Consider the following 576,716-nt stretch of genomic DNA (forward strand, 5'->3'; position numbering starts at 1 on the left):
TGAAGCTCAACCAGATAGGAAAAAAGTGCCACCTCCACGGATGTGCACTGGTCTCACCACAGAGCGCATTAGCCCTGAGACCCCATCTCGCCACAGGTGACGTGTCCCAGGTCACTTCAACGGGTTTGCAACCTAACAGCCTACAGTTTACATGGCTCCTGACCTTCTGGCAGTAACCATGACAAACAGCGAGGTCTTAGCTCTCAGCAGAGCTCCCATATTACCCCCTTCGGTGTAATGGCGAGAAGATGGTCAGACCCAGATGGAATATACCAGCCTGGGCACATTTGTGCCACTCATAGCTACAGTGGTGCAGTCGCACCAGGACCCTCAGGGTTATGGGGGCCCACCCAGCATAGGCCTTTCTACCTTAGGCACCATCTTGGTTACACCTATAGGCAGACTAGGCAGCTGCCTACCAGCCAGGGCTCTGAGGAGCAAGAAGCAGCCTCTGCCAGGCTGCTAAGGAAGTGCTCCTGCCCGCTTCCCAGCTCCCCATCCCCAGTGCAGGTAAGATTGTAGCTGTGGCTCACGCACTGAGGGGCTTGGGTGAGCGCTGCCAGTACTTCACGTTAGCGCCCAGCCCACTCCTGCCAATCCATGCCTGCCTCCCTTCCCCGCCATAGGCTCTGCAGCCCAGGCAGCCCCTGTCAATACCCTGGCCTTGCACTGTGGCCACCCCACACTATGAGCCCAACAGCAAGGAACTCATCCCAAAAGGTGCAGAGGGTGGACTGGGGGGGTGTGCTGTGGGGAGCCAGGCAGGGCAGGTGTGCTGGGCTGGGCTGGGAGTGGCAGGTGTGTGTGGGGGGGTGCATGTGTTGTGGGGAGGGCAAACAGGGCACGCAGGCTGGGATGGGATGGGGGTGTGGGGTGCATGTGTTGTGCATGTGTTGTGGGGGGGCCAGGCAGGGCACATGGGATGGGGGGTGGTGCAGTGGGAGGCCAGGTAGGGTGTGCAGGATGGGATGGGGGTGCAGAGTGCAAGGGGCTGGGGCAAAGGGATGCCTGGGTCCTGCTGTAGCTGAGCTGAGCAGCTCCAGGGGAAAGATTAGAGGGAAGACAGAGGGGCTGAGCAGCAGGTCCCCAACCCCGAGGCAGGAGGCCAAGGGAGTGTTGCTAGGACGGCAGATGGGGAGTGGGTCTCTGGCCCCGTGGATAGAGGCTAAAGAGGTCAGGGTAAGGTTGCAAGGGCTGGATGGGCAGCAGCCCCTGATCAGAATTAATCTCTTTACTCTGTTAGAATGTGTGTTTCCTAACTAGGCTAGATTCACTGGTGGACTCTAGCTCCTATGCAACATTTTGACAATGGAAAACCATTGTCATCTTGGTCTGATCAATCAGTTAAATTGGGTTTATGAAGTGGCCCAAAAGTAGGTGGAGCATACCAGAGAATCTTGCCCCATATGGACAACCCTATCAGAACAGCGTGTGTATCTTAGAGGTACAGTAACTCCTCACTTAACATTGTAGTTATGTTCCTGAAAAATGCAACTTTAAGTGAAATGATGTTAAGCGAATCCAATTTCCCCATAAGAATTAATGTAAATAGGGGGGGTTAGGTTCCAGGGCAGCTTCCCCTACTCTGCAAGTACCAGGCGTGGGGGGTTCAACCTTCAGCCCGCCCACTCCACCCTTTCCCCCAAGCCCCGACCCTTGACCCGCCTCTTCTCCCCCCCCCACCTCCTCCCCCTTTACTTCGCTCGCTGCGTCCTGGCTCCTCCCCCTCCCTCCTGCCGGGGCAATCAGCTGGCTTGCCATGTTCGGGAGGCAGGGGAGGGAGGGGGAGCCTGCCCGCCGAGTCCTCGCTCCTCCCCCCTCCCTCCTGCCTCCAAAATGCCGCAATCCAGCTGATTGCCACCGGTAGGAGGCAGGGGAGGGAGGGGGGAGGCGTGCCGAGTCCTCACTCCTCCCGCCTTCCTCCTGCCCAGGGCAATCAGCTGGCTTGTGGCGTTTTGGAGGCAGGAGGGAGGGGGAAGGAGCGAGGACTCGGCGCGCAGGCTCCCCCTCCCTCCCCTGCCTCCTGAACGCCGCAAGCCAGCTGATTGCCGCAGGCAGGAGGCAGGAGGGAGGGGGAGCCTGCGCGCCGAGTCCTTGCTCCTCCCCCCTCCCTCCTGCCTCCAAAACGCCGCAAGCCAGCTGATTGCCGTGGGCAGGAGGCGAGGGAGGAGGGGAAAGGCGCTGATCCGCGGGGTCTGCTGGCGGGCGGGAGGCGCTGGGGGGAGCGGGGCGTAGGGAGGCTGCCAGCTGTGGAGAAAGCAAGCAGCCAAACAACGTAAGAGTGGAGCATTGCACAACTTTAAATGAGCATGTTCCCTAATTGATCAGCAACGTAACAATGAAACAATGTAAGCGGGACGACTTTAAGTGAGGAGTTACTGTACTGTATTTAAAGGAAGTTACATAGTTGGTGAAGGCTGGCTTTTTATCTAGATCAGGCATCATTTCTGTGATACATAAGCAGAGAGACCATAAGTCCCTGATTAAGCTAGGTATCATGATCTGTGAAAAGTGCTGAGGACATAATTGTTGTAACAGGGGGTTGTTTGTTTAATTGCATGGCAGCATGGAGCTGTGTGTTTGGTTTCTGTAATCCAGAGACCACATTTTCAAAAGTGGGCTCTATCTTTGCATTTGGTGCCCAGCCACATGATTAGTGAATGCAAAGCAAATGCTGTTTGTGCTCAGATTGCAAGTTTTTCCACACGCAAAATTGTGGGTTGAGGTATGAAGATTTGGGGCTTGATTTCCCCATTGCATTATTCCCCTTTTGTTGAGAGGTAACCCCAGTCATTTAGTGCCTAGAGAGTTGCACCAACTTGAAACCAGAGTAACTCAACAGTGATTCAAGCGCTTGGCTTTTTGACTGACTACATGTGTGCTTTGGATGTGCCTTGCTACAGTACTTAGTTTAAAATTTGGCACAGAAAAAGCTGTGTTACGTGTGTTTTATGTTGCTATGATATGTGTATTTATCACTAATGTAGAAAGTCTCATAATTGCTGTCGTGCAGATTTTCCACTACATAAAATTTACTGATAAAATGTTAGTTAAGTTTTGAATATGGCGCTTTGTCTTATGATGACATCACACATAAGATAGAATTTGGAGACTCTCTCATGTGGCAGAACTACCAACTTGAGCTCATTTCTGAAGGGCTCCTTCACAAGAACATGTAGCGCTACATCGCTGCCAGTGAGCATTTTGTATAAATGTGTAAATAGAACTTTTCTGTGTGTAGACAGCCTGCATGTTGGGTTGGTGCATTTATGGATACAATGGATATGATCTGATTTTTCAAGATGGTAAAGGTGAGTGTAGTAAGATGAGGCCCTGAAATATAACTCTTGTATCAAAGGCCCAGTCTGAGGCCTGAAGCCTGAACCAAAGTACTTCCAGGCATTGCTAAGCAAAAGCTGGGCTGTGAGCCAGAGGCAGGCCCCACTCACAGAAGTTGGCGAGAAGAGGGTTGCTAGAAGCAGGTGCATCCACACATAAGTGCTAATAAGAGGAACTTGTGCCAAGATGACATCAGATCACTCCACAGAGATAACAAGGAACAGGCAGGTGCATCTTAAAGAAAGGGTCAAAAGGACAACATGATGGATAGATCTGTTTGTTTGAACCGACATGATCAAAGGGGGAGACAGCCCGCAATGAGTCAAGGGGCTATACCTCAATATGTCAGTAGGGATGAATAATCTGTCCTGTAACTGTATAAAAATAGATCCCGGAGTGCACATCTTTGTCTGGCTAGGGGGCAGTGGAAAGTCCCACCACTGACTGAGACGGTCCATTGCCAGGAGGCACAAATTCGTAGTATGTCTTGTAGAGTCTACGGGAAACTATTACTGTGCTTCGTTTGACAATAAACCTAGCTCAGGTTCCTTCGTACCTTATCGGAGTCTGTGGTCTTTGGGGGGTCTCTCGGGGTTTGCTGTGCCAGCGAGCTGCGCAGAGCCGGGGCAGCACACAGAGGGAACACATGCACGCAGCCGACTGTTATCATCATCGAACAAGAGCAGAGCACCACACCGGTAGCCACTGACAACAGTGAGCAAAAGCTTAGATTTCGGCATTGGGATGGGGGCCTCTAACTAATGCTTGCACAAAGGCCCTCTAGGGATTTGCTGTGCTCCCATCTGGCGCTCCAGCTAACAAAGGCCCATTAGTGCTAATAGCAGGGCCAGGCCTGGGCACATGGTGCAGTGGGAACAGGATTCTATCCCAGGGCAGGATGTGCAGAATGGTGACCAGTGAGAAATCCTAGATTTGATACAATAGTTTAACCTTAGGGATTTGGGCTCCCCTCGCCTGCAAGAGGAGGGGGGAGAGAGCAGAGGAACAGAAACATCAATCACAGTGAAGGGGTATGTCAGGCATATTTACTTCAAACGAGCCTTCACAACCCCCATCTTTCCCGGCCAATCCTCAGTGTACACCATATAGATTGCAGAGTGGATTGTCAATGTATTTTCTAATGGGAAAGATATATTGGTCTAACTTATGCCAGCAGGCAGAGCTGTGGGTGGGTGGATTACAGAGCACCTGCCTAGCCTCAGGACTGGCATCTAGCTAGTATTGTCAGTCCCACATTTCTGCTGTTTTCATGATTGCTGCCGGCATGAAGAATGGCTGCAGCGCATCAAATGGGGGCCCAGGTGCGTGCCACTGACAGAGCTTTGTGAGGCATCACTCACACTGCTGCAGAAACATCAATCATCCTTCCACTGACAACAGGGCAAGGGGCAACTCTAAAACAAGACTGCAGGGCCTAAGGAATTATTTGATGCCTCAGGACTCCAGGTTCACATGCAGCAGCAAACAGGGCCCCCCAAACAAAAGCTTTATTCCCTTAGGCTTAGAAACACTGCTCAGGACTGCCAACCCTAGAGTTTAAAAATCATGAGGCAATTCCCAAAACATGAGATTGGCTTAAAATCCTAGGGTTTAAAAAATGGGTTCTTTTTATTTGCCTTCTGGTTTCTGAGCTTTAGGTGACATTCGGATCACAGTCCCAAGCTTTTCTCTGCAACCGTTAGGGCTAGAAACATACTTTTTAAAAATGAAAGTTGAGATTCTCTTTTGATCACATGACTCCAGGACCTGGGGCTTTAAGAAAAGCACCAGATATTATGAGACTCACAGAGAGTTAACAACACTGTGTTACTCATTCCAATTCTTTGATATTAAAAAGGAATCTGTGTTCTCCCCCAATCCGGAAGGGGGCTCCCCCTGCTCCTAAGACAGAGCAGCTGAATGGGAGCAGGAAATTACCAGTTTATTTCCATGTACACTGTAGCATTTGCTATTTTCCAGGTGCCCAGGACAGCACAGTGGTATCCTTTGCCTGGTGCTTTGAAGAGGCATAGAACAGGTCAGGAGGGGAAGAGGGTAAGGAACACAGTGAGCCAAGCCAGGGAGAGCAGGAGTGGGGCTTTATGGAAGAATGGAAGAGAAGACAGACATAAAATCAGAAGAATGAAAGGATGGCAGCATAGGCCAGAAGGACACTGTGATCATCTAGTCTGATCTCCTGTGGAACACGGGTCACAGAATTTCCCCCAAAATAATTCCTGTTTGAATTACACAATATCTTTAGAAAAACATCCAATCTTCATTTCAAAATTGCCAGTAATGAAGCATAATTAATGCCAGTCACACGTGTTTTATGAAAATTAGGCCTTGTCAAACAAACAGGATATTGGTTTTTGATGCAATCACACATTTGGTTGATAACGTAATCATAGTGACATAACAGACAGACTATTGTAAGGCATTTGACTGGTAAAAATATTAGCCTTACACAAAAATCAAGGTAGCCACATTAAATGGATTAAAAACTGACTAACTGACAGATCTCAAAAAGTAATTGTCAATAGGGCATCATCATCTGAGGGGGGTGTTTCTAGTGCAAGTGGCAAGGATCTGTTCTTGGCCCAATGCATTTCAATATCTTTATCAATGATTTGGAAGAAAATATAAAATCATTGCTGGTAAAATCTGCAGATAACACAAGAACTGGTGGAGTGGTAAATAATGTTGGGGGCAGATCAATTACACAGAGCAATCATTTGAACAATATGCATATTAACACAGCCAAATGCAAGGTCCAAGATAAATCCAGGAGCAAGGATTGTAGGCCACACTTACAAAATGGGAGACTGTATCCTGGAAACCAGAAACTCTGAAAAGGACTTAGGGGTCATGGTGGATGACCAGTTGAACATGAGCTCCCAGTGTGATGCTGTGGGTAAGAGGGCAAATACAGTCCTTGTCTATATTAGCAGAGGTATATCAAACAGGTGTAGGGATTTGGTATTACCTCTGAAGATGGCATTAGTGAATGGAATATTGTGTCCAGTTCTGGTGTCCACACTTCAAAAAGGATGTTGAAAAATTGGAAAAGCTTCAGGAAAGAGATACAAGAATGATTCGAGGTCTGAAAACCTGACAGTTTTTGCAACTGAGGGTATGTCTACACTGGAGTAGGAGGTGCAATTTCAAACTCAGGGTTGGAACTCACTAACTTTCATGGAGCTAGCATGCTAAGAGAGAGGTGTAGTCATGGTGGCCCAACAGGCTAGCCACCCTGATCCCATCCGAAACCTTAGGCACGTACTCAGGGCTGCTAGCCGCTCATGCCACAACAGCTACACGTCTGTTTTAGTGTGCTAGCTCTGACTGAGTTAATGTGGATAAGGCAACCTGAGCTGAACATTACACTTCCAGCTCCAATGTAGACATACTCTAAAGATGCTCAGCCTATTTAGTTAATCCAAGAGAAGGCTAAGAGGTGACTTGATCACAGTCTACAAGGACCTACATGGGAAAGACATTTCTCATCGTAGATGTAGGGTTACCATCTGTCCGTATTTCCCCGGACATGTCTGGCTTTTGCGTCTTTAAATAGCCATCTGGGAGGAATTGGTAACAAGGTTAAAAGGTCCGGGATTTTTCCTCCTCCCCTCGCTCCCTCCCATCCATGCAGAATGCGGCCTCGCTGATTGGGTGGCTGGGCCTGATTGAGCCGCTCCCATTGGCCTCCAGCAGCCAGAGCCCCTCCCCTGCTCCCCCCCCCCCCCGCCTGCAGCCCAGAGTAACAACAAAAACAGTCCCCCCCGGCAGCGTGTTTTGCCTACACGTGGAGCCAGCAGGCATGGGCATGGTAAGGGGAGTCCCAGGGCGCAGTCAGGGAGCAGGGGGAGGGTTGTGGGTCGGGAGTTCTGGGGGGGGGGGCCTGTCAGGGGGCGGGGAGTGGTTGGATGGGGCGTGGGAGTCCCGGGGGCCTGTCTGGGGGTGGGGGTGTGAATATGGGGTGGTGGGGCAGTGGGTTATATTCTTTTGTGGTTCCCGAGCTCCAGCAATATCCAGGGCCAGGAGCCCTGCTCCAGTAGGGTTACCATACGTCCGGATTTTCCCGGACATGTCCGGCTTTTTGGTCCTCAAATCCCCGTCTGGGAGAAATTTCCAAAAAGCAGGACATGTCCGGGAAAATAGGGAGGCATGGTAAGGGGACCGCCCCCTCCCCGGGCTCCAACTTTCCGGGGCCAGGCGGCAGCTGTTCGTTCTCCCCAGCTGGGCAGCCGGACTCGGGAGCAGCTGCTGCTGCAGCTCCCACTGCCGTGGGGGGAAGCAGCCAAGCATGTGGCGCTCTGCGGCTGCGGCTCTGGCGCCCGGGGCGTGAACCCCCTGAGCCCAGGCCTGCTGTGGGGACCCAGCTGGTGCAATCCTGCGGGCGGCCCCGGAGTGGGGGCAGCAGGCCGCAGCCTCCCCGTCCCGCTCGGGTCCTGCAGGGGAACAAACGGGGCTGGGCTGCCAATGCCTCCACCCCGGGGCCGCTGTGGGATTGCAGCACCAGCTGGGCAGCCAGCCCAGATGCGACTGGCCAGGGGCTGGGCGCAGCGTGCGCGCTGCTGGGTCCCCGCAACAGGCCCGGGCTCGGGGGGTTCGGGCCCGGGCGCCAGAGCCGCAGCCGTCAAGCACCATGGCCGCTTCCTCCCCCCGCGGCAGTGGGAGCTGCAGCAGCGGCTGCTCCCGAGTCCGGCTGCCCAGGTGGGGAGAATGAACAGCCGCCGGCTGCCCCCGCGGGCCGCCCCCCTACTCTCCCTCCAGGTACCGCCCGAGTCCTGCCTGCTCGGGGCCAGGCCGGACTCACACTCACCCCGGCCCCGCGCTCCCCCTGCGTCTCCCGGGCCTCCCTCCAGTGCTTGCGGAGGGAGGAGGAATGGGGGGGGTTTTGGCTTTTTGCTTTTTGCTCTGCTGCCGTTTTTTCCCCCCCCCTCTGGTCACCCTGGGGGCAGAGTTGGGGCAGGGACGGGGTGGAGTTGGAGCGGGGCTGGGGCCCCGTGGAGTGTCCTCTTTTCGCAGGATTGAAATATGGTAACCCTAGTAGATGGCTCTTTAATCTAGCCAAAAAGGACACAATGGCTGGAAACTGAAGCTAGAGAACTTCAGACTAGAAATTAGGCTTTTAACAGTGTTACTCAGCCAGAACATCCCTTCCTCCCCTGACACACACTGCCACCTAAGCACTGCCTGGGGAAAGAGGCAGCGTAGGCTGCATACAGTGGCCCTTCAGCCAGTGGAAGTTTTCCCAGTGGCTGCACTGCATTTACTGCCCCTGTGAGTCACCAGAGCAGAGGCAGAATCAGCCCCTGAGTCCCCAGGCTGATGCAGAGCGCTGGCTGTTAAGTTCCCATTGCAATTCAACAGTATTTTGTACCCACTTTGCTGCACACAGTGGAAAATCCAGCCCCTGTCTGCAATGAACAGCGAGGTGGGGCCAGTAGCCACACAGCTGTCTCAGACTGCATGAGCCTTTGGAATTTTCCTCTCCTAAGTGTCACCTTACTCCCTGCACACAAATAGCTTCTCTCCTCTGGGCTGGCCCTCCAGGCAATGACAATAGCACCCAGAAGGGAGAGCAGCTGCTGCAAAACCCCTGCCCCAGTCCTGGGTTACAGAGAGTCCAAGGAGCTAAGAGCGGGGGGCAGAAGCAATGGGAAGCGTGCCATAAAGCTGAGCTTGTAATTCTGAGCTGCAAGGCTTGCATCTGCATGGGCTGGAGGGAGTTCTTTCAGAGCTGTGCAAACAGAAACAGCCTCCATCCCATCTCTGGGCACCCTGACAATATAATTCCACAATAAATGCAAATACGATGGACTGCCAGTCCCCTATCCCGTAGGCCAAGGAGAGAAAAGGGGCCTTGCAGGCTCTGACGGACCACCCTGCCAGTCACCCACTTCTGTTTATATCAAGGAGGTGCCAGTATGAGACGCGCCAGTGATTTCAATGGCAGCAGCATGGCAGGGAGAGAGGCAGCTCCCATGTACCCAGGTTCCCTGCCATTTAGAGCTTCATAGGATAAACCAGTCCTCCAATTCCTCCCAGAAGCTGATTCACAGCCAATGCTGAGAGGCAGCATTGCCTAGTGGATTGGGGCACAGGCCTGGGAGTCAGGAGACCTGAGTTCTGTTCCCGGCTCAGTCACCAGCCTGCTAAGTGACATTGGGATGGTCACTGCCTCAGTTTCCCCTCCTGATCTGTTTCGATTGTAAGCTCTGTGGGGCAGGGGCTGAGTGTTTATTCAGCCCTAGCACATGGGGCTTTAGACATGACTGTAATATACACCATAACACTAAGTGCTGCTCCTGGCGTGAAACTCAGGCATGCCCGCAGTCTGTACTCCCTTCGCTTTCTGCGAGGTTCTGCACCATAGCACGCTGCAGCAGTCTAACCTCAAGGGAACGAAGTGAGAACTCACATGCTTCCTGCCAGTCCCAAAGGACGCAAAGCACTCTTGGCCACAGCTGTCGACACCAAGTTACGCACCTGTGTTAGAAATGGCACTGATGCTCCCTGGGTCAGATCTAGATTTCACCCATGGCTGAGGCAGGTTTTAAGACTCCTGACATGGCAAGGGGGTTGCGGGATGGGCTCCGGCCACTTTGGAAAATTCAGCCATAAACCATGAAAGACTAAAAGCTCCAGCTGTCACTTTTCGTTACAGCTCTGCACACCAGCCAGCCCACTGAGGGCAAACGTTAACCCCTTCCTCCCTGTTTCAAATGCAGGTTTCCAGTTTCCTAAAATAATCAAATTACAAAACAAATAAAAGAGATGACAGCAAACAGAAATGGCACCTCCTGTCTCAGTGCCCCTCGGCAGAACACCAGCCGAAATGCCACCCTGGGGCACAGGTAATTACTCTTTGCCAAGGAGATCACCCTGGGGATTAAAGCAGGGAGTATGGAAGACGTCTTGAGGCAGCCGGCCAGGATGGGGTCTGTAAGGGAGGGCAAGCAACGCGCTAGTCTATTACCTGCTTGCCCTGGCTTGGTCACAAAGTGAAATGAATCTGGGAGATCTCAATCTAGTTCCCCAGGGGACTTTTGTGTGTCCCCCAGTTTGGCCCAACATTGCGCAGTTGGGGTGCCCGAACGGGTCACTGTTGAGCAGTGAGTGGTGCCCGTTTCTTCCAGAGGCTGATCACAGCACCTCTGCAGCACTCCTAGCTACCTGCCAGCTGGGGTGGCACAAGCCCAGTAATCCAACCTTAGTCCCTGGCAGAGCAGTGCCAGCAACTCTCAGCAGTTGCTATATAAAAACTTTGTGCTGAGCCTGCATTTTTAGCTGGACCAGACGCATCCTTCAAGTTCATGGCGTGACCTAGTTTAGCAAAGTGAAGCGGCAGATCCTAGCAGGCACCTGCATCTCTAGGCCACTGTTCCATTTTGTCCTTGCTAAATGTGCCTGCTTCGCCTGAGCGCAAAGGGCTGTGCGTCACCAGATGCCCATGTTATCTCCAGAGGGCTCCCTTCACACATGACTGGACGTTCAGTAGATGAACTGTGCTGTGGCCACTGTGAGAACCCGTTGTCTCCCACTAGAAAGATCTGGGTGCATGGCTGTGCTATCCTCTCCCCTGCAGAAGGGCCTAGACAGAAGACCCTATATTCACCATGGATGTGAGCCGGTGCTAGGCGCTGTCAACTCTCCTGGAGGCCAAATGGAGTTGAGAGTGAGCAGGCTCAAAGTGACTCAGCAGCTAAAGCATTTATCAGCCTTTCCCCCGTTACTTACGGGATCTTCCCCCCAGCAGCCATTGGTATGGTATGGCCTGAGGGCCATGCTCTGCAAGAATTCGTCAAGAATTCGCTCAGGACAAAGGGGCTATGTGATGCTTTCATGAAGCCAGGGTGGTAATACTCATTAGGGCAGGGGAATGGCTGGGAGTCAAGAGAGATGGGTTCTAGCTTGATCTCTCACTCTGGCCAACCTCAGGAGAGTCACTTCCATGCCTCACTTTCCCCATTTGTATTTGGGGATAATAACAAATACTCACCTCCCAGGCAGGTTGAGAGCGCTAATTCATTAATGCTCATAGAGCAATTTGAGATCCTGCAGCAGGATGCACTTGAGGAACAGGTACCATCAAACCCTCTCTTCTATAGCACGCGTCACATTCGGAATTCCTAATCATGGGTGCCTTCCTAGGGCAGCCTGCTGAGGGCACTGCCAAATCAGCAGGCCATTTCCATGCAGACTCCTCCAGCTAGCAAAGCGTGGAGACGGGTGTGATTGACGGGACCTGCTGGGGTGCATTTTAAGGGAGTTTAGCTCTTTGGACAAGGTGTTTATCTGTAACCGGAGGAGGGAATTGCAGGCAGGTCTTGGAGCCTGAGCAACTTGTATGGTGTGAAAGCCTTCCCGTGGTTGTGTGGCGGGTAGCTGTCTGCCAGGGACAGCGACTCATGCTGCATGTTCTGCAGATGAAATCCTGGCCCCAGTAAATTACTGGGAGTTTTGTCACTGTCCTCCACGAGGTAAGGAGTTCAGCCTCCACCCCTTAAAGGTTGCCATGTAGTACCTCCCCTTCGGTAACAGAGCTGGGGTCCCTCAGGGCCAGGATTCTTTGTAGAAAATAACCCTGTGTGTTGAGCCTGTGTCTTTGATCTTCAGCTCAATTCCATGCTGGCTGGAGGCGCTGGCTTCTTTGACCCCCCAGCTGCAGGAAGCAGGCCCCACCCAGAAGCTACTTCCCCTGAAGAGGGTCAGAGCCAAAAAAACTGGGATGAACTGAATATGGGAGACAAATCTAAAATGTGGGGGGTGGGGCAACAAGTGTAACAGGAGCCTGGCAGGGGGAGAGCCCCACGGAGTACCCAGAAGACTGGAAAAGGGCAAATCTAGTGCCAATCTATAAAAAGGGAAATAAGGACAACCCAGGGAATTACAGATGAGTTAGCTTAACTTCTGTACTGGGAAAGATAATGGAGCAAATAATTAAGCAATCAATTTGCAAACATCTAGAAGATAATAAGGTGATAAGTAACAGTCAGCATGGATTTGTCAAGAACAAATTGTGACAAACCGACCTGATAGCTTTCTTTGACAGGGTAACAAGCCTTGTGGATAGGGGGGAAGCGGTAGGTGTGTTATATCTTGACTTTAGTAAAGCTTTTGTTACTGTCTCGCATGACCTTCTCGTAAACAAACTAGGGAAATGCAACCTAAATGGAGCTACTATAAGGGTGCAAAACTGGTTGGAAAACCATTCCCAGAGAGTAGTTATCAGTGGTTCACAGTCAAGCTGGAAGGGAGTAACCAGTGGGGTCCTGCAGAGATCAGTTCTGGGTCTGGTTCTGTTCAATATCTTCATCAACGATTTAGATAATGGCATAGAGAGTACATTTATAAAGTTTGTGGATGATACCAAGCTTGGAGGTGTTGCAAGTGCTTTGGAGGATAGGATTATAATTCAAAATGATCTGGACAAATTGGAGAAATGGTCTGAAGTAAATAGGATGAAATTCAATAAGGACAAATGCAAAGTACTCCATTTAGGAAGGAACAATCAGTAGCACACATACGAAATGGGAAATGACTGCTTAGGAAGGAGTATTGCAGAAAGGGATCTGAGGGTCATAGTGGATCACAAGCTAAATATGAGTCAACAGTGTAACAGTGTTGCAAAAAAAGCGAACATCATTCTTAGATGTATTAGCAAGACATGAGAAGTAATTCTTCTGCTCTACTCCACGCTGATTAGGCCTCAGCTGGATTATTGTGTCCAGTTCTGGGTGCCACATTTCAGGAAAGATGTGGACAAATTGGTGTACATCCAGAGAAGAGCAACAAGAATGATTAAAGGTCTAGAAAACATTATCTATGAGGGAAGATTGGAAAAAACTGGGTTTGTTTAGTCTGGAGAAGAGAAGACTGAGAGGGGACATGATGACAGTTTTCAAGTACATAAAAGGTTGTTACAAGGCGGGGGGAGAAAAATTGTTCTTCTTAACCTGTGAGGATAGCACAAGAAGCAATGGGCTTAAATTGTAGCAAGGGCGGTTTAGGTTGGACATTAGGAAAAACTTCCTAACTTTCAGGGTGGTTAAGAACTGGAATGAATTGCCTAAGGAGGTTGTGGAATCTCAATCATTGGAGATTTTTAAGAGCAAGTTAGACAAATACCTGTCAGGGATGGTCTAGATAATACTTAGTCCAGCCTTGAGTGCAGGGGACTGGACTAGATGACCTCTTGAGGTCACTTCCAGTCCTATGATTCTATGATTCTGATTGCTCCTGGAGAGAGGGAGTCAGGGGACACTACCCAGGCGCAGGAGTGAATCATGACCAGGAACATGGCCCCACTGCCAGAGAGCCTCCCGGGATGAGCTACTGCAGGGCTGCTCTGACAGCTTCAAGGGTGAAGAGTTATTTTCCCTTGGAGAGGGCCCCGTGGATTCTTGACTCCAGAGTCTCACCCTGGTAAATTCCTGTTTAGCTACAGAACTCTCCCTCCCTCCCTCTCCCCCCAGATCTTTGAAATCCCCAGCAGAGACTGGCAGATCCCCAAGCCCTAGGGTGAATTCACTCCATCCGTCTCCCAGGGGTTCCAAGGAAGCACCTAAGACACCTTCCTCATTTTGCAGTTTAACACCTCATCCAGTCAGCCTTGCAACCCTTTAAATCCATCCAGCAAGCCCCCGCCCATGGCACCTCCTGCTGCCCAGCCAGCTGGCTGAGAGCCAACATGGGGCCCAGCCGTGCACCCAGCCAGCTGCCTGCATCTGAGATTGAACACCAGGAGATGGGGTGACGTTTCCCCTGGAGTTATCAAACGTGGGTCAGCACGGATAATACCTCTTTGCTGCTTGCTTTCCCTCTCCCCCACTATATTCTCTGGGGCAGAGCGCCTTGCCAGGCTATCCTGCTGAAAGCTCAGCAGCACTGCTCTTAGTTAAAAGCTTGCCATTTTTAGCAATAACCCTGAGCAAAGGGAAAGGGGATTGTGATGACAACTCAACTGCTTGTCTTGTCTGAGCCAGGGCCAAGGGCAGGAGTTTGAGGAAAATAGGAACCGATCCGCATGGTCGCTCCTTGCACTGGACGGGGCTCCATACAGTCAGGAGAGCAGTGCCTTGCACCATTATTTTTGTGCATCACTGTGCTTCTCCCCACAGCTCCTCACTAGCAGTAATGTGTGTCCGAGACAGAAGCTGGTCTCAGGTTCCTTCCAGCCCTGCCCTAGCTAGGAAAGACTGGAAATGAGTCTGTGTGTGAGAGCTTTGCAGCCCAAAATGCTGTGAATAAACAGACATGCCAGACCTCTGCTGCTGTGGGGGTTCACCCGTCACTGAACAGCTTTCAAACGACACAAGCACCAGCACTACCAGGAATCTTGTTATTGTTGAGAGAGGCCTGGCAAACAGCTCATGGAACTAGCCCCAGCATTAAAGAGGGGAACAATAATTTAGTCTGAGAGTTTGCATTTATATGGCTGCTTCCATGCAAGGATCTCAGCCTTACAGGCAGCTCTGTTCTCAGAGAGGGGCCTGGGAGCCCACGAGCAGCCACAGCCGGGAGGTTTTCCTGGTCTGCTACAGTTTGTTGTCACTGAACAGTATCCAAACAGAGTGTGTCCATGCTGGATTCCACATTCCCAGAAACAACCTTCGCAGAGCTGCTCACCTGCCCAGCAGTGCGAGCTCGGTGCACTCCATAACAGCACAGCCACTGTGCTCCCACATTGTCAGTGCCAGCTGCACAGAGCCACTCTTATCTAAACTCCTTGTCTCCAAGGAACAGCCTGGGACAATTCCCATTGCCAGTCAGAGAGGGCCTAAGGCACAAGCGAAGCAGGATGCTGCCAGTGGCACCCCCACACACACCTAAAGGGGTTGGTGGGGACACTCATAGACTTTAGGGCTAGAAGGGACCATCATGATCATCTGTCTGACCCTCCGCTCAGTGCAGGCCACAGAACTTCACCCACCCACTCCTGTAACTGACCCATAACCTCTGGCTGAGTCACTGAAGTCCTCAATCATGGTTTAAAGACTTCAAGTTACATAGAACCCACCAGTTACACTTGTTTAAACCTGCAAGTGACCCGTGCCCCATGCTGCAGAGAAAGGTGAAAAACCCCTAGGGTCTCTGCCAATCTGACCTGGGGAAAATTTCTTCTCATCCCAAATATGGCCATCAGTTATATCCTGAGCATGTGGGCGAGACCCACCAGCTAGACAGCTGGGAAAGAATTCTCTGTAGTAACTCAGAGCCCTCCCCATCTAGTGTCCCATCTCCGGGCATTAGAGATATTTGCTTACTAGTAGTTGCAGATCAGCTACTTGCCATTGTAGGCAGTCCCATCACACCATCCACTCCATAAACTTCTCAAGCTCAGTCTTGAAGCCAGTTAGGTTTTTTTGTCCCCCACTTCTCTCCTTGGAAGACTGTTCCAGAACTTCACTCCTCTGATGGTTAGAAAAAAATTTTATTCCTCGGATCATCCTAGTAGCCCTTCTCTGCACCTGTTCCAGTTTGAATTCATCTTTCTTAAAGATGGGAGACCAGAACTGCAGTATTCCAGATGAGGTCTCAGCAGGGCCTTGTATAATGGTATTAATACTGCACTGTCTATACTGGAAATACCTCACCTGATGCATCCTAGCACCGCACTAGCCTTTTTCACGGCCACATCATGTTGGCAGTTCATAGCTGTCCTGTGATCAGCCAGTACACCCAGGTCTTTCTCCTCCTCTGTCGCTTCCAACTGATAAGTCCCCAGCTGATAACAAAAATTCTTGTTGTTAGTCCCTAAGTGCATGACCTTGCACTTTGGACTATTAAATTTCATCCCATTTCTGTTAATCCAGTTTTCAAGGTCATCCAGATTTTCTTGTATGATATTCTGGTCCTCTTCCTGTATTAGCAATACCTCCCAACTGTGTGTCATCCACAAATGTTATTAGCACACTCCCTCTGTTTGTGCCAAGGTCATTAACAAAAATGTTAAATAAGATTGGTCCAAGACCGATCCCTCAGGAACGTCACTAGTACCCTTCCTCTTGTCAAGGACCTTCCACCATGCCTATCCTGAGCCTGCTCTTCTCTAGCTGGGGAGTGACTGCCAGCTGGCCTGAGAAGCCTTTCTGTGCTCTGCTAATGGGCTGTGAGCACCTCTGCTTCTCAGAATCCTCTGCACCAGCGGATGCAGATGGTATTGCATGTGAAGCACTGAAGTAGCCAGTGCAAAGGTCTCTTCTACCACCAAAGGCAGAAGCAGGAACCTGAAGAAGGAGGAGATAGAGAGCAGAGCAGGTGACTTGCGAAGGTGGGTGAGTCATGGTAGGAAGGTACTGGGGATGGCTAGGGGAGAAGTGGTGCCAAATGCCATCTTCACTTAAGGTGCCAGTGCACCCAGGGATCATTTTTGTGGGACGCTCTTCTCTGAAGTATTATCACATGCTGCTCCAGTGCCAGGCACCCTCACATGCTGCCGACAGAATTACCCAGTGGACTGGCGCACAGCTGCAATATAGACTCATTTTAAAGCAGCCGCGAGCATTTGGCCATAAAGAGGCTAATGTTGCAGCTGACGTGTGGCCGAGCCTGGCAGGTGATCAAACCTAGTGCAGGTGCAAGGGGCTGGCCGTCACTCAGGAGACCTGCCTCAGAGCCTGTCTTGAAATGGTTCGTGTATCATGACTCCAAGAAAGCTTGAGCTCCAGGGAAGTGATGGGGAGGCATATCCACCCCTCTCCCACTTCCTCCTGCACATATGCAAAGAGTCACACGCTGGCAAGACAGTGCCTCCCCCTCCACCCTGCGTAGGCTCCCAACACATGCATGTCAGAGCCACGAGCCCTGGCAGTTTCAGTCCGGGGTCTGGGAACCCTCCCTCTGGCTGTGCGCTCAGCAGCGTGCTGTATTATGTTGCTTCTCTGCAAAGGGATGAAAACAAAGGCATCACTGTAATGACTATAATTGGAGAGTGAGAACAGGAGATGGGGGAGGACACATCAGCTAGGACCTTCAAAAGCACGTTCACTTTGCAAGCTGTTAGAAAGCCATGACACTAATAACTGGCTCCTGGGGCTGGCTTTGTACAGAGCAGGGAAGAGGCAGAGCAAGCGGCTGGGATTAGCCTTACCCCAGCACCTGTTACATCACGTGGGGGGAGGGCAGCAGGCATCTGAGAATGTCTCCCTGTGTGTTCAGCACGTGGCACAAGCCAGCGCCAGCAACAGGCCTAGGGAAGACGACTGGCAGTTTTCACAGTCAGCAGCTGCCTTGTCTAGCCTTGGACTGGTCCTCATGCTGGCTGGTTGGCTTGGGTGAAGAATACACCTTTGTTCTAGGGCAGGCACAGCCGTAGAGAGCGGGGCTCGGGGGACTGGGAATGCACAGACGTTGCTCGAGGTTTCTGACCCTTCAGCCTTTGTGAAGTGTTCTGGTGTCTCCACTTCCAGCGGCCATGGAAACCCACACCAGACATCCCACCCAGAGAAGAGCTGCTCAGACCACCTGAGCCCACCACCCACTGAGCTCATCTACACTCAGCGACCAAGGGAGTCCCCGCTGGGTTTCACCAAGACCAGCCCAGGTGGCAAAGCTTTGCCTAAGGGCAGTGGTGTGTCAGAGACGAGGACAGGGGGGGCCATACCTAGTGGTGGGAGCAGGTGTCAGTAGCCAGGAATAGAACCAAGGGTCAGGGCCACAGTCAGAAATCGGAGCCGATGGTCAGAGCCAGGTTCCCATCAGAGTGTTCAAGATAGTCACAGTATTGCGCAGAGATTACCGGGACCCACGTCTCCCGTATGCCGTGGGCTGCCCAGCTCTTCCTGCTGATGTAATGCAAGGTTCACTTGTCTACCTCACCACCACCCCGGCACAGTCTTTTGTAAAACCAGACAACTGCAAGCTGTTGAAGTCACTTGGCGGTAAAAGGAACCTTATAGCAGGCAGGAGGCTGCGTCGCGGGGGCTGCAGTGCAGCTATTGTTAACCTGCGAGGCAAAGCCAGGCTGGCACAGCTCGCAGGAGGGCGCTGGCGTGGCTGAAAGGCTGGTGGTGTGAGGGAGCTACGGTCCAGCTACCACACGCAGGTCTCCCTCAGGCAGGAGGCTGGCAGGGGGTAACCAGGTGACGCTCAGTCCTGGGTGCGTAGGAGAACCATTGCCCATGCATTGCCTGTACTAAACTGAGTTTAATTTCTCCCCTTCTGAGGAAATTAGCCCTTGCTTGCTCTGCCAATGGCTCTTCCCAGCTCAACAAATATCTCGGCTGGTCTTTTTTCTGGCCAGGGCTCAGAGTGGCCCTTAATTGGAGACCAATGATCACCCCTGCCCATCATCGTCTGACTCCAAGCAGTGAGCCTGCCGTCCCGCCCCCCACCTGGCCTGCCAGCTCCTCAGACACTGCAATGCCACTAACAGCTTGTCCCACAGCTGGCCCAGTGCACTCTTGGCCCCCACCTCTGAGGAGGAACTCAAGCCCAGCCCCTGGCAGGTGGCTAGTTCTGTTACTTTGGTTTTCATGCAGTGCGTCATGTGAATGTTGTGGGCCTGACGGTGAGGCTGCACTAGTGCCAGCCCAGAGCAGGTATGCAGGCCGTGAGCGCTCCGCCCCGGGCCGGCAGTCCTGCACTGCAGTGCTCCAGCAGCTCTACTGCTGAACCCCCCGCCGCTCCGCTAAGCCATTCCCCTGACCTGCAGCACCCCCGTTACTCAGCCAAGGGCCACTCGACCCCAGCCTGGTGCGAGCTATGCCACACTACGCAACGTATCAGTGGCATGCACAGATCCCCACCGGGGAGGTGCTGGAACCCCAGGATTCCCACTAGTAGCTGACCTGTTACCCACAGCAAAATGACTTCTTCAGGGATCTGCATGCTTGGGGCATGATCCTTCACTCACTGAAAGCAATGGCAATGCTCTCATTGACTTTAATAGTGCATGGTCAGCGCCATGGTGCTGAAGGTCCTGTGGGTCCACCAGCCATTACCCAGGAAGGAGAAAAGTGATGGCAAATCAGTGAGGCAGATATCGGAAGGCAGAAGCTGCAGTGGAGCAGGTACATACAACATCTGAGGAGCCTCTTAGAAGGAAAACATGGATAGTGAGCGATCAGCTGTTGTGACCTGCTCAGAATGTGCCATGTTTGTCTTTCTCCCAGAGGACAGATGCGACTTCGTCTGTATGAAGTGCAGGCTGCTCTGCATATTGGAAGAGAAGGTTAGAGGACTAAAGAACCAAGTATCAACCCTGCGTTGCATCAGAGGAAATGAAGATTTTCTGGATAGACGTCAGTGTTTGGTTCTGGAAGCAAAACGTGCTGAAGAATCAAAGAGGGCAGTTCAGAGCGGGGAAGAATATTGGCAGCATATGACCTCCAGAGGAAGAAAGAGGAGAATCCATGTACCCCTAGTCCAGACAGAGGTGCGAAACCGTTTTCAGGCTCTCTGCACAGATACTGCTGCGGAGAAGGATTTGGAAGAGCCCTCTGAGGGAAGGTATGAGAAGGAGACCCCATCGGCCTGAAAGCATGGGATGCATTGTCCTAGGGATGGGGGTTCCATGACCACTACTCCCAAGAGGAGGAGACGGGTGGTGGTGGTCGGGGACTCCCTCCTAAGGGAGACGGAGTCATCCATCTGCCGACCAGACCAGGAGACTCGAGAAGTGTGCTGCTTGCCTGAAGCTAGAAACCAGGATGTGACAGAGTGTCTGCCGAGACTGATCAAGACCTCGGACTGCTACCCTTTCCTACTTCTCCACGTGGGCACCAATGATACTTCCAAGAATGACCTTGAGTGGGACACTGCAGACTACGTGGCTGTTTGAGGAGTTTGAGGCGCAAGTCGTGTTCTCGTCCATCCTCCCTGTTGAAGGAAAAGGCCCAGGTAGGGACCATCGAATTGTGGCGGTGAAAGCATGGTTACGCAGGTGGTGTTGGAGAGAAGGCTTTGGATTCTTCAATCATGGGATGTTGTTCAAGGAAGAAGGATTGCTAGGAGGAGATGGGATCCACCTAATGAAGAGAGGGAAGAGCATCTTCGCAGACAGGCTGGCTAACCTAGTGAGGAGGGCTTTAAACTAGGTTCACCAGGGGATGGTGACCTAAGCCCAGAGGTAAGTGGGGGAGTGGGAGAGGAAACACAAGGAGGAGGGTACAAAATGGGAAGCTTCCTGATTCATACTGAGAAAGTAGGGCAATCAGCTAGTTATCATGAACGCAAGAAGCCAGGGAAACAAGCAGGAAGAATTCGAAGTCCTGGCACAATCAAGGAACTATGACGGAATAACAGAAACTTGGTGGAGCAGTTCACATGACTGGAGCACTTCTCATGGATGGGTATAAACTGTTCAGGAAGGACAGGTATGGGAAGAAAGGTGGAGGAGTTGCATTGTATGTAAGAGAGTGGTATGATTGCTCAGAGCTCCCATTTGAAACTGGAGAAAAGCCTGTTATAAGTCTTTGGGTTAAGTTTAGAGACAAGAGCAACAAGGGTGATGTCGTGGTGGGCGTGTGCTATAGACCACCAGATCAGAAGATGAGGCAATCGAGGCTTGCTTCGGACAACTAACTGAAGTTTCCTGATCACAGGCCCTGGTTCTAATGGGGGACTTCAATCTTCACATCTGCTGGGAGAGCAATATAACAATGCACAGACAATCCAGGAAGTTTTTGGAGGGTGTTGGGGACAACTTCCTGGTACAGTGCTGCAGGAACTGACTAGGGACCATGCTCCGCTTGACCTGCTGCTTACAAACAGGGAAGAATTGGTAGGGGAAGTAGAAGTGGGTGGCAACCTAGGCAGCAGAGACCATGAGATGGTTGAGTTTAGGATCCTGACAAAAGGAAGAAAGGAGAGTAGCAAAATACGGACCCTGGACTTGAGAAAACCAGACTTTGAGTCCCTTAGGGAACTGATGGGCAGGATCTCCTGGGTGGCTAATATGAGGGGGCAAGGAGTTCAGGAGAGCTGGCTGTATTTTAAAGAAGCCTTATTGAGGTCACAGGAACAAACGATCCCAAAGTGCAGAAAGAATAGCAAATATGGCAGGTGACCAGCTTGGCTTAACAGTGAAATCTTCGGTGAGCTTAAACTCAAAATGAAGCTTACAAGAAGTGGAAATTTGGACAGATGACTAGGGAGGAGTATAAAGATATTGCTAGAGCAGGGGTCGGCAACCTTTCAGAAGTGGTGTGCCGAGTCTTCATTTATTCACTCTGATTTAAGTTTCGCGTGCCAGTAATACATTTTAATGTTTTTTAGAAGGTCTCTCTCTATAAGTCTATATATTATATAACTAAACTATTGTTGTATTGTAAAATAAACAAGGTTTTCAAAATGTTTAAGAAGCTTCATTTAAAATTAAATTAAAATGTTGATCTTATGCCACCGGCCCACTCAGCTCGCTGCTGGTCTGGGGTTCTGTTCACCTAGGCCGGCAGCGTGCTGAGTGGGGCCTGCGGCCGGGACCCCGGCTAGCAAGGGTCCGGCAGCCAGAACCCCAGACCAGCAGCGGGCTGTATGGGGCCGGTGGCCGGGACCCCACAGCCCACTGCTGCTCAGGGGTTCCATCCGCCGGCTCCTGCCAGTCGGGATGCCGGCTGCCGGACCCGCTCAGCCCGCTGCCGGTCTGGCGTCCCGGCCCTGCCCACATACAGTGGGTACCTACCTTCTCCCTGGTTCTGGCCCATTCTCTTCCTCTCTCTGTGGGTGGGAGTGCACTGAGCACAGGGCTGGGGGTGAAGGGTCTGGCCAGGAGCTAGAATGAGGGAGGGGTCTCAGGGTTGGGGCAGGAGATTTGGGTGTGGGGCACTTACCTGGGCAGCTCCCATTTGGTGCGAGGGGTGCAGGTGGGAATGTGTGTGGGGGGGGGTGCAGGAGCTCCCGTTTGGTGCTCAGGGTGGGGGTGGGGATGTGGGGGGTGCAAGAGTCAGGATGTGAGGGGTGCATGGGGTGTGGGGGCACTGGGTATGTGGGGGGGTGCAAGAGTCAGGGCAGAGGGCTGGGGGCATGTGAGGGGGTGTAGGTGTCGGGGGGGGGGGGGCTGGGTATGTGTGGGGGTGCCAGAGTCAGGGCTAGGGTCATGAGGGGCGGGTGAAGGAGTCAAGCAGAGGGCTGGGTGTGTGTGAGGTGGGTACAGGGCTCAGGTCAGGGTCCTGGGGGGCGTGCAGGGCTGCGGGGCTCAGGGCAGAGGGTTGGGTGTGGGGGGATGTCAGGGCAGAGGGCTGGGTGTGTGTGAGGGGGGGTCAGGGCTCAGGGCAGAGGGCAGAGGGCTGGGTGTGTGGGGGGGGGGGTCAGGGCTCAGGGCAGAGGGCTGGGGGTGTGTGAGGGGGGGTCAGGGCAGAGGGCTCCCCCCACTCCTGCGGCCCCCAGCTGGCTCACCCACTCGGGGCCCCGCAGCGCACCGCACGAGCGCAACTAGCGCCACCCGGTGAGAGAGTCCCCTCTGGCTGTGTCTGGAGGAGCCGCTCCGGGCGGCGCATGACCCTGCAGTATGCGAGCTCCTTGCCCCAGGGCTCTCTGGCCACCATCGATTCCCGCTCGCCCGCACCTGCTGTGCGCTCAGCGCCGCCGGGCCGCGGGGCTCTCCGCTCCTCCCAGCAAGTACCAATCCATGTCCGTGGCCGGGCGCCTCCTCCCGGGGACGCTCAGCAGCCGGCGCTGCTGCCGCTATCGGCCTCTCCCGCCTCCACCGCCCCAGCTTACTGCCGCCGGGAGTCGGGACCGGGTCCAGCAGCGAACCCGCTCCCCTCGCATGCCGCCAATCCACCATGGCCAGCTATACCAAGGCGGCCCAGGTGAGCGGGCCCCTCTGCGCCCCCGGGCAGGGCTCCTCGCCGGGTGAGGGGACGCGGGAGCCCACGGGCAGGCCGCTGAGGCGGCTCCTCTCTGGGGCGGCACGGGCTCTGCCCCTCACTGGCTGCGTGTACTCGCGACTCAGTCAGGCAGCAGTGTGCCATTAAAAATTGGCTCACGTGCCATCTTTGGCACGCGTGCCATAGGTTGCCGACCCCTGTGCTAAAGCATGCAGGGATGTAATCAGAAAGGCCAAGGCACAATTGAAGTTGCAGCTAGCAAGGGATGTGAAGGGTAACAAGAAGGGTTTCTACAGGTATGTTAGCAACAAGAAGGTGGTTAGGGACCCTTACTGAATGAGGGAGGCAACATAGTGACAGATTATGTCACAGACAAGGTCAGCTCCCAGCCTGCTGCACTGGGCAACACAGTATGGGGAGGAAGTGAGCAGCCCTCAGTGGTGAAAGAACAGGTTAAGGACTATTTAGAAAAGCTGGACATGCACAGGTTCATGGGTCCAGATCTAATGCATCCAAGGTACTGAGGGAGTTGGCTGATGTGATTGCAGAGCCATTGGCCATTATCTTTGAAAACTTGTGGCAATTGGGGGAGGTCCCGGATGATTGGAAAAGGGCAAATATAGTGCCCATATTTTAAAAAGGGAAGAAAGAGAACCCAGGGAACTGCAGACCAGTCAGCCTCACTTCAGTCCCTGGCAAAATCATGGAGCAGTTCCTCAAGGAATCCGTTTTGAAGCACTTGGAGGAGAGGAAGGTGATCAGGAACAGTCAACATGGATTCACCAAGGGCAAGTCATGCCTGACCAACCTGATTGCCTTCTGTGATGAGATAACTGGCTCTATGGATATGGAGAAAGCGGTGGACGTGATATACCTTGACTTTAGTAAAGCTTTTGATACATTCTCCCACAGTATTCTTGCCAGCAAGTTAAAAAAGCATGGATTGGCTGAATGGACTATAAGGTGGATAGAAAGCTGGCTATATTGGATAGTGATCACCGTCTCAATGTCTAGTTGGCATCCAGTATCAAGTGGAGTGCCCCAAGGGTCAGTCCTGGGGCCGGTTTGGTTCAATATCTTCATTAATGATCTGGATGATGGGATGAATTGTACTCTCAGCAAGTTTGCAGATGACATTAAACTGGGAGGAGTGGTAGATACGCTGGAGGGTAGGGATAGGATACAGAGGGACCTAGACAAATTGGAGGATTGGGCCAAAATAAATCTGATGAGGTTCAACAAGGACAAGTGCAGAGTCCTGCACTTAGGAATGAAGAATCCCATGCACTGCTACAGGCTGGGGACCGACAGCTAAGCAGCAGTTCTGCAGAAAAGGACCTGGGGATTACAGTGGATGAGAAGCTTAGAGTGAGGGGGGATTTGATAGCAGCCTTCAACTACCTGAAAGGGTGTTCCATATTCTCACCAGCAACCACACAATGCACCATAACAACTCTAACTCAGGAACCAATCCATGCAACAAACCTCGATGCCAACTCTGCCCACATATCTACACCAGCGACACCATCACAGGACCTAACTAGATCAGCTACAACATCACCGGTTCATTCACCTGCACTTCCACCAATGTTATATACACCATCATGTGCCAGCAATGCCCCTCTGCTATGTACATTGGCCAAACTGGACAATCCCTACGTAAAAGGATAAATGGACACAAGTCAGATATTAGGAATGGCAATATACAAAAACCTGTAGGAGAACACTTCAACCTCCCTGGACACACAATAGCAGATTTAAAGGTAGCCATCCTGCAGCAAAAAACTTCAGGACCAGACTTCAAAGAGAAACTGCTGAGCTTCAGTTCATTTGCAAATTTGACACCATCAGCTCAGGATTAAACAAAGACTGTGAATGGCTAGCCAACTACAAAAGCAGTTTCTCCTCCCTTGGTGTTCACACCTCAACTGCTAGCAGAGCACCTCACCCTCCCTGATTGAACTAACCTCGTTATCTCCAGACTGATTCTTGCCTGCATATTTATACCTGCCTCTGGAAATTTCCATTACCTGCGTCTGACGAAGTGGGTATTCACCCACGAAAGTTTATGTTCCAATACTTCTGTTAGTCTATAAGGTGCCACAGGACTCTTAGTTGCTTTTTACAGATCCGGACTAATACGGCTACCCCTCTGATACTTGTATCATTAAGTTCTGCAACCTTTTTGCAGACTTTGTAAATTCAGTGATTGTTAGCATAGCCTTTGAAGTTTTGTAACCTTTGCAAGCTCTGTAACCTTTTCAAGTTACCACTTGTATGAACTTCCAAGCTTTGTAATATCCCATCCCTCAGAGAGAGTGTGAACGAGGGAGTGTGAACAAGGGAGTGTATGTGGAACTGGGCGGAGAGGAACTGCAAGGAAAAAGGAGCCAGGTGTGTCTGATATAATCTGCCGTGAGAAGGCAGTCATCAAGTGCTGTAAAGAAAAGAAGAACCTGGTATGCATGAAAGGAACTGGTCTGTGAATGCTTCTCGGTGACGGACACAGAAGGAAAACTCACTGTACATGACAGGAGCTGCCCAGTTCCAGGAAAAAGGAAGCAGCCATGCACACAAGCAGCTGCTGCTCCTTGACCTGCTCAGCAGCCTGGATTCGTGACCGCAGGCGGACACACCAGATCCACCATGCTTCGGCTTCTCGGTCTCCATGCTGTCTCCGGTAACTCTCCGCCTGTGTAAGTGTGTGGATGCATGAGGGTATGAATGCGGTGAATGTGTGAGTGTATGAATAAGCTCCATCTCTTTTCTATCTGACCCAACAGCGGCATCATAATAAAACTAATACAAGTGTGACCCTGTGTTGGTTTTTAGGGGAACAGTAGTCTAGCCAGTTCAGGTGGAACTGCAGGAACCAGAACATAGAACTCCTCCTCTGTCTTCATATCTGGGGGCAAGTTCAGTGGTTCCCTCGGAAGGGAAGCAGGTGGTGACTTCTTGACAGGGCGGATGGACTCTGAAGGGGGGTATTGGTCCCAGGGTCCCCAACATGGCCAATAGGAGGGACTGACGGGTAGTCATGGAGGTCCCCATGGCACGGGATATAAATGGCTCTGGGCAGGTAAAGCGGTGGTTGCTCCCTGGGATGTGTGGGTCTCCTGGGTAATGGATAGGAGCGTTTTGGAAGAGGCAGTTCTTTCAGTGGTTCCGAATCCCCTGAGGAAGAAAAGACTGATTTGGGCTCTCGGAGCAGTACCATCGGTGCCATTGGTGAGGTGTATGTTGTATGTGGGCCGGGGGGAGGGCAATAGGTTCCGTACCATAGGTCTCTTGGAGGAGGATTCTGGATCCAGGACAGCAAAAATGTCCTGAGGTACAGCCATGGATCTGGATCTCCCATGTGTAAGAAGGACTCTGTCTGTTCTGGCCATCAGTGCCAGCACTGAAGATGGTATCCGGCAGTGGTCGATCTTTGCCAGTGCCAAAGATTCTGGGTCTCGTGGGGAACTGGGGACAGCACTATTGATGGAGCACAGTCTGGAGCTGGTGGAGCCCAGTGTTTCTGGGCTTTCTTCTCGTGCCTAAGGAACTTAGGACATATTAAGTCACCATGGGCAGAGCTGGTGGATGGGACGTCCGTTTTTTTTTAAGTGGACTTAGAGTCCAAAGCTTATGAGAGAGCTTCCTAACTTCCTGAGTAGGCCCCACCCTGTGGTTTGTGGGGGTGGATTCTCCAGCACTGGAGCTGGACTTCACAGGAGGAGGCATGCTCCTTGCTGATTTAGGCCAATGTCTGGGGTAAAGCGGGGGCAGGTTCCCCAGCCTGGGTCCGATTGGTGTCTCATAGCCATCTCCATGAGATACTTGTGGAGGTGAAGTGCCCACCCTTCTCGGGTATGGCTGGCAAATACTGCACCAAGTCACAATGTGAGCTTCTCCCAGGAAATAGAGGCAGTGTTGACGGTCATTGCTGACCAAGAAGGGGGTGCAGAGTTTGAAGCTCAGCGTTCTGGGCATAGTAAGCCTACAAGGAAGGCTGGGGGGTGAGGATCCCTGTAATCTGATTCTACGCTAAAACTATTTAAAATGAGTAAAACTACTAATCTATAGGTTATTTAAGAATAAAACTATGTACAACTATTTATTTAGAACTACATCTGAGATGAAGACACTGAAGGTTCATGCAGCGGTGAGAAGGAACTGAAGAGGCGGCCAGTCTGCCCCCAAGCCTCTCGTCGCCTCAGTCGGGCGCACAAGGTGAGCCAGGGCACATGCGTATCAATGGACACTACTTTCAAAATTCTCCGACTCTGGGAGCATGGTGCGCATGCGTAACACACTGTGGAATACAGATAGGGACCATGCATCTTGAAGAACTCAAGGTTTTAGCTAGAGATCAATCCAGGGGATGCTAGACATAGGCGCCGAGTTTATAATCTGCTGGGGGGTGCTCCTCATGGCTCTGCCTGGGCCCCACCCCTACTCCACCCCTTCCCCCAAGGCCCCACTCCTGTCCTGCTTCTTCTCACCCCTGCCCCGCCCCCGCCCAGTTCCACCCCTTTCCCCGAGTATGCTGCGCCCTCGCTTCTCCCCCCAGCACCTCCTGAGTCCTGACTCCGCGAAACAGCCTATGATGCTAGATCTGCAAGGAGGCTTCGTCCCGCTGGGATTTGCTATGATGATAATGAACTCAGGGCTTCCTGTATATTTAATGTTCGTGTTTGTATGAAGGGAGGTTGGCGATGTTCATTCAGTTATACAGGTTTGAATTTCCCTCAGGGTTTTTTTTAAGTTATATGAACAAATAAACGCACACAATGATTTAATTGTACACCCATGCGAGTGTTATGAATGAACATCAACTTTGATAGAGGAAGTGATGTTTAATGTTACAGAACATTTCATTGCACAGAACTTTACGGCCTAATGCAAAAAGCAAATCTCCCTATTTAGCAAAGCAATTAAGCATGTGCTTAAGTCCCACTGAAGTCATTTGGACTTAAAGTCGTGCTTAAATGATTTGCTGGATGGACCCAGGCACTGCTTAAAATGAAGTTCATGCTTTAGGAGCTCTGCAGAATTAAGGCGTCAGTGAGAAAGGCTGATAGGAAACCAGTTTGGAAAGTGCCAGTGTAGCAGTAGGAGAGAGCTGATGTCAAGCCAGCTGCAGATGTAGTCTGGGATTTACAGGAGGGAGAGATGTGACACAGGCTCAGATCTGATGTTGCCATGATGAGGACAGCCTGCCTAGGACCTGGTGCACATGCATTGCCTGGTCCAGTAGTCAGGGCACTTGCTAGTGCTTGGGGGACCTGGGTTCAAGTTCCTGCTCTGCCACAGACAATCCCTGTACATAAGAACGGCCACACTGGGTCAGACCAAAGGTCCATCCAGCCCAGTGTCCTGTCTGCCGACAGTGGCCAATGCCAGGTGCCCCAGGGGGCATGAACAGAGCAGGGAATCATCAAATGATCCATCCCCTGTCACCCATTCCCAGCTTCTGGCAAACAGAGGCTAGGGACACCATCCCTGCCCATCCTGGCTAATAGCCATTGATGGACCTATCCGCCATGAATTTAGCTAGTTCTTTTTTGAACCCTGTTATAGTCTTGGTCTTCACAACATCCTCTGGCAAAGAGTTCCACAGACTGACTGTGCGTTGTGTGAAAAAATACTTCCTTTTGTTTGATTTAAACCTGCTGCCTATAATTTCATTTGGTGGCCCCTAGTTCTTGTGTTATGAGAAGGAGTAAATAACACTTCCTTATTTACTTTCTCCACACCAGTCATGATTTTATAGACCTCCATCATATCCCCCCTTAGTCATCTCTTTTCTAAGCTGAAAAGTCCCAGTCTTATTAATCTCTCCTCATACGGCCGCTGTTCCATATCCCTAATAATTTTTGTTGCCCTTTTCTGAACTTTTTCCAATTCCAATATATCTTTTTTGAGATGGGGCGACCACATCTGCACGCAGTATTCAAGATGTGGGTGTACCATGGATTTATAAAGAGGCAATTTGAGATTTTCTGTCTTATTATCTATCCCTTTCTTAATGATTCCCAACATTCTGTTCATTTTTTTGACTGCCACTGCACATTAAGTGGATGTTTTCAGAGAACTATCCACAATGACTCCAAGATCTCTTTCTTGAGTGGTAACAGCTAATTTAGACCCCATCATTTTATATGTATAGTTGGGATTATGTTTTCCAATGTGCATTACTTTGCATTTAACAACATTTTGTTGCCCAGTCACCCAGTTTTGAGAGATCCTTTTGTAGCTCTTCACAGTCTGACTTGGACTTAACTATCTTGAGTAGTTTTGTATCATCTGCAGATTTTGCCACCTCACTGTTTACCCCTTTTTCCAGATCATGTATGAATATATTGAATAGGACTGGTCCCAGTGCAGACCCCTGGGGGACACCACTATTTACCTCTCTCCATTCTGAAAACTGACCATTTATTCCTACCCTTTGTTTTCTATCTTTTAACCAGTTACCAATCCATGAGAGGACCTTCCCTCTTATCCCATGACAGCTTACTTTGCGTAAGAGCCTCTGGTGATGGACCTTGTCAAAGTCTTTCTGAAAGTCCAAATACACTATATCCACTGGATCCCCCTTGTTGACATGCTTGTTGACCCCCTCAAAGAATTCTAGTAAATTTGTGAGGCATGATTTCCCTTTACTAAATCTGTGTTGACTCTTCCCCAACAAATTATGTTCATCTCTGTCTCTGACAATTTTGTTCTTTACAATCTTAAGACACTAAGGATACATCTACACTGCACTAAAACACCCAGGCCAGCTGACTTGGGCTGCAGGGCTATAAAACTGCAGTGTAGAGGCATGGGCTTGAGACCACATGAGTGGGGAGGGTCCCAGAGCCCAGGCTCCAGCCCAAGCCTGAACATCAACACTGCAATTTGATAGCCTCCTGAGCCCAAGTCAGCTGACTGGGCCAGTCACAGGTGTTCTATTGCAGTGTAGACATAAATGAAGGGTACATTTGCATTGCAAAAAAATCCACCTGTGGCAGCAAGTCTCAATGCACAGGTCAACTGACTTGGGCTCACAGGGCTCAGGCTACAGGGCTAAAAATAGCAGCGTAGCTGTTCCCACTTGGGCTGAGGCCCTTCCCCCTTGGCAGGTTTCAGAGCCCGAATATCTACGCTGCTATGCCGAGCCCTGCAGCATGAGCCTGAGATTCACTGCCAGGAGGTTTGTTTGTTGCTCTGTAGATGTACCCTTACCCAGACATACCCAAATCCTCCTAAGTTCCATTGACTGAAATCAAACCACAGCCTCTCTGTTCCTCAATTCGCCATCTGTACAATCAGGATAACAGCTCTGCCTGACTGCACGGCGGGTGAGGACAAATCTTTCGCAGACCGTGAGGTGCTTAGACACTGCAATGACAGGGGCCATAGAAGTACCTAAGGGCATGTCTACACTGGCAGAGTTACAGTGCCGCTCAGAGAGCGCTGAAGGGAAACCGCTGTTGTGTGTTCACACTGTCAGCTGCCCGCGCAATAGTGTGTTTATAATTGCGGCACTTGCAGCGGTATTCGGAGTGGTGCATTCTGGGCAGCTATTCCACAGAGCACATCTTTCTCTTCTGCTGCTAAGAGTTGTGGGAAGGTGGAGGGGGTTGCCGGGCATGTTGGGTCCTGTCTTAATGACCCGTGATGCATTGCTTCACATCCCGGAAACCCTTGTGCTTCCGTCCTCATTTGGCGCCATCTTTCAATGGTTTGAGTACTGCGTGCCCTGCTTCTTCAGGCTGAAGGAATGGATCCCGAACTGCTGACCAATATGCTGCTTGCTCTGACCAACACGTCATGAGTGGCAGTGGAGTTAATACTTAAACTACAAAGGCAAGAGGAGTGCGATGTTGATCTCTCCAAACGTAGTAGCTATGACACAAGATTGCTTGTGGCATTCACGGAGGTGCTGACCACAGTGGAACACCGCTTTTGGGCTTGGGAAACAAGCACTGAGTGGTGGGATCACATCATGATGCAGGTCTGGGATGACGAGCAGTGGCTGCAGAACTTTCGGATGAGGAAAGCCTCATTCATGGGACTGTGTGATGAGCTCGCCGCAACCCTGCGGTGCAAGGACACGAGAATGAGAGCTGCCCTGCCGGTGGAGAAGCGCGTGGTGATTGCACTGTGGAAGCTGGCTACTCCAGACTGCTACCAATCAGTCACTAACCAGTTTGGAGTGGGAAAGTCGATCGTTGGAGTCGTGTTGACGGAAGTCTGCAGGGCCATTAATCGCATCCTGCTCTGAAAGACCATGACTCTGGGAAATGTGTGTGACATTGTGGATGGTTTTGCACAAATGGGCTTCCCTAACTGCGGAGGGATGATAGATGGCACGCACATTCCAATTCTGGTACCAGACCACCTAGCCACCGAGTACATTAATCGCAAGGGGTATTTCTCAATGGTTCTCCAGGCACTTGTGGATCATCATGGGCGTTTCACAGACATTAACGCAGGCTGGTCCAGAAAAGTGCATGGCCTGTCCAGGAAGCTGCAAGCAGGGACTTTCTTCCTGTACCAGAAGATCACCATAGGGGAAGTCGAAATGCCCACTGTGATCCTGGGAGACCCCATCTACCCCTTAATGCTGTGGCTTATGAAGCCATACACAGAGCAACTTGACAGCAGCAAGGAGCGGTTCAACAACAGGCTGAGCAAGTGCAGAATGACTGTTGAGTGTGTTGGTGGTGTCTGGGGGGAGCATGGGAAAGAGTTTTGCAACAGCGGCTGAAGGGGAGGGCAGGCTCTGCCGAGTATCGCGTCCAGCTCTTTGTAGAACCGGCAGCTGATGGGCGCAGCACCGGACCGGCGGTTTGCCTCCCGCGTCTTGTGGTAGGCGTTCCGCAGCTCTGTCACTTCGACTCTGCACTGCAATGTGTCCTGGTCATGGCCCCTTTCTGTGATGCATCGTGAAATCTGTCTGTAGGATCATAATTCCTACGGCTGGAGCGCAGCTGGGACTGGACAGCCTTCTCTCCCCAAATGCTGATGAGGTCCAGCAGCTCGTCATTGCTCCAAGTGGAGGATCACCTGGTGTGTGGAGCAGGCATGATCACCTGGAAAGCAAACAGGAAGGCGACTTTCAAAATTCCAAAGGAATTTATGGGGTGGGGATGACGGTTGGTCACCTGAGGGCAGGGCAGTAGAGTTCAACCCAATGACCAGAGAGGTGAGAACAGGCATTGTGGGACACCTCCCAGAGGCCAATCGCAGCGCTGTAATTGACCATGGTGTCTACACTGGCACCACAGCACTGTCGCCCCGGCGCAGAAAGCTGTATGCCTCTTGTTGGGGTGTTTTCTTTTAAAGCGCTACAATTCATAGAATATCAGGGTTGGAAGGGACCTCAGGAGGTCATCTAGTCCAACCCCCTGCTCAAAGCAGGACCAATCCCCAAACAGATTTTTGCCCCAGATCCTTAAATGGCCCCCTCAAGGATTGAACTCACAATCCTGGGTTTAGCAGGCCAATGCTCAAACCCCTGAGCTATCCCTCCCCCCAAACTTTCTGCGCACTAAGTGGCTTGGCAGTGTGTACACCTCGGGAGTTACAGCACAGAAAGCTGCTTTACTGCACAGAAACTTTGCAGTGTAGCCAGGACCTTAGCTAGAGAGATTTGTGCCAAGAACTAACGCTATGTGTCTGAAGTCTCTGCTTAAAGGTGCAGAATGAGAACAGGCATTTGACTGGGGCTTCCACACGAATGAAATGCCCCCTTGCTTGGTTGATGCTGATGCTGATACTGGGAGAGAGCCTGGCCCTGGGGTCGGAGCTCCTCCATTGCAGCAGCAGCCACAAGCCTGCTGACAATTTCCACCTTTCTTCATCATTGTCCCGGGGCAGCGCTGCAGCAAGAGGGATGCTGCGTCCCTCAGGTAAGCGATTCCAGACTCGGTAGCTGATCTCTCCACCAGCTGGACCCATGCTCAGCCCTGCACCCCCGAGGGCTCTGGGTGCCCAGCTCTGGAACATGTCAGCTGGCTTGCTCATGGAGTGAGTCTCTGAATGTGTGCGGGAGGGGGTTGGAGGACCAGGAGCATGGAAAGCATTTGCCATAATTCTTGTTTGCTGATTTCATTACCAGCTCTTAGTCACAGCAACAGTAAATTAAGCCCAGAAGCACAATAGAGCCCCTGGATCCTGACAGCTCAAACACAGACCTCAGAAGGCATGAAAGGAAAATTACACATTGGAGGAGGTCGTGGGAGGAGGAGTAAATAAGACAAACTTAATTTTGGAACAATGTGCGATGAGAACAGCTTCTGCCTAGGAAAGAGATTATTACAAATGGGGAAATGCGCCTTAATGAGCTGGCGCTGAAAGGTTGTGTGAAAGCTCTGATTGGAACAACAGGGCAATTTGCTTGGAAAGGGAGGAATTAAGTCTAAAACGTCTAACAGAGAAATCATCCCCCTGACAGCGCTGCGAGGTAATTATGAAGTACAATGCCAGGCTCCACCCCAGGCACAAATGGCAGCTGATGCTGTGCCATGCTTTTAAGCCACCCAATGCTCACTGGTTAGAGCCAGCACTTACTCACATTGCGCTACGCAACCATCCCACGCACAACTCTACCAGCGCCCCTCGATCCCACCCCACAGCCCCTGCTATCCCAGTCCTGGCCTCCCCACACAGCTCTGCCAGCACCCCTCGATCCCACCCCACAGCCCCTGCTATCCCAGTCCTGGCCTCCCCACACAGCTCTGCCAGCGCCCCTCGATCCCACCCCACAGCCCCCTGCTATCCCTGTCCTGGCCTCCCCACACAGCTCTGCCAGCGCCCCTCGATCCCACCCCACAGCCCCCTGCTATCACTGTCCTGGCCTCCCCACACAGCTCTGCCAGCACCCCTCGATCCCACCCCACAGCCCCCTGCTATCCCTGTCCTGGCCTCCCCACACAGCTCTGCCAGCGCCCCTCGATCCCACCCCACAGCCCCCTGCTATCCCTGTCCTGGCCTCCCCACACAGCTCTGCCAGCACCCCTCGATCCCACCCAAAGCCCCCTGCTATCCCAGTCCTGGCCTCCCCACACAGCTCTGCCAGCACCCCTCGATCCCACCCCACAGCCCCTGCTATCCCAGCCCTGGCCTCCCCACACAGCTCTACCAGCGCCCCTCGATCCCACCCCACAGCCCCTGCTATCCCAGCCCTGGCCTCCCCCTCACAGCTCTACCAGCGCCCCTCGATCCCACCCCACAGCCCCTGCTATCCCAGTCCTGGCCTCCCCACACAGCTCTGCGAGCGCCCCTCGATCCCACCCCACAGCCCCTGCTATCCCAGTCCTGGCCTCCCCCTCACAGCTCTGCCAGCACCCCTCGATCCCACCCCAAAGCCCCCTGCTATCCCAGTCCTGGCCTCCCCCCCCCACAGCTCTGCCAGCGCCCCCCGATCCCACCCCACAGCCCCCTGCTATCCCAGTCCTGGGCTCCCCCCCACAGTTCTGCCAGCATCCCTCGATCCCACCCCACAGCCCCCTGCTATCCCAGCCCTGGGCTCCCCCCCACAGTTCTGCCAGCGCCCCTCGATCCCACCCCACAGCCCCTGCTATCCCAGTCCTGGCCTCCCCACACAGCTCTGCCAGCGCCCCCTGATCCCACCCCACAGCCCCCTGCTATCCCAGTCCTGGGCTCCCCCCCACAGTTCTGCCAGTGCCCCTCGATCCCACCCCACAGCCCCCTGCTATCCCAGCCCTGGGCTCCCCCCCACAGCTCTGCCAGCGGCCCTCGATCCCACCCCACAGCCCCCTGCTATCCCAGCACCGGCCTCCCCCCCACAGCTCTGCCAGCGCCCCTCGATCCCACCCCACAGCCCCTGCTATCCCAGCACTGGCCTCCCCCACACAGCTCTGCCAGCGCCCCTCGATCCCACCCCATAACCCCCTGCTATCCCAGCCCTGGCCTCCCCCACACAGCTCTGCCAGCGCCCCTCGATCCCACCCCATAGCCCCCTGCTATCCCAGCCCTGGGCTCCCCCCTGCACACACAGCTCTGTCCTGGTCTCATTAGGCTTTGCTGATGCATCTCAATGCTTCGCTGGAGCCCCCTCCCTCACCCATCACCCTCCATAAAGCTCTGCTGAGGTCTCATCTTCATTGGAAAGGAGGCGGTGTCAGAACTGGGTCGTAAGGAACCTAGGGAGGTGGTGGAATCTCCTTCCTTAGAGGTTTTTAAGGCCCGGCTTGACAAAGCCCTGGCTGGGATGATTTAGGGGGATTGGTCCTGCTTTGAGCAGGGGGTTGGACTAGATGACCTCCTGAGGTCCCTTCCAACCCTGATCTTTTATGATTCTGTTAACTAATGTGGAGTCACACACACCTCAGAAGTCAGTGTAGACCACAGGAACCGACTTTGTGATTCCCAGGGGGGTGCTCAACCCCTGCTCCGCCCTAGGCCCTGCCCCAACTCCACCCCTTCCTCCAAGCCCCCATGCCTGCCCCACCTCTTCCCACCCCGGCTCCGCCCCACCCCGCCTCTTCCTGCCCTGTTCCGCCCCCTCCTCCGAGCGTGCCCCACCCCACTCTTCCCCTCCAGCATGCCACTGAACAGATCACCGGTGGGTGGGAGGCACTGGGGGGGGAGGGGGATCAGTGGGGCTGCCGGTGGGTGCTGAGCACCCACAGTTTTTTCCATGGGTGCTCCAGCCCCGGAGCACCCACGGAGTCGGCACCTATGGTGTAGACAGAGACCATCACATTTCAAAATGTGACCCACCAACCAAAAAGTAATGCAGCCCCATGGGGAGAGAGACAGTGTGCCCTGCCAGTGGCACTGCTTCTCAGTGGAGGGTGATGGAGGCTTATAGTAACTGACCCTTAATATGCTACCACCACCCAACTGCCCAGCCCAAGGGGAGCAATCCCAGGGACCGGGCAGGCAGGCCACCCCTGGGTACGAGGAAGCCTGAGCTCAGGGTTGGGACCGATTCATTTTACAGTGGGGCTAAGCATCCAGCAGATGGGAGTGACACTTGGTCACCCCCTGACTGGGCTGGATTTGAACATGGAAACTAGGCCTTCTCCCCAATGGAGAGGATGACTGAGCCTTCGCCTTCGCCTGCCACACCAGAGCTCCCCCACTGGAGCTGATCTGACACATGAACAAGTGCAAGTTGTAAGAGAGGGTGCCAGGGTCAGAAGGGAAGGGTCACGCCTGTGTCCACGCAGACTTGCTGGCCCCATGGACAGCGAAACATGAGTCACTGCCAGTGTGACCCTTCTGCCTAGTGGAGTTGGCAGCAGCAAGGACCGGGGTCAATATCCAGGGGTTCCTCTCAACGTTACAAAACAGAACCAGCATAAGCCCCCACCCACAATTCTGGAAGCACTAACCATGCCCCTGGGCACCTCTCAGAGGCAATACTTCCCCACTCGCAAGCACTGAGTCTGTGTTTGACAAAACCCACTGGTTAGTAAGAGGAAAGGGAACACAGCATTCATTTGGGAAAACACAGCTCAAAATGGTTCACAAGTATGCAAACGATTAGGAAAACTCCCACCCCACAGTGTCTTGGGCCGTGACCTTTGCCTGAATTTCCCACCTGGCAGTGTGAAAGTCCAATGGACGAAAACCAATCCGCAGCCTGCACAGGCCCAAGGCCACCTGCTCACAAACTGCCTGCACACAGCACCACATCATAAGCGGCTGGGTTTCCTGTTGCCACAGGCCCTGGGAGAGCACAGACCAGCAGCCCAGTATCAGGTCCTGGCCTCCCTCCTTTCATTGGGTGACATTGGCAAGATCTTCAGAGGACCTGCAAGGCCAAGTCGCATGAGGCTGCAATCTGAACAGCGGCTGTATGCCCCTGGGTGAAGGGGGATGGGCGGCTGAAGCTCAGCTGCAGAAGAACCGGCAGCCCCTCAAGGGTACATGTAGCACTGAAATTATGCTCAGACGTACCTGCTCATCCTGGGTACCATGAGCTAAACGTCAGTGAGGAAGAGGCACTAGCCTGTGGGCCAACAACTGTATACATGCAAATGCTCTTGGCTGGCCAGTCTATTCATGAAGTAGGGAAGTTGAAGAAGGTGAGGAGAAGAACACAGAAGATAACATTGCAGAAGAATGTAAAGATGAGAAACAGGAATCATATCAACCGTCCTGGGGGTTAATATTGCACAGCATTTCATCAACAGTGTCAGGGGAGGTAGGAAATGGACACCCAAACACATTGGGTTGGAAGCACCTGTCAACAGGCCACAAGATCAAAAAAACTTGTCCAGGTGTTTCATAATGCTGGGCACTGAATATGCCAGAAGGATGTACTTGGAACGGACACAGCACTGGCCAAGAGCACACTGATGACAAGGAATGAGGATGGAATATTGATTTCATCAAACTTGGTTAAAAGAAGATTTACCCATTTCACTGCAGATAACAGTGATATAAATGAGTGTACACTTAATGGGCCGAACGCATTTCATGCCACATAGTATGCAGTCTGTCAGGGAGGACACACATCTGACCTGATACTGCAGGATGCTGAGCCAACTAATCATGCTAATTTCAATGTGAACACCATCTTTCCCGCTAATTTCACAGAAAGTACAGCAGAACCACAATTCAATGAAGATGTCCTGGCAAAATGGTGGTATGGTCACACAAATGATTGCCAGACAGCTTTGAAAGCACAACCACAGGACATGGCATTTTTCTTCAAACATCAATTTGAAAATCCAAGATCTGGCTGGACAAGTGTTAATGAAAAGCAGAACAACAACAACTCTCGATTAACTACATGCAGCTACATGCCTATCATTCAGTCCCCAGCTCATGTATCTGATACATGGAATACTGTCATGAAAAGACTTTCTCAAGTCACACATTATCTTCAACAGAAACATACTGTCTTGACTGTTGACCAAGTGCTCTTCCTTGCTCTGATGGACTTTTACCAGAATATAAAGATATCCTGATTCCATGCATAGGAGGTCTACATATCAATGAACTTCCTAAAAGTGCTGGGGTAGTATACACAGGATTCTGGATTCTCGAGTGTGTGGACAGAAAGTGGAATTTTAGGTAGACGACGAGAGTGTGTGTAACTGCTGGTAAAATTATGTAAAAGCCACTTTGCCTGTAGTTATCTTGTGAGGACAAGTGGCAACTGTTAGTACCACAACTTCTGAGCCATCTACAGCAACATGACAAGAAACTCAAAGAAAGCTCCAGGAGTTTGCAAAATCTGATGCTGCGGAAGATTACAATAATGTCTATTCTGTCATAGGCAAGTTTCTGTGGCCAGATGGCACTGTTTGTACTCAGCAACACAGAGAACCAGCCCAGTACTGGTGGTGGTACATTCATATGGTGTGTATGCGCCTACTCTTCACCAGAGCTCAACAGGATGCAATTTGGGAGCCTTGTCTGTATGCCTGCAAAAGAATGTGACTGTTCTGTCATTAAAATGACCACACAAATTATGCTCAGTGGGGGATTTGTGTACAGTAACTCCTCACTTAAAGTCGTCCCAGTTAATGTTGTTACATTGCTGATCAATTAGAGAACATGCTTATTTAAAGTTGTGCAATACTCCCTTATAACGTAGTTTGGCAGCCACCTGCTTTGTCCACTGCTTGCAGGAAGAGCAGCCCGTTGGAGCGAGCTGGTGGGGGCTTGGAACCAGGGTGGACCAGCAGCCCCCCGTCAGCTCCCCGCTCCCCTAAGTTCCCTGTGCGGCTGCCGCCCAGCAGGCTATCAATTGCCGGGCAGTTCAGCTGTCCCTCCCCCCACTGCCATGTGCTGCTCATGCCCTCTGCCTTGGAGCGGCTCCCCGGAGCCTCCTGCTTGCTGTGCAAGAGGGTGGGAGAAGAGGGGGGCTAATGTCAGGATGGCCCCCTCCCCCCTGTTCCTGCCCACCGCTTACCTATTTCCAAAAAGCAGGTGGGGGGGACATGACAGGGCTCAGGACGGAGGGAGCTTGCTGGCAGGAGCTGCTGTCTCAACTTGCTGATCTATTTAAAAAGGCAGTGTACTTAGAGTGGGGTGAGCGTACTTAAAGGGGCAATGTGCATCTCTCTCACACACACACTGTGAATGTGTCTGTCTCTCTCTGCCATGCTGTCTCCCCTCCCTCCATTCGTGCTGCCTTGTAGAGTGTGAGGCTACATTAACAACAATGTGTTAACCCTTGAGGGCTCAGCCAATTGCTAGTTCATTATTTAGCAGTAAGTCATTCCCTGGGAAATATCCCACCCTCTGACTCCTCCACCTCAACCAAGCTTCACAATCATCATCACTGTGTACAGTATTAAATTGTTTGTTTAAAAGTTATACTGTGTGTGTGTGTGTGTGTGTGTGTGTGTGTGTGTGTGTGTGTGTGTGTGTGTGTGTGTCTTTTGTCTGGTGAAATTTTTTTCCCCTGGAACCTAACCCCCCCCATTTACATTAATTCTTATGGGGAAATTGGATTCAATTAACATCGTTTCGCTTAAAGTCGCATTTTTCAGGAACAAAACAACAACGTTAAGCGAGGAGTTACTGTACTTAGCAGAAATTAACAAGTTCCCTCTGGAGGTACATGAAGAGCTCGATAGAGGCAACTGGGTTGTGAAAGGTTCCAACCACAGATTCAATCAGGCAGATCTGGACCACTCCCAAGAGAGGCTCAATGCCACTGATGAAAGAGGAAGAGGAATTATAGGTCTCACAAGCATGGCCTCAGCACTCAGCAGATGGACTCTCTCCTATAATCTGTGTGCCCAAATTGCAGCCCAAACCAGAACATTGTTCAGTCTTTCACTTGCTGACCAAATGACTTGCAATGAATCCACACCAGCATGAAAGCTGCATGATTGTGTTGATGAAAATAAAGTGTTAATGAACTTCAAAGATACAAATTGTTAACTTCTTCTCTGAAGAACTCCTAGCCAGCGCTCCACAAAACAAAACGATTGTCATATTCAGAAAGTTCAAAGGAGTCAGTATGGTTAAATCACCAAAGCCAACTCTGGACACAAGTGAGTTGGAAGCTGACCAGGAAAAGGCAGACACCAGGATTGTACTGCACTGCATGCATACTGATACGGACTGTGTTGTTGTGTCAGCACAAGACACTGATGTTCTTCTGTTAGTGGCACACTATGACAAAATGCTTTGCAGCAAGTTGTGGCTGAAGACTGGAACATCAAAAACCCCAAATACATTCCTGTGCATACTATTTGAGAGAAGCTTCTGTCTGAATTTCCTCAAGCAGACACAGAAATCATATTCTCCTTCCATGCACTGAAAGGCTGCGATACTGCTTGGACAATATTCACGGAGATACATGGATGTCTAAAACCTGGGGAAGGATGATCTACAGAATGAAACAATCATTTCAGCAGAAAAGTTCATCTGCAGCCTGCACAATTTACCTGATGAGGGGAGCTGCGACAAGGCACGTATGATATTGTTCTCTGAGTGCTGATCATCAGATGCACTGCCCCCAATTAGTGATGCATTGCACTAGCACATCGAAAGAGCTCATTTTCAAGGTATGGCTTGGAGGCAGGCAAACTGCAACCATCCCTCACTACCCTGACCAGAGATTATGGGTTGGCCCAAACACAATGGAGAATGGGTACCCAAGCTAATGTCACTGGAGCCAATTCCTGACAGCTGTGCAGAAATTACCACCTGTGGATGTGTCAATGGGTGTATATCACAATGCTGTAGCTGCAGAAATGCCACATGGGCATGCTCTGGGGCTTGTAAATGCAAGGGGTGTGTTGGCACATGTAGGAACTGTTACATTACGCTGATCTAAACAATGTGTAGGATCTAGAGTAACTTTGTAGTGGAATAAAAACCATAGAAATCTACTAATTTTCCAAATTTTACTTAAATTTTGAACTCCAATTTAGAAGGCAAAATATTCAAAATTCAGCTTGATAACTCATTTTGTTTTTTCAGACTCAGCACATTCAGATTATGACAGATAACTTGTTACCTACTTTTCCCCCCAAATGCCTCCTCCATCTCATTTTATAGACGGTGTGCTCAGTCTATCAGCTGGGAGGAGAGCTGCAGTATGTTCCAGCCTGATGTGATGGCACCGCTCTATGGGCCTCGAACGAGCAGGGGAGAGTGGGATGGAATTTCAAATGCAAGCCAAGTAGACACATTCCTTTCCACAAGATTCTGGGGCTGTTGGCCTTTCTGTCTCCCAAAGCAGCAGTGAAGGGCAACTGCCCTTTAAATAAAGGCATCTTTACCCTGCACGGGCTGAGGATCTTATTTATGGGTCCGTTTCTATCTACTGTCTCACGCACCAATCTCTGCATGTTCACCCAGCCCTTGGCTATCAAAGGCAGCATGAAGGTGAGAGACAGAGACCTGATACAAGTGATTTCATTTGATTAAAAATACAACTTAGGACAGAGGAGGAGGAAAAACTCAACAAAATCCTGGCAGCAACTCACCATCCCAAACACTTTGCATCTGGCCAGGAAGGACCTTCTTTCCTCCCCAGAGGAGAAATATTAGCTGGGCTGGCTAATTACAGCAGAACTCTCTGCTGTGAAAATCATGAGAGCGGCTAACACAACACTGATTGCAAAACCCCCTCTGTGGCTGGATTCCTTTGGCGCATGTTATGAAACCCTTCAAATACTGCACAGATCCCAGAAAAGGGGCCCTGTGTCATGGAGACAAAACCACTTCACAAGTAATGCCTGCCTTTCAGGTGCTGTTTCCCACTGGTTTCCAAAGAGTGACGCTCAGCTCCCCTGTAGAGACTGGCATTAATTATTAATGACTCGCTTATTGAAATAACATCACAATCACATCACAATAGACCAAGTGACCTTATCCCTGCACTCACATGTCTTATTTGCAACCAACACTCGCCCTGCATGTCTGTGTCTGAATGATGCACCCGAGTGCCGTAGGTGCTGTTACCCACCCTCTGTCCCTGCTGGAATGCACAGGGGATGAAACAGTGACTGCGTGACCCATTGTTCTGCTGTAACGGAGCTGTGCTGCAGAGAGTCATCTCAAAATAACTCTGACATTCCAAACTGGCAGCCTGCGTCACTCTCAGGGGATGTCCAGATGCTTTGGAAAAAAGACATGCATTGCCAGCATAGCTCTCAGGTCTCTGCAGAACACAGAGCAGCCGAGTTACAGCACATCACCGACTAAGGAGCATCAGCACAAACAAGAGCAGACTAACTCAATTGTATGATGCATTATGAGGCGTGGGCCAAGCCCTCCCCAAGGCCTGCCATCCTGTACAGAGCCAGGCACTCAGCAGTTCTCCTCTGCTCTCTCCTCTTCCACCTCTGCTGGACCCATGCAAGCCTTGCTCAGGCAGCAGGAACACACAACCCTAGTGACTGGCTCATTTTTAACTAGAGTCTCATCCCTACAGGAGGGTTGAAACAACACCACTTAGCATTTTGTGATTTAAAGTGCTGGACAGTCCTGGACTGAGCCTCCCAGCCCGCATGAGGCAGGGCGTACAGCAGCACCCAGCCCTTCCAGAGTGCCCAGCAATGTGCTACCTTGGCAATATGTGGCCATAGGACAGTCACATTTTACCCTGCAGTGACTGTAGTTAGACCCCCGACTTTGGCTTTTGAGCCCTGTAATAACATTCCGATTCTATGAATCCGTGATACATGATTGGCCTGAATTCCGTATTCTTGCATACCTCATTCATGTCCTGTCGAGTGCAGGCTCATTAACTGCACTGTCTGTCTAAGATGCTTTACATTACCACAGTATCAGAGCGCCACACAGTCTTCAGTGAGGCAGGGCTGGGCTGAGCTATTATGCCCAGTTTCCCCCCAGAGGCTAAGGGCCTTGAATGCTGTTCCTTCCAGTCCTAGGCTAGTGCTCTAACCACTGCCCCACCTTCCGAATTAAGTATTCAAAGATATGGATAGCTTCTCTGCTACATGTAACTATCCTAAAAAAGCATCCAAGAGTTCTAACTGCAAACTAATGAGAGAAATTATAACGTAATGTAGTGATTTCTGTTGATTCTGGGATGGAATACAAGCAATTCAGCCATGCAGGTTACTGGCGTCTGGGCCAGATGTATGTAACACAAAGTAAAACTTCGGCGTGATGACATGAGCGTAAACTAGTGGTAATAAGGAATTCAGTCAGGTCCTTCGCCTGCTGGGTACTGGAGTGATGGGAATTACAGGTATTACACTGGACAGGCAACCAGTGCACTAGAAAACATAACCACCTGCTGATTAGAGGATAGGGCTAAGTGTTCTCATTGCTATTCTGCGTGTGCGCAATTCTGGGGCTCCCAAAAGAGCCAGGGCACAACTTCAAATGCCCCCTCGCAAACCCGCCAGAGCCAAGTCAGACATAAGAGCAAAAGAGAAAGGGCCCAACACTTGCCTCGAGTCACTCCATGAAATAACCCTCCCCCCAGGCGGCCCCTTGTATCAGCTCCCAGAGTCTGACTAATCCCAGCCAGGGACTGGTGTCTTGTGCATTGTCTTTTACAGCATCTGATGTGCTGTCAATCCTCCTCCCATCCTGGTTCTCACTAGTGCTCTCCTTCAGCCACCACCATGTCTGGCTGCTCCTTCCCATCACTGCCACCATCACTGCCACCAATGCCTTTCACCAGACCATGGTCGCCATCTCCCATCCCGTCCTTCCGTCTGTCCAGAACCCTCCCGTTAACTTCGCCCCCTGCCCTGCACATGGACCTTTTCACTGGCTCCCTGGGCTCCAGCACATCACGTACAAGGTGAGAATAAGGACGGGCCCTGCATCCCCACATCTGCTCATTTTCTACACCCACTCCTCCCGCAACTACTCCTGTTCCCTCTCTCTAACTCCCTGGGCTGGCAGCAGTCCCTGCCAAGCACCCCTCTTGCCTTCTCCAAGCCCTTCCATCCCAATGGCCTCCCAGGTCTCTCCCTCTCTCTGGAGGGGGATGGGGAGGAGGAGAGAGAACCGTGCAGCCTGGTGCAGAGAGCACTCGCCCAGGGTGTGGGAGACCCAGGATCCTGTCCCCCTGCTCCATTGACCTTTTCACTCTCTATTCTCAGTGCAGCAGCTTCAACAAGAGCCAACGAGAATATCCCAGAGCTTAGGGCACTCCCCTTGGAGGTTCAAATCCTTTCTCGCCCCTAAGGGGAAGTGGGGACTTGAACTGGGAGTCTCCCAGCTCCAGGTGAGTTCCCTAACCACTGAGCTCCTCTGCCACCACCCACCTTCCTCCTGGGACTCACCTATTGGGGCCTGATCCAGTAGGCAGCCTCAGAGCACACCTACCGGATCGGGCCCTCCCTGTGCGTTAGGCAGGCAAACACCAGTCTTCTCCTGCTTTGGGAATTGCTCTGGGGCTCAGACAAGAGACAGGCATCTGGAGGCACACAGGGAGGCAGCCCAGAAACACAGGCTCTGCAGAAATTTTACTATAAACTGTTCAGGTGCCTGCAGGGTTTCAGCAGGAGGTTTGTGCATCACAGGGGTCCCAAAACTGGGACTTCAGCTCCTAAGTGCTTTGAGCATTCAGCCCACAGTGTTTGCAGTACAGGTCATTTGCTAGCAGGAGCAGCTTGATACAGGAAAGAACAGGACAGCAGGATTTGAATGAACTTTCCAATAGGCTTAAAAAAAGGCTTTAAAAGGTTCAGACAGCCAAACTGGTTAATTGACTACGCAGTCATCAAAAGTAGAAAGCAGTTGCTTTGAAAATATAAAATACATTGCAAAAGAAATAGACCATTCCATTGTAAATGCACCAGACCAGAGAAAATTGGGACCAACCTCTTGGGGGAAATTCTTACGATTACATGGGGAAAAATCACCCCTTTGTAGGTGTATGTTTCTACTACACTCAGAAGTTTAATTCAGTTGGGGGTGGAGGGCGTGGGAGGGTGTCAGTTGCAGCTCAGGCAGCAAACTAGAATCATTCAGATTGCCTGATACATGGTGCCCTCCATCTCGCTCAGTTAGAGTTAGCCACCAAGTACCATAAGCATGATGGTGCAATATGCTCTCATCCAGGCTGTACCGTCTGCATAGTAACACTGGTATCAAATACTGAGTCTTATTAATTCCCTGGGAATCTCACCACTACACAGAATTGAGGCAGAAGAGGGGGCTGGTTGGTTTTATTATACACAAAATTTAAAGGCTATAGTGAAGATTCAGGGGGAAAAGAGAGGTGCATCCACACAGCAAGGATTATGAGAATCAGGCCCTTTGTATGCCAGCTGCTCCTGGTAGTGCAGAACTTCAGAGTATGTGACCGGTTAGGGCTGGAAACACCTGCTTTGTATACCCTGTTCCAGTGCGAGACAGCACTTGTTTCCAGGCTGTTAAGCTGCAAGACATTGGCCTAAACCCATGACACGTGTTACAGGGTATGTCTCCATTTGAGCTCTGAGAGGCGTAATTCCCTTTGTGTAGACGTACCTGTGCTAGCGCTGCTCAAGCTAGCATGTCAAAAATAGCCATGTAGCCAGGATAGCCCAGGGTCCAAGTGAGCACCTGTGCCAAATGCTATCCAAGCAGATCACACCAGGCTCCTAGGACCTGGCCTGATTGCCAACAGGTTCTCTGGTGGAATTCAAAGCGGGCTGGGGTTCACGTCTAACCCCCAGAATGGTTGGAGACCTGCCGCCTATCTGTGAGCATGGCTCCCCCGAGGCTGGATCAGAGCTGCGACCAGGGGAGGCTGCTGAGCACAGTCAGGAGAGAGTAGCCTGCAGGGTGTTCTTCAGGAACTCACATCCACCGTGAACCAGAACATGGATTTGGTGTCTGCAGAGCATGCTGCAAAGCCCCCTTTTCCCACAGTCTATTGGCGAGGGGCAGGGCTGAGGGGTGGAGGCAGCCTTAGGGGTCACTTTCCTCCAGCCAGCTGGCAGATAAGCGTGTTATAAAGGGAGGAAGAGGCCTCTACACTGAACTCTGCTGTGCATTTTCCATGGGGGAGGGGCCCCAGCAAAGAAGCGGGGCCAAGAGAGGCTTTAATAAATGTGAAGGATACAAAATACACAGTGCTATTTCTATATTTAAACAGGCATTATTAAAACCCCTGACCAAGCCCCAGCAACTGCTGTGAGCCAGCTACCCCAGAGGTCTCATCAGCACTGTCAACAGACAGCTCGGGCAGACCAGATGATATCCCAAAATGACACATGGCCAGTTTGTTCCCAATAAAACACCACCAGCTTTCTGGCCAGCCAGACTGCAATGGCTTTTACTGATATTCTTGTGTCAGTGTTTAGCCCTTCAACCAACTGACAAGAGTGGCAGCTGGCCCTAATCTAGACAACTCTCAGGTGATTGCAGTGGCTAAGGACAGTTGCTGTCTAAACTAGTAACCCCAACTTCGGATGGAAACTCATTCACACATGATGACTTAGGACGGAAGAATCCCATGCACTGCTACAGACTAGGGACCTAGTGGCTAGGCAACAGTTCTGCAGAAAAGGACCTAGGGGTTACAGTGGACGAGAAGCTGGATATGAGTCAACAGTGTGCCCTTGTTGCCAAGAAGGCCAATGGCATTTTGACCTGTATAAGTAGGAGCATTGCCAGCAGATTGAGGGACGTGATAATTCCCTTCTATTCGGCATTAGTGAGGCCTCATCTGGAGTACTGTGTCCAGTTTTGGGCCCCACACTATAAGAAGGATGAGGAAAAATTGGAAAGAGTCCAGCGGAGGGCAACAAAAATGAGTAGGGGTCTGGAGCACATGACTTATGAGGAGAGGCTGAGGGAACTGGCATTACACCTCTACCCCGATATAACGCTGTCCTCAGGAGCCGAAAAATCTCACCGCGTTATAGGTGAAACCGTGTTATATCGAACTTGCTTTGATCCGCCGGAGTGCGCAGCCCCACCCCCCCGGAGCACTGCTTTACCACGTTATATCCAAATTCGAGTTATATCAGGTCACGTTATATCGGGGTAGAAGTGTATTTAGTCTGCAGAAGAGAAGAATGAGAGGGGATTTGATAGCTGCTTTCAACTACCTGAAAGGGGGTTCCAAAGAGGATGGATCAAGATTGTTCTCAGTGGTAGCAGATGACAGAACAAGGAGTAATGGTCTCAAGTTGCAGTGGGGGAGGTTTAGGTTGGATATTAGGAAAAACTTTTTCACTAGGAGGGTGGTGAAGCACTGGAAAGGGGTTACCTAGGGAGGTGATGGAATCTTCTTCCTTAGAGGTTTTTAAGGCCTGGCTTGACAAAGCCCTGGCTGGTATGATTTAGTTGGTGTTGGTCCTGCTTTGGGCAGGGGATTGGACTAGATGACCTCCTGAGGTCCCTTCCAACCGTGATATTCTATGATTCCAAGGTTTCCTTTGTAAACATAACACTGCAGGGTCCTGGGTGGAGCGTGAGGACCAAGGACCCACTCTTGGAGCAAACACACTTCTCAGAGTTCGGCACACAGCAGTCAGTCACCCCGAAGGCTGGCTTGCAGCTATACAGACCAGTTTCTGCTTAGATGAAGAGGGGGCCAGTGCATGCTGGGATTGTTAGTATCCATAGGGCATACCTTCATTTTAAAGAGGATCATGGCTGCAGTGAGCTCTATTTAGAAAGCTTAGCCATCTCTGCAGTTTAGCATAAACTTTCTGGGTATGTGTCTAATTTCCTCATCAGAAAAAGAGGTTCTGTATCATCATTGTAGATTCCAAGGCCAGAAGATACCAGTGTGATCATCTAGCCTGACCTCCTGTATAACACAGGCCAGAGACCTGCCCAAAAATAACTCTTAGAGCAGAGCTTTTCGAAAAACATCCAGCCTTGATTTTAAACTTGCCTGTGATGGAGAATACCCCTCAACCCTTGGTAAATTGTTCCGAAGGGCAATTACTTTCCCTATTAAATATTAACACCTTATTTCCAGTTTGAATTTGTCTAGCTTCAACTTCCAGCCCTTGGAGCACGTTCTACCTTTCTCTTCATCCTCATCCCGGTAAATTCCAAATGGACGTAGTCTCCTTGTAGAGGGAGCGCTGCAGGAATCAATCTCTAGGTAGGTCATTAAGATGGTCTGGCAGGATGTTCAGTCTATGTTCATCATTGGCAATTTTATCACTTCTATTCTGTAACCCAGCTATAAATGGATGGTGAAGAGACATTATCTCCTTTGTACCCTGTCATCATAGACACAATTGATAGGAGGCAGAAACAAGCATGGACCTATTTCCCAATTAAAGTTTGTTATCTTTCATTAGTCAGAGATACAGTTATCAGCAACCTGCCAGTACTGCATAAATTAAGCAAACAATAAATGCACCACTGTGTGCATGAGCATGTGTGTATCATTCATAGTCCATTCTTTTTATGCTTAACAAGTATGCTTTTCATCATTCAACAAATACAGGCACGGTACTATACAAAGCAGCTACAGTCCAGTAAGGACACAGTAAAGTGTCTTTACAAAACGAACCTTTTGAGTTACTCTAACTCCATTTCAAACACTGCAAGGTTTTTATTTTAAAAAGGTAAATCTCTGGACACAGGAAATGAGCGACTCCACCGATACCTGCTCTTTGGAAAGTTAATCTGTTCAACTACAAGAGAATCAGAGTTCAGCATGAATATTCATGTAGAGAAAGTTTCAGTCCCAAGTTTGTTAACAGTGAGATTGGGCTAAAGCCATCATTTCCAAACCTGGGTGCAGAAAAGTTGGACATCTAAATGAGCACCCTGATTTTCAGTGTTGCTGAGATCAGTGGAGCTGCAGGTAGCTCAGCGCCCCTGGAAACAAGAACACTAACCTGAGGTACTAAAGTTTGCGAATGCTGGGCTGCCTGTTGCTATAGGAATGATTTCCTCTGATAAAGGCTCCACGTTCACAAGCGCAGAGTGTCAAAAGAGGGGAATGTGATATGGGATGTTTAAATAGAATGAAAACTGCCAGGGTGCAACTGGTGAAGTGTCACAGATGTATACGTGGGAACATTTAAAATGAACACACAAAGTGAGTTAACCCCAAAACAACTCACAACTACAAGAGTCCCAGCAGATACCCTAACTATTTTCACCAGAGCCATGGAGACACTGACTGCTGTGGCTAGTCCTGGAGTCATAACCTCCGGATGGTTATGGGGTTCAGTCAGTGGACAGTCAGCACTGCCTGTTGTGAGATATTGCTCAGAAGTACCATTAACATGTTGCTTGAATGACCCACTCACAGAACTGATAGCTGCACCTACTGCAACCTGAGCTCCCACAGCTCCTGTTCAGAAGGGTCCACATGAAGAAGAACTTACTAGCTTTATTCTCTAGTCAACTGGAGCTGTTGACAACAGCAAACATGAGGCAAAAAGAAAGAGCATCCAGGTGAAACTTTGTGGAGAATGTGGGAAATATCTGCATTATTTTAATGAAAAATATAGATAATCTAATTTTCACAATCATTTTTGCATTGTGACCTAGTAGGACTGAATGGGTTAATTTCTTCTCTGGGACGGGCATAATAGCGGGGAGTTGGTCGTGTAGGTCTCTGAGTTGGGAAGAATGAGCCAAGAACTGCCCACACATGAATGGAAAGACCTTGGAGATGCAATGGAAGCCCAATGACCAGACAGTAACTTTTAATGACTGGCAGCCAGGAGCAGAGGCACAGGAGCCAGCAAACAGAGCTGAACTCAGAGGAGTTTGGGTTGGAATCTGTTGGAGAAGAAGGCAGGCAAGACCATTAGGGGCAGCGAGTGAGCTCTTGGGAGTGTGTGTGTTTGAGTTCAGTTTGCAACATCTGGTAGGGAGCAGTGGGTTGTGAGAAGCAGGGCTTTGATCACAGCTGAAACTTGACTGGGAACAAGGCTTCCTAGGCAGCAGGTTTATGAAGGGAGCCAGCTGGCCAGACAGTGGTAAGGAGGAGCAACAAAGGACTAGCAAACAGAGCTGAAAACAGGGGAGCTTGAGAGGGAGTTTGGGGGAGGATGTGTGTGGTATGTGTGGTTTTTTTGTTCTGACAGAAGTTTAGGAGAGAAGGCACATGAAACTGCAAGCCAATAGCAAGGATTTTTAATGAATCTGTAAACTCAGGGGTCGTACCTTATGACTGGAGAATTGCTAATATAGTTCCTATTTTCAAGAAAGGGAAAAGAAGTGATCCGGGAAACTACAGGCCTGTTAGTTAAAAGACAGAGGTGAACAGTAAATGGAACAAAATACAACATGGTTATACAAAAGGTAGATCGTGCCAGACCAACCTGATCTCCTTCTTTGAGAAGAGAACTGATCTTTTAGACAAAGGAAATGCAGTAGATCTAATCTACCTGGATTTCAGTAAGGCATTTGATACAGTTTCACTTGGGAAATTATTAGTTAAAATGGAGACGATGGGGATTAATATGAGAATTGAAAGGTGGATATGGAACTGGTAAAAGGGGAGACTACAGCGGATCATACCGAAAGGTGAACTGTCAGGCTGGAGGGAGGTTACTAATGGAATTTCTCAGGGATTGGTCTTTGGCCCAATCTTATTTCACATTTTTATTAATGGCCTTGACACAAAAAAGTGGGAGTGTGCTAATAAAATTTGCAGATGACACAAAGTTGGGAGGTATTGCCAATACGGAGGAGAACTGGAATATCATACAAGATCTGGAGATGTGATGTGGCCGTGAAAAAGGCTAGTGCAGTCCTAGTAGGATGCATGAGGTGAGGTATTTCCAGTAGAGACAGGGATGTGTTAGTACCATTATACAAGGCACTGGTGAGACCTCATCTGGAATACTGTGTGCAGTTCTGGTCTCCGATGTTTAAGCAAGATGATTTCAAAACTGGAACAGGTGCAGAGAAGGGCGACTTGGATGATCCGAGGAATGGAAAATCTACTTTGCGAGAGGAGACTCAAAGAGCTTTGCTTGTTTAGCTTCACCAAAAGATGGCTAAGAGGAGACATGATTGCTTTCTATAAATACATCAGAGGGATAAATACAGATAGGGAGAGGAGTTATTTAAGATAAGCACTAATGTGGACACAAGAACAAATGGGTATAAAATGGCCATTTGAAGGACATAAATTCACACCGTGTAGAGGTTAAGCATAGGAGTTTATTACACACAGCGCTGGTGGAGTGTTACCTTGCTTATTAGGCTCAGAGACACTGTCAATCAATTGATTACAATGGAATATATGGATTTTTCATGGGCGGGGGAAAGTGACGAGGTAGGCAATTTCACACCCCGGGATAGGTCTAGGTGAAAGACAAGATAGCACATTAGCCAATGGTTAACAGGTTACATAATGTCTCCGCCCATGGTCTCAAGTTAGCAAGTTAACATTTAATTAATACTTTGATAAAATGTTATTAGCATAAAATATATATGTTGAATTCTGATTTGGGATTCATAGGAATGGAGTAGGTTTTCTGATTGTCCAGCAGATACATTCCTAGGGGTTAAAACAAAGAAACAGTGAAAGTATATGGCAATAAAGATTGTCTCCTTTGTGTTTTAAGGCAGGCATTGGTCCCTGGGAAAGGGAGGTGGGAGGATGCCATATCTTATACTGACATGTGCCAACCTTTTATAAACTCAAGGTTGGATATGTGGGAACAACATCTCCCTACAAAAGAAACTAACAACCGAAACAGGGCTTCTTTGTTTAATCTGCAACTCTGAATAAGACACAAATTATTTGAGGGGGCCACTTAGGGATCTGAGGCAAAATCAGTACTTGGTCCTGCTAGTGAAGGCAGGGGGCTGGACTCGATGACCTTTCGGGGTCCCTTCCAGTTCTAAGAGATAGGATATCTCCATATTTAGTTTTTAGCTCTAACACCTGGCAATTTGCTGACTAGGCTTATTTTGGCAAAGCAAGGTTATCTTTTGTTTATTTTGCTTCTTTTAGCTAATCACTATTTGCTAGGCCTCTGGTCCCTTGACCATACTCTGGACTTTGGGTCGGGAAAAGAACTGGCACAATCCATATACCAGGTTGTTATATAAAATGCACATGGATTTTAACCCTTCACCATTAACAAGTTTAGGCTTAGAATCATAGAATAGAATCATATAATATTAGGTTTGGGAGAGACCTCAGGAGGTCATCTAGTCCAATCCCCTGCCCAAAGCAGGACCAACAGCAACTATATCATCCCAAACAGGGCTCTGTCAAGCAGGGCCTTAAAAACCTCTAAGGATGGAGGTTCCACCACCTCCCTAGGTAACCCATTCCAGTGCTTCACCACCCTCCTAGTGAAATAGTTTTTCCTAATATCCAACCTAGACCTCCCCGACTGCAACTTGAAACCATTGCTCCTTGTTCTGTCATCTGCCACCACTGAGAACAGCCTAGCTCCATCCTCTATGGAACCCCCCTTCAGGTAGTTGAAGGCTGCTATCAAATCCCCCCTCACTCTTCTCTTCTGCAGACTAAATAACCCCAGTTCCCTCAGCCTCTCCTCATAAGTCACGTGCCCCAGCCCCCTAATCATTTTCGTTGCCCTCCACTGGACTTTCTCCAATTTGTCCACATCCCTTCAGTAGTGTGGGGACCAAAACTGGACACAATACTCCAGGTGTGGCCTCACCAGTGCTGAATAATCTCTTCCCTCGATCTGCTGGCAATGCTCCTACTAATACAGCCCAATATGCCGTTGGCCTTCTTGGCAACAAGGGCACACTGCTGATTCATATCCAGCTTCTTGTCCACTGTAATCCCCAGGTCCTTTTCTGCAGAATTGCTGTTTAGCCAGTCGATCCTGAGCCTGTAGCGGTGCATGGGATTCTGCCTTCCTAAATGCAGAACTCTGCACTTGTCCTTGTTGAACCTCATCAGATTTCTTTTGGTCCAATCCTCTAATTTGTCTAGGTCACTCTGGACCCTATCCCTACCCTCCAGCGTATCTACCTCTCCCTCCAGCTTAGTGTCATTGCAAACTTGCTGAGGGTGCAATTCATCCCATCATCCAGAACATTAATAAAGATGTTGAACAAAACCGGCCCTAGGACCGACCCCTGAGGCACTCCGCTTGATACCGGCTGCCAACTAGACATCAAGCCATTGATCACTACCCGTTGAGGGTTAATGCCTCGCATTAGAAGGTATGCAACTCCTTGAGAGACAGTACAAAGCTCAAAGGCAACTTGCCCTCCGGATCCGTAACAATCCTGGATGCTGCCCCAACTTTCTAGATGTTGCAGGGCCCTGCATGGGTGAATGACCACGTGTACTGGATTGGTGCAGCCATCCACATCTCCTGTAGCCTTCTGGTAAGTGACAACAGCAAGCATCGATTTCTCTGCTGCAATTTTATTTTAAAATACATATATAATAAGGACTCCAGATGTGGTTATAAACTGAGGGTGTCTTCAAAAGTACAAGTGTCACCTTGGAAGGTTCTGATCTCAGCAGAAGTGACTTAAGATCTTTGGGCTACTGGTGCATTCCCAAAAATCTTCAGCATTCAAACACCTTCCGCTGGGGTCGTGACAGAGCGTACCATGCTGGGAATGGAACCTGGACTGCTCCATTTTAGATGGCTGCAGCCTTTGTGGAGCTCCTGAAAAGTTGGGCAAGTTTTGCATGCCGGCAATGAGGCCTTTAAAACATGAACTCTTATGGACTCAACATAACCTGCCTGGTATTTTATCACACCCCACAAAGCAGTTACTGATCAATGACAAAATCTTGTAACCCACTGACAACCAGGTACAGGCATTTCATTTCAGCAGTTACCACTTTGTTTCACAAGGTAGCTACAGCTATGTAGCTACTCTGTAACTGCCTGGCAAATAGCAACTAAATGCACCATCATTACATGCTCCTGCAGATGGTTTGATTATACAGTATCTGAAGCAAATGAGTAACATTCAGAGTAATTAACTTGTAGCATTTAGATTTCCCGTTAAGTCTTCAAGCGAAATGCAGACAGAGACCCTTTATCCTACTATCACAGCAATACTCCCACTTACACAGTTGCAAAATAAATACAGAGCTGAGTTAACAACATGGCTGCCTGGCTCCTGTGACAAACACCCCTGCACTCTAATGCTCATGTATTTACCCTTCGCAGCAGTGGCAGTGCACATACTTTCCAGCAATGTTCATTTTTTTGAGCCTTCTGGGCCAGAACAGCAAACAGAACCCATGGTGGCAGACAGCCAAAGCAGCATCTGAACATACTTCTAACCACAGACAACTCCCAGCACACCCCTTCTTCGTACAAACCCCAGAGAGATCAGTGACTCACAACCCACAATGGCACCTGGAAAAAGGAGCAAAGTCATTGCAAATTTCCATGGCATGAGATCTCACTGGGCATGGAGATGTGGGTAGTGCACTGGCAAGTCTTGTGCTTCATTAAGGACAGTTAAATAGCCCCTCCATCCTGATCTGAGAAGTTTGAGTAACTGCAACATCTCAACCAGGCAATCTCTTTATAAAAAGGGCTCTTGTCAGTGAAACTACAGTTATGTAATCAAATGAAAGACAAGTCCTGATGGCTCCCCTAGGGATTAGCTGGGCTCCCCTGTGCTGCTGGATCGGCTCTCCTGTTTGGGGATGGTGATGCGTTTTCTTATCTGTACATCTTCATCCTGAAGGAGGAAACAAACATACTCATCAGCAGGAGATATCTGATCTGAAATGATTTAGCAGACTGTTCCAGATAAACAAAGACACTCCTCTCTCTCCTTCCTCCCCCGAAGCCTTCTGCATATCAGACTTCAGTCTCAGAAGGATTAGCTTGGCTGATGAAGATTTTAAATACAACCAGGAACATGAATCTGCGTGGATCTACGAGACAGCCCTCGCACTCTGCTGCTATCCCACTCGGAAACACTGAAGTCACCTCACGTCCTTCCCTGTGTATCTTATTTGTGTAGGTTCTCAAACCTGTTCACATGCTCCCATCCAAGAACTGTTCTTTCCAAATATTAGCAGGCATTTGTAGCTCTTTCAAACTGGCCAGGACTCTCCCCATAAGAGAGAGAGAGAGCAGGGATGCAGATTTGCTGTAGAGTTTTTCATTACCTAAGTGGAGCTGTGTGATCCAATTTATGCTTTGCTCCAAGATGGGAGGTCAGAAAAACTTCATGGTCGACACAAATTAGAGATGGATTATAACTATTTAAATGCCAGTATGTGAACTCTGGCCATGAGACATGCATTCTCCCCGCTATGTGTATAGGAAGGGACAAAGCTTATGTCAACACCCTGCTAAATTATGGATCCTTTAAAGCAGGGGTCGGCAATGTTCGGCATGCGGCTCGCCAGGGTAAGCACCCTGGCGGGCCGGGCCAGTTTATTTACCTGCTGACGTGGCAGGTTCGGCCGATCGCGGCCCCCACTCGCTGCGGTTCGCCGTCCCGGGCCAATGGGGGCGGCGAGAAGCGGCGCGGGCGAGTGATGTGCTGGCCGCGGCTTCTCGCCACCCCCATTGGCCCGGGACGGCGAACCGCGGCCAGTGGGGGCCGCGATCAGCTGAACCTGCCGTGTCAGCAGGTAAATAAACTGGCCCGGCCCGCCAGGGTGCTTACCCTGGCGAGCCGCGTGCCGAACATTGCCGACCCCTGCTTTAAAGGATGCTGACAAGTTTCAGCCACACAAAAGCTCCTGTTTATGGCTTGGTTCCTTCCAACAATCTTCCCTAAAGACTGAAAGGTTTGGCTTTGCAGGGTTGTAGGTTACATGTAACCTAAAATATCAAATAGCTTGGATAGGCTGCTCTGTGAGCAGCTGCTGTACACAGTCTGCCTGAGAGGGATGGAACGTGGCTTAGGAATGCACTCAGTACCTGCACTGCACTACAGACCATCTGATTTTCTTCTACCAGATTCCTTTCAGCACCAGTCTTACAGGCTGCTTCTCTCAATTGCCCCTTCTCACACCTTCCCACGAGATTGCGATCCCACCACCTAACCTAGATAAGGCTCTATGTCTGCAGGAAAACATTTGGCTTTGACATGTTTGTCAGATTAAAGGCCGGCAAAAAGACACACAGAGCTAATCTAGAGCACAGTTCTTACGGAGTCAGAATCCTCTTCCACCTGGCTGCTTAGGAAATTAGCATAATCGTCCTTCTGATTGTCTAGAATTTCTTCTTCATACTCAGTCTGATAGTCAGATTCATCTGAATAGGAGGGAAAAGAGAATCATTGATTTTAGTTGGCACCAGTAATGGACAGAGGGCATTGCAGGAGGATTACAATATTTGCTAACCACATCCTGAGCTACAGAGCACTCAGCCAGGAAGAGGTTTGGCCAACTAATGGCAACTCAACGAACTAGTTACTTCTCCCTGGGGACCACAAATCAAGCTGTCATTTTAGAAGTATCAGTTCTCTAGCCTGCCTGGTTGCAGAGATAACCTTCAAAAACTGGATGTAAACTGATGTTTCAATGTCTGCTAGTAACTGCATTAAAATTCCCTGGTTAAAGAGGTGTGAAATGTCCCATTCATCTCAATGGGGCCTTCGCTTTCAACCTAATGATAATGTAAAATGTTGACATATTAACACCACTGATCACTGCACACAAATATCACCACTGATTAATACACACAAATATTAATACCACTAATTCATGCAAACATGCAAGAAAAGGGACAATCTTGTTCGGCAGATCTGCACAATCTACTTTTGGCATCATGCCATGGATTGAGTGTGGAAGAGCCCCACCGCTTATATATTCTCCAGCGTGACTCTGTTAGGATCTGGGAAGATCTGTATCTGGGGAGGTCAGAGCAAAGCAAGGTACAATGACAAGTGCTGTACATGTTCAGTTGCAGAGTGCCTCTGTCAACACCAGTCTTTGCAATGCCAATGCTGCTCGCAGGACAAAACCTTGGGACCTCTCTGTCCCCCTTTTACAATGTTGAAAATTGAGCCTGTATTCCTATTCCGTGTTTGTTGTGTCTTAGCCCTGGTCTACACTACGAGTTTAGGTCGAATTTAGCAGTGTTAGATCGATTTAACCCTGCACCCATCCACACGACGAAGCCATTTTTGTTGACTTAAAGGGCTCTTAAAATCGATTTTTGTACTCCTCCCCGACGAGGGGATTAGCGCTGAAATTGACCTTGCTGGGTCGAATTTGGGGTAGTGTGGACACAATTCGACGGTATTGGCCTCCGGGAGCTATCCCAGCATGCTCCATTGTGACCACTCTGGACAGCACTTTCAACTTCGATGCACTAGCCAGGTACACAGCAAAAGCCCCGGGAACTTTTGAATTTCATTTCCTGTTTGGCCAGCATGGCGAGCTCATCAGCACAGGTGACCATGCAGTCCCAGAATCGCAAAAGAGCTCCAGCATGGACCAAATGGGAGGTACTGGATCTGATCGCTGTTTGGGGAGACGAATCCGTGCTATCAGAACTCCATTCCAAAAGATGAAATGCCAAAATATTTGAAAAAAATCTCCAAGGGCATGATGGACAGAGGCTACAACAGGGACCCCCAGCAGTGCCGCACGAATATTAAGGAGCTCAGGCAAGCCTACCAAAAAACCAAAGAGGCAAACGGCCGCTCCGGGTCAGAGCCCCAGACATGCCGCTTCTATGATGAGCTGCATGCCATTCTAGGGGGTGTGGGGGGGCTACCACTACCCCACCCCTGTCCATGGACACCTGCAAGGGGGGAGTCTCATGCAACAGGGATGAGGATTTTGGGGACGGGGAAGATGAGGAGGTGGAGGAGGATGAGGATAACACACAGCACGCAAGTGGAGAAACCATTCTCCCCGACAGCCAGGGACTGTTTATCACTCTGGAGCCAGTACCCTCCCAACCCTCCCAAGGCGGGCTCACAGACCATGAAGCCAGAGAAGGCACGTCTGGTGAGTGTACCTTTGTAAATATAATGCATGGTTTAAAAGCAAGCATGTTTAATGATTAATTTGCCCTGAAGACTTGGGATGCATTCGCGGCCAGTACAGCCCCTCCTTTTAAATGGCCAGCCCAACGGGTGCTTGGTATGGGAAAGGAGGGTGCTGCTGTTTGAAACCATTCCCACATGTTATGAAGGTTGAAGAAGCCAAAAGACTGTGGCTTACCATGGCTGCCTGCAAGCCGAATTCTGTTGCCCAGCCCTGCGTGTGTGATCTCTCACACCAAACTGGCAGGCCCTCAATATAAGAGGCAAAATGTGACCTTGTACCGAAAGCACATATGCTATGTAATGTTAACAGCTTGGTTCACCGTGAAAGAGTCTACCCATTGTTCTCTAAAATGTGTCTTTTTAAATACTACTCTCCCTTTTTTCCCTCCCGCAGCTGCAAATGTTTCAACGCTCCCCCTATCATCTCCGTCCCAGATGCTGGCACAGATAAGAAGGTGAAAAAAACGCACTCGCGATGAAATGTTCTCTGAGCTCATGCAGTCCTCCCACACTGAAAGAGTTCAGCGGAATGCGTGGAGGCAAACAATGTCAGAGTCCAGGAAAGCAGAAAATGAACGCAAGGACAGGAGGGATGAGAAAGATGAGAGGTGGTGAGAGCAAGATGAGAGGTGGCGGCAACGCGATGAGAGGAGGCAGGATGCAATACTGAGGCTACTGGGGGGTTAAACTGATATGCTCCGGCGTCTGGTGGAGCTGCAGGAAAGGCATCAGGAACACACACCGCCGCTGCAGCCCCTGTGTAACCACCCGCCCTCCTCCCCAAGTTCCATAGCCTCCTCACCCAGACGCCCAAGAACGCGGGGGGGGGGGGGCGGAGGAGAGCGGGGGCCCTCCGGGCACCCAACCACTCCACCCCAGAGGACTGCCCAAGCAACAGAAGGCTGTTATTCAATAAGTTTTGAAGTGCAGTGTGGCCTTGCCCTTCCCTCCTCCCCTCCTCCACCACCCCACCCAGTGCTTCCCTCCTCCCTGACCCCTCCCGGGCTACCTTGGCAGTTATCCCCCTATTTGTGTGATGAATTAATAAAGAATGCATGATTTTGAAACAATAATGACTTTATTGCCTCTGCAAGTGGTGATCGAAGGGAGGAGGATGGTTGGCTTACAGGGAAGTAGAGCGAACCAAGGGGGTGGGTTTTCATCAAGGAGAAACAAACAGAACTGTCACTCCGTAGCCTGGCCAGTCATGAAACTGGTTTTCAAAGCTTCTCTGATGCGCAGTGCGCCCTGCTGTGCTCTTCTAATCGCCCTGGTGTCTGACTGCGTGTAATCAGTGGCCAGGCGATTTGCCTCAACCTCCCACCCTGCCATAAACGTCTCCCCCTTACTCTCACAGATATTGTGGAGCACACAGCAAGCAGCAATAACAATTGGAATATTGGTTTTGCTGAGGTCTAACTGAGTCAGTAAACTGCACCAGCGCGCTTTTAAACATCCAAAGGCACATTCTACCACCATTCTGCACTTGCTCAGCATATAGTTGAACAGCTCCTTACTACTGTCCAGGGTGCCTGTGTATGGCTTCATGAGCCATGGCATTAAGGGGTAGGCTGGGTCCCCAAGGATAACTATAGGCATTTCAACATTCCCAACAGTTATTTTCTGGTCTGGGAAGTAAGTCCCTTCCTGCAGCTGTTCAAACAGACCAGAGTTCCTGAAGATGCGAGCGTCATGTACCTTTCCCGGCCATCCCACGTTGATGTTGGTGAAATGTCCCTTGTGATCCACCAGGGCTTGCAGCACCATTGAAAAGTACCCCTTGCAGTTTATGTACTGGCTGCCAAGGTGGTCCGGTGCCAAGATAGGGATATGGGTTCCGTCTATCGCCCCACCACAGTTAGGGAATCCCATTGCAGCAAAGCCATCCACTATGAACTGCACATTTCCCAGAGTCACTACCCTTGATAGCAGCAGCTCAGTGATTGCGTTGGCTACTTGGATCACAGCAGCCCCCACAGTAGATTTACCCACTCCAAATTGATTCCCGACTTACCGGTAGCTGTCTGGCGTTGCAAGCTTCCACAGGGCTATTACCACTCGCTTCTCAACTGTAAAGGCTGCTCTCATCTTGGTATTCTTGTGCTTCAAGGCAGGGGAGAGCAAGTCACAAAGTTCCATGAAAGTGCCTTTACGCATGCAAAAGTTTCGCAGCCACTGGGAATCATCCCAGACCTGCAACACCATGCGGTCCCACCAGTCTGTACTTGTTTCCCGGGCCCAGAATCGGCGTTCCACGGCATGAACCTGCCCCCTTAGCACCATGATGTCCAAATTGCCAGGGCCCATGCTTTGAGAGAAGTCTGTGTCCATGTCCTCATCACTATCTTGATCGCGCTGTCGTCGCCTCCTTGCCTGCTTTTGCAGGCTCTGGTTCTGCACATACTGCAGGATAATGCGCAAGGCGTTTACAATGTTCACAACAGCAGTGGTGAGCTGAGCGGGCTCCATGCTTGCCGTGGTATGGCGTCTACAGGAGAGCAGAGTTGCAGCAGAAGTGGTGGATGACGATGGTTTGCAGACCTACTGCACCGTCTGCTGCCAGCAGCACCCAGGACACAACAGCCGTGGTGACAGTGAGCTGAGCTGAGCAGGCTCCATGCTTGCCGTGGTATGGCGTCTGCACCGAAAAAAGGCACGAAATGATTGTCTGCCGTTGCTTTCCCGGAGGGAGGGGCGACTGGCGACATGTACCCAAAACCACTCGCGACAATGTTTTTGCCCCATCAGGCACTGGGAGCTTAACCCAGAATTCCAATGGGCGGCGGAGACTGCAGGAATTGTGGGATAGCTACCCACAGTGCACCACTCCGTGAGTCGATGCTAGCCACGGTATTGAGGACGCACTCCGCTGACCTACTGCGCTTAGTGGGGACATACACGATCTACTGGGGGTTGGGGGTTGGACTAGATGACCTCCTGAGGTCCCTTCCAACTCTGATAGTCTATGATTGTATGACTCTATAAAATCGCTTTCTAAAGATCGACTTCTATAAATTCGACCTGATTTCCTAGTGTAGACATATCCTTAGCCAGCCTCTGATCTTCCCATCACCACCAGCTTACAGAAGTTTCCTCTTAAAAGGGTCTTTGTCAAAGGCTTTTTGAAAGTTGAAATAAATAAATGATATTCACTATTTTGTTGATGTACTAGGGATGTGTGATATTCCCCTACATTAAACCCATACTGGCTTGTTCTGATCATATCACAATTACCTGGGTGTTTTATCTTACTATTTTAATTTGGTTTCAATCCATACTCCTAGTTTTGCAGTATGACTCACTGTTCTGACATTATCAGGATAATCCCTAGCGCCAGTTAGAGAGTTAGGTAAGACATTAGCTACCATCTGGAATCAGAGCCACTGAATTAACTGAAGGATTGCGTATTTATGTCACCAGTTCAGTCCCTTTTATCTTAAACTTTTGCAGAACTCTTGGACATACCATCTGGTCCTGGGGACTTGACGATCCTTAATTTATCAGTTTGTTCCAGCAACTTCCATTTGAACTGCTTAGTTTACCTCTTTTATTACCTGAAGAGCACAGGCATGGAGTGTCTCCCCAATATCTTCTGTGGTGAAGACTGATGCAAAGAAATTGTTTTGCTTCTCTGAAAAGTGCACAAATTTTTGGACCACTCCCTTAGATCTTTCACAGACTGCCTTGCTTCCAAAGAACTTACAATTCTTTATTTGATTTTTGTCTTTGGCTATTTGCTCTTCCCTTTTAGCCTCCTAATTTCGACTTTGTATTTCATCCACCATAGTTTATGCTCCTTTTTCTTGGCGTCAGTAGAGTTGGAGTGCCTTTTTCTGAGGGATTCCCTGTTTAGCTTGAATAAACTCTTGAAGTTAAATCACTGAACCATTTACATCATGCTCCCCTCCACCCCAGCTTTCCTGCTTCCTTTCTGGAACTCGGCTGTTCTCAATGGTGGCAGATGACAGAACAAGGAGAAATGGTCTCAAGTTGCAGTGGGGGAGGTCTAGGTTGGATATTAGGAAACACTATTTCACTAGGAGGGTGGTGAAGCACTGGAATGCGTTACCTAGGGAGGTGGTGGAGTCTCCTTCCTTGGAGGTTTTTAAGGGCTTGACAAAGCCCTGGCTGGGATGATTTAGTTGGGAATTGGTCCTGCTTTGAGCAGGGGGTTGGACTAGATGACCTCCTGAGGTCCCTTCCAACCCTGATATTCTATGATTCTATGATTCTTCTTTAGAGGTATGCGTGCCTTTTGGTATTCTGTTATGGGTTGTTTAAGTAGCCTCCACACTGAGTCTAAGAATTTTAATTTCCTCACTTTTGCCTATAGGTCTGTTTGATCAGCTACAGATGGGGAAACTGAGGCCCAGCGGGACCAGTGGCACAACAGTCCCCCTACAAACCCCAATGCCATTCCCATGTTCTAAGTGCTAGACAATACTCCAGCCTAGAAACAGGATAATGTTACTTAGAAGATTTAATCATTTTCGAATAACCACAAAGAACCTCCAGATATGTCACAAGATAGACAACAAGAGACTGTTACAGACTCATTCATGCTGCCCCCATATCAATTCACCATTCTATTTAAGAACTCAGATACTTTCAGAATATTGATCAGAAGGACTCCAGTGAACTCCCTGAACCTGCATTACTGTACACATCCATCATAGCTACTGTCCAGCTCCTACCTTGTAAATCAATACTGAAGCCACATGCAGCTCTACTCTAGACTGTGGCAGTTTCTGAAGCCACGCCAACTGAAATGCTCTGACTGACAATCAGCAGGGATAATAAACCAGCAAAGCAATGGCATCATCATCACATGGGTTTGAGCTATTCCCGCTCTCATGCCCAACCTTTTCCCTCAAAAATCAAACAAGATGCATATGCAGCAAAATTAAACAAATCTCAACTGCTCACGCTGGTCATGTTGGGCATTGATCCACCTTGCACAGAGTTGATCAAAAAGCCCTGTTTTAGACTGGTTCCTTCTGCAGTGCTTGCAAGGAGTCTGCCAATAATCACAACTAAACACTACAAGCAAGCACTTTTAATTGAGCCATCGCATGTCTCAGCAAAGTAATGATGCCAATGTGTTCCTCCACTCTTGTCCACCGGCACCCCAGCCTTCTGTTTACTGCTTCTTGCCTGAACACATCACAGCTAAGAGGAAGCACAGTGCTCTACCCACAAAGCCAGCTGGGACTCAGGAGAGCTGGATTCCATTTCCAGCTCTTCCCCCTGCCTCCCCTTGTGACCTTGGACAAGTCACTGGGTCTCTCTGTGGCTCAATTCCCCATCTGTAAAATCCTGCTCCACTTCACAGGATGGTTCGGAGGATAAACCAATTCCTGTTTGTGAAGTGCACAGATAGCTCACTTATGGGGGCCGTACATGGTAATCAGACAGATCCATCATGGCTACATATACAGTGCAAGCAGAGACCTGGGTTTCTATTTGTGTCACTAGATCACCACTCCTGCTTTTGGGGGATTGGGAAAATAACCATCCTTTTGTGATGTCTGAAATATTGGTGGGTTTGCAGAGAGTGGGCAGGGAGATGGAGCAGATGTGCCAGTAGCAGTTAAACCAGCTTCACCGAGACGCTTAACAGCTACAAAGTTATCTGTGTAGATACCAAGTATGGGGAATATGCTGCGAGATGGACGAATACCTTCAAACATGGGAGTTGCTGGATCCTCCTAGCTGACCCCTACAACCCTGACCTAACTCTCCACATGTTAAATCAATTGGCCCCCATTCCCATGGGGGGCTGTCAGGACAGACATCTCAGCATCCCCAGCGCTGGCCTGTGTGTGGAATCCTGCTCCCTATTAGTCACCTAGGTAACCTCAGATTATCTTGGGTTTAAAACACCCGTGACATTTGGCTTGTCTGTTTATTACGTTTCCATGAGGTTTGCATTTCTGCCCTAATTCCCACTCCCTCCTGTGATGGTGCTAGAGTACCGCCATCGTAATTGAGACTTTGTTAGGCTCTAGGGCCTCAGCCTTGTAATAAGCATTGTGCAAACTGAACCCTGAGCCCATGCGGAGCCTTACTGATTTCAATGGGGATCTAACTCCAGTATCAGTAATGTCAAACTGAACCCTCTCACAGCAGGTGTAGGTTTAAGTGAAATGTACACAATTAATGATTTACTTGAAATCTTTCTAAAGAGCAGATGAGCAACAGCTTATACTCAGCCGCTGCGAGGGACCACATAACTCAAAGGTTTAGCCTGGTGTCTATTTATAAGCAAAGGCCAATTTTGCCCAAATAGAAATGCTAAAGCCTCTGAGGATGGCATACTCATTGCTATGCAGCAGTATAAGAGTAATCCCACCTGTGAACCCAACAGTCATGGCAAACACCGACACACTGGACTGTGTATCAAAGGCCATACAGGATTCACATGATAAAGAAGAAGAAAAGTATTTTTCAGCTTGGTTCTGAGGAACAGGTCTTGTACTTAAAATGAATTAGCTGATTACTTAAGTATTGCTCGCGTTGGAACAGTCGATAGCATCTGCTGCATTCTGCAGATGACAGTACATTCTGTTCCTTAGCATTTTATTCTAACACAATGGCTATAACAAGCTGGCAGAAAACGGATTAAAAACACTTGGCCATTACTTTCTCCTGTAGTTGTTCAGAGAGTAATTTGTAGCTTTAATTAAATATAATGGCTATGATTAAAAAGGAGGCCCTTGATATAAACTTGGTGAGGAAATGCTGGAATTAAACTCACTGCATCTGTAGTTTACCACAGATGATAGTATTTTCAGAGGTTTACAACTTTATTGTTAAAACTTACTTGGAGCTAAAAGTGAACAAACAGCCTGAGATGGCTCTCTAAACAAATGTTTCCAACAGCAGTGTGGTCACTAATGTTATTGCATATTTGTATTGCAAGAACTCTCAGAGGCTATAAGCAGGAACAGAGCCCACTGTGGGAGGTGTGTTACCCACTTCTGATCATCTTGGTTCAGAAAGACGCAAAATAAAACAAATGGCAATAGCCACTGCTGCAGACTGGAATGCGTTCACATGCAGTAGGCTATTCCGATGTGGTAATTCCCCAAGGTTTTCATTATTCAGTAGTTCTACAGCACTCAGAAACAGTGCTCTTGAGAACAAACAGGAAGGTGTGGTCCCTGCCTCAAAGAGCGAACAATCCAAATATTACACATGGCAACAGGTGAGTATAATAGAGAAACAGAAGCAGGAGAGGCGGGGAAAGACAAGGACGATGATGAAAAGATCACATGATTGCTCTGGGAGGCACAGGCCCATTCTTGCTAATTCTGTGGGGTTTTTGTTTCTCTTTTATAACTCCATTTTTGCAGGTGATACAGCTGATGTGAAGGTATAAGGTTCTGTGGATTAGATTGTTTGTGTGCCAATAACTCTCCAAACTTTGATGTACATCATGGAATCAGGCAGTCTGCCACAATCTTATGTGGATTGGTACTTTTTAGATATTTATATTGAATTATTTTTAAAAATAGCCAGATCCTGAGGCTGCTGCATATGCACAGTAGTTACTTTTCCTAAGGGTTTTTAGAATGTCTTTAGTGCAGTAAAAAGATTACACACCATTTTATTGCTTAAATGCTGCTAGAGTCAATGATGCAGCTACAATAATATTGTGTGTCCTCGAGAGTATACATTGACATAACGGACAGCAACACTCTTTTAAGCTGTCTTCTGTACCAGTGATCTACAGTGGAGAAGAGTGGTTCTTTTATATATGTCCAGTGCTATTACAAAGAAAAGACAAAGAAAATAAACATACAAAATTGTGTTAAAGGTGCAATAAGACATCAAGGGCAAATGAAGTCAGAACTGAGCTGTGCTATTTTTCACTTGCCCTATTACACCTTGGATTAAAGCACACTGGGTCTCCCAATGTCTCTTGCATTGACCTTTGGCCCTTTTAACATCCGAGCACTGCTGAGCTAGTTCTAGATGAAACAGAAGCCTTAAGAGCACACAAGTGAGGCAAATTAAGATTGAAGTCAGACTCATTAACTTCACTTTAAAAAGTGAGCATGTGTGAATCCCTGAGCACAGCAGCCTGGCAGCTGCATTTTCCTTCTCAGGGCTCTGTTCTCCCTGCACCACGTGAGTAACTACCTCAATGGCAACTGAGCATGGCACTGACGGCAGAACAGCTCTCTTGGGTCAAAATTTGTCAAACCTACTTTTAAAGGTACCTTAATACTAACGCTCTATTTAACTGGCTCTCTCATCTAAAGGCAAATCTTACCCGGCAGGCGAGCAAGAGGTGTATTGGGGATCAGATTGCTGCAATAAAGCATTTAAATCACAACTGGTCTAAATAGTCATGCCACTAGTAACCGTGTTATGCAGAACCTTTTGTTCCTATTCTTAATGACTGTTTAAATATATTTGATTAATATTTTCTTCATTAGGCACAGGGATGGGAATTAGCATGTCAAAGAGCTGCAGGGACATCTCAACAGAGTCGTAGATGGAGGGGCTGCTAATTTCTCAACCTGCGGCCCACAATGACAGACAGGTTGAGAACAACTGCATTAGATGCTGGGAGTGTAGCAACTATGTGCAGAAGCAAAGCAGCCATTACTTGTTCCTCGGTAGCATGCATGCAGCATTGCCCATGAGAGCCGGGTTAAGTGAGAGAGGGAATGGGAAATAAGAAATGCTTGAAAAAGCCTCTAATGTGCTGATGTTCCCAATAATGGAGGGGGGGGTAAATAAAATGTAAGCCAGTGAGTCACTCAGCACTGCTTTAATAAGAGCAGGAAAAGTTCCCTGCACTGGGCCTCCAAACTACCCTCCTTCCCCATTTCAAGGCTATAGATGACCAAGCCAAAAGGTGAAGACACGACAACTAGGGTGGCCACATCAGCAAAGCCTCAATCTACAACTCAGCACTTTCCCCACAATGCGGGGAGGAGGGTTTGAGGGAGAGCTGGCTTCTGGCTGGCTGAGGCTGCACTGGGGCGTTGTCAAAACATTAACACTGAGGGGAAAGGGAGAAAATAAGGCACCAAGCAGACCTACTTCATGTACAGGCCATGTCACTTCACATCCCTGAAAGGCTCACAAGAAATGCAACTGAAAGAGTATAAATACAGTAGGATTAATTTCAGAAGCCTTGCCTATGGGGAATGGGTAGACTCAAAGCATGGTGGAGCAGAAGAAGGTGGATTAAGATGAATCCAAGAAGCATCTGAATAACGTTCCTCATCACTAAAGTCTAAGTTCCTCCAGGATGGGATACCCAAGTTGAGGTTAATAATAGTGAGGAATAATTTCCTACTTAATGAACAGAGCTCAAGTGAGAGCAAACAAGAACACAGGGATGATTTGAGAGTATTCCTTGGATTGCTATTGAGGAGAGACAAGCATGTGGGTGGCACCATGTACATTGTATATTGTAGCAATAATCTTCATCCAGAAAAGTGTATCATCTCTCATGTAACTGTCTCGATAAGCCAACTCACCATCTACCAGAGCTGCTTTGACTGGCTCAATTCTGGACACGATTTCTGCCAAGTCAGTGAAGGAGGTACTAGGACAGGTCACAATCTGAAATACAACGCAAAGTACATGTATATTATTCAAATGCACACACAGGAATAAGAAATACAAGGCACGGAAATCGTATTAAACATCAGACACACAGCCACAAAAACGGAAATTCTCAGTGATTGTTGCCATGGATCCTTACCATAGTAACAGGGTTCTCCAAAATGACTACCCTTATGGAGCCCCAGTCTTGGGAGACATGTGCTTGGGTTACAGTCAGCAGTTCCTATTAGGCCCATGTGCACATGCACCCTTTCCCCACACGCTGGGATCCGAGAGAATAAAAAGGGGAGCTACCCTAATTACCTCCTTCCACTACTCCTGGAATTCATCAGAAGAGACTTCAGAGAAGTGGGACAGAGAGCAAACACCCTAACGAACAGAGAAATGGGGGAAAGCCAATAGGGCAGCGTTAAGAGCCATGAACTGTGTTCGGATCCTGCCACTCCTTTGGCACTCAGAAGGGCTGCTGCGGCCAGTTCCCTTTATACCCTCTGTTCCCAGCACATTGGGAGCGTTGCCTAGATGCTTCCCAGCCTGTGCACCAGAATGTGCATATCAAAGATAGGGACCGTAGACAGGGCCAGGAGACTCATTCACTCTTTTGCCTCTCTCTCAGATACACACTATGGCTCATACTCATTGGTGGGGGGCTCCCCAGAGAAGACCATGAGTATTGCAGCATGAGGGCAGCCAGCAAAAAGCTGACAAATCCATAATGATAGCTGTAACTGGCACGATACTATTATGAAACATACATGCTGTGTAGTTGTAGCCATGTCGATCCCAGGATATTAGAAAGACAAGGTGGGAGAGGCAATATCTTTTATTGGACCAACTTCTCTTGGTGAGACACAAGCTTTCAAGCCACACAGCACTCTTTTTCAGGGCTGGGAAAGGTACTCCCAGCATCACAGCTAAATGCAAGATGGAATGGTCCCATAGATTCTATGGGGTGCCCAACCTACGGCCTACAGGCTGTACATGGCCCATCAGAGCATTTCATACGGCCCACAGCCTGCTTCAACACAATATTCGAATGGCTTATTCATTAGCATTTTGTCGTCATGTTTATATCATTTTAATTTACACAAGTGTGTAAATAGACAATACGGTACACAGAAACAACCTATCTAAATACATACAAAACAAGCTGAACTTAAAATCTCAATCAATACAAAGTGACTTTAAATCTGTGCTTAGGTTTATGTGGCCCCTCTGTGTAATAAGGTTGGGCACCACTGTCTTAGAATATGTACTCACTACTTATACTAAACAATCTGTTCCACCCTGCATTTAGCTGAGATGCTGGGAATACTGTTCCCAGAGCTGAAGAAGAGCTCTGTGTGGCTTAAAAGCTTGTCTCTCTCACCAACAGAAATTGGTCCAATAGAAGATATTACCTCGTCCACCTTGTCTCTTTATGAAATGTACAGGGAGGCTCCCAGCACAGCCCTAAAATCCACTGTGTTGGGGAAATCACACTTAGAACTGGGGGCACTTGTCTGATGCTCATCACCTCATGCACTTTTAAAGTTATCCAGTGAGCTGGTAATATTTGATGCAATACAGGATGTTTTAGGACGGACAGGAAAGCAGCAGCAGCAAAAAGAAACAGCTTTATTTCTTGGAGTTGGACTTAATACTACTTTAGCTAACAGCAGCAGCTTCTTTTACTACCTTGCAAAATCACTTGTTTTCAGAAGTGAAAAACGTACACAATAAGCTGGGCAGAGTTTAAGTCTAATTCAAGTGGTTAATAACATCCTCCAGGATATGAGGTTTGCTCAGTTAGAGATTCAGATAATTTCAGACAGATTTTGCTAGAACAGTCAAAACTGTAAAAAAAAAAAAACCCTCACAAATCAAACACTCAGTCTAAAATCTGGGTTTTATCACTACAGCTTCCAGGTCAGTAGTTCATTAACATTGTCTCCACTACAAGTAAAGCAGCCATGTATGACCAAGTATGACCAGATATGACCAAGGCTAAGTCTGGTTATAAAACCATGTTCATACCATGTTTGTAACCAGGTCAGGGAATATCTATGTTGTAAGAAGGTTCTCTGGCACAGTTATATTTGTAGTGTAAACAGGGCCTTAATCATGTGATCTCCATGTGAATGTGTTATTCCTTGATTTTAGCAAAGCTTTTGATACGGTCTCCCACAGTATTCTTGCCGGCAAGTTAAAGAAGTATGGGCTGGATGAATGGACTGTAACGTGGATAGAAAGCTGGCTAGATTGTCGGGCTCAACGGGTAGTGATCAATGACTCCATGTTTAGTTGGCAGCCGGTTTCAAGCGGAGTGCCCCAAGGGTCGGTCCTGGGGCCAGTTTTGTTCAGTATCTTCATTAATGATCTGGAGGATGGCGTGGACTGCACTCTCAGCAAGTTTGCAGATGATACTAAACTGGGAGGAGTGATAGATACGCTGGAGGGTAGGGATAGGATACAGAGGGACCTAGACAAATTAGAGGATTGGGCCAAAAGAAATCTGATGAGGTTCAACAAGGACAAGTGCAGAGTCCTGCACTTAGGACGGAAGAATCCCATGCACTGTTACAGACTAGGGACCGAATGGCTAGGAAGCAGTTCTGCAGAAAAGGACCTAGGGGTTACAGTGGACAAGAAGCTGGATATGAGTCAACAGTGTGCCCTTGTTGCCAAGAAGGCTAATGGCATTTTGGGCTGTATAAGTAGGGGCATTGCCAGCAGATCGAGGGACATGATCATTCCCCTCTATTTGACATTGCTGAGGCCTCATCTGGAGTACTGTGTCCAGTTTTGGGCCCCACACTACAAGAAGGATGTGGAAAAATTGGAAAGAGTCCAGCGGAGGGCAACAAAAATGATTAGGGGGCTGGAGCACATGACTTATGAGGAGAGGCTGAGGGAACTGGGATTGTTTAGTCTGCAGAAGAGAAGAATGAGGGGGGATTTGATAGCTGCTTTCAACTACCTGAAAGGGGGTTCCAAAGAGGATGGATCTAGACTGTTCTCAGTGGTAGCAGACGACAGAACAAGGAGTAATGGTCTCAAGTTGCAGTGGGGGAGGTTTAGGTTGGATATTAGGAAAAACTTTTTCACTAGGAGGGTGGTGAAGCACTGGAATGGGTTACCTAGGGAGGTGGTGGAATCTCCTTCCTTAGAGGTTTTTAAGGTCAGGCTTGAGAAAGCTCTGGCAGGGATGATTTAGTTGGGAATTGGTCCTGCTTTGAGCAGGGGGTTGGACTAGATGACCTCCTGAGGTCCCTTCCAACCCTGATATTCTATGATTCTATGATTCTCCTCACCTACCAATCAGCATCCAAGGAGTCCTAAAAGCTGGGAATCAGAATTTTATCTTGCTGAGCTTAACTTCTCTCAGAATTCAGAGGACACTGGGCTCTTTAGGCCAGATGAAGAGATTCCCCTTCAGCAGAGCCTCCCATTACAGCCCAAGTGTGGAGGCAGAGCTGGACACAGCACTAGGCAATCTACAAATGCTTTTTTATTGTTTATGAAATTTATAATTCAATCCCCATTACTACAGGTGGGGTGGGTAGCACAAGCCTATTAAAGCTGCCTGCCACATCCCATTATAAGACCCTGTTTTCCATCGCTCATAACTTTACCAAACTTTAGGGAACAAAAGCTGGACAGGGAAGAGGGAAAGGAGTAGATTAGGTCAAGCCATCTGGTGAGACTGGAACTCAAGTGGTGTGCAGAGAAACTAGGAATGGTTGGGCAAGGCCATTGGGGTGAGGAAGGGAGGTTGGTACTGGTAAGGTAAGGAGACTAGTACTGGGAGCTGAGGTGGGCAGGACTAGGACTGAGAGCTGGTGAGAGAAACATGGGGGGATGGAGACTAGAAGCCTGTTGGCTGGGGGGAAGAAACGCTGAGATTGGATGAGGAGCTGGTGGGATAGGAGGGGACTGGGACTGGCTGTGCAAGGAGATTGCGAGTGAGTGTGGGAAGTGGGAGACTGTGTTTTAAATAGTAAGCCCAGAGGGGGAGACTAGGACTGGTTGGACAAGGAGCCTGGGACTGGAAAGCAAGGAAGACAGGACTGGGGAAGAGACAGGACTGGGATAGATTGGAAGTGATGGGGCAGAAGAGGACTTGCTTGGGGGAAAGCGGGCAGAAGAAGCTGTGCTCACTAGCGCACATTCCCCTACAGAGCCTGGAATGGAGCCCAAGATTCCAGAGTCTCACTCTTCCTTTGCTGTCAGAAACCTACTGGCAAAGTTGTGTCTCATTCACCTCTATTGCTGGTTCACATAGCGTATGACAACCTACTACTGCTATCAGGTACTCCATTAGCTCAGTGGCAGAGATCCATGCGGTGGATCTAAATGTTCCAAACCTGCTGAGGAACCATGTGGGTGTCAATGATGATACACAATGAAATTTCTGTTTTTTCAGTTTGATTTTTAAAACCCCTAGGAAATTATACACAAAAAAGGCCATAAAGGTTGCAAAGTCAAGAGCTCAAAAGTTAGAAAATATCAGAATTAAGGCTGTCTGTGCACCCTTAATTCGGCCCCCTTGCGTGTATCCATTATGACAGTTTTTAAATTACATAAGCGCATACTATTTCCCCACTGCACCCTGCCCCATTCAGTTCACAGGATGGATGAGTCTCACTTAACGAGCAGCTATTCAATATTTTGTTTCATTTTCACTGTCAATGTGTAGCTCAATCTGTTCCCAACCTGCCCCCGCCCATGGAAGGACCCACCTACAGAGGGCAGACAACAATGTAGTCTGCAGTCCCCTTCGATCCTTGGCCTCTGCTGTGACAAGACAACAAGGTGGCCAATTAGTGGTCACTGCCATGGTGGTTCATCATAGAATGATAGAATATCAGGGTTGGAAGGGACCTCAGGAGATCATCTAGTCCAACCCCCTGCTCAAAGCAGGACCAATCCCCAGACAGATTTTTTTACCCCAGTTCCCTAAATGGCCCCCTCAAGGATTGAACTCACAACCCTGGGTTTAGCAGGCCAATACTCAAACCACTGAGCTACCCCTCCCTGAACACATGGAAAGTAGATTGTGAACATTGGCTCAATTCACACAGGTCATCAAACAGCCATAAGACAGAAATGAGAGCTATCATTTACTGCTCACCTGGGTCTGAGTCAGAGCAGTGACCCGATGTGAAAGGTTCTCTTTTTCCACGACTACATCTTACTGCCACCCAGACCCTTCTAAGTCTTTTTAATATCTCTTTGTTAAGGTGGCGCTTTCCTTTTTCTGTCCACCTTAGACCTCAGTTCCTCCTATGCCTCTGACACATGGGGTCAGTACAGTTCCTCCATTGATTAAGGTTGCTCACTAGGTGTGGTATGTGTTCCTAGGTGATGCCAGTGCAGTCAATATCCTCTGTCACAGTCTTCTGCCAGTTCTTCCTTGGCCTTCCTTGCTTTCTCTTTCCTCCCTCGGGTACCCAATTCAGGGCTTGCTTAGCATGTTCACTAGATGAAGGACATGTCCCAACCAGTCGAACCAGTCTTTCTTTGGCGAGATTTCCTAACACGTCCTGCTCTGTCAGCTAGTTTACTCTCACATACGTTACATTTTGTCTTTCCAGTAAACTTATGCATCTTCCTCAGCCATCTGTGATAGACAGACTCCAGTCTCTTTTTGCTAGCCACTGTCATCAGCCAAGTTTCTGCCCCCTACAGTAGCATGCTCAGTACTATCACATGGTATAGTTTGGTGTAGCCCTAGGCCTTATTTTTTGTGCATTATTCAAACCCCACTCTGAAGACAGAGTTATTAACTTCCTCAAGGGCTTTTCTATGGTGGTCATCACTATAGTGAGCTCTTCACAAACATTAGTTTCTCTTCACAACCCCTATGAAGTGCAGGCAGGGGATTAGTCCCACTTTATAGATGGGGGACTGAAGCACAAAAAGTTCAAAGTCAAAAGTTTCCACTATTTTTGGTGCCCAATTTGAGACACACAGGATCAGATTTTTCAGAGTACTCAGCATTATATAGCACTTTTTATGTTCAAAGCACCTGGGAAAAGTTTGGTTTAAGTGACTTGCCCAGCACTACATGGGAACTCACATGGAAACTCCGTGGCAGAGGTAGGGATAGGATGCAATTCTCTAGGGCAGCATTCACCTGCTTCAGCCACGAGACTCTCCTCTTTCTGCCTGCAGTCCTTGCCTTACTCATTACAAAACTGCCAATTTCTCCAAGGGTACGTCTACACTACCCGCCGGATCGGCGGATAGCAATCGATCTATCGGGGATCGATTTATCGTGTGTAGTGCAGACGTGATAAATCGATCCCCGATCGCTCTCCCGTCGACTACTGAACTCCAGCTCAGCGAGAGGTGGAAGCAAAGTCGACGGGGAAGCCGCGGCAATCGACCCCGTGCCGTGAGGACACGAGGTAAGTCGAACTAAGATACATCGACTTCAGCTACGCTATTCTCGTAGCTGAAGTTGCATATCTTAGATCGATCCCCGTCACCCCACCCAGTGTAGACCAGGCCCAAGAAATGAAGCACAGTGGTCCTAGAAAAAACAACCTCCTTTACTAAATACAATGCTGATTCATCCCCAGTGCAGGCCTACCCTGTGCACTGAATGAGGTAGGGATCCTGTGGGAAAAATGCTATGTGATAATGTAATTTAAAGACTGTAACCTAATGTATATGCACAAGGGGGCTGAATTAGGGTTGCACAGGCAACTTTAATTTTGGCATTTCCTGACTTCGCAATCTTAATAAATGTTCTTTTAGCATAGTGTGTGTGTAATATGTATGTGGATAAAAAGTTTAGGAGATGATTTCCTACATTTAATTTCTATTAATTTACAGAAAATTCACGATCTCCTTTTCAAAAATACATGTAATGCAGAAAAGGAAAAAGCAATGAATACACACTCTGCAGATAGGCCAGCACAGTACTTCTCCATCCCTTCAACTGCATACCACTGAGAAGCTATGACATTTTTAGCAGTATAAGTGCTATGACATTTTTGATGGGGTTCCATAACCCCATGGCTTTGCCCTTCTGGAGAGTCCTCTGAGTCACCCCTCTCCCAAGAGGGCTGTGACAGATGGATCTCTCTGGACATTGAATTTATAACTCAGCCAGTATGTAATTCTGGTATGGACTAAGGCCCAGTGAGGATCCTGGACTAACAGCTCCACAGGGCAATTGGGGACACAATGGACGGATGGAATTCTGGACAGGTAGGAATTAAGAAATTAAGTGAAATGAGATGTCAGGGATTCAAGAGGCAGGTTTCAGTGTAGAAGAAGGGGAGGGGGCTCAAAGGGAAGTTACACAGCTGAAGAGCTGGGGAGAAGGATGAGTCATTCAATCCTAGTTTTGTGCACAGGAAGTCAGGGGCCCTAGTGGGAAGCCTTTGACAGGATGGAGGCCATGGCTCTTCCAGGGAGTGACTTCCCAGAACAGGAGAGGAACACAGACACGCTGTGGATTCCTGACGTGGGACACTGAGCCTGGTCTACACTGGGGGGGAGAGGGGGTCGATGTAAGATACGCAACTTCAGCTACGGGAATAGTGTAGCTGAAGTCAACGTATCTTATTTCGACTTACCTCCCATCCTCACGGCGCGGGATCGACGGCTGCGGCTCCCCCATCGACTCCGCTACCGCCGCTCGCCCTGGTGGAGTTCCGGAGTCGACGGGAGCGCGTTCGGGGATCGATTTATCCCTGCTGCTGGCTGAGTGAATGGAACCCCAGGCCGGCAGCGGGCTCAGCGGTGGCCGGGACCCGCAGCCTGCCATTAAAAAAAAAAATCGGCTTGCGTGCCGTAGGTTGAGGACCCCTGTTCTAGTGTATACAGTGTATACTGTGTGTACTGTACTTTATGGTAATTTTCACTATACGCAATTTTCCTCTTACACGCTGACTTTAGAACCTAACCTCCGCGTAAGATGTGACTCCACTGTAGTGTAAAAAAACATTTTTGGGCACCGCTTTTTGGCGCCCCCAAATCTTGGTGCCCTAGGCGGCCACTTAGTTTGCCTAGTGGTTACACCAGACCTGAGAGTAAGGGTGTACAGAGTAGAATCCTAGAGAGCTGGGGACCCTTCATACTATAAATTCAACCTTGACATGCTGGAAATAGGGAGGAGGAAAGTCCAACCCTGGGGGGTACAAGGGAGTTGAAGGCACGCAGCACTTTGCTGAATTGGACCCTTGGTTTGCTACTGCTATCCCCAGGCACAGGACCCTTGTATCTTGTGCTGCCGCCCCAGAACATGTGGACTGTGAGCAGATTTTAATTTGGGCCAGCAATAAGAGTGAGAGATTTATTTTCTCATCCCGCTATCTGCACACTTGTACAACTGGACTGTTGTAGCACTCTTCTCTCCAAAACTGGTATTGGGGGCATAGTGCTATGGCTCCAATGAGCTTGAAACTGAGGAATGCCTGCTGTCCTTAAAGACCCCCATAGCACACACAGTATTTCTCTCCAGAGTAGAGGTATCTGGTATCTTGGCTGCATCCAAAATCGGGGTATTACTACCAGACATTCTGCGCTCTGCATTTTGTACTTTGTTTCCTAAAGCATGGTGTGGCGTTGCTGTATGCTGTTAAACAGCTGCTGTGTTCCACCCCATAGGTGGCTGAAGATAGACACACATCACATCAGCGATGCCATCAGGGGTTCGTTCACCTGCACATCTACCAATGTGATATATGCCATCATGTGCCAGCAATGCCCCTCTGCCATGTACATTGGCCAAACCGGACAGTCTCTACGCAAAAGAATAAATGGACACAAATCTGACATCAGGAATAAGAACATTCCAAAACCAGTAGGAGAACACTTTAACCTGTCTGGTCACTCAGTAACAGACCAATTTTGCAACAGAAAAGCTTCAAAAACAGACTCCAACGAGAAACTGCTGAACTTCAATTGATATGCAAACTAGATACAATCAACTTAGGCTTGACTAGAGACTGGGAATGGCTGAGCCATTACAAACATTGAATCTATCTCCCCATGTAAGTATTCTCACACTTCTTATCAAACTGTCTGTACCGAGCTATCTTGATTATCACTTCAAAAGTTTTTTCTCTTACTTAATTGGCTTCTCAGAGTTGGTAAGACAACTCCCACCTTTTCATGCTCTCTGTTTGTGTATATATATCTCCTCAATATATGTTCCATTCTATGCATCCGAAGAAGTGGGCTGTAGCCCACGAAAGCTTATGCTCTAATAAATTTGTTACTTTCTAGGGTGCCACAAGTACTCCTGTTCTTTTTGCGGATACAGACTAACACGGCTGCTACTCTGAAATCATACACAGCACTGGCACCTCTGTTAAAGAAACGCCTAATAGGAAAGTAAAATATTGATCAAAGTTAGCAAAGAACTTTCAAAAAGCAGGTGATTAAAAAGGACTCTTCAAACACACATCAGGAGCCTATAGCAGCAAGCCAGTTCCTTCAGACACAGAAGAGGCTGCTAAAAGAGAAGTTAGATGTCAAGCCCAGCTTTGTTTTGCTTTTCTTGACTTAATTTCAGAAGTTTTAGCATTGTGGTGAGCTACAATGAAATCCTTGCTAACCCCTTTGAACACTGGACCTTGCTCAGGCAGAAGCGTAGAACCTTGGAGCATACACTCCAAGCGGGTAGTCCCCACTAAGGAACCAAAAACGCAGGCATGCATCCAATCAGCTGTTAGCCATTCCCATCAATCCATCATTTTTGTAACCTCAGGGTCTCTTAGCAACTGCCCTGCCTGCACACAGCCTCTAGCTACTCCCCTCCCTACACCCTGAGCTACCCCCCTGCCCACACACAGCCCCTAGTTACCCCTCCCTCCACCCTGAACTACCCCCTCCCTGTACCCTGAGCTACCCCCTGCCTGCACACAGCCCCTAGTTACCCCCTCCCTGCACCCTGAGCTATTCCCTCCCTGCACCCAGCCCCTAGCTACCCCCTCCCTGCACCCTGAGCTATTCCCTCCCTGCACCCAGCCCCTAGTTACCCCCTCCCTGCACCCTGAGCTATTCCCTCCCTGCACACAGCCCCTAGCTACCCCCTCCCTGCACCCTGAGCTATTCCCTCCCTGCACACAGCCCCTAGTTACCCCCTCCCTGCACCCTAAGCTATTTTCAAGCTTTTTGCGCTGAGCTGATAATTTTTGGTTGCAGCCCCCCCCACAACCCAGACAGGCTGGGTGGTCTGCTGAGGCGAGTCAGGGGGTGGAGGTGTCACTCTCTCCTTGGCCCCTGCCGTGTGCTCAAGCCCCGCTGGCCCCTGCCCTCCCCCCAAATAGAAGTCAAACTATGCCTATGCCCAAGGTCCCTGCCCCGAGGCCTCCCACACCCACTGGGCCCTGGAGTTTTTATAGCATGTTGGGAGGGGAAGGGAGGCTGAGAAAGAAAAGAAACTCCCATCTTGGAGCACAGGGATTCCCTTCCCCAATGAGCCATAAAAAATCCTGTCTCCGGCTCTAAGTGGAACTCTCAATATGGTTATAACAACTCAGCCACACGAAGTAACGCTTAGGTTTGTCAGGACCAGCTCAGTTCTGCAACCTAAACATTGGCTACTCAGATGTGCTGAAGCAGATAGCATGAGTAGAGAAGGTGGTACAAGTAAAACTTGTATTTTAACTACCACTGATGGCAATGTCTCACGCCTTCACAGGGTCTTTGATGCCTGCTGTATGAAATTCCTTTCCTGAAATAGGCCGTGCAGGCATTTTGGTACTGGACTGAACACACGGGGGGCATAATGCAAGATTTCTGACTGATTGAATGCTACATTCATGACAACCGAGCAGTGGATATGATAGACAGCTAGGCTTTTAAAATGCCAACGGTGCCTGCTCAGTGCTGAGTACCATTCAGCTGATCAGAGACGAGTCACTGGCCTAGTAAACCATCATCAATAAGCAGGAGGGACGCCTGTCTGAGTGTTGTCTGAGTATTGTCTGAACGTGATAAAAATAACTCAAGATGCTAAAAATCTGAGAATAACTAACTTTACTGCAATGCATTTTTAATGAATGTGCCTATATTCCCAGTAAGGGTCCATGAAAAATCCCACCCCCTTTGATAGCCTTTAACACATTATACAGCAATGCCTGGGTCAGAGAGCTCTGCTCAGCTGTGCTCTGGCTGCTGGGTGACATCATGTAATAAGAAGAGTACTTTTAAACTGAACACTTACACCAGATGTTTTGGATTTGCAGATCTCCTGCCTGTCTTTTAACATCTTGTCAAGGACTCCACTCCTGCCCCAGACATTAAATACTGTCTTCCCATGCTGATATCCCACTTCCTGGAAAGAGACAATCAGAAATAAAAACTCATCATCAATAACAACTGGACAACACCATGCTTCATGCCACCTGCTCTACAAACCAGAGTGCTAAGCACAAGCTTTACTCTCTGGGCCCGGGATTTAGAATGCAGTATGTACTGCTTCAGCTCTGAGTTACTCCGAACGCTCAGCCTATGAAATGGGGAGCCATTAACTGGAGCAAGGTGCTATTTTACATCAGCAAGCTCACATGACCTTTGGTCACTTGTTACAATCATCTTTCTGGCGACGGCTTTGTGCAGTACTGCACATCAGACAGTGCTGCATATAAGGAGACACCAACGAAACATCTCTTTATGGGAAAAGACAACAGCAAAGTTAATTAATATGGGCCTCCTCCGCTGGGCCAGGTCTGACACAGGAATTACTATCGGCACTGCTGTCAAATGACCTGTACATGTGACTCATGAATACACACAAGCCAACCAGCACTTAGGGGCTCTTGCTTTTACATGTAAATTTCAGGTTCTGTTAGAGGTGATATGAGCAACTACTGCTAAAGTGCTTGGGGGAGTTTGAATGCGTATACCCCATTTTCCAGCTCTTTAAAACTCTTATTTGCAGTGGGAATGACAACTTGGCATCCATACTGTCTGCATGAAAGCAATTAAAAATAGCTCCAGTCTTAGGGAATGTCTACACTGGCAAAGTTAGAGTGCCGCTCAGAGAGCGCTGAAGGAAAACCGCTGTTGTGTGTTCACACTGACAGCTGCCTGCGCAATAGCGTGTTCACACTTGCGGTGCTATTAGGAGGGGTGCACTCTAGGCTGCTATCCCACAGAGCATCTCTTCCTCTTCTGATGCTAAGACTTGTGGGAAGGCGGAAGCGGTTGCGGGGCATCCTGGGTCCTGTCCCAATGCCCCGTGATGCATTGCTTCGCATCCCAGCAATCCCTGTGCTTCCGTCCGCATTTGGCGCCATCTTTCAATGGTTTGTGTACTGTGCGCCCTGCCCTGCTTCTTTCGGGCTGCAGGAATGGATCCCACACTGTTGACCAATTTGCTGCTCGCACTGACCAACACGTCATGAGTGGCAGTGGAGTTATTCCTTAAACTACAAAGGCAAGAGGAGTGCGACGTTGATCTTACCACGCATTGTAGCTATGACATGAGATTGCTTGTGGCATTCACGGAGGTGCTGACCACAGTGGAACACCGCTTTTGGGCTCGGGAAACAAGCACTGAGTGGTGGGATCACATCGTGATGCATGTCTGGGATGATGAGCAGTGGCTGCAGAACTTTCACATGAGGAAAGCCATTCATGGGACTGTGTGATGAGCTTGCCCCAGCCCTGCGGCGCAAGGACACGAGAATGAGAGCTGCCCTGCCGTTGGAGAAGTGCATGGCGATTGCACTGTGGAAGCTGGCTACTCCAGACTGCTACCGATTGGTCGCTAAACCAGTTCGGAGTTGGAAAGTCGACCGTTGGAGTCGTGTTGACGGAAGTCTGCAGGGCCATTAATCGCATCCTGCTCTGAAAGACCATGACTCTGGGAAATGTGTGTGACATTGTGGATGGCTTTGAACAAATGGGCTTCCCTAACTGCGGAGGGGCAATCGATGGCAGGCACCTTCCAATTCTGGCACCAGACAACCTAGCCACCGAGTACATTAATCGCAAGGGGTATTTCTCAATGGTTCTCCGGGTGCTTGTGGATCACCATGGGCATTTCACAGACATTAACGCAGGCTGGTCCGGAAAGGTGCATGACACACGCATCTTTTGGAACACTGGCCTGTTCAGGAAGCTGCAAGCAGGGACTTTCTTCCCTGATCGGAAGATTGGGTAGGGGAAGTCGAAATGCCCATTGTGATCCTGGGAGACCCCGCCTATCCCTTAATGCCATGGCTCATGAAGCCATACACAGGGCAACTTGACAGCAGCAAGGAGCGGTTCAACAACAGGCTGAGCAAGTGCACAATGACGGTGGACTGTGCATTTGGCCGTTTAAAAACCCGCTGGCGATGCCTGTATGGGAAGCTGGACATGGCTGATGACAATATTCCTATGCTTATAGCCGCGTGCTGTAGACTCCATAATATTTGTGAAGGGAAGGGTGAAAGCTTCACTCAGGGCTGGACCACAGAGGCTCAGCGCCTGGAGGCTGAGTTTGAACAGCCAGAGACCAGGGTTATTAGAGGGGCACAGTGCAAAGCCATAAGGATCAGGGATGCTTTGAGGCAGCAATTTCAAGCTGAAAGCCACTAATATTTGTTGCTATGCTCGGAATTGCAGTGCTTGTAATGCTAGGAGGTGATTGGTGCACATGATGCAAGAAGGGACCTTAACATAATTGTATGTTGCTTTGCAGGGCTCTTTTTGCTTTCATTTAATAGAATGAAGATTGCTTTCAAACCAACACAAACCTTTTATTGAAAGACAACAACCAGAGGAGAGAGTCAAACGAAAAAAATCATCAGCAGGGAGGGGGAGGGGGAAAGCGGGATGGGGGAAGGGAAGGTCTCAAGAGGAGGATGGGGATTTGTGTATGTCCAGGGATCATACCCAACCTTCTCCTTTGGAGTACGATGCAGCGGGTGCTGGGCTTCAGCAGGGCCAAACTGCAGAGGGATGGGTGTTGAGTGCAGTGGATAGTGGGAGTCCACACTGCTGGACTGTGAGAAGGGAGGAGTGGAATGCTGCGGGAAGAGAGTGGAGCCAGGAGGTTGATAGCAGTGTGTTGGCGGTGTGTGTGTGTGTGTGTGTGTGTGTGTGTGTGTGTGTGTGTGTGTGTGCGTGTGCGTGCGTGTGTGTGCGCGCGCGCGGGAAAGAGTTTTGTGACAGTGGCTGCAGGGGAGGGCGGGCGCGGAGCTGCTCGGTTTAAAGAACTAGTATCGCCTGGAGCGTGTCCTCTTGGTGCTCCATAATTGTTAAGAGCCGCTCCGTGGCTTCTTTCTGGTGTGCCGCGTTCTCTTTTCGGTCCCTTTTCTTGCTGTCCTGCCACTCCTTCAATTCTTTTTTCTCAGTGACGGAGTGCATCATAATCTCACACATAAAGTCCTCCTTAGTTCTTCTTGGACGCTGTTTAATTCTGCGCAGCCGTTTTGCCACCGATAAGGGAGGCTGGCCTCCCAAGGTCATCTCTGTGAAGTTTAAATGCAACATTTTACAGAAGCAGTATTGTTTGCAACACAGACAACACTGTTTCAGTGCTTTAAAACACAGCGAGTACTCACACACCTGTCACTAACTGGCTGACCCCAGGCAAGCACACATGAGCCACAAGACCCCCAAAATGGCGAGTAGCTGCAGGGGCAGGGTAAATCACTGTATACTGGGCACGTGGCTCTTGGGCACTTGGGGAGAGCCAGCACTGTAGGGTGGGTCTGATAATCATTCCTGTCCCCACACTTTCCACAGGAGGTGATCATTATGGAAGATATCTTGCTGCTGAGGGTGAGGAGGGAATCAAGGGAGGGTCTTCTCCAAGCCTGTGGCTTCTGCCCTGGCCCCTGTGCGGCTAGCCTGAGTGCAGCAATGGTCCCCGCACCCGTCCCGGCAAAGTGGAGCGGGAAAGTTACCGTTAATGGGGCAAAAAACAAAGCAGCTCTGCCGAGGAACCTACAGCAGCAGATTGCCCAGTATCTCCACGAGAATTTCCTGGAGATCTCTGAGGGAGATTCCCATGAAGTGAGGTAGTGTATCAACAGCCTGTTCTGCCGCTCAGACTAGGCATGAGGTGGGAGACAAGCCTGCTTTATGCAACCCTCCTGCCCCCAACAACTCGCTTCCAGCAATTCCCAAAATCAGATCCACTTACCAGGGGCCTCCTCTCCTGTTTGCTCTTCGCCAAGCTCTGACTGCTATGACTGGCTAGGCTGCTCCAGGGTAGAAAAGAGCTTCTGACTGCATGCACCTCTGGCCTCTGAGTCATCCTCTGCCTCTGGGTCCCCCTCCCCCTCTTCATCCAAGATTGCCTCCTCCTGGCTCGGTCCACTCTCAACTGGCACGCGAGCCAATGAAAGTATCCACAGGGTCCTTCGCAGTGGAGGTGGGGTTTTCACCGAGTATCGCAGCCAGCTCTTTGTAGAACCGGCTGCTCGTGGGCGCAGCACCAGAGTGGCAGTTTGCCTCCTGCGCCTTGCGGTAGGCGTTCTGCAGCTCTGTCACTTTGACCCTGCACTGCAATGTGTCCCGCTCATGGCCCCTTTCTGTCATGCATCATGAAATCTGACCATAGGTATCATAATTCCTATGGCTGGAGTGCAGCTGGGACTGGACAGCCTCCTCTCCCCAAATGCCGATGAGGTCCAACAGCTTGGCATTTCTCCAAGTGTGGGATCGCCTGGTGCGTGGAGCAGACATGGCCACCTTGCTCAGGAGTGGGGAAAAAACCAGCACTGGTAGCTACTCCCCTTGTGGGGGTGGGTTTTTTTTTGTGGGGCTGGTGCTGCAACTACACAGCCACATTAAAGCGCTGCAGCGCTTTAACATTGCTAGTGAAGACATGGCCTTATTCTTTTTCCTACAAAGCAGCAGAAAAGGCTCCAGGAAGAATTGAATTCTAGTGCTTAGAGCAGTGGTTGTTAGGAGTCCAGGGCTCTATTCCCAGGTCTATCACTAACAGGCAGAATAAGTGTCAGGAACAGCTCAAGGTTTCATAGCGACCATAATCTGCCCCAAGTGATTCCTAGCTCTGTAGGTCACACTCTGGATCTTGTGTCTGGAATGGCACTGGAAGTCGCGGGGGAGCGGAACTTCCAGACAGACGACTGACTCTTGTGGTCTAGGATCGAGACACATCTTGATGGGGAAAAAAGGCCTGTTTAGAGGGCTGCCCTTGGAGATGAATGGAGCCTGGGAGATCACGGACAGGCCAGAGGGAGAATACTGTTCAGCCTTCAGACCATTCTGTCAATGGTTTTACAGATTCCAAGGCCAGAAGGGACCATTGTGATCATTTGCTCTGACCTCTTGTATAGCACAGACAAGAGAACTGCTCCATAATAATTCCTAGAGCAGATCTTTTAGAAAAACATCTTATCTTGACTTGTCAGTGATGGAGAATCCACCATGACTCTTGGTAATAGTTCCAGTGACTGACAACCCTTATGGTCAAAACTTTACAGGTTATTTCCTCTCTGAATTTGTCTAGCTTCAACTTCCAGCCATTGTATCATGTTAAGACCTTTTTCTACTAGGCTGAAGTGCCCATTATCACATTTTTGTTCCCCAAATAAGTACTGTAGACTGTAACCAAGTCACGCCTTAACCTTCTTTTTGCTAAGCTAAATAGATTGAGCTTGAATCTAATCCTTAATCATTCACATGGCTACTCTCTGAACCCTCTCACTGTGGACACCAGAACTGGTCACAGTATTCCAGCAGCAGTCACACCAGTGCAAAATATAGAGATAAAATAATTTCTCTACTCCTGCTCAAGAGTCCCCCGTTTATGCACCCAAAAATCCGATTAGTCCTTTTGGACATAGCATCACACTGGGAGCTCATGTTCAGCTGATTATCCACCATGACCCCCAACTCTTGTTCAGAGTCATTGCTTCCCCAGCCTATCAATATGACCTACATTCTGTGTTTGCTTAGAATGGCCCCAAATAGCCTGGATCAGATGACCTTCAGGACATATGGCAAGGCCTATCTAGGTGCATGGGCTGCCACAGAGGTGGGTTTTTGAGGGGAATCAGCAAGGAATTATATGCTCAATGACTATTAAATTTAATTGTATTTGTTTGGCAGAGGTGCCTGAAATGTTGGATAGACACCCCCTTTTTATTTTTGTATAAATCTAAATAAATAGGTAAATAAAAACCTTTGACCCAGTAGCCCATGAATGCCCACTCAGGTCACCATGGTTTACAGAGACCCTGCAACAGGTGAAGCCATAGGGTGTTTGGCTGGTATGCCAGTGGAGGAAGTCAAGAAATGTGTCTCCATCAGATCTGCTAAAGCAGGATGACAGCTTGGTATACCTGCACAGCTGTCAATCATCTACTGTCAAGCTTCTCTCATAGTGAAGAATATGAAGTTACTTTGTGGCTTTAAATCACTCACTTGGCCCTGAACTGTCTGCTTCCACAGACAGAGAACAATGGTTTGAGGGGTCAATGCTTGTTCATCTCTTAGTGTCGGCCAGTCTCATCCACTGAGGCTCTGGAGGGGCTGGATTCTCTTCCCCACTCCCCTGATCCCACAGTCTGTGAGTTGGATCCATGCCCATGCTGACTGGTGAAGGGAGCACCAGGGCAAGTCCTGGGTCCATTGCTGGTGGAGATGATCCGAGTCTGCCCATGGGTAGCAGGATGCCTGATTGAAAAAGCTATCATGCAGCCCCTGGTTAATAAAGCACCACTTGACACTGACAGTCTCAACAGCTCGCAACCCATCCAGGAAATGGTGTGGGAAGTTCAACTCTCCTCAGATTTCCTACATTCTGGTCAGTCAGGTGTTTGAGCAGGAACTGCACTGGTTGCACAGGGTGAGGATTTTCTCCTAGCAATGAACAAGAAAGAAGTGTCCATGCTCACTTTAATCACATTCTGACACCACGAGCCATAAGGTTTGATTGGGTCATCTAAAGACACAGGATGCTGCTGAGTGTTCAGACCCCTCTGGGCGGTCGGAAAGAATGGTCTGGAACAATTGCTCTTCTGCCCAGAGGACTCTCACGTGGGGCTCTGCAGGCAGTGGGGTAGCCAGGTGGAGGGAACAAGGGGAGCGATAAAAAAAAAGGCGCCACCCGCTGTGGCGCTTTTACTCTGCCGGCAGCGCTCCGGGTCTTCGGCGGCACTTCGGCGGCGGGCCCTTCACTCGCTCCGGGTGTCTTCGGCGGTACTGAAGGACCCGCTGCCGAAGACCCGCGGAGCGAGTGAAGGTCCCGCTGCCGAAGTGCCGCCGAAGACCCGGAGCGCCGCCGGGTGAGTAAAATAAAAGCGCTGCAGCGGGTGGCGCCTTTTTTTTTTTTTAATTGCTCCCCCGGGTGAGTACAAAGGCGCCACTTGTGATCAGTGGGGGAGCAGCCGCTGCCCCGCTCCCCCCCAGCTACGCTACTGTCTGCAGGGCTGATTTCATGTCTCCTGTGGAATGTGTACGAGAGGGTATTAGGAGAGTTACTGAGGAAACATGTTGCACATGTAGGAATCCAGTTTGCTGATGATGCTCAGCTCTAAGCTTCCATCCTTCCCAGCACAACTGGGGCAGTGGAACGAATAACTTGTCTTTAGGAACTAAGGAAATGGATGAGGGTGAACACGCACGTAAGCAAACATCTACAGTACAGACCCATTTACGCGCGAATCCGCTTAAAGTGAGGTAGCGCCATGCCTCCCAGTGCTACCTATTTAACACGCGAGACTCGTTAACAGGCGGTACAGAAACTTGCTATGTAGCGCCAAAGATTTGCTCACTAACTCACTGACACAGAAATCGACAAGAAGTGCGGAGCGGAAATGTGTTGTACGTCTTTACCGATATTGGTAAAGATGTATCACGCATGCTTAGTCATTGTCTCGCTAGAGAGATAATATATACAGTAGTACTGTAGTTATATAGTAATACAGTATATATACTACATTAGAAAATTTTAACTGTAGGCCTCATATAATGGCAGAGGGCAAGCGTCAGCGTTCCTACACTGTAGAAGAAAAGCTATCTGCAATAGATCGAGTAAATAGTGGAGAAACCCAGGCCAAAGTTTCAAAAGCTATTGGGATTGACGAATCTACTCTCCAAGGATGGCTAAAAACTGAATCTAAACTGAATGTTGTTGTACAAAATATTGATTCTGCCACAGGGCTTAAGCGAAAACGTGTGCGCTATTCAGCAAAACCCACAATAGACAAAGCCATGCGCATGTGGTTTGCTCAGGAAAGGCTGAAAGGAATGCCACTAAGTGGGCCAATTCTTCAAGCCCAAGCGACAAAATTTGGAAATTTAATGGGGGATGAATCATTCCAAGCCAGCAAGGGGTTTATAAGTCATCGATTTCTGGAGAAAGCCGATCAGCCGATGAATTGTCCACGAACGCGTTTCCCGCCGAGTTAAAATCTATTTTACAAAATGAAGACTACCACGAAGAACAACTTTATAATTGTGATGAAACAGCTTTATTTACAAAACTGCTACCTGATAAGACTTTAGCCTTTAATTACGAGACACAGAAAACAGCTGGATTTAAAAAGAAAAGATCGTGTGACTCTTCTTTTTTGTAGTAATAAGAAGTTCATAACCCTTGCTGCTTTAACCACCTCAATAGAGTCAAACTGCCAGTAATATACGCTAACAGCAAAAATGCTTGGATGACGAGACACATTTTCGACGACTGGTTTCACAACAGCTTTGTTCCAGCTGTTCGTAAACATCTGCGGTCGAAGAAACTCGAAGCCAAAGCACTTTTGCTACTTGACAATTGTCCAGCCTATCCTCCAGCCAAATCACTGGTTTAGAGAGATGGAAAAATTCGAGTGCAATACCTATACCTACCATTCAACACAACATCAAAAATTCAACCTTTAGACCAGGGCATTATTCAGAATTTTAAAAATAATTATCGATGGGAGCTGATTTCGGCGATTGTGTCATGCACGACTTCAGGCATTTCCGAATTCCTGAAACAGTTAAACATGAAGGAAATTATTCATTTAGTTAAAAAAGCTTGGGACAGAGTAAAACTAAAGTCCATTGAAAATTGCTGGATGAAGGCTCTCAGTGATGTTTTTTCTGTCAAAGACGGCTCAGACTCGGAAAACTCCAGCAGTGGCACTGATTCAGAGCCAGACTTTGAAGGATTTTCGGAAGAAGACGTCCTACAAACACGCATGCAGACAAAAGAGGATAAAGGTAAACTTCTCTTTCAAATGATAAAAGATTTTAGTTTGGATACGTCGCCGGAAATCATTACCGAGTGGCTGGAGATGGATGAAGATTGCCCGACTTCAGAATTTCTGTCCGAGGAAGAAATATTAACGGGCTGCGAGGCTACGTCAGACCACAAAAGCGAAGGCGAGAATTCTAATAACGCAGGCCTAAATGACAATGACGACGAGAATGTTGCTGAAAAGGTCAAAATTTTGCCCACAGAAGCCCTTAGTGCTGTAGAAACTTTTGTAAGATTTATGGAGGAGCAAAATGCGGAAAATATCGAAATCATTCATCAGCGGCGAATGACAGACTTCATAAGAAAGAAAAAAAATGTGAGCATGAAAGAGCAGAAAATAATGGCTTTTTTTCTAAGTGAATCATAGACACTTTTTTCAGCATGGCCCTCTTAACCCGCGGTCCGTTAACACGTGGCTACTAAGCTACTAAACAACAGTCCACTGGAAAGGAAAGAAACCTTATTCTACCCAGGGGCGGCTCTATGTATTTTGCCGTCCCAAGCACGGCAGTCAGGCAGCCTCCGGTGGCATGCCTGCGGGAGGTCCGCTGGTAACACGGATTCGGCGGTATGCCTGCAGTAGGTCCGCCGGTCCTGTGCCTTCGGCGTACCTGCCGCCGAATTGCCGCCGAAACCGCGGGACCAGCAGACCTCCCGCAGGCATGCTGCTGAAGGCAGCCTGACTGCTGCCCTCACGGCTTGCCGCCCCAGGCACGCGCTTGCTGCGCTGGTGCCTGGAGCCGCCCCTGATTCTACCCTTTTTAAATTGCTGAATTATTTCTCTCTGAAAAACATCAGTTGCACATCTGGTGTCAATACTTTGCATGCTGATTTATGATATATACAAACAGACAAAACTAAACCCCAAAGACCTGTGAACCTGATACTATCCCTTCATTAGTAGTCCTTCCACTGACATTGATTTTGTTCTGCTGATACTATATCAGGTGCAAAGGAAGTGCAGATGGTCCATAATATTAATAGAAGTGTTGGAATGTTAGCTGTGTCACAGACATTCTACTATTCTGCTCCCTTTGCCTGAACAATTCACAGCCCTACCAGCTTATTCCCACCCTCCCCTTGACTTTATGAGCTATTCTCACCCAATCAGGGAAAAGAAACAATGCCATGTGACTTATGTACCAATTATAATTAAACAAAACAACTCAGATTTCAAATACCTATAGTGAACAGCACATGTCTGATCCCCAGAGTAAAGTTGCTGGCAAAAAAAAGGAGAGGAAGTTGCAATCTGCTCATGGGTGTTACACAAACAGGGTAAATGATTCTGTTCAGGTTCTTATCCTGAGCTGCTCACCATATGTCTTTCCATGGTATTATTCAGTGTGACTTCTTTGCTCAGCTCTAATATTGATCTCCTTTTTTGAGAAAGTAACAGACCTTCTAGATAAAGGAAATGCGGTGGATCTAATTTACCTAGATTTTAGTAAAGCGTTTGATACTGTGCCGCACGAGGAATTACTGGTTAAATTAGAAAAGATGGGGATCGATATGAAAATCCAGAGGTGGATAAAGAACTGGTTAAAGGGGAGACTGCAGCGGGTAGTACTGAAAGGGGAACTGTCGGGTTGGAGGGAGGTCACCAGTGGGGTTCCTCAAGGTTCGGTTTTGGGTCCGATTTTATTTAATCTATTCGTTACTGACCTCGGAACCGAATGTAGGAGTGGGCTGATAAAGTTTGCGGATGACACAAAGTTGGGAGGTATTGCCAATTCGGAGAAGGATCGGGATATTTTGCAGGGAGACTTGGATGACCTTGTAAATTGGAGTAACAATAATAGGATGAGATTTAATAGTGGGAAGTGTAAGGTGATGCATTTAGGGATGACTAACAAGAATTTTAGTTATAAGTTAGGGACGCATAGGTTGGAAGTGACGGAGGAGGAGAAGGACCTCGGAGTCCTGGTTGATCGCAGGATGACTATGAGTCGGCAATGTGACGTGGCTGTGAAAAAAGCTAATGCGATCTTGGGATGCGTTAGGCGAGGTATTTCTAGTAGGGACAGGGAGGTGCTGCTTCCGTTATACAAGGCGCTGGTGAGACCTCATTTGGAGTACTGTGTGCAGTTCTGGTCTCCTATGTTTAAAAAGGATGAACTCAAACTGGAACGGGTACAGAGAAGGGCCACTAGGATGATCCGAGGAATGGAAAACCTTTCCTATGAAAGGAGACTCGAGGAGCTCGGTTTGTTTAGCCTAACCAAAAGAAGGCTGAGGGGGGATATGATTGCTCTCTTTAAATATATCAGAGGGATTAATACCAAGGAGGGAGAGGAATTATTTCAGCTTAGTAGTAATGTGGATACGAGAACAAATGGATATAAACTGGCCGTGGGGAAGTTTAGGCTTGAAATTAGACGAAGGTTTCTAACCGTCAGAGGGGTAAAATTTTGGAACAGCCTTCCGAGGGAAACGGTGGGGGCGAAGGACCTCTCTGGCTTCAAGATTAGGCTTGATAAGTTTATGGAGGGAATGGTTTGATGGGATAACGTGATTTTAGTCAATTAGGCATTAACGTGCCATCGCGGGTAAAATGAGGGTCCGGCTGTAGAATCTTGCCTGTATGCTCGGGGTTCTGCTGATCGCCATATTTGGGGTCGGGAAGGAATTTTCCTCCAGGGTAGATTGGCAGAGGCCCTGGAGGTTTTTCGCCTTCCTCCGCAGCATAGGGCAGGGGTCGCAGGCTGGAAGATTCTGTTGTGGGTGAGTCAGCTTTTGTGGCCTGCATCATGCGGGAGGTCAGACTAGATGACCATATTGGTCCCTTCTGACCTTAAAGTCTATGAGTCTATGAGTCTATGTACATAGCCTACAGAGAGCTAAGTAGTAAGAAATCTAGTTCTTGAGAACAGGTTCCTCAAGAAAGAGCCTAGAACTAGCCCTTAGCACTAGGGTTGTACTGCTGCAGTGTTCATAGGACTCTGTTGCTGCACAGAAGTAGCTACATCAGGGCCCCCCTACACCCTCAAGATTCACTTACACAGATTTCATCAAACTTCCCAAAGTCCAGGGTGCCATATCTGTCGATGGGCGGCCGAATGTATTCACAATATTCACTGTTCTTGACCATCTCCAGCTGCCGCACGCAGCACACATACGCAAGCCGGGTCTGGATCTCTGCCATGTTCAGCACCTGCCAATCAGCCCCAGATAGCCATCAAATGCATTGCAAGACTTTCATTAGCACCACTTGCCCTGAACTGGCAACGGTAAAAGGTAAGAAATACACTCCAGTGACTCAGGCGTATCTGCAGAGGCTTTCACATCCCACCTCCCTCAGCCTCCTAGGAGCACACTGCTGACCGCCAGCCAATCTGTCATCAATGGCAGAGACTCAGCTTCCATCTAACATATGAGATCTTTCTGCAGTTCAAGCAGAAGTTGGTCATTAATTCCAGGAAATACTGGCACCTAGAAGGAGATATATAGTGTGACGTAGGAGGGGCGCGAAGCTCTCTTAGGGTGGGGATGAGTAACGAGCCAGCTTCATTTTCTAGTGCCAGACACTGCTTTAGGTGACAGCTGGGTTTGATTCGCTGTCATAGCCCCTCGTTCCTTGGGACAGAGAACATCCCAGTGTGCTATGGAGCCAGCATGTTCAATCCCACCCTGCATCACTCACAACAGATACCCACTGGGAGAGTCCAGTACTATTGAGCTCTGAAAAGGAATCCTGTCCAGTCCTCAGACCAGGCCTTTTCGAGGAGGGGGACTGCTAAAGAGGGAGACCCTAAGGATTACAGCAGGGACACAGGGAACCAGAAGGAAAATGGAGGAAATGAAACATTAATCCGAGCTGATCTGACTTCACCCAGGAAGGAAATCCATAGCTCATGCAGCCTGTCATGAAAACAAACATCTAAGAATTTATTATTACTGCCCAATGCAAAAATCCCTACGTTCAGCAGCAAAGAAACATAGTGAAGTGGACAAAGCTCCACGCACTTTCATTTCTAAAGCAGCCAAATCCTAACTGCATCAAGATTAGTTGTGCCAAATTCACTCCAATTGGAGAGGGGCTCTTTCACCCCTATCAAAGCCAGGTCACCGGCTCTTCTCTATATTCAGGGAGCAGTTTGGGAAAAGAGGTATCTGTGCTTGTACAGCACCTAGCACAATGAGGTCCTGGTCCATTTCCAGGGTTCCTAGGTGCCTCCATAATACAAATAACAAATAATAATAATATTGTAATTCTGTAGTCCCCCACTCAGCCCCCAGCGGAATTTGCTCTTGCGTGGAGAGCTGGAGTTGGACTCCTTAGAGGAACAAATGATTGGTATTTGGCTGTGTGAGTGCCACTCCTAGCTCCTCCCCAGATTCAGACAACTGAATTCTCCCATAACATTGTATTTTCTTTTATGCTGGGACCTTGCCCAGCTTTCCCACACCCCAAATGTCATCTTGCAACCCAAGATGCAGGTGACCGAGCAATCGATTCCCAGTCTTGTTTCTCAGATACACAGTGGGACAGTTCCCTTCTGCTTACTGAAAAATCACTGCGATTTTAACATAAGCTTACGGTACCTTCACTTTTTCAACGAGGGGATTCCATCTCTTCCACAGCAACCACCAGCCAGACAGAGCGTCGCCGTAGTTGGTGAGGTCCGTCTCATCCCGGCTGCCCACATCAATTGCTATCACCACTTTTGCCCCCATGGACCTTGCAACATCCGCTATTGGGAACAAAGCCACATCATCATTACCCATCACTCCTCTCTTCTACAACACTTACCTTTCTGGAGCTGGCCACTGGAAGCAGGGAAATATATTTCCAAGGATCACGACAGACCACGCAAGCACAGCATGGGACAGTACAACAGGATTCCTTTTCATACAGCTTCCAGCACAGACATTTATGAATGCTTTGCAGGGAGAATTACTTACTTCAGAATAATGCTATACTAATTATACTCTTCATAGTGATGTATAGTACCTGGGTATAACTATCTCTTTATAATCCCTATTTATTCTAATAATTTTCTTTCAGAAACCAACACAAATGTTGATCATTAAAAGAAAGGCCTGTGGGATCATCCTTATCATGCCAAATCCCAAAGGGACATGTCCTCCTTGCAGATCAAGCACCACCCAGATTAATCTCTGGCTAGGTACTTAAGGTGGCCTGGCTGTATATTCAGTTTAGGTCCGTCACAGGCAATCTTCTTGCACCCACATGATCACTAGCTGCATAGTTGCCTTGCTTGATACATGAATGAAGCAGCACAAATGCAAGAGGACACAGAAGAGGTCAAGGCAGAACGACCAACTGGGGAGAGAAATTGATATAGGTCAGAGGTTGGGAGAATATCAGTCCATGAAGAGCTTTGAAAGTAAGGAGGAAAATTTTGCTTAGATTTAGAAATGGACAGATTAGTGATGGTGACGGGATGGAGGAGCATTTCCCACTTCCTGAAGGGACAGAGTGGTCTGGCCATGACATTCAGGAGCCTGACAGTTTAAGGAGTAGGAATTTAGGAAGATGCTAAAGGAGGGATTTGGGGTGCTGAGCAACTCACAGAAAAGAGAAATGTGGGGAGGAGAAAAAGTTCAAGATCCAGGATAGCTATGGATAGTAATTCCAGAATCTCTATGGATAGTAATTCTGTGCTTGAATAATAAGAATATAGCAGTAGGGATATACTACCAACCACCTGACCAGGATGGTGATAGTGACTGTGAAATACTCAGGGAGATTAGAGAGGCTATAAAAATAAAAAACTCAATAATAATGGGGGATTTCAACTATCCCCATATTGACAGTGTACATGTCACCTCAGGATTGGATGCAGAGAGAAAGTTTCTTGACACCTTAAAGGACTCTTTCTTGGAGCAGCTAGTGCTGGAACCCACCAGAGGAGAGGCAATTCTTGATTTAGTCCTAAGTGGAGCACAGGATCTGGTCCAAGGGGTGAATATAGCCGGACCGCTTGGTAATAGGGACCATAATATAATTAATTTAACATCCCTGTGGTGGGGAAAACTCCACCTCAGCCCAACATGGTAGCATTTAACTTCAGAAAAGGGAACTACACAAAAATGAGGAAGTTAGTTAAACAGAAATTAAAAGGTAAAATGCCAAAAGTGAAATACCTGCAAGCTGCATGGAAACTTTTTAAAGACACCATAATAGAGGCTCAACTTAAATGTATACACCAAATTAAAAAACATAGCAAGAGGACCAAAACAGTGCCACTGTGGTTAAACAAGAAAGAAAAAGAAGCAGTGAGAGGCAAAAAGGCATCCTTTACAAAGTGGAAGTTAAATCCTATTGAAGAAAATAGAAAGGAGCATAAACTCTGACAAATGAAGTATAAGTGGGAGTGAGTCTCATTGGAGGAGAAGGTATCTGTACTTGCGTCTGTCTTTGTAGTGCTTGTATGTGTAGAGGCCTGTAGGGGCAGTGTGCTGAGCCCAGAGCCCTGATTAGGGGGCGGAGCTTGGCTGAATAGGGGGCCTATAAAAGAGGCCTCCCAGCCAAGCAGCGGCACAAGCAGCGAGCAGCGGCACCCAGGTGCCTGTAAACAGGGCTGCTAACAGGGGAGTTTAAGTGGGAGTTTACAGGGGGAGGTGGAAGGGGGGGCAGGAGGGCGCGGTGTGCGGTGTGCTCTGTGTCCCCAGAGGCCGCAGGCAGAGACCATGGCAGCCATGAGCCCAGCAGCCAGGGACACAATGCAGATGATTGCATGTGGCAGCTGTGGTATGTACATTGTCCTGGCAGGGGTGCCTGAACAGAGGTATGTCTGTATGAAATGCTGCCTAATCGACCTGTTAGAGGAAAAGGTCCGTGGGTTAGAGATGCAGGTACAGACCCTGGTAGAGTTTAGAAGGGGATTCGAGCAGCTACTGGAGCAAAGGCTGGGAGTGGCGGAAGGGGAAGGCTCAGGGGTGCAGGTGGAAGCGGGGGCTATGGTCTCTGAGGGGGGAATGTCAGGGGTAGAACAAGAGCAGTGGAAGCATGTGACCGTGAGAAGCAGGCCAAGGAAAAGGAGAGCTAGTGAGGGGGAAATAGAACTCAGGAACAGGTTTGGGTGTTTGGATAACGAGGAGGGGACGCAGCGGGTGGTAACTGATGGTGGGAGGCAGAGGAAGAAGAGAAGGGCAGCTAGTCCAATAGAGAGAGGGGAGGAGTTGATGGAGACAGCATCAATACTCAGCCCCAGGAGGATACAGGATGGCACTAGGGGGACTATAAGGGAAAATAGAGACAGACAGGAGTTACGACTGCAGGGAACAGGGGATAGATTAGTAGATCGCACTGTCACCAGGCAAAGGCAGGTTTATGTGATTGGAGACTCCTTACTGAGGAGGTTAGACAGGCCTGTGACCAGGGCGGACCCAGAAAACAGAAGGGTGTGCTGTCTGCCGGGCGCTAAGATACGGGATGTGGACCTGCGGTTGAAAAGGATCCTAAAAGGAGCAGGTAAGAACCCCTTGATCATCCTTCACGTAGGAACGAATGACACGGCTAGGTTCTCGCTAGAGAGAATCAAGGGAGATTATGCCAGGCTGGGGAAGACGCTTAAGGAAGTAGAGGCTCAGATTATCTTCAGTGGGATTATGCCTGTTCCTAGAGAAGGACAGCAAAGGGCAGACAGAATTGTGAGGATAAATAGCTGGCTAAGGGAGTGGTGCTATAAGGAGGGCTTTGGGATGTATGGCCACTGGGAGGCTTTCGGGGACAGACAGCTGTTCTCACGGGATGGACTTCACCTGAGTAGGGAAGGAAATAGACTTCTGGGAGGGAGGCTGGCTCATCTCATCAAAAGGGCTTTAAACTAGGAACTTGGGGGAGACGGTTGGGAGATGTCCAGTTAATCTCCACGCCAGATTCCAACACTGAAAAAGAGGGCGAAGAGATAAGCACAGATATACGTAGGGGTAGGGAATTGGACATAAGAAGGGGGGGGCAGATGGACAGTACGGGGTCCGTACCAAATTGCATAACTAATGGGAGAAAGGATAGACAGCATACAGTAAGATGTTTATACACGAATGCGAGAAGCCTAGGTAACAAAATGGAGGAATTGGAGCTCCTGGTCCAAGAAATGAAACCTGATATCATAGGAATAACCGAAACGTGGTGGAACAGTAGTCATGACTGGAGTACAGGTATGGAAGGGTATGTGCTGTTTAGGAATGACCGGAAAAAAGGTAAAGGTGGGGGTGTGGCATTGTATGTCAATAATGAGCTAAAATGTAAAGAAATAATAAGTGATGGAATGGATAAGACGGAGTCTGTATGGGCAATAATTACACTGGGTAAAAGAACTACTAGAGCCTCCCCTGAGATAGTGCTTGGGGTGTGCTATAGACCGCCAGGATCTAGCCTGGATGCGGACAGAGAACTATTTAATGTTTTTAAGGAAGTAAAAACTAATAAGAGCTGTGTAATCATGGGGGACTTTAACTTCCCAGATATAGATTGGGGAACAAATGCTAGTAACAATAATAGGGCTCAGATGTTCCTAGACGTGCTAGCAGATGAATTCCTTCATCAAGTAGTAACTGAACCGACGAAGGGGGATGCCATTTTAGATTTGGTGCTGGTGAGTAGTGAGGACCTCGTTGAGGAAATGGTTGTAGGGGACAACCTTGGCTCGAGTGACCATGAGCTAATTCGGTTTAAACTAAATGGAAGGATTAACAGAAATAAAACTGTGACTAAGGTTTACAATTTCAAAAAGGCCAACTTTAATAAATTAAGGCAACTACTTAGGGAAGTGGATTGGGCTAACATACTTAGGGATCTAAAGGCAGATGACGCCTGGGATTATTTCAAGCTGAAGTTGCACGAGCTGTCCAAGGCCTGTATCCCGAGAAAGGGAAAACGGTTAGTAGGCAGGAGAATTAGACCTAGCTGGATGAGCGGGCGTCTCAAAGGGGCGATTAAGAAAAAACAGAAAGCGTACAAAGAATGGAAGAGGGGAGAGATCAGCAAGGAAACCTACCTTATTGAGGTCAGAGCATGTAGGGATGCAGTGAGAAAGGCCAAAAGCCGTGTAGAGTTGGACCTCGCGAGGGGAATTAAATCCAATAGTAAGAGGTTTTATAGCCATATAAATAGGAAGAAAACAAAGAAAGAGGAAGTGGGACCGCTGAAGAATGTAGATGGAGTGGAGATTAAGGATAATCTAGGCATGGCACAATATCTAAATGAATATTTTGCATCGGTCTTTAATAAGGCTAATGAAGGGCTTAGGAATAGAGGGAGCAGGACAGAGGGGAATAAAGGAGGGGCGATTGACATTACAGTATCAGAGGTGGAAGCCAAACTTGACCAGCTAAATGGGACTAAATCGGGCGGACCGGATGATCTTCATCCTAGAATATTGAAGGAACTGGCGCGAGAAATTGCAAGCCCCTTAGCGATAATTTTTAATGAATCTGTAAACTCGGGGGTGGTACCGTTGGACTGGAAAATAGCTAATGTGGTTCCTATTTTCAAGAAGGGGAAAAAAAGTGACCCGAGTAACTACAGGCCTGTTAGTTTAACTTCTGTAGTATGCAAGGTCTTGGAAAAAATTTTGAAGGAGAAAGTAGTTAAGGACCTTGAGGTGAATGGCAATTGGGACAAATTACAACATGGGTTTACGAAAGGCAGATCGTGCCAAACCAACTTGATCTCCTTCTTTGAGAAAGTAACAGACCTTCTAGATAAAGGAAATGCGGTGGATCTAATATACCTCGATTTTAGTAAAGCGTTTGATACTGTGCCGCATGAGGAATTATTGGTTAAGTTGGAAAAGATGGGGATCGATATGAAAATCCAGAGGTGGATAAAGAACTGGTTAAAGGGGAGACTGCAGCGGGTAGTACTGAAAGGTGAACTGTCAGGTTGGAGGGAGGTCACCAGTGGGGTTCCTCAAGGTTCGGTTTTGGGTCCGATTTTATTTTATTTAATCTATTCATTACTGACCTCGGAACCGAATGTAGGAGTGGGCTGATAAAGTTTGCGGATGACACAAAGTTGGGAGGTATTGCCAATTCGGAGAAGGATCGGGATATTCTGCAGGGAGACTTGGATGACCTTGTAAATTGGAGTAATAATAATAGGATGAGATTTAATAGTGAGAAGTGTAAGGTGATGCATTTAGGGATGACTAACAAGAATTTTAGTTATAAGCTGGGGACGCATCGGTTGGAAGTGACGGAGGAGGAGAAGGACCTCGGAGTCCTGGTTGATCGCAGGATGACTATGAGTCGGCAATGTGACGTGGCTGTGAAAAAAGCTAATGCGATCTTGGGATGCGTTAGGCGAGGTATTTCTAGTAGGGACAAGGAGGTGCTGCTTCCGTTATACAAGGCGCTGGTGAGACCTCATTTGGAGTACTGTGTGCAGTTCTGGTCTCCTATGTTTAAAAAGGATGAACTAGAAGTTACTAGATCGCAGGCCCTGGTTCTCATGGGAGACTTTAATCACCCTGATATCTGCTGGGAGAGCAATACAGCGGTGCACAGACAATCCAGGAAGTTTTTGGAGAGTGTAGGGGACAATTTCCTGGTGCAAGTGCTGGAGGAACCAACTAGGGGCAGAGCTCTTCTAGACCTGCTGTTCACAAACCGGGAAGAATTAGTAGGGGACGCAAAAGTGGATGGGAACCTGGGAGGCAGTGACCATGAGATGGTCGAGTTCAGGATCCTGACACAAGGAAGAAAGGAGAGCAGCAGAATACGGACCCTGGACTTCAGAAAAGCAGACTTTGACTCCCTCAGGGAACTGATGGGCAGGATCCCCTGGGAGAATAACATGAGGGGGAAAAGAGTCCAGGAGAGCTGGCTGTATTTTAAAGAATCGTTATTGAGGTTGCAGGAAAAAACCATCCCAATGTGTAGAAAGAACAGTAAATATGGCAAGCGACCAGCTTGGCTTAACAGTGAAATCCTTGCTGACCTTAAACGCAAAAAAGAGGCTTACAAGAAGTGGAAGATGGGACAAATGACCAGGGAGGAGTATAAAAATATTGCTCAAGCATGCAGGAGTGAAATCAGGAAGGCCAAATCGCACTTGGAGTTGCAGCTAGCAAGAGATGTTAAGAGTAACAAGAAGGGCTTCTTCAGGTATGTTAGCAACAAGAAGAAAGTCAAGGAAAGTGTGGGCCCCTTACTGAATGAGGGAGGCAAACTAGTAACAGAGGATGTGGAAAAAGCTAATGTACTCAATGATTTTTTTGCCTCTGTCTTCACGAACAAGGTCAGCTCCAAGACTGCTGCACTGGGCAGCACAGTATGGGGAGAAGGTGACCAGCCCTCTGTGGAGAAAGAAGTGGTTCGGGATTATTTAGAAAAACTGGACGAGCACAAGTCCATGGGGCCAGATGCGCTGCATCCGAGGGTGCTAAAGGAGTTGGCAGATGTGATTGCAGAGCCATTGGCCATTATCTTTGAAAACTCATGGCGATCGGGAGAGGTCCCGGATGACTGGAAAAAGGCTAATGTAGTGCCCATCTTTAAACAAGGGAAGAAGGAGGATCCGGGGAACTACAGGCCAGTCAGCCTCACCTCAGTCCCTGGAAAAATCATGGAACAGGTCCTCAAGGAATCAATTCTGAAGCACTTAGAGGAGAGGAAAGTGATCAGGAACAGTCAGCATGGATTCACCAAGGGCAAGTCATGCCTGACTAACCTAATTGCCTTCTATGAGGAGATAACTGGGTCTGTGGATGAGGGGAAAGTAGTGGATGTGTTACTCCTTGACTTTAGCAAAGCTTTTGATACAGTCTCCCACAGTATTCTTGCCAGCAAGTTAAAGAAGTATGGATTGGATGAATGGACTATAAGGTGGATAGAAAGCTGGCTAGATCGTCGGGCTCAACGGGTAGTGATCAACGGCTCCATGTCTAGTTGGCAGCCGGTTTCAAGTGGAGTGCCCCAGGGGTCGGTCCTGGGGCCGGTTTTGTTCAATATCTTCATTAATGATCTGGAGGATGGCGTAAACTGCACTCTCAGCAAGTTTGCAGATGACACTAAACTGGGAGGAGTGGTAGATACACTGGAGGGTAGGGACAGGATACAGAGGGACCTAGACAAATTAGAGGATTGGGCCAAAAGAAACCTGATGAGGTTCAACAAGGACAAATGCAGAGTCCTGCACTTAGGACGGAAGAATCCCATGCACTGTTACAGACTAGGGACCGAATGGCTAGGAAGCAGTTCTGCAGAAAAGGACCTAGGGGTTATAGTGGACGAGAAGCTGGATATGAGTCAACAGTGTGCCCTTGTTGCCAAGAAGGCGAACTACATTCTGGGCTGTATAAGTAGGGGCATTGCCAGCAGATCGAGGGACGTGATCGTTCCCCTCTATTAGACATTGGTGAGGCCTCATCTGGAGTACTGTGTCCAGTTCTGGGCCCCACACTACAAGAAGGATGTGGACAAATTGGAAAGAGTCCAGCGGAGAGCAACAAAAATGATTAGTTGGGCTGGAACACATGAGTTATGAGGAGAGGCTGAGGGAACTGGGATTGTTTAGTCTACAGAAGAGAAGAGTGAGGGGGGATTTGATAGCTGCTTTCAACTACCTGAAAGGGGGTTCCAAAGAGGATGGATCTAGACTGTTCTCAGTGGTACCAGATGATAGAACAAGGAGTAATGGTCTCAAGTTGCAGTTGGGGAGGTTTAGGTTGGATATTAGGAAAAACTTTTTCACTAGGAGGGTGGTGAAGCACTGGAATGGGTTACCTAGGGAGGTGGTGGAATCTCCTTCCTTAGAGGTTTTTAAGGTCAGGCTTGACAAAGCCCTGGCTGGGATGATTTAGTTGGGAATTGGTCCTGCTTTGAGCAGGGGGTTGGACTAGATGACCTCCTGAGGTCCCTTCCAACCCTGATATTCTATGAACTCAAACTGGAACGGGTACAGAGAAGGGCCACTAGGATGATCCGAGGAATGGAAAACCTTTCCTATGAAAGGAGACTTGAGGAGCTCCGTTTGTTTAGCCTAACCAAAAGAAGGCTGAGGGGGGATATGATTGCTCTCTTTAAATATATCAAAGGGATAAATACCAAGGAGGGAGAGGAATTATTTCAGCTCAGTACTAATGTGGACACGAGAACAAATGGATATAAACTGGCCATGGGGAAGTTTAGGCTTGAAATTAGACGAAGGTTTCTAACCGTCAGAGGGGTGAAATTTTGGAACAGCCTTCCGAGGGAAACGGTGGGGGCGAAAGACCTCTCTGGCTTCAAGAGTAGGCTAGATAAGTTTATGGAGGGAATGGTTTGATGGATAACGTGATTTTAGTCAATTAGGCATTAACGAGCCATCGCTGGTAAAATAAGGGTCCAGCTGTATAATCTTGCCTGTATGCTCGGGGTTCTACTGATCGCCATATTTGGGGTCGGGAAGGAATTTTCCTCCAGGGTAGATTGGCAGAGGCCCTGGAGGTTTTTCGCCTTCCTCCGCAGCATAGGGCAGGGGTCGCAGGCTGGAGGATTCTCTGCGACTTAATTTAAAGACTTCAAGGGAAAGTGGGTGGGTCAGCTTTTGTGGCCTGCATCATGCGGGAGGTCAGACTAGATGACCATATTGGTCCCTTCTGACCTTAAAGTCTATGAGTCTATGAGTCTATAAAAATATAATTAGGAAGGCCAAAAATGAAGTTGAAGAACAGCTAGCCAAAGACTCAAAAAGTACTAGCAAACATTTTTTCAAGTACATCAGAAGCAGGAAGCCTGCTAAACAACCAGTGGGGCCACTGGATGATCAAGATGCTAAAGGAGAACGATAAGGCCATTGCGGAGAAACTAAGTGAATTCTTTGCACCGGTCTTCATGGCTGAAGATGTGAGGGAGATTCCGAAACCTGAACCATTCTTTCTAGGTGACAATTCTGAGGAACTGTCCCAGATTGAGGTGTCATTAGAGGAGGTTTTGGAACAAATTGATAAACTAAACAGTAATAAGTCACCAGGACCAGATAATATTCACCCAGGAGTTTTGAGGGAACTCAAATGTGAAATTGCAGAACTGCTAACTGTGGTGTGTAACTTATCATTTAAATCAGCTTCAGTACCAGATGACTGAGGACAGCTAATGTGACACCAATTTTTAAAAAACTCTCCAGAGGTGATCCTGGAAATTACAGGCTGGTAAGCCTAACTTCAGTACCGGGCAAATTGGTTGAAACTATAGTAAAGAACAGAATTGTCAGACACATAGATGAACATGATTTGTTGGGGAAGAGTCAACATCATTTCTGTAAAGGGAAATCATGCCTCACCAATCTACTAGAATTCTTTGAGGGGGTCAACAAGTATGTGGACAAGGGGAATCCAATAAATATAGTGTACTTAGATTTTCAGAAAGCCTTTGACAAGGTCTCTTACCAAAACAACAAGGAGTCTGGTGGCACCTTAAAGACTAACAGATTTATTCGGGCATAAGCTTTCGTGAGTAAAAACCTCACTTCTTCGGATGCATAGAGTGAAAGTTACAGATGCAGGCATTATATACTGACACATGGAGAGCAGGGAGTTACTTCGCAAGTGGAGAACCAGTGTTGACAGGGTCAATTCAATCAGGGTGGATGTAGTCCACTCCCAATAATAGATGAGGAGGTGTCAATTCCAAGAGAGGAAAAGCTGCTTCTGTAATGAGCCAGCCACTCCCAGTCCCTATTCAAGCCCAGATTAATGGATTTTAGTTCTGCGGTTTCTCTTTGAAGTCTGTTTCTGAAGTTTTTTTGTTCAATGATAGTGACTTTTAAACATACATAAGCCAGTAAGTGAACACTTCAATCTCCCTGGTCATTCTATTACAGATTTAAAAGTGACTGTGACAGTCACAACTCTGTAAGGCCAGTTCAGAGGCTAATTCAAACCAGAACTGAACTCTCACTATGTCTATGTGACTGCACAATCCAGTCCATCATCCATTCTTGAGCCAATCCTCAACATCATCTTCAGACACTGTGCACTCTCAGAATGTACAGCTGGATAGCGGGGACCGGTGGAAAGATAGCTAGATTAGGAATTCATATTTGTAGAGAGAGACCCAAACTGCAAACGGCAAATACAGTTTTCAAATTTGTGGGAGCATTTGTAGTTCTGCCCTTTAGGGAGATAAGGGCCTTTTGTAAAATTTGGATCTGGGTTTGAAGTTTTAACACCGCCCCCCTCCTCCACCCTCCCAGATTGGGCTGCTCCGATTCCAGGTCTTTTACTCAGACTGCTCTCTAATTATTTGCACACAGCTCATGGGAAATGTGCTACGAAAACAAATTTTCAAAGCACTGGATATTATGACAAAAACTCTGACCTCCTCTCTTCCATAAACATTTGACAACACAATTAAAAACACACACACTGTTTAACATTCCTGGCTTCGTTTGGTGTTAAAATGTACAGCTGGCTAATGAGAAAAACATTTTAATAGATTGATTTTGAGATTGATTTTCATTGATTTTAATGTTTCATTGAATTTAATGTTATGTGAATTCTCCTGTTAAGAATGATATTGCTTTGAATCTTAGACACTAAGAGCAGTTAATATTTCACCATTGTTGCATATTTAGAAATCAGTTCATATTTATGCTCTGTTCTTCCAACAGATTCAAGGAAAAAGACAACCATATGTTTATAGTTTTATTCCTTCGCTCCTCCCCAACCCTTTTTTAAAAATATACACGAGAATATGTTCTAATAATTAGCCTGACATTATATTTTTGGCACATGATTTGAAAGGAAACATTCCATCCCAAGAGGCCATCTTGGAAAAGCCTGTATAACAACAGGCTTTGAGCCCCTTTGGGGGGAGGGATAGCTCAGTGGTTTGAGTATTGGCCTGCTAACCCCAGGGTTGTGAGTTCAATCCTTGAGGGGGCCATTTGGGGATTTAGTTGGGGATTGGCCCTGCTTTGAGCAGGGGGTTGGACTAGATGACTCCTGAGGTCCCTTTCAATCCTAAGGATCTATGAACAAAGCAAAGGCCCTGTATCCAGAGGACAATGCAGCTCTGCTAGCCTCCAAGAGATCAGAATGGAGTTGTTCGGGAAGGTAATCACACTGACATATGCCTGTGCAGATGGAGTTTTATCATCTGTCTTCTTGGTGAATTCCAAACAACTATCTACAAACATACCTGGAAGATTGTTGATATAACCTCCATCCATCAAGAGATGTCCATCCTTTGGATCACAGAGAGGGGGCATGTACCCAGACAGTGACATGCTGGCACGGACATACCTCCAAAGGGAACCTACAGCAATGAGAGGGAAGACATCCATACTAACCCAGTATGGCAGGAAAGGGCGGGGGCGGCTTTCAGAGTCATTACATGTAATTTTGTGACAGATAATATCCCGAGGGTTGGATTGCAGAATGTTATTAAAGCACCCGAATGACTCCCAAATCATAATGCAGGCTAGGAAAAGGGTTACTCAGTCTCCAACTCAGCAAAGCACTTAAGCACACACTTAACTTTAACCATGATCTTAAGCACTTTCCTGTATCACAGCCTCCACCACCATGAAAGAACAAGGTTTCTTCTGCGGACAAATGATGGGGAGGAATCACTAGCCTCAACTGTGCTGAAGGCCATTAACCCCCAGGAAATGCCACATGCGGCGGAGCTGGACACATGGAATATGTATTTGACTCCCTCCCTTCCCCCCAAGTTTTACCCGTGTTTAGATTTTTAACAGGACAGCAGAGACATCACTATAAAGATGTGGGATTCACCCCCTGCACCCTTTTTGCTTAAGCAACGTTTCGACTTACAACGCAATTCTGAGGAACGAATTGTGTCGGAAGTCCAAGGACTCCCTGTATCTGTAGCTTCCAGCCCTTCTAGCAACTCACTTCCCACTCATCTTCTATACGCCAAAGTTATCTGCCTTGCTTGCTGTTTAACCCTTCATTTTCCATGCAGCCTGCTCCAGTTTCTGAACAGCTCAGTCCAGCTCTGCCAAACAGCATCAAGGATGCCCACCACCCAGCATGCTGCTAGCTGGCTGGAGGAGCACACCAGGGTCCTAGTTAACCTCTGGTATAGATACACCAGGGATCATTATTCCAGCTGGAGCTTCAGAAATAGCCCCTTCTATGAGGCCATTTTGAAGAGACTGGTGGAGGTGGGCACCCACCAGACTGGTGAGCAGTGCAGGAAGTGCATCAAGCACCTGAAGCAGCTGTACTACAAGGTGAAGGATGCAAATGGCAGGTGTGATAGGCAATGTACCCTCTACATGCCCCTGCTATGAGGAGCTAGACTGGCTGCTTGCCACCCTGAGCACTGAGCCCACCGTCCTCCGTGACATAATATTGACCAGGGGCGATCTCACGTGTGATCCAGCCTGAATGCAAAGCAGGGAAAATTAAATTTAAACACACAAGTAGTGACTCTTTCAAACTACCTTTATAATTATTCCTTGCAAAACAATTAAAAGAGTACAGGTTTTGCAAGCATGAGCGCAAATCTTTGCAAATTCTGCTCAATAACAACTCTGTCACATCAATGTAATGATATAGATTTATACCTTGACTAGCAAAGCACTGTCCCAAACACCATGGCTTATAAGTCCCTTGGGCTGCACCAAGTGGTAAAGTCCCTTTTGGACCTCAGTGCTGGTCCTTTTTGCTCTGGCTATTCACAGGAAGCTGTCTGGGATGGGATGCAGGAAAGTGGGGAGAATCCACTCTGCTGCTAGCAATCCTCTGCTTCCTAGTTTGGCATCCTGTTGTTCACCTGAATTTTCCTTCACTACCTGCAGGTGATGCTTGAAAATGTTTCCTGCAGCAGAAACTCTAGTCTATCAGTCAGATACCTAGACAGGGCAAACTTGCTATGGCTGTCCAGAATTTACTAAACCTCTCCACTTGCTGATATGCTGTTCAATCAGCAGATACGAAAACATCTCCTTTGCGTAGATGGATGGATTCCCACCACAGGTCTGGGAAACAGCTTCTCTTTTCCATTCTGGAACCTCCAGAAGATTTGTATCTTCTGGCCTGCAACAATGTTACAACCAACACTGGTAACACTGCCCTTGCTAGGACTTCACACCTCACCCTCTCTCAGCCAAGCCCAAATTTTTAAAACCTGGTTAATGAAATGCACATCTAATTCTTACCAGAATATGTCTGTGGGCTGCCAACATTAGCTGTAATAAAAGCATTCCAAAGTGATAAAACTGTAGCCTGGTGTTGATGCAGAACATATAGGGAGGGACTCTTTCCTTTTTTAACCATGACCAAAAAAATGCTCTTTCACTGCCTTGGCAAGCACTTCCACCTCAGATGGACCGAGCCTCCCAGCCAGGACTCTGGTGGATAGGACTGTCCATCAGTAGGGTGTGATGAATGTGGAAATTCTGATAATATATTTTGTATTCCTCTGCATGCCTCAGTTTCCCCTGGGCTTTGCACTGTTATGCACTGAGTGTAAAGGGAAGGCAAAAGGTGTTTGACTCACACAGCAACCTGGTTGGAGACCAGAGACATTAACAAACTCAAAGTCTGCACATGTGACTGGAGGATCCAGATGAGACAATGGAAATCCCAATGGCTGGGACAGTCACACCTAGCAATAACAGCCAAGAGGAAGGAGATTCCCTTCCCCCCACACCTCTCTGCCGAGAAGCAGAGAAAAGGCCCAAAGCTAGTGAACAAAGTGGAAAGGTTCTGTGGCTGAGATAAGTAGGGATCCTATTTTTCTGTGATAAAAAAAAAAAAACTCCAATAAAAAAAACCCATAAAAATCTGTGTTTTTCCACGATTAAAATGAAACGCTGAACTTTAGTTTCCTTGGCCACAATATATATAGGTATCAGTTGAACACAATGTTTTATTGATATATTTACAATTTTTAAGCAAGTTCAAAGACTACTAGAGCCTTCAATCATTATAATAAAATAAAATTAATAGAATTGCAATTTGTATTTCTTACATATACCAAATACTTCTATGTCTGTATTCTGCATTTTCAGAAAATTGTTTTTTTAATGCACAAAAAATTAAGCGAAAATTGCTTTTATATTAACATTACTCACTGTCTGAGTTAGTCTGGGAGGCTGAAGTGAAATTTGAGATGCACTAAAACATGAACACCTATACACGTTGGGTAACCTCTATCCGCCGGAGACAGTTTATTGGAGTATGTTTAGCTATGTAAATTTAAAGCACATTCAAAAATCAACCACAAGGGGGAGGTTGCGCACATTGAATAAGCAACATTGGTACTTTCAGGAAAATGTAGTTAATAGTTAATATATGTTTTTATTTTTTCACAAAATGTAAAAACTGAAGATTCTCTGTAAAAAACGTAAATTCCATGGTTTTCTGTGTCAAACGGATTTCTAGGATCGCTAGTGACAAGAGTACAACAATAAAAATTGTTTACAAATTACAGGCCCCCATCACAGCATCACATCTCTTCATCCACATCCCCCTCCTTTCCAAGGATGTGGGAAAACAAGGCATCCCTTACTTCCTTTTCCTGCCTGGACCCAGCCCCAGTGATTCCAGGTCTACTTTCTGGTTACCTATATCTAGCCTGAAACCAGAAGTTTCTTAAAGACCACTCTGTGAAAATACTCACTTTTATCCTCACAGATGTTGTGCAGAGTGCAGCAGGCCACAATAGAACAGAAGGCACTGGCCATATTATCATATAGTTTTATATGCAGCGTCACCTTGTCTTCAGCCTGCCAAATGGGCACTCCACCACCATCTGTAACTGCACCTTCTCTTGCCAGGCCTTCTGATATCAGAGGATGATTTCACGAGCAATGGCAGGAATGGGAAGGCGGGACCCCCAAAAATGACAGTGGGCACAGACATGCCATTGAGAATTATGTCATTAGGAGGGAATAAAGTCCCTGCTCCTCCCAGCAGGTAAAGGCCAGATCGTCTTAGCACCCTGACATCCTGGACATTTCCCCTCTTTCCCCGGTGGTGTCCAAGAATCTGCCTCTGTGACTGTCCAAGGCTTGTAGAACCTGGGAATAGAACCCTTAGCAGTTGATATATTCACTTGGTTCTTCTGGAGGGCAAACTATGGGCACACGTCTGCCATCAGTGGCCCCAGTGCAATTGGGAAACCCCATTTTCAATTGGGAAAGCCAGCTACTATTTCAGGCACATTTCTTATGCCCACCACCTGTTAGGTAAACCACAGTGAGAATCGCCTCACAAACCTTCACTGACACAACCCCAACAGTGGACTTGCCAACACCAAACTGGTTAGCCATGACCTATAGCAGTCTGGGGTAGCCAGCTTCCAGGAGGCAGTTGCAACCCACTTCTGGACTGGTATGGCCCACCTCAATCAAGTGGTCTGACACTGAAGAATTGGAGCAAGATCCTTGCACAGCTCCATGAAGGTCTGCTTTGTCATTCAGAAGTTCTGGAGCCACTGCTGGTCATCCCAGGTCTGCATGACTATGTGTCCCCATCACACTGTGCCAGTTCTTTTGCACCGGAAGCACCAATCTACATATGTTGAATCCTCAATAATTGCAGTATTCATCAGGTCTGTCCAGTCTGCTGTGAATGACCCTCTAAGTCCAGCCGCCTTCTGCATTTCAGAAAATGCTCCCCAAATGCCATCCAGTGTTGCTGAATGACTGCCCTGCTGGATAAATGATTCACCTCCAAGCTGGAGCAGCTCATCCACTGGATTCATGCCTTACGTGTGAGTAATGTGCAGAGCCGGAAGTGTCTCAGCTAAACATGGCAGGCTACAACCACTTCTGCATGGGGAGCCAGGAAGAGCAGACAAGTTCTCCCACAATACACCACAAACCAATTCCTAGAGCAGTTCCAGTTGGTAAGATACTAAGAACGCTGAGATACACCCCCAGAATCCTAGCACTAAACACATGTAACTGCAACGCCAACATGGATGTGGGTACGGGGCATGTGCGACTTGCTGTGTGGAAGCTTAGCTAACTTGTGCCTGCCTGTGGGTGAGCCAGAATGTGGGCACACACTGCACTGTAGACATACCCTCAAATCTTCCCTGAATGGTGCCAATTATTTCTGTTAATAGTACTGAAATGAAGGCAATTATGACTGGTTAGAAGCAGAGAGATTTAATCAGGCAGGAATTGATTGGATCTGCTTCCTACAAAATGTACTGCTTTAAAGCTCCTATTTAGTTATTTTTTCCCCCTTATAATTTCTTCCCTATTCAGGTTTGCTGCAAATTGCATTTTCAAATAAGCCAAGTACAAATGTCACTCTCACACCAAGGGGTAAAGTTTCATTATATGAATGTTAAATTGGAGTTGCAATGTTCCCTCCACAAGCTCAGCGCTCAATAGTTAGCCCTTAGCACATCAGACTTCAAATCTTGCTGGTCAAACTGAGTCTAGAGAATTTTGCATCTAGAATCTTTCATTAATGGTTCTTCTGAGCTGGGTATGGATTTGTAACAGTGTTTCTTTTGTCTATCAGAGGTCAATGCTGGTAGGACATTTGCTCTTCACTACTTCTGGTTATAGGTTTACTTGGGATCTCTAGATGGGGAAAAGATTGACTTTTGGGATCTCGTCAATAAAATACTGAAGACTGACTAATGCTTGAGGTGGATGTGTTTGGGGGGGGTTTATTTTAAAACTTATTCCTGGAAAAAGGAATCTGTGTTCTCAAATGCCATGCAGGATGTAGCTGAATTAACAAAACAGACACACTGGTGGGGGAGGAGGAAAGCAGAAAGATGTGCCGGCAGGAGCCAGCACTGATAAGTGGCTGCCTATTGATTTTACAAGGTGTCTTCTTAACTGGTATTTCAGAGATAGGCTGCTCTATAGTATAAAAGGCCTCTCCACAAACTACTCCACCAAGATAAGGCCGCTGGTGCTGAACAAAATTTGACCATAAGATCATTAATGTCAAGTGGTAACTCATTACATCTCAATGAATAGGAAGCAATTCTTAAGAGAGATTTTTGGCACTTGAAGAGCCCATTTATGATCCCCTAGAAGAGGAGACTGCAAGGGAATGATGAATGAGAGAACTAAAAGGGAAAGCTCCCAGCTTCCTCTGATCCCTTTGCTATTGCACGTGTTTAGAAGGAAGACATGGGAATCAGATGGGTATGTTTTACTGAGAAAAACAGAAGTGATCAAAGCCACATGGTGCAATGGCTGGTAGCGTGCAAAACTTGTCACTATTTTCTTTCAAAGAGAAAATCACCTGCCCGGTATAGAAAATGAACACTCTGCTGTGAGTAGCGGCTAAATTTTAATCTATTGTCTTGGAACACTCCAGCTTGGTGTAGCATACTTGCAAGTTTGTCACTTCCCTACTAAGAGGCAAGTTCTCCAACAGCCCAGTTTAAAAGAAGCAGGGAGAACTCAGCCATATTTTTAAATGGTTTTGTGAAAAACCACAGAAAAGGACAATAATCTGGAGCCAAACAGAGGTGAAACTAATATTGCATAAGCAAAAATAGTCAACAAACCAATGGGCTCATTTACACTAAAACCCTTTTACACTGATTTGGCAATGTACGACAGCCTTAAAGTTATAAAGATCCCTATATAGTGCCAGAGCAATAAAGGGGCCTTATTGTAAATAAGCATCTGACCCCATGTCTCTTCCTGGGGAGAACAGCTAGATTCATGAGGGCTTTTATTTAAATGCATGATTTTTACAATTAATTTTGATTTATGGGGGAGTTTTTGTATTCCATGCATGTTTTTATGAACACACTGGTGTCCATGAACTAATTTACACTCCATGCAGTGAATCATCTCGCCTATTTCAATTCCTCCAGGTGCTATAGCTTCTTGTTATCTGTGTGCAAGTGTGGATCCTGGTGTTCAGCAGGTAGCACTGAGAAGGAGGAAGGAAAAGTAAAGGGATGGAAAGGAATGAAACTATACAGAAAGGCTGGCATTCAAACATCACTGCAAGCTCAGAGACACACCCCTTCCTGCAGAAGACTGGACACACTTACCATCTGTGTGGACCCTCATGGCTGACGCAGTAATGTCAGTCGTGATAGTGAAATAAGGAATCCACAGATCCTGCAATATAGGAAGTGTCAGTTTTACAGTCATCAGTAACCCTGGATGTAAGCTGACAAGCAATTTTAACACAGGGACATACACGCATAAATGCCTGCACACAGAGATGAAAATGCCAGCCCTGTGTGGGTGGCTAAAAATCTGGCTCTAAAGCAAACACTTAATGTATAACCAACTGGGATGAAAAGCTATGTTCTCTTTTCCTAACACTAGTGAAATAGTATTTCCAGGAAAATAAGAAGGTGTTTGAGATTCTCAATATACAATATAGGATATAGCAGATCCAGAACCTATGTTTGTAAAAGCCATACTTACTCCTTTTGGAGTTAATTAATCTCCAGCATTAGCACTCTTGACAGCAAAACCCATCTTACACAATTACAGAGGAGAAAATGTGAATGCCAAGTAGAAGTGAGTTTTTAAAGGGCAAACAAAATTATATTGGAAACTTTGGGGATGCTTTGAAATAATCCTGTAAGACAAGGGTTTGCCCAGTGGGAGTCCTCCTTAGTGCAAGTCTCACTGTTACTTTTAGGAGACATCCCTACAGATACTCATTTTTCAGTCTCAATGTCTTTACTGGCATGAGTCATGAACAAGTGCTGGCAAAGTTAATTTGTGTCTGTCTGTAGGACAGGTATAACAGTGATAATGGGGTAGCTGGGGGTCTATAACTTTCCATTTTGCATCAGTGTCTATTTCTGAGGTGGTGACAGTTGATGTATATGGTGTAACTTGCTGGGGACGGGGGAAGGGGGGGTTTTCTTCCTCACTTTTTGGTGGAAGTCTTACCACCTCCGACATCGATACTTCTTCAGACTCTGAGAAATGAGTCCAGGACTTGGCCTACAACACTAGGTTCAGCTAAAGATACACAAGCTCATGCTTTAGATTTGTTTTTTCCCTTACATAAAACATTTTCTTTTCTTCAACACAGGAAGGCCCAGGAAATCAGAGCAGAGATGGAGACTCTAAAATGTGACATTTTCTAATGACACCCTGTATGCAAGAGACATGCTACATCACAACTGCATGTAATACTGACATAGCACACCGCAGTGAAATCCTCACCCCACTGAAGTCAATGGGAGCTTTGCCAATGACTTCAATAGAGCCAGGACTTCACCCCAGATCCAAGTATATTTTCCCCCATTCATTCCATCATCCATTTCTCTTCAAAGCTCCATTCAACAATTCTCTTTGGGACTGAATGCTGCAATGCACAAAGGGCTTCTAAGAGGTGCTGGGTGCTGTCAACGCTCACTGACTTTACTGGGAGCAAAAGGTGCCTCCAAAACACTCAGCACCTTGCAGTAACAAGCTCTCTAGCTGTTCCAACTGTTTCATTCCTCTCACTGAATATTACATATTTTCCTATGTTTAAACCAAGCTTAGAATCAGATGAGATCCCACTAAGCTAGATCACAATAATATCAACGTGATTTATGAACTATTATTAAGAACCAGCAAATACTTGGTGCCTGTATAATACACAAAAATAAAGGCAGTTCCAGCCCCAAAGAGCATTATCATTTAATCGTTAAACACCTGTTTATTCATGGCCCCATCCACTCTGGGTGGCAACACATTATTGTAAACACTGTTTAAAACCACCCAAGGTGATTCAGTTCCCAGCTCAGCATAGAAACCCAAGTGAATATTCCAGATGATGCAGTACATTTAAAAAAAGCTGTTTATTAAACATAGTCTGATACCAAGAGGATTCCAAATAGATTCACAGATTCCAAAGCCAGAAGGGACCATTGAGATCATCTAATCTGGCCTCTTGTATAACACAGGTCACATGACTTCTCTGAATTAATCCCTGTTTGAACTAGAGCAGATCTTTTAGAAAATCATCCAGTCTTGATTTACAAATCGCCATTGATGGAGAATCCACCATGACCCTTGGTAAGTTGTTCTAATGATTAATTAACCTCATTTTTAAAATATATGTTTTATTTCTAGTCTGAACTTGTCCAGCTTCAACTTCCAGCCATTGGACTGTGTTGTACCTTTCTTTGCTAGATCTAAGAGCCTGTTAGCAAATTTTTGTTTCCCATGTAGGTACATATAGACTGTGATCAAGTCACCCTTAACCTCTTTGTTAAGCTAAGCAGATTGAACTCCTTAAATCTATCACTATAGGGCAGGTTTTCCATTCCTTTAATCATTCTTGTGGCTCTTCTCTGAACCCTCTCCAATATATCAACATCCTTCTTGAATTGTGGACACAGTACTCCAGTAGTGGCTGCACCAGTGCCAAAAAACAGAGGTTATATGACCTTCCTACTCCTATTCGAGATTCCCATTTATACATCTAAGGATTGTATTAGCCCTTTGGCCAACGCGTTGCACTGGGAGCTCATGTTCAGAGAAGCATCTCTGACAAACACGCAGGTATATGGATTACAGTAGAGCAAAATGGGATACGACCCCAGAGCTAGACAAATGCTCCCCTGATTGGGGTAGCTGGGAGGAGAGTTTTTAATCATGTGCTTTATGACGGTGACAGTGGAGGATGAGGTGACATTTCACGTCAGTAGTTTCACAGGCATCCTACACAGTGCCTAAAAATGACAAAAAAGGTCCTGACCTACAATACAGAGAGCAGAAATGGGTTTATTTAACATTCAGTGTGTTCATTCTTAAAAAGTCAATGCACATTTTAAAATGTTCACTGCACTTTTTTAAGCCCTTTCTGTGGAATGCATCTCAAAGGGTTATGCAAACTCTTCTTCCAGAAGAGAGACTAGTTTAAAAGAATTACCAACTGGACTAGAAAGACAATAGTGAAAAACCATTTAGGTTTGTGGTCAGATGTACTCCCCACACCGAACCTGAGAGAGCTGAATTAGGCTAGGCAGGCCCAATCAGCCAATTAAGCAGCAAATGAGGTGGAATTAGGCTGGAGAGCCTTGATTAGAAAGGAGGACACCTGTGAGGGATCAGCCAGGGGCTTCTATAAAGCCAGGAGGCTGGCAAAAGCGTAAGGGGGCAGCAGGGAGGAAGTCTGTAGCCTCTCTCCTTGGAGGGGGGAAGGAACCCCTGAGACCTAGTAGGCCTTAGAGAGATCTGAGTAGGCGGCCTGGAGAAACACAGTAGGAAGTAGTCCAGGGGCTAGAGCAGTAAGGTGGGTGCCCTGCAGACCTCAACCACTTGTTACAAGGCCCTGGACTGTAACCCAGAGTAGAGGGCAGGCCTGAGTTCTCCTACCAACCACTGCAGAGTAGGACTGCTTGGGGCAGCGAACTAGAAGACTGTTTGGGTCATTGCAGGAGTGACAGGGTCAAGGCTGTGGGCATGAGGAGGACTGCCTGACGCACATGAGCAGAAAGACTTTGAAGGACTCCCCACTGGGAGGGGAATTACAGTGTGACCTGGCTGGAGGGCTGAGTCACAAAGCAGCTGTGTTGCGAAGCTGTGAATGGGAGGAGAGCTGCAGACGGTGGAAGAGAAGGAAGGGGGCACTGAACTGGGCAGAGCTAATCCCTAGAACACCAAAAGGAGGCACAACCCAGCAGTGAGTGACATGGCCCTGACTCAGGCTCTCAGCCAAACGGGTTTAATTGGCAATCCAAACTGAAGTGATTAAACACATGGTTGGTCCAAATTCCATTAAAATGGCATTAAAGGTAAATCCTCCCTCCCAGGGTGGTGCAATGTTAAGTTAATAGTTACAGTAGGCTGTACATCAGGCCAGAATACCTAAACTATTACGAGCATAGAAAAAACAGACCTTTCTATTACAGTTCAACAGGAGGAGAACATTTATTACACATTATAGCAAATAAGCAAGTTACCTCAATCTGTTTGTCTTTGAAGATGTTGCTGATGCCACTGTTAAATGAGGCTCCAGAGAACATGGAGGTTATTGGATATGTCAAGTCTAGCACAGTCTTAAACACTGAATTCATATCCTAAAAGGAGGAAGAAAACATTTCAAAGGTGAGCTATATGGTGGAAACCCACTGAAATCCTATTCATCTGCATTTGGAGTGAGGTTCTGTTCCAATTTTTAAAGCAAAGATGAGTGAGCTACTCTGGTGAACACAGTCATCAAAAGAACCAAAAACATAACAGCAAGGAACAATATCTGCTTTGTTGGGTGTCACAGATTAAAATAACTTCAAACTCTGTATTTAGCTTCTATTACGGATGCAGAAAAATATGCATCTGCATTACTTAGCTTATACAAAAGTCCACCCTAAAGTAGCAAAGTCTCTACAGCAGAAAAACATGGCCACTGCCATTAGGTAGGCATTTCCCACGCAATCTATTTCTGGAGACTGTGGAGTGTGGAAAGATTAGAGGACCTCAGCCCTTCCCATCTTCTGTATCTGTTTAAGCTTGACACTAAAATGAGTAAGTTTGACTATATTGTATATGTCCTGTTTTTACATAGAAATGACAATATAAAGCTAGATTATCATGGCTGAGATGCAAGGGGATATGGTATATGTGTCTAGAACAGGGGGCTGGGTGTGAGAATTTCTGGCTGTATTCTTGGCTCTACCACTTGCTCATTAGGTCATTTTTGGGCAAGTCTATAACCTCTTTGTGCCTCGGTGTAACACTTCTTAAATCCATATAATTCAACCTCCACGGGTGATGTCATGCCTAATTAATTCATATTTTAAAGAGCTTCCAGAGCCTGCCTCTATCTTCAGTGTAACAAGCCCAAACTAGAATTAAGCTGTCATGGAATTTCTTTTAGTTTCAGATTTGCTAAATCTTTGTGCTAAACAATGTTTCCTTCATTTAATTTACTAGTTTATTAATTTAATTTGAAAATCAGGAAGCATCCTATCCATTAGCATAGCTGCATTATCTGGGCTTGAGTGAAATACAGGACTAAAGAAGCTTAATGTCTGAAAAAATAACAGGAGTACTTGTGGCACCTTAGAGACTAACAAATTTATTAGAGCATAAGCTTTCGTGGGCTACAACCCACTTCTTCGGATGCATAGCCCACGAAAGCTTATGCTCTAATAAATTTGTTAGTCTCTAAGGTGCCACAAGTACTCCTGTTATTTTTGCGGATACAGACTAACACGGCTGCTACTCTGAAACCTGTCTTAATGTCTGAGTATATTATATCAAATTAAATTAAAATTCAATGCAAGACATCTAAATATGCAAATGATATCATCCTAGTTAGTGTGTCAATTTTAAATACCACACCAAGAGAATAATCCACTATTTTTTTTCTAAATTAAATAGCATTTTATTAGACAAAAATCTTTTTTCCCTTCCACATCTTTTCTATGACTTAATGAATGGGGCTTAGGCAGGCAGGAATTGGGGCGGATTAACACAGGCTAATGCACCAACAAGGCCTCTATGACTGCAGTCCATTAAATGATTTGTAATCAACATCTAGTTGCCTCTTCACCTTAGCAAGGGTTTAAGAAAGTGCAGAAATAGCCCACATCATGATTTCCATTCTCCTCTATCCATATTCTACCTGCCCTGAGACAGTGTGATTGTTAAAACAAAGTTCTATAAAAACAGGTCAGCTAAAAGAAGCTGAATAGGGAACTCCTAAAACAGCTGAAATGCCTTAGCACAAGATAACAGAACTGTCAGCTTCACATCATTGCACACTTCAGTCTTTGAGAGGGTGGAGAGAGTTTGCCAAACCTAATTATGAACATGATGGTCATAGCTCCAGAGTTAATAGTGAGGTAAGTTTTACACTTCAAGGAGGGATTCAACCTGTTATATGTGACAAATACAGTGAATCCTTCCAAAATTAAAGTACTTAAAAAAATAAAAAAAAAGTATAAAATGATTTTTGGGAATATACCAGAAAATCCATTAGTTTGAGTTATAATTAAATTGTTAAATAGAACCTTCAAGAAATTTAGTGCCCATTGTCATACCTGTTTTTGTCCCTACTAGTCTTAACAATGCAGACTTCCCATAGAGTAAATACTCACTGAAATCTTGTACATAAGGTACCGTGGAAGAAATATTTTAGAATTAATGGTAATTAATTCTACTTCATAACAACATATTCTTATTCTTCATAACTGAAAGTTTCTCCTTTAGCTGAACTGCCCTCTTCCAAAGTAGCTGCCATCTCCTATTGCTCTTCATGGGGCTGAAGGTACAGGCTGCCCTTAGCAAAGGTGGCTCACTGCCTGCCTTCAGCTGCTCCTCACAGTGCTCCTTTCTCTACTTTCCAAAAATAAAGAAGGCCGCTATTTTCCCTGAAAGTAGCTTGGCTTCACTCCCAAGGCAGTGTCCGTTTGTAAAGAGGACATCTTAACTGTGTACAGCCTGTGGCCTCAGTCTCAACTGATAGGATATGGCAGCCATTCTGAAAGATGGCAATTCTTCATGAGTTCATCAGAGAGAAGATTTTATTGTTCACCCTCTGTTGAGGGATATATTTGAACTTTTTAAAAACAACAAACATGATCATTAATCCTAAAACAGGTATTTTCAAAAACTATCTACCAGATCTACTCAATGAGCAGAGGAAAACTAGGGTTTGTGAACAGGGGAATGTATGGGGTGCAGAAGTGAGAGGAAACTGCGTGCAGGGTAACATGGAAGTCAGGAGACGGGGCACCACCGAAGTGCACGCACCAGCTACTTTGTTTGGCTCTGGAGATACAAAACTGCCATAAACTCATCTTAAGTGGCCAGAACACTGGCAACCAGCGTGTCTGAGTGAATCTAGCTGTATGAGCTAAAATTTAAAAAAATGATTCAAAGTTAATATTACATATTTATATTCTCTTCAGGTTTCTTGTTTAATGTTCATGTATAATACTTTAATAATTTGAAAAAACCCAACAAGCAAAGAAATTCCCAGGGAAAGTCTAAATTAAGATTGATTAATGGTGGAGCGTACATGTCAATATTTTAGCGTAAACTACATTGCATGGACGTTGTAATTATTCCAAAACCAACCACTATAAACCCAGGAATTAAGACTGAACTTCAAAGAAATCCAAACAGCTCAAGGCCTGAAAATGCATAACTAGAGCATCCAAAAAACCTTAACAACATTGTAGTGACATGAAGGGGGGGGGAGAAGACTATATAATGTTTTTAAAAATCAGTTTAAGTTACTCTGGGACTATAAACATTGAAATAGTTTCACTACAGGGGACAGTTAAGGTTGTTTGGGTTACTTTGGTGCATTTCCAGATCATAGGCATGTTTAGATTTCTTTTAAATTGAACCTTAGCTCTATATTTCCTGGGTTTATAATGCTTGTGTTGGCCCCTTACTGAAATTTAGTGGGGTGGGTTTTTTTTTGGTTGGCCCTCTCCCAATACCAAAAGAAAGGAGAAGAGCTAAAGAGAAATGAAGATCTTGAGTTGACAGTCCCCAGGGCCAATGGGGAGAGGCCAACGCTCCAGGTTAGCCTGATTGACAGGGTGGGCAAGCCAATGAGAGAGTCAGGAGCCCGAGTCCCCTCCTCTGTGTCAGGTGCAGCCAGGATAGGGCAGAGCTAAGGGGACAGCAGCAGCCCGAACTGAGTTGGAGGCAGAGCAGCAGCCAGCATCAGAGGGGCCAGAGAAGCAGCCCAGAAGGCAGAGTGGGGCTGGAGACAGAGCTGGGCTGGAGTCAGGGCAATAGCACTGAGCCAGAAGAGGCAGAGCTAGGGAGCTGGGGAAGCACAGATCATCCATGCCTATGGTGAGTCAGGGCTGAGCTACAGTGGGGAGCTGTGGGGCCAAAGGCTGGATGGCAGAAGCCCGACATGCCACAACTAACACTACTGTTGAGCACAGTGAGGGGCTGGAGAGAGTGAAGTGGGACCCTTGACAGAGGGCCGAGTGGAAGGAGACGTTGCCAGACAAGAGGGCCTTGAAAGCTTGCCGGGGCGGGGGGAGGAGAGGGAGGAGGGAAGCCAATGTGAAGCCGATGGGAGGAGGGGCCAGTACTGGGGTGAAGGGTCCCTGGCACCTAGCGCCTGAGGGCGTGTGGCTACCGCCAGAGCAGGCGTCTGACCCACAATATCACCGCAGTGCAGCCAAGTCCTGAGAGGGAGGCTTAAGACAGGTGAGGAACAGTCTGTGAACTTTCCTTACATCCCTGAGATGGCTGTTTGTGGTGTTCCCTGTGTCCATTAGGGAGGATTCCTTATTTCCTTTACCCTTTTCCATTTTATACTTATTTTTCTTACAGATTCTGTTTCATAAATTATATTTGGTTTGAACTTAATGTAGTGCTCACTAGGCCAGGGAAGTAGGAGAGAGCACCCCAGAGTGGGGGACACCCTAGCCCCTGTCCTAAGTGACCACAACAAGATTGGCGGTTCAGCCTCCCAGGAACCTTGGGCCTAGCCTTGTTGAGGTTCCGAGGATTCTGCTGCACAGGAGAGTGGAAGGGGAGCCCTCAAAGTCAGGCAGGGCTCTGGGTAAAGGTAGTGGGAGAGAGGACTCAGATCCTTTCGCTAGCCAATTCCACTGGGATATTGCAGGAGCCAGGAAAGCTCCCCACAATAGCGGGACCATTCCCCCACTTACACTTGGTTTGGGGATAGTTACAACATCTAGGTAAGGCATTTTACCCTGACAGACAAGACCTCTCTACCCTAACTCCATAATACTGTAGTTCCTGTGACTATTAAATAGCAGTGTTTTCATGTTTGCTTTTTAAAGGCTTCCACAAAAAACATGTTCAATACTTAAATGTTCCCCTCTAGTGTGGGGACCCAAATGCACCAGCACTTGGCTAGTGCATGGGAATCAAAGCAAGCTCACTTGAAATGCACTATAAAGGAGAAACTGATCAGCCTGCTTTCCTTGTCCAAATGGAGTAGAAACCCTGGGAAAATGCAGTGACTAAAACCCCCACGATTGCTTAAAAATATTTTTTTAATGCAATTTAAAATTAATGAGCTGTGCTGATGGCAGCAAATCGCACCAGAGAGTTCATGAGCAGGCTGCTGATGCACTGCTCATGTCCACAGACAGGAGGCTACAGCACACATGAAATGTGTGTGCCCTGCTGCTCGTATTTTAAACTGCAGCATTATTTGTTTACAGGCAGCCTGTTACTGATCAGGGACTTTTTTTAAACTCTGTAGTTCACCTTAAACATTCCTTGGCATGTGCTATGTCCATGTTAGATTTGAAGCTAACATAAGAGCACTCACTCATGTCTGACTACCAACTTCTGCTACCTCTCAGCTGTATGTGCTATCACGCACTGGGACCTCTCACAGGGAAGTTTTCCCACCTCCTGAGAGTAGAATGAGCTCTCTTTTCCTTTAGTATCCTTGCCTGGTGTTCATGCCAAAGCCTTTGGCAAAGCCTGCATTCTCTTCTTAGGGTTTGTGTTTGTTTACATTGTTTTGTATTTGTATGTGTTGTTATACATGAAGATTTGGCACATGAACGAAATAAAACAGTGTAGGATGTGAAGTGATTTGCAAAATGCTATACCTAATAACTAATTATTCTCTACTTCCTAATGAGAGCTCTATGCCTCACACAGTGAAAACACCACATGTGGCCCTCAACTTGTGGACATCACCCTCACCCAGCTCATAGGCAATGCTTTCCTGTGCTGTAATCAGTGTTCTTCCCCAGAAGGCTATGTCACTTTCACAGCACCCTCCGACCCTCTTTGATCTGCCCTATGTCCCACAATGGGACTCCAGATTTAGGACTCAATCCTGATATTGCAGTGTAGCCCTCAAGGGATGGCTTCCTTTGTCCTGCAAAACAACATTTGGCTGTGATGCCAGGCTGCAAAGACCACGAATGGGAGCCAGAGAGTGGCTAGTATCCTCAGTGTCCTGGCTAACAATTCCCATCTCATCAGAACCTGTTTGCATGGCTCTGTGGAGCATGCGCCCAGTCACTGCTCTTCCAACCTCTAACTCCTTATGATAGGAAAAATTTTAGCCACCTAATATAGGCACTACATAAAATCAAAATATTTTCTATAGTAAGAACTGTAAGCGGATCATATATATTTTGATATAATATTAGTGTGGATTCATTATCAGCAGAATCAATGGAGTAGAGTAGATAATTGATCTGCTCTGTGAGTTTCACACCCCATCTGCAGCATAACAAATGAAAGCCATTATTTATTGGCTGCTCCATTATATCCAGAGATCCCATCAAATTAAACTATGCGTCCCCCCCCCCCACCCCCAAGCATACTAGCAAAGAGATGCCAATTTCTAAAAATACCTAAAAGCTTTTTTGTCCTACAGCCATTTCTCATTTGGGCTGGTGGCACAGAAACCAGTTGAAGTTATTTAATACATCACAATAGATAACGTAAATAATAAGGTCCCTATAGGCTACTAAAGCCAGAACATGTGGTTGTAAACAACCATAACCTGCAACAGTCACAGCTAATGGGAACTAGGGCAGCAGAAAAAAAAGGATGTTTCCACAGAACAGGGGCTTTCTAGCCTTTATGTATCAGGTTGATTTTGTAAAAATCTTCTTCTAGACTGTTCTCCTCTAGCAACACACTGATCATCCCTGGTTCTTGAATATCTGGCCTCTTTGCTGCCTCTTAGCAAGCCCAGTGGAGAAGTTTTCACAGAGACTCATGTGGGGAGGGCAGAAGTGGTCTTGTAGCTTTTGGATCCTGGAACTTTGAGGATGTCTGGTGTTTGGCTGAGTCTCTGTAACAGACTCAGATTAGGCCCTCTGTGGAGAGTAAGGTATTTCATGAACTCCCTAACAACTCTGATCTCCTGACACCAGGAACAGTGTTGGTGAGTAATGAAGGAAGCCACTGCAAAGCCTTGGTCTGAAAGATAGCTGCTGTAATTTGTGGTATGACGGGGAAATATGTGAAAAAGCCATTCCTGGAAGAGTCGCACTCCCATAACCTTAAAAAGTTCACCACTTTGGGCTTCCACTGCTTTGTGCGGCACAGAAAATCATTTTGCTGGATCCAGTCCCACAGCATGCCATCCGCAGCGAAGAAGCCATCACACAGAGCTGCCTGTTCTTATCTTGCCACATTTTGACATCTCCCTAAATAATTAAGCAACTCCTGTTTTGCATGTGGAATGGTGCGTGCTTGTCAGAATGGTTATAAAAATCCCAAGTAGCTCTTCAAAGTACTCTTCAATAATAAGATGAAATCAGTATTTCTGAAGATATTATTACCTAGGCCTGGTCTACACTATGATTTTAGGTCGAATTTAGCAGCGTTACCTCGATTTAAGCCTGGACCCGTCCACACGACGAAGCCCTTTTTTTCGACTTAAAGGGCTCTTTAAATCGATTTCTTTACTCCACCTCCGAAGAGGGGATTAGCGCTGAAATTGGCCTTTCCGGGTTGAATTTGGGTAGTGTGAACGCAATTCAACGGTATTGGCCTCCGGGAGCTATCCCAGAGTGCTCCATTGTGACCGCTCTGGACAGCACTCTCAACTCAGATGCACTGGCCAGGTAGACAGGAAAAGGCCCGCGAAATTTTGAATTTCATTTCCTGTTTGCCCAGCGTGGAGAGCACAGGTGACCACGCAGAGCTCATCAGCACAGGTAACCGTGATGGAGTCCCAGGATCGCAAAAGAGCTCCAGCATGGACCGAACGGGAGGTACGGGATCTGCTCGCCCTATGGGGAGACGATTCCGTGCTAGCTGAACTCCGTAGCAGTAAACGAAATGCCAAAACATTAGAAAAAGTCTCAAAGGGCATGAAGGACAGAGGCCATAACAGGGACCCACAGCAGTGCCGCGTGAAAATTAAGGAACTAAGGCAAGCCTATCACAAAGCCAGAGAGGCAAACGGAAGGTCCGGGGCAGAGCCGCAGACATGCCGCTTCTACGCTGAGCTGCATTCCATGCTAGGGGGTGCAGCCACCACTACCCCAACCCTGTGCTTTGACTCCGTCAATGGAGAATCACGCAACACGGAAGTGGGTTTTGGGGACAAGGAAGATGATAATGAAGACATTGATAGCTCACAGCAAGGAAGCGGAGAAACCGGTTTCCCCAACAGCCAGGATATGTTTTTCACCCTGGACCTGGAGCCAGTAACCCCCGAACCCACCCAAGGTGTGCTCCCAGACCTTGAGGGCGGACAAGGGACCTCTGGTGAGTGTACCTTTGTAAATATTACACATGGTTTAAAAGCAAGCGTGTTTAATGATTAATTTGCCCTGGCATTCGCGGCCAGTACAGCTACTGGAAAAGTCTGTTAACGTGTATGGGGATGGAGCGGAAATCCTCCAGGGACATCTCCAGAAAGCTCTCCTGGATATACTGCCAAAGCCTTTGCAAAAGGTTTCTGGGGAGGGCTGCCTTATCCCGTCTGCCATGGTAGGACACTTTACCACGCCAGGCCAGTAGCACATAGTCTGGAATCATTGCATAACAAAGCATGGCAGCGTATGGTCCTGGTGTTTGCTGGCATGCAGACAACATCCATTCCTTATCTCTCTTTGTTATCCTCAGGAGAGTGATATCATTCACGGTCACCTGGTTGAAATAGGGTGATTTTATTAAGGGGACATTCAGAGGTGCCCGTTCCTGCTCGGCTGAACTGAAATGTTCCCCGCTGTTAGCCACACGGTGGGGGGAGGGGTGAAGTGATCATCCCAGAGACTTGGGGGGGGGGGGTTAGTTGGGTTTGTGCTGCACGTTAACCCGGAAACCGCAGCCCCTCCTTTTAAATTGCCAACCCATTTTAAATGGCCAACCCAACGGCCGCTTGGTATGGGAAATGCGGGCGCTGCTGTTTGAAACCATTCCCACATGTTATGAAGGTTAAAGAAGCCAAAAGACTGTGGCTTACCATGGCTGCCTGCAAGCTGAATTCTGTTGCCTGGCACTGCACGAGTGATCTCTCACACCAAACCGGCAGGCCCTCAATATAAGAGGAATAATGCAACCTTGTAACGAAAGCACATGTACTGTGTAATGTGAACAGCAAGGTTTAACGTGAAAGAGTGTACCCATTGTTCTCTAAAATGTGTCTTTTTAACTACCACCTCTCCCTTTTCCTCCACCAGCTGCAAATGTTTCTTCTTCGCAGAGGCTAGTGAAGATTAGAAGGCGAAAAAAGCGCACTCGGGATGACATGTTCTCGGAGCTCCAGATGTCCTCCCACGCTGACAGAGCACAGCAGAATGCGTGGAGGCAGACAATGTCAGAATGCAGAAAAGCACAATATGAACGCAAGGAGAGGTGATGGGCTGAAGAGAGTAAGTGGCGGGCTGAAGAGGATAGGTGACGTCAGATTGCTGACAGAAGGCAAGAGTCGATGCGCCGACTGCTGGAGCATCAAACTGATATGCTCCAGCATATGGTTGAGCTGCAGGAAAGGCAGCAGGAGCACAGACCACCGCTACAGTCCCTGTGTAACCAACAGCCCTCCTCCCCAAGTTCCATAGCCTCCTCACCCAGATGCCCAAGAACGCGGTGGGGGGGGCCTCCGGCCACCCAGCCACTCCACCCAAGAGGATTGCCCAAGCAACAGAAGGCTGGCCTTCGATAAGTTTTAAACTGCAGTGTGTCCTTGTCCTTCCCTCCTCCCCCACCCCACCCGGCGCTTCCCTCCTCCCCCACCCCTCCCGGGCTACGTTAGCAGTTATCCCCCTATTTGTGTGATGAATTAATAAAGAATGCATGAATGTGAAGTAACAATGACTTTATTGCCTCTGCAAGTGGTGATCAAAGGGGGGAGGGGAGGGTGGCTAGCTTACAGGGAAGTAGAGTGAACCAAGGGGGGGGGGGGTTCATCAAGGAGAAACAAACAGAACTTTCACACCGTAGCCTGGCCAGTCATGAAACTGGTTTTAAAGCTTCTCTGATGCGCACTGCGCCCTGCTGTGCTCTTCTAACCGCCCTGGTGTCTGGCTGCGCGTAATCAGCGGCCAGGCAATTTGCCTCAACCTCCCACCCCGCCATAAATGTCTCCCCCTTACTCTCACAGATATTGTGGAGCGCACAGCAAGCAGTAATAACAATGGGAATATTGGTTTCGCTGAGGTCTATCCGAGTCAGTAAACTGCACCAGCGCGCTTTTAAACGTCCAAATGCACATTCTACCACCATTCTGCACTTGCTCAGCCTATAGTTGAACTGGTCCTGACTACTGTCCAGGGTGCCTGTGTATGGCTTCATGAGCCATGGCATTAAGGAGTAGGCTGGGTCCCCAAGGATATCTATAGGCATTTCAACATCCCCAACGGTTATTTTCTGGTCTGGGAAGAAAGTCCTTTCCTGCAGCTTTTGAAACAGACCAGAGTTCCTGAAGACACGAGCGTCATGTACCTTTCCTGGCCATCCCACGTTGATGTTAGTGAAATGTCCCTTGTGATCCACCAGTGCTTGCAGCAGCATTGAAAAGTACCCCTTGCGGTTTATGTACTTGCTGACTTGGTATTCCGGTGCCAAGATAGGGATATGCGTTCTGTCTATCGCCCCACCACAGTTAGGGAATCCCATTGCAGCAAAGCCATCCACTATGACCTGCACATTTCCCAGAGTCACTACCCTTGATATCAGCAGCTCTTTGATTGCGTTGGCTACTTGGATCACAGCAGCCCCCACAGTAGATTTGCCCACTCCAAACTGATTCCCGACTGACCGGTAGCTGTCTGGCGTTGCAAGCTTCCACAGGGCTATTGCCACTCGCTTCTCAACTGTGAGGGCTGCTCTCATCTTGGTATTCTGGCGCTTCAGGGCAGGGGAAAGCAAGTCACAAAGTTCCATGAAAGTGCCCTTACGCATCCGAAAGTTTCACAGCCACTGGGAATCGTTCCACACCTGCAACACTATTCGGTCCCACCAGTCTGTGCTTGTTTCCCGGGCCCAGAATTGGCGTTTCACGGCATAAACCTGCCCCATTAACACCATGATTTGCACATTGCTTTGTGAGAAGTCTATGTCCATATCTATTTCCTCTTCACTCTCATCACCGCGCTGCCGTCGCCTACTCGTCTGGTTTTGCTTTGGCAGGTTCTGGCTCTGCATATACTCCAGGATAATGCGCGTGGTGTTTAAAGTGCTCATAATTGCCGCGGTGATCTGCGCGGGCTCCATGATCCCAGTGCTATGGCGTCTGGGCTGAAAAAAGGCACAAAATGATTGTCTGCCGTTGCTTTCACGGCAGGGAGGGAGGGAGTGGGGGCCTGATGACATGTACCCAGAATCACCCGCAACACTGTTTTTGCCCCATCAGGCATTGGGATCTCAACCCAGAATTCCAATGGGTGGCGGAGATTGTGGGAACTGTGGGATAGCTACCCATAGGGAAATGCTCCAGAAGTCGACACTAGCCTCGGTACTGTGGACGCAGTCTGCCGACTTAATGCACTTAGAGCATTTTGTGTGGGGACACACACAATCGACCTTATAAAAACGATTTCTAAACAACTGACTTCTATAAATTCAACCTAATTTCGTAGTGTAGACATACCCCTAGTTTTTATTTGTACACTGCAGGAATAAGACAGTCTGGGTAGCAAGTGGGGCCACTCCACACTGGATTAATAGAACAGTACCAATGCTAGGAATGAGCAGTGTGACAACATATGCTTTGTGTATCAATAAAACTAGACTAAAATCTGCATGTACAATTTAAAAGTCTATCCCATCTGGATGATAAATAACATTTGACAGATACAGCTCCCTTCATCTCAAAGGCTTGCAAAGAAAGGGCTTTTCAGACTGAGAGGATAATTGTCCCTCCACTATAATTCAGTTCTCTTGGAGGTGCAACTCAGCAGCCATTCTTACGTTAGACTCAGGGCCGGCTCCAGGCACCAACCGACCAAGCACGTGCTTGGGGCGGCACCTTGTAAGGGGCGGCCAACCTTGGGGTGGCGGGGGGCGCTCGGGGGTTTGGGGTTTTTTTGGTTCGGCGAGGCGGCGGTCGAGGTTTTTGTTGTTGTTGTTTTTGTTTCAGCCGGGCGGTGCTTGGGGGGGGGGTTGTTTTTGTTTTGGCGGCGTGGCGTAGCGCTCGGTGGCGGGTGTTTCAGTGGCGCGGCACTGGGGGAGGGTGTTTCGGCGGCACGGCGCTCGGGGGGGTTCGGTGGGGTGGCGCGGCGCTCGCGGGGAGGGTGTTACGGCAGGGCAGCGCTCTTTTTTTTTTTGCTTGGGGTGGCAAAAAAGTTAGAGCCGGCCCTGGTTAGACTTGTGTGCCTTGGAGGAGATTAGCATGCTCCCTCCCAACCCTTTAAGAGGTGTGGGAAGGCTGATCTATTTTTAATAAAATTAAGTTTATTTCTACAAAGTTACTGAGTGCCATTTTAATTGTGAGGCCTCTGCAGCCATCTGAATCTAGTGATCCAGCACCTGTAATCACCAAGAAGCTCAGAATCTCTGCTTTCTAAAGACACCAAGCTTGAGCTAACATTCCAAGAGGCTGCAGAGATGTAAGAGTTACAGGAAGTTACTTAAAGCTGTTTTAATCCAGTTACAGGAAGTTACTGAAAGCTTTTTTAATCCACAAAACCTTCATAACCTCTCTTAAATCCCTCCATAAGGTCCCAGAATAACATCCCTGCCCTCTAGTGATGGTGCTGCGAAGGCAAGACTGCTGCAGTGATCATGGCATGTTGGGAAATGGGTGCAGAGTTAGAGTTGGGAGGGCAGGGAACAAGTGAACTTAAAGAGAGAGTGGGATGGAAGGGAGGACCTGAGATTGCTATGGTAGTAAAACCAAGCAGAAAATGTGGGGAAGTTTGTGGGCTTTGTTATATGGACACTCCCCTTGAAGTGACTGTGTGTGTGTATTTGGTAAAGGTCGGAACCCACAATGTAGGGGTTTATTTAAATTAATGATTGTCAGTCCATCCAATTTTAGAAGTGTAACTGGGTGGGTGGGGGGAACCATAATAAGCTATAGCTGTGGGAAAGTAGCCAAACCCATAGCTGACTACAGCTGGAGAAGCCACCTGCAAAAGGCAATATTAGAATAGATGCCAGTCGCAGATTTCTCTGTCTCCCACTATAAGTCTCACAAGATATAAGAGGACTGTTAGTTTCAATCCAGCTTGGAAACTTCAATATCTCAGTCCAATATATGGAGATATACCTATCTTATAGAACTGGAAGGGACCCTGAAAGGTCATCAAGTCCAGCCCCCTGCCTTCACTAGCAGGACCAAGTACTGATTTTGCCCCAGATCCCTAAGTGGCCCCCTCAAAGATTGAACTCACAACCCTGGGTTTAGCAGGCCAATGCTCAAACCACTGAGCTATCCCTCCCCCCTCGACTTCATCAGGTCACTTTCCTTTCATTAGAAAAAACAAATTGGAAACAATTTTTATATGAAAACTAGAAATAAAATAAATACATTAAATCACTTTATAATTGGAAGATCCCAGTCATCTATAACCAGCACTGCTTGGTGGTACGGCAGTTTTGTGGGTGTTTTTTGGTGTTTTTAATTCCCCAAACAAATTATAAATTGTTATTTAAACAGTCAGCACACAGCTAAGTGTAGCTAAAAAACCCAGAGTTTCGTATATTTAAAAAAATAATTAACATTTTCCTCCCTAATGCAGTACCTGACCTCTGGAACACTGGGGCTACATCTTACATCAGACATTTGATTCTTAGTTAGTTTAGAGAAGAATTACCTCAGTCAATCACTTCTACTCAAAAGATGACAGCATGTGAAAGTGAAAGAGAGAAAGTTATATGGTCAGACTTGGAAAGAAAACAGACTCCAGCACATAAAAAGACAAACAATGATAAACACCAGCTAACACTTGTGCAAACATGTACATTCACACATAGGGCTGGTCCACACTAACCCCCCACTTCGAACTAAGATACGCAACTTCAGCTACGTTATTCACGTAGCTGAAGTCGAACTATCTTAGTTCGAACTTACCGCGGGTCCACACGCGGCAGGCAGGCTCCCCCGTCGACTCCGCGTACTCCTCTCGCGGAGCAGGAGTACCGGCGTCGACGGCGAGCACTTCCGGGATCGATCCGGGATTGATTTATCGCGTCTAGACAAGACACGATAAATCGATCCCAGAAGATCGATTGCTTACCGCCGGACCCGGAGGTAAGTATAGACATACCCTGAGAGTAGGGCTGGTGTACATGCAGAAGTAATGGGTGTCTCTTTCAGCCCTGCAGTCCTCAGGAACTCACACAGACCCGACCTACCACTATGGTAGTGGAAACTTAACAGTCCCTCTCTGGCAGCCTAGGGCCTTGCGTGTTACAATGTTATCATTGTGCAGGTTTCTCTGTCTCCTTAGGAGAAAAGATTTTCCAGGACTTGAGGATTCTCTTGCCTTTGCCTCCTGCACTAGGCAAATATCCTGAGACTAACGTGCCAAATTCATAACAAGTTTGGAGTGACAGACTGGCTGCTTGATGGGTAGCTTTGGGTGATTAACATACAGCCTGTCTTCAAAAATGGACTGGGAGGCATTCCTTTAAATTAGGGCTGTCGATTAATCGCAGTTAACTCACGCGATTAACTCAAACAAATTAATTACAGTTTTAATCGCACTGTTAAACAATAGAATACCAATTGAAATTTATTAATTATTTTTGGATGTTTTTCTACATTTTCAAATATATTGATTTCAATTACAACACAGAATACAAAGTGTACAGTGCTCACTTTATATTATTATTTTTATTACAAATATTTGCACAGTAAAAAGATAAACAAAAGAAATCGTATTTTTTAATTCACCTCATACAAGTACTGTAGTGCAATCTCTTTATCGTGAAAGTGAAGCTTACAAATGTAGATTTATTTTTGTAACATAACTGCACTCAAAAACAAAACAATGCAAAACTTTAGAGCCTACAAGTCCACTCAGTCCTACTCTCATTCAGACAATTGCTAAGACAAACAAGTTTGTTTACATTTACGGGAGATAATGCTGCCCACTTCTTATTTACAGTGTCACCAGAAATTGAGAACAGACGTTCACACCGGACTTTTGCAGCTGGCATTGCAAGGTATTTACGTGCCAGATATGTTAAACATTCATATGGCCCTTCATGCTTCGGCCGCCATTCCAGAGGACATGCTTTCATGCTGATGACGCTCGTTAAAAAAATAATGCGTTAATTAAATTTGTGACTGAACCCCTCGGGGGAGAATTGTATGTCTCCGGCTCTATTTTACCCACATTCTGCCATATATTTCATGTTATAGTAGTCTCAGATGATGACTCGGCAAATGTTCATTTTAAGAACACTTTCATTGCAGATTTGATAAAACGCAAAGAAGGTACCAATGTGAGATTTCTAAAGATAGCTACACTCGGCCCAAGGTTTAAGCATCTGAAGTGCCTTCCAAAATCTGAGAGAGATGAGGTGTGGAGTATGCTTTCAGAAGTCTTAAAAGAGCAACACTCCGATGTGGAAACTACAGAACCTGAACCACCAAAAAAGAAAATCAACCTTCTGCTGGTGGCATTTGACTCAGATAATGAAAATGAACATGCGTCGGTCCGCACTGCTTTGGACGGTTATCGAGCAGAACCCGTCATTAGCATGGAAGCATGTCCTCTGGAAGGGTGGTTGAAGCATGAAGGCACATATGAATCTTTCGCATGTAAATATCTTGCACCGCCGGCTACAACAGTGCCATGAGAATACTTTGTTCTCACTTTCAGGTAACACTGTGAACAAGAAGCGGGCAGCATTATCTCCTGCAAATGTAAACAAACTTGTTTGATTGAACGATTGGCTGAACAAGAAGTAGGACTGAGTGGACTTGTAGGCTCTAAAGTTTTACATTGTTTTATTTTTGAATGCAGTTCTTTTTTGTACATAATTCTACATTTGTAAATTCAACTTTCATGATAAAGAGATTGCACTACAGTACTTGTATTAGGTGAACTGAAAAATACTATTTATTTTTTACAACGGAAATATTTGTAATAAAAAATAAATATGAAGTGAGCATTGTACACTTTGTATTCTGTTTTATAATTGAAATCAATATATTTGAAAATGTAGAAAACATCCAAAAATATTTAAATAAATGTTGTTGTATTATTGTTTAACAATGTGATTAATCACGATTAATTTTTTTAATTGTGATTAATTTTTTTTAATCGCTTGACAGCCCTACATTAAATTCAAGCTCCTGTACTGTCTATTCAGTGCACAGAATGCATTAATGTGATCCTTCCCCATAACACATCCACCCTAAACCCACCTGTACAATGAGAGAAAGAAAAGCCAGATCCACAGCAAGAAGTCAGCTCAGTACAGCCCCGGAGTGAGGCATTTGTCCTACTGATGCAGTGTAATATTACAAAATATGATCAAGTCCAGCAAAGTGCCCTAAGAGCGATCTGTTTTTCCAACAGACATAGGTAAATATGCTCGATGATCAAAACATCAGATTCCTGATTTATGGAGATTAGTTTTGTACAGAGCTGCTGACATGCCTCACTGCAGTTGCCACCAGTTCTGTCTACAGGAAGCATCCTATACTCTGCCCACAAAGCATCTCATGCTCTGTAGGAGTGTACACTTTTGCATAAGGCACTAGCAGCTTCTCATCCTTCACTATTGGTAAAACAAACACATCAGAGGCATTTCAAACACCCTTCTTCACCTCTCCTAATATCCAGAGGCTGTATTCTGACCTTGGACTGCTGCTTCTGCGTTGCCATGTGTGCTGTGGCTAATGTCAAAACTCCTATATATTAAAAGTGGAAAAGAACATAAACATATATTCTACGTTCTTACCATTGCCCATTGCCTGGCTTTGATCCTCATTTGATTATAGCTACGCTCTTCAGCATACAGTGCACTCATGAATGAGCCAATGGAAGTTCCTCCAATCATATCAACTGGAATGCCTGCTTCGATCAGTGCCCTGATAATTCCCACCTGGGAGCACCCCCTGTGTCAGAAGAAAAAAAACAAAACAAAAAAACACTATCAGCCAAGCAGAATTGTTAAAGGAAAATTCAAACTATTACCCCTTAAGGGAAAAGAGTCAGGAAAGCACATGTTTTGTGCATTATACAAACCATCTGTGACACTATATGAAGCACAGAAATTAGAAATGAAAAAGGCACCAATCTGTCCATCCTCTCACCAGTGTAGAATTGTTCTCTACGTTTTCAAGTGCTTTGCCCAGTCTAGTTTTAAATATCCTAGTGATAAAGTGAGTGCCATTTCCTTGGGAGACTCTTTTACCATCTATAAATCTCAGTTGTACAAACTTCCTATGCTCAATTTCATCCCATTCCTGTCACTGCCCCTTGGATCACTTTACACAAATCCTCTCCCTCCTTGCTACACATCCTACACGTACTTCAAACAGCTACACGTATTTAATTCTTTCCATCTAAGGCCATGTCTACACTTAAACTGCTCCAGCAGCAGCTAGGCCACTGGAGCACTTCAGCTTAGACACTCACTACAGCAACCGGAGAGGTTTCTCTGTCGGCGTAGTTAATCAGCCTCTCCAAGAGGCAGTAGCTAAGTCAATGGAAACATTCTTCTATTGACCTAGTGCAGTTTACACTGGGTATTAGGTCGGCTTAACTACGTTGCTCAGGGGGGTGGATTTTTCACACCCGAGTGACGTAGCTGAGTCAACATAATTTCTTAGTGTAGACCTGGCCTACCTCAATCTCCCCGAATGCTGGAATGCTTTGAGGCAGTCTCATCTCAGTTACACTGGTGAAAATGGCTTCATTGGGGTCACTGTAGAGATACACTGTTGTAAACAAGGGCAGTATCCGACCCTTTTATTGCTCCTCTCTGAATTCTCCTCCCTACTCATCCATCACTACACCTTCTTGCCCGGGACTAAGCAGAGTATTCTAGCGATGGTCTCACCACTGCCAGAGAATCCTATCACTTTTAAAACTCTAAATGGTGGCTGCCTTCAAGACTTGTTCCCTGCACCTGGTACTGATGAGTCTCTGCGCTCACACACCTGCCCTGCACTTCAACCTCATGTCTGAAGTCAGCAACTTGCTTTTGCCAATGTTGCTTTTGCCAAGCAGAAGGTCCTGCAGTGTGGAACTTGCTATCTGCTTAAATCCACAGCCTTTGTGGATTTTCTAAAATATGTTAATAATGAAGTATTTTAAAGCTTGTCTTTCTCAAAGGTTGTTTTTAGAAAGACCAGTACTGGCCCTAGGTCTGTCTTCTTCCTTTCAAACCGCTCTGGTTTTCCCTGTATAATCAGATACCCTCGTTCATGTGTGTATGTATGAAGAGGGTGGGATTTGATTTTGTTTTTATCACTCTGGATTTGTTTTTATTCTGTTGTATGGCTCCCTGAGCCTCCTGGGTCCATATAAATAACATTAGTATTATTTCTATGAGGTAATATCTTTTACTGGACCATTACCTCACCTATCTTTTCTCTCTAATATCCTGGGACCAACACAGCTACAACAACACTGCATACATATTATTTCTATGGACAAGCTACATCACCCATATGCCTTGTAATGACGGAGGACCCCCATCCCCACCCCAAACAAAATGAATGGGATTTCCCTTTACACAGAGGTTATACATTTAGTTAGCTACCCCAGCAGTGAAAGGGTCAGAGGCATCCCTTCTGAAGCAAGGGCCTGTAAAAGAGAGTGGTGAGTATGGTTTTGTTGCTTTGAAGGGACTGTGTATAGACACTCATGCTGAACTATGCTTTTTTCACAAGAGACTGACCAGATGATGCTTCCGATTCCCAACCCCCCAGAGTGAAAGGTCTGAATGCAGCTTTGCTATTTAATTTATTGATTAAAAATACCTCATGAAACTTTTCAACAGCTAGTCAAAGCTGGATCTTCAAAACCTACAGTCCACATAAGCCAGGGCAGCCTGCCAAAGCAAGCTGCATGCAGAAGGAGGCAGTCAGCCAAGCAGCACGTGTTCTGTTCGCTAACAGCTAGCAGTTACCCTATATATCCAGAGTAGGCCATCTGCATATTATGACAGAATAGTAAAAATTCAAGTCAGGAGCAAGACCTTCAGCTAGCTAACAACAACAACACGATGAAAGAAAGTGCAGGGCAGGACAGCAGTGACTGCACACCTCTTGTGGGATCAGGCAGTTTCACATGGGATCCTTATTTGTTTCATGGCGACACCAACAAATACAACATACCCATGCAACATACCCATTGTGGAGGGACACAGGTAACTTGAGCCAGCACTGCACATACCACCAGCAGCAGAGGTGTGCACTACATTAGGAATGCATTAGGAAAGCCTTGTTCCCCTAACTGCCAGAGGGCTGAGCACCCATTACTCCCATCAAGGTCAGTGGGAGTGATGAAATCAGGCCAGCACTACTTTAGATAGATCTGGGGGGTGAGCTATGTTGCAGAAAGGACCATACAGCTCTCAGACAGCTGTCCTTAACATCAAAGCCATTTGTATGGGCATACTTCAATAGTGCTTTCCCTCGGTTATAACTTACACTTGCCCCTCAGCACATGCAGGACTCTGGGTATCAAATAAAAGCTCCTTCCTTCTCGCTCCACCTTTCCCCTACATGTTAAGCTACTGCAGGATTATTCCAAAGGGCATCCCTAAGGAATTCCTCTGGTTGAGAGGAAATGGGTCTAAATGGTTAGTGCAAAGAACTAACTAACTAACAGTAAGACTCCTGGATTCCGTTTTCAGCTCTCATCCTAACTAGCTGTCTGTCTTGAACAAGTCAAGTGATTAACCATTCTGGGCTTCGGTTTCCCTGTAGAGGGGGTGCAGTCCTATCTACTGTGCCCTCCTCTCAGGGTCAATGCTTGCAAAGTGCTTGAGGGATCTCAAATAAATGGTGTTACATGCTGCAAGTGCAAAGTATTATTTGTCCCCCTAGCGATAATTACAAAGAGGTTACACTCTTATTTTCTGGGAAGAAGCATGGTGTGAGGGGTGGATAAAGGTATGTTCTCAGTATTCTCAGGGCAAGCCTTTCTCACCCCAAAACATACCACCTCAGCCACTGGCTTCAAATTTGGAGTTTCACGTATGGGGGGGGGGATCAACGTGGAGCTAACTTCACCTTTCTGGCAGAAGGTCTTGCAGAAAAATTCCTGGTCACAAATTTCTTAGTCCCCAGAGGTAAATGCGTCAGCATTTGTTAGAGGCTTTAAATGCGTGAAGAAAGAGCTTAACTGGTAAAAGGAAAAAAAATCCTTCAGAGACAAGCACACGTGTATGCTACACACGTGCCCAGCCACACTACAAATCAGTTACGGCTCGCTGGAAAAATGAGCAAATAGAGCAGGACATTTCAGATTAAACTGTCAGTAGGAATATAGACTGGCCTCTGTGCTGAGGTCAGAGAACTGAAGGGAAACAAAATTAATACAGAACAGATCCCACACGCTAAGATTTTCTCTTCCTTAAATTACATTTAAACTTCAATAGGATGTTCTCTGTCAGGGGGAATAAAAACATACAAGGCAGCATATGCTGAGCAGAAGGGTCACTCACTTTCCACGCTGCCTGCGATTCCTGACATAGCATGGTAGAAATGCAGCAAGCTAATACTGTATTAGCTTCCAAAGCCCATTTCAATTTCGGAAGGGAAGAGCCAGTATAACTCAGAATTGAGTCTCCACATTATTTCACTCTCCTCTAATAGACTCATCAAGGTGAAATGAGCAGGTACCATTTATTTTCAAATCATCATTTAAGATAAAATCAAGGTCAGGGATGCTGCAGAACTGCATTGTCTCTCTACCAAAAGCCATCTTGGATTTGGCAATACTGTCTGCTACACAAAGTTCCCAAGGTAATTAGATGAGAGAGTACATTGAAAAGGAAATTGCCCAAAGGAGACTAAAATGGGCTATACAATAGCCTAAAGCATCTGAATTAAACGTCTCCCACAACCTTACAAACTTTGGCCATGTATGGTGATAAGAGTAACAATAACAACAACTTGGCCTTTCTACAGCATCTTAAATCTAAGAATCCCAAAGCACTTTACAAACTTTCATTAGGCCTCACAACATATGTGTGAGGTTAAGTACAGATAGATATATTATACCCGCTGGAGAGATGGGAAAACCTGGCACAAAAAAGTCCCCAAAATCTTAATGAGTCAATGACAGAGCTGAAAATAGAAGCAAGGAGTCTTGAGCTCCCAGTCCACTGCTTTAACCATTAGTCCACGCTCTGTTTCTGGACAAAGCAGTAACAGTTCTTGGGAAAGAGGTCTGGCTACTGCATTTGTGCACAGCTTAGGTCAGTCAGCTTGGTGTATTGAAAATATAATTGGTTTATCACCGCAGCAGCAGGACTAAGAGTAATAAATACAGGGAGCCCTGTGCCAGAACTCAGCAATATTTATTTATTTTAGTGTTTTTCAGATGCCCCTGCCACAGTTTCTCTGGGCACGTGCACTGAACAGAAAAAAAAGATACAAAATTAGCATAACAAGAGCTGGTTAACAGCTGCAGAGAGGAGGCTAGAACGCACCTCTCCACAGGATAATGGAGTAAGCTGCTAACAGCACCTAATATAAAAGAGGATGTTACTTACCTGTAACTGGAGGTTCTTCAAGATGTGTGGTCTCTATCTGTATTCCACTGTGGGTTACGCATCTGCACCGTGTGCCTGGAGTTCGAGAATTTGAAAGTAGTCTCTGTTGGTCCACGCATGTGCCCTGGTTTGCCTCGTGCTCCCAACCGAGGCGATAAAGGGTGGGGTGGACCTCCCGTTTCTTCAGTTCCTTCTCCACCATGAATCAGATAAGTTCCAAAGCAGAGGGAAAAGAAGGCTGGTAGTGGAATATATATAGGGACTACACATCTCGAACAACCTCCAGTTACAGGTAAGTAACCTCATCGTCTTCTTTGAGTTATGGTCCCTATTGTATTCCACTGTAAGTGATTGACAGACAGTACCTAAATAGGTGGATGGTGTGAGGATGAGGACAGTAGGAGCGAGCAGAGATCTGCCGTCCCAAATGAGGCGTCAGCAGCCGAGTCTTGTACCAAAATGTAATGTCTTGCAAATGTGTGGACGGAGTTCCATGTGGCCGCTTTACAAATGTCTAGGAGGGATACGTCCTGAAGAGAGACTATAGTTGTGGTGTGTGCTTGTACCCCCATGAGGGAGCGGGGGGGGAAGGTTTGAGAGCGGATAGCAGGGTAGGATGCAACCAGATATCCATTTGGCCATTCTCTGGGTGGAGATGGTGTGACCTCTGACGCTCTGCTATAGCAACAAACAGCCTCAGGGATTTTCTGAATAATCTCGTTCTCTGCAGGTAAAAGGCCAAAGATTGTTGAACAGAGAGTGGAGCCTATGCTCTTTTGCAAACACTTGTGGTTTTGAGAAGAACAAGGTAAATGAATGGATTGGTGAAGGTAAAATTCCAAAACCACTTTAGGGATACATTTGGGGTGTAGGTGTAAAGAAACCTTATCTTTGTGAAATATAGTATATGGAGTGTGTGCCATCATTGCTCCAGGTTCACCAACCCTCCTTGCCCATGTGATAGCTATGAGAAAGATGACCTTCATGGAGAGGAGCAACAAGGAGCAAGTCACCAAGGGTTCAAAGGGGAGCCATATCAGAACCGAAAGAATGAGATTCAGGTCCCTTTGGGATGTCATCTTTCAAAGAGGTGGGAAAATTCTTATCTGGCCTTTCCAGAATTGAGCGGTTAGCAGGTATGCGAAAACAGTGTAGCTATCTGTAGGGGGATGGAATGCACTGATAGCCATCAAATGGACTTGCAGGGAACTGAGAGATAAGCCCAATGTCTACAGAGATAGGATATAGTCTAGGATGAGTGGGATACTCATAGTTCTGGTAGAACGCCTCTCTGCTGCATCCAGGATGAGAAGCATTTCCAGCTAGATTGGTAACATTTCCTAGTTGAGTCCTTTCTGCTATTAGAGAGGAGCATACCTGTTCTAGAGCTGATGACTATCCAAATACCACGCCCTGAGGTGAAGCAGTAGGGGATTGGAGTGTTTGATCCTGCCATTGCACGGGATCGGAAGCTCAGGGAATATTGTGAGGGTAATTGGGGGACGAGATGACAGGCACAGGAAGTTGGGGAACCAAAACTGTCTGGGCCAGAAAAGGACGATCAGGATGACTGTCACTCTGTCCTATCAGATCTTGTGTACCACTTGTGGCGGAAGCGGTAGAGGAGGGAAGGCGCAGTTGAACTGGTCTGACCAGGGAAGAAGGAGAGCATTACCCTGGGAGCAGTAACCTAGGACTCCTCTGGAGCAATGAGACTCACTTGTTGTTGGCCTGGGAAGCGAACAGATCCCTGGTTTGGTTTCCCCACTGAGTGAAAATATCATTAAGCACAGTGCCATGAAGTTCCCACTTGTGGTCGATTGCGAAGTGCCTGCTGACGGAGTCCACGAGCACATTCTGTGTCCCCAAAAGGTAGGTTGCAGATAGGGTGATCTGATTGCTGATGCACCAGCTCCAGAGATTGACTGCTTTTGCACACAGGGAGGCAGATCTCGCTCCCCCTGTTCGCTGATGTAGATTTTGTTGTCTGACATTATGAGGACATGGTGAGAGCAGATTAAATGAAGAAAGGACTCGCAGGTCTTCCCTACCGCCTGTAGTTCCAGGACATTGATGTGCATTCTGGACTCTCAAGATGTCTACGTTCCCTGTGCTATGTGGTTGCCCATATGGGCTCCACAACCTAGTAGGGACACATCCGTAATGATGGTCTTGTCCAGTGAAGAGGGGAGAAAGGGGACCCCTATGCATATGTGATGAGGATTTGTCTACCACAGGTTGGAAGACAGTTCCTTGGAGGGAAAGTCAGTGTGAGGTTCATAGACTGGCAGCTTGGGGAGTAAACCAATTGTAGCCATGTCTGAAGGCAATGAAGCTGGAGTCTTGTGAATGGAGTGACATAGGTGCATGAGGCCATATGGCTGAGGAGGGACAAACATGTTTTGACCTTTACTTGAGGGTTGCGTGTGATGTGAGCTAAGATGTCATTCATGGTCTTTACCCTGTCTGTGGGCAAATACACTCTAGCAGTGATAGACTTCAAGGTTGCCCCGATTAAGTTCAAAGCTTGTGTGGGGGTAAGAACAGATTTTTTGATGTTCTCACTGAGCCCCAGTGAGGAATGGAGACGGAGCATCATAGAGGTTGGCATAAAGGCTTCCCAGCAAGATCTGGCAGAAAGGACCCAGTCATTGAGGTAAGGGAAGACAAGGAGGCCAGGACATCTGACGTGAGCTGCTACCACAGAAAATACCTTGGTAAAGACTCTGGGGGCAGTGGCTATCCCAAAGGGTCAAACTCTATATTGGAAATGGTCTCAGCCCGCTGGAAATCTGAGAAACCGCCTGTGGGCGGGATGAATATTGACATGAAAGTACACATCCTTCATATCAAGAGCTGTGAATCCTATGCCCTTTTCTAGAGATGGAATTATCACTGCCAATATAACCATACAAAATTTGAGTTTGCGAATAAAGTGGTTGAGGTGGCAGAGGTCGAGGATTGATCTCCACCCACCCTTCTTCTTGGGTCTGAGGAAGTAGGTTGAGTAAAACCTGTCCCTTGATATTGTAGAGGAATGCATTCTATTGTTCCTTGAATACTGTCATGAGAGTGGTCCCCAAAGAGGGATGGGGAGGAGGGTTTTGGAGGTGGTAGCATTGCAAACTTGATTGTATAGCCAGAGTTCAGATGACGTTCAGCACCCACTTGTCCGTTGTTATCGCACTCCAGGTGTCGAAAAAGAGTGCTAAATGACCTCCAAATGGAGTATTGGAATTGGGAGGTATTGTTCTCAGTGATTCACGGCTCTCAAGGTCGTGTCAAAAATACCATTGAGTCGGGGGCTGGGATTGGGATGTCAAGGCTGGTGCAGAGGGCACAGGGAAGCTGGACTTTTGAACCTCTGCTTTTTACACAGTGGTTCGTAAGGTCTCTGATGGTAGAAATATTGGGTCCTGTATCTCAGTGAGATGGATTGGTGCAGGAACTTCCTCTTTGGGGAAGGTGTGTATATACCCAAGGGTCAAAGGGTAGCCTTAAAGTCTTTCTGGGTATGTAAGGACTCATCTATATTCTGATTGAAGGGATGAGTTTCATTGAAGGGAAAGTCCTCAATGGTACTCTGGACCTCCCTGGGGAACCCTGAGGCATGGAGCCAGGACTCCCATCACGTAATGAGGGTGGTAGGCAGGGCTCGAGAGGAGGTATCGGCTTCATCAACTGCAGACTAGCTATTAGTTTTCTTTACTCTATGAGGGCCTGGAAATGAGAACGATCCTGCTGTGGGAGGCTCTTGGTGAATTCCTCAAACTTAGTGTAGTTCAGGAAATCATATTTAGCAGTAGCGCTTCATAATTGGCTATCCTGAACTGAAGACTGGAGGACGAGAAAGCCTTTCTCTCCATCAGGTCTGGGCATTTACGCTCCTTGTCCGCAAGGGTAGAGCTGGCGTGTTGTTGCCTGGATCTTTCTGAAGTGATCTGAACCACCAATGAGTTGGGAGCTGGGTGAGAGATCAAGAACTCTAAACTCTTAGTTGGTACATAATAATGTCTCTCTGCTCCTTTGGTAGTAGAGGCACAGGTGGCAGGGATGTGCCACGCAGTCCTGGCTGGCTCCAGTATGACCTCATTGACAGGGAGGGCTATTCTATAGGTCCAGAGGGGTGGAGGATGTCCAAGAGCTTGTGTTTGGGAGTCCTGGATCTCTTCTAGTGGAATCTGAAGTTACTGGCGACTCTACGGAGAAGGTCTTGGAACTGTCTAAGGGGGCGGGGAGGGGAGGGGGGAAGAGAATACCTAAACCACCGCTTCATCCAGTGATGATGACGGCAGCTTGATCAGTTCCGGCAGAACTGCTGGAATTGGAGTGTAGTGCTCCTTCTTTTCCATCGGATTGGGGGGGTAAATTCAATGGTCCCCCTTGTAGGGGAGGCAGGTGGCAACTCTCTAGTGGATCAGTTAGATTGTGAAGGGGGATACTGGTGCTAAGGTCCCCAATATAGCCAGTCGGTGGGATTGACAGGTGGTGGCGGGGGTCCCCATGGCATGGGGTACCAATGACTCTGAACCAGGTGAGACGTTGGTTGGTCCCAAGGTTGTGGGTCTCCTGGGGAGTGGCAGTACAGGAGGAGTGGTTCCTCCGATGGTTCCGAGTCTCCTGAGGAGGAAAAGGGCAGACTCAGGTTCCAATGGCAGTACAGTTGGTGCTGATGGTGATGTGTAAGTTCTGTATGTTAGGGGTGATAAGCTCTGTCCCTCTGGCAGGTCTCTAGGAGGTGAGATAAGCTCTCTGGAAATGGAGGGTCCTTATGGAGGAGGGGATTCAGGATCAGGGAGAGTGAAAATGTTCTGAGGTGTGGCCACGGATCCGGACCTCTCTTTCTGTCTGGGCTGCCAGTGCTGGTGACAAGGATGGTAGCTGCTGATGGTCTGCCTTTGGCAGTGCTACAGTGCCTTGTGTCTTGGGAGGAGCCAGGGGCAATGGTACTGATGGAGTGCGGTGTGGAGCCAGCACAGCCCTATGTTTCAGGGCTTTCTTATCAGGTTTATGGGACTTAGGATGTATGACATCCTCCTGGGCCAATCTGGTGGGTTTGCTCGTAGGCACATCCGGTATCTTTGGAATGGACTTAGAGGAAGATTTAGCCCCATGCTTATGGGAGTGCTTCCTGATCTCCTGACTCGGCCCCGCTCTGGGTCTCTGGGAGTGGATCCTCCAGCACCAGAGTAGGACAATTTAACAGCAGGAGGCACACTCCTCACTGATTCAGGCTGATATATGGGGCGGGGTCCCCCAGACTGGGTCCAATTGAGGCCTCATGGACATCTCCAAGAGGTATTTATGGAGGCAAAGAGCCCATCCCTCTTGGGTATGGCTGGGGAAGGACTGACAAATGCTGTACAAAGCTGCAAGGTGAGCTTCTCCCAAGCAGTTAAGGCAGCGATGGTGGTTGTCACTGACCGAGAAGTACTGCAAGTAGGAGGCACAGCGTTTGAAACCCGGAGTTCTAGGCATAGCCCGGTGCCTGAATGAGGTATGGGGGGAAGCAAATGGGAGAACAACCTCAGTAGCCTAAACTAATTCTAAAACAATTAAAACTGTCAAAACTATTAAATCTATTAAACATCTAAAAGGGTGAACTATTTACAGCTAAAACACTACTGTTTTTCAGAAACGACGGCAGAGCTGAGGACAATAAAGGTTCCAACCCAGACCATGTGGTGGTTAGAAGGAACTGAAGAGGCGGGCAGTCTGCCCTGCCTTTTATCATCTTGGTCGGGAACACAAGGTGAGAGAGGGCTGTATGCGCAGACCAGCAGACACTACTTTCAAGTTCTCTGACTCCAGGAACATGATGTGCATGCATTACCCACAGTAGAATACAATAGGGACCATCACTTGAAGACGACTCTGGAATTTCTGAGATAAAGGGAAGCTGTGTCTGTATGTGCTTTACTCAAACACTTCATAGTTTCGTCTCCACAACACTATGTTCCTATCTCTTTAAGGGTATGTCTACACTTACCTCCGGGTCCGACGGCAGGCAATCGATGTTCTGGGATCGATTTATCGCGTCTTGTCTAGACGCGATAAATCGATCCCGGATCGATCCCGGAAGTGCTCGCCGTCGACGCCGGTACTCCAGCTCAGCGAGAGGAGTACGCGGCATCGACGGGGGAGCCTGCCTGCCGCGTCTGGCCCCGCGGTAAGTTCGGACTAAGGTACTTCGAATTCAGCTACGTTATTAACGTAGCTGAATTTGCGTACCTTAGTCCGAAGTTGGGGGGTAGTGTGGACCAGGCCAAGGTGATATAGAAAGAAACAAAGCAAACCTACCACAAATAGAACCAGAAGTTATTACCTCAGTGTTGGGCACCTTAAGGCTTATACAGCTGCCATCAGCATATATAACTCTGCTTTGAAATCTAATCACTCTTCTGTCCCTGGGTTCCTCTATTACTTCCCAGCTCTCATTATCTGAGAACAATTTCCTATATAAGAAGTTTGCCTTGTGAATTACACAGCTCAAGCTATGCAGCTCAAAGGAGGAAGAGATGAAACTATCACATTGCCCTTTCCACTGTACTGTAGGTGCAGTGTTGAGGAAGCTCTAGGTCAGGAAGCCTTTAATAATTAAGCCTTATTAAAAGCAAAGTAGAGGGGGAGACCAGGTGAAGTACTTGGATACTATAGTAGCTCATGTTGCTTGCTGTATTCATATGGAGTCAGCCTTAGACCGTCTCTACACTTGCAGAGCAGGCAGGATACGTCTAGCTACATGCCACAGTGAAAGGCAGGCTGTGTCCTCCACACTCACCACGGTGTGTAGCTACAAATAGCAATGGAAGGCTCAGGCAGGAGGAAATGGAGGGTAAGGCTCTGGCAGGGAGGAGTGGCCAGAGCCTTTCCCTGCTGCCTTCCCCCTACCAGCAGCATAGAGCACTGTTTGGGTACGTAGAGAACTACATAGGGCAGTCTACTGGCCTAAGCTGTACCTCACTGTCTACACTGTTATTTATACCCATGCTAGCTGGGCACGCAGCATCTATACACGCCTTCCCCCAGGCATATCTGGCATATGCAGTAAGCCCACATTGTCAGAATGCCCTCCCAGCATCTGTCTGCAAGCTCAACTTTCCCTACCAACTGCTTTGCTGTGAGACACCTGCTCCCCTCCATTCCGCACACCTTTAAAGATGACCCTCCCTAGTATCAACACCCTGATCTAACACATACAGCAGATCCCAAAGTCCTCCCTCTGCCTTCTCCAATAGGCAAGAGCCCTATTGCACCCTCCCACCTGACTACATCCTCCTGACATCCCCTCCTCTCAACAGGGGGTGAAAAATGGCATACCCTCTAACTCAACTGTACTGGGCAAGATGCAAAAGTCAGCCTGAGACCCCTGTACATCGCCACTCTGCACTATCTACAAAGGAAGGGAAGTGAGTACTACAGTCTCCTACTGATCAAATCCCCAGTACAACTCATTTCCTAAAGGAGAACACAAAGTTTGTTCTCAGTATGACATCAGCAATCCAGTTTCTTCTTTTAATTCCAACTTCCTGAAGAACTAAACTGTCATGTATTTGTGCTTGGACCATAAAGCTGGCTGAAATGACCAAAAGCCTCATCATTGTTCAGGTTTCAGAGTAGCAACCGTGTTAGTCTGTATCTGCAAAAAGAACAGGAGTACTTGTGGCATTTATTTGAGCATAAGCTTTTGTGGGCTACATCCGATGAAGTGGGCTGTAGCCCACGAAAGCTTATGCTCAAATAAATTTGTTAGTCTCTAAGGTGCCACAAGTACTCCTTATCATTGTTCAGGTGTCATGGGAAGGCAGGTGGATCAATGGAATCCTGGAGCCTTAAATGTCGTGTATGAATAAATCAGTAAAAAAAACTAGCAGGGAAAAACAAAAACAGTGAAAACATGTGAGGGGAAAACATTAAAGAATTTTTGCTTTGTGATCATACCTAGCAAAACCGTGTGCTGTACGGATGCGTGGAGCTTTGGACAGCTGCCATTTCTATACTGACATACAGGGCATACATAATATTATATACAAAGGGCCAGATTCTGTCACCTTTACTCACACTGAGTAGTGCCTTACTCTACAAGCAGTTGCATTGAAATCAGTGGGAGCGCTCATGAGTAAAGTACTTCTCAGCACGACTAAATATATCAGAATCTGGCCCACAGACAGCATGCAACACACAAGTCCGATCCAGAGACTCAAACTCCCTTAGAGAACTGAATCTCACACATTTCATCAGTAATATTTACTTGCCCCAAACCTCTTTGTACACACCCAGCATGCCCTCCTAGGACTGCCATTGCTCGACAGATACTGTCCTGGCATGGGGCACCTCCCCCTTACTTGGGGCAGAGCCATGATCCAGTCATAAGTGAATAAAACTGACTTTAAATACAAACAAATATTTTTTCCAGGAATCAGTTCTATTGTGTTAAATACTTTAAAAACCCTCCAAAGTGTCCACTCTGAGCATGAATCTGGAAGTAACATAAAGGACAGAAAATGATCCATAGATCTTGGGTGAGGCAGTAGGAGGGTGTGGCTGAGCTCACACCCTCGAGTAAAGGGAAGAGCGCAGTCCCGGCTGGCATCACGTGTTATCTAAAATTGGGTGGTCCATCACGACGTGTGAAAGGTGGCTCCCTCCAATAACATGGCTAAGCGGTACGTGCTGTGCTGACTACATCTTCTACCAGCACATATGAATTGCAAACGGCAACACTTGGCAGTTGTGGCCTATAAAGCCCCCTCAAATGGTGTGTAAAAAAAAGGTAGTGCCAAGCCACTTTTATAAGGTAGGTCAACACATCTGCTGAAAAGGAAAGGCATCAAAATATGCCCCCACTAAAGCCCATGTGTTTACCAATACCTCTGCATGTGTTTGGAGGACCACCTATCTCAGGGTGCCTCTCTACTTGTGGTTAAAATCACAAACACAAATTTTTTCAGTGCATTGGCCTGCCATTCTGCAACAAACTGTTAATGCTTCTAACTATGTTGTGTTTAATTTTTCATAAATAACACCCAATGCGTTTCTCCCATTGGCGCACACCCAAAAGCAACTTTCTGTATTCCAAACAAATGCCTCCTCCTTCATGGTGTTAAAACACACATTTAACCTAAAAAAAAAAAAATGCTTTTGCCACAGCCATCCAAATGGGCCATCTATGTCAACAAAAAAATGTGTTATGCTGTTACTAATAAAGCCAAAAGTCATTATTGGCTGGTATATGCAATTGTTGCTGTCCTAACAATCTGGTGCATGCTGTATAGCTGTTTAGGTAAAAGACCAACACTAACCCTTGCCACCATATCGGGGGAGGGAGGAGGGGAGAGGGTGGAAACCTAAGTGGTGACCCCTCCCAACAAAATGTTGATTCAGGGTCAAGGGGGGGAATGTCACAAGCCAATGGACCCCTCCCCTTAGGGAGTCCCCTGGGAAGGCAGATCAGCACTGTATATTGCTAACGCCGTTGCAAGCATCGCAAAGCATTTTGGGGAGGGTCAAAGGCATGTGAGTGGGGAATGGAAGATTCCTTTGCAGAAGTACGAAAGGCCAAGAGAGGGGGAGAAGAAAGAAGAAAGCAGAGAACGGGTTAACTCAACACGGCAGCTAGCAAGCTCAGTCCGAAGATAAGAGGCTGACCTCCACCCAAGGACACTACTCATAGCTGAGATTTGGCTGACAGCCGAGAAAGACGGGGGCTTGAATGTGCCCAAGCGGCCGTGAAAAGAGAAGAACTAAGTTAAGCAAAGCTGCAAAGATAGCAGCGAAAACAGAGCGAATGAGGCAGTGACGGTGAAGGCCAACAGAAGGGGAAACAAATTCTCCAAAGCCAGTGTGTTTTGGGCAGCCAAGAAGGCCACAGCAAGCCGATTGGGACTGGTACAAAGAGCACCAGGCACAGAGGGCCCTGGACAACAACACCCCCAAAGGAACCCAGGACTTAAAAACCCTCCCGAGAACTGGAGCAATTCGGAGATTACAGCGGATTCCCCAGACGACCTGGGCCCAGGGCAAGAACTCCGTTCCACCCATCCCCCTCTTCTTCTTACGTTACACCCAGGCCTGGCCAGTTTTGGGCGTGTGAGTATGAAAGTGGGTTAGGGCTTGGGGCTCTAATGCTTTCTTTCTTCCCCTGAGTAACGTGGGAGCATTCCCAGCACACTCTGCTGTATTTTATTAATAAAGCTTTAAAATTTAAACACTTGGTGTGTTACGTCATCTCCTCCCCAAACAATCCTGCGGCGTCAGCCTGATCACCTGATGCTCCAGGCAGATTGGTAACAAAAATCTGTCACACAGAGGTGTCCGAGAGCAATCAATACTTTACTAGTTAAATAAAAGAGTGCAAAGCAGATAGTGGAACAAGACACTTTAAGAAGGTAAGTATTCTTGTTTTATCAGTTTTCCAATTTACTCTTTCCTCAGAAGTTTTATAGATCCCTATCAGCTACAGTTTAACTGTGAACCCTAAATACTGCATCTACAAAAAGCTGTATCATCAGCTGGAGAGAGAAGTGGATTAGTGTATAGACAGGCTGCAGTTCAGAGAATTTGTTCCATCCCTAACACACATGCAGGATAATTCTGTGGGCTCTCCTGTACTGTTCACAGAGTGCTACCTACAAAGAGCCATCTCCAACTTGAGTCACACAGTGTATTTCTTTGTACAAAACCAGACATTTTGTTTCAGCTGCTAGAGGCATATGAAACCTTAAGAATGTGTGTTGCTCTGAAAAGCCCCCGATTTGCCTATTAATTTAATTTCACTTGCATATCAAAGCATTACCACTACACAATATGAGCTTAATGAGAGTCTGGTGGGATAGAGACTGGAGCTAAAGATAGCCCAAATCAACCACTTCCATCAATTATTTTTTAAATTAACAAGACCCAGAGTTCTGCTGCTTGATGTTCTACAGGAGCTCATGGCAGCTGGAAACCCTGAAATTGGTTCCAAAAGGTTAATCTTTGCTATCTAGGCCATTTCAATCTTCCACTACCATGTCAAATGGAAGCTGATGACCTAGCTGGGCAGATGGCAGGTTGCCATTCTGCTGCACCAGGGTGAACAGAACAAGCAACATCAATGCTTTTTACAAAAACTGTCAGATCATTAACCCAAATTGAAGATGCCAAATTGCAAACAACAAATTGCTGAATGGGTTGGCTGGATCATTGTTTTAAAAGATGTTGTGTGCATACAGTGATCCACCTTCTGACACAGCTTACTCAGTTATTTAGAATTTAAATGTGGCAAGTTTCATTTGGACAGGAAAACTCTCAGTGCTGACGGCTGTCAAGAAGCTTGCATTCGAGGTAGAGCTCTGAATGCGGTGCATAAATAAAGTTAATGAGCCTCAACATTCAGGTAATACTCAAGGGGCAGAGTCCTTGAGTTACCTGAAGAAATCATAGTTATGTCTCCTAAGTGATCTGGAATGGTAAGTGCTGCTACACTGTGAAAATGTATAATCATAATAATTTGCATTTATAAAGTCTGAAACCTTTCTAATAGTCTGAGGGCTTCTCTCTCCCAAGCAAGAGGCTCGATTAACATGAATTAACATTAAAATCATACTATATTGTTTTAGCACTCCAGAGCTTTGTCTAAATAGAAAGGGTAGTCCATCCGGTTACACATGCACACAATACCATGGCTCTTTCAGAGGAATGTTTTAAAATGTATTTAAACTCTAATTGTATGTAGTATAGTTGTAGCTGTGTCAGTCCCAGGATATTAGAGACAAGGTGGGTGAGGCAATAGCTTTTACTTGGCCAACTTGTCTCTTTCACCAACAGAAGTTGGTCCAACAAAAGTTATTACCCCACCCATCTTGTCTCTTTAAACTCTAAATTGTCAGTTTTGTGCTATGGTTAATTGGCACAAATGCAGTGCAATATTATCAGAGGTCTAAATAAAGTGCATTGTAGTGACCTGAGTCACCTAACAGTCACAACAGAGAATGACTTGAAAGATCAGAACAGCATAAGCAGGCTGGAGTCACATGGTGCTCAGCTGCTCATAAGAGAGCCGTGCATGTGCATTCACACTCTGCCACTAGGTACCACATTTTCTAATTACAGTATGAATAGACATGAAACCCCAAAGTGACCGTCCATGCAGCAATCTGGGCTAAGAAGGGGGGCAGAGGGCAATATATATCAAATACAATAACTCACAACACCACCACAGCAAGCAACTTCCGCTGAACTGAACCTCATCTGTCAGAGTAGTAGTAATTTAGTCACGTAGGAGACTGGACAGAATTTCAAGCTGATAAATGCAGAGGTCAGTCAAGATTAACCTTGGGCGTGCTAACTTGCCACCTTTCCAAAATGGTCAGACTGGTCTCTGACTTGAAGTATAATGGGTTTCCTTAGAAGGCTGGAGATTTGGGAAAGGGAGGAATCCATGATGCTTGTTACTTCTCAGCTTCATTTAATGGGTCTTACAGGACTCAACCTCTTCCATGCCCTCTTGACACGTCCCCCAGTCAGGATGTGCTGCAGCTGATGCTCACACACAATTTGCTATGCTACTAACAGATTGTAAGAACAGAAGAGGGAGGTTTCATTCTTTAATTCACATAATGGGTTTTTCAGGCTTCTTTGGTATTTGACAGTTTCCTGATAACCTTAAGAAGTAGCAAGTGCTTACTTTCCAAAGCTTGTTCACCCTATTATCAAAAGCTGAAGCAGACACTCCTAAATACCACCTCAGGATCTTGGATGAGTGGTTTGAAATGAAGTGATAATATCTTGGAGACAAAGTCAGTCACACAACCCATAAGCCAGTCAAACTCAGAAAAAGGAATACAAAGCTAACTACTGTGACAGTGAGGCCTGAGCACAGCTTTCAACTAGACTCTGTAGAATACATTCATGTCAACCCAGTGAGCTAGGGCCATAAAACTTTCACATTTCAAATCCCAGCTAACAGGATCTCTATTAAATAATTCATTGTGACAGTGCTTCACACTTAGGGTATGTCTACACTACGAGAGTAGTTCGATTTTACTTAAATCGAATATGTGGAATCGATATTACAAAGTCGAACGTGTGTGTCCACACTAAGGACAGTAATTCGACTTTGTGAGTCCACACTAACGGGGCAAGCGTCGACATTGGAAGCGGTGCACTGTGGGCAGCTATCCCACAGTTCCCGCAGTCCCCGCTGCCCATTGGAATTCTGGGTCGAGCCCCCAATGCCTTCTGGGGAAAAAAATGTGTGGAGGGTGGTTTTGGGTAACTGTCGTCATCCAACCGTCACCACCGCCCTCCCTCCCTGAAAGCGCCGGCGGGAAATCAGTTCGCGCACTTTTCTGGTCAGTGACAGCCCGAACGCCACAGCACTGCGAGCATGGAGCCCGCTGCGACCATCGCTGCAGTTATGGCCGTTGTCAACACCTCGCCAGGGCCGGCTCTAGGATTTTTGCCGCCCCAAGCAGAAACAATTTTGGCCGTCCCCCCCTGTTTTTTTCTTACCCCACCCCCGGCCCCGCCTCAGCTCCGCCCCTTCCCCAAATCCCCAGCCCTGCCTCCTCCCCCCAGGCTCTCAAACGTGGGAGGGAGGGTGAGCAGCGGCGCGCGAATCAGCTGTTTCGCGCGCCGCGGCCGCTCGGGATCTCCCCCTCCCTCCCAGGTTTGCGAGCCTGGGAGGGAGGGCGAGCAGCGGCGCGCGAATCAGCTGTTTCACGCGCCGTGGCGCGCGAGCGGCAGCAGAGGAGGTGAGCTAGGGCGGCCGGGGCACATTTTTAGGGGCGGCATTCTGGCGCCGGCCATGCCGCCCCTAAAAATGTGCCGCCCCAAGCACCAGCTTGTTTTGCTGGTGCCTAGAGCCGGCCCTGCACCTCGCAGCTTATCATCCACCTTTCCCAGAGGCAGATGCTGAGAAATCGGGCGAGGAGGCTACGGCAGCGCGATGAGGACCTGAAGTCTGAGAGTGGCACAGACCTGTCACAAAGCACGGGACCCTGCGCCGAGGACATCATGGTGGCAACGGGTCATGTTGATGTTGTGGAACGGCGATTCTGGGCCCGGGAAACAAGCACGGACTGGTGGGACCGCATAGTGCTGCAGGTCTGGGATGAATCACAGTGGCTGCGAAACTTTCGCATGCGGAAGGGAACTTTCCTTGAACTTTGTGAGTTGCTGTCCCCTGCCCTGAAGCGCAAGGACACCCGGATGCGAGCAGCCCTGACTGTCCAGAAGCGAGTGGCCATAGCCCTCTGGAAGCTTGCAACGCCGGACAGCTACCAGTCAGTCGCGAACCACTTTGGCATGGGCAAATCTACCGTGGGGGTTGTTGTGATGCAAGTAGCCAACGCAATCGTTGAGCTACTGCTCTCAAACGTAGTGACCCTGGGAAACGTGGAGGTCATCATAGATGGCTTCGCCGCGATGGGATTCCCAAACTGCGGTGGGGCTATAGATGGAACTCACATCCCTATCCTGGGACCGGACCACCAGGCCAGCCAGTACATTAACTGAAAGGGCTACTTTTCAATGGTGCTGCAAGCACTGGTGGACCATAGGGGACGTTTTACAAACATCAACGTCGGATGGCCGGGCAAGGTTCATGACGCTCGTGTTTTCAGGAACTCAGGTCTGTTTAGACGGCTGCAGGAAGGTATTTACTTCCCGGACCACAAAATAACTCTTGGGGATGTGGAGATGCCTATAGTCATCCTCGGGGACCCAGCCTACCCGCTAATGCCCTGGCTCATGAAGCCCTATACAGGCGCCCTGGACACTGAAAAAGAACTCTTCAACTACCGGCTGAGCAAGTGCAGAATGGTGGTGGAGTGTGCTTTTGGACGTCTCAAGGGGAGATGGAGAACCTTACTGACTCGCTCTGATCTCAGCGAAACCAATATCCCCATTGTTATTGCAGCTTGCTGTGTGCTCCACAATCTGTGTGAGAGCAAGGGGGAGACCTTTATGGCGGGGTGGGAGGTTGAGGCAAATAGCCTGGCTGCTGATTACGCCCAGCCAGACAGCCGGGCGATTAGAAGAGCCCAGCGGGACGCACTGTGCATCCGGGAGGCTTTGAAAGCTAGGTTCCTGAGTGAGCAGGGTAACCAGTGACTATTAAGTTTGTTTACAGAGAAGCTGAACCTGCCCCCGTTTCTTTACCCAGTAAATGTTCACTATCCTCTCCAGTTACATACCCCGTTCACCCCATTCCCCCCCTTCCAACACACGTTTAAAAATAAAATCACTTGAAATTTGTTAATGAACACCGTTTTCTTTATTACTGTTTTCGCGGGAAAGTGTTGAACCTGGGACGCAGACTGTGGTGGGGAGCGGGTGTAGTGTAGTGATGCAAAGGACGCTTCTAAACTCCAGGAATGACAGGCTCCGCACTGGTGGACTGGTTGTTTCAATGGAGCCTGCCACCCCTCCTGTTCGGGACTCTGTGTGTGGGGGCTATGTGACTTTGTGGCAGGGGGAGGATGGTTACAGATCCCCTGCTGCGTGGCTCTGTGATCCAGGATAAGGACCGCTGCATAAGATCTCTAAGCGCCCCCCCCCCCCGAACATGAAAACCACCTCCCAGACTGACCAGGGTAACTAGTGAATGCAATGTGTGTGTGCCCTGCTGCTGAACCTGCCCCCGCGTCTGTACCCTGGTAAAGGTGATTGTCCTGTCCAATTACCAACCCCCTTCCCCCCCTTCAAACAGACTCTCCTCTAAAAGAACATGATGGAAACAGTAATTAACAGAAACGTATTTTTTATTAGCAACTACACATGAAACTGGGGGATGAAACTGGGACGGGGGCTTGGGTGAGGCGGGAAGGAAAGGACTTATCAAATTTTGGGGAATGAGAGCCTTCTGGTACTTGAGCAGTCTGCAGGGGTGGAGTGAGAGTTTTCACGGACTCTGCCGCCCCTCCTTCTTGGGACTTTGGGTGAGGGGGGTATGGGACTTTGTGGCGGGGGAGGGCGGTTAGAGATAGACTGCAGCGGGGCTCTGTCCTCCTGCCTCCGGTCCTGCAGAACATCCACAAGGCGCCGGAGCGTGTCCGTTTGCTCCCTCATTAGTCCAAGTAGCGTTTGAGTCGCCTGCTGGTCTTCCTGCTGCCACCTCTCCTCCCGTTCCATGTGTAATCGGTGCATTTGGGACAAGTTCTCCCTCCACTGGGTCTGCTGGGCTGCCTGGGCTCAGGAGCAGCCCATAAGTTCCGAGAACATGTCCTCCCGTGTCCTCTTCTTCCTACGCCTAATCTGTGCTAGCCTCTGGGACTGTGATGCCAGGGTATTTCGGGAGACAGTCGCAGCTGTGGGATGGGAAAAAGGGAGTGAATTCCTCAGAAAGATAAATTTTTGGTTGAACAAAGAACATAGTCTTTCTCTGTGAACAAGACCATGCACAGCACCTATCACATGCGCACTCAGGACAAGGTCGAATTTTCGGCCTTCGCATTCAATGCCTGGGGTCTTGCAGTGCAGATCAGACAAGCGGGACAGGACAGCGGAATTTGGGTAACAGGCTGACATGGTAAGCCGTAGACTTGTGGCTGCTTAAAACTTCAATAATAGCACTGGCCTCCTTTCACGTTCAAAGCAATGCCAGTCCCTGCTGCCAGCAATCCGGCAAGCATGAACTCTGCCCCTGTCCCACCCCCTCGCGGCTGTCCCAGGGAAAGATCCCTGTATGCTGCTCCTCTCCCGCCTCCACCGCGTGGCTCTAAACCGCCGGTTACAGTTCTGTAAAGGAACAGGCAAGCAGTCCCAATACTAACATTCCCCTACCTAATTCAAAGCAGGTCACCATGAGCGACAGCACTCTGATGAGGATTTCAGAGACGGAGAAAGAACGGATGCTTCGGGAAAGCCTGCAAAGACCAGGGCCGTATGCCGCCATGCTCTGCAAGGCTATGATCCCCGAGTACTTGCTTGTCTCCTGGCGCGGAAACGTTTCCTACCACGGAGGACCCAATAAGGCCGCTCTCCCCAGGAACCTGATGCAAAGGCTTTCCAATTACCTCCAGGAGAGCTTCGTGGAGATGTCCCAGGAGGATTTCTGCTCTATCCCCGGACATATAGACCGGATTTTACTGTAGCTGCACTGGCAGGGACTAAACAGTAGAGCGCCTAGGGCAAAACAATCATGCTAAACCGGACATTGTTAGATTTTTTTTCAGTAGTTGCACTGCCAAGGACTGAAACGTGAAGCGCCTAGGGAAAACTAATCATGAAAAACCCATTGTTAATATTGTTAATATTCCTGTTCTGTTAAAAATAAATGTTTACATGTTTAAAACACTTACTGACTGATCCTTCCCCTGATTCTGTGTCCGGGTTAACGCCTGGCGACGGTTGGTAGGGGATCTCTGTAAGGGTGATGAAGAGATCCTGGCTGTCGGGGAAATCAGCGTTGTAAGCGCTGTCGACTGCCTCGTCCTCCTCATCTTCCCCGTCCGCTAACATGTCTGAGGAACCGGCCGTCGACAATATCCCATCCTCAGAGTCCACGGTCAGTGGTGGGGTAGTGGTGGCGGCCGCACCTAGGATGGAATGCAGTGCCTCGTAGAAACAGGATGTCTGGGGCTGGGATCCGGAGCGTCCGTTTGCCTCTTTGGTCTTCTGGTAGCCTTGTCTCAGCTCCTTGATTTTCACGCGGCACTGCATTGCATCCCGGCTGTATCCTCTCTCTGCCATGGCTTTAGAGATCTTCTCGTAGATCTTTGCATTCCATCTTTTCGATCGCAGCTCGGAAAGCACGGACTCATCGCCCCACACAGCGATCAGATCCAAGACTTCCCGATCAGTCCATGCTGGGGCCCTCTTTCTATTCTGAGATTGCATGGCCATCTCTGCTGGAGAGCTCTGCATCGTTGCCAGTGCTGCTGAGCTCGCCACGATGTCCAAACAGGAAATGAGATTCAAACTGCCCAGACAGGAAAAGGAATTCAAATTTTCCAGGGGCTTTTCCTGTGTGGCTGGTCAGAGCATCCGAGCTCAGACTGCTGTCCAGAGCGTCAACAGAGTGGTGCACTGTGGGATAGCTCCCGGAGCTATTACCGTCGATTTCCATCCACACCTAGCCTAATTCGACATGGCCATGTCGAATTTAGCGCTACTCCCCTCGTTGGGGAGGAGTACAGAAGTCGAATTTAAGAGACCTCTATGTCGAACTAAATAGCTTCGTGGTGTGGACGGGTGCAGAGTTAATTCGATGTAACGGTGCTAAATTCGACATAAACTCCTAGTGTAGACCAGGCCTTAGAAAGCACCTTTCATGTAAGGATCTCAAGGCACTTCGCAAAGTCTGATCTTCACAACTTCCCACAGACGACTGTTATCTTCCCCATTTTACAGAAAGGAAAACTGAGGTGCAGATGTTTTAGTGACTTGCCCAAGGTTGCACTCAGTCAGTGGAAGAGTAAAAAATAGAGCCCAGTGCTTCTGACTCCCAGTCTCCTGCTCTAGCCACTGGAAAGACTCCCTCAGACAGAGCAATTCATAACAGCACACGCACCATTGGCAGAGAGACTTTTAATTCTCTTCAGGTTCTATACTGTAAGTTCACACATGTAAAATGGTCTCAAGTGAAATTTCAGTGGCAATTTTACGCAAAGCTAAATTACTGAGCCAGTGCACAAAATGGTCATATTTATTAGCATGTATTTTTGAACAATTCAAAGAGCTAGTCTCTAAGTTTTGCATTCTATTTTCAATATCATCAGCTCCTCCATTACTTGGGAATTTTTCATTGGATGCTCTGTCTGGAACAGAAGTTTAATGAAGGGGATATTATTTATTAAACTTCAGCAGCATGCTTGGAGCATTAGATATATAGCCCTATGTATGTAATATTATGCGTACTGAGGGGGACCCAGCACTATGCATTTATAATCTAGACAAACAATACAGTGCAGTCCGAAAATACATTGCACGATCTGAAGAGAGATTTGTTGAAAAGCAGGGCACATTATTGGTGTACTTAAAAACAAAAAAGACACTTCTTAGTGCAGAGGATTAGTAGCAAAAGACATCATGGGGAAAGTGTGCTTTCAGGAGGTATTTGAAGATGGGGAGACCTGGTGCACTGGGAAAGAGAGGGGCTGACAGATGCAAGGGACTGCTAGAAAACAAGTGGGAACATGAGAGTGGAAGGGAGAAAGTTGCAAAAAGCCTGGCTAAGTAGAAGGCTTGGGCAGGAGGAGGGCAGCGGGGTGGAGTGGTGCAGAGTCTTGAAAGAGACAAGACATTTAACCATGGCACAGAAGGAAAGGGAAAACCAGAGAAGTGATTCAAAAAGCAATTCCTAGGATGCGTAGCCAATTTATTTCCAATCACAAGTAATTGAGAATATTAGAATGTTCAGGATCTCTGAATCTCAGAGCACGTCTACACTACAGAATTAAGTCAACTTACAGCCACTGCAGGCTGATGTCCACACTACCCTCCTTCTGTTGGTGGTGCACGTCCTCACCAGGAGCACTTCCACTGACAGAGACAGGACTCTCAGCTCCACACAGCTCCCTGCTGGGATCCCAGCTGCTCCCTGGCTTCTCGCCTCCCTGTTCCCCACCAGAAGCAGAGGGCTCTAGCTGCCCGGCTTTCTTGTCAATTTCAGGGCTCCAGATACTGTGTTGCCCTAATTTACACCAAGCCCTACGTCTCTCGTGGAGGTGGAGTTATTAAGTCGGTGTAATAGGACACTTACAACGGTGGGACAAGGATGTAGTGTGTACACTGACATAATAAGGTCAACGTAAGCTGCCTTACATCGACCTATTTAGTGTAGACCAGGCCTTAGTCCCTTACTACTAAGCATGCAATTTCTTATTAGGCCTTGTCCACACTACCGCAGTAAGTTGACCTAAGTTACGCTACTCCAGTTACGTGAATAACGTAACTGGAGTCGACGTAGCTTAGGTCGATTTACCACGGTGTCTACACTGCGCTGCGTCAATGGGAGACACTCTCCTGTCGATTTACCTTACTCTTCTTGTTCCGGTGGAGTACCAGAGTCGAACCGGCGCATAGGCGCCGACTCCGTGGATGCTCCGGGGCTGGAGCACCCACGGGGAAAAATTAGCAGGTGCTCCGCACCCACTGGCAGCCAAGCTCCCCCCATCTCCCCTCCTTCTCCCCGCCCAGCGCACTGCGTCCCCACTCCTTCCCCTCCCTCCCTGCGCTTCCTGCCCCACTGCTGCCTAACAGCGGTTTGGCGGTGCTCAGGACTTTCCGAGAGGGAGGGGGAGGAGCGGGGACACGGTGCACTCAGGGGAGGAGGTGGAGAAGAGGCAGGGCAGGGGACGGGACTTTGGGGAAGGGGTGGAATGGGGGTGGGAAGAGACGGGGCCAGGGGCGGGGGGGGGGGGTCGAGCACCCACTGGGCAGAGGAGAAGTCGGTGCCTACAGACCGGAGAGCGCTCTGCGATCGATTTGGTGGGTCTTTACTAGACCTGCTAAATCGACACACGCTGCATTGATTGCAGCAGCTCCGATCTACCGGTAGTGTAGACATGGCCTTAGAATCAGCCAGTGCCTCAAAGGGCTAGAGTGTAGCAAATTTGGTCTTTAAAGTAAAACAACAAAACGGTGCTAGATATGAGCTTAAGAACTCCTGCTCTACCTCAGTACCAGGTAAATTGGTTGAAATGATCATTTAAAATAGAATGTTATTTAAAACACCCAGATTAACACAGTGACAGGGACAAACCTGCATAGGTTCTGAAAAGAAAAAGCATACCTCTGTTCTACTAGAATCATTTCAGCATGTCATCAGAACAACAAATACAGCAGAAGTGGCTGATAATTAAGAAGGACCATGAAAAACCCACGATCAGATCTTCACAAGAGATTATTAAAAAAATGAATAGTTATATGCACAGGCATTTGCTTCCTCCGGGCTCCAGCAGTGCTCAGCCCCCCCTCTTGGCCGCAGGCCCCACCCCACCTTTTCCCACCCCCGCTCCGTCCCCACCCTACCTTTTCCCGCCCCTGCTTCACCCCCGCCTCTTCCCACGCAGTTCTGCCCCCTCCGCCGAGCACGCCCTGTCCTGGCTCCTCCTCCTCCTTCCCAGTGCCTCCTGTATGCGTGGAACAACTGATCACAACGGGCAGGAGGCGCTGGGAGGGAGGGAGCTGGCTGCCGCTGGATGCTAAGCACCCACTAATTTTTTTCCACGAAGTTGGCGCCTATGGTTATATGGTGAGATATAAAGTTTTGTCATGAATTAGAAACTGGCTAAGAGTCTGAAGACAAGAAGAAAGCAGAAAAGGACTGTTTTCAATATAGCAAAAGGTTAACAATGAGGTACCCCAAGATTCCGTACTAGGACCAGTGTTCTGTATTTTTATTAAATACATACAAAAATTATGTTAAAAGAAAGTTATTTAGGTGGCAAAATCAAGTACTCAAAAGTTAGGAAATACAAGTTTTACAGTTGCCCGTGCAACCTTATTTCGGCCCCCTTGCACATCCCATGCACTCTATGAGCCAGGGGTACTGTGGAAAAAAATAGCCTGTGATGAGGTCATTAAAGACTGTATTACAATACAAAAACAACAAGGAGTCTGGTGGCACCTTAAAGACTAACAGATTTATTTGGGCATAAGCTTTCGTGGGTAAAAACCTCACTTCTTCGGATGCATAGTATAATAATGCATATTATAATACATAAACTGTAAATCTGACATTTGCTCCTTTTGAATGTTTGAATTTGCCACTTAAACAATGTTCTTTTTAACCAAGGTTTTTGTATGTAATTTTCTAGTTTATTTTTTTAAAAGGAAAAAGTTACATGACATTCTGTTGTGTGCAACTGTAACAATCCACCATGCATAATCAGCAGGGTTTGAATTCTGAACTTTCAGCACTGCAGCACAAGCTGCTACCGCTTGAGCTACAGGGTAACCTTACAGGAGCTGGCAACAGGAGAAGAATGGACACTGTGTCCAGATGCTAGTCCTGGAGAGTACTCTGGGTGAGGAGCTTCGAGTCCCCCCTTCTCTCTCTATCTCTTCCCCCTCATGCAGATATTGGGGGAGCTCCAGCCCCATGTGGTGGTGCACCTAGAGGACAGGAGAGGTTTGGGGGGATGGGCAGATTGGTCGCTGGGACCATTTGCTGCATTTAGAGGGTGGTTGAGGGAGCCTGGCCAGTTCTCTTGTGCCCTGTCACCATGAGATTAGTGATACCTCTCTATGTGGTGCCCCTTGAGGGGGACAGGGATCATTGTGACCATGTGCTGAGTCCAATGGAGGGAGCCCAGCCCAGCTCTCTTCACCCTACAGCTCCTCCAACAGCTCCTATGAGTTCACATTACAGCGTGTGCTGCTGCAGCAGCAGCTTTGCAAGCTCAGTCTCAGAATATCCGTGTGGTTAGTTACTATTTTGACAGCCTGCCAAAGTTTTCCTCAGCAATGTAAGAGAGAGAGAAGAAAACCAGAGATTTTTAAACAATTTATACCTCAGCCAAAGCTCCACAGAATTTCACAGGACAAAGAAGAGCCCTTCCGTAGCCTGTGAACTATGGCCCGCCAATTTCAAAGGCCCACTGCACACAATGGAGACAAGAGAGCTTCTCAAAGACAAAGTTGCAAAAATCTTTTATAATGTAAGGTGTTAGGCAATTTAAATATAAGGGTAACTATCAGATCCCCCTATAATAATCTAGAAAAGGGAGTGAGCAATGACATGGCAAAATTATTTATATTCATCAACATGAGAAACTATGAGGAACTGTACAGCGACCTAGCATAGGCCCTGATTCAGGACAGCACTTAGACACACGTTTAAAGTGCTCTCCTGAATGGGGAGGCTTTCCTGAACTGCAGTACAACTTAGGTGAGTGCACAGTGCAATGGCAGATGAAGTTCAGCATTGACAAATGCAAGGTAATGCATATTGGAAGGAATAATTTGAATAAATAAATAAATACCACCTAGCTCTTACCTATGGCTTTCATCAGTATCTCTCAAAGCACTTTACAAAGGGGGCAGTATCATTAGCCTCATTTTTAAGATCATGTACAACTGTGCCTCAGTTTCCCTAAGCACTCAGCAGAAAGATTTGGAATCACTGGAACCATCCCAATGAAACCCTCTGCTTCATGTGCAACAGCTCTCAGAAAAGAAAACAAAATATTATGATGTCTAAAGAATAGGAAAGAAAACAATCCTGAAAATACTGTAATGCCATTATATAAATGCCTGGTACCTCCTTCCCTGGAAAGCTGTGTTTAGTTCGGGTTAACCTACTAAAAAAAAAAAAAAAGGCAGCAGGAATAGCAAGGTATCCATTCCCAGATGGGTGACAAATCACCAGAAGCCTAGAGGGGCTGCTGCCATACAAGGAGAGATTGAAAAGTTTCCTGTGTAGAGAGAACACTCAGTTGAGGTATATTCGGAAATGAACGGCATAGAGCACTGGGCCCTTCTATTCACAAAACCTTCCTTATGACCTCACGCTTCCCCTGCAACAAAGAACACACAGCACATGTGGCCTTTGCAGTCGCAGGGCCAGCCTTAGGGAAAATGGCATCCTGGGCATACTTGTATTTTGGTCCCCTTACCCCAGAGGGCACGGCAACCCCCCCATTTCCCCTGGCTCCCTGGAGCTCATTAGGCTCCCCACCCCTCTTTGCCCCTAACCCCTGCACTCCCCTTCTCCGCCTCTAACACCTGCACTCCCTTCTGTGCCTGTAACCTCTGCATCCTACTCCTGCACCCCAATCCCTGCTCCCCTAACCCTTGCACTCCTCCTCCTGCACCCAAATGGGGAAACTGACCTGGATGTATGGAGAAGCTGGCATTGCTGCTCGTTCCCACCTCGAATGCTGCTCTTCTACGCATCCCTACAGGGTTTGGGGGGGGGGGAAAGAGGGGCGAGGAGCAACATCAGGGCTCCCTGCATCCAGGTCACTTTCCCCACCTGGGCTGCCTAAGGGGAGGGCAGCAGAGCAGCAGCTCCTGATGCCTCACAGCACAGCACATCCCAGGTGTGGAAAGTGACCTGGATGCACGGAGCGCTTCGTGTTGTTCCTCGTTCCCCACCACCCCATACCCTAGGGGGGCGAGCAGTATCTGTACATCATTGCCACCCCCCCAGGAAGCAGGGAGAAATCTGGGCAGCCCCCACGCAGCATTCCCCTGCCCGCCAAGAGCAGTTTCTGACTCTACACTGGCAGCATGCACTACTGTGTTGCCACATGGTGCCCCTTGATCATGCCACTCCTGGGCAGTTGCCCAGATGGCCCACCCCTTTGTCAACCGCGTTAGCAGAGACTGTAAGGAAGATTTTACGTTGCGCAGTGAGGGAGATCAGGACGTTGTGTCGACAGAGAGCACAGAATATGGCTCTCCTAAAAACCTTCCCAACTCTAAAATGGCTCCACCCAGTCCTTCTCAGCAGGGCAATGGCCTGGCTGAAGAGACACACAACTAAGGGGAGCCAGGAGCCCTCCTCAGTTACTGATAATATCAACCCTTCTCTAGTGTGAGTGTTCAACAATCCAAAGGGGGACAGGGTGAGAGCTGGGAACCTGTTCCCTACCTAACAAGCTCTTGTGCAGCCACTGCTATCCCAATCCACTCCTAGTGTCCTTTAGTGGAGTCTCTCTCAATAGATATGCACAATTTAACATATTTGTATCATGTGTGTTACCAGAAAAGCAGCCTCTTATCAAAACTCTCAAGCTGAATTAGACCTGATGTTTATTTTCCTGAGAATCCCCACAGAATAATAAAACTGGACTTTGTCATTATCAGACACATTCTCAGATCATCAAAGATAGATATATTGAGCCAAATTCATCCCTGAATTAACTTCATTAAAATCAAGAATGAATTTGACCTGTTGTCATGATTTTGTTTAAATGTCTTTTGTTGCATCCGTTACCAGTAAAATAATCCCTACCAAAACCAAAGTACTGCTCTCTGAATTTCAAAACATTCCCAAGATGCCTGTATATTAGTATTTCATCACCATATGGGCTATTGAAATGTGAGTTTCTAATGGCTTTGCTAACGCAGCTGTAGAAAAGCAAAGGCATGCTGCGGCTGTGTGTGGGAAGAACAATGCTCCAAAGAACAGTTTATGGCAGTGGCGGGGGGGAGGGGGGGAGAGAGGGTCTGAGTTTTTGTTACAGTATTCAATCTCTCATTACTCCTGAAACAGAACTTGCATGGGGATGTTTTATTATTAAAAATAACAAAATCCCCTACTTCCCTTCAAACACCAGGAAGTTTCTAATCAAAATAAAGTTACCACTTAACAGAAGAAAATGCTACCATTTCAGCACAGTATCTGTTTGATTTGTTATATTTTATACTAAAAAGAGAAATAAAAGCTGTTTCTGCACTCCCTTTGTCATGACAAGCCGCACGGATAATTACTAGGAGGGGGGCTGGGTAAATCCTCCCAAACAGACTGTCACAGAAGAAGCCAGGCAAACATTCCACAAATAGCCAAGCAATTTTGATTACTGAGATACAGAACACTTCACCAATCCCCTGTGGCTTTACTAGGTGGCTGTCTTCATGTGTCTGTGGCTGAGGTGATCCATGCTCCCAAAATAAGGAAAGAGATACTAAATGTATCATCTTCTACAAAGCCTGAGCAGCTGTCAAAAGCCTCTGTAGCTTCTCTTCAAGGCAAATTTAATTGTAAAGGACTTCAACCACAGGAAGCAGATTATAAATATCTACTGTACAATGTCTCTGAAATCTCCTTGCCAGTGGAGACATACACCCGGAAACTTGTTTTAATGCTGACTGATGAGTTCTGGAATAGTTATGAATCTTTAAAATAGAGTCCTACAAAGCCCAAAGCAACTTTGCCCTGACTCACAGGGCAGAAAAAGAGTCTGAATTACATTTTCACAGTTTAAAATACAAGGTGTGCTTTTCATCAAACTACAGTTTAACTAATGATCCAATTGCTGAAATTGCATCCAAGTACCTTTCCATTCAAAACACAGCACGCACAGCCCATGTGTGCATGCCAGCCTGGGATCCTGGAAGCAGTGCTCTGCGGTGTAGCATGAATTGCCTTCAGTTTCTTCACTCAGGGTGGCTGAGCTCAGGGGAAGGAGACAGTACAACACTTATCCCTAATGTCTCCTACCCACCTATTTCACAGACACATTGGTGCTTGGGCTGTTCACACACCCTCTGGGGAGAGAAGGGGTGGGGCAGAACAGCTGCAGCCATCAGACGAGGCTGAAAGGAAGGAAAATGGTGGAGGGCTTCAAGATAAACTCATTACAAACAGCTTACTGGGAAAGAGGAAGTTACTCACCTTGTGCAGTAACGATGGTTTTTCGAGATGTGTGTGCCCCTATGGGTACTGCACTTTAGGCGTGTCTGTGTCCCTGCGCTGCTGATTGTAGATCTTTGGTAGCAGTGTCCATTCAGACTGCACATGCGCTCTCCCCCACCTCATGTTCTGCCGCGAGGCTAACTAGCGCTGCATGGGCAAACCACCCTCAGTTCCTTCTCTACCGCAGAGCCCCTCTTGAGAACTCTGAAGTAGAGGGGATGAGGGTGGGTCATGGAGCACTAGGGTGACCAGACGTCCCGATTTTATCAGGACTGTCCCGATATTTTCTTGTTTGTCCCGCGTCCCGACCGATGTGCGGTCAGGACACTGGACAAAGAAGGAAATGCTCCGGAGCCCGGAAGTGCTCCTCCCCCCATTGGCTCCCTCCCCAAATCCCCGCCTCTTCCCGAGGCTCACCATTCCTCCTCCCTCCACAAGCGCTGGAGGGAGGCCCCGGAGACGCAGGGGAAGCACGGGGCCGGGGTGAGTGAGAGTCCGGCCTGGCCCCAAGCAGGCAGGACTCAGTCGGGCGGTAGGGAGAGTAGGGGGGCGGCCCGCGGGGCCAGGCGGCGGCTGTTCTCCCCCCCTGGGCAGCGGGACTCGGGAGCAGCCGCTGCTGCAGCTCCCACTGCCGCGGGGGGAGGAAGCGGCCGCTGGCCAAGCTCGGCGGCTGCGGCTCTGGCGCCCGGGCCCGAACCCCCCGAGCCCGGGCCTGCTGCAAGGACCAAGCAGCGCACACGCTGCGCCCAGCCCCTGGCCAGTCGCATCTGGGCTGCTGCCCAGCTGGTGCAATCCTGTGGCGGCCCCGGGGCGGAGGCATTGGCAGCCCAGCCCCGTTCGTTCCCCTGCGGGACCCGAGCGGGACGGGGGGGCTGGGGCCTGCTGCCCCCACTCTGGGGCCGCCGCGGGATAGCACCAGCTGGGCAGCAGCCCAGATACGACTGGCCAGGGGCTGGGCGCAGCGTGTGTGCTGCTGGGTCCTCGCAGCAGGCCCGGGCTCGGGGGGTTCGGGCCCGGGCGCCAGAGCCGCAGCCGCCGAGCTTGGCCATCGGCCGCTTCCTCCCCCCGCGGCAGTGGGAGCTGCAGCAGCGGCTGCTCCCGAGTCCCGCTGCCCAGGGGGGGAGAACAGCCGCCGCCTGGCCCCGCGGGCCGCCCCCCTACTCTCCCTACCGCCCGACTGAGTCCTGCCTGCTTGGGGCCAGGCCGGACTCTCACTCACCCTGGCCCCGTGCTTCCCCTGCATCTCCCAGGCCTCCCTCCAGCGCTTGTGGAGGAAGGGTGGTTTTTTTTTATTTTTATTTTTTGCCCCGCCCCCTCCCGCCACACCCCCCCCCGCGTCCCGATATTTGACTTGGGTGATCTGGTCACCCTATGGAGCACCCCCCCATAGGGACAACTTCCTCTTCTTCTTCTTCGAGTAGTGTCCCTATGAGTGCTACACTGTAGGTGACTCCCAAACAGTATCCCCAATGGGAGGCTGGGACTTCAGAGTAGAGTGTTATGATGATAACACTGTGGAGCCGAAGATAGCATCGGAAGCAGAGTCTCCAGTAATCTCATCGTGTTCTGCGAAGGTATGAGCTTCCTACAGATTTATAATAATAATAATTAATGGAGATATCCTATCTCCTAGAACTGGAAGGGACCTTGAAAGGTCATCGAGTCCAGCCCCCTGCCTTCACTAGCAGGACCAAGTGCTGATTTTGCCCCAGATCCCTATGTGGCCCCCTCAAGGATTAAACTCACAACCCTGGGTTTAGCAGGCCAATGCTCAAACCACTGAGCTATCCCTCCCCCCCCCCCCCCCCCAAGAGATAGGAACATTCTTGAGGAAGGCAACAGAGGTGGAAACCAACCTCACAGAGTGTGTGCGGGTTCCAAATAGAGGTAACACACTGCGAGCATGATAGCAGTGATTAATACAGTTCGAGACCCCTTTGGAGAGTCTGCCTTTTGACCTTTCTGCAATGGAGAGGAAAAGCTTAGGAGATTTCTCTGTCCAGATACAAGGCTACAGGTCTCCTAATGTCCAACGTATGCAGTATAGCCTCCTTGTTATCATAGTGAGGCTTAGGATAAAAGATCGGGAGGTGAATCAGTTGGTTTATGTGAAAAGACGAGATCACCTTGGGGATGAACTTCAGAAGTGGCCTAAGAGAAGCCTTGTCTTTAAAGCATACGGTAAAAGGGGTGGGGGGAGGAGGAGGGAGTGCACCATTAATGCCGCTATCTCTTCTAGTCTTCTCACCAAGGTGATGGCCACCATAAATGCCATCTTCATCAATAGATATGTAAGGGAACTAGCAGCGATAGGTTCAAAAGGTGGTCTAGTCAGGCTCTTCAAAAGTAATGAGTGTTTCCGGAGATCGGCTCTGGAGGAATAGAGTGGGAATTCCTGTTCAGGTAAATAGTGAACAAGTCTATTGTTGGGGTCCCCCACTGCTAGAATATGCTCTGGTGCACTGTTGGGTTCATTTCCCACTTGTGGTTGTGTGAGAACTTGCAACCGAGACTGTTTGCTGTTATGTTCTGCACTCCTGGTAGGTAGGCTGCTGATATTAAAACATTGTGGCGAATGCACCAATTCCATAGCTTTAGCGCTTCCATACACAGGAAGGATGATCTGGCATCCCTTGACGATTTATGTGATACGTAAACACCATATTGTCCGATCAGTGGAAGAAAGTGAGCACAAGCACTTCTGACCGCTCTGAGTTAGAGGAGGTTGATGTGGAGAGTTGTCTCCGTGGGGCACCACTTGCCCAGAGACTTGAGGTTGTTGAAATTCGCTCTCCAGCCAATTAGGGATGCATCCACAGTTTGAAGCAATGTCGAGGGTGGTGATTGTGTGAATGGGACCCCCATACAGACAATTGTTGGGTCTTTCCACCAATCCAGGGAGTGTTTGACACTAGAGGGTGAGAGAGGTTTGTCTAACTCTAACCTGTCATTGTTGCTCTGTAAACAGATCTAGACCACGCTTGTAGACCCCTCATGTGTGGTCTGGCATGAGATATTACAAACGCACCTGCCGGTACGTGTCCCAGAAGCTGGAGGCAGTGTCTGGCTGATGTTTGTGGGCTGGCTTGAATTGTCTAAATGAGCATAGCCAGGCTGTGGAATCCGTGTGGAGGGCAGAGTGCTCTCGCTTGCCGAGAGTCGAGATCGGCCCCTATAAACTCCAAGTACTTTAAGTTAAGGTCGATTTTTGGACATTGATTTGTAGACCCAGCTTTGTGAATAAGTCCATAGTTCCATGGGTGATCTATAGGGCATCTTAAAAGGAGCAGGCCCTGAGGCAACAGTTGACCAAGTATGGGTAAATCTTGATCCCCAAGGTGTGTAGATGAGCTGCTACTATGGACAGGACCTTGGAGAATATCAGGTATCTAAAAGGGTGTGTCATAACTATAAAGGGAAGGGTAACAGCCCTCCTGTGTACAGTACTATAAAATCCCTCCTGGCCAGAGACTCCAAAATCCTTTTACCTGTAAAGGGTTAAGAAGCTCAGGTAACCTGGCTGACACCTGACCCAAAGGACCAATAAGGGGACAAGATACTTTCAAATCTTGGTGGGGGGGAAGGCTTTTGTTTGTGCTCTTTGTTTTGGGGGTTGTTCGCTCTTGGGACTGAGAGGAACCAGACATCAATCCAGGCTCTCCAAATCTTTCTGAACAAGTCTCTCATATTTCAAACTTGTAAGTAAACAGCCAGGCAAGGCGTGTTAGTTTTTATCTTTGTTTTCTCAACTTGTAAATGTACCTTTTTGCTAGAGTGTTTATCTCTGTTTGCTGTAACTTTGAACCTAAGGCTAGAGGGGATTCCTCTGAGCTCTTTAAGTTTGATTACCCTGTAAAGTTATTTTCCATCCTGATTTTACAGAGATGATTTTTACCTTTTTCTTTAATTAAAAGTCTTCTTTTTAAGAACCTGATTGATTTTTCCTTGTTTTTAGAGCCAAGGGGGTTGGATCTTGATCCACCAGGAGTTGGTGGGAGAAAGGAGGGGGATGGTTAATTTCTCCTTGTTTTAAGATCCAAGGGGTTTGGATCTGTATTCACCAGGGAATTGGTGAAGAGTCTCTCAAGGCTACCCAGGGAAGGGAATTAGCACTTTGGGAGTGGTGGCAGCGGACCAGATCTAAGCTAGTAGTTAAACTTAGAAGTTTTCATGCAGGCCCCCACATTTGTACCCTAAAGTTCAGAGTGGGGAAGCAGCCTTGACATGGTGGCAGAGCAGTGGGATCATTTTAAACCAAAAGCCAGTAAGATTTTTTTCTCTCCTTTCTAGCTGCTTGGAAAGCAGAGCTGAAGGTAGATGCATATCTTATCTCTCCTTGCCTGAAGGCAGAGGTGTTAAGTTTTTTTTAACAAGGGTCTTTGTTAAGAGAAGGAGTCAAGCAGTGAGCAAACAGCTGGCAAAAGGAATTTACAAGCTGAATTGTTTTTTTTTCTTTCTACCTCTCGGGGATAGCTAGTTAGAAAGTCTCTGTTACCTGAGCAGCCTGAGCTGAGTGCATCCCAGTTTCAGTGAACTGCAGAGGGGGTGTGACCCAGCACGAGAAAACAGGAAAATGAGTACCAGTGACGTAGTTAACAAACTAAAACTGGTCAGACTAGAAGCAGAAGAAAATGAAAAGAAACATCAGAGACTGCTCCAATTAAAAAAAACTCGAGAAAGAAGCTGATGAGAGAGCTATGGAGCAGAGAGAAAGAGAAGAGAAAGCCAAAGAGGAGGCCCATGAAAGAGAAGAAAAAGCCAAAGAGGAGGCCCACAAGAGAGCTATGGAGCTGAGAGAAAAAGAGATGAAGCATGAACTGGAATTAGCACGGGCTAGGCCGGATATACCAGCCAATCCTAGCAACCCCTCTCCAGGTACCATTTCCCATCCCAGAAAATTCCCCACCTACAAGGCAGGCGAGGATACTGAGGCCTTCTTAGAAAATTTTGAAAGGGCCTGCCTTGGGTACAGCATCACTACAGACCAGTACATGGTAGAGCTGAGGCCGCAGCTCAGTGGACCCTTAGCAGAGGTGGCGGCTGAAATGCCTAAGGAACACATGAACAGTTATGAACTTTTTAAAAACAAGGCCAGAATCAGAATGGGGCTAACACCTGAGCATGCCCGTCGGCGGTTCAGAGCCCTAAGGTGGAAACCAGACGTGTCATTTACCCGAAATGCCTACCACATTGGGAAAAATTGGGATGCCTGGATATCAGGAGCAAATGTTAAATCTACGGAAGAGTTGCCCTTCCTAATGCAAATGGAGCAGTTTTTAGAGGGTGTTCCTGAGGAAATAGAAAGGTACATCCTAGATGGGAAGCCCAAAACTGTAACCGAGGCGGGGGAGATTGGAGCCAAATGGGTGGAGGTGGCAGAAAAGAAAAAAACTAGTAGCAGTTGGAGCGAATATCAGAAGGGGCAACCCGAAACAAAACCTTACCACCGGGGACAACCCAAGGCCCCACCTACATCCCAAGGGAAACCCCAGACGCCTTCTCACCCCACCACACCAGTCTCCACCAACCAACATCGCCCCGGTGATACCTTAGCAGGGCGATGTTTTAAATGTAATGAACTGGGACATATAAAGGCTCACTGCCCCAAGAACCCCAACCGATTACAGTTCATTACACCACAATCACACCAAAGATCCCCAGACCCAGATGCCTCTCTCATACCCTCGGAGCGAAGGGAAACCTTGAGAGTGGGCGGAAAGAAGGTTATCGCTTGGAGGGACACTGGGGCACAAGTGTCGACTATCCACCAATCCCTAATGGACCCCAAACTCATCAACCCGGAGGCTCCAGTGACAATTCAACCCTTCCTGTCACAGTCTGTAACCTTGCCTACAGCCAAGTTGCATGTCCAGTACAAGGGCTGGTCAGGAATGTGGACTTTTGCAGTCTATGACAATTATCCCACCCCCATGCTGCTGGGGGAAGACTTGGCCAACCATGTGAAGCTAGCCAAGAGGGTGGGAATAGTCACCCGCAGCCAGGCTAAGCAAGCTTTCACCCCCATCCCTGTTCCTGAGACGTCCCCCAGGGCCCCGTCGGTGTTACCAGAGACCCAGACAAAGGTGGTGGAACCGGATCCCCTGCCAACGACTGCAACAGCCGTAGTGGATCCAATCCCAGAGACCCAGCTAAAGCCAGTCCCAGAACCGGAACTGGCAACACAACCAGCGCCAGAACCATTGCCAGTACTGAGTACAGCATTTGCAAACCCGTCTACAACTCCAATGCCAGGGGGCACCAGCGAGCCTGAACTGGCAGAAGCAGCAGATAACCCTACCCAAGAGGCTCAGCCAGAGCCTGAAATACAACATAGTGCACCAGTGGAAGCGGTTCACAGTCAACGGAAACAGCCCCAGCACCTGCATCGCTTCCAGAGGGACCAAGCCCAAGTTCACAGTCCAAGGAGGAACTGATGTCTCCAGCATCAAGGGAACAGTTCCAGGCCGAGCAGGAAGCAGATGACAGCCTTCAGAAAGCTTGGGCGGCGGCATGGAGCACCCCACCACCTCTCAGCTCTTCTAACCAATCCCAGTTTGTGGTAGAACAAGGACTTTTATACAAGGAGACTCTTTCTGGTGGGCACCAGGAAGTCTGGCATCCTCAAAGACAGTTGGTAGTTCCCACTAAGTATCGGATAAAGCTCTGGAGCTTAGCCCATGATCATCCCAGTGGCCATTCTGGGGTGAACAGAACCAAAGACCGGTTGGGGAAGTCCTTCCACTGGGAGGGAATGGGCAAGGACGTTGCTAATTATGTCCGGTCTTGTGAGATGTGCCAACGAGTGGGAAAGCCCCAAGACCAGGTCAAAGCCGCTCTCCAGCCACTACCCATAATTGAGGTCCCATTTCAGCGAGTAGCTGTAGATATTCTGGGTCCTTTCCCAAAGAAGACACCCAGAGGAAAGCAGTACATACTGACTTTCATGGATTTTGCTACCCGATGGCCGGAAGCAGTACCCTTAAGCAACACCAGGGCTAAAAGTGTGTGCCAGGCATTAGCAGAGACATTTTCGCCAGGGTAGGTTGGCCCTCCGACATCCTTACAGATTCGGGAACTAATTTCCTGGCAGGGACCATGAAAAACCTGTGGGAAGCTCATGGGGTGAATCACTTGGTTGCCAGCCCTTACCACCATCAAACCAATGGCCTGGTGGAGAGGTTTAATGGAATTTTGGGGGCCATGATACGTAAATTCGTAAATGAACACTCCAATGATTGGGACCTAGTGTTGCAGCAGTTGCTTTTTGACTACATGGCTGTACCACATCCCAGTTTAGGGTTTTCACCATTTGAACTTGTGTATGGCCGCGAGGTTAAGGGGCCATTACAGTTGGTGAAGCAGCAATGGGAGGGGGTTACGCCTTCTCCAGGAACTAACATTCTAGACTTTGTAAGCAACCTACAAAGCACCCTCCGACACTCTTTAGCCCTTGCTAAAGAAAACCTAAAGGATGCTCAGGAAGAGCAAAAGGCCTGGTATGATAAACATTCCAGAGAACGGTCCTTCAAAGTAGGAGACCAAGTCATGGTCTTAAAGGTGCTCCAGGCCCATAAAATGGAAGCGTCGTGGGAAGGACCATTCACAGTCCAGGAGCGCCTAAGAGCTGTTAACTATCTCATAGCATCCCCCACCTCCAACATAAAGCCTAAGGTATACCATGTTAATTCTCTTAAGGCCTTTTATTCCAGAGAATTAAAGGTTTCCCAGTTTACAGCCCAGGAAACAGATGACGCGGAGTGGCCTGAAGGTGTCTACTACGAAGGAAAAAGTGATGGTGGCGTGGAAGAGGTGAACCTCTCCGTGACCCTTGGATGTCTGCAGCGGCAGCAGATCAAGGAACTGTGCACTAGCTTTGCGCCAATGTTCTCAGCCACTCCAGGACGGACCGAACGGGCATACCACTCCATTGACACAGGTAATGCTCACCCAATTAGAACCCCACCCTACCGGGAGTCACCTCATGCCCAAACTGCTATAAAAAGGGAGATCCAGGACATGCTACAGATGGGTATAATCCGCCCCTCTAACAGTGCATGGGCATCTCCAGTGGTTCTAGTTCCCAAACCAGATGGGGAAATACGCTTTTGCGTGAACTACCGTAAGCTAAATGCTGTAACTCGTCCTGACAACTATCCAATGCCACGCACAGATGAGCTATTGGAGAAATTGGGACATGCTCAATTCATCTCTACCTTAGACTTAACCAAGGGGTACTGGCAAGTACCACTAGATGAACCCGCCAAGGAAAGGTCAGCCTTCGTCACCCAGGCAGGGGTGTATGAATTTAATGTACTCCCTTTCGGGCTGCGAAATGCACCCGCCACCTTCCAAAGACTTGTAGATGGTCTCCTAGCGGGATTGGGAGAATCTGCAGTTGCCTACCTCGATGATGTGGCCATTTTTTCTGAGTCATGGGCAGAACACCTGGAGCACCTGGAAAAAGTCTTCGAGCGCATCAGGCAGGCAGGACTAACTGTTAAGGCTAAAAAGTGTCAAATAGGCCAAAACAGAGTGACTTACCTGGGGCACCAGGTGGGTCAAGGAACTATAAATCCCCTACAGGCCAAAGTGGATGCTATCCAAAAGTGGCCGGTTCCAAAGTCAAAGAAACAGGTCTAATCCTTCTTAGGCTTGGCCGGATATTATAGGCGATTTGTACCACACTACAGCCAAATCGCCACCCCACTGACAGACCTAACCAGAAAGAAACAGCCAAATGCAGTTCGGTGGACTGATGAATGTCAAAAGGCCTTTAACCAGCTTAAGGCGACACTCATGTCTGACCCTGTGCTAAGGGCCCCAGACTTTGACAAACCGTTCCTAGTAACCACAGATGCGTCCGAGCGGAGCGTGGGAGCAGTTTTAATGCAGGAAGGACCGGATCAAGAATTCCATCCTGTTGTGTTTCTCAGCAAGAAACTGTCTGAGAGGGAAAGCCACTGGTCAATCAGCGAAAAGGAATGCTACGCCATTGTGTACGCACTGGAAAAGCTACGCCCATATGTTTGGGGACGGCGTTTCCAACTACAAACAGACCATGCTGCGCTACAGTGGCTTCATACCGCCAAGGGGAATAACAAAAAACTTCTTCGGTGGAGTTTAGCTCTCCAAGATTTCGATTTTGTAATACAACACATTTCAGGAGCTTCTAACAAAGTGGCTGATGCACTCTCCCGGGAAAGTTTCCCAGAATCAACTGGTTAAACATTGTTCTTGGAATGTGGAACATATTGTTAGTTTTTATATAATCAGTAGTATGTCTAAAGGTGCATGTGTCTTATTAACTCTGTTTTCTCCTACAGCTCCAGGAAGAAATCATAGCCAGTGTGGAACCGGCTGTCCAACACTATCTGTGATTTGGGGGGCGTGTCATAACTATAAAGGGAAGGGTAACAGCCCTCCTGTGTACAGTACTATAAAATCCCTCCTGGCCAGAGACTCCAAAATCCTTTTACCTGTAAAGGGTTAAGAAGCTCAGGTAACCTGGCTGACACCTGACCCAAAGGACCAATAAGGGGACAAGATACTTTCAAATCTTGGTGGGGGGAAGGCTTTTGTTTGTGCTCTTTGTTTTGGGGGTTGTTCGCTCTTGGGACTCAGAGGGACCAGACATCAATCCAGGCTCTCCAAATCTTTCTGAACAAGTCTCTCATATTTCAAACTTGTAAGTAAACAGCCAGGCAAGGCGTGTTAGTTTTTATCTTTGTTTTCTCAACTTGTAAATGTACCTTTTTGCTAGAGTGTTTATCTCTGTTTGCTGTAACTTTGAACCTAAGGCTAGAGGGGATTCCTCTGAGCTCTTTAAGTTTGATTACCCTATAAAGTTATTTTCCATCCTGATTTTACAGAGATGATTTTTACCTTTTTCTTTAATTAAAAGTCTTCTTTTTAAGAACCTGATTGATTTTTCCTTGTTTTTAGATCCAAGGGGGTTGGATCTTGATCCACCAGGAGTTGGTGGGAGAAAGGAGGGGGATGGTTAATTTCTCCTTGTTTTAAGATCCAAGGGGTTTGGATCTGTATTCACCAGGGAATTGGTGAAGAGTCTCTCAAGGCTATCCAGGGAAGGGAATTAGCACTTTGGGAGTGGTGGCAGCGGACCAGATCTAAGCTGGTAGTTAAGCTTAGAAGTTTTCATGCAGGTCCCCACATTTGTACCCTAAAGTTCAGAGTGGGGAAGCAGCCTTGACAGGGTGTCATAAGGAGGTGGGAGAAAACTTGTTCATCTTAGCCTCTAAGGATAGAACAAGAAGCAATGGGCATAAACTGCAGCAAGGGAGGTTTAGGTTGGACATTAGGAAAAAGTTCCTAACTGTCAGGATGGTTAAACACTGGAATAGACTGCCTAGGGAGGTTGTGGAATCTCCATCTTTGGAGATATTTAAGAGTAGGTTAGATAAATGTCTATCAGGGATGTTCTAGACAGTATTTGGTCCTGCCATGAGGGCAGGGGACTGGACTCAATGACCTCTCGAGGTCCCTTCCAGTCCTAGAGTCTATGAATCTATGAATACACTGGGAGTCAATGAGAGGCTGAAGGGGAGTTCTCTGTACTGGTAATGGTCCTGACATAGGGTAAACCTGAAGAATCATCTGTGGCACAGTAGAATGGATATGTGGAAATACGCGTCCTAGAAGTTGAGGGCCGAGAACTAATCTCCCTGTTCCAGAGATGGAACAATTGCTGCTAGTGTGACCATGTTGAATTTTTGAGCCTTCATGTATTTGTTTAGTGCTCTGAGTTCCACTATGGGTCTCCAACCTCCCATTTTCTTGGGAAAAAGGAAGTATCGAGAATAAAAAACCTGCCTCTGAAATGTACAGGTATGGATTCGATGGCTGCCAGGCATATGAAGCGGAAATCCTCCAGAGACATCTCCAGAAAGCTCTCCTGGATGTACTCCCAAAGCCTTTGCAAAAGGTTTCTGGAGAGGGCTGCCTTATTCCGTCCGCCATGGTAGGACACTTTACCACGCCAGGCCAGTAGCACGTAGTCTGGAATCATTGCATAACAAAGCATGGCAGCGTATGGTCCTGGTGTTTGCTGGCATTCAAACAACATTCGTTCCTTATCTTTCTCTGTTATCCTCAGGAGAGTGATATCATTCATGGTCACCTGGTTGAAATAGGGTGCTTTTATTAAGGGGACATTCAGAGCTGCCCGTTCCTGCTTGGCTGTGGCGGAACAGAAATGTTCTCCGCTGTTAGCCACACGGTGGGGGGAGGGGTGATCATCTCAGAGAATTGCGTGTGTGTGGGGGGGGTTATTTGGGTTTATGCTGCACGCTAACCCACAAACCGCAGCCCCTCCTTTTAAATTGCCAACCCATTTTAAATGGCTAACCCAACGGCCGCTTGGTATGGGAAATGAGGGCGCTGCTGTTTGAAACCATTCCCACATGTTATGAAGGTTAAAGAAGCCAAAAGACTGTGGCTTACCATGGCTGCCTGCAAGCCGAATTCTGTTGCCTGGCACTGCGTGAGTGATCTCTCACACCAAACCGGCAGGCCCTCAATATAAGAGGCAAAATGCAACCTTTTAACAAAAGCACATGTGCTGTGTAATGTGAACAGCAAGGTTTAATGGGAAAGAGTGATCCTATTGTTCTCTAAAATGTGGCTTTTTAGCTACCACTCTCCCTTTTCCCCCACCAGCTGCAAATGTTTCTCCTTCGCAGAGGCTAGCGAAGATTAGAAGGCGAAAAAAACGCACTCGGGATGAGATGTTCTCTGAGCTGCTGCTGTCCTCCCACACTGACAGAGGACAGCAGAATGCGTGGAGGCAAACAGAGTGCAGGAGAGCACAATATGAACGCGAGGAGAGCTGGCGGGCTGAAGATGATAGGTGGCATCAGCTTGCTGACAGCAGGCAAGAGTCGATGCTCCAGCTGCTGGAGCATCAAACTGATATGCTCCAGTGTATGGTTGAGCTGCAGGAAAGGCAGCAGGAGCACAGACCGCCGCTACAACCCCTGTGTAACCAACAGCCCTCCTCCCCAAGTTCCATAGCCTCCTCACCCAGACGCCCAAGAACGCGGTGGGGGGGCCTCCGGCCACCCAGCCACTCCACCCCAGAGGATTGCCTAAGCAACAGAAGGCTGGCCTTTAATAAGTTTTAAAGTGCAGTGTGTCCTTGTCCTTCCCTCCTCCCCCACCCCACCCCGCGCTTCCCTCTTCCCCCACCCCTCCCGGGCTACCTTGGCAGTTATCACCCTATTTGTGTGATGAATTAATAAAGAATGCATGAATGTGAAGTAACAATGACTTTATTGCCTCTGCAAGTGGTGATCGAAGGTGGGAGGGGAGGGTGGCTAGCTTACAGGGAAGTAGAGTGAACCAAGTGGGGGGGGGGGGTCATCAAGGAGAGAAAAACAGAACTTTCACACTGTAGCCTGGCCAGTCATGAAATTGGTTTTCAAAGCTTCTCTGATGCGCCCTGCTGTGCTCTTCTAACCACCCTGGTGTCTGGCTGCGTCTAATCAGCGTCCAGGCAATTTGCCTCAACCTCCCACCCCGTCATAAATGTCTCCCCCTTACTCTCACAGACATTGTGGAGCACACAGCAAGCAGTAATAACAATGGGAATATTGGTTTCGCTGAGGTCTATCCGAGTCAGTAAACTGCACCAGCGCGCTTTTAAACATCCAAATGCACATTCTACCACCATTTTGCACTTGCTCAGCCTATAGTTGAACAGGTCCTGACTACTGTCCAGGGTGCCTGTGTATGGTTTCATGAGCCATGGCATTAAGGGGTAGGCTGGGTCCCCAAGGATAACTATAGGCATTTCAACATCCCCAATGGTTATTTTCTGGTCTGGGAAGTAAGTCCCTTCCTGCAGCTTTTGAAACAGACCAGAGTTCCTGAAGATGCGAGCGTCATGTACCTTTCCCGGCCATCCCACGTTGATGTTGGTGAAATGTCCCTTGTGATCCACCAGTGCTTGCAGCAGCATTGAAAAGTACCCCTTTCGGTTTATGTACTCGCTGGCGTGGTGCTCCGGTGCCAAGATAGGGATATGGGTTCCATCTATCGCCCCACCACAGTTAGGGAATCCCATTGCAGCAAAGCCATCCACTATGACCTGCACATTTCCCAGAGTCACTTCCCTTGATAACAGGGATAATCAACAGCAGTTCTTTGAATGCGTTGGCTACTTGGATCACAGCAGCCCCCACAGTAGATTTGCCCACTCCAAATTGATTCCCGACTGACCAGTAGCTGTCTGGCGTTGCAAGCTTCCACAGGGCTATCGCCACTTGCTTCTCAACTGTGAGGGCTGCTCTCATCTTGGTATTCTTGTGCTTCAGGGCAGGGGAAAGCAAGTCACAATGTTCCATGAAAATGCCCTTACGCATGCATAAGTTTTGCAGCCACTGGGAATCCTCCCAGACCTGCAACACTATGCAGTCCCACCAGTCTGTGCTGGTTTCCCGGGCCCAGAATCAGCGTTCCATGGCATGAACCTGCCCCATTTACACCATGATTTGCACATTGCTTTGTGAGAAGTCTATGTCCATATCCATTTCCTCTTCACTCTCATCACCGCGCTGCCGTCGCCTACTCGCCTGGTTTTGCTTTGGCAGGTTCTGGTTCTGTATATACTCCAGGATAATGCGCATGGTGCTTATAGTGCTCAAAATTGCCGCGGTGATCTGAGCAGGCTCCATGATCCCAGTGCTATGGCGTCTGGGCTGAAAAAAGGCACGAAATGATTGTCTGCCGTTGCTTTCACGGAGGGAGAGAGGGAGTGGGGGCCTGTCGACATGTACCCAGAATCACCCGCGACACTGTTTTTGCCCCATCAGGCATTGGGATCTCAACCCAGAATTCCAATGGGCGGGAACTGTGGGATAGCTACCCACAGTGCAACGCTCCGGAAGTCGAAGCTAGCCTCGGTACTGTGGACACAGTCCGCCGACTTAATGCACTTAGAGCATTTTGTGTGGGGACACACAATCGACTGTATACAAACAATTTCTAAAAAACCGACTTCTATAAATTCGGCCTAATTTTGTAGTGTAGACATACCCTAAGTAGTCCTGAACCACTTCTTTCTCCACAGAGGGCTGGTCGCCTCCTCCCCATACTGTGCTGCCCAGTGCAGTAGTCTGAGCTGACCTTGTTTTTGAAGATAGAGGCAAAAAAAGCATTGAGTACATTTTTCCACATCCTCTGTGACTAGGTTGCCTCCCCCATTCAGGAAGGGGCCCACACTTTCCTTGACTGTCTTCTTGTTGCTAACATACCTGAAGAAACCCTTCTTGTTACTCTTAACATCCCTTGCTAGCTACAACTCCAAGTGTGATTTGGCATTCCTGATTTCACTCCTGCATGCCTGAGCAATATTTTTATACTCCTCCCTGGTCATTTGTCCAATCTTCCAATTCTTATAAGCTTCTTTTTTTTAATTTAAGATCAGCAAGGATTTCACTGTTAAGCCAAGCTGGTCACCTGCCATATTTACTATTCTTTCTACACATCGGGATGGTTTGTTCCTGCAACCTCAATAAGATTCTTTAAAATACAGCCAGCTCTCCTGGACTCCTTTCCCCCTCATGTTATTCCCTCAGGGGGATCCTGCCCATCATTTCCCTGAGGGAGTCAAAGTCTGCTTTTCTGAAGTCCAGTCATGTGAGTTATCCCCACCAAGTCTCTGTTATTCCAATCACATCGTAATTCTTTGACTATGCAGGGACTTCCAGTTCTCCCTGCTTCTTCCCCAGGCTTCTTTCATTTGTGTATAGGCACTTAAGATAACTCGCTGATCATCCTGCTTTCTCAGTGTGAGGCAGGAGTCCTCCCCTCTTGCGCTCTCCTGCTCGTGCTTCCTCCTGGTATCCCACTTCCCCACTTACCTCAGGGCTTTGGTCTCCTTCCCCCGGTGAACCTAGTTTAAAGCCCTCCTCACTAGATGGACACCTCAGAAAGAATATAGGCAATGGCTGCCTCTGAGAGTCATCAAAGCATGTAAGGCATGTGATATGTTTATGTGACCCTGGACTCCATCTTGGGCCAGTAATTTTCCATGCACCTGGGCTGTGGGCTTTGTTTGGAACAGTAAAATTCCAAGAGGATCATGGTATTCTGGAGTAGAGTATATAAGATCATACAATATTCTGGAGTGACACAGGCCTTGTGGTGTAGAAAAGCTACATAAAATATCACGTAACAAAATGAGTGCTCTCCACTATACAGCAAGAAATCCTCAGGTCTAAAATATCTAGCAGAATAAAATCTCTCCTTGGCTCCCCAAGCATAGCCAATGCTCTGCTCTCCTCTTACCTCTCAGTGTTTCAATAGTATGCAAGAGACCTAGGAAGGATGATATTTAACATGTTAATAAATAAGAGGAAATGAACCACTCCAGGTCAGAAAACTGTGTGGGTGAGCAAGATAATGATTCTTAACTGACACCAAGAATTAAGCTTTAGGGGCTGGCAGCTAGAACATTAGATGACTAATTAACCAAGCTGAAGTACAGGAGACAGGAAAATTCTAACCTTCATTATGCTGAATACTCCCTCCGTGAATACACTGGCCTATGGACAAAAGTATGACATTTCCAGGTTTTTAAATAGACCACAACATGCTTTATGATTCTGATTGTCAATAATTTCCTATGAGTCATGAGAGCAGAAATGTCCAAGTTACTATTTATAAAAGGGGTGTGAGTGCATAGATGCGGGGCAAGAAGGAATAAAATGCGACAAAGAGTCCTGTGGCACCGTATAGACTAACAGACGTATTGGAGCATAAGCTTTCGTGGGTGAATACCCACTTCGTCAGATGCATGTAGTGGAAATTTCCAGAGGCAGGTATAAATATGCAGGCAAGAATCAGTCTAGAGATAACGAGGTTAGTTCAATCAGGGAGGATGAGGCCCTCTTCTAGCAGTTGAGGTGTGAACGCCAAAAGAGGAGAAACTGCTTTTGTAGTTGGCTAGCCATTCACTGTCTTTGTTTAATCCTGAGCTGATGGTGTCAAATTTGCAAATTAACTGAAGCTCAGCAGTTTCTCTTTGAAGTCTGCTCCTGAAGTATTTTTGCTGCAGGATGGCTACCTTTAAATAAAATGAATCTCAGCAGCGATGTTATGGTCTCTTAGGCCTGGTCTACACTGGGGGTGGGAGGGGATTGATCTAAGATACGCAACTTCAGCTACGAGAATAGCGTAGCTGAAGTCGACGTATCTTAGATCGACTTAGAATTACTTACTTCGCGTCCTCATGGCGCGGGATCGACGGCCACGGCTCCCCCGTTGACTTTGCTTCCGCCTCTCGCCGAGCTGAAGTTCAGCAGTCGACGGAGAGCGATCGGGGATCGATTTATCGCGTCTACACTACACGCGATAAATCGATCCCCGATAGATCGATCGCTACCTGCCGATCCGGCGGGTAGTGTAGACATACCCATATATACCACAGATCAGGAAGAGGAAGCTGATGAGTCATTCTTCAAATAGGAACAAGATTAGCTAACATACATGAGCTAGTAATAATGGGGGATTTTAACTTCCTAGATATCTGTTGGAAGACTACTGCAGCAAAACATAGTATGTTCTGCAAATTCTTTTAGCATGTGTAGGGGACAGCTTTCTGATTCAGAATGTTGAGGCATCCATTTTGGATCTGGCTTTGACCAACAGGGATGAATTAGTTGCGAATGTGAAGGTAGTCAGGAACTTGGGAGGAAGTAATCATGAACTGATAGAATTCAAGATCCTATGGAAAGGAGGACATGAGAACAGCAAAACAAGGACACTGGACTTCAGAAAGGTGGATTTCAACAGACTCAGAGAAATAGCAGGCAAGGTCCCGTGGAAAGACCAATTAGGAAGAAAAGGAGTTGAAGGGGGTTGGCAGTTCCTAAAAGATGTAATACTAGAGGCTCAACATCAAGCTAGTACCGCTCTACTCGGCGCTGGTTAGGCCTCAGCGGGAGGACTGTGTCCAATTTTGGTCACCAATGGATAGAAAGGATGTGGAGAAACTGGAAAGGATCCAGAGGCGAGCGACAAAGATGATCAGAGGGATGGAATGCAAGCCATATGAGCAAAGGCTGAAGGAACTGGCAATGTTTAGTTTGGAAAAGAGGAGATTGAGGGGGGACATGGTAGCGGTCTTCAAATACTTGAAAGGTTGCCATAAAAAGATGGAGAAATGTTGTTCTCTCTTGCCACAGAGGCAGGACAAGAGGGACTGGGTTCAAACTACAGCATAGCAGATTTAGATTAAATCTCAGGAAAAACTTCCTACCTGTCAGAACAGTAGGACAATGGTATAGACTGCCTAGGGAGATTGTGGAAGCTCCTTCATTGGACGTTTTCAAAAGGAGGCTGGATAGCCATCTGCCTTGGATGGTTTAGATAAAACAAATCCTGCATCTTGGCAGGGGGTTAGACTAGATCAGTGGTTTTCTAACTTTTTTTCTGGGGACCCAGTTGAAGAAAATTATTGATGCCTGTGACCCAATGGAGCTGGGGATGAGGGGTTTGGGGTGTAGGAGGGACTCAGGGTTGGGGAGAGGGTTGGGGTGCGGGGGTGAGGGCTGAGGGGTTCGGCTGGGAATGAGGGGTTCAGGGTGTAGGAGGGGGCTCTGGGTTGTGGCAGGGGACTGGGGTGCAGGAGGGGCTCAGGGCTGGGGGTGCAGGCTCTGGGGTAGAGCCAGGGATGAAGGGTTTGGGGTGCAGGAGGGGCTCCGGGTTGGGGGGGGGCTCAGGGATGGGATAGGGGATTGGGGTGGGGGAGGGGGAGGGGGTCAGGGCTCAGGGCTGGGGGTACAGGCTCTGGGATGGGGCCGGGGATGAGGGGTTTGGGGTGCAGGAGGGGCTCCGGGTTGGGGGGGGCTCAGGGATGGGGTAGGGGCACAGACTTCTTGAACCACAGGAACTTGCAACTCTCCTTTGCAGAATGTTTGCCTCAGGAGAAAGTTCTCAAAGAACAGAATTATTTTGGAAGAAACTGCAAAGAAAAGTGCAGGCGGTGATCTATTTCTAAAAGCCCACTGGGACTTTGGCCAGAATTCTAAAGGGAAGAACTCCAGGTGGGTGTTCTGGCCTTTCTGCTATAGGAAACCTCTCACAAGCAAAGATGAGGCAGAGGTTTTGAATACTGTAAACACCAACATAATTTCCCATTAGGGTACGAGTCAGTCCTTGCTGCCAGAATTTTTAACTAATGGCTTTGGAAAGTTTTGAAATGCTGTTTCCAAAAATAAGGATCCATGCAGGGATTAACATGTCTGCAGAAGAGAAGAATGAGGGGGGATTTGATAGCTGCTTTCAACTACCTGAAAGGGGGTTCCAAAGAGGATGGATCTAGACTGTTCTCGGTGGTACCAGATGACAGAACAAGGAGTAATGGTCTCAAGTTGCAGTGGGGGAGGTTTAGGTTGGTGTCAAGGCACCTTCCCCACTCTGAACTTTAGGGTACAGATGTGGGGGCCTGCATGAAAACTTCTAAGCTTAACTACTAGCTTAGATCTGGTCCGCTGCCACCACTCCCAATGGGCTAACTCCCTTCCCTGGGTAGCCTTGAGAGACTCTTCCACCAACTCCCTGGTGAACACTGATCCAAAACCCCTTGGATCTTAAAACAAGGAGGAGTTAATCATTCCCCCCCCCCCCCCGCTTCTCTTTCCCCCCACCAATTCCTGGTGAGTCCAGATCAATCCTCTTGGATCTTAGAACAAGGAAAAATCAATCAGGTTCTTAAAAAGAAGGCTTTTAATTAAAGAAAAAGGTAAAAATTCTCTCTGTAAATCAGGATGGAAAATAACTTTACAGGGTAATCAAACTTAAAGAGCCCAGAGGAATCCCCTCTAGCCTTAGGTTCAAAGTTACAGCAAACAGAGGTAAACACCCTAGCAAAAGGTACATTTACAAGTTGAGAAAACAAAGATAAAACTAACACGCCTAGCCTGGCTGTACTTACAAGTTTGAAATATGAGAGACTTGTTCAGAAAGATTTGGAGAGCATGGATTGATGTGTGGTCCCTCTTAGTCCCAAGAGCAAACTCCCCCCAAAACAAAGAGCACAAACAAAAGCCTTTCCCCCCCCAAGATTTGAAAGTATCTTGTCCCCTTATTGGTCCTTTGGGTCAGATGTCAGCCAGGTTACCTGAGCTTCTTAACCCTTTACAGGTAAAAGGATTTTGGAGTCTCTGGCCAGGAGGGATTTTATAGTATTGTACACAGGAGGGCTGTTACCCTTCCCTTTATAGTTATGACAGTTGGATATTAGGAAAACCTTTTTCACTAAGAGGGTGATGAAGCACTGGAATGGGTTACCTAGGGAGGTGGTGGAATCTCCTTCCTTAGAGGTTTTTAAGGTCAGGCTTGACAGAGCCCTGGCTGGGATAATTTAGTTGGGGATTGGTCCTGCTTTGAGCAGGGGGTTGAACTAGATGACCTCCCGAGGTCCCTTCCAGCCCGGATATTCTATGATTCTATGTCACTGCAAGCCAAAAGAGGCGAGAAAGTCTCCGTGCTTCCCTCTGTCATATGCCAATAGACAGAAGAGAATAGGGAAGAGAGAATTCTCCCTTTGGAACAAGCCAAAACATTTGTGGTTTCTGTTGCATAAATCCACACTTACAGCCAATGATGACAGCATCTCCTGAGTCTCCCCTACATAGGTGCTCACAAGAACATAAAAATGTCCATACTGGGACAGTCTAAAGGTCCAGCTAGCCCTCCATATCCCGTCTTCCGAGAGTGACCAGTGCCAGATGCTTCACGCATATGTGCAGGAAGTGTACAAGTCACCACCTGCCCAAGGGTTCACAGGACAAGTGTGATTTTCCAGACTCTGTCTCATCCCATAGGATCATTTCAGAATACAACCTGATGACAATGTTGCATCACGTCGGGTAAGAGGCCTTATCAGAGTACACAGAACAACCTTATGGGACTTACCTGGCTCCACCACCTCCGAGCACTAGGGCCACAGCATTTCCAGTCAAAACACGGGCTAGTCGAGAGAAGTCAGAGTGACGGTCTGGTGGTTTCTGAAATACTCGTTCATACATTTCTATCTGCAGGGCAGAGAAAGGGCAATTTAGAGCATGGTTTATCACACATGTGCAATGCACCATTAGGAAGTAGGTAGACATAGCTAGTTTAAAGCTAGCACTGTAACAATAGCCAAATCTTCACTACCATTGTTACCTGTGCTAGCTTGATTCAAGTGAAGGTATAACTGTAGCATGGGTAGGATCCCCATGCTGGTTTTAATCTAGCTACCACTAGATGCTCTCTTCATGGCAGTCCAGAACCACAAGCCACCATGTTACCACTCTGCCTTAGCAAGTGTGAGCATGAACTTTGCTGGAGATTAGCATGTGTGTCAGCTCCCTGACACTGCAGCCTGTCTGCCTTGCCAGCAAGCTCCTCAACACTCTACCAGTCTAAACCCTGTCTTGCAGCTAACAATCAGTGACTCCCCAATTCCTAAGTTCCCCAGACACATCTCCATGGAGCGTGCTGTCCCTCTCACTAGACACTCATAGAAGTTAAGTTCCCTGTCTCCAAAGAGACACAGCACACACCAGTCTGCTAGCTTAGCTAAAGACTCACATTGACTTCAATATAACAGTATTGAGATGATTTATAGTACAACTAAGAATGCATTTATTAACAAAGAACAGAGATGTAAATGATACTTAGCAAGAGTAAAATTGACAGGCATGGCTACTAACAAAACAATATGAAACATGCTTTCCAATGTCTACTACTAACTTTGCCTAAACAGCTTTCTCACTTACATCAAGCCACCAGCATCTCCAATCCTTCTGGCAAGAGGATCCAATGTTCATAGAATCAGAGGGTGCTGTCTCCTTTGTTCCCTAAATGATGGTCTCCTTATATTTCCCCAAAGTCCATTGTCTTTCCTCAAGAGCCAGAAAGACTTCCTGGGGATACAGACTCTGTCCCCTAGCGTGCTCACTAAGCTATCTTCCCCTTGTTAACTTGATTGCTGTGATTATCTTACATGTACATGTGCTTTCATTGCCCTCTGCCTGCAAGCAAGCCGGACAGACAGGTCAATGCACATTCCTTTGTCTAGGGTAGACTGGGTTTATGCACTGCTGTCCAAACACATCTGAAGAACATACTTCCAGCACATACATAATTCATTATACACAATGCATCACCAGTTTACATACAATACCGTACAAGATATCCTTTGGATACATATTATGACGACAGTGTGTTGGGTTTCTGAGTGTGTCAGGCCTGATAAGAGTTACTGTACAGTGGGCCCCCTGCCAGAGGGCATGAAGGGGCTCTTGGGGTCACACACAAGTAACAACACAAGTGAAGACATGATGGCACAGGCTTGTACTTGGGCAGCTAGCCTAAGTACAGGCCCACCAGGGACCATGGATACATCCTCAGGTTGCTAACCTGTGCTGAAGCCTGTGCCACTGGTCTTCACTGCTATTGTTACCCGGGCTAGTTTTCATCTTGCTCCATCTACGCATGCTACAATTACATCTTCACTTGCAGCTAAGGTATACTCTAAATGAGGAAGCTGCCCTTGGGAGGAAGATCATGTATGTTTGAACAGAGACTTCATTCTTCAAGGAGCTACCAATTATCACCACTAGGAACATTCCTGTCCTGGACAGGGACCTGGATTTGTAGAGCTTCAATTGTTCAAAATAGTAACAAATGTCTAATTTCACTAACAATAACATGCCTTAACCACTTCAAGTGTCCCTGAAAAACAATCCTACAAGCAACCTAGGGGCACACTATATATCTCCTCTTCCCAGACCTTTTACATGCCTTCAATTTGTACACTTTTCTATATCTTCCACATTTTCTATATCTGTATATCTGCTTTTTAGTATCTGTGGAACAATGCCTGTGTCCACCACTGCTTGGATCCTCATTCAGACCTTCATCTCCTGTTGCCACAGTTCTTACAATAATTTTCAATATAGGCTCACCAAGTTCAAAGTCTCTAGTATGTGCATGGTACTGCTAACCAATTTCACACTTGTACAAATAAGTGCAACAACTTTACCCCAACCTCAAATTCTCCCCATTCGTTTCAGAACACTGCTCCAAGGTCAGGCCCCATCAGCCTACCCTGTCCTTGCCCCTCTTCTCTGCTCCTCCCGTCGCTGAATGTTTGCCTCCATTCCTTCATACTGTCTTGCAACTGCCCAGGCAAGCACCACCTTGTCTGCAGCTCCAACTGCACAGAAAAACTCCCCTGTTCCTTTGCTTCATCAGCTCTCCTCCATTTCTTTTTATCTGAAAATCTCTCCCCTCCCCTGCATGTATCTTTTCATTCCTTTTTTCCCTCGGCCATTTATTATTTAACTCTGGGAAGCACCTGGAGATGCCTTTGGCATGGAAGACATTACACAAATTAAAGTTGCTTTAATTTTATGACAAGCACAGTGCAGCTGGGATATTGCAAACCTCTCTTATCACTTATGCAAATCTCACTCATCTGGATCAAGGTTCTGTTCCTAGAAAACAAAGGGACTAATAAATAGTGGGTTCAGGTAGTGGGGGAAGCCTGCTTGCTGGCTCTCTAATTACCTGGCAAAGGGTTGCCCAGGGAGAAGGGGACTCTCAGTACCTAGAGCCAAGGAAGCTACGGATACACTGAAAGCACTTTTGTACCCAGCATCTATTCAAAGGCTTTTAGGGTATCTTTACATTGGAATAAAAGACCCGTGGCATAGCCACAGCTGGCCTGGGAGTCGGGGCTATGGCTGGGCTGGAGCAGAGCTGGGGGCAAAGCGGGGCTGGGCTCCTTAATTGAATTGGCTCGTTAGCACTGACCCCCCACTTGGTAAGGCAACTCCCATCTTTTCATGTGCTATGATATATATTCTACTTACTGTATTTTTCACTCCATGCATCTGATGATGTGGGTTTTCGCCCACAAAAGCTTATGCCCAAATAAATTTGTTAGTCTCTAAGGTGCCACAAGGACTCCTCGTTGTTTTTCCTGGTATCTTAATAGCTCACCATGTGTCCCATGTGGTTTGTTTACTGTATTTGTTCAGCTCTCAATATTTCAGGACAAAACAACCCTAAGTTATCAGACAACTCCAAAAGTAAAATCTTTCACATAAGAAATGGTTACTCACCCTGTGCAGTAACTGTGGTTCTTCAAGATGTGTGTCCCTATGGGAGCTCCAATCTAGGTGCGCATTGACTGGAGATTTTTCATAGCAGTGTCCGTGTCACCTGCACATGTGTGCTAGTCAGTCTTGTGCCCTGTGCCGTTGTTATATAACTGCCCTCAGTTCCTTCTCTACTGCCAAGCTCCACAGCAGAGAACTCTGAAGCAGAGGGGAAGGACGACAGGTAATGGAGTGCCTGTAGGGGGCCACATCTCGAATAACCACAGTGATTGCACAGGATGAGGAACTATTTCTTCTTCTTCCAGCAGTGTCCCTATGGGTGCTGCACTCTAAGTGACTTCTGAGCAGTTCCCTCTAAGATGGGGGAGACTTCGGAGTACAGTACCAAAGAAAGTACAGCCAAACCAAACATAGTATCAGCAGCAGAGTTGTGAGTTATAGCATTCTGTTAGGTGAGCAAGTGGCGGCCTTACGTATTTCAATAATGGGCACGTTCTTGAGGAATGCCATAGATGTGAAAATGGACCTAATAGAATGAGTGCATATATTCAAAGGTGTTTGAATATTGAAAGATTTGTAGCAAGAATTAATACAGGCTGATCTCCACTTGGAAAGCCTTTGATTAGAGATTGCAGACCCTTTTGACTATCTGCTACTGAAACAAACAACTTGTGGGTCGTTCTGAAGGACTTTGTCCTGTCCAGATAGAAGGCCAGGGCTCTCCTGACTTCATGGGTGTGCAGCAGTGCCTCCTGGTTATCTAGATGTAGTGTGGGGTGGAAAACAGGCAGGTAAATGGGTTGGTTAATATGGAACTCATAAGAAACTTTGGGTAAAATTTTTGAGGGGGTTGCAGCATGGCCTTGTCCTTAAAAACTACTGTGAAAGGGGGGCATGTAATCAGGGCTCCTAGTTCCTCAACCTGCTGTGCCAACATGATGGCTATCAGGAATGCTGTCTTCATTGATAAATGGAGCAGTGAGCAGATAGCTGTTGGTTCAAACGGGGGTCTTGTGAAGCATTTAAGGACTCGACTGAGGTCCCAAACAGGAGTAGGGCATTGGACTGGCGTGTAGAGGTTTCCAAGTCCCCTGAAGAATCTCGCTGTGGTTGGGTGGTCAAAGACGGAATAACCCTTTATTGTGGGGTAGGAAGCCGTGATGGCTGCCAGGTAAACTCTTATGGAGTTCATCGAGAGTCCCAAGCTTTTTATTGTTAGGATATAGTCCAGTATATCCAGCAGCAATGAGGTCATTGGTGGCATATATTTGAATTAATTTTAATTTTTTAATTAATTAATTTAATAATTTAATTTAATTAATGGAGATATCCCATCTCCTAGAACTGGAAGGGACCTTGAAAGGTCATCGAGTCCAGCCCCCTGCCTTCACTAGCAGGACCAAGTACTGATTTTGCCCCAGATCCCCAAGTGGCCCCCTCAAGGATTGAACTCACAACCCTGGGTTTAGCAGGCCAATGCTCAAACCACTGACAAATCTCGTCCATTTTTGAGAGTACGTGCAGCGAGTGGACTGCTTCCTGCTGTGCAATAGTACTCATTTTACATCCTCTGAGCAGGTTGCCTCTAATCCCATGAACCATCAACCATGGTTTGAGACAAAGCACTGCGAGATTGGGGCGAAGGATCATCTCGCTTTCCTGGGAGAGGAGATGAGGAGCAGCGTGGAGAGTGATTGAGAGCAAACGGCCAGCTGAATCAGGTAAGAAATCTGGGCCAGGTCGGAACTCTTAGGATGACTCTGGCTTTGTCCTTTTTTATTCTGAGCATAACTTTGGTACCAAGGAAGCAGAAGCGCTCTTCTTGCCACCTCAGTCTGCTAACAGTGCAATCTCTCCGGACCAAGGCTTTGCCATCTTTCAATCTAGTGATGCCCTGGTGTCGGAGGAACCAGTCGCCTTGCGGGTAATCTGACTGGAGAGCATATGGTGCCTTAGTGGTTCAAGTCACTGACAACCTTGGTTTTTTTTGAGGTAGATTCTCTACCTGATGATCCAGGGGCATGGACCTTTAAGGAATTATGAGAGGAGTCTTGGGTCTTCCTCTTAGATGACCCGGAGATATGGGGCTCCAATATTGTGGAGGCAGCAGATTTGCTCAGAGACCAGAGTACAGGGGTTGTCCCTTGGCATGGGTCAGAAGCTGGGCATAGAGAGCTCTCCATCATGAGCAAATGAAGTTTTATCTCCATGTTTTTCCAGGCTCTTGATTTCAGCACCAGACAGATGTAGCTTTCCTGGGCAATGTGCGATTCCCCATGTCAACATATGCAGCGGGAGTGTCTGTCACTTACCGGGATCACCTCCTGGCATAACAGACAATGTTTGAAGCTGGGAGAACCAGGCATAACTACTACCTAGTATCCATAATATATAACACATATGAAAGAAAAATAAACGTTTTTTTTAAACTAGGACGCTTAAACTACTACTACTTACAACTAATTAGTCACATGCTAAGAGCTACTAAGGGCAGGTCTACATTATGGGGCTAAGTTGACCTAAGTTACGCAACTCCAGCTACATGAATAATGTAACTGGAGTCGACGTACCTTAGGTCGACTTATTGCGGTGTCTACACCATGCTGGGTCGATGGGAGAAACTCTCCCATCAACTTTCCTTATGCTTCTCGTTCCGATGGAGTACCGGAGTTGACGGGAGACCAATCGGTGGTCGATTTAGCGGGTCTTCTTTAGGTGGATCAACTGCCGTGCGTCAATCCCCTGGTAAGTGGAAACAAGCCCTCAGACTATCTATTAACATAAGAAACGAGGACAAGTTGAGGAAATCTCAATGGGAACAACTGCCAGAGCTCCATCTAAGGTTGAGGTGGTTGAGGAACTGAGGGTGCTTCACCCACGCAGTACTATATAACAACGGCATGGGGCACGAGGCTGACTAGGGCACACATGCAGGCCAAATGGACATTGCTGCGATAAATCTCTAATCAAAGGCGCAGGGGGTGCTAGAAAACCTAGAATGGAGCACCCGTAGGGACACTACTAGAAGAAAAACAGAAGCTTTCATTCATGCATTAACACTTTCCCTCCCACCCAGAATAGAAGAACTCAAGCATCTGATAAAAACATGAAGAGAAGCAGGAGATGCACCTGTTTCACAGCAAAATGAGCAATTGGAAGGTCCTGCTAAACACCTTCAAATCTGGGCTGATGAGCCAACACAACAGCTCTCCACTAATTAATTACTGAGCTTAGTAAGATTCTTGAGTTTCCTCCTGATGAAAAACTGCAGCATGCAAGACATATACAAAAGCAAATGATGCTTCCATAAGCTGCATTCAGAGTTCATAAGCCAAAAGGGGGGGAAGGCAAAAAAATGGTAGATGTGGACAGCAGTAATCACAGACGTGATGTTACTACGATATTAAGAGTCTGGGCTTTAATACAAGCAATGATTTTAATGCCAGTGCTGTCAACAGTTGCACTTGCACAACTGGTACTGTCTGCATGTAGGAGGTAAAGATCATAGGAATATTATGACACACATCTGATGGGTGGGTTTTCTCCTGGACGATCAGGAGGCAGATCAAAGCTGTTCATATTGCAGTGTCGAAGACCCACTCACAAACCCCCACCCAGAAGGCTGTAATTTACACAGCTAAAAATAATGAAAGTTCCTTTTTAAAATATAAGAAAATTGAAGTGTGTACATTTGTTTCCCTCTAAGAATGTTTACATGTTAGCATTAATGCTGGCCAATGCAGGGTGGGCCACAGATAGTGCACAGGCATAACTGAAGACAACTAACTTACAGGCAAAAGCCAAATATTTCTCTTCTTCATTGATATGTTCCCTAATCCCTTACAGACACAATGCAATTAGGAACAGACCCAGATGGACCTACAAGACCCATCCAAGCAGCAACAGATGAGGGGGGTTGGCCCTTAATCAGTGGCTCTGAATCTTGTATGTGGCAGCAGAGATCCATATGAGAGAGGTCAATGGAAGACATGTAGTCTCCCGGGTGAACAGGTGCCAGAATAGATAACAGTGTACCCACTAAGAGCTAGAGCCTGCTCAAGGATTTCAGGTTCCCAACTGCTCTGAAGCCTCTGATTTTTTGTGTGTGTGAATCTATGAAAAAAATACATTCCGTAGAAAGTTATGGATGGGGGAACGTGCTTTATAGCCCTGATATTCAGACGATGCTGCACGGCTCTTAGCATGGTGGCAGTGTCTGGGAGTGTCTGGGATAGGAGCTAAAGGAAATTAAAGGTTGCAACCTCGGATGATTGTCTCTAGCACTCATTTGTCCATTATGGAGAACCATGTGGAGAGGGGGGTGAACCAAAGGACAAGAAGGCACAAACATGTCCTCATCCCTCCTTCCTAGTCATGGCTGACAGATTACGCCTTCAGACACAGAGAATTGGCTCAGCTTGTGTCACTAACAAAATCATTAAACAAACTGAGCAGGATTTTAATTTTCTTTTAGATGTCATAATCAGAATGTAGCCCACAAACCTGTTTCCTTCAACATTTCAAAACAAACCAATGTTAAGGGATGTTCAACAAACAAGCTAAGGGAAGGCTTGCCAGCCAAACACAGGGAAGAAATAACATTTTGCACTGTCACATTTTTCATCTATAAACAGGGACACTGAGGCAAGAAGGATAAGGACAAAATATTAGGCATATAACCCACATTTAGGTACTAAAGAGAGGTGGCCTAATTTTCAAAGTTGCAGAGCACCGAAAGCTCCCAGTGTAATCAATGGGATAGAACTGGTCCCTAAATGAACAGCTAACTAGAGCTGAAGCTCTCTCGCTCTCTTTCTAACACTACAGCAGTTTATCCACTTTAAAGATGGACCTGCCTGCAAAATAAGTTACAACTTTAACTAGGCAGAATCCCATGATATTCAACCAAGCTTCACATTGATGCCATTTCCAATTGTTCTGACATTTTGTTACAAATTCCCCCAGCCTCCAGGTTTTGTAAGAGAAACAGCTACTCGGCCTTCACTGTATTAAGGTGGCCACCAGTTTTGACCACATGTTTAAAAGGCTCCCTCTTCCACTGAGTTGAGAATGTGCAATTGCGCTGCATGACAAGGTATGCACTGTGCAACTTCTTGGGAAAGATAAAGTCATGACATACCTTCCTCCCACCCAACCTCCTAAAAAAACAAAACAAAAATAACATGAAGTATCCAAAAATGAACAGGAAGGAAAACATCAAATGTTGAACTCAAACACTAAGAAAATGCAACTAGTTGCAACTAACCATCAGAAAGCCTCATTCTTGTATTCCACAAAGAAGTTCCTCAATTTATGCAGGATTTCAGCCTGCTTGGCTCTCTGCACCCTCTCCTCAAACACTGAGAGCCTTATGATAACGTTAAGGGCTTGTAACAGGGTGTACTGAGTCCGGCACTAACGCAGCACCCTGTCACTCTACCACCACCAGGCTATATTAATTGGGACCTAACTGGTAGTTGGCAGAGGAGACCAATTAACTGAATAGAAATACAGCTGAGGGGCTAACTGGGCAGAAGTACCCCCAACAGCTAGGACAGGGGCGGGCAAACTTTTTTGTCTGAGGGCCACATTGGGTTTCCGAAATTGTATGGAGGGCCGGTTAGGGGAGGCTGTGCCTCCCCAAAAGCCAGGCGTGGCCCAGCCCCCACCCCCTATCCGACCCCCCCAGACTTCTGCCCCATCCACCCCCCCGTTCCCTGTCCCATGATGGCCCCCCGGGTACCCCTGCCCCATCCACCCCTCCCTGTCCCCCTGACTGCCCCCAGGCCCCCCGCCCCTGACTGCCCCCTGCCACCCTATCCAACCCCTCCTCTCATTCCTGACTGCCCACCCGGGACCCCTGCCCCCATTCAACCCACCCTGTTCCCCGGCCTCTGACTGCCCCAACCCCTATCCACACCCCCGCCCCCTGACCACCACCCGGAACTCCCCTGCCCTCTATCCAACGCCCCTGCTCCCTGCCCCCTTACCGCAATTGGGTTTTGTTTTGTTTTTTCTTTTCTTTGCCGCTTGGGGCGGCTAAAAAGCTGGATCCGGCCCTGGCTGTGGCGCAGTGAGCTGAGGCTGCGGGGGAGGGGGAACAGCAGGGATGGGGCCAGGGGCTAGCCTCCAGGGCCAGGAGCTCAGGGGCAGGGCAGGGCAGGGGAGTCCCGCGGGCTGGATGTGGCTGTAGTTTGCCCACCGCTGAGCTAAGCAGGACGGTAGTGCGGGGGGAGAACAGGAAGCCTTAAGAAAGGCTGAAGCAGGCAGGACTAGATGCTGCTACTACAGTTCCCTTCCCTAGAAGCAAGCAAGGAGGGCTGGCTACGGACGGAAAATAGATGTAAATAGCACTACTGGCTGTGGCCTGCTAGAAGAATACAAGAAAACATGGTGGTGAAAGAGACCTAGGGTGGGTGCGGTCTGTGATGAAGGCCTGAAAGGACTCTCAGGGGGACCACCCCGTGACAGGGCTACATAACAGTTCAAGTGATCTCTCTCCTGCCATCCATCTCCACCCTCTGACAAACAGAGGCTAGGGACACCTTCCTTACCCATCCTGGCTAATATCCATTAACGGACTCAACCTCCATGAATTTATCCAGTTTTCTTTTAAACGCTGCTATAGTCCTAGCCTTCACAATCTCCTCAGGCAAGGAGTTCCACAAGTTGACTGTGTGCTGTGTGAAGAAGAACTTCCTTTTATTTGTTTTAAACCTGCTGCCCATTAATTTCATTTGGTGGCCCCTAGTTCTTGTATTATGGGAACAAGTAAATAACTTTTCTTTATTTACTTTCGCTAAATCACTCATGATTTTATATACCTCTATCATATCCCCCCTTAGTCTCCTCTTTTCCAAGCTGAAAAGTCCTAGCCTCTTTAATCTCTCCTCATATGGGACCCGTTCCAAACCCCTAATCCTTTTAGTTGCCCTTCTCTGAACCTTTTCTAATGCCAGTATAGCTTTTTTGAGATGAGGAGACCACATCTGTATGCAGTATTCAAGATGTGGGCGTACCATGGATTTATATAAGGGTAATAAGATATTCTCCATCTTATTTTCTATCCCCTTTTTAATGATTCCTAACATCCTGTTTGCTTTTTTGACCGCTGCTGCCCACTGCGTGGACGTCTTCAGAGACCTATCCACGATGACTCCAAGATCTTTTTCCTGATTCGCTATAGCTAAATTATCCCCCATCATATTGTATGTATAGTTGGGGTTATTTCTTCCAATGTGCATTACTTTACATTTATCCACATTAAATTTCATTTGCCATTTTGAAGTTCTTCACAGTCTGCTTTGGTCTTAACTATCTTGAGCAGTTTAGTATCATCTGCAACAGTTATACATATTCACTGGCTCCAACAGATCAAAACCCCTACATACATCCTTCAGTCCCTAAATCAGCTGTAAACCAAGGATCTCTACTAGATTTCTACAATGAATTAGGTCCTCAATTAATGGAGACAATATCTTGGTAATACCTTTCCCAACTGCAGGTCACAGCATGATGCACTGACATTATCCCAGGTTATCTTTAATGAACAGTAAATGTGGTGCTAGGATTGAAAGTGCTGACAGAAGACCAACACACAGAGGCAGGTATCCCTTACCAGCTTGGGCAGGCTCCTCCGGGAGAAGACTCGACGGGGACAGCGGAGGTGAAGATGAGCTGAGCACCAGCTCCTCATGTTGAGCCACTCCACAGTTCGGCAAGGGAGAGGCCCATCCTCTTTATGGAGCAGGATCAGCTGCTTCTGGGCTCGGACTGCTGTGTTCTCCAGCATCCTTTCTAGCTGAAGCACATTACACTCACACAGTCAGACATCCACTAGTACAGGGCCAATCTAACAGAGTACAGTATTTCTTACAAAAGTACACCACCTCTACTTTCCTCCACATTCCCATCTTGCTCCTCACCTCATCTGCATGTGCAGGGAGCTGTGTAAATGTGCACACTAGGACGAATCGCACAAAGGTGATATAGGCTAATATATTTTCACCTTCCTTTGCATTTATGTGGCTACTCTTAACAATGTTAGCTAGTTAATTTTTCCCTGCTTGAAGATTAGCAGGAACTTATAAAGAGCCGTTTAAAGTAAACAAGTTGAACACTATTTCCATATAATGCCTACTGTACATCTAAACAAGATGGACATACGACGCTCATATAAAATGAAATCTACTCCCAAGCTGATAAAAAGTAAAGGTTTAAAAATGCTTACTGCTGCTTAGGGTGTTCTCAGCCTATTTTACATGAGGACACTTTTTTCAAATATTCTTTTCTCCTTCTTCCATTCTTCCCTCCTTGTCTTCTTTACTTTTCATTATTATCATAGCTTAACTTACAGCACTCCCATTCTCCATCTACTCACTAGTTCTGTTCCAAGGCTGAGACAAGCCAGGGAGGTGATGTATACAGAGATTGCAGGTGGTAGGTTTTCCCAAACTCCCAGGAGTTCAAAGAAACTTCTAGGGAGGTGATAATGACCAAGGGGTATCAAATCCAAAGCCAGAAAAAGGCCTCAGTCACACAATAGGTTGTTTTGCAATTTTGCCCCCACCCTCAGATAAAAAGAAAGACATTCCGCACCTCTCCAACAGTGGGCTCCTGTTCTCCCAACCCTACTATTAAGATGCAGTCCGCCTGTCGGATACAGCGCTGTGTCCAAGGAGTAAGGGTGCTGTCAGACTGGTAGAGCACAATACGGTGAATATCTTCCTGCTGCCCCAGCCAGCTAGATAGCCTGTACTCATGGATACTGGGGGACACAAACAAACAAAACGATTACGATCAATTCACAGCAAGAATTCAGCCAGAGTGGAGGACTGAGCCCAGAGGGGAAATGTTGGAGACTATAAACAGAAGCTGGGGTCACCCAAACATTTTTTAAAAGGGACACGTCTAATGACTGAAAGGACTGAAATCTAACCTAGCTAAATATTCTATTTTAAAAAAACACTGTCTTCCTAATCATGGGGGGAAGGGGGGGAAATCTGTCCCTCCACCCACTGCACTTGGTATGGGAAAAGCCAGTCTGGAAAAAACAGAAGCCAAAACAAACCTTCCTCCATCCTCCGAGTTAAATGTGAGACACTCTTCACATGTGAATAAGAAATTCAATCCCTTAGAGTTCACGCACAGCCAAAGCACCCTCCCCGCAGCCCTCTCCCCTAGGAGGATGCTTTCGGTGCAGCTGAACCCTGGCCACTGCCCATATCTAACAGTGCATGTTCCCGGGATTGTAATGTTCTCTGGGGTGCACAGCCGCAGAGCATGTGCACTTTGAATGCAATGCCACCAGAGAAGCTTTGCTCTGCAACAGGGTCTTCAAGAAGTGAAGGAAGTGGCAGTTTTAATAGGGGTCATGGAGGAGGTGGAAGCCAGAGCCTCTTAGAGGGAAGTACAGACAGGAACATTTATAAAGTCTGGATCAGCATCGACAAAACTTCTAAAACCTTCAGGGTTCGGCCACAACCTTAACAAATCCAGGGCTAAGCTACTCTGCCGTCATCACAGGCTTTGCAAAGAAGCAGCACTGTTCTTCTGCTTTACTCTTGTAAACTAGCAGGGTATTGCCATTTTCAGGAATCCTGTTCTCAGAACCAAAGCTGGGCTAGAAGGTCCAGTTGTAATGAGCCTTTACCAAAGTTGCTATTGTAGAATCAGGTAAGACCCAGGTTCTATACTCCCAGACAGGCCGGCTGGGTAAGGACATTCACAAGCAATACACAATACTGGAAATTAAGCTATTTGAGCAGAGAAGTTAAGCGAAAAGAAAGCCTAACACATTTATAACTGACAAGCTTGAGAAATTCCTCATATTTGGGTTCAGTCTATGTCTCAGCTAACATTTCCAGGCTCTCTTACCCATTTATTTTCCTGCTATTTGTTCCATTAAATACACACACACACACACACTGAAGAAACAGGATATGCCTCTACCTAACATTAATCAGACATTTCATGACATTTTTACAAATGAATGCAAAACATCCACTCATTCAAGGACTAGGATAATTAACCTGACACCTATTTCAAAAGCATATGCTTGACAAGTGAAAAATGAGAGTCTGTGGAAAATAAAGTTTAAAAAATCAACTTAGCTCTATTTTAAAAAGGTTAGTATGCCTGGCTTATTTTTTGATGGGAACGTAAATATTTTAGCAAATATTCCCCATGCTGAGTGTGTGATTCTTAGACAAGTGCATCTTGGGCCTTCCTTAGCATTGCTCGGTAAGTAGTGGGTCAAGGGAAATGGGTACCTGTCCAGTGCAGCAGAACCAAGCCGCTGTTTGATATTATCACTGGTGAGCAGCAAAGCAGGACCTAGAAAATAAAACATTGTTATACACAAACGCCTGCAGTCTGGTTGCTGACAAGTCATTCAGAGAAAAAAGAACATACACACTACTTTATCAAAAGGCAGCATGAATCCAGATTATTTCAAGATCCTAAAGGACAACAGCACTGACAAAGTATCAGGGGGTAGCCGTGTTAGTCTGTATCTACAAAAACAACAAGAAGTCTAGTGGCACCTTAAAGACTAACAGATTTATGACAGACGACCTCTACATAGAGTGCTTCCGCAGACGTGCACAGGCTGAAATCGTGGACAAACAACATCACTTGTCCCATAACCTCAGCCGTACAGAACGCAATGCCATCCACAGCCTCAGAAACAACTCTGACATTATCATCAAAGGGGCTGACAAAGGAGGTGCTGTAGTCATAATGAACAGGTCGGATTATGAACAGGAGGCTGCCAGGCAACTCTCCAAGACCACATTCTACAGGCCACTATCCTCTGATCCCACTGAGGAATACCAAAAGAAACTACACCATCTGCTCAAGGAATTCCCAGCTACAGTACAGCAACAAATCTACATGGACACACCCCCAGAACCCCAACTAGGGGTATTCTATCTGCTACCCAAGATCCATAAACCCGGAAACCCTGGACGCCCCATCATCTCAGGCATTGGCACTCTTACAGCAGGATTATCTGGCTATTTGGACTCTCTCCTCAGACCCTATGCTACCAGCACTCCCAGCTATCTTCGAGACACCACCGACTTCCTGAGGAAACTACAATGCATTGGTGTTCTTCCTGAAAACACCATCCTGGCCACCATGGATGTAGAAGCACTTTACACCAATATTCCACATGAGGATGGACTACAAGCTGTCAGAAACAGTATCCCTGATGAGGCCACAGCACGCCTGGTGGCTGAGCTTTGTGACTTTGTCCTCACCCACAACCACTTCAGATTTGGGGACAACTTATACCTTCAAGTCAGTGACACTGCTATGGGTACCCGCATGGCCCCACAGTATGCCAACATTTTTATGGCTGACTTAGAACAACGCTTCCTCAGCTCTCGTCCCCTAGTGCCCCACCTCTACTTGCGCTACAGTGATGACATCTTCATCATATGGACCCACGGAAAGGAGGCCCTTGAAGAATTCCACCCGGACTTCAACAATTTCCACCCCACCATCAACCTCAGCCTGGACCAGTCCACACAAGAGATCCACTTCCTGGACACTACAGTGCAAATAAGTGATGGTCACATAAACACCACCCTATACCAGAAACCTACTGACCGCTATACGTACCTACATGCCTCCAGCTTCCATCCAAGACACATCACACGATCCATTGTCTACAGCCAAGCCCTAAGATACAACCGAATTTGCTCCAACCCCTCAGATAGAGACAAACACCTACAAGATCTTTATCAAGCATTCGTAAAACTACAATACCCACCTGGGGAAGTGAGGAAACAGATTGACAGAGCAAGACAGGTACCCAGAAATCACCTACTACAGGACAGGCCCAACAAGGACAATAACAGAACACCACTGGCCATCACATACAGCCCCCAGCTAAAACCTCTGCAGCGCATTATCCACGATCTACAACCTATCCTGGAAAATGATCCCTTACTCTCACAGACCTTGGGAGGCAGGCCAGTCCTCGCTTACAGACAACCCCCCAACCTGAAGCAAATACTCACCAGCAACTACACACCACACCACAGAAACACCAACCCAGGAACCAATCCCTGTAGCAAACCTCGTTGCCTACTCTGTCCCCATATCTACTCTGGCGACACCATCAGAGGACCCAACCACATCAGCCACACCATCAAGGGCTCATTCACCTGCACATCCACTAATGTTATATATGCCATCATGTGCCAGCAATGCCCCTCTGCCACGTACATTGGCCAAACCGGACAGTCCCTCCGCAAAAGAATAAATGGACACAAATCGGACATCAGGAATGGTAACATACATAAGCCAGTAAGTGAACACTTCAATCTCCCTGGTCATTCTATTACAGATTTAAAAGTCACTATCATTGAACAAAAAAACTTCAGAAACAGACTTCAAAGAGAAACAGCAGAACTAAAATTCATTTGCAAATTTAACACCATTAATCTGGGCTTGAATAGGGACTGGGAGTGGCTGGCTCATTACAGAAGCAGCTTTTCCTCTCCTGGAATTGACACCTCCTCATCTATTATTGGGAGTGGACTACATCCACCCTGATTGAATTGGCCCTGTCAACACTGGTTCTCCACTTGTGAAGTAACTCCCTGCTCTCCATGTGTCAGTATATAATGCCTGCATCTGTAACTTTCACTCTATGCATCTGAAGAAGTGAGGTTTTTACCCATGAAAGCTTATGCCCAAATAAATCTGTTAGTCTTTAAGGTGCCACCAGACTCCTTGTTGTTTTAGCACTGACACAGTGGTTCTCAACCCATGGCCGGCGGGCTGCTTGTGGCCCAATCAGTGCACAGCTGCGGCCCACGTGATATCCTTAGGGCCATACAGGTATGTATATTGTGTGGATGCAGCCCACATAACACATAGAAAGCTGTATATGCAGCCCACATTGGTAAACTGGTTGAGAACCACTGGACTAGAGTCAACGCAGAATAGAAGGGTCGGCTCCTGCAAACAGCTCTGACAAAGCACTTCCATAAAAGTACATACAAGTTTGTTACCAGGAGGAGGGAGAAAAATTTTTCTTAATCTCTGAGGATAGGACAAGAAGCAATGGGCTTAAATTGCAGCAAGGGCAGTTTAGAATGGACATTAGGAAAAACTTCCTAACTGTGAGGGTAGTTAAGCACTGGAATAAATAGCCTAGGGAGGTTGTGGGATCTCCTTCATTGTAGATTTTTAAGAGCAGGTTAGACAAACTCCTGTCAGGGATGGTTTAGATAATACTTAGTCCTGCCATGAGTGCAGGGGACTGGACTAGATGAGCTCTCGAGGTCCCTTCCAGTCCTATGATTCTATGATTCATGTTAACCTACAATGACCCCCTACCATAAACTCCCCAAGCCCCAGAGCTTTGCTAATGCACATCACTCCTGACTAGAGCTGATCATGAAATTTTCAACAAAACAGTTTTTTCGATCTGAAAATGCAAATTTGTCAACACAGAAACTTTTTGCAGCCATATACCTGTTTATTTTATATTTTGAAATTTCTGGTCAACATGAGAGAAAGAGAGAGAAAGAGAATTTATCTCATTCAATCCAGAGATTTCAACCTGGACCTCCCACATCCCAGGTAAGTGCCCTGACCATCAACCAAGCTATCGGCTGTTCTCCATCGTCACTGGCCAACCAGCCCATGTTGTTCTAAATCAGGCTGTTTGGCCGCCTAGGTCAGTCAATCTCCTCTTCTCTCAGGGGTGGAATTGAATACCCATGTTCTCCACCAGTTTGTAATGGTCTCCACTCAGGGTCTGATTGGGAAGCGTGGCCTAGTGGTCATGGCCACAACCCCAGACTGTCAAGGGGGTTGTGGGGAGGGGAGCCCGGGCCCTTCCACTCCACCAGGCTCCGACCCAGGGCCCTTTGGGCTACCAGTAACCTGGCAACCAAGGCTACTTAAGGCTGTCCTCCCTGGGCGTCTTCCTCTCGTCTCCTCCCCGGGGTCAGCTCAGTCCAAGGTCTTTGCCTGGTAGGAAAATCCAAATCAAAAAAAAACAAGAGGGAGTTGCCACTGTCCAGGGCCACAGGATACTTCCCTCTCTGCTTGTCTCTACGGAGGGTCCTCCCTTCCCTCACAGAGGGCCCCTTTGGGCAGCTGCGTCAGAGCCTTTAGGTTTCACTATGCTCTGCTGGATCTGTGGGCTGAAGGTCTGCTCACCTTCAGCGCTGCTCACCAACTGAGCTAATTCGCTGACTTTTCATTCCTCCAGCAGATGGAGCATTTGCTGCAGGTATGGTGGTGCAGGGTTGGCTGAGCCCAAAATGAGCCCTTAAGCCCTTGTTGCTTAGTGTGGGGTTTGTACACCCCATCACAGTCCCTAAATCCATGACCTTGCACTTCGCACTATTAAATTTCATCCCATTTCTGTTACTCCAGTTTTCAAGGCCATCCAGATCGTCTTATATGACAGTCTGGTCCTCCTCCATATTGGCAATACCTCCCAACTTTGTGTCATCTGCCAATTTTATTAATACACTCCCACTTTTTGTGCCAAAGTCATTACAAAAATGTTAAATAAGATGAGTCCCAAGGCCAGTCTGTGAGGAACTCCACTAGTAACCTCCCTTCAGCCTGACAGTTCACCTTTCAGTATGACAGTGATTTTTGTGACATGAACAAAAATGTTGACCAGGTATGTGGATTAAAAGCATCAAACACCTTTCTCGGTTGTGGAAACCCTGGTTTCTAAGAATGACAAGCTAAATTATCAACCCATTGAACCACCTAGCCCCCATAAGATGGGCACTGGGGCCCCCTTCCACAGGCATTGGGGCCTCCCTCAGATGGAGTTCTAAAGATTTCCCTGTTCAAATCCCCAACAAGGCTTTATTTCCAAGTCACCATCCTCCAAGCACAAAAAGACAGCAATGGGCAGTCCTTCACCGTATGTCAGTGTTGCTCCTAAATTGGACTACTGGGTCATAATTAAGGTCTCGCACATGGACAGTAGAACAGCACCATTATGCCACTGAAGCAACATTTCAATGCACATAATGAATAAGATTTTTTTCTTGCTGCCATTTTAGTCAATATTTTTATTAGCTGCTCTGTTTTATTAGTTGCAATAAATGTTGTAGGTGACAATGTTTTCCCACCAGAATAACTGTGCCTAAACACACAAGACACGAGAGAAATTCAAGGAATTAATCTCATGCTGAAAAGAAAGGTCCTCTCACATACTGAAAGAGACATTTGCTAAAATTTAGCAAAACATGAAATAAAAATCCCACTGCACTAACATTTTCCCATTGTAAGAACTCATTTTATTGTTAATGCAAGAACAGAATCTATTAAAAATTATATGCTACTTCTTAATGCATTAAAAAGCAGTATTGTTTAGTGCAGTGAGCTGGAAACCAGGCACTGATGACTTTAATTCTGGTTCTGTCATAACTTGTTATATGGCCTTAGACAAGTCACACAGTTTCTCTATTTAACCCACAGAAACCACACAATGGTAAGAAAATGTTACAATTACACAGCTAGGCACTGAAAAGTTGGGAAATGACAAAGGCAAAGTGGTGTGCGCTTCCTTAACACTGCCTCTTTTAGCTTTAATTACGCATGATTAAGGCCCTACCAAATTCATGGTCCATACTGGTCAATTTCACGGTCAGAGGATTTAAAAAATAATAAATTTCATGATTTCAGCTATTTAAAGCTGAAATTTCATGGTGTTGTAATTGTAGGGGTTCTGACCAAAAAAGGAGTTGTGGGGGGTCAGAAGATTATTGTAGGGGGAGGTTGTGGTACTGCTACCCTTACTTCTACTGCTGCTTTCAGAGCTGGGCAGCTGGCCAGCAGCAGCACAAAAGTAAGGATGGACTGGTATGGTATTGCCATCCTTCTGCATTGCTGCCTGCAGAGCTGGACACTCAGTCAGCAGCTGCCACTCTCCGGCTGTCCAGCTCTGAAGGCAGTAGCGCAGAAGTAAGGATGACATGGTATGGTACTGCCACCCTTAATTCTGTGCTGCTGCTGGTGGGGCACTGCCTTCTGAGCTGGGCGTCCGGCCAACAGCCGCCGCTCTCCGGCCACCCAGCTCTGAAGGCAGCGCAGAAGGAAGGGTGGCAATACTATGACCCCCCTAAAATAACCTTGTGACCTCCTGCAACTCCCTTTTGGCTCAGGACCCCCAATTTGAGAAATGTTGGTCTCCCCTGTGAAATCTGGATAGTATAGGGTAAAAGCACACAAAACACCAGATTTCACAGTGGGAGATCAGATTTCATTATTGTTTATATTACAGTGAACCTCACTACAGGGTTCCAATGTGCCAAAGTACTAAGGGATGGCATTTGAATAATCCAAAAATAAGTGGTCAATTGTCCAGTCAAATATTGTCTAAAATAGTCAAATATTTTAAAGTGTTAATTTATTCGAACACTAATAAAAAAAAGTAAGACTTTATGATCTCCAGTAGGCTTAGCCTTAGATAGATTCTTATTAGGGCTGTCGATTAATCGCAGTTAACTCATGCGATTAACTCAAAACAATTAATTGAGATTAAAAAAATTAAACGCGATTAATTGCAGTTTTAACCACACTGTTAAACAATAGAAGAGCAATTGGAATGTATTAAATGTTTTTGGATGTTTTTCTGTATTTTCAAATATATTGATTTCAATTACAACGCAGAATACAAAGTGTACAGTGCTCACTTTATATTTTTTTTATTACAAATATTTGCACTGTAAAAATGATAAACAAAAGAAACTATTTTTCAATTCACCTCATACAAGTACTGTAGTACAATCTCTATCGTGAAAGTGTAACTTACAAATGTAGATTTTTTTTTGTTACATAACTGCACTCAAAAACAAAACAATGCAAAACTTTAGTTTTCACTCAGTCTACTTCTCCTTCAGCCAATCACTTAAGACAAACAAGTTTGTTGACATTTACAGGAGATAATGCTGCCCGCTTCTTACAATGTCACCAGAAAGCGAGAACAGGCATTCGCATGGCACTTTTGTAGCCGGCATTGCAAGGTATTTATGTGCCAGATATGCTAAACATTTGTATGCCCTTCATGCTTCGGCCACCATTCCAGAGGACATGCTTCCATGCTGATATAGCTTGTTAAGAAAATAATGCATTAATTAAATTTGTGACTGAACTCCTTGGGAGAGAAATGTATGTCTCCGGCTCTATTTTACCTGCACTCTGCCATATATTTCTTGTTATAGCCGTCTCGGATGATGACTCAGCACATGTTCATTTTAAGAACACTTTTGCTGCAGATTTGACAAAATGCAAAGAAGGTACCAATGTGAGATTTCTAAAGATAGCTACAGCACTCGACCCAAGGTTTAAGAATCTGAAGTGCCTTCCAAAATCTGAGAGGGATGAGGTGTGGAGCCTGCTTTCAGAAATCATACCACCAAAAAAGAAAATCAACTGTCTGCTGGTGGCATCTGACTCAGATAATGAAAATGAACATGCGTCAGTCCACATTGCTTTGGATTGTTATCGAGCAGAACCAGTCATTAGCATAGACACATGTCCTCTGGAATGGTGATTGAAGCATGAAGGGACCTATGAATCTTTAGCACATCTGGCATATAAATACCTTGCGACGCTGGCTACAACACTGCCATGAGAATGCCTGTTCTCCCTTCCAGGTGACATTCTAAACAAGAAGCAGGCAGCATTATCGCCTGCAAATGTAAACAAACTTGTTTGTCTGAGCGATTTGACTGAACAAGAAATAGGACTGAGTGGACTTGTAGACTCTAAAGTTTGACGTTGTTTTATTTTTGAATGCAGTTATTTTTTTGTACATAATTCTACATTTCTAAGTTCAACTTTCATGATAAAGAGACTGTACTACAGTACAAATGAAAATGTAGAAAACGTAGAAAACATCCAAAAATATTTAAATAAATGGTATTCTATTATTGTTTAACAGTGTGATTAATCGCGATTAATTTTTTTAATCATGATTACTTTTTTTTAATTGCTTGACTGCCCTAATACGTATGCCTAATGGAGGAAAATAGAAAGGAGCATATACTCTGGCAAATCAAGTGTAAAAGTATAATTAAGCAGCCAAAAAAGCACTTGAACAACTAGCAAAAGACACAAAAATTAGCAGCATTTTTTTTTAAAGTACATCAGAAGCAGGAAGCCTGTCAAACAATCAGTGGAGCAACTGGCAATCGAGGTGCTAAAAGACCACTGAAGGAAGACAAGGCCATTGCAGAGCATGTGAGGGAGATTCTTTTTAGGTGACAAATCTGAGGAACAGTCCCAGATGGAGATGTCAATAGAGAAGGTTTTGGAACAAACTGATAAAATTAAAGAGTAATAAGTCACCAGGAGCAGATGGTATTCACCTCAGAGTTCTGAAGGAACTCAAATATGAAATTGTAGAACTACTAACTGTAGTATGTAACCTATTGCTTAAATCAGCCTCTGTACCAGATGATTGGAGGATAGCTAATGTGATGCCAATTTTTTAAAGGCTCCAGAGACAATTCTAGCAATTAGAGGCTGGTAAGCCTAACTTCAATACCTGGCAAATTGGTTGAAAGTATAGTAAAGAACAGAATTATCAGATACATAGATGAACACAATTCTTTGGGGAAAAGTCAACATGGTTTTTGTAAAGGGAAATCGTGCTTCACCAATCTATTAGAATTCTTTGAGGGTGTCATCATGCATGACGACAAGGGTGATCCGGTGGATATAGTGTAATTGGACTTTCAGAGAACCTTTGACAAGGACCCACAGCTAAGACTCTAAGCATAGGAAGCAGTCATGGGATAAGAGGAAGGTCCTCTAATGAATCAATAACTAGTTTAAAAGATAGAAAATAAAGGGTAGAAATAAATGGTCAGTTTTCACAATAGAAAGAGGTAAACAGCTGGGTCCACTAAGGATCTGTCCTGGGATCTGTGCTATTCAACAAATTCATAAATGAACTGGAAAATGGGATAAATGGTGAGGTGGAAAAGTTGCCCTGTCTCAAAAAAAGATATATTAGAATTGGAAAAGATACAGAGAAAGGCAACAAAAATTATTAGGGGTATGGAATAGCTTCTATACAAGGAGAGATTAAAAAGACTGGGACTGTTCATCTTAGAAAAGAGATCATAGAATATCAGGGTTGGAAGGGACCTCAGGAGGTCATCTAGTCCAACCCCCTGCTCAAAGCAGGATCTAATCCCCAACTAAATCATCCCAGCCAGGGCTTTCTCAAGCCTAACCTTAAAAACCTCTAAGGAAGGAGATTCCACCTCCTCACCAGGTAACCCATTTCAGTGCTGCACCACCCTCCTAGTGAAAAAGTTTTTCTTAATATCCAACCTAAACCTCCCCCACTGAAACTTGAGACCATTACTCCTTGTTCTATCATCTGGTACCACTAAGAACAGTCTAGATCCATCCTCTTTGGAACCCCCTTTCAGGTAGTTGAAAGCAGCTATCAAATCCCCCCTCATTCTTCTTTTCTGCCGATTAAATAATCCCAGTTCCCTCAGTCTCGCCTCATAAGTAATGTGTTCCAGCCCCCTAAGCATTTTTGTTGCCCTCCGCTGGACTCTTTCCAATTTTTCCACATCCTTCTTGTAGTGTGGGGCCCAAAACTGGACACAGTACTCCAGATGAGGCCTCACCAATGCCGAATAGAGGGGAATGATCACGTCCTTCGATCTGCTGGCAATGCCCCTACTTATACAGCCCAAAATGCTGTTAGCCTTCTTGGCAACAAGGACACACTGTTGGCTCATATCCAGCTTCTCATCCACCGTAACCCCTAGGTCCTTTTCTGCAGAACTGCTGCCTAGCCACTCAGTCCCTAGTCTGTAGCAGTGCATGGGATTCTTCCTTCCTAAGTGCAGAACTCTGCACTTGTCCTGGTTGAACCTCATCAGATTTCTTTTGGCCCAATCCTCTAATTCAGGGGTAGGTGTGCCAAAGGCTGATTTTCAGTGGCACTCACACTGCCTGGGTCCTGGCCACCGGTCCGGGGAGCTCTGCATTTTAATTTAATTTTAAATGAAACTTCTTAAACATTTTAAAAACCTTATTTACTTTACATACAACAACAGTGTAGACTTATAGAAAGAGACCTTCTAAAAACATTAAAATGTATTACTGGCACGCGAAACCTTAAATTAGAGTGAATAAATGAAGACTCGGCACACCACTTCTGAAAGGTTGCCGACCCCTGCTCTAATTTGTCTGGGTCCCTCTGTATCCTATCTCTACCCTCCAGCGTATCTATCACTCCTCCCAGTTTAGTGTCATCTGCAAACTTGCTGAGGGTGCAATCCACACCATCTTCCAGATCACTAATGAAGACACTGAACAAAACTGGCCCCAGGACCGACCTTTGGGGCACTCCGCTTGATACCAGCTGCCAACTAGATATGGAGCCATTGATCACTACCCGTTGAGCCCGATGATCTAGCCAGCTTTCTATCCACCTTATAGTCCATTCATCCAGCCCATATTTCTTTAACTTGCTGGCAAGAATACTATGGGAGACCGTATCAAAAGCTTTGCTAAAGTCAAGGAATAACACGTCCACTGCTTTCTCCTCATCCACAGAGCCAGTTATCTCGTCATAGAAGGCAATTAGGTTAGTCAGGCATGACTTGCCCTTGGTGAATCCATGCTGACTGTTCCTGATCACTTTCCTCTCCTCAAAATGCTTCAAAATTGATTCCTTGAGGACCTGCTCCATGATTTTTCCAGGGACTGAGGTGAGGCTGACTGGCCTGTAGTTCCCCGGATCCTCCTCCTTCCCTTTTTAAAAGATGGGCACTACATTAGCCTTTTTCCAGTCATCCGGGACCTTGCCCGATCGCCATGAGTTTTCAAAGATAATTGCCAATGGCTCTGCAATCACATCCGCCAACTCCTTTACCACCCCTCGGATGCAGCACATCCGGCCCCATGGACTTGTGCTCGTCCAGCTTAATAGTCCTGAACCACTTCTTTCTCCACAGAGGGCTGGTCACCTCCTCCCCATACTGTGCTGCCCAGTGCAGTAGTCTGGGAACTGACTTCGTTTGTGAAGACAGAGGGAAAAAAAGCATTGAGTACATTAGCTTTTTCCACATCCTCGGTCACTAGGTTGCCTCCCCCATTCAGTAAGGGTCCCACACTTTCCCTGACCACCTTCTTGTTGCTAACATATCTGTAGAAACCCTTCTTGTTACTCTTAACATCCCTTGCTAGCTGCAACTTCAAGTATGATTTGGCCTTCCTGATTTCACTCCTGCATGCCTGAGCAATATTTTTGTACTCCTCCCTGGTCATTTGTCCAATTTTCCACTTCTTGTAAGCTTCTTTTTTGTGTTTAAGATCAGCAAGGATTTCACTGTTAAGCCAAGCTGGTCGCCTGCCATATTTACTATTCTTTCTACACATCGGGATGGTTTGTTCCTGCAACCTCAATAAGGATTCTTTAAAATACAGCCAGCTCTCCTGGACTCCTTTCCCCCTCATGTTATTTTCCCAGGGGATCCTACCCATCATTTCCCTGAGGGAGTCAAAGTCTGCTTTTCTGAAGTCCAGGGTCCGTATTCTGCTGCTCTCCTTTCTTCCTTGTGTCAGGATCCTGAACTCGACCATCTCGAGATGACTAAGGGGGGATATGATAGAGGTCTATAAAATCATGAATGGTCTGGAGAAAGTGAATAAGGAAGTGTTATTTACCCATTCACATAACACAGTAAGTATGGACCACCCAATTAAATTACTATGGATTTTAATTAAAGCATGTCTAAAACCAACTCATGATTCAGAAACAGTAAGTACTCTCACTGGGGACTAAAAAAATCCCCCTAATTAGCTTTATCAACCCCTGTCATAACAAGATGGCTTTTACTTTATACAAATGTGTTGGATAGTATACTCTATCTCTTTAAATATCACCAGCCACAAAGATAGTATAAACTGTCAATCTCTCTTCTGATGATTGACCATGGAATTTTCATTTGTTCTACTTTAATGCATTTTCTCCACTAATGAAAGTGAAATACATTATAATTAAAAAATAAAGGTTTTAAACAAATATGCAATAAGATTAATTTTAGGACTCTCGTGATTTTGCCACCTGAGAAACTATCTTATTGATACTAAAAAAAGGGTTTACTGAAGAAAAACTAAGGCAAGTGTCACAAATACACAAAGGAGATAAAATAAAGATAGTGCCTCTTTAATTCTAAGAGCTGGCTGCAAGGTCACTCCACCTAGAAAAATACAGGCCACAGGATAACACTGCAGTGGACAGGGTGCATATAGAGAAAGAAGACTATGTAATGGTTAAGATGGGCTTTGTCTCATTAAAATTTGGAAGTGACCTACCAGAAGGCTGCAAGATTATGAAAGAGATTGATGAAGCTGATAAACAAAACACTTAATACTACAGTGAGGCCCAAATATTAGAGGGTTCTGCACAACAGAATAAACTTGTCACTTATCCAGGGATAAGACTTTTCACCAAGGAAAATTACAGGCAGAACTATTCCATGCAAGCAGAGTAAACACTGGAATAAGTTATAGAGAAAGGAGTTCCAGAGAACCCCCAGCTGCATTACTGGAGTTTTAAGGGGATGACTTTTAAAAAGCAGAGATGACTTGCATTCTCTCTTTTAAAAAGCAGAGAGGGATTTGCCTCCATTGCCAAATCCTGGAAAATAGCAGGTGTGATAAATGAAGCCAGGGGTGAGTGGGGGGAGAAGCTCCCTTTTATGGACACCCAGCCAGCCAGCTATAAAGTCCCTCTTGGTGGCTGCTTGCTTTACCTGTAAAGTTTTAAAAAGTCCCCCAGGTAAAGAAAAGGGAGTGGGCACCTGACCAAAAGAGCCAACAGGAAGGCTAGAAATTTTTAAAATTGGGCAAAAAGCTTTCCCTTTGTGTTCTGTGGTTGTTCTCCGGAGAGAGGGGAACAGAGCAAAGTCAGGGCTATGACTATGCTGTACAAGCTTTTTGCCAGGTATGGAAATCATCAGATTATACCTAGAACTACCCAAATATGTAAGTAGATTTGGAAATGTCCAGAAAGACACAATTAGGTTTTATTTTATTTTTTTATTTTCTATAAGGCTTGTGGACTCCTCTGTGGTAACCCCAGATGCTTTTGTTTTCTTGTAACCTTTAAGCTGAACCCCCAAGAAAGCTATTTTGGGTGCTTAATTTTTAGAATTGCTCTTTTAAAAATCTAGCAAAAGCCTAAGTTCCAGATGTATTTTCTTTCTTTTTGTTTTTAATAAAATTTACCTTTTTTAAGAACAGGATTGGATTTTTGGTGTACTAAGAGGTTTGTGCCTATGTTGTTAAATTATCTGGTGTCAACAGCTAATTTCCTTTGTTTTCTTTCTCAGTTCTTCCCCAAAGGGGGGGTGACAAAGCTTGAGGGTACCCCACAGGAAGGAATGGTGTGACTGACCCCAACCTGGAATGAGGGTAAGGTACTCCTCACAACTGACAATGGCTACAACTGCTGATGTGCTGTGACTGCAGCTTATTATGTTAATCATGACCATCCTAGTCTGTTACCTTGTGCTCCCTTCATTTAAACTCTTTGGGACAGACACTGTCTTTTTGTTGTATGTACATACAAAAACTAGTACAATGGTTATAATAAAGCCTTATTAGGGCTCTAGGCACTACTACAATGCAAGTATCAAATTAATAATAATTATTATAGAACTAAAGCAGTTTTATAAGTGATCTGCAGAATGTGATCAGTTAAAAACACTGGGGCTACTCTGCACTGCCCCCTCCCCCCCATCTGACACCCCTCTGACAGAATGCCTCCATCTCAGGCAAAGAGAGTGAGAAGTTCCACTTCATTCATAGTTGCATAGAACCCTGGGGCCGGCACCCAGCGATTTAATCAATGCATCATTCATAATGCGACACCTAGAGTACTTTGTTCCTCTGTAACAGTGGTGAAACCACCGAGGTGGCTTCCAAGTTATAATTTGCAATCAGCTATTCTATTAAAAAGAGAAATGTTTTATTTTTTTGACCAAACAAGTGATACTGATGAACAGCATCAAATCTGTACAAAGGAACCACGTCACAGATACCAAATGAGACTGTTCTCACCTGCGTGGGGATTTCCCTACCCTTTCAATGTAATGTTATATAACAATTCACTGTCAGCAGCCTAATTTGACAGCCCAACAGTTACCTAACTTCTTTCAGAATTTGCTTACATCTCCAATCTGCTCCCATTTTAACAGCAGAGCTTCAGCCTATTGGGAGTAGCTGCTGTTTACTTACCTTCCTAGTTTTGATTAAGAGAGAGAATAAGAAAAAGCAGTTTAGACAAATGTGCAATGGTGATTATTCCAAAGAATTTCAAGCACGCCGGAATGAATCAGCACAATTATTGTAAAAAATCACAGTATAATTTAAAAGGGATGCTGTCAAGTTATCAATCTTACTTTAAAAAAAACCCTTTCATGTTCTGTGTTGTTAGTAAAATTTTCTCCATTTAGGCAGGATGTATCTTTGGACCTTTTTTGGCTTGGGCAATAATTCTTAGCGTGCCCTTCATCAGAGGCTTTCCACCAGGTACACAGGAAAAGAACACTGGCTATCAGCTGGCTGAGTTCTTTTACTGTTTCATGACAAGTCAGAAAGTTTCTGCTTACTTCCTTAGAGGTAAATCCTTTGATCTAAAGTAAAGTTAACCAAGCAAATTGTTTCTGCTAATGAGCACTCCCTAACTGGCTCACACGTGAATCTTTTCTTTCTGGAGTTCTAACTTCATTTCTGCTTCACATTTAAGTTTCATGAAATTCACATCCATAGTAAATGGAAAGTTTTCTGGTTGAGACTTTCAGAATGTGTGTGTGTGTGTGTGTGTGTGTGTGTGTGTATGTATGTATGTATAAAATACTTTTTTCATACTAAGTGCCACTATTTTAAGGCAGGGCCGCCCGGGGGGGGGGCAAGTGGGGCAATTTGCCCCAGGCCCCGCAGGGGCCCCGCGAGCCCTGGCCCGGCGGCGGTCCGGGTCTTCGGCGGCATTTTGGTGGTGGGAGGCCCTTCAGTCGCTCCGGGTCTTCGGCGGCGGGTCCTTCAGTGCTGCCTAGGGTTACCATATTTCAACAATCAAAAAACAGGATGGGAGGAGCCCAGCCCTAGCCCCGCCCCCGTCCTGCCCTAGCCCCGCCCCTTCCACTCCCTCCCACTTCCCGCCCCCCTCAGAACCCCCAACCCTCCCCCCCACTCCTTGTCCCCTGACTGCCCCCTCCTGGGACCCCTGCCCCTAACTGCCCCCCAGGACTCCACCCCCTACCTAAGCCTCCCTACTCCTTGTCCCCTGACTGCCCCCTCCTGAGACCCTCCCCCCATCCTAACTGGCCCCCTAGGATCCTACCCCCTACCTGTCCCCTGACTGCCCCAACCCTTATCCACACCCCCACCCCCAGACAGACCCCCGGGACTCCCATGCCCCATCCAACCACTCCCCACCCCGACAGCCCCCCCCAGAACTCCCGACCCATCTAAACCCCTCTGCTCCCTGTCCCCTGACTGCTCCAATCCCTCTCCCTACCTCTGCCCCCTGACAGCCCCGCCCCCAGAACTCCCAACCCCCCCCGCTCCTTGTCCCCTGACTGCCCCCTCCTGGGACCCCTGCTCCTAACTGCCCTCCAGAACCCCACCCCCTACCTAAGCCTCCCTGTTCCTTGTCCCCTGACTGCCCCCTCCTGAGACCCCCCCACCCTAACTGCCCCCCTAGGACCCTACCCCCTACCTGTACCCTGACTGCCCAAAACCTTATCCACACCCCCACCCAGCCCGCCCCGAACTCCCAACCCATCCAACCTTGCTCCCTGTCTCTTGACTGCCCCCTCCAGAATCTCCCTGCCCCTTCTCCGACCCCCTGGCCCCCTTACCGTGCCGCTCAGAACAGCGTGTCGAGCTCCGCACGGAGCCCGACATGCTGCTGCGCTCCCCAGCGGAGCGCACAGCCCGGTCCTTGCCCCCACAGAGTGCTGCGGAGTGGTGCGCTGGGCAGCAGGGGAGGGGGAGCAGGGGGAGGAGCTCCAGACTGCCGGAGGCCCGATGCAAACTGCCGGCGATCTGCGAATGCAGGGAGGAGGAGGGAGGGAGAGAGAGGAGGGGAGTGATCTCAAGCTGCAGGGGAGAGGAGGGGGAAGCGGAGGAGGAGCTCTGGCTGCCAGAGCCCTGTGCGAGTGGCACGATCCAGCCGGCTGCCCTGTCAGCCGCGCGCGCTCTGCATGGGGGTGGAGGGGGGGGAAATCCGGACATTTACAAATTCCCCCCGGACGCTATTTTTAACTCAAAAAAGCCGGACATGTCCGGGAGAATCCAGACGAATGGTAAACCTAGCGCTGCCGAAGATGCGGAGCGACTGAAGGGCCCCCCGCCGCCGAAGACCCGGACCGCCGCCGGGTGAGTACAAGCGCCACAGCTCCCCCGCTTTGCCCCAGGCCCCCTGAATCCTCTGGGCGGCCCTGTTTTAAGGTCACATCTTTAAGGATCTATCAGCCTAGAAACAAGTGCTAGTCATCCCTTTGGAAAGCTGGGAATGTACCCTTTCTCATAGGCTAAAAGGAGGGAAAGTGTGGAGTTCAGAGATGCATGACAAATGCAATATTTTCATCACCACCACACTCAGGGAGAGGATGGCTCTAGCCCCAGTTTGCCACTAACTCCCTGCGTGACCTTGGCCAAGTCGCTGCCCCTATCTTTGCTTGGGTTCCCCCATCGCTAAGGAGCGTATCAAAGCAGATAGTTATTGTTGGGTTGAATCCCCAAATTTTCTAAAAACAAACAAGTAAAGTGAAATGTAGATAAAATTGGAGGATTTACTATAAACTTAATTGTTTTTTTAAATGGGGAGAGGAGGGATGCAAATCACTCTGAATTACTAATTTTGTCACTGGAGTGCACTATCAATAACCTGAGATGCCACAAAGCATAGTTTCTGCTCTGTGCCCACTAAGGAATAGCAAATTATTTACAATTACATTTTATAAAAGGGAAAAAAAATGCTTCCAGGGAATTTTTTGATGATACCTCTCTCCTGTTCACAATCCTAATTAAAATGGATGGATTAAAATCCCTTGAAAAATAGAATGTGTGAAAGGGGTGGATTATATACTGTACACTTGTGGGTTTTTTTATATATACAGAAATAACATGGGCAGAAGATTAACTATAGTTTCAGAGTATTTCCGGGTTGGATAAACAGTAACAAGACCTGATGAATGAATAATTTCAATTTCAGTAAGCTAAAAATCTGGTCTATTGGCTGTGTTTATGCAGTGTCTGTGTTTATGGCACTTTACCCTCCCACTGTGGCCGTCTGCTCCATTCTTCAGCTGATGAGGTTGTTAACATAAGTATTGTCTGCTCACAAGAAGCAAGTGAAAAGGACAAAAGGGAAAAGTCAGATGGTCACAAAGGAAAACTTGCCCCCCTTTGTTACGGTAGGGTCTCAACCTGAGCAGCCATTTTGTTTCAAAAATAGGCAGTGTGGCCTTTTTTTTTTTTTTAAACATATTAAAGTTATCTGCCAGTCACTTAGGATCCAGCTGTAATTTTCTGCAGTAAATCATAACGAGATCATATTATGGAGAGGTCAATAGCAGTTTAGGTTGCAATCTAGCTTCCATTCTGTCTCATCTCCATTCTCTCCCTAACTTTTTCCAGGCTAGGGATCGTCCTGAAAAGATTATGATTCACGGGGAGGACAGCAATTCCTGCCTTATGATTCCCAACAGGAGAGGACAAACACTTCAAATCACAAGAGTTTTCTAGTGATTCGCTGTTACTATTTTTAATCAAGTATCCCAGGATTCTTTCGCCACTTTTCACACAGGAGTAAACCCTTCACAGTGTTAACAAATTCACCCATGCTCACACAGCTGCACACTGGACTGCACAAAGTTTTATGCTTGAAGAGGTGAAAAAGCCTAGTGAACTGTCCAGCTTAACAGTTCAGCACTTAACGTTTCATGCACATAGAAGTTTGAGATGCTAAACTGGTTGATTACTAGGCCTTTTACTTTTTCAAACATAAAAGTGCGGTTCCATAAGGCGGGGGCTTCCTCCCAGCACCCTGCAAAGCTTGTCCTGGACTCCTTGGCAGTTGCCATGTGGAGCTCACAAGCTCCTGCTCCTCACCTCTGCAGCAGAAGGGCATCCCAGGAACTCCACACAAAATGGAAGTCTCCGCTACTTCTCTCCCCTTTCATTGCTGTGTTCTGGAGCCCAGCAGGAGGGCAGTGGGACTCCGCTCTCCAGCAGAGCTTCAGGTGCACAAAGCCTTCAAAGTACGAACACCAGCCCCAGCCCCACACCTCCCTCAGTGTCTTTTCTGTTTTAAAGAGCCAAGAGCCCTTCTCCTTTGTCCGGCTTAGGACATGTATTTATATGTATTAACAAGAAGGGTAGCTTTGGAGATCTGTACATGAAATGAAGTACAAAGCACAGAGTGAACTATGCAGTCTGCCTTTGAAACTGCAGTTACCAGCATAGCACCATAAAAATCCCAGCACTTAATGGGAACTGGAGTGTTAGCACTCCCAGCACCAGCTGTCTATCAGGCCATATCTTCTGGACCAGCAAACACAAGTTTTAAATGAACAAAGTCTACTATATTAACTCACAGCAGCATTCAGAAAGGTATTTTCTGTGAGTTAACAATCATTTATTTCCATCACCGAATGTATTGTGACAAAGTTCCTCCTCTATCTTGGTGGGTCCTGCGCTTATTGGCGGATTTTCTTGCCTCAGAGATTCACCATGTGGGTTGGGGAACAGCCCAGAGACCTTCCCCTCTGGAAGAACCCACAGTCCAGGTCAATTGGGAGGTTTGGGGGGAACCCGGGCCCGCCCTCTACTCCGGGTTCCAGCCCAGGGCCCTGTGGACTACAGCTGTCTATAGTGCCTCCTGTAACAGCTGCATGACAGCTACAACTCCCTGGGCTACTTCCCCATGGCCTCCTCCAAAAACCTTCCTTATTCTCACCACAGGACCTTCCTCCTGGTGTCTGATAACGCTTGTGCTCCTCAGTCCTCCAGCAGCACACCCTCTCACTCTCAGCTCCTTGTGCCTCTTGCTCCCAGCTCCTCACACTCCCACCACAAACTGAAGTCAGCTCCTTTTAAAACCCAGGTGCCCTGATTAGCCTGCCTTAATTGATTCTAGCAGCTTCTTCTTAATTGGCTCCAGGTGTCCTAATTAGCCTGCCTGCCTTAACTGGTTCTAGCAGGTTCCTGATTACTCTAGTGCAGCCCCTGCTCTGGTCACTCAGGGAACAGAAAACTACTCATCCAGTGACCAGTATATTTGCCCTCTACCAGACTCCTGTACCCCACTGGTCTGGGTCTGTCACATATCCCTCCCCCGTGCTCAACGCCAAGGGGTTGGGCAGCTTGGGACGCCAGACAGCGCACACGTGACAAGCCATCAGCGTTGCCATGACGGCTCCCTGCTCTGTGTTGCACACGGAACTGGAAAGGTTGGAGAGATAAGAACCATCTGGTCACCCTTGTGTTCTTCTCCTTGTTCCGCTGCATCCATTGAAGAGGGGCATGGTCGGTCACGAGGACAAATCTGCGCCCGAGCAGGTAGTAGCGCAATGTTTCCATGGCCCATTTTACAGCGAGGCATTCTCTCTCCACTACTGCATATTTTTGTTCCCTTGGAAGGAGTTTCCGACTGAGGTATAGAATTGGGTGTTCCTCCTCCCCGACCATCTGTGATAGAACGGCCCCCAACCCTACTTCCGATGCATCCGTCTGCAGGATAAACTCCTTGGTGAAATCAGGGGCTATCAGTACGGGGTTACTGAAGAGGGCAGTCCGTAGGTCTGTGAATGCTTCCTCTGCTGCGTCAGACCATCTCACCAGATCAGGTCCACGGGCTTTCACTAGGTCTGTCAGGGGGCTTGCCCTTGTGGCAAAGTGGGGGATAAATCGTCGGTAATACCCCACCACACCTAGGAACGCCAGGACTTGTTTCTTGCGACTTGGTCGGGGCCAATTTTGGATGGCCTCTAACTTGTTCACTTGGGGTTTTACCAAACCTTTTCCCACAATGTAGCCAAGATATTTGGCCTCTGTAAACCCTACAGCGCACTTGGCAGGGTTTGCTGTAAGGCCAGCTCGCCTGAAGGTATCGAGGACTGCCTCCACCTTCTCCAGGTGGGTTTCGTCCAAGTAGGCAGCAGCATAACTGTTATGCGGGCGTAATAGCTTGTCCATGAGGCGCTGGAAGGTAGCTGGGGCCCCATGTAGTCCAAAAGGGAGGACAGTATATTGAAAAAGACCCTCTGGTGTAGAGAACGCAGTCTTTTCCTTTGCGTCTTCTGCAAGGGGAATCTGCCAGTACCCCTCTGTCAAGTCTAGGGTAGTCAAGTACCGGGCATTACCCAGACGGTCCACTAGCTCATCTATGCGAGGTATGGGGTACACGTCGAACTGGGATACTTCGTTTAGTTGCCGGAAGTCGTTGCAAAATCTTGTGGTGCCATCAGGTTTGGGCACCAGCACGATTGGGCTGGACCACTGACTGTGAGATTCTTCGATGATCCCCAACTCCAGCATTTTTTTTACTTCTGCTTTTATTTCCTCCCTTTTTGCCGCTGGCACCCGATAGGGCCTCATTGTTACTCTGGCCCCAGGGTTCGTGACGATGTGGTGATATGTCTCGGTTGTTCGACCCGGTTTTGTCAAGAACACATCTTGGTTCCGGAAGATCATCTCAGACACCTCATTCTTCTGGTCTGGTGTTAAATCGGGGACACTCTCACCTGTTTGGAAGGCTTGTTTTCCTGGGTTAGGTCTTTTTGGACCGCTGTGCATGCCTCTTGTACATGCCAGGGTTTCAGAAGGTTAACGTGATAAATCTGTTCTTGTTTTCTGCGTCCTGGCTGCCGCACCTTGTAGGTTACTTCCCCCAAGGGTTCAACCACCTCATAGGGCCCCTGCCATTGGGCCAGAAGCTTGCTTTCTGCCGTGGGTACCCACACCAGAACCCGATCCCCTGGTTGGAACTGTCGCACTTTTGCCTGGTGATTGTAATGGGTTCGCTGGGCCTCCTGTGCCTTCTCCAAATGTTCCCGTACAATAGGGGTAACCCGGGCTATCCGGTCTCGCATCTGCATTACATGCTCCATTATATTTCTCCCCTCATTGGGTTCCTCTTCCCAGATCTCTCTGGCGATATCTAGTATGCCACGGGGGTGATGCCCGTATAATAACTCAAAGGGGGAAAACCCAGTTGAGGTCTGAGGTACCTCCTGGATAGCGAACATAAGGTAGAGTAGTAGGGTGTCCCAATCCTTCCCGTCCCGACTTACCACCTTCCTTATCATAGCCTTGAGGGTTCGGTTAAACCTTTCTACCAACTCATCAGTCTGCGGATGGTAGACCGAAGTTCTCAGGGTATGTATATGGAGCAGCGTACAGAGGTCCTTCATTAGCTTTGACATAAATGGGGTTCCTTGGTCGGTTAATATCTCCTTCGGTAGCCCCATTCGGGCAAAGATCCCCACCAGCTCTTTGGCTATAGTTTTAGTGGCCGTGTTCCGCAGGGGGACGGCTTCTGGGTAGCGAGTAGCATAGTCCAAAACAACAAGTATATATTGGTGGCCCCGAGCCGTCTTCTCCAGGGGTCCCACTAGGTCCATGGCTATTCGCTCGAAGGGGACCTCTATGATGGGAAGGGGTACTAAAGGTGCCCTCAAGTGGGGACGGGGACTGTGCAGCTGACACTCCGGGCAGGAGGCACAGGACCGCCGCACTTCTTCATGTACTCCGGGCCAGAAGAACCGTCGTAGGACTCGTGCCAGGGTCTTCTCTTCCCCCAAATGTCCCCCAAAAAGATGACTATGAGCAAGACTTAATACAGCGTTCTGGTGTTTTTGAGGTACTAGGATCTGCTGTAGCTTCTGCCCCTGTACTAGTGCAACCCGGTATAAGAGATCCTTCTTCATTATGAAGTAGGGTCCTGGTCCCTGGGTTTTCCCTTCCACGGGGACCCCATCTATTTCAGTCACCTCCTTCCTAATGTTGTCATACCTTGGGTCTTCTGCCTGGTCCCGTCCAAAATTTCCTCTCCCGGGGCTAATCTGCCCAAGATCTAGGGGCCCAGTCTCTGTTGCCTCTACTGGTTCAGAAGCATTAGGGTGGGGGTCAGACTCAGGTGCTTCTCCCTCCTGCATGGCCTCCTTTTCAGCTGCGCGGGTCCGCTTACCTACAAGAGCGACCCTCTGGTTTTGGGTCAGTATTCGGGTTCCCAAGGCCTTAGCTGCCCTTCTTTCCCTTTTTGTCTTTCTACCTTGTCTGGGAGTGGAGAACAAATCTGGGGATATTTCAGAGAAGATTGGGGGTTGACAGTCTGCTGTGGATGCCTCACCAATTTTAGGGTCCCCATCTTTCTCCAATCCCCCTACTGGGAGTAAGTTTCCAAACCCTGGGAAGTCCCTCCCTATGAGCACCGGGTATGGGAGTTTAGGGACTACACCTGCTGCTACCTCAGTAGTGTTCCCTTGGATCTTGATTTTTACTGGGATGGTGGGGTAGTAACTAACTGTCCCATGGACATGTTATCCCCGTACGTTTAGCCTGCAGCAGCTGACTATGCTTCACGAGCTTCCCTGAGATAAGCGTGATAGCACTCCCTGAATCAACCAGTGCCGTGGTCCCTACCCCATTTAGTTTCACTGGTCTGGTATACATATATGGGGTTAGTGAGACCCCCCACAAGGTGGATTAGGGAGCATGGATCTGCCCAGTTCCCCAGGTTACACTGCATAGGCTCCTCAGCATTGGGACACTGTGCAGCTATGTGTCCCCACTCCCCGCAGGCATAACATCTGTATGGAGCCCTAGGCGTTCCCCGGTCTCTTGGTTTGGGCAGTCTAACATCACGATCCTCTTCTCCCTCAGTGCTCCGACTCTTTGTGGCCTCTGATGGGCCTTCAGCCTCTCTCTTTTTCCACCTGGGCCCTCCTGGTGGCCCAGTCACCTGAACTTTAGGGCTTGGTGCTGCTAGTTTAACCTGGGGTGCCTCTTCCTTAACTGGTCGGTTCAGCTCCCTCGCTGTCCTTCGCCTCTCTACCAGGGCGACAACCTCGTCATAGGTGGAGGGTTCATTCTGGCTTACCCAGGCATGAAGGTCTGGTGGTAGTCCCCTCATGTATCGGTCGATGACCAGAACCGCTAGTATCTTTTCCGGACTCCGGGACTCTGTTTGCAACCACTTTCGTGCGAGCTGGATGAGGTCATACAATTGGGACCGCGGGGGTTTGTCTTCCTGGTACCTCCAACCATGATACTGCTGGGCCCGCACTGCTGTCGTTACCCCAGATCTGGCCAGGATCTCTGCTTTCAGCTGGGGGTAGTCTGCCGCAGCCTCTTCAGGCAGATCATGGTAGGCCTTCTGGGCCTCCCCACACAGGAATGGGGCAAGGATGCCAGACCACTGATCTCGAGGCCAGGCCTCCCGTAGGGCTGTACTCTCAAAGACCAGAAGGTATGCCTCTACATCATCCTCCCGTGTCATTTTCTGCAGCCAATGGCTGGCCCGTATGAGCCGAGTCCCATCATGGCCGCGATTCAGCTCTGTAAGGGACTTTACCTGGTTTACCAGTTCCCGCAACATAGCTTGGTCTTGAGCAGCCTGGTCCATCAGCAGGCGATTAGTCTCTTGCTGCAGCCGCACTGCCTCCTGTTGGGCGGCTGCCTGGACATGGGTAGCCTCCTGCTGGGCCGCCGTAGCTTGTATCAGTGCCCGCACTACATCATCCATTGTGGTGAAAAAAAATAAACCCTCTCCCTTTTTTTTGTTTTTTTTTTTAAATCACCCTCCTTCTTCCGCCACGCTGTGCACCCCAAGATCCCACTCTTGACACCAGTGTGACAAAGTTCCTCCTCTATCTTGGTGGGTCCTGCGCTTATTGGCGGATTTTCTTGCCTCAGAGATTCACCATGTGGGTTGGGGAACAGCCCAGAGACCTTCCCCTCTGGAAGAACCCACAGTTCAGGTCAATTGGGAGGTTTGGGGGGAACCCGGGCCCGCCCTCTACTCCGGGTTCCAGCCCAGGGCCCTGTGGACTGCAGCTGTCTATAGTGCCTCCTGTAACAGCTGCAAGACAGCTACAACTCCCTGGGCTACTTCCCCGTGGCCTCCTCCAAACATCTTCCTTATTCTCACCACAGGACCTTCCTCCTGGTGTCTGATAACGCTTGTGCTCCTCAGTCCTCCAGCAGCACACCCTCTCACTCTCAGCTCCTTGTGCCTCTTGCTCCCAGCTCCTCACACTCCCACCACAAACTGAAGTCAGCTCCTTTTAAAACCCAGGTGCCCTGATTAGCCTGCCTTAATTGATTCTAGCAGCTTCTTCTTAATTGGCTCCAGGTGTCCTAATTAGCCTGCCTGCCTTAACTGGTTCTAGCAGGTTCCTGATTACTCTAGTGCAGCCCCTTCTCTGGTCACTCAGGGAACAGAAAACTACTCATCCAGTGACCAGTATATTTGCCCTCTACCAGACTCCTGTACCCCACTGGTCTGGGTCTGTCACAGTATATTAATTATTTCACAGCATGCCAGTTAAAGAACTCCAGTTCCATTTTGAGATTTCACTAAGATTCAGAGCTAACTATGCTGGCGATTTCATAGAATTACTTCGGAAATCCAGTATAGTTGTAGCCATATTGGTCCCAGGATATTAGAGAGACAAAGTGGGTGAGATCATATCTTTTATTGGACCAACTTCTGTTGGTGAGAGAGACAAGCTTTTAAGCCACACAGAGCTTAACAATAACTATGTGGGTGAAATCAGACAATCACTATGCTCTGGAATGAACTCACACAGGAAAAGACAAAAACACCCTATCACCTGTGGGTGAATACTTTTGATAAAACAATCATTCTATAGCTGACCTATCAGTCCTCATCCTCAAAGGAAACCTGCACAACATTTTCAAAAGACGAGCCTTGGATCTTAAATTCATTACTCTGCTAAATGCTGAAAATCATGGACTTAACAGAGACACTGGACTTATGGCTTATTACAACAAACTGTAAACCACTAACTCCCCGTCTTTTGTCCTATGACTTCAGAGGTGTTTGTTAATGGGCCAATCTACCTTGAATGGTTCCTTACAATATGTGCTAACTACTTATGCTAAACAATCTATTCCATCTTGCATTTTGAGGAGATGCTGGAAGTACCTTTCCCAAACCTGAAGAAGAGCTCTGTGGGCTAGTCTACACTAGAAGCGCTATATCAGTGCAGCTGTATTGCTGTAGCGTGTCCGGTGAAGATGTTCTGTGCCAACGGGAGAGAACTCTTCCATCAGAATAATAAATTCACCTCCACGACAGTGGTAGATATGTCAGCAAGAGAAGCTCTCCCGCCAATATAACACTGTCCACACGGGCACTTAGGCTGGTGTAACGTACGTTGCTCGGAGGTGGCTTATTCACACCTCGGAGCGACGTGAGTTATACCGAAGTAATACAGATCTGGCCTGTGTGGCTCGAAAGCTTGTCTCTCTCACCAACAGAAGTTGGTCCAATAAAATATATTACTTCACCCACCTTGTGTTTCAGAAATCCAGACATTCTCATGACCAGCTACTTGTTTGGATTCAAATACACCTCTACCCCGATATAACGCTGTCCTCGGGAGCAAAAAAATCTTACCGCGTTATAGGTGAAACCGCGTTATATCTAACTTGCTTTGAACCACCGGAGTGCGCAGCCCCGCCCCCCCGGAGCACTGCTTTACCGCGTTATATCCGAATTCATGTTATACCGGGTCGGGTTATATCGGGGTAGAGGTGTATACAAAGGATTTGTTATGCAACCTGATATAATGAAATATTACCTGCTCAAACACATGAAGTGTGAAACGGGATAGCTGGTCTTGATGAATCATTTGCTGTTCAACTAAATTGGATTTTTTTTAAGGGAGACAGCCAGACAACCATGTCTCTCCACTTGGTAATTACGTAGGGTAGCATATTAGCTCACAACAGGATTATTAATATTGAAGGCACAAAACAGGATGTTTTCCCTCAAGTTTCAAGTTCTCCATACCTAAGTCCTCTCTGTGCATATGCATCATGATGACCTTCTCTCTAAGACATGGCCTTCAGGGTTCTTTCTGGGTATCTCTTTCAAACTGAACATTCATGCCACCAGAAAACATAAAACTAGAAATTTGTCCAGTGTTTCTTACAAAATGCCAGTAAAATAGGTGCATATGTGCCCTCTGACTCACAGAGCTCGTCCAATACCCACTGACATCCTCCAATGATGCCAACAGGCATTGGGTCAGACCCCTAGTGCTTGGTGATTGTTGTTAATGCACCATCTAGATGAGTGTATACGTGTACCTTCTTTTTTACGGGAATCTCACAAGCAACAGGTTGGTGTGTGTTTTTCCTGAAAGAAAAACTGGTGTCGATGGAAGGGATCTGAAAATAAGCCTTAAAATGTTACAGGGCAACAATTCCATAGGAATGACAGTAATGTCCCTTTAGCAGCAAAAACTCATCTTTCACATAAGTTGCTCTATCTCCACTGTACTGCCATCCCCTTCTCTTTCCTTTGAATAAAATGACATGGGGTCAGCAGCTCTAACATGTGCAATCGTAGGCCCAGTAAAAAAGGAGGACGGGGTAAGCAGGGAATGGCACATAACCTTTATGTTTTCCTCGCATTATATTTTATTCTGTGGAAATAACCTGTAGATGGGCATGAGTTGCAGGAAAGCTTACAGTAACTCCCAAAACACTCAACAGCAGGTTGGTAACTGCGGTGCCAGTTGGCTCCAATGCTGAGACATGCTACCAACATGCCCATTTTTCCTAGTTAAATTTCTCCAGACAAATGAAAACTAACCCATCCAGCACTGAGAAGGCACAAGCCCACAATACACAGGGCTAGGAACCAGGGTGAAGAAAACAAATGAGGCTCAAGGGCAGCTCCACAACTTTTGAAAACTCTAAACAAGAATTTGGTGTTACATATTCACAAGTTCTCCTCAATATATGTTTCACTCTATATGCATCCGAAGAAGTGGGCTGTAGCCCACGAAAGCTTATGCTCTAATAAATTTGTTAGTCTCTAAGGTGCCACAAGTACTCCTGTTCTATTCACAAGATCGTGCATTTCAAAGGACAATCTTGTTTGGAACAGCAACTCCTGGAACACCCCCATGATTACAATAACTAATGCATATTACTGGGTGAGTTCTGATGCCTCTCAGGAATCACAGGAATCACACTGTACCATGGAGTTTCTCCAATTACATTAAAAGCAGGAGAGAAAGGATTAATTAAAAGAAGCAATAATTAGTTTTTAAAATCCTGGGAAAAGACTTTCATGACGACAGACATGATTTTGTTTTACCTAATAAAATGCCTCATGCTGTGCCCTCGTTGTACAATTTCCCTTCCAAGCCCAAGCAGCAGCCTGTCATACACAGTGATAGACAGCCTGACTGATGCTTTGCTAGAACATTACGATTTGCAGTAACATACAGACAAGCTCTTACCAATAGCGCTGAGAGCATGTTTGAGCTCCAAAGTAAAGGCAGTAAGTGGTACCTCTTCAGACACTGGCATGATTGCTACGGTAGAGAGGTTGCTGGCAGGGTTTCCAGCATCCCACTTGCTGCCAGTGGTATGCAATCCAAGAGGATGACCTGCCAAAAAAATTATGTAATTAGCCAACCAGAAAGCTGCATGCCCACTTGGTACTAGGTCTCCTTTTCAATTGTCAGGCTACAGGGAAATAATTATTGAATTATTTAATCTATTAGATGCACAATATCCTCTATTTATGCCAAGGCGAAGATTACAGACTATTCCATTCTAGACAGGCTGCATGCAGACTCTTATTTTCAATTACTGAAGGGGCAGGCTGTAGGTAAAATTCAGGCAATGTCAGAATTCAGATTCTGAGACTAGGTGAAGTGGGATGCATTTTCAACTAATCCAGGCTCTCCTGAGAGACGGAAGATGCTTCTCAACCTATCAGAGCTCAGCCCTGGCATAATGAATTTAGACAGCAGGCATCCTCTTGGCCTGGGAACGAACTCATTTAGTTAACAAAAAGTAACAAGCTATTTCCATGGGTCAAAGGATTCTAGGAATCAACACGCACTTTGTATAGTCTTCCCAATCAGGGAAATAAACAAATATCCAGGAGGTCATTTCAGATATGGTCCATATTAGCATTTCAAATCTCCATTGTCCTTTCTTTTTGCATTTGTGGTGGGGAATTCCAGACCACTAAGGGAACCTGATAAGGAAGGGACCATTTCCACAACAAGAAAGTGCTCTCACACTTTTCACACTAAACTGCAGGTTCCTATTAAGTAGCTTTCTTGATGTCTACATTAATGTGAGTGAACAAGCACATCTTACCAGAACCCTGCAGTACTTTACTTTCTGGTATTAAACGTGAAGATTCCTACTTTACACAGGCTGGTGTTAGACTCACTGGGGCCCAGGACAGAAACTAAGGAATGGGATCCCATTCTGCCTTCCTTACCTGCTTACTCATTGGATTTCTGGAATGTTTTGGTTTTATCAATATCGTAACAGTCATATTACTACTACTTTTGGGGGAATTCTGTGACAAAAAAATTCTGCACCCGATATTTTAAAATTCTGCAAAATTCTGCATATTTTATTTGTCAAAATAACATTATATAATCACACTAGTTTCAAGTCTTTGGGTAATTGATTTCAAAATACCTGTCAGCAAGTATGTCTGTAACAATACAAACACACACAAAAATTCCCCCAGGAGTAGGACAACAACCCTACAACAACCCAGTTCCTGTTTCTCTGCTCCCTCCCCTCACCGCCTGCGGAGCACCCACTCAACCCAGATACCCACACCCCCTCTAGCTGCGGGGTGCCCCCGCCCCAGGCCAGACACCTGCACTCCTACCCCCCAGAGCCTAGGGATCCAGAGGGAGAAACAGCCTGATGCTGGGTCCCAGGGAGTGTCCTGCATGCCAACTCCTTCCTTCAGGCTGTGCTGAGAACTGCAGTGGCACAGAATTCCCCCAGGAGCATACTACTATGATTACTGCTACTACTGCCATTCATAATAATCATAATAATACAGTATAAAAACGACTTTTATGCAAGAAAATAACCAAATCAGAACACATTGACAAACTCATCTAAATCACTTAGAAGTGGACCCTCCTTGCTTTTGAGGAGGCAAATTCTTCAATTATTTTAGAGATGTCAAACTTGCAACAAATTTCGTGTTCAACTGAAGTCTCAGACAGACCATTCAGATGACCTTGTGAATAGATCTTCAGTAACTTTAAATGCAAGAAGCTTCTCTCTCCTGAGGCCACGGTTATGGGTACAGTCAAAAGGAGATGCAATGTAATGCTTAGGTTTGGGTAGATCCAACAACTTTTCAGCGTAGATGTAGTTTAACATCGCCAGAGGCAAATTAGACACCCCAGTTGACAAAGTATTTACAGCTGAGCATCTCTCGAGATTCAAGTCATCAGCATCAATGTCACCCACTTCTTGAGCCAAATGCTTGCAACTTTCACTTAATGCGTTTGCATCTATAGCCTTCCTCATCTCCCTGGTGCTAAACAGAAAACCAAACTAGAAAAAATCCAGCTGAGAAAACCTGTCATTCAAGCTAATTACAGCTGCATCAACTAGTGGGGGGGAAATCTTGCTTTAAGGTCTCCTCTGCAGTTATGGCAACATCATTTGAACATCCATAATCAAAGATCAATTTCTTCCTTTGGCTTCCCTGTTCAGGAAATGCTATTTCAATGCCAATCTGTTCGGCAATTTCTTGTGCAAAGGTGTGAGCTGAAGCAAACCCATTTTGTCTGAAATCTTGCAGAAATGTTAACACTGCATTGGTTTCATTTTTAAGGGATTCCATCCTTACAGTGGGGCTCTGAAGGAGTTTGCTTACGTAACTGATTTGAAACAAAATGTCATGCCATACAACAATGAAGATTATTAAGTGCCTTGAAGAGATCTCTCATGGAAGGCTCCGTGCCTCTGAGGCTGTCACAGCATCTCTTTTCTGAACTGCATGATCTACGAGTGCTTCAAGAGCACACTGCACTTCGTTTAGGTGATATCGAAGCACCTTAACATGGTCAATACGAGACTTCCAGTGAGTGTCTGACAACTGTTTGACTGTAAGCTGGGTAATGTACAGTTTAAGTATGGACGAGCGCTGAGTAGAAGAACTGAAAACAACAAAAACACACTGTAACACCCCCAAAAATGTCACATACAGCACAGATATTTAGCAGCATCCAAGATGACTTGGCGATAATTTTTAATAAATCTGTAAACTCGGGGGAGGTACCGATGGACTGGAAAATAGCTAATGTGGTTCCTATTTTCAAGAAGGGGATAAAAAGTGATCCGGGTAACTACAGGCCTGTTAGTTTAACTTCTGTAGTATGCAAGGTCTTGGAAAAAATCTTGAAGGAAAAAGTAGTTAAGGACCTTGAGGTGAATGGCAATTGGGACAAATTACAACATGGGTTTACGAAAGGAAGATCGTGCCAAACCAACTTGATCTCCTTTTTTGAGAAAGTAACAGACCTTCTAGATAAAGGAAATGCGGTGGATCTAATTTACCTAGATTTTAGTAAAGCGTTTGATACTGTGCCGCACGAGGAATTACTGGTTAAATTAGAAAAGATGGGGATGGATATGAAAATCCAGAGGTGGATAAAGAACTGGTTAAAGGGGAGACTGCAGCGGGTAGTACTGAAAGGGGAACTGTCGGGTTGGAGGGAGGTCACCAGTGGGGTTCCTCAAGGTTCGGTTTTGGGTCCGATTTTATTTAATCTATTCGTTACTGACCTCGGAACCGAATGTAGGAGTGGGCTGATAAAGTTTGCGGATGACACAAAGTTGGGAGGTATTGCCAATTCGGAGAAGGATCGGGATATTTTGCAGGGAGACTTGGATGACCTTGTAAATTGGAGTAACAATAATAGGATGAGATTCAATAGTGGGAAGTGTAAGGTGATGCATTTAGGGATGACTAACAAGAATTTTAGTTATAAGTTAGGGACGCATAGGTTGGAAGTGACGGAGGAGGAGAAGGACCTCGGAGTCCTGGTTGATCGCAGGATGACTATGAGTCGGCAATGTGACGTGGCTGTGAAAAAAGCTAATGCGATCTTGGGATGCGTTAGGCGAGGTATTTCTAGTAGGGACAGGGAGGTGCTGCTTCCGTTATACAAGGCGCTGGTGAGACCTCATTTGGAGTACTGTGTGCAGTTCTGGTCTCCTATGTTTAAAAAGGATGAACTCAAACTGGAACGGGTACAGAGAAGGGCCACTAGGATGATCCGAGGAATGGAAAACCTTTCCTATGAAAGGAGACTCGAGGAGCTCGGTTTGTTTAGCCTAACCAAAAGAAGGCTGAGGGGGGATATGATTGCTCTCTTTAAATATATCAAAGGGATTAATACCAAGGAGGGAGAGGAATTATTTCAGCTTAGTAGTAATGTGGATACGAGAACGAATGGATATAAACTGGCCGTGGGGAAGTTTAGGCTTGAAATTAGACGAAGGTTTCTGACCGTCAGAGGGGTAAAATTTTGGAACAGCCTTCCGAGGGAAACGGTGGGGGCAAAGGACCTCTCTGGCTTCAAGATTAGGCTTGATAAGTTTATGGAGGGAATGGTTTGATGGGATAATGTGATTTTAGTCAAATAGGCATTAACGGGCCATAGCGGGTAAAATGAGAGTCCGGCTGTAGAATCTTGCCTGTATGCTCGGGGTTCTGCTGATCGCCATATTTGGGGTCGGGAAGGAATTTTCCTCCAGGGTAGATTGGCAGAGGCCCTGGAGGTTTTTCGCCTTCCTCCGCAGCATAGGGCAGGGGTCGCAGGCTGGAAGATTCTGTTGTGGGTGAGTCAGCTTTTGTGGCCTGCATCATGCGGGAGGTCAGACTAGATGACCATATTGGTCCCTTCTGACCTTAAAGTCTATGAGTCTATGAGTCTATGAGTCTATGACCAAATTCATACTGTAACTGGCATAGGGCACGAACAGCGCTTTTTTGTTAATGTCCTATATTCTTTTTGGTACACCTTGTCTTTTATCCTTCATATTGCTTCCATTGTCATGGTTTTGTCCTCTGCAGACATAAACACTAATTTTCAAGTTCTCAAGGTGGACCAAAAAAGTGTCACATAGCATGTCGCCAGTAGTGGCGTCAACAGCAAGGAATCCAATAAAATGTTCTGTAACTGAAGCCCCAACAGATAGTTCACAATTAACAACACAGAGTGTAACGGACAATTGCTCAGTGTGGCTGCTGTCAGGAGTTCTGTCCATGATCACACCAAAATATTCTGTAAGATTAACTTTCAACAATGGCATGAAGGATGTGCTTTCCCATTCTAACAATCAATTCATTTTGAATATCTTTGCTGAGGTAATGATCGGCAATTTCTCTTTTCTCAATTCACCTCAGGTGTTCATTCATTACAGGGCCAAATTTTGCCAACAGTTCAACCTGACCAAGGACATTTCCATTGCTTGGATCATGTAGTTTTTCTGTAGTTCCACGAAAATACAGGTTCCACTCTGCTGAACAACAGACTATGCAAATGACTCTCGTTACAACAGCTCCCCAATAATTCCTTTCCATTGCAATTAACTCCATATCGACACCGTCAACAGTTTTATCGCCACTGATCCCTGCTTTCAGATTCCGCCATGCCTCCATACTGCATAAATATGCGGATGAGCATTCATGCTCTTTGAGACAAGAATGAATGCGCTTCCATGCATTGAAGCTGTCCTTCAAAAAGGAATGATTGCATTTTCCAAAAAGAGTACAACAAAAACAAAAAATACTTTTATCTTCCGACATTGAAAACAGAAGCCATGATCAGAGAATTGTGTCACCATTTTTAAGGTTAATCTAATAGTTCGCCTTTGTAAAGCATCAGGGAACGGCATTTTTTTTTTTTTTTTGGTAATTCAATATCCAGTATTTGTTTGGACCGCTTTGAACAAGTTCACATCTCTGGTTGTCAGTTATTCTTTCTGGCGATAGTGTTGGGTCATCAGACAATGTCAGAATGACCTCAGTGGACTCACCTCGCAGATCAGTGTCCTCAGATTTGGCCTGAACGTTTTCCCCAGTTTCAGCTTGCGCCTCAAAATTCAAAGGTAACTTCTCAGTGGACAGACTGACAGAAGTCAAACACTCCCCAGTTTCTGCCTCTTATGGTGTGAAGAATGTAGCTAATTTAGGATATTTTCCCAAGCGTTTGGCCTTTTCCTCAGAAGCACATCTTTTTTAAGCACCACTGGAATATGAGCGTTTCATCTCTGGCTCTACTTTTCCCTCTTTAATTTTATATAACTTATTAACGGTTTTGTTTAACTTAAACATAATGTAATTTTAACAGGAAAAAAAAAAGTACTTTTTTCAAACACCCCAAATCCCGGATTCGCCTCCATGATCACCTAATTTTACTCCACTGTCTCTCTTCAATCCAACACCAATCATACGCGAGTGTAGTGAGGCCGAGTGGCCTCCCTCTGAGCGAGGGATCTTTACACTCCCCTTGGAGGGCACAGCCTAGATCACCACGTCCCCCTCGCTGGAAGTACCAGGGCGAGGCCAGAAGTATAAAAGGCCGGCCCTGCAGCACAGTTGGAGGGGAGCCTGCAGAGGAGAAGGATGCTCTGCTGCTTCGGCTGCATCCCCAAGAGGAACCCTCACCTGGCTACGCCAATCCACAGACGCTGACGAGGATTGGCCCGGAGTGCCTGCCGCTGTGTACCCCGCTGTGTACCCCGAGGAGCCGGAAGAGGCCCAGGGGCAGCCATGGAGCGGCCGGCTGCCGAGCCAGGTGTGGCTCAGACGGCATGTTGCGGCTGGATCCCCGCCGACACAGGGGCGGCCAATCCTGCCCCTGTCATGGCCCTGGGCTGGGAAGCGGTGGAGTAGGGTGGGCCCACGTCCCCCTGCCACCCCACACCCGGATGGCTGACTCCCTACACTGTGCAAGGAAGCTCTAGCTCTAAAGAGGAGATTCCCTTACCAGCTCCCCTTAGCCCTGGTCTAGCCCTGGTCTACACTACGAGTTTAGGTCGAATTTAGCAGCATTAGATCAATTTAACCCTGCACCCGTCCACACGACGAAGCCATTTTTGTCAACTTAAAGGGCTCTTAAAATTGATTTCTGTACTCCTCCCCAACGAGGGGATTAGTACTGAAATCGACATCACCGGGTCGAATTTGGTGTACTGTGAATGCAATTCAAGGGTATTGGCCTCCGGGAGCTATCCCAGAGTGCTCCATTGTGACCGCTCTGGACAGCACTTTCAACTCAGATGCACTAGCCAGGTACACAGCAAAAGCCCTGGGAACTTTTGAATTTCATTTCCTGTGTGGCCAGAGTGACGAGCTCATCAGCACAGGTGACCATGCAGTCCCAGAATCGCAAAAGAGCTCCAGCATGGACTGAACAGGAGGTACTGGATCTGATTGCTGTTGGGGGAGACAAATCGGTTACAAAAGACTAAATGCCAAAATATTTGAAAATATCTCCAAGGGCATGATGGACAGAGGCTACAACAGGGACCCGCAGCAGTGCCGCGTGAAACTTAAGGAGCTCAGGCAAGCCTACCAAAAAACCAAAGAGGCAAATGGCCGCTCCACTTCTATGCCGCTTCTATGATGAGCTGCATGCAATTCTAGGGGGGGCCCCTACCACTACCCCACCCCTGTCCGTGGACACCTGCAAGGGGGGAGTCTCATGCAACAGGGATGAGGAAGATGAGGAGGTGGAGGCGGATGAGGATAGCGCACAGCACGCAAGTGGAGAAACCATTCTCCCCGACAGCCAGGAACGTTTTATCACCCTGGAGCCAATACCCTCCCAACCCTCCCAAGGCGGGCTCATGGACCATGAAGCCAGAGAAGGCACCTCTGGTGAGTGTACCTTTGTAAATATAATGCATGGTTAAAAGCAAGCGTGTTTAATGATTAATTTGCCCTGAAGACTTGGGATGCACTTGCGGCCAGTACAGCCCCTCCTTTTAAATGGCCAACCCAACGGGTGCTTGGTATTGGAAAGGAGGGCGCTGCTGTTTGAAATCATTCCCACATGTTATGAAGGTTGAAGAAGCCGAAAGACTGTGGCTTACCATGGCTGCCTGCAAGCCGAATTCTGTTGCCCGGCCCTGCGTGTGTGATCTCTCACACCAAACTGGCAAGCCCTCAATATAAGAGGCAAAATGCGACCTTGTACCGAAAGCACATGTGCTATGTAATGTTAACAGCTTGGTTCACCGTGAAAAAGTCTACCCATTGTTCTCTAAAATGTGTCTTTTTAAATACTACTCTCCCTTTTTTTCCTCCCGCAGCTGCAAATGTTTCAACGCTCCCCCTAGCATCTCTGTCCCAGATGCTAGCGCAGATAAGGAGGCGAAAAAAATGCACTCGTGATGAAATGTTCTCTGAGCTCATGCAGTCCTCCCACACTGAAAGAGCTCAGCAGAATGCAGGGAGGCAAACAATGTCAGAGTCCAGGAAAGCAGAAAATGAACGTGAGGAGAGGCGGGATGAGTGAGATGAGGTGTGGCGGCAGCGCAATGAGAGGAGGCAGGATACAATGCTGAGGCTACTGGGGGATCAAACTGATATGCTCCACCGTCTGGTGGAGCTGCAGGAAAGGCAGCAGGAGCACACACCGCTGCTGCAGCCCCTGTGTAACCGCCCGCCCTTCTCCCCAAGTTCCATAGCCTCCTCACCCAGACGCCCAAGAACGCGGGGGGGGAGAGACTCTCCGGGCACCCAACCACTCGACCCCATAGGACTGCCCAAGCAACAGAAGGCTGGCATTCAATAAGTTTTGAAGTGCAGTGTGGCCTTGTCCTTCCTTCCTCCACCACCCCACCCGGTGCTGCCCTCCTCCCCGACCCCTCCCAGGCTACCTTGGCAGTTATCCCCCTATTTGTGTGACGAATTAATAAAGAATGCATGATTTTGAAACAATAATGACTTTATTGCCTCTGCAAGCGGTGATCGAAGGGAGGAGGATGGTTGGCTTACAGGGAAGTAGAGTGAAGCAAGGGGGCAGGTTTTCATCAAGGAGAAACAAATAGAACTGTCACACCGTAGCCTGGCCAGTGATGAGACTGGTTTTCAAAGCTTCTCTGATGCGCAGCGCGCCCTGCTGTGCTCTTCTAATCGCCCTGGTGTCTGGCTGCACGTAATCAGTGGCCTGGGGATTTGCCTCAACCTCCCACCCCGCCATAAACGTCTCCCCCTTACTCTCACAGATATCATGGAGCACACAACAGCAAGAAGCAATAACAATTGAAATATTGGTTTTGCTGAGGTCTAACCGAGTCAGTAAACATCCAAATGCACATTCTACCACCATTCTGCACTTGCTCAGCCTATAGTTGAACAGCTCCAGGGTGCCTGTGTCTGGCTTCATAAGCCATGGCATTAAGGGGTAGGCTGGGTCCCCAATGATAACTATAGGCATTTCAACATCCCCAACAGTTATTTTCTGGTCTGGGAAGTAAGTCCCTTCCTGCAGCTATTCAAACAGACCAGAGTTCCTGAAGATGCGAGTGTCATGTACCTTTCCCAGCCATCCCACGTTGATGTCGGTGAAACACCCCTTGTGATCCACCAGTGCTTGCAGCACCATTGAAAAGTACCCCTTATGGTTTATGTACGGGCTGTCAAAGTGGTCCGGTCCCAAGATAGGGATATGCGTTCCATCTATCGCCCCACCACAGTTAGGGAATCCCATTGCAGCAAAGCCATCCACTATGAACTGCACATTTCCCAGAGTCACTACCCTTGATAGCAGCAGCTCAGTGATTGCGTTGGCTACTTGGATCACAGCAGCCCCCACGGTAGATTTACCCACTCCAAATTGATTCCTGACTGACCGGTAGCTGTCTGGCGTTGCAAAGTTCCACAGGGTTATCGCCACTCGCTTCTCAACTGTGAGGGCTGCTCTCATCCTGGTATTCTGGCGCTTCAGGGCAGGGGAAAGCAACTCACAAAGTTTCATGAAAGTGCCTTTATGCATGTGAAAGTTTTGCAGCCACTGGGAATCATCCCAGACCTGCAACATTATGCAGTCCCACCAGTCTGTGCTTGTTTCCCGGGCCCAGAATCAGCGTTCCACAGCATGAACCAGCCCCATTACCACCATGATGTCCAAATTGCCAGGGCCCGTGCTTTGAGAGAAGTTTGTGTCCATGTCCTCATCACTATCGTGATTGCGCTGTTGTTGCCTCCTCGCCTGGTTTTGCAGGTTCTGCACATACTGCAAGATAATGCGCGAGGTGTTTACAATGCTCACAACAGCAGTGGTGAGCTGAGCGGGCTCCATGCTTGCTGTGGTATGGCGTCTGCAGGAGAGCAGAGTTGCAGCGGAAGCGGTGGATGACGACAGATGCCACGAGAATAGATATTTATACCGAACGACGAGAGGACCTGCGAGGTGGATTCATGGCACCAGGAGAGCAGAGTTGCAGAGGAAGCAGTGGATGACTGAATTCATTTACTCAATTGAGACTGAGTTCATTTACAACAGCAGGAGAGCAGAGTTGCAGCGGAAGCGGTGGATGACGATGGTTTGCAGACCTACTGCACCGTCCGCTGCCAGCAGCGCCCAGGACACAACAGCAGCGGTGACAGTGAGCTGAGCTGAGTGGGCTCCATGCTTGCCGTGGTATGGCATCTGCACGGAAAAAAGGCGCAAAACGATTGTCTGACGTTGCTTTCACGGAGGGAGGGGCAACTGACGACATGTACCCAAAACCACCCGTGACAATGTTTTTGCCCCATCAGGCACTGGGAGCTTAACCCAGAATTCCAATGGGCGGCAGAGACTGCGGGAACTGTGGGATAGCTACCCACAGTGCACCACTCCGTGAGTCGATGCTAGCCATGGTATTGAGGATGCACTTCACCGACCTACTGCGCTTAGTGGGGACATACATGATCGACTGTATAAAATTGCTTTCTAAAGATCAACTTCGATGAATTTGACCTAATTTCCTAGTGTAGACATACCCTTAGAGACTGCTGCTTTGCTGGCTGCCTGAGCCACGCCCAGGTTAAAGCCAGCCCTGAAAGACTGTTTTGCTTGCTGGCAACCTTAGCCTACTCAAGCCCAGGCCCCAGCTCACCTGTAGACTGTTTGTTTGCTGGCTGGCTGAGCTCTGCCCAGGCCAAAGCCAGCCCTGATAGACTTGGTTTAAGGGCTGACCGCTTGAGCCACCCAAAACCAGGCTAAAGCCTGCCTGGGACTATTGATCGCCCAGCCCTATTGTGGGCTCATGGATGTCCTGCGGACTCTGGTCCTGGCCAGACAGGACTGGACAGAATGACCTCCCTCCGAGCGGGAGAACGAGAGATCATTACAGCGACCAATTCGTTCTTTCAAAGTGCAGATGTAACAAATCATAGAAACACGATGAAGCTGCAATTCAGTAGGCAAATGACTTTGCAAAAAATATGCAGTAAGAAATTGTTCTGCGCTACAGTTTTAATTTTTTTTTTTTAGACTTTAGTACAGCAATTTTCAAATGTTTTGAGCCAAGCCCCCCCCTTTGAGTTACAATTTTGGTTGCGCTCTCCCAATACCTACTCCTCCCCTCTCAGGTTTTCAGGGGGGAAGGTGTGTGCAACAGTCTCTTGGGGTGGGGCCAGCACTGGGTGCAGAGGAGTTGATACGGACCCACAGGCTGGGTGGCTCACTGAAGTGAGCCAGGGGGTGGAGGTAGCGCTCCCTCCCAGAGCCCCACCACCTGGGGTGGGAGCCAGAGGCCGCGCCCCGCCACCTATAAGTTAGCTTCGTAGAACCCCCTATGGGGTGGGGACCTGGGCAATTGCCCTGCTTGCTACCTCTTAACACTGGCGCTAACTTTAGAGCCCCAATTGGTCTGTTGCGTAGGGAGCACAAGCCAGCATGGCAATAAGCTATTTCTTTGTCAAAAGCATCAATTTTGTCTAATGATCTCTATCCCATTTCACAGGTCCCTACACCCCTGGTTATGGAAAATTCTGAAGGAACAGCTAATGTAAAATAGCCTGGAAAATCATCATAAATATATAAACATAACACACAGTAGATACTAAATAAGAAATAATTCACTGCATTCAATTTTTCATTTGACCATATATACATTTCATTTATCGTTTAGGCAACAATCTAAACACCCAGGTCCCTTTCCAAATACACACACAACGCAATTAGGGTATGTCTACACTACGAAATTAGGTCGAATTTATAGAAGCCGGTTTTATAGATATCGGTTTTATACAGTCGATTGTGTGTGTCCCCACATAAAATGCTCTAAGTGCATGAAGCTGGCGGACCGCGTCCACAGTACCGAGGCTAGCGTCGACTTCCGGAGCGTTGCACTGTGGGTAGCTATCCCACAGTTCCCGCAGTCTCCGCCGCCCATTGGAATTCTGGGTTGAGATCCCAATGCCTGATGATGCAAAACAGTGTCGCGGGGGGTTCTGGGTACATGCCGTCAGGCCCCTCCCCCTCCGTCAGAGCAACGGCAGACAATCGATTCGCGCCTTTTTACCTGGGTTACCTGTGCAGACAATATACCACGGCAAGCATGGAGCCCGCTCAGCTCAGCGTCACCATATGTTATCTGGGTGCCGGCAGACGTGGTACTGCATTGCTACACAGCAGCAGCCCCTTGCCTTTTGGCAGTAGATGGTATATTAAGATTGACATCCATCGTCGTCGTACTCCAGTTCAATCAGAGGCACCTGGGCAGACATGCTTTGTCTCCTGGAGACTCAGTCCTGCCGGCAGTCCTATTGAACCGTCTTGACGATGATGGCTAGCAGTTGTAGTACAGTATCTTCTGCCAAGCACCCAGAAGATGCCGAGGGCTATCAGTCATGCTGCACCGTCTGCTGCCAGCTTAGGATGTAAAAAATAGATGTATTCATTTGCTTCCCCCTCCCTCCGTGAAATCAACGGCCTGCTAAACCCAGGGTTTTGAGTTCAATCTTTGGGGGGGCCATTCTGTGTGACAGTTGTTTGTGTTTCTCCCTGATGCACAGCCACCTTTGTTGATTTTAATTCCCTGTACCTGTACGCCATGTCGTCAGTCGCCCCTCCCTCCGTCAGTTTCGCGCCTTTTTTCAGACCAGACGCCATAGCACTGCGATCATGGAGCCCGCTCAGATCACCGCGGCAATTATGAGCACCAGGAACACCACGCGCATTGTCCTGGAGTATATGCAGAGCCAGGACATGCCAAAGCAAAACCAGGACCAGCCGATGAGGCGATTGCAGCGTGGTGACGAGAGTGATGAGGAAATGGACATGGACACAGCCCTCACACAAGGTACGGGCCCCAGCAATGTGCAAATCATGGTGTTACTGGGGCAGGTTCATGCCGTGGAACGCCGATTCTGGGCCCGGGAAACAAGCACAGACTGGTGGGACCGCATCGTGTTGCAGGTCTGGGACGATTCCCAGTGGCTGCGAAACTTTCGCATGCGTAAGGGCACTTTCATGGAACTTTGTGACTTGCATTCCCCTGCCCTGAAGCGCCAGAATACCAGGATGAGAGCAGCCCTCACAGTTGAGAAGCGAATGGCGATAGCTCTGTGGAAGCTTGCAACGCCAGACAGCTACCGGTCAGTCGGGAATCAATTTGGAGTGGGCAAATCTACTGTGGGGGCTGCTGTGATCCAAGTTGCCAGGGCAATCAAAGACCTGCTAATATCAAGGGTAGTGACTTTGGGAAACGTGCAGGCCATAGTGGATGGCTTTGCTGCAATGGGATTCCCAAACTGTGGTGGGGCGATAGACAGAACCCATATCCCTATCTTGGCACCGGAGCACCAAGCCACCGAGTACATAAACTGCAAGGGGTACTTTTCAATGCTGCTGCAAGCACTGGTGGATCACAAGGGATGTTTCACCAACATCAACGTGGGATGGCCGGGAAAGGTACATGATGCTCGCGTCTTCAGGCACTCTGCTCTGTTTCGAAAGCTAGAGGAAGGGACTTTCTTCCCGGACCAGAAAATAAACCGTTGGGGATGTTGAAATGCCTATCGTGATCCTTGGGGACCCAGCCTACCCCTTAATGCCATGGCTCATGAAGCCATACACAGGCAGCCTGGACAATAGTCAGGACCTGTTCAACTACAGGCTGAGAAAGTGCCGAATGGTGGTGGAATGTGCATTTGGACGTTTAAAAGCGCGCTGGCGCAGCTTACTGACTCGCTCAGACCTCAGTGAAAAAAATATCCCCATTGTTATTGCTGCTTGCTGTGCGCTCCACAATATCTGTGAGAGTAAGGGGGAGACATTTATGGCGGGGTGGGAGGTTGAAGCAAATCGCCTGGCCGCTGATTACGCACAGCCAGACACCAGGGCGGTTAGAAGAGTACAGCAGGGCGCGGTGTGCATCAGAGAAGCTTTGAAAACGAGTTTTGTGACTGGCCAGGCTACGGTGTGAAACTTCTGTTTGTTTCTCCTTGATGAACCCTCCGCCCCCCCCCCCACACCCGGTTCACTCTACTTCCCTGTAAACCAACCACCCCACCCTCCCCTCCCCCCTTCAAGCACCTCTTGCAGAGGCAATAAAGTCATTGTTACTTCACATTCAAGCATTCTTTATTAATTCATCACACAACTAGGAGGATAATTGCCAAGGTAGCCCGAGAGGGGTGGGGGAGGAGGGAAGGAAAAGGACACACTGCAGTTTAAAACTTTAAAACTTATTGAAGGCCAGCCTTCCGATGCTCGGGCAATCGTCTGAGGTGGAGTGACTGGGTGGCCGGAGGCCCCCCCACCGTGTTCTTGGGCATCTGGGTGAGGAGGCTATGGAACTTGGGGAGGAGGGCTGTTGGTTACACAGGGGCTGTAGCGGCGGTCTCTGCTCCTGCTGCCTTTCCTGCAGCTCAACCATACGCTGGAGCATATCAGTTTGATGCTCCAGCAGCCGGAGCATTGACTCTTGCCTTCTGTCTGCAAGCTGACGCAACCTATCATCTTCAGCCCGCCACTTGCTCTGTTCATCCCGCGATTCAGCCCGCCACCTCTCCTCTCGTTCATATTGTGCTTTTCTGTAGTCTGACATTGACTGCCTCCACGCATTCTGCTGTGCTCTTTCAGCGTGGGAGGACATCTGGAGCTCCGTGAACATATCATCCCGAGTCCGCCGTTTTCTCCTTCTAATCTTTGCTAGCCTCTGCGAAAGAGAAACATTTGCAGCTGGTGGAGGACAAGGGAGAGGTGGTTAAAAAAGACACATTTTAGAGAACAATGGGTACACTCTTTCACATTAAATTTTGCTGTTCATATTACACAGCACATGTGCTTTCGTTACAAGGTCGCATTTTTCCTCTTATAGTGAGGGCCTGCCGGTTTGGTGTGAGAGATCACTCACGCGGTGCCAGGCAACAGAATTCGGCTTGCAGGCAGCCATGGTAAGCCACAGTCTTTTGGCTTTTTTAACCCTCAGAACATGTGGGAATGGTTTCAAACAGTAGCGCCCTCATTTCCCATACCAAGGACCCGTTGGGTTGGCCATTTAAAATGGGTTTGCAATGTAAAAGGAGGGGCTGGGGTTTCCGGGTTAACATGCAGCACAAACCCAACTACCCCCCCCCCAACACACACACACCCAATTCTCTGGGATGATCCCTTCACCCCTCCCCCCCCCCACCGCGTGGCTAACAGTGGGGAACATTTCTGTTCAGCCGAGCAGGAACGGGCACCTCTGAATGTCCCCTTAATAAAATCACCCCATTTCAACCAGGTGACCGTGAATGATATCACTCTCCTGAGGATAACAAAGAGAGATAAGGAATGGATGTTGTCTGCATGCCAGCAAACACCGGGACCATACGCTGCCATGCTTTGTTATGCAATGAATCCAGACTACATGCTACTGGCCTGGCGTGTGAAGTGTCCTACCATGGCGGACGGGATAAGGCAGCCCTCCCCAGAAACCTTTTGCAAAGGCTTTGGGAGTACATGAAGGAGAGCTTTCTGGAGATGTCCCTGGAGGATTTCCGCTCCATCCCCATACACATTAACAGACTTTTCCAGTAGCTGTACTGGCCGCGATTGCCAGGGCAAATTAATCATTAATCATTAAACACGCTTGCTTTTAAACCATGTGTAATATTTACAAAGGTACACTCACCAGAGGTCCCTTGTGTGCCCTCAGGGTCTGGGAGCAAGCCTTGGGTGAGTTCGGGGGTTACTGGTTCCAGGTCCAGGGTGATAAACATATCCTGGCTGTTGGGGAAACCGGTTTCTCCGCTTCCTTGCTGTGAGCTATCTTCATTGTCTTCATCATCATCTTCCGCGTACCCCGAACCCGCTTCCCTGTTGCGTGTTTCTCCATTGACGGAGTCAAAGCACACAGTTGGGGTAGTGGTGGCTGCACCCCCTAGAATGGCATGCAGCTCCGCGTAGAAGCGGCATGTTTGCGGCTCTGCCCCGGACCTTCCGTTTGCCTCTCTGGCTTTGTGGTAGGCTTGCCTTAGCTCCTTAATTTTCACGCGGCACTGCTGTGCGTCCCTGTTATGGCCTCTGTCCTTCATGGCCTTTGAGACCTTTTCTAATATTTTGCCATTTCGTTTACTGCTACAGAGTTCAGCTAGCACTGATTCGTCTCCCCATATGGCGAGCAGATCCCGTACCTCCCGTTCTGTCCATGCTGGAGCTCTTTTGAGATCCTGGAACTCCATCATGGTTACCTGTGCTGATGAGCTCTGCGTGATCACCTGTGCTCTCCACGCTGGGCAAACAGGAAATGAAATTCAAAAGTTCGTGGGGCTTTTCCTGTCTACCTGGTCAGTGCATCTGAGTTGAGAGTGCTGTCCAGAGCGGTCACAATGAAGCACTGTGGGATAGCTCCCGGAGGCCAATAACGTCAAATTCCGTCCACACTACCCCAAATCTGACCCGCAAAGGCCGATTTTAGCGCTAATCCCCTCGTCGGAGGTGGAATAAAGAAACCGGTTTAAAGGGCCCTTTAAGTCGAAAGAAAGGGCTTCGTCGTGTGGACGTGTCCAGGCTTAATTCGATTTAACCCTGCTAAAGTCGACCTAAACTCGTAGTGTAGACCAGGGCTTAGATAGTTTTATTTTTGTTTCTGATTAATTTGAAAATCGTGAGGGTTCAAAGTTCAAAATGCTCACTGCCTTCAAATTACGCAGTTCAGAAAATAGTTAACACATGTTCCCTACGCTCCTTTTACGTTGGCTGGTTGGCTCAGCATGAACTTATGGGTTTATGGAAAACCGATCCTATCAAACTAACTCGATATCTTTTTTTGATGAGATTACAAGTCTGGTTGATACAAGTAATAGTGTTGATGTAACATATTTAGACTTCTGTAAGGTATTGCATGATATTTTAATTAAAAACTAAAAAGGTATAAAATTAATATGGTACATATTAAATTGATTAAAATGTATTAAACTGATACAAATGTATTATAAATAGGGAACTATCACTAGTGGGGTCCTGCAGGGTTTGAGTTTTTCACCCTATGCCATTTAACATTTTGATTAACGAGCTGGAAAAAAACATAAAATCATCGCTGAAAATGTTTGCAGATGACACCAAAGGAATGGTAAATAATGAAGAGGACAGGTCACTAATATACAGCCATCTGGATTGCTTGGTATGCAGAGGACAAGCAAACAATATGTGTTTTCATATGTCTAACTGTAAACATATACATATAGGAACAAAGAATGAAGGCCATACATACAGAATGGGGGGCTCTATCCTGGGAAGCAGTGACTCTGAACAAGATTTGGGGTTCGTGATGAATAATCAGCTGAACATGAATTCCCAGTGTGACACTGTGGCCAAAAGGGCTAATACGATCCTTGTATGCATGAAGAGGGGAATCTTGAGAAGTAGAGAGGTTATTTTTCCTCTGTATTTGACACTGGTGCAACCACTGCTGGAATCCTGTGTCCAGTTCTGATTTCCACAATTCAAGAAGGATGTTGGTAAATTGGAGAGGATTCAGAGAAGACCCATGAGAATAATTAAAGAATTAAAAAACATGCCTTATGTTGTGATAGACTCAAGAAGCTCAATCTATTTGGATTAAAAAAAGAGAAGGCTAAGGGGTGACTTGATCACATTCTGTAAGTACCTACCTTGGGAACAAATATTTGACAATGGACACTTCAATCTAACAGACAAAGGTATAACATGATCCAATGGCTAGAAGTTAATGCTAGACAAATTCAGAATAGAAATAAGGTGTAAATTTTCAGCAGTGAGAGTAATTAGCTATTGAAACAATTTACCAAGGATCATGGTGGATTCTCCATCACCGACAATTTTTAAATCAAGACTGGATGTTTTTCTAAACAATCTGCTCTAGGAATTATTTTGGATAAGTTTGTGGCCTGTGTTATACAGGAGGTCAGACCAGATTATCACAACAGTCCCTTCTGGCCTTGGAATGAGTTTACCCTGCCACTGTGACAGGTTCGGTCACAGAAACTCCCCAGGACTGTCACTAGATGTGCTGGGATACCACTGAGAACAAACCCCCCTGCCAGAGAAGGCTTCCCTCCATTCCTGTCTTGCTGAGTAAGACACTCCAGTCAACTACAGCACAGACCAAGAGGTTGGGCCACGCCCCCCTGCAGTTCACTGAAACTGAGATCCACTCAGCTCAGGGGCTTCTTAGTTAACAGAGCCTGTCACAGCACCCAGAATTCAGTCTTTCTGGGAGCCTAAACCACAAATAAATCTGTTTTACTCTGTATAAAGCTTATACAGGATAAACTCATAAATTGTCCACCGTCTATAACACCGATAGAGAGATATGCACAGCTGTTTGCTCCCCCAGTATTAATTACTTACTCTGGGTTAATTAATAAGCAAACGTAATTTTATTAAATATAAAAAGTAGGATTTAAGTGGTTCCAAGTAATAACAGACAGAACAAAGTAAGTTACCAAGCAAAATAAAACAAAACACGCAAGTCTAAGCCTAATACATTAAGAAACTGATTACAGATGAAATCTCACCCCCAGAGATGTTCCAATAAGCTTCTTTCACAGACTGGACTCCTTCCTAGTCTGGGTCCAGCAATCACTCCCCCCGCCAATAGTTATTGTCCTTTGTTCCAGTTTCTTTCAGGCATCTCTTTGGGGTGGAGAAGCCATCTCTTGAGCCAGCTGAAGACAAAATGGAGAGGCTTCCAGGGCCTTTTATATTCTCTCTCTTGTGGGCAGAAACCCCTTTGTTCTTCTGTGCAAAATAACAGTAACAAGATGGAGTTTGTAGCCACCTGGGCAAGTCACATATCCATGAATGATTCAGCTTTTTTCAGGCCGACGCCATTGTTTACATGTTAGTTTGAACATTCCCAGGAAAGTTCAGATGTGGATTGGTGTCTCCCAAAGTCCACTGTCAGTTAAGTGTTTCTTGATTGGGCACTTATTGAGAATAGTCTGTTCTCAAGAAGCTGACCAAATGCTTCACTGAGGCTACTTAGAATCAAACACATTGAGATACAGGTACATAGCCAATATTCATAACTTCAAATACAAAAATGATAAACACATACAGACAGCATAATCATAACCAGCAAACTACAACCTTTCCATAGACACCAACTTAACCTCCTCTGTACAAGACCTGGTGCAACCATAGGACCCTGGTTGCAACAATGATCTATACGGTCACAGCTCATGTCAATAATGTCACACACTTCTGAGAGATGCAAGAGGTTTTTTCATCTTTCTACTGTAACTAAGCTGAGGATTGTCTTATCTAGTTCAGCTGAGAAGTTTAGATCCAGGTATGCTCTACAAACCGTTTGTCTTCTATTACTACTGTCAAAGTTGCAGAATAACTGCACCTGTATTTCCCACTCTGCAGTCCCTGAAGGGCACCCACTTAAAGTTTCAGACTCCCAGCCATCACCTTTCCTGGGCGGGGTTTATAAAGGGTTATAAGACTGCACAGCTCCCTGATCTACACTGTGATATCCCCAGCAAGCCTGTCTGCCTAAAAGGCCAGCACCTGTGCTTTGCTTTCTCTCCAAGGACTATGATCAGTGTATTGCCAGCAGTTACAAGTCACCACCCAATTCCTTCAAAGTAAGCACCTTTATTCTTAAGGTAAAAGCATTACAGAGAAAACAGGTAAAAACAATAAAAACCTACACGCATACTAGAAAAGCTTAAATGAGATTACCCCCCAAGTCCAATGTAGGGCTCTGGTAGCTGTCAGTCCTTCAAACTCCACAAATGGGTTCTCCCTGTGGTTACAATTTCATATCAGTCTTTAGATCAGGAACCAGAACGAAGAGTGGGCAAATCAGCCATTTCTTTATACAGCTCGGGCTCTTGCTCAGGAACAGGTAATCAGCAGCTACACCTCTCCTCAGGATGTAGCTTCAAAAGGCTGGACTTTTTGCATAACCAGAGTCCTGGCATTACCCACTCCCCAGGGATTCCCCAGGAAATCCATATAATACGTACTGTCCCAGATGTCCATGCTTGTCAGGTACATTTAAATATAGAGACAAGGTGGGTGAGATAGTATCTTTTATTAAACCAAGTTCTGTTGGTGAGAGAGACAATAGACTAAGGACAAGAGTAGGTGAAGATGCTTTCTTTCCAAGGGCTACGACTAGTGTATTGCCAGTAGTTATAACTCACACGCAGCTCAGATGCTGGCACGCTCTCTATGGAAGCTTTCCTCACTAAATTCTGAATTTTACAGCAGGTGAAGTTTTAGGTCCAAACTACTTTCATATTCCTTTAAGAATCCCTTTCAGCCAGAACAGATACCTATGTGGGCCCAGAACTGAGTGAATTATTGATACAAATGCACATCAATTCCTGCAAAATAGCACTGATCCTGTTAGAATCCAGTTTCATAAGAGGGAAGTGATTATTCCCCTCTATTCGGCACTGATGAGGCCATCCCGGAGTATTGCATCCAGTTTTGGGCCCCCCACTGTAGTAAGATGAGGCCCTGAAACATAAACCCTTATCAGAGGCCCGGTATGAGGCCTAAGGCCTGAACTAAAGTAATGGTCAAGACTTTGCTAACATAAAGCAAAGTTAAGCTGTGAGCCAGAGGCAGGCACTGCTCGCAGAAGCTGGCAATGAAAGGGCTGATGTTGCAAAAATACACATACTTAAAAGGTACTGGACACTAGAGATACCAGAACACTCCGATACTTGCACATTCCACACAGATAACAAGGACAGGGGCAAAAGGGTAATATGATGGATAGAGTTGTTTTGTTCAAACCAACATGTACAAGGTGAGAGGCGGCACCTTACTGCATAGAGGGGTTGTATCTTGCTACGTAGAGGGTTGCACCTCAATAAATCAGGAGTGATATGTAATTTGTTTGTACCTGTGTATAAGAACACATCCCTGAGTGGACGTCTTTGTCCGGCCTAGGAGGCAGTGGAAAGTCCCGCCACTGACTGAGCTGTGTCCATTGTCAGGGGCACATATTCGTAGTATGTCCTGTGGAGTCTGCTGGAAACTATTACTGTGCTTCGTTCGACAATAAACCTGGCCGGGTGCCTTTGTACCTTATCGGAGTCTGTGGTCATTGGGGTTTCTCTCGGGGTTTGTTGTGCCAGTGATCTGCAGAGCCGGGGCAGCACACAGAGGGAACACATGCATACAGCCGACTGTTATCAACATTGAACAGAGCAGAGCACCACACCGGTAGCATCTGACGACAGAAATGATGTGGACAAATTGGAGAGAGTCCAGCAGAGGACAACTCAGTAGTTTGAGCATTGGCCTGCTAAACCCAGGGTTGTGAGTTCAATCCTTGAGGGGGCCACTTAGGGATCTGGGGCAAAATCAGTACTTGGCCCTGCTAGTGAAGGCAGGGGGCTGGACTCGATGACCTTTCAGGGTCCCTTCCAGTTCTATGAGATAGGTATATCTCCATATATGTAATCAGGGGGCAGAGGCACATGACTTACGAGGAGAGGCTGAGGCAACTGAGGTTATTTAGTCTGCAGAAGAGAAGAGTGAGGGGGGATTTGATAGCAACCTTCAAGTACCTGAAGGGGGGTCCAAAGAGGATGGAGCTCGGCTGTTCTCAGTGGTGGCAGATGACAGAACAAGGAGCAATGGTCTCAAGTTGCAGTGAGTGAGGTCTAGGTTGGATATTAGGAAACACTATTTCACTAGGAGGGTGGTGAAGCACTGGAATGGGTTACCTAGGGAGGTGGTTGAATCTCCATCCTTAGAGGTTTTTAAGGCCCGGCTTGACAAAGCCTTGTCTGGGATGATTTAGTTGGTGCTGGTCCTGCTTTGAGCAGGGGGTTAGACTAGATGACCTCCTGAGGTCTCTTCCAACCCTAATCTTCTATGATAAGTCAGTCCTGGAGGAGAGGACTATAATTAGCCCAAACCCCTTATATATGTATAACAGAGTAACTTTCCCTTAATCTCTCTGAAGTCTAACAGACATTTTCCCCTTCTTGATCTTCTTTTTTATATTGTATATTTTCTGGAACACACACATTCCAATACAGGCACTGACAGTGATTAAAAGTAATTGGCCAGCGGTTAGTAAAATTTACATTTTAAAGCCCATATTTTTAAAATCAGCCTGTTTTGTTTTGCACTAAGTAAAATAATAAAAACCTCCCAATAATCTTTAATCTTGCTCACTCTACACATGCAGAATGTCAGCACTCTACAAGATAAAAGTTCATCTATAGGATGCAAGAGAATATGCTTCAGAGAAGATAAACAGATTTCTCAATTAGTTTATCTTATTTCTCTCTTGTACGTTGGTCATTTTTTCTTGCTACCTCTTCTTTATAACAAAAAAGTTCTTTAGCTTTCACAGCATCAATGAAGAGAATGACAGGTGCACTGCTGTTCTGATTCATTTCATCCCCTTTCAAGTCCTCCTGCGGGAAGTTTACTTTTAGTACCTGATTCATTCCTTTTTATCAGTTAGATTCTCTCGTCATTTTAACAACACTTGCATTCAACAAACTGAAGTTTGCTTCCATCAAGTCTCTAGCTTATCTTCATTTTAAAAGAATGTGTCAGAGGAAATTATGTTTTTTTGCCTGAGCTATTTCTGCATTTGCAGTGAAAATAGGGTTTAGCCATTTTATTATCTTTATTTATACACAGGCAGAGGGCACACCAAACCAAACTCTCATCAGGCCTGACACACACATTGCCTCCAACTCACTGTTGTCATAATCTGTAATGTGTCATATGCAAACTGGCAACACACTGGTCATTAATATTGTGTGGTGTATGTACGGGCAGTGTATAAAGAATTATAGATGTGTGCTGCAAATATGTTCCTAAAATATGTTTGGCAGACAGTGCCTAAAGCCCAGCCTGTCCTAGAAAAAGAAATGCTGTTTCACCAGTTTGACTGTGTCTCCAGTGTAAATTAAGCAAGGTGAGACCAAAGACAATGAAAAGGGCATTTACATGTAAGGCAAACAAAGCCATCAGGTGAGCAAGTGGGGGAAGGTGACCACTTAACAATCTTGATGGGAACAGAAGCTGCACCCCCATGAAGCCTTCCTGCCTCTTGAAACAGGGTCAGTGAACTTTGGGAAGACATAAGCAGAAGCAAAAAGCCATTTTGTCATCCATCACCTAGGGCACCAGCACCTTTTGAGCTCATGAAGTGTGGATCCTATTGACCCAGGAGGAAAGAGTAGCTCAAAACTGACAGTAGGTGAGAAACCTGTTTGGACAAAGATTGTAACTTGCTGAAATTAAGTTTTAGTCACTAGATAGTGTTTTATTTTATTTATATCCATAACTGTCTTCTAGTCTTACTTATTATCACTTAAACATCTGCTCTTTGTTAATAAATTTAGTCTTCTTTTATCACAAACCATCTCAGTACTGTATATTAAACCGAAGGGTAAAATCCTCAGCCAGGCTACCAGGCTGGTGTGTTCTGTCTCTTTAGAGGCAGCGAACTTAACTTCTGTAAGGGTTCAGTGAGAGGGACTGGACACTGCAGGGGAGATGGTTTTGGGGAGACTTGGGACTGGACAAGCTGTTGGTGTAGCAAGGAGTAACCAGGCTAGTGGCAGCCAGGGAGAAGCCACTCTACTGTGAGCAGGCTACTCTGAGCCAAAGCTGCACAACACAGAAACACCCAGGGTTACTGGGCAGGTGGTGACAACTGGTCTGGGTGAACCCCCAACTGTCAGAAGTTCTTTGAAATTTACTGTCAATGTAGATTCCACTTCTGCTGTGCATACACCCCATGCCAGTCAGCTCAGATCCTTTTGGCCAACAGGGTCCACTGGGGTTGCACTTATGCCCCAGATTTTCTCGTGTCCCCCAACTGAGAGCATAAAAGGCAGAGCAGGTCCAACTTTTCCTCAGTTCCATCAGCAATACAAAATCCAGATGGTATAGGAGGGAATCTAGATGTAATAGCAGGGAAGGAGGGTGAGTTGTGGAATCAATGTGGACAACACATCTAGGAAATACTGGGGGGGGGGAGGGAGGGGAGTACGGTGAATGCACATTCCCACATCCAGACCCAACCTTCTGAAGCTATGCCCTGAGGAGAGAACCATTGTCTGCTGATTACCTGTTCCCCGAATCTGAAGATCAGAGGCCCAAGCTCTTTGATTGGGCTGGATGAATGGACTGTAAGGTGGATAGAAAGCTGGCTAGATCGTCGGGCTCAACGGGTAGTGATCAATGGCTCCATGTCTAGTTGGCAGCCAGTTTCAAGCGGAGTGCCCCAAGGGTCGGTCCTGGGGCCGGTTTTGTTTAATATCTTTATTAATGATTTGGAGGATGGAGTGGACTGCACTCTCAGCAAGTTTGCCGATGACACTAAACTAGGAGGCGTGGTAGATACACTAGAGGGTAGGGATCGGATACAGAGGGACCTAGACAAATTAGAGGATTGGGCCAAAAGAAACCTGATGAGGTTCAACAAGGACAAGTGCAGAGTCCTGCACTTAGGACGGAAGAATCCCATGCACAGCTACAGACTAGGGACCGAATGGCTAGGTAGCAGTTCTGCAGAAAAGGACCTAGGGGTCACAGTGGACGAGAAGCTGGATATGAGTCAACAGTGTGCTCTTGTTGCCAAGAAGGCTAACAGCATTTTGGGCTGTATAAGTAGGGGCATTGCCAGCAGATCGAGGGACGTGATCGTTCCCCTTTATTCGACATTGGTGAGGCCTCATCTGGAGTACTGTGTCCAGTTTTGGGCCCCACACTACAAGAAGGATGTGGAAAAATTGGAAAGAGTCCACCGGAGGGCAACAAAAATGATTAGGGGTCTGGAGTGCATGGCTTATGAGGAGAGGCTGAGGGAACTGGGATTGTTTAGTCTCCAGAAGAGAAGAATGAGGGGGTATTTGATAGCAGCCTACAACTACCTGAAGGGGGGTTCCAAAGAGGATGGAACTCAGCTGTTCTCAATGGTGGCAGATGACAGAACAAGGAGCAATGGTCTCAAGTTGCAGTGGGGGAGGTCTAGGTTGGATATTAGGAAACACTATTTCACTAGGAGGGTGGTGAAGCACTGGAATGCGTTACGTAGGGAGGTGGTGGAGTCTCCTTCCTTGGAGCTTTTTAAGGCCCAGCTTGACAAAGCCCTGGCTGGGATGATTTAGTTGGGAATTTGTCCTGCTTTGAGCAGGGGGTTGGACTAGATGACCTCCTGAGGTCCCTTCCAACCCTGATATTCTATGATTGCGTTGGCTACTTGGATCACAGCAGCCCCCACAGTAGATTTGCCCACTCCAAATTGATTCCCGACTGACCGGTAGCTGTCTGGCGTTGCAAGCTTCCACGGGGCTATCGCCACTCGCTTCTCAACTGTGAGGGCTGCTCTCATCCTGGTATTCTTGCGCTTCAGGGCAGGGGAAAGCAAGTCACAAAGTTCCATGAAAGTGCCCTTACGCATGCGAAAGTTTTGCAGCCACTGGGAATTGTCCCACACCTGCAACACGATGCGGTCCCACCAGTCTGTGCTTGTTTCCCGGGCCCAGAATCGGCGTTCCATGCCATGAACCTGCCCCATTAACACCATGATTTGCACATTGCTGGGTCCCGTACTTTGTGAGAGGTCTATGTCCATGTCTATTTCTTCATCACTCTCGTCGCCGCGCTGCAGTCGCCTCCTTGCCTGGTTTTGCCTTGGCAGGTTCTGGCTCTGCATATACTCCAGGACAATGCGCGTGGTGTTCATAGTGCTCATAATTGCCGCGGTGATCTGAGCGGGCTCCATGATCCCAGTGCTATGGCATCTGGTCTCAAAAAAGCCGCGAAACGGAGGGAGGGGCGACTGACGACATGGCTTACAGCAAATTAAAATCAACAAAGGTAGCTGTGCATCAGGGAGAAACACAAACACAAACAACTGTCACACAGAATGGCCCCCCCAAAGATTTAACTCAAAACCCTGGGTTTAGCAGGCCGTTGATTTCACGGAGGGAGGGGGAAGCAAATGAATACAGAACAAATCTGGTCCATCTATCTTTTACATCTTAGGCTGGCAGCAAACGGTGCAGCATGACTGATAGCCATCGGCATCTTCTGGGTGCTTGGCAGAAAATGCTGCATTACGATTGCTAGCCATCATCGTCAAGACGGTGCAACAGGACTGCCGGCGGGACTGAGTCTCCAGGAGACAAAACATGTCTGCCCAGGCGCCTCTGACCGAACTCACTGACGAGTACGACGACAACGGATACCAATCATAATACAGCATCTGCTGCCAAAAGGCAAGGAGCTGCTGCTGTATAGCAATGCAGTCCCACATCTGCCAGCACCCAGATAGCTGATGATGGCTACCAGTCATACTGCACCGTCTACTGCCAAAAAGCAATTAGCTGCTGCTGTGTAGCAATGCAGTACCATGTCTGCCGGCACCCAGATAACATATGGTGACGGTGAGCTGAGCTGAGCTGAGCTGAGCGGGCTCCATGCTTGCCGTGGTATGTCGTCTGCACAGGTAACCCAGGAAAAAAGGCACGAAACGATTGTCTGCCGTTGCTCTCGTGGGGGGGGGGGGGGGAACGACTGACGACATGTACCCAGAATCCCCCGCAACACTGTTTTTGCCTCATCAGGCATTGGGATCTCAACCCAGAATTCCAATGGGCGGCGGAGACTGCGGGAACTGTGGGATAGCTACCCACAGTGCAATGCTCCAGAAGTCGACGCTAGCCTCGGTACTGTGGACGCAGTCTGCCGACTTAATGCACTTGGAGCATTTATGTGGGGACACACACAATCAACTGTATAAAAACGATTTCTAAACAGCCGACTTCTATAAATTCGACCTAATTTCGTATTGTAGACATACCCTCAAAAGCTTGCACCTGCCACCAAAAGAAGTTGGTCCAATAAAAGATATTACCTCACCAACCTTGTACTCTCGTATCCTGGGACCAGCACAGCTATGACAACATTGCAAACCAGAAGTATAAGGCTATTATTTACAGATGTTTGTGGGTGAGCCTGGAGCTAGCAAATGAGGTCTACACCACCATGGTCATGAATCTCTCCTGTGCTGGATAAGCCCTTGCTGATGTGGAATCTAGTAGCCATGCCATTATGAACTCTAGTCTCTGGGTCGGCAACAGTGATGACAGTCTTTGAAGATCCTGAGACCGAATGTGGTGAAAAGTACAATTAGGTGAATGGAGTCTTTCACCTGCTATGGTGACCTTCCTTGAATGAGATAATCACAGAGGTACAGATATACCTGAATCCCCGGTCTCTTTAGATGAGCCACAATGACTGCAAAGCACTGGGTGAATACCTTGGCTGCTGTTAAAACACCAAAAAGCAGGACTTTGTACTGGCAGGGAGAGTCTCCCACTTGGGACCTCAAGATATTTTCTGTGTGCCAGATGACGTGATACCTGAAAATATGCATCAACAGCTGTGAACCAGTCTTCATAATCCCATTGCTAGCTCCCGGAGGTCAGAGTTGCCATCCTGAACTTGAAATAATCGCAGGTGACTGTGTTGCAAACACCCTTTTCCCTTTGGGATCAGAAAAAAATACGAGTAAAAGCCCTTCCCCTCTGAAATTCAGAGCCACTTCTTTTACTGCTCTGAAATTTAGAAGGGAGGCCACTTCTTGATTTAACAGTATCTCATGAGAGAGATCCCTGAAGAGGAATGGGGAAGAGGGGTGAGTTGGTAGGAAGGGACTGGAATTGAACTGAACACCCCACGTTGATGATCTCTAAGCCCCCCTGGCTTAGGTAGATTCCCAACCACTCCAAAATGCCAAAAGGGGTGAGGGAGGGAGGGTATAAACCATCCAAAGACTCTATATGGCTCTTGATGATGGCATCAAGCTTGCTGCTGTGCAGTGGACACAGAATGTGCAGTAGAGGACAAAGAGGCAGAGAGTCTGCTGTTTGGGAACTTCTGCTTCTTCCTCAGCAATTCTGATGACGTTTGTGGGTTACAATAACACGTGGAGAGTTCTTTGTCTAAAGCAAAATCACCTTCTCCACGGGGCTGGTGTGCAGACTCCCAAGAAACAGAGAGAGGCTCAAATCTTTCAGAGTGCAGGGCTTCATTAGTTGTTGCATTGACTATGTCACAACCTCCAAATGGGAGGCCCTCAGTTGTTGTCTGGACCTCCTTGGGTGTTCCTGAAGATTGCAACCACGGAGCCCTGCAAATGACGACTGAGGTGGCTGTTGATCATGCTGTGGCCGATGCATCCAACACCTCCTGCAGTGATGGATGAGCCACAAATAGTCCCTCAGATACATACTTTGACAGGAGTGCCAAATACTTTGCAAGGCACATCTGCAGACTTCATGATGATTAATTCTTCCTGCCAGATAGATCTAATTTTTTCAGATATTTTGTCTCCGAGTTATTTTTGTGGTCCCTGCTGCCTGGACCTTTCATGCACCACCATCACTACCAGAGATGCAGGAAACATTCAAACCCACTTGAAGGGACTCAATAGCGCCTATCTGTCATTTTAGAGGTAGGCGCCACAGACACTGGTGTCTGCCATAAATGTTTACTGGTTCCAATAGCCCCTTGTTAATTGGCATGGCAACATTTTCAAACATGGAGGAATGCAGGATGTGCAATTTTTCCTACACTACCGCCAAAGATCTCTAAAGTGTCTGCCATGTGACACAGAAACACTCTTCCATCTGCAGGTGTTATTCCTCAGTTTCCTGTTCTTCCTGGGGTATAGCATGAGTCCCACATTATCTACCCTTCCTGAGCTACTCTCCGAAGCTTCATAGGAGAAGGAAATCTAACTCTGGAGCGTGTGACACACTGTACCTCAAAGAAGCTCCCTGTAACCCCCATATTCATCAAAGCATGCCATGTAAGATACTATATGAAAGGTCATGATCTGCTGAAACTAATTGTTCTGTCATAATATGTATATTGGTAGCATACATGAAGTTATGAGATTTTGCTAGCAATGGTTGTTATTGAAATATGTTGTGAGGCTGGGAGTCGCTCACTGCTAGTTCTCCAGTAACCCACACCCAAAGCGACCATTCTGGGCCATTGACCAGCAGGGGAATTGTAAATAAGAAATTTACAAATTCTGTAAGAGATCATTGCTCAAGCCCCATGCAATGGGGCTTGCTCAACTCTGAGACTCAGCAAGGCCCACCAGGACATATTTGGGCCAGTATTTTTACAGGCACATGGACTGAAGGTATAAGATAATGGACAGTGGCATCATGAGACCACCTCTCTCCCCTCCCCTACCTACACTGAAGGCAACAAGAATGCTGGGAAGACAAAGACTTTAACTGAGGAGACTGGTCCCAGGCTGAGAAGGAAATTCAGCCTGTGTCTTAAGAACTGTAACCTACCTGCAACATCCAGCGAGGTGAGAAAAGCTGTTTGATTCAACTCTTGCTTAGTCTAAAAGTTTAAGAATTAGAATGCATGTTTACTTTTTATTTTCTTAAGGTATTTATTTTCTGACCTTTATTCCTACCACTTAAAATCTATCTTTCTGTAGTTAATAAACTTATTTTAATATTTTATCCTTACCAGTGAGTTTGTCTAAGGTGCTTGGGAAATCTGCTCAGGTTACAAAGGCTGGTGCATGTCCACTTTCCTTTCACAAATAAATTCTGTGTGAGGGAAAGACACTGCCCCTAATTAATATGCTTGCATTGTTCAAAAGAAGGTCTTGAGCAGTGTAAGACAGTTGTGATAAAGTTCCTCCTCTATCTTGGTGGGTCCTGCGCTTATTGGCGGATTTTCTTGCCTCAGAGATTCACCATGTGGGTTGGGGAACAGCCCAGAAACCTTCCCCTCTGGAAGAACCCACAGTCCAGGTCAATTGGGAGGTTTGGGGGGAACCTGGGCCCGCCCTCTACTCTGGGTTCCAGCCCAGGGCCCTGTGGACTGCAGCTGTCTATAGTGCCTCCTGTAACAGCTGCATGACAGCTACAACTCCCTGGGCTACTTCCCCATGGCCTCCTCCCAACACCTTCCTTATTCTCACCACAGGACCTTCCTCCTGGTGTCTGATAACGCTTGTGCTCCTCAGTCCTCCAGCAGCACACCCTCTCACTCTCAGCTCCTTGCGCCTCTTGCTCCCAGCTCCTCACACTCCCACCACAAACTGAAGTCAGCTCCTTTTTAAAACCCAGGTGCCCTGATTAGCCTGCCTTAATTGATTCTAGCAGCTTCTTAATTGGCTCCAGGTGTCCTAATTAGCCTGCCTGCCTTAACTGGTTCTAGCAGGTTCCTGATTACTCTAGTGCAGCCCCTGCTCTGGTCACTCAGGGAACAGAAAACTACTCATCCAGTGACCAGTATATTTGCCCTCTACCAGACTCCTGTACCCCACTGGTCTGGGTCTGTCACACAGTATATTTCTGGGGTCCAAGGCTGGCGGTTTGAGAGATTTGCTGGTGTTTCCCTGTGTATAGTTCATGAAGGCCTTGGAGAGTATGCATGCAATTTAGCTGGGTGTGCCTCAGCATGCAGGTGACTGAGTGATCACAGCACCTCGAGGGGGTTTGCTGCTTGTCACTGGCAAAGCATTATGAAAAGACAGCCCAGGCTGTAGAATTAAGGGGACATAGCGGTCCCATAGTTCCAGGTTGTACTCCAGGGATCCCGTCAGAGAGGGACAGCTGATGTAGCCCAAGAGGCTCACTAGGGGAGCTGGGAGCTACAAGGGTGGATACCTAGGAGAGTGCTCTCCTGGAGATCACATAGGTCAATGCCTACACTAATGGTGTCTAGATTCCCTGAAGGGGTCATATGAATGGGAATGAGATGAGTGGATGGGGGATGCCTCCCTATTTGCTTGGGAGGAAGAAGAAAATGACTCCTTCTCTAATGGTGGGGCTACCCTACCTGGAGATGTAGGGTAAGCTTGAGTATTGACCACCACTAGAGCTGAAAAGCTGATTGGCGCCATGACTGTACTGGTAATCAGTACTGTACAGGACACTCTCACAGGCGAGGATAGTAATGATGACTTGGGCTGTGTGGTCAATGCAAGATTACTTGGTACTGAAAATAACTTTGGTGCCGAGAAAGTCTGTGCCAGGGGGCTCTGTTCCACAGGGGTTGGCACCAGTCTCGTGGACGTTGGGGTCACTGGCTCCACATGCACTGATGTCAATAGAGAGAGGCTGGGACCAGGCAAACTGTGGACTGCTACCTGAGACAGTACCATATGTGCTCAATGACTGAGTTTTGCCAGAGTGTCACAGGAATCCAATTCAGGCTACAAACTACCTTTTGGATCTATGCCTCCTTTTACTAGGTGTTAGAGCTGTGCTCACTGTGGGAACGATGTTCTTCCCCCCTCAGATCAGATCACTGGGTGCAGGAGGACTTCAATGCTCTGCTAGGCTCAGTGAATGAAATTTTATTGACCAGTGAGCACAGGAGCTTGGAGTTCATCCACATCTCACAAAAACACTGATCAAGGAAATCTGTGTTCTGGTCTACAAGGCCCCTGCTTCTGAGGCAGCTCTTATTGAGTTCTCCAGGAGAAAACAATAAAGACAGGCCTCCCTTGCCTTCTGCATCCTCCTAGATGTGTAAGAAAAGAAAAAATTACACTACACCACTGTACAACTATACTAATATTACTATCAAACTCTCTCATATTGCATGTACACACATACACGCAGAGGACCAGTCAAGTTGCATAGCGTGCTGAGAAGTTCCATCTCGCAGACACAGTTGGCCATGACTCAGTGGACAATTCTGGCAAAAAGAATCCAATCTTACATGCATGGGACACATGTGTACCAGAAGTGGAATCTATGCAGACAATCACTTCAACTGTATTTAAGCCAATTTAACAGATCTGTTAATAAAACACAGAGTAGGTTATTCTCTAAACTAATGAGAATGTGCCCTTCCAAGAACAAATCCATGAGCAACAGTTTTTGCTCTACCTCTAGGATGGCAATGAACATTCAGGAAAATAGAGCAGAAACTCAAGAGAGTTGCAAAATTATGCCCTCCAAATCTAAGTGCCAGGTGGCAATTTTAATGTGTGCTTATCAACTTACCAAATTAAACACAGAAGCAGTTGCAAACTGAAGTAAGTAAAATGTATTACAAATTTGCTGGGTTATACTTGGAGAGCACATTGTAATGATGTATAAACTATACAATATTCCCAGCCAATACAACACAACATGCAGGGTTATAGTGATTTTTTTCCAAGTATTGGAATAGCACAGAACTGGAGATAAGTTACTTTGATTGATCCAGAAGAGCTCAAAACATTCAAAAACCAGTCGGAGAACACTTCAACCTGCCTGGTCACTCAATTACAGACCTAAAAGTCACAATTCTCCAGCAAAAAAACCTTCAAAAACAGACTCCAACAAGAAACTGCAGAATTGGAATTAATTTGCAAACTGGACACCATTAAATTAGGTTTGAATAAAGACTGGGAGTGGATGGGTCATTACACAAAGTAAAACCTATTTCCCCATGCTAATTTTTCCCCTACTGTTACTCACACCTTCTTGTCAACTGTTGGAAATGGGCCATCCTGATTATCACTACAAAAGTCTTTTTTCTCCTGCTGAGTATAGCCCACCTTAATTGATTACTCTCGTTATAGTTAGTATGGCAGCACCCATTTTTTCATGTTCTCTGTGTATATATATCTTCCACTGTATTTTCCACTGCATGCATCCGATGAAGTGGGTTTTAGCCCACGAAAGCTTATGCCCAAATAAATTTGTTAGTCTCTAAGGTGCTACAAGTACTCCTTGTTCTTTTTGTATTCAGTAAGGGTCTGTCAACGCAATTTGCATGTTACTCGAAGTGTAATAGAGTCACAGCATTCATATGGCTTGACTACCATGTAAAATATTGGTATTCAAAATACCAGTGGGGGAAAAACAGCATTCAAATGATAAAATGATTAACTAAACAGATTTAATGGGGACAGGTAATTTGGCCCTTTGCAATTAGCCAGGAAGAACGCTTTGCTTGACAAATACCAGGGGATTCATGGTTACGGTATGATCAGAAACTGTAGAAGTCTAAACTGAGCCCAAGACAGACAAGTTTTTTTAAATAAATTCTGCATGAGGGAAAGACACTGCCCCAGTTCAGAAACATTGCAGTATAGTCGGTATCAAAGCTTTATCAAGAGGACTGGAAACAGCAAGGACATATGGGACCAGATGGCTGCTTACCAATGACATGAACTGTAAACTGGCAATTGCTACCAGTAATTTAAAAGAGGACACTTAAAGCTCCAAGACCCAGGAAGCAAACTTTGAAGTGTTTAGTAAAATGAGAACACTTCTTCAACCAGATGAAGTATACGTATCTGTGATGAATCATGTCCTAGATACAATGGCATTGTGCTGTATAGCACAGCATGCCAGTGTATAAAAGGATCCTTCCTGGACAGCTGAGTTTGGTTGGCAAATACTGCTTAAATATAGCTCAGGCAGAGGGCAGAAAATATCTTCCATGGTTTATTATATCTATTTTGCACTGAGTACATACCGTACAGCAGTTAGAGGAAGTGTCAGACCCAATATATACATCTAAAAATCAAAGCCAAAAGAGCCACAGGATAGAACTGAAGGCTAAATTTCTTCAGCTGTTCCATTTTGCATCCACAGCATGCACCCTGTAACTCCTGAGGGCATTCTGCACCAAAAATATTAAAATTCTGCAAAACTCTGCAAATTTTATTTGTTAAATAAATGTGGAGGCTCCAGCATGGTAGTGGGGAGCACAGGCAACTGGCTGCACAGAAGTGGAAGATCACTGTGTAGCCCCCCCACACACACCCCGGGCAGGAGCGCCACCAGCTTTTCTGCCGCCCTAGGCGGAGGAAGGTCCCGCCCCGAAATGCAGCCCCCCACAGAGGAGGCGGAAGGTCCCGCCGCCGAAATACCGCCGCGGTCGCCGCCCCCCAAATTGTAGCGCCCTAGGCGACTGCCTAGGTCGCCTAATGGGTTGCGCCGGCCCTGACCCAGGACATGAACTCAGCAGTGAGGCTGCACCCAACCCTGACAAGGCACAAGGAGAGGGCCTGCCCCAGAAACACCCCAGGGCCCTGCCCCTCCATGTGGGCAGGCAGGCTCAGCAAGGCAGGATCCAAGTGTGGAGGGGATTAGTGTGGGGGATCCAGGTGTGGGTTGAGAGGGTTCTGTGTGGGGCAATCTGGGTGTGGGCAGCTCAGTGGGGGATACGGGTGCGGGGGGGGGGGATCTGGATGCACAGGAGCTTGTTGGGGGGTTCTGGGTTCAACGGCAATGGAACTCTGCAGGGGGTCCAGGTGAAGGTGGTTAGGGCTCAGTGGGGGGGGAGGGTGTCTGGGCATGGGGTGGGGGGCTAGAGCTTGGCAGGGAGGTCTGGGTGGGGGCTCCAGACACTGGGGGAGTGGAGCTCAGTGTGTGTGGGGGGGAAATCCAGGTGCAGCTGGTTGGGGCTCATTCTGGTGGGGATCCGGGTGGTTCGTTGGGGTGGTCCAGGTGTAGGGGGAGAGGGGCTCATCATGGGGGTTCTGAGTGTGTGTAGGGGGTGAGGCTTGGCAGGAGGGTCTGGATATGAGGGGGTCTGGATGCACGAGGGCTAGGCAGATGGGGGTGCATCTCCCTGTACAGGGATCCCTCCCCATGCAGCTGAGGAGCAATGGGTTCAGGAAGTGTGAGGGGGGGGGGAGTTTGCAGAGCTTCCTGCAGCTTGGGGAGAAATCTGGGGGTGGGTCTGACCTCCCCAGCCCAGCCGGGACTAGCAGCTGAGCCTGACCCAGGGTAGGAGCCACCAGGCGGATTCCTTCCCCAGTCCCTCCTCCTGCCCCACAGTGATTTACCTCTCTGCTGGCTGCCCTGGGCACCCAAAACATACTGCTGGGGAGGGTCACATGACTGCTCTTGTGGCTTCCCTTTGCTTCCCCATCAGAAAGTCATTTTTCTGCAGGGAAGCAAAGAAATCTGTGGGGAACATAAATTCTGTGCATGCGCAGTGATGCAGAATTCCCCCAGGAGTAACTCTTCAAAGGCATGAAGGACAAAATGGTTGCATCCCTCCTTCAGCTCCATCACAGTTCGAAGCCTATGCTTGCTGAGCACTCTGAAAGCAGGGATGGATGGTGGGTAATGCGATCCGCACAGACTATGACATCTTGAAGAACCACAATTAGCGTAGGTTAAGTAACTGTTCTCTCTTCTTCGAGAACGTCAGTGTGGATTCCCCTATAGGTGACTGGCAAGCAGCAGCATCCTTGGATGGTGGGACTGAGGTGTCACAGCTGATCAGGGAAATGAAGATTGTAGCACTGCTCATCCAAGCTTGGCATTTGCCCTGGCTGCCATGTCAAGCGCATGACGTTTAATGAAGGTCACAGGATTACTCCACACAGCTGCCGTGCAAATCTCCAAGATCAGCACATTTCTGAAGTAAGCCAACAATGCTGCCTGTGCTCTGGTGGAGTGTGCATTTATGTTAGGCGGAAGAGACACACCAGGCAGCTGCTACCAGATGGATGTGCACTGTGTGATCCACTTTAAAAGTTTCAGGGAAGAGACTGCCTGGCCTTTCACAGATTCATACGTTCTGAGGCCAGAAGGAATATATGACCACTCTGCCCTTTGTGCCCTCACATGGGAGAGTGAGGAGGCACAGGACAGACACTTGCACAGCCCAGACACTGCTAGCCAAAAGAATCTAGTCTCACAGGCATAAGGCACATGTGCCCCTTGCAATGGAAGCCATACTGACACGTACTGGAAGAGCTGAACATTCTTTCCACGTCAGTGGGACAATCATAACTGCACAAGTCACTTTGTTAGGATGATTTCCAGCCTAACTGGCTGTCACTTACAATTAGAGAGATTAAAATGGCCCTAAGAAGTTACAAATTGGTTGTTACTTTTACTCTCTGCTTGTTTCACAAAATGGCAAAGCAAGAAATATCCAGTAGTCTAGTGGGGATTATAGGTTAATTTTAATGTACTGATGTTTTTAAGCTGTGACACAATGCAAAGTTCATCATAAGAACATATAAGAACAGCCATACTAGGTCAGACCAATGGTCCATTTATCCTAAACTCCAACCTTTTGACAGTGGCCACTGCCAGATGCTACAGAGGGAATGAACAGAGCTGTGCAATTTCAAGTGATCCATCCTCCATCATCCAGTCCCAGGTTCTGCCAGCTGAAGGTTTAGGGACACCCGGAGCATTGGCTTGTGTCCCTGGCCATCTTGGCTAATAGCCATTGATGGACCTATCCTCCATGAACTTATCTCATTATTTTTGAACCCACTTATACTTTTGGCCTTCACAACATCCCGTGGAAATGACTGTGTGTGACTGTGTGTGAAGAAGTACTTCCTTAAGTTTCTTTTAAACCTGCTGTTGATTATTTCATTGGGTGATCTCTAGTTCTTGTGTTATATGAAGGGGTAAATAACAATTCACTTGGTCAATACAATTCATAATTTTATAGACCTCTATCGTATACCCCCTTAGTCGTCTCTTTTCTAAACTGAATAGTCCCAGTCTTTTTAATCTCTCTTTGTATAGAAGCTGTTCCATGCCCCCAATCATTTTTGTTGCCCTTCTTCAAAGTACTTGGTCCAAAGCACACAACTGAAATTCAATACGAGCTGTTTGCCTAACTCTCTTATCCTTTGAAAACCCCAACCACATTGGTAGCAATGGGTTGCATGGAAACAGACACATTTCTGTAAATAGTTTTAAATCTTATAAATGAGCATCATAGCACAGAGGTTTTATAAATTTACCAGTACTTAGAACATTATTTTATTTTAAAACTGGTTTAGTTTTATAGTCCAAGAAGAACAAACAGTAAGGGAAGTTTCCTCCCACCCACTATCAATCCAATTAGTAATCTAAACTAATTCAACCAAGGCAATTCACAAGAAATTTCTCAGGATAAAAACTTGGGAACACCTAAATACTGAATAATTGCTATTAGGCAACACAGCAAGATAAGCAAACTACAGATTCATTAGGTCATCCTGCATGCAGATTCCATTTGGTGTGATGTGATTCTGTGCAAGGTTACTAAATTCAGTATTGCTCCCTGTCCCTGCAAACCCCCTCTCTCAACAAATATTTGAAGCAGATTTCACCGTGCACGTACACCAGTACCTTTGGGACTCAGTGGTATCAATTACATTTCATTCCATTCCCCCACCCCATTTATCTTACCTATGCACACTCATTCTTTGTACTTATGAAATTGTTACTCCCTTGTGACCCTAGCTAAAGTGGAATAATCAGGGGCAAATTCTTATCTCTGACAGGAATTCTCTGTTCTCAAATTTACTGGTGTAAATCCAGCAGTACTCCACTGAATTCAGTAGAATTACTTGGAAAATATATCAGTGTAACTGAGATCTGAATCTGGCCCTTAGACATATTTTCTGAGCACTGGAAATTAAGCAAATGGCCCATGAATTGTTTCTTACCCCCCTGCTGAAGGCTGCCAAGAATCTTCTCACCCAGCAAATGGATCAGTCTAGTCACAACCTGGAAGGGGGAAAGAAACGAACATTTCAGACTGAATGCATTAAAATAAAATATCCTAACAGATAATGGAAAAAATTAAGAGAAGGGCTTAAATAGAACATTGCTGAGAATTGCTAAGGGTTTTACAAAGCACAGTTTCTCCATGGGAAGCAATTACTTCCACTCTGTGATATAGTGACAGCTCATTTTTCTTGTCTGAAGTTACCTGTGTCATTTTTATTTTACACTAACCTTTAAAACTTAAAAAAAAAATAGGTCATTTACAATCTATTCTGCTATAAAAAAAAAGAACTTTTCTGGAAAGACTCTGTCACATTTTCACTATATCTCCAATGTCCACATACTGTGAGTATTTCAGAAATAAAGTGTCTTGTGGTAGTTATTGAATACCATCTCATTTGTATACTGTACAACCACCCTGGTCCATACTCAGATCAGATTCCTCATATACAAGGTGTTATGGGTGAAGAGGTGGAACACACACATATTCAAAGCCCTGTATACGTCCTGGCAAGCTGAATTACCTTCATGAAACTGATCTGGAGGCACAGGAAACAGGCATGGGCTCATTCCAAGGACCAGATTTTGATCTCAATGGAGTTACTTGGGATTTATACTGATGTGAAATCAGTATCTGGCCCTTAATCTAATTTCAAAAGTGATAAATTTATCTTTACAAGAAGTAATCAGTAGTTCCTAACAACAGCAATAATGGAAAGCTAACAGTTGTAACACTAAGGAGTAGCTGAACTGGAAAATACTTCAGTTGGTTTTGACACTTATCAATTTATCACTAAGTAAAATAAAGGCAGTAACTGCCTTAGTAAAATTCTAGTAAACTATAACTGCTAATATGTAGTAAAATACAAACACTTGGATTTTTTAAATAAAAGCCATTTCCGGGTAAATAAAAGTAGCTTTGAACCTCATGAAGATGTTAAAGAGAAAACCACCCCTCATTTTGACTTGATTCATCAACAAGATAAATGTATTGTACACTATTGCTGTTTGTCAGACAAGAAGGAACTAAGTGGCAAGCGGAGCATGATTTTCTGTTGGCGTGTTGGTGTGTGACTGGCAGTTACACAGCCCCTCCGTCACTAGCATGCCAATATTAATGACATCTGTGAATGCCCCTTCCCTCTCTCCTCCCTCCATGTTGTAAAAATCAATAACTTGAAACAATAAAACATAAATTTCTCCCAAATGTAAGCACTTCAAGATTTAACCTTAAAGTGGAAAACCTTGTAAGACATCGCAGCTTGATAATTAGTATTGTTTTATGCATCCTGTCTAAAGTAGTTTTGTCCTAGGCAGCCAATATCATTAAGCCTGCATAGTTCATGTATCAGGAGGTAGCCGTGTTAGTCTGTATCCACAAAAACAACAAGGAGTCTGGTGGCACCTTAAAGACTAAGGGTATGTCTACACTACGAAATTAGGTCGAATTTATAGAAGCCGGTTTTATAGAAATCGGTTGTATACAGCCGATTGTGTGTGTCCCCACATAAAATGCTCTAAGTGATCTAGTCGGCGGACCGCATCCACAGTACCGAGGCTAGCGTCGACTTCCGGAGCATTGCACTATGGGTAGCTATCCCACAGTTCCCGCAGTCTCCGCCGCCCATTGGAATTATGGGTTGAGATCCCAATGCCTGAATGATGCAAAACAGTGTCGCGGGGGGTTCTGGGTACATGTCATCAGGCCCCTCCCCCTCCGTCAGAGCAACGGCAGACAATAGATTCGCGCCTTTTTACCTGGGTTACCTGTGCAGACAACATACCACGGCAAGCATGGAGCCCGCTCAGCTCAGCTCACCGTCACCATATGTCATCTGGGTGCCAGCAGACGTGGTACTGCATTGCTACACAGCAGCAGCAGCTAACTGCCTTTTGGCGGTAGACGGTGCAGCATGACTGGTAGCCATGGGGCTGGCAGCCGTAGGGCTGCATTGCACCAGCCCCTTGCCTTTTGCCTTTTGGCAGTAGATGATATATTACGATTGGTATCCATCGTCGTCATATTGCGGTTCAATCAGAGGCACCTGGGCAGACATGCTCAGTCCTATTGAACTGTCTTGACGATGATGGCTATCAGTCGTAGCATGCTATTTTCTGCCAAGCGCCCAGTATTTTATGCTAAGCACCCAGAAGAGGCCGAGGGCGATCTGGGTGCTGGCAGACGTGGGGCTGGCAGACGTGGGGCTGCATTGCTACACAGCAGCAGCCCCTTGCCTTTTGGTAGAAGATGGTATATTACGACTGGTATCCGTCATCATCGTACTGCAGTGGCTGTCAATCATGGGCACCTGGGCAGACATGCTCAGTCCTATTGAACTGTCTTGACGATGATGGCTATCAGTCGTAGTATGCTATTTTCTGCCAAGCGCCCAGTATTTTCTGCTAAGCACCCAGAAGAGGCCGAGGGCGATCTGGGTGCTGGCAGACGTGGGGCTGGCAGACGTGGGGCTGCATTGCTACACAGCAGCAGCCCCTTGCCTTTTGGTACAAGACGGTATATTACGACTGGTATCCATCGTCATCGTACTGCAGTGGCTATCAGTCATGCTGCACTGTCGGCTGCCAGCTTAAGATGTAAAAAATAGATTTGTTCTGTATTCATTAGTTTCCCCCTCCCTCCGTGAAATCAACAGCCTGCTAAACCCAGGGTTTTGAGTTCAATCTTTGGGGGGGGCCCATTCTGTGTGACAGTTGTTTGTGTTTCTCCCTGATGCACAGCCACCTTTGTTGATTTTAATTCCCTGTACCTGTACGCCATGTTGTCACTCGCCCCTCCCTCCCTCCCTCCTTCCCCTGGTCCATCAGATACTAGTTTCGCGCCTTTTTTCAGACCAGGCGCCATAGCTAGCACTGGGATCATGGAGCCCGCTCAGATCACCGCGGCAATTATGAGCACTATGAACACCACGCGCATTGTCCTGGAGTATATGCACAGCCAGGACATGCCAAAGCAAAACCAGGACCAGCCGAGGAGGCGATTGCAGAGCGGCGACAAGAGTGATGAGGAAATTAACATGGACATAGACCTCTCACAAGGCACAGGCCCCAGCAATGTGGAAATCATGGTGTTACTGGGGCAGGTTCATGCCGTGGAACGCCGATTCTGGGCCCGGGAAACAAGCACAGACTGGTGGGACCGCATCGTGCTTCAGGTGTGGGACGATTCCCAGTGGCTGCGAAACTTTCGCATGCGTAAGGGCACTTTCATGGAACTTTGTGACTTGCTTTCCCCTGCCCTGAAGCGCCAGAATACCAGGATGAGAGCAGCCCTCACAGTTGAGAAGCGAGTGGCGATAGCCCTGTGGAAGCTTGCAACGCCAGTCAGCTACCGGTCAGTCGGGAATCAATTTGGAGTGGGCAAATCTACTGTGGGGGCTGCTGTGATCCAAGTTGCCAGGGCAATGAAAGACCTGGTGATATCAAGGGTAGTGACTCTGGGAAACGTGCAGGCCATAGTGGATGGCTTTGCTGCAATGGGATTCCCAAACTGTGGTGGGGCGATAGACGGAACCCATATCCCTATCTTGGCACCGGAGCACCAAGCCACCGAGTACATAAACCACAAGGGGTACTTTTCAATGCTGCTGCAAGCACTGGTGGATCACAAGGGACGTTTCACCAACATCAACGTGGGATGGCCGGGAAAGGTACACGATGCTCGCGTCTTCAGGCACTCTGCTCTGTTTCGAAAGCTGGAGGAAGGGACTTTCTTCCCGGACCAGAAAGTAACCGCTGGGGATGTTGAAATGCCTATCGTGATCCTTGGGGACCCAGCCTACCCCTTAATGCCATGGCTCATGAAGCCGTACACAGGCAGCCTGGACAGGAGTCAGGACCTGTTCAACTACAGGCTGAGCAAGTGCCGAATGGTGGTGGAATGTGCATTTGGACGTTTAAAACCGCGCTGGCGCAGCTTACTGACTCGCTCAGACCTCAGCGAAAAGAATATCCCCATTGTTATTGCTGCTTGCTGTGCGCTCCACAATATCTGTGAGAGTAAGGGGGAGACATTTATGGCGGGGTGGGAGGTTGAGGCAAATTGCCTGGCCGCTGATTACGCGCAGCCAGACACCAGGGCGGTTAGAGGAGCACAGCAGGGCACGGTGCGCATCAGAGAAGCTTTGAAAACGAGTTTTGTGACTGGCCAGGCTATGGTGTGAAACTTCTGTTTGTTTCTCCTTGATGAACCCTCCGCCCCCCCCCCCACCCAGTTCACTCTACTTCCCTGTAAACCAACCACCCCACTCTCCCCTCCCCCCTTCGAGCACCGCTTGCAGAGGCAATAAAGTCATTGTTACTTCACATTCATGCATTCTTTATCAATTCATCACACAACTAGGGGGATAATTGCCAAGGTAGCCCGGGATGGGTGGGGGAGGAGAGAAGGAAAAGGACACACTGCAGTTTAAAACTTTAACTCTTATTGAAGGCCAGCCTTCTGATGCTTGGGCAATCATCTGGGGTGGAGTGACTGGGTGGCCGGAGGCCCCCCCACCGTGTTCTTGGGCGTCTGGGTGAGGAGGCTATGGAACTTGGGGAGGAGGGCTGTTGGTTACACAGGGGCTGTAGCGGCGGTCTCTGCTCCTGCTGCCTTTCCTGCAGCTCAACCATACGCTGGAGCATATCAGTTTGATGCTCCAGCAGCCGGAGCATCGACTCTTGCCTTCTGTCTGCAAGCTGACGCCACCTATCCTCTTCAGCCCGCCACTTGCTCTGTTCATCCCGCGATTCAGCCCGCCACCTCTCCTCTCGTTCATATTGTGCTTTTCTGTAGTCTGACATTGACTGCCTCCACGCATTCTGCTGTGCTCTTTCAGCGTGGGAGGACATCTGGAGCTCCGTGAACGTATCGTCCCGCGTCCTCCGTTTTCTCTTTCTAATCTTCACTAGCCTCTGTGAAGGAGAAACATTTGCAGCTGGTGGAGAAGGGAGAGGTGGTTAAAAAAGACACATTTTAGAGAACAATGGGTACACTCTTTCACGTTAAATTTTGCTGTTCACATTACACAGCACATGTGCTTTCGTTACAACGTCGCATTTTTCCTCTTATATTGAGGGCCTGCCGGTTTGGTGTGAGAGATCACTCACGCAGTGCCAGGCAACAGATTTCGGCTTGCAGGCAGCCATGGTAAGCCACAGTCTTTTGGCTTTTTTAACCTTCTTAACATGTGGGAATGGTTTCAAACAGCAGCGCCCTCATTTCCCATATCAAGCACCCATTGGGTTGGCCATTTAAAATGGGTTTGCAATGTAAAAGGAGGGGCTGCGGTTTCCGGGTTAACATGCAGCACAAACCCAACTAACCCCCCTCCCCCCCCACACCCAATTCTCTGGGATGATCACTTCACTCCTCCCCCCACCGCGTGGCTAACAGCGGGGAACATTTCTGTTCAGCAGAGCAGGAACGGGCACCTCTGAATGTCCCCTTAATAAAATTGCCCCATTTCAACCAGGTGACCGTGAATGATATCACTCTCCTGAGGATAACAAAGAGCGATAAGGAATGGATGTTGTCTGCATGCCAGCAAACACCGGGACCATACGCTGCCATGCTTTGTTATGCAATGATTCCAGACTACGTGCTACTGGCCTGGCGTGGTAAAGTGTCCTACCATGGCGGACGGGATAAGGCAGCCCTCCCCAGAAACCTTTTGCAAAGGCTTTGGGAGTACATGAAGGAGAGCTTTCTGGAGATGTCCCTGGAGGATTTCCGCTCCATCCCCATACACGTTAACAGACTTTTCCACTAGCTGTACTGGCCGCGATTGCCAGGGCAAATTAATCATTAATCATTAAACACGCTTGCTTTTAAACCATGTGTAATATTTACAAAGGTACACCCACCAGAGGTCCCCTGTGTGCCCTCAGGGTCTGGGAGCACGCCTTGGGTGGGTTCGGGGATTACTGGTTCCAGGTCCAGGGTGATAAACATATCCTGGCTGTTGGGGAAACCGGTTTCTCCGCTACCTTGCTGCTGTGAGCTATCTTCCTCGTACCCCGAACCCGCTTCCCTGTGTGTTTCTCCAATGAGGGAGTCATAGCACACGGTTGGGGTAGTGGTGGCTGCACCCCCTAGAATGGCATGCAGCTCCGCGTAGAAGCGGCATGTTTGCGGCTCTGCCCCGGACCTTCCGTTTGCTTCTCTGGCTTTGTGGTAGGCTTGCCGTAGCTCCTTAATTTTCACGCGGCACTGCTGTGCGTCCCTGTTATGGCCTCTGTCCTTCATGGCCTTGGAGACCTTTTCTAATATTTTGCCATTTCGTTTACTGCTTCGGAGTTCAGCCAGCACTGATTCATCTCCCCATATGGCGAGCAGATCCCGTACCTCCCGTTCTGTCCATGCTGGAGCTCTTTTGCGATCCTGGGACTCCATCACGGTTACCTGTGCTGATGAGCTCTGCGTGGTCACCTGTGCTCTCCACGCTGAGCAAACAGGAAATGAAATTCAAACGTTCGCAGGCCTTTTCCTGTCTACCTGGTCAGTGCATCTGAGTTGAGAATGCTGTCCAGAGCGGTCACAATGAAGCACTGTGGGATAGCTCCCGGAGGCCAATAACGTCGAATTCCGTCCACACTACCCCAATTCCGACCTGCTAAGGCCGATTTTATCGCTAATCCCCTCGTCGGAGGTGGAGTAAAGAAACCGGTTTAAAGGGCCCTTTAAGTCGAAAGAAAGGGCTTCGTCGTGTGAACGTGTCCAGGCTTAATTCGATTTAACGCTGCTAAAGTCGACCTAAACTCGTAGTGTAGACCAGGCCTAAGATTTATTTGGGCATAAGCTTTTGTGGGTAAAAAACCTCACTTCTTCGCATCTGAAGAAGTGAGGTTTTTTACCCACGAAAGCTTATGCCCAAATAAATCTGTTAGTCTTTAAGGTGCCACCAGACTCCTTGTTGTTTTCATAGTTCATGGAATCCCACAATTTTAACAAATGTGAGCTTTAAAGAGCATTTGGAGAAAAACTCGGGGCGTCTCCAACACAATATCAATTACTAATGTCAGAACTGAGAGTAATGGCTGAACTTCAGACAGGACCAACGTATTCGAACAATAAGTTTGCACAGAACTATATGTCTCCTACCTCCAGTATCAGGGACAGTCAAGGCAAATAGTCCATATAGAATATAATGGAAAAATAAGCATATATTACAATCAGAAGCCAGAGATGGAAGAGGCCCATTAAATCATCTTTTTCCACCTCTCTACCAGTGTAGGTTTGTTCCCTAGTGTACATCTTATTCAATATAACTTTCAAAGTCGCAAGTGATGGGTTTCCCACCTCCCCCACTGAGAGAGTATTCCACAGCCCCAGTGTGAAGTATGGGCCCCATACGGTCAGTTGAATATTACAGAATATCAAAACAACATTCAGCTACAGGACAGATATTTAGACGTATGCATGCCAAGACAGGGTAGAGGAGATTTCCAGGAACATTCCAGCCAATCCAAACATGTTTTTTGACCTTGTATTCAAGCCACTCCCCGACTAAGCCCAGACAATCACATTGACAGAGCATCTTGAGGAAGCTTTCAAACAATCATACTTAGGGCCCTATCAAATTTACAAATGTGAAAAATGCATCACAGACCGTGAAATATGGTCTTTTGTGTACTTTTACCCTATACTACACAGATTTCACACGGGAGACCAGCATTTCTCAAAATGGGGTCCCAACTCAAAAGGGGGTTACAGGGAGGGTCGCAAGGTTATTGTAGAGAGTTCGCAGTATTGGCACCCTTACTTCTGTGCTGCCTTCAGAACTGGGTGGCTGGAGATTGGTGGCTACTAGGTGGGCACCCAGTTCTGAAAGCAGCGCCACTGCCAGCAGCAGGGCAAAAGTAAAGGTGGCAGTATCACAACCCCCCCTACAATAACCTTGGGACCCCACCACAAACCCCTTTTGGGTCAGGACCCCAACAGTTACAACACTGTGAAATTCCAGATTTAAATAGCTGATATCATGAAATGTATGATTTTTTTAAAAATCCTGCGACTGTGAAATTGAACAAAATGGACCATGAATTTAGTAGGGCCCTACTCATACTAGCAGTGACCTAAGGAGATCGCTTCGGTAAGTTACCTCTTACCATCAGTGTCCATAACTAACTCAATCTTCGAACCTTGCTCAGCAGAGAATACTAATAAAGCAGAACAGCATTTATTAATGTACAGTGGCTAAGTAATACTGGCTGTTGCTCACAAAGGAACTGACTGCCAAGCTCATTTATTTTGGAATCTCAGCTAGAATTAAAAATCAACTAACTCTGCAGCAAATATAACAAAGTTTACTACTCACCCAGCCACAAGCTGAACCTGCTGCAGTACTACAGCTCCTAGGTTTGCAAGTGTGGATTTTGGTTTTCCACAGCTAAACCCAATCCTGCTAACTGCTTCAACTGTAGAAAAAATTCCTTCTACAGTGAAATCTATTAGACAGTGAAACCGCCTCCCAAGGGAAATGCCCCATGACTTGAGAATTTATTTAAGATAATGTCTATACATACTGTATTCAGTTAGCAGGCATGCTGGAGTATCAATTCGCACCTACAAAATATGAATCTACAATAACAGTTATGGAGTTACTATTTAACCATATTTTGCACTTCTAATGCACCTTTCACCTGAGGAGCTCAAGGAGGTTAGCAAACGACTAATGTCTTGATTCCCAGTCTGCTGCTCCTACCACCAGGAGACATGATTTGCCTTATTAGTTAAATCAATCCTTACACCCCTGGAATAGCTGTGAAAAAATTGTTTTTCCAATGCCCTGTGTGAGAGAAGCAGGCTGCTTACCATCATAGGATGAGTCACCATGCTGCTGTCATGGAAACATACAAGAACATCAATTCTGGATCTAAGATAGGAACTGATCTGAGATTTCCTTGGAGTTTTAAAATATGCCAAGCATTTTCTCATAAAAAGGTACTGTGCTCTTTAGAAAAAAAGACTTGGCCCTCAGTCTTCTGAGATGCCAATATAAATCACAGCTGCTGCTATTCCCAACCTGAGACTTGAGCTCTTTGAGATTCCTCAGAGCAGTCAAAACATGCATTGTAATAGCCTCCCACAGCAAAGAACATAGTTAATACAAAGCCCGTGGGAAGAATTCTAATACTAACGGTGAAGAAATTCTCAGTTAATTTCCAACCACCTTTATTCTGCACCACAATGACAACACGATTTAGTCAACTCACTCCCTCAGGTCCAGGAGCAATTCTGGCCAAGTGCAACCAGGGAACCACTGGTTTCTTCTCTGGTAAAGAGGGGAATGACAAGGAACAAACCATTCCTGCTCCTCCTGAGAAATGAGTAGCATGAGGAGCTGGAGCTGCTATACTTCCCCCAGGAGAGGAGTAGAGAGCAAGTAGCAGAGCAGCCTTGTTTTTAAGAAGAGAGATGGGGCATCAGGGACAGGGAGCCCAGGGGCAGGGAGCTGGGAAGCAAAGGGCCTCCTGAACGCTCAGGACAGTACAATTGGCCTAAAGGAGGCTACAAGAGTCTAGAACTTTTCAGCACATCTAGGGCTGCCTCTATATTGACAGAATTGGGACTTGTAACTTTCCACCAGGGCTACTTCACTATGCATAGCAACGGTAGATGCTGTAGTGAAGACAGGGCTCAGTCATTTTTAACACAGATTACAAGTTAGATGGCATGGTGGGAAATACACCTGAGTCTTCTTGTACACTACAGATTCCAGCATCACTGCCACCAGCAGAGCTGAACCAGTGGTGAATTTTGGGCTCCATTTTTGAAAATGTAGACAAGACTTAGAAATCTCAGTGAGGTGGTTCTCTCCCCCCCCCCCCCCCCCCCGCTCCCCCTCCACAGGCTGGAGGAGAGCGAACTGTCTGCTCTTTGCAGGCAGAAGAATGCACCTGGGAATGCAGCATTCACTCATCTCTATTGTGATGTGCATCATCTGGTGCCAGACAGTAGACTCCACTAGCACAGAGTGTAACATCTCTGGTGTGTTGCAATATCCGTAGTGCACTACAGTCACCACGGCACCTGTTAACCCACATCCAATTCTACTCAACAGACCTCCTAACACGTAACCAGTTTACAATCACAGCTGTTGGCAGATCACCGGTCAGTACACTGGTCAGCTAGTCTTTGCAGCACTACTCATGGAAAATCTATACTTCTAAAAGTCAGCTGGTTTGGAATTGAGACTCTCTAAAACATCAGACAACTTTTGAAAAAGGTTAGACGTGCACTTGAGTAACCATTGTGTTTGTGGAGCTGGACAGGATCTGGTAACTGTGTCCAGGAGAGTAAAAGTATCAGAACGGAAGCCTGCACTGATGTGATCACACTAACTGTGATATCAGAACAACTCTTTTAAAGATTGTCAAACTGAATGCTACTACAGTTATGATCCAGGGAACTCCTTTTCATGGAGGTGGTTAAGAAATATACCCAGGGTAAAAATTCTCAAAAGCACGTGGAGTGACTTAGGAGCTTAAGTCCCATTTTCAGGAGAGACTTTGGGACTTCAGAGACTAAGGTCATGTCTACACTACAAAATTAAGTTGACTTAAGTAATTAAAACAACAAAGAGTCCTGTGGCACCTTATAGACTAACAGATGTATTGGAGTATAAGCTTTCGTGGGTGAATACCCACTTCGTCAGACGCATGTATTCACCCACGAAAGCTTATGCTCCAATACATCTGTTAGTCTATAAGGTGCCACAGGACTCTTTGTTGCTTTTTACAGATCCAGACTAACACGGCTACCCCTCTGATACGTAATTAAAACAGTGGTTCGTGTCCACACTATGCTCCTTCTGTTGGCGATGCACGTCCTCACCAGGAGCGCTTCCACCAAATTAACTGTCATGGTGGTGCACTGACAGCTGGAACCCCATGGAGGAGGGGGCTCCAGCTGTCAGCCCCACGTGGGGGGGGGGGGGGACTCCTGCTGTCAGTCAACAGGTGATGTAAGCAGTGCAGTGTCGACGCAGACACTGCGTCACCCTAACTACATAGACCTAAACGCTACACTTCTAGTGGGCACAGAGATATTAAGTCGATGTAGTGGGCGACTTACATCGGTGGGAGTTGCATTTTACCTAAGCAGCGTTATATCAACCTAACTCTGTAGTGTAGACGAGGCCTAAGTCCCATTGACTTTCAATGACACTTTGGCTCTTAGGTGCTTTTGATAACTGTACCCCTAATGATTTGGCAATGTGCTTTCGAGCACTGCAAATTTTAAACAGAAGCCTAATATCCAAATGCTCCCAGCCCAGGCCCTCTTAATATGTTCGTAGATTAACCCCACCAGCTCTCCTCCTCTGAGCTGTATATTTGTCTACTCTCAGCTGGCTTACTTCAACTTCAGAACTGAACACCCTTCAACACAGTGGGCTAAACAGTACTTCAATTATATATAATTCGTTCCAGTTATAATACAAGTGCACTCCATCCATCCCATATGATTTCAATTTCATTGCTATCCCTCTTTTCCAGAGCTCTGTTTAACAGCTACTCCAGTCCCTACGCTCAACTATCTGCACTGTTATATTTCAAGGAACCTGTAATTCTCTAGGTCCATTTCCATCTATGAGTTACCTACATGATCTTTCAAGACCAGAGTTTTAGCTAAAAAAATTTCCACTCATCTGTGAAATTTAATTTGCTTTACTGTAAACCATCCTGAAAAATCATTCTAATGAGAATTCAGTTCTAAAAAATGTATCAGTGGGAAATGTTGTCTTTTCTTTGTTTCATCTATAGTTTGGACTTCTGGGAAAATTTACAACTTGTTTAGCACTGATGGTGCTAAACACATCTACATTAATTTTCCACTTTAGATAACTTAATTTTTAAAAATACTGCTCACTGATCATTTCCATAAAAAACATCCCAACAGTAGATTTCCACATACAGAGACCATCACTATTAATTTACTGGCAGTAAGTTGATTCACAGCAGAAAAGCAATCTTCATTTAAAAAAATACAAACCAATGATAATGAATAGAATTGTATCCCAGAAAAGTTGCGCTCTTTGTCCTATAAAAGAAATACATATCACTTTACAGCAATTTTTGTGTAGGAAAAATTACATTGCTATGATATTTTATAATCAGTCCCTACCTGATGCTTTCGACAGAAATAAGTCTTTGGCAGTAGCAATCATTTTTCATTGGTTAAATCTCAAGCATAGAAGAATCACATGATATTAGGAGTGTACCTGCCCTAGCCAATATTTCAGAACTTTCACCTCTACCTAGAAAAGTAGGTTTCACCTGAAAGAGTGGCTAAGCTTTGCTCAGAACATTGACATTAACAAATGCAAGTTCAAGGTGAGCATACATCTCCTCCCAAAGCTGCCCGACGGATAGACATGGCCATGTAATGGCACAGACTTGCTGGGTCACAAACTAAACTAATTGAATTTAAAATTAGAAGGGACCATTACAATCATCCAGTTTACCTGCATAGCACAGGCCAGTGATTCCTGCACCAAGCCCATAACTTCTGGTTGAGCTAGAGAATATCTTTTAGAAAGAGACACCAGTCTTCATTTAAACACTCCAGGACCAAAGGACAAAGAATCCACCACATCTTTAGGTACGTTGTTCCAATAGTTAATTACCCTCCACTTAAAATCTGCACTCATTTGTACATGAATTTAGATAGCTTCAGCTTAGAATAATAGAATATCAGGGTTGGAAGGGATCTCTGGAGGTCATCTAGTCCAACCCCTTGCTCAAAGCAGGACCAATTCCCAACTAAATCATCCCAGCCAGGGCTTTGTCAAGCCTGACCTTAAAAACCTCTAAGGAAGGAGATTCCACCACCTCCCTAAGTAACCCATTCCAGTGCTTCACCACCCTCCTAGTGAAAAAGTTTTTCCTAATATCCAACCTAAACCTCCCCCACTGCAACTTGAGACCATTACTCCTTGTTCTGTCATCTGCTACCACTGAGAACAGTCTAGCTCCATCCTCTTTGGAACCCCCTTTCAGGTAGTTGAAAGCAGCTATCAAATCCCCCCTCATTCTTCTCTTCTGCAGACTGAACAATCCCAGTTCCCTCAGCCCCTCCTCATAAGTCATGTGCTCCAGCCCCCTAATCATTTTTGTTGCCCTCCGCTGGACTCTTTCCAAGTTTTCCACATTCTTCTTGTAGTGTGGGGCCCAAAACTGGACACAGTACTCCAGATGAGGCCTCACCAATGCCGAATAGAGGAGAACGATCACGTCCCTCGATCTGCTGGCAATGCCCCTACTTATACAGCCCAAAATGCTGTTAGCCTTCTTGGCAACAAGGGCACACTGTTGACTCATATCCAGCTTCTCGTCCACTGTAACCCCTAGGTCCTTTTCTGCAGAACTGCTGCCTAGCCACTCGGTCCCTAGTCTGCAGCAGTGCATGGGATTCTTCCGTCCTAAGTGCAGGACTCTGCACTTTGAAGCAGCCTGGGCAAGAGCTTCTCAGCCCTGGAAACAGGCAAACCTCTGGCCTTTCTTTTGGCATCATAACTGGGTATGTGTCCAGGGCAGCTGCCCTTTACAGGGAATTAGGGCCCAGTCTGCCCATGAATGCCTTATGAAGGCCACACCTGGGGGTAACTGACTGCCCCAGGTGGCAGATTAGCAAACAAGCAGCTGGACTAGGGTTACCATATGTCCGTATTTTCCCAGACATGTCTGGCTTTTTAGTTGTTAATCGCCGTCCGGGAGGATTTTTTAAATACATAAAAACGTACAGAAAATATGGACGTATGATAACCCTACCCACTGCCCCCTCTCCTCTTGGGGTGTCAGCTCGCTGCAGCCTGTGGATTGCAACCTCCCCTCCCCCCAGTGCTGCTGCAACCCCACGCCCCACAGCTAGGAGCGGTGGCGTCTCTGCAGCCAGCTGCGGGTCGGGGGGACCCGCGGCCGCTTCTCCCTCCTCCAAGCATCCCCCACAGCTCTGGTAGAGCCTCAGTCTCTCCCCTCCACCCTGGCTGTGTAAGGAGTCCCCCCGCCAGCGGTCCGTGCAGCCAGGGCTGCCTTCCCCTCCCTCCCCCCCGCGGAGCCACTGCCCGAGGGTCGTGGCGCAGGGGAAAGTTTCTCGATGGCAACTTCCAGGAGCCCGAGCTCCCCGCCCTCCCTCCCCACCCCCAGGAAGGGCCCGCACTGCAGCGCCTCCCGCAGCCGCCCGGCCTGAGCTGCCACAGCCTTGCCGGGTCCGGCTGGGAGCAGGGTGGAGGCCCCCCTGAGCCCGCAGGCAAGGCCTGGGCCACGCACGCAGCACTTCTCTGCTCCAGCCCGGCCAGAGAGGGAGCCCGCGGCTGGGATGCAGCCTCGCAGGTGGGAGGCTGGGATGCCCAGCTCGGGGCCCGAAGCAACTTCCCGCTCTCCCGGCTCCGGCTGCTGCTGCGTGGGGGAAGCTCCCGGCCGGGGGCTGGAGAGCGGCGGGAGCCGGGAAAGTTGGAGCCCGGGGAGGAGGCAGCTGTTTTGGGTGGCTGGGAGGGAGAGGGGAAGAGGGGGAATGTGGCGCACTCAGGGGAGGAGGCGGGGCCGGGACAGGGATTTGGGGAAGGGGTCCAATGGGGGCAGGGAGGAGGCGGAGTTGGGGCAGGGACTTTGGGGAAGGGGTTGGAATAGGGGCGGGGAAGGGGAAGAGTTGGGGCAGGGCGGGGGGGCCCGTGGAGTGTCCTCTTTTTTCAATGTTCAAATATGGTAACCCTAACCTGGACCTAAAAAATGTTACCCCAAGCTCAGTTAGAAGGGAACTCCAAAGGAACACAGGAAGCTCCTATGGAGAAACTGTCTAAGGAAAGGCCTGAGCGAGAAGGCAGAGCAGAGGGCCTAGAGGGGGAGAGCCTAGAGTGTGAATCCACCAGAATAGAAAGCCTGTAAGAGGTACTCCTAGAGAGGGGAGCCTCCTAGTTGGACGGCTGCAGTCAGCAAGCATCCAAGAGGGCCTAGTCTCAGCCAGGGGTTTCCCAGACACTGTCCAGAAGTCCAGCCTGGCAAGGATCACCTGTTATCCCAGGAGAAGAGTCACAGTGGGCGGACTTCCCCAGACACCTGATTCCAGAGAAGGATATTACTCCAGTGGAGGCAAGAGGCCTAACACCAGGGGCAGAGACTGGAACTGAGAGAACCCCTGGGGAAGAACCTGGGTAGAGGTGAGCCCTGGACTCAGGCGGGTGAGAGATGGACTAAAACATGACCCACTCACCCAGCTGAGATGTTGGGAGAGAAAGTTTTGTTTATGTTTTGCACTGGCTTTTCTATTAATAAATAAGATCCTCCAAAACAGGGTGCTTTTTTGCACCTAGCCGTCTGGTCAGACTTTATGATACCCTGGGCTAGGGGGAAATCAATTAAAGGCTCTCCTGCAACACCATGCCTGCTGGCAAGGGGCCCATTGGGCCAACCCAGAATGATGGCAGTATAATTTAAGGGGACCCTGTCCCTTATTCCTTTTTCCCCAATCTGATGCGCCCCCCCGCCCCCATGCAGGCATTGTACATGCTTCCAATGGAACAGCTCTGCCAATGCAGCTTAGTCCTAACCAACAACCCCCATTTTTGTCCCAGCACTGGTCCTCTCCAAACACTGCCAGCCACGCCCAACGGTGCAGTATTGTTGGGATGTGCACAGAGAGACAAGGACAAAGCCAAACATTTTCACCTGTGACTTTTTCAGGATATCAGTTAAGGTATTTAGAGGTTAAAAGCCAGTAACCAACCCATTAAGTCAGCTTTATTTCAACCATGTTAAATGATAATTTACTGAATCCTATACTGCAGGATATTAGAGACCCTAGCACACATTGGTGGCTTATCCCATCTCCCTGTCCTTTGCCTACCCATTACTCAAAAAAATCTCAAGAAACTGACTTGAGGGGCTGCCAAGGGTTTACTGGTAGGCAGGGCATAATTCAGATTATCGTGAAGTAGTAATACTGGCTGCCTTACCTGTACTAAGTTCCCATTATATCTAGATCACTTCTATAGCATTTAGTTCAGGCCTGTTAAGAACATTTGTAGAGAGCAGCCCAGATGTTGTTTTTCAAATGGGACAGACAACAGCTCAGAGAACATGAACAAAGGCAAGCAAACATTTAGCCTGTGAGATACCCTACTTGTCACAAAACTGAGTAGCCTCAGAAGAGATTTCACATGAAAACTTCCAATGGTTTGACAACAGCAATGCCAAAACAAGTACTAGCTGTTCACTCTCTGATTGCCCTCAACCATTCCTAGCACCTTCGCAAGTACCAAAGGCAGAGAGGTATCAAAGCACTGCCCGAGACCCACTGGACTTTGATTGCTTGTGATTTATTGTGTCTTGCAGAAAACTGTCAGTTTCCCAGTATCACTGTGACTGAGTACACCCAACATGCCTGCCTTATCTGGGAGCCACAGCTGGTGATTAAGGTTCAGCTGTAGGTTTTGCTTTCTCCTTTCTCCCCCCACCCCACCCCTCCCGTGGTAAAAAAGAATTGATTTTAATGGCTTGTGAGAACACACAGTATAGTGAATCCAGGAAAGCCAATGGCCTCTCCTGCCCTATTGAACATAGCCACCGTACCAAGCGTAATGAATGCACACAACAGTATACACATTGCTTGAGGGAAGTGTCTTGAGATAGGAGTACATCACTGAAATAACTGCACATGGCAGAAACCCCCAGGGAAGCCTTGATCCACTTAGGAAAAGTTTATAGTTGAAATATTCAAATGGGTGTAGTACGGCTCACCATCCCAGATGGAGGATGGTTTTGAACAGACTCAGAACCAAGCAGTACAGTTGTGAAACCACTCTAAACTCAGGTCCTAGATTAGTGCCCTAATCTCTGGCATCACACTCTTGCGTGGTGTCCTTTGATACAAGTCATGTCGCTGGAATTCACTATGGCATGCCTGGAAGCAGATTCTAAAATAAGTAGATAAAATCCATTTCCTTTAAAAATGTTGAATGCATCATTTCTTTAAAGGGCACTAAAAGCTAATGAGAGGTCCAGAACGACATCTGTAGTTGTAGCTGTTTTTGTCCCAGAACAGATGCCCCATGGAAAGCAGCAGCATCCCACATATGACCTTCTCTAATCACCTCAACCTAACCAGGAAAGTCCATCTTTAAGGGTATTTCCATCTCCATAAGCATACAACCCTTGGCTGATGAGATATGCCCCATTGATCCTCTGCTGAGGCTGCCAACAGGAATGCCAAAAGCAATGGCAATTTTTCACTTGTCCAACTAGGTTCTCCACCAAAAGCAACTTATTTCACACAAGTCACTGAACACTCAGGAGAGGCTGTAACAACATTCAATCACTACACACCTGGACTGGATTCAAACTGGTAACCTAAAGGTGAAAGTATCCATATCTTATTATTCTTTAGGGGTCCTGTATTAATTAAGCAAATATTTAAACAATCAATTTACAAATACCTAGAAGATAATAAGGTGATACGTAACAGTCAGCATGGATTTGTCAAGAACAAATCGTGTCAAGCTTTCTTTGACAGGGTAACAAGCCTTGGGGATAGGAGGGGAAGCAGTAGATGTGATATATCTTGACTTTAGTAAGGCTTTTGATACGGTCTCACATGACCTTCTTGTAAACAAACTAGGGAAATACAAGCTAGATGGAGCTACTATAAGGTGGGTGCATAACTTGTTCAAAGTCAAGCTGGAAGGGCATATCAAGTGGGGTCCCGCAGGGATCAGTTCTGAGTCTGGTTCTGTTCAATATCGTGATCAGTGATTCAGATAATGGCATAGAGCAGGGCGGGCAAACTTTTTGGCCTGAGGGCTGCATCGGGTTTCGTAAATTGTATGGAGGGCCGGTTAGGGGAGGGGGACGTGGTCCGGCCCCCACCTGCCTCCCCCCCCAGGACTCCTGCCCCATCCAACCCCCCCCCCCGTTCCCTGATGGCCCCCCCCGGGACCCCTGCTCCATCCAACCACCCCTTCTCTCTGTCCCCTGACTGCCCCTGGAACCCCAGCCCCTGACTGCCCCCTGCTGCCTCATCCAACTCCCCCTCCTTCCTGACTGCCCCTCCGGGACCCCTGCCCCCATTCAACCCCATTTCCTGAGGTCCCTTCCAATCCTGATATTCTATGATTCTATGGGAGGGTTGCAAGTGCTTTGGAGGATAGGATTAAAATTCAAAATGATCTGAACAAATTGGAGAAATAGTCTGAAGTAAAAAGGATGAAATTCAATAAGGACAAATGCAAAGTACTTCACTTAGGAAGGAACAATCAATTGCACACATACAAAATGGGAAATGACTGCCTAAGAAGGAATACTGCAGAAAGGGATCTGGGGGTCATAGTGGCTCACAAGCTAAATATGAGTCAACAGTGTAACGCTGTTGCAAAAAACAAAACAAACAAACAAACAAAAACCAATATCATTCTTGGATGTATTAGCAGGAGTGTTATCAGCAAGACACGAGAAGGAATTCTTCTGCTGTACTCCAAGCTGATTAGGCCTCAACTGGAGAATTGTGTCCAGTTCTGGGTGCCAAATTTCAGGAAAGATATGGACAAACTGGAGAAAGTTCAGAGAAGAGCAACAAAAATGATTAAAGGTCTAGAAAACATGATCTATGAGGGAAGATTGAAAAAATTGGGTTTGTTTAGTCTGGTAAAGTGAAGACTGAGAGGGGATGTAACAGTTTTCAAGTACATCTCTACCCCGATATAACGCGACTTGATATAACACGAATTCGGATATAACGCGGTAAAGCAGTGCTCCAGGGGGGGCGGGGCTGCGCACTCCGGCGGATCAAAGCAAGTTCAATATAACGCGGTTTCACCTATAACGCGGTAAGATTTTTTGGACCCCGAGGACAGCGTTATATCGGGGTAGAGGAGTACATTAAAGGTTGTTACAAGGAGGAGGGAGAAAATTTGTTCTCCTTAACCTCTGAGGACAGGACAAGAAGCAATGGGCTTAAACTACAGCAAGCGCCGTTTAGATTGGACATTAAGAAAAACTTCCTAACTGTCAGGGTGGTTAAGCACTGGAATAAATTGCCTAGGGAGGTTGTGGAATTTCCATCATTGGAGATTTTTAAGAGCAGGTTAGACAAATACCTGTCAGGGATGGTCTAGATGATAATTAGTCCTGCCAGGAGTGCAGGGGACTGGACTAGATGACCTCTCGAGGTCCCTTCCTGTCCTATGATTCCCATTGAAAGCCTATAGACTCACCTTAAATCTCTGCTTTCTTTGAACTTGAAACCTTTTGGCTTTGGCACCACAAACAGGGGCAGATCAGTCATCAACATCACCCTACATCTTTCCTTTACAACAAACACGTGGAGGGAAAGCTAGTCTATTTATCGCACCTAAAGCTGGGTACACAGTCTGTCATGAGGATTTCTTAAAGTGTCAACATCCTGCCTTTTCCAAGAACACCAACGTTCAGTGCCAGACCTCCAGCACCCAGCTAGGATTTTCATACCATTCCAGCTCTCAGTTTGAAAGGCTGAGCGATTCAAGAGCCAGGAAGGGAGGCAGCTGACAGGAGAATTCTCTGTGCCAGCTGAGACAAGTCTGTTTGTTGGTGGCTTGGTAAGGGCTGTATGGCTCTGACCATTGGCGAGCCGGATCAGCCCTGCTGTTTGAAGTCTCTGAGTGGTTAATTGCTCCCTGCATTAGGCTTACCATTAACCAGACCTTAACCGTTAACACCGGTGGCCGGCCGGCTAGAGCAGCCCAGGCCATGTCGGGCCGGCTGGCCAGAGGGACCCCAGTCCCAGCCAGGCTGGTGGGACCCCGACCGCGGCAGACAGGCAGGACCCCAACCCCGGCGGGCAGGCCAGAGCAGGCTCCCGGCCGTGGCAGGCGGGCTGGCGGGACTCTGGCCGCGGCAGGCCGGGCTGGTTAGAGCAGCTCCAGCTGCGGTGAGCAGGCAGGACTCCAGCCCCAGCAGGGGCCATCTGTGGGCTGGAGTGACCCCAGCCCCGGCCGCCTGGCGCCAGCCCGCCAGAGTGACCTCGGTTAACGTTTAAATGTTTAAACGATATTTTAATTGTTTAACCAGTTAACTTTTTAAACCGATATTTACATCCCTACTATACACTGTGGCTAGCTGAATGGCAGTGGCTTTTAATCATCCCCAAGTGGCATCCTTTTTGACAATAGTAGCCACATGTTAGGAGCATCCCAGGTAACATGGTATATTGAATTTAGATGTCTGGATGACACAAGAACAGCCTTAAAGAATATGCAAGAGACATCCAGTGGCCCCCAATGCCTAATAACTAAGGATACAATTTCATCACAGAGGTCACGTAACTTTAACGGACCTCTGAGACTTTTTAGGCTTCAGCCCCCGCTGCCTGCAGCAGCAGGACTGGAGGAGCTGTCAGCTGCTGCTCCCTGTCCCAGCGGCGAGGCTTGGACTGTCAGTTCCCTCCTCCCCGATGGACAGGTCACGGGCATCCATGAAATTTGGTTTATTGCCCACAATCTGTCTATGACTTTTACTAAAAATAACCGTGACAAAATCTTAATCTTACTAATAACCAAGCACAGGAATTCTAAAAACACCTTTCTACATAAGCACGTTTTTGCCATCTACGTAGAGACCAAGAAGATGAATTTTAAGCAGTAGAATTTTGGAAGCTTTGCTGGAGCGGCTTGATAAAATACTCCCATAACAATAATACCAATACAAAACAATCTCCGTGGTATCTAAATGCAGGAACACACATTCTAAAATTCAGAGAATAATCTCATAAAACACTTTCACAGGCTTTGGGGAAGGGACAACATATAAATATTTTAAGCATTTTTGCTACATTTGTGATACAGTCCAATTTTTAAAAAATAATACACAGCCAGATACAGCGGCGAACAGCAGAGGCTAACAGAGGGAGTTTGCCTGGGAGCTGTCCGAGAGGAGGTACGCTAAGTGCTGCATTAGGGGGGCTGTGTTGGTGAGTATCTGAGTGTCTGTTGCTGGGGCAGTTTGTCAGTTTGACCGTGTGCTTGATTGCTTGCTTGTTTGTTTGTTTGAAAAGTGTGAATTGGGAGTGCTTTGTTCCAGGTGGGCCTTGAGTGGGCCTGACTGGTATATAAGGGCAGTCAGCAGCGAACCAGCTGAGCGGCGAACAGCAGAGGCTAACAGAGGGAGTTTGCCTGGGGAGAGCGCACTGAGGCTTTCATCTGTGGGTTTCTCTGACTAGGTACTGCAACAGCTGAGGAAGCTCTTAAGAGGAAGGTGATATGGAAAGTGAGCGATCAGCTGTTGTAACCTGCACAGGTTGTGCCATGTTTGTCTTTCTTCCACAGGACAGAAGCGACTTTGTCTGTACAAAGTGCAAGCTGGTCTCCATATTGGAAGAGAAGGTTCGAGGTCTGGAGAAACGAGTATCGACTCTGCGTTGCATAAGGGAAAATGAAGATTTCCTGGACAGAGGTCAGGAGATGCTTCTACGGCCACAATGTTCTGAAGATTCAGAGCAGGCGCAGCAGGGACAGAAGGATGGTGAAGAAGTTTGGCAGCATGTGACCTCCAGAAGGAGAAAGAGGAGCGTCCATGTACCAGCAATGGAGATACAGGTGAGCAATCGTTTCCATGTTCTCTCTACAGGTACTAATGCGGAGAGTGGACTAGATGACACATCTGAAGAAAGGGAGCAGAAGGAGACTCCACCGATTGGAAGGCAAAAGATGCACTGTCCTAGGGATGAGGGTTCCACAACCACCACTCCCAAGAGGAGGAGGAGGGTGGTGGTGGTCGGGGACTCCCTCCTCAGGGGGACTGAGTCATCTATCTGCCGCCCCGACCGGGAAAACCGAGAGGTCTGCTGCTTGCCAGGAGCTAGGATACACGATGTGACGGAAAGACTGCCGAGACTCATCAAACCCTCGGATCGCTACCCCTTCCTGCTTCTCCACGTGGGAACCAATGATACTGCCAAGAATGACCTTGAGCAGATCACTGCAGACTATGTGGCTCTGGGAAGAAGGATAAAGGAGTTTGAGGCGCAAGTGGTGTTCTCGTCCATCCTCCCTGTGCAAGGAAAAGGCCTGGGTAGAGACCGTCGAATCGTGGAAGTCAACGAATGGCTACGCAGGTGGTGTCGGAGAGAAGGCTTTGGATTCTTCGACCATGGGATGGTGTTCCAAGAAGGAGAAGTGCTAGGCAGAGACGGGCTCCACCTAACGAAGAGAGGGAAGAGCATCTTCGCAAGCAGGCTGGCTAACCTAGTGAGGAGGGCTTTAAACTAGGTTCACCGGGGGAAGGAGACCAAAGCCCTGAGGTAAGTGGGGAAATGGGATCCTGGGAGGAAGCAAGAGCAGGAGAGCGCAAGAGGGGAGGACTCCTGTCTCATACTGAGAAAGAGGGACGATCGATGAGTTATCTTAAGTGCCTATACACAAATGCAAGAAGCCTGGGAAACAAGCAGGGAGAACTAGAAGTCCTGGCACAGTCAAGGAACTATGATGCGATTGGAATAACAGAGACTTGGTGGGATAACTCACATGACTGGAGTACTGTCATGGATGGATATAAACTGTTCAGGAAGGACAGGCAGGGCAGAAAAGGTGGGGGAGTTGCATTGTATGTAAGAGAGGAGTATGACTGCTCGGAGCTCCGGTATGAAACTGCAGAAAAACCTGAGAGTCTCTGGATAAAGTTGAGAAGTGTGGGCAACAAGGGTGATGTCGTGGTCGGAGTCTGCTACAGACCACCAGACCAGGGGGATGAGGTGGACGAGGCGTTCTTCCAGCAACTAACAGAAGTTGCTAGATCGCAGGCCCTGGTTCTCATGGGAGACTTTAATCACCCTGATATCTGCTGGGAGAGCAATACAGCGGTGCACAGAAAATCCAGGAAGTTTTTGGAAAGTGTAGGGGACAATTTCCTGGTGCAAGTGCTGGAGGAACCAACTAGGGGCAGAGCTTTTCTTGACCTGCTGCTCACAAACAGGGAAGAATTAGTAGGGGAAGCAAAAGTGGATGGGAACCTGGGAGGCAGTGACCATGAGATGGTCGAGTTCAGGATCCTGACACAAGGAAGAAAGGAGAGCAGCAGAATACGGACCCTGGACTTCAGAAAAGCAGACTTTGACTCCCTCAGGGAACAGATGGGCAGGATCCCCTGGGAGAATAACATGAAGGTCAAAGGGGTCCAGGAGAGCTGGCTGTATTTTAAAGAATCCTTATTGTGGTTGCAGGAACAAACCATCCCGACGTGTAGAAAGAATAGTAAATATGGCAGGCGACCAGCTTGGCTTAACAGTGAAATCCTTGCTGACCTTAAACGCAAAGAAGAAGCTTACAAGAAGTGGAAGATTGGACAAATGACCAGGGAGGAGTATAAAAATATCGCTCAGGCATGCAGGAGTGAAATCAGGAAGGCCAAATCGCACTTGGAGTTGCAGCTAGCAAGAGATGTTAAGAGTAACAAGAAGAGTTTCTTCAGGTATGTTAGCAACAAGAAGAAAGTCAAGGAAAGTGTGGGCCCCTTACTGAATGAGGGAGGCAACCTAGTGACCGAGGATGTGGAAAAAGCTAATGTACTCAATGCTTTTTTTGCCTCTGTCTTCACAAACAAGGTCAGCTCCCAGACTGCTGCACTCGGCAGCACAGTATGGGGAGGAGGTGACCAGCCCTCCGTGGAGAAAGAAGTGGTTCGGGACTATTTAGAAAAACTGGATGAGCACTAATCCATGGGGCCGGATGCGCTGCATCCAAGGGTGCTAAAGGAGTTGGCGGATGTGATTGCGGAGCCATTGGCCATCATCTTTGAAAACTCATGGCGATCGGGGGAGGTCCCGGATGACTGGAAAAAGGCTAATGTAGTGCCCATCTTTAAAAAAGGAAGAAGGAGGATCCGGGGAACTACAGGCCAGTCAGCCTCACCTCAGTCCCTGGAAAAATCATGCAGCAGGTCCTCAAGGAATCAATTATGAAACACTTAGAGGAGAGGAAAGTGATCAGGAACAGTCAGCATGGATTCACCAAGGGGAAGTCATGCCTGACTAACCTAATTGCCTTCTATGAGGAGATAACTGGCTCTGTGGACGAGGGGAAAGCAGTGGATGTGTTATTCCTTGAATTTAGCAAAGCTTTTGATACAGTCTCCCACAGTATTCTTGCCGCCAAGTTAAAGAAGTATGGGCTGGATGAATGGACTGTAAGGTGGATAGAAAGCTGGCTAGATCATCGGGCTCAACTGGTAGTGATCAATGGCTCCATGTCTAGTTGGCAGCCGGTTTCAAGCGGAGTGCCCCAAGGGTCGGTCCTGGGGCCGGTTTTGTTTAATATCTTTATTAATGATCTGGAGGATGGTGTGGACTGCACTCTCAGCAAGTTTGCAGATGACACTAAGCTGGGAGGCATGGTAGATACGCTGGAGGGTAGGGATCAGATACAGAGGGACCTAGACAAATTGGAGGATTGGGCCAAAAGAAACCTGATGAGGTTCAACAAGGACAAGTGCAGAGTCCTGCACTTAGGATGGAAGAATCCTATGCACTGCTACAGACTAGGGACCGAATGGCTAGGTAGCAGTTCTGCAGAAAAGGACCTAGGGGTCACAGTGGACGAGAAGCTGGATATGAGTCAACAGTGTGCTCTTGTTGCTAAGAAGGCTAATGGCATTTTGGGCTGTATAAGTAGGGGCATTGCCAGCAGATCGAGGGATGTGATCGTTTCCCTTTATGCGACATTGGTGAGGCCTCATCTGGAGTACTGTGTCCAGTTTTGGGCCCCACACTACAAGAAGGATGTGGAATTATTGGAAAGAGTCCAGCGGAGGGCAACAAAAATGATTAGGGGTCTGGAGCACATGACTTATGAGGAGAGGCTGAGGGAACTGGGATTGTTTAGTCTCCAGAAGAGAAGAATGAGGGGGGATTTGATAGCTGCTTTCAACTACCTGAGGGGGGGTTCCAAAGAGGATGGAGCTTGGCTGCTCTCAGTGGTGGCAGATGACAGAACAAGAAGCAGTGGTCTCAAGTTGCAGTGGGGGAGGTCTAGGTTGGATATTAGGAAACACTATTTCACTAGGAGGGGTGGTGAAGCACTGGAATGCTTTACCTAGGGAGGTGGTGGAATCTCCTTCCTTGGAGGTTTTTAAGGCCCGGCTTGACAAAACCCTGGCTGGGATGATTTAGTTGGGAATTGGTCCTGCTTTGAGCAAGGGGTTGGACTAGATGACCTCCTGAGGTCCCTTCCAACCCTGATATTCTATGATTCTATGAAAAATACAGAGCTTTGGAGGGAGGGAGTCACCAGTGTTAGGAAGGGGAGAAATTTAAATAAATCAATATTAATAGTACAAAAGAAGAGGCGACAAGTGGCTGGTGGGATGACCTAGCACGATGCACACAACACATTTAGGGATACCAGCATTAGATTCCCAATCCTCAGGCTTACAGGGGATAGAAGAAATTCAGCCCAGGTCGGCTAAGAAAGAGTATTGATAGACTCAAGGGAAAACGGAATCAGATTCTCAAACATCAAAGCCCCAGAGGCAGAGGTGGAGGTAACAAAGCAAAGACTTCCAGTCTTCAGTAGCTGAGAGAATTCACCAGTCACAGTGGTATATTACTTCTGAGGGCATTCTGCGCCAAAAAAAAAAATATTAAATTCTGCGCACAATATTTTAAAATTCTGCAAATTTTATTTGTCAAATAAATGTGGAGGCTCCAGCATGGCATTGGGGAGCACAGGCCACTGGCTGCACAGAGGTGGGAGATCACTATGCTGCTCCCCTTCTGGGACACGGACTCAGTGGTGGGTCTGTACCCAACCCTGACACAGCGCAAGGACCGGGCCTGCCCTAGTGACACCCCAAAGCCCTGCCCCTCCATGCCAGGTGCACCAGGTGTGGGCAGGCAGGCTCAGCAAGGCAGGATCCAAGAGTGGAGGGGCTAAGTGGGGGATCCAGGTGTGGGTTGAGAGGGTTCTGTGTGGGGCAATAGGGGTGTGGGTGGCTCAGATTCAGGTGCAGGAGGATCTGGATGCACAGGGGCTTGTTGGGGGGTTCTGGGTGCAACGATAATGGGACTCTGCGGGGGGTCCAAGTGAAGGTGGTTGGGGCTCAGCGGGGGGGGGGTCTGAGTGTGGGTGGGGATAGAGCTCAGCAGGGGGGTCTGGGTGTGGGGGGTCCAAATGCTGGGAGAGTGGGACTCAGTAGGGTTGGGATCCAGGTGCAGCTGGTTGGGGCTTGGTAGAGGGGGATCTGGGTGCGGGTGGCTCGTCGCGGTGGTCAGGTGCAGGGGGAGTGGGACTCGTCTGGGGTTTCTGGGTGCGGGGGGGCGTGAGGCTCGGCAGGAGAGTCTGAGTATGAGGGGGTTTGGATACATGTGGGTTGGACGGATGGGAGAGCAGCTCCCTGTACAACGATCCCTCGCCCTGCAGCTGAGGAGCGATGGGTGCAAGAAGCGCGGGGGTGCAGGAAGCGGGGGGGGGGGGAAGAGGAAGGGGGAATTTGCAGAGCTTCCTACAGCCAGGGGAGAAATCTGGGAGTGGGTCTGACCCAGCCCCAGATGCCATGCAGGGGAAGAGGAAGTCCCGTCTTGCCCAGCCGGGACTAGCAGCTGAGCCCAGCGCAGGGTAGGAGCCACCAACCACGTCTTCCCCAGTCCCACCCCCACCCCACATTGATTTACCTCTCTGCTGGCTGTCCTGGGCACCCGAAACATACTGCTGGGGAGGGTCGCATGACCGCTTTTGTGGCTTCCCTTTGCTTCCCCGTCAGAAAGTTATTTTTCTGCAGGGAAACAAAGAAATCTGCAGGGGACATAAATTCTGCACATGCACAGTGGCGCAGAATTCCCCCAGGAGTAGTATATGTGGCTTTAGAAGATAGGCTCCCATTCAATATCAATGGAGCCAGTGGTCTCTGGACAGCTAAATTGATGCATATAGACAACATTTAACTGTGTACTGCTTCCAGATATATTAAAAACGTTACTATAAAACACACAAAGAATACAGCAGTAACAATCACTAATGGAGGAGTTCATTCAATGAGTATCTCCATTAACTCAACATTTATCTCCTTAGCCCCCAGCTTCTGAAATCTACATAGAAATAATATTGGGCCAGAGTCCAATACCTAGCATGAGTAAAGCTAGCACCTAACTTATGAGTAATCCCACTGACTTGAACTGGGCCATTCTTGGAGTAAGGTACTGTTCAACATAAGGGCATAAGAATTTGGGCCATTGTGATCTCCCATATAGCATGCAGTTAATGCATCACCATTGTTCTGCAATATCTATCTATCAAAGGAAATTTTATATTTGAAGAAAAGCCAAGATATTAGATTTCAAGGACGTCCAATTGGAGCATGATGCAATGGGAGAAAATATTACATTCCAAAATATATGAAGGGAAGGCTGAAAAATTATAAAACACCATAATTAAGACAAAAGTTACAACTTCTCTGTGTGTCTGGGGGAGTGGGAAAATCAATGAGAGGAACAATATGTCTTTATGAGGGAATGCTTGAAGGTCTGATGAACCTGCCCTTGGAACAGTGTGTTCAATTCTGGACATTGCTTCAGACAGATATTAAATTGGAAGGAATTCAATGTTGAGCAACAGAATGATCGGGGGCTGGAAAAAGACTTAAAGCAAAGATTAAAGGAACTTGACTAGGAGAAAAGCAAAATCTGTAAATACAAAGGTAAGGGAAGGACACTGGAGACTGGTATAGAAGTATTGCTCTGAGCAATGAGGTGAAATAAGGAGAGCTTGAGTTTAAATCAGGAAAGATACCATGACAGTAAGATTTGTTCAGCTGGGGAATCATCTCCTAAAGGAAGTGAAGGCAGCTCCTTTCACTTGGGATATTTAACATAGGCCTGGACAAAGCATTAGAAATTAAACAATAGGGAACGATCTTGCACTGTCCGATGAGCAGATAACTCTCTTATATCACTAATTATAGTCACCAGTTCAGAAACTACAAGTATTCATGACCTCATTTTCTTTATATCCCATTAAAAATAACCTGTGTTATGCAAGTAACTCCCTTTGCTAGTTTATCTTCTGAAACAAGGTGTGTCTTATTTAGACAATATTTATGCTTTCTAGTAATCAGTACCTCTACTCAGCTCCACCCGGTGAGCGGTACATGAATTCATCCTCATGTTTAAGCAACGTGTATTTCACTGAACAGCAGATGAGAATTCAACCCTAGGCTCAGAGATACCCCCACAACAAACCTTATTTACAGCTAACAAGATTGAAGAAATACATCTGCATATAGAACATTACTCTTTTCTTTAAAAGGGAGACAACTAAGCTGTGGCTCTTGGAAGCATGCAGGAGAGAGAAGAGTGCCAATTTCCTTACCTGTGGGAATTTGCGTTTGATAGATGTCAGTGCTCCCTCTGGTAGCTTGGCCAGTTCAGAATCTCGGACTGCATGTACTGTTGTGGCTCTAGGCTGATGGGTTAATGCCTCCACCTGCCAGAGGAGAAAGAGAAAATACAGCGAAGACTTGAAAAGGTAAATCTTAGAGCACTGCCCAAATAAAAATGCAACAAAGCAGAACAGAACCACCTGATCACTGGAATCAGCTTTACCCATCTCTGGCCTTTCCCCCGCTCCTAATTTTTTGATAACATGTACTTAAGTAGAACAAGCTGCCCAGTGCTAGTGAGTGGTCTTGTGTTGATACCTTACTGTACCCACATCCAGCTGCAGGAAAACCATTCAGTTAATCAGAGTCTTTGACAAATGAGCATTTCCTCATCTAGGTAGATTGCTGTTCTTCATGGAACTAAACTCGACAATAGTGGGAAGTTAGGCTGAAAATGTTAAAGGAGAAAAATTCCCTTTGAACTTCGATAAATTCCCACACACTGACATATATAAGAACAGTGTGCAAAAGGAAGAGTTTGGTAATTACACTTTTTTCATCAGTGCAAAAGCTTATAACTAGATGAGTGATCATATTATCAGAGTCAGAGAAGATGAATAGGGGAGTGTGATGAAGTAGGAATTTTCTGTAATATTTTTATTAATCCCATGCATGACTCAGTTTCCCCCTGTACTTTACATTGCTACCCAATGAGGGCTAAAGGGTTAAGTCTGCTCTTGGGGCAGTGCCGGAGACATGAGATTGGTGGGAGGGAGAGGAGAGTGGTGTGTCTGGGGGAGGGGAGACAGCAGGCTGACTGACCTATCCTGAGGTGGGGGAGGGGGACACCCCCCACCCCACGTCAGCCCCCTCTGCTCGGCACAAGCAGTCTCTACGGAAGCAGCCCGCTCTGCCTGCCTGCCTATGGTTCTATGATTCCCTCCGAGTTCTCCCACAGCCTCCTTGGCTGCTGGGAGCAGCATCCTGAGCAGCTCTGTGAGCTCTCTCCGTGCTGAGGAATGTCACAGCAGCCCCCAGCCTGCAGCTGTGCTCCTAGTGCAGGGCAGAATAGGAGCATCCCATGCTAATGATTTGCTGTTTGTTCCCCAAAAGGGAGCAGCATCCCCGAGCTTTGAAAGGGGAGGGGCGCATGCCTGCAGGGCAGCGGAGATCAAAACACTGAGCAGAGCGGTCATGGCAGGCATTGTGGGATACTGGTAGAAGCCAGTTATGTCGACAAAACAAACAGCAGTGTCTACACTGACGCTTTGTCGCTTTAACTTTGCTGCAAAAAGTTATATGCCTCTCGTCGAGGTGGTTTTATTTTGTCGGCAAAACAGCAGAGTTTTGCCGCCAAAAGTAGCTTTGTAGTGTGTACACCTCCCGTTTTGTTGGCAAAAGGCAGCTTTTGACGACAAAACTTTGTAGTGTAGACAAGGCCTAAGAGCCTATCTCATTTGGCCTCACTTGGCAGAGCTCACAGCGAGAAATGGGAGTGATGGAGTTCAGATGCTTAGTCTCAGTGGGGAGGTCATGTGGCCCATCCTTAAGGAAGAATAGGGCCCACGAGGGTCTGGCACACTAAAGGGATTCCTCCAAGAGACTGTTTAAAAGCTGGGGCTGTGGATCTGTGACAGGGAGAACCAGCCCGTCATACATCGAAGCATGCCAAGGCTCTGTCATTTGCCATAGCCACAGGTCTTATTTGCAAAGCCCCCCAATAGAACAACAAAACCATAAAAAATCCTCAAGGTGCACACGTTAGTCCTGCTAAGCTTTCAGCCTTCTTCCCAGAGCATGGGGCACCAACAACATTGCGAAAGAACAGAAGCTTCCTACAAGATGAAAGAAAGTCATGGGGAGCAAGCCATTAAATCATGTCCATGTGTGCCCCAGACTTCGTTACTGTTTTCAGACAATTTTAGATATACACTTATGTGACAGTCAGCAGTGACCCCCCCCCCAAATATTTCGGTGACACTTATTACACACATTGGATACAAGGCAGATGACTATATAAGTACAAACAAGGTACATGCACTCAAACACCCCTGTTTATTATGTTAGATTGAGATGAATTTTTACAGAGAACAGAATGATAGAGAGTTGAAAATGGAAGCCGGGACACTATATTTCATATGGGAACTCCAACAGGTTACTTTCTGGGTCCTGGCCTGCAAAGTGCAGCTTTTCATTAAAGTAGTTTGGATTCCTGTCCATTCTGCTACTTAGCAAATAATTAACAATGACCAGTTTTCATTTGTATTTTGTTGAAATCCAGAACTGGATTCCCGTGTTGAAAAAACATCAGATGCTTAATAAGACGACCCACTGTGCGAGATGTTGTCAGTCAGGACCCTGGGGTGTGCCATGACATTTCATTGCTTAGTAACACAGCCTGGTGCCTAGCTCTGTCTGGTTCAGCAATAGGAGCAGTTTGCTGAGATTAAAATCCACACATCATTTGTTTAGAAAGAAACAGTAGATGTAGTAGCAGCTGTAATTACTATGGATTGTATAATAAAAATTTCTCAGGGCTTAGCAACTAACAGACACCTACAATAAAAAGGTATGTCACTTTCCATCTTGGTCTATTTTCCAATAGCAAAGGAAACACAAATAGAATAACAGGTTTTTATCTGTCATTATGTTATTCATAATTTGTTCCAATGTTGAAGATTCCACTAAATTCTTCTAACAGAATTAACTCATCTAATCAGATAGATTTTTTTAAAACACAAATATGCCTGTAACTACAGGAATATTTATGCAATAGCTTGTTACATATCACTACCAAAAAATCTATGGTAATATATCAAAGTTTCTTTAAGCCCACAATAGTCCAAATACACAAAAATTGCCAATGTAATAATAAATAAGTATAGAAGAGAAAAGCATAATGCACCATCCTACACGTGTATCTAAAGTTGCAGAATGTTTTTTATTACACTGTATTATTTGAAAATGTGATCATATAATTAAGGACTGTATCATAATGCATGTAATTAAGGGATAAGAGCTAAGGCTGTGTTTTCATCCTTACCATTCCCATTTCCTGGACGGCATGTGCATTACTGTGTGTGCTAAACTTACTATTTTGTATGCAATTTGGAAAAAAAGGAATTTTCCTAAGATGTGCTTTGTTTTTACTGACCCTCTCCACGATATTCTATATGCATATAGACATACTTAGTACGTCTACACTGCAATTAAAAACCCATGGCTGGACCATGCCAGCTGACTCGGGCTCAGGCTAAAGGGTTCTTTAAATGTGGTGTAGATGTTTGGACTTGGGATGGCGCCTGAGCTCTGGGGCCCTCCCCGTCATGGGGTTCCAGAGTCAGGGCTCCAACCCATGCCCAAATATATATGCTGCAATTAAACAGCCCTTTAGTCTGAGCCCCAAGAGCCCAAGTCAGCTGCAGAGGTTTATTGCAGTGTAGACATTCCCAGTGTGTCAACATTGAAAACTGCAGATTGAAAACTGAAATGTCTAAGTACTGTCTAGGTCCCAGAAAGTGTACAAGAGACAGAGATGTAGCTTGCTTGTAACCCTTTATCAGGAGGGCCATACAAATATTAGTTCAGCTGGTACAGGGAGGGTAACAAACACTAGCTGTGATGATAAAGTGTGCACTTAAAAGGGCATAGATGTTTAACTACAACTTGCCTTTGCATTCAGATGCCAGTGGTTTGTCATAAAATAGTGCAATTTTGGGAAGTTTGTAAAAAAATTACCAGCAAAAGAAAAAATGAGTTGTCTGATTCTTTATGATTTTATGAAGACTTGAGAGTCCCTTTTACCCTCACAGAAATGGATGTGACTTCTCCTTGTTTCTTGCCTAAATATCAAACATAAGGCTGGTGTCTACTATTTGTGCTGGAAGTTTTGTTGGACCTGTAATTCAACTTCAATCTCAACCCTTACGAGAGAGTATATATAAGCAAGAGTGTTACCTTTAGTAACAAACCTTCTCTCCCATTGTCTGAATTCAATGTGTGTAAACAAAAAAGTCAAAGACAAACAGTCTGAATAAAAATTCTCATCCCCCTCTCCGTTGCCAGTTATATCATAACACTTGGTCTCCAGTTGGCTCCAGAGTTCAGGAAAAAACAGATTTTTTTTTTTTTTTAAAGGGACCTAAGTGTCCTGTATAAAACACCAACAGACATTTGGAAGTGTGATTTTATTTACTTGTTTAATTTAATTGAATCTACTTTTGGGGCAGGAGGATGATGAGGGGGAGACACCTTTAAGATCTCCTTTATGCATCATGAAGCAGCAAAAAAGGGCCACAAAACCATGTTTTTCACCCGACAGTTCACCTGCTAAATGGTGATAAATTCACTTCATGATCACACCTGACACAGAAGCTCTTACTCCAGTCTTTTGAAAGAAAAATATCTGTTTTGCCCTGTTTACATGAGTGTAAAAATAAAGATGAAGGGATCCATTCTTGACATTTTTCCATTGACAGACCTCCAACTGTCACATTTCTAAAGTAAAATTTGGCAAGTGGCTGATCTATAATTTGGCTCAATTGGTCTGAATTCTCTTTTTTGTAACAATAGCCCTGATCCAGCAAAGCCTATAAGAACCGCTTACCTTTAAGCCTATGAATAGCCCAGTAAACAGAACTAAGCTTTAAGCACGAGCATAAGTGCGTCACTGGATTGTAGCCAAAATAAGCAGCAGATGTAATGGGTTTTGAAAGGTAGTTTCTATGTAGGACAATTCATTGCTTTTCATGCAGGATTTAATACATATTTTAAACCCACACAATGCTATATCCTATATACTGTGCAGGGCCAGCATGTATGTGGTATCCATTTATCCAACAGATCAGATTTGTTTAAATTGAGCAGTACCAGCTTACCAAACTGCATGTCTGAATTACTGATCCAAGGCCAGCTAAACAGTGTTTGTATTCATGTACCAATCCTTCCAGCTATTTAATCACTTTTGCTATTTCTCTAGTCTTCCATGTGTTCTCCTCCCCTTCAGGATTTTTTCAGGATCTTCCCTCATGGCCACTCATTCCATTCTGAGATTCTTTTAGTCTCTTCATTTTCCCCATCCTGCATCTTTCAGTCTCACACACCAATCTCCACCAATTTCTGGTTTATAAAAAATAGTGGCTTTTATACAGGCAAGAACAGATGTAGTTTAAGACACAGTACTGCCACCTACTGGATAAGACAATGAGCATGAGTAACAAGCAGATATGAGAATGATGGGATTAGTTACAATTGAAACATTTGGACGTGGCTTGGTTTTTTGAATTAAATAACTTTTTATACGAATTGGTTTCTCCTTCCCCTGAGCCCCATTAATGAGGACTACTATGGATAATGTCTATATAGTGTCTTTGCATGCAAACACTGAGAGCTTACAACAGCAGAGTTCCCTCAGACACTTGAGCAATGCACTAACAGCCTAGGAACACATGGTCTGTTGTGGCACAAAACAACAGGGAGATTGGAGAGGACAAAAAGCTCAGTCCTGAAATCAACAGTTTTGTCAGACACTTCAGTGAAAGCAAGATGAAGCCCGCTTAAAGAGAAAAAGGGAGGAGATTTAAAGGAGAGAGAATACTGATATAGCAAGGTGATGTTTTTATTCTCTTTTTCACCACTCATATAACGCTCAGTAGTGTCAGTGAGAAGCAGAAACCAGTTGTCACCATGTTTAAGAAGGGTGCTTCCTCGCGAGAACGTATTGCAGCTACAGGATTTAAATATTCCCCTCTAGACCACACAAAAAACACTAAATAAATAAATAAAATGGACCAGAGTCCTGGATGCTGCCACTCAGCTTGCTACTGCATCTCCTTACACAACGTACCTTTAGAGCACCATCATTATCAGAGTGCCCCAAACCTGCCAGGTGTCACATAAAACAAGTATAAACACAGTCCAAAGAGCATTTGGCAGGGCACAAGGGAGGGTCAAAGAGAAAAAGGCCTGGTCTATAAAGTAGTTATTATCCGATCTAACTGGGACTGGGGCCCAAATCGGATAACCAAAAATCAGGATAAACTGGAGAATGGGTGGCGGAGCTCAGACCGTCTGCCCCTGGCAGCTGGTGGTTCAGTTAATACAGAGCCAGTTAATGGAGGCTTGGTTAAACGGGGTTCTACTGTACTTAAAACTTATACCAGTGTAGCTATGTCAGTTAGGGTTGCAAAAAAAACATCCCCTAGTGACAGCTATGCAGTCAAAACCCCAAGCACAGACACAGTTTTGCCAACAGATGAGTGCTGTCAGCATTTGCAGAGGTGCTATTATTATAGGTAATCCACCTCCCCAAGAGGCGGTAGCTAGGTCAGTGGAAGAATTTTTCGCATCGGCCTAGTGCTGTCTACACCGGGGGTTATGTCAGCTTAACTAAATCACTCAGTGGGCTGGATTTTTCACACCTCTCAGTGACGTAGCTGGGTCTACCTTATAGACCAGGCCTAAGGCCATGCAGTAACTCAGCAAAGACAGACACACCTTGATGGTTTTACTTGATCCCTTAACTTTAAAATAAATTCAATTACCAACCTCCACCCTCACATTGCATAAGCAGGACAACAGAACAAGGTTTTAGGAGCAATCTGGGGGTGGCTTGGCAAACAGGTTTGGAGAGGATGGGCTATGGAAGAAAGTGTGGAGATACCAGTGAAAGAACAACAAGGAGTCTGGTGGCACCTTAAAGACTAACAGATTTATTTGGGCATAAGCTTTCGTGGGTAAAAACCTCACTTTTGTATCCGAAGAAGTGAGGTTTTTACCCATGAAAGCTTATGCCCAAATAAATCTGTTAGTCTTTAAGGTGCCACCAGACTCCTTGTTGTTTTTGTAGATACAGACTAACACGGCTACCCCTTGATACTTGACACAGTGAAAGAAGTTGAGGATGAGGTAGCAATGCTGGATCACTGGTGGAGCCGAGGGGGGCTAAGGGAAGAGGGATGCTAAAGGAGACCATGTCAGACATACAGGCAGGGGCTGCATAATGTAAGGCTTTGAAAGCAAGGGCATGCAGCAAAGCAATTCAAAAAACAGGATGACGTGGATGAAACAATAGGCAAGAAACACAGATTTTGGCAAGTGTTTTGGATGGCTGGCACTAGAAGGCTTGAGGGCACTGCTACGGCAACAGCACCTGGGAATCAGGACACCAGTTCTAATCCTCGTTCTGATGCTAACTTGCTGTTCAAACTTGAACTAGTTACTTCAGTTTTGCCTAAGCCTAAAATACCCCTGTATAAAAGGGGATAATGATATTTACCAACTTCACAGCTAAGTAATGCCTGCAAAGTGTTATGCCAATAGCAAATCAGAGTGTTGTACTACAAAGCAAGTCAATGGCAGAAATGGGAACAGACCTCAGGAACACTTGGCTGCCATTACTCTGCTCAAACCCATAGACCACCTTTTGAGCATCAACCATCTCTTCCATTCATAAGTGCGAACTCTGCACTGAAAGGGCCTTTCAAGTGTTCACCTGCCTATGTGAATTTTTCAGTGCCCTGACTTTTAATGAGGGAAGGGGGGAAATAGGGATACAAAGTCACATGAAGTTAACTGGCAAAAATTTCACACATTTGCACATTAAAAAACATCCATTTGCTCTCCAAGGCACCAAGCAATAGCTACTATAGCACTGTTGTCAAGCACATTTTTTAAACTCTTAGCTGCTTTTGTAATTTTTGTGAAAGGAAACAAGCTTGTGACAATGTGGATTCTGGTAAAGAACTAAAGCTTGAAGAAAAAACCGATACTGCCATTTCCTTTAGGGACTGCACAGAGATTAGAGGTTACTAACATTTAATTTAAAACACTGAAAAGGAATGTGCTCTCAATCTCCAAAGAAACCAGAATCCATTTCAGAATCATTCTGATCATTGGTCTTGAACATTTCTTAACTTTACCACATCAATATTTATGAGTTGAACTGCATTTCTAAAGACTACAAGATTTAAAACAGACTAGATTATTCATAACTTCTAGAGTGTAAAAAGAAATTCACTGCATAGCAGATCTGGCTCACTGCATCATTTGCTGTTTTAATTTAATCTCCACTGTAATTAATCATTGGCTCTTAGTGTGGTTAATGAGAGTGCGGCTGCAGAAATGTGTTTGTACAGGTTTTGCTGTATGGTTTACTTAAAAGATATTTATTTCCCTCTTTGTGAGGAGTAAAAACTTTAGCAAGAGCTGGGTTTCTTTTCCATGGATAAGTCATGTGCTAGAGAACAGTGTGCAGAACTTTCCTGGACATGAAGCCTGTTCGTTTTTTCATTAATAAAACATTTAAGGAAGCCTTCTGGATTTTGACCAAGATTTTCAGAGGCAGGTAACCACAGGTAAATCCACAGTTTGGTACTTAGGAGCCTAGATAAGTGGCATGGATTTTCAAAAGTGCTGTGCACCCAGTTGCTCTGATTAACTTCTACAAGATCTTGTCACAGGGTAGCTGGTCTCTTAGAGTCTTCGACTGAGCCCAGTGCCCAGGACTGGAGCAGATGAGCCCAATCCAGCTAATTAAAGAGAGCAGGGCTATAAAGGGCCATTAGTAGGCTGGAAGAAAAGGACTGAGACAGGCTGAGCCCTTGTCAGCAGAGGCCACACAGGAGTCGAGTTAAGTTAACTCCTGTGGTGGGTCCCTGGAGCAAGGGGGCCAGGGGCTCAAGGAAGCAAGCCTGCAGCTGCAGCTCTAAGAGGGGAGCAGAGATGTAGGAGGCAAGGAAGCTGCTGGGAGCTGGAGAGCTGAGACTCTGTGAGGGGTGGCCTTGAAGCCTAGGGAAAAGGTATTGACTTAAAACTGTGCTTTTTTAAATAAACCTCCTTGACTGCGACTGGGCATGAGAGCACATGGCTGGAACTGGGGTGCAGCGGCGCCCCCCCCCCCAACCCACTCCCCCAGTGACAGAACTACTGGATAATCAGCCCTTTCGTGGGCCTAACATTAGGAACTGACTTGGAAAATTGTGCCCATTTATTGAAGTACAGAAAGAAATGGTTACTCCCCCATGCAGTAACTGGTTTTTCAAGATGTGTGTTCCTACAGGTACTCCACTCTAGATGTGCTAGCGCCCCCTACGCTCTTGATCAGAGATTTCTCATAGCAGTGTCTGTTTGGCCTGCGCTTGCATGCCAGTCTGTCTTGTGCCTCATGCCATTGTATAACACTGCATAGGTGAACTGCCCTCAGTTCCTTCTCTACCGCAAAGCTCCCCAACAGAGAACTCCAAAGCAAAGGGGAAGAAGAGCAGGTAGTGGAGCATGCATAGGGACACACAATTCAAAAAAAACAGTTATTGCACAGGATCAGTAACCATTACTTCTTCTTTGAGCAGTGTTCCTACAGGTGCTACAGACTAGGTGACTACCGAACAGAGGCAGAGGAGGCTTCGGAGTCAAGTCCAGTACTAAGGAAAGTACAACTGAGCCAAACACAGTATCAGAAGCAAAATTGTGAGTTATAGCATTGTGTTCGGTGAATGTACATATAGATGCCCAAGTAGAAGCTTTACAGATCTCAATAATGGGCACGCTCTTGAGGAAGGCCATAAAGTGGCAATGGAACTTGTAGAATGAGCGCATATATTCGAAGGTGATTGAATACTGCAAGATTCGTAGCAAGAGTTAATGCAGGTTGATATCCACTTGGAAAGCCTCTGGTTAGAGACTGCAGACCCTTTTGCTTTATCTGCTAGCGAAACAGACTATTGGTCTTTCTGAAGGACTTTGTCCTATCCAGATAGAAGGCCAGGGCCCTCCTGACATCAAGGGTGTGTAGCAGTGCCTCCTGGTTATCTAGATGCAGTGCGGGGTGGAAGACAGACAGGTAAATGGACTGGTTGACATGAAACTCGGAAGAAACCTTCAGTAAGGTATTTCCAGTAGAGACCGGGAAGGGTTAGTACCACTATACAAGGCACTGGTGACACCTCATCTGGATTACTGTGTGCAATTCTGGTCTCCCACATTTAAGAAAAATGAATTCAAACTGGAACAGGTGCAGAGAAGGGCTACTATGATTGTCTAGAAATGGGAAACCTACCTTACGAGAATCAAAGGGGTAGCCGTGTTAGTCTGGATCTTTAAAAGCAGCAAAGAGTCCTGTGGCACCTTATAGACTAACAGACGTAGAGGAGCATGAGCTTTCGTGGGTGAATACCCACTTCTTCGGATGCATGTAGTGGAAATTTCCAGGGGCAGGTATAAATATGCAAGCAAGAGGGAGTAAGGCTAGAGATAACGAGGTTAGTTCAATCAGGGAGGATGAGGCCCTCTTCTAGCAGTTGAGGTGTGAACACCAAGTTCACAGGCAGAAATTGTGGAAAAACAACATCGCTTGCCTCATAACCTAAGTCGTGCAGAACGCAATGCCATCCACAGCCTCAGAAACCACCCTGACATTATCATCAAAGAGGCTGATAAAGGAGGTGCTGTTGTCATCATGAACAGGTCTGACTACCAAAAGGAGGCTGCCAGACTACTCTCCAATACCAAATTCTACAGGCCACTTCCCTCAGATCCCACTGAGGAATACACTAAGAAACTGCACCATCTACTCAGGACACTCCCTACACTAACACAGGAACAAATCAACATACCCTTAGAGCCCCGACCGGGGTTATTCTATCTACTACCTAAGATCCACAAAGCCGGAAATCCTGGATGCCCCATCATCTCGGGCATTGGCACCCTCACTGAAGGACTGTCTGGATATGTGGACTCCCTACTCAGACCCTACGCCACCAGCACTCCCAGCTATCTCTGTGACACCACTGATTTCCTGAGAAAACTACAATGCATTGGTGACCTTCCAGAAAACACCATCCTAGCCACCATGGGTGTGGAGGCTCTCTACACAAACATCCCACACACAGATGGAATACAAGCTGTCAGGAACAGCATACCTGATGATGCCACAGCACAACTGGTTGCTGAGCATGGCCCCACAATATGCCAACATTTTTATGGCTGACCTGGAACAACACTTCCTCAGCTCTCGTCCACTCACGCCCCTTCTCTAGCTACGCTACATTGATGACATCTTCATCATCTGGACCCAGGGGAAGGAGACTCTGGAAAAATTTCACCACGATTTCAACAGCTTCCACCCCACCATCAACCTCAGCCTGGACCAATCTACACGGGAGGTCCACTTCCTAGATACCATGGTGCAAATAAGTGACGGTCACGTTAACACCACCCTATACCAAAAACCCACCGACCGCTATGCCTACCTTCATGCCTCCAGCTTCCATCTCGGACACACCACACGATCCATTGTCTACAGCCAAGCACTGAGATACAACCGTATCTGCTCCAACCCCTCAGACAGAGACCAACACCTACAAAATCTTCACCAAGCATTCTCAAAACTACGATACCCGCATGAGGAAATAAGGAAACAGATCAACAGAGCCAGACGTGTACCCAGAAGCCTCCTACTGCAAGACAAGCCCAAGAAAGAAACCAACAGAACTCCACTGGCCATCACATACAGTCCCCAGCTAAAACCTCTCCAACATATCATCAGTGATCTACAACCCATCCTGGACAACGATCCCTCACTTTCATAGGCCTTGGGTGGCAGGCAAGTCCTCGCCCACAGACAACCCGCCAACCTGAAGCATATTCTCACCAGTAACCACACACCGCACCATAACAACTCTAACTCAGGAACCAATCCATGCAACAAACCTCGATGCCAACTCTGCCCACATATCTACACCAGCGACACCATCACAGGACCTAACCAGATCAGCTACAACATCACCGGTTCATTCACCTGCACGTCCACCAATGTAATATACGCCATCATATGCCAGCAATGCCCCTCTGCTATGTACATCGGCCAAACTGGACAGTTCCTACGTAAAAGGATAAATGGACACAAATCAGATATTAGGAATGGCAATATACAAAAACCTGTAGGAGAACATTTCAACCTCCCTGGACACACAATAGCAGATTTAAAGGTAGCCATCCTGCAGCAAAAAAACTTCAGGACCAGACTTCAAAGAGAAACTGCTGAGCTTCAGTTCATCTGCAAATTTGACACCATCAGCTCAGGATTAAACAAAGACTGTGAATGGCTAGCCAACTACAAAAGCAGTTTCTCCTCCCTTGGTGTTCACACCTCAACTGCTAGAAGAGGGCCTCATTGTCCCTGATTGAACTAACCTCGTTATCTCTAGCCTTACTCCCTCTTGCTTGCATATTTATACCTGCCCCTGGAAATTTCCACTACATGCATCCGAAGAAGTGGGTATTCACCCACGAAAGCTCATGCTCCTATACGTCTGTTAGTCTATAAGGTGCCACAGGACTCTTTGTTGCTTTTACCTTACGAGAGGAGACTTAAAGAGCTTGGCTTGTTTAGCCTAACCAAAAGAAGGCTGAGGGGAGATATGATTGCTCTCTATAAATACATCAGAGGGATAAATACCAGGGAGGGAGAGGACTTATTTAAGTTAAGTGCCAATGTGGACACAAGAACAAGTTTAGGCTTGAAATTAGATGAAGGTTTCTAACCATCAGAGGAGTGTAGTTCTGGAACAGCCTTCCAAAGGAAGCAGTGGGAGCAAAAAAACTAGTTGGCTTCAAGACTGAGCTTGATAAGTTTATGGAGGGGAAGGGATGATGAGACTGCCTACAATGGCATCTAGCCAAGCTGCAAGTGCTAGCAGCAAATATCTCCAACCACCAGAGATGGGACACTAGATGGGGAAGGCTCTGAGTTACTACATGTGCCTGGTTGGTGGGTCTTGCTCACATACTCAGGGTCTAACTCATCATCATATTTGGGGTCAGGAAGGAATTTCCCCCCAGGTGAGATTGGCAGACCCTGGGCGGGGGGTGGGGGGGTTGCCTTCCTCTACAGCATGGGACATGGGTCACTTGCAGGTTTAAACTAGTGTAAATGGTGGTTTCTCTGTCACTTGAAGTCTTTACATCATAATTTGAGGGCTTCAGTAACTCAGCCAGAGGTGAGGGGTCTATTACAGGAGTGGGTGGATGAGGTTCTGTGACATGCGCAGGAAGTCAGACTAGATGATCATGATGGTCCCTTCTGGCCCTGAAGTCTATGAGTAAGAATTTGGGGTGGGGCCACAGCGTGACTTTTTCCTTAAAAAATACTGTGAAAGGGTGATATGTCTCCAACCCATTGCGCCAACATGGTTATCAGGAATGCAGTTTTCATTGACAAATGAAGCTCTGAGCAGGTAGTCATCATTTCAAACGGGCGGTCTTGTGAGGCATTTAAGGACCAGATTGAGGTCCCATACTGGAGTAGGGTGTTGGACCAGTGGATAGAGGCTTCCAAGCCCGCAGAGGAATCTTGCTGTGGTTGGGTGGGCAAAGACAGAATAACCCTCTAAGAGGGAGTGGAAAACCATGAGGGCTGCCAGGTGGACTCTTACGGAGCTCATCGAGAGTTCCGAGCTTTTTAGAGTTAGGTTGTAGTCCAGTATATCCAGTAGTGACGAGGCTATCGGTGGATCTTCCCATCATCCTGGGAGCAGAGATGAGGAGCGGTGTGAAGAGTGATCAGAGAGCAAACAGCCAGCTGTATCAGATAAGGAAACCACATTTGCCTGGGCCAGGTTGGAAATATTAGGATGACTCTGGCTTTGTCTTTATTTTGAGCATAACTTTGGCTATTAGGGGAGAAATGAAGGTGAAAACAATTCCCCAGGGACTAATGACCTAGTCTGCCCCTCGAGCAAAACTGGGTAAATTTCTTGTTTAACTCTGTGGCAAACAAGTCTATTGGAGGGGTTCCCCATTGAGGGAATATGTGATGTAATATGCTGGGGTCTATTTCCCACCCATGATATTTTCTGTCTTATTATCTATCCCTTTCTTAATGATTTCCAACATTCTGTTCGCTTTTTTGACTGCCGCTGCACACTGAGTGGATGTTTTCAGAGAACTATCCTGGTGACCTATTACTGTTTAGTTTATTAATTTGTTCCAAAACCTCCTCTAATGACACCTCAATCTGGGACAGTTCCTCAGATTTGTCACCTAGAAAGAATGGCGCAGGTTTGGGAACCTCCCTCACATCTTCAGCCATGAAGACCGATGCAAAGAATTCATTTAGTTTCTCTGCATTGGCCTTATCGTCCTTGAGTGCTCCTTTAGCAGCTCAACCATCCAGTGGCCCCACTGATTGTTTAGCAGGCTTCCTGCTTCTGACATACTTGAAAAAATGTTTGCTATTACTTTTTGAGTCTTTGGCTAGCTGTTCTTCAACTTCTTTTTTGGCCTTCCTAATTATATTTTTATACTTCACTTACCAGAGTTTATGCTCCTTTCTATTTTCTTCAATAGGATTTAACTTCCACTTTTTAAAGGATGCCTTTTTGTCTCTCACTGCTTCTTTTACTTTGTTATTTAGCCACAGTGGCACTTTTTTGGTTCTCTTACTATATTTTTTAATTTGGGGCATACATTTAAGTTGAGCCTCTATTATGATGTCTTTTAAAAGTTTCCATGCCGCTTGCAGGGATTTCACTTTTGGCACTGTACCTTTTTAATTTCTGTTTAACTAACTTCCTCATTTTTGTGTACTCCCCATTTCTGAAATTAAATGTAACAGTGTTGAGCTGCTGTGGTGTTTTTCCCGCCCCAGGGATGTTAAATTTAATTATATTATGGTCACTATTACCAAGCGGTCCAGCTATATTCACCTCTTGGACCAGATCCTGTGCTCCACTTAGGACTAAATCAAGAATTGCCTCTCCTCTTGTGGGTTCCAGGCTAGTTGCTCCAAGAAGCAGTCATTTAAGGTGTCAAGAAACTTTCTGCATCCCATCCTGAGGTGACATGTACACTGTCAATATGCGGATAGTTGAAATCCCCCATTATTATTGAGTTTTTTATTTTTATAGCCTCTCTAATCTCCCTGAGCATTTCGCAGTCACTATCACCATCCTGGTCAGGTGGTTGGTAATATATCCATACTGCTATATTATTAGAGCATGGAATTACTATCCATAGAGATTCTATGGTACAGTTTGGTTCATTTAAGATTTTTACTTCATTTGATTCTACGCTTTCTTTCACATATAGTGCCACTCCCCCACCAGCACAATCTGTCCTGTCCTTCTGATATATTTTGTACCTTGGTATTACTGTATGCCATTAATTATCCTCATTCCACCAAGTTTCTTTGATGCCTATTATATCAATATCCCCATTTAATATGAGGCACTCTTGTTAACCCATCTTATTATTTGACTTCAAACATTGGTATACAAGCACTTTAAAAACTTGTCACTTTTTAGCTATCTGCCATTCATAGGCGTGCGTATGGGGTGTGCCGGGTGTGCCCAAGCACAACCTAATGTCTCAAAAAAAAAAAAAAAGTGGCTTTGCGTTTTAATTTAATCGCATGATACGCTCTTTTAGTTTTAAAGTATGGATTGTTGTATTATGCAATAAGAGCCGAATTGCGTAATATAGATGTTGTAGAAATGTATAGAAAGCCCGCGTTCGCTCGCTGCATGCGTCCCCTCCCCCTCCAACTACTATTCTAGAAAATTCTTTGACCTATATAAGCGACCATGTCAGGCGTGCCCAGCACAGTGTCTACAGTGTTTGTAATCTTTGTCGCGTGTACTCTACTGAAATAGCATAACAAGCCCGTGGCTTTACGTTTTAATTCAATCGTATGATACACCCCTTTAATTTTGAAATATGGATTGGTTTGTTGTTAAGATAAGAAAAGGAGCAGACAAACTGAATTATAATGAATGTGCTGACAGTAGTGCAAATACCTCGGACTCCTCGGTTAAGAACTTACATGAAGATAATGCCGCCACCAGTTCCAGTGCGTGCGATAAACTGAATAATGACCCACAGAAACAGACTTTGTCTCTTAGTTCAGGTCAGTGTAGTTCCTATTCAAAGCCATCAAACATTCCATCTGATGACCCGGTCTGTGATATGCCAAAAAATAGATTAGAACGCCAGTCTCGATTATCTAGAGGTCCTTATCAGCCTAGATTGAGCATGTTTCCTAGAAGTAAAATAGGGAATAAACAAAGAAGTTTTCAGTCCGATTGGTATGAAAAGTATAGGTGGTTAGAATATAGCCCATCAAAGGTCGCAGCATTTTGCTTTTACTGCTGTTTCTTCTCCTCTAGTGATGCAGCAAACAAAGGTCACACTGATCCAGCATTTATTGATAAGGGATTCAGAAACTGGCATAGGGCTAATGAATGTTTTAAAAACCACCAACTGTCAAAATCTCATGTGTTGAGCTGTTCTTCATGGTCAAGTTTTAATGAAGGGAAACCTATTGATGTATTGTTGGATGAGGGCAAGCAGGTTTATCTGTCTAAACAAGAAGAACAACGGTGCCATAACCGAAGTGTAATAGAGCGACTGACTGACATTGTTCTGTGTTTGGCGAAGGTGGGAGACCATTCAGGGGTCACAATGAAAAAGCTGACTGTTTTGAGAGAGGTTTATTTCTAAATCTTGTCAATATGCTCCAAAAATATGATCCCGTAATGGGAAAGCATGTGCAACAATCTCCTCGAAACGCTATCTGAGTAATCGCATCCAAAATTATTTAATTGTGGCCTTGCACAACGTTGTGCAACAAAAGATTGCGTCTTCACTACATGGAAAAATGGTCTCAATAATTGCAGACGACACTACTGACAGTGGACACTATGAACAGATGTCCATTGTGGTGCGGTATTTTGACAATGAAAAACATAGTCCAGTTGAACATTTTGTGTCTGTTCAGAGACTATTAACATGCTATTAACTATTGATGCTAAATCTATTTTTGACAAGTTAAATTATGTCCTTGGCATTCTTAAAATTGACTGGTCATCAGTGATGTCTGTCTGTTTTGATGGCGCATCTACTATGTCTGGATGTACTGCGGGAGTTCAAATGAAATGTAAAGAAAGAAACAGTGAAATACTCGATGTACACTGCTATGCGCATTGTTTGAACCTTGTCCTAGTAGATGCATGCACTTCAAGTAAATAAAACAGAACTGTCTTTGATTTTTTTTGGTGTTATTCAGACTCTTTATGCCTTCATGGAGGGGAGTCCTGTGCGACATGCAGTAATGGAGAAGATTTCACAAGAAGTAGGATCCTAGTTGAAGACTTTGAAGTCACTGTCAAACACAAGATGGGCATGCAGAGCAGAAGCAGTGGCTGCTGTAAAACAAAACTACTCCATCATTTTACAAGCTTTACAAGAGATTATCGAAACAATTCGCCTTGCTGACGCTAAAATAAAAGCCAGGGTGCACACCCTAATGAAATGTGCTGCGCACACCTATGCTGCCATTACATGATGTAACTGAATGAGACTCTCATTCATTTCATAAACACGGCTACCCCTCTGATACTATTCATTTCATAGAATCATAGAATATCAGGGTTGGAAGGGTCCTCTGGAGGTCATCTAGTCCAACCCCCTGCTCAAAGCAGGACCAATCCCCAACTAAATCATCCCAGCGAGGGCTTTGTCAAGCCTGACCTTAAAAACCTCTAAGGAAGGAGATTCCACCACCTCCCTGGGTAACCCATTCCAGTGCTTCACCACCCTCCTAGTGAAAAAGTTTTTCCTAATATCCAACCTAAACCTCCCCCACTGCAACTTGAGACCATTACTCCTTGTTCTGTCATCTGCCACCACTGAGAACAGTCTAGATCCATCCTCTTTGGAACCCCCTTTCAGGTAGTTGAAAGCAGCTATCAAATCCCCCCTCATTCTTCTCTTCTGAAGACTAAACAATCCCACTTCCCTCAGCCTCTCCTCATAAGTCATGTGCTCCAGACCCCTAATCATTTTTGTTGCCCTCCGCTGGACTCTTTCCAATTTTTCCACACCCTTCTTGTAGCGTGGGGCCCAAAACAGGACACAGTACTCCAGATGAGGCCTTAGCAATGTCAAATAGAGGGGAATGATCACGTCCCTCGATCTGCTGGCAATGCCCCTACTTATACAGCCCAAAATGCCGTTAGCCTTCTTGGCAACAAGGGCACACTGTCGACTCGTATCCAGCTTCTCATCCACTGTAACCCCTAGGTCCTTTTCTGTGGAACTGCTGCCTAGCCATTCAGTCCCTAGTTCTGTAGCAGTACATAGGATTCTTCCGTCCTAAGTGCAGGACTCTGCACTTGTCCTTGTTGAACCTCATCAGATTTCTTTTGGCCCAATCCTCTAATTTGTCTAGGTCCCGCTGTATACTATCCCTACCCTACAGCGTATCTACCATTCCTCCCAGTTTAGTGTCATCTGCAAACTTGTCCACGCCATCCTCCAGATCAGTAATGAAGATAATGACTGCTTCTCATCAGATCCTACCCCTATTTTATCGTCTTCCATCATCTCCTCCTTACTAGGACATAGAGAATCTCCATTAATAGATCTTCCCCTAAGGGATGTCTCTGTCCAAACCACGTGCTGCTCCACACCTCTCGACTTTCCCCCAGCCCTTAGTTTAAAAACTGCTCTATGACCTTCTTAATTTTAAGTGCCAGAAACCTAGTTCCATTTTGTTTTAGGTGGAGTCCATCCTTCCTCTATAGCAGGGATCGGCAACCTTTGGCACGCGGCCTGCCAGGGTAAGCACCCTGGCGGGCTGGGCCGGTTTGTTTACCTGCCGCGTCCGCAGGTTCGGGCGATCACGGCTCCCACTGGCCATGGTTCGCCGCTCCAGGCCAATGGGGGCGTCGGGAAGCAGCGGACAGCACATCCCTTGGCCCGCGTCGCTTCCCGCAGCCCCCATTGGCCTGGGACGGCGAACCGCGGCCAGTGGGAGCAGCGATCGGCTGAACCTGCGGACACGGCAGGTAAACAAACCGGCCCAGCCCTCCAGGGTGCTTACCCTGGCGGACTGCGTGCCAAAGGCTGCCGATCCCTGCTGTATAGGCTCCCCCTTTCCCAAAAATTTCCCCAATTCCTAATAAATCTAAACTCCTCCTCCCTACACCATCATCTCATCCACACATTGAGACCCTGCAGTTCTGTCTGTCTAACTGGGTCAGCGTGTGGAACTGGAAGCATTTCAGATATGCTACCACGGAGGTCCTGGACTTCAATCTCTTATCTAGCAGCCTAAATTTGGCCTACAGGACCTCTCTCCTATCCTTCCCTATGTCATCAGTACCTACATCTACCACGACCACCGGCTCCTCCACAGTACTACACAGAAGTCTATCTAGACGTCTCGAGAGATCCGCAACCTTCGCACCAGGCAGGCAAGTCATCATGCAGTTCTCTCGATCATCGCAAACCCTGCTATCTATGTTTCTAATGATCAAATTACCTGTCTCTTCCTAGTAACTGGAGTTCCCTCCTCCAGAGAGGTATCCTCAGTGCAAGGGGATACCAGGACATCATCAGGAGTGCATCTGCAGTCACATTCTGAACTCTGGGGAGATAGACCTGTGATGACGATCCACTTGCATATGCACCAATTCCAAAACTTGACAGCCAGGCGCAGAGGGAGGGGGATCTTGCTCCTCCTTGGCACTGAGTAGCCTCAAATCTAGGATAAGTCTCTCCAACCTCCACTCTTTTTTGACACCAGGAAGTACTTTGAATAAAACCCCTTCCCTCTGTTCTGCATGGAAACTGGTTCTATAGCTTCCAAGCGTAAAAGATTGTCTATTTCTTGACAAAGCAAGCTCTCGTGAGAGGGGTCCCTTAAGAGGCAGGAAAGGGAGGGGTTGTTGGTAGAAGTGTAGTAAAGTAGATGGTGTATCCTGTGGAGATGATCTCCAAAACCCACTTGTTCATAGTGATTGACTCCCAAGCGCACCTGAAGTGGTGAAGGTGGTTGCCAAAGGGAGGAAGCTGGAGAAACAGTGTAGCTGAAGAGGACGAAGATGGCAATTCAAGCCTTCGATCAGTCTGTCAAAATTGCTGCTTGGAGGTGGATGGGCACAACATGGGAGGCTGTTTCCTTCTCTGGAATCTCTGCCTTTTTTGTTGTGGTTAATACGACCTCTGGGAGGAAAGGAATTGGGCAACCTGGGATCTCTGGGCCATCTGTGACTTGCTGAGCTTTCTCTTCTAAGCAGGTGTGTAAATACCAAGAGAACATGAAGTAGCTCTAGAGTCCTTTAATGTTTGCAGAGACTCGTCCGTGCTATCTGCAAACTTAGACCCATCAAAAGACGGTCCTCTACAGTACTTTGGACCTCTTTTGGGACTCCAGAGAGTTGGAGCCAGGAAGTCTTTCCCATAACTACTGCTGTAGCAATCGATCAGGCAGCAATATCAGTCACGTAAGAGGAGGCTTATGGGGCTGTTCTAGCAAGAAGTTGGCCTTCTACAACAATTGCCTGGAACCGCTCCCTGTGCTCTGTCGATGGGTGGTCCATGAAAGAGTTCAGCTTGGTATAATTCATGTGATTGTACTCTGCCATTAATGCCTGATAATTGGCAATTCCAAATTGTAAGGAAGCTGAGGAATAAGATTTCCTCCTCAGTAAATCTAGATGCTTATGGTCTTTTTATTGAGGTGTGGTTTTAGCATGGTGCTGTCTTCCACATTCATTAACTGCATCAACTACCAAGGAGTTAAGTGAGAGATGGGAAAACAAAAATTGTGAATCCTTTGCTGGGAAATAATACTTCTTATCCGCTCTCTTGCATGTAGGCGGTATAGAAGTGGGGGTGCGCCAGATGATCTTCACTGGGTCCAGCAGAGCCTCATTAACAGGCAGGGCGACATGGACTAATGAGGGTGAGTGGAGGATATCAAGCAGCTTATGATAACGCTCTTTCACCTCAAGAGGACTCTTCAAGGAGTCTGCAACTCTCTTGATCAGATCCTGGAAGTGCTGCTCCTGCTGCTGGAGGGGGATGCATAACTTGCATATTTTGTTTAATGCCTTTATTTGGATAATCTCAAAAGACTTTTAAAACATGAAGCATCAGAGATAAGTAAATATTATCCCTTGGCAACTCCTTCTAAACTGAGCTGCTGCAGGGCGTGGTCATCCTGGCTCCACCCACCAGGCAGCTTGCGGTGTTCCCTCCGCATCCGCCTCTGAGGGAGGCCACACCTCCTCACTACGCTATACTTTGTAACAAGAGTTTTCCACTTGTAGTCCCAATACCCACTAGGTCATTTTCATTAACCTGCTGTCGGCATGCAGCCACTATTGCCTTTAACTAGTGCAAAATAAGATGTTGTAATATCATTTGATCGTTCTGTGTCTCAAGGGAGCTCACACTTGGCACTCCTCCTGATGGTATGTTGCAGTAGCACATCTATTTATGGGCAGAACTGTTAGTCCTCAACAGCCAGAACAAACAGGAGAGGGTTTGAACTGAAGCCTCAGCATTTCAGAGGTCCTCTTGGTTTAGGTTTAAGACAGGCAAAGTGCCTGCATTACCCTGGTGTAAAGCCGGATGTCCTTTTCATATTTTAACCTGGGTACTAAGAGCAAGTAATGAACAGAGGCATGTGGGAGAGAAAGTCGTCTGACGGGGATATACGCTAACATCAAACCAGCTCTTTCAATTCCAAATTACACTGATTTAAAGAAATCTGCACAGTGCACATATACCATACCCCTTACAATGTCAGAAACAAAACAGAATAGTAGCAAATTGAAAAGAATCTAAACAGACTACACATGGACTATCCTGCCACAGAGCTTGCTGGTAGCAGCAGCTTCCTCCCTTTCAAATAGCTTGACAGCCTCACTTTCACAAGCCAAGACCAGCAAGTTGTTACGATCAGACCTATTAACGTATTTCTATTTGTTTTGTTTAAAAAGCCAGAGTTTTCTATAAAGTTCAGCAAGTAAATTCTGAAGCTGGTTCTTACCACCCCAATTAGGTCTCCTCGCCCATATTCACCAGTCAGTTGTTTTTTCCCATCATCCATCCTAATGACAGAACGAAGTCGACCATTCAGCACAATGTATGTGCAGTCTGACTTGTCACCCTGCCTGGGAGAGAACAATCCATACTATGAATTAGTGGGTGTCTGTGCTCAGCAAATACATCCACAAAAATAATTAACTAATCAGCTCTATGTAAACCTCCCCACCATCCCTTGGTAGCTCTGCTCTCTGCAGAGATGAGAGAAAAAACATTTACTGAACAATTAAAAAAACAACCTGACCACAGATTTGTCAAATGCAACTTGCAAACACCTTTCATTTTTGACTATATACAATCAACAACTGGCTGGTTCTAGGTCACCAGGCAGACAGCTGGAATTTGAACATTCCCTAGCAAAGCAAACAGGCTACAGGAAAATAGTTGAACTAGAGGAATAGGGCAATTGTGCAGAGAGAAGAGAACAAACTGTGTGGGTGGGTGGCTTGACTCAAACCTCAGCCTCCTCTTCTGGTGGGAGAACCTGTGCATGGTGTGAAGCTGTAGCCTTTGCCTGGGTTCAAGCCCAACTGTAGATATGGTAGAATGCTGTTTGGCATTCAGGTCTCCAGCACAATGAAGGATACAAGCCGGGCTTAAAACTTTGATATTGGAACCAATACTAGAGCATAGCCTGGCCATATGATTTATAACAAATTTCCCCATCGACACATGATGTTTTCATGCACTGACCAAGTATTTGAGTTTTATATTAGTAATGACATTGCAAAAGCAGTAACAAAAAACTAGAATTACAGTTACCTGCTATTTATACTAACTGCAAATCAGAGCTTTGTCCTCCCAGCCACTGCTTTCATGCAATGGATCAAATTTATACCACAGATAACTCTATAATGGAGCTATCTAAGGAGGAATGTGACCCAGTTCATATATTAAGTGCTGTAAAGTCAGTTTTAATTTACTGTTAGGCAAACTCGACTGAGTTCCCTTTCAGTTGGTTTATTTCAGACTGTAAGCTCCTTGAGGCAGAGGACTTTGCTGGCAAACAAAACCTGTCTATATGAATTGTTATTATTTTAGTTTGTGTGTGTTATCTGTTCTGCTACATCAGAAAGGTACCAAAGAATTTAAACCAAAGCAGCATGCAGAATCCCACTCTCACTAATATAAATGAAAACCACAAAATTGAAAAGTCCTTAAATACTACGCTGATGGGCACAAGAGAAACCCCTCAAAAGGTGGACAGATGAACCCTTCCTACACTTGTTGATGAGCTTGCCCCATCAGCGTAAGCAGTGTGACTCCATGGGGGATGACAGTTAGGCAAAGCACTCTTATTTATTTATGTATTACTTTGAAACCTTTGATATCATTCCTGCAGGGGTATTGGGACTTACAAAACATGGGCCATTTTGCTCACTTCTCACCTGTAAACAGCTCGTCCAGCCTCCACTTCCATCCAGTCCAAGGCAAAGTCAATCTGCCTCACAAATGAGGACATCCTCTTTACAACACTGTGGGCCACACCCAGCACTACACTTGGCTGCACCCGCATTATCCTAGAAGAGAAAAACAAACACTTCACTCAGACAGAAACAAACACAGACACCTTTCCCAGAGCAAACCGCAGTTGCTGCAGGTGCAACGCACAGCTTCACAAGGAGGATCAGTTTAATGGGTTTTCACTTTAGAAATGGAATAAAAATATGATCTACATAACTACTGCTCCCTTGGTGCCAAGACTCCAGTTTTCCATCGTACATTATACACTGGCCTCCCGCAGTCCCTCCCTCCCTCACACACACACTGAAGTGTTTAAGGAGATTCTCTCTCTTTACGGAGAGCAGCACACTACTGCATTTTACAAATCTCACCCCCTCATGCGCTTGGACGTGCCATGTAGACAATCCCTGAGAGTCTTACTGGATTTGGCAGTTGATCATGATCTTAAAAATAAAATTAAAAAGACAGAGACCTGCACCCTGGATGACATAGTGCTCACTATGGGAATTTCAGTGGCTTTAAGTGGTAATTAAAGCCCATACACTCAAACAATTGACCCTGAGAGCAATAAAGTTAGCCATCCACAGAAGGAGTGGGATAACAGCTAGTTCCATCAGACCCTGACAAAGCAGCATACCTCTACAATGTCCCTGACTTTGGGAATGGCTGCACAGCAGCTAGGAGTGAGCCCAGGAACACAGACTTGCGAAGCAGGGCTTAAGCTAGCATGCTACAAATAACAGTATATAGGTTGTGGCTTGTGCTGGAGTTCGGGTTCTCAAATCTAGCTGGTCAGATGGGCTTCAAAGCCCAAGCCCCAGCCCATGCCATAGTGTCTACACTGCTATTTTTAATGAGAGAGCTTGAGCCCTGCTAGTGTGAGTCTTTCTACCCCGATTGGGCGGCTCACTCCCAGCTGCAGCATAGACAAACCAGTTGAGGGACATCAGGGATTTTAGATTTAAAGTCCCCCACCTTCTATGCAAACCTGATGTCTCCTCTTGTCTTTTGTGGAAAATTATTCACGAGAAACAAAGAATCATGAACCTAACGTTACAGAAAGTTACTTTAACACGAAAGGAAAGTCCCCTCTGCATTTTAAGTTTCCTGCATGAATCATTTCTTGGTGTCCCTAATTTTGAGGTTTTAATCACAGGCTTGGGTCTTGGCAGGTAGAGATGAATGTGCAGAAGTTCTACATTTCTGAGTACCCTTAACTCACATGCCCTTACAGAGTGGCAGGACTAGTCAGAGGACAAGCAGTGCACCAATACAACAGCACTAGAGAGAGACAGACTACAATTAGTCTTTGAAAAGCACTATATAACAGCTAGGTATTTTTACTAGACTTGGCACATAAAATCATAGTTGTGACTGTGCTCATCAGTATACAAGACAAATTAGGGGCAGACTCGACTAAAGTTAAAAAGTCCAACTAAAATCTCTCCACGCATCATCAAGGATCTACAACTTATCCTGAAGGACGATCCCTCACTCTCACAGATCTTGGGAGACAGGCCAATCCTCGCTTACAGACAGCTCCCCACCCTGAGGCAAATACTCACCAGCAACCACACACCAAAAACACTAACACACTTTGCAACAAAGCCCGTTGCCAACTCTGTCCACATATCTATTCAGGGGACACCATCACAGGACCTAATCACATCAGCCACACCATCAGAGGCTCGTTCACCTGCACATTTACCAACGTGATATATGCCATCATGTGCCAGAAATGCCCCTCTGCCATGTACATTGGCTAAACCGGACAGTCTCTACGCAAAAGAATAAATGGACACAAATCAGACATCAAGAATTATAAAAACCAGTCGGAGAACACTTCAACCTCCCTGGTCACTCAATTGCAGACCTCAAAGACGCAATACTCCAACAAAAAAACTTCAAAAACAGACTCCAACGAGAAACTGCAGAATTGGAATTAATTTGCAAACTGGACACCATTAAATTAGGCTTGAATAAAGACTGGGAGTGGATGGGTCATTACACAAAGTAAAAACTATTTCCCCATGCTAATTTTTTCCCCCTACTGTTACTCTCACCTTCTTGTCAACTGTTGGAAATGGGCCATCCTGATTATCTCTACAAAAGTTTTTTTTCTCCTGCTGATAATAGCCCACCTTAATTGATTACTCTCGTTATAGTTAGTATGGCAACACCCATTTTTTCATGTTCTCTGTGTATATATATATATCTTCCTACTGTACTTTCCACTGCATGCATCTGATGAAGTGGGTTTTAGCCCACGAAAGCTTAAATTTATTTGAGCATGTTAGCCTCTAAGGTGCCACAAGTACTCCTCATTCTTTTTGCGGATACAGACTAACACAGCTACCACTCTGAAACCTGAGTTTATTGGAGCAGCCCCACACACACCAAGCCACCCCTCCCAACCCCATCTGGGCAGGTGTTCCCTGGAACTGTCTCATTAGGCCCAACAGGCATTGTGTAGTAAGCAAGAAACAGTCCCATGGAAAAACCCAAACTCAGTAGTCCTGTGCCAGGCCTACTTTCTTCCGGGGGACTGGCAAGCAGCAGTCTCTGCAGAGGGGCTGGTCTGGTCTGCTAGGAGAGCAATACAGCAATGCACAGACAATCCAGGAAGTTTTTGGAGAGTGTTGGGGACAACTTCCTGGTACAAGTGCTGGAGGAACCGACTAGGGGCTGTGCTCCTCTTCACCTGCTGCTTACAAACAGGGAAGAATTGGTAGGGGAAGTAGAAGTGGGTGGCAACCTAGGCAGCAGTGACCATGAGATGGTTGAGTTCAGGATCCTGACAAAAGAAAGACAGGAGAGTAGCAAAATATGGACCCTGGACTTTGGAAAAGCAGGCTTTGATTCCATTAGGGAACTGATGGGCAGGATCCCCTGGGAATCTAATATGAGGGGGCAAGGAATCCAGGAGAGCTGGCTGTATTTTAAAGAAGCCTTATTGAGGACGCAGGAACAAACCATCCCGAAGTGCAGAAAGAATAGTAAATATGGCAGGCGACAAGTTTGGCTTAACAGTGAAATCTTTGGTGAGCTTAAACTCAAAAAGGAAGCTTACAAGAAGTGGAAATTTGGACAGATGACTAGAGAGGAGTATAAAAATATTGCTAGAGCATGCACAGGTGTAATCAGGAAGGCCAAGGCACAATTGGAGTTGCACCTAGCAAAGGATGTGAAGGGTAACAAGAAGGGTTTCTACAGGTAGGTTAGCAACAAGAAGGTGGTCAGGGAAAGTGGGGGACCCTTACTGAATGAGGGAGGCAACATAGTGACAGATGATGTGGAAAAAGCTGAAGTACTCAATGCTTTTTTTGCCTCGGTCTTCACAGACAAGGTCAGCTCCCAGACTACTGCACTGGGCAACACGTTATGGGGAGGAGGTGAGCAGCCCTCAGTAGTGAAATAACAGGTTAAGGACTGTTTAGAAAAGCTGGGCATGCACAAGTCCATGGGTCCAGATCTAATGCATCCAAGGGTGCTCAGGGAGTTGGCTGATGTGATTGCAGAGCCATTGGCCATTATCTCTGAAAATTCGTGGCGATCGGGGGAGGTCCCGGACGATTGGAAAAAGACAAATATAGTGCCCACATTTTAAAAAGGGAAGAAAGAGAACCCGGGGAACTACAGCATCACTTCAGTCCCTGGCAAAATCATGGAGCAGGTACTCAAGGAAACCATTTTGAAGCACTTGGAGGAGAGGAAGGTGATCAGGAACAGTCAACATGGATTCACCAAGGGCAAGTCATGCCTAACCAACCTGATTGCCTTCTATGATGAGATAACTGGCTCTGTGGATATGGGAAAAGCAGTGGACGTGATATATTTTGACTTTAGCAAAGCTTTTGATACGGTCTCCCACAGTATTCCTGCCAGCAAGTTAAAAAAGTATGGATTGGATGAACAGACTACAAGGTGAATAGAAAGCTGGCTAGATTGTCAGGCTCAATGGGTAGTGATCAACGGCTCGATGTCTAGTTGGCAGCTGGTATCAAGCGGAGTGCCCCAGGGGTCAGTCCTGAGGCTGGTTTTGTTCAACATCTTTATTAATGATCTGGATGATGGGATTGATTGCACACTCAGTAAGTTCGCAGATGACACTAAGCTCGGGGGAGAGGTAGATATGCTAGAGGGTAGGGATAGGATCCAGAGTGACCTAGACAAATTGGAGGATCAGGCCAAAAGAAATCTGATGAGGTTCAACAAGGACAAGTGCAGAGTCCTGCACTTAGGAAGAAAGAATCCCATGCACCGCTACAGGCTGGGGACCGATTGGCTAAGCAGCAGTTCTGCAGAAAAGGACCTAGGGATTACAGTGGATGAGAAGCTGGATATGAGTTAGCAGTGTGCCCTTGTTGTCAAGAAGGCCAACGGCATATTGAGCTGTATTAGTAGGAGCATTGCCAGCAGATCAAGGGAAGTGATTATTCCCCTCTATTCAACACTGATGAGGCCACCCCTGGAGTATTGCGTCCAGTTTTGGTCCCCCCCCACTACAGAAGGGATGTGGACAAATTGGAGAATCCAGTGGAGGGCAATGAAAATGATTAGGGGGCTGAGGAACATGACTTTCAAGGAGAGACAGAGGGAACTGGGGTTATTTAGTCTGCAGAAGAATGAGGGGGGATTTAATAGCAGCCTTCAACTACCTGAAGGGGGTTCCAAAGAGGATGGAGCTCGGCTGTTCTCAGTGGCAGATGACAGAACAAGGAGCAATAGTATCAAGTTGCAGTGGGGGAGGTTTAGGTTGGATATTAGGAAACACTATTTCACTAGGAGGGTGGTGAAGCACTGGAATGGGTTACCTAGGGAGGTGGGGGAATCTCCATCCTTAGAGGTTTTTAAGGCCTGGCTTGACAAAGCCTTGGCTGGGATGATTTAGTTGGTATTGGTCCTGGCATTTTAAGCAGGGGATTGGACTAGATGACCTCCTAAGGTCTCTTCCAAACCGAATATTCTATAGTCCTTTCCTCAGGGAGCAAAGGACAGGAGTCTGTGCCACCTACTGAGCTGTTCTCTTCCCTTTTTAACTGCCCCTTCATCACCTGACAGTGAGTGCAGGTGTAACAGGGTAAGGCTCAGTGGGCCCACAGCAGCCCATTAACCCTTTGCTGGCCTAGAGTGGGGTTAATTTATCCCATCACATAGCCATAAAACAGACAGACATTAGTTTCCAGGTCACATTACAGAAGGCAGGTATATGTTTGGCAAAGGTCAAAGTGGTCATATTAGCCAGCTACCAACTAGGTAAAATCACTGGTGAAATTAGTGTTTAGTTTATAGAAGGGCTTTGCTCCAAATACATTCACCATGATACAGTCAAGCCACAAGCAACCAGTGAAATCTCTTTAAAGTACACGTGTAGTGGAAGCCACTGCAGCACCACCACTAGGGTCAAAGTAGCATAAATGTTTCCATATTAACCCCTTGTTTTCCATTACTCATAACTTTCCAAAACATTTCCAAAAGTTTTTTTTCTCCTGCTAATAATAGCCCACCTTAATTTATTAGTCTTGTTATAGTTAGTATGGCAACACCCATTTTTTCATGTTCTCTGTGTATATATATATATCTTCCTACTGTATTTTCCACTGCATGCATCCGATGAAGTGGGTTTTAGCCCACGAAAGCTTATGCACAAATAAATTTGTTAGTCTCTAAGGTGCCACAAGTACTCCTCGTTCTTTTTACAATTCAAAAGTTAAAGTCATATTACTGCTCAAACAAAAACTTGTTAGAAAAATTAATATACACTAACTTCCCTTCAAAGGGGACAGTGTAAATACTGGAGACAGTACGTGTATTTAAATTATGTCTTGGAGAAATATTAAACCCAGATACAGTACATATGGATGCAATCACAAAGAAAGAGACAGTTAGAGTAAACAGCAGCTCAGCAACACCTGGATCCATAAGTAGTCATATTCGCTAATGGCTGTTCTTAAATGACAGTGAAAATCCTCTTTTACATGATCTGAAAATTCTGCTTTGGCTGAAACAGAAACACACAAATCAACAAGAGACCATTTTCAAAAGTTACTTAGGAACCTAATTCCCACCTGACTTTCACTGAGACTAGGCCCTGGTCTACACTGGGGGGGAGGGGGGAGACTGATCTAAGTTATGCAACTTCAGCTACGTGAAGTCGACGTACTTAGATTGACTTACCGTGGTGTCTTCTCCACGGTGAGTTGACTGCTGCTGCTCCCCCGTCGACTCTGCCTGCGCCTCTTGCCGAGCTGGAGTACAGGAGTCGACGGGAGAGCACTCGGGGGTTGATTTATCGCGTCTAGACTAGACACGATAAATTGATCCCTGCTGGATCAATCGCTGCCCGCCAACCCTTAGGCTATGAAGTGCCTCACATTTGAAAACGGGACTGAGGCATATTGTAGGTTGAGGGACAAGAACCAGTCTCCCTGGTCTAGAGATGGGATAATTGCTGCTAGAGTGAACATATTGAATTTTTGAACCTTTATGTACTTGTTTAATGCTCTTAGACCTAGAATGGGTTTCCCTCCCCCTTTCTTTTTGGAAATCAGGAAATATCTGCAATAGAAATCTTTTCCCTTGAATTGATCAGGAACTGGTTCTATAGCCCCCAGGCCCAGTAGGTGATCTATTTTCTGATGTATTCGTTTCTTGTGAGAAAGGTCCCTGAAGAGGGATGGGAGAGTGAGGGTGGATAAGAGGAAGGGAGGTGAAATGGATAGAGTATTCCTTGGAAATGGATTTCCAAGACCCATTTATCCAAAGTTATGTTTTCCCAGCTTTGTCAGAAAACAGCAAGGTGGCATCCAAAAGGATGTGGAAGGTTTGTATACTGCAGCAATTGGTGGTGGGAGTTGTCACTCGGGGCCTGGTGTTTTGAGGTCAAGGGCTGCGATGTTGAAGTTTGGGGGACTGACCGTTTCAGTTTTTGAATCTTTGTCTCTTCCGTTGGGGCTTGTAGTACCATTGGGGTGGAAGGATCTGTGCCAGTCAGGATCTACGTGATGATTGTGTACTGAATTTTCTTGTTTGTGCCAGCGTGTAGATTCCCATTGAGTATAGGGTGTCTCGAGTCCTTCAGCACATGAAGTGAGGTATTCGTCTTATCAGCAAAGAGCTTGGAGCCCTTGAATGGGAGATACTGAGTGGTTGTCTGACAGTGTTCCCTCTAGTTTTTCCCACCCATGTGCAGAATGAATTTTGTTATGTGCACTAATATGGAGGTGATGTGTTTGCGACATAGCACCTCCATATTGGTGCACATAAATTTCATGTGGTGGGGGTGGGGCCAAGGGGTTTGGAGTGTGGAAGGTGACTCAGGGCTGGGGCAGAGGGTTGGGGTGCAGAGATGTGAGGGCTCAGGGCTGGGGCAGAGGGTTGGGGTGCAGGTTCTGGGGTGGGGCTGAGGATGTGGGGCTCAGGGCTGGGACAGAGGGTTGGGATGCAGGCTCTGCAGTGGGGCCGGGGATGAGGGGCTCCGGCTGGAGGTGTGGGCTCTGGGGTGTGGTCAGGGATGAGGGGTTTGGAGTGCAGGCTCCCCCCAGCTCTCTCCCCCTGCAGCACCACCTGTACTTGGGGGTTGGGGGGAGAAGCACCTCTCCCTGCCGTGGCAGCTCTGGGGCCGCGGGATACGTGTCCCTCCCCCGTCAGGTCCGGGATGGGGCTGGGTATAGTGCAGTCTTGTGGCGGTCTACACTATTACGTTCACCACTTTTACAAGACTAGGATAAATTTTGTACAGCATATGCCTTGTGAGGTATCATTTGAAAAGTCATAATCTGCTGAATATCATTATCCTGTGGAAATATGTGTAGCAACACTATATGTGAAGTTATCAGACTCTACTGTATGATTGTTACTGAAACATGCTGCCCACAAACCAGTTTTTCAGAGACGAAGACACACTGGCCCCCGCCAGGTGTTAAAGAGCTATCACCTGCTTAAGCAGCCATTCTCCAGCACGGGGAAAGGTGACAAGAAGAAATTTACATTCCATCACAGAGACGGTTCAAACCTCATGTCCACAAGAGACATTTTGTCATCATGACTCAGCAAGGATGTTTCTAGCACAAGAAATTGAATTAAAAAGAGGGGAGGAAAAGGCTTGTCTTCACTCCTCCTCCCATCTCTCTGCCCATGACATCAATCAATACCTGAAGGACACTGAACTAAGGGGGAGGGGTCCCAAGCTGAAAGGAGACCCAGCCTGTGAAATTTACTGCAGTGTATGGTGAGGAAAACCTTCACTTTGAATTATGTTAGTTTAAGTTAGCCATTAGCTTGCATTTTACTTCTTTTATTTTCTTTTGTAACCAAACCTGACTTTTATGCATCAACACTTCTAATTACTTAAAATCTATTTTTATGTACTTAATAAACTTATCTTATTGTTTTATCTTAACCAGTGTGTTTGGATTCAAGTGTGTGGGAACCTCCATTTGGGATAACGAGGCTGGTGCATTATGATTTTCCTTTGATGAAATGACAGACTTTCTATGAGCTTGTACTATTCAGAAGGGTACTGAGAAGTACAAAACACACATTCCTGGAGGGACAAGGCTGGGACTAGGAATTTGCAGGTGACACCCAATATGTAATTTATGAATGACTGGTCATAGTGCTCATGTATTTAGCTGCAAGTGAATTTGCATGCTGAAGGCTGTGTGAACAGGGCAGGTGTGGTTGTTCTGACAGCAAAGCAGTGTAAAAGGCACCGGAGGCTAGAGAATTAAGGGGACATAGCTGTTCAACAGTCCAGATTGTACCCTAGGTAATGTCACAAGTCTATAGCTCTGTCCTCGCTATTAGCTGACCTTCACTGATGATGGCTTGAAACTGTTCTTTTTGTTTGGTTGTCAGGAAGTCAATAAAGGCATTAAGTTTCTCATAATTGGTGTGCTCATATTTGGCCATTAGGGCCTGGTAATTTGCACTCCTGATCTGCAGGGTTGCAGAGGAATACGCTTTTCTGCTGAATAGCTCAAGGCTTTTCCAGTCCTTGTCGTAAGAGATAGACTAAGTATGGTGCGGTCTTCCACATGCATTTATAGCATATATGACTATGAAATTCAATGAGGGGTGTGAAAATCCTTGGACATGGACATAATATTTTTTTAATCGGCCCTTTTGCATATCAGTACTATGGAAGCCAGTGTTTATCAACTAATCTTGGTGGGATCCAAGAGCACTGCATTGACTGGGAGGACAATCCTTGATGAGGAGGTCATGTGCAGTATTTCTAATAATTTGTGAAGCAATTCTTTTACCTCTATGATGGGAATCTAGAGAAGGAGCCTGAGAAGGAGCCAGAATTTACCAATGTTACATTGTTAAAGAGCTACAGTAATACATCAGCAGCCCCCACCCCATTCCCCGCCACCTCAGCACCTCTCCCTCCCTCCGCATGCCTCCTGCCTGCCGCGATCCGCTGTTTCGCAGTGTACAGGAGACTCTGGGATGGAGGGGGGAGGAGCAAGGGTGCAACAGGCTCGGGGGGGCGTGGCCTGGGGTTGAGCAGTGGAAAGTTGGCACCTGTAGCTCCAACCCTGGAGTCAGCATCTATGGAAGGAGCCGCATATTAACTTCTGAAGAGCCGCATGCGGCTCCAACGCCACAGGTTGGCCACCCCTGATCTAGAGTGTGTCGGTAATCCTCTTCATAGAATCATAGAATATCAGGGTTGGAAGGGACCTCAGGAGGTCATCTAGTCCAACCCCCTGCTCAAAGCAGGACCAATCCCCAACTAAATCATCCCAGCGAGGGCTTTGACAAACCTGACCTTAAAAACCTCTAAGGAAGGAGATTCCACCACCTCCCTAGATAACACATTCCAGTGCTTCACCACCCTCCTAGTGAAAATGTTTTTCCTAATATCCAATCTAAACCTCCCCCACTGCAACTTGAGACCATTAACTCCTTGTTCTGTCATCTGGTACCACTGAGAACAGTCTAGATCCATCCTCTTTGGAACCCCCTTTCAGGCAGTTGAAAGCAGCTATCAAATCCCCCCTCATTCTTCTCTTCTGAAGACTAACCAATCCCACTTCCCTCAGCCTCTCCTCATAAGTCATGTGCTCCAGCCCCCTAATCATTTTTGTTGCCCTCCGCTGAACTCTTTCCAATTTTTCCACATCCTTCTTGTAGTGTGGGGCCCAAAACAGGACACAGTACTCCAGATGAGGCCTCAGCAATGTCAAATAGAGGGGAATGATCATGTCCCTCGATCTGCTGGCAATGCCCCTACTTATACAGCCCAAAATGCCGTTAGCCTTCTTGGCAATAAGGGCACGCTGTCGACTCATATCCAGCTTCTCATCCACTGTAACCCCTAGGTCCTTTTCTGTGGAACTGCTTCCTAGCCATTCGGTCCCTAGTCTGTAACAGTGCATAGGATTCTTCCGTCCTAAGTGCAGGACTCTGCACTTGTCCTTGTTGAACCTCATCAGGTTTCTTTTGGCCCAATCCTCTAATTTGTCTAGGTCCCTCTGCATCCTATCCCTACCCTCCAGGGTATCTACCACTCCTCCCAGTTTAGAGTCATCTGCAAACTTGCTAAGAGTGCAGTCCACGCCATCCTCCAGATATGAAGATATTGAACAAAACCGGCCCCAGGACCAACCCTTGCGTCACTCCGCTTGAAACCGGCTGCCAACTAGACATGGAGCCATTGATCACTACCCGTTGAGCCCGACGATCTAGCCAGCTTTCTATCCACCTTATAGTCCATTCATCCAGTGAATCTTAGTGAGGTCCTGAAAGAATTTGAAATCATCTGCTATTGATATTTAGATTTAGTTGGGGATTGGTCCTGCTTTGAGCAGGGAGTTGGACTAGATGACCTCCTGAGGTCCCTTCCAACCCTGATATTCTATGCCTCTATGATGGCGGAGGGGGCATCACAGCTTCATCCAGTGAGAATGAAGAGATATTCATTGGCGGAGTAATATCCTCTAATCTGGCCTCCTGTTCCTCAAAAAAGTTTCTCCTTAAGGTTCTGGGGCTCCAGAAAGAGAGGCTGTCTCTCTATAGTAGACACGAGAGTTTCTAGCCTAGAAGAATTACTTCTATAGGCTGCCCATGGGTCCCAGTATGGCCACTGGGATGGGGGGAAAGAAATGAGTGTTGGCACCCATGGGTGCCCATACCAGGTAGGTTGAAGCTCTGAACATGGATGCACTTGGGAAGGCCCTGGGTGTTGTTCAGGTGAGCTGTGGTGCAAGGCTAAGGAGAGGCTGTCATTCTCCTGTCTGCCTCTTTGCTGAAGAAAGGTGGAGCAGACGGGGGGGCTGATGTCCTGGTACCGAGGGTGATCCTGGAGACCAAGATGTAGTTGGTACCGGAGTGCCAGTACTGAGCAGTGGAGACTCTGACGTCTCAGTAATCAGAAGGTCTCGTGGTGGTGGGCAATCGGTACCGCTAAGGTTTGTCTCTGTTGGCTTGTCAGTACTGAGGGAGTCAGTGGAGGCAGAAGCCTCTTGTGAGATAAGCGACCAGAAGAGGGCTCCTTGGAGGTGCTCGGTACGATAGACTTACATGCTGGTGCCGATTTTGCAGAGGCGGTACAGTCTCTGCTTTTAACTCTGTCAGACGGGGTGCCGACGCTTCTGAGCCTGTGCCCTTTGGGTCTTTAGGCTTGATAGCAAGGAATCATGAGCCTTATGGGTACCATGCCGTGGTGCCAAAGTCAATGATCTTGCCAGAGATCTCCTTTGACTGGTCAATATCTGTTTGGGGACTTGTAGCCCTCTTCTTAGAAGCCTTACAAGGGGAGTTGGAAGATTTACTCTTAGGCTCTCCTTCCTTGGAGGCTGATGGTCTCAGGGGTGACTGTTGCTCAAGAGGAGTCCCAGGACCCAGATTAGAGGCTGGCCTGAGGGAACTCTCCGTCGTGAGGAGCTTAAGTTTTAACTCACGACTCTTCCTCGTTCTGGCCTTTAATTTTTGGCAGAAGGTGCTCTTCTGAGGAACGTGAGCCTCTCCGAGGCACGGAGTACAGCATGAGTGACCATCGCTGATCAGAATTGCCTCTCTATAGGAGAGGCAATGTTTGAAGCCGGGGGAGTCGGGCATACCCTTTGAGGGGGGGAGGGGGGTCGGTCCCCAGAGGGGGAGGAAAAAATTGTCCACAAGGAAAGGGAGAAAAATGAAGGTATAAGAAAAAAAATAATTTACGATGAAATGGGGGGAAAGGAATTTTTAAAACAGAAACTCTACTAAATACTATGAGAACTGAAACTCTACAGCTATTATAAAATTCAAGGCAAAAAACTGTAATCTGAATTGGACTGCTAATTACTCCATCTCAGGCCAATAGCGGTTGAGAAATAATTGAAGGCAGTTTGCCTGCACAGCACTAGACAGGGAGAGCACATATGCAGGCCAAACAGACACTGCTATCTAAAATCTCTGATCAGAGGTGCAAGGAGGCAGGCACACCTTCAGTGGAGCACACATAGGGACACTACTCGAAGAAGCAGTATGCAATTTCTTGGTTGGGAAGAACAAATACTGTCATAACGAATATTCTGCCAAGGATATCTTTCTTGTTTCAAAATCTTTCTTTGATGACCCCAGATAAAACTCTAGAAGGAATACAAAGGATGTTGTTACAATTTACATGGAATAAGAAAAGACCAAGAGTGAGAGCACATACTTTGTACAGTCCCATTAAACAGGGTAGACTAGCTGTTCCAAATATTCTATGGTACTATCAAGCCAACCAGCTCAAAGCAGAAGTGGGGGCGCTCTAACCTAGCCAAACACTGGGTCTTTATTGGACAAGAAAATTGCAGCAGTGTAAAGACTGCTATACTACTATGGATTAATTAAAAAAAAAAAATCACATCCTTCAGAAATTTACACACATCCTTTAACAAAGATGACTCTATGGGTTTGGGACACAACTAGAGGGAAGATCAGTTCTTTTCCCTCACCAATGACACCGATTGCAAATAATCCATATCTTAACCTGAACTGCAAACCAGAGAGCTTCAAAGATTAGGAAAGCCATTGAATACACACAGAGCTGGCCAGCTATTCAGTAAAGACATTTTTCTAACTTATTTAGAGATCAAAACTAATTTTAACTGGCCCACTCTCCCCTGGTACCAGTACTTTCAAGTCAGGCATAATGTTTTTCAAATTTCTAGAAAATCTGTTGTATACAAAAAGTTAACTTTAATAGATGCTGTAGTAGAAGGAAAGAGACTGAGACGTAGCCTGGTATAAGAGGCCTGGTATGAGACCTGAACTAAAGTAGTAGTCAGGCCTTGTTATAAAACATGCCTGCTTGCAAGTTCACAGAATCTGGCAAGAACAGGGCTGGTATTGCAAAAACACAAACATTCCTAAATAGTACTAGGCACAGGACACTCACACAAACACATTCCAGAAGGGTGGTACCAAGTATGGCACAAATACACTTCCCAAAGATAACAAGGACATGTTTACCTCTCTTAAAGATAAGGTCAGGATGACAGTATGATGGATAGAGATGTTTTGATCGAATCAAAGTGTAATGTAAAAGGTGGTAATTAGCCATGTCAGAGGGGCAATACATAACTTGTTTGTATCAGTGTATAAAGAAGGGTCTCAAAGGGGTGTCTTTGGCCAGCCCAAGGGGGAATGGAAAGTCCCGCCATTCACTGAGCTGAGTCCATTTTCATGGGCATACATGTCTTAGTATTCCCATAGAGTCTGTCGGGTGCTGTTACTGTGCTTCATTGACAATAAACCTGGCTGAGTGCCTTCGCTACAAATCAAGTCTTGTAGTCTTTGTGGACAGTTTGAACGAGGTCTGCTGTGTCAGCTATCTGCACAGAGCTAGGACACCATACACCAACAACACACATGCAGCCAACGACTAGCAACAGATATAGTGGCATTTAGTCAATCAGGAAACAAAAAATTATAATTAGTTTATGACATTCTTTGCAGACAGACAGCTTTCGTAACAGAAAAATGTCCATATATGTGACGTGCTAGGAAAAGGATGTGGATAGACAATATTACCCCACATGTTTGAGGTTTGATCTAAAAAAAAGAGGACCAGCAATCTCAGTCTATAGCACAATAAAAGAACATTTTTTGAACCAGTATCTTAAATGGTACCTCACGCCAGTCAGGTTAAAAAACATATATAGATTGAATGGAGATGAATGTTGGAGAAATTGTGGTGAAAGAAGATTTTATGCATATATAGAGGACATGTCCAGTCATTAGAGAATACTGGGATGCAATCCATAACCAAATATCAAAACTGTTAGATATTTATTACCAAATGACCCCATGGCAATGATCACACAAAAGGAAATGAAGAATTAATCTCTCACCTTCTAATAGCAGCTCTGCTGTTGGTAACCTCTTATAGGAAAAATAAAATAGCCCAATCACTGAGGAATAGTTAAAAAAAAAAATATGGGAAGTTGTAGTTATGAAAATTATGTACCAGCAAAAATAGCAAAATAGACAGACGACAGATGATACTTAGATATTTGGATACCTTTTATTCAGTACTCAGACAAAGTATATTCACCTGCAAAAAACCCAGCACACCTGTCCAATTTTTTGAATATTAACATTTGATAGACATACCTGGTCTGTTAAATATGTGCATATAGAGATTTCACTCAATTTAATAAAATCTCTAGAAACGACATAGGTGTTTCAGTGATGCTCACTCTGCAATATAATAACACCCTTAAAATACAAAGTTCTGATGACTAAATTCCTGTATAATGTTTCTTTAAACAAAATCTCACTGTTGTAATGATACTTATGTTTCTGATATTTACATGGCAAGGACTTGTAAACACGTTAAAACTTCCTTAAAAAAATCCATCTGCTTTATTGTTCCAACCCCATTCAGGAAGACAGTGGGATTCAATATATTTATTGCTGGACAAGGAATAAAGAGACCTGGGTCCTATTTTCAGATCTTTCACTGACTTTGTGAAATATTCTGGCCATCTCACAACCTCTATGCCTCAGTTTTCTCATATGTACAGAGAGATAATCATATTTACCTAAGCTTTGTACAGGGCTTTTAGATGCCCAATGGAATGGCTTATGTGAGTGCTAAGTAATTAGTAAATGCATGTAAAATATGCACATAAAATGGCTCATAAGAAGGCTGCCATGAATTAGGAATGGTGACGCCAAAGAGTCTCACGTTAAAAGGCAGGTGCCCAAGTTAGCTCAATGCACCAAGAAGATCATAAATTACAACTTGCTCAGCTCCTTGGGAATTGAGTGTAAAGGGGAGATTGATCCCATCCAACTGCACCTCCCGCAGGTCAGCAAAGGCATGAGTACCTGCCAGCGTATAGTCACTGTTCCACCAGTTCAGAAACAGGATAGCAAGGACAACAACTAGAAACCAATACCCACTATTATTTCATAGAATCATATAATATTAGGGTTGGAAGAGACCTCAGGAGGTCATCTAGTCCAATCCCCTGCTCAAAGCAGGACCAACACCAACTAAATCATCCCAGCCAAGGCTTTGTCAAGCCAGGCCTTAAAAACCTCTAAGGAAGGAGATTCCACCACCTCCCTAGGTAGCCCATTCCAGTGCTTTACCACCTTCCTAGTGAAATAGTGTTTCCTAATATCCAACCTAAACTTCCCCCGCTGCAACTTGAGACCATTACTCCTTGTTCTGTCATCTGCTACCACTGAGAACAGCCTAACTCCATTCTCTTTGGAACCCCCCTTCAGGTAGTTGAAGGCTGCTATCAACCTTGGGGGGGAGGAAGGGGAAGCAGTTTCCTCTATTTTAAAAAGGGAATGCTAACCCATGCTTTGAAAAAATCCAAACTCTAAATTCCACCTTTTGTGGTAATTTCAGATGTTTCAGAATTGGAAAAGATAAAGGAATATTCTTTGAAATTTAAATACAACATGGGAGATCTGGGTTCAATTCCCAACTTCCGCACAGACTTCCATTGGAACTGTGGCTAAGTCACCTTGTACCTCAGTTCTGCAAAATGAGGGGGAAAATAGCTCCCTTCTGACATCTTTTGTCCATCTTGAATATCCAGCTTACTAGGTGTATGTACAGTGTCTCATCCAATGAGCCCTGATCTTGGGTGGGACTTCTAAGTGCTAATGTAATACAAGTAATACCTATATTAGTCACTTCAAAAGCATAAATACTGCTTACAAAAAATGCATCAAAAAGTCAAAATTAACTGTAAAAAGTTAAGACGTCACTCACTACAGTCACTGATGACTTGACATGATCAAGTATTCCACTAACAGGAATAATGCTCTATATTCAGAATTAGCATAAAGCCCAAAGGCACCAGAAGATGACTGTCAAGAAGCCGGGTGGGCTAGTGGTTACATTGGGAATCAGACGTCCTGCATTCTATCTGTGGTTCTGTCAATGACTCTGACCTTGCACACAACAAAACTTCTCCATGCCTCCGTTTATTCACCTGTACAATGGAGATGATGACGCCTTCCATGTTTCTAAAGTGCTTTGAGATCCATGATTGAGAAGCTCTGATGCCAGACTTTCACTAGGACATACAAATTACGTTTGACAAGTACAATGCAGGAATGGAGTGAAGAACTTTGACTGTAAAACACAGCTACCTAAAACCTAACTCAGAGGCTAATGGATAATGTCTGTCCAGCACTGGAGTCAAGACCGGGTCCTTTTCCAACGTAAAGCTGTATTTTGTATTGTCAAAGAAACCCTGATTAGATTTATAAAACTATTAATATGATCAAGAGCTTTATCATCATCATTCAGTGGTGTAGCCAAAGAAAGCCATGGGATGGACAGTCAACCACTTCCTCTTAGTCTTAATCTGTAACTCTTGTTGGGTAGCAACCAGAAAAAAAACAGAAAAACACACTTGCAATAACACCACAAACCTTACTTAGAAAGACCATTAATTAATTCAGAAAAAAATATACTGAATATTGGAGAAATCAAAAACAAGAAAATCTCCTCAATTAGCATACCCCCTGAAATAAATACACTCCTTTTACTGGCCACCACTCTGCCTTTCACTAGCTTCAACGTTAATTAAGCCTCACAACACCTGCAAAGTAAGTAGCATAGCTAAGATTTTTCAAAGGAGACCAAGGGGGTTAGGTGTCCAATTCCCCACTGAATTTCAAAGGTAGTTGGGTTCTAGTGCAGAACCCAACTGGCAGTGCACTTTTAAGCAGAGCATCTCTGCTCCTTTGGCAATCACATATCATCAGACTCCAAACCGAGGTTTACTGGTGAAGAAAATGTGACAGAGCATTCCAGAGCCTACACACACACACGACTCTGGGGACAACTTGATTACACTGTTCATCAAGAGAACCACATGTTTCAGAGTAAGCACCCTGCACTTAGCATGTCAATTTGGTGAAATAACAGAGTATTTAGGGGAAACTATATAAGCAGCTTGTGTCGTTCCTATGCTTAATCTCCCCATTTACACAAAGTGTTTAGTAGTGCAAGTACCAGGCAATAGCTCCCTGCCCCAAGGTATTAGTGAGGGGGACTTAACCCACTGCCCAGCACCTTAGGCCACATATTTCCAAACACTAGGCTGTTGTCTTCATTATTACATTGTTTGCCTGAGGGCAATCTTTTAGTGTCACTTCTCCACAGCGAACCTTGGCAGTATTCGCCCAATGTGAAGTGACACCAGGAGGAAAGAATGATTGGAGAGATTCTAAGATAAGTCGCAAGAGAGGAAAAACCTTACATAACTGTTCTTCAAGATGTGTTGCACATGTCCATTCCATTCTTGGAGTGGCCACACCCCGTGCACAGTCATCAAATTTTCCCCTCAGTAGTACCCACTGGGGCAGCTGGAGCACACTCAGAGTGCTGGTTTAAAGGGCCCAGGCACCCCAGAACCCCCTCAGTTTCTTCTTCCCGGACAACTCCAAGAAAAAAAACAGGTACAGTACTAACCTTTTGTAATGGTTGTTATTTAATATGTCACACATGTGCATTCCATGATCCACCCTCTTACTCCTCTGCATTGGAGTTGTCTGTTTTATCTGTGAGAACTAACAAGATTTCTCTCTTGATCTGAGATAAGAAAGCCTGAAAGGCTCAGTGGACAGCCCGTATCTCCCTGAAACTGATATGTAGAGACCGGTCCCATGAGGACCAAAAACCCTGAGTTTCGAGGGGACCCAGATGTGCCCCCAACCCCAGAGCAGACGTGTCCATCACCAATGTCAGTGAAGATTGAGGGCAGACAAAGGCAACACCTGCACATACACTGACTGGGTCTGTGTGCCAATCTAGAGAAGTCAGTACTCAAGAGGGAACATTCAGCACAGAGTTTAGATGGCAACGACTTGGCAAATAAATGGAGGTCAGACAATTGAGTCCTGAGACGAGTTTTGAGCTGTTATGATTGGGTGAGCCTTGAGATCTGCAACAAGGGATCACATTGTTTGGAACCTTGAGTCCAGAGGGAAAGCTCTAGCTTGAGCAGAATCCAGTACTGCTCCTTTAAACTCTGTCCTCTGAACTGGACGAAGTTGAGAGTTAGACCCAGAGCTGCGAAAGCTGGCTGGATGAGAGATACCCTTGCCAGTACTTAAGCCCTGGAATGGCCTCTGACTAGCCAGTCATACAGGAAAGGGTAGGCTTGCACTCCTGGTCTCCTCAGGAAAGCAGCTACCACTGTCAGACATTTTGTGGAAACTTGGGGAGATGCTGACAGACCAAAAGGCAGCACAGTGAGCTGCTGATGAGAGCGTTTCACTACCAACCAGAGATACTTTCTATGACCTTAATAAATCACCACATGAAAGTAGGCATCTTTTAAGTCGAGGGCAGCATACCAGTCTCCAGGGAGAGAATAATGGAAGCCAGGGTGACTATGCAAAACTATCTTTTTGATATATCTGTTGAGCTGGCACAGGTCTAAAACTGGCAAGTGACCCTTTGCTTTCGAGATTACAAAATAACAGGCAAGAACCCCTTCCCTCTGTGACACTGAACCCCTTCCCTCTCCCACCCAAAGGAGAGACTGAACCTCCTGGAGGAGGAGCTCCTCATGAGAGTGGTCCCTGAAGAGGGATGGGAGGGAAGGGAGAGAGGAGCAGAAACAAATTGGAGGGTATATCTCATTTCCACAGTGCTTAATACTCATTGGTCTGAAGTAATCTGGGACCAAGCCGGGAGGAAGTGGGAAAGACAGTTTGCAAACACGGGGGAGATAGAATCTGGCATCCTGGAAACTGGTATGGCATCCTCAACTGACCCCAAAACACCTATTTAGCACCCCTCGGTATCTGGATGGAGCAGGCATTGACGTAGAAGCAGAAGGAGGAGGTGGCCTGTGTCTATAACTTCTACTCTTCTTTCTTTGTAAGTCCTGATGAGGAGCAGGGGCAGAGTATTAGTGGTCTGCTGCAGGCAAAAATGTTTCCTAGACAGGGCCAGAGTATACAACGCCAAAGACTTTAAAGTCAGCATAGAATCCTTCATCCCATACTGCTTAGAATCTGTTTGCTCTGAAAAAAGTGAAGACCCTTCAAAGGGCAGGTCTTGAATTGTTTGTTGGACCTCGTGTGGAAGCCCCAACGACCACACCCAGGAGCTCCTGTAATGGAAACCGCAGAAGCCAGTGTCCTAGCAACCGAGTCTACCACACATGTAGTCCAACCTGAAGTGAAGTTCTCACGATGAATGTCCCCTCGTCAACTAAAGAAAACTCCTGTCCAGTGTCCTCCAGCAACATGTCCTTAAACTTTAACATGGAGTCCCAAATATTACAATAACAATGTCCCAAAAGGTTTGTTGGTTGGCAATTTTGAGTTGCAGCACTGCAATAGAATAAACTTTTCCACCAAATAAATCTATTGTTTTTTAGCATCCTTTGATTTGGAAATTGCCACCTGTTGGCCCTGTCATTCCCTTTCACTGGCCACTGACACCACCAGAGAATCCTAGGGGGTGGGGGGGACATAATATTTACATTTGGTCCTTTTTTGAGGCGGGAGAAAGGGACAAAGGAGTCTGCCAGAGTGGCTTCATGAGCTCCAAAATTGCTTCATTAACAAGTAAAGACACCTGCAGTGGCTTGGTTGTGGCCAAAATGTCACTATGGCAATGGGAGGACTCCTTAACTTTCTCTAGCTGGATCTCCAAACCTGAGGCAATCCTCTTCAACAACTCTTGGTGAGCTCTAATAATCATCGGGAGGCGGTGAAATGCCCCCTGAGGAAACTGCCTCATTAGGAGAGGAGGAGGAGGATAAAGCCAGCACAGGCTCAGGATGCCCCTCCTTCGCTAGCTGTCCAGTAGGCTCTTCCTAAACTACCTCTTCCTGCTCAGCATCAGGACCTGTACCAGGCTCAGAAACAGGCAGTGCCCAGAGAGTAGACTCCCCATGCCTCTCCAAGGACACAGAGCAGGATCTGAAAACTTGGGACTTGTGGAGATTTCCCCAAAGGGCCAATGGTGAGCCCCAGTGACTCCCAGGCCTCAAGCCCTATCCCATTCCAGCCGTAGGATCTCGAGGCAACCCAGGGTAGTAATGCCTAGGTGGGGGTAGCATGACAGGCTCCGAGGCTGGGAAACATAGGAGGCCATCTCTGATGCAGAGGAGTCTGAATCACACTCTGCTGACCAAGCAGGGGCTGCTCCCAATGGTACCAGAGATTAGTGCCTAGTTGGCGAAGAGTGTAGAACAGCCAGTGTTGCAGGCTTCCCCTTCAATGCACCGATGGGCGTGAAATCCAAGGCACAGGAGACTGTCACTGCACTGAGATCTGCACGGACAATATTGGCGACCCTCTGTCTGCTGGTACCAGGAGCACAGACTCCTGCACTACCAGGGACATCAGTACCAATAGGCTCAGCATATCTCTTGCTGACACAAACACCTCCGACATGGTCAGTACCGAGATGGTCTTGAGTCGTTGCAGTATTGCAGACATAGAAGGCACCCCTCCAGGTATCAGACTCGATGGTACATGCCCGGGTACCAGAGTCAATGGTGCCCATTTCAGTGCTACCAGAGACGAGCAGTGCTTTGGTTTTGGCTGCACTCTACTCTTCTCCCCATGCTTAGAAGATTCTGGAGCCAGCAACTTTCCTGTCTAGAGGTGTAAGCTGGGCGGACTCACCCCTGCAGCGCCTCCTGCTGGTCTCTCAGGGAATTAGCTCAATTTCCAGCCCAGCACGCCCTCTGCAGGCCAGTGATCCACTACCGCTTGGCCCCCATGTCCCTCCCTGGACTCCGGTGCCCTGTTAGCTGGGGTGCTGCCCCCTGGCAGTAGCCCCTTTCTCTCAGGGTCTCCCCTCCCCGGGAACCCCCCACCCACTATCCCCACCTCGCCTCAGTATAAGGCTACTGTCAGTCCTCATCTAGCCCCCACGCCCTGGGGCAGACTGCAGTATCAGCCTACTCATCACAGGCAAGGTTGGGTTTGGACCTGCTGCCTTTGCCTACCCCTGGGCTGCCCTCTGCAACCCCCAGTACCTATTAGCCCAATGCTAGGCTGCAGTCTGGGGCTTTCCAGGCTGGGGCTCCCCAGCTCCTCTGCCTTTCCCCAGCCCTGCTCCACTCAGGTACCCTGTCTCTAGATCCCTGCAGCCAGGCCCTTCTCTCTCTCTGAACGCAGAGAGACTTCTTCTGGGCCTCTGGCTCACAGCCTTTTTATACAGGCCAGCTGTGGCCTGATTGGGGTGTGGCCCAGGTGCGGCCGCTTCCCCAATCAGCCCAGCTTTTCGAGCTGCAGCACTCTCCAGGGCTGCTTTCCAGCCCTCCCAGGCAGGAGCGGGTGTCCACCCCGCTACAAGAGGTCTTATGTCTCTTCTTAGACATTGGGGAAAGCAATTGGTGCTAGGTCTCAGGCAGCACAGGAGGTACACTCCTAACTGATGCCAAAGCACTCTGTGCCAAGTCAGGAAGGCTAGAGTCTGATGGAGGTCTCAGGGCCGCCTCTGTGAGTAAAACCTTTAGCCTGGCTTCTCTGGCTTTTTTTGTCCTTGGCTTAAAATATTTGCAAATTTGACAACAAACCTGAATATGAGCTTCCCCCGAATGCTTCAAGCAGCTTGATTGTGGGTTGCTCATGGGCATTGGCCTAGCACAAGAGACGCAGAGCTTGAAGCCCAGTGACCATGTAACAGAAACCCCAGAAGTGGGGACCAAAAAGGAAACTAATCCTATCTACTCTAAGTACTAATCTAGGGTTACCATTCGTCCGGATTCCCCCGGACATGTCCAGCTTTTTGAGCTAAAAATAGCATCCGGGGGGAATTTGTAAATGTCCGGACTTCCCCCCCCCCCATGCAGAGCAAGCGCGGCTAACAGGGCAGCCGGACGAATGGTGCCACTTACATGGGGCTCCGACAGCCAGAGAGAGCCCCTCCTCCTCTCCCCTGCAGCTGAGATCACTCCCTCCCTCCCTCCCTGCATTCGCAGATTGCCTCCGGCAGTCTGGAGCTCCTCCCTCGCTCCCCAGAGTGCCGGGACGAACGGCTCAGGCCGTTCCTGAGCAAGTTCACAGAGACGTTAGGCGAAGGCCAACAACAAGGGGGCCAGGGGGTTGGAGAAGGGGCAGGGAGGTTTTGGAGGGGGCAGTCAAGAGATGGGGGGTGGGGTCGGAGATTTGGAGGGGGCAGTCAAGAGATGGGGGGGGTCGGAGTTCGGGGGGGGCTTTCTGGGAGGGTGGATAAGGTTTTGGGCAGTCAGGGTACAGGTAGGGGGTAGGGTACTGGGGGGCAGTTAGGGTGGGGAGGGTCTTAGGAGGGGGCAGTTAGGGGACAAGGAACAGGGAGGCTTAGGTAGGGGGTGGAGTTCTGGAAGGCAGTTAGGAGCAGGGGTCCCAGGCAGTCAGGGGACAAGGAGTGGGGGGGAGGGGTTGAGAGTTCTGGGGGCGGGGCTGTCAGGGGGCAGGAGTGGGGAGAGGGATCGGAGCAGTCAGGGGACAGGGAGCAGAGGGGTTTAGATGGGTCGGGAGTTCTGGGGGGGGCTGTCAGGGGGTGGGGAGTGGTTGGATGGGGCGTGGGAGTCCCAGGGGTCTGTCTGGGGGTGGGGCTGTGTATAAGGGTTGGGGCAGTCAGGGTACAGGTAGGGTCCTAGGGGGCCAGTTAGGATGGGGGGAGGGTCTCAGGAAGGGGCAGTCAGGGGACAAGAGGCAGGGAGGCTTAGGTAGGGGGTGGAGTCCTGCAGGGCAGTTAGGGGCAGGGGTCCCAGGAGGGGGCAGTCAGGGGACAAGGAGTGGGAGAAGGGTTGGGGGTTCTGAGGGGGGCGGGAAGTGGGAGGGGCAGGGGCGGGGCTAGGGCAGGATGGGGGCGGGGCTCCTCCCGTCCTCTTTTTTGCTTGCTGAAATATGGTAACCCTATACTAATCAATTAGAAAACTATTTACAAGAAATTTCCATGAGCACACTGACAGCATGTGCTAACGCAAGCCACGCAATTCCTTCTTACTACCCGTGACAGTCATTAGAACTGAAGAAGCTCTGGGGCAGTTGTGCCATTTATACTGGCTTGCGATGGCACACTATGGTAGAGGGCACTTGAGCCTCTCCAATGGGTACCTCTGAGAGATGGTCCCACACCAAGCGTGAAATGCACATGTGGAATCATCTGAAGAAGAACTTAAGGCAATGGTTGTAGATGGAGCATTCAGCAAGTTTGGTGGCAATGGGCAATAGCTAGCGTGGCAGGTGGGATTGAGGATTGATGTTTTAGGGACAGTGGAAGCAAATGTATTTGTATACTGGAGGAAAAGAAGCAAGAGGACAAGGACAGGTAAAAGGAGGAGGACAAGGAAGAGGGTGTGAGTGGGGAGCAGGGATGCCAGGAGAGGATTGGGGGTCACAGGGCACCTGGAGAGGTTTCAAAGAGAAAAACAAGTGTGAAATCTGCCAGTGAAAGGGAGAGGGAGGAAGGAGTGTTGTGGACTTGTGGTGGCCCTTATCCATCTCCTCCTGGAGCGTGGGGGAGGGAAATCAAGCAAAATCTTGCATGGAGGGCACAGGAAGGAGTCAGAGATTGCACATGTGACAGGGATTGTGAGCTGGGGATTCAATGACAGTGGAGAGGCAGTGCTGTTCAGCCAGCGATACAGTAGAACTAAAGAAGGAAAGATCAATTTTGCAGCAGAAGATATCCATGTTGTCTTGAGACTCTCTCCAGTGACAGTCACTGACATGAGAGCAGGTGTGGAGAAAGCTGAAGCTGGGAATGAGCCAGGTTTAGGAACAGACTTTTGGTGGGAAGGAGAGATGAAAGAATCAAGTGTAGCGAGAGCAGAGTGCAGTGAACTAACAATGGAGTCTACAGAGGAGGAGGAGAGGGAACAATAAAGGAGTTGAGAGTGGTGCAGAATAAGAGCTTAGATCACTGGTAGAGGGGAAATAGGCAATAAGGAAGAAGTGACGGGGTAGCGTTTGGAGAGCGTCACCACTCCTGAGAGATCAGAAAAGGAACACTTGAGCAAAGACGCGCAGAGACAAGGTCAAGCAAGTGGCCACTTTGGCAAACAGGAGAGATGATCCAAGGTTGAAAGTCAAAAGAGAAAATGAAGGCAAAGAGGTAGGAACAGCTAATGGGTCAGAGTGGGCATCAGTGTGAAATTTGAAGTCACCAAGTATGATGAGGGAGGACTGTGGGGAGAGGAATAAAAGAAAAAAAGTCAGGTTTCAAAATCAGGGAGGGTAGGGAGATGTAGATGACAGCAGAGGAGTATATAATTGAATGTGATTTGAACAAAGAGATATAGTGTAAAGAACGGGGTAGAAAATACGATGTCTATTGGAAAGCTATTATGTACATTGATGGTGCACTATCACCGAGGACATTGTGTTCAGTTCTCATTACCCTACCTCCAAAAAAGATATCATAGAAATAGGAGCCTGGAGACAAAATTGATTAGAAGCCTGGAGAAACTAAAGATAGGGAGCGTTTAGAGAGGAGATAAAAAGAGGCAGCAGAGCTATGCAAAATAATGAATGGTTTAGAGAACAAAAGCCAGAAAAACTCCTACTTACACGCTCATAGTCAAGAACAAGGGGACATTCCACTAAAAACTGAAAGCTCAAGCTCACCATGACTCAACTGCAAAGTTCAAGCTCAGCTCAAGCTTATCATGGCTAAAACAGCTCTCAATCTCCCCACCACCAAGTCCTCTCCACTAACGCCGTTCTCAATCACTGTGGACAAAACCACCATCCTGCCTGTCACTCAGGCCCATATTTGGGGTTCATCTCTGACTCAAACCTTTCTTTAGGTCCTCGCAACCAGGCTATATCTAAATTTGCTGATTCTTTATGCAAAACATTTCTGAGATCCAGCCTCTCTCATCATCCACATGGCTAAAAATCTCATCGTCTTGCATCTTGATAACTGCAACATCCTTTCCTCTGGCCTTGACAAATGCAATCTTGCCTCGCTCATACCCATTCAGAATGCTGCTGCAAAAATAATATTCCTAGCTCATTGCTTTAACCATGTTAAAGAGAAGAATGAGGGGGGATTTGATAGCTGCTTTCAACTACCTGAAAGGAGGTTCCAAAGAGGATGGATCTAGACTGTTCTCAGTGGTACCAGATGACAGAACAAGGAGTAATGGTCTCAAGATGCTGTGGGGGAGGTCTAGGTTGGATATTAGGAAAAACTTTTTCACTAGGAGGGTGGTGAAGCACTGGAATGGGTTACCTAGGGAGGTGGTGGAATCTCCTTCCTTAGAGGTTTTTAAGGTCAGGCTTGACAAAGCCCTGGCTGGGATGATTTAGTTGGGGATTGGTCCTGCTTTGAGCAGGGGGTTGAACTAGATGACCTCCTGAGGTCCCTTCCAACTCTGATATTCTATGATTCTATGTTACCGTTCTCTTTACATTCCCTTTTCCTCCATCATAGCAAACATAAGCTACTGGCCTTCACTTCCAAGGCCCTTCCCGGCCTATTCCCACCCTATCTATCAGCTCTCATTCTGTTGGACTCCCACTTCCAGTTGGCCCCTGATGCCAGCCTCCATCACCCACTTGTTACATTTTCCAATGAGCCCCTTCATGCTTTCTCCCATGCTGCCTCTCACACTCAGGAGGAGCTCCCCATAAACACCAGCAAAACTAATTCATTATCCCCTTCAAAACCCTCCTCAAAACTGTCCTTTACTACAAAACACTTGACAACGGTTAGGCTGCTGGTGTGCTGAGACAGCCTGTCCTGCTGACCAAGTCTCATTGTTTCTTTGTGCTCCCCGCTGGTCTGTCTGTACCCATCTGCTGTCTCTTGACTTTACTTAGATTTTAAGTTCTTTGGGGCAGGAGCTGTTATGGGTTTGTGTTTGTACAGCGCCTACTACAATGGAGTCCTGGTCACTACAACAATACAAATAATAATAAAATAAATAAAAGGCAACTAATTTTAAACAAATGAAAGAATTTTTTTAGTATAAACTATGAGTGTGAACTCTCTGTCACAAAACCTTGATGATAAGATCATAGCAAGATTGATGTTTATATGGAATAATGAGAACATTTACAGGACGTTTATACAGGATAAAACACTAAGGTATATTCACCTTCATGCTTCACAGCTCATGATAACCACCAATTAACAGGGGTCAGGAAGAAACCTGCCCTATGGGCAGGTGTAGCAGGGTTCTTCTTTTGACCTACCCTATTAGTAAGTGCTGTAATCCTGCAGGGAGATACTGACTTATACCCTATGAATCATGTAGCAGGGGAGGCTCATTAACTCCACTCTGGTTTAAAAAGAAGTGGGAGTGATACTCTGGTGAAAGGTCTAGGACAGAGAGGTCTCTTTAGAGAAACACTACCAACATGTAAGCATGGGCTGAGGGTGGCATTTTCCTTATTATCTGAGTTATCAATAAAGCCAAATGCCAGCCCTAGGGAATGTCTGGACTAAATACAGGGTGTTAAAATGCTGTTCAGAGCAAAGTGGGAATTTAATTTGCTTACAGCAGATTATTCCATCGTTGAACATCACAGAGTTTCTTGCACCTTTCTCTGAAGTAATTGGTACTTACCCTGCTGGAGACAGGAATTTGTAATAGATGTAATAAATTAGATCTGGGGTCTAATACAGTGTGGCATTTCCTAAATTCCTACTCCAGAACATCTAGTTTGCTATATGATGTGCTCTAGCAATAGCACATCATACTCACCCCCTCTGTCACTGAAATGTGTCCAAAATAACTGTGATTTATAGGTGGGTGTAAAAATGGAAAGCAATGCACCACTCAAAGGGGGAACTCACTCATAGAAATGGGATTTGGAAATGGACAGGAACGTGCAGTCTCGATTGGCCTTGATGGTGAAAATGAGAGGTTCCCCAGTAAGGACAGCTAGTTGGCCTACTATTTCCCCCGGATGGGTGATGAATAGACAGGTCTCCTCCTCAGAGTCTATCTTCCACTGGTACACATGAAGCAAACCTGAGATCACAAACCGGATGTTGACATCCTGAAAAGGATGGAGAGAGAGTCCCTCATTATAAACCCTCCTGGATTTTAAACCAACATTAATTGTAACAGAACTGCAACGACTGATGTGTTTGCTGTGGAGCTCTATGTAGCGTTAAGCACTTAGGCAATACAATAAGGCACATTCATGAATAATTAAAAGCATTTATTAATGTTGTAAACTGTTCCAGTTACAATATTGAAAATGGAGCTTTCTGACTGGGGCCATAATTGGGAGACCTCAAGAGGTGGAGATGACACAGAATTAATAGCAAAACTCTGTGAATAATACTGTATTGTGACAAAACAGAATATATTAGTACTGGAAATTAGCAAAAATGTATTCCCTTAATTTGCATTGCACACAGTTACGTATTTTCAAACAATCTCCTAGTGCTATTACAGAACAATATTATGCCCTGAATGATATGCTTGTTGCAAAATGCACTAATATACAAAAAAGTCCAATTGTGTATTAATAGGAGAAGGCATTCTAATAAAACTGAGTGACATACATCATGCATTGAGGGTTGGGTTTTTGTAAGCAGGTTATCTAGGCATTTGTAATGCACATAATTTCATGGGAAAATATGCAATATATGTATAAACTTGAAACCTCATGGAGAAGGATGCTAAATTTACATTGCAACTTTAGCTATGCACTCTTCCGTACAAAACAAAACCCATAATCTGCAGCTAAAATTGCTGTTGCTATTAAATGAGCCCCTCTTCTCTTTAATTACAAAGGAAAAACTCAACAAGATGCAAGGGAGAAAAGGGGAGGGGGGGGTTTCCCTGCTGTCTGTGTTTGGATTGCAATTCTGAGCCTCTGCACCCGGATGGATAAGCACCTACCAATTCCTCTCAATCTTGTTCAGCTCCCCATTCAAGAGGCAACAGAATCACAGAAATGTAGGAGTGGAAGGGACCTCAATAGGTCATCTAGTCCAGTCCTCTGCACTGAGGCAGGACTAAGGATTATCTAGACCATCCCTGACAGGTGTTCATCATTGGAGGTTTTTAAGAAAAGGTTAGACAGAGATTCCAGAACCTCTCTAGGCAATTTGTTCCACTCTTATAGTTAGGAAGATTTTTCTAATGTCTGACCCAAATCTCCCTTCCTGCAATTTAAGCGCATTACTTCTTGTCCTCTCCTCAGTGGATATGGAGAACAATTTATCACCCTCCTCTTTTATGAACTTAAATCCGTTATGTCCCCCCTCAGTCTTCACTTCTACAGACTAAACAAACCCAATTGTTTAATATTTCCTTATAGGTCATGTTCTAGACCACATACTGCCTGATGTGCACTCTTCAACCCAACCTGTTTTTATCCAGAACATTATATGGCTCTCGTCACCATAGTATCTGGGTGCTTCAGAAATGTTTTAATGAGTTTATCCTCAGAATACCCCTGTTAGGTTGGTACCTATCATTCTCATTTTGCAGGGTGGGGGCATGAGGCACAGAGAGGTGAAAGTAACTTGTACAGGAAGCCTGTGGCAGAGGAACTTATCCCAGAACTCCCCAAACCCAGTCCAGGGCCACTCACCTCAACTCTAGTCCATCTTTAGTCATACACTAAGGTCTTGACATGACTGGAGAGTAGTAATAATATCAAACAGTTTTTAAACTACAGGTTCACTTTTCCCTTATTGGAGGGCACTCACCTGGTCTCCCTGCCTTGATACCACAGTCCCAGCCGTAACTTGATGCAGTGTTACTTTACCCTTCAGCAACAAGGGGTCCTGAGGGAAAAAAGATATTCACACACACAATTTAAACATCTGTGCAGATGTAAACAGAGGTGAAAATGTAAGGGAGTAAGCAATCTACTGAACAGGAAGGTTATAAATCCCTTGACCTTGAAGCTATAGTTCAAGTTCACACCTTAACATTTCCCTGCCAATATACATCTTCATAGGAATAATGTAGCTCTCTGTCTTCACATGCATAGATTCAGACGTTTAAGCACTTTATTTAACTCCATTTTTGCCTCAACTCCTAACAGACTATGAACCTTCCATGTCCTGGTGAAACGAACATAGATTGGTTGATCTCATCAATGAAAACATGGTTAACATTTCAACCCTCAAGGATTCCTGTATTGTGGGATTTTGTTTTGTAACACATCACTAAATATATGCATTCTAGGCACTATAACTTAAGTATATTTCTCCCACACCACACCCACTTCTACGAATATGCATTTAACACAACATTAATATTAATAGTAGTCAGTTTCAGTACTTTTGGCTAGTAAACAGCAAGCAAAAAAACTGAAGCAAGTTTTACTATGGATTACAGGCACCCTTTAAAATTTCCTCGCACAGGTCTCAAAGCACAGAGAACAATACATAGGGTAAGTGCATGATTTAAAAAAAAAAAAAAAGTTGGGGAATGCTAGCAAGAGGTCTGCACCAATTTCTATGTTTCTGCTTGTGGTTGTGAACAGAGCACTGAACTGGCACCCAGGAGACCTGCATTCTATTTCCAGTTCTGTCAAAGGCCCATTGTGCAACCCCCAAGTCACTTCACTTCCCTGTTCCTCAGTTTTCCAGTGATAAAATTGGGATAGTGATACTCACCTTCATTGTAAAGCACTGAAATCTGCCAATGAAATACACAATAGAAAAAGCTGATAATTAGAATTACTTATTCAAATGCTCTGGATTCAGGTTAACTTTCCCTTTCTCAATATTAATTCTCTCAAACTATCTTGAAATGTCATCTACATGTGCTGCTATAACTGAATTGAAAGGTGGCCTCTCTCTCTTCTCCAAATGCCTCTCTCCTCCTTCTTTGGACTGTAAGGTGGATAGAAAGCTGGCTAGATCGTCGGGCTCAACGGGTAGTGATCAATGGCTCCATGTCTAGTTGGCAGCCGGTTTCAAGCGGAGTGCCCCAAGGGTCGGTCCTGGGGCCGGTTTTGTTTAATATCTTTATTAATGATCTGGAGGATGGAGTGGACTGCACTCTCAGCAAGTTTGCCGATGACACTAAACTAGGAGGCGTGGTAGATACACTAGAGGGTAGGGATCGGATACAGAGGGACCTAGACAAATTAGAGGATTGGGCCAAAAGAAATCTGATGAGGTTCAACAAGGACAAGTGCAGAGTCCTGCACTTAGGACGGAAGAATCCTATGTACTGCTACAGACTAGGGACTGAATGGCTAGGCAGCCGTTCCACAGAAAAGGACCTAGGGGTTACAGTGGATGAGAAGCTGGATATGAGTCGACAGCGTGCCCTTGTTGCCAAGAAGGCTAACGGCATTTTGGGCTGTATAAGTAGGGGCATTGCCAGCAGATCGAAGGACGTGATCGTTCCCCTTTATTCGACATTGGTGAGGCCTCATCTGGAGTACTGTGTCCAGTTTTGGGCCCCACACTACAAGAAGGATGTGGAAAAATTGGAAAGAGTCCAGCGGAGGGCAACAAAAATGATTAGGGGTCTGGAGCACATGACTTATGAGGAGAGGCTGAGGGAACTGGGATTGTTTAGTCTCCAGAAGAGAAGAATGAGGGGGGATTTGATAGCAGCCTATAACTACCTGAAAGGGGGTTCCAAAGAGGATGGAACTCGGCTGTTCTCAATGGTGGCAGATGACAGAACAAGGAGCAATGGTCTCAAGTTGCAGTGGGGGAGGTCTAGGTTGGATATTAGGAAACACTATTTCACTAGTAGAGCACTGGAACGCGTTACCTAGGGAGGTGGTGGAGTCTCCTTCCTTGGAGGTTTTTAAGGCCCGGCTTGACAAAGCCCTGGCTGGGATGATTTAGTTGGGAATTGGTCCTGCTTTGAGCAGGGGGTTGGACTAGATGACCTCCTGAGGTCCCTTCCAACCCTGATATTCTATGATTTGCCGAAAAGTTTCTCAGTAACCTTACATAAAACATCTTGATGAATCATAAGAAATATTCCTATGCCTCCTACTACAACAGCACAGTGGGATGGGAGGGGAGATTTTTCTTCTCTCCCTCTCTCCACTGATGGAACAATCATAGGTGCTGTTCTAAATATCTCTGCACGCATAGCAGCAGACTTCGCAGGTTGAGTGCAAAGATCAAAGAAGCCTTTCAAATTAGATTGGTTCCCCTCTTCCCTAAAAAGATGTATAAACAGAATCCTCCAATCTCTCTCCTGTGCATTTCCTATTAGACTCAATCATGAAAAACAGCTGCTCCCATATCATGTTCTTTTCCCTGTAGGAACATGCCAAGCCAGGTGCCATTATTAAAGCACCCAAAAAATACAGAAACTAGCAACAAAACTGTAGGAGGCACCACTGACTGAGCCAACTACAGCAGCAGAGGCTTAAAGGGATAGGTGTATGTGCAGTTGTCACGCAGCATTGACAAATGGCTGAGCACACTCTTCTACGTTGCAGATTTTGCCACCTTTGTTCACTTGTGGCAACACCTTACTCTGAATAGTCCCACTGAAATCAATAGGGCTATTTGAGGTATTCAAAGAGTATTCATTGCGGGTAAGCATGGCAGAACGCGTCCCTCAATCACTATCCCCATTGCACTAGGAAAACAAATATAGCAAGGGTGTCAACTCTGTTACTCTAACTTGCTTTGCATTTCCATTACCTGAAGAAGGAGGGTGATACATGAAAGTTTGGTTACTTCTATTTTACCGAATTAAAGCAGAGAGAGCTAGGTTGCTCCCTATAACTAGAGCTTGTGGAAAGATTTTCGAGGGGGGTAAAATGTTTAAACACTTAATTTCAACAGTGTTTCAATTCACTTCATTTTGACTATTTTATATTTAATATATAAAAGTCAAAATGAAATTAATTAAAATAGCACTATTGAAACAAAACATTTTGATGGTCCAGAATTGAAATTTTTTCGGATTTTCATTTCATGGGAAATTTTGGAATTTCGGCTTTTTGTTCCAAATTTGGGGGGGAAAAAATGTTTTTGAAATGTCTGAACTTCCCATGAACAGAAATTCCAGTTCCTGACAAACCGTTCTTATAACCCATCTTTATTTGGCTTTTTGATTTTTGATTACGTTAGCACTATTACTACTGCTATTTAGGAACATATTGCCAGATGTTGCCTGATCTTTTTTGAAGGTTAATAATATTTGTATTAATTGCCAATTTGTCAGAAGTTTCTAATCCCAGAATCAGGCTACCCAAAACTATAACCAATAAGTTTAATATCTTGCAGTGACCCTCAGGGCACATGGCAAGGATACTTATACGGTTGGCAAAGTAAAGCCTTTGAGATTTTTATTAAAATAAGGAATAAAGCCAGAAAAGCTCCAAGCCCCATAAAAAGATAGGAGTAATACAGTATTGGGGATATCCGTAGTATCATTCTTTGCATAAGCTCTTAGATTTGCATACTTATACCCTTTCTTGAGGACCTGGTGGTAAGAGATAAAGGACCAGCCTGTCTCTGGCATGCCAAATGAGTCCAATGGTTCAGGTTCCTCAATCCCAAGATTGATGGTAGATAACGATAGAGCTGAAGGGTTAAATGATGGATAGCTAACAATGATGGAAAAAGCCTAGCCTCTACATGGTTTTTTTGAAAACTCATGGCGATCGGGGGAAGTCCCGGATGACTGGAAAAAGGCTAATGTAGTGCCCATCCTTAAAAAAGGGAAGAAGGAGGATCCGGGGAACTACAGGCCAGTCAGCCTCACCTCAGTCCCTGGAAAAATCATGGAGCAGGTCCTCAAGGAATCAATTATGAAACACTTAGAGGAGAGGAAAGTGATCAGGAACAGTCAGCATGGATTCACCAAGGGGAAGTCGTGCCTGACTAACCTAATTGCCTTCTATGATGAGATAACTGGCTCTGTGGATGAGGGGAAAGCAGTGGATGTGTTATTCCTTGACTTTCGCAAAGCTTTTGATACGGTCTCCCACAGTATTCTTGCTGCCAAGTTAAAGAAGTATGGGCTGGATGAATAGACTGTTAGGTGGATAGAAAGCTGGCTAGATCGTCGGGCTCAACGGGTAGTGATCAATGGCTCCATGTCTAGTTGGCAGCCAGTTTCAAGCGGAGTGCCCCAAGGGTCGGTCCTGGGGCCGGTTTTGTTTAATATCTTTATTAATGATCTGGAGGATGGTGTGGACTACACTCTCAGCAAGTTTGCCGATGACACTAAACTAGGAGGCGTGGTAGATACACTAGAGGGTAGGGATCGGATACAGAGGGACCTAGACAAATTAGAGGATTGGGCCAAAAGAAACCTGATGAGGTTCAACAAGGACAAGTGCAGAGTCCTGCACCTAGGACGGAAGAATCCTATGCACTGCTACAGACTAGGGACCGAGTGGCTAGGTAGCAGTTCTGCAGAAAAGGACCTACGGGTCACAGTGGACGAGAAGCTGGATATGAGTCAACAGTGTGCTCTTGTTGCCAAGAAAGCTAATGGCATTTTGGGCTGTATAAGTAGGGACATTGCCAGCAGATCGAGGGACGTGATCGTTCCCCTTTATTCGACATTGGTGAGGCCTCATCTGGAGTACTGTGTCCAGTTTTGGGCCCCACACTACAAGAAGGATGTGGAAAAATTGGAAAGAGTCCAGCGGAGGGCAACAAAAATGATTAGGGGTCTGGAGCGCATGACTTATGAGGAGAGGCTGAGGGAACTGGGATTGTTTAGTCTCCAGAAGAGAAGAATGAGGGGGGATTTGATAGCAGCCTTCAACTACCTGAAGGGGGGTTCCAAAGAGGATGGAACTCGGCTGTTCTCAATGGTGGCAGATGACAGAACAAGGAGCAATGGTCTCAAGTTGCAGTGGGGGAGGTCTAGGTTGGGTATTAGGAAACACTATTTCACTAGGAGGGTGGTGAAGCACTGGAATGCGTTACCTAGGGAGGTGGTGGAGTCTCCTTCCTTGGAGGTTTTTAAGGCCCGGCTTGACAAAGCCCTGGCTGGGATGATTTAGTTGGGAATTTGTCCTGCTTTGAGCAGGGGGTTGGACTAGATGACCTCCTGAGGTCCCTTCCAACCCTGATATTCTATGATTCTATGATTCTATGGTTGTTTGTCCTATTATAGGGCCTGAGCACCATCATGAATATTCATGCTTATGCTCAGCCTTCCATGCCCAAATATAGCTTCCTCATCCCATCATATTAGGGTACACTTATCCTATAAGTTAGCATATTAATTAATACATATTAATGCCATTTAACTCATTATCATATCAGTCACTTCTTGCTCAAGCTACATTACGGTTATCACTTCCATATTCCTGTGGTTGCCATTTACCGTTAGGTTTCAACTCCTACCTTTGAGCAAGCCATTCCTAGTTCCCCAAAACCTAAGGGGTAACAGTCAGACCATTTATCTATGCCAAAGGTCGCAGGCCTACTATACTTGACTACACTTGTGCTAACTTGCTTAAGGTAATGTCTTTCCAGATACAGAGCTGTAGGTTCCTTGCATTACAGCTGATGTAGTGAAGGCAAGCCACCCCTCTGGGCTACACAGACTGGATCCAATCTGCGGTCCATCTCACACGGTGTCCTGTCTCTGGCAGTGGCCAGACCAGCTGCTCCAGAAGAAGATGCAAGAAACTCAGCAGTAGGAAGATGTGGGATCTGTCCTAAATAAAGTTTCTTGCACTAAAAATGATACTTTCAAAAAAACCCAAAACTGTTCTGTTTGTACAGTGCCTAGCACAATGGGGTCCATGACTATACCTCCTAAGTGCTACAGTAATATAAACAACAAATAATAATCAATTGAGTGTTAGCGGTTCATGCTGCAGAGGAGAAAGCATGATCTGCTTCTAAATAAAATAAGCCAGTGTTGCCCAAACTGGGCCATAGTAGGTCTGTCTAGATAAAAGAAGCCACCAAAAGAGGGAGAAGCAAACTGACAGTTTGTGTTTCAAGATTTCCACTAATCTCAATATTCTAATCTGCTTGGAGTAAGTGAATAATTTAATTACTGATTTACTGACTGAACCCCAAACCCTGGGTGGGAACAGAGAAAGGCATATTATTTCTCTGTGCCATAATAGGATTTTTTTCATTTTAAATGGTTAGATAATTATATTATCACTTAGCTCAGACAAGGGCAATGTTTCCAAAGAGGAGCTCACTCCAATGCAATAACAGAAGGAACAACAAATTCTGGAATGAGATTGGCCAGTGACTGGCAATATTACTACATATTTTTCTTTGAAAATTCCACATGATGGATGAGCAAACATCTATTGTCTTGTGAGCTATTGTTGGCAAAGAGGAGGCTGAGTATGAAGGCCTGGGGTTCAGCAAACTATGAGGAGAAAATAGGAAGGGATGGCAACAAAGAAAGGAGTTCCCCAAAAAGTTCTCAGACAAGGTCACTAGGCTAGTCCCAACCTTCCTAGAAATAACCCAATTAGGATACAGAATGGATACTGAGAGAGCCAAGGGAAGCAGATGTTGGAATTGTGTGATGAACAAAAAACAAAAAGGTTAAGAACATAAGAACATAAGAACGGCCGTACCGGGTCAGACCAAAGGTCCATCTAGCCCAGTATCCTGTCTACCGACAGTGGCCAATGCCAGGTGCCCCAGAGGGAGTGAACCTAACAGGCAATGATCAAGTGATCTCTCTCCTGCCATCTGACAAACGGAGGCTAGGGACACCATTCCTTACCCATCCTAGCTAATAGCCATTAATGGACTTAACCACCATGAATTTATCTTTTAAACGCTGTTATAGTCCTAGCCTTCAGAACCTCCTCAGGTAAGGAGTTCCACAAGTTGACTGTGCGCTGCGTGAAGGAGAACTTCCTTTTATTTGTTTTAAACATGCTGCCCATTAATTTCATTTGGTGACCCCTAGTTCTTGTATTATGGGAATAAGTAAATAACTTTTCCTTATCCACTTTCTCCACATCACTCATGATTTTATATACCTCTATCATATCCCCCCTTAGTCTCCTCTTTTCTAAACTGAAGAGTCCTAGCCTCTTTAATCTCTCCTCATATGGGACCCGTTCCAAACCCCTAATCATTTTAGGTTTCAGAGTAGCAGCCGTGTTAGTCTGTATCCGCAAAAATAACAGGAGTACTTGTGGCACCTTAGAGACTAACAAATTTATTAGAGCATAAGCTTTCGTGGGCTACAACCCACTTCTTCGGATGCATAAAGAGTGAACCATATATTGAGGAGATATATATACACACACATACAGAGAGCATGAACAGGTGGGAGTTGTCTTACCAACTCTGAGAGGCCAATTAAGTAAGAGAAAAAAAACTTTTGAAGTGATAATCAAGATGGTTCAGTACAGACAGTTTGATAAGAAGCAAGTGTGAAAATACTTACAAGGGGAGATAGATTCAATGTTTGTAATGGCTCAGCCATTCCCAATCCCTATTTAGCCCTGAGTTGATTGTGTCTAGTTTGCATATCAATTCCAGCTCAGCAACATCACTTGCCCCATAACCTCAGCCATGCTGAACACAACGCCATCTACAGCCTCAGAAACAACCCTGACATCATTATCAAAAAGGCTGACAAAGGAGGTGCTGTCGTCATCATGAATAAATTGGAATATGACCAAGAGGCTGCTAGACAGCTCTCTAACACCACATTCTACAGGCCATTATCCTCTGATCCCACTGAGGATTACCTAAAGAAACTACACCATCTGCTAAAAAAACTCCCTGACAAAGCACAGGAACAAATCTGTACAGACACATGCCTAGAACCCCGACCAGGGACATTCTATTTGCTACCCAAGATCCATAAACCTGGAAATCCTGGACGCCCCATCATCTCAGGCATTGGCACCCTAACATCAGGCTTGTCTGGTTATGTGGACTCTCTCCTCAGACCCTACGCTACCAGCACTCCTAGCTATCTTCGAGATACTACTGACTTCCTGAGGAAACTAGAATCCATCGGTGATCTTCCAGAAAACACCATCCTGGCCACTATGGACGTAGAAGCCCTCTACACCAATATTCCACACACAGATGGACTACAAGCTATCAGGAACAGTATCCCCGATAATGTCACAGCTAACCTAGTGGCTGAACTCTGTGACTTTGTCCTCACCCACAACTATTTCACATTTGGGGACAATATATACCTTCAAGTCAGCGGCACTGCTATGGGTACCCGCATGGCCCCGCAGTATGCCAACATTTTTATGGCTGACTTAGAACAACGCTTCCTTAGCTCTCGTCCCCTAACGCCCCTACTCTACTTGCGCTACATTGATGACATCTTCATCATCTGGACCCATGGAAAAGAAGCCCTTGAGGAATTCCACCATGATTTCAATAATTTCCATCCCACCATCAACCTCAGCCTAGATCAATCCACACAAGCGGTCCATTTCCTGGACACTACTGTGCTAATAAGCGATGGTCACATAAATACCACCCTGTACCGGAAACCTACTGACCGCTACACGTACCTACATGCCTCCAGCTTCCATCCAGGACACACCACACGATCCATTGTCTACAGCCAAGCTCTAAGATATAACCGCATTTGCTCCAATCCCTCAGATAGAGACAAGCACCTACAAGATCTCTATCAAGCATTCTTAAAACTACAATACCCACCTGCTGAAGTGAAAAAACAGATTGACAGAGCCAGACGAGTACCCAGAAGTCACCTCCTACAAGACAGGGCCAACAAAGAAAATAACAGAACACCACTAGCTGTCACCTTCAGCCCCCAACTAAAACCTCTCCAGCGCATCATCAGAGATCTACAACCTATCCTGAAAGATGATCCTTTACTCTCACAGATCTTGGGAGACAGACCTGTCCTCGCTTACAGACAACCCCCCAACCTAAAGCAAATACTCACCAGCAACCACACATCACTGAACAAAAACACTGACCCAGGAACCTATCCTTGTAACAAAGCCCGATGCCAACTCTGTCCACATATCTATTCAAGTGACACCATCATAGGGCCTAATCACATCAGCTATACCATCAGTGGCTCGTTCACCTGCACATCTACCAATGTGATATATGCCATCATGTGCCAGCAATGCCCCTCTGCCATGTACATTGGCCAAACCGGACAGTCTCTACGCAAAAGAATTAATGGACACAAATCTGACATCAGGAATCATAATACTCAAAAACCAGTGGGAGAACACTTTAACCTGTCTGGCCATTCTTTGACAGACCTGCGGGTGGCTATCTTAAAACAGAAAAACTTCAAAAACAGACTCCAAGGAGAGACTGCTGAGCTGGAATTGATATGCAAACTAGACACAATCAACTCAGGGCTAAATAGGGATTGGGAATGGCTGAGCCATTACAAACATTGAATCTATCTCCCCTTGTAAGTATTTTCACACTTGCTTCTTATCAAACTGTCTGTACTGAACCATCTTGATTATCACTTCAAAAGTTTTTTTTCTCTTACTTAATTGGCCTCTCAGAGTTGGTAAGACAACTCCCACCTGTTCATGCTCTCTGTATGTGTGTGTATATATATCTCCTCAATATATGGTTCACTCTTTATGCATCCGAAGAAGTGGGTTGTAGCCCACGAAAGCTTATGCTCTAATAAATTTGTTAGTCTCTAAGGTGCCACAAGTACTCCTGTTATTTTTGCTAATCATTTTAGTTGCCCTTTTCTGAACCTCTTCTAGTGCCAGTATATCTTTTTTGAGATGAGGAGACCACAGCTGTACGCAGTATTCGAGATGTGGACGTACCATTGATTTATATAAGGGCAATAATATATTCTCAGTTACATTTGCATCAATTGCAAACTTCTTTCCTTTCTGGAGGAAGAGGTTTTAGGACTCAAAAAGTGACTATGAGAAACTCGATGAAGCAGAGAGGCAGGAAACATCAGAAAAAGCAGCTTATGACAACGGCTGAGATAGTTATAGATGAGCAAAAGAATGTGGCAACTAGCAAGAGGAGCAGAAGGGAAACATGTATCAAACTTTTCAGCCAGCCTGCTGGCCAACAAGGAGTATTTCTGCCTGGAAGGAAAAGGCAGTGACTAAGAGCAGGCCAGTGGCTTGACCAGAAGCAAGAAGTAACATGAAGCCTCCACAAGAAGAGAAAAAAGAGAAATGTAACACAGGCCCATTGGCATCAACTGGCAAAGGGATCACTGTTCTTTACAAGCATCTCCTGTCTCAGACCTGACAAACTCACTACACCTAATACACCACTTTCATGGTATTTATCCATAAAGGTAGCAATGTGAAGTCTCTACTGGAAGCATGTAACTTAATCAATACTAATTATCATTGAAAGATATGTTTACAGGTAATATTTAAGGTAACTTTGCCTTATCCAATGAAAACTATGCCTTATGGTCTTGGAGTGAAAGTAAGTCACCAAGGAACGATATGCCTCAGTGATGGCCCTTTCAAGTGGTAGGGAGTTGTCAACCCTCCCTGGCTAGCCAATAATATAATGTATTGCTCAATTGTCCATTGTTGCAACAACACAGAAATGTCAATGGAAAACCATCAAAGGTAAGCTATAAACATCAAAACCACTTGGAGGTAAAAAGGAACATTATATCAGATAGGGATCACCCTATCGGTTAAAAAGACAAAAGAGTATCACAGATTGGAAACAGACATTCTGCATCCATTCACTAAGGAGACATCTTGTTGAGCATGACTGTTTCATGAAAGAATGGATCCTGGTTCCTGGGAAGCCAGCCAGCTCTGCAACACACTGAACCGGGGTGAAAAACCTACTTTATTAGATAGGAAAGGCAACTATTAATAAGTGCAGGCCCTAGTTTGCCTTTTACGGTTTTATTTTATATTATAACCATCTGTTTCCATCACTCTCTCGTTTCTAATGGGGAACCTCTATTTTTTCTTAAATAAATTCTCATTTTATTATAAGTGCTCAGAAGTGCTGAGCACAATACAGGAGGAGTGATTTAAGATAACACAAGTAAATTGGGGTACACTGTTCCTCTGGGATCAGAGGATCCAGGATTTCTGTGTGTAGTCAGTGTCAGGGGCTGTATATCACAGGGGAATACTTCAAGCGGATTTGTTTGCACCTATTGTTAACTTGCAAAATAAAGACAAGGCTGGCATAGCCCCGGGGAGAGTGCTTGAGTGACTGAAAGGCTGGTGGTGTTAGGGAGCTAACACCCAGCTATCAGAGAGGCAAGACTCTCAAGCTAGAGGCAGGAGGTAACAAGGTAACAGCCCTGGGTACCCCAAGGACCATCACAGTAAGCAATCCTGATCATTGACTCCACAGTGAGGAACATGGGTAAACATCTCTGTGGCCCAAATAAAGAGAACAGAAGTCTGCCATCCAGGGCTAGCCATATCACAGTAAGGGTGAGAAGTCCCAAAGAATGCTGAGAATGTCCCGCCATTTGGGAACAAATACTACCGAGTAAAGGAAAACTGGCTCAAATCAAACCACTACAAGGACCTGGGAAAAGAACGGTCAATGAGGCCCATGCATGTAATTTACTCAGCCTCCTAGTGTTAAGCAAGAAAGAAGACCAATACCGGAGGTCAGCCATGGATGCATCAATAATACTGATGACTCATTTGCAAACCCTGGTGGGGTGGAAGGAACCTCACTGGAAAAGGAGCTGATCACTTTCCCTAAGGGCTCGTGCAAAGCTCAGCAAAGCTCTGTTTAGTCACCATTCCTACTAGAACGTTCTACAGGATGTTAGACAGGAAATAACTTTTTAATGATAACCACTGTTAGCTGGAGTGTGTTTGCACATGCAAAGTTTTTTTCAGAATTAATTTTAAAAGCTTTTCACTTCATTTTTAAAGACCTCAATTCACTACCTGTAAGTGTAGACTTAACATTTACTGATATCTGGAAGACAGAATTATCAGAAAAAGAATCAATCTAGTTGTTTCTAAGTTGTATTATGATATCCAGGAGTCACCCATCTGCCTAAACCCCAGGTCAGGTTTCTGAGTTCCCCACTCCTCTACCAAGCGCTGACACCACTCTCCAAAGCAGAGTAGTTTCTTGAACATCCAGTTCGGCATTAGGGGTGTGATCCACCAAGAGCATCCATACAAAGCACCACATAAATCCCATATAAGCCCTTAATGCAAGGCTCTCAAGTTGTCCTCTGCACTGGGGTCCATTTCTCCCTAGAGGTCAAATACCAACTGCACTTAGAGGAGGGGAACACAGAAAAGCATATGCAGCTCTTGGCAGGCAGATGGAAAAGAAATTCTTCCTTCAAACAGTTTACAGATTTGGTTGTGTGTCATACTTAAGCCTGCACATATCCCAATATCCAACTGAGATCTTAAAAATCTTCCTAAATTTAATTTTCAAAAGCTTTTCAGTTGCCCTTCAATAGAACAGGACTATACAAACCAATGTATTCCTGAGTCAAAGAGATAAAATCACCCAACTCCCTCACAGCTCCGGTTGCAAGCCCACACCTTGCCTTGGATTGAGGGCTCCATGCGGTCTGCTGGCTTCCTTCCGACGCCATTCATTTGATGGTTTTCTGAATCACAGCTGGGCACCGAAATACACTGTGCCAATTATTCTTGGACATGTATAAAAGGTCATATTTAGATGCCACTTAACTTCAGTCCATGGAAAAAGTGAATTATACACAGATCTACACTAAATGAGATCTGAGCAACAGACAACTTCTGCCACATCTCTCATTTTATGTACATTTTTGGTTTCATCTCACTCCACCTGCCCCCAAGAAGAAACAAAACACATTAATATCTTATCATAATAGTTATATGTATCCTGCTCAAACCCGGTCTCCAGTGATTACAGCCTACCTACCTCAGTTCCCCCTGCAGTTTCATAGAATCATAGAATATCAGGGGTGGAAGGGACCTCAGGAGGTCATCTAGTCCAACCCCCTGCTCAAAGCAGCACCAATCCCCAGACAGATTTTTGCCCCAGATCCCTAAATGGCCCCCTCAAGGATTGAACTCCCAACCCTGGGTTTAGCGGGCCAATGCTCAAACTACTGAGCTATCCCTCCCCCCTAGTTTTCAACAGCATACTACATATGAGGGGCATAGCCATGAGTGGGCCTGGGTGAGCCACCGCCCACCCAATCAGCACGCAGGCCCACCCAAATTTGAGCCTGAGGGGACGTCAAAGTGTACTTGAGCTTACTCAATGAGAGCTAGCACACGAAAACAGAATGTAGCGGTGGGGGTGGCAGCCTCGCCACAGAGTACATCCCATCAGAGATGCCAGGTACATATTCAAGGCGGATACTCCCTCCTGCTGCGCATGCTGCCGCAGCTACGGATTCATTTTTAGGCATTAGATAAAGCAGAGCTAGCATGGGTACATCTGCACAAGCTGGGAATCACATCCTCAGTTCACATGTAAATGTATGCCTACACTGGAGCTAGGAGCAGGGTACTCAGGCAGCGAGCCCGAGCTGCTACCAGTGCTACTCTTAGCTACCCTGTTATTTTCAGCCTGCAGAATTAGTGTGTGTCTATTCCAGCTGGAAAAACGAAGCATGCTCCCAAATGCAGTGTAGACATGCCCCAGGGCTCCCATCCCATCCCAGTGCCAGACTCCCCACCTTGGCAGATGTGCCTGCCTGGGCTTGTGGGCAGCTCCAGAGTGCAGCTGGCGGGAAAGATGCAGAGCAAGGGCAAGAAAGAGAGTTGTCCAACTTCAGTGACCTGGACAGATCCTATGACCAGCTCATGGATGAGAAGGTTCAGCATCCACTTAGCAGCAAAGTGCAGGGCACAGTCCAGCTAGGGCTTTGGTCTTCCATGCCCCAGGGACAAATCATTGCTCATCCACTGTAACCTGGGGCCCACCCAAATGTCCACTTCTAGCTACACGCCAACTGCATCTGGAGTCCCTTTTGGACCTTAACTATTGTATATGATGGCTGTGTGCTATCAAACAACTTCTCTGCTTCAGTGGTAGATGACATGACCTGTGTGTATAATTTGCATTTCAAGTTAGGGACCCATTGACTTAAATGGTTCTCCATGTATGCAGAGGCAGTTGCAGGATCAGGCCTACGTTTGTAAAGTGCCTTGGGGAATGTCAGAATCAGAGGCATTGTGTACCATTTTCTATGTAACTCCTGGATAAAAGCTACATCAGTGTGGGTGTATGGTTGAGAATACATACCAGCAACTTAAGGATAAAACCCAGTATTGTATTTACCCCCAAAACAAGCAGAGTCAAGGTTAATTTAAAAGAAATCCAAACATGTTAAAATCTGGAAATGCAGTTAAGGTACCCAAGCAACCTCAACTCTGCCCCATAGTGATTCTTCTTTTTTCCTCATGATATCATAAACCATAAGCTGATCTCAGGGCAGCTTAGCTTACTGCCATTGGGTGCCTATTTTAAAAGAGGGCATCTGAAAATGAAGACATGTGTAACCTCAGTCTTATTTGAGACTATAGGAGATGGTAACCATTTTCAAAAAAGACAGGTCTTTATGGAATTCTTTTTAGAGAACATTTTTCTTCAAACCATGTTGAAATAAACTTTCAGTTATGAAGAACAATGGCAAAAAATTACCATTAATCCTTAAAAAAAAGTTTTCAAATATAGCCAATACACAAGATTCCAGCAAGTTTCTGCTACACAGGAGTTTGAAGAGCCTGCATTATTCCATTATTAAGATAATTCAGGACCAAAAAAAATCTTGATACTGAGTGCTACGTTTTTAAAGGACCCATTTTTACTTCATTGTAATTGAAACTAATTTAATTGCAAAGCTCTGCTCATCCTATGCAACCATGATTAGCCCTTCTATTACATGCATAAGTGTCACATCTCCTATCAGTATAAAGTTTGGGGCATTTCTTCATGTAACTACTATTTCAGCTATGTAACTTATTGAAGAAGAAGGGTTGTTTTGATCACCCTGTAATTTTCAAATTCTACCTGTCTTAGGGTTGCCAATAGTGGTCATCCCCATAGTAGGAGAGCACTGCACAGGTTGATTACATCTGGAACACAAGGGTCAACACAGTGGGCTTAGTGGAGTCTTCTGCTCGTCTCTCACTGCATTCTAAGTTCTTATTGGGAGATTTTTTTCCTTCCTTCTCTTCCCTATTCTAGTCATGGTGCATTCTGCAGCATACTCTAAAGGCAGTTGCCAGACTTCAGATCAGCCTACTTCTTATAGTAGCTCATTCTTACAAGTGATCCTCCTCATCAAGATCATCAACTCCAGCTCTCACATGTTTTGTCCAGAGTTTTGCAACTGCAATGTCCTAGAGGAAAGCAGTTATCTAGGAGATATGGTCACTAATGTACCTGGGTCCTGACCTACTGATGGCTTGAAGTCAGTGACCAGAGGCTTGAACTGATAATGGAAGTGAACTGGATGCCAGTGGAGGATGCAGGGGTAATAAATTACTTTTCAAAAAATGAGTTTTCATGCAGGAGACTGATGTCAGACCGACAGCCTTGAATGCTCACAGTCTCTATCTAATCACAGAACAGGTACAGCAGGATTTCACTCACACACTGTCCCACCAGCATGCCTCTGTTGAGCCTGTAGGGTAGCCACAAAGGGTGAAAGCAAACAGTTTATTATCCATAGCCCAATCTGCCTTTGGCCTCTCTATTAAGAGTACCAGCAAGTACCAATTACTACAACTGCGAAGTGCTTCTGTGACATCCACAACAAGCTGGGCTGACACCACCAACCCATTTCCCAGAGGGCAGATAGTCTCCAAGACAAATGAAGTACTAAATATTCTATAGCAAGCTCTACAGCAAAAATTAGAAGATACTAACTTGAGACTATTAATCTCGCCAGGTATATGGTCTTAACAGACACTACACGTGTAACCCACAGCTGCGGTCATAACCACAGTGTCACAAATTCCATTCTTTATAAGTCACTCTCCATTCTGGTTGAAGAGGTGGAAGTACCAGTTCTTTCAAAGTCCCCAGCTAAGAGCAATATTCAGTTAAAAGGGAAATAAAGTCGCCTGGCATTTGTTTCACCAAGCCCATGTGGGCAGCCTGGAAACTAGCCATTTTCTCTGCTATGAGTCAGGCCCTATGTTTTGAGCACAGCTGAAGTCACCTGGCAGGTTCACTCTTTAAATTATAGATTAGGAGAGAGGCTATTGTTTTAAACACACTAATTAACGGGTATAATTAGACTAGATAGCCTCTATCAGACATCATGAGAACAATGGGTGCATTCAACTTCCAGGCTATTATAACTATTTGAAACATTGAAACCGACTTTTGTTTTGCCTTGAAAGCAAAATGATAGGGCACGTTAAGAGTCCCAAAAGAGAAGTCAATGCCGCTCTGCAGAGCTAAATTAAGCCCTCCATAAATAATAGTGCACAAGGCTACAAGGCCTGAACTATTCAAATGAGCTTTCTTTCTCTCCATCTTTCAGACACTGAGGTGTTACAATGTGCATTAATTTTAGAGCCCAGAATGTCTAAGGCCCAGCTATAGTTTGCGATATCATAGAAGATCAGGGTTGGAAGGGACCTCAGGAGGTCATCTAGTCCAACCCCCTGCTCAAAACAGGACCAATCCCCAGACAGATTTTTACCCCAGTTCCCTAAGTGGGGATTGAGCTCACAATCCTGGGTTTAGCAGGCCAATGCTCAAACCACTGAGCTATCCCTACCCCTATGCTGTGCTAGACTGCAAGAGCTCACTTGATGATTAGCTGCTCAACTGAATTATTTCCTGCCTTTGAGCTATGCCATTTGCACCCCAAGTTTGACCCCCAGTTACGGTGGAAAGAAGGTGACCCAGAGCTCTTGGTTTAAAAATCAACTGCAACAGCCATTTATTTTTGTGCTGGTAAGATAATTACTTTCAAAGCATCTTCCTTCGGAAAATTTCAAAGTGCTTCACATACACTAAATGATTATGCTTCACAACACCCCGGTGAGGTGGGGAAAGTATTAACTCCATTCGGAACAAGGGGAAACCAAAGCACAGAAAGGCAAAGTGACTTCCCCGATGCCACATCTTGAGACAGGATCAGCTCTAGGGTTAAGAGTCAGCTTTTCCAATTCCTACTCCCTGCTACAGCCAGAGGATCCTGCTGCCTCTCTCCCTAAGATATATGTAGAGAGGAAGAATTTTTTCCTTTTCTATTAGAAATCAAAATCGCTCCTTAGCTTAAACTATTTTTGGTAGATACCAAGCCCTTATGGTGAACCTCTGAATATTTTAGGGTGGCAGGAGAATATAACTCGGAACTCTAATGTCAATATACTACATGACTTGTCAACACACAAAAATTGCATTGATTTAACTACATCAATTTAGAAACAGAGTTAATTGAATTAGTGCAACTCCCTTATGTGGAAATTCATAAACAGGTTTAAGAGTACCTCATATCAAGTTAACGTTTTAGTGTAGACCTGGCCTGAATTAAGGTAAGGACATGAAAAATCCACATCCCTGAGTGACACAGGTAAGCTAACCTAAACCCTGGTGTGGAAAGTGCTAGGTCAACAGAAGAATTCTAGCTACTGCCTCTTGGGGAGGAGGATTAACTATAGTGATAGGAGAACCCTCCCAACACTGTAGAGCGGGGTGGGCAAACTTTTTGGTCCAAGGGCCACATCTGGGTGGGGAAATTGCATGCAGGGCCATGAATGTAGGGCTGGGGCAGGGGGTTGGGGTGCGGGAGGGAGTGCGGTGTGTGGGAGGAGGTGCGGTGTGCAGGAAGGGGCTCAGGACAAGGTGTTGGGGTGCAGGAGGGGTGCAGATATGCGGGAGGGGCTCAGGGCCTGGGGTCAGGGTGCAGGACATCTTTGTTTCATCTGGACGGACACACACACACACACACAGAATTTAGACCCTCTTTTGGAACTCATTTGATCTAACAGAAAATAGACTTTTTTAAACAAATGGCACAGATAACTGGGTTGCTCCTGCTATTAGTTCTTGGAATTCAAGTATCCAGAACAGTGCCAGTCCTCCACAGTTGAGGGCTCTTGCAGTTTCTGTCAATCTGCCAGAGCTTGGCACCTTCATGGCACCACTTACCTATTCATTCAGGCTTTTAGCTAGCCACCTGCCACTGCAGCAAGGGGACTCTACTGCCTTTTATGAAGCTACGCAAGTGGATGACTCATTTATTTGAATGGATCCATTTGTAAATCAAGTGAGAAATGTTCAGGTACCACAGCAGCAGGGCTATAAACTCAGCAAGCCCTGAAAACTCTGACTCAAGGAAGGACTTTGTATGCTAAACAAAATAGTAGCTCTGGAGGTTCTCTTTTGCTCTTGGAGACACAGAAGCAGAACACAAAAGCTTATGTAATGTTGTCCCGCACCGAGCACAATGGGGGCCCCATAAATTGTTACACGAATACATTATTTAGATTTTCAGCCACAAATATAAACCTTCAAACATCAGGATATTAAAATGTTAAGCCCCAGAACAAAGTTAGCTCAGGCATGTTGGACACAGCTTGTACTAGTGCCTTTTTAAATGTGCATCTTAATGTATTCAGGGTTCAACACATATCACTAAAAAGAAAGGCTCTGCAGTGTGCTCCAGTTACTGTCATTTCAAGAACCTCAGTTTCCAATCTTATACCATGATCAGTTTTTACATATTAATATTCATATGTCAGGTAACATTTCAAGAAGTCTATACACTGCCAAAAGCCATCTGCTCCACTGGCAGCCTCCTCTCTTTATATGAGCACAAAAGCTGCACGAAAGCACCAGGGCCGGATTAACTTTTTGTGGGCCGGGCACCAAACATATTTGTGGGCCCCCATTGGGGAAATGGGGCATGTGATGGGGGGCGGTCCGCAGAGCAAGGGGCCGGTTGGGGGCAATGAGACGCAGCACAGCAGGAGTGGCCCCACTCAGCCCAGCACAAGGGCACTATTTACAAACCCCAAACTGTTAGACACACACTGGCTTGCCCAGCCCTGCGGTGCCAGCGTGCCCCTTCCACACTGCCCTCTGCCAGTGCCCCCTCACCCAGAGACTTCCCCCACAGATCCCTATGCCCAGCACCCCCTGCCTAGAGACCCCTCCCGCTGACATCCCACCACAACTACACAGCACCCTGCACACCATACCCCCTGCCCAGCTCCCGCACCCACAGATCCCCTACTGTCCAGCACCCCCTTCACAGTCCCACCATCACAGCTGTATAGTGCCCCATATTCCTGAGGGAATTCTGGATCAAATTCTGTGCATAATATTTTAAAATTCTGATTTTTTTTTATAATAAATAAATGTGGAAGCTCCACCATGGCAGTGGGGAGCACAGGCCACTGGCTGCATGGAGGTGGGAGATCACCCTGCAGCCTCCCCTACCCCCCTGGGACAGGGACTTGACAGTGAGACTGAACCTGACCCTGACACAGCACAAGGGCCAGGCCTGCCACAGAAACACCCTGGGGTGCACCTCACCCTCCCTGATTGAACTAACCTCGTTATCTCCATACTGATTTATACCTGCCTCTGGAGATTTCCATTACTTGCATCTGAAGAAGTGAGGTTCTTACCCACGAAAGCTTATGCTCCCAATACTTCTGTTAGTCTTAAAGGTGCCACAGGACCCTCTGTTGCTTTTTACAGATTCAGACTAACACAGCTACCCCTCTGATACTTGTTGCAATTGAGTATCACACTGCCACCTATAGGCAGTCTGAGGAGGACTGTCAACATGGGTTGCTGACAACAAAAAGTGTAAGATTAGATAAAAATGAGAAGTTGTTTCTCACTTACCTGCAGTAAAAACCTTTGTGATTCCTACCAGTAAGGTACACAACTGCAACTTCAAAGGCAAAAATAAACTCAAATGGCCGACAGTCACGCATTAAGCATTACAGATGTAAAGTTACATCTATTTCAATCCTGCTTTCAACTTTAACAGGCTGAGGAATAGAAGAACTCCCACTCAACCAGTCCATTTCCCTTCTAAAGAGTTTGCAGTACATCAGGGAGGGGATTTACTTTTTACTAATTGTGCAGAATGGGATGAAAGGCAAGGTCATTTCTCCTTTAATAACTTACATCGAGTTTCATCAATGTTAAAAGGTCTTTCTTAGCAGCTTCGAAGATGGCATCAACTTGTTTGCCGGCACAGGAATCTGGCACAGCTAAGTCACCCTCTATGTAATGGAAAACCGCAGAGGGAGTTTCTGTCACGGTCACAGTCTTCTTCAATATAGACTTTAAAAAAGCAGAGATGACAAATGTTATTTTTCATGCTATAATTAGCATCTACCTGGGAAAAAGAAATTGTATTATCATCTGTGCTCTCCAACCTACCACAACTGGTGACCTAGAAATACGTAGGAGTTTTTAAAACAAAAAACAAAAAAACCTCAACTGCTCACTAAATTAATCATCCTTGTGTTTCCCTAGACAGCCGGTCGTTCTAATGCAATAATAGGTTTATTCATCTGGCCTCCCAGGAGCCTGGAAAAGAGAGAAATAAGATTTCTATCTTTTAAATTTCTCCTTCCCACCCCGCCAAGTATCTCACAAATTAGGCAGCTGCTGCTATGATGGAATTAAGATTTAATTAAAACAGTAAGACATGCAATTACACATGACAACGGGAGTAACGAATCCAGAGAGATAAATGTCTGTGGAGTCTGGAGAAATATCTCTGAGAAAATTCCAAACCTCACCAAGGACACGAGGGTAAAACTACTTCTTCATCACAGTTCTCAGAAAGCAGGATCCTGCATAGATTGAGTCTCAGAGGATCTAGCACATACTAGTCAAATACAGGAGCGCTTACACAAAAATCCCAGAGGCTTCTGGCACAAACATACTCCACTCTGATCAGAGACCAGCCTGCTAAGTCACCTATATTGTGTGGGTAACTCCCAGAAACTCAGGCCTTCCCCTTTTCAGTCTCCAAAACACCATCATCACCTGCACTGCAAAGTGTTTTTGAGATTGGTTTCTTCATTTAATCTGGCCTGAAACCCAAATGCAGAAGGAGGCGGGGATGGCCACAGCCAGATGCAGACCTAGATTCTAGTGGTTCTTAACCGGGGGTGCACGCACCCCCTGGGGGTGCGAGATGCCCTTTCTGGGCAGATTTTTTTAAAAGGTAAATCATCGAAAACACAAATTAAGCACAGGCATGTAAGTACAACTACTTTGTTTCATCAAACCTATGTACTTATTATTATACATTTTTAACGATTACTGTAATATACAAACAAAAAATATATCTAGGTTTAAAGAACTGACCTACTTCAACGATTTTTGATAAGGGGTGCGAGAACATATTTTGAGAACCAAAGGGGTGCAGGCTGCAGTAAAGATTAAGACCACTTCTAGGTCCTAGATGATCCCTGACTACCAGCTTCTTCTGTGAGGAGCACCTCCTCTCCCAGTTCTGCTCACCTCCCTTACATAGAACCACCACGGCAGCCTCCAGAGTAGGAGGAACCTTTATCAAATACCAATAGTTTCTCCAATACTTTTACCAAAATTTCAGTTCAAACTTTAATTTGAAAAGATGTATAGTCAGTCAGCTGTATACTTTTGCTCTGAATTGAAACCTGCAGCTCATGCTCGCACCTGGGCTTTTTAAAAAGTTAAAAACAGACAAGTCTTGGAAACAGAAAAGCAGATGAGCAAATTTTATGAGTCACAGGACTGAAAACCCAGTCGAAATCTCACAGGCTGCATGTGGCTTTTGAACTCCTATTGCTGTGAGCCAGTTTTGACAGATAAAACATGATCTGGTAGAAGATTCATCCATTAGAGTAATCCCTTTTGATATGCGGGTAACATCCAAGCTAAAATAGCTACAGCATATGCACTATTACTTGTCAAAGCAGTCTCATAAGGACTTTTATCCCATGCCTCAGTACCAGAGTCCTTGTTGGGACTAATGAGCCAAAAGAGCCATTAAACTCTATTGAGTAATTACAAGTTTTAAATACACTTACACAAGACAACTGATCTGCTTCTGCAAACGTCTGGCTTTACATGAAGACTGGATGCTGACACAACCCTCATGGAGAGGGCCAGAGCTCCATCCACATATGTATAAGTGCATGGTTGCAGAATATTTTATGTGACCATGCAATCCGTAAGCACAATCGAATTCCTTATTCAGGTGCATGAGGAGGAACCACATTAAGGGGGAAGGAGGGAAGTGTATCTCTGACATCATGCAGAGAATATCTACCTTGCTCACAACAGGACTGGTCGGAGCTTCATCTGCTGTGAAATGCACCCTGGCTCTCTCGTACGCCATATCCAAGTCTGATTTAGTGCCACTGGAGCTACCTGCAAAGACAAGGAAAGAGGTTTTTTTTCAAAGCAGTCCCACCACCATGGCTTGGTTAGCCTTCCCTATAGCACCTTGGTCAGTCTTCTCAAGTACGGCAGACACCATATACATCCATAGGCCACTTTTCTTTTTTTATTCTTAAAGTTAAGAATTGCACAGACAGCAAAGAAAATGCAGCCTGATGTTGCAATGTAGCTGGATCATCTTGCAGCTTCTAGAAATTAATATATCCACAAGGGCTGCTATGGGAAGGCTTCACAGACAGCAAGACAAGGAAAATAGCATTAACTTTCTACTCTCTCTGTCAATTTTGCCTTTATTAGAGCAGCATTTTCTCACCAGGCTATCTGGTTCTAGCCTTCTGCACAGACTGTGTGGTTCCATAACAGAACAGTTAAAGTGACCTGCAAAACAACCGCCAGAAATTGACATGTGGAGAGAACTTCATTTAATTTTTTATCATTCTGAGCAATTGAAGACGACATTTTAAAAAATATATATATATTTTTTTATTTCTGAGGGTAAGGAGCTATGTGAAAGCTTGGACTGCCCCCAAGTCCATAATGGTCTCCCATCATGCTGAGGAACTCCAGCCCGTCCAAGGCAGGGGCATGGGTTATCTCCCCTTTCTCTCTGGCACATCTTTTCCATCTCTTTCATTCTGCCTCTAACAATGAAGCAAACTTGGCAGTTCTGAAAGCCACCAAGCTCCAATGGGGCCATCTGGTATTCAGTTATTAACCCCCACGAAAGCCTAGTATTAGCTACCCCAAAAACAGTCACTCCAGCAAAACGTCCATAAGAGCATTAGACGAGCACCTCAAAGAGAGCACAGACACCTACATGCTTGTGTTATGCCACCAGCTGAACTGCATACATTAAGGCTCTGATCCCGCAAAGCATTTAAACTCATGCATAAAGCAAAGCACGTGCTTAAGTGCTTTGCCAGACAAGGCCTAAAAAAGGAATCCAGCAATGTGGCACATCTTATCACACAGCCATGAGAAGCATCTCATACTTGGCTCTTTCTATTAACATCATAGAGCGCAAAGAAAAGGCAGCCCATGGATGAAAGTACTACTCTACTACAATTCTACAAGTCACGTCTTCCCACAACCCTTTTTTGTGCCTGGGAACACCCCCTCTCTTAAATTAAACCATCTTGCTGCCAAAGTGGGAATCAGAAAGGATGTAGCAAGCAAATGTTACCTAGAAAACTTAAAGCAAAGGAACAGAAGGACATAGGCAACTGAGTGGAGCTTCATCCTTATTGGTCAATACTTGCTCACTGCTGACCCACACAGTTCTGGTATGAAAGTCACTGTGCAAGTGTCAGGATACGGGCACACTTCTGACAATATCTCACTGCTTCTCCCTTCCTGAACACTAATTCACAAGAGCAAAGCCATCACTTACAACCATGCAGCCTCGCTCCAGTCAGTAGGATTGCACTTCTGTACAACACACAGTTTGTCTTGAGGAAGGAAAATCTAGTCTTCATTTTGTCTCCCGCAAGCAGAGAGTTGCTATTTTACTTTCACAATTGCTTATTCTATAAAACATTTAGAATAAGGACACGAGTTACTGAAAAGTGATGATAATACTTTGTACTTTGACAGCTCCATCCATCATGGGATCTCAAGTGGTTCACCTGTTTCTGTTGTCCTTAAATCCAGATCCTCTATATGACATACTTGCCTGTCTGTTCTCTGGAGAGGATTAATGCAATGTGAATCTGACTTTCAACAACAGGTTGGGGGGGGGGTGATACACATATGTGTCAATCCATTTTGCTACGTTCTTTGTACATGACCTAATTTGAGAATTGGGAGCAGAGTATGCTCTGCACCCCAGAAATACAGGGAACTGGAGTAGTGGAAAGAAAAATGGTTTTCACAGATTTGGCTGCTTCTAAACTTATTCCCACAGATTGCTGAGACCTTGTCAATTCTCACCAGCTAAGCAAGATAAAGGATGGTTGGAAACCCTTTGTGTGATACTGATCATCTAATAGGCACCAGTCTTTTCTCTGAATCACCAATTGACATCCCAACATGGTCTGAGTGGTCAATATGCTGCTGGGATAAAATGTAAAATCCAAGGTCTTGATCACTCGTCATTATTAAAGATCTCATGGCACTTTTTGTGTGACTAAAGCAATGACAGTAGCCACAGTACCACGGGCAAAGAGCAACTACACTTATTACATTCTGCCTCACTCAGTTTCCAGTCACTGTCTAGAGTTCCTCTTCTCAAATTCCATCCTAGACCCTCTCTAAACTGGCTTCTGTTCCTGCACTCAACTGAAACCGCTCTCAAAGTCTCCAATGACCTCGCAGCCAACTCTCAGAACCAGTAATCCATCCTCATCCTCCTTGACCTTTCAGATGTCTTGGACACAGTCGACCATTCTCCTGTCCTTGAAATCTTGCCCCCCCTTGGCTTCTATGACTCTGTTCTCTCTTGATTCTCCTCCTAACTCCCTAATCATTCCTTCAGCATATGCTTCAGAGGATCTTTCTCATCCCTCCCTCCAGCTTTCTGTGGTGGTTCCATAGGACCATAGGATCCTCTTATACTCTTATACTCTACAGCTTATCTCTGGGTAATCTCATCCCCAAACAAATTCAACTACCATCTTTATGCAAATGACTCACAGATCTACCTGTCTACTCCAGACCTTTCTCCTTCTGTCCACATTAAAATCTCAGTCTGTCTCTGACATCTCCTCATGCCTGGCTAGCTGTCAGCTCAACCTCAACATGGCTAAAAACACAGTTCTTAATTTTCTCTCTCCCCTCCCCCAAAAATAAATTCACCCCCCTTCCCCACCTCTTTTCTTGATCCCTGTGGAGCGCACCACCATCCTCAGGCCTGTAACCTGGGTCTCCTCTTTGACTCAGACCTCTCTGTAGGTCCTCACATCCAAGCTATGCCTATGTCTTGCAGATTCTTTTTGCATAACATCTTTAAAATACAGCCTTTCCTATCCATCTGCGCAGCTAAAACTCTCTCCAGGCTCTCATCATCTTGCATCTTGATTACTGCAACATCCTTTTCTCTGGTCTTCACAAATACAATTTTGCCTCGATCATATCCATTGAGAATGCTACTGCAAAGATCATTTTCCAAGCTCATGTTACCGTTTTCTTTGCATCCCTTCACTAGCTCCCTCTTGTCTATTGTATCAAACATAAGCTACTTGTCATCTTCCCAACCTGTCCCCACCCTACCTATCATCTCTCATTCACCCACGGATTAAATTTTCAAAACAAGGCACTAGAGAAATGTAAGGGCACTAATAATATGCTGCAGGGCTAGACTGACTGTTCTCACTGGTCTACTGGGATTTTGCACAAGATAAATACTGCATTCTGAAACGCAGCTAAGTATTCTTTTGATTTGCCACAGAATTTCATTTTGATAGTATATTTTACAGAGCACAGTGAAAAGCCAACTAAGACAGAATCATAGGGAAATGAACCCAGGTCCTGTATAAAGTGCTTTTAAATATTTTCCCTTCACTCATTCCCATAATGCAGCAGAGAAAGTCCATGCCATATAAAGTGACAGTGGATGCTCTCTGAGAAAAGAGCTCTTATTTCCTCTGCAGACAAATATTAGAGTGTTATTTCAGATCAATAAGGGTGTGGAACTAAGGGAAGTGGGTTACCTTACATCATCCCCCTCCATAATAATTAGATATTTTGTATTTCCTGCAATTTTCCCCAGCCCCTGCTCACCAAGAGCCTCTGCTGATCCAGAAGAGGATGTCAAAGAAACTCTTCTTTTGAGAAGGTTCTCAGAATTCTCTGTATCTGAAGTCTTCACTGTGTCTGACGTTTAAGAACAGAATAAAGGTTATCACAGATTTAAACATGTAGTACACCCCAACAAAACGAAGTACGAAGAACAGGTGCCTTCACCCACACAATGCACATACTGTGCAATGTCTAAACATATCACCTTAGGATTTGATTTTATTAACAACTAAGTCAAAAGGAAGAACAAAATTCAGCTCAAACCATCTCACCAGGCTTGGCTCCTCTGAAGGTTATTCCTTCCAGACTGCAGCATCCACACTCTAGATCCTTCCTCAATTTGGAGAGTCAATTCCACTTCCCTCATATTTGGGTGAGTTAATCAACGACCTGCCCTAGTGACAGCCCTGGATTTTAGGTATTAAACTGGAACTCAGGGAACCTGAGTTCAATTCTTGGCACAACCCTCCCGTGTAACTATGGGCAAGTCACAGTCTGCTTGGGCCTCAATTCCCCCATCTGTGAAAGGAGAACAATACCACTGCCATACCTCAGAGAGGGCACTGAGGATAAATTCAGCAATGTTTGTGTTACACTCAAATACTATAATGATGGGGGTCACAAAAGTACAGCGACAAATGGCAGAACCCCATTCAATATTACCTGCTAATTGGGCAAGCTGTTTCAGGCACTGAAGAATATAGAAATTAAGAGGAGGTTACTCATCTGTACAGTAAAAAATGGTTACTCACCCTTTTTTGTAACTGTTGTTCTTCGAGATGTGTTGCTCATATCTATTCCAGTTAGATGTGTGCATGCGCCGCGTGCACGGCTGTCGGAAACTTTTCCCTTGCAGCTACCTGTTGGGCCGGCTGTGGAGCCCCCTGGAGTGGCACCAGTATGGCGCTCTATATACAACCCTGCCGGCCTGACCCCCCTTCAGTTCCTTCTTGCCAGCTACTCCGACAGAGGGGAAGGTGGGGGGGAATGGAATAGATATGAGCAACACATCTCAAAGAACAAGAGTTACAAAAATGGTGAGTAACCATTTTTTCTTCTTAGAGTGCTTGCTCATATCAATTCCAGATAGGTGACTTCCAAGCCATACCGTGGAGGTGGGGTCGGAGTCAAGGTATTGCAGATAGAAGAACCACTCTGCCGAAGGCCGCATCGTCACGAGATTAGTGGACGATGGCATAGTGCGATATAAAGGTGTGCACTGAAGACCACGTGGCAGCCCTGCAGATTTCCTGAAGAGGTACGTGGGCCAGGAAGGCTGTCGACGAGCCTTGCGCCCTCGTGGAGTGAGCCGTAATAGTAGGCGGAAGAACCGTCACCAAGTCATAACAAGTGCAATGATATCCGCTGGGAAGATACTGGCAAACCTTTCATCCACTCTGCTAAAGCGACGAACAAGTGGGTTGTTTTGCGGAACGGCTTAGTTCGGTCTATATAGAAGGCGAGCACCCTTCTAACGTCCAGCGAATGCAGCTACTGTGCGGTTTTGGGTAGGCATGGCTAACATGAAAGCAGGACACGACCTTGGGAAGAAAGGCCGGGTGAGGTCTAAGCTGCACATTGTCCTTATGAAAAATCGTGTATGGAGGCTCAGACGTGAGGGCCCGCAGCTCAGACACGTGTCGTGCCAAGGTGATGGCCACCAAAAAAGCAACCTTCCAAGAAAGGTAGAGGAGCGAACAGGAAGCTAACGGTTCGAAGGGAGGACCCATGAGGCGAGAAAAAACTAAATTAAAGGTCCGAGGCCGGAACAGGGGGCTTCATCGGGGGATGAATCTTTTCCAAACCTTTCACGAAACGTCCCACGATGGGGTGCGCAAACACCAAGCGCCTGGAAACACTGGGATGAAAAGCCGATATAGCCGCGAGATGGACCTTGAGAGATCCAAATGCCAGGCACTGGTCTTTCAAGTGCAGGAGATAATCCAGGATACACAGGATTGAAGCCTGGAGTGGAAGCACCTGCCTTTGGGCACACCAGATAGAAAACCTCTTCCATTTCGCTTTTTAAGTGGCTCTGGTGGACGGCTTGCAGCTCTCCAGAAGCACCTGCCTCACTGAGTCCGAACAGGCAAGTTCTGCCTGGTTCAACCACGAATCTTCCAGGCCATGAGGTGGAGCAACTGAAGGTCCAGGTGAAGGAGGCGGCCATGATTCTGCAAGATGAGGTCGGGAACGAGAGGCAGACGTACTGGGGACGGGACTGGACCGACACGTCCATGGGGGTGGGGTACCAGCACTGGTGAGGCCAAGCTGGAGCAACCAGTATGACATCTGCCCTGTCTCTGCAGACCTTGAGAAGCACCTTGTGGATGAGTGGAAATGGTGGGAAGGCATATAGTAGTTGACCGGACCATGGAATCAGAAACACATCTGCGATCGAGCCCAGGCTGTGATCCCCAGAAGGAGCAGAAGGTTGGATACTTCCTGTTGGCCCAGGTGGCGAACAGGTCAATTTGGGGAAATCCCCAACTGAGGAAGATTGAGTGGATGATGTTCAGATGAATTGACCACTTGTGCGTAAGGAACTGTCTGCTCAGGCTGTCCGCCAGCACGTTCTGAATGCCCGGCAGGTATGAAGCTTAGAGAAGGATGGAGTGGGCAAGACAAAATTCCCACAGTAGGAGGGCTTCCTGACAGAGAGGAGACGATCGGGTTCTGCCTTGCCTGTTTATATAAAACATGGCCATGGTATTGTCCTTGAGCACTGCTACACAGTGACCTTGCAAGCGGGGCAGAAACACTTGGCACGCAAGGCGGACCGCCCTGAGCTCTTTGATGTTGATATGCAGAGCCAGTTCCTCTACTTGACATAAGCCCTGAGTTGTCAGGCTTCCGAGATGCGCTCCCCAACCCAGCGCAGATGCGTCCATTACCAGAGTCAAGGTGGGTTGGGGAGGGTGAAAAGGGACCCCGGCATTCACCATGCGGGGGTCAAGCCATCATCGCAGGGAATCGAGGGTATGCCTTGGAATGGTCAGCACCATGTCCAGACTGTCGCGGACCAGGCGATACACGGACACAAGCCATGCTTGCAGAGGCCCAAGTCACAATCTGGCATGCAGAATACCATGTGGCCCAGCAGTCTGAGGCACTGCCTCGCCGTGGTGGTGAGAAAACTGCAAAGGCTGCTGATTATCAGTGAGAGGGCCAGACACTGCACCTCTGGGAGGAACGCTCTCGCTTGATTGGCATCGAGAACTGCCCCAATGAATTCTAGTCTCTGAGTCGGGGTGAGGACGGATTTGCTGACGTCGAGAATGATGCTTAGGCGTTCAAACATGCCTCTCACCATTTGCAGCTGCGATTCTACCTGCTGACAAGAGCGGCCTCAGAGGAGCCAGTCATCCAGGTAAGGGTAGACATGCACATGATGGTGGCAAAGGAAGGCTGCCATGACCGCCATGCACTTGGTGAAGACGCGAGGAGCCATGCATAGACCGAATGGGAGAGCCGTGAATTGATAATGCACCTTGTTTACCACGAAGTGGAGGAACCGTCTGTGAGATCGGGTGATAGATATGTGAAAATAGGTGTTCTTCATATCGAGGGCGGCATACCAGTCTCCTAGATCCAGAGAGGGAATGATTGTGCTCAAGGAGACCATGCAGAACTTCAGGCTGTCGATGAACTTGTTGAGTTCCCTTAGGTCCAGAATTGGCCTTTGAACCTCCTGGATGAGAAGTTGCTCATGAGAGGGGTCCCTGAATAGGGACGGGCAAGGGGGATGGGAGGGTGGGAAGGAGCAGAAGTGGATAGAATATCCCGCTTCTAGTGTACATCGGTCTGATGTAATAAGGGACCATGCACAGTAGAACATAACATAAGAACATAAGAATGGCCGTACTGGGTCAGGCCACAGGTCCATCTAGCCCAGTATCCTGTCTACTGACAGTGGCCAATGCCAGGTGCCCCAGAGGGAGTGAACCCAGCAGGCAATGATCAAGTGATCTCTCTCCTGCCATCCATCTCCATCCTCTGACAAACAGAGGCTAGGGACACCCTTCCTTACCCATCCTGGCTAATATCCATTAACGGACTTAACCTCCATGAATTTATCCAGTTCTCTTTTAAACGCTGTTATAGTCCTAGCCTTCACAACCTCCTCAGGCAAAGAGTTCCACAAGTTGACTGTGCGCTGTGTGAAGAAGACCTTCCTTTTATTTGTTTTAAACCTGCTGCCCATTAATTTCATTTGGTGGCCCCTAGTTCTTGTATTATGGGAACAAGTAAATAACTTTTCCTTATTTACTTTCTCTACATCACTCATGATTTTATATACCTCTATCATATCCCCCCTTAGTCTCCTCTTTTCCAAGCTGAAAAGTCCTAGCCTCTTTAATCTCTCCTCATATGGGACCCGTTCCAAACCCCTCATCATTTTAGTTGCCCTTCTCTGAACCTTTTCTAATGCCAGTATATCTTTTTTGAGATGAGGAGACCACATCTGTACGCAGTATTCAAGATGTGGGCGCACCATGGATTTATATAAGGGCAATAAGATACTCTCCGTCTTATTTTCTATCCCCTTTTTAATGATTCCTAACATCCTGTTTGCTTTTTTGACCGCCGCTACACACTGCATGGACGTCTTCAGCAAACTATCCACGATGACTCCAAGATCTTTTTTCCTGATTCGTTGTAGCTAAATTAGCCCCCATCATATTGTATGTATAGTTGGGGTTATTTCTTCCAATGTGCATTACTTTACATTTATCCACATTACATTTCATTTGCCATTTTGTTGCCCAATCACTTAGTTTTGTGAGATCTTTTTGAAGTTCTTCACAGTCTGCTTTGGTCCTAACTATCTTGAGCAGTTTAGTATCATCTGCAAACTTTGCCACCTCACTTTTTACCCCTTTCTCCAGATCATTTATGAATAAGTTGAATAGGATTGGTCCTAGGACTGACCCTTGGGGGACACCACCTGTTACCCCTCTCCATTCTGAAAATTTACCATTTATTCCTACCCTTTGTTCCCTGCCTTTTAACCAGTTCTCAATCCATGAAAGGACCTTCCCTCTTATCCCATGACAACTTAATTTACGTAAGAGCCTTTGGTGAGGGACCTTGTCAAAGGCTTTCTGGAAATCTAAGTACACTATGTCCACTGGATCCCCCTTGTCCACATGTTTGTTGACCCCTTCAAAGAACTCTAATAGATTAGTACGACACGATTTCCCTTTACAGAAACCATGTTGACTTCTGCCCAATAATTTATGTTCTAGATGTCTGACAATTTTATTCTTTACTATTGTTTCAACTAATTTGCCCGGTACTGACATTAGACTTACCGGTCTGTAATTGCCGGGATCACCTCTAGAGCCCTTTTTAAATATTGACATTATATTAGCTATCTTCCAGTCATTGGGTACAGAAGCCGATTTACAGGACAGGTTACAAACCCTAGTTAATAGTTCCGCAACTTCACATTTGAGTTCTTTCAGAACTCTTGGGTGAATGCCATTTGGTCCCAGTGACTTGTTACTGTTAAGTTTATCAATTAATTCTAAAATCTCCTCTAGTGACACCTCAATCTGTGACAATTCCTCCGATTTGTCACCTACAAAAGCCGGCTCAGGTTTGGGAATCTCCCTAACATCCTCAGCCATGAAGACTGAAGCAAAGAATCCGTTTAGTTTCTCCGCAATGACTTTATCGTCTTTAAGCGCTCCTTTTGTATCTCGATCGTTCAGGGGCCCCACTGGCTGTTTAGCAGGCTTCCTGCTTCTGATGTACTTAAAAAACATTTTGTTATTACCTTTTGAGTTTTTGTCTAGCCGTTCTTCAAACTCCTCTTTGGCTTTTCTTATTACATTTTTACACTTAATTAGGCAGTGTTTATGTTCCTTTCTATTTACCTCACTAGGATTTGACTTTCACTTTTTAAAAGATGCCTTTTTATCTCTCACTGCTTCTTTTACATGGTTGTTAAGCCACAGTGGCTCTTTTTTAGTTCTTTTACTGTGTTTTTTTAATTTGGGGTATACATTTAAGTTGGGCCTCTATTATGGTGTCTTTGAAAAGTGTCCATGCAGCTTGCCGGGATTTCACTCCACCTTTTGATTTCTGTTTAACTAACCTCCTCATTTTTGCATAGTTCCCCTTTCTGAAATTAAATGCCACAGTGTTGGGCTGTTGAGGTGTTCCTCCCACCACATGGATGTTAAATGTTGTTATATTATGGTCACTATTTCCAAGCGGTCCTGTTATAGTTATCTCATGGACCAGATCCTGCGCTTCACTCAGGACTAAATCAAGAGTTGCCTCTCCCCTTGTGGGTTCCTGTACCAGCTGCTCCAAGAAGCAGTCATTTAAAGTATCGAGAAATTTTGTCTCTGCATTTCATCCTGAGGTGACATGTTCCCAGTCAATATGGGGATAATAGAAATCCCCCACTATTATTGAGTTCTTAATTTTGATAGCCTCTCTAATTTCCCTTAGCATTTCATCGTCACTATCACTGTCCTCGTCAGGTGGTCGATAATAGATCCCAAATGTTATATTCTTATTAAAGCATGGAATTACTATCCATAGAGATTCTATGGAATATGTGGATTCACTTAAGATTTTTACTTCATTTGATTCTACATTTTCTTTCACATATAGTGCCACTCCCCCCCCCCCCCGCATGACCAGTTCTGTCCTTCCGATATATTTGGTACCCCAGAATGACTGTGTCCCATTGGTTGTCCTCAGTCCACCAGGTTTCTGTGATGCCTATTGTATCAATATCCTCCTTTATCACGAGGCACTCTAGTTCACCCATCTTATTATTTAGACTTCTAGCATTTATATACAAGCACTTTAAAAAATTGACACTGTTTATTTGTCTGCCCTTTTCTGATGTGTCCAATTCTTTTTTATGTGAATGTTTCTCGTCTGATCTGGCCCCTAGATTATCCTCTTCCATCCTCTCCTCCTGACTAAAACCTAGAGAATCTCGATCAATAGACTCTCCTCTAAGAGAAGTCTCTGTCCGATCCACGTGCTCCTCTGCAGCAGTCGGCTTTCCGCCATATCTTAGTTTAAAAACTGCTCTGCAACCTTTTTATTGTTTAGTGCCAGCAGTCTGGTTCCACTTTGGTTTAGGTGGTGCCCATCTCTCCTGTATAGGCTCCCCCATCCCAAAAGTTTCCCCAGTTCCTAATGAATCTAAACCCCTCCTCCCTACACCATCGTCTCATCCACGCACTGAGACTCTGAAGCTCTGCCTGCCTACTTGGCTCTGCACGTGGAACTGGGAGCATTTCTGAGAATGCCACCATAGAGCTCCTGGATTTCAGTCTCTTCCCTAACAGCCTAAATTTGGCCTCCAGGACCTCTCTCCTACCCTTCCCTACGTCATTGGTACCTACATGTACCACGACCACCAGCTCCTCCCCAGCACTACACATAAGTCTATCTAGATGCCTCGAGAGATCCGCAACCTTTGCACCAGGCAGGCAAGTCACCATACGGTTCTCCCGGTCATCACAAACCCAGCTATCTATGTTTCTAATGATTGAATCTCCCATTACTAACATCTGCCTTTTCCTAGTGACTGGAGTTCCCTCCCCCAGAGAGGTAACCTCAGTGCGAGAGGATACCCCAACACCATCTGGAAGGAGGGTCCCAACTATGTGAAGGTTTCCCTCTGCTCCCGTTGACTGCTCTACCTTTCATCCTCCTCAACAGCACAGGGGCTGTCTGACCAGAGGTAGGACAATTCTACAGTGTCCCGGAAAGCCTCATCAACATACCTCTCTGCCTCCCTTAGCTCCTCCAGTTCCCCCACCCTGGCCTCCAAAGCCTGTATGCAGTCTCTGAGGGCCAGGAGCTCCTTGCACCGAATGCACACATACGCCACCCGCCCACAGGGCAGGTAATCATACATGCTGCACTCAGCGCAATAAACTGGGTAGCCCCCACTCTGCTGCTGGGTTCTGCCTGCATTCTCTCTTACAGCTACCTATTTAATGAAAGGGTATTGTTTAAATCAAGAAGTTTTGAATATAGTTTAGTTTAGAGGTTTTAAAGAACGGCAAGTGAACCTTGCCCCCTTTCCACTCCCCTTCCAAACTCCCTTGCAAAACTCCCTGTTAGCAGCCCTGGTCGCAAAGCTCCCTGGTCACTTGCTCACTGCTTTATAAAGCCCTGGCCTTCTTGATAGCCCCGCCCACTGCCTAAGGCTCAGCCAATTAACAAAGGCTTCCAGCTTTCAAACCTTACTTTGAAGCTCACAGCTTCCAACTGCCAGCCACAGCACACGGTCCTTCAAACAAACAAACAAACAAACAGACAGACAGACAGAAGCGGGATAGACGGTTCAGGAAGGGAGGATAAGTGTCCGGATTGTGGACTGGTAATCCGATCTTGTGCGCACCTTCAAAAGGGGCACTTAGGGCCTGGAGGGAGCTTAGACTATCCCTGGCCCTGCCCAGGAGGCGGGTGCGGTGGCCTACGCCGACTATATCTATTCCTCCTGCGGGAGAAGTCCTGCCTGGGCCTTGCGGGGAAAGTCCAGGCTACAATTCTGCCCTCCTCAGCGATGGCCCCCAGTTCAGCCCTTGACTCGGACGGGAGAAGCTCTTTGAACTTTTGGACCGCAGACCACGAGTTATAACTGTACTGGCTCAGGATCGCGAGCTGGTTAGCGATCCGGAGAGAAAGGCCCCTGGTTGAATAAACCTGTCTCCCAAACAAATCAAGGTGTCTCTTGATTTGGGCGTGGGCCCCTGCCTCTCTTTTTCATTCACCACCTCCACAACAAGGGAACACGGAGGGGGATGAGTGAACAGATATTCATACCCTTTAGTAGGGACAAAGTACTTCCGTTTGACCCCTTTGGCCATAGGAGGAATGGAGGCAGGCGTTTGCCAAATAGTTTTGGCATTAGACTGGATAGTCTTTAGCATGGGTAAGGCCACCCTAGAGGGACCCTCTGGTGCCAGGATGTCCACCACAGGGTCCTTGTCCTCTACCATCTCCTCCACCTGGAGGTACATATTTAGGGCCACCCTTCGGAGGAGTTCCTGCAGGGCCCTGTAGTCCATGGGTGGTGGACCGGACGTGGAGGTACCCGCCACCACCTTGTCAGGAGAGGACGAGGAAGACGCCACTGGCAGGACTGGTTCCATGGCGGCCTCCTGATCCTCTGGGACCAGCTCATCCCGAGCCCCAGGTGTAGCCTCCACCGGAGGTGGGGTTGGATCCGGGTTTTGCGAGGGATCCTGAGGCGGGCAGCTGATGGTTGCTTCAGGAAGGTGAGACCCCGAATGGGACAGTGGGGGAGCGCCAGGGGGGCCACATTGGGCCTGATGGTACACCCGGCCTGGATCTGGGTGCTTCCGATGCCCCCGATACTCTGCCTGACCTGAAGGAGGCGGCCCTTAAGCGGGATGGCCAAGGGGGAGCGGTGCGGGACTGCCCCATGGCAACTTCCTCCTCCTTGAACGGGCGGGATGAGTGCCGTGAGGAATAACGAGGGCTGGTCAGTGACCGGCAGGGTCACTGTGGGGAACGGCGACGAGATGCGGAGCGGTGCCGCGAGGTGAAGCGGTGCCTTGATGGGGTGCGGTACCACAATTGAGGCCCTTGCTGAAGCAGGGACCGTTGTCTAGAACAGGATCTGGAATGGCGTCGCGAACGGGACCGGTGCTGTGCTGGGGAGCGGTGCCGTGTCGGGGAGCAACGACTGGGGAGTGCAGTCTGAGGTCAATGTGAGCGGTGCCGCGAGGTCACAGATTGGGATCTGGACCTCGAGCGGGACCATGACCTATCAGCATAACCCTAACCCTAACCGGGAACGGCTCTGAGGGTCAGGGCTGCAAGACCAGTGCCACGAGTCGGACCTTTGCCGCGAGTCAGACCAGCGTGGGGCATATGTACGGCACCAGGACTCAGAGCGACACAGAGATCCTGGTCAGGGTGCAGATGGCCTGAACATAGCCGGTTTGCCTCTTGAAGGTGCCGGGCCTCAGGGTAGCGGAGGCCCCAAGACTGGAGACTTGGGCGCCATCATTTCGATAAGCCTCATAGCGGCCTCAAAAGTGTCCAGTGTGGAGGGTAGCATGACCTCCTCCACCTGCAGCCGCGTGAAGTCCAGGAGCACAGGACTTCCTGGGGAGACAGGGGGCTCGTGGGGGTTGAGCCCGACCGGAGGGTCTGTCGGCCGTAGGCCCATGCTCCGCAGCATGCCCTGCCGAGACTGCGGTTTCTGAATCAGGCCATTGTGGAGGCTTGGCCTGCTTCTTGTGGGCAGCTGGCGAGTGGGAGCGGTGCTGAGGGGAACGCTTCTGGGTCCCGGGAGACCGCCGACCCCTGGGAGGGCATGTCAAGTCCTTTTTCGGTGTCGCGGATGGCACCGCCGGAGGAGCGCTCTGCACTGAGGCGCTCGGGGCCGGGTCCTGCTGCGGACGGAGAGCAGACTCCATGAGGAGTTGTTTTAAACAAATGTCCCTCTCCTCTAGTGCGAGGCTTGAAGGCTGTGCAGATCTTGCACTAATCTGCCTGATGGGCTTCTCCCAGACACCGTAGACAGGAGTCGTGGGGGTCGCCTGTGGGCATAGGCTTGGCGCAGGAGCTACAGGGTTTGAAGCCCTGGAACGGCATGCCCCGGAGCCCCACGGGGCACTCGTTGAAGGGGAAAACTCCCCAACCACTAAAGACTACAATTAACAACTAGAAAAGAACGATTAACTAACAATGGGTAACTATACACAAAGATAAGCAGAAGAGCTAGGGATTAGTGGAGCACTTGCAAGCAAGAGACCACTGTTCCAACAACCATCACTGGCGGTAAGAAGGAACTGAAGGGGTGTCGGCCCGGCAGGGTCGTATATAGAGCACTATACCAGTGCTACTCCAGGGGGCTCCACAGCCGGCCCGACAGGTAGCTGCTCGGGAAAAGTTTCCGACAGCCGTGCACATGGCATGCACACACCCCTAACTGGAATTGATATAAGCACTCGAAGAACTACTGACGTTCTTCGAGATGAGTGTCCCTGTGGGTGCTCCACTCCAGGTGTTGCTGTGCCCCTGCGCCTTCACTTGGAGATTTTTACAGCAGTACTCTCGGGGTGCCTACCTCACACGCCTAATGTGCCTCAATAATGCGCGCACGCGGCCCAGGCTCCTCAGTTCCTTCTCTACAACGGAAACCGCTCCAAACTCTGAAGTAGAGGGGAGAAGGGTGGGTAGGGGAGCACCCACAGGGACAATCATCAGGTGAGTAACCTCCTCTTCTTTGAGAGAGATGTCCCTGTGGGTGCTCCACTCCAGGTGACTGAAAAGCAGTATCTCTTAAGGAGGTAGGGACTTCAGATCCGGTAAGAAAGCTGTAGACAGCACAGCTTGGCCATGTGTGCTCCCCAGCCCGTGAGGGAAGCATCCGTGGTAATTATAATGGAGGGGGGACTTCTGTACAAACGGAACTCCGGAACAGAGGTTGTGTGGAAGAGTCCACCATGTGAGTGAGTCCTTGACTTTGGTAGGTATGGACAGAAGTCTGTTTAGGCTGTGCATATTCGGTCTGTAGACAGTGGTCATCCAACCCTGCAGGCACCGCATGTAGAGGCGTGCATTCTTGACCACAAAAGTGCAAGAGGTCATATGGCCGAGAAGTTGCAGACAGTCACCTGCGGGCTGTTTTGCAACTTGGTGACAAGATTCTTTATGGTGTTGAATCTATTGGATGGGAGAGATGCAAGTCCGGTTGTGGAATCGAGGTGAGTGCCTACGAACTCTAGACGTTGAGTAGAAGTTAATGTGGATTTGTTTTTGTTTATTTGTAGGCACAGACCCTGGAAGAAGTCGATGGTTATCGGTGTGGCTTGGATGGCCTCCTCGAGAGTCTGTGCCTTGAGCAGGCAATCGTCCAGGTAAGGAAAAATTATGACTCCTTTTTTCCATAGGTGCGCCGTTGCCACCACGAGAATCTTAGAAAAGACGCGGGGTGCTGTTGAGAGGCCAAAGGGCAGAACCCTGTACTGGTAGTGATTTGAGCCCATAACAAATCTGAGAAAATGCCTGTGGGCGGGGTGTATAGTTACATGAAAATAAGCATCCTGCAGGTGGAGGGCTGAAAACCAATCTCCCTGCTCCAATACTGGAATTATGGTTGTGAGGGTAACCATTTTGAATTTTTGCCTTTTGATGAACTTGTTGAATCGCCTGAGGTCAAGGATGGGTCGCCATCCCCCACTTTTCTTTTCTGTCAAAAAGTAGTGGGAATAAAAACTCTTTCCCCGTGCTGACCGGGCACCGTCTCGACTGCTCCTATTTGTAGATGATGTTGCACCTCTTGGTGGAGCAAGTGGTCATGAGGGGGTCCCTGAAGAGGGACAGGGTGGGGGTGGGTATGGACAGGATGGGGATGGAATAGCCCAATCGGATGACCTCTAGGGCCCATCTGTCCATACTGAGGGCTCGCCAGTTGCGGTAGAATGGGAGTAAATGGTGACCAAAAAGTTTGATGGGAAGTATAAGCCCTGAAGTGTGTGGGAGGTCTTCTATACCCTTGACCAAGGCTTCAGATCTGCTTATTAGATGGAGGGGGTTGGGATGGTGCTGATATTGTGGGGCATCGTCATTGATGCCTGGGTCTCTGGCGGTGTTGCTGGTCATACGGCCTCTGTTATTATGTAGGCCAGGTATTGTGGGCACTGGTAAGGTTGATACAGTAACTCCCCACTTAACATCCTCTCGCTTAACGTTGTTTCGATGTTACGTCCCTGCTCAATTACAGAACATGCTCCATTTAAAGTTGTGCAATGCTTCGCTGTAACATCATTTTGCTGCCTGCTTTGTCCACAGCTGGCAGCCCCCCCATCAGCTCCCCATAGTGCTTCCCGCCCGTCGGCAGACCCCGTGGATCAGCGCCTTCCCCCTCCTCCCCCTGCCTCCTGCCCGCGGCAATCAGCTGGCTTGCGGCGTTCAGGAGGGAGGGGGTAGGAGCGAGGACTTGGCGTGCAGGCTCCCCGTCCCTCCCCTGCCTCCTGAACGCCGCAAGCCAGCTGATGGCGCGCAGGCTCCCCCCTCCCTCCCCTGCCTCTTACCCGCGGCAGAGTCTGCACTCCTCCCCCCTCCCTCCTGCCCCCTGAACGTCGCAAGCCAGCTGATTGCTGTGGGCAGGAGGGAGGACGCAGCGTGTGAAGTAAAAGGGGAGGAGGGGGGGAAGAAGAGGCGGGTTAACGGTGGGGGCTTGGGGGAAGAGGCGGCGTGGGCGGGCCGAGGGTTGAGCCCCGCCCCTCGTGCTTGCAGAGTAGGGGAAGCTGCCGCTGCGCAACATGCTTCTCCTAGCCTACAGCACCTTCAGCCTCCTTGCCTGTCTCATTATCTCCAGTGCCAGTGGGCTGTGCCTGTGTGGAGTAAGGCGAGGGCATCTCCCAACTATAGTACTGTACTGTATGGCAAAAAAAATTTCCCTGGAACCTAACCCCCCCATTTACATTCATTCTTATGGGGAAATTGGATTCGCTTAACATTGTTTCACTTAAAGTCACATTTTTCAGGAATATAACTACAACGTTAAGTGTGGAGTTACTTACCTGTATTGTCTTCTTCTAGTTGCCAGTGTATGGATGCCTAGGGATCTGAGCGTTGCTCTGGAATACTTTATAGTGTGCAGCACCTCGTTGGTTTTTGCTGCAAATAACTTCTTGCCATCGAAGGGGAGATCCTCCATGGTGTTTTGTATCTTGCGTGGGAAAGAAGAAGCGGTAAACCATGAAGCCGAACGCATCACTATGGCAATCGCGGTGGACCTGGCAGCTGTGTCTGCAGCATCAAGAGCAGCCTGCAATGTCGTGCAGGAAATAATCTGTCCTTCAGAAACTACTGTTTTGAATTGTTGTCTCTTGTCCTCTGGGATGTCATTAATAAAGTCCATGAGTTTCCCGTAATTTCTGTGATCATATGTGGCCGGTAGGGCTGCGTAGTTTGCCACTCTAAATTGTAGCATGGATGATGCATAAACTTTGCGGCCGAGTAGGTCCATTCTTTTGCTGTCCTTGTCAAAGGGAGTGGACTGGAAATGCTGCTGTTTGTTCTTTTGGTTGGCTGCTTCTACCACCAGTGAATTTAGTGCTGGGTGCATGAAAAGGAATTCTGGCCCCCTGGAGGGGACATAGTATTCTGGTCTACCCTTTTGCAGGTAGGGAGTATGGTGGCTGAGGTTTGCCAGATATTCTTGGCAGGGTCCATAATGGCTCCATTAATAGGTAGGGCAATCGTGGAGGAGGTCGAAGGTTGTAATATGTCAGTCAGCTCATGCTGAGTCTCCGACACCTCCTCCAGAGTGATCTTGAGCTCATTAGCCACTCTTTTGGAGAGGTCCTGAAAATGAGTAAAATCATCCACTGTTGTTGGGGGTGGAGGCATGATAGCCTCTACTGGTGAGGTGGATGAATTATTATTATTATTTGGAGAGGGTTCAGGTGCCTCCTCATCTGCATGCACCATTGCAGGTTGCTCCTGTCTGTCCATCGCAGAAGTGTGGACAGGTACAGGAGGAGATCTAATGTTGCCTCTGCGTGGGCTATACCAGCGACTGAGGTGCCTGCTGTAGGACCCCCATGGGTTCCAATAATGCCATTGTCCGGGGAAGGGCATGGGTGGTTCCATCCACGGGTGTCCATACCAGGGTGGTAAGTCCTTGGAATATGAACCCCTTGGTCTCCTTGGTCCCATGCTAGCGGGAGTGTGAAGGGGGGAGGAATGGTATGGTGAAAAAACTCCCTCCACTTCATCGTCCTCATCACTAGAAAAGTGAGAGGGAATAAGGGATATCTGTCGGTGCCGTGCCTACGGTCCCAGTGAGAGATCGGTACCAAGTAATGGGGAATCTGGAGTTGGCGAGATTAGCAAATCGCTGGAATGAATAAATTGTGGTGATGAGGTAGAAGGAGCCAGAATATATAGCGCTGGGTGTGGCGGCAGTGCCATAGGTTCGGCCGGTGCCGATTGGCACGGCGCCATATGCGGAGTCATAGGTGGTTGAGGTGTCAGTGCCAGGACAGCAACTGTAATTGTGTGCGGCACAGGCAGGCTCAGCTGAATAGGCACCGAGTCCTTTGCGGTGCTGTGCTGCACCGTATTAGAAGAGGCAGGCAACTTTAAGCCTGTAGCCTCGGCACCGGAGCGGTATGTACTGGCAGCAGCTGGGGTACGGATGCTGGAGCATCGTATGTGCTGAGCCGTGGAGCGGTCAGCACCAACGAGACAGACCTGGTTGGAGACCATTTGGATACAGGCTGGTCTCTGTGAGGTGATGAAGCTGGCCTTTTTTTGTTGTTTTCTTGTCCTTGGTGAACTTAGGAGGTCTCTGTCTCAAGTAGGACTCCTGACCTAGGTCAGAGGCAGGTCTGAGGGACTTCTCCATTAGAATTAACTTGAGTCTCAGGTCTCTGTCCTTTTGTGCCCTAGCCTTCAGTTTACTGCAGTGGGAACATATTTGGGGGACGTGGGACACCCCCAAACAGCGAACACATTGAGAATGGCCATCAGAGACAGGGATGGTCTCTCTGCACGTAGTGCATCTCTTAAAACCTGACGAGCCAGGCATAGTATAAACTGTCTAACTGACAGAAAAAAACTGGGAAGGGGGAAATTAAACTTATCTGACTAAAAAAAACCACCCTAGATAAACTGTATAAATAACTAACTATCTATCTATCTAAAGCGAGAAATAATTGAGCGAGACTGCTGAGCTCCATCTCAGGCTGGGGACGGTAGAGAAGGAACCGAGGAGCTCGGGCCGCGCGTGTGCGTTATTGAGGCACATTCAGCGCATGAGGCAGGCACCGCGCACGAGTGGCCCGTACAAGTACTGCTGTAAAAATCTCCGAACGAAGGCACAGGGGTGCACCAAAACCTGGAATGGAGTATCCACAGGGACATCTCTCAAAGAAGAACATTTCGTTCTGTAAGGAAGATTCAGACACATTCACTTCTTAGAGAGGAGGTCGAAGGAAGCAGAACACAAAAAATCGACCCAAATAAGGTTGGAAGATGCAATTTTGAGGGATTTAAAAAGCCTAAATGCTCCCTTACTGACTCTTGCCAAAGGAAGATGACTTGCACAACCATTCAAGATGGAAGCCTGCTTCATTCTACATGCCACCATGGCTACATGATAGCCATGTGATGCTGCTCACTACTTAGCTGCCTTAATTTCATTTATTCTAGGTAAATTCTAGGGAGGTCTCTTAGCTCAAACCCCTTCATATTTGTAGGGTTTCTCTTGCTACTACTTAAGTCAGGTAATTCTCTTATAGTCTCACAGCATATTCAATTAAAATTAAAGAGTACTCTGGTCTTGCAAATATATTCATGAAATAATAATTTTCTCTAGCCTTAAATTTTTTAAAATTAGGCTTCTTTTTTTCTTTTTCAAGATCTTAAATCAAGATGAAATATTGGTTCATAATAAAGAAGTTTAGGATTCTCCGAAGACTTGGGATCTGTATCCAAAATGTAAAGACATTTCCCGTCTACCTAAATCAAACAAAAGGCTGCTGATACACAGCACAATACTGTGCCGCCCAGAGCATCATCAAGGGCGCTCTGTACACACGAACACAAACGTTACCTGTTTCGGAGGTATCCCCTGCTTTCTCCAACTTTTCTCCCCGTTCCTCCTCCGATACATTAGACAGTTGTCTTTTCACCTCTTTGTATGAACTTCCTCCAGATGTTACACTTGCCACAGATATCAATGGGATGGCCTGGCTCTCCTGAGGGAAACGAGAGATGAAGATTTACACAGATTCACATGTGTACACAGTTTCCTGTGTCTTGCAGTGCTGTATATGGAGCAGATTACATGTTAGGACCTTTAAAAAGGGGGAGATAACTGCAGTCTCTTTGGGCTTTCCGGCTTTGGATGTGTTATTCAATGTCATCTTTGTGTAGCAAAACCTAGGTTCACAGGTACTCTGCGGCCAACATAACATCATTAGCCAGACATACCTCTTCTTTCTTTTCTCAGTCTCACCTTATACACAATATAGTTGTACTCTCTCTGATGGGGTGTAGCAGGCATTCGATGCCCCCTGCTGGAGGCCCTACCGCCTTGACACACTCCATCCAAAGGTGGGGCTGGGGTCGTGGGGGGGTGCAGGAGTCAGGGGAGAGGGCTGGGTGTGTGTGAGGGGGGTGCAGGAGTCAGGGCAGGGGAGTGTGAGGGGAGTGCAGGAGTCAGGGCAGGGGGCTGGGGTCGTGGGGGTGCTCCCAGCCCCCTGCCCTGAGCATCTCACAGCAGGGGGCTGGAGGGGGTATGCCCTAATTCCACCCCCCTTCCCCAAGGCCCCGCCCCTACCTCTTCTCCACCTCCTCCCCCCCTCACTCCGGCAAACAGATGATCGGTGGCAGGGAGAGGGGGAGGGGCGGGAACGCAGCACGCTGGGGCAAGAGGCGGGGGAGGGGGGAGCTTGGATGCCGGCGGAGCCTGCCCTGCTGCAGCAGGACAGAGCCCCAGGAGCCGGCAGCCCCAAGCTTCTGCCCCCAGGAGAGAGCGGGGGGAGGAGAAGAGCAGCCGGGCCGGGGCCCCTTTGGAGCGTGGGCCCGATGCCATGGCGCTACTGGTGCCATGGTAAATCTGGTACTGCCTCCAGTGGCTAGTAGGGCCAGGTGCAGGCCAAAGCTAATCAGGTCCCAACAGGCAAGACAAAAAACTAAAATTAGAGTGAGCTTGCTGTGTGAGACACTCCACTGGTTCAGGCTAACCTGTGACAGTCCCATTAGCTCTGCAGAGCCTCTGAATTTATGAGAGAGAGATTCTAACTCAATTATGCAAAGTGTGGCCCATTGATGATCGTTTAGAACCTTGATGGCTCCCATTGACTAGGACAATTGGTTGTAAATGGCTCTGTTTACTTGCAAGCCTTCCTGTGTTCGTGTAAGCCAGCCCAGGAAGAATGGTGGAAACCATCTTAAACCTGCTAATTTTCCATTTAGAAGGAGGGGTGGGGATCCAGAGAGACAAAAGATTCCCGCCTTGTGCCAAAGCTATAAAAGGGGGTGGAGCAGAACAAGGCGGCAGCAGTCATAAGAACACCCCTGTTTTTCACCTAAGATGCCTGCTGGAACTAACAAGGACTGTACCAGGGGAAAGGATTGGGCCCAGACTAGGAAGGAGTCTAGTCTGTGAAAGAAGCTTATTGGAACATCTCTAAGGGTGAGATTTACCTGTAAACAGCTTCTTAGGGTACGTCTTCACTCAAGGGGGGGGTCGATTTAAGATACGCAAATTCAGCTACGCGAATAGCGTAGCTGAATTCGACGTATCGCAGCCGACTTACCCTGCTGTAGGGACGGCGGCAAAATCGACCTCTGCGGCTTCCCGTCGACGGCGCTTACTCCCACCTTCGCTGGTGGAGTAAGAGCGTCGATTCGGGGATTGATTGTCGCGTCCCGATGGGACGCGATAAATCGATTCCCGAGAGGTCGATTTCTACCCGCCGATTCAAGCGGGTAGTGTAGACCTAGCCTTAATGTATTAGGCTCAGACTGGCATGTTTTATTTTATTTTGCTTAATAACTTACTTTGTTCTGCTTGTTATTACTTGAAGCCACTTAAATCCTACTTTTTAAACTTAATAAAATCACTTTTGTTTATTAATTAACCCAGAGTAAGTGATTAATACCTGGGGTAGCAAACAGCTGTGCATCTCCCTCTATCAGTGTTATAGAGGGCAGACAATTTATGAGTTTACCCTATATAAGCTATATACAGAGTAAAACAGATTTATTTGGGGTTTGGATCCCATTGGGGTCTGGATGCTGGAGATAGGTGACCTGCTGAGCAGTTTTTGGTTAAAGTCTGCAGCTTTGGGGGCATGGACCAGACCTGGGTCTGTGTTACAGCAGGCTAGCGTGTCTGGCTCAACAAGGCAGGGTTCTTGAGTACCAAGCTGGCAGGGAAAATGGTCTCAGAGGTAATTCCAGCATGTCAGGTGACAGTCCCAAGGGGGTCTATGTGACCGAACCCATCACACCATACTATCAAATGTTTAGTAAGATCCCCAAGTTAATGAGAAAATGAGTCAATGCACATTCTGACCATGCTCTTCAGGGTCCAAAATAAGCCACAAGGCAGACTTGAGTAGGGTGCAAAAGTCCACACAGAGTTAACTGAAGCAGGTCCTAACCCTTCCAGGGCAGGGATTCCCTGCAACAGTCTAGTTAGGACCTTGACAGGCCTGTCCTGGATAGCACAGACAGCCCAAGAGCCCTTTTTGTAGTAAAGCAAAGAAATAGTCCCAAAAAACAATAGTCCTGTGCCAGACCTATGATCCTCCGGGGAGTTCTGGCAGGCAGCAGTCTCTGCAGAGGTTCTTAGCTGGTCCTTTCCTCAGGGACCAAAGGACAGGAGTCTGTGCTCCTTGCTGGTCAGCCACCTACTGAGTTGTTTTAGAACTCTCTTCCCTTTTAATTACCCCCTTCATCACCAGACACTGAGTGCAGGTGTAACAAGGTGAGGCTGAGTGGGCCCATTGCAGATCATAGACTTTAAGGTCAGAAGGGACCATTATGATCATCTAGTCTGACCTCCTGCATGATGCAGGCCACAAAAGCTGACCCACCCACTCTTGGAATAATTCTCTCCCTTGACTCAGCTGTTGAAGTCCCCGAATCATGATTTAAAGACTTCAAGTCGCAGAGAATCCTCCAGCAAGCGACCCCTGTCCCATGCTGCGGAGGAAGGCGAAAAACCTCCAGGGCCTCTGCCAATCTACCCTGGAGGAAAATTCCTTCCCGACCCCAAATAAGGCGATCAGCTGAACCCCGAGCATGCGAGCAAGATTCTCCAGCCACACCCTCCGGAAAAAAGTTCTCTGTAGTAACTTTTAATATTCCATCATTGACCATTGTTACTAATTACCAGCTGTGACGTTATTGATATAATCTGGGACCATATAGATCATTGTTGCAACCAAGGTCCTGTAGTGGCACCCAAATCTTGTATAAAGGGGGTCAAATGGGGTGTCTAAGACAAGGTTATGGTTTACTGGTTATAATTATGCTGTCTATATGTGTGTATCAGTTTTATAGTTGAGGTTATAAATATTGGCTATATACTGTCTGTATTGCAAACTTATGCTATGCTTCTGGGTGACATCCCAGACAAGCTGGTGTTAGCTCTGCCTAGCCTGCTTGATGGCCCATTAAGAACCATCAGCTATACAATGGACTCATTGAGAAAAGGCAAATATGCCTTAAGACGCAGCAAAGTATGCAGGGACTGGCCCATGTGACTCCAGACTCCATTTTGCTGTAATTTTCCACAGTAAGAACAAAGAGGTGTTCTTACACCTGGAAAAGACTATATAAGGCTGATGCCTCATCTCCATTTGGTCTTCAATCCTGCTTCATACCTCTGGAGGAACTTTGCTACAAGCTGAAGCTTTGAACAAAGGACTGAGGACCCATCCCAGCGGGGGATGTATTCCAGAGACTTGATTTGAACCTGCAGTTTATTCTATCGCTGCTGCAAGCCTGAACCAAGAACTTTGCCATTACTGTATGTAATTGTTTCCATTTAACCAATTCTAACTCTCATCTCTATCTTTTTCCTTTTATGAATAAACCTTTAGATTTTAGATTCTAAAGGATTGGCAACAGCGTGATTTGTGGGTAAGATCTGATTTGTATATTGACCTGGGTCTGGGGCTTGGTCCTTTGGGATCAGGAGAACCTTTTTCTTTTACTGGGGTATTGGTTTTCATAACCATTTGTCCCCATAACGAGTGGCACTGGTGGTAATACTGGGAAACTGGAGAGTCTAGGAGATTGCTTGTGAGACTTGCGGCTAGCCAGTGGGGTGAGACCGAAGTCCTCCTAGTCTGGCTGGTTTGGTTTGCCTTAGAGGTGGAAAAAACCCCAGCCTTGGGCTGTAACTGCCCTATTCGAGCAATTTGTCCTGAGTTGGCACTCTCAGTTGGGTTCCGCCAGAACCGCATCGTCACACCAGCGATGGCACGTTATTGACCTATTGACTAAAATCACATTATCCCATCATAACCCTTGCTCACTCAGAGTGGGGTTGGTATGTCCCCATCAGATACACCTACAGCCATGAAATGACACGTTTTCAAACCTCCATGTGGCAGTGCGACGACTCACCGGCGCGGCGCCTCCTGCTGGTCGTCCTGGGAATTAGCTCTTCCAGCCCGGAGCACCCTCTGCAGGCCGGTGTCTCGCCCTCCACTAGCCCCCGGTGCCCCTCTATGTCAGGGTTCTTCCCCCAGCAGTAACCCACAATCTGGGTCTCCCCACCCAGGGGAACTCCCAACCCTCTATCCACACCTTGCCTCAGTGGCTACTACCAGCCACCATCTAGCCCCCGCTCACTGGGCCGGACTGCAATCTGTAAACCACTCATCACTGGAAAGGGGGGTTTGGACCTGCTGCCTTTCCTAACCCTGGGCTGCACCTCTGCAACCCCATACCCTTCCCAGCCTTTAGCAAGGCCTGGGGGTTTTCCAGGCTGGAGCTCCCCAGCTCCTCTGGCCTTCCCCCAGCCCTGCTCCACTCTAGGTACCCTGCTCAGCTACCAGACAGCCAGTCCCTTCTCTCTCCACTGCTAGAGAGAGACACTTTTTCAGTCTCTGGCCCTCAGCCCTCTTATAGGGCCAGCTGTGGTCTGATTGGGGCGTGGCCCCACCTGTGGCTGCTTCCCCCAATCAGCCCAGCTTTTCCCCTGCCACAGCCCTCTCCCAGGGCTGTTTTAAGCCCTTCAGGGCAGGAGCGGGGTGACCACCCTGCTACACTCCATCACATCTTCAATCCCATTTATTTTAAAATTCAAAATATAGAATTCATATTCCAGAATAAGAATAAAATATACTACTTAAAGGAAAGTGCTTTTTAGTAACAGAGACATAAATATGCCCCAGAACTGCAACAGGCAGGAAGGAAAAGAATGGCTCAAGATAAGCCACCTTCCAGAAACATGTAAGAGTTGTTAAGAGACAACACCTGAACTATTAGCCTTCATGATTTTGCCTCCTATCCAGCCCACCTACAGCCCTGGTTTGCACCAGGACAGGCAGAAGCATGGGAACATGGAAGAACAAGGGAGCTCTGGCAGAATTAAAAGGGACCCTGTCCGCAGAGATGGGGAGTAACTGTTCAGGGGAACCAAGCTGAGACACAGGACCCCTCTGAGGACGTCTGAAGAAGTAGGCCTGCCTAGGTTTCCATCGGGATGGTAGGACTCTAGGTAAGAGAGATGTGTGCAGACGGTTTTAAAATTCCTTTTTCTCTTATGCTTTGTTCCTACTGCAAAAACAAACAATATTTTGATTTAAGATGGCTGTTTGTCACTGTTTCCCTAGTCACAGGCTCCCAAAGGGAAGAACAGCAGGTGCACAAGATCAGTTGAATCTGCAGGGCAAGCACAGCTGCTACACAGGATACTATAGGCCAGAGCCCAGTCCAGGAGCAGGAGAACAGACATTTCACAGGTGTGACCCTAAGAGCCACTTTGTGCCAGCTAGCAAAAGGCAAATAAAACACACTGCTGTCAGAATATTTAGCCAGACAGCATCTTGCAAGGTATCATACAAAAACTGATGACACACTGGTCATGGATATCATTGTGTGATGTATAAAGGCTTCAGGACCAGATTGTATTTACATTCACACCTAATCTACCTAGGTATCCAGCAAACAGAGCTGTGTTACCCAAGTGATAGATTTTGGCTAGGGTTGGGTTACATATCACTTGAATGCGGGGGGTGGGGGAGAAGAAATGTTGTTCGTATTGTATGAGTAAAAGGCAGTAGAACTGTACTTAGCCTGTGCTGATTGAGGGCATCAAGAAAGAGGGTGGGGACCTGTCCTTCTCCACTGTTTAAAGACAGAGCTGATTAGGCTCCATAGATAGTCTTTTGTTCTGTTAAGTGACCACTGCAGCTGAAATCACTGATAATCAGGTCTAAGTGCTTAGTCCTCCTGTGGGGACAGTGTTTCTGTAGAAGAGATGGCCCAGACTGCACTAGCAGCGAGGTTCCCGCACTGAGAGCTCAGCTGAAACCACTGAGAGCTGGGTGGAACCTCAAGAGACCAACTCGCAGAGGTCACACAGTGGCAGGTGGCAGCAGAAGGTGACTGCACAGGGCCATTGGCAACAGAGTGGTGGAGTGAACGGTGGCACAACAGCCAGCAGTGGCCAGAGCGAACAGTGAGCAGCTGGAGGAACGAGCAAGGTGCCTTCTGGCCCCCCACCTGGGAGGTGAACTCACGTGAAAGCACCTCTGAACTCTGAGTCTCCACTGACCAAGGACAACCCCGGTGAGTGGGGTGCAGTGGAGGGAAAAGTGAGGGGCACGTTAAAAAAACATTTGTTTGTTGGACTATATTTTAGTGACTTTGCTCCAGAGTGCTAGATTTGTGACTGGGAATTGAAACTTGTATAAATATTTTTCCTAGTAGGCCAAGATTTTTTAAATGCATTATTTGCCAAGGTTGTTATCTCACATCGTTGCTATCTTGACAGGTCATTATGTTGGGGAGTTTCTGTACTAAACATTTTTATTATTACAATTAATTTTTACATCAGAATGGTCATACTGGGTCAGACCAATGGTCCCTATAGCCCAGTATCCTGTCTTCCAGCAGTGGTCAAGGCCAGGTGCTTCAGAGGGAATGAACAGAACAGGTAATCATCAAGTGATCCATCCCCTGTTGCCCATTCCCAGCTTCTGGCAAACAGGCTAGGGACACTCAGAGCATGGTGTTGCATCCCTCCCCATCCTGGCTAATAGCCACTGATGGACCTCTTCTCCAGGAATTTATCTAGTTCTTTTTTTAATCCTGTTATAGTTTTGCTCTTCACAGCATCCCCGGCAAAGAGTTCCACGGGTTGACTTTATGTTGTGTAAAGAAGTACTTCCTTTTGTTTTTTTAAAACCTGCTACCTATTAATTTCATTGGATGACTGCTAGTTCTTGTGTTAGGTGAAGGATTAAGTAACATTTCCTTATTCACTTTCTTCACATCAGTCAAGATTTTATAGACCTCTATCATATCCCCCCTTAGTCGTCTCTTTTCTAAACTGAAAATTCCCAGTCATTTTAATCTCTCCTCCTGTTTCATACCCCTAATCATTTTAGTTGCCCATCTCTGTACCTTTTCCAATTCCAATATATCTTTTTTGGGATGGGGTGAATCTGCACACAGTATTCAAGGTGTGCATGTACCATGGATTTATATAGAGGCAATATGATATTTTCTGTCTTATTATCTATCCCTTTCTTAATGATTCCCAACGTTCTGTTTGCTTTTTTGACTGCCGCTGCACATTGAGTGGATGTTTTCAGAGAACTATCAACAATGACTCCAAGATCTCTTTTGAGTGTTAACAGCTAATTCAGACTCCATCATTTTGTATGTATAGTTGAGATTGTTTTCCAATGTACATTACTTTGCATTTATCAACATTGAATTTAATCTGCCATTTTGTTGCCCAGTCACCCAGTTTTGTGAGATCCCTTTGTAACTCTTCGCAGTCTGCCTGGGACTTAACTATCTTAAATAGTTTTGTATCATCAGCAAATTTTGCCACCTCACTGTTTACCCATTTTTCCAGATCATTTACGAATACGTTGAACAGTAATGGTGCTAGTACCGACTCCTCAGGGATACCACTATTTATCTCTCTCCATTCTGAAAACTGATAATTTATTCCTACCCTTTGTTTCCCATCTTTTAACCAGTTACTGATCCATGAGAGGACTTCCCTCTTATCCCATGATGGCTTATTTTTCAAAAGTCAATTTAAATTAAATACATTTTTTTTTAATTATATTTTTTAGAAATCTAGACCTGTTATGTATTTTGGTGTAACTTGCATTATCTTTATGTTAAATTTGCATTATCCTAACAAAACATTTACTTTATTCATATCTCTTTTATATGTTGCAGGTCAAAGTGAAAATGAAAAGACAAAAAACAATACAACAATTTTTCCACTGAAAGGCCTCAAAAACTAACCAAGGTGAAGAACACATCAAGAACCAAGAATATATCAACATGTCATCTGAAGGCTCAAGTGGTATATCTACATCCGACCAGCCCGAAGCACAAATACAGCTACCTACTGAAGAAACAGTGTCTCCAAAACCTAAAGGCAGTTCCCGATGTTTGTCGGTCAAAGTGTTCCCATTTATTGAAGTTACAAAAGATGGCTACTGGTGCACCTCTTGCAAAAAAGCTTACGAAGAAGGAAAGCTTCCCAATGCTATAATTGGTAAAAGTGGAGGAGCTTGATTTGTCAAACCGATCAGCAAAGCCAATGCTGACAAACTACGTGAAAAGGCTGCAAAACACCAGGCCTCTGGAGTGCATCAACATGCAGAAAGCCTTATAAGCCCACTTTCAAAGCCAATTTTAGAAGTACTTAATGAGGCTGTTAAGAATGCTGGAGACACAACACAGTTCATGTGAATAAACATGGCTGTGGCATCCTACTTTCTATTTAAGCAAGAGATACCACACACTACAAACTGGAGGCCAATGTTAAGTGCATTGTCACTTGTTCATCCTGAAGTTGAACACTGGTTCCAAACAAGACCAGCAAATGCTCACTATCTTTCTGCAAGAAACTCAACTGACTGGCTAGAAGCATGCAGTGCAACAGTGAAAGACTCAACAGTTGAAAAAGTGACGAACTCTCTCACCATATTAAAAAAATTTGCATACATGGCTGATGAATGCACCGATGCAAATGGGCATCAAGTATTAAGTAACTGTGTATGTTATCTTGATGTCAGTGGTAGGCCAGTAGATGCATTTCTAGATGTTCAAGTTATAGAAGACACATTGGCTGCATCTGTGACAACCCACATCTTAGAAGAGTTAAATGCTTGTCAACTGGACCCCAAACAGATGGCTGCTTGTGCATTTGATGAAGCTGCAAACTTCTCTGGAAGACATGGTGGAGTACAAGCTTTGCTCAGAGAAAAGTGTAACCCTAATCTCTCCTATACACACTGCAGAGGCCATCTACTCCAACTAGCACTAGTACGAGCTGCAGAATCTTCAAAAGACATTTAAAAAGCTATAAATGTAATGTCTTCATTATATTCTTTTTTCAGAAAGAGTCCAAAAAGACTGAATATCTTGGAAAATATAGAAGATATAATGGGACTGAAGTTCAAATTAGTCCAACCTGGGAAAACCCGCTGGCTTTCTCATGAGCGATCCTTGACTGTTGTCTTAAAATTACTCCAGCTGTTATTACTGGCTTTGGAAAGTATCTACCAAGATGGGATGGATCTAAGTAGTGAGGTTGGTGGATTACTTTTGCTACTACGTTCAGAGAAGACTATTGCCATTCTCTCTCTCGTAAGTCTACTGTTGAAACCACTTGGGTCATTAAACAATGCCATCCAGGCATCTGCTACAACAGTAGTAGATCTTTGTCCAGCAATAGAAGCTACATTTGGATCAATCAGAGAGCTATCCATTGAAAAAGTACTGGAAGAAGCAAAGATTTCAGTCCAGAAGTTGACTAATGAAGGCATTTATATTGAATCCTTAAGTGAAGAAGACAAGAAGTATTTGTTAAGACAACTGAAAAAGTACACAGACTTGATTCTTAAAAATCTACAACAGCGACTTCTAGATTCTACTCAACCTCTACGTAGCTTTTACAGATGCCTGTCCTATAAAACACAAACAGTTGAGTGGAGTGAGGCACTACCAGCAATGGGGCTGCCATGTGATCAGGACAGAATAGAGAATTTGAACACAGAGTGGAATATCATACGACGAATGAATGAAGATTTGACTTCAACTTCTTTTTTATCATGACTAGTGGCTCGACCCGATCTTTGTGTTCTGTTTCCTGGGATGAAAGAAGTAAGAATTCATCTCTTGCTACTCCCAGTCACAACAGCTACAGTTGGGCGTTCTTTTTCATCATTGAATAGAATTTTGTGTTCTGAAAGAAGTCGCCTTCTGCCTGATCATGTGAATGAACTAATGAGCATATCAATTGAAGGAATGGAAGTACCGGACACACGAGAAGCCACCAAAGATGAACGCATTGCATTCAAGAAGTTCATTAAGAGAGTTGTGCAAAATTATAACAGGAAACCAAGAAGGTTGTAGACATAGTGATTCATAGAAGGATTGAGTAGCCAACTTTAATTTGTGTGATGATTTTAAAACATGAGTTAAATCTAATAAAATGGTCATGAAACATTTTTCAGTTTTTACTATGGTGCCATACAGCCCACCTTCACTCTCACAGTCTCACCCCTTATTGGCCCTGATACTCCCTCCCCCTCCCACCCCGTAAATTCAAACACCCCCCCTAATTTCAATTCCTGGGTAAACCACTGGACCGGTTGCATATAAAGAGTTATGTATGTAGGCCAGTAAGATGTTCTTAAAATAATCTGTGGAAGCATCTGATAAACAAGTTTGTCCTAGACAGGGGAATGTTGTTTTGCCTGTTTCACCATTGTAAATTGAGCAAGGTGACACCAGAGACAGTGTAAGTTCATTTGCATCTGAGTCCACAGGAAAAGCAAACTGATAGGAGGGCAAGGAAGACAGGATGGCGTCAGTTTCTTGGGGGACAAGTAGTTGAGAAAAACTTTATCCCTTCAGAAGAATACAACTCAAAGGTTTATTGGACTATAAAAAGAAGGGGAGGGAGCCCCTTTGCTAATCATCACTTAAATTGGACAAATGAGGCCTGTGGTCTTGGAATCCATACAAGATGAATCCTTCAACCATCTGGGCTGAAGATGCTGAGAACTGACTGTAGGTGAGAAACTGCCTGAGACCAGATTGTGAACTGTTAAGCTTTTAGACATCAGAAAGCACATTTTTCCTTTTCTTTTGTTTGTAACCATATATGTCCTTTTCTCTTGCTTAGTATCACTTAAATCTCTGTTCTTTATTAATAAACGTATGCTTAATTTTACTATAAATGACCTCAGTGCTGTGTATTAAGTTAGAGTGTGTCCACAGTGAGTCAACATGCTGGTGTGTGTGCACTGTTACTTTGGAGACTGCAGACTTCATAATTCCTGCGAGTGTCCAGTGAGAGGGACTGGACACTGCAGAGAGGTATGTCTGCGAAACTAGGTCTCACTGAATGTTACCTGCAAGGCTAGATTAAGATGGGCAGAGTCTTGAGGAGTTTGCTGGGAAGGCAGACAGCGGTGTGGCAGGGAGTTGACACACAGTTGAAGCTCCAGCAAAGCTCTTTCTTGCTGAGGCCAAGTGGAGTAACACATTGGTAGGGCCCTACCAAATTCACAGCCATGAACAATGCGTCACGGACCATGAAATCTGGTATACTTTTACCCTGTACTATACAGATTTCAAGGGGGAGACCAGTGTTTCTCAAACTGGGAGTCCCGACCCAAAAGGGGGCTGTGGAGGCGGGGATGTTGTAAGGTATTTGTAGGGGGGTCGCGGTTTGTCACCCTTACTTCAGTGCTGCCTTCAGAACTGGGTGGCCAGAGAGTGACGGCTGTTGGCTGGGCACCCAGCTCTGAAGGCAATATCCCACCAGCAGCAGCAGAGAAATAAGGGTGGCTATACCATGCTATGCCACCCTTACTTCTGTGCTGCTGCCTTCAGAGCTGGGTGGCCAGAGAGTGGCGGCTGCTGGCCAAGGCCCCAGCTCTGAAGGCAGCGCAGAAGTAAGGGTGACAATACTACAACCCCCTACAATAAACTTGTGACCCCCCCACATCCCCCTTTTGGGTCAGGAACCCAACAGTTACAACACTGTGAAATTTCAGATTGAAATATCTGAAATCATGAAATTTCTGATTTTTAAAATCGTATGACCCTGAAATTGACCAAAATGGACAGTGAATTTGGTAGAGCCCTGCACATTGGCTTATGGTTCTGGGAGCACTGGAGAAGAGCATCACAATAGGTAAAGACACAAGAGTCTACACCTGAGGGGGTGCACTCAGAGGGACCAGAAAGGGGACAGAGATGCAGCTAGCCTGGCAGCCATGATAGCCTCCATAATAAAAATGCCCACATGAAATGTTATTCAGCAGGCTTCAGCACTGAGCAGATTTTATAGCATGAGAGCTTCACTCTCAAGCACGATGGTATTAATATTGTTGCAAACAATAAATTAATGCTAGTTTTATACAGAGATTATGCTTGCGAGCTACTGGAGTAGAAGACACACTCCCACAGCCAGGGTTAGAATCAGATACATACAGTGTGGTAAGAGTAAATTGCTTTCATTCTACACTTACGGAATTGAAGAGCTCGGTGGTCAGGCCAAGATAGTTGTGCAAAGCCAAGAATGTCACTCTTTGGAGCCTCACCATGATGATCTAGGAGCAGGAGATCAAACACAGGGAGCAGGTGAATACCAAATACACCAACATCCACTAACCCACTCTTTTTGTCCTATGACTGCAGAAGTGTTAACAGGCCACTCTACCTTGAATATTCCCTTACAATTTGTGCTAACTACTTATGCTAAACATTCTGTTCCACTTTGCTGTGATGCTGGGAATACCTTTCCCCACAGCTGAAGAAGAGCGCTGTGTGGCTTGAAAGCTTGGGTCTCTCACCAAGAGACACAGTAGGTGGCTGAGCCAGAGACACCACCCAAAAGAATTGACACCATAGGTGTCAACTCCGTGGGTGCTCCGGGATTGGAGCACCCACGGAAAAAAAATAGTGGGTGCTTAGCACAAACCGGAGGATCAGCTATTGCATGGGCAGACCGCATCAGCTGTTTGCTCCACTGCAGCCAATCAGCTCTCCCCATCTGACCAATCAGGCGGCTTCATGCCAAAAAGTTATCTTCAGCTGTTTTGGCCAGAAGCCAGGTTCCCAGCCCGGCTCTGACTGCAGCAAGCAGGTGAGTCTTTTTCCAGGGCAGAGAGAGCCGGGCTGGGGCAAGCAGGGACACAGGCAGCTTCTGGGCTGGCCTCAGGGGCTGGGGGGAGACAGCCTGGGGAGGCCGGCAGCTTCTCGGCTGGCTGCAGGGGGCTAGGGCTGGGGGGGGGAGACAGGCAGCCAGCTAAGCAGATGCAGTGTCTGGCACCCCTCTTTGGTATGAAGACCTCAAAATCCCAACTTGGGGGGAGGGGGTGTTTTTGTTTTGTTTTAATAAAATTACAATCTCAAGGGGCAAGTTGGGTCTGGTGTCCCAATTTTAGAGGCTCTTGCAAGAACTATAAAGGGCCTATACACTGTTGGCAATAAACAAGTAATGATGATATTTATAATATTGATCATGACATCTTGATGTCATAAACACCCTTCATAAGAGCATATGATCCAAAATCTACAGTTCTCTACAGCAGGTTTCAGAGTAGCAGCCGTGTTAGTCTGTATCCGCAAAAAGAACAGGAGTACTTGTGGCACCTTAGAGACTAAAAAATTTATTTGAAGCAACAGAGGGTCCTGTGGCACCTTTAAGACTAACAGAAGTGATACTTCTGTTAGTCTTAAAGGTGCCACAGGACCCTCTGTTGCTTTTTACAGATTCAGACTAACACGGCTACCCCTCTGATACTTAAATTTATTTGAGCATAAGCTTTCGTGGGCTACAGCCCACTTCTTCGGATGCATAGAATGGAACATATATTGAGGAGATATATATTCTCTACAGCAATCAGTTCTCACTTGGCATCTCCCCTTTGTCACTCTCCTCTTTAACTAGACTCCTCTTTCCTTCCCCACCTCTCCCTATCTCCCAACATCTTGTCTGGCATATGGATACGGTTGCTTATTCACCAAGAGGCTGATCTAATGAAAAAAACAAACTGATTTCCAGAAGTGCTGAGCACCCAGATGCTCAGATTCTAAGTCCCCATTTTTTCAAGATCTTCAAAAAAGGACAGCGTATTGGGGGTTAGCGAGGGAATGACTTATGACCAGCCCCAAGGAAAGACACTATGTCTTGAACTAGAGACATTGGAAACTTACAGAGGGGCAATAAGCTGTCTTCATCGCCATTAGATTTCCCTCTGCCATTCTTTGCCCAGCACATATCCAGGGGAAAGTTACTCATATATCATTCTTAAGAGTACAATAAAGGTGTCACAATAACACAAATTAATTAAGTGGTAGCATTATTCAAAAGCAAAGATTAGAACTTATTCCAAGTACCCACTGCTACAGCAGTTCAGAGTTTGCAGATGTTTGAGAAGTAAATATCTAGGACCAAATTCTGCTCTTTGATGAGCAGAGGCAGCCCCCACGGACAGTAACAGGAGCTGCATATTTCTGAAGGCAGAATCTGGCCTCAAGGGGGAAGGAAACTTCGGTATGTTGGTCCAAGGAAGGGTATAATGTGATGAAATTAAGCCGAGACACATTTAGGAAATATTTCCCTCATCCCCGCCTAACATAAAGATCAATCAGACTGTGCGATAATCTCCTTGGATATGTGGTGGCAGCCCCAACACTTGGGACACTTAAATATTGGACAAAACCCTGAAAATATGCTAAGGAGAACAATTCTGCACCAGCAGAAGGATGGACTAGCTGGCCGGATAGGGAAAAACCTTTTAAAGGAAAAATGGATATAAAAATTTTATTAAGATGATGTTAAAAAAAAAAAAGTGAACAGAGTTTGAGCATAGAAGTTTCTGGTTATCAGGGAATAATGTACAGATTATCGAGGGTGCAAAGTTTGGTATAAGATCAGGTGGCATAAGGAATACATAATAAAAACAAACTACAGATCAGTCTTACCTGTACCATTCTGACAAGAGTTTCAGGGTACTTCTGGAAAACATCCTGAAAAACACTGGCTGGAAGTCGCAATATAGTGGATGGTGTTCCTGCTCGGGCTGAAACGGTTTTATATGGAGCAGGGTGACCCTATTAAAAAAGCATTAGAGAAATGAGTTTACTATTTGCTCCCTCTTGTACCACTGTCCACCTGCCTCAATTCTTCCTAATGACATTACACCACTTTTTCCTTTGATGCACACCATCCTAATTCTCCGGCCACAAGAGAAAGATGTGCTCCTATGCTCCGTGAATTGTCCAGTCGGGGATATAAGAGGTCAGGGTGGTCAACAGCATTCACAGGGTCAACTCCATTTGCCTAGGAAGGGGGTAGGCGAAATGAGAAATCCCCACAGTGTAGCTCATCATCAAGTAGATGAATCTGCTGGCTTACTTATTCTGTAATGCTACAGAGAAAGCCAGGCTTCAGAATTAATGTCAAATTGATACTCCAGCTCTCCAAAGAGGTTGAGAAAAGGCCTTTTGGCAGGTCTATTAATCTATGCTGCCCTATGTCACATTCTGGGGTGCATTCCAGATCAGTGAGAGATTGTGTCACCACCTGCACCGCAAACCTGCATGCCACACAATGCTTTGCTGTGGTAGCTCCCAACTTGGGCCACTCACAAACAGCCTGCCAGCATGCAGGTCACCCCGAGTGTCTGTGTGTAGCTGCAGCCCTGGTCCAACAACTCTGACCCCAGCAGCCTGTCAGCAACACTCCAGCCCCCCTCTGGCTTCCACCAGTCTTAGTTACTACCTGCAGGGTGACACCAATGCACTCCCAGTCCTGAGTTTTCCCAAAAAAATGTGTGTTCTGCACCATCCAGCTCTCTCCTGGGCAGTTTAGATATTAAAGGTCTATAAAGGGTCAACGTTCAACAGTTTGCTACTTTAACTGGAGTTACCAAACAGTTCAGTTTAAACACAACACTGAATTTGTTTAGATTAAAAAACAAAACAAGTTTCTTTTAACTACAAAGAAATAGGTTTCAAGTGAGTACAGGTATAAGGCATTAAAGTCCGAAATGGTTACAAGAAAAATAAAGATAAATCGTTTCCTAGTAGCTAAAACTTAACAAGCTAGGTTCAAGATAAAATCCTTACCACACATTCCAATATAGCTGACCAAATTCCCATATTAGAATCTCCCCCCCCAGTCAAAGGGCTGGTTCTTTTTCTTAGGTGAAAGAGAGATGAAATGCATTTTCCTGAGGGTTACCCTGGGATAAAGTTCATTCCAGCTGTGAGGAAGTTCCTAGAACCATAGAATATCAGGGTTGGAAGGGACCTCAGGAGGTCATCTAGTCCAACCCCCTGCTCAAAGCAGGACCAATCCCCAACTAAATCATCCCAGCCAGGGCTTCGTCAAGCCTGACCTTAAAAACCTCTAAGGAAGGAGATTCCACCACCTCCCTAGGTAACCCATTCCAGTGCTTCACCACCCTCCTAGTGAAAAAGTGTTTCCTAATATCCAACCTAAACCTCCCCCACTGAAACTTGAGACCACTACTCCTTGTTCTGTCATCTGCTACCACTGAAAACAGTCTAGAACAGGGGTAGGCAACGTATGGCACGCGTGCCGAAGGCGGCACACGAGCTGATTTTCAGTGGCACTCACACTGCCAGGTCCTGGCCACCGGTCCGGGGGGCTCTACATTTTAATTTAATTTTAAATGAAGCTTCTTAAACAATTTAAAAACCCTTATTTACTTTACATACAACAATAGTTTAGTTATATATTATAGACTTAGAGAAAGAGACCTTCTAAAAACGTTAAAATGTATTACTGGCACGCGAAACCTTAAATTAGAGTGAATAGATGAAGACTTGGCACACCACTTCTGAAAGGTTGCCGACCCCTGGTCTAGATCCATCCTCTTTGGAGCCCCATTTCAGGTAGTTGAAAGCAGCTATCAAATCCCCCCTCATTCTTCTCTTCTGAAGACTAAACAATCCCACTTCCCTCAGCCTCTCCTCATAAGTCATGTGCTCCAGCCTCCTAATCATTTTTGTTGCCCTCCGCTGGACTCTTTCCAATTTTTCCACATCCTTCTTGTAGTGTGGGGCCAAAAACTGGACACAGTACTCCAGATGAGGCCTCACCAATGTCGAATAGAGGGGAATGATCACGTCCCTCGATCTGCTGGCAATGCCCCTACTTATACAGCCCAAAATGCCGTTAGCCTTCTTGGCAACAAGGGCACATTGTCGACTCATATCCAGCTTCTTGTCTACTGTAACCCCTAGGTCCTTTTCTGCAGAACTGCTACCTAGGCATTCAGTACCTAGTCTGTAGCAGTGCATGGGATTCTTCCATCCTAAGTGCAGGACTCTGCACTTGTCCTTGTTGAACCTCATCAGATTTCTTTTGGCCCAATCCTCTAATTTGTCTAGATCCCTCTGTATCCTATCTCTACCCTCCAGCGTATCTACCACTCCTCCCAGTTTAGTGTCATCTGCAAACTTGCTGAGGGTGCAGTCCACGCCATCCTCCAGATCATTAATGAAGATATTGAACAAAACTGGCCCCAGGACCGACCCTTGGGGCACTCTGCTTGATACCGGCTGCCAACTAGACATGTTGAGCCCGATGATCTAGCCAGTTTTCTATCCATCTTATAGTCCATTCATCCATCACATACTTTTTTAACTTGCCGGCAAGAATACTGTGGGAGACCATATCAAAAGCTTTACTAAAGTCAAGGAATAACACATCCACTGCTTTACCCTCATCCACAGAGTCAGTTATCTCATCATAGAAGGCAATTAGGTTAGTCAGGCATGACTTGCCCTTGGTGAATCCATGCTGACTGTTCCTGATCATTTTCCTCTCCTATAAGTGCTTCAGAATTGATTACTTGAGGACCTGCTCCATGATTTTTCCAGGGACTGAGGTGAGGCTGACTGGCCTGTAGTTCCCCGGATCTTCCTTCTTCCCTTTTTTAAAAATGGGCACTACATTAGCCTTTTTCCAGTCATCCCTGACCTCCCCCGATCGCCATGCATTTTCAAAGATAATGGGCAATGGCTCTGTAATCACATCCACCAACTCCTTTAGGACCCTCGGATGCAATGCATCCGGCCCCATGGACTTGTGCTCGTCCAGCTTTTCTAAATAGTCCTGAACCACTTCTTTCTCCGCAGAGGGCTGGTCACCTCTTCCCCATGCTGTGCTGCCCAGTGCAGCGGTCAGGGAGCTGACCTTGTTCGTGAAGACAGAGGCAAAAAGAGCATTGAGTACATTAGCTTTTTCCACATCCTCTGTCACTAGGTTGCCTCCCTCATTCAGTAAGGGGCCCACACTTTCTTTGACTTTCTTCTTGTTGCTAACATACCTGAAGAAACCCTTCTTGTTACTCTTAACATCTCTTGCTAGCTGCAACTCCAAGTGTGATTTGGCCTTCCTGATTTCACTCCTGCATGCTTGAGCAATATTTTTATACTCCTCCCTGGTCATCTGTCCAACCTTCCACATCTTATAAGCTTCTTTTTTCTATTTAAGATCAGCAGGGATTTCACTGTTAAGCCACGCAGGTTACCTGCCATATTTACTATTCTTTCTACACATCAGGTTCCATGCTGTTGTTTGCTAAAATGCAGATCAATCTCTTCCTGCCCCCTTCTTTGCAAAAGAACGGCTACTTGACAGGTGATAGCCAATCAACTTTGATGACACCTGGCTAGAGGCATCACCTTGTCCTGTGTCTTTGAGAAACAGGTTTACCCCCTCCTCAGACTGGTCTTGCAAACACATTTTAGTCATAATTTCAGCTTGTGTTCATAACTCAATACACTATTATACATACTTTACACAAGAATTTTAACAATCAGTGTGTTAGTTTTTAAATGTATCTCACAAGGCATATTTTGCGCAAATATTACTACAATAAAGTGTAGGGTGTAAATTCAGGGAGTTTAGGGTCACAACCTCCACTTAGCATATTTGCTGCCATGGCAATCTATGGATTCGCACAGTCTGCAGAAAAAGAAGAATCTGCTAGTTCCACTATTCCAGATGTGGCTAGATCCTAAGAGCTACAGGAGCAGTGGATGGGAAAGCAATAGTGACCAAAAGCCCTTCAAGATGTGTGAAGAACTTTTACCCTTCTGGAACCAAGTTGTAATAGATAGGGAAGACAAAGACCTGCCTGCATATCTTGAAGGAGGGGAGAAATTCTGAAGATAGGCTTATATTATTAATTGTAGGACTGTTCCTTTTTACACTTTTTATCTTCAATAAAAGTAAGGTGTGAAACACTCTTTTTAAAAATCCAGCTTTTTACGTGAGAAATGTAAGGTCTAGATGTCCCTGTTTTTGCTGGAGGACTGGAGAACCAGCAGAATGACATCACAAGACAGGAAATGGGGGTACAGATTTTTATGTTCTTTTTTGTTTGGGTATTTTTTTCTTAATGTCTGTTTAACTCAAACTCCTGCTAAACACTTGGGAGAAAAGCGCTCATTGCAAAAGATTCAGTGCCCCCTCTTCCCTGAGTTCTGAGAAAGCGCATGTCAGTCCTCTGTGGATTCCTCCTAAAAATCCAGGAAAATGAAGACCTCATTTAGCTATTTCCAAGATTAAAAAAAAAAAAAAAAAACTAGCAGAAAAAAAATTGGGGGCATGGGGAGGATATTTTATGGGATGGAGCCTGAGCAGGAAGCTGAGTGCAAGAACAAACTGGAGTTCTTGCTTATTCAGTCATCATAAGGGTTTACATTTTCTTCCACTGTGCAATATAAAGCAACTACATAAAATCCGCAGGACACTGAACGTGGAGATACCACCAGGGCCTCCCACAGCACTATGGAGTCAGATGCACCCACTGACACTGACTCAGAGGAATTTTCTGCCCAAGGAATGATGAATAAAAACACTAAACAAGTTACTTTCTGCACTGCTATCACCTCTCTGGAAAAGAAAGTTGAAGGATTCTTAGGCCTGGTCTACACTACGAGTTTAGGTCGACTTTAGCAGCGTTAAATCGAATTAAGCCTGGACACATTCACACGACGAAGCCCTTTCTTTCGACTTAAAGGGCCCTTTAAACCGGTTTCTTCACTCCACCTCCGACGAGGGGATTAGCGATAAAATCGGCCTTAGCGGGTCGGAATTGGGGTAGTGTGGACGGAATTCGACGTTATTGGCCTCCGGAAACTATCCCACAGTGCTTCATTGTGACCGCTCTGGACAGCACTCTCAACTCAGATGCACTGACCAGGTAGACAGGAAAAGCCCCGCGAACGTTTGAATTTCATTTCCTGTTTGCTCAGTGTGGAGAGCACAGGTGACCACGCAGAGCTCATCAGCACAGGTAACCATGATGGAGTCCCAGGATCGCAAAAGAGCTCCATCATGGACCGAACGGGAGGTACGGGATCTGCTCGCCATATGGGGAGATGAATCAGTGCTAGCTGAACTCCGTAGCAGTAAACGAAATGGCAAAATATTAGAAAAGGTCTCCAAGGCCATGAAGGACAGAGGCCATAACAGGGACGTACAGCAGTGCCGCGTGAAAATTAAGGAGCTACGGCAAGCCTACCACAAAGCCAGAGAAGCAAACGGAAGGTCCGGGGCAGAGCCGCAAACATGCCGCTTCTACGAGGAGCTGCATGCCATTCTAGGGGGTGCAGCCACCACTACCCCAACCGTGTGCTATGACTCCCTCACTGGAGAAACACACAGGGAAGCGGGTTCGGGGTATGAGGAAGATGAGGATGGAGATAATGTAGATAGCTCACAGCAGCAAGGAAGCGGAGAAACCGGTTTCCCCAACAGCCAGGATATGTTTATCACCCTGGACCTGGAACCAGTAACCCCCGAACTCACCCAAGGCGTGCTCCCAGACCCTGAGGGCACACAGGGGACCTCTGGTGAGTGTACCTTTGTAAATATTACACATGGTTTAAAAGCAAGCGTGTTTAATGATTAATGATTAATTTGCCCTGGCAATCACGGCCAGTACAGCTACTGGAAAAGTCTGTTAATGTGTATGGGGATGGAGCTGAAATCCTCCAGGGACATCTCCAGAAAACTCTCCTTCATGTACTCACAAAGCCTTTGCAAAAGGTTTCTGGGGAGGGCTGCCTTATCCCGTCCGCCATGGTAGGACACTTTACCACGCCAGTAGCACGTAGTCTGGAATCACTGCATAACAAAGCATGGCAGCGTATGGTCCCAGTGTTTGCTGGCATGCAGACAACATCCATTCCTTATCGCTCTTTGTTATCCTCAGGAGAGTGATATCATTCATGGTCACCTGGTTGAAATGGGGCGATTTTATTAAGGGGACATTCAGAGGTGCACCTTCCTGCTCTGCTGAACAGAAATATTCCCCGCTGTTAGCCACGTGGTGGGGGGGAGGGGTGAAGTGATCATCCCAGAGAATTGGGTGTGTGGGGGGGGGAGGGGAGTTAGTTGGGTTTGTGCTGCATGTTAACCCAGAAACCGCAGCCCCTCCTTTTACATTGCAAACCCATTTTAAATGGCCAACCCAACGGGTGCTTGGTATGGGAAATGAGAGCGCTAGTGTTTGAAACCATTCCCACATGTTAAGAAGGTTAAAAAAGCCAAAAGACTGTGGCTTACCATGGCTGCCTGCAAGCCGAAATCTGTTGCCTGGCACTGCGTGAGTGATCTCTCACACCAAACCGGCAGGCCCTCAATATAAGAGGAAAAATGCGACCTTGTAACGAAAGCACATGTGCTGTGTAATGTGAACAGCAAAATTTAACGTGAAAGAGTGTACCCATTGTTCTCTAAAATGTGTCTTTTTTAACCACCTCTCCCTTCTCCTCCACCAGCTGCAAATGTTTCTCCTTCACAGAGGCTAGTGAAGATTAGAAGGAGAAAACGGAGGACGCGGGATGATATGTTCACGGAGCTCCAGATGTCCTCCCACGCTGAGAGAGCACAGCAGAATGCGTGGAGGCAATCAATGTCAGACTACAGAAAAGCACAGTATGAACGAGAGGAGAGGTGGCGGGCTGAATCGCGGGATGAACAGAGCAAGTGGCGGGCTGAAGAGGATAGGTGGCGTCAGCTTGCAGACAGAAGGCAAGAGTCGATGCTCCGGCTGCTGGAGCATCAAACTGATATGCTCCAGCGTATGGTTGAGCTGCAGGAAAGGCAGCAGGAGCAGAGACCGCCGCTACAGCCCCTGTGTAACCAACAGCCCTCCTCCCCAAGTTCCATAGCCTCCTCACCCTGATGCCCAAGAACACGGTGGGGGGGCCTCCGGCCACCCTGTCACTCCACCCCAGATGATTGCCCAAGCATCAGAAGGCTGGCCTTCAATAAGAGTTAAAGTTTTAAACTGCAGTGTGTCCTTTTCCTTCCCTCCTCCCCCACCCATCCCGGGCTACCTTGGCAATTATCCCCCTAGTTGTGTGATGAATTAATAAAGAATGCATGAATGTGAAGTAACAATGACTTTATTGCCTCTGCAAGCGGTGCTCGAAGGGGGGAGGGGAGGGTGGGGTGGTTGGTTTACAGGGAAGTAGAGTGAACCGGGTGGGGGGGGGGCGGAGGGTTCATCAAGGAGAAACAAACAGAAGTTTCACACCGTAGCCTGGCCAGTCACAAAACTCGTTTTCAAAGCTTCTCTGATGAGCACCGCACCCTGCTGTGCTCTTCTAACCGCCCTGGTGTCTGGCTGCGCGTAATCAGCGGCCAGGCGATTTGCCTCAACCTCCCACCCCGCCATAAATGTCTCCCCTTTACTCTCACAGATATTGTGGAGCGCACAGCAAGCAGCAATAACAATGGGGATATTCTTTTCGCTGAGGTCTGAGCGAGTCAGTAAGCTGCGCCAGCGCGCTTTTAAACGTCCAAATGCACATTCCACCACCATTCGGCACTTGCTCAGCCTGTAGTTGAACAGGTCCTGACTACTGTCCAGGCTGCCTGTGTACGGCTTCATGAGCCATGGCATTAAGGGGTAGGCTGGGTCCCCAAGGATCACGATAGGCATTTCAACATCCCCAACGGTTATTTTCTGGTCCGGGAAGAAAGTCCCTTCCTCCAGCTTTCGAAACAGAGCAGAGTGCCTGAAGACACGAGCATCATGTACCTTTCCCGGCCATCCCACGTTGATGTTGGTGAAACGTCCCTTGTGATCCACCAGGGCTTGCAGCAGCATTGAAAAGTACCCCTTGTGGTTTATGTACTTGGTGGCTTGGTGCTCCGGTGACAAGATAGGGATATGGGTTCCGTCTATGGCCCCACCACAGTTTGGGAATCCCATTGCAGCAAAGCCATCCACTATGTCCTGCACGTTTCCCAGAGTCACTACCCTTGATATCACCAGGTCTTTCATTGCCCTGGCAACTTGGATCACAGCAGCCCCCACAGTAGATTTGCCCACTCCAAATTGATTCCCGACTGACCGGTAGCTGACTGGCGTTGCAAGCTTCCACAGGGCTATCGCCACTCGCTTCTCAACTGTGAGGGCTGCTCTCATCCTGGTATTCTGGCGCTTCAGGGCAGGGGAAAGCAAGTCACAAAGTTCCATGAAAGTGCCCTTACGCATGCGAAAGTTTCGCAGCCACTGGGAATCGTCCCACACCTGCAGCACGATGCGGTCCCACCAGTCTGTGCTTGTTTCCCGGGCCCAGAATCGGCGTTCCACGGCATGAACCTGCCCCAGTAACACCATGATTTCCACATTGCTGGGGCCTGTGCCTTGTGAGAGGTCTATGTCCATGTCAATTTCCTCATCACTCTTGTCGCCGCGCTGCAATCGCCTCCTCGGCTGGTCCTGGTTTTGCTTTGGCATGTCCTGGCTCTGCATATACTCCAGGACAATGCACGTAGTGTTCATAGTGCTCATAATTGCCGTGGTGATCTGAGCGGGCTCCATGATCCCAGTGCAAGCTATGGCGTCTGGTCTGAAAAAAGGCGCGAAACTAGTATCTGACGGACCAGGGTAGAGAGGGAGGGAGGGTCGAGTGACGACATGGCGTACAGGTACAGGGAATTAAAATCAACAAAGGTGGCTGTGCATCAGGGAGAAACACAAACAACTGTCACACAGAATGGCCCCCCCCCAAAGATTGAACTCAAAACCCTCGGTTTAGCAGGCCGTTGATTTCACGGAGGGAGGGGGAAGCAAATGAATACAGAACAAATCTATTTTTTACATCTTAAGCTGGCAGACGACGGTGCAGCATGACTGATAGCCCTCGGCATCTTCTGGGTGCTTGGCAGAAAATAGCATACTACGACTGATAGCCATCATCATCAAGACAGTTCGATAGGACTGAGCATGTCTGCCCAGGTGCCCATGATTGACAGCCACTGCAGTACGATGACGACGGATACCAGTCGTAATATACCATCTTCTACCGAAAGGCAAGGGGCTGCTGCTGTGTGCAATGCAGCCCCACGTCTGCCAGCCCCACATCTGCCAGCACCCAGATCGCCGATGAAGGCTACCAGTCATACTGCACCGTCTACTGCCAAAAGGCAATTAGCTGCTGCTGTCTAGCAATGCAGTACCACGTCTGCCGGCACCCAGAAGACATATGGTGATGGTGAGCTGAGCTGAGCGGGCTCCATGCTTGCCGTGGTATGATGTCTGCACAGGTAACAAAGGTAAAAAGGCGCGAATCTACTGTCTGCCGTTGCTCTGATGGAGGGGGAGGGGCCTGACGACATGTACCCAGAACCCCCCGCGACACTGTTTTGCATCATTCAGGCATTGGGATCTCAACCCAGAATTCCAATGGGCGGCGGAGACTGCGGGAACTGTGGGATAGCTACCCATAGTGCAATGCTCCGGAAGTCGACGCTAGCCTCGGTACTGTGGACGCGGTCCACCGACTAGAGCACTTAGAGCATTTTATGTGGGGACACACACAATCGGCTGTATACAACAGATTTCTATAAAACCGGCTTCTATAAATTCGACCTAATTTCGTAGTGTAGACATACCCTTAGTAAAATCAGCACAGCTGGAAGCCTGGATGAAGAAAAGCACAGGACTTGGACAGCAAGATCAAATTAACTGGAAACTGTATCTCTGGATTATACTGATGTTGTATAGCAGAACCCCAGAGTTACGAACACCTCAGGAATGGACGCTGTTTGCAACTCTGAAATGTTCGTAATGCTGAACAAAACGTTCTGGTTGTTCTTTCAAAAGCTGAACATTGACTTTGAAACTTTACCATGCAGAAGAAAAATGCTGCTTTTAACCATCTTAATTTAAAAGAAACAAGCACAGAAACAGTTAACTTACCCTGTCAAACCTTTTTTTTTTGTTTTAACTTTCCCCGCTTTTTTTTTCCTGGTAGTTTACGTTTAACACAGTACTGTTCTGTACAGTATTTGTTTTGTGTGTGTATGTGTCTCTGCTGCCTGATTGCATACTTCCGATTCCAAATGAGGTGTGTGGTTGACCAGTCAGTTCGTAACTCTGGTGTTCTACTGTATGATATTATAAAGAGTAAAAAGGCTGTGGACAGTTTTGAGTGCAGTCTGTAATTCTGAATATCTACTCAGTCTGTGCCCTGGAATTGCCTGGCTTCTTCACTATTTCGACACTTAATAAAAAGTACTTCAAGGACACCACACATAGCCTTTCGGGGCTTTTCACATAAAGCAAAAAGGGCTCAATGTCCCTTCCTTTTATAGGTCACCTTAAAGCCAACCTCTAAAAGCCTGCTCCTACCTAATGAGATTATTCTGCTTTTCATCTACTCCCACCCAAACTGCTTTAGAAAAAAGTAAAATTACACTCTTTGCTTTTTAAAGATACTGGTCCCTGTACTGTCTACCAACTGTATTTTCCACCAGATTCTAAAGCAAATGGGTGGGGAAAATTAGTTGCTGGATAAAAAATAATTCTCTTCAATAAAGATTTATAATTAACTTTATAAAATGTTACACAGAAGTAATTCAAAAGACCAAGGAGTGGGTTACAGATCACCTTCAGATGTTCAACTCTGAACTACAACTGAGCTGGCTGGGTTTGCTCTGAAAATGGCAGTGTAGACCCTCATGCATTGGCTGGAGTCCGGGCTCTAGTACCCTGCAAGGTGGGAGGGTCTCAGAGCTCAGGCTGCAGCCCAAGCCTGTATATCTACTCCGCAATTAAGCAGCCCCTTAGCCCAAGCCCAGCGAGCTGAGTGAGCTAGCATGGGTCAGCCGTGGGTGTCTAACTGCAGTGTAGACATACCCAGAGACTCTCCCTCCCCCCTGGGTTTCAGAGCCCAGGCTCCAGCCTGAGCCTGAACATCTATACTTGTTATTTTTAACTCCACAGCATCAGGCCTGCAAACTAAAGACAGCTGACCTGGGCTCTGAGACTCACTGGCATGTGTCTTTTTTTTTTTTTTCCTTTGCTGTGTAGACGTAGTCTTTCAGAACAGAGTTTAAGGACCTCTGAGAAAATCATACTCTAAAGATTACAATACAGAAAGGAGCAGAGGACTCTTAATCCAGCAGGGCACTTAAGAGAAGAATAACTGTAACATTTCCATCCTCCCATTTATCCTGGGTGCAATTTTCCTTTTTAAACACTAATCAGCATGATGAGAGGAGCTTGTTTTTCGAAAAGCACAAAAGCAGGCTGCACTGTGTAATTGGCCGGAACGTACTAAAAGCTGCTACAAAGGAAGAACAGAGGAAAATGTTCTCAGATGCGTCAATTCTCTCTAGCACATTGTAATCAACAGCACTGAGAACACTGTTTAAATTGCAACTTCAATCAGTTTATTATAATTACACACAGGGAACTCTTTAGGGACTGCCTTTCAGGACAGATTCAGCAGTGAGCACCTCATTGATGGGCAGGATCCCCTGGGAGAATAACATGAGGGGGAAAGGAGTCCAGGAGAGCTGGCTGTATTTTAAAGAATCCTTATTGCGGTTGCAGGAAAAAAACATCCCAATGCGTAGAAAGAACAGTAAATATGGCAGGCGACCAGCTTGGCTTAACAATGAAATCCTTGCTGACCTTAAACGCAAAAAAGAAGCTTACAAGAAGTGGAAGATTGGACAAATGACCAGGGAGGAGTATAAAAATCTTGCTCAGGCATGCAGGAGTGAAATCAGGAAGGCCAAATCACACTTGGAGTTGCAGCTAGCAAGAGATGTTAAGAGTAACAAGAAGGGTTTCTTCAGGTATGTTAGCAACAAGAAGAAAGTCAAAGAAAGTGTGGGCCCCTTACTGAATGAGGGAGGCAACCTAGTAACAGAGGGTGTAGAAAAAGCTAATGTTCTCAATGATTTGTTTGCCTCTATCTTCACGAACAAGGTCAGCTCCCAGACTGCTGCACTGGGCAACACAGTATGAGGAGAAGGTGACCAGCCCTCTGTGGAGAAAGAAGTGCTTCAGGACTATTTAGAAAAACTGGACGAGCACAAGTCCATGGGGCCGGATGCGCTGCATCCGAGGGTGCTAAAGGAGTTGGCGGATGTGATTGCAGAGCCATTGGCAATTATCTTTGAAAACTCATGGCGATCGGGGGAGGTCCCGGATGACTGGAAAAAGGCTAATGTAGTGCCCATCTTTAAAAAAAGGGAAGGAGGATCCGGGGAACTACAGGCCAGTCAGCCTCACCTCAGTCCCTGGAAAAATCATGGAGCAGGTCCTCAAGTAATCAATTCTGAAGCACTTAGAGGAGAGGAAAGTGATCAGGAACAGTCAGCATGGATTCACCAAGGGCAAGTCATGCCTGACTAACCTAATTGCCTTCTATGAGGAGATAACTGACTCTGTGGATGAGGGGAAAGCAGTGGATGTGTTATTCCTTGACTTTAGCAAAGCTTTTGATACGGTCTCCCACAGTATTCTTTCCAGCAAGTTAAAGAAGTATGGGTTGGATGAATGGACTATAAGGTGGACAGAAAGCTGGCTAGATCGTCGGGCTCAACGGGTAGTGATCAACGGCTCCATGTCTAGTTGGCAGCCGGATTCAAGTGTAGTGCCCCAGGGGTCGGTCCTGGGGCCGGTTTTGTTCAGTATCTTCATTAATGATCTGGAGGATGGCGTGGACTGCACTCTCAGCAAGTTTGCAGATGACACTAAACTGGGAGGAGTGGTAGATACGCTGGAGGGTAGGGACAGGATACAGAGGGACCTAGACAAATTAGAGGATTGGGCCAAAAGAAACCTGATGAGGTTCAACAAGGACAAGTGCAGAGTCCTGCACTTAGGACGGAAGAATCCCATGCACTGTTACAGACTAGGGAACGAATGGCTAGGAAGAAGTTCTGCAGCAAAGGACCTAGGGGTTACCTAGGGGTTACAGTGGATGAGAAGCTGGATATGAGTCGACAGTGTGCTCTTGTTGCCAAGAAGGCTAATGGCATTTTGGGCTGTATAAGTAGGGGCATTGCCAGCAGATCGAGGGACGTGATCATTCCCCTCTATTCGACATTGGTGAGGCCTCATCTGGAGTACTGTGTCTCTGAAAACATCTACTCAATGTGCAGCAGCAGTCAAAAAAGCGAATAGAATGTTGGGAATCATTAAGAAAGGGATAGATAAGACAGAAAATATCATATTGCCTCTATATAAATCCATGGCGCGCACACATTTTGAATACTCCATGCAGATGTGGTTGCCCTGTCTCAAAAAAGATATATTGGAATTGGAAAAGATTCAGAAAAGGGCAACAAAAATTATTAGGGGTATGGAACGGCTTCTGTCTGAGGAGAGATTAATAAGACTTGGACTTTTCAGCTTAGAAAAAAGACGATTAAGGGGGGTTATGATTGAGGTCTATAAAATCATGACTGGTGTGAAGAAAGTAAATAAGGAAGTGTTATTTACCTCTTCTCATAACAGAAGAACTAGGGGACACTAAGTGAAATTAATAGGCAGCAGGTTTAAAACAAACAAAAGTAAGTATTTTTTCCACACAATGCAGTCAACCTGTGGAACTCATTGCCAGAGGATGTTGTGAAGGCCAAGACTATAAAGTTCATGGAGGATAGGTCCAACAATGGCTATTATCCAGGATGAGCAGGGATGGTGTCCCTAGCCTCTGTTTGCCAGAAGCTTGGAATGGGCGACAGGGGATGGATCAGATGATGATTACCTGTTCTGTTCATTCCCTCTGGGGCACCTGGCACTGGCCACTGTCAGAAGACAGGATACTGGGCTAGATATACCTTTCGTCTGACCCAGTATAGCCGTTCTTATGACAAGCTAGTGCGCTGTAGCTTTACACCCCAGCTTGCCATGCAGTAAATGGCCATATAGGCAAGTCATTGCTTATTCCTTTTATTTGCCTTATCTAACTAATATTGCAAATTCCCCAGGACAGAGAATGTGCGTATATGTGTTTGTAAAATACTGTGTAAACTTAAAAGCTCCTTCATGTAGCTCTGTAAGTAAACATTATTATTACAATTATAAAACTACTAGTGGACATAATTTTGATGGCTAGAAAAGCACCCAAAACATATGGCTGTTCATCCAGGGCTCTGTCAAGAGATCTATGGCACTTTATACCCCTAGTAAGGTCATACATTACCCCCACAATAGAGTCTTGCATGGTATTTTGGAAGCTCCAGTCCCAGTTGGAGCCCATGAGGGCTAGAACACAACAGAAAATTAAAACTAATTAACCAAACTTTCAGAAGCTTCAGAAAGGTTCAATTGGGGTTGGGGTCTGGAAAAGTGCACCAGTCCCTGTATGTCCCCTCACAGGCTCACCTTTCTCTTCTGGAAAAAGTTCTAGTACTTTTATATTTAGCTTTATTTTAACTTTTTTTTTTAAAAAAAGCATTAATTCAAAAATCAGACTTTCTGGGTTTGCATGTTGCAGTGATCCAAAATGGGGGCACACTTCTGAGAAAGGACTCTCCTCCACTAGAAATGGAAGGGCTGCAAGAGTTATTGGTTATCTTCTCCAATGACTGATGGCAGACGATCCTCCTTGGAACACATCAAACCCCATATAAGTGCTAAGTGCTTTCCAGCCATTCACTGACCCCCACACACCCCTGTACAAGGCAGGTCAGAATTATACAGATGAGAAAACAGCAGCACAGAGAGATGAAGTCACTTGCCCACCCACAGCCACAGAGCGAGTCCATGAGAGGCCCAAGGACAGAACAAAACCTTCGGACCAAGATCTGTGCTCAGCCCTCCTCACCCTGTTGCTTCCCTGGGTACAGGCAGTGAGGCCCTTTTATCTTAGGGTATTTCTCTGAGGATTAATACACAGCTGATTTTCAGATGCAAGGATTATGCATTGAAGGGCCCCACAGTGACAGGCTATAATTTTATTTTAAAAAGCCTTCAACAATGACAGACTGAAATACCTAAAAAAAAAATAGTCAACCGTCAGGCTGCTGGTGTGAGACTACTGCCCATCATCCTGATTAATACTGTCTCATTGTTTCCTTGTATCTTTCCAGTCCATCTTCTCTATCTTTTGTCTCTCGTCATATACTTCAATTGTAAACTCTTTGGGGCAGGGACTGCCTGGGATAATAGGGTCCTAGGCCATGACTGAGGCTCCCAGGCGCTATGATAATACAGATAAATAATAGTGACAGAAGAAAGAGCAAAATAAAGACCAGCATAGTTCACGTTCCGAATTGGAAAATTATAACAAGATCTGAAGCCCTAGTACTATACACATTGTGTGTATGGAGAAAGTACCTTCAAAAACACTTTTCCAGCAAGCTGGCAGAATTTGCAGGCACACAGTGCAAATACCAAATTCCTGAGCATAGAAATGGTTTTGCTTCCTTGTTCCTTCTCTCCCTTCCTCCCCCACTCAAAAAAAAATTTATTTTTTTTTGCTATTTTTTTTTTTCAGACTTGCACAGTATGTTTCCATCAACAAAAAGCGTCATACAAAACAACTTCACATTTAGCAGCTAACAAATTTCTACACTATTAAAACTGCAACAAAAGTAGATTAGATCGGGGTGGGCAAACTTTTTGGCCAGAGGGCCACATCTGGGTATAGAAATTGTATGGCAGGCCATGAATGCTCACGAAATTGGGGTTGGGGTGCAGGAGGGGGTGAGGGCTCTGGCTGGGGGTGCCGCTGGGGCCAGAAATGAGGAGTTCAGGGTGCAGGAGGGGGCTCTGGACTGGGGCAGGGAGGGTGGGGTGCAGGGGGAGGGAGATGAAAGCTCCAGCTGGGTATGCGGGCTCTGGGGTTGGGCTGGGGATGAGGAGTTTGGGGTGTAGGAGGCTGGGACAAAGGGGTTCGGAGGGCGGGAGGGGAATCGGGGCTGGGGCAGGGGGTTGGGGCGCAGGCTCAGGGCAGCACTTACCTCAAGCAGCTCCCAAAAGCAGCAGCATGTCCCCGCTCCGGCTCCTACATGGCCAATGGGAGCTGCAGGGGCGGCGCTTGGGGAGGGGGCAGCGTGCGGGGTGGAGCCCCCTGGCTGCCCCTACATGTAGGGTCTGGAGGGGGGACATGCCGCTGCTTCCGGGAGCCGCGCAGAGTGGCCCCTGACCCTGTTCCCCGGCTGGAGCACCAGAACGGGGCAAGCCCCAGACCTCGCTCAAGGATCGGATTAAAATGGCTGGTGGACCAGATGTGGCCCACAGGCTGTAGTTTGCCCATCCCTGGGTTAGACTATTAGAACAGTCATCAGAAAGAAAGATTGAACATGCTGCAACAAAAAAAATACTAAAATATTTCTTGTTGGCAACACATATGCAGAGCTCCGGCTACTGCCATCTTCGATGCAGAAGGGAAAGTGGGGCCCCTGAAGGGGAGAAAGTCAGCACTGGCATCTCAGGTTATGAAGATTTTTTCCCTGGATTTCTCTTTATGCCATTAGTTATTAGTGCTGTGCTTTGTGGCAATGATTTTCCTTTAAAACAAAAAAGTACAGAAATCTCCTGATAGGTTCATGATGTGCAGAGACACATTGCAGCAATAATAGCCTCGCCAATAGTGGTAGGGGAGCAGTCCTTTGCACCTCAAGAGGCGAAGCTACAAGTGGGTGCTCTCCCACTGGGATTCTCCATCCCCAGCACATACACACAATGGATGGATCAGAAGAAAAAGCTACCCTCACTAGTTTCCCTTTATACAGTATTATAAGCTATTAAGGTCACTTAAGCAAAGGAATCATCTTACGTTTTTGGTATATACACCCCTAGAATAGATTTAAGGGATATTATTTATTATCTGTACTATGGAGGCACCTACAGGCCCCACACCAGATCAGGGCCCCACTGTGCTAGGTACTGTACGAACACATTCTAGAGACCATCGCTGTTCCAGAGGATTCAGCATCTAAATAGAAGAGATGGAAAAAAGGTGGGAGAATGGAAGCATTCTTGTCCCCATTTTATAGATGGGGAACTGAGGCATGGAGAGACTAAATGACATGCCCAAGGTCACACAGAAAGTTGGCAAAAGACACAGGAATCATACCCGGAGTTCCAGTCCTGTGCTTTAACCACAAAACGGGTTGGGAGAGCATTCATTCTTTATATGGCTTTAACAGCATAGGTTTTGTTTAAGTTTGTTAGCATATGTATTGTGCTGGGGGCAATCATTAAGTTTTTACCCCACCCAGACCACTAGCCTGATCAGATCATTACCCCAATCAGTTTCTCCTGGGGCACTAATTCGCCTCCAAGTAATCAGAGTGCAGGCTCACCTCTGCACTCCCTGCACTGTCACATGTAATTATGAACAAGCTAAGAACCTTTTCTGTGTTCAGAGTCCATCCAGACTCCGGAAGATGTTTCCTCTAGAGGATTTATAAAACCAACAATGATGAGGTTTAGGAAGAAAATTTCCCTTGGGGAATAGCTGCCTACAATTACCCATTATGGGTGTCTTGCATCTGCCTCTAGGCTCTGAAACATCAGGTACTGGCCAATGAAGAAATGGACACTAGGGCCTTGGCTACACTTGCGAGTTACAGCGCTGTAACTCACTCCCCGTCCACACTGGCAGGGCACTTACAGCGCTGTATCTCTGTGGCTGCAGCGCTGCATGTACTCCACCTCCCCAAGAGGAATACCGTGTATTGCACCGCCGCTGCAGCGCGGCGGCGCCAGTGTGGCCACCCAATGCACTGTGACTGGCCTCCAGAAGTATTCAGCAGTATCCCACAATGCCTGTTCTAGCCACTCTGGTCATCAGTTCAAACTCTATTGCCCTGGCCTCAGGTAACCAACCATGTGACCCTCCCTTAAAATTCCCCGGGAATTTTAAAATTCCCCTTCCTGTTTGCTCAGCCAGGCGTGGCGTGGAGTGCTATCAGCGAATCTTTCCAGGTGACCATGCCTCCACGCGCCAAGCGAGCCCCAGCATGGAGCAATGGCGAGTTGCTGGACCTCATCAGTGTTTGGGGGGAGGAAGCTGTCCAGTCCCAGCTGCGCTCCAGCCGTAGGAATTACGATATCTTCGGGAAGGTATCAAAGGACATGATGGAAAGGGGCCATGACGGGGACGCCCTGCAGTGCAGGATTAAAGTGAAGGAGCTGCGGAGTGCCTACTGCAAAGCCCGCGATGCAAACGGCCGCTCGGGTGCTCCCCCCGCGACCTGCCGATTCTACAAAGAGCTGGATGCGATACTTGGGGTTAACCCCACCTCCACTCCGAGCACCACCATGGACACTTCAGAGCCGGGGTGGGAGGAGGAGGAAAATGGGAGTGAGGGTGGTGGGGCAGATGGAGACACCCCGGAATCCCTGGAGGCATGCAGCCAGGAGCTCTTCCCGAGCCAGGAGGAAGGTAGCCAGTCGCAGCGGTCGGTACTTGGTGGAGAACAAACAGAAGAGCAGGTAAGCGGGTTTTTTTTCGGGAAGGAATTTTTTCGGTGCGGGCTCTTTGGGAGAGGAGGGTTAGGCATGCATGCCTAGATGCGGAATAGTGCATTGATGTGGTTTATCACATCGCGGTAATTGGCCTCGGATATCTCTTCGAATGTCTCATCCAGAACGTGTGCAATGCATTGCGCAGGTTTATCGGGAGAGCCACCGTGGTCCTTGTCGCAGCCAGGCTAACGTGTCCGCGCCACTGTGCCGCGAGGGGACCATTGCTGCACACAGGCAAGCTGCATATGAGCCAGGGCGGAAGCCGCATTGCAGTAGAAGACCCTCCCTTGCTTCCCAGGTCACCCTCAGCAGCAAGATATCGTCCAGGATGAACTCCTGTGAAAAATGTTGGGACAGTGTTCAGTGTAGGTGCCCCCTGCAGCTGTTGGCTCTCCCCAAGGCACAGAAACCCAGAGGACAGTACAGCCCTGAAACAATCAGTCCCCCTTACTCACCATTTTGAGGCTCCCGTGGGTTGTGTGCGCTCTGTTTGGGACGGGAAAATTATGCTATTGTGTAGACCCTGTGTGTGCCCTCCTTAAGTGCGGGGGAAATCACTACTCTGTCTGGTATAAACAATGCTGCCTCTGTTAAATGTTGCATTTTGCCTATACAGCTGCAACAACCTTGAGACCTCAGCCGTCCCTCTTATCGCCTGCTCAGAGACTGCAAAGACTCAGGAAGAGACCGCGAAAAACCAAAGAAGACATGCTGCAAGAAGTGATGCGGCAATCTATTAAAGAGAATGAAAAAGCACAGAACTGGAGGGAGAGAGAAAGCAGGATCCGCCAGGAAAACGCGGCGCACCAGCGGCAAAGTACGGAGCACCAACAGCAAAGCACGGATCGGCTCATAAGCATCCTGGAGCGCCAAGCAGACGCTATCCAGGAGCTCGTAGCCATGCAGAAGGAGCAGTACCGCAAACGCAAACGCCCCCCCCTCCCCCTACAGCCCTTGTCCCAAAACTCTTTCCCTTGTGCCCCACTGTTACCTCCAACCCACTTTCCCCAACTTCCAGGTTCTTCACGCCACCAGCTGCCTCCAACACCAGTATCTTCACCACCCAGACCTGAAAACCACGACCCTTACCCTCTGCACTCAACCCCCATCACCATGCAGTATAGCTATCCTGAAGTGCAGCACTCACTGCACAGCACTCCAGACAGGACATACGCAAATCTGTGATTGTACCGTTCCCCACTCCACCCCCTTGCCCTTTCTGATTCCCAAGCAGTTGTGTTTCTTTTCAATAAATAAATTTCCTTTTCAATAAATGGATTTTCTTGTCAATAAATGGATTTTTTGGCTTTGAAAACATTTTTTATTATTGCAAAAAGTAAAAGATTCCTTAGCCCAGGAAATAAACAGGCACTGCAAGTCTGCTTAGCAAACACTGATTCCTAAAGATTGGAACTACTGCACTTCACTCCCGTGCAAGGCACCAGATATCACTGCTGGTTTTCAGCCTCAAATTGCTCCCTCAAGGCATCCCTAATCCTTGCAGCCCCGCACTGGGCCCCTGTAATAGCCCTGCTCTCTGGCTGTGCAAATTCAGCCTCCAGGTGTTCAACCTCGGAGGTCCATGCCTGAGTGAAGCTTTCACCCATCCCTTCACAAATATTATGGAGGGTACAGCACGCGGATATAACCGCGGGGATGCTGTGTTCCGCCAAGTCCAGCTTCCCATACAGAGATCGCCAGCGGCCCTTTAAACGGCCCAAGGCACACTCCACAGTCATTCGGCACCGGCTCAGCCTGTAGTTGAACCATTCCTTGCTGCTGTCAAGGCTCCCTGTGTAGGGTTTCATGAGCCACGGCATTAACGGGTAAGCGGGATCTCCAAGGATCACAATGGGCATTTCAACTTCCCCTACTGTGATCTTCCGCTCTGGGAAAAAAGTCCCGGCCTGCAGCTTCCTGAACAGCCAAGTGTTCCGAAAGATGCGTGCATCATGCACCTTTCCTGGCCAGCCTGTGTAATGTCAATGAAACGCCCACGGTGATCCACAAGCGCCTGGAGAACCAAAGAGAAATACCCCTTCCGATTAATGTACTTGGATGCTAGGTGGGGTGGTGCCAGAATAGGAATGTGCGTCCCATCTATCTATCCCATCTATCCACAGTTAGGGAAACCCATTTGTGCAAAGCCATCCACTATGTCCTGCACGTTACCCAGAGTCACGGTTCTTCTGAGTAGGATGCGATTAATGGCCTTGCAAACTTGCATCAACACGATTCCAATGGTCGACTTTCCCACTCCAAACTGGTTTGCGACCGACCGGTCGCTGTCTGGAGTTGCCAGCTTCCAGATTGCAATAGCCACCCGCTTCTCCACTGGCAGGGCAGCTCTCAATCTCGTGTGCTTGAGCCGCAGGGTGGGGGCGAGCTCCTCACACAGTCCCATGAAAGTGGCTTTTCTCATCCGAAAGTTCTGCAGCCACTGCTTGTCATCCCAGACTTCCATGATGATGTGATCCCACCACTCAGTGCTTGTTTCCCGAGCCCAAAAGCACCGTTCCACAGTGCTGAGCATGTCCGTGAATGCCACAAGCAATTTCGTGTCGTATGCGTTATGCGGCTCGATAGCATCGTTGGACTCCTCACTCTCACTTTGGATCTTAAGGAATAGTTCGATAGCCAAACGGGACGTGCTGGCAAGACTCGTCAGCATACGCCTCAGCAGTTCCGACTCCATTTCCCGCAGACAGATCACGCTGCACAGAAACCGTTGAAAAATGGCGCCAAAGGTGGACGGAAACAAAGGGATTTCTGGGATGCGAAGGGATGCATCACGGGGCGTTGGGACAGGACCCAGAATCCCCCACACCCACGCCCCCTTCCCACAACCCACGGTGCCAGAATGGGAAGAGGTGCTCTGTGGGATAGCTGCCCATAATGCACCACTCCCAATGGTGCTGCAACTGCTGCAAATGTGGCCACGACAGTGCGCTGGCAGCTGTCAATGTGGACAGACTGCAGCGCTTTCCCTACTCAGCTGTATGAAGACAGGTTTAACTCACAGCACTGTACAGCTGCAAGTGTAGCCAAGGCCTAGATTAGATGGATCACTGCTGGTCTGCACCAGTATAATAGCTACGTCCCTACGAATGACTCTAATTTGCTCATCACCTTGCTAAATCCATTTCATTAAGTCTCTGTCATAGGAAAAATTGACATTCCAGTCATAGCTTCAGATTCCAACTTTACAGCCACCCTGTGCTCCAACCCTCATCAGATTTCTCACCCTTCTCCAGGTCATTCTCGTGGAATGTTAACTACTCCTATCTTTGTCAATAACTTTTCTGCTGCCATATCCCAACCTAATAGGATTTATTTGTGTGTATGAAAAATAGGCAATTTTGCAGTATAAACCTGAGACTTCAAAAAGTACCCAGAACAATTATTTGAAACCACAGGTTCAAACCTCAGCAGGGTTGACTCATCTTTTCAACCTTCTTAGATAAAATGAGTGTCATGCAGTTTAGTGAGCATAAGTTGAGTAGGAGGGGGCAGGCAAGAGAGAATCTTTCAGAGAGACCTGAAAAGATAATCCTTGTATCCAGTGTGAACAGTAGCAATCCCATAGCACTTTTTGATTACAGTAAGGATTTGCCCCTGGCTAGTAATTCCTCTCTTGCCCAATGCGGTCTGTCCTCTCCCCCAGAGCCAGCTACATTTTGGTGGCGTGTGTATGTAGTTTGTCAAGCCCATTTGGATCACTCAGGTCAAATGTGGCACTATGTAAAATATGCATTGGACTAGCAGTCTGGAAAATGCCACCCATCTAAGAGTTAATATTTGATTAGCAAGAGAAAAGGTTACTTAGATAGACTCTAGAAAACAGTCAATTATTCATGACATGCTCAGTACACAATACATTTTCAGCTCAAGAATCATTACTCAATTTTTCCATTCCTACTTCACTTAGTTAATAAAAATCTATTCTTATCACCATTTAACTATTAGTAAATCTGCTGACATTATGATAGGGCCTCATCTCACATGCTGTAAAATTAATGAGCAGATCAAAAGAGACTGATTGCTAGAGCTTGGCATTAAATTAAGGGTTTTGTTCATATGATACAGTGAGCTGAGTGAGTGACTCAACAGCGTGATCAATCATCAGCCATTATGGCACATACAAGTCAAGTTACATGAAAGATGCCACAGTAAGAGTAAGAGCAGCTAGGAAACAAAGAACCCCACAGAAAGACACATATCCACACAGCCACAGACTGTTATGACCGGGGCTTGGGCAGTCGTGCCTAGTGGACACAGAACTGGCACTCAGAGGCCAGAAACAGTGCTGAAGGCCAGAGCTGGAGTCAGGGACCAGGAGTCAGAATCAAGAGTTAAAGCTGGGGTCAGAAGCCATGAGTCCAAGGGCAAGCCAAGAGACAGGTCCATTGCTATAACTGCTTGGGTGTCCACCTCGTTGGATGGACACTTCCTGGATCTCCTCATGGGCTTAAATAGCACACCTGGACCAAACAGCATCCACAAGAGAAGCTGTCCGTCTGGCCTTCTGCGGTGGTACATTCTGTGATGTTTATTTCCATAGGGTCTACACAATAACGCATACAGCCCTATCACAGGTGTCGGGTAGTGGCGTGACGATATCAGTCGTCCCGCACCTTGCAGATCCAGGTTCTAGTCCCCACAGAAGTTCACACAGACAGAGTCTCTCTCGCTAGTTAAGCGAATACTAAATCAATGCTCCAACAGGAATTTCCCTAATCACAGCTTGATTCCCATTCATGATCATCCGTTCAGCTGGATCTAGAGAGCCAATTCTTCCCTGGTAGCAGGAGCCCACCAATAACTAAAATTCGCTATTGGCTACTGTACTGGGCATTAACACTATAAATGCCTTGATAACTGGCTGAAGTGGTATCAGACATGGGTCACATGGTACTATGCACACAAACACAAAAACCAGAAACAAAACCAAAAATTGGAGCTTGCAATGGCAACAGCCACCTTGACAAGACATTTCACTGGGTTTAATGACCATCTGGCTTCCCTTTGAGACATCAGCTCCCAGGAAACATTCTGTTCTTTGATGGTTATTGGGTAATTAGCAGCAAAGTTAACAAGAAGCACATGATAAGTCTGTGTTGCTAGGGAAAGGTTTACAAGAGGACTAATGCAGGACTGAGAAAATACTCCATAATTAACAAAAAAGATCAATAAGTCCATAAGCACCTTCCCTGGAGAGCAGACACAAAACTATCATTGTAAGGAGAAGTTTATTATTGTTTGCTGAATTACTGGGATCAGAATGTTTCCCTTTTCTGGGTATCCAGCATCTCTCCCACTTCCATCCCAGCCAGAAGGGGGCCCTGCTCCATCAAGGGAGGCAATCGGGATAGCGGGTGGGAAGGGGATGGCTGAATTAGGATGGAGTTTAACTCTCCCCTTGATATCCCATCCCAAGCCACGTGCAGAATTAATAGGCAGAGCTCTATCTCAGTCCCTAATGCCACAAATCTGTGCTGGCCCAGGGTGTGAGGGCCACCCATTTTCCACTGATCCCGCTTAGTTTTGCTGGTTTCCAAAGTGAAGTTTAAACATTACTGGGTTGTTTAAATGATTCAAAATACAAACTGAAGGCAATATGCTTGGAATGTGCATAAGCATCAGTAGGCCATGGAGCCTGGCTCACTTCACAATTCAGAGGTACCTTGTACTTTTTACACAAGTCAGTGTGGATTATACTGGACCATGTTGTGCTTCCAACACAAAACCTCAAATGTTAACTTTGGATTCACGCCACATTACAGAGAAAGTCTTACCTTACTTCTATGCTGCTGGAATGAGTGATTCCCACCGCACTTCACTTTCCAAGGCTCCCACCACCACCACCACCCTTATATGGGGGCCCTTGCTAGCAGTTTTCCTCTTTGTGAGCTGGAAACTGTTTAGGGGGTTGCTTTTTTCCCTAGTAAATCAAAACTACTTTAGCCAGCAATGTCATTGGGATCCAGTTGTGCAAATCCACTTAGAGAACCACAAGATCCTTCAAAATACAAACAACCCTGAAAAATGCTCCAGCTACCTCTGAACGAAATAGCTTGGATTATAGTATTACTAACCCTGGAGGCATTGTTAGTGACCAGATATTTAACGCTTCATGGGACAATTGTTTTTTTTGTTTTTGGTTTTTTAAAGAAGAGAAATAGTTGGTTCTACGGAGGAAACACTTTAAGATGTTCCTGTTTTGAAACCCTTCTATGTTTTCCTCAGATTTCCTTGAGTTCCTCTAACCTGAAGCATAAGTGTAACACAGCCTTCAAGTTTCACCGAGCAGCTCAGCTGTAGTGTCTCTCAGACACAGGCCAAGCAGTCAAGCTGGACATTTTGAAGCTTTAATGTTATTGCTACAACTTCTCATAGCCAAATTGAATATCAAAGAAAGACAGTGGACATGGGAAATATTGTCAGCCACACTCTTAAGCACCAGAAGGCTGCCCCATTACTGGAGGGGAGGAAGGCTGTGAGCAGAGCGATGTAGGTGTGAGTGGGTGGGAATATGAAGGGAGGGGAAAGAGGTAGGAGAAGGCAGGGAAGCAGTAGCTGCCTTGCCTTCTCCACCATCAGACCTGCTGCGGCTCACCAGCGAGGGGAGTCAATGCTCCAGGCCATAGTGCAGCAGCTCTCCTCTGCCTCTAGCACACCGGACAGGACAGGGGCCAGGACCCAAGGCTCCCATGTACTGGCTGGTCCCTAGGCTGCCTGGTGTACAACATGCAGTGGAAGAGAACACTTGCAGTGCTCCCACTACAGCTCAGATTAGAGCAACTCTCCACTCGGACAAGCCATAGTGGCTCTGGTGGATGGAACAGGCAGGGAAGCTAAGTTCCCTCCAAGTTGCACAGCCGCCCAGCACTCTGTCAAGGGCTGCACACTTCAGGTGCACAGAACGGGGGGGAAGGGGGACGCTGATGTCAGGGTGTCCCCCTCCTTCCCCTGTGGCCCATCTCCACAGAGTGGAGAGGGGGGAATACAATGGGGCTAAGGAGTGGGACGGAGGGAGAGGCTGCTGCTGTGTCTGAACAAGCAGGCTTCAGACTGATGAGTGCCAATCTTCTTAAAAGGGCAGCGTACTTAAAGGGCCAACTTGTCTCACCCACACACACAGTGTGTGTGTGTGTCTCTCTCACACGCACCTCCCAATACATACTTGTTTTATTATTGTTGTTTTACCTCTGGATACTTCTTTCAAAGTGTGTTATTTTAGTTTTTTGACTGGTCTATGCATTTCGTAATTTTTATTTCACTCTTACGCTTAAATTTAATTCTTTGAGTGGGGAGTTCTCAATTGTCCAACCTGTCCTGGCTGGAATAATTATCCCTATGGTAACTTTTTAAAAAATATATACTATAGCTAGGTTTTTTTGTTTCTACTGGTGGCACACATCTGCACATTACCTCGATATGGTGCACACAACAAAATTCATTCCACACATGGATGGAAAAAATTAGAGGGAACATTGCAGGGAAGCATTAGCATTCCCCTTCCCGACCAAACACATGTAGTTTGTCAGATTCAGACTGTGCCTCTCTTCCACAGCAGAGGCACTAGCTGAGTTTGTTAATACAATTTAGCTGGAACCATTCCCTCTACCTTCTCATCACCTTTTCCACAACAGCCACAAGCATCACCACTCCCTGCAACACCCTGAGCTTTCCTTGCAGGTCTCCCATCCAATCAGTGACCAGGCCCAACCTTGTTTAGTTACATGAGTTAGCTCGTAATTAAACAAGAGAGATCACAGCTGAATCTGCTGTAACATTAGCCAATATTCTATCATTAAGAAATCTCCCTGTTGACATGCATTAGCTGGAAAATGTCTGACATTGTTGCGAATCCTACTTCAGATTTTCATTTTAAGAAAAGAAAAAAAAGCTAAAAATTTGACAAGTAGTATTCAACACTTTTTTTGGATGCCATAAATCAGTCCCTCCTCTCTCTACTTTTCTAACTCAATTAATGTCATTTCCTCTCTTCTTGTCTTTTAATGCCAGTTTCATACCGCTCCTTTTGGTGAAATTAACAAGGAACAAAACAAAGAGGAAGAACAGAACAAAAATCAGCCACTCAATTCAAAGGGGTTGGATCTAGTCTGTAAAAGACAGACATACAGGTGAGTTCAGCAGGGAAGCTGCCACTTTTCCAGTGGAAAATCTGCTTCAGTTATAAGCTCTTCTAGATAAGGACTAAGCTTTCCTGTATGTTTGTGTGGCACCACTGGCACACTTGCAGCCCAACTGTACTATAAATAAATCACTAATAATTGAGATCCTTACTTCTAACTTCGTAACAGTTGTAACTGCTGTACTGTTTTGTCATTTGATTGTGGTTGCCATTCAGAGTGATCATACTCTTCTAGAGGAGCATTGTTCCCGTTTAGCCAAAGGAATGTTGGCTGGAGTGCCACACAACTGGCATCTCTGTGGTCATGCCCTTTGAAAATGCTTTCACTATAGGTTATGAAGGGAGGTAAGCAAGATGGAGGTACTGCTAGGTCAGCCAATAATGGGGATTCGAAAGCAGAACTGAGACTTACACAATATAAATCTTTTTATTAACCTGTCTGCTTACCCTGAATGACATGCCATCACTTTACAGGAGACGCATGCCCAAGCCTAGATAATGGAATACTGCTGATTGTAGGAGCCATGGAAATAGAAATATTTATGTCTGCATTGCACTGTAGACTCACCAGCCTAAAAGTGGTGAGCAGAACACCTTTCAGGATTGTTAGGATCGCCAGCACTTAGGGTCTGAGGCTTTTCTTAATAGAAAGCTACTCCCAAACACGAGAGACAGGGTGTGACAAAGTGGAGGATTTTCTTGTTTTTTTCCTTGTCTTTCCAATGGTTTGCATGCAGAGGGGGTGGGACTCAGTTTCCCTGGGTGTTACTGGTTTAACGAGGTGAGGGGAGAGGGAGTTTGTTGTTACACAGGACCAGAGAGGGAACTTGGGACCCCAGCCAATGGCCTGGAGGATGGATACCTCAGCGACTGGTGACCTGACGACCTGGTGACCCAGAGGCCCAGCTAAGGAGTCGCAGCCGGTTCTGGCCAGTGGGAGGACAATGGGCTGTAAAGAGACGACCCCGGGGACCTAACCAGCCGGTTCCAGCCAGAGGGGGCCAGAGGACAGAAGAGAGGAGAGGAGGCCCAGGCCACCCTGTTTACAACCCTGTTTACCTGGAGAGAAGACAATGGACAGAGGTGGGGCTTGGGGCCCGTGATATCAGATGCCCAGCTAGGAAGCAGGGGGGCTCGGGACTGGAGAGAGGGAGCAGGCAGAGCCCACCTGGATGCAGGGGAGACTGGGATGTGCTGTGCTGAGGGAGGCCAGGCCTGAGGCCCTGAGAGTTTCCTGTGCTGTGTTCAACGCTCAATAAACCCTCATGTTTTACGCTGGCTAAGAGTCACTCCAGTCTAGAGAACAGGGTTGCATCAACCCCTTCGGGGGGTGGAGGCCCCGGGGGTCCAGAGCGAGTGGACTCCCTGAGGGGTCCCACGGCAAGAAACGGGTGTGCTAAGTCTCAGAGAGGTGCGGCTCCAGGAGGTGGAGGGGCCTAACCCCGAGAGTGGACCCCCGAGAAGGGCTGTCTCACTGAAAGGGGCACCCCCCACACACAGACCGCACGGGGCCAAGAGTGGGCACGATCTGTGAGTCCGTGACAACATGGTAGCAGAGGATATTTAGCAGACGCACCCTGTAGATGGAACAAGGGTATTGAAAGGAACCAGCCTGGAAATGGCCTATAGCCAGCTCCGTAAGAGCGACCTGGCACATCTGTGCAGGGAGAGAAGGCTGAGCATCGGGAGGTTCACTAAGGAGCAGCTGATTGCTCAGCTTGTAGAGAATGACCAGTCTGAGGAACAGGCTCCAGACCCCAGGGGGGCTCCCAGGGTGCCCGGAGAACCGGGGAGTAGCCGTGGGGGCAGTCCATGCAGCAACCAGGAGTGTATCAGACCTGACTCCCCAGTCAGCACGGGGGGACCCCAGTCAGATTCCTCCCTAGAGGAGCTGCGGAGACTGGAGCTGGAGCTGAAAGCGAAGGAGCTGGAGCTGGAGCTGGAGAAGCGGAGGCTAGTGGACCGTGCAGTACAGCGGAAGCACAAGTTGGAGGAGCGGTGGGCCAAGAGGGCCTGCCGGGGGGTAAGTGGGGAAGGGCCCCGAGACGCCAGTGGTGTGGGGACTCTAGACACCAAACTGCTGCCCAGTTCAGCGGGGGGGGGGGGGGGGGAGGAGTTCAGCCAAATGGATGGTGTTGAGATGGGGGACTATGACCTGTTCAAACAGGCTTTGCTGCTGAAGTTTGAACTGATCCCCGAGGTGTACAGGAAATGATTCCAGGGTGTATGCGAGACCTCAGGTGTCACAAGGAGGTCGCCAACCTACTGGGGGAATATCTCCGCAAGGGGGGGAAGGGCGCAGGAGCCATTACCACAGAGGACGTGTATAACCTGGTGGGGTTGGAGCAGCTGTATGACATCTGCCCTCTGGACCTTAAGATGTGGCTAGTGGACCAGAAGCCCAAAGATCTGCGCAGTGCAGGTGCACTGGCAGATGAGTTTGTGGACAGCAGATCGGGAGCAGGAGGGAGACCCACATCAGGGCCTCAGAAGGGGAGTCACCCAGAGACCTCTCAAAGGTGGGACTCCAGGAAGCCCAACTCAGGGGTGCCCAGGAATGCCGAGGCAGGCCAACCCCCTTCGTGGGACTTGAGGGACCTGAAAGGGACACAAGGTGGCACAAATGCCTGAAGATGAAGGAAATGGCAGCCAAGCAGAACCCGCGGGGTGTCAACTGGGTGGAAGCCCACCGAGAGGGGGCACCGCCGGGCCCAGGGCTGCAGTTGAGAGGGCTGTGCCAGGGGGAGGGGACCGCCAGGCCAGGCCAGCAGGGGAAGGTGGGGCCCCAGGTCCAGAGAGCCCGTACTCAATCCACCGGGTGAGCGTGGGACAGGCCCCAGGGGACAATCGCCACATCATCCCCATTGAGGTGGGGGGAAGACGCGTCCAGGGGTTCTGAGACACGGGTGCAGAGGTGACGCTGGCGTGGTCCGAGGTGGTGGACCCAGACCAGCTAGTGCCCGATACCTACATGCCCCTGAGGGGAGTGTTCGGGCCCCCCATCAAGGTGCCTGTAGCGAGGATACCCTGAAATGGGGGCTAAGGAAGGACCCAAAGAGGTTGGGGTGCACAATCACCTGCCTACCGAGGTGCTAATGGGTAATGTCTTGGAGAACTGGCCAGATGGCACTCAGAACGCCCTGGTCCTTATCCAGAGCCAGAGAGGAATGTAGGACCTCCCGAGGGGGAGACCGAAGTACCGAGGGTAGGGCTCAACAGGGCTGGGCCGGAGCCTCCGTCCCAAGGTGGGGAAACTGAGGCACCACCAGCCAGGGCTGTATCCTCAAACCCAGCAGCTGAATTCCAGACGGAGCTGCAGGAGGACCCCTCCTTGGAGAAACTGAGGGCCCTGGCTGGCCACGGCGGTGCAGGGTCCCGGGGGAGGACCGCCGGGAGAGATTCCTGTGGGAGAAGGGATTCCTGTACCGGGAATGGGCTGGTTCAGGGCAAACTGAACCTTGGAAAGTCAGGAGGCAGTTGGTGGCTCCCCAGAGGTACCGCCGCAAACTGTTGTACTTGGCCCACGATATCCCCCTTTCGGGGCATCAGGGCATCCGGCGCACCAGGCAAAGGCTGATGCAGAACTTTTCCTGGCCTGGGGTCTTTGATGCTGTCCGACAGTATTGCAGGTCCTGTGACTCCTGCCAGAGGGTGGGGAAGGCCCGGGATAAGTGTTAAGCACCGCTGAGACCTTTGCCCGTCATAGAGGAGCCTTTCCAGAAGGTGGCCGTGGACACAGTGGGGCCCCTCAGCAGGGTGACCTGGTCAGGGAAGAAATACATCCTGGTGGTGGTAGATTTCGCTACGCGCTACCCCGAGGCGGTGGCCTTGTCTTCTATCGAGGCAGATGCCATGGCAGACGCGGTGCTGAGCATTTTCAGCAGAGTGGGGTTCCCCAAGGAGGTCCTTACAGACCAGGGGACTAACTTCATGTCAACCCTGCTCCAGTGCCTGTGGGAGAAGTGTGGGGTCCGATACACCTGGACCTCAGCATACCACCCTCAGTCCAACGGGCTGGTGGAGAGGTTCAATGGGACCCTAAAGATGATGCAGAAAACCTTTATGGACCAGCACCCGCAAGCCTGGGACAAGTATTTACCCCACCTGCTGTTCACCTACAGGGAAGTGCCCCAGGAATCCACAGGGTTTTCCCCTTTCAAGTTGCTGTACGGGAGGAGAGTGAGGGGGCCCCTGGACTTGATGAGGGCCGAGTGGGAGGGAAAGGCCTCTCCCAATGGGGAATCAGTGGTGGAGTATGTACTGACTTTCCGGGAAAAGCTCGTGGAGCTCATGGGCTTGGCTAGGGGAAACCTAGCAAGGGCACAGAGGAAGCAGAAGGTCTGGTATGACCGCTCAGCACGAGCCCACTCATATGCTACCGGGGACCAGGTGATGCTCCTCATCCCCGTGAGGAAGAACAAGCTGCAAGCTGCCTGGGACGGCCCCTTCAAAGTCATCAGACAGGTAAACAAGGTGAACTATGTAGTGGAACTGTCCAACCGCGCACACAGCCACCGGGTGTACCATGTCAACATGATGAAGCCGTACTGGGACAGGGAGAAGTTGGTGCTGGCTGTGTGTGGGCAGTGGGAGGAGAAGGGAGAGGATCCCCTGGTGGGACTCCTTCCTGAGGCTGGGGCTAACCCCTCGCTGGAATCAATTCCCCTCTCAGACCAGCTAACCCCTGCCCAGCAGGCAGAGATCAGAGAGGTGCTGCATTCATACCGGCAGCTGTTCTCCAACTGGCCTGGGCTCACTAACCTGGCTGTCCCCCGGGTGGAGACGGGAGCCAACCCTCCCATCAGGTGTTCCCCATTCAGGGTCACTGGGAAAACAGACCAGGACCTGGAGAGAGAGAGAGGTCAGGGATATGCTGGCTTTAGGGGTGATCCAGCCGTCTGCCAGCCCCTGGGCCTCACCCGTGCTGCTGGCCCCCAAGAAGGACGGGTTGATCCGGTTCTGTGTGGACTATCGGAAGCTCAATGCCATTACCGCGTCCGATGCCTACCCCATGCCTAGGACCGATGAGATCCTAGACAAGTTGGGGGGCGCCCGGTACCTCACTACCATGGATCTTACCAAAGGCTACTGGCAGGTGCCTTTGGACCCAGAAGCCAGGGCGAAGTCTGCCTTCACCACCCCAGGACTCTTCGAGTTCCTGGTCCTGCCTTTCGGCCTCAAGGCGGCACCTGCCACCTTCCAGCACCTGGTGGATCAGTTGCTAAGGGGGATGGAGGACTTTGCTCTAGCGTATACTGATGATATCTGCGTCTTTAGCCACACCTGGGAAGAACATGTATCCCAGGTGAAGAGGGTGCTGGGTCACCTCCAAGATGCAGAACTGACCATAAAAGCTGAAAAGTGCAAGGTGGGGATGGCAGAGGTTTCATACCTGGGCCACAAGGTGGGGGGCGGCCACCTGAAGCCGGAGCCGGCCAAAGTGGAGGCAATCAAGGATTGACCCGCTCCCCAGACTAAGAAGCAGGTCCAGGATTTCATTGGGATGGCGAGGTACTACCGGAGGTTTGTGCCCCACTTTAGCTCCCTGTTAGCTACCCTCACAGAGCTTTGTAGGAAGGGAAAGCTGGACAAGGTGGTCTGGACCAAGCAGTGCGAGAGGGCTCTCTGTGCGCTGAAGGGGGCACTTATCCAAGGCCTGGTGCTGGTAAACCCAGATTTTAACAAACCCTTCCTGGTGTTCACCGACGCCCCAGACACAGGGCTGGGTGCGGTGCTGATGCAAACTGATACTAAGGGGGAGAGACACCCCATTGTGTACCTGAGCAAGAAGCTGCTGCCCCGGGAGCAGCACTATGCGGCCATAGAGAAGGAATGCCTGGCCATGGTGTGGGCCCTTAAAAAACTGCAGCCGTATCTATTTGGGCGGCGCTTCACCATGTACACTGACCATGGCTGCACCAAATGAAAGGAGCTAATGCCAAGCTGCTGAGATGGAGCCTTCTCCTCCAGAGTTATGACATGGAGGTGGTCCATGTGAGGGGGAGTGCCAATGTTATAGCCGATGCTTTATCACGGGGTGGGGGGCCCTGAACTTCCCCAGGTCATTGGCTAAGTGACCCTGCTCCGTTCAGCCTCGAAGGGGGGAAAAAAGATGTGACGAAGTGGGGGATTTTCTTGTTTTTTCCTGGTCTTTCCAATGGTTTGCATGCAGAGGGGGTGGGACTCAGTTTCCCTGGGTGTTATTGGTTTAACGAGGTGAGGGGAGAGGGAGTTTGCTGTTACAGAGGACCGGAAAGGGAACTTGGGACCCCAGCCAATGGTCTGGAGAACGGATACCTCAGCGACTGGTGACCTGACGACCTGGTGACCCAGAGGCCCAGCTAAGGAGTCGCAGCCGGTTCTGGCCAGTGGGAGGACAATGGGCTGTAAAGAGACGACCCCGGGGACCTAACCAGCCGGTTCCAGCCAGAGGGGGCCAGAGGACAGAAGAGAGGAGAGGAGGCCCAGGCCACCCTGTTTACAACCCTGTTTACCTGGAGAGAAGACAATGGACAGAGGTGGGGCTTGGGGCCCGTGATATCAGATGCCCAGCTGGGAAGCAGGGGGGCTCGGGACTGGAGAGAGGGAGCAGGCAGAGCCCACCTGGATGCAGGGGAGACTGGGATGTGCTGTGCTGAGGGAGGCCAGGCCTGAGGCCCTGAGAGTTTCCTGTGCTGTGTTCAACGCTCAATAAACCCTCCTGTTTTACGCTGGCTAAGAGTCACTCCAGTCTAGAGAACAGGGTTGCATCAACCCCTTCGGGGGGTGGAGGCCCCGGGGGTCCAGAGCGAGTGGACTCCCTGAGGGGTCCCACGGCAAGAAACAGGTGTGCTAAGTCTCAGAGAGGTGCGGCTCCAGGAGGTGGAGGGGCCTAACCCCGAGAGTGGACCCCCGAGAAGGGCTGTCTCACTGAAAGGGGTACCCCCCCCACCGACCGCACGGGGCCAAGAGTGGGCATGATCTGTGAGTCCGTGACACAGGGTACAGGGTCAAGTATGATTAATAGCAGAGCTTGTTGACTGGACTCTGTTTCCACCTCTGCTTCCAACACCCTCCAATGAACACTCACATGCCTGTGTACTATTGGAAGAGGCAAAGCCACCACCTTGTATTTAACAAATCCTAAATAGGTGCAGTAGTAATACACACAATAGTCCAGAAAATCCCCCCTGGAATTCTAGCTAGTAGCATGTATTTTGTTTCAATCAGCATAAAGTATCTCACCAGCCAGTCCATCGGCATATAAGCAAAACAAGTTAAAGGGCACAACCCATATATGGTCACTGGCAGTATGAGCAACATTAAGAAGGATGAAAGTCATTAGCTTGTTTCACAGTATAATTGCTATGTTATCAACTGAAAGATTTATTTTTAATTAGAGTAGATAAAAATAATTAACTATAGGCCACACTGTCTAAGGCCAGGAGCTCGTGGATCCTAATCCTAGCTTTGCCACCATTGCCTGCATGACCTTCAGCAAGTCACCTCATGCCTTCGTTTCCCCATTTTTAAAAGAAGGATTACACTGACTTACTCACACGGGCAACTGAAAACTAGTTAATGTTTCACAGAGCTCTGAAGATGTAAGAACTACACAGTCACTATGTAACCTTATTACTGACTGTGCAAAGGAACAAAAGAAAAGAGATTACGGGGCAGAGGTAAAATATTGTTTTAATAATTACAGACATTTTCCATACAAAAGTGAATGAGCAAAGCATAGTTCCAAACCTAATGTCATTCTTACTAGTCATTCTGCCAGCACACTTTCTAATTAACATTCTGTCATAAACCCAGCCTTAACTAGTACTAGATTAAACATAATAAATATTAACGTACCAATGCTGTAAAGGCTAGAAAATAGACCTCAAATCACAAGATGACCCTGATGTTAAACAATGCAGAATGGGCAAAAGTTGGTGGATTGGTCAAATCCAGCAAACAGCATAGTGAGAATGGAAAACAGCAAGAAACTGGCATGAATTACAAATAAAAGGAATTTAATAGCACAGTTTTAACAAGCAAACCAAAAAGCAGAGGACTCTGAACCAGCACACTCATAGCTAAAAAGCTCTATTACAAAAGTATTAAGCCAGAAAAATGTGTCTCAGAAAACAGGTTATTTATTCTTCATGATAATCCTCCACACACTTCTTTGATTTAACATAGCAATAACAATTAATATTCCAGTTGTAGGTTTTCTTACAAGCAGCCTGCAACTACAGTACAATCATTGCTACTATGTGTGCTCTTCCTAGGTATTTCAGGATGCATACACAGTAGACAGCACCCACATCCTAAGATGGCAAGATGTGGGGTTTTATTCAGGTGCCCTACTGATGATGGCAAGTGTAAGAGAGGATGGGGTGGTCGAACTGCAGCCTGTAGGCTACATGAGCCCAGGACAATGTCCACCTTCTTCTTCAGCATTTGTGGGATTCACTCACCCTGCTGGTATTACAGGACGCAGCATGCAATGCTTCAGCTTGCCCTACACAGAAAGCAGCTCTGCTACAGATGGAGCACTGCATGCTGGGACTTGTCATCTCCACAGACCACCCCTTCTTATTAAAAATAAAGGTAGCTGCTATTTGCTCCATGCCAACTAGGTACTCGTAACTTTCAACACGTTGCCAATATAGGACTTGGGCAAATTTGAGCCCCCAACATAGGGAAATGCATGTTTCCCCAGTCACTGATATATCATGGAACTAAGTTTACAGCAGTGGTGGGGGAGGGGAGCGCCTTCCTGGTGTCAATGGCTGTCACATAGCTACCTCCCGCCAGAGTTAAAGTGCTGGAAACATAACCAAACATTTTAAAGAAAAACAAAATTCAGTCTGTTTGCTTTAAACAAACTAGAAGTAAGAAACCCAGGGAGGGGTTCAAAGGCCAACCAGCTGAAATGTGAGGAAATAATCACAGGTAAACAGTGAATTCAAATGTACACTCACTCAGAGAGCTTTTCAATTATGGCATATAGCTTGTTAATTAGGGAGAGGAGCAGGGCCAGTGCAAGGATGTTTCGCGCCCTAGGCGAAACTTCCACCTTGCGCCCTTCCCGAGCCCTGCGGCAGCTCCCACCCCCCCCCTCCGCCCTGAGGTGCCCCCTCCACAGCAGCTCCCCACCCCCCCCCCGGCCCGGGGAGCCGTGCGGCAGCTCCCCACCCCAGCTCACCTCTGCTCCGCCCCTTCCCTGAGCCCTGCGGCAGCTCCCCACCCCCCCACACGGCACCTCCCCCGCCCCGCGGCAGCTCCCCCCACACCCGGGGAGCCGTGCGGCAGCTCCCCACCCCAGCTCACCTCTGTTCTGCCTCCTCCCCGAGCACGCCGTCGCTGCTCCACTTCTCCCGCCTCCCAGGCTTGCGGTGCCAATCAGCTGTTTGGCGCCGCAAGCCTGGGAGGGAGAGAAGCAGAGCGGGGCGGCGTGCTCAGGAGAGGAGGTGGAGCAGAGGTGAGCTGGGGCAGGGAGTTCCCCTGCGTGCCGCCCCCCCCTTACTTGCTGCAGGCGGCCCTCCCCGCGCCCCCCTGCCCCAGCTCCCTCCGCCTAAATGCCAACGACGACCGGGGCGGACGAAGATCCAGCCGCCGCGGTCGCCACCGAAGAAAATGCTAGCGCCCTAGGCGACCGCCTAGGTCGCCTAATAGGTTGCACCGGCCCTGGAGAGGAGCACTACCCAGAGATGCCAGGAAAGAATCAAGATGACAAATGTAATGCTAATGTGCCAAAGCTGCATAGCTCTGACAGGTGCACTGATATATGGCAAGTCTCAGAAAAATCACCCGCACATAGGAACTTACTGTGATAACATCAAGAATGCTGAGGAGGCTGTGAACACTATCCCCTGCCAGCACTTCTTTAACGACTACTTCAGTGCCATCCTACAGATAGACAGAAGGAGAAGATTAACGGCTCGTATTCCATCACCAAGTTTAAATGGGCCAATACAGGCAGGCCCATGCTTCAAAAAAAATGGCTGTTCAACTCTCGCATTCTAATTTTGCAAGATAACCTAAGTACCACCTAACAGTGGAATTCATCCAGCAGAACTAGACCCAAGGGTGATTCTCCTTGTGCCCCCTGGAATTGTACTGATCCATTCTGAGGTTTTGAACACCACTTTCACTTTGAGTGATAGAAGCAAAGGTCACCTGTGGCACTGGAACCCAGCAGATGGTAGCAAAGGCATCTAGCAGAGGATTTAAAAACACCAACACTATTTATTTACTTTAATTCATTTCAGATTTACATGGGGTGAGATGCAAGTGACAGCCCTGCTTTCCCTGTATCCCATCATCTCTTCTATCCTTCACTTTGCAGAAACTTTGCCATCCTCTTTGAAAGGCTGTGATGTTGCTGAGCATTGCAACACACAGAACAGCTAAACAGTAACGGTAACCTGTTTTAGTTTCATTGCTGTTACTTCACAGGTCTGATATCTTTTAATTTGTTTTAACACATGAAGGGAAAGAGATTGTCATTAACAGTACCTCTCTGACTAGAAATGCAGACATGGAAGTCACAAGGCTGGCAAACTACACAAAGTATAATTAACTTCTTTTAGACTGGAGATTGAGATGACATTATGTCACACTAGGCTGTAACGCATGGGATTTTATTTTTTGTGCATACACTTTGATATGCCAATAAGTGCATTTTATAAGCTGAAAAATAAATTACTGTTGATGACCATGTATCAGAGGGGTAGCCGTGTTAGTCTGTATCCACAAAAACAACGAGGAGTCCGGTGGCACCGTAAAGACTAACAGATTTATTTGGGCATAAGCTTTCGTGGGTAAAAAACCCACTTCTTCAGATGCATGGAGTGAAAATTACAGATACAGGCATAGATATACTGGCACATGAAGAGAAGGGAGTTACCTTACAAGTGGAGAACCAGTGTGGACAAGGCCAATTCAGTCAGGGTGGATGTGGTACACTCCCAGTAATTGATGAGGAGGTGTCAATACCAAGAGACAGAAAATTGCTTTTGTAGTGAGCCAGCCACTCCCAGTCCCTATTCAAACCCAAATTAATGGTATTAAGTTTGCAAATGAATTGTAGCTCTGCAGTTTCTCTTTGAAGTCTGTTTTTGAAGTTTTTTTGTTGAAGGATGGCTACTTTTAAATCTGTTATTGAATGTCTAGGGAGATTGAAGTGTTCTCCTACTGGCTTCTCTACGTTACCATTCCTGATGTCTGATTTGTGTCCATTTATTCTTTTACGTAGAGACTGTCCGGTTTAGCCAATGTATATGGTAGAGGGGCATTGCTGGCACATGATGGCATATATCACATTAGTAGATGTGCAGGTGAATGAGCCCCTGATGGTGTGGCTGATGTGGTTGGGTCCTCTGATGGCGTCGCTAGAGTAGATATGGGGACAGAATAGGCAACGCGGTTTGTTACAGGGATTGGTTCCTGGGTTAGTGTTTCTGTGGTGTGGTGTGTAGTTGCTGGTGAGTATTTGCTTCAGGTTGGGGGGCTGTCTGTAAGCAAGGACTGGCCTGCCTCCCAAGGTCTGTGAGAGTGAGGGATCATTTTCCAGGATTGGTTGTAGATAGTTGATGATGTGCTGGAGAGCTGGGGGCTGTACGTGATGTTCTGTTATTTTCCTTGTTGGGCCTGTCCTGTTGTAGGTGATTTCTGGGTACCCGCCTTGCTCTGTCACTCTGTTTCCTCATTTCCCCAGGTGGATATTGTAGTTTTAAGAATGCTTGATAAAGGTCTTGTAGGTGTTTGTCTCTGTCTGAGGGATTGGAGCAAATGCGGTTGTATCTTAAGGCTTGGCTGTAGACAATGGATCACGTGATGTGTCCTGGATGGAAGCTGGAGGCACGTAGGTAAGTATAGCGGCCAGTAGGTTTCCGGTATAGGGTGGTGTTTATGTGACCATCACTTATTTGCACTGTAGTGTCCACGAAGTGGATCTCTTGTGTGGACTGGTCCAGGCTGAGGTTGATGGTGGGGTGGAAATTGTTGAAATCCGGGTGAATTCTTCAAGGGCCTCCTTCCCGTGGGTCCATATGATGAAGATGTCATCAATGTAGCGCAAGTAGAGGAGGGGCGCTACGGGACGAGAGCTGAGGAAGTGTTGTTCTAAGTCAGCCATAAAAATGTTGGCATACTGTGGGGCCATGTGGGTACACGTAGCAGTGCCACTGACTTGAAGGCATAAGTTGTCCCCAAATCTGAAATGGTTGTGGGTGAGGACAAAGTCACAAAGCTCAGCCATGGCCTCATCAGGGATACTGTTCCTGACAGCTTGTAGTCCATCCTCATGTGGAATATTGGTGTAAAGAGCTTCTACATCCATGGTGGCCAGGATCGTCTTTTGTATGAGAGTCTCCAGTTTTGAGAGCTCATTCTTGATCTTCTCCTGGTTGCTGTACAGGATGCTGATCAAGTGGTTCCTCAGTTTCTTTGAGAGTGTGTGGCACAATCTCTCACCACAGTCAATGTAGTATGTCGATTGCAATGGATCTTTTGCCTTCAGTCCATCTGGTATGATGTCCATCTGTTTGCACTTGGAGAGGAAGATGATGTCTGTCTGTATCTGTGCGAGTTTTTTCATTAAGTTGATGGATTTCCACTTCATACGGCTAAATTCAGTGCCTTGCATGGTGCCAAGTACCTAGCTATCTTTGAGACACCACTGACTTCCTGAGGAAACTACAATGCATTGGTGATCTTCCTGAAAACACCATCCTGTATCTGTAATTTTCACTCCATGCATCTGAAGAAGTGGGGCTTTTTACCCATGAAAGCTTATGCCCAAATAAATCTGTTAGTCTTTAAGGTGCCACCGGACTCCTCATTGTTGATGACCATGTTGCCGAATGCACTGGCTCTCAATCTTTCCAGATTACTGTACCCCTTTCAGGAGTATTGCTATTAGCCAGGATGGTCATTGGCTATTAGCCAGGATGGGCAGGGATATTGTCCCTAGCATCTGTTTGCCAGAAGCTGGGAATGGGCGACAGAGGATGGATCACTTGATGATTACCTGCTCTGTTCATTCCCCCTGGGGCACCTGGCATTGGCTACTGTCAGAAGACAGGATACTGGGCTAGATGGACCTTTGGTCTGACCCAGTATGGCCATTCTTATGTACTTATGAGTCTGATTTGTCTTCCGTACGCCCAAGTTACACCTCACTTTAAAACTACTTGCTTACAAAAATCAGACATAAAAATGCAAAAGTGTCACAGCATACTATTACTGAAAATTGCTTACTTTCTCATTTTTACCATACAATTATAAAATAAATTGATTGGAAAATATATATATATATCTTATATATATATATATATATATATATATATATATATATATATATATATATATATATATATATATATATATATATATATATCTTACATTTCAGTGTATAGTCTCTAGAGCAGTATAAACAAGTCATTGTCTGTATGAAATTTTAGTTTGTACTGACTTCACTAGTGCTTTTTATGTAGCCTGTTGTAAAAGTAGGCAAATATCTAGATGAGTTGATGTATCATTTTTTTTAATATATGGAGATATCCTATCTCCTAGAACTGGAAGGGACCTCGAAAGGTCATACAGTCCAGCCCCCTGCCTTCACTAGCAGGACCAAGTACTGATTTTGCCCCAGATCCCTAAGTGGCCCCCTCAAGGATTGAACTCACAACCCTGGGTTTAGCAGGCCAATGCTCAAACCACTGAGCTATCCCTCCCCCGGTATCCCCTGGAAGACCTCTGAGTACCCCCAAGGGTACATATATCCCTGATTGAGAACCACTGGCCTAATGAATTATAGGCTGCCAGAAAGCTTAACACTTGCCTTACAGGAGCTAATACAGCCTGTTCCAAGTTATTACATGATGGAGATGTTTATCTCTAGCCATATGCTATCCTAATAAGAGATTTATCAAAAGAGTCAGTGGCTAGGCTTATCCTTACACTTTCTTGAATGCAAACTTCTAGCTTGCCATCCTGCACGACGTAGATGCTGTTATCCAGCTGCCCGGGACGGAAGATGTATTCGCCTTCATGCAGTTGCACAAAAAACATGTGCTTGCACAGCTCCAGGAAGAGAGGCTTCTCAAAATGGCCAAGAACCCTGCAGGAAAGCAAAGGATCAGTGACACCTTCTCTGCTGCAAAAGGAAGCTTGCAGATGCCGTGGTGCATGACAGTCCTCCCTAAACTAGCAAAGCCTCATGGTACCAATACTGTGGGAATCCATGAGGTAACCTGGCAGTCCCATGCCATATGCAGCCACATGAAGGACAGAACTTTCTGAGCCAGAAGAGCAGGAGCACTGTGTGACCCTTGCAGGGATGGAAAGATTTGGGATTGCTTTCAAGCAAGGCCCTCTGGTCAGCACTCTGCGTGATGCTGATGGGCTCAAAGGCATCCACAACCTGCCCTCCTCAGCCAAAAGTTGATGTGTGGCCTTTGAAGGTGGGAATGTGGAGAAGAACGTCAGAAAGGTCATACTGGGTCAGACCAATGGTCCATCTAGCCCAGTATCCTATCTTCCTACAAAAAGCAACAGAGAGTCCTGTGGCACCTTTAAGACTAACAGCTGTATTGGAGCATAAGCTTTCGTGGGTGAATGCCCACTTCGTCGGATGCATGTCACATGCATCCGACGAAGTGGGCATTCACCCACGAAAGCTTATGCTCCAATACAGCTGTTAGTCTTAAAGGTGCCACAGGACTCTCTGTTGCTTTTTACAGATCCAGACTAACACGGCTACCCCTCTGATATTATCTTCCTACAGTGACCGATGCCAGGTGCCTCAGAGGGAATGAACAGAAGAGGTAGTCATCAAGTGATCCATCCCCTGTTGCCCATTCCCAGCTTCTGGCAAACAGAGGCTAGGGACACTTCAGAGCATTGTTTTTCATCCCTGCCTAATAGCCACTGATAGGCCTATCCTCCATGAATATATCTAGTTCTTTTTTGAACCCTGTTATAGTCCTGGCCTTCACAACATCCGCTGGCAAGGAGTTCCACAAGTTGACTGTGCATTGTGTTAAGAAGTACTTCCTTTTGTTTGTTTTAAACCGGCTGCCTATTTATTTCATTGGGTGACCCTAGAAGCCTGGAACATACCCACACACTTGATGAAGAAAATCACCCAGAGAACTTCTCTGTTCACTAATGTAACTAGAACAGCGAACTCACCAGAAAAAATGTCAGAACTGAGGAGGAGGAAAATGCCAGTTTCACAGAGTATTTGGGAGTTTGAGATAAGCCACCCCTCTCAGGGAACATGCAAGCAGGCTCTCACCACAACCAAATCATGCACTCACACAGGCAAAAGCAGCAACACCAGTCTCTACCCTCATTTCCTGTCAGCACACAGCACTGAAAAGGGCTCTCTAAGCATCTAGAATGTATATTTTTTTAAAAAATTTCTCCTGTGACAAATTCAAGTTGCAGTGGAATTTAACTGACCCATAAAATGTGTGAAGAATAATACATATTAATTGTGCCATCAGCCCATAGATAAAAGCCTAGATGACTAACAGTAACTCTATTAGATGGCCAAGGAAGGCAGAGACTATGCTATAATTTAGTCTTCAAGGTCATGGCATGAAAACATCCACAAACCTACAGAGAGGAGAGGAAAGATGCAGAGGTTGTTTAGTCACCTACATAAAGTGAAAGGATTAGCTCAGGTTAGCTCTTAATGGACAGAAATCCACTGTTCTCAGTGGTGGTAGATGACAGAGCAAGGAGCAATGGTCTCAAGTTACAGTGTGGGAGGTCTAGGTTGAATATTAGGGAAAACTATTTCACTAGGAGGATGGTGAAGCACAAGAATGGGTTCCCTAAGCAGGTGGTGGAATCTCCATCCTTTGAGGTTTTTAAGGCCCGGCTTGACAAAGCCCTGGCTGGGATGATTTAATTGGGGTTAGTCCTGCTTTGAGCAGAGGGTTGGACTAGATGACCTCCTGAGGTCTCTTCCAACCCTAATCTTCTATGATTCTATGATCACTTCTCAAAAAAATATAACAAGCAAAATAATCGAGGTGACTGGCTCCTTTAACTGTCTCAGCAAAGAGATGCAGAAGCCAGACTGAATGAACATGAAAAAAGTGAACTCTCCTCCTTCCCTCAAGCTGGTCCCTCTAGGAGCAAGGTGTGTAAGTTTGTACTACTGCTGCTGCTGCTCGTGGCAAGTCTGCAGAGCTGTCAGTCTGACACTGAACATACCAAAATGGTCCCACTGCCCTTTGTTACACATATCCATAGCAATATAGAAAGAAGTCCAAAAAGAGTTTCAAAAGGCACAGAAAGAGCATTAACAGAAATCTATTCAATCTAGCAGAGCTCAGCATTTTTACTCCCAAACCTAGTCCATTTGACCACCCTCTTCCTTTCCTTACCTAATGCTTCTTGGCAACTGCAAATCAGTATTATTTTTCCCCACCTGAAAAGTCTTACGCCGCCTATTTAAATTCATTAAAGAGTCTGATTCTGATTTCACACTGGTAAAGCTTGGTGACTTCACCGGAGTTACTGCTGATTTACACCAGTTTAGCACATATCAAGATCAAGCCTCGATCTTTCACTTCAACCTTACCTGACATTTTTAAGCATGTACAGAACTTCTGATGGCAAGTGGGAATTCTTCACATCAAATTCAGTTAGATCTGCTTCCAGCAGGGAAGGAGGCGGCTCCTTTGGTTGCAGAGTTGGAGACTCCTTCTTAAAACGCAAAATCCTACAAGAGAAAAAGCAAAATGAACAGAATTCAGAGGCTCAGTCAGCTTTTGTTCATGCTGGGCTTTTGAATTACAAGCTACAGCAGACATAAAAAAAAAAAAAAAAAATTCTAACAGATCTCCCTTTCCCTCCCCTACCCCGCAAAAAATTGTGAACATTTCCTGGGGCATATCCAGATTCAGGGCTTAGACACAACCCAGGGTCAAATAAAGAGAGTCTGTGTGGGGGCCCAGCCAGAATGAGGTAGACACAAGCCTGACCCTACAGTACACAACAGTTCTGGGTAAAGTTGATGCCTCATAGCTCATCACCAGCTCTATCCCTGCACTCCTCCTTGAGCCACTGTGCATTCTAGAGACTATGGAACAAACCTGCACAGCTCATCACCAGCTCTATCCCTGCACTCCTCCTTGAGCCACTGTGCATTCTAGAGACTATGGAACAAACCTGCACAGCAGCTAAGAACTACCGCAAACCTCCCCACTTTCCACTTCCAGTGCAACTTTCATTATTGGGGAAGAGTAGAATTTATTCCATTTTAATCCAGTGTTTGCCAGAAAAGTGGGCAAATGCATTGGAAACCATGAGACCTTCACTACTTTATGAGAAAAGCTGGTCGTCCAAAAGCCCAACATGAACAGAGACGGACTGAGCCTCTTGGAAATCTAAGTTTACAAAACAAATAGAAGTCCTTCACCCTTAGAGCCACAGGAGCCAAACTAGAACTCCTACAATTGTAGTATAAAGTTAATTGCATCTGTACATGGCCACAGCAATTCACAGGACCTCCATTACCACGTAACTGTACCTCTTAGCCAAAGACAAAACCTTTGCTCTTTTCCGCATCCTTTGACGAGGCACCATGTTCCCAACCAGAGAGTTTGGGAGAGTTGTCACCTACAGGAAACAACAAAACAAAAATCTGTTTCAAGAGAATTCCAACAACCGCTAAAGGTCCTGATCCTGCAAAGTCACACGCACATGTGGCACCACTGGAATACATGTAAAGTTAAGTGCATGTGTAAGGCTTTGCAGGATCAGGACCTACATGAGCACTAGGGCAGTGTGCTACATCATGGCATTTTCTTTTTAGAGAGAAGTTTCATCATACTTTTTAGTGAGCAATTAATATAATGGTGATGGGAAATACAGAAAAAACTTAGACCATTTCTGTCCAAGAATTGCAAGCACCAGAAACATAGAAGTAATCTTTTAAAGTGTAAATATTAGTCTGGCAATCACTAATGCTGATGCACTGAGACCTGATACACTTAATCAATGCCAAGAACAGACTTATACATTTTAGTGAAATATATAAATGAGGACACCTGTCCTAATACTGAAATAGCACAATAAATGCAGTAACTGGAGTGCCACTTAGTGGAGGAACGCAAACATTGCAAGATCAAGAAAACTTCCTAGTTTTTATTTTTTAAATATCCTGTTTATCCCTCAGGAAATTCGATTCCATTGTATGCTTCTGTAATGAGAATTTTCAGACTCTGTCTCATCTCTTGTATCAACAGACAAGTGGGTCTCTGGGCCATCAATATCTCCAAGCATCATAAAATCAGAAACTCAGCAATTTAACTTTACCAGAAGTACAGCAGACAGAAACTACTATCTTTCACCTGCTTTATACTTTCAGACAAATAAAAATAAACACAGGTCTAAATTCCCAGAAGAAAAAGAAAAGGTGATTTTACCATATGGAATACAAAGTGCCTTCCAATATGAGCATCTCAGTGAAAGGGCTGTAAGGGGTTTGTTTGTGGGGTTTTTTGGCCTTTAAAAAAAAAAAACAAGGGCAAAACAACACATTTTCCCCAGATGCTTACCCAGAAATGACTGAATACCCAGCATCCAAAACTTCAGCCCAAACAATTAAAGTATGGTAAAGTTAAAAGCAACTGCAAAAACAGATCTTACAATGGGAAGTGTTAGTCAGACAGCACTACTAGACCACCTATAATAACTGTTTATAAAAAATAAATGTATTTCTCGTGTATTTAGTCTGATTGTTTCTCCATACCTCCCATGTCCCCTTGCATGGAGTTATACGGATGTTAAGCTCTCTCTTGCCTGTTGAAGACCACACAATTAAGCTAAATGTAAGCCAAAAATGGGAAACTGAATTGCATTCTTTACTAAGAGAGGAAACTGTTTCTTCAAAATCAAGATGTCCTCTTTACATAAATCTGTCAATAGGAAACAATAGGACATTCACTCCATCCCAGTGTAGGGGGAGAAAAAAGAAAAAAAAAAAAAAAAAAAAAACCACCACACATTCTAGAGAAAGAGTGGCCAGTTTGAAGAAATCAGCAGAAGAACAAAATTGGGATCAAAGTGCATTTAGGAAGACTGAACTCAGAATGAACACCTATATTTGCCAAATTGGCTAAGGATGTCCTTTCAGGAATGGCATAAGGCTTAGCAATCTGGACTCTCCCCACAAACAAAGCAAGAAATTGCTCCAGTCTCTTGAGAAGTCCTGCATGGTGAGACAGCAAGAACTGGCATTTGCAACAAACAATACTGCAAAGATCAAGAGAGGCATGTCATGGCAGACAGACATTTCACCAGAAATAGAACAGCTGCCAAAGACAGACAGTTAAGCAGCTCTAAGGAAAATCCTGGCAAAGTGTCTCAAAATGGCAAAGTCTATGGAAACAGCACTGATGCAGAAAACACACACAGAGATGTTATGATTTACCCCAGAGCCTGTCATAGTAATAGTAGGACGTTGCTGCTACTGAAAGCTTCCAGACGAAAACAGGCAATTTGTTTGCAAATATAACAGGAGTCACTTAATAACAAGTTCTACAATTCTGCTTGAAAAACAGTTCCACTATTATCTTGTTTTCATCATTCACATGGTTTTTTTTTATTATTTTTAAATCCTTTTGTGATGGAAGTGCTCATGTCTATCCTGCCCAAAGGCGTCTGATCTTTGTGTGAAAAGTTTGAGGACATGCTGTTTGCCCAGACACACACACTTTTCAATTTATTGTTAACCGTCTTTTCGTTCTGGGTTTGTACAGCACCTGCCATAATGGGGTCCTGGTCCCTGAGTGGGCCACCCAGGCACTATGGTAATATAAATAATAAATAGGGAACATGGAACAGCCTCCTGGTCAGGTCTCCAGACACTTATTCTCTCCCACATATACAGGAGAGATAGGATCATTAGATAGCACAGTTAAAAGAAGAAGTCAGAACTCCAAGATTCCTACAATAATGGGATCTCAGCCACAATGCCCATATGTCACATTTTCTATTCCTTGTTAAATGGCTATTGCAATATATTATCCCTTATGTCATTACATGAAAAACCATAATACACACAAATACAAGACAGCCTGTGTAACACATCTGTTAGAATCTTAATTTCTCCATTTCCTGATTTATCTTATACCTCATGCACTGATTACATAGTCCTAGAGATAAAACAATCAAGGAACCCTATCCATGCCATTTTTACCAAGACGCTATTCAGATTAAAACTAAAAAAATAAAGAACACTTTACCTGGCAAGATAAGATAGCAAGAGTCTCTGCCATCACTTACACTTAAAGGGTAGGGAGCTGTTGTAGGTATTAATGAGGTTTATTGGTTTAAATAGACATCAAGAATAAACCATCACACCAAGGTCTTAGCAGTTTTTTTCATATGAAGGATGAAGTCATTTTAATTATCTTATTTCCAAATGTAACAGTACCGGTAAGTTTCAAGTTCAAATGCATGCCCCATTAAGGAGCTTGAATCTTAAGGGCAACACAAAAGCTTGTTTTTTTGATGTGTAAAAGTATTTTAAATGCAAATCCCCATTTACCTTACTAAAGTTTCAAGAATAAATGGACACAAATCAGACGTCAAGAATTACAACATTCAAAAACCAGTCAGAGAATACTTCAACCTCTCTGGTCACTCGATTACAGACCTCAAAGTCGCAATACTCCAACAAAAAAACTTCAAAAACAGACTCCAACGAGAAACTGCAGAATTGGAATTAATTTGCAAACTGGACACCATTAAATTAGGCTTGAATAAAGACTGGGAGTGGATGGGTCATTACACAAAGTAAAACCTATTTCCCCATGCTAATTTTTTCCCCTACTGTTACTCACACCTTCTTGTCAACTGTTGGAAATGGGCCATCCTGAATATCACTACAAAAGTTTTTTTTCCTCCTGCTGATAATAGCCCACCTTAACTGATTACTCTCGTTATAGTTAGTATGGCAACACACATTTTTTCATGTCCTCTGTGTATGTGTGTGTGTATATATATATATATATCTATATCTATATCTATCTATCTATCTTCCTACTGTATTTTCCACTGCATGCATCCGATGAAGTGGGTTTTAGCCCACGAAAGCTTATGCTCAAATAAACTTGTTAGTCTCTAAGGTGCCACAAGAACTCCTGTTCTTTTTGCTGATACAGACTAACACGGCTACCACTCTGAAACCTGTCAACTAGTTTTCTGGCTCTCTAGATCACCATGCCATCTAAGCAGCTTAAAATAAAAGACCACAAACACAGAGAGAACCCTAAAAATAGAAACAAGGATGGAGCATTTTTCAAAGAAACTGAATTGTTCATTTTAAAGTCTCTCTCGCTCTTTCAGCATTTAACATATATGTTAGTTTTAAAAAAAAAAAAAAAACTTCACACACAGATTGGTCTTAGGAGGTCACCAAGTCATACACTTGAAATTGATTTTTAAAAGTAGGGACAGAAAGGGGGACTTTGGATAGTTTAGGAACTATTAGTGAAGTTTTATACTTATGCATGCTAAGACCTGGACAATCATGTCTCATCTCTCAGGTTATAAAACTGGTAACCATAAGAGTTAGGAAGGAATCTTTCCCTTCCACACACAGCCCTGCAAAACTAGAAAAGTGCATTCTTTCCTAGGGGAAAGAGGAACTTGCTCTGAAACATCAGGCATTACCCACTATCTGTTAACAGGATACGGACTACAAAACTTATGGTCTGATCCAGGATGACAATCCCAACGTATTAGAGACTTCTCTTCTGAAAATATGCAGTGGGGCTGGAGCTAATAACCATGGTAAGCAGGTCAGGCATCTGGGGGGTTCACATTTATCTTCCTGGATTTTAATCTTTATTTTCCATCCTCAGTTCCTCTCCATTAGATGTACTTACCTTTCTCATGATCTTCCGCCCATAAAACATTACTTTGTCTCTCTTGCGAAATCTGTACTGAGGCACTTGTGGCTGAGGTTGTCCTGAAACACAAAAGGATCATCAAATAACTGCAGATAGTTTGTAACAAGGGGAAAGAGGAGCATGCAGATGCATTGACCTTGCTCACTAGTTGGAATCCAACTTACATTACTAATAGAAATTCATGTGAAACTCTCAACTGTTCCTGTTGGAGACTAAACCAAAAACCCACGCCTCTTTGTCAGTACAATTTCAAATGAATGACAAGAAAGAAACCTATTCTGTCCAAACACTCTTTTGGGATGATGAACTACCTATGTTCAAGTTGTTAGTGGACTAATTTAACCCGGTGTTACTTTTGCCTCACAATGTAGTTGATTATGGGATGTATTCCAAGGAACCTTGATTGTAGGTATCATGGGGTCAAAAACTGCTAAGGAGGTAGCAAAAATACAAATGGTAGGGAAGCCAGAGTGTGAGACTTCATCTAATTAGTCCTGGAAGCAGCACTGACCAAAGGGAGCCAAGTTCAGTGCTTATTTCCCAGAAGAGGTGGTCATCATAATACTTAGTGAGGAGAGGAAGAGAAAATAAGGACAGTCCCAGAAGTCTCTTCCCACCATCATCTCCCCACAGAAAGGTAGATCTCTAAACACATTAGGATTTTTAAGTATTACTCCTTGAAGGATATGTTTCATTCATACTTTCCAAGCAGCTTTAACGTCATAGGTGCAGAATCCCTATAGTGCTGAATAACTGCCAGTCGTGCTGTCTGCGGCAGGCGATTTTAGGAACCATTCCCATTTCCAAAGCTTCTCTTTATCTAGAGCAGGGCCTGCTCTCACAGGAAGGCACAGAGTCTGTGAGAAAGATGCTGACTGCAATTATGCTCGCTGAGTCCTTTAGCAGACTATGGTTAGATCCTAGAGAAAACTCTCAGCTATGGCAGATCAACGCTGGTCACCAGAGGTGCCAACTTCCTAATGTGCCCCCTCGGCTCTGCCCCAGACCCCACCCCACCCATTCCCCCAAGGCTCCGCCCTGCCTCTTCCTGCCCCAACTCAACCCTCGAGCGCACCCTGCCCGCGCTCCGCCCCCCCCTTCCCTCCAGCACGCCACTGGACAGCTGATCACCAGCGGGCGGAAGGTGCTGGGGGGGAGGGGGATGTGCTGATCAGCAGGGCCACCAGCAGGCAGAAGGCGCTAGGGGGAGGGGGAGGACCTGATCGGGGGTGGGGGTGCTGCCGGTAGGTGCTGAGCACCCACCTTTTTTTTCCGTGGGTCTGGAGCACCCACAGAGTCGGCGCCTATGTTGGTTACATGGCTACTACTGAAGCATAAGGATGTGCAATGACAGTCGCCTATCCATAACAGCGTGCAGCCCAGAAGGAGATGCAGGAAAATAAAACAGCTGAAGTTCACTGAAGGGAAATTCAAATTTCCCATGTAGCCCCTGAACTATCAAACCCCAAAAATCATTCTCAGCTCTGTCTTATTTTCAAACAGTCAAAAACACTCACCTAAAGTCAGATGTTAAAGCTTTGTTTGTCCAGTTCACATTCACCCTCGTGATCGAGGTGATAAAAGGCTTGTTTTTTGTTTTTAACACTCTTGAAAAAGCATTTGTGATACTTTGAGAAGCTCTGATGAGCTCAGACAGCTCTTGGGAGCGGGAGACGCACAGGAGGGAAATCGAAAAAAGGATTTAAAGAAACCAAGGGCTGTTAGCACTGCCTGATATTGGAAATACAGAACAGCAGTAATCTATGCTGTTTGTCTGCTTTTCCCTTTGATATAAGCACCCTCACTTGTACAATAAGATTTATTAAATACACTAAGGGTATGTCTACACCAGGAAATTAGGTTGAATTTATAGAAGTCGATCTTTAGAAAGCAATTTTATACAGTCGATCGTGTATGTCCCCACTAAGCGCAGAAGGTCAGCGGAGTGCGTCCTCAATGGCTAGCATCGACTCACGGAGTGGTGCACTGTGAGTAGCTATCCCACAGTTCCCGCTGCCCATTGGAATTCTGGGTTAAGCTCCTGATGGGGCAAAAACATTGTCGCGGGTGGTTTTGGGTACATGTCGTCAGTCACCCCTCCCTCCGTGAAAGCAACAGCAGACAATCGTTTCACACCTTTTTTCCCGTGCAGACGCCATACCACGGCAAGCATGGAGCCCGCTCAGCTCAGCTCACCGTCACTGCTGCTGTTGTGTCCTGGGCGCTGCTGGCAGTGGACGGTGCAGTAGGTCTGCAAACCATCGTCATCCACCGCTTCCGCTGCAACTCTGCTCTCCTGCTGTTGTAAATGAACTCAGTCTCAATTGAGTAAATGAATTCAGTCATCCACTGCTTCCTCTGCAACTCTGCTCTCCTGGTGCCATGAATCCACCTCGCAGGTCCTCTCGTCATTCGGTATAAATATCTATTCTCGTGGCATCTGTCATCATCCACCGCTTCCGCTGCAACTCTGCTCTCCTGCAGACGCCATACCACAGCAAGCATGGAGCCCGCTCAGCTCACCACTGCTGTTGTGAGCATTGTAAACACCTTGCACATTATCCTGCAGTATGTGCAGAACCTGCAAAAGCAAACGAGGAGGCGACGACAGCGCGATCACGATAGCGATGAGGACATGGACAGACTTCTCTTAAAGCATGGGCCCTGGCAATTTGGACATCATGGTGCTAATGGGGCAGGTTCATGCCATGGAACGCCGATTTTGGGCCCGGGAAACAAGCACAGACTGGTGGGACCACATAGTGTTGCAGGTCTGGGATGATTCCCTGTGGCTGTGAAACTTTCGCATGCGTAAGGGCACTTTCATGGAACTTTGTGACTTGCTCTCCCCTGACCTGAAGCACAAGAATACCAAGATGAGAGCAGCCCTCACAGTTGAGAAGCGAGTGGCAATAGCCCTCTGGAAGCTTGCAACGCCAGACAGCTACCAGTTAGTCGGGAATCAATTTGGAGTGGTAAATCTACTGTGGGGGCTGCTGTGATCCAAGAAGCCAACGCAATCACTGAGCTGCTGCTATCAAGGGTAGTGACTCTGGGAAATGTGCAGGTCATAGTGGATGGCTTTGCTGCAATGGGATTCCCTAACTGTGGTGGGGCAATAGCCGAAACGCATATCCCTATCTTGGCACGGACCACCGGTACATAAACCGCAAGGGGTACTTTTCAATGGTGCTGCAAGCACTGGTGGATCACAAGGGACGTTTCACCGACATCAACGTGGGATGGCCGGGAAAGGTACATGACGCTCGCATCTTCAGGAACTCTGGTCTGTTTGAACAGCTGCAGGAAGGGACTTACTTCCCAGACCAGAAAATAACTGTTGGGGATGTTGAAATGCCTATAGTTATCATTGGGGACTCAGCCTACCCCTTAATGCCATGGCTCATGAAGCCAGACACAGGCACCCTGGACAGTGGTAAGGAGCTGTTCAACTATAGGCTGAGCAAGTGCAGAATGGTGGTAGAATGTGCATTTGGACGTTTAAAAGCACGCTGGCAGAGTTTACTGACTCGGTTAGACCTCAGCGAAACCAGTATTCCAATTGTTATTGCTGCTTGCTGTGTGCTCCACAATATCTGTGAGAGTAAGGGGGAGACGTTTATGGTGTGATGGGAGGTTGAGGCAAATTGCCTCGCCACTGATTACGCGAAGCCAGACACCAGGGCGATTAGAAGAGCACAGCAGGGTGCTCTGTGCATCAGAGAAGCTTTGAAAACCAGTTTCATGACTGGCCAGGCTACGGTGTGACAGTTCTGTTTGTTTCTCCTTGATGAAAACCCACCCCCTTGGTTCACTCGACTTCCCTGTAAGCCAACCGCCCTCCCCACTTCGATCACCACTTGCAGAGGCAATAAAGTCATTACTGTTTCAAAATCATGCATTCTTTATTAATTCATCACACAAATAGGGGGATAACTGCAAAGGTAGCCCGGGAGGGGTGGGGGAGGAGGGAAGCACTGGGTGGGGTGGTAGATGTGGGGAGGAGGGAGGACAAGGCCACACTGCACTTCAAAACTTATTGAATGCCAGCCTTCTGTTGCTTGGGCAGTCCTCTGGGGTGGAGCAGTTGGGAGCCCGGAGGGTACCCCCCGCGTTCTTGGGCATCTGGGTGAGGAGGCTATGGAACTTGGGGAGGAGGGCGGGTGGTTACACAGGGGCTGCAACGGCGGTGTGTGCTCCTGCTGCCTTTCCTGCAGCTCCACCAGACGCCGGAGCATATCAGTGGCGGCGAACAGCGGAGGCTAACAGAGGGAGTTTGCCTGGAAGTTCACCTGGGGAGAGACCACTGAGGCTTTCATCTTGCGGGCTTCTCTGAGTAGTTACTGCAACAGCTGAGGAAGCTCTTAGAAGGAAGGCAATATGGAAGGTGAGCATTCAGCTGTTGTAACTTGCACAGGTTGTGCCATATTTGTCTTTCTTCCACAGGACAGAAGCAACTTTGTCTGTACAAAGTGCAAGCTGGTCTCCATATTGGAAGAGAAGGTTTGCGGTCTGGAGAAACAAGTATTGACCCTGCGTTGCATAAGAGAAAATGAAGATTTCCTGGACAGACGTCAGGATATACTTCTACGGGCACAACATTCTGAAGAATCAGAGCAGGCTAGGCAGCAGGGACACAGGGACGGTGAAGAAATTTGGCAGCATGTGACCTCCAGAAGAAGAAAGAGGAGCGTCCATGTACCAGCAATGGAGATACAGGTGAGCAACCGTTTTCATGTTCTCTCCACAGGTACTAATGCGGAGAGTGGACTAGATGATACATCTGAGGGAAGGGAGCAGAAGGACACTCCACTGAAAAGGCCTGGGTAGAGACCGTTGAATCGTGGAAGTCAACAAATGGCTATGCAGGTGGTGTCGGAGAGAAGGCTTTGGATTCTTTGACCATGGGATAGTGTTCCAGGAAGGAGGAGTGCTAGGCAGAGACGGGCTCCACCTAACGAAGAGAGGGAAGAGCATCTTCGCAAGCAGGCTGGCTAACCTAGTGAGGAGGGCTTTAAACTAGGTTCACCGGGGGAAGGAGACCAAAGCCCTGAGGTAAGTGGGGAAATGGGATACCGGGAGGAAGCACGAGCAGGAGAACGCAAGAGGGGAGTCCTCCTGTCTCATACTGAGAAAATGGGACGATCGGCAAGTTATCTTAAGTGCCTATATACAAATGCAAGAAGCCTGGGAAACAAGCAGGGTGAACTGGAAGTCCTGGCACAGTCAAGGAACTATGACGTGATTGGAATAACAGAGACTTGGTGGGATAACTCACATGACTGGAGTACTGTCATGAATGGATATAAACGGTTCAGGAAGGACAGACAGGGCAGAAAAGGTGGGGGAGTTACATTGTATGTAAAAGAGCAGTATGACTGCTCAGAGCTCCAGTATGAAACTGCAGAAAAACCTTAAAGTCTCTGGATTAAGTTGAGAAGTGTGAGCAACAAGGGTGACGTCGTGGTGGGAGTCTGCTAGAGACCACCAGACCAGGGGGATGAGGTGGACGAGGCTTTCTTCCAGCAACTAACAGAAGTTGCTAGATCGCAGGCCCTGGTTCTCATGGGAGATTTTAATCACCATGATATCTGCTGGGAGAGCAATACAGCGGTGCACAGACAATCCAGGAAGATTTTGGAAAGTGTAGGGGACAATTTCCTGGTGCAAGTGCTGGAGGAACCAACTGGGGCAGAGCTGTTCTTGACCTGCTGCTCATAAACTGGGAAGAATTAGTAGGGGAAGCAAAAGTGGATGGGAACTTGGGAGGCAGTGACCATGAGATGGTCGAGTTCAAGATCCTGACACAAGGAAGAAAGGAGAGCAGCAGAATACGGACCCTGGACTTCAGAAAAGTAGACTTTGACTCCCTCAGGGAACCGATGGGCAGGATCCCCTGGGAGAATAACATGAAGGGGAAAGGAGTCCAGGAGAGCTGGCTGTATTTTAAAGAATCCTTATTAAGGTTGCAGGAACAAACTATTCCGATGCGTAGAAAGAATAGTAAATATGGCAGGTGACCTGCTTGGCTTAACAGTGAAATCCTTGCTGATCTTAAACACAAAAAAGAAGCTTACAAGAAGTGGAAGATTGGATAAATGACCAGGGAGGAGTATAAAAATATTGCTCAGGCATGCAGGAGTGAAATCAGTAAGGCCAAATCACACTTGGAGTTGCAGCTAGCAAGAGATGTTAAGAGAAACAAGAAGGGTTTTTTCAGGTATGTTAGCAACAAGAAGAAAGTCAAGGAAAGTGTGGGCCCCTTACTGAATGAGGGAGGCAACCTAGTGACAGAGGATGTGGAAAAAGCTAATGTACTCCATGCTTTTTTTGCCTCTGTCTTCACGAACAAGGTCATCTCCCAGACCGCTGCACTGGGCAACACAGCATGGGGAGGAGGTGACCAGCCCTCTGTGGAGAAAGAAGTGGTTCGGGACTTGTGACGATGCGGTTCTGGCGGAACCCAACTGAGAGTGCCAACTCAGGAAAAATTGCTCAAACAGGGCAATTATAGCCCAAGGCTGGGGGTTTTCCACCTCTAAGGCAAACCAAACCAGTCAGACTAAGAGGACTTTGGTCTCACCCCACTGGCTAACCGCAAGTCTCACAAGCAATTTCCTTAGACACTCCAGTTTCCCAGTATCACCACCAGTACCACTCGTTATGGGGACAAATGGTTATGAAAACCAATACCCCAGTAAAAGAAAAAAGGTTCTCCTGATCCCAAAGGACCAAGCCCCAGACCCAGGTCAATATACAAATCAGATCTTACCCACAAATCACGCTGTTGCCAATCCTTTAGAATCTAAAATCTAAAGGTTTATTGATAAAAGAAAAAGATAGAGATGAGAGTTAGAATTGGTTAAATGGAATCAATTACATACAGTAATGGCAAAGTTCTTGGTTCAGGCTTGCAGCAGTGATAGAATAAACTGCAGGTTCACATTAAGTCTCTGGAATACATCCCCCGCTGGGATGGGTCATTCAGTCCTTTGTTCAAAGTTTCAGCTTGTAGCAAAGTCCTTCTAGAGGTAAGAAGCAGGATTGAAGACAAGATGGAGATGAGGCATCAGCCTTATATAGTCTTTTCCAGGTGTAAGAACACCTCTTTGTCCTTACTGTGGAAAATTACAGCAAAATGGAGTCTGGAGTCACATGGGCAAGTCCCTGCATACTTTGCTGAGTCTCAAGGCATATTTGCCTTCTCTCAATGGGTCCATTGTATAGCTGATGGTCCTTAATGGGCCATCAAGCAGGCTAGGCAGAGCTAACCCCAGCTTGTCTGGGATGTCACCCAGCAGCATAGCATAAGTTTGAAATACAGACAGTATAGAGCCAATATTCATAACTTCAACTACAACATTGATACACACATATAGACAGCATAATTATAACCAGTAAACCATAACCTTGTCTTAGACACCACATTTGACCCCCTTTATACAAGATTTGGGTGCCACTACAGGACCTTGGTTGCAACAATGATCTATATGGTCCCAGATTATATCAATAACGTCACAGGACTATTTCGAAAAGCTGGATGAGCACGAATCCATGGGGCCGGATGCACTGCATCCAAGGGTGCTAAAGGAGTTGGCGGATGCGATTGTAGAGCCATTGGCCATTATCTTTGAAAACTCATGGCGATCAGGGGAGCCTGACTGCCGCCCTCACAGGGACCAGCAGGCCGCCCCCCGCGGCTTGCTGCCCCAGGCACACGCTTGCTGCGCTGGTGCCTGGAGCCGCCCCTGCGATCAGGGGAGGTCAGGGATGACTGGAAAAAGGCTAATGTAGTGCCCATCTTGAAAAAAAGGGAAGAAGGAGGATCCGGGGAACTACAGGCCAGTCAGCCTCACCTCAGTCCCTGGAAAAATCATGGAGCAGGTCCTCAAGGAATCAAATCTGAAGCACATAGAGGAGAGGAAAGTGATCAGGAACAGTCAGCATGAATTCACCAAGGGCAAGTCATGCCTGACTAACCTAATTGCCTTTTATGAGGAGATAACTGGCTCTGAGAATAAGGGGAAAGCAGTGGATGTGTTATTCCTTGACTTTAGCAAAGCTTTTGATACGGTCTCCCACAGTATTCTTGCCGGCAAGCTAAAGAAGTATGGGCTGGATGAATGGACTATAAGGTGGATAGAAAGCTGGCTAGGTCGTCGGGCTCAACAGGTCGTGATCAATGGCTCCATGTCTAGTTGGCAGCCGGTATCAAGCGGAGTGCCCCAAGGGTCGGTCCTCGGGCCGGTTTTGTTCAATATCTTCATTAATGATCTGGAGGATGGCGTGGACTGCACTCTCAGCAAGTTTGCAGATGACACTAAACTGGGAGGAGTGATAGATACGCTGGAGGGTAGAGATAGGATACAGAGGGATCTAGACAAATTAGAGGATTGGGCCAAAAGAAACCTGATGAGGTTCAACAAGGACAAGTGCAGAGTCCTGCACTTAAGACGGAAGAATCCCATGCACTGCTACAGACTAGGTACTGAATGCCTAGGCAGCAGTTCTGCAGAAAAGGACCGAGGGGTTACAGTGGACAAGAAGCTGGATATGAGTCGACAGTGTGCCCTTGTTGCCAAGAAGGTTAATGGCATTGTGGGCTGTATAAGTAGGGGCATTGCCATGAGATCGAGGGATGTGATCGTTCCCCTCTATTTGACATTGGTGAGGCCTCATCTGAAGTACTGTGTCCAGTTTTGGGCCCCACGCTACAAGAAGGATGTGGAAAAATTGGAAAGAGTCCAGCGGAGAGCAACAAAAATGATTAGGGGGCTGGAACACATGACTTATGAGAAGCGGTTGAGGGAACTGGGATTGTTTAGTCTGCAGAAGAGAAGAATGAGGGGGGATTTGATAGCTGCTTTCAACTACCTGAAAGGGGGTTCCAAAGAGGATGGATCTAGACTGTTCTCAGTGGTACCAGATGACAGAACAAGGAGCAATGGTCTCAAGTTGAAGTGGGGGAGGTTTAGGTTGGATATTAGGAAACACTTTTTCCCACTAGGAGGGTGGTGAAGCACTGGAATGGGTTACCTAGGGAGGTGGTGGCCTTAGAGGTTTTTAAGGTCAGGCTTGACAAAGCTCTGGCTGGGATGATTTAGTTGGGGATTGGTCCTGCTTTGAGCAGGGGGTTGGACTAGCTGACCTCCTGAGGTCCCTTCCAACCCTGATAGTCTATGATTCTATGATCAGTTTGATCCCCCAGTAGCCTCAGCATTGCATCCTGCCTCCTCTCATCGCACTGCCGCCATCTCTCATCTTGCTCCTGCCACCTTTCATCTCGCTCGTCCCTCCTGTCCTCTCATTCATTTTCTGCTTTCCTGGACTCTGACATTGTTTGTCTCCACAAATTCTGCTGAGCTCTTTCAGTGCAGTAGGACTGCATGAGCTCAGAGAACATTTCATCACGAGTGCATTTTTTTCGCCTCCTTATCTGCGCTAGCATCTGGAACGGAGATGCTAGGGGGAGTATTGAAACATTTGCAGCTGCGTGAGGAAAAAAAGGGAGAGTAGTATTTAAAAAGACACATTTTAGAGAACAATGGGTAGACTCTTTCACGGTAAACCAAGCTGTTAACATTACATAGCACAGGTGCTTTCAGTACAAGGTCGCATTTTGCCTCTTATATTGAGGGCTTGCCAGTTTGGTGTGAGAGATCACACACGCAGGGCCGGGCAACAGAATTCAGCTTGCAGGCAGCCATGGTAAGCCACAGTCTTTCGGCTTCTTCAACCTTCATAACATGTGGGAATGGTTTCAAACAGCAGCGCCCTCCTTTCCCATACCAAGCACCTGTTGGGCTGGTCATTTAAAAGGAGGGGCTGTACTGGCCGCGAATGCATCCCAAGTCTTCAGGGCAAATTAATCATTAAACACGCTTGTTTTTAAACCGTGCATTATATTTACAAAGGTGCACTCACCAGAGGTGCCTTCTCTGGCTTCATGGTCCGTGAGCCCACCTTGTGAGGGTTGGGAGGGTACTGGCTCCAGAGTGATAAACAGTTCCTGGCTGTCGGGGAGAATGGTTTCTCCACTTGCGTGCTGTGCGTTATCCTCATCCTCCTCCTCATCTTCCTCGTCCCCAAAATCCTCATCCCTGTTGCATGAGACTCCCCCCTTGCAGGTGTCCATGGACAGGGGTGGGGCAGTGGTAGGGGCCCCCCCTAGAATTGCATGCAGCTCATCATAGAAGTGGCACATCTGGGGCTCTGACCCAGAGCAGCCGTTTGCCTCTTTGGTATGCTTGCCTGAGCGCCTTAATTTTCGCGCGGCACTGCTGCGGGTCCCTGTTGTAGCCTCTGTCCATCATGCCCTTGGAGATTTTTTCAAATATTTTGGCATTTCGTCTTTTGGAACCGAGTTCTGATAGCACGGATTCGTCTCCCCAAACAGTGATCAGATCAAGTACCTCCCATTTGGTCCATGCTGGAGCTCTTTTGCAATTCTGGGACTGCATGGTCATCTGTGCTGTTGAGCTCGCCACGCTGGCCAAACAGGAAATGAAATTCAAAAGTTCCCAGGGCTTTTGCTGTGTACCTGGCTAGTGCATCTGAGTTGAAAGTGCTGTCCAGAGCGGTCACAATGGAGCACTCTGGGATAGCTCCCGGAAGCCAATACCGTCGATTTGCATCCACACTACCCTAAATTCGACCTGGCGATGTCTATTTCAGAACTAATCCCCTCATTGGGGAGGAGTACAGAAATCGATTTTAAGAGCCCTTTAAGTCGACAAAAATGGCTTCGTCATGTGGACGGGTGCAGAGTTAAATCAACCTAACACTGCTAAATTCGACCTAAACTCGTAGTGTAGACCAGGGCTAAGTTTCAACACAAAGCAGGGAGAGCAGAGAAGGGAAATGCACGGCAAAGTTCAGGAATGTTTGCAAGTTGAGAAGGAGAATGGAGTTCTAGATCTGTCAAGAGAGAGAAGGGCTAAGAATCCCGCCAGCAGACTTTCTCTGGAGCCTGAAAACAGCCCGCAAGTTGGCCCAAGAACCATACTAAGGGCCCTCCTCCCAGCCACCAGGGATACTGCCTCCATAGTACTTTCAGTCCCTGATGGCCACGGAGACACGATGTCTAGAATTTGGACTCTGATCCACCACGTTGTCTCATTTATGCCATTTCTGCTCCGATAGGCCAGGCCAGAGAACAGACAGCTGAAGAAGGAACTTAACATGTCTCCAATACCAGAGCACAAGAAGCAGTTATTGTAAATTTAATTTTTTAAAAGGCCATGCAGGGCCTTTCACCTCTCTCCCAAAGATCAGAACTCCTTCTATAGCTGTGCACTGGATCTGTCAGTTGTCCCTCACAAGGATGCCCCCAATTTTCACCTCTGTCCCACTCAAACTCAGTGACATTTCCTGATTACACCAAGTTATTTACATATTGATTGTGATGCCATGGAGTTTATTATATGCTAAAGGAACTAAACCCACCTAATTTTAAGCTTCCTGAACACTGTATGCACTTGGACAGTTAGCACAATCAGCAATGCAACACAAATTCTGTGTCCTTTTAAGGCTATTTTCCTGCTTGAATCATTACCTCCAGAACAAGCACTGGCTCTATCATATTACATTAAGGAAATAGTAGGGCAAAGGAAACCACTGAGAAGATTCTGTTTTAAAACATGTGTAGCAAGTGGAGTACTTACTAGATTGCTTCACCTTTCTGTAAACGACAAACACAAAAATCCCTATAAGGGGCAATGCCACTGCAGCTCCAATTATTATTCCAGTTAGCTGTGGGGAGAGGTTAGGAAAAAGAGTGAATAATTAAAATATTCCTTAAAATTTTGGTAAATCCTATAGCAAACACTCAGCAAGGTATGAATGTGGAAATTCAGGGCATGTTCAGAAATCCTCATTTTGGAAAAGAAAAAAAAAGTGACCCAATTGTGATATAACTAAGTACTGAAGCATTTAAACAATTTCACAGTCTCCCTCCCACACACATACCCCTGGGATCCTCTGCTTCTATTTGAAGGACCTATGAATTGAATAAGTAGGTAGCACATGGGGTGAAAACCAGAAACTGAAACTCCACTTCATGCATTGCAGTAATGTGAGATCACATAATCCACTCAAGCTCTGACTTACTCCTGGGGGAATTCTGCACCACTGCACAGATTTTTTTTTTCTCCACAAAAATACATTCTGCCGGAGAGGCACTGCAGTTGCACCTTTCACTCAACAGGGGCTGCTGTGGCACCAAAACAGAGGGCAGCCAGCTCACTATAGCAGCCAGCAGCCGACAGGGAGAAAGCAGAGGCTGATTTTCTCATAGAGACATGGCTGTGAGGTCAGGTGAGGAAGATGGGATATGGGGGACGGACAGAGCAGAGCATACGGGGCTGTTGGGGGGGTCACAGAGGGTCAAAAGGGCTAGTGAAGGGGGTAGACTAGAGCGGAGGCTAAATGGAAGTGGGGGTGCAGGGACACTGGGGGTGGGGGTGTGCAGGGCCAAATGGGGACCAAGGGAGGGGGAGCATGGGAACAGGGGAAGGAAAGTGCAGGGACACATGGGGACAGGGGCAGATGTGCCTGACTGAATGGGAGAGGCTAGTGGTCAGCCAGGGTCAGCATGGGGGAGGCTCCCCAACTCCCTAACAATCTCTCTCCCCAAAAATACCCTGTTCCATACTTCTCCCACCCACACCCAACAACCCTCCAGGTTCACTCCCAGGCTGCTTCTGAGCAATTACTTCCCTATCCCTCAGCTCCTCCGTTACCCCTGACTCCCCCAAGCCTTTGCACTGCTTCTGAGGGGTACAGAAGATACATTTCTGAATTGTCGTTTAAATGAATTATTACTCAAAGTTCTGTATTAAAATGCCTAGTAAGGAATCTATTTGTCAAAAACATTTCTTGAATCTTTTTTGTTGTCTGTACTGTTAAAGACATAGTTCTTGACAGGTATTTTGAAATAAATTACCAAAATAATTGAAACCGGTATGATTATATTGTGTTATTTTGACAAATAAAATTCTGTGTATTTTGCAGTATTTGAAAATATTGTGCACAGAATTTTTTATTTTTTGGCACAGAATTCCCCCGGAGTACTGACTGTACCTGAGGAATGATACACAGGAGGCTATTTATACACACATTTTATCTTGCATCCAATCAATGAAAGTTGTATATTACCATAGTAGTTTGCATTCTGTCTTCTACGAACTGAAGAACTCGTGTTCGTAAATCTATGCCCACTGGGAATCCAGCCTAAAGCCAGAACAGAAAGGGAACAATTAAGGAAAAAGCTTGCAAAAACTGAAGGTTCTTTAAAAGACTATCTGTACACATAGCAAGAAATCTCAGTAACAGTTTCTCCATATCTGGTCTCATGCATCCAAAGTAATTTTCTTACATTTATATAGTGTCCTCCTTTCAACCACATAGTAAGGCGCTTTAGGATCTATCAGATTGTGTGAAGTAACTTCAAAACAACCAGTGATAAAATTAAACAGTCTCATCCACAAATACCAGCCCTTATGTTCCTCCCTCCCCAAAAGTCTGGGTACCCTGATGGTCAAAAGACCTGGGCTATTTCAGTCCAAGGTGGAGAAGGAGTGTGACTCAGGGACCTCTTGATGCCAACTGGCAGAGGGCACATGAGGTTTTACAGGGATCCCTTGGGTCAGGGACATACATAGTACTTCACCAAAGGTGGCATGTAAGGTCTCTACTAATGGTCATCATAATCATTGCAAAATGTATGCAAGTATAATATTTAAGAAGTTATGTATCTATACTGAATATTATGTTCTTAAGGTAAGGCAGGTCAAGGTGACGTGCCGCAGACAGGTTCCTTTCAGGCAGGAGGTAACAGATGCTTAGACCTCCCTGTCTGGTCATAGCTGTACTGTCTGCTCCACAATGGAGGCCTATTTGCATACTGAGCCAGATATCGATTAAGAAATGACAAAATCTACAAGAAAGGAGTATACAGAAAACAAAAAGAACAAACAGGAGGATGTCCTGCCTATGAATAAGGACAATGGTTTGCTCTGAGATGTCTATGGGTACCCTGGATCTTTCACAGAGGAGACGAGCAGACAGCATAACTTATCTCTAAGGGCGGGTGGTAGCAAGATGCCTCAGAACCCTGGGTATCCCCAAGAAGCATCACAAGGAACGAGTTCCAAAGTCAAGGGCCCTCAAAGAAAATGCCTTGTCAGCATCTCCTCCTTTTTTAAACCAAGGGGACTTCAATTCAGGCACCTTCACTAACCACAGCTGTGGCCCAGGAGAGGAGACTTGCAAGGCCCTATAAGCAGGAACCAAGCCATTTTGGGGTTTATAGTTGACAGCAAACACCTTAAACTCCACTCCAAAACCATCAGGCGACATGCAGAGTCACTGATGTCTCGTGCTCCCAGCAAGATATGCTCCTTAATAAGCACCAACTTCAGTATCCAGATCAGTTTAAGGTGCACCTGTATATAAAGGGCAGTACAGTGCAGTAATCAAATCTTAACATGGTGGAAGCTCAGATAAGGGTAGACTTGCCCACATCCAAAACCCACAGTAGCAAGCTCTGGGACAGATATAGATGAAGAAGTGCTTTCCTGGCCACTGTTGCTCTATGTTTGATTAATAGCAGCTGGTGATCCAACAATACCCTGAGATGGCAGACTCTAGTAAACTAACAGCACAATTGACACTCCGGCTATAGTCAATAGGAGATCTGGGTACCCATGGACTCTGGGATCAAACCTTGTACAAATACCTAGCACTGAAATGCAGCCACATCTGGGGTGAACAGGTTTCAGTTAGGGTCAGATAATTGTCAGCATGCTCCAGGAGAGGCAGGATAAGTTACTATTTTGTAGGGATCACCAATCCAACTCCAGCTATAAGCCCACTCTCTAGGGGGCCTCCTCAGGAGATAAGAAAACTGTTCCCTGTCCCTATCCCAGCTGCAGCCTTACTAGCTGCTGATCTCACATAGTATACATCTACACCAGTGGTCCCCAAACTGTGGGGCACGCCCTGTCCAGTGAGGCTCAGGACAGCCCCCATGGGAGGGTGTGGAGGGAGCATCACCCAGCCCCGCTCTGCCCCCAGCTCCACTCCAGCCCCAGCTGTGACCCAGCTCCGCTCCCAGTAGCCGGCCGCTACCCTGTTCCTGTCCCAGCTGTGGCTTGGCCGTCGGCCCCTGCTCTTGGCCGCCAGCCCCAGGCCACAACTCTGCTCTCAGACACAGAGGGGCGCAGACACATTCCATTATTGGTAGGGGGAGGCACAAGAGGAAAAGTTTGGGCACCGCTGATCTACACAGCTAGCAGCTCGGCCTCTGAGCCCAGGTCAACTGACTTGGGCTTGTGGAACTCACACTACAAACAACAGTGTAGATAGTGCTTTTAAGCTGCAGCTCAGGCTGAATCTCTCCTGCATGCCTACGCTTCAGAGCCCGAGCTACAACTTCTACACAGCTATTTTTAGCATGGTAGTGCAAGCCCCAAAAGCCCAAGTCTGTCAACCCAGATTCAGAGGCTTGTTGCCGCAAGCTGTGTCGATGTACATAATTACACTCGTGCAACTTTAGGAGGCTGTCCTCAGGTCCTACTCAGGGAGGTAGAAATAGCTCCTGGAGAGCCCTCTTTGAATAGCAGCATCACTGGATTTATCAAAAATGGACTAGTCCCCTACTCTAGACACAGGTAAATGTGGCAGATGAGCGAAGTAGGAGGGGCACACACAATAGCAAGCTATTACATAGGCACTGATAAGAAGCCCAGGCCTCCCACTTTCTCGGATTCTAACCAGATTGCTTCCCCAGGACCCTACTTGAAGGGTAAGTCAGCCTCTGGCTAGTGGTAGGTTTCTGATAAGTTTGAAGCTCTATCTTTTTCTAGCTGTTGGTATTTGGGATGCAGAGAGTGAACATGGCATAAGGCACCCAGGCACACCACTTGAGGGACGGGAAGATATGCCTTGTATGATATACCATTAAAACATAAAAGGGCTGAGTCAAGTAAAGAGGAGGGGGAGAACACAAAAACTCCATTGGTCTCTAACAGACAGGCATCCTGGGCAGAAATGAGGGACTCAGGGCTTGTCTACACTTGAAATGCTACAGCTAGACGAAGGGCTGCCAACCCTCCCAGTTTCGCCGGGAGTCTCATGGAATTGGGCTCTATCTCCCAGAAGCTACTGAAGCCAAAAAGGGAGATTTTAGGCCGCTAAAAGTCCGGCGGTGCAGCGAGGCTAAGGCAGGCTTCCTGTCTGCCATGGCCCTGGGCCACTCCCGGAAGCGGCTGGCATGTCCCTGCAGCCTCTGGGAGGGGGCAGGGGGTCTCCGTGCACTGCCCCTGCCCTGAGCACCAACTCCGTAGCTCCCATTGGCCGGAAACTGTGGTTTATAATTATATTACAGTAACTCCTCACTTAACGTTGTAGTTATGTTCCTGAAAAATGCGACTTTAAGCGAAACGATGTTAAGTGAATCCAATTTCCCCATAAGAATTAATGTAAATGAGGGGATTAGGTTCCAGGGAATTTTTTTTCACCAGACAAAAGACTATATTATATATATATACACACACACACACACACACGCACACACACAGTATAAGTTTTAAACAAACAATTTAATACTGGTACACAGTGATGATGACTGTGAAGCTTGGTTGAGGTGGAGGAGTCAGAGGGTGGGATATTTTCCAGGGAATGCCTTACTGCTAAATGATGAACTAGCAATTGGCTGAGCCCTCAAGGGTTAACTCTCACAGTCTACAAGGCAGCAGGAATGGAGGGAGGGGAGAGAGCATCGCAGACAGAGACACATATTGTGTGTGTGAGAGAGAGATGCACATTACCCCTTTAAGTACACTGCCTTGTTTATTAGATCAGCTTGCTGAGACCGCAGCTGCTGCTGCCCGCAAGCTCCCTCTGTCCTGAGCCCTGTCGTGTGTCCCCCCCGCTCTATGGAAGATGGGATAAGCGGGGTGCAGAAGCAGGGGGGAGGGGGACACCCTGACATTAGCCCCAATCTTCCTCCCCTCCCCCCCCGCACAGCAAGCAGGAGTCTCAGGGAGCAGCTCCAAGGCAGAGGGCAGGAGCAGCACATGGCAGTGGGGGGAGGGACAGCTGCAATTGCTAGCCTGCTGGGCAGCTGCTGCACAGGGAACTTAGGGGAGCGGGGAGCTGATAGGGGGAGCTGATAGGGGGCTGCCAGTCCACCTTGGTTCCCAGGGACGGTGCAAGGATGTTTCGCGCCCTAGGCGAAACTTCCACCTTGCGCCCTCCCCCCTCCTCACCCCCCCCGGCAGCTCCCCACCCACCCCCGCCCTGAGGCGCCCCCCCCCCCGCGGCAGCTCCCCACCCCCCCCGGCCCGGGGAGCCGTGCGGCAGCTCCCCACCCCAGCTCACCTCTGCTCCGCCCCCTCCCCGAGCCCTGCAGCAGCTCCCCCGCGGCAGCTCCCCACCCCCCCCTCCGAGGTGCCTCCCCCGTGGCAGCTCCCCCCCCCCGCCTGGGAAGCCGTGCGACAGCTCCCCACCCCAGCTCACCTCTGCTCCGCCCCCTCCCCGAGCCCTGCGGCAGCTCCACACCCCGCTCTGCCCTGAGGCACCTCCCCACCCCCCCTCCGCCCTGAGGCACACCCCCCACACACAGCAGCTCCCCCCCTGCCCGGGGAGCCGTGCGGCAGCTCCCCCCCAGCTCACCTCTGCTCCGCCTCCTCCCCGAGCATGCCATCGCTGCTCCACGTCTCCCGCCTCCCAGGCTTGCGACGCCAATCAGCTGTTTGGCGCCGCAAGCCTGGGAGGGAGAGAAGCAGAGCGGGGCGGCGTGCTCAGGGGAGGAGGCGGAGCAGAGGTGAGCTGGGGCGGGGAGTTCCCCTGCGTGCCACCCCACCCCTTACTTGCTGCATGCGGCCCTCCCCGCGTCCCCCTGCCCCAGCTCCCTCCGCCTAAATGCCGACGACGACCGGAGCGGCCGAAGATCCGGCCGCTGCGGTCGCCAAGGAAGAAAATGCCGCCCCCCAAATGCTAGTGCCCTAGGCGACCGCCTAGGTCGCCTAATAGGTTGCACCGGCCCTGCTGGTTCCAAGTCCCCACCAGCTAGCTTCAACGGGCTGCTCTTCCTGCAAGCAATGGACAAAGCAGGCGGCTGCCAAACGACGTTAGAAGGGAGCATTGCACAACTTTAAACGAGCATGTTCCCTAATTGATCAGCAACATAACGAAACAATGTTAACCAGGACGACTTTAAGTGAGGAGTTACTGTATAATTTTATCTATTGAGTGGCAATCTATGTTCCATTATAAAGCTTACTTTCTTCATTAACTTTTTAGTTGTAGAAACACATAGTATTCTTAGATTGTTTTCAGAACTACTTATACGAGGACTCAAAACAAAAATCTGATTTTTCACAAAGGGGGTAAAAAAAATTTGTCCATTTACAACTGACCACTCATTCATTGCAGAAGTTTAAAAATTCATACATATGTATATTTCAATACTGTACAATATACCTGTCAGGAACTTCATTTGATAAATTTACAATCTGAGATTCATATTCTGCAAAATACAAGCTTTTTTTTAAAAAAAAAAATTGAAGTTGCATACGTCTAACCCTTTTAGTTGTGAAGATAACTTTCAAAATGTGAACTGATACAGCAGTTAGTCTAAAACAACTGTTGACTGTGAAGTTTTAGATGTCAAATGTTTTGTCATCTAACTTCAGATAAGTGCTCAATCTGGTCTAAAGAGTATTATTATGGCTGGCTGTTTGTCACTGTCATGAATGCCACAATTTTTTGTTATTTTTTTAAGTCAACAATGGCTCCATTCCTCTGCAGAGTTCATTTAGTTTTCATCTAAAACAAAATAAATAAATAAAACTTTTTTTAAAAGCTTTCTAGCCTTTATGGTTACAAATCTATTTTCCAAAACTTAATCAAACATAACCAATGCAAAAATAACAGGAGTACTTGTGGCACCTTAGAGACTAACAAATTTATTAGAGCATAAGCTTTCGTGGGCTACAACCCACTTCTTCGGATGCATAAAGAGTGAACCATATATTGAGGAGATATATATACACACACATACAGAGAGCATGAACAGGTGGGAGTTGTCTTACCAACTCTGAGAGGCCAATTAAGTAAGAGAAAAAAAACTTTTGAAGTGATAATCAAGATGGTTCAGTACAGACAGTTTGATAAGAAGCAAGTGTGAAAATACTTACAAGGGGAGATAGATTCAATGTTTGTAATGGCTCAGCCATTCCCAATCCCTATTTAGCCCTGAGTTGATTGTGTCTAGTTTGCATATCAATTCCAGCTCAGCAGTCTCTCGTTGGAGTCTGTTTTTGAAGTTTTTCTGTTTTAAGATAGCCACCCGCAGGTCTGTCAAAGAATGGCCAGACAGGTTAAAGTGTTCTCCCACTGGTTTTTGAGTATTATGATTCCTGATGTCAGATTTGTGTCCATTAATTCTTTTGCGTAGAGACTGTCCGGTTTGGCCAATGTACATGGCAGAGGGGCATTGCTGGCACATGATGGCATATATCACATTGGTAGATGTGCAGGTGAACGAGCCACTGATGGTATAGCTGATGTGATTAGGCCCTATGATGGTGTCACTTGAATAGATATGTGGACAGAGTTGGCATCGGGCTTTGTTACAAGGATAGGTTCCTGGGTCAGTGTTTTTGTTCAGTGATGTGTGGTTGCTGGTGAGTATTTGCTTTAGGTTGGGGGGTTGTCTGTAAGCGAGGACAGGTCTGTCTCCCAAGATCTGTGAGAGTAAAGGATCATCTTTCAGGATAGGTTGTAGATCTCTGATGATGCGCTGGAGAGGTTTTAGTTGGGGGCTGAAGGTGACAGCTAGTGGTGTTCTGTTATTTTCTTTGTTGGCCCTGTCTTGTAGGAGGTGACTTCTGGGTACTCGTCTGGCTCTGTCAATCTGTTTTTTCACTTCAGCAGGTGGGTATTGTAGTTTTAAGAATGCTTGATAGAGATCTTGTAGGTGCTTGTCTCTATCTGAGGGATTGGAGCAAATGCGGTTATATCTTAGAGCTTGGCTGTAGACAATGGATCGTGTGGTGTGTCCTGGATGGAAGCTGGAGGCATGTAGGTAAGTGTAGCGGTCAGTAGGTTTCCGGTACAGGGTGGTATTTATGTGACCATCGCTTATTAGCACAGTAGTGTCCAGGAAATGGACCGCTTGTGTGGATTGATCTAGGCTGAGGTTGATGGTGGGATGGAAATTATTGAAATCATGGTGGAATTCCTCAAGGGCTTCTTTTCCATGGGTCCAGATGATGAAGATGTCATCAATGTAGCGCAAGTAGAGTAGGGGCGTTAGGGGACGAGAGCTAAGGAAGCGTTGTTCTAAGTCAGCCATAAAAATGTTGGCATACTGCGGGGCCATTTACAAGACAAACTTTGCCTCTCTACAAAGGAAAAAGGACACTAAACTATCTAAACTGCTACATGCCACAAGGAGCCACAACAGTAGTTCCCTTAACCCACCCAGCAATATTGTTAACCTTTCCAGCTATACTCTTAGCCCAGCAGAAGAGTCTGTCCTATCTCGGGGCCTCTCCTTTTGTCCCTCCAGACCCACGAACATGATACAGTTCTGCGGTGACCTAGAATCCTACTTTCGACGTCTCCGACTCAAAGAATATTTCCAACATACCTCTGAACAGCATACTAACCCACAGAATCCCCCCTACCAGCACTACAAACAAAAGGATTCTGCGTGGACTCCTCCGGACGGTCGAAACAACAGACTGGATTTCTACATAGATTGCTTCCGTCAACGTGCAAAGGCTGAAATTGTGGATAAGCAACATCACTTGCCCCATAACCTCAGCCATGCTGAACACAACGCCATCTACAGCCTCAGAAACAACCCTGACATCATTATCAAAAAGGCTGACAAAGGAGGTGCTGTCGTCATCATGAATAAATTGGAATATGACCAAGAGGCTGCTAGACAGCTCTCTAACACCACATTCTACAGGCCATTATCCTCTGATCCCACTGAGGATTACCTAAAGAAACTACACCATCTGCTAAAAAAACTCCCTGACAAAGCACAGGAACAAATCTGTAGAGACACATGCCTAGAACCCCGACCAGGGACATTCTATTTGCTACCCAAGATCCATAAACCTGGAAATCCTGGACGCCCCATCATCTCAGGCATTGGCACCCTAACATCAGGCTTGTCTGGTTATGTGGACTCTCTCCTCAGACCCTACGCTACCAGCACTCCTAGCTATCTTCGAGATACTACTGACTTCCTGAGGAAACTAGAATCCATCGGTGATCTTCCAGAAAACACCATCCTGGCCACTATGGACGTAGAAGCCCTCTACACCAATATTCCACACACAGATGGACTACAAGCTATCAGGAACAGTATCCCCGATAATGTCACAGCTAACCTAGTGGCTGAACTCTGTGACTTTGTCCTCACCCACAACTATTTCACATTTGGGGACAATATATACCTTCAAGTCAGCGGCACTGCTATGGGTACCCGCATGGCCCCGCAGTATGCCAACATTTTTATGGCTGACTTAGAACAACGCTTCCTTAGCTCTCGTCCCCTAACGCCCCTACTCTACTTGCGCTACATTGATGACATCTTCATCATCTGGACCCATGGAAAAGAAGCCCTTGAGGAATTCCACCATGATTTCAATAATTTCCATCCCACCATCAACCTCAGCCTAGATCAATCCACACAAGCGGTCCATTTCCTGGACACTACTGTGCTAATAAGCGATGGTCACATAAATACCACCCTGTACCGGAAACCTACTGACCGCTACACTTACCTACATGCCTCCAGCTTCCATCCAGGACACACCACACGATCCATTGTCTACAGCCAAGCTCTAAGATATAACCGCATTTGCTCCAATCCCTCAGATAGAGACAAGCACCTACAAGATCTCTATCAAGCATTCTTAAAACTACAATACCCACCTGCTGAAGTGAAAAAACAGATTGACAGAGCCAGACGAGTACCCAGAAGTCACCTCCTACAAGACAGGGCCAACAAAGAAAATAACAGAACACCACTAGCTGTCACCTTCAGCCCCCAACTAAAACCTCTCCAGCGCATCATCAGAGATCTACAACCTATCCTGAAAGATGATCCTTTACTCTCACAGATCTTGGGAGACAGACCTGTCCTCGCTTACAGACAACCCCCCAACCTAAAGCAAATACTCACCAGCAACCACACATCACTGAACAAAAACACTGACCCAGGAACCTATCCTTGTAACAAAGCCCGATGCCAACTCTGTCCACATATCTATTCAAGTGACACCATCATAGGGCCTAATCACATCAGCTATACCATCAGTGGCTCGTTCACCTGCACATCTACCAATGTGATATATGCCATCATGTGCCAGCAATGCCCCTCTGCCATGTACATTGGCCAAACCGGACAGTCTCTACGCAAAAGAATTAATGGACACAAATCTGACATCAGGAATCATAATACTCAAAAACCAGTGGGAGAACACTTTAACCTGTCTGGCCATTCTTTGACAGACCTGCGGGTGGCTATCTTAAAACAGAAAAACTTCAAAAACAGACTCCAACGAGAGACTGCTGAGCTGGAATTGATATGCAAACTAGACACAATCAACTCAGGGCTAAATAGGGATTGGGAATGGCTGAGCCATTACAAACATTGAATCTATCTCCCCTTGTAAGTATTTTCACACTTGCTTCTTATCAAACTGTCTGTACTGAACCATCTTGATTATCACTTCAAAAGTTTTTTTTCTCTTACTTAATTGGCCTCTCAGAGTTGGTAAGACAACTCCCACCTGTTCATGCTCTCTGTATGTGTGTGTATATATATCTCCTCAATATATGGTTCACTCTTTATGCATCCGAAGAAGTGGGTTGTAGCCCACGAAAGCTTATGCTCTAATAAATTTGTTAGTCTCTAAGGTGCCACAAGTACTCCTGTTATTTTTGCGGATACAGACTAACACGGCTGCTACTCTGAAACATAACCAATGCAGTATTCTCTCAGTCCCACCAACAAACTGTGCTTCTGCAGGGCGTTCTTTATTTCTAATCCGAAGATACCTTTCCAGAGGATAGGAAATCTGTAACTAAGGCTATGCAGTTTAGAAATATACAACATGCTTTCCCAAAATAAGACCTAATATTTTAAGAACTGTACCAATATTTTGTATGAATGCATTATGTTTCTAAAATGCACTATAACACTCAATATACTTGAAGTAAATGAGTGCTGTGATTTGAGGGCAGTCACCTAAAATAGTAACTTTCTGTGCCATCACAAAGCCACAATTTTTCCAATTTGTTACCAGAACAAACCAATTTTAGATACAATAATTTATATAAGATCCATAGATATATCACCTCAAAAGAAATTATTTTGGGGAAAGTTCTATGGCCTGTGTTATATAGGAGATCAGACTAGATGATCACAATAGTCCCTTCAGGCACTGGAATCTCGGAGTCTATGAACCTCCTACATAAAGTCTGAAAGCCCTTTAAAGTGATGTTAAGGAAATAAGATTATAGAATACTTTTAAAATAAGCGCCTAGGAAGATACAGTTCAGATTGCTAAGTGCAATTCAAGAAAAGGTGTACCATTATACACAGGCACAGAAAAACTCAGACTATGGAAATCACAATTTAAGGTTACATAAATAATTCTGACACCAATCTGAGCACTCAGTTCCTACACACAGAACATTAAACAGAAAAATTCTAAATGACCAGCTTCCAACCTACTTTAGACTCCTTTTTAAAGTTAGGTTTCTAGTACTAATGATAACCTGAAGCATTTTTTAAAATATGAACAGATGCAGTATATTACTCCTGATTATACGAACAGCTCCACTGCTGATCGCAGCTGCCGAGGGAAAGTAGAATAACACTGGTCATTTCAACAGCTGTTATTCAAAATGCTGCATATAGTGGAAGTGAGCACCAAACTATGGATGGGGCAGGGCACAATATGCAGGTACTGGGTTACGGGCAGACCAGTACAGACACACTTACTGGAGCAGTAGCCAGGAACTTGGGTGAAGGATAAGAATAGTAGAGCCACCCTCAACCCAATAGTCAAGAATGGAAGGGGCAGAGAGAAAGTTTCTTCTTTCCTTCATAACCAAGGTGGGACAGGATGGGTTTAACCATACGAGACTCACTAGCCAAAGGCCATATGAAAGATGGAGTCCTCCAACAAGGTCCAGGCCAGCATATTAACAGGAATTCCAGCAGTTGGGGGCTACTGTAGTCCTGAGTTCTCCTCCACCTGCCCACCCCTTTCAATATTTCATATCACCTGACTAGTAGGTGTCTGATAACTTTTTCAAGCTTTGCTTTAAATTATACATAATTATATTATAGCAGAGGTGGATTAAGATTTATTGGGGGCCTGGGCATAAAGAACATTTGGACCCCCCACATGCCCCTCACCATGGGGCCCCACCCCCTGCTCCTCCTCTTCCCCTCAAGGCCCCTGCCCAGGCTGTAGCCGGGCCATGGAAAGAGCTGTCCAGGGAGCCTTGGCCACCATGTGGAGCCCCAGACTCTCTGCCTACCATGGACGGCGCACCCCAAGAGGCAGGGACACAGACTGAGGGCTGCTCTCTGGTCACCCAGCCGACTGCCCAGGACAGGTGGAGGGTCCAGGGCTCCCCACAGCAGCCCAGGCTCTCTGGGCAGCTCTTACCATGGCTCACCTCTGGCTTCCAGTCTGGCTGAAAGCGGAGCCTCGGGGAAAGAGGAGGAGCAGGGGGTGAGGCCACAGTTCTGGTGCTGGTGGCCCCCCCACTTCTACAGAGGTTCTCGCACACCTGCAGAGGCCCCCAAATTGGCCGGGGCCCCTGGGCACAGGGCCCATCCATTAATCCACCATTGATTATAAGAGAAAAGAAACAGGTAAAAAATTCTTACAACTGTTAGCTTAATCCTTACGCTGCTATTTCTAGTCTCCTTCCTTCCTGTTCATTCAAAGAGTAGTTCCATTCCCAAATTCTTCTCCCACCACAACTTGTGCTCTTTTGTTCCCAGTGGGATCTCTTTCCAATGATACTGTAGTGACTGGGGAAGAGGGAGCTCTGTTTTGTGAGTAGACAAATCCCTGCTTATTCTTTCCCACTAGTCTCTTTTCTGTGGGAATTAGTCCAGATGGTTTACTTCCCAGGACAATACCCTTTAGATGTCTGGCAAATATACACAACCTTCTGTTGCCAATAATTACTATATCATAACAATTCATATGGTAACGTGCCCTGAATGTTATTCGGGGTTCAAGCTGTAAAAGACTATGGGCCCACCGGGGACTGCAGATCAACAATTCTATCTTGACAACTAATTTTACAATAAATTTTACCTTGCGCTCTCCGACAGTGATGCATGTCCCATCTGGGCTGTTGCCAGTAAAGAGAGCCTTGTCTTGCTGTTATTACCACTCAAATTACCAGATACCCTCCTGGCTTGTCAAGTACATTTGTTTCCATGTGGTTATGCTTTGATTGCTGAAACTGTGATTTGAATAAAGCTTGCATGGCATATGTTTGGGCATTTAATGTGTGTTATCTTTTTTCCCTAGGAATAAGTAATTCCCAACACAGAGCCTTGCCTTAAGGCTCTATTAAATCATATACTTTAGTACACCAAGGTATAGCTATAGTAAAAGACAGCTGCCACGGGACTCTACCTTTTTCCAGCTCTTCAGTCTGTGGCTGTATTATTGAAATGAATGGGACAACTCACCTGAGCAAAGTTAAGCGCATCCATAAGTATACCCAGGATTGGGACCTAAAAGCTACAGGGCAACCAAAGAAGTGTGGGAGCATATTATATGCAGCTTACGTTGTGTTACTTTGGTAATATCTTAGACTAAAATGAAGGCTGGAGGAGATAAGAAATGCAACTGGACGAAGAGGGTTAGAAAAATGACAGCAAGCTGGGGCCAATCTTTTTAAGATTTTGGAGGGACAAAACAAAAAACTAAACATCTTACATGTGGAACAGCTCTTATTTAAAGCCAATATTTTTGTATTCTTTAACAAATTAGCCAGATGTTACTAAACTGGGCAAGTTAAGTTCCAGATTCTGGAAACACCATAAGTGCTTGAATAAGTCAGAGTATAAATATAAAAACCCAGCATACTGTACCTCGAGGCTGGAGTTGCTGTCCTCATCACCCATGTCTTTTGGGGGGGGGGGAAATAAATGAGAGAAGAAAACCTAGTTAATAAGTGACATTCATCATTCCCATAGTCAGCATTAACAACCATAATGCAAAGTGTTTGAGAACTAATCCTCCAAGCTTCTTTATTTATCATTAGAAGGCAAGTTAATAGAAATATTGCATTTTTTTTCCATCTTCCTTTTTCTTACTGAGAGAAAATACAGGAAGAAATAAAGCAAACAGGGTGATGATTTGCTGTTCTGATATTCTAGTACAACAATGATAATTAATGAAGCTCTCTACATGGTAACCAAGCTGTGTTTATGGGTTTCAATCAAGGGTCTCATATACAGCACAAACAGAAAACAAGCCGGCACCCCCATCCCACCAAATTAATTAAACCTGCTCAAAGAAAGTCTCAAACATAATATTGAAAATGTCTGCTGGAGCCAGAGAGCCTTCCATGCTAGGGCTCCCACTGTTTCTAATACCGGTGCAACTGAATTGCTATTAGCAACAATGAGATTTGTTTTTAAACATTTGGCCTGTATCTTCACTGAGAAAAAAAGATGTGTTTTACTGGTGTTATGCTAACCCATGTTAAAATCCTAGTTATGGATAAAGTGGTTGTAATTTTAATCTGTGTTAGCTGCTCAAGGTAAACCCTACAGCGTTCACCTCAAACAACTAACTCAGGTTAAAACTGCAACTGCCTTGTCAACCTTAAGATTTTAATATTGGTTAGCTTAATACAGATTAAAAAATACACCTTTTTCCCTAGAGAGAAGTCAAGGCTCTGTAATGTATACAAGGCAACAAAATTAAAAGTCATCCCTCCTGAGGTCTTAATGTATTTACCCTCTACTTCCAACTGAAAACCCAGCCCAAGCCTTCTCTTCAAGCTTGACTACCACTATGCTTACCTCACCAGAGCATAAGGCTATGCTTAGGTTTCGTTTTTTGCTCCAAACCCTACAGTGCAGTGTGTGCTCTCTCAATCCTTGAGGGCTATATCCACTTTCCTTATATCCAGGTGGGCATAACAAGCTAATTGTACCCTTGAATCAGCAAAACAAATTTTCCAGCAAGGTCCCCACTGTTAACATGATGCAGTTTTCAGGCAAAGACCATCAGCTGTTACAGGCTTCTTTTCCCTTATACTTTCATAGCCATATCGTTACCACTTGTAGAACCATTAGAAAACCCAGACCTGACACAATATTTAACACAATTCAAAGCATAGACCTGAACTGCAGATCAGTAGCCAGGTCTACCTAGGAAGTTCTAATACACAGTGTCACCATATCCTACATAATGCCTTTACGCAAACAGTTTATAGGATTTTTCCCCAAAAAACTCAAAGTACTACATATGTGCCAAAAATACTGCTTCTGCAATGAACATTAGCCTGTCTTATCCCATTGCAAGAGGATTGCTTTTTTAGCACAGTTCATAATTACCCAATTAGTAATTAAATGAAACTAAGACTATGTCTACACTACAGACCTTACAGCAGCACAGCTGTACTGCTGCAGCTGCATCACTGTAAGGTCTCCGGTGTAGCCACTCTATGCCGGCAGGAGAGAGCTCTCCCGTCAGCATAATTAAACCATCCCCAATGAGCGGGGGTAGCTATGTCAGCAGGAGACCGTCTCCTGCCGACATAGCGCTGTCCAGACCGGCACTTTTGTCAGTGAAACTTATGTCAGTCAGAGGTGTGTTTTTTTCACACCCACGAATGACAAAATTGTAGACATAGCCTAGTATAGACATAGCCTAACATTCTTCACAAAGCCTTAAAAAACAGCAGCTCTATTTTGTACCCCAACAAATTCTCTTCCCGAAAGACTGAGTTGAAGGTAACAGTGACTAATCCAAAGAGCCACACAGTTAGTCAATTTCCTATGTTGTCAGTCTTTCACACAGCACCAGGAAAGACAAATTTATTAAAAACTAAACAAAACAAAAATAAAACCACAGAAATTAGGATGGGGACTGAAAGGCAGCAATAAGTGCCTTAAACTAAATTTCTTATATCTCTTTTAAATAGACTAGATTTCAAGCTGACACTGTGCCTTTTAGTCAATATTTACAGAAAAAGGTTTAATTAAATATCTTGAGGGACATTTTTAAAGTATTTCAGCATCTCTAGCAAATAATTCCATATTCCACAATGAAATAGTAAAAAATTTTAACGTATAACATATAATATTGTATTCTGAGTCTTATTAATCTTAGTTTTTCTGCTCAAATTATGAAAAAAACATTTTCTGCCAGTGTACAAATTTAAATAGATAAAAATATTAAATACACAGAGATCTAATGAAACTCAATTTTAAAAAACTGAAAGGAAAAAAAAACCCCACAGAATTCACCCTATCATGCATGTCTTATTATTTAAATATGAGGAACCATCCCCTATTAGTATAATGGATGTATAGGATTTTGTATTACTTTAAATGTGAATTCCATTAATCTACACACTTTTCATCCTGTACAAAAATGTAGTGCATTCTTGCCACCTTTGGGATATTGTATATGATTATGATTTTATTTGATTTTGACAGAATACACAATGTTACATTTAGTAGTACACTATGAAGTATCCTAAGTAGTGCACTAAACCAGTGATTGTCAACCTGTGGTTTGCAGACCTCCGGGGTCCAGAGACGAGGTCTAAGATTTCCAAAGGGGTCCGCACCATCATGTAAAATTTGTTAGGGGTCCACAAATGAAAAAAGGTTGAAAACCACTGCAGTAAACTATAGCTGTCAAAATGAAGGACATTTTGTGATGCAGCATCTTTGCTTTTTTATTGCTTATTCACTTAAAAGGCTAGTCAGTTTTATTTTTTTTTTTAAACCTTTCCCTTTCATTATTAACATCATAAAGTGTAGGTAAATAGATTTTGTGCCTGGGCTGGTACACTTTCATGACAATTTTGCAAGGCTGGGGGGGAGGGAAATTGATTCACAATATAGTTTGACATTTTGTTTATGTTTTTTTCCTATCTATTTAGGCCCTGATCTTCCAAAGACTTAAATTTTTGCATTATGAGTAGTCACACTGAAGGACTACTGAGGCACAATCAATGGGAATAATCACTATGTGTAAACAGGTAAATCCAATTCAATTAAGCAAGCAGGTAAATCTCTGTACTTTAGACTGAGAACTCTCTAAGAAGACTCCATCTCCTTTATGTTTGTACAGCACTGAGCACAATGCTCAATCCTGACTGTGGTCTTGAATAGCTACTGCAATATAAATAAATAACAATAATAATTAGAGACACAAAGTGGATGTGGTAATATCTTTTATTGGACCCACTTCTGTTGGTGAGTGAGATAAGCTTTTAAGCTTACTCAGAGATCTTCTTCGGGTCTGACAAAGGTACTCAAACACACCGAGTACCTTTCCCAGACCTGACGAAGAGCTCTGTATAAGCTCAAAAGTTTGTCTCTCTCACCAACAGAAGTTGGTCCAATAAAATATATTACCCCACCCACCTTGTCTCTCTAATGTCCTAGGACCAGCGAAAACCACACTGCAAACAGCAATAATAATTCTCACTCTACCCCGACTAAACATTTGAGCAGGTTAGTGTAGTGCTGCTCCTATGATATCCAAAGTTCACTATAATAATCCTGCATCCAAGATGAGACACACAGCATGAGATCTGACCCTTTCCAGAAGCAAAGAGAGTAAACAGGGGGCTCCATCACGTATCAGTGTCACTGTCATTCACTTCTCCTGCCATGGCCAGAACTGGCACAAGACTCTAGTAAAACCCCAGGGCAGCCACGTACTGGGAAAGGGTCCAAACAATTTCAGACCCGCTGCATTGAGGCACCCACCCACGGCCGCAGTATCCAGGCTCCACAGTGACTTCGGGTGTAGGGGGAATCTCAGCAGAGCCGAGTCGAATGGGAGGCAAGGCCTCAACACCGCTAAGACGGAGATACTCAGAGCTGAGCCGAAGAGGGGGGTGCTCGCTGTCCAGCCCCTCGGGCAGGCCCCCAGCCAGACGCTGCTCGCAGGGGAGCTGGTCTGGGGAGAAGGCCGGTGCCTGGAGTCCCCAGGGGAAGCGGTGACTCACCGAGTGGCTCCAGGCGGCTCGAAAATGTCTCTTCTTGACAGGAGACGGGAAACGGGGGGAACCGTCTACATGAGGTCAGAGGTTAAAAGTCAGTGCAGGGGTCATGCAAGAAACGGGACCGTGCTTTCCTTGTCTTCCTCCAGAAAAACACGCCGGGTACGCACGCGCTACGCAATGACGTTCCACGCTGATTGGCCAGAGCATTGCCACGTGCAGTTACAGCGGCCGCGGGTTGGTTGGTAGTTGCGCCGCGGGCGAGGCGCCGTTGCTGTATGTGGGCGAGTGAGCGGCGAGGTGCTGCGGACAGAACGCGGCGCCGGGACATGTGAGAGTCTCTCGTCCAAGGGCCCCGTTAGGGTCGGGTCCCAGGGGACGCGGGGGCAGCGCCCGAGAGACGGGTCAGGCCACCCCCTCGTCCCGGCGGGCTGTTTAGGGACCCGCAGCGGCCCTGCCCGCCCGCGGTTCGGGCGCCCCCAGGCTGGATGTGCCTGCCGGGCCGGGCGGGCTTGTCCCCACCTGCGCCTGGAGCCGGCTCCTGAGGCACCACTGCTATGAGAGAAACAGCCCGAGGGCTCCCGTAGAGCCTGCCGCAACCATCTGCCCGGGAGAAAAGTGCCCCCGGGCCGTGCTCGGGGTGTGGGCTGCCGCCTGGGGGCCTGCTCTGAGGCGGCTGGAGCTGAAAGCGGAGGGTGCTGTTTGCAGTGGGAGCTCCCGTTCTCAGAAGGTGCTGTGAACATGAAGCATCTGCTGTGAATAACAGCTAGATGGGGAGCTCACGGGCTCTTCTGTAACTCAGTGGAGCGTAGGTCAGAGTCCTACCTAAACTGCCATGCGAAGAACAATTGTTCATACTCTTTTCTTACGTGACTTTTTTTTTCCTCTTGCAGATATTCAGCATGGGATTGCTTACCAACCTCGCTCGAGGCCTGGTCCGAGGTGCAGACAGAATGGCTGAATTTACCAGCAAACGTGGACCCAGAAGCCATAACAAAGGCAGAGGAGCCAGGAAATTGGGTTATGTCACCTTAGGTGGGAAATTTATCAAAATTAAGGAAATGGTCCCTGAATTTGTGGTTCCAGATTTGACAGGGTTTAAGCTCAAGCCATACGTTTCCTATAAGACTCCTAAAGGGACAGAACCACCACTGACGGCCAAACAGCTTTTCATGGATGTTGTTGCCCCACAGATTGAGAAGGATATTAAAGATGGAACTTTTGACCCCCATAACCTTGAGAAATATGGATATGAACCTACTCAAGAAGGCAAGCTCTTCCAGTTGTTTCCCAAGAACTATGTACGTTAAGAAGTAAAGATTATAGCCTTCCCTGGAAAGTTTCTGCAGCAACACAGGAAACTTACAAAAATATTGTTTTTAAATCTGATAAAATGTTGAATATGGAGATTTCAGCTACAGAGGGAAAAACATCCTGCCCTTTTTCAGTACCTATTAAAGAAAAATTCTACTGACTTGGCTCGTGTAACTTTTAGATATCTCAAACTTTTTAAAAAGGTAACCAGATTTGTAACTTACAAATGGGTGAGAACAGAGCATTGAATATAACCAGCTATTGCCTGGGCCTCACCTGTGGCTTTTCATGTTGTGGCCTGTGGTCAAAAGCAGTCAGCCATCTGCTTCCGTTGTTAGATGAGATAGGGATACAAGCACTCATCCTTCAGGGTATTAAGCCAACCACTAAGTACCTGGGGCAATTCCCATCTTCCTGCTCTTAGGTCACCAAAGATCAATCCTATATAAAATGGAGTATTGCACAAGAGCAAGGGGAAACTTCAGAAAAGAACAATAGGAATCCTTGGCCTAAGCTATAAGCTGTCTCAAAGGTTGGGACTGTCCTGTTAAACCTAAACTTGTAACCAGTCTGAGGCTATTCCCAGTTTTAAGGCAACTTTCTTTTGGATGCAATCAGTATCCCTAGTATTTATGTACAACTGAGGCCTGCTCCTGAGTCGGGCAATTGAATGTCAGAGCATTGCACTTTTTAAAGCCTCTTGTGTAAGGAATCAAATTAACTTTATTATCTCTCTCAACCACAACAGGCACTACTAGCAGCTATGCATCTTCCCAACTTATCTGAGCTAGCAGTACTTCTATCCTAAGAATTTTAAAAATTGATTTAATATTAAAGTACCTTTGTTTTTCTCATTTTATTGGCGATGCAAAAGGCATCTCCGTGTGTAAATGGGGTATATACAATGACATGAGCAGGAGTAATAAATCAAGATGTTTCATTGTTTAATGGACAAAGTGTTAGAAAGCAGGAATTCCTAGCTCTGCTCAAGGTCCCACAGCAAGTTTGCTATTAAAAAATAATCCTTTGTCCAGTTTTATGGCTGGGGAACCTTTCACTCCCAATGTCTAGTTGTGATTTGTTTGTACAAGGCTTGGCAAATGTAAAATATCGATTAAGCACAAGGATGTAGTTCCTATGTCCTCTTGTGTGGAGAAGAAGGCCACTTTAATGTACTCTTTGCCAGCATCTCACTTATGATGAAAACTGGGTGCCTAAGCTTTTGTTTCTATTTTTTTAAAAAGCAAAGGAGCTTGAGGAAGGTGGGGGAGTAGGCAGGAGCAGTTAACTAGTGCCCACTGCAGCAAGTTCTAGTCCAGTCTTTTTCAGAGGGCATCTGGTTTTTCTACATCTGAGATGTTTTTCCATCAACTACCTATTTTAATGTCATGAAAATAGTGGGATCTTACTCTGCTGAAATTAGTTGTTTATTGTTGCATGAGAATGAATAGTCACTGAGCCAGGGAAAGACAGAATGACTATAGCCTGATGGGTTAGATGCTCACCTAGGTTTTGGGAGATCAAACTTTAAGTCCCTGCACCAGTGACTTTTTATTTATAAAAAGCAGAACACTTTCAAGAGGAGAGACTGAGAAAGCCCAATACCAGAATATCCCATAGTCATAGAATATCAGGGTTGGAAGGAACCTCAGGAGGTCATCTAGTCCAACCCCCTGCTCAAAGCAGGACCAATTCCCAACTAAATCATCCGAGCCAGGGCTTTGTCAAGCCGGGCCTTAAAAACTTCCAAGGAAGGAGATTCCACCACCTCCCTAGGTAACGCATTCCAGTGCTTCACCACCCTCCTAGTGAAATAGTGTTTCCTAATATCCAACCTAGACCTCCCCCACTGCAACTTGAGACCATTACTCCTTGTTCTGTCATCTGCCACCACTGAGAACAGCCGAGCTCCATCCTCTTTGGAACCCCCCTTCAGGTAGTTGAAAGCAGCTATCAAATCCCCCCACATTCTTCTCTTCTGGAGACTAAACAATCCCAGTTCCCTCAGCCTCTCCTCATAAGTCATGTGCTCCAGCCCCCTAATCATTTTTTTGCCCTCCGCTGGACTCTTTCCAATTTTTCCACATCCTTCTTGTAGTGTGGGGCCCAAAACTGGACACAGTACTCCAGATGAGGCCTCACCAATGTCGAATAAAGGGGAACGATCACGTTACTCGATCTGCTGGCAATGCCCCTACTTATACAGCCCAAAATGCCGTTAGCCTTCTTGGCAACAAGAGCACACTGTTGACTCATATCCAGCTTCTCATCCACTGTGACCCCTAGGTCCTTTTCTGCAGAACTGCTACCTAGCCATTCGGTCCCTAGCAGTGCATAGGATTCTTCTGTCCTAAGTGCAGGACTCTGCACTTGTCCTTGTTGAACCTCATCAGGTTTTTTTTTGACTTCTGTTAGTTGCCAGAAGAAAGCCTCATCCCCCTGGTCTGGTGGTATATAGCAGACTCCGACCACGACATCACCCTTGTTGCTCACACTTCTCAACTTTGGGGGGGGAGGGATAGCTCAGTGGTTTGAGCATTGGCCTGCTAAACCCAGGGTTGTGAGTTCAATCCTTGAGGGGGCCACTTAGGGATCTGGGGCAAAATCAGTACTTGGTCCTGCTAGTGAAGGCAGGGGGCTGGACTCAATGACCTATCAAGGTCCCTTCCAGTTCTAGGAGATGGGATATCTCCATTAATTTAAAAAACTTTATCCAGAGACTCTCAGGTTTTTCTGCAGTTTCATACCGGAGCTCTGAGCAGTCATACTCCTCTCTTACATACAACGCAACTCCCCCACCTTTTCTGCCCTGCCTGTCCTTCCTGAACAGTTTATATCCATCCATGACAGTACTCCAGTCCTGTGAGTTATCCCACCAAGTCTCTGGCTAGGGCATCCTCCTGCAATGTGGGACACCCAAATTCAAATTTCTTCTCCACAACAGGCAGAGAGAGGAACAGAACCCAGGTGAGTACCCTGAATCCAGTAGTTCCCAAACTTTTTACTAAAGTGACCAACCATCTGCATTGTGTCTTTTTGGGGGACCCACCATTATTACTACTACTCCCCCTCTCCTCAGTCCCCTAGTCCTGTCCCTCCTACTGAGTCCTGCAGCCCTCTGGCCCCCAAACCTCCTGCTTGGCTCTCCTTTGCTTTTGCTCTCCCTGCAGCCCTGGTCAGCTCCTCTCCCCTCACAGCTGGACTGCAATTGCTTCCAGGCTGCTGACTGTCCACTTGCTGGCTCTTGCCATTTCTTCTGTGTGGCTAGTACCCAGATACCTCTTCCCACCCCACTGCCTGCTGCCCAGAGCAGGATCTAGGCAGCAGCACAGAGGAAGTGACTTGAGCCAAATAGTCAGTAGCCTGTTCGTTTCACATGTGCCTCTCAGAGGCTTTCCTTCATGCTGCTGCTGCCCACTGGAAAGGTGGGGAGTGTCACAGACTCACAGATCATGCCCACTCTTGGCCCTGTGCGGTCCGTAGGGGGTGCCCCTTTCAGTGAACCCCCTTCTCGGGGGTTAAGCCCCTCCGCCTCCTGGAGCCGCACCTCTCTGAGCCTTAGCACGTCTGTCTCTGCCATGGGCCCCCTCAGGGAGTCCACTCGCTCTGGACCCCCCCGGCCTCCACCCCCGAAGGGGTTGATGCAACCCTGTTCTCTAGACCAGAGTGACTCTCAGCCAGTGTAAAACAGGAGGGTTTATTGAGCATTGAACACAGCACAGGAAACTCTGACCCTCAGGCCTGGCCTCTCTCCGCACAGCACATTCCAGTCTCTCCCTGCATCCAGGTGGGCTCTGCCTGCTCCCCATCTCCAGCCCAGAGCCCCCCTGCTTCCCAGCTGGGCATCTAAGATCACCGGCCCCAAGCCCCGCCTCTGTCCATTGTCTTCTCTCCAAGTAAACAGGGTCGCCTCGGCCTCCTGTTCTCTGGCCGGAACCAGCTGGTTAGGTCATGGGGTCCTCTCTTCGCAGCCCATTGCCCTCCCACTGGCCAGAACCGGCTGCTGGGTCTCCGGGTCACCAGTCGCTGGGGTATCCATCCTCCAGGCCATTGGCTGGGGTCTCAAGTTCCCTCTCCGGTCCTCTGTCACAACAAACTCCCTCTCCCCTCCCTCGTTAAACCAGTAACACCCAGGGAAACTGAGTCCCACCCCCTCTGCATGCAAGCCATTGGAAAACAAGGAAAAAACAAGAAAATCCCCCACTTCGTCACAGGGAGCACCTGTGGGGCACCACCTTGACCCTTCCCACATCCCATTGTTCGGACCCAGCATTGGGGAAACACTGCAACCAGTAGGCTAAAGGTTATAATGGGCGTCCTCCTGCCCTGGCCATTTTATAAATCTAGTACTCCTTTACATGTCAAAATGCCCAATATTGGAATTTTTGATTCAGCAAAAGTTTTGAAACGCTTTGTTTGTGGTTCAACCTGAAACAATGTTTTCAGAATAGCCAGTAACAAAAAAATGCAATCACCCAGCTCCACTCAGGAGTTCTGAAGCACAAGGGTCCTGGGAAATACATGTTATCTAGAATGGTTTTTCAGCTCACAGCTATCCTGGGATAAGCTTGAAATGGTTGGACATATGTTATGGATTCATCAAGTGTTTTTGTAAGACCGAACAATACAAAGCACTTTCCATTCTAGCAAATTACATAGATGTGAGCACGTTCTGTGAACACTAGCAAAGCTTCGCTAGCTCCAAATGTGCTACAAGCTCTTAAAAGTCACTGACGTGCCAATGAAAAAGTATTAAAGTCCTTTCAAATTAGATTAAGGACAAAATCCTTCTAGCCCTACAAGAATAGTGTCATTGGATTTAACTGATACTATTCAGTGCACTAAGGACAGTAGGAATTCAGACAATGCTGCAGCTCTTGGAAGACAAAGCCATCACAGGCTATACAGCAACTTAAGGATGAGAAGGGCATATTGGGCAAAAAACTGAAAGGCTGAATATAGGAGCCAGTCAATGTAGGGGTTAGACTGTTAAACTCATCATGGAAGCTACAGACAGAGTGAGCTAGCTGCTGAGCAGAATGTCCACCATCTGAGGAGGATCACTATCAGTGTGCACTTTCAGTAACCCACTAGAGAGCATGGTGCAGTAGTTGACTCAGATTATTTTGGGTAGTAGAAAGGGATATCATTATTAGCAGGGATGGAGAAAGGGGAAGTTTCCCCAACAGCAAATCTCTGTTAAAGTGAACAATGTATGCTAAGTCACCTTTTGCATCCCTTTCTTTCCAGATGTTGTTCTCCTCAGGGTCCTGTCTTGATCGTTGTCAGTCAGGCAGTGAACTCTTCAAGAAAGGGAATGTCTTTTTGGTAGCTACACTAAACACAAAATGTTAATACTGTAAATGAGGGTAATAGAAACTTGGCACTTGGGCCACCTAACTGTAGACTTGCTATACAAGTGTATGGAACAAACCCGCACTGGTATAGCTGGATTTCACATAAGAATATAGCTTGACTCCATAGCTTTAAAAATGAACATACTGTGTTAATCTCATCTAAAAGTCATCATCTTCTGGTCAAGAATCAAACTAGTCTGCATAATAAATACGTCTCCCTTCTATAGCACATTTGCATCCAAAAATCTCTCATCCCTCCAATTCTATTCCTCATTTCTTCTCACTACCTCTCAGCATCATTTCACATTTGGTAGACTAATCCCAGACGGTTTCTTGTTCTTCAGTCTTGGTTCTCAGCAGCATTATCCCACATGCAAAATAAAAGCACCAGAGTGTGTGTTGCTTGGTGGGTATCTGTTTAACAACAATCTAAACTGTCTCTGAAATCCAGCAGCAGATACCACAGAACAGGACCAATATATTTGAGTTTCCTTGGAACTTTTCAACTGATAAATAAGGAGAGATGTAACTCACTTAAACTTTATATTTTAGAAACATCCAAAAATAGTTTAATTTTAACAAAAACTTTTGTTTACAATGCTGATATGCATCTCCATAAAACAGCACTCAAAATAAGAGGTGTTCCAAAATACACATGGTACCTTCAAACAAGGTTTTGTGCCTTAAGAAGCTTAGTTATTTCTGTACCTTGTTTTAATAGCTGTATGTATTTACTGTTACAAAAACTATAGTTGCTGCTGGTGTTTCTTCCCTTCTAGGCTAATGATTAAGATTCTCAAAGAAAAACCATACAAGCTAGAAGTTACTTAAATATTTTAAGCTGGTTTTTGGTTGATGATAATCAGGAACACCAGGGTAGTGCCCCATTAATGTAGTGCCTTACTGGTATTTCATAGTAAGAATCCAACAGGGCAACCTCAAGGAATTCTGGAGACATCCTATTTAGGACTGCATTATTATTAATTTTATATTTTTAAAGAACATCAGGAAGTGCTACCAACAGGGTTTGAGGGTTTTGAGATTTAAGCTGAAAAAGCTGCTCATCTTTTTTTTAAACCTGATTTGACCCTAGTCTCACATTATAGGTCTCACTCTCTGGATAAGAGGGAAATGGGTTTGTTGCAGAGTTTGCTTTTTTAAAAGGTTTCTTTGCTGCAAGCACTAATATACAATGAGATTCACTACGTGATCATGCAAACCCAAGTGGTGCTTGTTGACAAGTGATAACCTGAAAATCAACTTGTACTCATGCAGTAAATTAGGTATAAAATTACACATATGCAGCAGAATCCTCATGATTAAGACACTTTTTAGTACACAACTTCACTTGCAATCTGTTCTGTCATGTACATTGAGACAATCTGGGATTTCATTCTAAAAGGAATCTCTCTGTATCCAAGGTCACTATAAACAGGTTCCCTGTGCAGCATGTCCTCACAGCATATGGCAGTTTACAAAACAAGCCAGTGACCTATGCTTGTATTCAAACACCCATATAAACTCCCTTGAACATTTAAATCCAAATTTTGTGGCTATTATGTAACAGTGGACTTATATAATTTAGTGCTGCAGCAAGGTTTGGTTGATGGGGGGGGGTGGATTCTGTTGGGAGAGAGGGACAAGGAAAGGTGACACCCACCCACATCTCTGGAACTGGAGGCAAGACTTACAAACACAGACTAGTTGTCAAGGGAGGTATATTTCATGCCTAAAGAAGCATCCCCTGAAATGCACCACTGTCACTCTGAATCACAACAGTAAAGGACAGCCAAGTAGAAACACCCATGTTTTACTATGTCCCTCAGCAAAGGCAGGAGACTATTCATTTTGGTTTAGTCAGAGTTAGACACAAAACACTAAGAATGTAGTTGCCTTAATTTAACAGAATAGGTCTTCAGAAATTCAGGAGCCGTGAGTTCCCAGGCAATAAAACTGGAAAAACCCCAGTTGAAGTTATACTGGGCATAGGCTGCAGATACAGTTCTCAATACAAAAAGTCTCCTATAACTTTCCCTCATGGGACTTTTGAGAGAGAGGAACTTTTTCAAGGTTGTTCGAGTGAACTTGTGCTTTCAGACTAGGAATAATATTTAATATTTTACTCTTAAGGGTTGGTTTGACTTGTTTCCCATTTCCAAACATGTAGGATATTATCATAAAATGAACAAGTCGCTAGGATGCTGATCTCTCGCTGAGCCTTTGCTAATTCAGTTTGATCATGCCTGATGTCCAATCCCCTTCCATCAAGACACTGAGCCTGAGGATCAGGGCCACTCTCTGGTCTGACCTGGGAGACGGTGCCTTCACCCTCCTCGTCTAACAATACATCAAAGGTAGCTGTAGGAGATTCATAAACTATCTTCAGGTTCTGGATTTGCAGATCCAGTTTCTTGCCTCCTTGATCCGAACTTGCCACTGGTCCCTCAGACGAGTCGGGTGCAGAAAGTGGGTCCTGTTTTACAGCCACGCAATCCCTTGGGGAGAGTCTTGACCAATCAGCTCCATAAGCCAAGGAGTTATGCAAGATGTAGGATGACACAACAGTGCATTCCTCAGTGTTTTCTGCTAAAAAGAATAAGTGGAAATCAAGCTGCAAAGCCCAGTTTCAGGTAGCTTGTCTACTAGCTGTTCCAGTGCTGACAATTTAGTCAAGAAGAATTCCCCTATTCCACCCCAAGTGTTACTGGTTACCATTCTCCTTCACACGACAAAAGGAATCAGACACCTTCAAGGAGATATGAGGCAATGGTAAAAAGGAAGTTCTCCCCATCAACTTTCTACAGCCTCTTTATAGCCTCATCTTCACTCAGCTCATTGGAGGGGAGAAGAGGATCAGCATGCCCATGCAGCTCTTAAAGGGCTCAGAGGAGAGGCACCATGAAAGTAGTCTCACACAGAAACTGAAAATGCTACAATTGCCAAGACCTATACACTATGTTCTTTTATGGCAGGTTGTTGTCCCCACTGAACCTCTGACCTTCCATTCTATGAGGTGGAGAGCACATTTTAAGTGATCAGGTAATAGAGTTTAGCACTAACCAATCATAGCACTTTTCAACTTCAAAGTGCTGCACAGATATGAACCAGTTCATCCTCATTACCCCTTCCAACATTAAGTATTATCCCCTTTTCACAGAGAGGTTAGGTGACTTGCCCAAGGTCATACAGCCAGACACTGGCAGAACCAAGAATCTGACTGCAGTCCTGTGTAGCATGGCCTGAACACAAGTGCAGGCTATAACGAACACCTAAACCAGGGGTAGGCAACCTGCGGCACGCGAGCTGATTTTCAGTGGCACTCACACTGCCTGGGTCCTGGCCACCGGTCCGGGGGGCTCTGCATTTTAATTTAATTTTAAATGAAGCTTCTTAAACATTTTAAAAACCTTATTTACTTTACATACAACAATAGTTTAGTTATATATTATAGACTTATAGAAAGAGACCTTCTAAAAACGTTAAAATGTATTACTGGCACGTGAAACCTTACATTAGAGTGAATAGATGAAGACTTGGCACACCACTTCTGAAAGGTTGCCGACCCCTGACCTAAACAATGGGCAGTAACTGTGCTTGGACTGGTTTGGAGGTTGTTTGAGGCAACAACCAGCCTTCTCAAAAGCAGACCTGTTAGCTCAGGATACAGTTATTACCAAGTTAATACGAAGCATCTAACAGGCAATCACACATTTTTATTATTTTTTTTTTAATGGAGATATCCTATCTCCTAGAACTGGAAGGGACCTTGAAAGGTCATTGAGTCCAGCCCCCTGCCTTCACTAGCAGGACCAAGTACTGATTATGCCCCAGATTCCTAAGTGGCCCCCTCAAAGATTGAACTCACAACCCTGGGTTTAGCAGGCCAATGCTCAAACCACTGAGCTATCCCTCCCCCACATTCAGAAGTGTCTCGTCCTCCTATCGTTTGGATGAAGCAATAAACTGAAGTGGCCACATGAATGGCTACTACCCTCATGCCAGAATGCAAGGGTTTGCATAATATGACTGAAAACTAGTTAATGGTTACAAATCAGTAGTTACAGTGTCCCTGCACTATGATTGGCAAGACCACTCCAAAATGGTACAATAAAATTGTTGGTCCATCAGGGGAAGTATAGAGGAGTACACATGTCAAGTAAGGAGTTCTTACAAGTGAACTGAACACCTAGGCTTCTTGACAGTATATTTCTACCATTTATTCAGTGCAGTAGCATCCACTGGCCTTCCCTTCCATCTGTAGTCAGGGAAGATGAACTGCAGTGTGTGGAGGAGAGGGAAGAACATCCTTTCCCGCTCTACTGAACACTCACCCATACTTCCTTGGCAGTCAAGGATTTTGAATCCATTATGCATGCAAGCAGCCAACAGCAAGTGCTCACGTGTTGGGTGCCACTTCAACCTCCAAACTCCACCCTCAACGTGGGTGTCTGCCAATGGCTGCTTCATATTCCTGGTGTCCCACAGGAGAACATGTTCGTCATAGCTGGAAACACACACCACAAATAAACATGCACAGACAGAAAAGGAATTTTAGTGCATAGTGCACACAAGGAATAAAGAGGATGCAATGCACTTTCCACCACACTCCACTGATGTCAGCCTCTTCCCACAAGAGCTTTTGGGGAAGCAGCCATGGACTGCAAATAATGAGGCAGGTGGGGGATGTCAGGTAAGAACATCTAGAGATAACTCACCTTCCTGTAGCCAGAAGATACTCCCGGTGTGGACTGCACTGAATGCTGCACACGCCCATTGAATGTCTTCAAAGGAACAACATGCATCGGGAGAATGGAGACCAAGAAAGAGTGCACAAAGTAAGAAGATAGTTTCTTTTGTTCTCAAAATTGTAGAGTTCTAGGGCGACCTTCATTGCAACAAAGCTTCTTACAATAAGGAGTTAAGGACAGCCTTAAACCCTGAGATAGTGATTGTAATGCAGTACACAGGAAGAGAGTAGTCCTTTTGCCAATTCCAGATAAAATAATGGAACAATTGATACCCTCTTTTAATTTATTGAGTCCTGTAATATAATTCATACCCAGCAACATGGGATATGGAAAATAGATCTTGTAAAACTAACAATTTTTTTTTAATGAGATTACAAGTTAGGTTGATAAAGATAATAGCATTGATGTAATAGACTTCTGTAAGGTGTTTGACTTGGTACCACATGATATTTTGATTAAAAACTAGAACAATGCAAAATTAACATAGCACATATTAAATGAATTAAAAGCTGCCTAACTGACAGGTCTCAAAATATAAATGTAAACAGGGAATCATCACTGAGCAGTTGTGTGTCTAGTGGGGTCCTGTAGGAATCAGTTCTTGGCCCTATACTATTTAACATATTTTAATCAATGATCTGAAAGAAACTGAAATCAATACTGATGAAGTTTGCAGATGACAAAGTTGGGGGAGTGATAAATACTGAACAAGATGGTCACTAACACAGAGCGATCTGGATCGCTTGGTAAGCTGAGTGCAAGCAAACAATATGCATTTTAATATAGCCAAATGTAATGTCCTATATCTAGGCCATATTGACAGGCTGAGGGACTATCCTGAGAAGCAGTGACTGTGAAAAAGACTTGCGGTTATGGTGGATAATCAGCTGAACATGAGCTCTGAGTGCAACGCTGTGGGCAAAAGGGCTTATGCGATTATTGGATGTATAAACAGGCAAATCTTGAGTAGGAAAGTTATATTACCTCTATATTTAGCACTGGTGCAACTGCTATTGGAATAGTGTGTTCGGTTCTGATGTCCACAATTCAAGAAGGATGTTAATAAGTTGGAGAGGATGCAAAGAACCACCATGAGCATGATTAAAGGACTAGAAAACATGCCTTATGGAGCTCAATCTATTTAGCTTAACAAAGAGAAGGCTAAGGGGGAGTTGATCACAGTCAATGAGTACCTAACTGGGAACAATTTTTTTTTAATAATGGATTCTTCAGTCTAGCAGAGAAAGGTGTATAACAAACTCCAGTGGCTGGAAGTTGAAAATAGACAAATTCAGACTGCAAATAAGGCATACATTTTTACAGTGAGGGTAATTAGCCATTGGAACAATTTACCAAGGGTTGTGGTTTATTCTCTATCACTGGAAATTTTTAATCCAGATTGATGTTTTTCTGGAAGATATGCTCTAGTTCAAACAGGAATTAATTCCGGTAAATTTATATGGCCTGTGTTACACAGAAGGTCACACTACATGATCACATTGGTTCCTTCCAGCCTTAGAAAATATAAACTCTGCCAGTGCCCTGTGTGTGTCTTGAGCTTTCTTAAGAGCAATACTCCTGCCACGCAGCTTTCTAGCAAGAGAGTATTCATTGGCAGCAATTCCAAGACTCTCAGAGAAGCAAATTTATGGCATGATGTGGCATGGGTTTCTGCAAAATAGCTGCATGCCAAAGAGATTGATATAGTTCCCCAAGTAGTAACTAACAATAAACCACAGTGTCTTATCAGGATTATAAACAGAGCTTAGTTGAAAAGTGGTACCCACGGTTTTAATTGTAGGGTATGTCTAGTAAAACACAACTACAAAAGAAATTAATGTAAAAGGATGGGAGGAGAGAGAAAATAAAAGTTTAGCAAAAAGTTGCCCTGTCTTTAGTCTTTAAAATGCAGATAATGTTACTCTTGGGAGTTTTGTTGGTCTCCAGCAATCCACTTCTTTTAAGAAGAACCCACCTCTACCATTTTAGTGAGGGGTGCAGAGAGGACAGGAGGCAAAAGAATCCCAGACTGAGATGAACTGGTGAATTGAATAGGTCTCTCCATTTCCCAGAAGCTAGTGCAGGACATTTTCTAGCATTTAGTCCAGTGACAGATTTTTCACCACTTCCCTTGGAGAAAAGCATTCTAGAGCCCAACAGAGCTTTGTCAGGAAGTTCTTTCTTCTATCTAGCTTAAATTTTGCCTCAATTTCCTTTCCATTATGGATGGGCACATCTTTTTATCCCAGTTCCTTGTACCATACTAATTCTACTCCATCTTAGCATTTACACCTTTCAAATCTTAGTAGCTTTATATCCCCCCACATTTCTTAGGAAAACTGAACATGTTTCCTATAGCTCTTATTTTTCCTGCACAAGTCAGTCCCTTCAGCTCCCTGATCAATTTTTATTGCTCCTCTCCAAGTTCTCTCCAATGTATCAATATCTTTCTGGTACTGGAGAGGCCCAGGTGTTGACCATCATCTGATCATCAGCTGTGCTGAGAGGGACTATCCCCTCCCTGTTCTGTGAGGCCTTTGCATACGCAGCCCAGAGTTGCCTGGTGGACCCCTTTGCTATCATTTCATACTTCAAACCTATGTCCCCTTCTCAACCCTAGGCGTCCCACCCATTACAGAGCCCTTTGGCACATTAGTTTTTACACATCAAGTGAGATGCATTCAAATTCTTCCAGAGTTGGAGGCAACAACTGGTTTGATTTAACATCCAGAAGACTAAGCATTATCTACAAGTTATGACTGGGGGAACTCTTGGCCCCAGCACCACAGGTACAGAAAATTCTGCCTAAAGTGGGGGGTGGGGAAGAGAACTGGCAGAGAGACGGGAGGGATCTTGGAAGCCATGCACTCCCATGTTTCCATGGGCTCCAGCTCCACAGGAATCCACACATGCTACCATGTAGCAGTGATTTTGTTTGGGACATGGATGGAGCCAGGACATCCACCAGCCAATCCTCCCTGCACAGAGGCTGGAGACTACTCCAGTCACAAGGATACCATAGAGATTCGGAAGTTGCTCCACCTCCACTCCAAAGTCTTGGAAAAGAGGCAAGATCCCTTCCCCACCACCTCCCCCAAATACCACAACTTGAATCCAAATGACCTAGCACCCAAAGTGGCAGCTAACCAACCAAAGGCAGCAGAACAAAGAACATAAGAATGGCCCATACTGGGTCAGACCAAGGGTCCATCCAGCCCAGCATCCTGTCTGCCGACAGTGGCCAATGCCAGGTGCCCCAAAGGGAGTGAACCTAACAGGCAATGATCAAGTGATCTCTCTCCTGCCATCCATCTTCACCCTCTGACAAACAGAGGCTAGGGACACCATTCCTTACCCATCCTGGATAACAGCCATTAATGGACTTAACCTCCATGAATTTATCTAATTCTCTTTTAAACCATGTTATAGTCCTAGCCTTCACAACCTCCTCAGGCAAGGAGTTCCACAGGTTGACTGTGCGCTGTGTGAAGAAGAACTTCCTTTTATTTGTTTTAAACCTGCTGCCCATTAATTTCATTTGGTGGCCCCTAGTTCTTATATTATGGGAACAAGTAAATAACTTTTCCTTATTCACTTTCTCCACACCACTCATGATTTTATATACCTCTATCATATCCCCCCTTAGTCTCCTCTTTTCCAAGCTGAAAAGTCCTAGCCTCTTTAATCTCTCCTCATATGGGACCCGTTCCAAACCACTAATCATTTTAGTTGCCCTTCTCTGAACCTTTTCTAATGCCAGTATAGCTTTTTTGAGATGAGACCACATCTGTACACAGTATTCAAGATGTGGGCGTACCATGGATTTATACAAGGGCAATAAGATATTCTCCATCTTATTCTCTATCCCATTTTTAATGATTCCTAACATCCAGTTTGCTTTTTTGACTGCCGCTGCCCACTGCGTGGACGTCTTCAGAGAACTCTACACCAGTGGTTGTCAAACTAGGGCCGCCAATTGTTCAGTGAAAGCCCCTGGCGGGTCAGGCCGGTTTGTTTACCTGCCACATCCGCAAGTTCGGCCGATCGCGGCTCCCACTGGCCGCGGGTCGCCGCTCCAGGCCAATGGGGGCTACAGGAAGCGGCACGGGCTGAGGGACGTACTGGCCGCCCTTCCTGCAGCCCCCATTGGCCTGGAGCGGCGAACCGCGGCCAGTGGGAGCCGCGATCGGCTGAACCTGCGGACACGCCAGGTAAACAAACCAGCCCGCCCACCAGGGGCTTTCCCTGAACAAGTGGCGGCCCTAGTTTGAGAACCACTGCTCTACACGATGACTCCAACATCTCTTTCCTGATTAGCTGTAGCTAAATTAGCCCCCCATCATATTGTATGTATATTTAATTTAATTTAATGGAGATATCCTATCTCCTAGAACTGGAAGGGACCTTGAAAAGTCATCGAGTCCAGCCCCCTGCCTTCACTAGCAGGACCAAGTACTGATTTTGCCCCAGATCCCTAAGTGGCCCCCTCAAGGATTGAACTCACAACCCTGGGTTTAGCAGGCCAATGCTCAAACCACTAAATGTATAGTTGGGGATATTTTTTCCAATGTGCATTACTTTACATTTATCCACATTAAATTTCATTTGCCATTTGGTTGCCCAATCACTTAGTTCTGTGAGTTTTCAGAGTAGCAGCCGTGTTAGTCTGTATCCGCAAAAAGAACAGGAGTACTTGTGGCACCTTAGAGACTAACAAATTTATTTGAGCATAAGCTTTCGTGGGCTACATCCCACTTCTTCGCACTTCGGACGATTCTATGCATCTGAAGAAGTGGGATGTAGCCCACGAAAGCTTATGCTCAAATAAATTTGTTAGTCTCTAAGGTGCCACAAGTACTCCTGTTCTTTTTAGTTTTGTGAGATCTTTTTGAAGTTCTTCACAGTCTGCTTTGGTCTTAACTGTCTTGAGCAGTTTTAGTATTGTCTGCAAACTTTGCTACCTCACTGTTTACCCCTTTCTCCAGATCATTTATGAATAAGTTGAACAGGATTGGTCCTAGGACTGACCCTTGGGGAACACCCCCCTCCATTCTGAAAATTTACCATTTATTCCTACCCTTTGTTCCCGGTCTTTTAATCAGTCCTCAATCCATGAAAGGATCTTCCCTCTTATCCCATGACAACTTAATTTACGTAAGAGCCTTTGGTGAGGGACCTTGTCAAAGGCTTTCTGGAAATCTAAGTACATTATGTCCACTGGATCCCCCTTGTCCACATGTTTGTTGACCCCTTCAAAGAACTCTTATAGATTAGTACGACACGATTTCCCCTTTACAGAAACCATGTTGACTTTTGCCCAACAATTTATGTTCTTCTAGGTGTCTGACAATTTTATTCTTTACTATTGTTTCAACTAATTTGCCCATTACTGAGTTATGTAATTGCCAGGATCACCTCTAGAGCCCTTTTTAAATATTGGCATTACATTAGCTATCTTCCAGTCACTGGGTACAGAAGCTGATTTAAAGGACAGATTACAAACCATAGTTAATAGTTCCCCAATTTCACATTTGAGTTCTTTCAGAACTCTTGGGTGAATGCCATCTGGTCCTGGTGACTTGTTACTGTTAGGTTTATCAATTAATTCCAAAACCTCCTCTAATGGCACTTCAATCTGTGACAATTCCTCAGATTTGTCACCTACAAAGGACGGCTCGGATTTGGGAATCTCCCTAACATCCTCAGCCGTGAAGACTGAAGCAAAGAATTCATTTAGTTTCTCCGCAATGACTTTATCGTCTTTAAGTGCTCCTTTTGTATCTCAATCATCCAGGGGACCCACTGGTTGCTTAGCAGGCTTCCTGCTTCTGATGTACTTAAAAAACATTTTGTTATCACCTTTTGAGTTTTTGGCTAGCTGTTCTTCAAACTCCTTTTTGGCTTTTCTTATTACATTTTTACACTTAATTTGGCAGTGTTTATGCTCCTTTCTATTTACCTCACTAGGATTTGACTTCCACTTTTTAAAAGATGCCTTTTTATCTCTCACTGCTTCTTTTACATGGTTGTTAAGCCACGGTGGCTCTTTTTTAGTTCTTTTACTGTGTTTTTTTAATATGGGGTATACATTTAAGTTGGGCCTCTATTATGGTGTCTTTGAAAAGTGTCCATGCAGCTTGCAGGGATTTCACTCTAGTCACTTTTAATTTCTGTTTAACTAACCTCCTCATTTTTGCATAGTTCCCCTTTCTGAAATTAAATGCCACAGTGCTGGGCTGTTGAGGTGTTCCTCCCACCACATGGATGTTAAATGTTATTATATTATGGTCACTATTTCCAAGCAGTCCTGTTATAGTTATCTCTTGGACCAGATCCTGTGCTCCACTCAGGACGAAATCGAGAATTGCCTCTCCCCTTGTGGGTTCCTGTACCAGCTGCTCCAAGAAGCAGTCATTCAAAGTATTGAGAAATTTTGTCTCTGCATTTCATCCTGAGGGGACATGTACCCAGTCAATATGGGGATAATTGCATTCCCCTACTATTATTGAATTCTTTATTTTGATAGCCTCTCTAATCTCCCTTAGCATTTCATCGTCACTATCACTGTCCTGGTCAGGTGGTCGATAATAGATCCCTACTGTTATATTCTTATTAGAGCATGGAATTACTATCCATAGAGATTCTATGGAACATGTGGATTCATTTAAGATTTTTACTTCATTTGATTCTATATTTTCTTTCACATATAGTGCCACTTCCCCCTCCACACACGACCTGTTCTGTCCTTCCGATATATTTTGTATCCCAGAATGATTGTGTCCCATTGATTGTCCTCACTCCACCAGGTTTCTTTGATGCCAATTATATCAATATCCTCCTTTAACACGAGGCACTCTAGTTTACCCATTTTATTATTTAGACTTCTAGCATTTGTGTACAAACACTTTAAAAATTTGTCACTGTTTATTTGTCTGACCTTTTCTGATGTGTCAGATTCTTTTTTATGTGAATGTTTCTCATCTGATCTGGCCCCTACTTTATCCTCTTCCATCCTCTGCTCCTGACTAGAACCTAGAGAATCTCTATCAATAGACTCTCCTCTAAGAGAAGTCTCTAAGAGAACAAAGGTCACAGATGGACAAGATCATGACATGCCCTGAATGGTTAAAAGCTGAAATTTAAATTTAACTGGAATTCTGGGAAAGAACACACTTAGTCATAGTCAGTCATGCATCATCATTCTATGACCATCTGAGTGGCTTAGTTACCTCTCGCTGGTGAAGATAGGCATTTCTGGGCAGCGCCTGGTGTCCCAGCCCCTCAGCATGCAGTCATCTCCACCTGTACAAGGAGAGATTGTCTCTGTATTAACACTAGTTGGGAAATCAGTACACCATAGAAGAAACTGAGATTTGACAGCTCTGGAGCATGACTAGAGTTGGGGACAATGCCCTTACTGCTGTTGCACTCAGAAGATCATAGCAGGACTTGCGTTTTTCAATGGAATGAAGGGCAGAGCTGTTCCATGTACCACAAAGATTTCACTTCATCCAAAAGTGTGAGGTAGGGTCAGGGGAAAGGGTTAGAAAGAACCCTAGCTAAACGGAAGTAAATAGTAGTCAACATTTATTTGGCACCTTTCTTCCAAGCATTTCAGAGCACTTCACAAACATAAGTTGAATCTCACAAACTGACTATGGAGGCATCTCCACTTCACAATGGGGATATCAACACTCAGAGAAGTGAAGTGATTTGCCAAGATCAAACTCTAAGTCAACAGCTGAGCTGGAACTAGAATCCCAGAGCCCTCACTTCGGTCTCCTGTTCTGACTACAATGTACTACTCCCTCTTGGCTAATGAACAGTCAGGGTGGGCATTTCAATATCCACAACTTCCTACAGTCACTCCTTCAAGGATTATTTTTCCGAGCAATGGCACAAACACTGAGAAGGTGTCAGCTGGCTGGTGCAGCAGCAAGAAGTGTCATCATGATGCACATGCAAAGCGTAGGAGGGGAAAGAGAAGTAGCCACCATGGAAATGGGTATTTTGATAGCCACATATCTCTAGGATATTTTCCTGCCCCGCCCCTCCTCCTCCCCCTTCCTCCCCCCCAAGAAAAGGCTTTTGGTGTTCACACCTGAATACACAATGTCTGTGTCCCAGTAATTAAAAGCAGCAATCCAGGCCTCAAAGTTGTGAGCCTTCCACTGGCTGAGGATGTGCACAGAAGGAGCAGACTCATCTATTGACAGTAGGTTCAGCTTCCCCTTTGAATCACTGCTGATTACTCTCAGTGGGTGCCCACTACAGCAGGAAAGACAGACAACATGTTAGAGTTTAAGACAACTCATGTCCCAGAATTTAATCCAGTGACTTTCTCCTTCACACCTGCAGCCATGTTACAGCCTGAAAAGACTAGTTAACACACAAATGATGAGTATCTGTCTATTAACATAGACATGGAGCGACATTAGGGGAGCAAGGCTTCCAAGCAGACACCAATGCTGGGCATCTGCAGAGTGCACCAGTCCCCTGTTCTTAAGAGCTGGATTTCATCTTCAGTCTACACCGCACAGGAAGCATGGCAATATTCACAATCCCAGCTCCCTGCTCTCAAACAGGAAATGATCAGCTCATACTGATTTGGGACAATTAATTGAAATAAGGTCTTTGGTCTCCTGTAAGCTCCAAAACACTATTGAAACACCCATTAAGATGTCTCATCTCTCCTGTGTGGCAATTTCCCACACTGCTCTCCCACTCACTGGGTCTGCAGGGGCTGGGAATGCTGCATGTTCAGCCCCATGGGAGATAGAAGGCCTTTTGCTTCCCAAGTGATTAGGCAGCAGCGACAGACTTTACAGGGATGCCCCTCTGAATCAACACAGATAGTGGTTATCCCTTTTTAAAGATGGAGAAGAAAAGATATACACAAAGGGACTTGCCCAAGGCCAGAAGTTTTGTCAATTCATTAAACAGCGTGCATAGACACAGTATAATGGGCACAAGCAATTAAAAAAAGATTCCAAATTAAGTTAAACAATGTCAACTATAGAACTCCCCCTGGTTCCCAGCCCTGTGCTCAATCCACACTTCTCTCTCCCCCAACTTTGAAAACAAACAGTCCCCTTCGGCCTCAGGGTGACATCTAACTAATTTTACATGGTGATGACATTCCTGGAATCAACTCTGGGAGCAGATAGGAGAGCAGCCACTTCTAGACTGAGTTTCTCAGCTTCCCCACTACAGGAGACTACTGGGGCTCAGACTAAGTTGAGTTTAGATTTTACATAAGCACTAAAGCTGCCAAGCCATTTCCTTGTTAATGGTTCATATGCAGAGACCCCACAGTAAACGTTTCCACATGAAGGAGCCTCAAAGGCAATTCTAAGCCTCTTGAGAGCAGGGACTGTGGAAGTGACAATGAACTCTCTCTCTCACACACGCACCCCTACAACAGATTGCCATAGTTATTCCCTTCCTCACCTCTGCTCCCGTCCTGTGGACCAGTCCAGAGACAAGGCAATGCATTGTGCTCCTAAATCAACACTGCAGAGTGGCTCCAACATGCAGCTGTTCTTCTACTGAAGAGAAAAGGAAATCGATCAAAATCAGGAAGACAGAAACAACCACACAGACAGTATCTAATTGCTCTTTCACCCCTCACTGGGGGACCCCACAGGTGGCTGCATTCCATGGATGCTGTAGGTTCATACCTTGGAGAATTTTAGGATCCTTGGCATTATAGAAGAGAAAAATCCTAACATATAAGCCACTGAAGTGCTAGATACAAGGACTACTATCCACATAGGGTGCCTCCCATTTCTTGTCCTTAAACTCACTGACTCCTACCTCCCTCCCCAACTATCCATCCCAGCAGCTCCTCTATTTCAAACCTCATTGTGGCTAGAAGGCCATCTAGCCACAGTGTCCTAACTTACCCCTAGGCTGGCTTCTGCTCTCTCCACTCCATTGAAACTGCCATCTAGTCATCAATAACCTCTTCCTCACAGAGCCCCTTCTTCACACACAATCTCTATGCTGCCTTTAACAATGCCCCATGCCACCTCCTCAAAACTTTCTTTGTTGGGCCTCCTGATACTTGGGCTTCTATGACAGTTCTATCTTGCCAACTGCTCTTTCAACAGTTGTTTCTTCTCCCCAGCGACTGAAGAGCCCCAGGCTCTCTGTCTGTCCTAATTTCCCTACCCCTTCCCCATTTCTCCCCTTACCGTCGTCCACTCTTCACAGATGGACAGAGGCAAGCTTGACTCCCAGATATCAGGGACAAATTTTTGGCATTTGCATTTAGGAAAAATGCCACACACACACACACACACACACACAAAATCTCACTTGTAAACTGAACACATTTGCCCTGGAGTCACTAAAAGCACCATGGAGCCTCCGACAACATTTTCAGTAACACCGCAGCCTTTGAACATTACCAATGAAGCTAGAGGAATTTACATTAATGACTTGCATCCCAGTCACCTACCTCACTTCCAGTCAGGTGGCAGAGCTCCACAGTTCCCTTGGCATTTGCAATGCCCAACATGGGATGTTCTGCGACGGGAATGTGGCACCTGGAAGAGTAATTGACAACGAGGTCTTGAACTCAAGTCCATGTCTTGCATTAGAGGAAAAGAAAACAGTCCCGAAGGAGGAGCTATATTGTTTTTTTTTCTAAAGTTCTTTGACAAGTCTCAGCCAGGCAGCATACTCTCTAACTGCAACTACCTTAACTTGCATAGCTCCTGTTCCCCTCAGCTGCCCTTCGTGTGTGTGTGGGGGGGGGGGGGGGGGGAGGGGAGAGAGGAAGGAATTAATTTAAAAAGAATCATAGCTTTAAAACTAGTTTTCAAAGCCAATGAAGAGCTAGCACCCCCAGCTGCTACTGTCTAACCTGCTGCTTCCCCTGGTTCCACAAGCACGGACAGAACTGCCCCCAGGCTGGATAAGCAGCAGGCACAGTTCAAGTGTGGGATGCCCACACTGAGAGCTAGCAGTAGCTTACTGGTATTTTTCATCCTAGAACAGAATAATATTACAAATGTTATTAAACTAAAAGCCAGAAACCTTGTACAGCACTGTGATAACCAGAAGCTGCTTATTCATTACTGCAGGAGAAGCTATTGGCAGTCGGAGAGAAAGAATACCTACAGCAGCAGCTCAGGCACAGGTAACCCTTGGCCACAAGTGCCAAAGGAGCCTGATGTCCCCCCTCACTAGCCAGCATTACCATTTGATGTCTAGGATGGCGGCGGTTTCAATCCTTTGAATTTCAGTCAGTGGGATGAAAGGCTGCTCTTCACTGTAGTGATACATGTAGAGGCGACCCAGCCGCGTGTGGGGCTCATCACTCTCACTGGGGTTTACACCAGGCTGCATCGAACAAGGGAAAAGGATGTCTGTAAGCTTAGGGGCTATTTTCTCATCTCCTTCATATATTGTAACATTCCTCCCTCAAAGACCCTGTCAGAAAGCGAACCAAGCTCTACTAGTTTCAGAGTAGCAGCTGTGTTAGTCTGTATCCGCAAAAAGAACAGGAGTACTTGTGGCACCTTAGAGACTAACAAATTTATTAGAGCATAAGCTTTCTTGGGCTACAACCGAAGAAGTGGGTTGTAGCCCACGAAAGCTTATGCTCTAATAAATTTGTTAGTCTCTAAGGTGCCACAAGTACTCCTGTTCTTTTTGCAAGCTCAACTAGTCAGAGCAGGGGATAGAGTCAGTACGCACTGTGTTGAGTTCCCAGCTCTACCAACAACATAGAATCATAGAATATCAGGGTTGGAAGGGACCTCAGGAGGTCATCTAGTCCAACCCCCTGCTCAAAGAAGGACCAATCCCCAACTAAATCATCCCAGCCAGAGCTTTGTCAAGCCTGACCTTAAAAACCTTTAAGGAAGGAGATTCCACCACCTCCCTAGGTAACCTATTCCAGTGCTTCACCACCCTCCTAGTGAAAAAGTTTTTCCTAATATCCAACCTAAACCTCCTCAACTGCAACTTGAGACCATTACTCCTTGTTCTGTCATCTGGTACCACTGAGAACAGTCTAGATCCATCCTCTTTGGAACCCCCTTTCAGGTAGTTGAAAGCAGCTATCAAATCCCCCCTCATTCTTCTCTTCTGCACACTAAACAATCCCAGTTCCCTCAGCCTCTCCTCATAAGTCATGTGCTCTAGCCCCCTAATCATTTTTGTTGTCTTCCGCTGGACTCTTTCCAATTTTTCCACATCCTTCTTGTAGTGTGGGGCCAAAAACTGGACACAGTACTCCAGATGAGGCCTCACCAATGTCGAATAAAGGGGAACGATCACGTTCCTCGATCTGCTGGCAATGCCCCTACTTATACAGTCCAAAATGCAGTTAGCCTTCTTGGCAACAAGGGCACACTGTCGACTCATATCCAGCTTCTCATCCACTGTAACCCCAGGTCCTTTTCTGCAGAACTGCTGCCTAGCTATTCGGTCCCTAGTCTGTAGCAGTGCATGGGATTCTTCCGTCTTAAGTGCAGGACTCTGCACTTGTCCTTGTTGAACCTCATCAGATTTCTTTTGGCCCAATCCTCTAATTTGTCTAGGTCCCTCTGTATGCTATCCCTACCCTCCAGCGTATCTACCACTCCTCCCAGTTTAGTGTCATCTACAAACTTACTGAGGGTGCAGTCCATGCCATCCTCCAGATCATTAATAAAGATATTGAACAAAACCAGCACCAGGACCAACCCTTGGGGCACTCCGCTTGATACTGGCTGCTAATTAGACATGGAGCCATTGATCACTACCCGTTGAGCCCGACGATCTAGCCAGCTTTCTATCCACCTTATAGTCCATTTATCCAGCCCATACTTCTTTAACTTGCTGGCAAGAATACTGTGGGAGACCGTATCAAAAGCTTTGCTAAAGTCAAGGAATAACACATCCACTGCTTTCCCCTCATTCTCAGAGCCAGTTATCTCGACATAGAAGGCAATTAGGTTAGTCAGGCATGACTTGCCCTTGGTGAATCCATGCTGACTGTTCCTGATCACTTTCCTCTCCTCTAAGTGCTTCAGAATTGATTCCTTGAGGACCTGCTCCATGATTTTTCCAGGGACTGAGGTGAGGCTGACTGGCCTGTAGTTCCCCGGATCCTCCTTCTTCCCTTTTTTTCAAGATGGGCACTACATTAGCCTTTTTCCAGTCATCCCTGACCTCCCCTGATCGCAGGGGCGGCTCCAGGCACCAGCGCAGCAAGCGTGTGCCTGGGGCAGCAAGCCGCGGGGGGCGGCCTGCTGGTCCCTGTGAGGGCGGCAGTCAGGCTGCCTTCAGCGGCATGCCTGCGGGAGGTCCGCCGGTCCCGCGGCTTTGGCGGCAGGTACGCGGAGGCCGCGGGACCGGCGGACCTCCCGCAGGCATGCCGCCGAATCAGCGTGACCAATGGACCGCCCGCAGGCACGCCGCCGAAAGCCGCCTGACTGCCGTGCTTGGGGCGGCAAAACACATAGAGCCGCCCCTGCCCGATCGCCATGTGTTTTCAAAGATAATGGCCAATGGCTCTGCAATCACATCCGCCAACTCCTTTAGCACCCTCGGATGCAGTGCAGCGGTCTGGGAGCTGACCTTGTTCGTGAAGACAGAGGCAAAAAAAGCATTGAGTACATTAGCTTTTTCCATATCCTCTGTCACTAGGTTGCCTCCCTCATTCAGTAAGGGGCCCACGCTCTCCTTGACTTTCTTCTTGTTGCTAACATACCTGAAGAAACCCTTCTTGTTACTCTTAACATCCCTTGCTAGCTGCAACTCCAAGTGTGATTTGGCCTTCCTGATTTCACTCCTGCATGCCCGAGCAATATTTTTATACTCCTCCCTGGTCATTTGTACAATCGTTTGCTGTAGGACCTTTGGAAAGTCACTAAGAGTGTCATTTTTCAGAGATGCCAAGCAGCCACCATTCCTGGAAAAGCCAATGATATCTACACATCCTCAGCAACTCTGAAAAATCAGGCCCCAAGCTCTGTTAGGAGGCAGGTAAGGGATAACTGTATCACTTCACCCAGCACTGGGATGGGACTCTGCAACTGTTTAACAGCCCTCAGCAACACTCGACAATGATTTAGGGCAGGAAGGAGTATTAGATTCCCATATTTAGTTAACTGAGAAGGAATTCAGGGAGGCAGAGTGAGCTGATATTTGGCTAGGAAATAAGAGCTTATGAAAAGGGCCATGGGCTCTTTAGCAATAACCAGTCCATGAGCAGTATTGTACCTGCTGTTCAATACCTTTGTATTGCACCTTTCAGAAAGGCAACCCTCCCACAGCTCAGCTCCTCTTAACACCATGCTGGAGCACTGATTCAAGACTGACTCAGAAAAAAGCATACCACCTACTGAATGAGCATCATACATCACCCAGGCATTCCTTGGAAGTCTCCCACCCAAGTACACTGCTTAGTTCTCAAGATCAGACAGGAACACAGTTTATGTTGAGGGTGCAGTGGAAGTGGTTTTCAATATGGGAGTATGCAAGTGAAGAGGGTAATGCCCTGCCACTTGATGGAAGCAATTCAAAGTGCTGTTCCGCTTTGAAAAAAAGTGACTGTAAAATTGGTCCCTACTTACTCAGCAGTTTTGCCAGCTCCAAGGATTCAGAGCTGCTAATTTTAACTGTAGTTTTTTTAGTTGTGTTTTACTTCTAATAATCTTGCACAACTAACATAACTATAAAAGGGGGAATTGGGATCTATTCCATGTTGGACATAATCACCAAAATTGTTAACCAAGTTTAATTAGCTACACCGGAGTAACCCATTGAAGGCCAATGAGACCACACAGGTGTCGCTGAAGGCATCATTTGGCCCAAAGGATCTTTATTACTGGTGGTCATGAAAGAGATAGGAAGAGCCCAGCTTCACGTCAGCTCTCAGAGTGAGTTTGTACAGCTAGCGGGGGGAAGCAGCCAAACAACCACCACACTCCTTTTTACATATTAACCAAGCACCTTGTATCTGGAGTCACTAGGAGACAGCAAATGTGAAATTCACAGTGCCAATTTTAGTGATTTTCAGAGTAGAACCACACTTTACATGAAAATATCAGACACACTGTGATGAGTTGGATCACAGAAACCCCCTTGGGGCTGCCAACTGATGCGCCAAGGCTACTTCTAACCCTGCTTTCCTGCCCTGGCAGCTTAGGACTTCAGTGCCCTGCCTGGTTTGAGCCCGACCCACTAGCCTGCTGCAAACCCAGACCCAGGGTCTGAACCACGTCCCCTAACAGCTGTAGGCTTAATTGAAAGCAGCTACAGAAGTGTTCTTATCTTTAACACTCAGATGCCCAACTCGCAGTGGGGTCTAAACCCAAATAAATCCGTTTTACCCTGTATAACGCTTATACAGGGTAAACTCATAAATTGTTCGCCCTCTATAACACTGATAGAGAGATATGCACAGCTGTTTGCCCCCCCCCCCAATCCCTCCACGTATTAATACATACTCTGGGTAAATTAATAAGTAAAAAGTGATTTCATTAAATACAGAAAGTAGGATTTAAGTGATTCCAAGTAGTAACAGACAGAACAAAGTGAATTATCAAGTAAAATAAAATAAAACAGGCAAGTCTATGTCTATGAAACTGAATACAAATAACACCTCACCAGTTCCAGTAAGCTTCCTTTTACAGACTAGTCTCCTGCTAGTCTGGGTCCAGCAATCACTCCCACCCCCTGTAGGGACTGTCCTTGTTCCAGTTTCTTTCAGGTATCCTTGAGGGTGGGGAGGCTCTCTCTTTAGCCAGCTGAAGACCACATGGAGGGGTCTCCCATGGGCTAAAATAGACTCTCTCTTGTGAGTGGAGACCCCCTCCTCTCTCCTATGCAAAGTCCAGCTCCAAGATGGAGTTCTGGAGTCACCTGGGCAAGTCACATGTCCATCCATGACTCAGTTTTTACAGGCAGAAGCCATTGCCCACATGGTATCTTGTATGTCTCCAGGAAGACTTCTTATGTGGACTGGAGCATTCCAAGATGCATTGTTCCTTAAGTGCTTTTTGTTTGGGAACTTAACTTTGCAAATTCCTTTCTAAAGAAGCTGATCAAATGCTTTACAAAGCTTACTTAGACCATGGCTACACTTGCAGATGTAGAGCGCTTTGGGTTAAACCAGCCTTCAGAGAGCGCACCAGGGAAAGCGCTCCAGTCTGTCCACACTGACAGCTGCAAGCGCGCTGTCGTGGCCACATTCGCAGCACTTGAAGCAGCATTTGGAGCGGTGCATTATGGGCAGCTATCCCACAGAGCACCTCTTCCCATTCTGGCGCTGTGGCTTCTGGGAAGGGGGCGTGGGGTGCGGGGCATTCTGGATCCTGTCCCAACGCCCCGTGATGCATCGCTTCGCAACCCAGCAATCCCTGTGTTTCCGTCCACATTTGGCGCCATCTTTCAACGGTTTCTGTGCAGAGCGCACTTTGTCTTCCCTTTCGGTCAGTGGGAATGGAGCCCGAACTGCTGTGGAACACGCTGACGAGTCTAGCCAGCACGTCTCGTTTGGCAGTCGAGTTACTGCTTAAGATCCAAAGTGACAGTGAGAAGTACGACAATGATATTGAGTCCCATAATGCATACAACACGAAATTGCTTGTCTCATTCACGGACATGCTCTCCACTGTGGAACGCCGCTTTTGGGCTCGGGAAACAAGCACTGAGTGGTGGGATCACATCGTCCTGCAAGTCTGGGATGATGAGCAGTGGCTGCAAAACTTTCGTATGAGAAAAACCATTTTCATGGGAGTGTGTGCTGAGCTCGCCCCCACCCTGCGGCACAAGGACACGAGATTGAGAGCTGCCCTGCCAGTGGAGAAGCGGGTGGCTATTGCAATCTGGAAGCTGGCAACTCCAGACAGCTACCGATCGGTCGCTAACCAGTTTGGAGTGGGAAAGTCGATGGTTGGAATTGTGTTGATGCAAATTTGCAGGGCCATTAATCGCATCCTGCTCAGAAGAACCGTGACTCCGGGTAACGTGCATGACATTGTGGCTGGCTTTGAACAAATGGGTTTCCCTAACTGCAGAGGGGCGATAGAGGGGACGCATATTCCTATTCTGGCACCAGCCCACCTAGCGTCCGAGTACGTTAACCGAAAGGGGTATTTCTCCATGGTTCTCCAGGCGCTTGTGGATCACTGTGGTCATTTCATTGACATTAACGCAGGCTGGCCCGGAAGGGTGCATGACACTCGCATCTTTCGGAACACTGGCCTGTTCAAGAAGCAGCAAGCCAGGACTTTTTTCCCCAGACCAGAGGATCACTGTAGGGGAAGTCGAAATGCCCATTGTGATCCTTGGAGACCCCGCTTTCCCTTTAATGCCGTGGCTCATGAAACCCTACACAGGGAGCCTGGACAGCAGCCAGAAACGGTTCAACTACAGGCTGAGCCGGTGCCGAATGACTGTGGCGTGTGCTTTTGGCCATCTGAAGGGCTGCTGGCGATCTCTGTATGGGAAGCTGGACTTGGCCGAAGACAGCATCCCCGCGGTTATATCCGCATGCTGTACCCTCCATATTTGTGAAGGGAAGGGTGAAAGCTTCACTCAAGCATGGGCCTCGGAGGTTCAACACCTGGAGGCTGAATTTGCACAGCCAGAGAGCAGGGCTATTAGAGGGACCCAGCGTAGGGCTGCAGGATGAGGGATGCCTTGAGGGAGCAATCTGAGGCTGAAAGCCACCAGTAATGTCTGGTGCTCTGCACGGGAGTTAAGTGCAGTGGCTGTGTTTGGTACACTGACTTGCAGTGCTTGTTGCTTTCCTGGGCTAAGGTCTATGTTGCTTTATGCACTAATGAAGTATGTTTTCAAAGTAAAAAACTCCATCTATTGAAAAAGAAAAAAAAAAAAAAAAAAAAGTAAAAGAAATACCAAAAGGGCAAGGGGGTGGGTTGGGGACCGGTTCACTCATAGGCTTGTGTATGTCGTGATTTCATACTCTCGAATCCTGTCTGGAGTGCTGTGCACTGAGTGCTGCACTTCAGGATGGCTATAAGGCATGTTGAGGGGGGTTGAGTGCAGTGGATAAGGGTCATAGTTTTCGTGGGTGGGTGGTGAAGCTACAAGTGTAGCTGGGGGCGGTAAGAACCCGGATGTTGGGCAAAGTGGGTTGGAGGGGACATGGGGGCACAAGGGGAAGAGTTTTGGGACAAGGGCTGCAGAGGGGGCGAGCGCGGTAGTGTTCCGCCTGCATGGCGGCGAGCGCCTGAATAGAGTCCGCTTGGCGCTCCATTATGCTAATCAGCCGTTCCGTGCTTTGCCGCCGGTGCGTCGCATTTTCCTGGCGGATTCTCCTTTCACTCTCCCTCCACTTCTGTGCCTTTCAATTCTCGTTTACAGACTGCTGCATGACTTCATGCAGCATGTCTTCTTTGCTTTTACGCGGCCTCTTCCTGAGTCTTCTCAGCCTGTCGGCCGGTGATAAGAATGACAGCTGAGATCTCAAGGTTGCACCTATACAGGAAAATGCAACACTTAACAGAGGCAGCATTGTAAACAGCAGACAGAGCAACGATTCCCCCACACTTAAGGAGGGCAATCACAAAAACCATACTTTGCCTGTCCCAAAGCGAGCGCACATAACCCACGGGAGCCCCAGAAATGGTGAGTAAGCACTGGGTCCATGGGGACTGATTGTTTCATGGCTGTACTGTCCTCTGGGTTTCTGTGTCTTGGGGAGAGCCAACAGCTGCAGGGGGCACCTACACTGAACACTGTCCCAACATTCTTCACAGGAGTTCGCCCTGGAAGATATCTCGCTGCTGAGGGTGACCAGGGAAGCAAGGGGTGGTCTCCCCCTCAATGCGGCTTCTGCCCTGGCCCATACGCAGCTTGCCTGTGTGCAGCAATGGTCCCCCCTCCTCGCCCAAAGTGCCCATACCTAAAAACTTCCTTCCCGAAAAGAAAGCCGCTTACCAGGAACCTCCTCCTATTTGTCCTTCCCCAAGCACCGGACACCGCGACTGGCTGCCTTCCTCCTGGCTTGAGAAGAGCTCCTGGCTGCATGCATCTAGGGATTCCGGGGTGTCTCCCCCCGCCTCAGCACCATCGCTCACGCTTTCCTCCTCCTCCCCCCCCTTGCTGTGCTGGGCTCGGAAGTGTCCATGGTGGTCATTGCAGTGGAGGTAGGATCGCCCCCAAGTATCGCGTCCAGCTCTTTGTAGAATTTGCAGGCCGTGGGGGCAGCACCGGAGCGGCCATTTGCCTCGTGGGCTTTGCGGTAGGCATTCCGCAGCTCCTTTACTTTAACCCAACACTGCACCGCATCCCGGTCATGGCCCGTCCATCATGGCCCTTGATATGTGCCCGAAGGTATCATAATTCCTATGGCTGGAGCGCAGCTGGGACTGCACAGCTTCTTCCCCCCAAACACTGATGAGGTCCAGCACCTCGCCATTGCTCCATACTGGGGATCGCCTGGCGCGTGGAGGCATAGCTGCCTGGAAAGATGCGCTGAGAGCACTCCACGCCTGGCTAAGCAAACAGGAAGGGGATTTTCAAAATTCCCAGGGACGCTGGTCACCTGAGGACAGGGCAGCAGAGTTCAAAAGTGATGACCAGAGTGGCTAGAACAGGCATTGTGGGACACTTCCGGAGGCCAATCAGAGCGCATTAGATGTCCACACTGGCGCCGCGGCGCTCCAGCGAGAGCGCAACAAACATTATTCCTCTCGGGGAGGTGGAGTACCAGGAGCACTCCAGCCGCGGAGTCAGAGCGCTCTATGTGCCTTGCCAGTATGGACGGGGAGTGAGATAGAGCACTCTTGGCGGCTTTATTGCGCTATAACGCGCAAGTGTAGCCAAGGCCTTAGAAATCAAGCAAGTATACAGCCAATATTCATAACTTCAAGTACAAAAATGATATATGTGTACAAATAGGATGAATAGATTCAGTAAACCATAACCTTTACAGAGATAAGTTACATGGCACATGTAGCATAAAACATACTCCAGTTATGTCATATTCCCATAAAGCACTATGGGATACATCGTCACACACACAATTAAACATCCCCAAATTACCAGAGATCAGCACAATATAAAGGGCCAGATCCTGTACCGAATTCCCATGGGTGGACCCCTCACTACAGTTCCAGCCCTAATGCATCAACCCCATGACCAACACAACACTGTATTTACACAGTTATTCACATACTGGAAGCAAGTAGCAAACACAGAGGACTTCTTCTAACAAGTCCAGAGTTCTTTTTATTTTTGATTTTCTATTTTCAGTAAAAGTAGCAACAAAGAAAAGACCAACACAAAATCCCAAAACTACAACCAGAGATATACTTAATCAGTCTCTTCACTGTCCCTCATTACAGGGCATAAGCCTAGCTTTAGAGCACAACTATCCTTCCACAATTGGGGGTTTGTTTTTTTGTTTGTGTGCTTTTTACTGAGGCTATAGAAAATATTTATGCTACAGAAATGCCTTCCACATTCTCTACAGCTGCCAACTTTGATAGTTCGCCTGTCTCACTCAATTTTGAGTCTTTTTCCCCACACGTAGGCCTTGGCAGGGTGAGAGTGACATGCACCCAGAGTCCCTGAGAAATCAGAAGATGAGATACATTTCAAGGGAACTACCCCACCTCCCAGTGCAGACAAATGCACAATGCAAGTCAGAAATGGATGTGAGCTAAGCAGTTTCAATCCGGGAAGATATTTCCCTGAATTCAGGCTTGTCTGAATCTGGGAGTTTGGGTTAGGTTAGGTCAGGCTCTTATTCTCTTATGTTGTGTCCTAACAAGATTTCACATCTGTGCAGTTTACTGCTGAGAATGGGGTAGCAGCAATCTGAAAACTCAAGGAAGCTGAACTCAGTTCACACAATGCATGAGAGGTCCGGACTGGCCTATGTCACTGCTGTTCAATCAGCCCTCCCGATACTATCATTTCTATCACTTACCTTTCTATCAGGTTTCTTTAGCTGGTAGGTGCCACAAACCAGGATGCTGTGCCAGCCTGCCACAGGGCACCACTCCACAGCATCTGCACTGTATTCAGTGTCTACCACTTGAAGAGTCTGAGTCTTGCACTGCAATGCCATGTCAGATCATGCTCATCCTGCCTAGAAAGGAACAGCACAGAAAAAACAAAGATAAGAGAAACAGCGAAAGGAAGCAGGGGGAAAGACACAGTGACCCTGACTGGGACATACAGAGCAGAGCACAGCTAAGCTGTCCCTGGGTGGCCTATCTCCTGAGAAACTACATCTGCAGCACAACTACTATCCTGGGAGAAGCAAGCCCAGCAAGCTCCAGGCAGTTCTGCCGTACAAAGACCTTGCTCTCTTAGGCCCACAGAGATGCTAGGGTCTCTCCCTAGACCGCACAGTACATTAGCTAAGCAGCTCAATGCAAAGAGCACAAGGGAAACCAAACTCCGCTGGATAAAGTCCCTCCCCAAGAGAGGATTTACAGAAAAGAACAGTGAGTACCAGGCCCACATCTATCCCTCTCTAGTTACACAAGGGATCCAGAAACAGGCATCAGTGCTTGGGGGAGAGCAAAGACAGGCAGATCAATCACGGCCCCCAGTGACAAACTGTTCATTCACTACCACGATCCCAGACCCTAGGGCGGCCCAGTCCTAACATGCCAGACTCTCCCCCGCAGCCCCCACCCCACTCGCTGTGGGCTGTTCACCTCAGCGCGCAGCGGGAGACCCGGGCCGCTCCCCCCAGCTGGGACAGTGCCGCAGCTTGGCCTTGCAGCGCTCAGGGACCCCCACACCGAGTAACCGGCGGGGAGAGCTCGGCTCCACCCATCTGCTTCCAGGTCAGGCTGAGCGCTCGGCTAGCGGGAGGCGGGGCTGATGGGGGAGGCGAGGCGGGGCGAGCGCAGGCCCGCGGGGAGCCGGGTGAGGCGAGGCGAGGCGGGGCGAGCGCAGGCCCGCGGGGAGCCGGGTGAGGCGAGGCGGGGCGGGGCGAGCGCAGGCCCGCGGGGAGCCGGGTGGGGTGAGGCGGGGCGGGGCGGCGTACAGCGTGAGGCTGGCTCTTCCCAACTCACCCGTTGCCAGTTCGTGGCGGGCGCTGCAGCGCCCTGGCCCTGCGACCAGCCCTTGGGGGCCAGGCCCCAGGCCGGAGATTTTAACGACGAACACAAAGCAATTCTTCATCCTGCTTCTGTCCTCCACCCCCCAGGCCTCAGGTGACCGGGTCAGACGGTGGCTGCCGTCCTCCTCCAGTGCTGGGGCCTGGAGAAAACCAGCGCGAGTGAGAGAGCTGGCGGCGCCAGGCACTGACGGCTGGGCCCATGGCCCTGCGCGGGAGGGCTCGGCCCAGCCTGCTGCTAACCAGCGGGTCCCCCCCGCGCTCTCTCACCAGCAGGACCGTGATCACCGCTGTACTGCTCCCCTCCACAAGCACAGCGACTCCCAGCCGCACCCGCGGCCTCCACCTCCTGCCCTTTCCCCATCTCGAGACCCGCAGCCTGTCTCCCTTCCTCATCACAAGTGGAACCTCACTAGCTCCCCATCCCGAGTTCAGCCTCTCTTCCCTCATTCCTTACCCCTTTATTTTCCCTTTCCGTCTGCTGGAACGTAGGAATTGCCAGACTGGGTCTAACCCGAAATCCATTCTAGGCAGTATGGGGTCTCTGACAGCTGCCCGCACCAGCTAGTGCGGAGGAAGGTATAAGAACGGTGCAGTAGCAGCTGTGAGACAGTCTGCCCCCATGAACACCTCAGCCTGGTCTCTAATAGTTTGGCTTACCCCCTGAAGCAGGAGGGTTTATAGCCTTTCCCGATCTTTTCTTTCTTAGCATAACTTGGATATTCTTGTTATCCATATAAGCATCCAATCCCTCTTTGAATCCTGCTAGGTACTTGACCTCAGTGATGTCCTGTGGCAGTGAGTTCTGTATGCTAATTGTGTTGTATTTCCTTTTACAGTATAATCTCCATTTTATGAACATCAATCATATAGTGAAAGTGCTGTTGATGAAGAGTAAGTCAACGTCCCTTCATGTTCTTATGCTTTTGATGCATGGAAAATGGCTTTGCAGTGGTTTGAAGGACAAGAAGAAAGTGATGCAGTGCGCCATACTGCAACTTATGTACCATATTGTAATTTTGAGATGTTCAATTTGATGAACTCTTCAATCTCCAACTAGTTCATAAAATAGGAGTTCTACTGTCTGCGCTTTGAATTTGCTCACTTTCAGTGTCATTGAACACTTCCTTGTTGTGTTATGAGGGGGGCAAACAGAAGCTCCCAATCTCCCATTTCTATGCTGTTCATTACTTTATGGATTTTTTATCATATCGTCTCATTCATCCCTTGTTTATGGTAAACAATCCCAGTCTTTGAATTTCTCTTATGAAAGTTTTTCCATGTCATTCTCATCACCTTCCTCTGAGCCTCCCCAATTCTTTAATATATATTTCTGAGATGGAGTAACAAATACTGGACACAGTTTTCTGAAATGAGGCTGAACCATTGATTCATACAATGGTATAATAATATTTTCTCTATTATTCTCTTTATCCTATTCCTTATTTTTGTAATTACAGCTGCATGTTGGGCAGAGGTCTTTATTGAGCTGTCCACACTAAAGCCCAGCTCCCTTTGCTGAGCTGACACTCTTAAGAATCCTGCATGGTGGAAGACTAGTTCACATTTTTCTCTCCAATACCAGTTCTTATACTGTGCCCATCACCATAGTTTCTGAGCACCTTCCAGTAGTGCATTTAGGCTGTATGAGTTTTTTTGCCAAAAGTTTTCTCAACGATCCAAAAGTGCTAAAAGAAAATTGTTGTTGCATGTTCACACTGCCTTGCTCTGTCATCATAGCACATCCACACTTGGGTCAGTAGTATCAACAGTGAGAGCAATGCATTATGGGAAGCTATCCCACAGTTCAGCTCTCCACTTTCTGCTGCTAGGTCTTGTGGGAAGGCGGAGTGGATCACAGCGTATCATGGGTCCAGGCTCACTGTTCCATGATGCATTGCTTTCCGTCCCAGCATTCTATGTGCTTCCATCTTCGGTTCGCAACATTTTTCAACTATCAGGAGGTAGCTGTGTTAGTCTGTATCTACAAAAACAACAAGGAGTCTGGTGGCACCTTAAAGACTAACAGATTTATTTGGGCATAAGCTTTCGTGGGTAAAAACCTCACTTCTCCAGATGCATTTTTCAACATCCTTTGTTTTCTGCTTGCCCCACCATGGATCTGGCGCGGCTTTCCCATGCTCTGCTAGCTGTCAGTACTACATTGCGAATGGCAATGCAGTTAATATTGAAGTTCTGAAGTCAACAGGAGTCACAGTTGCCTGACATGCTGCCTGACACTGATAGGATCAACATTAGATTGCGTTTGGCTTTCACGGAGCAGCTGCACATGATGGACCGATGCTTTTGGGCTCATGAAACAAGCACTGAGTGGTGAGATCGTGTAGTTATGCAGGTCTGGGATGACAAGCAGTGGCTGCAGAACTTTCAAATGAAGAAAGCTACTTTTCTGGAACTGTGTGCTGAGCTCGCCCCAACCCTGGTGCAGGGACACTCAAATGAGAGCTGCCCTCTCACTGGAGAAGCATGTGGCGATCACAGCATGGAAGCCGGCAACTCCAGACTGCTACTGTTCTGTCACAAATCAGTTTGGAGTCAGGAAGTTGACCTTTGGGGCTGTGTTAACGCAAGCGTGCAGGGCCATTAATTGCATTGTGCTGCAAAGGACCGTGACTCTTGGCAATGTGTGTGAAATAGTGGATTGCTTTGCAGCAATGGTTTTCCCTAACTATAGAAGGGTGATAGACGGCATGTCTATTCCAATTTTGGCACCAGACCACCTTGTGACAGAGTACATCAATAGGAAGGGGTACTTTTCCACGGTGTTGCAGGCACTAGTGGATCACCACAAGCATTTCATTGACAGCAACGCAGGGTGGTTGGGAAAGGTGCGTGACTCTTGTATCTTCAGGCACACAGGCCTGTACAGAAAGCTGAAAGCGGGGGCTTTTTTCCCAGACCAGAAAATTACAGTAGGGGATATTGAAATGCCCACAGTGATCTTGGGAGACCCGCTGTACCCCTTAATGCCATGGCTCATGAAGCCTTACACGGGAAACCTAGATAGCAGTAAGGAGCAGTTCAGCAACAGGCTGAGTAGATGCAGGATGACTGTGCATTTGGCAGATAAAAGGTGTGCTGGTGATGCCTTTATGGCACGTTAGACCTAAATGAGGATAATATTCCCATGATCAGAGTCACGTGTTGCACAATACTTGTGAAGTTAAGGGTGAAAAGTTTGCTCAGGAGTGGACTGCTGAGGCAGAACACCTGGCAGCTGCTTTTCAGCAGTCAGATACCAGGGCTATTAGAGGGACATTGGGGGGGCGCTATTCAACTCAGGGACACTTTGAAGATAAGAACCAGTAATTAATGTTGCTATGATATGGACTACAATGCTTAATGAAATCAATGTTTGCAAGGCAGCACTTGTGATTTTTGTGGCCTAGGATTCAATGTAAGCAAATGATTTTATTGCTTGTTTATTTGTTGCTGGCATCTGCTATCACAATTTGCTGGGGGGAAAATAAAGAGTTCTTATCATTCAAAAAAACTTTGCGTTTATTGCACCAAAAAAAAAATCTTCACACAACACATACACAAATGCTTGGGGGGAGGGCCCTACCAAGGGAGGGCCAACTTTCACAGCTGTGCTTTAAATCCAGCTCTCATAAAAAGGTTTCCGTGGGGGTGGAGTGAGAAATGCGAGACAACAGAAAGGAATTTGTGGGTGAATTTTGGGAAGGGCATGGGAGAGGGAATGTGCTGAAGGGGAGGGTGGGCATGCATCTGCTCACTCTGGAGCGTTATAAGAGCCTGTTTTGCTTCTCCATCACTTTAATCATCTCCACTGTAGCCCTAGATTAGGCCTCATTTTCTGCTCTTTCCTGACTCTCTCTCCACTGCCTGCATTCCGTTTCGGCATCCGAGCATTCCATCACCGCCAGGAACACATCTTCCTTGCTTCATCTCGGGCACTTTCTTAGCCGTCGGAGGCACTCTGCAGGTATATAGGGGGTGCCTGTCAAGGCCACATCTGCAGAAGCACAAAACAAAGAACAATACACAGAGCCATGATTGTTAAGTACATGGACAGCATTGAAACAGGGCAGTAAAATACACCTCTACTAACATACCAATCACTTTCACACAGAACCTTCACAAGCCCACATGCCAGCAAACACCCCAGACATGGTGAGTTTCCCCTGGGGTGGGGAGCATTGTAGTTGAGGAGAAAATCCATATAAACGGTTGTGGTGCAGGGGTCTAGGGACAATATTCTAAATTTTCCCACCCTTTTCAATAGGCCACTCTCCAGCTGCCTAGACAGTGCTTAGTTTGTGCCAGGGCTTTGGCACCTCTTTCATTACAAATTAAGCAATGGGGGCCAGGGGTACCAACATACGAGTTTGCCCACGGTGCCATTTTCCCTAAGGCTAGCCCTGATCATTACCACTCCTTGTCATTCCTCTTCCACAATTTCAGTGTGTGTGTGGAAGAGAAATAAAGTAATGGGGGACAGCTAGAGGCAAAGAAAGGGAAGAAGGGAAAGAGACAGACAAGGATGGAAGCAAGGAGAACATGAGAATGGGGGCAGGTTGCCAAGCTGATGCCACATGAGAGTCAGCAGAACCAGCTGGCTGAAGAGTGGTGTGGCAGAGAGGAATTCTTATGGAGGCTGAGGAGTCAGACCAACAAGTTGTCCCAATTTACAGAGTCATACCTGTCAATCTGCCACAGCCAAATGTGGGATGCAAGATATGACAAAGACCTAAATATGCAAGATATAAATTATTCATGTGGACTTAAAATGCAGTGGAATTCTTTCCCTTAGTGTCAATGACTCTAATCTCAGCTTCAAAACTCTTATTGATGAAAATTATTTACATCAGAAACAAAAAGTGAGAAGACACCAAATGTAAGGAACTTTGGGACAAAATGAGGGACACTTGAGAGGCATGGAATAAGTTGGTCTGAGGGTTTTGTCCCAGTCAGAGCTTTCAAGTGTACTGGATTTTGCAGGATGTTCTGCATTTCTGATTAAATGGGACAGCAGTACTGCTGCACCAAAAAAGTATGCATAGACCCAGTAGCCTACAGGAAAGTGCACGGAGCCAGAAGACCATGAATTCAAATCTCACCTCCATTAATTGGTGCTTATATTTCCCATGCATTACACACCCCTTACTGAGAAAGGCCTAACACTCCAAACCTAGAAGACAGTCAAATACTAGCCCTATTTTACATACAGGTTAACAGAGGTTGCACAAAACCACTAGAGGAAGAGCTAGGAATAGAATCCAGGTCTGTAATGGCAGACCTACATTTTATCCACTGACCAACTTGCCTTTCAGATTAAATGTGCCATATATGCTTTGGTTAGTCTATCTCCAACCACTAGATCAACCTTCTGTCCTAGAGCCAGGGATTTAACCCAGGATTCCTTATCTGCAATTTTTCATGTCCAGCAGACAATTGTGTACCCCACTGTGATGCCCACTGATAAAGTGTGTGTCAAGACCTCATCTAGTGCCTTGTCTGCACAGAGGTTAGCAATTACTGTTGTAGCTCATGTGGTGGTGGTCTGCTGGGATTCAAAGGGTACATCTATGCTGCAATAGAAGACCTGTGATACAACTGCAGCTGGTCCAGATCACCTGACTTAGGCTGCGAGGCTATACAATTGCAGTGTAGATGTTCAGGCTTGAGCTGGAGGCCAGGCTGTTGGATCCTCTCTCTTTGTGGGGTCTCAGAGTGTAGGCTCCAACCTGAGTCCAAATGTCTACACTGCAATTTTAAAGTCCCACAGCTTGAGCCCTGCAAGCTGGAGTCAGCTGACCCAGGCCAACCACAGGTCATATATTACAGTGCAGTCATACCTAGGGCCCTACCAAATTCAGTCCAATTTGGTCAATTTCACGGTCATAGGATTTTAAAAATAATAAATTTCATTATTTCAACTATTTAAATCTGAAATTTCACAGTGTTGTAATTGTAGGGGTCCTGATCCAAAAAGGAGTTGTGCCGGGCCGGGGGGGAGGGGAGGCGGGAAAGGGTTGTGGTACTGCTACCCTTATTTCTGCACTACTGCTGGCAGTGGTACTGCCTTCAGAGCAGTGCAGGCTACTGGAGAGTGGCCACTGCTGGCCAGGAGCCCAGCTCTGAAGGCAGAGCCACTGCCAGCACCAGCACAGAAGTAAGGATGGCCTGGTATGGTATTGCCACCATTACTTCTGTGCTGCCGCTGGCAGGGCGCTACCTTCAGAGCTGGGTGCCCAGTGAATAGCCACTACTCTCCAGCTGTCCAGCTTTGAAGGAAGTGCAGACGTAAGGGTGGCAATACCACAACCCCCCCCTAAAATAACCTTGTGACCCCTCTGCAACTCCTTTTTGGATCAGGATGCCCAATTTGAGAAATGCTGGTTTCCCCTGTGAAATCTGTATAGTATAGAATAAAAGCTCACAAAAGACCAGATTTCATGGGGGAGACCAGATATCATGGTCCGTGATGCATTTTTCATAGCTGTGAATTCGGTAGGGCCCTAGTTATACCCCAAAGGTATAACTGCTGGTGATGTGTGTTGGCAATTTGCTTTTCCAATTTTTTCTTTTAAAAAAATGGTTTACTTAATTTACACAAATGAGAAAATATCTTGTAATGACATCGGCACCTGCCTCTTATGAGCGCCCCCTCTCTTGCCAATACATGCGTGCAATCATGCAGTTCTGAACTGCGTGGCACTCACCTCTTACGGGCACCCCTTTTCTGGTCAAGTGTGAGCCTGCTTTCAGTTCTTACAACGGGGTGGCCCCTGCCTCTCGAGTGCCCACCATGCCTGATTGTTCTTTCAACGGGTCTTCAGTGACTCAGCCCTCCAGCCGAGTCACACACACTGTCCCTCCTTCCAGGGTATACAGTCTCTAGTTTTCTCACGGCTCTGGTATGCGGCCGTAGCACTACGGCTTCCTTCCTAGAGACACTGCTTTCTTTAACAGCCCAACAGGGGCCCATATTGATACCCTCAGTTGGTGTCCTTTTGGGAGCCCTCCCTGGGTTCAACCTTCAGCCAGACCAGCATGGCCCATCACAGTACACTTGCCCAGTCTGGTTAGGTTCTGGGCTCAGTCCCCTGGGTTCAGCCTGCCTGCACTGCTGCTCTTCCAGCTAGCCAGGCACCCGGTATTTGGCAGCCTTCTCTGGGCTCAGTCCTACCTGCAGTGAGCTGTCCACAGTCCTGCCATTCTTTCTTCTGGCCAGCCAGGCACCCAGGCCTCCCTCTTCAAGCTCCAGGCAGCAACTGACTGTTCTGCCTCTGCTGCTTCCTTTTATATGGCCCTTCTGGCCCCTGATTGGCTGCTCCCCTGCAGCCACTTTAGGCTGCCTGAAGGAATGCTCCTCTGCACTTTTCTGGGGTGAGGTGAGGCAGGGCTGCAAGGCCTCCAGCAGGGGGCCTCCGGACCTAGTCCACCCTGTCACAATATCCTTCAAAACAGGTTTTTATAATTAAAAACCACTGGACTCTAAATTATGATGCAACACTGATGCAACACAGAACAAAAATTTCCACATTTATCATTTATCACACATTCTGATTGCTGCTGTCACACACTGGCAAGTTTGAAGTTGAGAGCTATAGTCTCAGTTTCATCAAAATCCTCGCCTTCCAGCCAGCACAGGAGAGGAGAACAGAGATTTAGAGCAGCAGTAGTATCTGCACTGTCTAACAGGTGGGAAGGGAGTGAGGAGCAGAGCAGCCTGGATGCAGAATTGACTATAAATTGTATGGTCAGGTGCTTGATCAAACTCCAGTTATTTGGCCTTGTAATTGGGTGGTGGTGGTCGTCCCTTCCCGTCTGGGTCGGAGGGAGGCCACATCACCTCACTACATCATCAGGATCTCAGCCTAGTATTGGGGGAATTAGCAGTTTGGCGTTAGTATCCTGATGAGCCTAGCGGGGTTGAATTTCCAGATAGGCAGCTAGGTTTGGCCTGTTATGTGGGCATTAATCTGCATTAATAAGGTCACAAAGTCAAGCACTCTAAATTTAGGAAATGCTAGAATTATGGTTGCTAAAAGATGGATAGTGTTCAATTAATGAGCAGCAATTCAATATTTTGTTTCCTCCTCACTGTTCAATGTGTGGCTTTAGATAATGTGTGCAATTCAAACCCTGCTCTGATGACAGAATTTTTTTCTCATGGGCTGTTGTATAGTGTTCATCACTATAGTATTCCAATGCTTCACAACCATTTAATCAATCTTCACAAAACCCCTGTGAGGCAAATGGATGGCATTATTCCCATTTTACAGATATGGAGCCGAGTCTATATTCAAGCACAGCTCCCATTGACTTCAGTTGCAGTCAAAAGCACTCAGCACTTCTGCAAATCAGCTTTTACGGTCTCAAGTGATAATTCTAGCAGAGAAAGTTATAACAGCATTCACTGCCTGGCAGTTGAAACTAAACATATTCAGACTGGAAAAAAAAGGCATACATTTTAACAGTGAGGGATATTAACCGTTGGAACAATTCACCAAGTGTTATGGTGGATTCTCCATCACTGGCAATTTTAAAATCAAGATTGGATGTTTTTCTCATCTATGCTCTAGGAATTATTTTGGGGAAACGTAGCCTCTGTTATACAAGAAGTCAGACTAAATCCCAATGGTCCATTCTGGCCTGAGCATCTATGAAGTTGGGGACCCAGAAAATGAGGAACACACAATTAGTGACCACAAATGTTTGCTTAGTATCACACATGAACTCTGTGACAGAGGTAGGGATAGAAATTCATTCTCCAGAGTAGCAGTCAACTTTCCATTCTTCTTCAAGTGATTGTCCCTATGGATGCTCCGTTGCAGGTGCAGCAGCGCTCCCTGCGCCTGGGATTGGAGATCATCAGCAGTGCCCGTAAGACTGCACATGTGCACCTCCCCACTCTCACACTGAGAGTGGGACGCATATATAGTGCTGGATGGTCTGACCACCCCTCCTCCCCCCAGTTCCTTATCTACCGCCTTTGGTCTGGGACAGAATCCACAGCAGAGCCAGCTTCTCCTTTTCCCTCAGTAGATAGTGCCTTACCTGTCAGTTTAGTGTAGTTAGTACTTCTCCTTTTCTCCATCAAAGGAATTTTTTTTGTTTTTGCTTTACCTTTATAGTTATTCCATAGCTTAGAGTTTTTGTTTCCCCACTTCCCGCCCTTCCCGACCAGGAAGCTTTTTCCCTCACTCTTATGCCCAGATCTCTCAGGTTTAAGAGGTGCGTCTCTTGCGGGGCTGCCTTCTCGATAGACAGCCACCCACAGTGTATTCGCTGTCTGGGAGAGGGATGCATACCACAAAAGTGTTCCCACTGCCATGACTTGACTGCCAGGGGCCAGAAAAGACCGGGACATTCAGTTAAAACTTATCCTCATGGAGAAATCACTGCATCCAGCATCAAGACCCAGGCCTGGACTCTTCTCCTGTGCAGCCTTCACAATCTGCCAGGTCGTCCGCCAATCCTCATTCTCTGCCTCCCGCTAAGAGAAAGTCATGTCTTTCTCATTCTGATGAAAAAAACAAGCTTCCTCCTCACACTCTGAGGCACAGCCGGCCAGGACTCCATCCCCTGCGAAGTCAGTTACCTCAACATCCTCTGACAGGGGACATGGCTCCACGACCCACTTGAGTACCTCCAGCACCAACACAAAACAATGATCTAAAGATCCTAACTGGTCAGACCTACAGCCCTCGGTACCAACTCTCGGCTTTGGAGACAGACAGACCAGCTGCAGGAGATACAACACCTACAAAACCACCGTCACCGGTGTCCTTTTCAGCACCGATGAAGCCAAGCAAGTCCTCGGCACCGTCAAAATTGTTAGCACTGGGAAAGTCTCTAGCTCCACCTGCTGGCTGCTCAGGGGAACGCATCTCTCCTTTGGCACAGAGTCATACACCGGCATCGATGATGCTCCTTCCTCCTCCACAGGAATTCAGATACAAGCAGATCTTTAGGGTATCTGACACTCCTGATCACCTCTCCTCAGACATGACTTCCCCCCACTTCTCACGACACTCTTCCTTTTCTCCTCCAAGGACGGCCCCTCCCTTCTCCAGTGACAAGGAGGAAGAAGAGGAGGAGGACAACGATTCCATCGCACCCTCTTATTCAAGATGCTCCAACAACTATCTACACATCCTCACTATTTACATCCTCACTCAGTGCCCCAAAGTAACACTCTGCACCCCATATTCACCATGGTGATATAATTATGTTTTGTACAAAGTATGCCTAGTGAGGTATCATTTTAAAAGTCTTAAATCTGTTGAACATTAATATCCTGTTAAGTTGTATGTGCTATCATTGTATATGAAGTTTTGCAATGTATGTGCCACTGAAACATGTTGTGCGGTTGGTAATATCCACAAGCAGCCTTTCTGGTATAACAATAAAAAGACCAAACAACACTGATGGCCCATTGAGGAGAATACAAACACTCACAAGGATTACCCCAGGAACTGTGTACAATGGAAACCTCTCAGAGATAGCACGTACCCAAAGGAGACTGTTTGACCCATGTCAGAGCAAAAGATCTTTCTAGCAAGCTGGAAGAATATATAAAAGGGGGAAGTGACATCATCACTTGGCCTCACTCCCCAAACACCACAACACCTGGAAACACCTTAGGAACAAAGACTGAACTGGGGAAGGAGGTCCCAGACAGGAAAAAAGAAAGCCTGCCTGTCTACAGAAGCTTGGTGGACTGTTTGTACTATCTAACTCTGCTTGATTCAAATCCTGTCTAGTTTATAAAGCTTAGATTGCGTTTTTGTTTATTTCTTAGGTAATCTGTACTCTCACTACTTATACTCACTTAAAATCTATCTTTCTGTAGTTAATACATTTGTTTTGTTACCTAAAACGGTGTTTTGCTAGAAGTGCTTGGGAAATCTGCTCAGGAACAAAAACTGGTGCATGGTCCTTTCCACTTTGAAGGAGGGGCGGACTGGGTAATAAACTTATACTGGTCAGGCTTTTGACCAGGGCAAGAGGGTACAGCTTTGGTGTCCTAGGCTGTGGAGCTGGGGGGGTGAGCTGGCTGGAATCTCTCTATTGTTAATTCATGAGTAGCTAAGAAGCAGCATTCATGTAACTGCAGTTGGGTGTGTCCCTGCCTGTGTAAAAGTTTATGTGAGTGCAGAACTGGGAGCAGTCTGCAGCTTGTCACAGCAGCACAGTGCGAGAGGGTGCCCAGGCTGGTGAGCTAGAGGGCTCAGTGGTACCCCAGTTTCATGTTTCATCCTGGGCGGGGCCATCACAGTATGGACCACCATGGATGCAACCACACGTTCCACTCCCTCAACACAGACCATATTGGGACCCTTGGGCCATACATAGGGCACAATTCGGGAAACCTCCCATGGAACAAAGCCAGAGCCCTACACCTCTCCCTTCTCCATCGGTCTGTCGCCCACCAGAGACCGAACCTCCGCTGGTACTGGCTGAGGAGGATGAACAGGAAGAGGAAGCTCCACCAACACTATATTTCTGCTCTTCTTCCCCTGATGAAGCTATCATGCCCCACCTCCTATGACTGCTGATGACTTCAGGCACCTTCAGGAGTTATTCCGCAGGATTGCAAACTCCCTCCAGATTCCTTTGGAGGAAGGGAAAGATCAGTAGCATAAGCTGCTTGATATCCTGCACACATCCTCTTCTTCCAAAATTTCACTACCTATCAATGAGGCTCTCCTTGATCCCACAACAGTGCTCTGGCAGACCCCAGCATCCATCCCTTCGACCTGCACACCCACCAACAAGAAATATGTTCCAGCGAAGGATGAGAAATTTCTGTTCTCGCATCCCGCCTCAAATTCTCTGGTAGTCAAGAGAAAGGCCGACAATACCAATCTCATTCTAACCATCAACACAGAAACTGGAAATGATTAAATTTATTAATCAGCCATGCTCCAATCTCAAATATTGAATTACGAGGCTCTTATGACTAAGTATAACTACCTTAACTACTCCAAGTTAGAGGATCTCTGCCATAACCTTCCGGAGGCCAAGAAAGAACAATTTCAGATGCTAATATTTGGGGGACACCTCTTGGCCCAAACAGCCCTACAAGCCTCATTAGACTCTGCAGATACAGCTTCCCGCTCCATCGCAACTCCATGGCTGCACCTCTCAGGCTTTCCTGAGGTACAAACCTCAGTTGAAAACTTACCCTTTGAGGGCCTCAAACTATTCATGGAGCGTGCAAACAATTCCCTGCACTCCCTTAAAGACTTCCGAGTTACTCTCCACTCCAGGGGTCCCCAACGTGGTGCCCGCGGGCGCAATGGCACCCACCGGGGCATCCATGTGCACCCGCCTACTGGCCACCAGACAAGCAGCCGCTGAAATGCCGCTGAGAAGCGGCAACGTTGAGAAGCGCTACCGCCGAAATGCCACCAAATTTCAGCAGCGACGCCTCTCGATGATGCCTCTTGACGTTGCCACTTCATGGCAGCATTTCGTCGGCCGCTTCTCCAGCGGCCACGGTCCTCGGCAGCTAGTCGTCCGGCGCCCGCCCCACAGAAAAGGTTGGGGACCACTGCTCCACTCTCTTGGCATTTACACACCAGTGCCAAAGAGATGCCCAGGGAAGATGAGACATCTCCCTCTGCAATCCTGACCACTGCAGTACACTCCTCAATGGCACTATGGCACCCAGCGCCTAAGACAAAGACCCCCTGCCAAACAGACAGCCCACTCCTCAAGGGGCTACCTCTCACACACCTGCAGCCAAGCAACAATTTTGAAGGTGTGGTCAAGGCCCCAAGAAGCCTCTCCCTCTTCCAGTCATTCCAATCATCTTCGATATCCCACCAGTTTGGCGACTGAGTAGCTCCATTTTTTCCATCAGGGAGACTAATCACCTCAGACAAGTGGGTTCTAGAGATAGTCAGGGAAGGATACTCCATCCCCTTCCTATCTATCCCACCCCCCTCCCTGTCCCTCTTCAGGGACCCCTTTCACTAACCCATTCTATGGGGAGAAATAAAGCTTCTGCAACTGGGCGCCATAGAACCAGTCCCTTTCTAACACAGGGGATGGTTTTTACTCCCATTTTCTGATCCAGAAGAAATCCAGCAGCTGGCAACCCATCCTGGACCTTCGAAATCTAAACAAGTTTGTCAAACTACAACACTTCAAGATGGTTGCCCTCTCCACTATTATTCCAGCACTGGAACAAGGGGACTGGTTCTCAGCCCTCAACCTCCAAGATGCATACTTACATATCACAGTACACCCTGCCCACAGGCAATTTCTCCGATTCGCCATGGGTGCCGACCACTATCAGTTCAAGGTACTGCCTTTCAGACTGTCTATAGCTCCTTGGGTATTCTCCAAAGTTCTTGCAGTAGTCGTTGCCTACCTAAGGAAACAAGGCATCATCATCTTTCTATACTTAGACAACTGTCTCCTCAAGACCCCATCTGAAACAGACGTTCTCCGGGCCATCTGGGTGACAATGGACCTGTTTATGAATCTAGGCTTCTGCATGAACCTAAAGAAGTCTACTTTAACGCTGGTACAACACCTGGAGTTCTGCTTCGGAGCCAACACAGACTCTGTGGCAGAGAAGGAATTCGGAGGCGGCCAGACTGCACAGCACTATATATACATCCCACTTCCAGCGCGAGGTGCACGTGTGGTCTGACGTGCACTGCTGAGGAAGATCTCCTATCCCAGGTGCAGGGGGCACTGCTACAGCGGAGCACCCATAGGGACAGTCTTCCTGAAGTCCCCTGCCTCATTCCCTGCACACCTTCCAACTTCCACAACTAACAAGGGAAGGGTCTTACAAACAGCAGCTTCCTTCACTACACACCCTTGCTTCATCCCCAGAGATGATCTAGTATGTGCACAAAATGAGACAGGAGCCTGTGGAAAAAATTTGATGTTATGTAAAGCAAACTATTGTAACGCATACACCCAGGGGGCCAAATTAAAGTTGCACAGGCAACCTTAGTTCTGGCATTTCCTAACTTTTGAGTATTTGATTTTACAGCAGTAATTTTCTGTAAAGGTGTTTTGTAATTTCCTACATTTTTTAAAAAAGCAAACAAAAATGATATTCCATCATATGGCATCTTGACACCCACATGGGTCACCCTCTTTATAATTATTATTATAATTATAATTAATGGAGATATCCCATCTCCTAGAACTGGAAGGGACCTTGAAAGGTCATCGAGTCCAGCCCCCTGCCTTCACTAGCAGGACCAAGTACTGATTTTTGCCCCAGATCCCTAAGTGGCCCCCTCAAGGATTGAACTCACAACCCTGGGTTTAGCAGGCCAATGCTCAAACCACTGAGCTATCCCTCCCCCCCTCTTTGCACCAGAAGGGGATGAGACCTGCACTTTGCCTGTGGAATCACAGATGTTTTCCGACAGCAGAGGAATGGGGAGACTCAGGAATCCTGGGTCCCATTCCAGATTCTGAAGAGAAGTCTGCTCAAATTAACTTTCTGCCAGTTTCCCCCAAGGTTGATTCCTCCTTCCCCATCCCCTTCAACCTGTTCCAGTCCTGTATTTCCCCTTCCCCTGGCTTTGTCCCAGTCTCAGTCTTTTCACCTTCCCAGTCCCCTCTCCTACCTTCTCTCCTCACCCAGCCAGTCCTAGCTGCCTAGTCTCTGAGACAGAATCTCCCCACCCCACAAAACCCAAGTCTCTCCCTCTTCCAACACCTAATCATAGAATCATAGAATATTAGGGTTGGAAGGGACCTCAGGAGGTCATCTAGTCTAATCCCAGTCTCTGACCAGCCAGCCTGTTCTCACCCCACAGCCCAGCTCCTTGCCCTGTCTCTCCTTCACTCCCTTCACCCCTACCGGTTTCTAATCCCAATCTGTTTGCTCAGTCTCAAACCTCGGCTCCCAGGCCCATTTCCCTCATCAGCTCCAGTCCCTCTCCTTACCCAGCCAGTCCCAGTCTCCATAACCTTCTCCTTGCACAATAGTCCCAAATGGCCATTCCTCCCTCTCCCTGTCCACCCCCATGCATTACAGTCCTTGTCTCACTAGACTCCTTGTCCAAATCTTCTACTTTACCTCCACCAGGCCCAGGATCCATTTTTTGTCCCCTTTGCATTCAAGTTATGCAGCTTCTTCCTTTATGCTGCCTGGGCACCAGTGATGGGATCACTGAAAAGCATAGAAGAGAAAGGCCCCCTGGTCTCAGTTCCAGTGCTCAGCCCCACCCAGGCCAGCAGCAGCTATTACAGGGAAACTCTGGCTTTGCCTCCGCGGTAGCCCTGGGCTGGCACATACTCAGTGTGATCAGCAATAGGCATGGTGGGAGGCTTGAGCATGCTCAATGAGGACAGATTCTGTGGAGATTTTAGCTGTGAAAATGCAGCAAGTCTCGGGCGCGGGGGAAATCAGTCCACACATGCTCAAAGGCTAATTTGGCCAAAAATGAGCGGATTGCCAAAGGGATGACAAAAGGCACATCCCTGCCAAAGGCCACTACCCTGCCAAACTTTACTTCTCTGCTCCAAAGCAAGGGAGTGCTAGAGTATTTCAAAAGGACTTAACATGTGAAAACCATTTTCACTAGCCTTATTCTCAGAAACAGCTGAACCATTTTGGCTGAAATTTTCCAAGAAAATTCAGCCTGAGGCAGACACAACATGGAAAAATGTCAACCCAGCTACAGCTTGGCAGTTATAAGCAACTGAAAACAGTCCTGTAATGAGAAGCATTGGACCACTTTAATATGGAGTTCTACCAGCCCCACTTCTAACAGAGCAGGTTTTCTTCCTTCCTGCTGCCTAGCTCACCAGAGCAGCCTCCATATTCACTGGTTCCTTCCATGAAACTGGGTCAGAGCTAGAAACCACTCCACCGTTACCCTTTTCCAACAACTCCTGCCACTGCCTCTTCCTATTTCTAGTATCTTCTCTTTCCATTCCACAGCAGAGTTTAATTTTTGAGATAAGTGGCTTTCTCTCCTAATTCTTAGCTGTGAGCCAATGGCTTCACAGCTTTCTGTACTTAATAGACTCATCTTTTTCATTAGCGTTTCTCAAAACTTTACAATCCTGAAATTAAAATTATCTGACATTCATGGTTAGCCCCTAACAGTATCCAGGTAAGTCATCTATGCTCACCTTGTTTTTTACAAATAAAACCTACCACTATAGCAAAAAGTTAAACATTATTTCTAACAGATTGTTCTGTACAATGATTAAAAATCCTTTGTAATCAAGTGCTGTGGAAAGGGATTGTGGTCCTTAGTGCCAGTGCACTGAGATAGTGCCATGAAAAAAAAAAGTCAGTCATGCTAATTACCTGCCTATTTAAACAAGCAGAAAACAGGACCAGCATCATATGTATCTATGTCCCTTTTTGCATTCACAGGAACTTCTACTGGTTCATTTAAAGCAACTAATTATGTGCGATTTTATATGCGAAGGTGTTAATTAAAACCAGTAGAGTTATACTGGTATAACTCCAGGTACACACATTCCCATGAGAGGGCTTTTTCTTGGGCTTAGTTTATGTTGCTTAAGAAGGGGGTTTAAGCTACAAGAATAAAAGGCCCTTATATCTATTCAAGTATGACTGGTAAAACTACTGGGTTTTTCATGGCAGACTCTCGAGACAAATGAACTAGGAGGACTGACCCATGTACCAAAGAAGTGAAACCCAACTGAAGTGATTTTTTTCAGGTTCTTTAGGGTAACACTTATTTCACTAAAAACTTGCAGAAAAGCTATTTAAGAATTCAATACCTCACTCCTTTCTATTAAGGACTGAGAAAATTTGCACTGCATATTTGAGTCATCCATTTAGTCCCTCAAAAACAATAGAGAGCACCCAAATTTGACGTTTCTGGTATTTCTAAGGAAAAGTAAGCATAACGTTCAGGTATCTGTTATACATAATAAAAAAGCAAGAGGGCCCAAAATAATTCTCTTTTCCAAAGCAGGTCAAAAAAATTTTCCTCCCACATTTTTGGTGTTAATTTTCACTATTAAGTAAAAAAATTCAGAAATATATGATTTTCAGATTGATAGCATCTCTTTAAAGTAAGGAGTATCCCAAAGCAACCACTATACCTACCAGATCAGTTACAAACATCTGGAAAAGCAAGAGAAGATCCTTTGGCTACAAGTACACATTCATGAGCATGCAAAGGTTTGACAGCAGGAAACCAGATTTAACTTTCTGCAAACCCAAAGCATGATCTCTAGCAGCCCTTCTCCAGTGCAAGTGGAATCAACTAGCTCCATGCCCTTCCAGTCTCCTTGTTGATGATACCCTGAATTCTGGCCCAGTGTCAAGGCTTGGTGTACTAGAAAGAAAATGCTTAGTAAGAGATGTAAAGACCAAGTGTTACTGAGCTTCAGAAATGGCTAAAAGGGAACAGGAGAAAACTACAGAGCAGAGCAGACAACAATTCATTCCAACCCTTTACTTTGTTTGTTTTGCTTTTTTAAAATATAACTTCCATGCAGAGTTCTCCAGAGTAACTGCTGATGTCTGAGCCAGTCTCCTGGCCTTGGCACAGCCACAGATACTGTTTAGCCACATGGGAGGAAAAGCTTTTGCTACATGACAGTTTTTTTACTTGTAGGCCAACAATGTGTTCTCATCTGAACATTACAGTAAATGAGTCCTATTGAGAATTTCTAACAAAAATCTGTACATGAGTTTACAAACATATTAACATATAAATAATGAGAAGCTTCCTGCCTGGAGCCTCCACAGTAGTCTTTTTGCTTGAGAATACAATACTGGAAGGGAAGACCCAATCCCTTTCCACAGCACCAGTCAGAACTGGCTTAGTCCAGTCAGCTGTTCTACTCAAGCATCACAGGGTTTGTCTTCTTCAGTGCCTCTGGCTTCAATAAGCAGTCTGTCATTATTGTGCAAAAGCAAGAGTCCAATGCCTTTGAGAAGGAATCCTGCTGCTGAGAGGCCTGTGCCACCTGGTCATCGTTCTGGTCCGAGCTCTTGCTGGAAGGTTCGTTTCTTCTCCCGACAGTGCTTCTTGTGAGCAGGCCAGTCCTTCTGCTGGCACTGAGACCCACAGTACCTTGCTACCTGGCATCGGCCACATATATTGAATTCACGTAACTAGAAAAAACGTAGAACAGCTATCAGTTAGCCAGCTCAGCCCCAAGAGTCCAGGTAAGCCATTCCCCAAGAAGCCCGACACATGGACAAGCCCCACCATAAGTCTATCAGCATTTGGGAAATATGAACATCCAACAATTAGATTTCCCTGAATCAGCAGGATGTGCAACCATTGCACTAGCTTATGCTCTAAGGGCAATTGCAGCACTGAGAAGTTAACAGGTGTAATGAGCTGAAACCACAGTTTCACATTTGTTCTTACAGTGTTATAGTTCTGCCAGACAGTCCAAGTGTTCCCAGATCAGGAAAAAGAGACTAGAAGTACTGCAGAGGCTTAGCCCTCAAACTTGTGGATCATCAGGGGGCTTTGCGATATTGGTCCCAAAAGGGGGAAGGGAGAAAAAGAGATGGAGATCCCTGTTCGGGAGTTAGCACATTTAAGACTCAGACATTAAGGTAAGTGTTTGCTTAAAGGTTCACCATGTTTAAAGCTTTTTTTTTTTTTTTTTTTTTTTTTTTTTTTTTAAAAGCACTTAATTTGGGAGGATCCAGGGGGTAACCTGCATCTCTTGAAGTTTATCCTGCTCAGCATTCACTATCAAAAGGAAAAAAATCCCTCCTTGCTCAGACAAGGACACATCTGCTTCATTGAGACGAGGCTCAGCCCTCAGACCACCCCTCACCCAACCTACTCTCTGCCAGTTTCTCCTTCCAAAACTCCCTTGTCTAAAGGCTGCCTATCACCTCCTTCCTAGCAATGGCCAGGCATGCTACTACTTTGACTCCTCTACTGCTCAGATCTTCATCCACAGCTTTATCACCTCTTGTCTAATGCAACTCCCCTCTTTTCAGTATTCTGCAGCTCTCCAGCAGGCACAGAATGCTACTGCCCATTTTCTGACATACAACGCAGAATTAACACCCTCTCAGCAAGTTCTATCAGATCAGCTCAGGTTCCAGTTCAAGATTTCCTATTTTTAAAACCCTCAGTGAATTTGCTCAACCCTTCCCCATCACTGGCTGCCTTGCTGTCCCTTCACAACCTTGCCACTGATAGCAGAAGAGCCTTCTTTGCAGCTCATCTGGAATAGCCCACTTTGTGTATCTCCCACCATGCATGCTTGCTAAAGCATTTTGATATTCAGTCTGCGTGGATTATACATGTAACTGTGGTATACAGCCAATTACTCAGAGTATAAACACCCCGAAGCCCAAGGAATTGTTAAGGCGATCTAATGGGGAGTAATGAAATTCAAATGAAAAAGAAAATTAATGCTACTAGAAAAAATACCTTGCAGTTATTAGGGCAGGGAATTTTCTTCTATCGGGATTCAGATGAAGATCATTAGTGATGGCTTGAGACACTTAAAACTAGACAAGGCAAAGCACTGGAGATTACACTGCAGGGAACAATCTTTGGACACAAAGTGGCCTAATGGGTCTCTTCCATCGCTACTTTCAATGCACTTTGAACACACCTGTTTTTCAATCATTGTGCATGGCGGGTAGTGACATTCATAGTATGTGCATGAATTTTCCTCTTCCTCCACAACGTCCCCATTAGCGTTGTAATACCGCGTTACATTCAGCACAGGAAACTGCTCTTCTATTGGATCTGTGGGAAGCTGCTGGATCGCCAGCCAGTACAGACTTTGTTCCCTTTAATGGAAGAACATGTTTATTTCATGGGTTTAGAATAGACATTTATGGAAATTAAAACTGATTCAAGTTGTGAAGTAGGTAGTGCAGACACTGTCTTTAACCCCATTAGAGTTAAGGGTCCATTGCATTCCTCCCTTAACAGGCCTCTTTTCAGGATTCCTGTTTCAGGCCTGATGCAAAAGCCACCACCAAAACATGTTTAATTGAGGACACTGTATTTAAATAAGGGTCGATCAAAGGGCTTATTCCCCTGTTTTAGCTCTCCTGGCCTGCTCTAATGTAGAAACTCTTGCCATTCACCGGCTTCTGAAAGGAAGTTTCTTAAATTGACCAATGCTCTGAACACCATCATCTTACTGGTGCTGCAGCTATTTCAATTTAGTAGACAAAGAAGAAATTAAGGTGCTACAATGGGATTGAAGCCCATAGGTCTCCACTAACAGAACACAAACACTGTTCTAATGTTATTCAGGCTGCACCATACAATTAAAACAAAACATCACCCAGGGAGATGAGTGAGGTCTGAAACTTATTGGGCCATAGTCTATGCAGCGGAGCACAGACTCAGGCCCTCATAATATGCTAGCACAGTAGGATGGAATCTGATTCCAGTAACTGACTTCGTGTTTAACCTGAATACATATTAAGTTTGAATCCCACTGCGTTTGTTGGCTCATATGAGCTTTGCTGGTATTTTGGTGCCCCAGGATAAGAGCCACAAGTGCACTATAAGCAGCTAAATGTCAGATGACTAAAGGACATGCCACAGGCTTCAACACAATATTTGCACATCAAGCACTGGATTTCTCAGGACTAATGGTATGTGGCAAGATTTTTCTCTGCACTAAACTATGTTAGAAAGACCCCCAAAATAGTTTGCACTTGAGGTTGAGATATCGTCTCCCTTCATGTTTTTGGTTTAATTTTAGTTTCCTCAAGTTGCAGGAGGTAGGTTTTTGTCTTTTATTGCTTGATATTGGCCAGTTCCAATATTGTCATGCTTGGCTTGTTATACAACTCAACACTTTAATACATATTATGGGGATTGAGTGATCTTTATTACTAGTATGGCAACACAAGTCAAAGGATTGTTTCAGCATTAGACACTATAGTGATGGACATTACAGAAACATCTGCTAGATAGTTGTTGCATCTGCTGATGCTTCTACTTGACCTGAGAAATCCTGATATCACAGGTAGTTACTGCAAAACTACTGTGATGTCAAACTATGACTCCAAATAAGCACTCCTGATGGCCTAAGCCATCTACTTCAAGTCACATAACTCCTGATCGTAAGCACTTTACAAGCTACACACAGGGAACACTTCATCAACTGAACTGCAGCAACTTCTGGAAAGTTAGGAGGCTGCTGTGTAGCGTTAACTATTTAGGACAGGAACTGAAATCCTTAATCCAGTTAAAACTGCAGACTTAGTTTTATGATGCCCAAATGCCATCATCCAAGTGGAATGGAATGTATGCAACTTTAATAAAAAGCTACATTTGTAGCCAACAAGATTTTGATTGTTTTCTTCTTTCAACAATTATGATATAGTCTTGGCAGAATTCAATTTTTTGTTGTTTCAGTAGATATCGATGTATTTTAATTTTTTTTAAATTTTAATCTAAGTTTTCACAGTTGCGGAAAATTACAGGGGGGAGGGTTAGACAATTAAACACATTAAAACGCCAAAAGATAAAGCTTTATAATCATTAAACCACATATTGTCAATGTCACATCAAAATAGACAAAGTAATTATGCGCAAGTCAAACTAATAAGGTCAAGCCTTTTTTTTTGGTTTGGCAAAGTTTAAAAAAAAAAAAAATCTAAATTCTGGTCATCATCAATGGAAATTTTGTTGGTTTGTGTGTCCCTGCCACAATTCTAAAAGAAAAAGAACAGAAAAGGAGGGGAGACATTTGGTCACAGTGATAACAGGCTCTGTTTTATCTATAAACCACAATAAATTGTTCTCTCCATTTCAGATGGAGAAATGCAGGGACAGAAATTGTGAGCTATTCAAGATCAAATAGCTTGGTGTTAGATCAAGGTTCGTTTGTTTGGGTTTTTGTTAGAAAATAGTCTGGAAGAGGTAAGTGAATTTTGAAGATAGTTCCAAGTTAATTTGTTGGATGCAGCTTACTCCTGAGCTCCATTACATCTCACCCATAAATATTGTGTTGATATACCTTTGTTTACTAGAAATGTCTTCAGCTTTGGGTCTCCATCCCCACGGGACTAAACGCAGATTGTCCAGTCGGTTGTCCACCGTCACTGCGTTCAGATGCACCACTTGAAATCCTGGGGCAATCCCTCCCCGGTGCCTCTCCCTGGAAGAGATTAAATACAATTTGCAGTTCACAGCAAAGAACAGTTCTCCATAGACTATGAGTGGTGTGTTTCTTGACAGAAGGAGTAGTGTATCAGAGATACCATTCATGTCACTGTAGTGACAGATCTTAGCAGCATTCTTATTAGTAGTAAAGACTTATTCCACAAGTTTACTATTCTGCCATAAAAGTGCTCTATCTGAAAACTTTAATTGTAAGGCCACAGTCTACTCCCTTAATTGAAAAAGAAAATTACAAAATAAATGTTATAGCACTTCTGCAAGAAGTTAGGACAGTCAAGAGATGGATTAGATCAGCTACACTTAGGTGCACGTGTGACATGCACATGCAACACTACAGCTAGAGCTCCATTAGGAAGTCTCTAAGCAAAGACTTAAAGGCTCCAGAGCTTCACCAGTGACCAGCAAGCACCATTTTAGTGCCTGTAATTGTATACAGTACACACTATAAAGACTCCTTTGGAGGCATTGTGGGCTTTCGTGACCAGCAGGTACAAATAGAGATTTGTTTAAACAAAGAGGTTGGATAATTAGCATGTACATGCCCTGCTATATAAATCCCCCCCCCCCCAATTAACATTTATTTCCTCCTACTCATTTCATTCCCTACATGCCTCCCCCCATTACTCTTCCTTTCATCTTTCTTCTTCTCTTTCACCCCATCAATCTATTCCTTGTCCATGTGCAAGTGTTATTCCTGGTCCATCCTCCTTTTCCATTCCCAACTCATTTATTGTAGCAATCTTTCTCACTAAATCATCCCTGTCCTGAATTATTCCTCCATGTCTTACATCTCAGAGTGCAAGTTTGCAGGGCAGGGAGCTGGATCCGGCTATGTGCTTTGTAAAGTAATGAGTAATTTACAGCACTAAGAGAATTTTAACAGTAGGAGCAATGAACATAAAAGGTATTACATGTGGGGATGGTGGCACAGCTTATTCAGGTTGCCCCACACTTCCCATTATAAGTCCCTGTTTTCAGTTGCTTATAAAACTTTGCCAAATTTTAACAGTTTGAGCTAAAATTTTCCACACTGGGTGTCTGCCTCAGGCTGGATATTTTTGGAAAATTTCAGCCAAAAAGATTCAACTGTTCCTGAGAACAGGGATCAGGAAAAATATTTTGTGCATGTTAAAAAATTCTTGAGTCCTTTTCTTTGAAATGCTCTAGCACCTCCGTGCTTTAGACCAGGGATAGCCTTTGCATCAACAATGTGCCTTTTGCCTTCCCCCTGAAAATCCACCCAAATGTGGTCACAAGCCTTTCAAAAATTGCAGTTTGCACATGCTCAGTGAAGACATTAGAACTTAGCAGTAAAGATCTCTGATAATTCCATACATACTAAGCATGAACATGCCCCTCACTGCTCCCAGTGCCGACCAGACTGCAATGCGTCATCCTCATACAGCCACTAAGCATGCTCCAGCCCAGGCTGCAGGGGGCAAAGCTGGATTTTCCTTTTAATTGCTCCTCTGGACCTGCGTGGGACCAGGCACTAGAACAGGGGTGGCCAACCTGAGCCTGAGAAGGAGCCAGAATTTACCTCCCTCCCCGCACCTCCCGATAAGCTGTTTCGTGGCATGCAGGAGGCTCTGGAGGGGAGGAGGGAGGGCACGGCAGGCTATGGGGAAGGGGTGAAGTGGGGGCAGGGCCGGTGGCAGAGCCAGGGGTTGAGAAGTGAGCACCCCCTGGCACATTGGAAAGTTGGCGCCTGTAGCTCCAGCCCCGGAGTCGATGCCTATACAAGGAGCTGCATATTAACTTCTGAAGAGCCACAGGTTAGCCACCCCTGCACTAGAACCAAGAGCAAAGAGCCTGTCCGTCCTGTGCTCTCAATGACCTAACTGGTGGCATCTGATGGAGCCAGGGAGAGTTGGGGGAGTCAGACTGGGATGAGAAGACTGAGGAGTGGAGACTGGGACGAGGAGCCAGTGATGGGGCAGAAGCGGTCAAGCCTGGGAGAATGGGCAGAAGTGTGTGTGCCTACTAGGGTAGCCCAACGCCTGGAATAGAGACCAAGATTCCAGAGTCTCTCCATTCCTCTCCTGTCAACAAATATCTGTGAAACCCATTAGGAAAGTGTGCAGCTCATCCTCTTCGAGTGCAGGTCCACATAAGATGACAACCTATTACTTCTATCAGTTACCCCAGTAGCTCAAGTGGTAGAGGCCTGTGGAGTGGATCTAAATATTCCAACCCTGCTGTTAACATACATGGATGTCAGTAGGATGCCTAATGATGGAATTTGTTTTTTTCAGTTTGCTTTTTTAAAAACCCTATGAAATAATACATATGTTAGAAGAACACTACAGTTGCAAAGTCAAGCAGTCAAAAGTTAGGAAATGCCTGAATTAAAGTTGCACATGCAACCTTAATATGGCCCCGTGTCTAGGAGAGTCTTTAATTACATGATCAGGCTATTTTTTCCACAGGACTCCTCATGCCTCCGAGAATAAAAAGGATGAATGGGGAAGGAAAACTCATCCTGTGGGCAGACTAGCCAGAGAGACATGAAAATCCTGCTTTGGGGAATGAACGGGCAAAGGGCCTGTCCTGAGGACATGGTCAAGTACAACAGGGAAGAGTACGGAGCCCTTTTGCAAAGGACAATGGCAGTGTTGTTAGGCTGCTGTCACCATTTAGTCCCAACTAAGTGCTGCAAATCACACTCCATTGAAGTAATTAGGATAGAGAGAAACAAGCTTCCTCTTCGCATTCTGGGAGTAGCTAGTTTCCTGTGCCGAGGGCTGAGCTGTGATTTTAAACTAATTTATTTAAACTGGTGTCAAAGGCAGTGTAAACACTTATTTTGAAACCGCAATACGCTGTACTAACTCAAGATTGTAAGTAGACAACCCCTAATACGGCAACAACTCATCAGTAACATCAGGCAGACAAGCTTAGCTCTTGCAGTGCAAGTTGCATTTTTGCAGAAAATACCAACTGACTCAAATGTTTCTACCTGCTGCAGTTTTCTCCAGTTCTGAGATTAGGTTTAGACAAGAGGCAAGGCTTGGAGTTGGGAACAGTGACTGGGTATTGGATGAGGACAATAACACTTCATTGTTTCATTTAAAGACCTCAAAGTGCTTTAGCCTCACAGCCCACTTGGAGGGAGGGCAGAACGTCAGGCTTGGCCTGCCAAGGAAAACATGGGGTTTTGTCTCCCCCACCCCATTTTTTTTTTAAATGACTCCAAATTCATGTAAGTCAATCTGAATGACACTGGAGCTTGGATTACTGGGGCAGGAAAAAGCCTGAGGCCACTGACCAGGCTGTAGCTGGATGGTGCCTGCAACCACGTTGTGTGAGGAATTAGGCTCACCTGCTAGGCAGAGTCCTGGCCAGGCAGTTCTGCATGCTGCCTCCGCCCAGAGCACTGGCTTCACAGCTCCCATTGGCCGGGAACCATGGCCAACGGGAGCTGCAGTGGTGGTGCCTGCATGCCTCTGCCTAGCAGCTGAACAAGGGGGATGTTGCCGCTTCCAGGGAGCCCCCAGGTAAGCGCTGCCCAGAGCCTACCTCACCCCGTCCCGTTCCCCAACCCACTGCCCCCTCCCACACCCAAACTCTGCCGCTGCTGGGGGGGAGGGGAGGCATGGAGCCAGGTAGGGAGCCTGCTAGCCCCAGCAACCCAACCCCCCAGCACCAGCCACACGCCGCCACCTGCAACCCCCCTCCTCCCCCAAGCACCAGCAGGGGTCCCAGATCCCAAGCCGCTGCCCGCGCCCCCCACTCCCCGCCCCAAGCAGCTGGGCCACCCTCCCCCAGCATCCGCAGGGCCCCCAGGCAGGGGCATCCTCCACCCCAAGTGTTATTCACAGGTGTTTTTAGTAAAAGTCACGGACAGGTCATGGGCCATGAATTTTTGTTTACTGCCCGTGACCTGTCCATGACTTTTACTAAAAATGCCCGTGACTAAAACGTAGCCTTAATCATAATGCATACATGCATGGGGAGGGAGCATAAAGAGATGCTATTTTTTGTACACAATTCAACTGAATTCATTATAATTGATTCAAACAGTAAAGCAGTCATGTTACTGAAAGAGGGAATGAATGGGCTGCTCAATATGCAAACAGCTGGACCATCACGATGTGGATAACTTTCAATATCAGTCATTTGAACAGAAGCTGCATCGTTTTATGGAATTATTAATTCTATTTATGGACTTTAATTATTACAGCATTAGGTTTGTGTCCACTGCAGTGGGCAATCTGATTTACCAAACAATTATAGTCAGTTACCTTTGCAACAAGTTTAGCAGCATTGCCAGAGGCACTAAACCTAACTGGTGCAGAGTGCTAAGGACTTGTCTACACTTGAAACAATACAGCAGCAACGCTTCAGCATAGATACTACTTACGCTGACAGGAGGGTTTCTTCTGTCAGTATAGGTAATCCACCTCCCTGAGAAGTGGGTAGCTAGGTCGACTGCAGAATTCTTCTATTGACATAGCACTGTCTACACCAGAGGTTTATTGTTTAACTATGTCACACCCCTGAGCAACATAGCTAGGTTGACCTAACATTTCAGTGTAGATCAGGCCTTAGACACCAGTGAGGGGCAATATGTGAAAACATTATTGGGGGGGGGCCCCTCAGGAGGTCCCACAGTTGCATGAATATTTAGCCAGAAAATTCATTAAGCAATAGGTTTGAGTGGATAATTTCTGGGCAACTCCAATTTAGAGCAACAATATACAAACTCATTGAGGTGACCAGCAAACAATATCCCTAGGTTTATGTCTCAAAATAAAGGGCTTTCAGTGACTATTTCAGGATTCTCTCACCATGAGCAATTACCTTTTCTACAAACTTTTAAGTTCAGTTTTTAGTCACCAATGATAGCCAAGGATTTGCTCTGTGCATGAAAGGGAGCAAAATAATTTCCTACAAGATAGCTAGACAAGAGAACACACACTTTACAAAGTTAAATAACCAATTTAAAGTACTGAATATATCAAGTCAGCCTCTGAAGTGTTTAGATAGGCACAGGTGACTTGCCTGACAGAGAATCTAAAGCACTGACTAGTATTCAATAAAGTGTGCAAAATTTAAAGTTAGCAGCAAACAAAGCACCACTATGTTGAAACAGTCTGTTGAACCTTTAGCATTGTCCTATCCCAATCAATCATTCAGAAGACTGAGCAAACACAAAACATTCACATCTCACTGGTACTACTGGGAGTTATACTTGCATATCATGGGGTGAACAGAACCCAAAGGTTCTAGGAATTTAGTAACTCCTAGATTTAACCTATGGGTATAGATGGGCAAACAATTAGTTTCCCATGAGCAACATTTCTTACAGAGAGACTGGTTTTGTTCTTCATTAAGCCTTTTAACACAGCGAGATCTCTAATTGCACCCACTGTTAGTGTTCATAATGCATTATTTAATGTACAAACAAGCTGAAGATTGCAAGCTACATCCTTGACTGAAACCTTTAATATATTAATTCTTTGTACAACACCTACCACAGTAGCTCGTGCAGCAGACGCCCAGATCCCCTTCCTCTGTTTTTGTCAAAAGCATAAGCAAATATTTTAGCTCCATTTCCATCAGCATCTACCTCCATCCGAGCCTGGAGAGAAGGAAAGAGTATTCTGTGACCAAGGGCATCCAACTGTCAGCAGCATTGCTTAACATTCCCTTTGGGAAATGGGAGACAGGAAAGACCAATACCCGACATCATCTGCCCCCTGCAACTGCAGGAAACTGATTATATGCCACTTCATCTTAATGGGATTTTAGTTATTTAATATTTCTGCATTAGACAGAGAAGGTTCTGGGGAGAAGGAAGAGGTGGACTGCACACAGCAGAAATGCTATGGGCAAAGAGGATAGATGGTCCTGTGGTTAAGGTGCCAGCCTAGGTTCTCTGCTCTGCTACAGACAATGGACAAGTCACCTGGTCTCTCTCTGCCTCGGGTCACCGTTTGTAAAATGGGGATAACGGCACTTCCCAATCGCACAGGTATGCTGGTAGGATAAGTACATTAAAAACTGTAATGACTCAGATATAATGGTACAGGGGCCTTAGAAGTACTTTTGAAAGAGAGATAGAATTCACCATTGAGTCATGCAGTGCCCACACTTGTTGCTTCAGTATTTATGTTTTCCTCACCACACCACACCAGCTGCTAATGGGACTGGAATGGAGAAGGAAAAGGGAAACATGATCTCTCTCTACACAGACAAAAAAGGGTGTGTTTTTTAAACAACCCCACCCACCTTAACACCCACATACACAGTTTAATACCTTTAAGGACAGTTTAGCTGGTCTGTGAACACCACAGTCTTAAAGGTTGTGTCTACCCAGGTGTGGGGAGGGGGTTTCAATTGAGTTAAGCTAACTTGATTGAAAATACACCTTTTCTGCCTCTATAGATTTACCCTATAACTTAACCTTTTTAAACAAGGTTGCAGCCTAACAATTGTAACTATGTATGTCTTATATGTTAATATCCATGTTCAGAAGTAGACTTAGAGCAGGGGTAGGCAACCTATGGCACGCGTGTCGAAGGCGGCACGCGAGCTGATTTTCAGTGGCACTCACACTGCTTGGGTCCTGGCCACTGGTCCGGGGGTCTCTGCATATTAATTTAATTTTAAATGAAGCTTCTTAAACATTTTAAAAACCTTATTTTCTTTACATACAACAATAGTTTAGTTATATATTATAGACTTATAGAAAGAGACTTTCTAAAAACATTAAAATGTATTACTGGCACGTGAAACCTTAAATTAGAGTGAATAAATGAAGACTCGGCACACCACTTCTGAAAGGTTGCCGACCCCTGACTTAGAAGCTAGTAGTAATGTTAATAGCTATATATCCTCTCCAGAGAGGGGAATTGTGATTTGCTAGCACTATTCTAACCACAGTATGTCAAGAGTCTAATAACCACATTGGCTCAGAGAACTTAAACAAAGCTCAAAACACTTACCTCAAAAGAGTAACTCTCCACTAATGGGATGTCTTGTTCATCTATCAGCGTGTACTTTGTCTAAAATATACCAAACATGTTAAAGGCAGTTAAGAACAGCTGTAACTTTATTACTGAAGTTATTCTGCAATGTATGATTTAACTAGCAATATTTTAACACCGCAAGTAAGCAGCATCTGCACAACCAGTTCCTGATGACATCACTTTACTGGGAACAGATTTTTTAGCTATATTCTTTACACCAGGGGTTCTCAACCTTTTTCCTTTCTGAGCTCCTCCCAACTTGCTATAAAAACCTCCATGGCCCATCTGTGCCACAACTGTTTTTCTGCATAACCAGTAGATTAAAAGCCAGGGCTGGCATTAGGGGGTGGCAAGCAGGGTAACTGAATGTGGCTCACATGACAGGGGGCCCTGCAAAGTTAAGTTGCTCGGGCTTTTGCTTCAGCCCTGCACAGCTTTGGCTTTCTGCCCTGAGCCCCAGTGAGTCTAACACCGGCCCTGCTCTCTAGTTTACTTTGGCAGACCCCCTGAAACCTGCTTGCGGCCCCCCCCAGAGGACTTCAGAATCCTGGTCAAGAACCGCTGCCTTACACAACCGTGACTTGCCAGGTGAAGTGGGATGGCAAAGCACCCAGACCTTAGGCTTACTACAGGATCCACCAGAATTGTAGAAGTTATTAAAATATTAGTGACGTAGCAAGTTATTTACTCATTACCTAACCTAGACAAAATATGTTCAACCCTGTAGAACTAAGAACCTTCACAGCAGGTCTACATTCCAGAGCTCACCAACAGTTTAGTGAAGGAAAATGTCTTAGTGTTTCTATGAGACACACAAGGTGGGTGAGATAATATCTTTAATTGGACCAACTTCTACTGGTGAAAAGAGAAGCTTTTGAGCTCCACAGAGCTCTTCTTCACTGTTTCTATGCTTATTCAATTCCCTGCTAAAATATTCTAGGAGAACAGTTATTCTATGTATTCTCTATCTACACTTGTTCCTTTCAAATCTCCATTACCCCAGCACTAACTTAGACAAAGGGAAGAACAAAGTTAAGACCACTTAATGGCTACCACCCACATCTTTTCCGAAAATCTGGGTGAACCCTGAAAAAAATACATTGGCCCGTTTAGTAACATACTTAGCTAAGCAGAATGCAGTACTGTATCACCATCATGTACCATGCCAAAGATGCATCTCAATTTACTAAAAAGTTCGCCGTACATGGAATTGTCATACACTGAATTGGGAATTGAGTTTCCTTTTAGAAAGAGCTCTACTAAAAAAAATAAACAAGTTTACTGAATTCACTATAGCTCTAACAGACTAAAACACTAACTTGTTAAGTCATCACCAGTCTATATCCATTGCAGATTAAATATTGGTACCATTCAGGTGCCTGTGTGAAACAAACTTAAGGAGCTGGACCAAGATCCCAATGGACAGATCCAATGGACACATCCAAAGACCAATGGCAGCCTTACAGGCAATCTCAGATGGACAACAAAGGCCAGAGACCTGACCCCGAGCTGGTGCCACCAATGCCCGTATTGCATTTATTATCTGGACAAAGATTTTTAGCATCCAAGGGTGGAACCCCAACTCTTACACTCCTGCCTCGGACTACACCGTTTGGAAAGCGACTGGGATAGTAATGCCTTCTGCGGCCATCGCATGCACCTCACAGCTCAGCGCACAACCCTGCCCCTCACCACACGGCCCCAAAGCTCCCGCACTCCCAGCTCCATGCGCAACTGCGGCTTCACCCAGCGACACACCAGCGCGAGCGCCGGCTCCCCGCCCCCGGCACAGCCCGAGCCGGGAGCTGCACGCGAGAGGCCGAGCCACGCGCCAGGCAAGGGCCGAGCTTCCCACGCCCGCCGCAGCTCTGCCGCCCATGTGCCGGGAACAGCGGCTCGCCGCTGCAGTCCCCGGGGAGCCCCCCGCAGCCTCGCGCAGCCCGCCCCCCACCAGGGCCCCCGCCACGGCCGCGCCCCCGACCCGTCCCCGCCGCCCTCGGGCCCAGCCGGGCACTCCCGCCGGCCCGGCCCCCACCCAGGGCGGCTCGCGGCCCCTCACCTTGCCGGCCACCCGGCCGAGCCGCACGATCCCCAGCTTGAAGTCGGTCATGGCCGGGCTCGGCGCCGCCGCCTGCGCTCGGGACTCTGAGCCCGGGAGCCGCCGCTGCCACGCGCCGCCGCCTCGCGCACACCCGGGGGGCGGGGCAGCACACCACCTCCCATCCTTCAGCGCTCAGCCAATCACGGCACGCGTCGTGCCAAGCGTCACCCTCCTGCACGGCCCTCACGCCCAATCGGAAGGCGGTGCTAGGCGGGGTTACGTGGGGCAGCGGCCACACACAATGACGTCACACTCGCGGGAAGCTTTGTGCCGCCAACACTGGAGCGGAGCAACGCAACGGGGGGGGGGGGAATTAAAGGGGCCGCTGCCGCTCTCTTGCTGCGCCCCGCGCCCGTCGCGAGCTCGGAGTCCCTGTTCCCCGGCCCCAGACGGTAGCCCTGTCCCCCCTGAAGCCCTTCGCACTACCCCTGGCCTCCAGCCTTGTGCACCAGCCCCGTTCCCATGGGCCGCCTCGGTCTGGAGCCACATTCACCTGAGCCCCCCTGCACAACCCCTGGCCTGCAGCCCTCATGCACCAGCACCCATCCCCATGGGTTCCCCTGGCCTGCAGCCCTCATGCACCAGCCCCATGGGTTCCCCTGCCCTACCCCTGGCCTGCAGTCCTCATGCGCCATCCCCAACCCCATGGGTTCCCCTGCCCTACCCCTGGCCTGCAGCCCTCATACGCCATTCCCATCCCCATGGGTTCCCCTGGCCTGCAGCCCTCATGCGCCATTCCCATCTCCATGGGTTCCCCTGCCCTACCCCTGGCCTGCAGCCCTCATGCGCCATTCCCATCCCCATGGGTTCGCCTGGCCTGCAGTCCTCATGCGCCATCCCCATCCCCATCCCCATGGGTTCCCCTGCCCTACCCCTGGCCTGCAGTCCTCATGCGCCATTCCCATCCCCATGGGTTCCCCTGGCCTGCAGCCCTCATGCGCCATTCCCATTCCCATCCCCATGGATTCCCCTGCCCTACCCCTGGCCTGCAGCCCTCATGCGCCATTCCCATCCCCATGGGTTCCCCTGGCCTGCAGCCCTCATGCGCCATTCCCATCTCCATGGGTTCCCCTGCCCTACCCCTGGCCTGCAGCCCTCATGCGCCATTCCCATCCCCATGGGTTCGCCTGGCCTGCAGTCCTCATGCGCCATCCCCATCCCCATCCCCATGGGTTCCCCTGCCCTACCCCTGGCCTGCAGTCCTCATGCGCCATTCCCATCCCCATGGGTTCCCCTGGCCTGCAGCCCTCATGCACCATCCCCATCCCCATCCCCATGGGTTCCCCTGCCCTACCCCTGGCCTGCAGCTCTCATGCACCATTCCCATCTCCATGGGTTCCCCTGCCCTACCCCTGGCCTGCAGCCCTCATGCGCCATTCCCATCTCCATGGGTTCCCCTGGCCTGCAGCCCTCATGCGCCATCCCCAACCCCATGGGTTCCCCTGCCCTACCCCTGGCCTGCAGCCCTCATGCGCCATCCCCAACCCCATGGGTTCCCCTGCCCTACCCCTGGCCTGCAGCCCTCATGCGCCATTCCCATCCCCATGGGTTCCCCTGGCCTGCAGCCCTCATGCGCCATTCCCATCTCCATGGGTTCCCCTGGCCTGCAGCCCTCATGCGCCATCCCCAACCCCATGGGTTCCCCTGCCCTACCCCACCCCTGGCCTGCAGTCCTCATGCGCCATCCCCAACCCCATGGGTTCCCCTGCCCTACCCCTGGCCTGCAGCCCTCATGCGCCATTCCCATCCCCATGGGTTCCCCTGGCCTGCAGCCCTCATGCGCCATTCCCATTCCCATCCCCATGGGTTCCCCTGCCCTACCCCTGGCCTGCAGTCCTCATGCGTCATTCCCATCCCCATGGGTTCCCCTGGCCTGCAGCCCTCATGCGCCATTCCCATCCCCATGGGTTCCCCTGGCCTGCAGCCCTCATGCACCAGCCCCATTCCCATGGGTCAGTGATTTCCCTACACTAGGGGGGGTGTACACCCCCCTGAATTTCCCCAACACCCCCCCCCAGTTTTGTGAACTAGTTACATGCCAAACCTGGTGGCTGAACTTTGCGTCTTTGTCCTCACCCACAACTATTTCACATTTGGGGACAATATATACCTTCAAGTCAGCGGCACTGCTATGGGTACCCGCATGGCCCCATAGTATGCCAACATTTTTATGGTTGACTTAGAACAACGCTTCCTTAGCTCTCATCCCCTAACGCCCCTACTCTACTTGCGCTACATTGATGACATCTTCATCATCTGGACCCATGGAAAAGAAGCCCTTGAGTAATTCCACCATGATTTCAACAATTTCCATTCCACCAGCAACCTCAGCCTAGACCAATCCACACAAGCGGTCCATTTCCTTGACACTACTGTGCTAATAAGAGATGGTCACATAAACACCACCCTATACCGGAAACCTACTGACCGCTATACTTACCTACATGCCTCCAGCTTTAATCCAGGACACACCACACGATCCATTGTCTACAGCCAAGCTCTAAGATACAACCGCATTTGCTCCAATCCCTCAGACAGAGACAAACACCTACAAGATCTCTATGAAGTATTCTTAAAACTACAATACCCACCTGCTGAAGTGAAAAAACAGATTGACAGAGCCAGAAGAGTACCCAGAAGTCACCTACTACAGGACAGGCCCAACATAGAAAATAACAGAACACCACTAGCTGTCACCTTCAGCCCCCAACTAAAACCTCTCCAGCGCATCATCAGAGATCTACAACCTATCCTGAAAGATGATCCCTCACTCTCCCAGATCTTGGGAGACAGGCCTGTCCTCACTTACAGGTCAAATTATGACCAGGAGGCTGCCAGGCAACTCTCCAACACCACATTCTACAGGCCACTATCCTCCGATCCCACTGAGGAGTACCAAAAGCAACTACACCAACTGCTCAAGAAACTCCCTGCTATAGCATGGGAAGAAATCTACACAGACACACCCCTAGAGCCCCGATCAGGCGTATTCTATCTGCTACCCAAAATCCATAAACCTGAAAATCCTGGACGCCCCATCATCTCAGGCATTGCCACTCTTACAGCAGTCTTATCTGGCTATGTGGACTCTCTCCTCAGACCCTACACTACCAGAACTCCTAGCTATCTTTGAGACACCACCGACTTCCTGAGATACAACCACATTTGCTCCAATCTCACAGACAGAGACGAACACCTACAAGATCTCTATCAAGCATTCTTAAAACTACAATACTCACTTGGGGAAGTGAGGAAACAGAGTGACAGAGCGAGACGGGTACCCAGAAGTCACCTACTACAGGACAGGCCCAACAAGGAATATAACAGAATACCACTGGCAATCACGTACAGCCCGCAGCTAAAACCTCTCCAGCGCATCATCCACGATCTACAACCTATCCTGGAAAACGATCCCTCATTCTCACAGACCTTGGGAGACAGGCCAGTCCTCGCTTACAGACAGCCCCCCAACCTGAAGCAAATACTCACCAGCAACCACACACCACAGAACAAAAACACTAACCCAGGAACCTATCCTTGCAACAAAGCCCGATGCCAACTCTGTCCACATATCTATTCAAGTGACACCATAATAGGACCCAATCACATCAGCCACACCATCAGGGGCTTGTTCACCTGCACATCTACCAATGTGATATATGCCATCATGTGCCAGCAATGCCCCTCTGCCATGTACATTGGCCAAACCGGACAGTCTCTACGCAAAAAAATAAATGGACACAAATCTGACATCAGGAATCATAACATTAAAAAACCAGTAGGAGAACACTTCAACCTCTCTGGCCATTCAGTAACAGATTTAAAGGTGGCAATTTTGCAACAGAAAAGCTTCGAAAACAGACTCCAACTAGAAACTGCTGAACTTGAATTAATATGCAAACTAGGTACAATCAATTTAGGCTTAAATAGAGACTGGGAATGGCTGAGCCATTACACACATTGAATCTATTTCCCCATGTTAAGTATCCTCACAGCTTCTTGTCAAACTGTCTTAAATGGGCTATCTTGAGTATCAATACAAAAGTTTTTTTTCTCCTGCTGACAATAGCGCATCTTAATTAATTAGCCTCTTAGAGTTGGTTGGGCAACTCCCACCTTTTCATGTTTTCTGTATGTATATATATCTCCTCACTATATGTTCCATTCTATGCATCCGATGAAGTGGGCCCACGAAAGCTTATGCTCAAATACATTTGTTAGTCTCTAAGGTGCCACAAGTACTCCTGTTCTTTTTGTGGATACAGACTAACACGGCTGCTACTCTGAAACATGCCAATTTAGTGACTGTTTGGAAATTTGAATTGAAATTGAAACATTAATACACACTTTAAAAGCATATACAGTATATGATAAAATATGTGTATCTGAAAGTATAATAGATTTGAAAAGTATGAACATAGACTAGTTTCCTTATACGGCTGTTGTTTTTTATGACAATGTCAGTGCATTCATTTCGGTGATGATGGCCAACCTAATAATTTCAAATGATGATTTGTAAGCAAAGTCTAAATGAGCTCTCCCTGACAGCTAATGATGAGCTGGGGGGAGGAAAGGCTTCAGGACCAGATTGTATTTACATTCACACCTAATCTACCTAGGTATCCAGCAAACAGAGCTGTGTTGCCCAAGTGATAGATTTTGGCTGGGTTTGGGTTACAAATCACTTGAATGCGGGGTGGGGTGGGGAGTGGGAATGAAATGTTGTTGTTCTTATTGTATGAGTAAAAGGCAGTAGAACTGTACTTAGCCTGTGCTGACTGAGGGCATCAAGAGAGAGGGTGGGGACCTGTCCCTCTCCACTGTTTAAAGACAGAGCTGATTAGGCTCCATAGATAGTATTTTGTTCTGTTAAGTGACCACTGCAGCTGAAATCAAATCAGGTCTAAGTGCTTAGTCCTGCTATGGGGAGAGTGTTCCTGTGGGTACAGTGTTTCTGTGGAAGAGATGGCCCAGACTGCAATAGCACCGAGGTTCCCCCACTGAGAGCTCAGCTGAAATCACTGAGAGCTGGGTGGAACCTCAAGAGACCAACTAGCAGAGGTCACAGTGGCAGGTGGCAGCAGAAGGTGACTGCGCAGGGCCATTGGCAACAGAGTGGTGGAGTGAACGGTGGCACAACGAACAGCCGTGGCCAGAGCGAACAGTGAGCAGCTGGAGGAACGAGCAAGGTGCCTTCTTGCCCCCCACCTGGGAGGTGTACTCACGTGAAAGCACCTCTGAACTCTGAGTCTCCACTGACCAAGGACAACCCCGGTGAGTGGGGTGCAGTGGAGGGAAAAGTGAGGGGCATGTTAAAAAAACATTTGTTTGTTGGACTATATTTTAGTGACTTTGCTCCAGAATGCTAGCTTTGTGACTGGGAATGGAAACTTATATAAATATGTTTCCTAGAAGGCCAAGATTTTTAAAATGCATTATTTGCCAAGGTTGTTATCTCACATTGTTGCTATCTTGAGAGGTCATTATGTTGGGGAGTGTCTGTACTAAACATTTTTATTATTATAATTAATTTTTACATAAGAAATGGTCATACTGGGTCAGACCAATGGTCCATATAGCCCAGTATCCTGTCTTCCAACAGTGGTCAAGGCCAGGTGCTTCAGAGGGAATGAACAGAACAGATAATCATCAAGTGATCCATCCCCTGTTGCCCATTCCCAGCTTCTGGCAAACAGGCTAGGGACACTCAGAGCAAGGTGTTGCATCCCTTCCCATCCTGGCTAATAGCCACTTAATGACCTATTCTCCAGGAATTTATCTAGTTCTTTTTTAAATCCTGTTATAGTTTTGGTCTTCACAGCATCCCCTGGCAAAGAGTTCCACGGGTTAACTTTATGTTGTGTGAAGTACTTCCTTTTTTTTTTTTTTAAACCTGCTGCCTATTAATTTTATTGGGTGACTGCTAGTTCTTGTGTTATTTGAAGGATTAAATAACATTTCCTTATTCACTTTCTTCACACCAGTCAAGATTTTATAGACCTCTATCATATCCCCCCTTAGTCGTCTCTTTTCTAAGCTGAAAATTCCCAGTCATTTTAATTTTTTCTCCTGTTTCATACCCCTAATCATTTTAGTTGCCCATCTCTGTACCTTTTCCATTTCCAATATACCTTTTTGGGATGGGGTGAATTTGCACACAGTATTCAAGGTGCACACGTACCATGGATTTATATAGAGGCAATATGATATATTCTGTCTTATTATCTATCCCTTTCTTAAAAAAGCAAAGGTTTCAGAGTAGCAGCCGTGTTAGTCTGTATCCGCAAAAAGAACAGGAATACTTGTAGCACCTTAGAGACTAAGGGTATGTCTACACAACGAAATTAGGTTGAATTTATAGAAGCCAGTTTTATAGAAATCGGTTTTATACAGTCGATTGTGTGTGTCCCCACATAAAATGCTCTAAGTGCATTAAGTCGGCGGACCGCGTCCACAGTACCGAGGCTAGCGTTGACTTCCGGAGCGTTGCACTGTGGGTAGCTATCCCACAGTTCCCGCAGTCTCCGCCGCCCATTGGAATTCTGGGTTGAGATCCCAATGCCTGATGATGCAAAAACAGTGTCGCGGGGGGTTCTGGGTACATGTCGTCAGGCCCCTCCCCCTCCGTCCGAGCAATGGCAGACAATCGATTCGTGCCTTTTTACCTGGGTTACCTGGGTTACCTGTGCAGACAACATACCACGGCAAGCATGGAGCCCGCTCAGCTCAGCTCAGCTCACCATCACCATATGTCATCTGGGTGCCGGCAGACGTGGTACTGCATTGCTACACAGCAGCAGCTAATTGCCTTTTGGCAGTAGACGGTGCAGTATGACTGGTAGCCGTCATCGGCTATCTGGGTGCTGGCAGACGTGGGGCTGCATTGCTACACAGCAGCAGCTCCTTGCCTTTTGGCAGTGGATGGTGTATTACGACTGGTATCCGTCATCATCATATTCCTCAGTGAGTTCAATCAGAGGCACCTGGGCAGACATGTTTTGTCTCCTGGCCTATTGAACTGTCTTGACGATGATGGCTAGCAGTCGTAGTACAGCATTTTCTGCCAAGCACCCAGAAGATGCCGATGGCTATCAGTCATGCTGCACCGTCTGCTGCCAGCTTAAGATGTAAAAAATAGATGGACCAGATTTGTTCTGTATTCATTTGCTTCCCCCTCCGTCCGTGAAATCAACGGACTGCTAAACCCAGGGTTTTGAGTTCAATCTTTGGGGGGGCCATTCTGGGTGACAGTTGTTTGTGTTTCTCCCTGATGCACAGCCACCTTTGTTGATTTTAATTCCCTGTAAGCCATGTCGTCACTCGCCCCTCCCTCCCTCCCTCCGTCAGACAATAGTTTCGCGCCTTTTTTCAGCCCAGACGCCATAGCACTGGGATCATGGAGCCAGCTCAGATCACTGCGGCAATTATGAGCACTATGAACACCACGCGCATTGTCCTGGAGTATATGCAGAGCCAGAACATGCCAAAGCAAAACCAGGCGAGGAGGCGATTGCAGCGATTGCAGCGATTGCAGCGCGGTGACGAAAGTGATGAGGAAATTGACATGGACATAGACCTCTCACAAAGTACAAGCCCCAGCAATGTGCAAATCATGGTGTTACTGGGGCAGGTTCATGGCGTGGAACGCCGATTCTGGGCCCGGGAAACAAGCACAGACTGGTGGGACCGCATCGTGTTGCAGGTGTGGGACGATTCCCAGCGGCTGCGAAACTTTCGCATGCGTAAGGGCACTTTCATGGAACTTTGTGACTTGCTTTCCCCTGCCCTGAAGCGCCAGAATACCAGGATGAGAGCAGCCCTCACAGTTGAGAAGCGAGTGGCGATAGCCCTGTGGAAGCTTGCAACGCCAGACAGCTACCGGTCAGTCGGGAATCAATTTGGAATGGGCAAATCTACTGTGGGGGCTGCTGTGATCCAAGTAGCCTACCCAATCAAAGACCTGCTGATATCAATGGTAGTGACTCTGGGAAACGTGCAGGTCATAATGGATGGCTTTGCTGCAATGGGATTCCCAAACTGTGGTGGGGCGATAGAAGGAACCCTTATCCCTATCTTGTCACCGGAGCACCAAGCCACCGAGTACATAAACCGCAAGGGGTACTTTTCAATGCTGCTGCAAGCCCTGGTGGATCACAAGGGACGTTTCACTAACATTAACGTGGGATGGCCGGGAAAGGTACATGATGCTCGCGTCTTCAGGAACTCTGGTCTGTTTCAAAAGCTGGAAGAAGGGACTTTCTTCCTGGACCAGAAAATAACCGTTGGGGATGTTGAAATGCCTATCGTTATCCTTGGGGACCCAGCCTACCCCTTAATGCCATGGCTCATGAAGCCGTACACAGGCAGCCTGGACAGTAGTCAGGACCTGTTCAACTATAGGCTGAGCAAGTGCCGAATGGTGGTGGAATGTGCATTTGGACATTTAAAAGCGCGCTGGCGCAGTTTACTGACTCGGATAGACCTCAGCGAAGCCAATATTCCAATTGTTATTGCTGCTTGCTGTGCGCTCCACAATATCTGTGAGAGCAAGGGGGAGACATTTATGGCAGGGTGGGAGATTGAGGCAAATCGCCTGGCCGCTGATTACGCGCAGCCAGACACCAGGGCGGTTAGAAGAGTACAGCAGGGCGCGGTGCGCATCAGAGAAGCTTTGAAAACAAGTTTTGTGACTGGCCAGGCTACGGTGTGAAACTCCTGTTTGTTTCTCCTTGATGAACCCTCCCACCCCCCGGTTCACTCTACTTCCCTGTAAGCTAACCACCCTCCCCTCCCCCCTTCGAGCACCGCTTGCAGAGGCAATAAAGTCATTGTTACTTCACATTCATGCATTCTTTATTAATTCATCACACAACTAGGGGGATAACTGCCAAGGTAGCCCGGGAGGGGTGGGGGAGGAGGGAAGCGCCGGGTGGGGTGGGGGAGGAGGGAAGGACAAGGACACACTGCAGTTTAAAATTTTAAAACTTTAAAACTTTAACTCTTATTGAAGGCCAGCCTTCTGATGCTTGGGCAATCATCTGGGGTGGAGTGGCTGGGTGGCCGGAGGCCCCCCCACCGCGTTCTTGGGCGTCTGGGTAAGGAGGATATGGAACTTGGGGAGAAGGGCTGTTGGTTACACAGGAGCTGTAGCGGCGGTCTCTGCTCATGCTGCCTTTCCTGCAGCTCAACCATACGCTGGAGCATATCAGTTTGATGCTCCAGCAGCCGGAGCATCGACTCTTGCCTTCTGTCAGCAAGCTGACACCACCTATCCTCTTCAGCCCGCCACTTGCTCTCTTCAGCCCGCGATTCAGCCCGCCACCTCTCCTCTCGTTCATATTGTGCTTTTTTGCACTCTGACATTGACTGCCTCCACGCATTCTGCTGTGCTCTGTCAGCGTGGGAGGACATCTGGAGCTCCGAGAACATATCATCCCGAGTCCGCCGTTTTCTCCTTCTAATCTTCACTAGCCTCTGTGAAGGAGAAACATTTGCAGCTGGTGGAGGAGAAGGGAGAGGTGGTTTAAAAAGACACATTTTAGAGAACAATGGGTACACTCTTTCACGTTAAATTTTGCTGTTCACATTACACAGCACATGTGCTTTCATTACAAGGTCGGATTTTTCCTCTTATATTGAGGGCCTGCCGGTTTGGTGTGTCCAGGCAACAGATTTCGGCTTGCAGGCAGTCATGGTAAGCCACAGTCTTTTGGGTTATTTAACCTTCTTAACATGTGGGAATGGTTTCAAACAGTAGCGCCCTCATTTCCCATACCAAGCACCCGTTGGGTTGGCCATTTAAAATGGGTTTGCAATGTAAAAGGAGGGGCTGCGGTTTCCGGGTTAACATACAGCACAAACCCAACTACCCCCCCACACCCAATTCTCTGGGATGATCACTTCACCCCTCACCCCTACTGCGTGGCTAACAGCGGGGAACATTTCTGTTCAGCCGAGCAGCAACGGGCACCTCTGAATGTCCCCTTAATAAAATCACCCCATTTCAACCAAGTGAACTTGAATGATATCACTCTCCTGAGGATAACAAAGGGAGATAAGGAATGGATGTTGTCTGCATGCCAGCAAACACTGGGACCATACGCTGCCATGCTTTGTTATGCAATGATTTGAGACTACGTGCTACTGGCCTGGCGTGGTAAAGTGTCCTACCATGGCAGACGGGATAAGGCAGCCCTCCCCAGAAACCTTTTGCAAAGGCTTTGGGAGTACATGAAGGAGAGCTTTCTGGAGATGTCCCTGGAGGATTTCCACTCCATCCCCATACACGTTAACAGACTTTTCCAGTAGCTGTACTGGCCGCGATTGCCAGGGCAAATTAATCATTAATCATTAAACACGCTTGCTTTTAAACCATGTGTAATATTTACAAAGGTACACTCACCAGAGGTCCCCTGTGTGCCCTCAGGGTCTGGGAGCACGCCTTGGGTGAGTTCGGGGGTTACTGGTTCCAGGTCCAGGGTGATAAACATATCCTGGCTTTTGGGGAAACCGGTTTCTCCGCTTCCTTGCTGTGAGCTATCTTCATTGTCTTCATCATCATCTTCCTCGTACCCCGAACCCGCTTCCCTGTTGCGTGATTCTCCATTGATGGAGTCAAAGCACACGGTTGGGGTAGTGGTGGCTGCACCCCCTAGCATGGCATGCAGCTCCGCGTAGAAGCGGCATGTTTGCGGCTGTGCCCCGGACCTTCCGTTTGCCTCTCTGGCTTTGTGGTAGGCTTGCCTTAGTTCCTTAATTTTCACGCGGCACTGCTGTGCGTCCCTGTTATGGCCTCTGTCCTTCATGGCCTTTGAGACTTTTTCTAATATTTTGCCATTTTGTTTACTGCTACGGAGTTCAGCTAGCACTGATTCATCTCCCCATATGGCGAGCAGATCCCGTACCTCCCGTTCTGTCCATGCTGGAGCTCTTTTGCGATCCTGGGACTCCATCATGGTTACCTGTGCTGATGAGCTCTGCGTGGTCACCTGTGCTCTCCATGCTGGGCAAACAGGAAATGAAATTCAAAAGTTCGCGGGGCTTTTCCTGTCTACCTGGTCAGTGCATCTGAGTTGAGAGTGCTGTCCAGAGCAGTCACAATGAAGCACTGTGGGATAGCTCCCGGAGGCCAATAACGTCTAATTCCGTCCACACTACCCCAAATCCGACCCGCAAAGGCCGATTTTAGCGCTAATCCCCTTGTCGGAGGTGGAGTAAAGAAACCAGTTTAAAGGGCCCTTTAAGTCGAAAAAAAGGGCCTCGTCGTGTGGACGTGTCCAGGCTTAATTCGATTTAACGCTGCTAAATTCGACTTAAACTCGTAGTGTAGACCAGGCCTAACACATTTATTTGAGCATAAGCTTTCGTGGGCTACATCCAATGAAGTGGGCTGTAGCCCACGAAAGCTTATGCTCAAATAAATGTGTTAGTCTCTAAGGTGCCACAAGTACTCCTGTTCTTTTTTAAAAAGCAAACAGAATGTTGGGAATCATTGACTGCCGCTGCACATTGAGTGGATGTTTTCAGAGAACTATCCACAATGACTCCAAGATCTCTTTCTTGAGTGTTAACAGCTAATTCAGACTCCTTCATTTTGTATGTATAGTTGAGATTGTTTTCCAATGTGCATTACTTTGCATTTATCAACATTGAATTTCATCTGCCATTTTTGTTGCCCAGTCACCCAGTTTTGTGAAATCCCTTTGTAACTCTTCGCAGTCTGCCTGGGACTTAACTATCTTGAATAGTTTTGTATCATCAGCAAATTTTGCCACCTCACTGTTTACCCATTTTTCCAGATCATTTATGAGTATGTTGAACAGTAATGGTCCCAGTACTGACCCCTCAGGGATACCATTATTTATCTCTCTCCATTCTGAAAACTGATAATTTATTCCTACTCTTTGTTTCCCATCTTTTAACCAGTTACTGATCCATGAGAGGACTTCCCTCTTATCCCATGATGGCTTACTTTTCAAAAGTCAATTTAAATTAAATACATTTTTTTTTAATTTATATTTTTTTAGAAATCTAGACCTGTTATGTGTTTTGGTGTAACTTGCATTATCCTTATGTTAAATTTGCATTATCCTAACAAAACATTTACTTTATTCATATCTCTTTTATATATATCTCATTGGTCCTGACACCCCCCCCTGTAAATTCGGACACCCCCCCCCCAATTTCAATTCCTGGGGAAACCACTGCCATGGGTTCCCCACACTACCCTTGTTCCCATGGGTTCCTCTGCACTACCATCATCCCCCTGGCCACAGCCCTCATGTACCAGCCCTGCCCCCTGGAAGGTGGACAGTTGAATCTGAGGAAGACCTTCCTGCAGTCAGTGCTGGATGTGTTTCCCCAGGTGAAGGGATTGTTGCATTTAGAAAATGGGGACAGTGCTGCCCTGTCTGGCCTTGCCTACTGTCTCACATGACTGTCTCATCAGCAAACTAGAGAAATACTACCTAGACAAACCTACCATAACGTGGGTGCACAACTGGCTGCAAAAACTGTACTCAGAGAGTAGTTATCAATGGCTCACAATTGAGCTGGAAGGGCGTATAGAATGGGATCCTGCAGGGATCTGTCCTAGGTCTGATTCTATTCAATATCTTCATAAGCAATTTGGATAATGGCATAGAGAGTGCACTTACATAGTTTGTGGACAGTACTGTGACAGTGTGATATTGCACACCATAATGCTTTATAAAAATATGCTTATGAATGTAAATATGACATAACTGGAATATGTTTTATGCTATATATGCCATGTAACATATCTTTGCAAAGGTTATGTTCTACTGAATGTATTCATCCTATTCGTATGCATGTATCATTTTTAGATCTGAAGTTATGAGCATAGGCTCTATGCTTGTAGGAAGCACCTAAGGCAGATTTGGTCAACATAGTGTGAAGGGGTTATTCAAGTAATTGGGAGTACTTGGCTAACAATGGACCTTGATAGATGCCAATCCACATCTGAGCTTTCCTGGGAATGTCCTGTAGAGAACTGAGTCATGCATGGACATGTGACTTGCCCGTGTGACTCCAAAACTCCATCTCATAGCTGGATTCTGCATAGGAGAGGAGAAGGGGTTTCCACCCACAAGAGAAAGTCTATTTAAGCCCCTGGAAACTCCTCCATTTTGTCTTCAGCTGGCTCAAGAGATAGCCTCTCCACCCCAAAGAGATGCCTGAAAGAAACTGGAACAAAGGACAGTAACTACAGGGGTGTGAGTGATTGCTGGACCCAGACTAGAAGGAGGCTAGTCTGTCAAAGAAGTTTATTGGAACATCTCTGAGGGTGAGATTTAACTGCATGTTTTATTTTATTTTGTTTGGTAATTTACTTTGTTCTGTCTGTTATTACTTGGAACCACTTAAATCTTACTTGGAAGTAGAAGTGGGTGGCAACCTAGGCAGCAGTGACCATGAGATGGTTGAGTTCAGGAGCCTGACAAAAGGAAGAAAGGAGAGTAGCAAAATACGCAAAATACCTGGACTTCAGAAAAGCAGACTTTGACTCCCTTAGGGAACTGATGGGCAGGATCCCCTGGGAAGCTAATATGAGGGGGAAAGGAATCCAGGAGAGCTGGCTGTATTTTAAAGAAGCCTTATTGAGGACGCAGGAACAAACCATCCCGAAGTGCAGAAAGAATAGCAAATATGGCAGGCGACCACCTTGGCTTAACAGTGAAATCTTCGGAGAGCTTAAACTCAAAAAGGAAGCTTACAAGAAGTGGAAATTTGGACAGATGACTAGAGAGGAGTATAAAAATATTGCTAGAGCATGCAGGGGTGTAATCAGGAAGGCCAAGGCACAATTGGAGTTGCAGCTAGCAAGGGATGTGAAGGGTAACAAGAAGAGTTTCTACAGGTATGTTAGCAACAAGAAGAAGGTCAGGGAAAGTGTGGGACCCTTACTGAATGAGGGAGGCAACATAGTGACAGATGATGTGGAAAAAGCTGAAGTACTCAATGCTTTTTTTGCCTCGATCTTCACAGACAAGGTCAGCTCCCAGACTGCTGCACTGGGCAACACAGTATGGGGAGGAGGTGAGCAGCCCTCAGTGGTGAAAGAACAGGTTAAGGACTATTTAGAAAAGATGGATGTGCACAAGTCCTTGGGTCCAGATCTAATGCATCCAAGGGTGCTGAGGGATTTGGCTGATGTGATTGCAGAGCCATTGGCCATTAACTCTGAAAACTCGTGGCGATCAGGGGAGATCCCAGATGATTGGAAAAAGGCAAATATAGTGCCCATATTTTAAAAAGGGAAGAAAGAGAACCCGGGGAACTACAGCCTCACTTCAGTCCCTGGCAAAATCATGGAGCAGGTACTCAAGGAATCCATTTTGAAGCACTTGGAGGAGAGGAGGGTGATCAGGAACAGTCAACTTGGATTCACCAAGGGCAAGTCATGCCTGACCAACCTGATTGCCTTCTATGATGAGATAACTGGCTCGGTGGATGTGATATATCTTGACTTTAGCAAAGCTTTTGATATGGTCTCCCACAGTGTTCTTGCCAGCAAGTTAAAAAAGTATGGATTGGATGAATGGACCATAAGGTGGATAGAAAGCTGGCTAGATTGTTGGGCTCAACGGGTAGTGATCAACGGCTAGATGTCTAGTTGGCAGCCGGTATCGAGCGGAGTGCCCCAGGGGTCGGTCCTGGGGCCAGTTTTGTTCAACATCTTTATTAATGATCTGGATGATGGGATTAATTGCACCCTCAGCAAGTTCGCAATGACACTAAGCTGTGGGGAGAGGTAGAGACACTGGAGGGTAGGGATAGGGTCCAGAGTGGCCTAGACAAATGAGAGGATTGGGCCAAAAGAAATCTGATGAGGTTCAACAAGGAGAAGTGCAGAGTCCTACACTTAGGAAGGAAGAATCCCATATACCGTTACAGGCTGGGGGACTGACTGGCTAAGCAGCAGTTCTGCAGAAAAGGACCTGGGGACAGTGCCGGGTTTACAATGGTGCCATGGAGCTGGGCCCATGCTCTTAAGGGGCCCGGGCCTTCTCCGCTTGCACTGCGCTCGGGGACCCCACTGGTTCCCCCTGCCCACCACTTGCTCCTCTCAGCCTGCCCGCCGGCTGGCTGAGGGCTTCTCTCGGCCCCCTGGCTCCACCCCCCTGCTCCTGTCTGCCCCCTGGCCGGACCCCAATGCACCTCCTGCTCCAGGCAGTCTCTGCTTCCCACCACCTGTGGGGCCCCTGGAGCTGAGCCGCTTGGGACTGGTGCAGAAGCCCAGCCAGGAATAAGCATTTGCACAAATACAAAATGGGAAATGACTGCCTAGGAAAGAGTACTAAGGATCTGGGGGTTAGAGTGGATAACAACCTAAATATGAGTCAACAATGTAATACTGTTGCAAAAAAAGCAAACATCATTCTGGGATGTATTAGCACAGGGGTTCTCAAACTGGGGGTCGTGATCCCTCAAGGGGTCACGAGGTTATTACGTGGGGGGTCGTGAGCTTTCAGCCTCCACCCCAAACCCCACTTCACCTTCATCATTTATAATAGTGTTAAATATAAAAAAGTGGTTTTACTGTATAAGGGGCAGTCACACTCAGAGGCCTGCTGTGTTAAAGGGGTCACCAATACAAAAGTTTGAGAACCACTGAATTAGCAGGAGTTTTGCAACCAAGACACAAGAAGTAATTCTTCCACTCTACTCAGCACTGATAAGGCCTCAACTGGAGTATTGTGTCCAGGTCTCCACCACACTTCAGGAAAGATGTGGACAAATTGGAGAAAGTCCGAGGAGAGCAACAAAAATTATTATAGGTCTGGAAAACATGAGGTATGAGGAAAGTTGGGTTTGTTGAGTCTGGAGAAGAGAAGACTGAGAAGGGACATGATAACAGTTTTCAAGTACGTAAAAGGTTATTATAAAAAGGAGGGTGATACATTGTTCTCCTTATCCACTGAGGAAAGAACAGAAAGTAATGGGCTTAAATTGCAGCAAGTGAACTTTAGGTTAGACATTAGGAAAAACTTCTGAACTGTAAGGGTAGTTAAGCACCGGAACAAATCATGTAGAGTTGTGGAATCTCTGTTATTGAAGCTTTTAAATAACAGGTTAGAAAAACACCTGTCAGGGATGGTCTAGATCAGTGTTTCTCAATGACCAGTCCTTGAGATCTCCCTGACACAGTTTAGGAAGGCAGCAAGCCAGTCCCTGGTATCAAAAAGGTTGAGAAACACTGGTTTAGATAATGCAGAGCTAATCTACATTAGAATCGCTACTGTGGCGCAGCTGTACCGATGTAGCTGCACTGCTGTAGCGCTGCTAGTGCACCTCCCTGAGTGGCGGTGGGAGAGCTTCTCCCCCCAGCATAGCGCTGTGCACACCGATGCTTAGGTTGGGGTAACTTACAGCTCTTGCGGGGGGGGGGGGGGTGTTCACATCACTGAGTGACTTAAGTTATAGTGAAGTAAGCACTAGTGTGTACAAGCCCTTAGTCCTGCCTCAGTGCAGGAGACTGAACTAGACCAGCCCTACATTTCTATGATTCTATCCCTGATATCTAGGCTTTGTGGAGTTGTTCTCATACCTCTTTTCTCAGGAGGAAGGCCTGCTGGGGTGATCTGGTGGGAAGGTAGTGCTAGACAGGGGTTCTCAAGCTGGGGGTCGTGACCCCTCAGGAGGTCGCAAGGTTATTACATGGGGGGGTCGTGAGCTTTCAGCCTCCACCCCAAACCCCGCTTCGCCTCTAGCATTTATAATGGTGTTAAATATTTTTTAAAAGGTGTTTTTAATTTATAAGGGGGGGTCGCACTCAGAGGCTTGCTGTGTGAAAGGGGTCACCAGTACAAAAGTTTGAGAACCGCTGTGCTATAGTGATTGACTTAGAAAAGTCAGGTCAGCCCCATCCTTGTACACCGTGACTGGGGTGGGAGGGGCATGTTTCAAGAAAGGAGGGGGACAGGGCCGGCTTCATGAACTGCGGGGCCCGATTTGAATACCTGGCAGTGGTCCGGGTCTTCGGCGGCGGCGGGGGGTCCGCTCCGGGTCTTCTGCGGCACTGAAGGACCCCCCACCGCCGAAATGCTGCCGAAGACCCGGAGCGGACCCCCCGCCACCGAAGTGCCGCCGAAGACCTGGAGCGGACCCCCCCGCCGCCAAAGTGCCGCCGAAGACCCGCAGCAGACTGCCATCGGGGCCCTCTTAGGCGCGGGGCCTGATTCTGGAGATTCGGGGGAATCAGTCTAAAGCCGGCCCTGGAGGGGGAAATGTGTGGAGGAAAGCGCTTACCTTGCACTAAGCTTAGATGAGGGATCACACAATTGCCATTTTAACTGAGGCAGGAAAGGCACTCAGTAGGGTTGAGTGGCACTGTCGTATTATAAAATTTGGATTTGGAATACCTTTCCTCTAGCATATAAGTCTCTTTCATTGTTCACCATTAGGCTCCAATTGTTGTTGGTCCGAACCTGGAGGCTCAGGGGCTATGGGTTGTTTGTTTACGTGTTTGCTTTCTAATTGCACAAAACTGAACACCCTAGCCCCACCCCTTCCCCGAGGCCCTGCCCCTTCTCCGCCCCTTCCCTGAGGCCCCGCCCCCTGCTCACTACATTCCCCCACCCTCCGTGGCTTGCTTTCCCCCACCCTCACTCACTTTCACTGGGCTGGGGCAGGAGGTTGGGGTGCGGGAGGGGGTGCAGGCTCTGGGGTGTGGCCAGAAATGAGGGGTTCAGGGTGCGGGAGGTGGCTCCAGGCTGGGGCAGGGAGTTGGGGTGTGGGAGTGGGTACAGGGTCTGGGACAGGGATGAGGGGTTTGGGGTGCAGGAGGGGGATCCAGGTTGGGGGTGGGGCCTAGGGATTCGGAGTGCGGGAGGGGGCTGCGGGCTGAGGCAGGGGGTGCTGGCTCTGGGGTCGGGCCAGGGTTGAGGGGCTTGGGGTCCAGGAGGGGGCTCAGGGCTGGGGCAGGGGGTTGGGGCTCGGGGTTGGGGCGCTACAGCCTTAGCTAATAGCCACATGGCTTTTAGCTCATGTACTAGAAGCTCATACACCAAACTTCCAAAGGTCCCGCCTGGTGACAACCTGTCAGTGTTATACTCTCTCTGCCTTTGTTGCCCTCAGGAGCAGTGTTCCCTCTAATTTGTCCCAACCATGTGCAGAATGCATTTTGTTATGTGCAGCACTATGGAGGTGATGTGTGACACATCACCTTCATATTGGTACACACAACAAAATTTATGTGGTGGGGGTGGAGCCGAGGGGTTCGGAGTGTGGGAGGGGGCTCAGGGCTCGGGCAAAGGGTTCGGTGCAGGGGGTGAAGATTCCGGCTGGGTGTGCGGGCTCAGGGGTGGGGCCAGGGATGAGGGGTTTGGGGTGCAGGAGGGTGCTCCGGGGCTATGGCGGGGAGAGAAGACTCCCCCCAGCTCTCTCTCCCTGCAGCAGCACCTGGGTTGGCGGGAGAGGCACCTCTGTGCTACTAGTTTTGTGCAACCAAGCAATTGCCTCAACCCCTGACAGGCCATGCTCACCACAGCTGGTGCTGTGCCCAAACAATCCCAATCAGAAGTGAGAATGTAGTGTTTAAAACTTATGGGGAGCAAGGGGAGTGAATTCAGCATCTTAAGGTTGCTTCCCATAGTGAATATGCTGACAATGGTACCTCTGTGTGTTTTATCTGCAGCTGCTTCCATTGCAGCCTTGAGGGTCTCCCCCTCCACACCTGTGGAACACCAGAGCAGATAAGGTAGAGAAAGAAGAGGACTCGGGTTGACACATTCAGTGAGATACTGCAAGCCATGAGTGAAGGGCCTGCAGAGTGAACATTGTGGAGAGCCTGGAGAAGAAAAGAGTGGAGACGAGAAAGGCCCAGGATCCCAGCAGGAAAAGGAGAGGGAGATGCAACACGACATAACTGCACTTCTCAGGCAGCAAACACAGATACTGCAGACTCTGCTTGACCTGCAGGTTCAACACTCCCAGGGTCTCCTCCCTCTGCAGCCCATGGAGAGCACAATATTGGGACATCCCTCTATCCCTTCCCAACATTCCACATGGCATCATGTCGCACTACTCCTACGACTACACCCCAGGGACATTAAAGCCTATCACAGCTTAACATACACTGACCTGTGAAAGCAACGGATGGTGTAGGAGTAGCTGAAATGGACATGAATGTTCCTTCTCCTTCATAAGGTCTGTAAATTGTAGTAAGTTTTAAATATATATATTTTTTCATTTTACAATTTCTTTTTTTTTGCACTGAATTCTGTTTCAGAATAAATATCTATTTAAAACTGAACTCCTCTCCATTCATTTGCAATCTCTGCTATCAAATGCTTAGTAGGTCTGAAAGCAACCAATTACTTATTACTGCACAGTGTCACTAGGGTGACCAGGTGTCCTGATTTTATAGAAACAGTCCCGATATATAGGACTTTGTCTTATATAGGCGCCTATTACCCCTCATCCCCTGTCCCGATTTTTCACACTTGCTATCTGGTCACCCTAAGTGTCACACAACTCATAGGAATATTCACAATCAAAATTAATAGGTGCATTGATAATGTTCTATTCCTACTTGTACAGCAATCACCACATGATCCCTACCTGGCTACAAAAAAGCAGGAGCAGTACAAAAAAATGTGTTATTGTGGCTCACTGTTAAAGTGCTCTTTCAAAGCCTCGCTCAGCCATATAGCTCCACGTTGAGTTCTTCTAATAGCCCTTGTCTCTGGTTGTTCAACCTCTGCAGACACCTTAGCTCCACATATTTTATGCAGGGTACAGAAGGCAGCTATAACCACTGAGATATTTTTCTCACTGAGGTCCAATCTCATGAGTAAACAACTCCGGTGACCCTTTAAATGACCAAAAGCACATTCGACTCTCCTTCTGCACCTGCTGAGCCAGTAGTTGAATAATTCCTTGCTGCTGTCAAAGTGGCTGGTGTAGGGCTTCATGAGCCAAGAGAGCATGGGGTAGGCTGGGTCCCCAGGATCACTATTGGTATTTCAACATTCCTAATGGTAATCCTCTGGTCAGGAAAGAAAGTCCCTGCTTGCAGCTTTCTGAACAGTCCTGTGTTCTTAATGATGTGAGTGTCATGCACCTTGCCTGACCAGCCCACATTGGTGTCACTGAAGTGTCCCCAGTGATCCACCAATGCTAGCATAACCGTAGAAAAGTAGCCCTTTCTGTTGATGTACTCAGTGGTAAGATGGTCTGGTGCCAAAATAGGGATATGCGTGCTGTCTGTCACTCCATTACTGTTTGGGAACCCCATTGCTGTAAAACCATCCACTATGGCCTGTACATTGCCAAGAATCACAGTCCTGCATAGAAGAAGACAATTAATGGCCCTGCCCATTTGCATCATAACAACCACTGTGGTGGATTTCCTAACTCCAAATTCATTCCCAACTGACCGGTAGCAATCTGGTGGTGCAAGATTCCACAGTGCGATCACCACTAACTTCTCCATTGTCAGTGCAGGTCTTGTTTGGTCCCCCTGCACTGCAGGGTTGTGGCAAGCTTGGCACACAGATCCAAGAATGTGGCCTTATGCATCCAAAAGTTCTGAAGCTGCTGCTTATCATCCCAAGCCTGCATTACAATGTTATCCCACCAGTCAATGCTTGTTTCTCAGGACCAGAAGCAGCACTCCACCATCTGCAGCTGTTCTGTGAATGCTACCAACAACTTTGAACTGATTCTCGCTGTCCCACAACAATCTGTCCTCAAGGAATCATCATGTTCTCCACTCATTCCATTCTTCTTGCAGCTCTGCACATACTCCAGGATCGTGCACCCAGTTTGCAACGCTCACAACAATAGTGCAGAGCTGTGCAGAATCCATGCTTCTGTCGGAGCTGATGGACAGCAAAGAGGGCCATGCGGTTTTGTGGGATTTTGAGAAAAAAGGCATGAAAATTATGGGATACAGATGACATTATGGGAAGTTGACCCCATGCTCCCAATCACCCATGTGCAACTCGTTTCAGCCCCATCGTGCATTGCCAAAACTTCCCAAAAGATAATGCTCTGGATGGTGGTGAGTTGCACAGTGGGATACCTACCCATGGTGCACCGTGCTGTGCATCATTACAGGCACTCCTGGTGAGTATGCACACTGCCAACACAAGGAGCCAAGTATGCATGCGCACAAGCGATGTACTAACTGCAATGGCTGTATGCTGATGTAACTTGAGTTGACATAACATTGTAGTGTTGACCTAGCCTTGGACTTCGGGCTCCCAACCCTGTGCATCTTCCCTAGGCCAAAGAGTATTTTCATAAGGAAGGCTCTCTCCGTCTCCCTTACTGCCTGTCATCAGATGTTTGGCTCTGTGTGTCATCCCAGCTCTGCGCAGACAGCTGGCACAGCAGACCTCAAGCAAACCACCCAGTAACCACAAGATCCATAAAGGTACGAAGGCATCCAGCCAGGTTTATTGTCAACGAGGCACAGTCCTAGTACTCCGCAGACTCTACAGGACCACTAACACATGTATGCCCGTTACAATGGACACAGCTCAGTGAATTGCAGGACTTTCCATTTCCCACTAGGCTGGCCAAAGACACGCCCTCTGAGACTCCATTTTATACATCAGTGCAAACAAGCAACATACTGCCCCACTGACGTGGTTAGTTGACACCCTCGGACGTAGCCAGTTACCACCCATCACCTTGTACATCTCTATTCATAACATTGTTATTCTGACCTTATCTTTAGGATGGGTCAGCGTGTTCCTGGCTGTTATCTTTAGGGAATGTGTTGGTATTGACGTGTTCTGGTACCACCCTTCTGGTACCACTCTTTCTTGGGCCTAACATTACTTAGGAATATGTGTTTCTTCAATACCACCCCTGTTCTTGCCAGAGTCTGTGAGCAGGGCCTGTCTCTTGTTCACAGCTTAACTTTGCTTTATAGCAGCAAAATTTTGACCACTACTTTAGCCCAGGTTCATGCCTCATACCAGGCCTCTGATACAGGGCTTATGTTTCAGGATCTCTTCCTACTACGATGCCCTCCTAATAATTCAAGCCCAGACCCTCAAAAGTATGTAGGCACCTAATGCACATTGATTTCAATGGAAGTTAGGCACCTAATGCCCTTTGAGGCTCCGAGCTTCTGTGCCTTCCATGGCCTACCCCTGATGTTGGCCCTGCCTGAGGCTTGGTCTACACTTAAAACTTATGTTGGCATAGCTCCATTGGTCAGCATCCTCCTCACCTCCATAGCTGTGCCCACAAAGCCCCACTGCAGGCATAGCTGTGTCACCAGAAGAGCTCTTCTTCCAGCATAGCTAATGTCATTCGGGGTGGCAATGTTCCTACACTGACAGCAACTCCTGTTGATGTAGGGTACATCTACACTAGGAGACTATGCCAGCGTAGCTGTGCTGGCATAGGCTCTGTAGTGTAGACATAGCCTAAAATACTTGTATCTGCCATAGCGAGTATAGAATGTTGTCAAGAAATGCTGCAGAGTAGAGCCCTCACTAGTGAGTCTGTCTGGTCTGAATGCCTGAAAACACCCTCTGGACACAGCATCATGAAGTTTCGGGGCATCTAGACAGATATATCAGCTGTCATTCAGTAGGGTGACCAGGTGTCCGGTTTTCAACCGGAACACTTGGTCAAAAAGGGACTCTGGCGGCTCTGGTCAGCACCGCCAACCGGGCCGTTAAAAGTCCGGTCAGCGGTGCTGTGGTGCTAAAGCAGGCGAGTCCCTACTTCTCCTGGCTGGCACCACACTGTGCCCCAGAAGCGGCCAGCAGGTCTGGCTCCTAGGGGTGGGGGAGGGGGGACATGGGGCTCTGCATGCTGCCCCCGCCCCAAGCACTGTCTCCACAATCCCATTGGCTGGAAACTGGCCAATGGGAGCTGGGAGGGGCGGTGACTGTGGGTGAGAATGGCTTGTGGAGCCTCCTAGCCCCCTTGCCTAGGACCCGGACCTGCTGGCTGTTTCCGGGGCGTGCGCAGTGCGGTGCCAGGACAGACAGGCAGCCTGCCTTAGCCCCCCCTGCTGTGCGCTGACTGGGAGCTGCCTGAGGTAAACTCGTGCCCCAACCCCCTGCCCCAGCCCTGAGCCCCCTCCCACACCTTGAACCCCTCATCCCCGGCCCCACCCCAGAGCCCTTCACTCCATCCTGCACCTCCACTCCCTGCCTCAACCCACAGCCCCCTCCCACACTCCAAATCCCTTGGCCCCACCCCCAGCCTGGAGCCCCCTCTCCAGCACCCCAAACCCCTCATCCTCAGCCCCATCCCAGAATCAGCACCCCAAGCCCAGAGCCCTCAACCCTTCCCACACCCCAATCGCCACCTCAACCCGCAGCCCCCTCCTGCACTCCGAATCCCTCGGTCCCACCCCCCCATCCTGGAGCCCCGTCCTACACCTCAAACCTGTCATCCCCAGCCCCACCCCAGAGCCCGCACCCCCAGCTGGAGCCCTCCCCACTCCTGCACCCCAACTCCCTGCCCCAGCACAGTCAAAGTGAGTGAGGGTGGGGGAATGTAGTGAGCGGGGGACGGGGCCTCAGGGAAGCGGCAGGGCAGGGGTGGGGCCTCGAGGCAGGGGCGGGGCTAGGGTGTTCGGTTTTCTGCGACTAGAAAGTTGGCAAACCTACCGTTCAGTTTTTCAACAATTATCATAGACCTGACCCATTCCATAGGTCAATCCACCTTTGTGATCACGCCTGTTTTTTATACACCTGAGTTCTTGTCTGAATTTATGAATCAAAGCAAATGGGATTTTTTGTGCTGAGCACACAGTGGAAATGTGTGGATATAGTGTAGTTACTGAATGCCTCAAATACAGCCTTATACTTAGTCTTTCATAATTTCTTTTTCTGTTCCCCACTGCTACATAGTCTTTCTGACCTTGGAATGGTTCTGCATCTACCCTTGTAGTATAGAGAGGCTGCAATATATCTTTGTAAGTGTGCTGTAGGGTGCAGATATTAGCAACTACTCAGCTGTGTGTCATCTGCCCTATATGCTGTAACAGGATCCCTGGGGTGCAACCTGGAACTGGGGTACCGCTGTGTCCCTTTAACTCTCCAGCCTGGGCTGTCTCTCACAATGCTTTGCTAGTGACAAGCAGCAAATCCCTCCGGGAGCTATTATCACTCAGCACAACAGCAGGTGGAGCCCCACACCTAGCCAGATTGCCTGAAGGCACCCAAAGCCTCTCATGAATCACATGGAGAAAGGCACCAGCTAGTTCCCCCCACCTCCTCAGCCTAGGACCCCAGAGCTATACCATCCTGCCCTGGTTAGAAGCCTGACCAGTGTAAATTTATTACCCAGTCTGCCCCTCCCTTGATGTGGAGAGGACACACACCAGCCTTTGTACACTGAGCAGAGGTTTCCCAAGCACTTCAAGCAAAATACACTGTTTTAGGTAAAATATAAAACAGGTTATTACCTACAGAGAGAGAGATTTTAAGTGATTATAAGTGGGAGACATAAAAGGACAGAGATGATTACCAAAGAAAATATAAATAAGTGCACAATCTAAATTTTAAACCTTATCACACTAGACTGTATTTAGATCAAGCAACGTTCTCACCCCACTGGATGTTGCAGTCCTTAATGCACAGACTTTCCCCCTGAAGCCTGGACTAGTCTCCTCTGATGATCTTCATCTTCTTGGCGTCCCAGTTGTTTCTGGCATATGTGGGGGAGGAGAAAGGTCCCCTCATGTTGCAACTGTTCCTTTTTTTATACCCGTGGCCCATGTGCCTGGCAGACACTAGCCCGGGCATGTCTTGGTGAGCTTTGCTGAGTCACAGTGAACAAGCAGCCCCCAAATCCCATTATGTGGTGCTTGCATAGTTGAGTCACACAGTTGATTAATGGGTGGTCAACACCCATCTGGGCAGAGATCTTTTGTATGCCACCAGCAAACTTACAGCACATTTCAGTAACAACCATACAGCACAGTCTCATAACTTTATGCATACTAACGATATATATATTTGGACAGAATCACGGGTTTCAGCAGACCATGACCTTTCATATGGTATCTTACATGGCATGCTTTGTGTGAAATATCACAACCATATATGAATGATGAATATGGGGGTTACAAGGTGTCATTCTGAGGTACAGTGTGGCACAAATGCCAATGCCTAATGAAGATTTTCCTTTAGGTCAAGTAATAATGCCCCATGTTTTTGGAGCAGGAGAATCCTTGCTGTCACTGTGAAGCTCTGTCGGGTGATGGGCTGCAGCAGAGTGACAATTGTGAAGTGCTAGGTGGCCACAGCTATGTTACACAATTTGTGAGTGTTTAAGTTTTCACCTGCTGTGGGATCATAAACATTGGGCCCAATTCTGCTCCCAAGGAAGTAAATGGCAAAACCCCTTCTGGATCAGAAGCAAGCCCACTGCCGACGTGCATTTGTAAGTGGTTACTGCAGAGGCCGAGACAAACACAATTAATGATGATTTATATCAAAGTAAGAACAATGACACATTACAGTATAGTGTCAACCTGAGTCACTCCAGTCATCCCTAGCAGTTGCTTTATTTAGTGGGACAGGCAGCAGTTGGGAATAAATACTGTGACAGACCCAGACCAGTGGGGTACAGGAGTCTGGTAGAGGCCAAATATACTGGTCACTGGATGAGTAGTTTTCTGTTCCTGAGTGACCAGAGCAGGGACTGCACTAGAGTAATCAGGAACCTGCTAGAACCAGTTAAGGCAGGCAGGCTAATTAGGACACCTGGAGCCAATTAAGAAGAAGCTGCTAGAATCAATTAAGGCAGGCTAATCAGGGCACCTGGGTTTTAAAAGGAGCTCACTTCAGTTTGTGGTGCGAGTGTGAGGAGCTGGGAGCAAGAGGCGCAAGGAGCTGAGGGTATGTCTACACTACGAAATTAGGTCGAATTTATAGAAGCCGGTTTTATAGATATTGGTTTTATACAGTATCAGAAGAAGTGAGGTTCTTACCCACGAAAGCTTATGCTCCCAATACTTTTATTAGTCTTAAAGGTGCCACAGGACCCTCTGTTGGTTTTATACAGTCGATTGTGTGTCCCCCCACATAAAATGCTCTAAGTGCATGAAGCCGGCGGACCGCGTCCACAGTACCGAGGCTAGCGTCGACTTCCGGAGCGTTGCACTGTGGGTAGCTATCCCACAGTTCCCGCAGTCTCCGCCGCCCATTGGAATTCTGGGTTGAGATCCCAATGCATGATGATGCAAAACAGTGTTGCGGGGGGTTCTGGGTACATGCCGTCAGGCCCCTCCCCCTCCGTCAGAGCAACGGCAGACAATCGATTCGCGCCTTTTTACCTGGGTTACCTGTGCAGACAACATATCACGGCAAGCATGGAGCCCGCTCAGCTCAGCTCAGCTCAGCGTCACCATATGTCATCTGGGTGCCGGCAGACGTGGTACTGCATTGCTACACAGCAGCAGCCCCTTGCCTTTTGGCAGTAGATGGTGTATTAAGATTGATATCCATCATCGTCGTATTCCAGTTCAATCAGAGGCACCTGGGCAGACATGCTTTGTCTCCTGGAGACTCAGTCCTGCCGGCAGTCCGATTGAACTGTCTTGACGATGATGGCTAGCAGTCGTAGTACACTATCTTCTGCCAAGCACCCAGAAGATGCCGAGGGCTGTCAGTCATGCTGCACCGTCTGCTGCCAGCTTAAGATGTAAAAAATAGATGTATTCATTTGCTTCCCCCTCCCTCCGTGAAATCAACGGCCTGCTAAACCCATGGTTTTGAGTTCAATCTTTGGGGGGGCCATTCTGGGTGACAGTTGTTTGTGTTTCTCCCTGATGCACAGCCACCTTTGTTGATTTTAATTCCCTGTACCTGTACGCCATGTCGTCACTAGCCCCTCCCTCCCTCCCTCCGTCAGATACTAGTTTCGCGCCTTTTTTCAGACCAGACGCCATAGCACTGGGATCATGGAGCCCGCTCAGATCACCGCGGCAATTATGAGCACTATGAACACCACGCGCATTGTCCTGGAGTATATGCAGAGCCAGGATATGCCAAAGCAAAACCAGGACCAGCCGAGGAGGCGATTGCAGCGCGGCGACAAGAGTGATGAGGAAATTGACATGTACATAGACCTCTCACAAAGTACAGGCCCCAGCAATGTGCAAATCATGGTGTTACTGGGGCAGGTTCATGGCGTGGAACGCCGATTCTGGGCCCGGGAAACAAGCACAGACTGGTGGGACTGCATCGTGTTGCAGGTCTGGGACGATTCCCAGTGGCTGCGAAACTTTCGCATGCGTAAGGGCACTTTCATGGAACTTTGTGACTTGCTTTCCCCTGCCCTGAAGCGCCAGAATACCAGGATGAGAGCAGCCCTCACAGTTGAGAAGCGAGTGGCGATAGCCCTGTGGAAGCTTGCAAGACCAGACAGCTACCGGTCAGTCAGGAATCAATTTGGAGTGGGCAAATCTACTGTGGGGGCTGCTGTGATCCAAGTTGCCAGGGCAATCAAAGACCTGCTGATATCAAGGGTAGTGACTCTGGGAAACGTGCAGGTCATAGTGGATGGCTTTGCTGCAATGGGATTCCCAAACTGTGGTGGGGCGACGGAACCCATATCCCTATCTTGTCACCGGAGCACCAAGCCACCGAGTACATAAACCACAAGGGGTACTTTTCAATGCTGCTGCAAGCCCTGGTGGATCACAAGGGACGTTTCACCAACATCAACGTGGGATGGCCGGGAAAGGTACATGATGCTCGCGTCTTCAGGCACTCTGGTCTGTTTCGAAAGCTGGAGGAAGGGACTTTCTTCCCGGACCAGAAAATAACCATTGGGGATGTTGAAATGCCTATCGTGATCCTTGGGGACCCAGCCTACCCCTTAATGCCATGGCTCATGAAGCCGTACACAGGCAGCCTGGACAGTAGTCAGGACCTGTTCAACTACAGGCTGAGCAAGAGCATGGTGATGGAATGTGCATTTGGACGTTTAAAAGCGCGCTGGCGCAGCTTACTGACTCGCTCAGACCTCAGTGAAAAAAAATCCCCATTGTTATTGCTGCTTGCTGTGTGCTCCACAATATCTGTGAGAGTAAAGGGGAGACATTTATGGCGGGGTGGGAGGTTGAGGCAAATCGCCTGGCCGCTGATTACGCGCAGCCAGACACCAGGGCGGTTAGAAGAGCACAGCAGAGCGCGGTGCGCATCAGAGAAGCTTTGAAAACGAGTTTTGTGACTGGCCAGGCTACGGTGTGAAACTTCTGTTTGTTTCTCCTTGATGAGCCCTCCGCCCCCCCCCACCCGGTTCACTCTACTTCCCTGTAAACCAACCACCCCACCCTCCCCTCCCCCCTTCGAGCACCGCTTGCAGAGGCAATAAAGTCATTGTTACTTCTCATTCATGCATTCTTTATTAATTCATCACACAACTAGGGGGATAATTGCCAAGGTAGCCCGGGATGGGTGGGGGAGGAGGGAAGGAAAAGAACACACTGCAGTTTAAAACTCCATCCCCATACACATTAACAGACTTTTCCAGTAGCTGTACTGGCCGCGATTGCCAGGGCAAATTAATCATTAATCATTAAACACGCTTGCTTTTAAACCATGTGTAATATTTACAAAGGTACACTCACCAGAGGTCCCCTGTGTGCCCTCAGGGTCTGGGAGCTGGGTCTTGGGTGAGTTCGGGGGTTACTGGTTCCAGGTCCAGGGTGATAAACATATCCTGGCTGTTGGGGAAACCGGTTTCTCCGCTTCCTTGCTGCTGTGAGCTATCTACCTTATCTTCATCCTCATCTTCCTCGTACCCCGAACCCGCTTCCCTGTTGTGTGTTTCTCCATTGACGGAGTCAAAGCACACGGTTGGGGTAGTGGTGGCTGCACCCCCTAGCATCTCATGCAGCTCCGCGTAGAAGCGGCATGTTTGCGGCTCTGCCCCGGACCTTCCGTTTGCCTCTCTGGCTTTGTGGTAGGCTTGCCTTAGCTCCTTAATTTTCACGCGGCACTGCTGTGCGTCCCTGTTATGGCCTCTGTCCTTCATGGCCTTTGAGGCCTTTTCTAATATTTTGCCATTTCGTTTACTGCTACGGAGTTCAGCTAGCACTGATTCGTCTCCCCATATGGCGAGCAGATCCCGTACCTCCCGTTCTGTCCATGCTGGAGCTCTTTTGCGATCCTGGGACTCCATCATGGTTACCTGTGCTGATGAGCTCTGCGTGGTCACCTGTGCTCTCCACGCTGGGCAAACAGGAAATGAAATTCAAAAGTTCGCGGGGCTTTTCCTGTCTACCTGGTCAGTGCATCTGAGTTGAGAGTGCTGTCCAGAGCGGTCACAATGAAGCACTGTGGGATAGCTCCCGGAGGCCAATAACGTCGAATTCCGTCCACACTACCCCAATTCCAACCCACAAAGGCCGATTTTAGCGCTAATCCCCTCGTCGGAGGTGGAGTAAAGAAACCGGTTTAAAGGGCCCTTTAAGTCGAAAAAAAGGGCTTCGTCGTGTGGACGTGTCCAGGCTTAATTCGATTTAACGCTGCTAAATTCGACCTAAACTCGTAGTGTAGACCAGGGCTGAGATTGAGAGGGTGTGCTGCTGGAGGACTGAGGAGCACAAGCGTTATCAGACACCAGGAGGAAGGTCCTGTGGTGAGAATAAGGAAGGTCTTTGGAGGAGGCCATGGGGAAGTAGCCCAGGGAGTTGTAGCTGTCATGCAGCTGTTACAGGAGGCACTATAGACAGCTGCAGTCCACAGGGCCCTGGGCTGGAACCTGGAGTAGAGGGCGGGCCCGGGTTCCCCCCAAACCTCCCAATTGACCTGGACTGTGGGTTCTTCCAGAGGGGAAGGTCTCTGGGCTGTTCCCCAACCCACATGGTGAATCTCTGAGGCAAGAAAATCCGCCAATAAGCGCAGGACCCACCAAGATAGAGGAGGAACTTTGTCACAATACAAATACACAAAAAGACATAATGTGGGGCACTAATGCAGTTAGACAAGCAACTGAGCAGATACACTTGACCTCCTTAATTTCAGCAAGGAAGCGTTGCTCTTCCAAGGCTCAATGCTTGACTTCTTCTTCTTCCAGGGGGCAACCAAAATACTACAAAAAACCAAACTTATCATTTAGATAAGCCCAAACATTGTCATTTAGATTTTATTCACAATTAGGTCATGGAAATGAATGAATCTGACAAAATGCTACAATCAAAACCACAAGAGCAAAAAGTCTGTCTTTTATTCCACAAAAATCAGTAAAATGCAATTGGAAAATGTTGACTACCAAAGATGCTGATGTTACATTCAATAAAGAATATAAAGCCAGAGTGCCCCTGAAAAAGAAAAAAAAATCCTCAAAACTTGTTTTCTTGATTAAAATGTTGACTGCAGTAGCATCTTGAAATAACATTTGAAACAGACAGAGAAAACAGACTTCAAATTGCAAGCAAATGTGTTAAGAGGCTAAAGGGACCGATTAAGAAGGAAAGATCAAAAGAGCTACCTTTGTATAAATTGGCTAAGCAATGACTAAGGTGTGAATATGACAACTGTGTATATGAAGGTTATGAACAATGAGGAAAAATTGTTTAAGGTGGTACCAGAAGCATCTAACCAGGAGCAAAGGTAAATCTAGGATGAATCTCAGGAAACAGTCCCTAATAATCCATTTGACTTCAAGATAATTTCCACAGGACAGAGGTGAAAGCCCCATCTATAAAACTAGACCAGACAAAGCAGTCAAGAATATATTGTAGTCTAACAATTCTGCATTGGCCGTCTGGGGGAAGGACGAGATGCCCTCCAAGGGCTTCTCTATCTCCAGTTGTTAAGATTCCACTGACCAGGTGTTTTGAATAGAAAAAGAAACAGCAACTGAAAAGAGTGACTAACGCTGTTGAATGCTGAAAAATAGCCCTTGTCCTCAGTAGTTCAGTACATGTGAGCTCCAGTCTTGGTGACACGCACTTTGTATTTTAATAGGACTCGCTGCCTAAGGATTTCGGACATTAGCTTTAGAAATACTTACTCCCATCGCCCTTGTCAGATAGATAAAAAGTATTATCTTCATTCTACAGATAGGGAAACTGAGGGGTCATCTAGATTACTATACTCCCTCTTCCATTGGCCCATACAAGTCCATTATGCGGAAGTACAGAGCACCCTGATTTCTGTTGCCCAGGTGCATCCTGGCCCAGGTGCGACAGGTGCACTCTCTGGCTGAGTGCACTGGTTCAGCAGTCCATTGCAACACCATCAGAGGACCCAACCACATCAGCCACACCATCAGGGACTCATTCACCTGCACATCTACTAATGTGATATATGCCATCATGTGCCAGCAATGCCCCTCTGCCATGTACATTGGCCCAACCGGACAGACTCTACATAAAAGAATAAATGGACACAAATCGGACATCAGGAATGGTAACATAGAAAAGCCAGTAGGAGAACACTTCAGTCTCCCTGGACATTCTATAACAGATTTAAAAGTAGCCATCCTTCAACAAAAAAACTTCAAAAACAGACTTCAAAGAGAAACTGCAGAACTAAAATTCATTTGCAAATTTAACACCATTAATTTGGGCTTGAATAGGGACTGGGAGTGGCTGGCTCACTACAAAAGTAACTTTCCCTCTCCTGGCATTGACACCTCCTCATCAATTATTGAGAGTGGACTACATCCACCCTGATTGAATTGCCCCTGTCAACATTGGTAAGGTAACTCCCTTCTCTTCATGTGTCAGTATAATAATGCCTGCATCTGTAATTTTCACTCCATGCATCTGAAGAAGTGGGTTTTTTTACCCACGAAAGCTTATGCCCAAATAAATTGGTTAGTCTTTAAGGTGCCACCGGACTCCTCGTTGTTTTTGTGGTTACAGACTAACATGACTACCCCTGATACTTGACACCATGCAAGTATAAACATGGGAGACTTGAATTTGCTGACACTGCCCATGGCTCTCGGTGTAGCTGCTGATGCCCTCTTCATTGACTGGCACTTCTGGAGCAAGGGCATAAATACAGACTGATGGGATCACATCATCATATGGACCTGGGATGGACAGCAGTGGGTTCAGAACTCTCACATGAAGAAAGTTACATTTGTGGAACTTTGTAAGAAGTTTTCCCTGACCACCCAGTCTCACAGAACACACATGGGGGTGGCCATATTGGTCCAGAAGTGGGGACTTGTCCATTGTTAAACAGTTTGGTGTTGGAAAGTCAACGGTGGGTAAAATGGTGCCAGAGGTTTCTGAGGCACTCAGGTGTGTGCTTTACCCAGTGGTGGTGGGCATACACAATATTGCTGAAGTAATTGCCAGTTTGGAGAGTAGGCTTTCCAAAATCTGTTGTGACCATTGACGGAACTCATGTGCCCATAGTTTACCATCCTCAAGAAGCACATGAGTACATAAACCACAAAGGGTATTACTCCATTGTTAAGCAGGCCCTTGTGGACAACAGAAGCCAATTTATGGATGCCAACATGTGGTGTGCTGGAAAATTTCAGGATGCCAGGGGTTGCTGATGATTGCCACTGAATGAATCTTCTGGGTGCTGTTTACAGACACATTTGGACGCCTGTGTCATCAATGATGACCGCAGTATTGTGGCCTGCTGTGCTCTTCAAAATCTTTGTGAAGCCCAGGGTGAGCCAGTCAACCTGACTGGGGCCATGACAGCAATGGACTGCTTAACCAGTGCACTCAGCCAGAGAGTGTACCTGTCGCACCTGGGCCAGGATGCACCTGGGCAACAGAAATCAGGGTGCTCTGTTCTTCCACATTATGGACTTGTATGGGCCAATGGAAGAGGGAGTATAGTAAGTTTATGAAACCTTTTGTACAGTAGGGCTTACAGTACATGAGGTACTGTCCCATCACACAATGAAAGTGTGAAGTGAATAGGCAGTTGCTTATTATGAATTTTTCTTGTGGACGGTTTATGTAGGGGGTGCTGTGCATTTGTATTATGGATTGTTCTACATAGATACAGTGATTGTGCTACAACGTCCCTGTTATCTTTATTAGAGTCAAAATAGAGTAAAAATCTTAAATGAATCAAACAGTATCAGAGAATCTTTATAGATAGAAATTCCATAAGTCTAGCAGTAGGAATATACTACCGGCGACCTGCAGGGCCGCCCAGAGGATTCAGGGGGCCTGGGGCAAAGTGGGGGAGCGGACACAAAAAAAGGCGCCACCCGCTGTGGCACTTGTACTCACCGGGCGGCGCTTCGAGTCTGCAGCGGCGGCGGCGGGTCCTTCACTCACTCCACATCTTCGGCAGCACTGAAGGACCCGCCGCCGAAATGCCGCTAAAGACCCGGAGCGACTGAAGGGCCCGCCGCCGAAGTGCCGCTGAAGACCCAGACCACCGCCAGGTGAGTAGCCAGGGAAGGGACTCTCGGCCAGGACTCGCGGGGCCCCTGCGGGGCCTGAGGCAAATTGCCCCACCCCCTCTGGGCGGCCCTGGCCACCTGACCAGGATGGTGACAGTGATTGTGAAATGCTCTGGGAGATTAGAGAACATAAGAACATAAGAATGGCCATTCTGGGTCAGACCAAAGGTCCATCCAGCCCAGTATGCTGTCTGCCGACAGTGGCCAATACCAGGTGTCCCAGAGGGAGTAAACCTAACAGGTAATGATCAAGTGATCTCTCTCCTGCCCTC

The 576,716-nt window shown here is 47.0% G+C and overlaps 4 protein-coding genes across 4 annotated transcripts; 1 reads left to right on the forward strand and 3 right to left on the reverse strand.

Annotated features, from left to right (window-relative positions):
• Positions 1-54,527: 54,527 nt before the first annotated feature.
• On the reverse strand, positions 54,528-478,530 carry PNPLA7 (patatin like phospholipase domain containing 7). The gene is made up of 36 exons (XM_065418594.1): positions 478,446-478,530; positions 474,334-474,368; positions 461,325-461,399; positions 459,833-459,920; positions 448,146-448,228; positions 443,780-443,868; positions 442,829-442,969; positions 440,191-440,350; positions 436,054-436,134; positions 399,292-399,420; positions 396,831-396,911; positions 384,173-384,317; positions 367,564-367,656; positions 363,716-363,816; positions 361,570-361,728; positions 341,299-341,376; positions 339,424-339,629; positions 312,125-312,256; positions 310,681-310,804; positions 288,836-288,949; positions 260,453-260,513; positions 223,015-223,164; positions 195,739-195,802; positions 194,066-194,234; positions 193,086-193,268; positions 182,271-182,389; positions 131,267-131,423; positions 114,427-114,543; positions 110,554-110,623; positions 103,732-103,848; positions 92,182-92,330; positions 90,638-90,790; positions 78,649-78,759; positions 67,391-67,475; positions 56,040-56,143; positions 54,528-54,608 (listed from the first exon to the last, which is right to left on the reverse strand). The coding sequence occupies exons 2-36, from the start codon at positions 474,364-474,366 to the stop codon at positions 54,528-54,530; spliced, it is 4,002 nt and encodes a 1,333-aa protein (XP_065274666.1). The 5' UTR covers positions 474,367-474,368; positions 478,446-478,530.
• A 150-nt stretch (positions 478,531-478,680) lies between these two features.
• On the forward strand, positions 478,681-479,913 carry MRPL41 (mitochondrial ribosomal protein L41). Its single transcript, XM_065418852.1, has 2 exons — positions 478,681-478,770; positions 479,333-479,913. The coding sequence occupies exon 2, from the start codon at positions 479,342-479,344 to the stop codon at positions 479,747-479,749; it is 408 nt and encodes a 135-aa protein (XP_065274924.1). The 5' UTR covers positions 478,681-478,770; positions 479,333-479,341; the 3' UTR covers positions 479,750-479,913.
• Positions 479,914-486,919: 7,006 nt separating this feature from the next.
• On the reverse strand, positions 486,920-511,612 carry DPH7 (diphthamide biosynthesis 7). The gene is made up of 10 exons (XM_065418742.1): positions 511,503-511,612; positions 510,764-510,925; positions 501,065-501,207; positions 500,321-500,408; positions 499,309-499,403; positions 497,960-498,126; positions 497,088-497,160; positions 489,826-489,891; positions 489,442-489,614; positions 486,920-487,693 (listed from the first exon to the last, which is right to left on the reverse strand). Exons 2-10 carry the CDS (start codon positions 510,902-510,904, stop codon positions 487,236-487,238), a joined length of 1,404 nt encoding a protein of 467 aa, XP_065274814.1. The 5' UTR covers positions 510,905-510,925; positions 511,503-511,612; the 3' UTR covers positions 486,920-487,235.
• Positions 511,613-529,331: 17,719 nt separating this feature from the next.
• ZMYND19 (zinc finger MYND-type containing 19) lies at positions 529,332-543,109 on the reverse strand. The gene is made up of 6 exons (XM_065418899.1): positions 543,049-543,109; positions 540,966-541,025; positions 539,493-539,599; positions 533,852-533,992; positions 531,476-531,656; positions 529,332-529,997 (listed from the first exon to the last, which is right to left on the reverse strand). The coding sequence occupies exons 1-6, from the start codon at positions 543,097-543,099 to the stop codon at positions 529,854-529,856; spliced, it is 684 nt and encodes a 227-aa protein (XP_065274971.1). The 5' UTR covers positions 543,100-543,109; the 3' UTR covers positions 529,332-529,853.
• Between the last annotated feature and the right edge of the window lie 33,607 nt (positions 543,110-576,716).

Source organism: Emys orbicularis, chromosome 18 (assembly GCF_028017835.1).
Source record: "Emys orbicularis isolate rEmyOrb1 chromosome 18, rEmyOrb1.hap1, whole genome shotgun sequence".
NCBI classification, from domain to species: domain Eukaryota; kingdom Metazoa; phylum Chordata; order Testudines; family Emydidae; genus Emys; species Emys orbicularis.

Coding starts and splice junctions, on each gene's coding strand:
- PNPLA7 (XM_065418594.1), bottom strand. CDS start 474,366: ATGGGTGATGAGGACAGCAACTCCAGCCTCGAG. Junction 193,269..194,065: donor AGGAGCCCACTGTTGGAGAG/GTGCGGAATGTC, acceptor AATGTGCTTCAG/CTAGAAAGGATGCTGGAGAA. Junction 78,760..90,637: donor GGAAGTTTGATGAAATCTGT/GTAAGTGAATCT, acceptor GTCTCTTTCCAG/GAAGTGGGATATCAGCATGG.
- MRPL41 (XM_065418852.1), top strand. CDS start 479,342: ATGGGATTGCTTACCAACCTCGCTCGAGGCCTGGTCCGAGGTGCAGAC.
- DPH7 (XM_065418742.1), bottom strand. CDS start 510,904: ATGGCATTGCAGTGCAAGACTCAGACTCTTCAAGTGGTAGACACTGAA. Junction 499,404..500,320: donor GCCACCTGACTGGAAGTGAG/GTAGGTGACTGG, acceptor TCTCTTCAGTAG/AAGAACAGCTGCATGTTGGA. Junction 498,127..499,308: donor TCCACAGGACGGGAGCAGAG/GTGAGGAAGGGA, acceptor TTCCTGCTGTAG/TGGGCACCCACTGAGAGTAA.
- ZMYND19 (XM_065418899.1), bottom strand. CDS start 543,099: ATGACCGACTTCAAGCTGGGGATCGTGCGGCTCGGCCGGGTGGCCGGC. Junction 541,026..543,048: donor TCGGCCGGGTGGCCGGCAAG/GTGAGGGGCCGC, acceptor GGTATATTTTAG/ACAAAGTACACGCTGATAGA. Junction 539,600..540,965: donor TGGAGAGTTACTCTTTTGAG/GTAAGTGTTTTG, acceptor CCTTCTCTCCAG/GCTCGGATGGAGGTAGATGC.